The following is a 544,622-nucleotide window of genomic DNA, read 5'->3' as shown; positions in this document are numbered from 1 at the left end:
TCACGCCGAGTAGAAGAGGGCGGGCAGGGGCCCGCGGGGCTGAGGTTGCGGTGCGGCCGGAGCGGGCTCCGGGGCGGTGAGTGTTGGCCGGGGGTGTCCCGCGCTTGTCCTCTCAGCAGCGCTGCTGTTTCTCGGCTCCTTTGGCGGCGGGGACTGAACCGCGGCAGAGCCCAATGAGGAGCGGGAGCCCGCCGGGCCCCGGGGAGCAGAGCGAGGCCCCCGGGGGGAGCCCGTTGGCGTGGGCGCCAGCTCGGGGCTGTCCCCAAGCTGCGGCGCTGGCGCTGAGGCGGCGAGGAGAGAGGGGGGCAAGCGGGGAGAGCCCCGCCGTGCTGCTGGCGCTGCCGGTGCCGGGCCAGGCAGCGCCCCCCAGTCCTGCCTGAGCCGGGTGTGCTTGTGGCTGCAGATGGCGGTGACGTTCGAGGACGTGGCCCTCTACTTCTCCCCCGAGGAGTGGGCAGAGCTGGCGGGCTGGCAGCGGCGGCTCTACCGGGAGGTGATGCTGGACAACTACGAGATGGTGGCCTCGCTGGGTGAGGACTCTCTCTGGCGCTGCGGGGCTGGGCTGGCGGTGGAATTCAGTTCTTGAGCTGAGCCGGAGCCCTTGGAAGGGCAAATGCAGCTGTTGCGGTTGCTGCCCGAGCGCTGGTGTGGCGGTTGGGCTGGCAGGGGTGACCCTGCCAGGCAGCGTCCTGGAGAGCGGTGCTGGGAGAGGGGATGGGATGAGCCAGGATGGAGTATTTGAGTGGCAGTGCGGGAGAGGGGGCTTCTGCGTGTGCCCTGCACAGGCTGGGCCGCCGTGAAGCCAGAGCTCATCTGCAAGCTGGAGCGAGAAGAGACGCCGTGCGTGCCAGACCCCCCCGGGGTGCGGCGGGGGCACCAGAGCCCTGGGCCAGGTGGGTATTTGGGGGCTGCGGTGGGGGTGGGGGGTTCCAGCAGCACCGTCCCCTTGGCCCCAGGTGCCCGGTGCTGCCCGGTGAGGTCTGTCTGCCGTGCCACGGTGCAGGGAGCTGCTGCCCCGTCAGCTGTGTCCTGCAGCCAGGAAGGGTGGGGGGCTGGCGGGTGCCTGTGCCATTGCCCATGGGGAGGGGTCCCACGTGCCTGTCCCGGCCCCAGCACTGACCCAGCCTCTCCTCCCCAGCAGCTGATGATGTCCAGGCGCAGCAGGAGGCCGAGTCTGTCCGTGAGGAGATTCCGGCCCCCACTGCCCTGCTCCCGGGGGTGCCCAAAACGGGTGGGATGCAGGGAGGCCCATCAGGGCAGCCCCTCCTGGAACCCTCGCCACTGGAGCAGAATTCCACCACCTGCCCTGAGTGCAACAAGAGCTTCAAGAATCAGGCGCTGCTGACCTTGCACATGCGGAGGCACAGGGGCGAGCGGCCCTTCAGCTGCACCGACTGCGGAAAGAGCTTCAACCGCAAAGATCAATTGCTGAGCCACCAGCGCATCCACACAGGGGAGCGTCCCTTTGCATGTGCTGACTGTGGCAAGTGCTTTGGCCACAAGCATCACCTGATGAGCCACCGGCGCCTGCACACGGGGGAAAAGCCCTTCAGCTGTGGCTACTGTGGACACCGCTTTGGGGAGAAGCACAATCTGGTCAGCCACCAGCGCATCCACACGGGTGAGAAGCCGTTCAGCTGCCCCGACTGCGGCAAGAGCTTCAGCCACAAGAATCAACTGCTGAGCCACCAGCGCGTGCACACGGGTGAGAAGCCCTTCACTTGTGACCGTTGTGGTCACCACTTCAGGGAGAAGAACCATATGATGAAGCACCAGCGCGTCCACATCGGCGAACGGCCCTTCACCTGCACCAACTGCGGCAAGAGCTTCAGCCACAAACACAACCTGCTGAGCCACCAGCGTGTGCACACTGGGGAGAAGCCCTTTGCCTGTGACCACTGTGGCCAGCGCTTCAGGCAGAAGTTCAACCTGGTCAGACACCAGCGCATCCACTCGGGTGAGAAGCCCTTCACCTGCCCTGACTGTGGCAAGTGCTTCAGTCACAAGAATCAACTGCAGAGCCACCAGCGTGTGCACACGGGTGAGAAACCCTTCGCCTGTAGCCACTGTGGCCAGCGCTTCAGAGAGAGGGACCACGTGATCAAGCACCAGCGCATCCACACCGGGGAGCGCCCCTTCACCTGCACTGCCTGCGGCAAGAGCTTCAGCCAGAAGCAGAGCCTGCGGAGCCACCAGCGCCTGCACACTGGGGAGAAGCCCTTTGCCTGTGACCATTGTGGCCAGCGCTTCAGGCAGAAAAACAACCTGATCAGCCACCAGCGCATCCACACCGGGGAGAAACCCTTCAGCTGCACCCGCTGCCCCAAGGCCTTCAGGCACAAGAAGAGCCTCACCAACCACCAGCGGGTCCACGCTGGTGAGAAGCCCTACAAGTGTGGGGAGCGCGGCAAGACCTGTGGCCAGAAGCAGCAGCTGAAGACCCAGCAGCAGATTGACCAGGGCCTGCAGGCAATGCTGGAGGGCGGCTGTCGCGAGCCGAGGGGTCCATCCCCGGCAGGGGGGGCAGGTGGAGGAGAAGCCCTTCCAGTGCAGCAGCCTCAAGAAGCCTCTTTGGGATGAGGAGATGGTGCTGGGTCACCAGTGCCCCCACAGTACCCCCAGCCTGCGTCCACCTCCGCAGCCCAGTGCCCTGAGACTGCCCCGAGGGGCCGGGGTGGCTGTGGGGGGTGTCCTGTTTTGCCTGGGACAGAGTTAATTTACTTTTTTTCCTAGTAGTTGGTATAGTGCTGTGTTTTGGATTTAAAATGAGAATATGACAGAATATGATAATATTACTTGTCCTGAGAGTAATCCGGTAGTTGTACTCAGCATCATTGTCATCTCCAGAGCTTGGGAGCCATCCTTGGGATGTTCCAGCCATCGCGCTGTGTCTCTTGGATGTGCTTCTGGTCCTGTTTACGGTCAAACAACTATTTAAAGATATCGGCCTGAGCTCTGCCTCGTGCTGGACAGCTATGAGTGGCAGAGTGTGCGGGAGGCTCTGGGCAAGCACTGGGCCAGTGGGCACCTCCCATGCTCTGGAGCTTCACCTGGATCCTGCAAAATAGGAAAATACTTGCAAGCAAAAGTCACCTCGCTTGGTAAGGGGTGATATGAAAGCAGGAGCATCATGAGAAGAGGAAGAGGAGGCAGTAACCACTGGATCCCCATCCCTGAGGGAGCCGCGAGACATGCGAGGTGGTTTCAGCCATCGTCCAGGCGAGCACATTGTCACCTGCTGCTCCGGTGCCGGGAGCACAGGGCCAGGAGCTGCAATGGGAGGGCGGGGAAGCCAAGCAGCTGGGATCCCTTTCCAGGGCAGGGGCATTGCCAAAGCGATGGGCAAAGGGGCACAAGGCCTCAGGCGCTGGAGGCGGCTCCTGTCAGCTGGGATGGAGGCTGTCCCTGAAGGAAGATGTTCTGTGTCACCACGCACAGGGCCCCTGTGCAGAGAGGTGTCCAGAACCTGAGGGAATCAGCCGTGCTGGAGGTGATTTGTGGTGACCTGAACCATCAGAGACCCGGATGAAGCCCGGCGCACGCCTCCCATATTGTGAAGTTTGTATGGAACACACCGTTGTCGCACGCCAACTCGTTGGCAGTACTGTCCTGGAAAGATGTTGAGGGACCAACACTGGATGAATTTGCTGGCCTGCTCTTGGAATATGAAGAAAAACTTTCTTCCTCATTCATCTCAGCTGTGGAGAAACTGCCCCGGAACTTCCAGCAATGCAGAGAGGATGGGTCCCACTCCCCACCCATATGTACCAGTATCTCAGCTACTGCCAGTGGGTGTTCCTCTACTCAAGAGAGAGAATATAGTGCGTTCGCAGCATGGGTGACCCTGTGGTTTTACTTGTGTGACTGTGGAGAGGACATGCGGAAGAGGCATGAAAAATCTCCCTCCGCCCTGGAGGCACAGGAACGTGAGCTGCAGCCACAGCTGGGGTTCTTCCAGAACTGCTGCTCCTGTCTCCAGCGGGCAGTTCCCCAGCACAGCGGAAGGGCTGATCTTCCTCTTGATCCTAATGAGGGGACTTGTGATTCATATTTACAAGAAGTGAGTAGTGAATACTGAGAGCTTGTGAGAGTGGGTCTGAAGATGGAGCAGTATTTACCTGAACATTGCCATCAAGAACCTAGAGAACTGAAGCTGAGATCGAAAGAACAGATGGACAATGACTTGGAGAGAGGCCTGAGGAGCAGCATTGTGTTGCGCTATTTCTCTGGTATGGGGTGGCTCCTGCTCACAATGGCTGTTGTGTGGACTTTGCCTGCTTCTCCAGCCAAACCAGCCCCCGCCTCCTGAAGGCTGTTGTTATGAGGGTCTCTTCGACACAGGGCAATAGCTGCCATCCAGATGTGTTCTCACCTGCAGCCTCAGTTACACCTGTCCCCCACCTGTTCCCTCAAACAATGGCCAGTGAAAAGGAGCATGGCCAGCAGCTCGCCAAGAGTCCTGAGGTCACCCAATGGACCAGAGAAAGACCCCTGAGTGCTGGACACATAAGCGTTGGCAGAAGAAAGCGTGAATCTTTTGAGCCTTGCGCAGTATGAGCCTGGGCTGCAAAAACAATGGGAACAAGGCGGGGGGGGAGGGGTGAAGAAGCATAAAAGATGACTCCAGAATGGACACCATTGAAGATCTTCCCACCAGAGGATCCTGAACCATGACAGAGGACCGGCCGGACTCCACGGGACCAGAGGGACACCTTTGGAACTGGGCTGGTGATAAAACCTCGTTGCTCATCTTTACTTTTCCCCGTTTCTTTTTCTTAATCTCTCTATCGCTTGCCACTTTACGAGCAAATTAATAAAGTAACACTGCTTGACTGAATTATAATTGCTTGGCATGTTGGTTGCCTGAATTTTGTGCTCTGAGATAAAGGTAAAAGAACCATCATGAGTCCATCGCTGAACAGACTGTGACAGAGCTGGACCAAAGGGGCTCTGCCTCCGGCAGGGGGAGAGAGGGACAACGGGGGTTACTGAATGGATCAGAGCAACTGGCAGCGCAGGGACAAAGCCACCCGGGCTGCTGCAGCGCAGCAAGATATTGCTGCCCGGCCGGAGATCCCGGCTGGAAAAGTGCATCACACAGATGCTCCTGGACCCAAGAGGTGGCCACTGAAGAACATCGACCAGCAGGTGCATCAGGCTGCTGAGACTCAAGTGGCTCAGCTGTGCCTGCACTGGCAACACAAGGGTGAATTATTTGTAGCCCAGTGGGCCCATGGTGCTCAGGCCACCAAGGAAGGGATGCCACCCAGGATGGGCTCGTGGCCCGGGGGCGGACTTGCCCACGGGCACCGTTACACAGGTTGTCCGTGGGTGTGACACGCGCTGCAGTCAGCAAGACAAGCGGTTGGAGGCTCTGCGGGGTGGGGGGAATGGGGAAACAGAAATGCTGGTTTGGCTGGGGTAGAGTTAATTCTCCTCCCAGCAGCTGGTACAGTGCTGTAGTTTGGATTTGGTATCATCAGAGTGCTGATAACGTATGAATGTTCTGGTTGTCGCTGAGCAATGTTCACCCCAAATCAAGGATTCTTCAGCGAGGAGACTGGAGAGGCACAAGAACCTGGGAAGGAGGGGAGAGGAGTGGAAGGCACATCATTCAAAGAGAGAAGCAGCAATATGTTTTGTGGAGATAAAGCAATAATTGGAGAGAGATCAATGAAATCAAAGGAATATAATAAAGTTTAACAGCAGTACAACAAAGTTATTGAGTTTCATGGCAAGGTTCACCTTATTATTTGCTGCATAGAAGAATTATACAAAGGAAAAATTAAGACAGATTTGATTAAGAACGATTCACACACAGACCAGAGACCCAAAGGTTAAAGAAGACAAAGGTTATAACAATTAATATGCAGTGGCTACATGGCTTAGTAATGTTTCATTAGTACCAATGAGTACCAGTTCCCATGGGAACCAGGGCATGTGATCATGAGGCCACTTCCAGCTGTCTGTAGGAAGCCTGGTCAGCTTCCTCCTCCTGACCAGGTGGCCTGTGGTCAACACCCACAGCAGGGCCCCCTTGCTAGCTTGTCCCCTGATTGTCACTTGGGGCAGGTGAAGGTCTCTTATGGCCCCGGATGCGCTGGTGCTGGATCAGGCTGCCCTTCTGCCTGAAGCTCTTGCCACAGTGGCTGCAGGGAAAGGGCTTCTGCCCAGTGTGGATGTGCTGGTGACGGACCAGGCAGCTCTTCTGGCTGAAGCTCTTGCCACACTCAGTGCAGAGAAAGGGCTTCTCCCCAGTGTGGATGCGCTGGTGTCTGACCAGGTTGCTCTTCTGGCTGAAGCTCTTGCCACACTCAATGCAGACAAAGGGCTTCTCCCCAGTGTGGATGCGCTGGTGATGGACCAGGTGCCTCTTCTGGCTGAAGCTCTTGCCACAGTGGCTGCAGGCAAAGGGCTTCTCCCCAGTGTGGATGCGCTGGTGCCTCAGCAGATCACTGTTGTAACTGAAGCTCTTGCCACAGTCAGTGCAGGCAAAAGGATTCTCCCCGGTGTGGATGCGCTGGTGGCTGATCAGGATGCTCTTATCCCTGATACGTGGCAGCCCCTTGGGGATTGCATCGGCCTCCATCTGTGTCCCAGGGTCAGCGGCTGCTGAGGAGTAAAGGCCGGGTCGGTGCTGGGCCGGGACAGGCACGTGGGACCCCTCCCCATGGGCAATGGCACAGGCACCCGCCAGCCCCCCACCCTTCCTGGCTGCAGGACACAGCTGACGGGGCAGCAGCTCCCTGCACCGTGGCACGGCAGACAGACCTCACCGGCAGCACCGGGCACCTGGGGCCAAGGGGACGGTGCTGCTGGAACCCCCCACCCCCACTGCAGCCCCCAAATACCCACCTGGCCCAGGGCTCTGGTGCCCCCGCCGCACCCCGGGGGGGTCTGGCACGCACGGCGTCTCTTCTCGCTCCAGCTTGCAGATGAGCTCTGGCTTCACGGCGGCCCAGCCTGTGCGGGGCACACGCAGAAGCCCCCTCTCCCGCACTGCCACTCAAATACTCCATCCTGGCTCATCCCATCCCCTCTCCCAGCACCGCTCTCCAGGACGCTGCCTGGCAGGGTCACCCCTGCCAGCCCAACCGCCACACCAGCGCTCAGACAGCAACCGCAACACCTGCATTTGCCCTTCCAAGGGCTCCAGCTCAGCTCAAGAGCTGAATTCCACCGCCAGCCCAGTCCCGCAGCGCCAGAGAGAGTCCTCACCCAGCGAGGCCACCATCTCGTAGTTGTCCAGCATCACCTCCCGGTAGAGCCGCCGCTGCCAGCCCGCGAGCTCTGCCCACTCCTCGGGGGAGAAGTAGAGGGCCACGTCCTCGAACGTCACCGCCATCTGCAGCCACAAGCACACCCGGCTCAGGCAGGACTGGGGGGCGCTGCCTGGCCCGGCACCGGCAGCGCCAGCAGCACGGCGGGGCTCTCCCCGCTTGCCCCCCTCTCTCCTCGCCGCCTCAGCGCCAGCGCCGCAGCTTGGGGACAGCCCCGAGCTGGCGCCCACGCCAACGGGCTCCCCCCGGGGGCCTCGCTCTGCTCCCCGGGGCCCGGCGGGCTCCCGCTCCTCATTGGGCTCTGCCGCGGTTCAGTCCCCGCCGCCAAAGGAGCAGAGAAACAGCAGCGCTGCTGAGGGGACAAGAACGGGACAAGAACGGGACGAGCGCGGGACAAGAACGGGACGAGCGCGGGACACCCCCGTCCAACACTCACCGCCCCCGAGCCCGCTCCGGCCGCTCCGCAGCCTCAGCCCCCCCAGGGCAGCGGCACAGCAGCCGAGCCCCCATCAGTGGTGGGTGCAGGGGGTCTCGTGCAGACCTTTCCCTCCGTGTGCGGTTCGGCTGCGAGCCAACCGCTTTGTTCATAAATGTGCCGGCCTGGGGGAGCTGCTGTGAGCTCTCTGCTGAGTGACTGCCTGCGTGGAGATGGTTTTGCTACTCACAGGTGTCCTGTCCCACCAGATGGGATGAGGGATGCATTAACTCCGAATGCCACAGGCACCCTGACTCAACAGATGAGACCAGCTGTGGGTTAACTCTTGGTTCATTCCACGCGGTTATGGGAAGTGACTGACAGACAATCACTCCAGGGGTCCAATTCAGTTATGAGTTTTACTAAAAGTATGTGTTGAAACACTAGTTACAGCAAATAGCAGCTTGGCAAATGTATAACAGCAAAAAGTCCTTCTACGAACAACGTATTGGCAACCATAAGTAGCTATAATACAAAACTGAAGAAGAATCCAACAGCAGAGCTTAAGATGATGTTACTCTGCTATGTTCAAAAGGAAAAGAGAGTAAGAGTGTGGTAGAGAGGGAAGGAAAACCAAGGAATAAGAGAGTAAGATATCACACTTATGGAAGGAGAGACAGAAATAGGAATATAGAAAGAGGGAGAGAAGGCAAGTGCAGAGAGAAAGGAAGAAAGGAAAAGGGTGAGGGATCCAGCCCCTCTTACTGCTCCGCAGCGTGGGTGACGGGACTCGTATGATCATGTGTGTCCTCCGGTGTCCCACGACGAGGATGCTGGGATTTGTAGTTCAGGAGCGCAGCGTCCTCCGGTGTCTGGTCCGGTTCCCGCTGATACAGGGAATTAACAATTCATTAACTAACAATTAACTAACTAACACTTAAAGAACTAAGGAGCTAACACTTATATGGGCTAAGGGTTAGCTCTCTCACTATTGCCCAGCTTTGCTTAGCTCTTTGTAACTTCGTACGAGAAACAGGAGTTCGCTGACGCCTTGCGAAGATAAAAACCCCTTGGGTGCATCCTTGGGTGAACTAGAGAACAGAAACTTGGGCGCAGGACAGGAGATAGGCCGGTTTGAACCAGCTCAGCAGTCTGAGTCCCAAGCAACTCATCACACTGGACCAAAGGTGATCACGGACAGAGGAGGAGACCCAGGGTCACAATCACTGCGCAGCTGCAACCAGGAGGAGCCGGAGGTGGAGACTGTGGAAATGGTCTCCTGAACTCATTGTAGTGAGAACTGCCTTCTCGGGGACAGGTGATGAATATGTGTGGGCATTCCTAAAACTGCCATGAATATGTAACACTTTACTGCACTTAATCAAGCTCACAGCTACTGTAAATTTACACACGTATTAGGTGAAGTTATTCCCCGTGTGTCCAGCGCTGTAAATACATACCTTCTTTACAATCTTAAGGGTTGAACGGTCATTTCCGCGCCTCACCGCGGCGAGGCTGGTGGGTGGAGGGTCCCCAGGGTGGTGAGCTCCCTCCCAGTGCTGCTTTAGGTGAGCTTTTTTATAGCCCTGCGAGCAGAGGAAAGTCTGGGGAGAAGGGGCGGTTGCGAAAGATCGACGAGGCTGGGGCCATGCAGAAGGGTCTCAGCTTCCCCCCTTTGTGTGCCACGCTGGGCACGTCAGAAGATGGAGCTCTGTGCCCTCCGGCTCGTCCCCCACCTCCGGTGCCGCCAGCCGGCCGGCTGTGGCTCCTTAGCGCGTTGTTGATGTGTAAATCACGTTCGCCCTGTACTGAATGTGTCACCTCCTGCTGCGGTGTTCGAGGCGTGATTCCTTTCAGCCTTTGACAATCCTTGGGCTGGAGGAACTAGTTCTGCCACAATATTTCAGCCATGATCCTTATCAAAACACAGCAACAGGTCACTGGAGGAGCCCAGTTGCAGTTTCATATCAATAATTTAGCTTAAGTGAATGCCTACTAAATATAATGAATAATCTAGAATTATAAGGTTGTATGATTTTTAAGATACTCTCTGCTTCACGTTCCTCAGTAAGCTGAATGTGCTGAAACCTTGAGCTTATATTTACCAAAAGCAACTACAAAGTGCACTGAAGAGCTGCACGATCAGCTTTGGTTTGCAGTTTGCTGGGAAGAATGGAATCGAGTGGGGAAAAAATAATGACTTCAAGGGTACTGTGGAGACTTTACAGACAAACCAGCACCTGCAAGGCCATAGACTATAAAAAATATCTACAGCTGAACAAAACAAAGGCCCAGCTGAGATCAGCGAAAAAGGTCCAATGAGAAGCAGGAAGACCCCAAATTGAAAGATCGCTATTGGACTGAATCATGGTATGAATGGGTTGTGAAGATACAAAAATCCTGGTTGGAGCTCTGGTCCCAGACTGAGCCACCCCTCCTGCTATTCTGCTCCATTCATTTATTTTTAATGATTGCTGTGCATCCTGTTGCCTGAATGTTTGCTCTGTGAACGGTTCTACACTGGGGAGGGACAGAGGGACGGACAGAAGCTGCTGCATTTCCGTTGCTTTTGGATTTTTCTTCCCTAGAGCTCCCTGCTAAAGCCCTGGCAGCACCGTCCCCGTTTCTGCAGCGCTGAAGCGAACTGGAGCAGCGAGTCCCGCTCGGCCCGGGGTGTACCAGACCTCTCCGGGGTGCGGCGGGGGCACCAGAGCCCTGGGCCAGGTGGGTATTTGGGGGCTGCGGTGGGGGTGAGGGGTTCCAACAGAAAGCCCTTCCCGGTCCCTCCTGGTCTCCCTCGAGCTCTTCCCCCTCCACCCCGAGCCCCTTCTCATCCCTCCCGCTCCCCACCACGAGCCCTTCCCGGTCCCTCCCAGGTTGTCCCCGGCTCGTCCCGGTCCACGCAAGCCCTCCCCGGTCCCTCCTGGTGTCCCCCCGTTCCGTTCCGTCCCGTCCCGCCCCGGTCCCCTTCGGTCCGCTCCGAGTCCTTCTCGGTCACTCCCGGAGTATCTCTGGTGCCTCACAAGCTCTTCCCGGTCCCTCCCAAGGTTTCCCCACCACCCCGTAGCCCCCCAGTCCCTCCCGGTGCCGGACACGTGGGCTGCTCCCGCAGGTTTATTGCAGATCGGGACAGGGCCCGGGGAACCGGAGCAGGCCGGCGGGGCCGCCACCGGGGTTGGGGGGAGCGTCCAGCCGGGGGATGCTCAGCGCCGGGAGAAATCCCCGCCTGCAGGAGAAGGAGTGAGAGAGACTCGGGACTTTGCGCCCCTGGGCGGTCCTGCCCCCACCCCGGTCCCCCGCTCACCCTGGCAGCTGCTGCACTGGCAGCTGTGGATGACGGGCAGCACCACGGGCTCGGCCCGCCCGCCGGGGCAGGGCAGCTGCAGGACGCGGACGGGGCTGGCCGGGTCCAGGCGGTAGCTGCAGCACTCGCAGAGGCTCTGCAGGTACGGCTCCTGCCCGAGGAACGCGCGGCTGCTGGGGGGGCGACACCGGGCAGCCCCCCCGCTGCTGCGCCCCAGCCCCGAGCAAAGCCCGGCCGAGACCCCCGGTGCTGACCTCGGGGGTGACGCTGGTGCGGGAGCGGCAGCGCCCGGCGCAGTAGCTGACCTCGACGGCGGGCAGGGCGCAGGGCCCCTTGGCGATGGTGCGCAGCTCGGTGAGGCGCCGGCACATGGAGGACGGCTCCTCTGCCAGGGGAGGACACGGTGCTGGTGCTGCCCGTGCTGCCCGCGCTGCCCACGCCGCCTCAAACGCCTCCCCAGCAGCGCGGGGCCGAGGCCGCGGGTCCCGAGGGTGCCCAGCCCCGCCACGGGCCGCGGGGACCTTACCCGGCCACTCCTCCCGGCAGACGGGGCAGCAGCCGCCCGGCTCCCGAACCTTCACCGCGCCCTGCCGAGACGGTGCCCTCATTCCCCGCCCACATGTGCCCCCTGCCCATGGGAACCCCAGCCCGCACACGCCCCCTGCCCACATGTGCCCCTCCCCACGCGTGCCCCCCACAAGTGATCCCTCCCATAAGTGCCCCCTCCCCACAAATGTCCCCTGCTCACCAGTGTGCCCTCCTCATACGTGCTCCCTCCCCTCGCCCCCCCTCCCAAGCGTCCCCAACCCCAAGCCCCCCGCACCTCGGGGCAGGTGAGGGGGGCGCAGCCGGCGGTGCAGGCAGCCTGCCCGTCGATGCAGCGGCACGTCTCGCACTCCTCCTGCCACTCGCTGCCAGCCTGCCCGAGGGGGAGACACGGCTCAGCCCGGCGGGGGTGCAACGGGGCACCCCCGAGCACAAGGTGCACCCCTGGCGCCGCTCACCTGGTGCGGCTGCCCCCGGTGCCAGCATTCGCAGAGCGCGGCTGGGACGCAGTGGCCGGTGCTGTTGCGGTAGCGGCCGGGCTGGCAGGCACAGCCGGGGGACAGGGCCGCGCTGCAGTTGCGCGGCAGCTCATTGGAGATGTCCTGGCAGCTCTGCTCGCAGCTGGCCGGTGTGTTGGGTTCCTGCCAGCGCTCGCCCGTGGGACAGGCTGCACGGGGCACAGGGCATGGCACTGTCACCATCACCGGCGCTGGCACCACCGCGGTGCAGGACGCAAGGATTGTTGCCTCCCCCCTGGGCTAGCACCCTGCAGATGACAGTTCTGTCCCCTCCCTTGCCAGCTCCCGGGGTTGAGGGACTGCGGGGGGACTCACGGCAGTCGGGGAGGCTGCATGGGGTCCGGCGGGTGGGGGGGCCCAGGCACTCTGCCCCCTCATAGAGGCGCTGTCGGAGCGGGCGCCGGTGGGAGAGCCGCTCGCCCACCCCGCATGTCACCGAGCAGGGGGACCAGGGGGACCACGGGGACCACAGGCAGTCCACTGTGGGGGACACGGTGAGACCTGTTGGCTGTGGTGTAGGGACCACGGCACAGGGACAGAGACAAGGATCTCTCACCATCACAGTCGTCCTGTGAGCAGTTGAAGACGCCGCGGACGCAGACGCTGCAGAGAGAAGGGGGGGTCAGACCCCACCCAGCCCCCACTGAGCTCCCAGCACCCCGGCTCAGCCACCCGCATGGGGTGACCCGCATGGGGCGACCCGCATGGGGTGACGCCAGGGGCCACGGCACCCACCAGGTGTTGCAGCTGTGCTGGAGGCGGCTGCCCGGGGCATATTCCTGCTGCTGCTGCTCCTGCGAGAGGTTGTGGGCCCCGGGCAGAGTGGGGGGAAGCCGGCAGCGGCACAACTCGGGGGGGACACAGACCCCATCCTGCAGAACCTGTGGGGCACCCGGCGGTGACCAGCAATCTCCCCTCCCTGGGTGGCAGCGGCCTCCCCGGGTGGTGGGTGGCAGTGGGATCCCCAAGGTGGTGGGTGGCAGTGGTGTCCCCTGGCTGGCAGTGGGATCCCCGGGGGCTGCAGGGAGGGCTCGGGGAGCCCTGCCATACCTGGCCGAGCGGGCAGGCGCAGCCGGGCTGGCATGTCTCCGGCAGACACTGTGTCCCCCGGTGGAGGTGGGCGCAGACACGGGGACAGGCGTTGGCACAGTCCACGTAAACCTGCCCGCTGGGGCACTCTGCGGGGCGAGGAGGGTGTGACTGCAGCACGGAGCCCCCCCCGTCCTGCGGCACAGCCGGCAAAGCTGCAGCTCCCTGACACCCCAACGGCCAACCCGAGCCCGGCTGAGACCCCCCCTACCCGGTGAGCAGTTGCGGGCGTTGCAGACGCGATGCAGCAGCAGCGGCTGGAGGGGACACGGCTCCTCCTGTGTCCCCGGGCCCGGCAGCAGCTCCCGGCGCCGCTCGGAGGTACCCCCTCCGCAGCTGGCACTGCAGGGGCTCCACGGGGACCAGGGGCTCAGGCGGCAGCTGGCTGCGGGGGCAGCGCGGGCTCAGCATCGTGTCGCCGTCCCGCCGTCCCGCCGTCCCGCCGCGGTGGCACTCACCAGGGCAGGGCTCTGGGTTGCACTCAGCCGTCTCCTCCGTGCCGGCAGCACCGCAGGGCACCCCGCCGGCGCTCTCCAGGCAGCCACGGTGCCGGGACGTGTTACCGCCACCGCAGCTGCGGGAGCAGGGTCCCCACGGTGACCAGGGTCCGTAGGAGGGACACGCCAGGGGTGGGCAGGCGAAAGTCCCGTTCTCGCAGGTGCTGCACCAGGAGGGACGTTGGCATCAGCATCCCACTCCCGGGCTGTGCCACGGGGCGCGGCTGCCCCTGTCCCGCCAGCGCGTCCTCCCCACGGCACCCACCAGTTGTGACAGTCCAGCTCGGCCGCATGTCCCGGCCGGACCTGCCGGCTGCTGTTGGCAGCGGGCAGCCCGCAGCGGCATTCGGCAACGGGCACGCACGCCCCGTCCTGCAGCAGCTGCCCCGGGGGGCATTGGCACCCTACGGGGGCAGAGAGGAGCAGGTCTGCACCCATGGGTGCTGCGCGTGGTCCTGAGCCCCCGGTGGGCGGGGGGGCTCAGCCGCGGGGATGCACAGAGCAGGGTGTGGGTGCACCCGTGTGCCAAGATGCAGCAGGAGCTGTGGGGCAGGGAACGTCACGACTGTGATGGGGGTGTGGGGCAGGGGGCTGTCCTATATGGTGGGACATGTAGCGGCGGGGGGGCACGTACCCGGCTTGCAGGGCCCCTGCAGACACTGGACGTGGGGCCAGAGATCGGCGCAGGCGCGGGGGCAGCCGTCGGCGCAGGACGCGGTGAAGACGCGGCCCCGCTCCCCGCACGTCTCCCCTGGGCGCAGGGCGGGTGTCAGCGTGCACAGGGACACGGCACCCACCGCGGCCCCCCCACGGTGCACAGGGACGCGGGGGTGCCGGGTGGGAATTACCTGGGCAGACGTCGGTGTTGCAGCTCTCGGTCTGGGAGTGGGCACCGCGGCACCGCCGGCTGCCCGCCGGGTGCTGGGGCTGGCGCTGCCGCAGGCGGTAGCCCCCGCTGCAGGGGTCTCGGCAGGGCCCCCAGGGTCCCCAGGGGCTCCAGAGGCAGGGGTCTGCGGGACACGGGCGTCACCTGCCCCGCGGGGCACCCCTGTCCCGTCCCGGTGTCCACGGCACCCTGCAACCCCCGGTACCTCGGCAGACGTGGGGCTCCGGGCAGAGCCGGTCCTGCCGCAGTTGGGCCGAGCAGGCGGCCTTGTCTCCGGCCCAGGGCAGCCCGGTCTGGGGGTCCAGGCAGGTTCGGTAGCGATGCTGCACCGCGGCCAGGGCTGGAATCCCTGCCGGTGTCCCCCCCGCCAGCGTGCCCTCTGCTGGTGTCGCCTCCGCCGGCGGGGCCAGCAGCTGGGCAAGGGTGGTGGGACCGAGCGCGGGAAGGGGCAGGCAGGGGCCACAGGGTGACCACTCCGACCATGGGCTCAGCGGCAGCAGCCCTGGCGGGATAAAGAGCCTCTGGGGAACCCGCAGCCGGGGGGGCGGGGCGGGGGCAGCCCCCACCCGCGTGGGGCGGGCAGTGGGCAGAGAGGTGCCCACCCCGCGGGGGTGCCCTGAGCAGAGAGAAGCGGGGGGCTGGGGCCAGGCTGGGGAGCTGCTGCCGAGGGTGGGGGCTCTGCGGTGCGGGCGGCTCCGCACTCACCCTGGCAGCCCTCGCTGCTGCACCGCAGGGTCCCGTTCTGGCACACGCTGGAGGAGAACAGTGGGTGAGCACCCACCGCCGTGGTGTGCCCTCCGCCCCCCCGTCGTGTGGGGCTACCCCCCCGGCCCCGCTCACCACTCCTTGCAGCCCAGCAGGACCGTGTCGCCAGCAGCCAGGGCCTGGGGGCCGCCCGGCCCGCCGGGGTGCAGGCAGCCGCACTGCGCGGGGGACACGCAGCCCCCGGCGTGCTCCAGCAGCCCCTGCCGGGACAGGCGACCATGGCGGGGTTGGCAGGTGCCCCCCCTGCACCTCCCCCCTGCCTCTGCAGTGCCAACTGGACGGTAGCACCCAGGTCTTGCTCCCCGCCCCGTGGGACTGTCCCCGTCCCCATCCCATCCCCAGGGACGCCCCCTCCGGAGCCAGAGCCCCAGTGCCAGAGCCTCCTGCCCACCCCTGCCCGCTCTTGCCTGCGGGCAGGCGCAGCCAGGCAGGCAGGGAGGCGGCTGCGGGCAGAGCTCGGGGTGCTGCAGGCTGGAGCAGAGCCGCTCGCAGGGGGGGCCGCAGGGCTGGTACTGGAAGGGGGGGGCACAGCTGGTCTCTGCGGGGGAGACGGGTCAGGCAGGAGCCCCGACACGGGCAGGGGTATCCCAGGCAGTGCCTGGGACGGGGAGGGGACAGGCAGCACAGGAGACAAGTAGGGGCGGGCAGGGAGATCCCAGGTGTGCAGGGACAGGGCAGAGAGTAGCTAATGTACAGGACGGGCAGGGTGCAGGCAGGGGGGCGCAGGGGACGGGCAGGGTGCAGGCAGCGGGGCGCAGCGGACAGACAGGGTGCAGGCAGCGGGGTGCAGGCAGCGGGGCGCAGGGGACAGACAGGGTGCTGGCAGGGGGGCGCAGGGGACGGACAGGGTGCTGGCAGCGGGGCGCAGGGCACGGGCAAGGCGCAGGCAGCGGGGCCACCGCAGCCCTGTCGCTCACCAGAGCACCTCGAGGTGTTGCAGGGGCGGCTCTGCACGTCGAGCCCGGCGCAGCCGGCGGGTCCCTGCCGGTGCCGGTGCCGGTGCTGCCGCGGGGCCTGGCAGGAGCAGCGGCTCCAGGGGCTCCAGGGGCTCCAGGGGCAGGTGGCTGCGGGCAGGCAGGGGACAGGGTGACGGCTGCAGGGACCCCACTGATCCCCCAGTCTGGCCACCCCGGCCCCCTACCTGGGCAGGGGCGCAGGTAACAGGCCCCCAGCTCCCGGTGCGGGCTGTGGCTGTGGTTGCAGGCAGCACCGGGAGAACCGGGGGGCACGCAGGGGCAGGCAGCCTCCCGGGCGGCCAGGCCCGTGCCGCAGGAGCGGGAGCAGGGGCTCCAGGGGCCCCAGGTGCAGCCGCCCGACCCTGGGGACACAGCACACCAAAATCACCGCCGTGACATGGCGCGGTGCCCGGGGTCCCCTCCGTCCTGACCAGGGCCCGTTCACGAGGTTTGGGGGTCCCAGGGGATTTGCGTCAGCCTTCACGGGGGCCACAGGGTCCTGGCACCGCCCGGCACGGGGTGGATACCATGACGGGGGGACACGGGTGGGTACTCACTGTCACAGGGGATGTCCTGGCACTGAGTGCCCTCGGGGGTGCAGGTGCTGTGGGAAGGGCACAGGGTGGGTGGGTTTGGGGGTGCAGTTGGGCTCCGGGCTCCCCTGCCCCCGGCACTGACCATCGGCGGCACTCGCCCTGCAGCCAGCTGTCCCCCAGGCGCCTCTCGCTGCCCGCCTGCAGGCAGAGGGGCGGGCAGGGCCCCCCCGTGCAGCCCCGGCTCTGCTCCTGCGGCTCCTCGCACTCGCCATCCCCTGAGTCCGGGCTGGAGGTCCTGGGGGGGACACGGAGGGACACGGGGGGCTGGGAGGGCAAGGGTCTGGCTGGCACCCACCACAGCTCATCCCCGGTGCCGTGTCCCCTGAGGGCTGTGTCCCCTGGGTGTTGCGTGTCCCCTCCTGGGTGCCATGTTCCCCGGGTGCTGTGTGTTTCCCCCTCAGCCTGTCCCTGGGTGCTGTATCCCGTCCTGCAGCCCCTCACGGGTGCCGTGCCCTTTGGGTGCTCTGCAAGTTCCCTGAGTGCCATGTGTGTCCCCTGGGTGTCGTGTGCTTCCCCTGGGTGCCACGTTCCCTGGGTGCTCTGTCCCTCGTCCCCCCCCCAGCCTGTCCCTGCGTGCTGTGTGTGTCCCCCAGGTGCCATGTCCCCCCTGCAGCCTGTCCCTGGGTGCCCTGCAGCTATCTGTGGGTTCTGTGTCCCCGGGGTGCCATGTATGTCCCCTGGGTGCCGTGTCCCCCGCACAGCCCCCCAGGTGCCATGTCACCTGAAGCGGGTCTGCTGCCCGTCCCCGCAGGTGACACTGCAGGGTGCCCAGGGGCTCCAGCGGCTCCAGCTGCAGGGGGCCGGGGGGCAGCCCTGGCGGGTGCAGCGCAGGCGGCCCCCACTGCAGGTGCAGCTCTCGCAGCCGTCCTGGTGACGGCTCCCGGGCACCCAGCTGTGCCCCTCCGCGTCCGTGCACTCGCAGTGGGTGGGGGGCACGCAGCCCCCGTCCTGCTCCAGAGTGCCTGTGGGGACGGGGTGGGTTTGGTGACAGGGTGGGTTTGGTGACAGGGTGTGGGACAGGGACCACCACGGGGCACATGTGTGCGTGTGCATGGGTGTACGGACATGCACGCACATCTGCTCCCGCAGAACACACAGGCACCCCCAGCTCTGCCTGGGGAGGGATCGGACCCCCCCAGCACCTTGCCATTCGGGGGGGACACAGGGGTTGCAGGCACAGGCAGGACTCACCGTTGGGGCAGCGGCAGCCGGGCTGGCAGCGCTCGTCCTGCCCGCAGGCCAGACCCTCCTGCAGGTCCCGGCAGTGCCGCGGGCAGCGGTTGGCACAGCCCACCAGCGCCATGCCGGGCGGGCAGCCCCTCCCTGCAAAGCACGGCCACCAGCGTCCCGGTGACCTCCGATCCTCCCGCAGCTCCCCGTGGCACCCAAGCCCTCCGTGCCTTCCCGGGTCGCCCCACGCCCCCCCAGATCTCCTGCTGGCCCCGTGCCCTCCCAGGTCCCCCAAGGCCCCCGTGTCCCCTGTGCCCTTCCGAAGCCCTCATGCACCCCATGCCCTCCCAGGTTCCCCCATGCGCCCCCAAGCTCCCCGTGCCCCCCGTGCCGTACCGCAGGGCTGAGGGTTGCAGGGGCGCAGGTGGTGCCTCTCGCCGGGGCAGCGCTGCCCCCCGTTTTTCGGGGGGGGGCGGGTGCAGGAGCGGTTGCGGATGGAGCGACCCCCCCCGCACGTCCGATCACACCGCGACCAGGGGCTCCAGGCTGACCAGGCGCCGTCCACTGCCATGTGCCGAGAGGGCATCAAACGGGGGGCTCTGCCCCGACCGCCGCCCCGAGTTCCCCCCACTGACCCCCAGCCAACCCCCCAAGCTCCCCTCCTCAAACCCCCCAACCAGCTCCCCTGGGCCCCCCATGCTGTTCCCAGCCCCCCACGCTGCCCTCCCTAGGCCCCCCCAATGCCCCCAGCCAGCCCCACCAACCCCCCCATGCTGCCCCTCCCGGCCCCCACCCTTGCAGGCCTGGAGGTTGCAGACGCGGCTCTGGCTGTTGGCGCTGAGGATGTCGGGGCACCATTGCCCCCCCGGCCCGGGGGGGTTGTATGCGCGCAGGCGGAGCTGCTGCCCCCCCCCGCAGCTGCGGGAGCAGCCGCCCCACGGCCCCCACGGCGTCCACCAGCAGTCCTGGCCAGCGCAGCCCCCGTCCGGGCAGGTGACGACAGCTGTGGGGACAGCGGGGATGGCACCCGCAGCGTGGCAGCGCCCCCAGCGCGAGCAGGGGGACCCCCCAGCCCCACCTGCGCAGTGGGGCAGGTTGCAGACCCACTGCTGGGCGCTCTCCCCCCGGCAGCCGCCGGCCCCGCGGCAGGAGCGGCTGCGGCTCTTGGTGGCCGGCGCCTCGGGGAGGGTGCAGGTCTTGGAGCAGGGGGTCCAGGGGGACCAGGGGCCGAAACCCTCCTCTTCCTCGGCACCTGCGCCGGGATGAAGCCCCCCCCGTGAACCAAGAGCATGAGTCCCCCCGAAATCTTGGATCCCTCCGAGTCGGGGGTCCCAAGGGGCTGTCCCCCTCCCTGCACAGCCCTCACCTGGGACGGTGGGGCTGGGCTCCGGTGTGGGGACGGTCACCACTGCGGGGGGAGATCAAACATGGTGACACCCCCCTACCCTCCCGACCTCCACGCCTGGGGAGGATCCAGCCCCGCCGGGCTGGGGCAGTGGGACCCACGACCCCGTGGGACAGAGGGGACGAGGAGGAGGCTGTGACCCACAGCAGAGGCGATGGGGACAGCACTGCGACCCATAGCAGAAGGGACAGGGACAGGACTGTGACCCACCGGGGCAGTCGGGGCTCTGGCAGTACTTGCTGTCGGTGCGGGGTCCCACACAGTCCTGGCTCCCGTTGGTGGGCGGCGGGGCGGTGCAGCCGCGCTGGCGGATCGTCAGCCCTCGCCCCCCGCAGCTGGGGGAGCAGGGGCTCCAGGGTCCCCAGGGCCCGAATCCCCCATCCCGCCGGCACCCCGGCTCCGAGCAGCGCAGGCGGCCGTGCAGGCAGGTGCTGCGGGGGGGCGGCGTCAGGGAGGGGTTGGGTGACAGGGACAGGCAGCAGGTGCCGAGCACTCACCAGTTGGTGCAGCCCAAGAGGATGGTGCTGCCTGGGGGCAGCTCCTGGCCCGGTATGAGTGGGGGACTGTGAGTGCCCAAGCCGGGGGGAGTCGGGGGGCTGGCAGAACCGTTCTGCAGCTCCCGCAGGAGCTCCGCCGTCAGCATGCAGGGACACTCCTGCATTGCACCCAAAGTCCCAGAGAGCACCCATCACCTCAGGGACCACCCACCACCCTGAGGAACCCCTACCAACCTGGAGAACAGCCACGGCTCCATGGAGCCCCCATTACTCTGGGGAGCACCCATGGACCCGGGGAGCACCCAACATCCTGGGGACCACCCACCATCCCAAGGACCCCCCATCTCCCTGGGGAGCACCCATGGACCCGGGGAGCACCCAACATCCTGGGGACCACCCACCATCCCAAGGACCCCACATCTCCCTGGGGAGCACTCATGGACCCGGGATGTCCCCGCTACCCAGAGAACCACCAACCATCCCACACAGCTCCCACCATCCCAAGCAGCACCCACCACCCCAAGGAACACCCAGCATTCTGGGAACCTCCCATCTGGGCTCCCCCAGGTGAGCAGGGACGAGCATCCCCCCCAGCCCAGCGCAGGAGGAGGCAGCACCGGGGGGTCTCCTCACAGAGTGGGGTGTGGATTGGGGGCACAGGGGCTCACCGAGAGGCAGGCACCGTGGTGCATGTAGGTGCCGGGGGGGCAGTGGCAGCCCTCCTGGCAGCCCCCCCAGACGCAGCCCACCTGGCCGGCCAGCTGGGCACAGCTGTAGGGGCAGCCCTCGCCGCGCTGGCACTCGCGGTACAGCCGTCCCGCCGGGCAGCCTGCCTCTGCGCCAGCACCAGGCTCAGCACCGCAGGGCTGGGGGGCTGCGCTGGGGGGCTGGGGTGTGGGGCAGGGAGGGGGGCCGGCACTCACCCCGGCACACCTGGCTGTTGCAGAGCTGGCTCTCCAGGCCCAGCCCTGGGCACACCGGCTGCTGGCACTGCCGTCGGCGCAGCCGCTCGCCCCCTCCGCACGAGACGCTGCAGGGCCCCCATGGGGACCACGCACCCCACAGGGACCGTGTGCCCCATGGCACCTCTGCGGGCACAGGGGGAGTGCGGGATGGCATGGCGTGCCTTGGCCTCCCCGGCAGTGAGGGCTTTAGCTGGTGTTGCACCAATGCCAACACCCAGAGCGCATGGGAAAAGGGGCCCTGGGGGATCTGCTCTTCCTCATGGCACTGCATGGCACTGCATGGCACTGCACTGCACCGCATGGCACCACGCTGTGCCACACCGCACTGTATGGCACCACATCACACAGCACGGCGTCACGCTGTGCTGCACAGCATTGCCATCCTGTGCCACCCCATGCACCCTCTGCCAGCCTGTGCCCCCGCCCTGTGCCACCTGCTCCCCTTTCCCTGCCTGCTGCCCCCTGCCCCCTGCAGCCCCGTCTCCCCAGCCCACCTGGTTCCACCATGCCCCCACACTCCACCTCGGGGTCAGGCAGCTGCTGGGGGCACCCACCCTGGGGACACTCACCGCAGGGACACCCAAGGGTGCCAGCCTGAGGGTCCCCACTGCGTGTGCACTCAACCCCAGGGACACCGCCCCGTGGGCACCCCTCCCGGGGACACCCACACCAGGACCCTCCAGTCTGGGGCTGTCACTGCTGCAAGGCCAGGCAGGGTGGCTGCCCTGGGCGGGGGTCACAATGCACCCCGGTAGTGTGTGTCCCCTCCAGCACTGTGTGTCCCCCATCACCGCGCACACCCCAGGACCCCCACCCAATCCCGGCGGTACCTGGGCAGGGCTCTGTACCGCACACCATCAGCCCGGCCGTGCAGGTGCTGCGGGAGAGGAGGGTCAGTGCGGGGGGGCATCGGGTGGGGACCCCCATCTGAGACCCCGGGCGGGGCAGCGGCGGCCGCATCCTCACCAGTTGTTGCAGGCGTCGAGGGCGACAGTGTCCCCGGGCTGGTAGAGGCGGCCGCGGTGGTGGCAGGGACAGCGGGCGGGGGGCACACAGCTCTGGTTGTGCAGCAGCAGCCCGGGGGGGCAGGCGCAGCCGTCCCGGCAGAGCGCGGCACATTCCACCCCCGCGGCCAGGTCCAGGCAGAGCCGCGGGCAGGGCCCCCCCCCGCGCCGGCACTGCTCCGCCGTCCGGTACCGCGTGTCCCCCGGGCACCGCGCTGTGGGGACAGCGGGCAGGGCTGGGCACCGGCCACCCCGGCACCGCCCGCCGCGCTCCCGGAGCGGGACACTCACCTGGGCAGGGCTGGGCGCTGCAGTCCCGTGTCTGGGCGTGGGGACCGGCGCAGTCGGGACCCCCCAGTGCCGTCGGGGCGCAGGTCCGGTGCCGCCGCTGCTCCCCGGGGCCGCAGGGAGCGGAGCACTCGGACCAGGGCGTCCAGGCGCTCCAGCCGCTGCCGGGCTCTGCTGGGGACGGACGGACCCGTGCACTGGAGGGGCCACTGCGACACCGGGGTCCCTGAGCCACCACCGGCACAGCCCCCGCTATCGCCGGTGCCGCCGCGGGGCCGGGTGGACACGTACCGGTGTCGCAGGGCTGGTGGCACTGTCGCACCTCTCGGGGCTCCCCGGCGCAGGGGGCTCCTCCGGCCGCTGCCGCGGGGTTGGAGGGTGACCTGCGGGAAGGTGCCGCGCTGTCATCCCGTCCGTGGGGCAGCGCCATCGCCGTGGGGCAGGGCCTTCCCCCCGGCCCCGCACCTGAACCTCTCCTGCGTCCCCGCGCCGCAGCTGCTGTCACAGCGGGTCCAGGGCGACCAGGCGGACCAGCCGCAGGACACAGCGCAGGACACGTCCTCGCATGTCACCACCCCGTCCTGGCACACACTGGGGACGGACACCGGGCTCAGCTGCGGGAACGGGCGAGGGACATCCCAGAACAGCCCGGGGGGCGCGTCTGGCGAGCCCCCCAGCAGCGCTCGCAGGCAGCGTCGGGGCACAGGCAGGGTGGGGGGCGGGGGCCGCGGGTCGCTGCTCACCACCGGCGACAGCCCTGCAGGAACAGCTCGCCGGGCCGCCGCCGCTCCCGGGGCAGGTGACACTGGCACCGGCTGGCGTTGACGCAGCCGCCGTCCTGCAGGTACAGCCCCGGCGGGCACCGGCAGCCTGCCCGGCGGTGTCCTCTCAGCGCCGCCCAGGGAACCGGTGTCCCCACCCTCTTCGGCCCCCCAGCTGTCACCGTGCAATCTCCTTCTCCCCCTATGTCCCCCCAGCCCCACCACTCACCCTCCTGGCACGGGCTCTGGCAGGTGCTGTTGGTGCTCAGGTCCCCGCAGGTCTGGGGACAGGGGGGCACCTGCCCCCCCTCGCAGTCCCCTGCCCGCACAAACACCATCTGGGGGCCGCAGGCTGAGGAGAAGGATAAGCAGGGATGCTCAGGGATGGGGCACCACGTGTGCCCCCGCCAGTCCCCCGGCCCCCTGTATGGGGCCTCTGTCCCCCCGCACCCCACCCCGTACCTCCCCTCTCGCCCTCGCGGGGGTCGCCATGTCCCCCCGGTACCTGGGGGGTCCCCGCAGGGCTGCAGGTTGCAGGGCTGGATCTGGAGGGGGCCCCCGGGGCAGGGCTGCCCCCCGTTCTTGGGGGGCGGGTCGCTGCAGCTCCGCAGCCGGCTCCGCACGCCCCCCCCGCACTCAACGTCGCAGAGGGACCAGGACCCCCAGGCTGCCCACGCGCCGGGCACTGGAGGGGAAGACAGAGGCAGGGGGTGTGCAGGCACCCCCTGCCCACCCACCCACCCGTGCTGACGCAGAGCTCGGCAAGGTCCCCTCCCCAGGACCCTCTGCCACCCCCTCAGTGGGCATGGGCCCCTGTGCCCCCCACCAACAAGGACCCCCCAGCTGTCGCAGGGTTGGTTGTCCCAGCTCATGAGAGTCCCAGTCCCAGATGATGGGAATCCCAGCCCACGAGGGTCCCAGTCCATGGGGGTCCCAGCCCAGGAGCAGGTACCTGGGCAGGCACGGAGGAAGCAGGCGCGGGTGTCGAGGCGAGGGTGGGTGCAGCCCCCCGCGGACAGGGCCCCCCGCAGCAGAGCCCGCCGGCGCAGGGTGACCCCCAGCCCGCAGGAGCGGCTGCAGGGGCCCCAGCCGCCCCATGGGGACAGGATGCAGTCGACTGGGGGGACAGAGATGGGTGTCAGGGCTGCCCCAGGGGGTCCCCATTCTCCGGTGGTCCCTGGATCCGACCCTTGGACCCCTCAACCTCGTTTCCCCCCAGCCTTAGTGCACCCCAACTTTGATCCCCCGGCATTGTTGCCCCCCAGCCCCGGTGCCCTTCGGGTCCCCAGAGCAGGGCAGGCAAGTGCACAAGTGGCTGGATGCTGTAGGGAGGGGGAGGCACCATTGGCCAGGAGCGGGACACTTTGGGATTGGGGGGCTCCCTCTCTCTGTCCCTCACCCCACGTACCACAGCCGTTCTCGTCGGAGCCGTCGGGGCAGTCGGGGTGCAGGTCGCAGCGCTTCCCAGGGGGCAGGCAGCCCCCGCTGCCGCAGGAGAACTGCTTGGGGGGGCAGGGAGTGGGGGGGCCGCCGGTGGGGGTGGGCCAGGCCAGGGGGCTGGTGGACGTGGCGGGGCTGCCTGAAGAGCGGGCAGAGAGCGGGGCTCACTACAGGCAGGCCCATGCGGGCAGGGCTGGGGGGCTCGGCCCCTCCAGGGACGGGGTCCCCGCAAGACGGGGGGGTCCGGCTCACCACAGCTGGCTTCATCAGAGCCGTCCAGGCAGTCGGGGCGCCCGTCGCAGACCAGGGCCGCATCCAGGCAGCCCAGCACCCCGCAGGTGAACTGGCCCCGCGGGCAGAGCAACCGGGGCAGGGCTGGTCCTGGGGGAGTCAAGAGGGGGGCACAGGGGGCACAGCCCCCTCCCGTGTGTGGGGTGAGCACAGCACCCAGCTCACAGCACCCCTGACCCCACAGCACCCCTGACCCCACAGCACCCCTGACCACACAGCACCCCCGACCACACAGCACCCCCAGCCACAAGCCAGGGTGCTGACTCCCCCTCTCACCCCAGGGACACCCACATCCCCATCCCGCTCCCAGGGGTGCCACATTAGCTGGGGGTCCACGCCTGTCCTCGATCCCCCCCGCCCCGGGATGTCCCTTACCTGGCGGGATCAGTGCCAGGGAGGGCAGTGCTGTGACCCAGGGGAACACCGTGGGGGCGTTCGGCAGAGGGCAGACCCCCGGGGGAGTGGTTCCCATTGGCAGGGTGTCAGGGGGTGTCAGGGGGTGTCAGGGGCCCCCAAAGTCCTGCCCCCCCCACCCTGCCCCACGGCCGATACCTGGGGAAGTGGGCTCAGCGCTTTTCGGAGACAACTGGGTGGCAGTCCCAAGGGACAGCTGTGTGGGGACAGACAGACGTGACTCGCTGCAGCCCCCTGTCCCTCCTCTGCCCCTCCAGCCCCTCCGGGACTCACTGCGGGCGGGGACACCGATGGTGGCTGGGTGCTTGGCCACAGGACACCGGCTACCACGGGGGCCACGGGGCTGCAAGCAGCAGAGCCAGCAATTAGGGGTGACCCACCCCGACCCCTTCGGCCCCCACGGGACCCCCGCCTTGCCGGCACCCGCACCTGGCGCTGCCAGGAGTCCCGCAGGTGGTCTCGTCGGTGCCATCGGGACAGTCGGCGACGCCGTCGCACCGCCGGGACGCCGGGAGGCAGCTGTTGGAGCCCGGGCAGGCGAAGTGGGACGTAGAACACTGCCCGTGTGCTGAGGGGGTCACCGCGGGGGGCAGCCCTGCGCGGGGCAGGCGGGGGGGAGTGTCAAGGGTAGCCCCACGTGGCACGAGATCCCTCAAGGCACCGACCCCCCCACCTGGCTCACCACAGGGCAGCTCGTCGGAGAAGTCCCCGCAGTCGTCGATGCCATCGCACAGGGCACCGTGTGGACCCCCGGGGACGCAGCCCCCGTTTCTGCACTGGAACTCCCCCACACCGCAGGGGCGCTGGCTCGGTGTCACCGGCATCGTCACCGTCACCGCCGGCATCGTCATTGTCATCGGCACTGTCACGACCCCGAGCTGGGCAGGGGGCACTTTGGGGAGAGGGCAGAGGTGGGTAGGGAATGGCTCCCACGGCAGGGGGGTGAAGGGTCTCCCCGGCCCCCTGTACCTGGGGGGCAGCCCAGCAGCTCGGCGCGCAGGACGATGCGGTTGTGGAAGTCCTGGGGGAGGATGCGGACGTGCCGCGCCTGCACCATGCGGCCCAGCAGCCGCACCGCTGGTGTGCCGGCATCCCAGTTACCCTGGAAGAGCTGCGGGGAGCAGGGGGACAGGCAGGGGGTGCAGGCAGGAACGGGCAGAGAGGTGTGCACACATGTGCGTGAGCATCCATGTGCACGGCCCCTGTGTGCACCCACAGCTGCACGTGCAGCTGGTGCCGGCCCCTGCACCCCCCGGACGCCTCCCCCCACCCGCAGTCCCATCCCAGCGCCGGCAGCACCTTGGCCTTGGGTTGGCCACCGGCGGCGACCTCGCGGTAGCCGTGCCAGTGGGAGCCGTCGGTGCTGAACTGTAGCAGGAAGGCGGTGACGAAAGCGTCAGAGGAGCCGGCTCCCTGCACCACCACCCCTGCCAGGGGACACAGCGACATGTGTGGGCACTGCCACCCGCCCCGTCACCCACCCCGTCACCGCTACCGCCGGCAACACCCGGGGGTCCGGACGGGCACCCACCGGTGACGTTGGTGGGTTCCTGTAGGTCCAGTTGCAGGAAGGGGGGATCGGAGAGCAGCGCCGGGTAGGCGTCGTCCGGGGGGGCCCAGCCCCGCAGCTCCTGCCCCGGGTGGCCGCCGTGCAGGCGGGCAGCGTGTGCGGGGGTCCCCGCCTGCGCCGAGGAGGCGGCGAAGCTGCTGTCCGGCAGGGAGGGGGTGCCCAGCGGGCGGTAGCAGGGATCTGCCGGGATGGAGGGTAGGGGCTGGGGGAAATGGGGGGGCACAGCCCCGGGCTCTGCCTGCACCCTGCCCGCAGCCCCGCGGGGAGGGGGGGGTCTCGCTTACCGCCGAGGGGAGGCAGCGGGAAGGTGAGGAGGGGGCTGTCGGGAGGCTCTGCCGGCGTAGCGGAGGGGGGCTGCGTCATCAGCGTGGGGGGGATGGCCGTCCCGTTGTCACCTGCAGCGGGGACAGCCACCGTGCAGCCGCTGCCTGGGTAGGGCACTCATCACCCCCCCAGCCCCCGTGCCCCCCAACTCACCCGCCGGAGCGCAGTAGCAGCAGGAATCCCCGCGGCCCTCCACCAGCACTTGGCCCTGGGGGGATGTCACTGTCACCACCACCGGCACGGAGGGTCCCCCCGTGCCCCGTCGGGGGCTGCCCCAGCCCCCCCGCCCTCACCTGGGGGCAGCCGGCGGTGCGGTGGGGGCAGTAGGGCGAGCAGCGCACGACCAGGCTGGGCAGGCACTGGCAGACGCGACACGGCCCCCCCTGCCAGCGCTCCCCCGGGACGCGCCGACGGCCCTGCTGCTGGCACTGCCGGCACGGAGCCGTCTGGCACCTGCGGGACAGGGGGTCAGCGGGGAGCCCACCCCTCTCTCCGCCCCCCCCCGCCCCCCGCCCCACCTGCGGGCTTTGCGGTAGATGCCGCGGCAGCTCCGGCCGCCGCCGCGCCGGGGGGGGTTGGTGGGGCTGCGGAACGACCACTGCACGCTCTGGACGCCGCAGGGTCCCGGGCACTCGCCCCACGATGACCACTCCGACCAGCCGCAGTGCACTGCAGCACGGGGGGCACCCGGTCAGCGGGGGCACCGGGCCAGAGGGGTCCCCGGCACCCCCCTCCCGCCGCCGCGGGACCCACCGGCGCAGGCAGGGTTGGGGCGGCAGTGCCGCAGCTGCCCGTCCAGGCAGGTGCAGAGGCGACAGTTCAGCTTCACCGGCTGCCCAGGCCGGTACCGGAGCCCCCCCGCCTGGCACGGGCACTCCCGGGGGAACACGCACCGGCCGCCGCTGCCGTCCAGCACCAGCCCCGCCGCGCACCAGCACCCTGCGGTGGGGGGGAGAGTGGGTTGGGGTGCGCCACGGCCGGCCCCTCGCCCACCCCAAGGCAGGGGCTGCCTCGGGGTCTCCGCAGCCACCCGGTCCCCTCACCTGGGCTGCAGGGCCGGTCCTGCCGGCACTTGGCGCCGGCGGCGAGGTCGGCGCAGGACGCGGGGCAGGGGGCGCAGGGCCGGGGCTGCAGCCCCCCCGGGCAGGCGGAGGCGTTGGGGCAGCCCCCGGGCTCGCAGGCGCCTGGGGAGGGAGGAGCGGGGTTACCCCCGGAGCCCACCCGGCCCGCGGAGCCCCCCGACAGCACCCACCCATTTCGAGGCTGGCGGGGGACGCTCCGGGCAGCTCGGCGCAGTGGCGGCCGCCGTTCTGGGGGGGCCGGCAGTCCCGGCGCCGCAGCCGCACCCCCCCGCAGCCCCCCGTGCAGTTGGACCAGGTCGCCCACTCGCTCCAGGAGCCGTCAACTGCGGGCAGGAGGGAGACGGGTGATGGGGGGGCAGCCCCTGCCTGCGCCACCTGCCTACACCTCCCTGCCTGCACCGCCCCGCCCTACCCGTGCTCCCCCCGGAACCCCTGGACCCACAGCGAGCCCTGCGCTGCCCGGGGGGCCCCTGCTCCTGCCCCAGCAGCCCTGGCAATGGGACCCCCCAGGTCACCCCAAGCCCCTGCACAGCCCCGGCTGTGGGACTCCCCGAGGCCCCCGGGTCCTGTTGGCCAAGGGACACCCCAAATCCCCCCAGCAGCCCTGGAGGGGGGAACACCGAATTCCCCAAATCACCCCAGCCATGGGAATCCCCTGGAGCCCTTGGGCAGCCCATTGGGGTGATCTAGGGGAATATTGGGGAGGTCTGAAGAGACATTCGAGTTCTCCAGGGGATATTGGGGTCCGGGGCGGGGGGGGATAATGGTGGCCTAGATGGGGTATTGAGGTGCCTGGGGGGGAGGTATTGGAGTGTCCCAAATTGTATTGGAGCGATCTAGGGAGGCATCAGTATGCTATAGAGAAGTACTGGGGTATCCCTAGAGGGACTGGGAACCCACATCGGAACATCCCACCCACCTGGGCAGCCTCAGCCACGGGAACACCCAAACCCTCCAGGCAGCCCCAACCATGGGAACCCCTAAACTCTCCAGGTAGCCTCAGCCATGGAGTCCCCAAGTCATCCAAAGCGATAAGGGCCACCAAATCTGTCAGGCACCCCAACCATGGGAACCCCCTGGCAGCACTGGTGGTGGGAACCCCCAAATACCTCAGGCAGCCCCAGCTGTGGGAACCCCCAAACACCCCAGCACCCCACCCACGGGAACCCCCTGACCCTCCTGGGCACCCCAGCAGTGGGACCCCCGCACCCCGCTCACCGGGGCAGGCGAGGCGGAAGCACTGCCGCTCCTGCGCGGCCGGCCCGCGGCAGCGGTGCAGGACACCGGGGCGGCGCTGGTGGCAGCCCCGCGCACGCCACTGCAGGCCGGGGCCGCAGGAGAGGGTGCAGGCGCTCCAGGGCCCCCAGGGCCCCCACGCCCCGCAGTCCTGCTCATCCTGGGGGGGGCCCGCTCCAGCCCCGCAGTCTGGCACCCCGTCACACACCTGCGGCACCGGGGTGATGCTGAGCTGGGGAGGGGGCACAGCGCAGCATGGACTCCCAAGTGGCACTGGGAGAGGGGGGGTTTCCCATGCCCCCCATACCTGCTGGAAGGTGACACAGTCGCCCCCACCACAGGTGTATTCAGCACAGGGACCCCCAGTCTGGTTGCTCCTGTCGGCGGGGATGCTGCTCTCTGTGGAGGTGACACAGGGTGGCCATGGTGGGGTGGCTGTTCCCAGCTGCAGGCCACCAACACCTCCTCCCTCCCTCGCTGGGGAACCCCTCACCACAGGCCAGCTCGTCCTCGCCCTGGGGACAGTCGGTGGCACCATCGCAGACCCTTGACATGTTGAGGCACACACCGTCATCGCAGGCAAAGTGCCCCGGGCACGGCGGGATGGCGGTGGAGCCTGCGCCAGGGCCAGAGCAGCGTCAAGGCGTGACGCGGGAAGGGGACACCCGAGAGCATCCCACCACCCTGGCTGCTGCAGGGGGGGACACCAGAGGGACCCCCGCAGGGGCTCACCACAGTGGTCGGTGCTCTCGTCAGAGCGGTCGTGGCAGTGGGGGACACCGTCGCAGAGGTGGCCGTAGGGAACGCAGCCGGTGCCGTGGGCGCAGGGGAAGTGGCCGGGCTCGCAGCCGCCGGCGCAGCCCAGCTCGTCGCTGCCGTCGCGGCAGTCGGCCTCGCCGTCGCAGAGCCAGCCCCGCGGCGCGCACTCCCCGCTCCCGCACGTGAAGGCGTAGGGGCCACATGCTGGCACTGGGGGTGGCGGGTCACCGTGGGGTGGCAGGTCACCGGGTGGTGCCTACCCCAGCGTCCCCATCGCACCCCCATCCCCGCCAGGTGCCACCCTGGCGCAGAGCACGGGGCTCCCGGCAAGTCCCCCATGCTGGCACCGGGGCTGTGGGGAGCTGTGGGGGAGCTTAAGGGGTCCCTGGAGGACTATGAGGGGGTCTGTCTGCCCCACGGCACCGCTGCCCCTCACCTGCCGAGCCGTTGGTGGGTGCGGTGGGCACGGCAGCGGGCAGAGCTGCCGCACACCCCGCCGGGCTCTCATCCCAGCCGTCCCTGCAGTCGTGGATGCCGTCACAGACCGCGGATTCACCAATGCAGGAACCATCGGGGCAGGGGAGCTCCCCGGGGCCGCAGGTCACCCGGTCTGGCGGGGACACAGTCCCATGGGGCAATGATGCTGCAGACCTGGGATGTGCAGGGGGTGGCCCGGCCCCACAGCCCCTCACCTGGGCAGAAAGCTTCATCGGTGCCATTGGTGCAGTCGCGGTGGCCGTCACAGACAGCGGATGGGGACAGGCACTGGGTGTCGGGGCACTGGAAGTGGCCGGGGGGGCAGCCGCAGCCGCGCTCGTCACTGGAGTCGCCACAGTCGTCGCGGCCGTCGCAGCGGTGAGGGTACGGCACGCACCGGCCCACCGCGCAGCGGAACTCCCCCGCCCCACAGCTCGGGCTGCAGCCTGCGGTGGCAGCGGTCAGAGACCCTCACCGTGGAGCAGAAACCCCCACGGATGGGGGCTCAGACCCCCTTGCCATGGGGCACAGCTGGCCTGCAGCTCGCTCCTGCACCCTGCTGCTCTGGGACCCCTGGGCACAGCAGTGGGGTGGCCACGGGGTCACTCACCTGCCTCGTCCGAGTCGTCAGCGAAGCCACAGTCCAGCTCCCCATCGCAGACCCGTTCGGGGGGCAGGCAGCGCCCGCTGGCACAGCCAAACTCGGGGGGCACGCAGGTTGGGGGGGCGCAGTCGCTCTCGTCGGAGCCGTCGCTGCAGTCGCGGACGCCGTCACAGCGGGCGCCCCAGGCCAGGCACTGCCCGCCAGCACAGCGCGGCTGGTGCGGGGCGCAGCGCGGGGCGCACACCTCGTCCGAGCCGTCCCCGCAGTCCTCCTCGTTGTCGCAGACCCAGGCGCCCGGCACGCAGCGCCCGTCGGCGCGGCAGGAGAACTCCCACTCGGCGCAGGACGGCGCGGCTGGGCAGGGCTCCGGCGAGGACGGGCAGCGCCACTGACCCGCTGCACACGTGCTGTGGGGATGGGGACGGCTCAGCCCTGGCGTGTTCTCCGCCGGTGTGGCATCACCGTACTGGTGGGTGCCGGATGGTTGGGCCAGCGTCGTGCTGGGACTCACCAGTTCTTGCAGCCCTGCTGCACTGCGGCACCAGCCGGGAAGGCGAAGCCGTCCCAGAAACATGGGCACTCGATGGGCTTGATGCAGCTGCCATCTGCAGCAGAGATGGGAGGAGGCGTCAGCCCCACAAGAGCCCCACGCCAGCCCCACGCCGTCACCAGGGCTCACCGTGCAGCACAGTCCCCGGGGGGCAGAAGCAGCCCTCCAGGCACAGCAGGCCCTGGCAGTGCTCGGGAGGCTCCCGGCCGAGGCTGCGGCAGCTGGGGGGGCAGGGGGGGCCACAGGCGCTGTACTCCAGCCCCCGGTCGCACTGCAGGGCTGGAGATGGGGGATGAGGCCAGGCGGGGACCCTCCACCCCACAGCCGCCTGGCCCCACTCCCTCCCCAAGGCCCCACGGCAGCTCCTGCACCCTCTAGCATCCCAGACCCCCCAGCCCCATCACTTGTCTGGATCAGCCATGGGACAAAACTCAGAGTCCAGCACAGCCCGTGGGGCGCAGCTCAGCCCCCAGCCCGGACGCCCTTGGGACAGGAATGGGGACAGGGACGGGGAGGGGGCGGTGGCTCACGGCACAGCTCCTGGCTCCGCCATCGGATGTGGATGCCGCGCCGGCCGCACTCCTCGGCGTAGGCGGCGATGGCCGTGCACAGGCACTCGCAGTCTCCCCCGGAGTCGCAGCTGTGGGGAGCAGGGTGGTGGCACCGGGCGCAGTGGGACGGCAGTGGAACCCCCCAGCTGCGGGACCCCGGCACAGCCCCGAGTGGGGGCCAGCACTTACCCACAGGCGTCGAAGACGCACCAGTCGTAGAAATGCTGGCACGGCACCGCGTCGTGGCACGGTGCGAAGAGCCGCTGCCAGAGCACGCTGCAGCGCCTGCGGGCCCACGGCGCCCGGTGGGGGCTTTCCTGGGGGGCCAGCGCTGCCATCAGATGCCACCCACTGGCCAGCCAGGCGCCAGGGCTGTCCCCTCACCTGCCACCCCCCAGCTCCAAACAGCCACCCTGGTTCCCCCTCTACGTCCTCGTCCCCATGCTTACGGTGCAGGGGTGCTGGGTGTCGGCACTGTTGACCTCAGGGCAGAGCAGGCTGAGGCGCCAGGAGTTGCCAAAGAGCTGGGGCGTGGGCTCCAGCACCCCTTGCCGGCTGGTGAAATCGTTCTCGGCATCGCCGTCGAAGTTCCCGCAGAGCCCGGCCACACGGCCCCGGTGCTGCGGCTCCAGCTGCACGTACACCCGCGTGCCTGGGACAGCACGGCGCTCAGCACCAGTGTCCCACCGCAGCACGGCCAGCCCAGGGACCCCCCGGGGGACCCCGAGCCCCCGCGTGGGTCTCACCTCCGTCCCAGAGCACCGCCAGCCCCAGGCGGGAGAGCAGGAGGAGGAAGAGGCCAGCGCGCTCCAGCGTCAGCCCGGACCCGCTGTAGACTTTGGGGGGTCGGACCGAGACCCCGTTCACTGTCACGTCCCTCCCTGCCAGGACAGGGCTGTCAGGGGTGGGGACCCGCGGCACGTCCCCATCCCCATAGGGGACCCACCCTGGGCCCCGCCAGCCCCTCACCCCGCAGCATGTGCACGATGGTGTTGCCCATCACCACCACCACCGACTTGGTGCAGGTGACGCCGCTGGTGCCGCAGGGGACATTCTCAGCAGTGACAGCAAAGAGGCCGGTGACCTCGCGTGCCAGCAGGTACTCGCAGTCCCCCAGGAAGGAGAAGGCTCGCCCGTCGAAGGTGATGTAGTGGGGGTCCCCAGTGGCGATGCAGGTCCCTGCACACTCCTCGTGGCCGCAATGCCAGCGCTGCCCCCGGCACACGCTGCGGGGACAGAGCTGAGCGCTGGCACAGCCATGGCACCCCCGGGGTCTGGGGGGAGTCTCACCAGGTGTTGCAGTCCCGGACAATGGTGTCATTGGGCTGGTACAGCCGCCCGCCGTGGTGGCAGGGACACTCCTCTGGGGACACACAGTGCCCATCCTGCTGGCACAAGAACCCCCGAGTGAGCTGTGGGGCACAGGAGGCTCTGGGCAGGAACCAGCAGAAGGGCTGGGACCCCCCAGTGCCCCTTACCAACCCTCCACACCCACATCCCTGATGCTCCATGGTCCATGGACCCCTGCCACCAATGCCCATGTCCCCTGGCCACTCAGCCCCCAGAGCCCCATGCCCAGCTCCCCCAGCCTGCCGCTTGCCCAGCCCCCAGCCCTGCCTCCCTGGAAGGGGGTCACTCACCAGGAAGAGGGTCCCTGGGGGGCACACGCAGCCGTCAGCGATGCCGGCACAGGTGCCGTTGGGCTCGGTGCTGTCGCAGCGGCGCAGGCAGGACCCCGGGACGTGAACCAGCCCCCGGGGGCAGACGGCGGCCACGGGACAGGGGGCTTCAGCACAGCGCCAGGAGCCCCCAGTGCAGGTGCTGTGGGGAGGGGATGCAGTGAGGGCAGCCCCCCAGCACCCCCCAGCCTGGGGAGCCCACAGCCCAACTAGTCCCACATCGAAGTTCCTGTATCCCCAGTGCCCATCCCATCCCACCCTATCCCATCCCTACCCCTCCCCATCCCATCCCATCCCATCCCATCCCATCCCATCCCATCCCATCCCATCCCTTCCCTTCCCATCCCACCCCATCCCATCCCATCCCATCCCATCCCATCCCATCCCATCCCATCCCAAGCCCCCTCCCCAGGCGAGGTGCTCCATGCTCTTCTGGGCTCCACACTGTTGCCCAGAGCAGGGTACACCCCGCCAGCTGCTCCGGGGGTCTGGGCTCTCCAGCGGTGACACTGAAGCCTCATGGCAGGGACATTCAATGAAAGCCACCTATCCCGTGGTGCTGTCCCAAACGGGCCGTAGGGGGATTTCATCAGACGTCACCCACCATTGCCACATCCCGCAGCTCCAGACCAGCATCTCCCGTCCTGCCTGGCCCCTGCCACCCACCATGTCCCCTGCCCGGTCCTTGCCGTGTCCCTGGGCACCACGCACCAGGCGTTGCAGCCGCGGCGGATCCGGCTGCCGGGAGGGTGGAGCTGGGCGCCGTGTTGGCAGGGGCAGGCGCCGGGCAGGACGCACTGCCCGTCCTCGGCCAGCACCAGCCCCGCGGGGCAGCGGCAGCCGGGGACGCAGAGCCCGGCCAGGTCGGGGCAGGAGCCGCCCCCCGGCAGGCGCAGCTCCGCGCAGCTCCGGCCGCAGGGACGGCCGCACTCCTGGTACAGCTGCCCCCCGGCGCACGGCCCGGCTGCAGGCACAGACGTGGGGGTGTCACCAAAGCTGGGCCCCTGCCGCGGCCCACTGTCTGACCCCAGCACCCGGCCCTCCCTGCTGTCCCCAGGCATGTGGTGGCAACATCCCCATCCCAATGCATCCCATCTATCCTGTCCCACCACATTCATCCTGTCCCATCCTTCCCTGTCCCACCATATCCATCCCACCCCATCCCATATATCCCATCTGACCCCATCCTGTCCCACCCCATTTCATCCACCCATTCTAATCCATCCAGCCCATCTGTCTCATCCATCTCATCCCATTCTACTCCATCCCACGCTAATCCATCCCATCCCATCCCATCCCATCCCATCCCATCCCATCCCATCCCATCCCATCCCATCCCATCCCATCCCATATATCCCATCCGACCCCATCCTTTCCCACCCCATTTCATCCACCCATCCTCATCCATCCATCCCATCTGTCTCATCCATCTCATCCCATTCTACTTCATCCCATCCTAATCCATCCCATCCTAATCCATCCCATCCTAATCCATCCCATCCTAATCCATCCCATCCCATCCCATCCCATCCCATCCCATCCCATCCCATCATCCTGCCCAGCACCGCAGAAGCTCTGGTTCCTCCAGGCGAGCGCGGCTCCCTCCTGGGCGCACCGCCGGGCGTAGGCAGCCAGTGCGGGGCAGAGGCAGCGCTGCCCGTCCCGGCAGGTGCAGGCATCGCGCAGGCAGAGCTGGAGGAAGGGCTCCAGCTCCACGACCTGGTGGCAGGGCTGGGGGCAGGACGGGCAGGTTGGACCATGGCACTGGCACCGGGCGCCAGGTGCGTGGCTGCCCAGCCAGGGCAGGGCCCCCGCGGCACCTGGAAGGCAGGGCCATGCAGGACGGCGCAGGCGGCCTCAGCCAGCTCCCGCTGCCCGGCAAAGGCACCGCAGGGCTCCAGGGGGAAGGGGCTGAGCTCGGGGCAGCTGCTGGACACTCGGTACTTGTTGGCAAAGGCGGTTACGCTGGTCTCCACGTCACCCATCGGGGTGGTGAACTCATCCTGCTGGTTCCAGTTGTAGGTGCCACAGAGCCCCCGCACCTGCCGTGTCAGTGCAATGTGACTCATGATGGACCCCCCTGGGCCTGCACAGCCGCATCCCAGCCTGGATCTGCCACTGGGCACCACCACGGCAGCGTGGCACAGCCAGGGACCAGGCTCACCCTGTTGGCGAAGGCAGGCTGGAGGGTGATGTAGGCAGTGGGCGTCTCCAGGCCCCATAGGACGTGGGCCCCGAAGGTCTGGAGCAGCAGGAAGGAGGAGGATGCCTGGCGAACATTCAGGTCCGCGCTAGTGAAGGGCAGCGTCACCTCCCGCTCGTCCACCACCACCTCGCCTGCACCAGGAGAGCAGGGGGACATCAGGGCATGACCACCAGGCTGGCACCCACCACCACCCCCTGGGGCGCAGGGACAGTCCCTCGGGTCACCTGTGCCACGGAGGCGGGCGGAGGTCTGGCGGGTGCTGACGGAGAGGGACCGGAGGCAGCCAAGGGGCTGGTGGCCATCACAAGCCTCGTGCTCCATTGTGATCAGCAGCTGCCCCTCCACAAAGTCCTGTGGGGCAGAGACCCCGCTGACCCCCTGCACTGGGGTCCACCAGGGCAGAGTCCCCCCAGGACGGGTCCCCACTGTCCTGGTCTCTGCAACTGCCACCCACCTGCACCAGGGTGTAGGCACAGGCGCCCAGGAAGGAGAAGCGCCGGTGGTCGAAGGTGATGTAGTGGCGGCCCCCCAGCACCGTGCACTCCCCCGGGCACCGGTCCTGGCTGCAGAGCCAGTGCCCGCCCTGGCACGTGCTGTGGGCACAGGAGGGGACCCTGGGCTCACCGAGCAGGGGACACCACAGCCACTGCTCCTCCCAGCATGCCAGGCGCGGATCCACAGGCACTTGCCCCCCACCCCAAAACCCAGGACATGATGGATGTCATGCCCATCTGTAGGGTTCAGCCCTGGTGGGCGCAGGGACCCCAGTCCAGCGGCACAGGATCAGGCCCCCGCACGCTGGCGCCGCTCACCACTGGTTGCAGCGCTGGCGGATGGTCTGGCCCGGAGCGTAGCGCTGGTGACGGTGGTGGCAAGGGCAGGCGCTTGGGGGGACACAGAGCCCCCCATCCTCATAGAGCCCCGGCGCACACTCGCAGCCACCGGCGCAGTCCTGGTGGCACGGCCCGTCCTCGGCGCTGCCCACGGCCGCGCAGCTGGCGGGGCAGGAGGACACGCAGTCCGAGAACCGCTGTCCCACGCCGCACGCCCGCTCTGCCAGGACAGAAGCCGTGCTCAGCACCGGTGGGCACAGCACCCACTGAGGGGTGCACACCCAGGCCTTTGGGGTGCACGTGACCAAGGGGCGCAAGCAGAAATCCTTGGGGTGCACACAGCCAACAGATGCATGCAGAAGCACGTGGGGTGCACCTAAGTGAGGGGCGTACGAGACTGAGGGTCTATGTACAAACCTTTGGGGTGCACATGACAAAAAGGTGCACACAGAAAACTTTGGGGTGCACAGGACTGATGAGTGCACACACAGGGGTGTGCACAACTGAGGGTGCACCCAAAAGCCTTCGGGGTGCACAGGAGTGATGGGCGCATGCACAAGTAAATGAGGGGTGCAGGCACAAACCATTGGGGCGCACAACGCAGCGGGAGCCGCCAGCACCGAGGGGACATGGAGCAGCAGTTGGGGGGGACAGGGAACAGCGGCTGGGGGGGACAGGGAGCAGCAGCAAGGGGCTCTGTGCTGGAGCCCCCCAGGTCCCTACCGCAGAAGCCCGGCCGGCGCCAGTCAATGTAGGTTTGGTGCTGGGCACAGTCCCGTGCGTAGGCAGCGAAGGTGTCGCAGGCAGCAGGGGGTGGCGCCAGCCCGGTGTCACCGTCCCGGCACAGCAGCTCCAGGCACGCAGCGTAAAAGCCACTGGGGTCGACCTGGCACAGGGGCGGTGGGTGAGGGCAGCGGGACCGGCACCCCCGGCACCCCGAGCCCCACATGGCACCGGCTGCCCCTCACCTCGCCGTGGCACTGCCGGAATGGCTCGGCCAGCAGCTCCCCACACACGGTCTCGGCCACCTGCCGTGCCGCATCGCCCATGGTGCAGCTGGGGCCCAGTTCTGCCGCGTCCCTGCAGGGGGGCTGAGACCAGGAGGGACCCTTAGAGCCAGGGCACCCCCAGAGGGACCCCCAACGGGACAGGGGGGTTGGCAGCCCTGGCCCCTCAGTGCCTGGCTCTACCCTTGTACCTCAGAGCCGCCATCCAGGATCTTCCAGGAGTTGCCAAAGCTGGCGGCAAAGGCAGCCACGTCCCCAGTCGGCTGCAGGAGATCATCTGGAGGCACAGGGAGGGCTGGGACAGGCGAGGGGACACAGCACCCCCCGCACGGCCACCCCTGCACTGCGCCTGCCCGACTCCCCAAGTGCGGGGATGGCAGGGACGCCACTGGTGAGGTGACACTCACCAGTAGGATCGTCGTTGTAGGGGCCGCAGAGCCCCCGTGTGCTGCCCCACAGCTCGGCGTCAACCGTCACGGTGACAGCCTGGTGCCCGTCCGAGGTCACCCGCACGCCCAGCCCGCTCACCACGGCCACCCCGCCTCCCGGCCACGCCACGCTGATCCCTGTCGGCACCACAGCCGGCTCAGCATGGCACGGGGACAAGGACAGGGATGGGATGGGGACCCGGAACCCCAGGGTTGGTGGCAGTGGAGGACGGAGCATCCCGCCACGCTCACCGTTGTGCAGGTACGGCTGTCCCTCCAGCACCGCCATGCCGTTCACCGAGAGGTTTCGGCCCCTGGCCACCACTGTGTCCATCCCGAAGGTCATGTGCAGTGCCTGTGACAGCACGGTGTCAGCCGGGGACAGCAGCCTGTGGTGTGTCCCAGCGCCACCGGCACCTCTCTGGCCACTCACAGCCATGGACGCCATGGCCATGCCAACCCACACCGTGGGGCTGTGACATGCCATGGGGATGGACCAGTGGCCCCTGTGCCCCTAGAGCCGCTGTCCATGGGCTCAGCAGAGTCCTCAGACAGGCTCCCCTCATCCCCCCATGAGCAGCCCCCAGTGCGGGGGAAGCTGGTACCCGGGGATCGCCGGCGGCAATGGAGACAACCCAGGTGCCATCAGCAGCAGCGGCCAGGCTGTAGGTGCACTCTCCAGAGAAGTGGAAGTGCGTCCCGTCGAAGCTGCGGTAGCGGGACCCAGCCCAGGTGAGGCAGCCGGCCCGGGGGCCGCGGTGCCGGGCGGCCGCTCCCTGCAGGGACGCAGCAGGTGACAGCCGTGGGGACACCCCTCCTGCGGTGGGGAGGCGATGTCACTCAGTACGCGCTCCGGAGAACCACCCAGGGCCTCCCCACAGCCCCCAAGGAGCCCCGGACCCACCGGTGAGGGGCAGGTGGGTGCAGGCGAGGCAGGACGCGGTGGAGCCGTTCCTCCAGCTGTGGCCCCAGGGGTGCCGGCAGCACTCAGCCAAGCTCATGGCGGAGAGGTTGCGGCTGCTGGCAGTGTCCTGGCACTGCCATGTGCCATAGCAGCGCCCCAATGAGCCTTCACCTGCGGCAGAGAGACATTAATCATCTCCACTGGAGAGCACCGGCTGCCCCGCCGGCTCAGTGCCCGGCGGTGCCACCGCGCCCCAGTGCCCGTCCCTACCTTCCGTGCAGTGGGGGCCGGTCCAGCCGCGGCAGCAGGCGCGCACCGTGCGGTTCCACACCACCGGCTGCATCTCCGGGGGCCTGCAGGGCCGGGGGAGCCCTGGCATCAGGTGGGTGCCGGAGGGGTGCACGGCACAGCTGGGGGTGCCCCTGGTGTCACCACATCCCCCTGACACTCACTTGTAGATGTAGCAGAGCGGGGTGCTGGAGCCGGCGTCACGGGGGGGCTCACCATGGTCCCCGCCGTAAGCCTGGCGCATGCGGTCCCGGTCGATTCGCCAGCCCGCCAGGCTGTAGTGGTAGAGGCTGGCGCAGGGCACCGCGTCCTCACGCCGTGGTGTCACCTCCTCCTCCGCCGTCACCTGCACCGTCCGCTCGCACCACCGCCTGCCACAGGGTCCGTCACCCGCGGCACCGATACCCCCTCAGCGTCCTCGCACCGTGTCCCATCCCCGGTGCCAGCACAGTGATGCCACACAGGACTCACCCGGTGGCCGCTTCCACCGCGGCCGTCCAGAGCAGCAGGGACACCAGGACCCTGCCTGGCATCCACGGCATCCCGGCCATGCCACACGGTCCCCTGGCCACGCCAAGCTGGGACAATCACGTTGGCAGAGGGTGGTCTGTGTCACCGGCAGAGCAGCCACACAGCCCTGGGGGCGTCCCCGCGATCGGGGAGTCCCCGCAGCACGTGCTGCGGGGACTCCCCGATCGCGGGGACGCCAGACACATGATGGGGACAGGGGGACACAGGCATGGACTGTCCCCAGACCCCATGGCAAGTCCCCAGGACAGGTGTCACCCCAACACAGGGCTTGCACCCCACTCTGGCACCTCTTACCTGGCACTGCCGCTCCCCCAGCCCTCTCCTCACTCACCCGCAAGAGCTGCGGGTTTTATGGGGTGGGACTGGACACCCAGGGCCATCTGTGGGGCTGGTGATTGGGCACAGCTGGGGCGGGGGGAGATGCTGGGGGTCCCCCCCACTGTCCCGTCTCCAGGGCAAAGCCATCAGGACTGTGCTGGGGGGAGGACCTGGGGTCCCCCAGGCAGCTCTGCCCAGCGGGGCCACATCCTGCATCCGGCACATCTTGGGATTAGGGATTAGTGCTCTGCCCCTCTGGCCCCCCGGCACACATGGACCAGGATACAGCCCGGCTGTGCCCCCAGCCAACATGGATGTGTCGTGACCCCCACGTCCTGGCCCCGTTCATCCCCTCAAGGAATGCCCGGGGGGCCTGGTCCTCCAGTTGATGCATCAACAGCACCAGTTGCCATTTATTGTTTTTTGCAGCCCGTACCCCCATTCTCACGCCCAGCGCACAGTTCCTGGGACTGAACCCGTGCAGGAGCTGGGCTGTGACGTCGACCCCAGTGCCACGGGTGGCAAAACAACAGCGGCGGCTTCGCTGTGCGTTGGGTTATAGGAACAAGTGACCAGATACCACCAGAACTCAATTCCCTCCCATGTTCTGCTGCATTTTCCCAGGTTCTCTTCAGAATCACCCTGGGCAAGGTGCTGCCTTCTCCTCTCCCAACAGTGCCACCGGAGCTCATACACACGGCTGAGCCCAAACACAACTGGGGCAGGAGAGACGGGAGCTGGGGCTGCACCGGGTGCCTTCGCAATTAGCTGGTGTCCTTTTCATTAACGCTTCCTGCTGGGGAAACAGATCAGACCAGAGCCGTTGGTGAGCTCCCAGTGCCGAGAGCGGGGATTGCCATGGCTGTTCTCATTTGTGTGCATTACTTGTGCCTGAGCTTATTTGATTTGCTACAACTCCAGCGTCCATGCTGTTTAACACCCCCAGTCCCGTTCTTAAGACATCGGTCACCCCTCGATTGTTTTGGGTGAGGGTCTGTCCGCACATCCAGCCGTGCTGCACGGACCTACTTAGGAGCGGGGAGCAGGGAGGTGTGATTGCAGAGATATTAATTTGCACCTATAGATCTACTCATTTAAGAGAAAATGGTGCAGCTGTTGGGTGGCTGTGGTGGAATCAGGGAAACGTTAAATTGCAGCTGTCCGGAACAGGATACTCGGCACCACACACGCTCCTCAGCTGTGGGGGCAGAACGTGCTATCGTTCCCAAACTGACCAGCACAAACACAGGCAGTGAGGGTCTGCACCCCATGCACCGCGCTTACCGGCGTGTGGGCTGCATTGGTTCATTGCAGTGATGACTGCATTGGTTCATTGTGGTGATGACTGCATCGGTTCATTCTGGCGATGGCTGCATTGGTTCATTCTGGTGATGGCTGCATTGGTTCATTCCCGATGACTTCATTGGTTCATTGTGGCGATGACTGCATTGGTTCATTGTGGCGATGACTGCATTGGTTCATTGCGGCGATGGCTGCATTGATTCATTCTGGCGATGACTGCATTGGTTCATTCCCGATGACTGCATTGGATCATTCCGGCGATGACTGCACTGGTTCATTCCTGATGACTGCATTGGTTCATTGTGGTGATGACTGCATCGGTTCATTCAGGCGATGACTGCATTGGTTCATTCCTGATGACTGCATTGGATCATTCCGGTGATGACTGCACTGGTTCATTCCCGATGGCTGCATTGGTTCATTGAGGCAATGACTGCATTGGTTCATAGCGGTGATGGCTGCATCGGTTCATTCTGGCGATAGCTGCATTGGTTCATTCTGGTGATGGCTGCATTGGTTCATTCCCGATGACTGCATTGGTTCATTGCGGCGATGACTGCATTGGCTTATTCTCGATGGCTGCATTGGTTCATTCCCGATGACTGCATTGGTTCATTGCGGCGATGGCTGCATTGGTTCATTCTGGCGATGACTGCATTGGTTCAATCCCGATGGCTGCATTGGTTCATTCCAGCAATGACTACATTGGTTCATTGTGGCGATGACTGCATTGGTTCATTCCCGATGACTGTATTGGTTCATTCCCAATGGCTGCATTGGTTCATTCCGGCGATGACTGCATTGGATCATTCCCGATGACTGCATTGGTTCATTCCGGCGATGACTGCATTGGATCATTCCCGATGGCTGCATTGGTTCATTCTGGTGATGGCTGCATTGGTTCATTCCCGATGACTGCATTGGTTCATTGCGGCGATGACTGCATTGGCTTATTCTCGATGGCTGCATTGGTTCATTCCCGATGACTGCATTGGTTCATTGCGGCGATGGCTGCATTGGTTCATTCTGGCGATGACTGCATTGGTTCATTCCCGATGACTGCATTGGTTCATTGCAGCAGTGACTGCATTGGTTCATTCCCGATGGCTGCATTGGCTCATTCCCAATGACTGCATTGGTTCATTCTGGTGGTGGCTGCATTGGTTCATTCCCAATGACTACATTGGTTCATTGCGGCGATGGCTGCATTGGTTCATTCTGGCAATGGCTGCTGAGCAGCGATGCTTTGGCGCTGAGCCTGCTCTGCAGGAGCTGTGCTGGTGTCGTTCCTGGTGACAGAACTGGAAAGGGAAAACAACCCAAGTCTTGGTGGGGTTTTCCAGCCTAGTTCCCCCTTAGTGGCTCGACTTGTTTGACTGCTTGGACTAAAGACAAAAATCCCTTGTCCCACTCAGAAAACCTCTGTTCTATCATTTTGAAAAGCTGATGTAAGTATTAAAGGCCTTTCTGGACCACTTGGCCAGTCTGGCTAGACGGCAATTGGTTTCCTGTTCTGCAGATCCCCGTTTGGCTATAACGGGGCCGGGGGGGCTGCACTGGTCCGTGATGGGTGTGTCTTTAATCCCTATCTTAGCGCTTTGACCAGCTCTTCATGGTCCCGATTCCATTTAACACTTTTCCTTTTTGCAACAGTGAGCACAGCAGGCGAGCAATGACAGAACATCCTGGTCCATTTCCGTCAGTATCCTGAATTTCCCATCAGTTATTGTAACCCTTCCCTAGATTAGGGCACTTGCAGCCGTTCAATTTTACTTCAAGCGCCCGGAGGAACCGCTGGACCCCCCGCGAACCCCGAGTACCCAGACCCGCCCCTTCCCCGCTGGCTCCCTGACGTTTTCGGGCGGAACTTGAACTTGCGCTTCCCGCGCAGAGCCCGTCCCACCGCCCCGCCCCGAGCAGCGGCGGAACTACGGCTCCGCGCCGCCCCGGCCCCGCGGCCGCCCCCGCGGAGCCCGCAGCCCGGCCCGGTCGGCGGGGGGACGGCGGCTCCGGGCACGGGGCGGGCGCTGCCCGGTGCTCGGCCCTGCCCGGCCTGTCCCTGTGTGACCAGCGCGGACACGCTGCTCCGGGTCCCACCCGCCGGGCCGCCCCGGATCGGGCCCTGCTAACAGCGCTGCGGGGACGCGCCGGGCTCACCCCGGGCCGGGCGCTCAGACCTCGGGACAGCCCTGCGCATCTTCCCGCTCTGCTCGGGTACCGGAGCCTGATTTGGGTATCAGGAGCTGCCACGAATCTTCCCTTGATTGCTACATCTCTCCTCGGCCCCGAGCCGGCCGGCCGCGGGGGCGGCGCTGGCTGGGCCGGTGCTTTCCCCGGGGCTGGGGAGGCTCTGGCTGGAGGGAGCGCAGGTGCTGCAGGTGAGGGACCTGCTGCCCTGCGGCTTCATGCCAACGTTGTTCTTGGCAGGGCCCGGCTGTCCCCGCTGCTCGGCCGGTGCGGCTGCTCAGGGCCCAGGCGTCTCCTGCGCAATCCGGAGCATCCCAGCTGCATCTTCCCACGTCGAGATTTGTGCCTCCGTGTCTGCGGCGAGAGCCAGCGCCGGGCTCCAGGCTGCTCCGCCAAGGTGGGGCTGAGGCAGAGGCTCAACCCGTCTGCTGGCCCCACTGTGCCCTTGCCCAGGTTGTGCAGAGCGGCAGCCGTGGCAGCCAACACGCTGCCCATGCACCCGCTGAGCCGGGTGTGCTTGTGGCTGCAGATGGCGGTGACGTTCGAGGACGTAGCCCTCTACTTCTCCCCCGAGGAGTGGGCAGAGCTGGCGGGCTGGCAGCGGCGGCTCTACCGGGAGGTGATGCTGGACAACTACGAGATGGTGGCCTCGCTGGGTGAGGACTCTCTCTGGCGCTGTGGGGCTGGGCTGGCGGTGGAATTCAGCTCTTGAGCTGAGCCGGAGCCCTTGGAAGGGCAAATGCAGCTGTTGCGGTTGCTGCCCGAGCGCTGGTGTGGCGGTTGGGCTGGCAGGGGTGACCCTGCCAGGCAGCGTCCTGGAGAGCGGTGCTGGGAGGGGATGGGATGGGATGGGATGGGCCAGGATGGGATGGGATGGGATGGGATGGGATGGGCCAGGATGGAGTATTTGAGTGGCAGTGCGGGAGAGGGGGCTTCTGCGTGTGCCCTGCACAGGCTGGGCCGCCGTGAAGCCAGAGCTCATCTGCAAGCTGGAGCGAGAAGAGACGCCGTGCGTGCCAGACCCCCCCGGGGTGCGGCGGGGGCACCAGAGCCCTGGGCCAGGTGGGTATTTGGGGGCTGTGGTGGGGGTGGGGGGTTCCAACAGCACCGTCCCCTGGGCCCCAGGTGCCCGGTGCTGCCCGGTGAGGTCTGTCTGCCGTGCCACGGTGCAGGGAGCTGCTGCCCCGTCAGCTGTGTCCTGCAGCCAGGAAGGGTGGGGGGCTGGCGGGTGCCTGTGCCATTGCCCATGGGGAGGGGTCCCACGTGCCTGTCCCGGCCCCAGCACCAACCCGGCCTTTACTCCTCAGCAGCCGCTGACCCTGGGACACAGATGGAGGCCGATGCGATCCCCGAGGGGCTGCCGGCACCCCCCGCCCTGCTCCTGGGGGTGCACAAACCAGACGGGATGCAGCAAGGGAGCTCGGCCCAAAGCCCATTTGGCCTTATCCAGGAGTTTCTATTTGGCCACCCCCACCTCCACCCGCTCCTGACACCCGTGCCGCTGGAGAGGAGCCCCTTCCCATGCCCCGAGTGTGACAAGAGCTTCAAGCACCAGGCGTCTCTGGCCATGCACATGCGGAGCCACCGGGGCGAGCGGCCCTTCAGCTGCACCGACTGCAGCAAGAGCTTTGTCCACAAGCACCACCTGCTGAGCCACCAGCGTGTGCACACCGGGGAGAAGCCCTTTGCCTGCAGCCACTGCGGCCACCGCTTCAGGGAGAAGAACCACCTGGTCAAGCACCAGCGCAGCCACACCGGGGAGCGCCCCTTCACCTGTGCCGACTGCGGCAAGAGCTTCAACCGCAAGGGCACGCTCATCACCCACCAGCGCATCCACACCGGGGAGCGCCCCTTCTCCTGCCTGTACTGCAGCAAGAGCTTCAGCCAGAAGGGCGACCTGATCAATCACCAGCGCAGCCACACCGGGGAGAAGCCCTTCACCTGCGCTCAGTGCGGCAAGAGCTTCAGCCAGAAGGGCAACCTGATCACCCACCAGCGCATCCACACCGGGGAGCGTCCCTTCCACTGCCCCGAGTGCGGTAAGAGCTTCATCCACACCGGTGACCTGACCAAGCACCAGCGCAGCCACACTGGGGAGAAACCCTTCGCCTGCCCTGAGTGTGGCAAGAGCTTCAGCCAGAAGGGCAACCTGATCGCCCACCTGCGCATCCACACTGGGGAGCGCCCCTTTACCTGCCCTGAGTGCGGCAAGAGCTTCAGGGACAAGATGACCCTCACCGTCCACCAGCGGGTCCACACCGGTGAGAGGCCCTACAAGTGTGGGGAGTGCGGCAAGACCTGCAGCCGGTTACAGAACCTGAAGAGCCACCAGCGGGTGCACCGGGGCCCATCGGCGCTGCCAGAGGGCGACCAGCAAGACAGGAGGAGGCTGTTCCCGGTGGGCGGACGGGCAGAGGCCAAGCCCTTCCAGTTCAGCGGCTGCGAGAAGCAGTTTCCGTCCGAGGCGCTCATGCTGGGCCACCGGTGCCCCCACGGCACTGTCACGGCCCATTCGGTGATGGACTCGTGATGCTTCGTTTACCTTGATCTCGAAGCACAAAATTAAGGCAACCAAAATGCCAAGGGGTTATAATTCAATCAAACAGTGTTACTTTATTATTTTGCCCGTAAAGCAGCATGCTCTGAAGTAGAGAGAAAAGGAAAGAAAAAGAAAAGGGGGAAAGCGTGTTGGTTACCACCATGGGTCCAAAGGCGTCCCGATGGTCCCACGTCCCAAGCAGCATCCTGCTGGTCCTCCATCATGATCCGTGATCGATCTCCACGATGTCCAGTCAGGATCCATCTTTATGCTGCTTCACCCCCTCGCCCCCATGGGTTGAGGCCAATCTCCGCCTTTGTTTCGCAATCCGGGCTGAACTGCGCAGGCTCGAAGAATCTCCGCTTTGCTTCCAGAACCCGTCTGCGCTTGCGTGGCCTCACGTCCAGGGGTCTCTTCCTTTGGGTGACCTCAGGACCTTCGGCGAGCCTCTGCGCACGCTCTTCTTCATTGGCCTTAGTAAGAGGAGGCAAGTTTGGTGGGGGGCAAGTTGGGCTGAAGCAGCAGATAAGAATCCATCTGGACAGTGGCTGTCGTCCCCAGGTCAGAGAGCCGTAAAACACAGTTCCTCTCAGGCCTCTCTCCAAGTCACTGTCCGTCTGTTCTTGATGGTGATGTTCAGGCAGACACTGTTCTTTGGACCCAGCTGCATCCTTGTGGGGACAAGATAACGGGAGTCTTCAGCACAGGGGGAGCACAGTCCGGTTACAGGCAGCTCAGCAGTCTGAGCCTCGGCCAGCTCAGCATTCCAGGCCAAAGGCAAAAAGTGCACAGCGAGGTAGACTACGAGCCTTCATCCCAAACACCCTGGCCCGTGGCCACCAGGAGACACTGCCCAGGCAAAACAGGGAGGAGCTGGAAGTAGAGACTACGGAAATGATTTCTTGGAACTCATTTTAATAAGAACGACCTTTTCGGGGAAAGGTTCTGAATATGTACAGGCGTTCCTGGGATTACCATGAACATGTAATACTTCATTTTTAACCAGGCTTGCTGCTGCGGGGGGTGTGCACGTCTGTGGTGCAGTGATCCCCGTGCGCCCAGCGCGGAGTAAAGTTACCTTCTTTCTAACCGTACGGGTTGTAAGGGTCTTTCCCACGTGTCACGGGAGGACGGCGCAGGGCTGACCCGGATCTGACCACCCATCCCAAGGAGCCCGGCCCTTCCCAACGAGGGACCTACACCTGGAATCGGCAGCTGAATCAACACCAGCAGGTGCACCAGGGCCCATCGGCGCTGCCAGAGGGTGATGGCAGGAGAGGGGGGTACATCCCGGGCATCATGGCTGATGGTCCATCCCATCAGCCTCGCTGGTCCGGCAGTCATCGCCAAAAGCCCATCACCCGTCCTTCAGGTCCAGAATCACTGAGGTTGTAAAAGCCCCTTGAGATCATGGAATCCAACCGTTAACCTCACCCTGTCCCTGCCCCATGTCCTGAGAACCTCATGTCCGTCTGTCCAGCCCTCCAGGGATGGTGACTCCAGCACTGCCCTGGGCAGCCTGTTCCAATGCCCCACAGCCCTTTGGGGAAGAAATTGTTCCCCAGATCCAACCTCAACCTCCCCTGGGCAACTTGAGGCCGTTTCCTCTGCTCCTGGCGCTTGTTCCTGGGGAGCAGAGCCCGATCCCCCGGCTCCAAGCTCCTTTCAGGCAGTTCAGAGAACAAGATGCTTGGAGAGAGCAACACGTTTTGTATGGGAACCACAAGGATTTATTTGTGTAACACAATTAAGGGCCAAGTCGTTTGTCTTGATACTGAATAAAATGTTTGTCATTTGAAATACATATATTGCAAATAGATGTGTTTGTATGTGGTTATTATTACTAACCCTTGTGGTTGCATTTGTACAGACTGTAGAGCAGCCTGGCAGCAATACGGGCAGCAACTGAAACCTTTTGTGTGTCTCCCAGCCCTGGGGAGAAGGGTCGGGGGATTCCCTCCAGCTCTGCCTCCTCCTCCTGTTCTGGTCATGGCCCTGCTTCATCATCACCCCTCACTAAGAGAGCCGGGGTTTTGGGGGTATTTTTCCATCTGGGTGACTGGCACGGGGTACTGAGCGGGGTACTGAGCAGACACAAGCCAGGCACAGCACAATGCAGCACGTTGTGCCTCCTCAGAGCAAACACAGCGTTTTCCTTGTAAATACGCTCTCACTTCATCAGGGTCCTGCAGTTGTTCCGGAGTGAAGCCCCAAACCGCTGGAGGTGACAAGTTCTCTAGATACAGCTTACGGTCTCCACACGCCGTGCCACCCGCGACCACCCTGCGTGGGCCAGGACTCGGGTGATGTTCGTGAGAGATCTTTTTGGAACCCTGCACACAACCTGCAGCACATTCAGGGGTCACGGCAGTAGGAGCGTGCGAGCTTGACCAGCGCCAGGCTGCTCGGAGTTCTCAGAAGTGATTTACCTGGCCGGAAGGGGAAGGAGGTGAAAGATGGGGGGAAATACCCACACCCCATTTCCCCATAGATGGGTTGTGATTAATAATCAGCTCCGAGAGACGGCACCTGAGGAACAGAAATGACAACACTGCCTAAATATAACAACCTAGGTGCATTGCAAAATACGTTATTGTATCATAAACTGAAAACACACAGGACAGCAATGTGATAACCCGCATCCTTCTCCCAGAGGTGATGAGCAGCATTGCAGGGAATGCAATATAAATGCTGGTTTGGCTGGGGTAGAGTTAATTCTCCTCCCAGCAGCTGGTACAGTGCTGTAGTTTGGATTTGGTATCATCAGAGTGCTGATAACGTATGAATGTTCTGGTTGTCGCTGAGCAATGTTCACCCCAAATCAAGGATTCTTCAGCGAGGAGACTGGAGAGGCACAAGAACCTGGGAAGGAGGGGAGAGGAGTGGAAGGCACATCATTCAAAGAGAGAAGCAGCAATATGTTTTGTGGAGATAAAGCAATAATTGGAGAGAGATCAATGAAATCAAAGGAATTTAATAAAGTTTAACAGCAGTACGACAAAGTTATTGAGTTTCATGGCAAGGTTCACCTTATTATTTACTGCATAGAAGAATTGTACAAGGGAAAAATTAAGATTGATTTGATTAAGAACGATTCACACACAGACCAGAGACCCAAAGGTTAAAGAAGACAAAGGTTATAACAATTAATATGCAGTGGCTACATGGCTTAGTAATGTTTATTAGTACCAATGAGTACCAATTCCCATGGGAACCAGGGCATGTGATCATGAGGCCACTTCCAGCTGTCTGTAGGAAGCCTGGTCAGCTTCCTCCTCCTGACCAGGTGGCCTGTGGTCAACACCCACAGCAGGGCCCCCTTGCTAGCTTGTCCCCTGATTGTCACTCGGGGCAGGTGAAGGTTTCTCACAGCTCTGGATGCACTGGTGCTGGATCAGGCCGCCCTTCTGTCTGAAACTCTTGCCACAGTGGCTGCAGAGAAAGGGCTTCTGCCCAGTGTGGATGCGCTGGTGACCGACCAGGCAGCTCTTCTGGCTGAAGCTCTTGCCACACTCAGTGCAGGCAAAGGGCTTCTCCCCGGTGTGGATGCACTGGTGACAAACCAGAAGCCTCTTCCGGCCAAGGCTCTTGCCACAGTGGCTGCAGGCAAAGGGCTTCTCCCCGGTGTGGATGCGCTGGTACCTCAGCAGATCATTGCTGTAACTGAAGCTCTTGCCACAGTCAGTGCAGGCAAAAGGATTCTCCCCGGTGTGGATGCGCTGGTGGCTGATCAGGATGCTCTTATCCCTGATACCCGGCAGCCCCTCGGGGATCGCATCGGCCTCCATCTGTGTCCCAGGGTCAGCGGCTGCTGAGGAGTAAAGGCCGGGTTGGTGCTGGGCCGGGACAGGCACGTGGGACCCCTCCCCATGGGCAATGGCACAGGCACCCGCCAGCCCCCCACCCTTCCTGGCTGCAGGACACAGCTGACGGGGCAGCAGCTCCCTGCACCGTGGCACGGCAGACAGACCTCACCGGCAGCACCGGGCACCTGGGGCCAAGGGGACGGTGCTGCTGGAACCCCCCACCCCCACCGCAGCCCCCAAATACCCACCTGGCCCAGGGCTCTGGTGCCCCCGCCGCACCCGGGGGGGGTCTGGCACGCACGGCGTCTCTTCTCGCTCCAGCTTGCAGATGAGCTCTGGCTTCACGGCGGCCCAGCCTGTGCGGGGCACACGCAGAAGCCCCCTCTCCCGCACTGCCACTCAAATACTCCATCCTGGCCCATTCCATTCCATCCCATCCCATCCCCTCTCCCAGCCCCGCTCTCCAGGACGCTGCCTGGCAGGGTCACACCTGCCAGCCCAACCGCCACACCAGCGCTCGGGCAGCAACCGCAACAGCTGCATTTGCCCTTCCAAGGGCTCCGGCTCAGCTCAAGAGCTGAATTCCATCGCCAGCCCAGCCCCACAGCGCCAGAGAGAGTCCTCACCCAGCGAGGCCCTTTCCCGCCCTTGCACTGGCGGAGCAGAGGCGGCTGAGCAGTGCCCTCGCTTGCTGGTGGAGAAAGAAAAGCAACTCCCTTTCTGCAACCCGTTCCTACCGGTGCCTTAGGAGCAGCTCTAAACATCGAGCATGATCAGTTCCAGGAGCAGACACTGCCTGACAAAATGTGGCCAAGTTCAGAACGGGTAGTTTTGAAGAAGTAACGTAACTGACAGGAACATTCACTGAAAGGAGAATGGGTTCTGTCCCAGCCTAAACCAGCACGGGCACACAGCGCATTCCCCATCCTGCTGCGTCACCCACCAATTATTAAGTTTCATGGCAGGTTCAACTTATTATTGACTGTACAGAAGAACTGTACAAAGGAAGAGTGGAAGACTTGAGAATGACACAGAGACCAGAGAACCAAAGAGTAAAGAAGACAAAAGCTATAATAATTATTATAATAACTAACATGGAACCATGTAGCCACATGGCTTAGTAATGTTTCATTAGTACCCATTGTTTGCTCCCTAAGAAATGAGTCTTGGAGAAGTGGCCCACTCTTCACGCATTGATGGCGTGATCCGAGTCCCGAGCTCAGGCATCGGTGCTCAACATTGGATGGAGCATCCAATTCCAAGCTCCTGTTGCTGTGGGGCCCATCCAGAAGGAGTTTCCCACCAGTGACGTTCTCCATCCTTTTCCACGGCCTCCAGGACACGCTCTATCTTCTCTGCACCGTGCTGCGCGATCACCAGGGCTCTTGGTCCACTGTGCCCAATTCGTTTCAGCAACTGACTCGGGTCATGGTGTTGCAACACTTTTCTCACCTCTGTGGGTTCATCCCAGCAGGGGTTGGGAATAAATCTGGATACAATGGGTAGTTGGATTGTAGGAGCTGGTGGGTTGTGACAGCACCTGAATAGTTGAAATCACATCCCGCAGGCTCAGTAAAATTCCAGATGCAGATAACAGAGGTTATGTGTCTCTGCAGTGGTGTTGTCTGTAAATCTACAACCACAAAGGGTTCTCACACAAACACACCCAACACACACAAGTACAGTCCCAGGGGGTTCGTCAGGACGAACTGCAAAATGTCCCGTTTTGCTCGGCTGGAGGAAGTGCTGTTGGAACATCAGCCAGCTCTCTTGGACCCCCTGCCTTCTGGAGCCCTGTCCCATGCATTCTTCAAGCAGGACCTTGGAGAGGCCAAAGTTCACCCAGCTGTTGTCCGTGGGTTTAGTCCCGCTCATTGTCCTGCTTCCTCCACGCAGGATGCTGAACTCCAGCATCCCACGGTCGCTGCAGCCGAGGCTGCTCCCAACCTCGCTGCTGAACTGAGGAGGTGTGCGCTGGATGGTCGGGTTCTGAGGTGACTGTGAACCGGCTGAAGGGAAGAAGCCAGAGAGTCCTGGTCAATGGGGCAGAGTCCATTTGAGGCCTGGACCTAGTGCAGTGCCCCAGGGGTCAGTGCTGGGACCAGTGTTATTCAATATATTCATCAATATTCTCTAACACCTCCAAGCAGCTCTTCTTGGTTTGTAAGGCCAAGGTCCAGCAGCATTCCTCTCCCCGTTGGCTCCTCCACCATCTGTGCCAAATGTTGTCACCTGTAGGAACCTCCTGGGCTGTGCATGCTCAGATGTGTTGCCCACCCAGCAGATGTCAGGGGGATTGGAGTCTCCCATGGGAACCAGGGCATGTGATCATGAGGCCACTTCCAGCTGTCTGTAGGAAGCCTGGTCAGCTTCCTCCTCCTGACCAGGTGGCCTGTGGTCAACACCCACAGCAGGGCCCCCTTGCTAGCTTGTCCCCTGATTGTCACTCGGGGCAGGTGAAGGTTTCTCACGGCTGTGGATGCGCTGGTGCTTCTTCAGGTTCCTCTTATCCCTGAAGCTCTTGCCACACTCCGGGCAGACAAAGGGGCGCTCCCCAGTATGGATGCGCTGGTGCCTCAGCAGATCGTTTTTATAACCGAAGCTCTTGCCACAGTGGCTGCAGGCAAAGGGCTTCTCCCCGGTGTGGATGTGCTGGTGGCTGATCAGGCTCCTCTTCTCCCTGAAGCGATTGCCACAGTGGGTGCAGGCAAAGGGCTTCTCCCCGGTGTGCAGGCGCTGGTGACTGACCAAGTAGCACTTCCGGCTGAAGTTCTTGCCACACTCAGTACAGGCAAAGGGCTTCTCCCCGGTGTGGGTGCGCTGATGGCAGATTAAGAGGAACTTACGGCTGAAGCTTTTGCCGCACTCACTGCAGGTGAAGGGCTTCTCCTTGCTGTGGACACACCGCTGGACAATGAGTTTCCTCTTGGCCCTGAAGCCCTTCGGACAGTGGGCACAAGCAAAGGGGCGCTCCCTAGTGTGGATGCGCTGGTGGCTGATCAGGATGCTCTTATCCCTGATACCCGGCAGCCCCTCGGGGATCGCACCGGCCTCCATCTGTGTCCCAGGGTCAGCGGCTGCTGAGGAATAAAGGCCGGGTCGGTGCTGGGCTGGGACAGGCACGTGGGACCCCTCCCCATGGGCAATGGCACAGGCACCCGCCAGCCCCCCACCCTTCCTGGCTGCAGGACACAGCTGACGGGGCAGCAGCTCCCTGCACCGTGGCACGGCAGACAGACCTCACCGGGCAGCACCGGGCACCTGGGGCCAAGGGGACGGTGCTGCTGGAACCCCCCACCCCCACCGCAGCCCCCAAATACCCACCTGGCCCAGGGCTCTGGTGCCCCCGCCGCACCCGGGGGGGTCTGGCACGCACGGCGTCTCTTCTCGCTCCAGCTTGCAGATGAGCTCTGGCTTCACGGCAGCCCAGCCTGTGGGGCACACATAGAAGCCCCCTCTCCTGCACTGCCACTCAAATACTCCATCCTGGCCCATCCCATCCCATCCCATCCCATCCCATCCCATCCCCTCTGCCAGCACCGCTCTCCAGGACGCTGCCTGGCAGGGTCACCCCTGCCAGCCCAACTGCCACACCAGCGCTCGGGCAGCAACCGCAACAGCTGCATTTGCCCTTCCAAGGGCTCTGGCTCAGCTCAAGAGCTGAATTCCACCGCCAGCCCAGTCCCGCAGCGCCAGAGAGAGTCCTCACCCAGCGAGGCCACCATCTCGTAGTTGTCCAGCATCACCTCCCGGTAGAGCCGCCGCTGCCAGCCCGCCAGCTCTGCCCACTCCTCGGGGGAGAAGTAGAGGGCTACGTCCTCGAACGTCACCGCCATCTGCAGCCATAAGCACACCCGGCTCAGGCAGGACTGGGGGGCGCTGCCTGGCCCGGCACCGGCAGCGCCAGCAGCACGGCGGGGCTCTCCCCGCTTGCCCCCCTCTCTCCTCGCCGCCTCAGCGCCAGCGCCGCAGCTTGGGGACAGCCCCGAGCTGGCGCCCACGCCAACGGGCTCCCCCCGGGGGCCTCGCTCTGCTCCCCGGGGCCCGGCGGGCTCCCGCTCCTCATTGGGCTCTGCCGCGGTTCAGCCCCCGCCGCCAAAGGAGCCGAGAAACAGCAGCGCTGCTGAGGGGACAAGAACGGGACAAGAACGGGACAAGAACGGGACAAGAACGGGACAAGAACGGGACAAGAACGGGACAAGAACGGGACAAGAACGGGACAAGAACGGGACAAGAACGGGACAAGAACGGGACAAGAACGGGACAAGAACGGGACAAGAACGGGACACCCCCGGCCAACACTCACCGCCCCCGAGCCCGCTCCGGCCGCACCGCAGCCTCAGCCCCGCGGGCCCCTGCCCGCCCTCTTCTACTCGGCGTGACGTCACCGGCCACCGAGGCCCCCTTTGGCCAGGGCGGGTCACGTGTCCTCACCGGGGCTCCTCCCACCGCGCTCCGCCCATTGCCTGCGGTCCAGCCCCGCCCCGCCCGTCACCCGCCCCCTGTTCCGAGCCGCGCTGCTCGTGCCCGGACCCGGCACCCTCCGCTCGGTCCCCGCCGCTCCCGGGGCGGCTGCGCTCGACCCCCCAGCCAAAGCAGCAGCGGCACAGCAGCTGAAGCCCCAGCGGTGGTGGGGCTCTCAGACTTGAAGCACCGGTCAAGTCCGGGGCCGACTTTGGATCCAGCCGCACCCGGACTCGTCTCTGAGAAGCTGAGGAAGCAAGAGGGTCCCTTCTGAAGCCCGTGGCCCGACGGGAGGGCCTCCCTCTGCCCGTGTGCAGCCCCGTTCCCACAGAAACCACCTGGAACAGCCCTCACCGCGTTCCCTCGGTCCGTGGCCGTCCCTCTAAAATGTCCCTGAGTTCCTTGCGTCCATGACTTTCGGCTCTGATCTGTCACAACAGTCTCTGGGCCAGGAGAGATGCTGCTGGGGTGGGACTGTTCGCGCTGCACCCCAAGGCCGTGGCTGGGGTAGCTGGCTGGCCCGTGCCCAGGCTCTGCGGGCTCAAGGTGCTGATGTCCAGGACGTGACAAATGTCTTAGCATGCTCTGGTCAGCCTCTGCAACAGCTGTGCACATCTGCATGGACGGCACGGGCATCCCCAGGGCTTCCCCAGCCCCGCGCACACGGGGTTGCTGGTGTCCCTTCTACAACTGGCTCTGAGATCTCCCCCGGCACCCCCGCACGCAAACCTGCCCGCGGCGGCCGTGCCCAGCGAGAGGTGCTGGCACGGGCAGCCTGCGGGGACATGGGACACGAGACGTGGGCGTGTGCTGGGGAGCCACAGGGACGGGCTCTCTGAACAACGCGGAGACACTGACTGCAAAGCGTGACAAGGCTGAAAGGCTCTGAGGCAGAGACGTCGGGAACGGGGATGGGGGTGTAGGAAGCGACCGCCTTGCCAATAGAACAGGCTCAGGCAGGACCTCCCAGCAAAGCAGAGTTTCTTCATGATTTTGCCAAAGCGGGTGTTCAACCTCAGGGTAAGCACACACTGAACAGGGCAAAAGCGGCTGTTGATATTCCCCCAGTCCCAGCCGCAAGTTCCCTCCCCTGCTCCCCATTGGCTGGGCACGGGGTTCGCGGATAACGCAACGCTTCCCCATGTCCTGCCTCAGTTTACCTCTCTCAGCACTCCGGTTCTAAACGCCCCTCATCTGTTGAGTCAGGGTGCCTGTGGCATTCGGAGTTAATGCATCCCTCATCCCATCTGGTGGGACAGGACACCTGTGAGTAGCAAAACCATCTCCACGCAGGCAGTTACTCAGCAGAGAGCTCACAGCAGCTCCCCCAGGCCGGCACATTTATGAACAAAGCGGTTGGCTCGCAGCCGAACCGCACACGGAGGGAAAGGTCTGCACGAGACCCCCTGCACCCACCACTGATGGGGGCTCGGCTGCTGTGCCGCTGCCCTGGGGGTCTCCTAGCAGGAGTTCTCGGCCCGGCTGCAGCTCAGGCCGTTCCCTCCTGTGGACTCTGCAGCAAAGCGCTGCTGGTTTGGCCGGGGGGGCCGAGCGCAGCCGCCCCAGGAGCGGAACAGCCCGTGGTGCGTGCGGTGCGAGCGCTGCCCGGGGGGACCGAGCGCCGCCCTGTGGGACCGACGCGGTTTGCAGCCCAAAGCCAAAGCGCAGCCCCAGCCCAGCTGGGCCGGAGCCTTGAGCTGCATCCCAGCCAGGAGCGGGACATCAGCCTGTCCCGGGCTAAGCTGGGCTGGGCCAGCGGGAATGGCCGACAAGCCAGCCGGGTGACTCCTGCTCGGCAAAGACAAAGCACCCGTGGCATCGCTTTTGCTCAGGGACCTGCGGGCCCTTTCCCGCCAGCAAGCGAGGGCACCGCTCAGCCGCCTCCGCTGCGCCAGCGCAAGGGCGGGCAAGGGCCGCGCCTGCGGGGCGGAGCGGACAGCACAGGTGACCCCTCAGTGCCCAATGAGCGTCCCACGCCACGCACGTCAGACTCAGTTTAAAGCTGGGAAGCGCGGGGCCGCGCTCTCTTTGTTGGCGGCCGGGGTCCCCGGAGGCCTCTGGCCGTTCTTGGCCCTGCGCTCCCGATCCGCGCGTCGGGGAATCCGGTCCGGGAGCTGCCGGCGGCTGCGCTGGAGCGTGAGCGCTGCGACCCCCGGGGCTGAGGCTGCGGTACGGCCGGAGCGGGCTCGGGGGCGGTGAGTGTTGGCCGGGGTGTCCCGCGCTTGTCCCGTTCTTGTCCCCTCAGCAGCGCTGCTGTTTCTCGGCTCCTTTGGCGGCGGGGGCTGAACCGCGGCAGAGCCCAATGAGGAGCGGGAGCCCGCCGGGCCCCGGGGAGCAGAGCGAGGCCCCCGGGGGGAGCCCGTTGGCGTGGGCGCCAGCTCGGGGCTGTCCCCAAGCTGCGGCGCTGGCGCTGAGGCGGCGAGGAGAGAGGGGGGCAAGCGGGGAGAGCCCCGCCGTGCTGCTGGCGCTGCCGGTGCCGGGCCAGGCAGCGCCCCCCAGTCCTGCCTGAGCCGGGTGTGCTTGTGGCTGCAGATGGCGGTGACGTTCGAGGACGTAGCCCTCTACTTCTCCCCCGAGGAGTGGGCAGAGCTGGCGGGCTGGCAGCGGCGGCTCTACCGGGAGGTGATGCTGGACAACTACGAGATGGTGGCCTCGCTGGGTGAGGACTCTCTCTGGCGCTGCGGGACTGGGCTGGCGGTGGAATTCAGCTCTTGAGCTGAGCCGGAGCCCTTGGAAGGGCAAATGCAGCTGTTGCGGTTGTTGCCCGAGCGCTGGTGTGGCGGTTGGGCTGGCAGGGGTGACCCTGCCAGGCAGCGTCCTGGAGAGCGGTGCTGGGAGAGGGGATGGGATGGGATGGGATGGGATGGGCCAGGATGGAGTATTTGAGTGGCAGTGCGGGAGAGGGGGCTTCTGCGTGTGCCCCGCACAGGCTGGGCCGCCGTGAAGCCAGAGCTCATCCGCAAGCTGGAGCGAGAAGAGACGCCGTGCGTGCCAGACCCCCCCGGGGTGCGGCGGGGGCACCAGAGCCCAGGGCCAGGTGGGTATTTGGGGGCTGCGGTGGGGGTGGGGGGTTCCAGCAGCACCGTCCCCTTGGCCCCAGGTGCCCGGTGCTGCCGGTGAGGTCTGTCTGCCGTGCCACGGTGCAGGGAGCTGCTGCCCCGTCAGCTGTGTCCTGCAGCCAGGAAGGGTGGGGGGCTGGCGGGTGCCTGTGCCATTGCCCATGGGGAGGGGTCCCACGTGCCTGTCCCGGCCCAGCACCAACCCGGCCTTTACTCCTCAGCAGCTGCTGACCCTGGGACACAGATGGAGGCCGATGCGATCCCCGAGGGGCTGCCGGGTATCAGGGATAAGAGCATCCTGATCAGCCACCAGCGCATCCACACCGGGGAGAATCCTTTTGCCTGCACTGACTGCGGCAAGAGCTTCAGTTACAACAGTGATCTGCTGAGGCACCAGCGCATCCACACTGGGGAGAAGCCCTTTGCCTGCAGCCACTGTGGCAAGAGCTTCAGCCGAAAGAGGCTTCTGGTTTGTCACCAGCGCATCCACACCGGGGAGAAGCCCTTTGTCTGCACTGAGTGTGGCAAGAGCTTCAGTTACAAGAATGATCTGCGGAGGCACCAGTGCATCCACACTGGGGAGAAGCCTTTTGCCTGCACTGACTGCAGCAAGAGCTTCAGTTACAGCAATGATCTGCTGCGGCACCAGCGCATCCACACTGGGGAGAAGCCCTTTGCCTGCAGCCACTGTGGCAAGAGCTTCAGCCGGAAGAGCTTTCTGGTCAGTCACCAGCGCATCCACACCGGGGAGAAGCCCTTTGCCTGCAGCCACTGTGGCAAGAGCTTCAGCCGGAAGAGCTTTCTGGTCAGTCACCAGCGCATCCACACCGGGGAGAAGCCTTTTGCCTGCACTGACTGCAGCAAGAGCTTCAGTTACAAGAATGATCTGCGGAGGCACCAGCGCATCCACACTGGGGAGAAGCCCTTTGCCTGCACTGAGTGTGGCAAGAGCTTCAGCCGGAGATCGTTCCTGGTTCGTCATCAGCGCCTGCACACCGGGGAGAAGCCCTTTGCCTGTAGCCACTGTGGTAAGAGTTTCAGACAGAAGACGAACCTGATCAGGCACCAGCGCATCCACACAGGGGAGAATCCTTTTGCCTGCAGCCACTGTGGCAAGAGCTTCGGCTGGAAGAGCCTTCTTGTTTGTCACCAGCGCATCCACACCGGGGAGAAGCCCTTTGTCTGCACTGAGTGTGGCAAGAGCTTCAGTTACAAGAATGATCTGCTGAGGCACCAGCGCATCCACACTGGGGAGAAGCCCTTTGCCTGCAGCCACTGTGGCAAGAGCTTCAGATGGAAGAGCCTCCTGGTCCGTCACCAGCGCATCCACACCGGGGAGAAGCCCTTTCCCTGCACTGAGTGTGGCAAGAGCTTCTGCCAGAGGAGCCACCTGGTCATTCACCAGCGCATCCACACTCGGGAGCACCCCTATCTCTGCGCTGTGTGTGGCAAGAGCTTCAGCCAGAATAACTACCTGGTCGGTCACCAGCGCACCCACACTAGGGAGAAACCCTTTCTCTGCAGCCACTGTGGCAAGAGCTTCAGACAGAAGGGCGGCCTGATCCAGCACCAGTGCATCCAGGGCTGTGAGAAACCTTCACCTGCCCCGAGTGACAATCAGGGGACAAGCTAGCAAGGGGGCCCTGCTGTGGGTGTTGACCACAGGCCACCTGGTCAGGAGGAGGAAGCTGACCAGGCTTCCTACAGACAGCTGGAAGTGGCCTCATGATCACATGCCCTGGTTCCCATGGGAGACTCCAATCCCCCTGACATCTGCTGGGTGGGCAACACATCTGAGCACACACAGCCCAGGAGGTTCCTACAGGTGACAACATTTGGCACAGATGGTGGAGGAGCCAATGGGGAGAGGGATGCTGCTGGACCTTGGCCTTACAAACCAAGAAGAGCTGCTTGGAGGTGTTAGAGAATATTGATGAATATATTGAATAACACTGGTCCCAGCACTGACCCCTGGGGCACTGCACTAGGTCCAGGCCTCAACTGGACTCTGCCCCATTGACCAGGACTCTCTGGCTTCTTCCCTTCAGCCGGTTCACAGTCACCTCAGAACCCGACCATCCAGCGCACACCTCCTCAGTTCAGCAGCGAGGTTGGGAGCAGCCTCGGCTGCAGCGACCGTGGGATGCTGGAGTTCAGCATCCTGCGTGGAGGAAGCAGGACAATGAGCGGGACTAAACCCACGGACAACAGCTGGGTGAACTTTGGCCTCTCCAAGGTCCTGCTTGAAGAATGCATGGGACAGGGCTCCAGAAGGCAGGGGGTCCAAGAGAGCTGGCTGATGTTCCAACAGCACTTCCTCCAGCCGAGCAAAACGGGACATTTTGCAGTTCGTCCTGACGAACCCCCTGGGACTGTACTTGTGTGTGTTGGGTGTGTTTGTGTGAGAACCCTTTGTGGTTGTAGATTTACAGACAACACCACTGCAGAGACACATAACCTCTGTTATCTGCATCTGGAATTTTACTGAGCCTGCGGGATGTGATTTCAACTATTCAGGTGCTGTCACAACCCACCAGCTCCTACAATCCAACTGCCCATTTGTATGGGGATATAGTGGAAGATTTGGTGAGGAGGTCAGTCAAATGTAAATACGCTCAAGTGACTTGCACCTATCTGTAGAAAAAGCACATACATCACAGTAGTTGCTTTACTGACCTTGTGTGCTTAATGAGTAGAATCTGTGTTAGATAACACAGGGCTGTGAGAAACTCCAGGCACCTTATCACTGTGTCTGAGGTTCCCGCTTTGTTGTGAGAAAGAGCAGGAGGCTGCGCCTGCCTGAAGCCTTGAAATACAGGCGAGCTCGGCAGGCCCAGCGATCTTCCAGCAGGGCCGAACTGACCAGCGCCTGCGTCCCCGCTTACGCTGCCTCTGCCTGGGAGCTCAGGTGCAGCTACGGAGATCCCCCAGTAGAGAGGGAACTCAAATAAAACCTGCTCTTTGCAAATGGATTCGTGGCCTCTGGCTCTTCTTGCGATGCGCCTGCGTATGTGCACACATTTGGCATTAGTTGGTAGTCGCTAGAACCAGCCATGCTGTGGTTTGCAAAAAAACCGGGGACGGGGAGGCCTCAAGGGTGAGTCCCCAAATTCCGGGATGGCCCAGTACGGAGCACTGGGCTCCCTTGGCTGCTCTCCTGTCTGAATTCGCTCCGCCAGAGCCATGGCCTCAGCTTGATAATGGGGCGGTGATTCCCCCCAGGTCATTCCAGCAGCTATGGTAAGATTTCCATGGAGAGCGGCATCGACTTCTCACAAATTAGCGGGGAGATTGGGATGATGATTTGTTACCGGTCTTAGAGCTCTTGATCGTGGCGCTGTTGCATTGAAGAGTAAAATAAGAGAATTGGAAAAGGAGGTTGAGATTTTACAGGATGCAAAGGCGATTGCACAAGAAGTAATTACTGTTCAAGCAGAGCGGTGCTATGAGCTGCAAGAGAATGTAGGCCGGTTGCTAGCATGTATTGCTAAGGAACAAAGGGAAAAACATGCCAAAAGTGAGTTTTTGAGTTCACAGTATCACAGTATGTTTGGGATTGGAAGGGACCTCACAAGATCACCCAGTCCAATCCCCCTGCTGGAGCAGGAACGCCTGGGTGAGGTCGCACAGGAACATGTCCAGGCGGCTTTGAATGTCTGCAGGGAAGGGGACTCCACAACCTCCCTGGGCAGCCTGGGCCAGGCTCTGACACCCTCACTGAGAAGTTTTTTCTCAAATTTAAGTGGAACCTCTTGTGTTCCAGCTTGATCCCATTGCCCCTTGTCCTGTCATTGTTTGCCACTGAGAAGAGCCTGGCTCCATTCTCATGGCACTCACCCTTCATATATTTATAAACATTAATAAGGTCACCCCTCAGTCTCCTCCAAACTAAAGAGCCCCAGCTCCCTCAGCCTTTCTTCATAAGGGAGGTGCTCCACTCCCTTAATCATCTTTGTTGCCCTACGCTGGACTCCCTCCAGCAGTTCCCTGTTCTTCTTGAACTGAGGGGCCCAGAACTGAACACAATATTCCAGATGGGGTCTCACTAGGGCACAGTAGAGGGGAAGGAGGACCTCTCTCAATCTGCTGACCACCCCCCTTGTAATACACCCGAGGATGCCATTGGCCTTCCTGGCCACAAGGGCCCAGTGCTGGCTCATGGTCATCCTGCTGTCCACCAGGACCCCCAGGTCCCTTTTCCCCTACACTGCTCTCTAATATGTAATTTCCCAACCTATACTGGAACCTGGGGTTGTTCCTGCCCAGATGCAGGACTCTACACTTGCCCTTGTTAAATTCCATCAGGTTATTCCCCACCCAGCTCTCCAGCCTGTCCAGGTCTCTGGATGGCAGCACAGCCTCTGGTGTGTCAGCCACTCCTCCCAGCTTGGTGTCATCAGCAAACTTGCTGATAGTACACTCAATTCCCTCGTGCAAATCGTTAATGAATATATTGAATAATATTGGTCCCAGTACTGACCCCTGAGGCACTGCACTAGATACTGGCCTCCAACGGGACTCTGCACCATTGACTGTTGGAGAATGGCTTGGAAATGGGGGAGATGGATCTGCGGACCGGTTGTACGAGCAGAGCCCGTTCTGAAGACTTTAGCACAAGTAGTAAGGTTTGGCCGCGGTGGGAACCGCTGACTGTTTCAGTAAAATCAGCAAGGTCGCTGTGCCTGCACTGGCAACACAAGGGTGAATTATTTGTAGCCCAGTGGGCCCATGGTGCTCAGGCCACCAAGGAAGGGATGCCACCCAGGATGGGCTCGTGGCCCGGGGGCGGACTTGCCCACGGGCACCGTTGCACAGGTTGTCCATGGGTGTGACACGCGCTGCAGTCAGCAAGACAAGCGGTTGGAGGCTCTGCGGGGTGGGGGGAATGGGGAAACAGAAATGCTGGTTTGGCTGGGGTAGAGTTAATTCTCCTCCCAGCAGCTGGTACAGTGCTGTAGTTTGGATTTGGTATCATCAGAGTGCTGATAACGTATGAATGTTCTGGTTGTCGCTGAGCAATGTTCACCCCAAATCAAGGATTCTTCAGCGAGGAGACTGGAGAGGCACAAGAACCTGGGAAGGAGGGGAGAGGAGTGGAAGGCACATCATTCAAAGAGAGAAGCAGCAATATGTTTTGTGGAGATAAAGCAATAACTGGAGAGAGATCAATGAAATCAAAGGAATATAATAAAGTTTAACAGCAGTACAACAAAGTTACTGAGTTTCATGGCAAGGTTCACCTTATTATTTGCTGCATAGAAGAATTATACAAAGGAAAAATTAAGACAGATTTGATTAAGAACGATTCACACACAGACCAGAGACCCAAAGGTTAAAGAAGACAAAGGTTATAACAATTAATATGCAGTGGCTACATGGCTTAGTAAAGTTTCATTAGTACCAATGAGTACCAGTTCCCATGGGAACCAGGGCATGTGATCATGAGGCCACTTCCAGCTGTCTGTAGGAAGCCTGGTCAGCTTCCTCCTCCTGACCAGGTGGCCTGTGGTCAACACCCACAGCAGGGCCCCCTTGCTAGCTTGTCCCCTGATTGTCACTTGGGGCAGGTGAAGGTCTCTTATGGCCCTGGATGCGCTGGTGCCTGTAGAGGTTTCTATTCTGTCTGAAGCTCTTGCCACACTCAGTGCAGGCAAAGGGTTTCTCCCTGGTGTGAGTGTCCTGGTGTCTGACCAGGTTGCTCTTTTGGCTGAAGCTCTTGCCACACTCAGTGCAGGCAAAGGGCTTCTCCCCAGTGTGGGTGTGCTGGTGACAGACGAAGTGCTTCTTCTGTCTGAAGCTCTTGCCACACTCAGTGCAGGCAAAGGGTTTCTCCCTGGTGTGAGTGTCCTGGTGTCTGACCAGGTTGCTCTTTTGGCTGAAGCTCTTGCCACACTCAGTGCAGGCAAAGGGCTTCTCCCCAGTGTGGGTGCGCTGGTGACAGACGAAGTGCTTCTTCTGTCTGAAGCTCTTGCCACACTCAGTGCAGGCAAAGGGTTTCTCCCCCGTGTGGATGCGCTGGTGTCTGACCAGGTTGCTCTTCTGGCTGAAGCTCTTGCCACACGCAGTGCAGGCAAAAGGCTTCTCCCCAGTGTGGATGCGCTGGTGATGGACCAGGTGCATCTTGAGGCTGAAGCTCTTGCCACAGTGGCTGCAGGCAAAGGGCTTCTCCCCAGTGTGGATGCGCTGGTGACTGACCAGGTGCCTCTTCAAGCTGAAGCTCTTGTCACAGTGGCTGCAGGCAAAGGGCTTCTCCCCAGTGTGGGTGCGCTGGTGATAGACGAAGTGGTTCTTCCATCTGAAGCTCTTGCCACACTCAGTGCAGGCAAAGGGTTTCTCCCCCGTGTGGATGCGCTGGTGTCTGACCAGGTGGCTCTTCTGGCTGAAGCTCTTGCCACAGTGGCTGCAGGCAAAGGGCTTCTCCCCAGTGTGGATGCACTGGTGATGGACCAGGTGCATCTTGAGGCTGAAGCTCTTGCCACAGTGGCTGCAGGCAAAGGGCTTCTCCCCAGTGTGGATGCGCTGGTGACGGACCAGGAGGCTCTTCCATCTGAAGCTCTTGTCACAGTGGCTGCAGGCAAAGGGCTTCTCCCCAGTGTGGGTGCACTGGTGATAGACGAAGTGGTTCTTCCATCTGAAGCTCTTGCCACACTCAGTGCAGGCAAAGGGCGTCTCTCCAGTGTGGATGCGCTGGTGATGGACCAGGTGGTTCTTCTGGCTGAAGCTCTTGCCACAGTGGCTGCAGGCAAAGGGCTTCTCCCCAGTGTGGATGCGCTGGTGACTGACCAGGCAGCTCTTATGGCTGAAGCTCTTGCCACAGTGGCTGCAGGGAAAGGGCTTCTCCCTGGTGTGGATGCGCTGGTGACTGACCAGGCAGCTCTTCTGGCTGAATCTCTTGCCACACTCAGTGCAGACATAGGGGTGCTCCCCAGTGTGGGTGCGCTGGTGAATGACCAGGTTGCTCTTCCGGCTGAAGCTCTTGCCACAGTGGCTGCAGGCTAATGGCTTCTCTCCAGTGTGGATGCGCTGGTGAATGAACAGGCAGCTCTTCTGGCTGAATCTCTTGCCACACTCAGTGCAGGCAAAGGGCTTCTCCCCAGTGTGGATGCGCTGGTGGTTCAGCAGGACATCTTTGTGGTTGAAGCTCTTTCCGCAGTCGGTGCAGCTGAAGGGCCGCTCGCCCCTGTGGCTCCGCATGTGCAAGGTCAGCAGCGCCTGATTCTTGAAGCTCTTGTTGCACTTAGGGCAGGTGGTGGAATTCTGCTCCAGTGGCGAGGGTTCCAGGAGGGGCTGCCCTGATGGGCTTCCCTGCATCCCACCCGTTTTGGGCACCGGCACCGGCAGCGCCAGCAGCACGGCGGGGCTCTCCCCGCTTGCCCCCCTCTCTCCTCGCCGCCTCAGCGCCAGCGCCGCAGCTTGGGGACAGCCCCGAGCTGGCGCCCACGCCAACGGGCTCCCCCCGGGGGCCTCGCTCTGCTCCCCGGGGCCCGGCGGGCTCCCGCTCCTCATTGGGCTCTGCCGCGGTTCAGCCCCCGCCGCCAAAGGAGCCGAGAAACAGCAGCGCTGCTGAGGGGACAAGAACGGGACAAGCGCGGGACACCCCGGCCAACACTCACCGCCCCCGAGCCCGCTCCGGCCGCACCGCAGCCTCAGCCCCGGGGGTCGCAGCGCTCACGCTCCAGCGCAGCCGCCGGCAGCTCCCGGACCGGATTCCCCGACGCGCGGATCGGGAGCGCAGGGCCAAGAACGGCCAGAGGCCTCCGGGGACCTCGGCCACCAACAAAGAGAGCGCGGCCCCGCGCTTCCCAGCTTTAAACTGAGTCTGACGTGCGTGGCGTGGGACGCTCATTGGGCACTGAGGGGTCACCTGTGCTGTCCGCTCCGCCCCGCAGGCGCGGCCCTTGCCCGCCCTTGCGCTGGCGCAGCGGAGGCGGCTGAGCGGTGCTCTCGCTTGCTGGCGGGAAAGGGCCCGCAGGTCCCTGAGCAAAAGCGATGCCACGGGTGCTTTGTCTTTGCCGAGCAGGAGTCACCCGGCTGGCTTGTCGGCCATTCCCGCTGGCCCAGCCCAGCTTAGCCCGGGACAGGCTGATGTCCCGCTCCTGGCTGGGATGCAGCTCAAGGCTCCGGCCCAGCTGGGCTGGGGCTGCGCTTTGGCTTTGGGCTGCAAACCGCGTCGGTCCCACAGGGCGGCGCTCGGTCCCGCCGGGCAGCGCTCGCACCGCACGCACCACGGGCTGTTCCGCTCCTGGGGCGGCTGCGCTCGGCCCCCCCGGCCAAACCAGCAGCGCTTTGCTGCAGAGTCCACAGGAGGGAACGGCCTGAGCTGCAGCCGGGCCGAGAACTCCTGCTAGGAGACCCCCAGGGCAGCGGCACAGCAGCCGAGCCCCCATCAGTGGTGGGTGCAGGGGGTCTCGTGCAGACCTTTCCCTCCGTGTGCGGTTCGGCTGCGAGCCAACCGCTTTGTTCATAAATGTGCTGGCCTGGGGGAGCTGCTGTGAGCTCTCTGCTGAGTAACTGCCTGCGTGGAGATGGTTTTGCTACTCACAGGTGTCCTGTCCCACCAGATGGGATGAGGGATGGATTAACTCCGAATGCCACAGGCACCCTGACTCAACAGATGAGGGGCGTTAGAACCGGAGTGCTGAGAGAGGTAAACTGAGGCAGGACATGGGGAAGCGTTGCGTTATCCGCGAACCCCGTGCCCAGACAATGGGGAGCAGGGGAGGGAACTTGCGGCTGGGACTGGGGGAATATCAACAGCCGCTTTTGCCCTGTTCAGTGTGTGCTTACCCTGAGGTTGAACACCCGCTTTGGCAAAATCATGAAGAAACTCTGCTTTGCTGGGAGGTCCTGCCCGAGCCTGTTCTATTGGCAAGGCGGTCGCTTCCTCCACCCCCATCCCCGTTCCCGACGTCTCTGCCTCAGAGCCTTTCAGCCTTGTCACGCTTTGCAGTCAGTGTCTCCGCGTTGTTCAGAGAGCCCGTCCCTGTGGCTCCCCAGCACACGCCCACGTCTCGTGTCCCATGTCCCCGCAGGCTGCCCGTGCCAGCACCTCTCACTGGGCACGGCCGCCGTGGGCAGGTTTGCGTGCGGGGGTGCCGGGGGAGATCTCAGAGCCAGTTGTAGAAGGGACACCAGCAACCCCGTGTGCGCGGGGCTGGGGAAGCCCTGGGGATGCCTGTGCCCTCCATGCAGATGTGCACAGCTGTTGCAGAGGCTGACCAGAGCATGCTAAGACATTTGTCACGTCCTGGACATCAGCACCTTGAGCCCGCAGAGCCTGGGCACGGGCCAGCCAGCTACCCCATCCATGGCCTTGGGGTCAGCGCGAACAGTCCCACCCCAGCAGCATCTCTCCTGGCCCGGAGACTGTTGTGACAGATCAGAGCCGAAAGTCATGGACGCAAGGAACTCAGGGACATTTTAGAGGGACGGCCACGGACCGAGGGAAGGAGGTCTCTGCGTGTACATCCAGTGACAGCAACAGTGGCCGTCGCAGGTCCACAGCTTCGGATCCTGGTGCCGCAGAGGAGCGTTCGGATCACTCGAGGTGCGGCTGAGCAGATGGGATGGCAAGGTTCACTGTTGCTGCAGGGAGGAAATGCGGCCAGCAGAACGCGGTGAGGGCTGTTCCAGGTGGTTTCTGTGGGAACGGGGCTGCACACGGGCAGAGGGAGGCCCTCCCGTCGGGCCACGGGCTTCAGAAGGGACCCTCTTGCTTCCTCAGCTTCTCAGAGACGAGTCCGGGTGCGGCTGGATCCAAAGTCGGCCCCGGACTTGACCGGTGCTTCAAGTCTGAGAGCCCCACCACCGCTGGGGCTTCAGCTGCTGTGCCGCTGCTGCTTTGGCTGGGGGGTCGAGCGCAGCCGCCCCGGGAGCGGCGGGGACCGAGCGGAGGCTGCCGGGTCCGGGCACGAGCAGCGCGGCTCGGAACAGGGGGCGGGTGACGGGCGGGGCGGGGCTGGACCGCAGGCAATGGGCGGAGCGCGGTGGGAGGAGCCCCGGTGAGGACACGTGACCCGCCCTGGCCAAAGGGGGCCTCGGTGGCGGGTGACGTCACGCCGAGTAGAAGAGGGCGGGCAGGGGCCCGCGGGGCTGAGGCTGCGGCGCGGCCGGAGCGGGCTCGGGGGCGGTGAGTGTTGGCCGGGGGTGTCCCGTTCTTGTCCCGTTCTTGTCCCGTTCTTGTCCCGTTCTTGTCCCGTTCTTGTCCCGTTCTTGTCCCGTTCTTGTCCCGTTCTTGTCCCGTTCTTGTCCCGTTCTTGTCCCGTTCTTGTCCCGTTCTTGTCCCCTCAGCAGCGCTGCTGTTTCTCGGCTCCTTTGGCGGCGGGGGCTGAACCGCGGCAGAGCCCAATGAGGAGCGGGAGCCCACCGGGCCCCGGGGAGCAGAGCGAGGCTCCCGGGGGGAGCCCGTTGGCGTGGGCGCCAGCTCGGGGCTGTCCCCAAGCTGCGGCGCTGGCGCTGAGGCGGCGAGGAGAGAGGGGGGCAAGCGGGGAGAGCCCCGCCGTGCTGCTGGCGCTGCCGGTGCCGGGCCAGGCAGCGCCCCCCAGTCCTGCCTGAGCCGGGTGTGCTTGTGGCTGCAGATGGCGGTGACGTTCGAGGACGTGGCCCTCTACTTCTCCCCCGAGGAGTGGGCAGAGCTGGCGGGCTGGCAGCGGCGGCTCTACCGGGAGGTGATGCTGGACAACTACGAGATGGTGGCCTCGCTGGGTGAGGACTCTCTCTGGCGCTGCGGGGCTGGGCTGGCGGTGGAATTCAGCTCTTGAGCTGAGCCGGAGCCCTTGGAAGGGCAAATGCAGCTGTTGCGGTTGCTGCCCGAGCGCTGGTGTGGCGGTTGGGCTGGCAGGGGTGACCCTGCCAGGCAGCGTCCTGGAGAGCGGTGCTGGGAGAGGGGATGGGATGGGATGGGATGGGATGGGCCAGGATGGAGTATTTGAGTGGCAGTGCGGGAGAGGGGGCTTCTGCGTGTGCCCCGCACAGGCTGGGCCGCCGTGAAGCCAGAGCTCATCTGCAAGCTGGAGCGAGAAGAGACGCCGTGCGTGCCAGACCCCCCCGGGGTGCGGCGGGGGCACCAGAGCCCTGGGCCAGGTGGGTATTTGGGGGCTGCGGTGGGGGTGGGGGGTTCCAGCAGCACCGTCCCCTTGGCCCCAGGTGCCCGGTGCTGCCGGTGAGGTCTGTCTGCCGTGCCACGGTGCAGGGAGCTGCTGCCCCGTCAGCTGTGTCCTGCAGCCAGGAAGGGTGGGGGGCTGGCGGGTGCCTGTGCCATTGCCCATGGGGAGGGGTCCCACGTGCCTGTCCCGGCCCCAGCACTGACCCGGCCTTTACTCCTTAGCAGCTGCTGACCCTGAGACACCGAGCGAAGCCGAGGGTATCTCTGAGGAGCTACCAGCACCCACCACCATGTCCTCTGGGATGCTCAATTTGGGCAGGATGCAGTCGAGGGGTTCAGTCCACAGCTGGCCAGGCAGTAGCAGCAGTGGCCCATCAGGGCACCCGCGTTTCCATCCCCTCCCAGTCCCCTGGCCACTGGAGACAACCCCTTACACCTGCCCTGAGTGCGACAAGAGCTTCACACGTCAGACATCGCTGGCCGTGCACAAGCGGAGCCACACGGGCGAGCGGCCCTTCAGCTGCACCGACTGCAGCAAGAGCTTCACCCGCAAGGAGCACCTGCTGAGCCACCGGCGCGTGCACACCGGGGAGAAGCCCTTCGTTTGCGACAACTGCGGCCACCTCTTCAAGCAGAAGAACCACCTGGTCAGACACCAGCGCACCCACACCGAGGAGCGCCCCTTCGCCTGCACCCACTGCGGGAAGCGCTTCGTCCACAAGCAGAATCTGCTGAGCCACCTGCGCACCCACACCGGGGAGCGCAGCTTCACCTGTGCCCACTGTGGGAAGGGCTTCGGCCGCAAGCAGCACCTGCTGAGGCACCAGCGCATCCACACCAGGGAGCGCCCCTTCGCCTGCACCTGCTGCCCCCAGGCCTTCGGGGACAGGGCGGCCCTCATCACCCACCAGCGGGTCCACAGCGGGGAGCAGCCCTGCGAGTGTGGTGAGTGTCACTGGCATGTGGCTGGAAACAGAACCAGAAGAGCCACCAGCGGGTGCCACCCTCAGTCCCCAGCCCTGGGGATGGGCAAGGTGGGAGGCAGCGGAGCTGCCCAGCCCCTGCAGATGACAGGTTTTGGGGTTTTGTGAGAAGGGAGAGAAGGATCCATAGGGGCTCTTGGGGGGCTGCAATTGGGGGGCTAAGCCTGGTCCCATCCCACCCTGCCCAGGTTCCCCTGTGGCCAAACCAGAACCGATCCCACTGGCAGAACAGGTGGAGGAGACGGAGGCACCGGGCTGTGCCAGCTCAGGTGGGTGCCAAGGCCATCCTGCACGACCCCTTGCACGTCTCCTGCACGTCTCTCTGCTTGTCCCCTGCTCCCAGAAGTCTCCCAGGATCCCCGAAGGGTGACCAGCTGTCCCAGAGCTGCAGAGCAACCCTGGCTTTGCCCCCTTTTGTCTTCCCAGAGCAGCTGGTGGTCCCCAAGGTGGAGCCGATCCCCGAGGGCGATGGAGAGGAGCCAGGAACTGCAGAGGAGCCGGGAGGCCTGGACCGCAGCTGCTCAGGTGAGTGCACACAGCAACATTGCCAGCACATGGCAAACCCACCGGCCAGCACGATGCAGCCCTGTCCCACACACAGAGCTCCGGGCACGGCTGACCCGCTGCCGGGCACACTGCGGCTGTGCGGTGATGGTCGTTCCGTCCCTGTGGCTGGTGGCCGTGCTGGAACCACCATTCTTAGTGTGGGCTGCACCAGTGCGCTGTGTCTCCATCACCCTGCTGTGTGTGCCCCACAGAGGACTGGCTGGTGAGGATGGTGAAGGTGGAGGAGGAGTACGAGGAGTTGCCGGCCGGCTCCAGCGCAGAAGACACACTGGCAGGGCAGCCCCCAGCTGGCAGCTTCCCTCCTGCCACCAGCACACTGGCCTGCACGGGCACCGGCACCGGCACGCCAGAGCAGCCGCACCCGGAGGAGCAGGACTGCGGTGGGCTGCCTGTCATCGCCGCGCCCTGGCCGCCGCTGGGCCAGAGCCTCGCTAGCGCCTGCGAACGCCGCGTCCACGCACGGCTCAGCCCGCAGCTGCCGGCGGGCAAGGGAGAATTCCAGCCCTGCCCGGTCTGCGGCGCCCCGGGCCCCCCGCGTCCCTTCACCTGCGCCCAGTGCGGGAAGGGCTTCCGGAAGAAGGAGCACCTGACCCGGCACCAACAGGTGCACACGGGTGACCGTCCCCACACCTGCCTCTGGTGCCGCAAGCGCTTCAGCTCCGAGACCGGCCTGGCACGGCACCAGGTGGTGCACAGCAGCCCCTGGCTCTATGCTTGCACCCACTGCGGCAAGAGCTTCAGCCACAAAACCTATCTGCTGCACCGCAAGCACACCCACCCTGCCACCAGCACCACCAGCACCGCCACAGCTGTGTCCCAGCAGAACTGGCCTGTCCCCACTGCCCTCAGCCCTGCCATGCCACAGGCTCAGTGCCAGGATGTGCCGGGGGCCCCGGTCGCTCCCACTGATGCTCGTGTCCTCATCACCCTCCCCCGGGCTGGGCACCCTCCCTCGGGACTCGCTGCCGGCTCCTGCCTGTGGATCCCAGCCCTGCCCGCAGCACCGTGTCCCGGCAGTGTCCTCCTCCTGCTGGTTGCCCCCAGTGTCGTGCTGCTGCCCACCGGAGCGGCGGCCCACGGCACATAGAGCAGCTGCCACGGGTGCTGTGGCCGGGGGAAAAACCTCAGCTCTGAAACGGTTTTATAATCCAGCACCACCCTCTGCGCTGGTGGTGGCACGGGGTCAGTCAGAGCTGCCGGGGAGCCCCATGGTCTCTGGCAGGGGGCCTCTCCCTGTGCGGTGCTGCCTGGGTGCAGGGGGCTGTGGGACACAGGGGCACCCACCCGCGGGCACCGCTGCAGTAGGAACGAAGTGGAACTGTCAATAAACTGACTTTTGTCAATTTTTCCTGAGGGTCTCAGAGCCAAGCAGGAGCTGCGGGTGGGGGGCAGCGCAGGCAGCGTGGGGCTGCCAGGGGCACGTGGGCACCCACAGCCATGGCGTGGTGACACTTGGCCGGTGAGTGGGAAAAAGGCAGATTCAATGGGGACATGGTCGCCCCCTGGGGACAATGGAGAGCTGGCCCAATGTCCTGGGGCTCTGCATCGAGCCAGGGCTGAACTGGTGTCCTGCTGCCTTGGGCACTGCTGGGGCTCAGCGTCACCATCGCTGCCTTTGGGGACATCCCTGGGGACACCGGTCACAGTGGCACTGTGGGCACGGCCAGGGCCTGGGGACATTACCCCAGCAGATGCAGAGCTGTGCTGCCTGTGGGTGCCCAGTGGCCACTGGAGCTGCCCCAGCACCACATCAGCTCTGCCTTGTGCCCCCAACCTGCCTGGCATCGGCCCCCCAGCACAGCCCAGTGCTGGGCTGTCCAGCTGTCTGTCCATCAGAGCATCTGTCCAGCCAAGCTACAGGTGGGTGTCCAGAGAAGGCCATGAAGTGGTGAAGGTTTGGAGGGGAAGCCGTGTGAGCAGCGGCTGCAGTCCCTGGGTTCGCTCAGCTGGAGCAGAGCAGACTGAGGGCAGAGCCCATGGGCTGCAGGTTCCTCAGCAGGAGCAGGAGGGGCAGGGTGAGCTCTGCTCTGTGACAGTGACAGAGCCCAGGGAACGGCAGCAGATGTGCCAGGGAGGGTCAGTGGGACATGAGGCAAAGGTTCTTCCCCAGAGGTGCTGGGCACTGAACAGGCTCCCAGGGAGGGGTCACAGCCCAACCTGGCAGTGTTCAAGAAGAGACTGGACAGCGTCCCCAGACACACGGGGTGACCTGTGGGGTGTGCTGTGCAGGGACAGCAGTTGGACTCCATGGTCCTGTGGGTCCCTCCAGCTCAGGATGTTCTATGATCAGAGCATCCGTCCGTCCAGCCGTGTGTCTGTCCCACCCATCCGTCCGGCTTTCCTTCCACCCATCGGCCCGTCCCTTCCTCCGGGGGTGCTGGCGCAGGGCGGGGGTGACCCCGTGTCCTTGGGCTGTCGCACACGCGGGGCCTCCTGGGGGTCGGGGCGGGGGGCGAGTGTGTGTGGGGCTGTTATCCCAGACGTGTGTGCCCGCAGTGTCCCCACGCGTGTCCGCGCCCGCTCAGCCCCCGCCGCTGCCCTCCCGGGTGGGCGGGGCCACGGCGGCCGCTCGTCTCCGTGGCAACGGGGGGGGGGGGGGGGGGGGGGGGGGGGCGGAGCCGCGGGGGCCGCCGGGAGCCGCCGTGCGGTGAGTGCGGGCGGGGCGGCGGGTCCCACGGGCTCCCACCCCGCGTGTGTCCCCGCGCACCCCACGGGTGAGCTGTGACCCAGCCGTGCCGGGGAGACCCCCCCACGTCCTCCCCAGCCACGGGAACGCGGGGCTGAACCCCCATCCCTCCCCAGCCAGGGGGACGCGGGGCTGAACCCCCATCCCTCCCCAGCCAGGGGGACGCGGGGCTGAACCCCCATCCCTCCCCAGCCACGGGAACGCGGGGCTGAACCCCCATCCCTCCCCAGCCACGGGAACGCGGGGCTGAACCCCCATCCCTTCCCAGCCAGGGGAACGCGGGGCTGACCCCCATCCCTCCCCCAGGTGCAGGAGGGGAGCAGGATGGAGGGGCGCGGGGAGGCGGGCGAGGAGGAGGAGGAGGAGGAGGAGGGTGGGGGGCTGCGCATCACCCCCCAGCTGCTGAAGGCCAGCACCGGGGAGTTCGCCCTGGAGTCCATCCTGCTGCTGCGGCTACGCGGCCGCGGCATCGCCCACCTGGGCTGCCTGGGCGACTGCACCAGCCTGGAGTGGCTGGACCTCTCCGGCAACGCCATCACCCAGCTGGGGCCACTGGCCGCCCTCAAGTCCCTCGCCGTCCTCAACCTGTCCCGTAACCGCGTCACCAGCCTGGAGCCGCTGGGCTCCTGTCACAACCTGCAGAGCCTCAACGTGGCCGGGAACCTGCTGAGCAGCCTGCAGCAGCTGCGCTGCCTGACGGGGCTGCGGCGCCTGGAGAGCCTGCGCCTCCGCGACCCGCTGGCCCGACTCGCCAACCCGCTGTGCGCCGCGCCGGCGTACCGCGCCGCCCTGGCAGACATGTTCCCTGGCCTCAAAGCCATCGACGGCGAGCGGGTGTCCGGCCGCGGCAGCGAGCTCTACCAGCTCTGCCGGGATCTCGACAGCTCGCTGGGACGCGGCGGCGGTGGCAGCGCCGGTGCTGGCGCCGAACAGCCCCGCGTGGCGCAGCCCTGGGTGGAGGCGGGTTTTTGGGAGCCGCGGCCGCCCCGGCGCAGCTCCATCATGGAGGAGGCCTACAAGCAGTTTGGGGAGGTGCTGCAGGAGTGCCGGGAGCTGAGCCGCCGCGCCGACGACACCATCGCCCAGGCGGAGCGGGCGCTGAACAGCCGCCCCGACCCCAACTCCTACGTCTTCTGAGCCGTCGGACCCCCCAGGTCCATGAGAGGAGACCCCCAACGCTGCTGCCATCCTGGCCCAGCCTCGCTGGAGGGAACCCGACCTCGAGGGTCCCCTGCAGAGCCACGGCGGGAGCAGAGACGTCCTTTGGCATTTTGGAGCCATCCCTGAGCTCTCCAGCCTGGAGGAGACTGTGGGGCTGAGGACCAGGGGACATCACGGGGACCAGGGGACATTGCAGGGCTGTGCAATAAAGGCGGGCTGTCCTCCGAGATCCCTCTGCTGCGTTGTCCTGGGTCCTGAGCAGCTGGGGGGGACTCACCTCCACCCACTGCTCTGCCTGGACCCACCGTGTCCCTGTCCCTCCTCCTGGGCTGGGGGCAAGGGGCGGGAGGTGACACACCTGGTGCCAGAGCGGGAGCTGGCATGGAGCCCCCACGGCCACAGGGACATGGGGCTGAGCCCACCCCAGGCCCCCCCACCCGCAGCGATCCCGGGTGGGAATAACAGCGGCGACAGCCGGAGCCAGAGCCAGGGTTTACTGGTGAGCGGGGGACAGGCGGGGAGGGAGCACGTCCAGGACCGTCCTGTGGCCACACGGTGCTGGGGGGCGGCAAGCAGAGTTGGGGGGCTGGCCCCCAGGGCAGCGTCCATCTCCTCGCGCTGGTGGAGGTGGTGGCCTGCAGAGGGGACACGAGGAGGGGCTGGCTGCCGGAGGAGCCCCCGGCACGCTCATGCACACACACACCTCCCCGTGACTTTGTCCCTGTCACCCCGTCCCCAGGGCCAGCAGACCTGGCTGGAGGTGTCCCGGGGGATTTCTCCTGGCCAAGGACAGTCCCCAGCGCCTGGGGGAGTCCCAGGGGGACCCCAGCCTGACTCCACTCTTAATGGAGCAGCATCCATGCCCCGCCAGCACAGGAGGCGCCAGTGCTCTGCCAGCGGGAGAGCCGGGCCTGTCCCCACCAACCCCGCCATCCTCAGCACCCACCGTGTGGGGACGTGGGGACGTCCCTAGGCTGGCAGCCCCTTGGAGAAGGCGTACATGCCGGGGAGGTAGAGCGCGTCCGACGACTTGCCGGCCTCCTCCACCGCCCGGCACTCCGCCTCGTCTCGGTGTTTGAACTCCTGCGGGGCAGAGCGCACGGGCTGGCACCCACGGCAGCACCGCCGGGTGCCGGCAGCAGAGGGACCCGCGCCGGTGGGGTGGGACAGCTCACCTTCACCGCCAGCTGGTGGCTGGGGCCGCAGTTCTGGTACTTGTCCAGCACCTTGGGGACGCTGCTGTTGTCAAACTTGTAGCAAGCCAGGCAGGTCGGCTTCCTCTGGGGACAGAGCACGGCCGGTCACTGCCTGGCCCCCCAGGGACCCCCAGGGTCCCAACCAGCGCCCTGCCCTGCCAGGCCTGGGGACGTCCCTGCCACTCGCCATGGCGCGGCAGGAGGGCAGCACTTGGCACGGCCGTGTCACCACTGCCAGGAGCACCGCCACCTCCAGCCCTCCCCGGCAGAGCTGCCGTGTCCCCGCAGGACGTGTCCCCGGGGAGGGGGACATGCGGCCTGACTCACGCGGTTCTCCAGGGTCCGGCAGTTCTGCCGCTGCTGTGTCCTCTTCTTGCAGGACGTCTGCACCAGGCTGACCCGCAGCTGGACAAACGTCCCCGACGGGTCTTCCTGGGGGGACAGAACGTTGGACAGGGCGGGGACGGGAGGGGACGGGACAGCTGATGTGGGGCTGGGACTCCGGGTGCTGCCGAGAGCTCGTTCTGGGTGCACTTTGTGAGGGACACCAGGGCACAGTGGGATGGGGAGCGGGGCAGAGGGACCCCAGCCCCTCATGGCCCTGACGATAAATCCACCCCAGGGAGCAGCCTCTTGGAGACCCTACAAGGTGGGTCCCAGCACAGGCAAGTGGCCCAAACTGGAGGTTCCCCAGAGCCCCCAGCCCTTCCTGAGGAACAGACGCGTCCACGCTGCTACCGTGGGTGCTCCCGGCTGCACCGGGACGGCCGGGCGCCCGCAGGCGCTCGCCCCGTGGCCGGTGGCAGCACGGTTAATGAGTAGCTGAGCCCGCACCGGCCGTGCCAGCGGGTCCGTCCCCACAACCAGCTGTCCCCCGCTCCATGCCACCCTGGCACCTGCTCCCTACTCCATGACACCGCGGCACCCATCACCCCCTCCTCCGTGACACCTCAGCACCCGCTGTACCCCGCTCCGTGCCACCCCGAGCCCTCCCCGTAAGGATCCGCTGAGGGAGGGACGTTGTGTCTGAAAACTGGGGACCCGGCGCCTGACCCCAGTGCGGGGAAGGACTGACAGACTTCCCACTATGGATCCTTAATATAAAACAAAGTCTCCTCAAACTTATCCCAGAATGTAAACTGATTAGTGTATTTTAAAAGTTAATCTAGGGGAAAGGGTAACCAAAGAGCCGGGAATCCATATTTTAGATAAATCCACGAGGGGAGGGAGTTGTTAGAATTAGATGAGGGAGACAGGTAAACTGAGGCAGGTTGGGTGGTCTGTAAACCTGCAGTGGCAACCACTGGGGACAGGGGAGGGAGTTTGCAGCCGGGATTTGGGGGATATAAGCAGGAGCTATTTGCCCTATTCTGTGTGCTGAACTTTAGGTCGTCTTGCAAAATCGGAATAAAATCCGCTTGGCTGAGAGGTCCTGCCTGGGCCTGTTCTGCTGGCAAGACGATGGTTTCCTACCCCCCGGCCCGTCCTGCCCGCCCCGCCAACGCAGGGCCGGGGGGCTCGGCCGCCGTGTCCCCCTCCCCGGGGTCCCAGGGCTCCGCGGCCCCCGCACTCACCCGCTCCACAGCCCCTTCCACCGCCTGCTCCTTGAACAGCAGCTGCGTGCTGCTGCGGCCGTTCACGTAGTCCAGCACCTCCCGCACCACCCGCCGCTGCAGCGGGGACGGGCTGGCGGCGGCCATGGCCAGCAGGCCCAGGCAGAGGGCTAGCGGGAACCTCATCCCTGCCGCGGGGGGCTGCCCGACCCCGCAGAGCCTCGCCGATCGATCCGATCGATCCAATGGCGCTTTTGGTCTTTCATTAACCGGTTTCCTGGGAACTGCCCTCTTTCCGCCCCCGGGCCGGCCCCGCAGGCTGCTTGCGCGGCCCCCCCGGCACCGCCATCCCCCGGCACGGCCCCCCCGGCACCGCCATCCCCGGCACGGCCCCTCCGGCAAGGCCGCGGGGAGGAGCGGTGGGACACGGCTACACCAGCGGCCGGTTGGCACAGGGACGCCGGAGGGGACGCCGGCATCCCCCTGGGGGGACGCCGGGCTCAGCCGCAGCCTCGTGCCCCCGGGCAGGGGTGCTGAGGGGCAGGAGGGGAGCGAATCCCCCACTCGGGCAAACAAGCGGCTCGGGCTCGGTGCCAGCGGCCCTTGGTGAGCAGCCGCACGTCGCCATGGCTGGCGGGGAGCCCGGGAGGCTCCTCCTGGCCCCACACGCTGTGTCCGGAGGGCGGTGGCACCGCGGGGTGCTGTGAAATGGAGGAATAAACTCCACAGCAGAGTCAGTTGTGCCGTTAAGCGGCATTCTTTGTTTTATCAGCACTGGGGGACACCGGGGACCATCCTCCATAAGTGCTCCTATGATCGGATGCTCTTGCATTGCATCCACATAATTATTACATACGCATTACAACTTGTGAAAATTTTAACATAAAATACACCTATACTAAGGAATAATTGATGTTAGTTACAATCGTTTAGTTTCTTAGTTACGATACCTCTATTAATTATTACTTAAATATAAGTAATAAGCACTAAGCACTCTGCTTCTAAACAATGTGTTACTGAGTCTTCTGTCTCCCTCTCGTCACGCAGAAGGACCTAAAACGTGAAAACTATCCCCTCGTTCTGCACGTGGTCAGAAAGGTACATCCCTTGTAACTTAATCACAGTGTGCGTCAGTTTTTGGTTGGAAAAGCCCCTCAAGCTCATGGAGTCCAACCATAACCCACCCCAGCACTGCCCCGTGTCCTGAGAACCTCCTGTCCGTCTGTCCAGCCCTCCAGGGATGGTGACTCCAGCACTGCCCTGGGCAGCCTGTTCCAATGCCCCACAGCCCTTTGGGGAAGAAATTGTTCCCAGATCCAACCTCAACCTCCCCTGACGCAACTTGAGGCCGTTTCCTCTGCTCCTGGCGCTTGTTCCTGGGGAGCAGACCCTGACCCCCTCATGCTACACCCACCTTTCTGGTAGCTGTAGAGGGTGAGAAGGTCTCCCCTCAGCCTCCTCCGTTGAGTATCTAGTGGTTATTGCCAGATTTTGTGAATGTGCTTAACCTAAAGTAAACTTTGCTCGTTCCAATGTCGTCTTGATACAGAACCACATGTCCTCAGCGAACGCTGCCCGCCTCCAGGGGAAGACCTGCTCGCTGAGCGTGGGTGCGAAGAACAGCTCACGTACCGTGTGTGCAAATACTGCAACCAGACCTTAGCGCAGCCTTTCCGCACTTTAAAAGAGCCGGTGAGACAGATGGGGACAGACCTTTGAGCAGGGCCTGTTGTGACGGGACAAGGGTGATGGTTTAAACTAAAGGAGGGAGATTCAGGCCGGACATGAGGAAGGAATTGTTGCCCTGAGGGTGGTGAGAGCCTGGCCCAGGTACCCAGAGAGGTGGTGGATGAACCATCCCTGGAGACATCCCAGGCCAGGCTGGACGGGTCTGAGCAGCCGGAGCTGGTGAAGATGTCCCTGTCATGGCAGGGATGGCACTGGGGGCTGGGGAGGTCCCTCCAACACAAATATTCTGTGATTCATTGGTTCACTGATTCATTGATTCACTGATTCACTGATTCACTGATTCACTGATTCACTGATTCATTGATTCATTGACTGTCTGGAGGGTGTGCACAGCGATCAGATTTTGCTATTGCTGGGTCGATCCAGCGTCCCGACTCGCGCAGCTCTTTGATATATTCGCAGAATCGGGCTCATTTTTGCGCCCCCTGTGTGAAAAGCCCTGTGGTAGGGACAAAACCGGTGGCGCAGCGCCCCAGAGGCGCCGGCAGGGGGCGCTGCAGCCAGCCCTCCGTACGGGTGCCGCCGCGGGACACGCCCCCGCCAACCCGGAAGTGCTCTGACGAGGAGGTGGGGGCGTGGCCAACCTCCCTCCCACCGCCGCCGCCGCCGCCGCGCCCCGACGTCACCGCCACGGCGACGTCATCGCGTCATCGCCGGGACAGCGGCGGCCGGTGAGTTTCCCCGGGGAGGCGGCGGCTCCGGGGCCTGGCGGCGGGAGGGGGGGGGGTGTCACCATGGCAACGCGCGGCCTGGCCGGGGGTGGTGGGACGGGGTGAGGGGCCGGGCCCGGGGGAGCGCGGCCTGGGGGGGCCGGGGTGGCGGGGAGCGGGGTCGAGGGGGGTCGAGGGGTGACGGGGGGGCCTGGGCTCCCCGGGAGCTGCGCCGAGGATGCCGGTGCCTCCGTCTTGCTCCCCGGGGCTGATTTGGGGGTTTTAGCTGCAGACACAGCCCGGACGCCGGGCCTCAGCTTTAGGGGCACGGGGTTTTCCCCTCGCCCCCCACCTCGGACTCCCCCCGGCACCGAGGAACCGAACCCCGGGTGGAGCGGCAGGACCTTGACCCCAGTCCCGGTGAACCGGGTCCCCCCCGAGAAGCCCCGCTCGGGTTTAAGGGGGCACAGGAGCCGCTCCGGGTGCCACAGGCTCCACCGGGGACACCGAACCCGGTGCAGGGCGGGGCGGTTCGGGGGGGATTTCCCCGTGAAATCCCGGGGCTGCCAGCCCGCAGGAGGGACGTGCAGGCCCGGGGGGCTTTTCCTCGGTAAATCCGTTTCTCGGGGACGGCCCCGCCGTGGTTTGGGAAGCACCGGCAGCCGCGGCCCCGCGGCACAGAGCTCCCGCCGCACCCCGAGCTGTGCCCGTGTCCGCACCCCGAGCTGTGCCCGTGTCCTCGCCCCGAGCTGTGCCCGTGTCCTCGCCCCGAGCTGTGCCCGTGTCCGCACCCCGAGCTGTGCCCGTGTCCGCACCCCGAGCTGTGCCCGTGTCCTCACCCCGGGGGACGGCTGGGGAAAGCTTCCTGACTTCCCGGGGCGCAGGACCCGGGATCGTGCCGGGCAAACCGCCGGAGCTGGAGCAGAGCCGTGTTTATCCAGCCGCCCCGGCTGCCGGGAAGCGCTGCGCTGGCAAACTCGCCCTCCACAAAATTGATGCTGTGCCCAAAATCTGCTGAGCCAAGCACAGGATCAGGCCTCTGCGGCCACCGCCGTGCTTGGCTTTTTGTCACCGCCACCGCCGCGGGTGTCCTGGCCCCACCAGGCAGGGTGACCCCGGCACTCTGAGCCCCTCTCTGGATTTTCCCCGGTGTGCCGCCCACCTCCTCGGCCTCCCGTGATTGCCACAGCCCCTCTCCCCAGCTGCTCACCAGCCTGGGCCCCCAGGCCATGGAGAGACATGGGGCTGCGGAGATTTTCATGGGTTTTGGGTCGGGGTTCCCCTGTGTGCTGCCCCAGAGCTGGCTCTTCCCTCCAGGTGCCCTTTGTGGGGTTCCCTAGCACCGAGGAGCTGTGTTTGTGCTGGAGCTGCACTGGGTGGGCTCAAGGCCCTGCCCGTGCCCCTGCCCGCACCCCTGCCCGCTGCCACCGTGACCCGGGACTCCCCGAGAGTCCCCCTGGCACAGTGTTCGTGCCGCTGCTTGGCCGTGCGGGTCCGTAACCAGCCCCGGGGAGCAGCGCGGTTTGGTTAATCACGTACACAAAGCGCTGGCGGGGCCGCTCGCCGGAGCTGGGCTGGCCACAGGATCCTCAGTGCTTGGTGGGACTTAGAGATTGGGGGGTAACGATGCCTCATGCTGCCCAGAGCTGTGTCCCTGCTGCCCCGGGATGTGTCCCTCCGGTCCGGGGGTGTCTGCACCGGTGGCTCGTGAGCCCCTGAACATGGTGCTGCCGGGGCGGGTCGGGATCCCCGACGGCTCCCCCGCTGCACGGCCCTGCAGCCGGGGCTCCTCTCACCACCCGGCTCCCAAAACTAGTTCTAATTAAGCCCAGGCATTCGTCAAAGCATCCAGATTGCTGCCAGGGCTTTTAAGGGGTGAAGCGGGATTTGCACGTGGATTGGGGGGGCTCTTCTCCAAACATCGTTGCTGCGTTCCCCCCCTCCTTGGAGAGGAGGGAACAGCCCAGGCGGGTGCGTTGGCAACATCTGCCAGCCCCCCAGGAGCAGCGGCGGCGGTAGAGCCAACCCCCTGCTACGAAACGGGGCGGACGGCATTTTCCTGGTCGATCTCAGAGCGGTTTTTGGGGAGGGCAGTTGGGCAGAGCCAGGCTGGGCGAACCCTCTCTCCGTGTGGCGCGGGAGCCGGCGAGGCCGCGCTGGGGCTGCGGGAGCTGCGGTTCCCGGCCCCGCGGCTGCCAGCAGCACTCAGCGTGGACTACAAATCCCAGTAGCGCTGCCTGCGGGGAAGCGTCGCTGTAAACAGAATGAATCCGGGCCAGGCCCCGGGGTCAGCGCCTTCCTCTCCCCTAAAATAACTCGGAGGAGGAGGAGGGGACGCGGGCGCCAGCGGGGCCTCTCCCGAGCAGCCGGGCTCCTCCAGCTCTGCCTCTCGCGTGCGGCGCCGCTTTCCGCGCTCACCGGCTCCGCTCTCTCGCTGTGTCTCGCAGGGACCCGCAGCAGCCATTTGGAGGAAGTCGGGGAAGATCGGCGCCCGCAAGCCTGGCGGAAGGCGGAGGGGAAGCGCAGCTGCCGCCCCGCGCTCTCCCGGGAGCTGATGCCCTCTCCCCTGGGCGGGCGGCCCCGAGGGGAGCGATGTCTGCGGGGGGAGCGCCCCAGGTACGTGGGGAGGGCACAGCGGTTTCCCCTCGGTCCCCAGGGAGAGGCTGGAGCGGGGCCGGCTCTGCCCATGTCCCTCTGTGGCTGCCGTGGCGCTCGGGAGGGACCGCTGCTCCGTTTTCATGCTACAACATTTTGGGGGGGGCTGTTGGGGTTTTCCCAGGGGCTGGGAGCTCCTCTGGTGCTTTTCTTCTGGTCATTTAGAAATACCAATGCCCGAGGAGCCGCTTCAGCCCCGCGCGAGACACTTTTCTTTTAAATTGGCGCTTCTTAAAGTTACGGCAGCCGTCAGAGCCCGGGCTGGGCTCCGTGTCTTCTCCATCTGCTCTCCTTGCGCTCCTGCCAAGCGACGGAGGAGGTTTGAGGGAAGGAGAGAGGAATCCTAGGGAGGGAAGACGGGCAGATCAGGAGCTGAGCTTTCCAGGAAAAGCTGCTTTGGCTCGTTACGGAGGTTCCCTCCTGCGGTCCCGATCCTGGCTGGGTGATCACACCCAGGCAAGGGATCCGCTTGGGATCCAAGTGATCTCGTGAGCGGGGCTGGTGAACGTGTGGCTGCAGCCCTTAGCAAGCTCCCCCACAGGGTTTCTGCCAAGCGATGCTCTCACTGATGAGGAAACTGAGGCACAAAGGAGAAGCAGTGTTTTTGTGCCAAAACAAGTGTGGGTGTGAGGGCTTTTGGGGGACCGGGGTGTTTAAAGGGGTGTGGGAGGCAGCCCTTGCAGTGCAGCTGCTCTCACTGGTGGGGCCCGTGGGTGTTGGGCGCTGGTCCAAAACCCCATTGCCTGTCCTTTGGGTCCAGAATCACTGAGGTTGGAAAAGGCCCTTGAGATCATGGAATCCAACCGTTAACCTCACCCTGTCCCTGCCCCATGTCCTGAGAACCTCATGTCCGTTTGTCCAGCCCTCCAGGGATGGTGACTCCAGCACTGCCCTGGGCAGCCTGTTCCAATGCCCCACAGCCCTTTGGGGAAGAAACTGTTCCCAGATCCAACCTCAACCTCCCCTGGCGCAACTTGAGGCCGTTTCTTTGTGTCCCTGTCTCCCCTCAGCTCCTGTTCTCCAGCTGAACCCCCAGGTCCCTCAGCCGCTCCCATCACACTTGTGCTCCAGCCCCTCACCAGCTCCGTTCCCTTCTCTCCACTCGCTCCAGCACCTCAAGGGTTTTCTTGGCATGAGGGGCCCAAAACTGCCCCCGGCATTTGAGACACAGCTTCACCAGCGCCCAGCACAGGGGGACGATCACTTCCCTAGTCCTGCTGGCCAAAAAACCAAACAAACCCCCCAAAAATTGATGGTGTTTTGCTGAAACTCTTCTCCTCTCTCCTGGACCAGCCTCCCCACGCCCTGAACCTGCTCCCTTACCCCAGGCTGAGTGAGGTGCCAAGAACCGGACCCGAGCTGGATGCTGTGGGTGCGGAGATCCCGTCCGACCCCTGCACAGGTGACAGTGGGTGACACCGCGCTGCGGAGGCATCACCGGCGTGGGAGGGGGCTCTGGGGATGCGCTTGGGTGTTCTCTGGGGTACAGCCGGTGCTGTGGTAACACCAAGTCCAAGTGACTGCCGGCAACGGTCCCTGTTGACCCGGGTGGGGACACGCAGGGGATGTCGCAAAGATCGTATGTAAACCTATGCAAATGTGGGGGGAATCCCCAGCCCGGGCAAGGTCCTTCAGCTGCTCTGCCGCCGCGCTGCTCTGCTAAGATGGAGACTTCTCTTCTGCTTGGGCGGCTGGGGTCGGAATTAATCGCATTTTTGCGGTGGCCTTTGAAATCCGATCATGAAAGCGTTCCGCGGGATCTGAGGGTGCGCAGGTGAGTGTGCGAAAGACTGTTGAAAGCATCGTTTTCCGAGGAACGGCGCTCCCTCCCGCCCACCTTTCGCTTCACCGGGAGGAGGGAGCCTGGCGCTGGTATTTCCTTTTATCTCTAATTACACTTCAGGCAGCAAAAGCTTAAAATAGATGAAAGCGATGCCCCCAGGCTTTGTTAATTTTAGCTTCTTTGTGAATTAACGCGGGCATCTCCCGTGTAGCAATGTCTCTGGGGGCCACGCGTTCCGCAGTGCCACACGGCTCATGGTGACCGGCTCTTGTCCCTCCAACCAGGCTACAGGTTCTTCAAGCCCGGGGGTCTGTTCGGAATCAAACAGTCGGACGAGCCGTACACCGAAGGGCAGCAGATGCAGGAGGACAGCAAGGTCCTGGTCAGCCCCTGTGCGGGTAGGTGACCGCCTGGCCCGGCCGAGGCTGTGGGAGCGGTGGGGGATGTTCTCCGTGTGGGCAAAGGCCACTTGGGGCCAGTTTGCGGCCGTTTCAGACCAGTTTGTGGCCATTTTATGCTGGTTTGTGGCTGTTTCAAGCCAGTTTGCAGCCGTTTTCAGCCAGCTCGTGGCTGTTTCAGACCAGTTTGTGGCCATTTGGGGCCAGTTTGTGGCTGTTTCAGGCCAGTTCACGGCCATTTTCAGCCAGTTTGCGACCATTTCAGGCCAGTTTGTAGCCAGTTTGCAGCCATTTTGGGCCAGTTTGTGGCCAGTTTCAGCACAGTTTGTGGCCAGTTTCAGCCAGTTTATGGCTGTTTCAGCCCAGTTTGTGGCCATTTTCAGCCAGTTTGTGGGTGTTTCAGGCCAGTTTGCAGCCATTTTCAGCCACTTTGTGGCTGTTTTAGGCAAGTTGTGGCCATTTTGGGCCAGTTGGCGGCCATTTTCAGACAGCTATCGGCACGGTTTTGCTGTCGCTGTTGCTGCCAGCGCTGCTCTTGGTGAGTCGGGTGGCACGGGCTGTGGGATGGGCTCTGGTCCTTTAGAGCGTTGTGCACCGCAGTGATTTAACGGTGAGGAGCAGAGACTTTGACTCGACGATCCTTATGGGGGAGGTATTCTGTGATCCTATGAAAGCCCCTGAAAACGATGTCTTGAATGTTTTTGCAATCTAGTGGAGCCCGGTCGGGTGAATAAAGTCGAGCAGCCCGATGAGAAGCCTGTGGCAGCTGCCGGCTCCCTGGAGCTGTATCCCGCGGCTGCCGGCAGCTCCGGCCGCTGGTTTCACGGGGCGCAGCGCGCTCCCGAGCGGGCGGGCGCCGAGAGGGACGGCGCCGCCAGCCTCAGCCCGCTGTCCGGCCGCGTGGCCTGCTGGGTGCCGCAGCTCGGCTCCGGCCCTTTCCGCTGCGCCCAGTGCGGGAAGGGCTTCCGCCAGAAGCAAAGCCTCATCACGCACGAGAGGATCCACACCGGGGAGAAGCCCTACAGGTGCGGGGACTGCGGGAAGAGCTTCAGCCAGCGGCCCAACCTCCTGACGCACCGCCGCGTGCACACGGGGGAGCGCCCCTTCCCCTGCGTGCAGTGCGGCAAGTCCTTCAGCCAGAAAGCCAACCTGCTGGCCCACCAGCGCATCCACGCTGCCGGGCAGAAGGCGCTGGCGGGGGGCGAGCAGGAGGACGGCGCTTCGGGCAAACCCAAGCTGCGGTCCCAGCCCAGGAGCTACCAGGAAGACACCCCGTTCGTCTGCCCCGAGTGTGGGAAGAGCTTCCGCCAGAAGCCCAACCTCATCACCCACCGGCGCATCCACACCGGCGAGCGCCCCTTCACCTGCTTCCTCTGCGGCAGGAGCTTCAACCAGAAGACCAACCTGGTGACCCACTACCGCGTGCACACCGGGGAGCGCCCCTTCGCCTGCACCCAGTGCGGCAAGCGCTTCACCCAGAAAACCAACCTGGTGACGCACCAGAGCACCCACACCGACCTGCGGCCCTACCCCTGCGGGCAGTGCCAGAAGTGCTTCAAGGACAAAGTCTCCCTTAAAGCCCACCAGAAGACTCACGCCCCGCGCCAGCGGCGCTGCCCAGGCCGCAGCCCGGCCGCCGGCCTGCCCTACGGGGCTGCGCCCACCCTGCTCCCGCCCGGGGGGCCCGAGCAAGAGGGCACCTTCAGCCCCATGCCGCCGCTGCCCGTCCCGAAGATCCCCGAGGGCCAAGAGCTGTACTCGTGCACGGAGAAGAGCTTCCCCCCAAAGGAGCCGCTCCTACCGCACCAGCAGCCCCCCCTGGGCGAGCAAACCTTCCCCTGCGCCCAGTGCGGGGAGGGCTTTTGCCAGAAGGTGACTCTGCTGCGGCCGCAGCACGGCCCCGCCACCGAGGCTCCAGGGGGGTGCGCGGCAGCCTTCAGCCACGGCCCGCACCTCCTGGGGCACCTGGGGGTGCAGCCCGTCCTCGGGGACGCCACCGCCCCGGCCTCGCAGGTCCCCGGGGTGGACAAGCCCTTCATCTGTAACCAGTGCGGCAACAGCTTTGGCCTCTGGCTCTCCCTCGTGGCCCACCAGAAGACCCACGTCGGGCAGAAGACGTACCCGTGCCCTGAGCATGAGAAAAGCTCCGGCGATGAGCTGTCCCCCAAATCTCCCCAGGAGAAGATGGAGATGGATATGGAGATGGAGGGGGGAGCCTGGGTGTGTCCCGAGTGCGGGAGAAGCTTCGTCCTTTACGACCGTTTGGTGAAACACCGGCAAAACCACCGCGGCAGAGGGCCCTTCCGCTGCGACGTCTGCGGGAAGAGGTTCAGCCTGAAGACCAACCTGGTGACCCACCAGCGCATCCACACCGGCGAGCGCCCCTTCACCTGCGGCGTCTGCGGCCGCCGCTTCAACCAGAAGGGGAACCTGGTGACCCACTACCGCACGCACACCGGGGAGCGCCCCTTCGCCTGCACCCAGTGTGGCAAGCGCTTCGCCCAGAAGCCCAACCTCATTGCCCACCAGAAGACGCACACCAGCCGGCAGCCCTTCTCCTGCCTGGAGTGCCCCAAGCGCTTCAAGAGCAAGCTGTCCCTGCGGGTGCACCAGCGCGTGCACGCCGCGGAGAGACCCCCGGGCGAGCCGGGCCAGGCCCCCGCGCTGCAGCCCCACCCCGACAGCCCCTTCCCCTGCTCGCTCTGCGGGGAGACCTTCAAGGAGGACGGGGAGCTGCAGCTGCACCGGCAGGACCACGCCGGCGAGCGGCCGCATGCCTGTGGCGAGTGCGGGAAGCGGTTCCGGCAGAAGGTGAACCTGGCCGTGCACCAGAGAACCCACACCGGGGAGCGCCCGTTCCGCTGCGCCGAGTGCGGGAAGGGCTTCAACCAGAAGGCTCACCTCCTGCGGCACCGCCGCACGCACACCGGCGCCGTCCCGCCCTCCTGCTGCGAGGGGGCCTGCCCAGCGCACCACGAGGAACCGGACGGGAGCGGTGCTTCCCTGGCCAAGGGGTCCGAACCCCCCAGCTTGCTGCTGCCCCCCTGCTCCCGCGGAGCCACTCATGGATCACTGCCTCGGGAGGAGCTTCGACCGGGAGAGCAGCCGCCCAACAGACCCGAGAGCCCCTCCGGCGCAGCAGACATCCTCCTGCAGCTGATGCAGGAAGACCAGCACCTCGTGTCCGGCGCCCACCCCCCGCAGGAGGGACCCGCGGGCCAGTGCCCCTGCAAGTGCCCCGAGGCGGGGGAAGCCTTGAGCCCGAAGCCGCCAGCGCTGCCGCCGCAGTGCTGCTGCGCCGACTGCGTGAGCCAGCGGCAGCTGCTCCTCAAGCCGCAGCCCGACTGCCGAGCGGAGCTCTGGGGCAAGTACGGCGGCTGCGGCAGAAGCTTTGAGGAGAAACGCGTCCCGAGAGTGCCTGAGAGAGCCCACGGCGAAGAGAAGCCCTCGCCATGCCCCAGCTGCTTGTAACGCCCGTGCGGGCTGCCCAAAACCCGTCTGCGGGCAAGGGACCGGACCTCATCGCTCTTACGCTAAAGGCACCAAACCTAAAGAGGCGGCGGCTCGTGCTGGGGCCTGATCGCTGACCGAATGAGGACAGTGCTGAGGGAAAGACGCAAACTGGGACTCGTGGTGCCCGCCAGGACGTGGTATCGATGGGAACTGGTGAGGAGCGCGGTGGCTTTGGGAGCAGGAGGCTCAGAGGACCCTTCGGGCGGGTGTCGAATGGGGTGAAGCAGGAGATGGACTCAGATGCCCTGCGTGAGGGTTCTGTCTCGTCAGCAGACCAAATGTATGGGGGGGAGCAGTGACAGGACCCGGATCCACAGCGTTCATTCTGCTGTGGATGCACGGACTGTGGGGAGCGGGAAGAGCTCGAGATCCGGGATCCATGTGCTTCAAAACCCCTTCTGTCGTGCAGCCGGCCAGGCAGAGGCACATCTGCTCCTGCCTCCGGGTTCGGCTGGTGACGCTCAGACCCCGAGACGGCCGTGGGGCAGAGAGGGGCCTGTGTGCGTCCAGAGCCTCTCCCAGAGCCCTCCATCCTTCTCTCCCGGACTGGACGTGGTTCCGCGAGGAGCTGAGGCTCCGCCAGCAGCTGCCCAGCGCCTGGGCAGAGCGGGAGCGCTGGGGGGAGCCGGGCCCTGCTCGCCTCGGCGGTGACTGCGCCTGCTCCCCAGCCAGCGCGGCAGAGTCCGGCCTGGAGCTTCCGCGGCTGGAGCAGAAAAGCCGGGTGAGCACCGGGAAAATGGGAGACAGCCGGGAAAACCGCCTGGAAGCGTCTCGGCTCGCCTCTGCTTCCAAAAGGGACCTGGGAGACGCCTCCGAACCCGGGGGCGCCACGCAGGGTGATGGGGGGGTGGGGAAGGGGGTGTAGCTTGTGCTTCTCTACTTGCTCTATGGATAATCTTTCTGACTAGCAGCTCTTTCTGGTACTCAATTAACTTCTGAATAGGTAACCCAGACGTGCGGGGGGAGCAAGAGCGGCTGGAATGTGCCGGAGCCGTTGCGGTAGCTCGTGGTGGGGGTGTCCGCCCGGGGGCTGCGGGAGGTGCGGGGTCCTTGCTGGGCCTCCCTTTGCCATCTCCGCTTCCCGGCAGAGCCCGTGGCACCGGGAGGTGAAGCTGGGGAGCCACCTGGTCCAGGGAAGGGATGTCGGGCAGAGCTTTAGCACCAGGAGCCGCATGTGCCTGGAAGCCGTTCTCGCTTTGAAGCGCGCTTTGTCCGGAAGGGGAAGCGAGGCCTCCTCGGCGTGGAGCCTCGCGGCTCGCGGGCAAAGACCTTCCTTGGAAACACAGGGAACGGCATTACCAGAGCCCGGCTCGGGGCTGCGCTCCTCGACACCAGCGCCCAGCTGCTCGTCTGCGTTTTGGGGGGGTATCCTGAGGGGTGTAGCGTAGGGAAAGGCTTTGTCACCTATCAGGGGATGGGGCGGCAACTGAGGGGACTCCAGAATGGTCACAACTGGAGCTTCAGCCGGCGTGGGTGCCCCGAGCTGCCGAAGCGGCTGGGCGGGAGCTGCCTGGCAGAGGGTCCCGCACCCAAAGCGCACCAGGCTGGGTGGGCGCCCGCCCCCGTCCCCTCGCTCGCTGCCCTTCTCCCCGCCGCTCTGCTCCAGCAGCATTTCAGGTCCTTGCAATTATATTTTTTTGAGGTTATTTAAAATAAAAGCTTTCTCACGGCAGGCTCTGGCTCCTCTGTCTGGGGAAGCGCTGGGGCTGTGTGTGGAATGAGCCCGGCCCGGGGAGCGGGGCCGCTTTGGGGCAGTGGGGTCTCCCTTACATCCAGGCAGGGACGGTGCTGCAGGGCCTCTCACGCCAAGAAAACCCTTGAGGTGCTGGAGCGAGTGCAGAGAAGGGAATGGAGCTGGTGAGGGGCTGGAGCACAAGTGTGATGGGAGCGGCTGAGGGACCTGGGGGGTCCAGCTGGAGAACAGGAGCTGAGGGGAGACAGGGACACAAAGAAACGGCCTCAAGTTGCACCAGGGGAGGTTGAGGTTGGATCTGGGAACAATTTCTTCCCCAAAGGGCTGTGGGGCATTGGAACAGGCTGCCCAGGGCAGTGCTGGAGTCACCATCCCTGGAGGGCTGGACAGACGGACAGGAGGTTCTCAGGACATGGGGCAGGGACAGGGTGAGGTTAACGGTTGGACTCCATGATCTCAAGGGGCTTTTCCAACCAAAGCAATTCTGTGATTCCCTGCCATTGTCCCAGATGGCGGCGGTGCCAGCCCAGCCCCGCTGCCGTGCTGGTTTGTCCCCATGTCCGCTTTTCCCCTCTTGTTTTCTTGCAGTTTATTGTGTAGTTGTTGCCGAAATGCTCCTACCTTTTGCACCATTAGCAAAAACCTCTGATAGCAACAGGGAAAAGGCACAGGACTGGCAGCAAAACCCGTGGCTCGGGGTGTTTTTGAGGACCGTTCCCATCCCGGCTGCTCCCGCTCTCCCCCAGACTCGTGTTCGGGTTCAGCAGGAAAACCTGTGGCCCGGGGACGTGACCTTGCCCCGGTCACAGCTGCCCGGTGTCCGTGTGGGATGCTCTGGGTCTGCAGCCAGGAGGCTGGGCCGGCGGGGACGCTGCTGCTGAGCCCCCACAGCACTGGGGGCCATCAGAGCCCATCCTGGCCGCGGGGAGCGGAGCTGCTGCCCCTCGGACCCCCGCCATGGTGGGGATGGGGACGGGGATGGGGACGGGGATGGGTCCCAGCCCGCGGCTGGGAAGGGAGGAATCCTGTCCCGGAGTCACGGCCCCACGGCACAGCCCGTTACAGAAACCCCAAACCTCCCGGGCCCAGACCTTTCAAGGAAGTTTTTGGGGGGAAGGTGTGGGAGGGGCAGACCCTCCCCGGGCTGGTGAACACCCCCAGCCGGCGGTGCTGCCCGGCCCTGCTCCCGGTGATGCTTTTACCACGAGCCGCACCCGGCTGTGCCGCTCGATTCGCGCTGGTGGGGACATGGAACCGAGGCGGCCTCCTGCCACCCCCGTCACCGCTCAGGGCCAGGTGTCCTCTGGCCTGGCCTGTGGCATCCCCTGGCTCCACCACAAAGGGAGCAACACCAGCTCTGTGGCTTCTCAGCCATGTCCTGGCTGTCCCCGCTGCGTGTCACCCCCCGCCGGCTCCGGCACTCAAGGTCACGGTTCCCTTGGGAAGGGGACCTGTCCCCACTTGCCCCTGGGCAGCCGCGCCAGCTGCTGGCTTCGGCAGAGCTGCTGGGAAGGCAGGTGTGGACGGGCCGGTGTTTTGGCATCTCCCGGCCCTGGTGCAGCAGGTCCGGGCAATGGCGCGATAGCAATCTCTGCCGACGGGCATCCCGGCTGAGCGCCGGCACGCTGCAGCCTGCACAGAGCTCTGCACCGAGCGGGGCTGCCGTGCCCAGGGCCGTCCCCGGCTGTGCCACCCTGCCTGTGCCGGGCCCGGCGCCATCCAGCGAGTTCTGTGGCTGCGAACCTCTCCAGGACACCCCACGGCACACACCAGCTCCTGTCAGTGCCGGCTGCGCCGCTGCTGTGCCTGGAGGTGCTGGGGGACCGCACCAGCAGAAATGCTGCGGTGGGAGCTCGGGACCAGCGCGGTCCCCAGTCCACGGTGCCCAGGCTTGGCCGCTCCCTTCCCACGACAGCCCTGAGTCGGGCTGCAAACCCCGGTGCTGCAGGCGGGTCCTGGGCGGCGTGCACTGGAGTCCGCGCCGCAGCACCCGTTGTGGCCACAGGGATGGCTTGGGGACCAGTGGCACAGCCAGCTTTGTGCCGAGGTCAGTCACATCTGCTGTGCCGTCACCAAAACACCCTGGTGCACGCAGGACAGCCGCTGGCTCTTGCTCTGGTACTGTCCGGCTGCAGCTCCCTGCACCGCGGGGGGACCCATGGGGACCCCATGTCGTGCCGGGGGGCAGCTGCCGCTGGCACTGCTCCATGGCCATGCTGGTGCACATGGACACGTCCCAGCCTGGAAGATGCTGCTGCTCCCACCTGGGCTGGGGTGACTTGTCACCGGTCCTGGAGCCACCCTGCTCCCCGGGGGGCCCGGCCAGCACGGGGGCTCCTCCCCATGCACACAGCCCCAAACCACGGCGTGGGCGCTTGGCAGCATTGCACCCACCGGCGTCACCCGTGGGCTCAGAACCACGTGCTCGGGGCACTGTGGGCACCGCGAGCCACTGACATGGCCGAGCACCCGGGAGATGAGGACATGGAGGGCTCGGGGGGCAGGACCGGGAGGGCGCTTCGGTGGATCTTGTCCTGGGGCAAACACAAACCAGCCATTCCTGCTCCCACACCCCGGCTCGGGCAGCTGGGCCGGTTCCTCTGTTTTTGGGGCGATTTGGGCCAGATCCTGGGCCTGAGGGGCGATGTGGGGTGTCCATGGGTCGGGGGCGAGTGTCCTGCGGGGGCGGGGAGGGGCGGGCTGTCCCCGGGCAGGGGGGGCATCGTGCCCAGGGGGTGATGCTGCTGCGGAGGGCGATGCGCGACCCGGTGCGGGGCGACGCTGCCGGGGTGGGGGGCGACGCTGCCGGGGTGGGGGGCGATGCTCCCGGGGTGCGATGCTCCCGCGGGGTCGGTGCTCCCGGGGAGCTGATGCTGCCGAGCGATCGATGCTGCCGGGCCCGGCCCTGCCACCCTCCGGCCGCCGTCGGGCGGAGCCGCCGCAGGGCCGGGGTGACGGGCGCGGGCGGGCCCCGGTGCGTCAGCCGGGCGGGCGGGGCCGGGCGGGGCCGGCGGGACGCGGCGCGGCGGCGGCTCGGGCAGGTCAGCGCCGGGGGCCGCGGGGCGGGCGGGGGACCGGGAGCCCGGGGAGGGGGGAGCAGAGCGGGGGACGGGCAGCCCCTGCGCCCCGGCCCGGCCCTGCGCGGCCCCGCGGCGGCTCCGGCCCGGCCCGGCCCCCCCGCTGCAGGAAGCGCCGCGGGACCCACCGGCTCGGGATGCGCCGGGGGAGCCCGAGACCGAGTCGGGGCCGCGGCGCCCGCTGCAGGTAACGGCGGCTCGGCCTGGCCGGGCCCGCTCGGCCCGGCTTCGCTGGGCCCGGCTGTGCTGGGCCGGGCTTGGCTCGGCTGAGCTCGGCTGGGCTCGGCTCGGTTGGGCTCGGCCCGGCTCGGTTCGGCTGGGCTCGGCCCGACTCTGCTGGGCCCGACTCGGCTGAGCTCGGCCCGGTTTGGCCGGCCCGGCTGGGCTCGGCCCGGCGCACTGCAGCGCAGCCCGGCTCCCTCCCGCGGTAGCAGCGGGGCGTCCCCGGTCCCCCCAGCCTGGGCCCGGCCCCTGCACTCAGATTCCGCCCCGGGCCCGTGGGACAGCTGCGCGCACCCTGCCGGCTGTCACGGCCCCGCAGCCGCCCGCCCAGGGCCACGAGGTCCCGGCCCGGCACGTGCCGGTGTTGCCGGGGCGCTTGAGGCACCGACCTCCCCGGGCTCCCCGTGCTGAGCGGCCACAGCACCCAACCCTGGTGCTGCGGTGGGGGGACGGACACGGCGGGTGGGAGCACCGGGGGGCAGGGGTGCTGGCAGTCCCAGCACGTCCCGGTCTGACCGGTTCCGGAGGTGCCGGGGGCTGCAGCCGTCCCTGTCTGCGCTCCCCAGGGATGCGGGTGCCCTGAGCCCGGCAGCGGGGCACCCATGACGGACCTGGCTTCGCCCACGGGCGAGAACCCCTTCGCCTTCCCGGGCGGCGAGGAGGGCCTGGGCGACGAGAAGGCGCTGGTGATCCACAGCCAGGCAGAGGAGGAGGCGGAGAAGGAGTTCAAGTGCATCCTCTGCGGGGAATGCTTCGGCCAGCAGCCCAGCCTCGCGCGGCACCAGAAGCACCACGCCGGGGAGCGCGCCTTCATCTGCGCCGAGTGCGGCAAAGCCTTCAGCCTCAAGCACAACCTCATCATCCACCAGCGCATCCACACCGGGGAGCGGCCCTACCAGTGCGGCGTCTGCCAGAAGAGCTTCAGCCTCAAGCAGAACCTGCTCACCCACCAGCGCATCCACAGCGGCGAGAAGCCCTTCTCCTGCCAGCGCTGCGGGAAGCGCTTCCGCGAGCAGCGCTTCCTCCTCAACCACCAGCGCACCCACGCCGAGGGCCGGCCCGGCGCCGACGGCGACGTCCAGCCGGGCAGCAGCCGCTCGCCGGAGCCACATGAGGCGGCCGGCGGCCCCTTCGCCTGCGCCCGCTGCGGGAAGGGCTTCAGCTGCCGGAGCAGCCTGGCCACGCACCAGCGCAGCCACGGCGGCGAGCGCCCCTTCGCCTGCCCCGACTGCGGCAAGAGCTTCGGCCACAAGGGCTCCCTGAAGATCCACCGGCGCACCCACGCCGGCGAGACCCCCTTCACCTGCGCCCAGTGCGGCCAGAGCTTTGCCCAGAAGGTCGCCCTCACCGCGCACCAGCGCAGCCACGGGGCCGAGGCCACCCTCACGTGAGCCCCCCGCGCCTCGGCGCCCCCTGCCCGCGCCGGCCTCCCTCGAACCGCGGGTCCCGGCCGTGCCGCCGCTTTTGGGGTGCCCTGCCGGGGTGTCCCCCTGCAGCCCCCCAGCCGGTGCCCCCTGGGGCGCTGCGGGAGCACCCGCTGCCTCGCTCACAACGGGGAATTCAGTTTTGGGGGAGCTGGGGTCACTGGTTGTTTCCTCAGGTTTTGGGGCATGGGCTGAGAGCTTGGGGCGCATGGCCCAGCCCGGCCACCCGTGCCCGGCATGAGGTGGTGCCGGCAGCCCCGGCGTGGCCTGGGAGCCCCCGGCCGTCCTCCTCGCCCGCGTCCTGCCCCCCGTCCTGCTGCTGGGGTTTTCCTCCTGACAGTCACAAGGCCGGTCCCACCAGCACCACAGCCTCGGGCGCTCCCGTCCCCGCAGCAGGAGGAGCCTCGCGCAGCCGCGTGGTTCCCCGGGAGCCTGGCCTCCCCTTCCCCGGCACCGCTGCGGCGCAGCCTTGTGCCAGAGCTTTAACACCCCAGCCCAGGGCGAGAGGAGGAGGAGGGAGGTTTCCCCAGGGCAGCCGGCGCGGTGAACCCGCTCGCCACCCGGTGTGCCAGGCGCCGGTGTGGGGTAACCTCTGCTGTGCTTGTTCGCCCAGGGAATGACGGCTGCGAACGCCAGAGCAGAAGCGGATGCCACGCCGGGAAGGAGCCGCAGCACCGCGCTGCCGGGAGAGGGGCGCGAGGACCAGGAGGCAGCAGCTCGCCCGGCCGCACGGAGAGCCCCGCGGCACCGAAATCTCGCAAAATAAAGATTAAATAAACACAAAGGTGGCGGGTGGAGCCTGCGTCCCCAGCGGCAGCAGCTCCGGCGTACACGAGGGACCGCGGCGGGGGCTGCGGCGAGGCGGGGACCCCGGCAGCGCGGACGTCCCGGTGCGGTGCCGAGGAGCCGCGGAGCCCCTGGCAGGGCAGGCGCGGGGCTGGGGCGGCGGGAGGACCGCGAGCGCCCGGCGGGTGGGAGATGTGGCCACGCCGGACCACAGCGCAGAGCCAGGCCCGGGCGGGGAGAGGAGCCGCGGCCGGGACGGGAGAATCACCGCTGGCTGCTGCGCCACCAGCGCGGCTGCAGGTGGGTACCGGCACACGGCACCGGCTCCTGGCAACCGCAACGTCCCGGCCGCTGCCAACTGAGAGAGCTGGGCCGGGGTCCCTCTTGCAGACACCCCCCGTGCCACCGCTTGTGTGACACTGGGCCAGCCATGGGCTCCAGGACAAGTGTCGGGGTGTGTCGCCACATGGGGGACGTGTGGCACTTCACGGTGCCCCGTCCCCAAGCGGGATGCTCCTTGTGGGTAACAGCGCGCGGGAGCAGCAGAAACACATTTTCCAGTCCCAGGGCTGTTTCCCCCCAACGTGTCACTGCCCTGCGCTGCCCCGGTGTCCCCGCGCCCCCGGTGTCCTGGGATGAGAAGCGAAGCCCCGTGTAGGTCCCCAGTGGGGTCCCCGCGCTGCCCCGTCCCCCGCCGCCTCCTGTGCCGCTGCAGTGTGGAAACGCAGGTACTTCCATGTGCATCATTAAATGAACTGAGCTCGGAAAATCCCGCGTCTCCGTCTGCCTCCAGGTCTCCCCTCCAGGTCCCCGTGTCCCCGTGGTCGCCCGTCCCCAGGCTGGCTGCATGGTGACCCAGCCGGTGTCTCCTGGAGAGCAAATGCAAACATGGGAACACTTAATTAGCAAAAACCCCGAGTTTTATTCCATTCCCGTGTCCCCATGTCCCTGTGTCCTGAGTCCAAAGTTCCCTGACACCCAATGTCCCCTTGTCCCAGGTCCCCATGTCCCTGACAACCAGCATCCTAATGTCCCCATGTCCTGGGTACCGACAGCCCTGTGTCTCAGGTCCCAATGGACCCGACACCCAGCATCCTGATGTCCCAAAGTCTTAGGTCCCAATGTCCTTGTGTTGGGTCCCGATGATGTCCCTGACACCTGCTGTTCCAATGTTCCCCCTGCCGGCACTGGGTGTCCATGGCCAGTGCTGACCCCTGGAAGGTGCTGGGCTCCAGTGAAGATGCTGGCGTGTCCTGGCACCTCTGAGCATCCGGACGTGGCCATGTCCCCGTGGCAGGTCCCAGGGAGCCACAGACTCAAGGGGACCCGGGGACAGGCAGGACAGGTGGGTCACGCCTGCGTGGATGGCAACAGGGGACGGGCAGAAGTGACAAACATCTGACCCCGCAGGGGGGGGTCCAGGGGAAACCCCGGTGTCACAGGACGGGGTGTCACACCTGCCCCGCTGCCGGGACGTCACCCCCGCCCGGCCGCGTGGGACCCTGCGCGTGGCGAGGTCTCTTTCTCCTTCCCACCCACTTCGTTTCCAGTCCAGCGGCTGGAATTCCCCTCTTCCCCGTTCCCGTGCGGTTCGGTGCTCTTGCCGCTCACAGCCGGGGCAGCCACGTCCTGGCAGCTGGAGCCCCGGGGGGCGGGGGGACCAGGACATGCGGGACCCCGGGAAAGGAGAGCGGCACCCAGGACCCCAGCAGAGCCCACGGAACACGTCTGCTCCGTGATGGGAAACGCGTCCCGTGTGGCAGCACGGCTTGTCCCCAGGGCACACAGGGACACACAGGACCCCCCTTCTGTGGGGAACTCCGGCTGGGGACAGGGAACTGGGGCCAGAGCAGCTGTCATGGGGCAGCCCCATGGGAGCACCAGCATGGGCTGTTCTGTCCATTTATCCTGCTTTGTACTGAGCCAAACTGTTCCCAAAGCAAACACGGGACCTGGGAGCAGCGTGTCCCCATCTCCTCCTCGTGCCCCTGCGGGCACCAGAGCACGGTACAGAGCGCCCCTCCCTTGGGGAAATGTCCCTCCCTTGGGGAACATCCCTCCCTTTGGGGAATATCCCTGCTTTGGGGGAACATCCCTCCCTTGGGGAAATGTCTCTGCTTTGGGAGAACGTCCCTCCCTTTGGGCAACATCCCTGCTTTGGTGGAATGTCCCTCCCTTGGGGAAATGTCCCTCCCTTGTGGGAACATCCATCCCTTTGGGCAACATCCCTGCTTTGGGGGAATGTCCCTCCCTTGGGGAAATGTCCCTCCCCAGGGCATCACCCCGGACCAGCCCGTCCCTTGGGATACGTCTCTGTGGTTGTGGTGGCTTCAGCTGCGCCCAGGAGCTGCTGTGACCTGTGCTGGGCTGTGGCAGGGATCAGTGCACCTAGTGGCACCGGGAGCACGGCACGGGTACCAATGGTGACGTATTGAGGTACCGGGAGCGGGCAGGACTCCGGGGCACACCGGTCCTGCCCACCCCATTGCTTTTGCGTCCGATCACAACGTCAGACGTGCGGCCACGGGGCAGCGGCCGGTGGGTGCTGTGGGGCCACGACACGGGGCGAAGCGGGAGCAGGGGGGCGGTCTGCACCCTGCCCCATGGCCACCGCGTGTTCCACCTCTGCCCTCGCAGGGCCCGTCTCCCGCAGCGCCGCCAGCGTCCCAGCGTCAGGAGGAGCGGGTGCCCCGCAGGGTCCGCGTGTGGCGCCCGCTGCAGCGCGAGGACTTTGCTGCCGTCACCGCTGCCGCCGTTGCGCACGGGCACGTCCCGGTGGTGCCGGGAGCCTCTGAGGGGCCGCGGTCTCCAGCACCTCCCGGCTCTCCGCCTGCTCGCCCGGGAAGGAGCCGGAGCCCCGGGCCAGGCCCTGCTGCCACGGGCCAGCGCGACGGTACCGAGGTGAGGGCAGGGGATGTGGGGGCTTTGTGCCAGCTGGAGGGTTTTGGGGAGGGACCCCAGCCGTGCCCGGGCAGCGAGAGGAACGCGGGGAGGGAGCGACACCCTGCCTGCACTGAGCTGCTGCACCTTCTTCACAGACGGGAAGGTCTGGAGTGGGGGACCGGCTGTGCGAGAGCTTCAAGGGCACCCAGGGGATGTCACCGGTGTCCCCAGCTGCCCCAGACCCCCCGGCAGCCCTGGGGAGGGTGTCCCAGCATCAGCCCATGCGGTCACCCCGGGACGTGGTGCAGGAAGCACCGACGGGAGTTGTGTTTGTCCGGTTGTGCCTGTGCAGCGCGGCTGTGCCCGCCCGGCGTGCTCCTGTCCCCACACTGCCCGGGACAACGGGGACCGGGGGACAAGGACAGAATCACAGAACATCCTGAGCTGGAGGGACCCACAGGACCATGGAGTCCAACTGCTGTCCCTGCACAGCACACCCCACAGGTCACCCCGTGTGTCTGGGGACGCTGTCCAGTCTCTTCTCGAACACTGTCAGGTTGGGCCGTGACCCCTCCCTGGGAGCCTGTTCAGTGCCCAGCACCTCTGGGGGAAGAACCTTTGCCTCATGTCCCACTGACCCCCCCGGCACATCTGCTGCCGTTCCCTGAGGTTCTTCCAGGTCGGAAGCAGCGGAGCAGGGAGAAGCCACCGAGGCCACACCACTCCCCAGCCCAGGGAGTCTCTGTAATTACCACATATTCCCAAGGGAGATTATGAACTAAAATACTTCAAAACCACCGTGTCCCACCAGACATTGTCCCACACGCACCCCTGGGCACCCCAATTTGCTGCTGTGTGCGCAGCCGCTGTGACAAACCTTGGGAAAAGCCACCGAATGGCGTCACATCAGAGGTGAGAGAAGGGAACGGAGCTGGTGAGGGGCTGGAGCACAAGTGTGATGGAGCGGCTGAGGGACGTGGGGCGTTCAGCTGGAGAACAGGAGCTGAGGGGAGACAGGGACACAGAGAAACGGCCTCAAGTTGCACCAGGGGAGGTTGAGGTTGGATGTGGGAACAATTTCTTCCCCAAAGGGCTGTGGGGCATTGGAACAGGCTGCCCAGGGCAGTGCTGGAGTCACCATCCCTGGAGGGCTGGACAGACGGACAGGAGGTTCTCAGGACATGGGGCTGGGTTATGGTTGGACTCCATGATCCTGAGGAGCTTTTCCAACTAGAAGGATTCTGTGATTCTACGATTCTCCGTGCCCATGGCCAACACGTCCACTCCATCTCCTCCATGCATGAGCCCACAGGTCTGAAAAGGCCTCTACTAGACCGAGCTTTGCCCTCACAGCCTCCAGGCCGTGCTACAGCTGGACAGTGGATCCTGCTGCTCCCACAAATACACCCCGGGAATCAGGGGACAGGTCCTGGTGTCACAGGCGCCTCGGTGGCGCTGCGGGCAGGGGGCACGGACAGTTCTGATGGAACATCTGGGCAGGGGGGTCGTACAGCTGGCGTGTCCGTGTGTCTGCCTGTCACCTTCAGGCACCAACACCGCTTGAGTCAGGGTCCCCGTGTAGGAAGCGACCGTCTTGCCAATAGAACAGGCTCAGGCAGGACCTCTCAGCAAAGCAGAGTTTCTTCATGATTTTGCCAAAGCGGGTGTTCAACCTCAGGGTAAGCACACACTGAACAGGGCAAAAGCGGCTGTTGATATTCCCCCAGTCCCAGCCGCAAGTTCCCTCCCCTGCTCCCCATTGGCTGGGCACGGGGTTCGCGGATAACGCAACGCTTCCCCATGTCCTGCCTCAGTTTACCTCTCTCAGCACTCCGGTTCTAACGCCCCCCCCTCGATTTATTCGTTTCCATTGAAGGTTTGGTTTCTTGGCTCTCTGACCTCCCCCCCCACTCAACTCTCAACCACAGGATTTGGCTTGCACTCCTGGATCAGTACAAAGAGGCTTTGTTTCGCATTCAAGGTCTGCGAGCGGGATGTCCCTCAGTCCCACCCGCTGGGCCAGGCCTCAGATCCCCAGCTGGAGAAACAACGCTCCTGTGTAGGGAACAATCACCTTGCTGATACAATAGGCTCAGGCAGGATCTCCCAGCAAAGCTGATTTTATCAGTGATTTTGCAAGGCCGGGTCTCCGACCTAAACGTCAGCGCATGGAATAGGGCACAAAGCCCCCACCTATATACCCCCTAAATCCCGGGTGCAAATTCCCTCCTCTGTCCCCACTGGTTCCCACTGCAGGTTTACAGACCACCTGACCCTGCCTCGGTTTACCTGTCTCGTTCATCTAAATCTAACAACCCCCTTTCGCTTATTGATCTCTCTAGAATATGGATTCCTGGCTCTTTTGTTACCCTTCCCCCAGATTAACTTTGTAAATAATCAGTTTCAATTGAGACAAGTTCCCGGAGCCTTTGTTTTACATTAGTGGTTCAGTCTGACGTCTCTCAGTCCTTCTGCCCAACTGGGTGCCAAATGTTGTAAAAACAACATTCGCCTTCAATGGCTCCTACATGGGTGTGTACAGAGTGTCAGAGTCGTTCTGGTTGGAAAAGGCCTTTAAGACCATGGTGTCCTGGGGACAGCAGGGTGACCATGAGCCAGCACTGGGCCCTTGTGGCCAGGAAGCCAATGGTACCTGGGGTGGGTTAGAAGGGGGTGGTCAGTAGGTCAGAGAGGTTCTCCTGCCCCTCTGCTCTGCCCTGGGGAGACCACACCTGGAATATTGTGTCCAGTTGTGGCCCCTCAGCTCCAGAAGGACAGGGAACTGCTGGAGAGAGTCCAGCACAGCCACCAAGATGCTGAAGGGAGTGGAGCATCTCCCGTGTGAGGAAAGGCTGAGGGAGCTGGGGCTCTGGAGCTGGAGAAGAGGAGACTGAGGGGGGACTCATTGCTGGGGATCAATATGGAAAGGGGCAGTGTCAGGAGGATGGAGCCAGGCTCTTCTGGGTGACAACCAGTGACAGGACAAGGGGCAATGGGTGCAATCTGGAACACAGGAGGTTCCACTGAAAGAGGAGAAGCAACTTGTTGGGGGTGAGGGTGTCAGAGCCTGGCCCAGGCTGCCCAGGGAGGTTGTGGAGTCTCCTTCTCTGCAGACATTCAAACCCGCCTGGACCCCTTCCTGTGGAACCTCAGCTGGGTGTTCCTGCTCCGGGGGGATTGCACTGGATGAGCTTCCCAGGGCCCTTCAACCCCTGACACTCTGGGATTCTGTGAGTCCAACCCATTCCCCCAGTCCAGTCCCTGCCCCACGTCCTGAGAACCTCCTGTCCGTCTGTCCAGCCCTCCAGGGATGGTGACTCCAGCACTGCCCTGGGCAGCCTGTTCCAATGCCCCACAGCCCTTTGGGGAAGAAATTGTTCCCAGATCCAACCTCAACCTCCTCTGGCCCCCCTGCCCGTGTCCCCATCCCATCCCATCCCGCCGGTTCCCGGGCAGCCCCGGTGGCTCCGCTGCCCCGGGCGCGTCTGCTGCCGTTAAAGAACCGGTCACGCGCTGGAACGGGCGGGTGGGCGGGGCCCCACGCTGACTCCACCCCCGCCGCCCCACGGGCCAATGGTGGTGCCGCTCCCGATCACGTGATGGGGGAGGTGCTGGCGCTCAAAATGGCGGCGCCTTCAGCCCTGTGCGCTGATCGCCCCGCCCCTTCCGAAAGCGCGTACTGTCCCCACTTCCGGGGCTCCGGCCGGAAGCGCGTGGGGCCGCGACGGCGGGAGATGTTTCCCGCGCCCGCCGCGCGCGGGCGTTCCGGGGCGGCCCCACCGCGCAGCCGACTTCCGGTGCGGAGCCTGCGGGGCCGCCGTGGAGCCCCGAGCGGCCCCCGTGGCCATGGCGGGCAGGGCGCAGGTAGGAGCCGGGGAGCGGCCGGGCAGCCCGGCTTGCACGGCCCCGGGAGCCTCGACGGGCGGCTCCTGCTGCTCCCCCGGAGAAGCCCCATGCTGGCTGTTGCTGACACCCTTGCCCCCCATAACCTCCCCATGACCCCCCTCCCTAGCCCCCCATGACCTCCCCATCCCCTCATGACCTTCACCCGCCATGACATCTCCCCATGACCTTCCCCCTATTTCTCCATGGCTGCCCATCCCCCTATGGCTTCCCCTTTCTCATCCCCCCATGACTTTTCTCCCATGACCCCCCATGACTTTTCTCCCATGACCCCCCATGACTTTTCTCCCATGACTCCCCCATCCCCCCATGGTCCCCGCTTTCCCGCTGTCCCCCCATAACTTTCCCCCCATGACCTCCCCCCATGACCCCCAGCCCCCCCGTTATTCCCCCATCACTCCCCACCCCGGTGCCATTTCCACCCCCTCTGTGTCACCCCCAGTGACCCCTCCCCCATCCCTCTGCTGACCCCAAACTGGAGCCGCCTCCTGTCCCTGGAGGAATACGTTAACTCGTCAAGGGTTGTGATGAGTGTGTAACCTTCCTGTTGATATAAGTCACGTGTGACCAACTAGTTGGCGGTAGAACTATGGAGGGACCCCCCCGGGTCCGGCCCTGGCGCTGAATAAAGAAATGTGCCTTTTAAACCCAAAAACGGGGGTTTAAGAGGTTATTAATTTGCCGGTTTTGCGGTATCAGGAGCACCAGGGGCTGCCCTGGAAATAGCCCCGAGCCCTGGCAACGTCTCGCTAAGGTGTTGTTCTCTGAAGATCCGTAATGGCACGGCCTGTCCATGGGTGCGCTCACTCTCCTGTTTTGGTTGTCTTCCCGGGCTGGAAATAACACCTGGATCGTAAAACCAATGCAAATTGTTCCCCCCGTGCCTGTGATGTGTGAGACGGTGTCTGTGTGGCAGGAACCGGTGACCTTCGAGGACGTCGCCGTGTACCTGAGCCACGCGGAGTGGGACGCCATGGCGGAGGAGCAGAGGGAGCTGTACCGCAGCGTCATGCTGGACAACTACCAGCTCCTGACGTCCCTGGGTAAAGCCGCGCTTTTAACACGGGGGGACACGGCCGGAGTGGGGGGGGACATCCAGAGTGGGGGGACTTCCATGGGGTGTGACCCCATCAGAACTGCACTGCTTCCAGCACTTGGAAGGCTTGTCTGTGGTTGTGAACTACTGGGATAACCGCTCCCAGCACCTCCCGCCTCTTTGGGAGACCCAGATGCAGGATTTGGGTCTCTCTGAGCCTCTGAAAATGTCGCTGCGGGTGGGCTGCCTGCCCGGAGCTCAGGCGGGGACATTTGGGGGATCAACAGCTTTGTCCCCTCCCAGTGGGGCAGGAGCAGCACAGACCAGGCGAGGTGCAGGGGACCAAACCCCCCAGAGCTCCCCGAAGCTGGGAGGTCCCTGCAGAGACGTGCCCGCTGCCCCCGGACAGGGTGGAGATCTCTGAGCCGGGCACCTGGGGGTCCCGCAGCCGGGAGCTGCTCCTGGGACGAGCAGAGATTGTCCCTGCTGGGAAAGCCCATCAGCGGGGCTGGAGTCGGTTCCTGTGCTTCCATCACGGCTCTGCCCTCGTCCTTGAATAAATCAATCCCTAGCAGCTGCTCTTATGTTTCTCCTGCTTTTTTCCATGTTTCGGTGTTGTTTCTGCTTGGAGTGTCACACAGAAGAGCTTTATTTTCTCATGTGAACAGTTTGTGTCTATGGTGTGTGTCAGAACAGCACGCTCTGCTCTGCCCCCCAGGTTACCCAGGCCCCAAACCCGACATCGTGTACCGGCTGGAGCGCGGGGAGGAGCCCTGGGGCTGCGCTCCACAGAGCCCGCTGAGCTGGGACGGACCCCGCAGCCCCTCTCCAGGTGAGCAGGAACCTGCGGGACCGCTGACCTCTGCAGGGGTGGTGACACGTCCCAAAGGTGCCCCAAGCTCCTCTCCCTGTAGCTGTGACCGGTGCATCTTGGGTTCCCACTCGCCCAAATCCCTGCCCTTCTCGCTGCTGGATTTGAGGCATCTCCCCCATTTCCCTCTGGCCCCGCGTGGGGCAGCAGCACCGTCACCGGGAGGCAGAACCGCCTGTTGCACCGGGCAAAGGCTGCAGCTCTGCAGAGACGTAGCTGCTGCTCATCCCACAGAGCATTGTCCTCCCGCCCCATGGCTGTGGAGCTTCTCCCGCCAGGACAGTGACATCCATCCGGTCTCCCCACAGGACACGCTGGGGACATGAGCTGGCTGGAGGAGTCGCGTTCAGACTGGTGGCCCGGGACTGGTGGGTGCTGTGTGTCGGAGAACAGGGCACGGAGCCCCAGCCCACGTAAGTCTTGCTCCCCCCATTCCTCCCCACCGGGCTCTGGAGCAAAGAGCCCCAGGTGATACTTGGCCCCATCCCTTTCCCCAGCTGCCCGCACCGCACCCAGTCACTGCTGCCGGGGCTTCTCCTCCCCCTGTGCAGGCAGCAGCACCGGGCAGGACGTTGTTCTCCTGCTCGTCCAGGCAGAGATGGGGGGTGTGGAGCCCATGTGGGCGCTGAACTGGGGAGACTGGTTTTTTCCTTACTGGCCATCAGCGTCTCCCCGGTTCTGTCAGCACGGTCCCTCCCTGTCCCACCCCAGTGCCCCAGCCGGGATGAAGACGAGCTCTCCCCTCCCTCTCTCGGCAGGACAGTGCACACAGTGGCGTCTCCGCTCCAGGAGGCTGCTGAGGAAGTTCACGTGTCTCAGTGGCAAAAGCGAGTCGTCGTCGGAAGCGACTGTCAGCGGAATGGGGCCAGAGGGACACAGAGACCAAGCATGGACAGGCTGTCCTGGAAAGGAAGGAGGTGCAGAGGGTGAACAAGAGGTCACAGCAAACATAGTCCAAAGCAGAGGATTCCCACTTGATCCGGTGCTGGAGCAACAGAAGAACAACATGAATCCTCCAGTGCGTCTGCGTGGTGACCCTGGGGGGACTCTTCAAGGGAGTGCCCATAGAACTCAGCACAGCTCAGGAGAGGTGACACTTCCCCAGGAAGATCAGGAAGTGTCTGTTGGGGATCAAAGGGAGACGATTTGGAAAGACCACGGTTACTGTGGGGTGGGTGAGATGAGGCCCTTGCCCTGCACCCTGAACCCGTGTCCCCTGAGAGAACATGACTACTGCTGGAACCGGGAGGCTGGTGCGCTGGCGCTTGCGGACCACGGATACTGCCGGGCGACAAAGCTTCGTTACCGGGGCAGAGTTAACAACATTGCTCATTGTCTCGGAACCGCTCGGGCCACGTTCCACAGGCAAAAATCCCAAGTTGGGCGAATCATCAGGAAAGCAAAGGAGTTTATATGGTTTTACAAACCTTGGGTCAGCACCAGGATGGAGGTTCCTCCAGGCTCTTCTGGTGCCATCTCTGGGCCCCAAGTCTCTCCTGCCCCGGCAACTAGCGCCCTCTTGATGGGAAGATCTGGGGAGTTTTGTGCTGCAGAGCAGGAGGTTGTGTCCCGCTGGCCCTGTGGTGAGGGCACGTCCCAGGAGAGGATGTCAGAAGTAATTTGCACATCTGTGGAGTCTTCTGAACCCGTGGCTGCTCCCCTAACCTCAAGTGCAGCCATGGAGGAGCTGAGGGAAGCATCACCCCCCGAGACGTGTGAGCACCCCAAGGTGCAGGGCACACAACCAGTCCACAGCCCCGATGCTGCACAAAACGCTGAAGGGCACAAACCTGTTCATCCCAATTACATGCCGCTGAGTGACACATATAAAGTAACGGTGCAGACAGTCAACCACGCGCAGGACTCTGTGCGCCAGAACCGGGAGCGTGGCGGCCACCCTCAGCATAAGGGTTTCCGTTCCGTCATCGTTCAGACGGTTGAGACCTTCTTCACCACAGCAAAACCCGCTGGAGCAGTTTGAGAGAAGAAAACGCTGCAAGAGGCACATGGAGGGGGATTAGCGGGTGTAGAACTCGGTCTGTGGCACATGCTGGGGAAACATTGTCTGGGAGGTTTCAGGCCAAGGAAAGGGGAAGGACGAATGTGGGTAAAAGGGAGAACTGTGGGAAGCTGGAGCGGAGGGGCAGGATGGGCAGCTGTGTGCAAATGGCAGCTGTTCTGTGAGTTTTCTGGCCGGGCTGCGCCTGGTCTCTGTGTCTTTCCTGTCTCATGGAAGGATTTTAAATTGTTGTCTGTGTTGTCCCACTTTCTGGTCTGTCTGTCTGCGCACGGGCTGCGCTCACAAGCAAAGGAGCAGCTGCTCACCAGGCCCAGGTCTCATCCAACCAAAATTATTATATGAATGGGACAAAATAACGAAGGCTGGGACTTTTGTTTGGGGGCTGGTAATGGGGGGAACCCAAAAGGGGAAAGTGGAAGAGCAAAGGTGGGGTAAGGTGACAAATCCCACTGTGCCACCTGGGGATCACTCCTCACACAGGCACAAGAACACCCAGAGGTGCTGCCTGACCGGACTGTCTCTGCCCAGCTAATTTTGACCAATATCCCCCATTTTGGTGGTGTTTTTTTGTGCCACAGCACTGAGGACACGGTGGCTGCAGAGCTGTCAGTGCACATGACCCGCCTGCCAAGCTGAGGTTTGTGCTCAAGAAGTTCAGGCTGTGGGAGATCCTGGTGTGTGAGGATCTGCCTCACGGTGACGTACGGGTCGGGATCTGTGTGGTGAGAAGGGTTGGGAGATGCTTAAACTGGGCTGCCCAGGGCAGTGGTGGAGTCACCATCCCTGGAGGGGTTCAACAGGTGCGGAGATAAGGTTCTCGGGGACATGGGGCAGTGCCAGGGGTGGGGGAGCAGTTGGACTTGATGATCTTGAGGGTCTCTTGTGACTGAAATGATTCTATGATTCTGTAAACCCACTTTGTCTGTTTACATGGTGAGTTCAAGAAGGACAAGGAATCACTGGAGAGAGTCCAGGGAGGGACACGAAGATGCTGGCGAGCCTGGAGCATCTTTGTGTGAGGAGACTGAGAGAGCTGGGGCTGTTGAGCTGGAGAAGAGAAGCTGAGAGGGATGTGATCAATGATCAATATCTCAGGGTGGGTGTCAGAGGATGGAGCAGACTCTGTTCAGTGGTGCCCAACGCCAGGGTGAGGGGCAGCGGGCACAGACTGAACCACAGGAGGCTCCATCTCAACATGAGCAGGAACTTCTTTGCTGGGAGATGCCAGAGCCTGGCCCAGGCTGCCCAGAGTGGGTGTGGAGTCTCCTTCTCTGGGACATTCAAACCCCCTGGGACCCCGTGTGATCTGCCCGGTGACCCCGTGTGATCTGCTCTGTGATCCCGTGTTAGCAGGTGGGCTGGGGATCTACAGGGGTCCCTAACCCCCCCGGCTGGGGTTCTGTGCAGGTGGGGGCGGGTGGGATGGCACGGACGGGCCGGGGCGGCTGCAGCGGGACATTAAATCACAGCCCCGGGCGGGCTGCGTGAGCGGCCAATGGCAGCGCGGTCCGCAGGTCACGTGCGGCGCCGCAGCCAATCGCGCGGCCGGACCCGCGCCGGGCAGCCCAACGTGCCCCGACGCCGCCGCAAGATGGCGCCGCCGGTGAGAGCGGCCAATGGCGCGGCCGGCCCGCGGTCACGTGGGTCGGGGCGGCGCGAAGGGTGCTGGGACAGCCACGCGGCTTCCGGGTCACGGGAACCACATGGACTCCAGGCGCGGGGGGCGGGGCTTCTTACCGGAAGTGCGCGGACGGATGTTTACAAGGGGCGCTCGCCCCTCCCACCGCGGTTGCCGTGGAAACGAGGACGCGGAACCGAGGGGGCGGAGCCGGGACCGCTGCCCGAACCCGGAAATGAGCCCGGCGGGCCTGGAGCACAAGTGTGATGGAGCAGCTGGGGGACCTGGGGGGTTCAGCTGGAGAACAGGAGCTGAGGGGAGACAGGGACACAAAGAAACGGCCTCAAGTTGCGCCAGGGGAGGTTTAGGTTGGATCTGGGAACAATTTCTTCCCCAAAGGGCTGTGGGGCATTGGAACAGGCTGCCCAGGGCAGTGCTGGAGTCACCATCCCTGGAGGGCTGGACAGACGGACATGAGGTTCTCAGGACATGGGGCTGGGTTATGGTTGGACTCCATGATCCTGAGGGGCTTTTCCGACCAGAATGATTCTGTGATTCTATGATTCTCCATGCTCCCTGACCCTGGGATCCCCTTACACGGTCATTGGAAACAGCATCTCATGTGGATGTTTGTTTTAATAATAGATCATAGAATCCTGGAACAGTTTGTGTGGGAGGGCCCTTCCCAGCCCCCCAGTGCCCCCCCTGCCATGGCAGGGACATCTTCACCAGCTCAGGTTGCTCAGAGCCCGTCCAGCCTGGCCTGGGATGTCTCCAGGGATGGTTCATCCACCACCTCTCTGGGTACCTGGGCCAGGCTCTCACCACCCTCAGGGCAACAATTCCTTCCTCATGTCCGGCCTGAATCTCCCTCCTTTAGTTTAAAACCATCACCCCTTGTCCTGTCACAACAGGCCCTGCTCAGAACTCTGTCCCCAACCTCGGATCACCAGACCTCTGACCAGCCCACCAACCCCTTTGATCTCCTTTATTCCTCCTTCCCTCTGTTTTCCCGTCATTCTTCCCCTTGGTCCGTCGAGGCCCCTCAGGTGCAGTGGAACCACTTTAATTTGGCATCTTGGCTGTTGCTCAAATCTCCGGTCCCGTCAGACTGCGCAGCGCAGGACGCCAGGGCCGGCGCTCGTGTTCTCCAGCCGGTCCCTCTGCAGCCCCCGTTACTCTGGCTTCTGTGTAACCACAGCTCTGGATTTCCTTACCTTTTCAGTAAATGCAAACCTCCTGAAGGTCCCATGTCTCCCAGGTGGCTCCTCCTTAATTAATTTCTCTTTTCCACAACTCTTTAATTCCCCCTGTTGGCGGATCTCTTCATTCTACCCGGAGCATTTGGACCCCAGCCCTGGCAAGTGCAGAGCAGGTTTTGGGGAACTCGGGGCTTCCCAGCACCCCGAGCTGCTCCAGGACCCCCGTTGTTTGTCACCTGTGATTGCAGGTGGGATGAAGAGGTGGGCGGAGGAAGAGGAGGAGCCCCAAGACACCGGTTTTGGGGAGATGTTTCCCCCAACCTTTGGGGTAACAGGAGGGCTCTGCCCTGGCCCTTGTCCAGAAGCGATGGGACTGCCCGTCCAGCCCCACTGCGGTCCCTTGCTGTCCCTGGCATCCTGCAGTGACACTGCTGTCCCCCAGGCCAAGGTTCTGTACCCAGTGTGCATGCAAATGAGCCAAATGAGCACACAGAGACGGGATATTGTTCATTACAGAGCTGCGCAGGCCTGGATGCTGCAATAAAGCCAGGAGCCAACAAGAAAAGTAACAACTTTTATATATAAATTCTTATAGCACTCAGGGCAGCCCTGCAGAGGCAACTGGTTACACATTTGCATATTGCATTACTTAATCCTTTTAGTGTATAATAAGCAACTCTCAGCTCAAGGACACTTTATCCAACAGCCTCGAGATGTGTGGCAAAGCGACTCAGCTAATTGCGCAGCTTCAAAATGTCTAAAGCCACAAGGTCAGGAGTGGCTGCGGTTCGTGATTTGGCGGTTCGCACTTGTCTCCGTTATATGAGCAGACAGACCTAAAACTGAGAGGATTTACACATCTTGAGGTTAGCAATTGCAGGCAGGATTCATTCTTTCAGCAACAACACCACCACCTCACAGCGATTGACCACCCGGACACTGACCCGGCCACCCCGGAGCAGCCTCGGTCACTGACATCAGGGGCCAAGGTCCAGGCGAGAGAGCGCAGTGGCACTGGGACAGCCCGAGCTGGTGGCATTGAGTCAGCCCGAGTTGGTGGGACCAGGACAGCCTGAGTTGGTGGCACTGGCACAGCCCGAGCCGGTGGCACTGGGACAGCCCGAGCTGGTGACCGTAGCCCCGCGCAGCACCATGAGGCTGTGGCTGCTCTGCGGCTTCGCTGCCGCCGTGGCCCTCGTGGCCGTGGCTGGAGCCGACCGCGGCGACTCGAAGAAGGTTGTGCAGGGGAGAGAGGTGGGTTGTGTGCGGAGGGGGGTGAAGGGTGTAAAGCTGGGGAATAACAGGGACAGGAGTGGGGAGAGCACCACGGGGAGGGGAATCCTCCCTGGCACGGCACCGCACGGCTCTGGGACCCTGGGGAGCAAACCTTGTCCCCAGGGGACACCGGCCGCTCTGTCACCAGCGCCCTGTGCTGAGACACCCGTATGGGGACCAACCAAACCCCAGGAGAGCGGCTTTTCCCCCACGCTGGAGGCCGGTGGGGCTGAGGACGCGCTCAGTGCACCGAGGTCTGGCCGGCACCGTGGGGCTCTGCCAGGGCTCCCCAGCAGCCACAGCGCTTGCACAACCAGCAAACTTTTCACCAAACTTTTCATGGGGGGCAGTGAGGGCTGAGCGGGGAGGAGGTGGGTGCGGGTGGGCCAGGTGCTGGGGGCACGGGGGATTCACTGCGCCGAGGGACGGGCTGGGGACAGGGATGGGGGTGGGAGTGGGTTGTTCAGCCTAAAACATGGCCGGGAACTGAGTGCCTGAGTGGGGAGGGACTGGGGAAGCTGGGGCGGGTCTGGGTGCCACTGGGCACAGCAGTGATCAGGACCCCATCCCGGGGTGCAGCACAGGGGGCTGGTTGGCCGTTCCCCCTTGGCTCCTGCTCCCTGGGGTGCTCCATGCCCACACCTCCCTGCCCACGGTCCCACCACCCAGCCCAGACCTGGGGGCACTTAAATGGGTGACAAAGGGACCCTGGGCAGCGGTGGTGCCGGTAACGACCCTTCTCTCCGCAGGGAACTGGTGTTGGAGTCCGGCGCCAGCCTCACCGCCCCTGCTCAGGCTGCTTCTCCGTCTTGAGTGAGGTGAGCGGCACCACGGGGAACGGCCAAACCATGGGGCACGGCCACACTGCAGGGAACGGCCAAACCGTGGGGCACGGCCACACTGCAGGGCACGACCACAGCGCGGGGCACGGCCACATCGTGGCATCGGGGCAGCCACCGCAGGGCTGGGGGAAGTAGCGAGTGGGGAGAGCAGGAGATGTGGTGCCACCAGCTCCTTGGCGTCACCTCAATGGTGCCCGATGACCCGGCTGCTCCTACACCCCCGTCTCCCCCCGCAGGAGTCACAGGCGATGCCCTGGCGTGCCAGTGAGGACGAGGACATCCAGTCGGGCAGGCAGGTGCGTATGGAGCCGATGGCAGGGGGTGAAAGGCACAGGGATGCCCGCAGGCAGCCCCGGCTGTGTTCCCATCCGGGGACGTGCCAGTCCCAGTCCCCCCATGGCCAGGTCCCGGTCCCCCCATCACCGGGGCTGATGTGACGCTGTGCTGGCTCCCGCAGGACAGACCCACGAGGAAAGATGAGGAACCGGCCCAGCCTGCAAGGCGCGGCGGCAGCGTCCGGCTGGCACGGCAGGTACCGGGGGAGCCCCCCTGGGATCCTTGTCTGCTGGCAGCAGCCAGAACCAGGGCCGGGGACCCCCCCACCATGGTGGGCACCCCCCACAGACCCCGCTGTGTCCTGCAGGTACCGAACACCCCGCGGCGAGAAGCGGCGCCAGCAGCCAAACGCAACCCCACGGCCGGAAAGAGACGGGGGCCCAACCGCCCCCAGGCCACGCTGTAGGGCCCCCGCACCCCCTTGGAGCAGCCGGAGGGGTGTGTGTCCCCCCTTCAAGGGCACAAGTGACCTTGTGCGTGCTCAGACCCACTGCTCGCCCCACGCACCCCCAACGTGCTCCTCGGAGCAGCTCCCCCCGCTTTGATGAGCCACCGAATAAAGCCAGCAAACTGAAGGGAGCGGGTGTGTTTGTGGGGGGGACACGGTGGGCAACCCTCTGACGGGGTGGCCCAGGCACTGGGGATGCTGCTCCCACACCAGCCCTGCTCCGGTATCACCCAGGCCAGGGTCCCTGTCCCAGGCCCCTGGGGACCCCCTGGTCCATGCAGCTGGGACCCTGAGCTTGTGGTGGCACCGGCACACGCGGCCACAGCCACAGCCCCACACACACACAGTGCCCGGGGAGCCCCGTGGTGTGGGGACAGGGTGGCACTGGCACGATCCCCTCCTGCTCGGCTCCCTCACCTCCCTCCTGCCCCCCCGCCGGTGCTGCTGCCCCTGCCCACCCACCCCAAACCAGCCATGGAGAGCAGCACAGCCCCACACAGCACAGGCTGCCGCAGGTTTCCTGCCTGAGCCGGGCACACCAGGAGTCAAAACGCTGCCCAATTAGCGTTAATTAGGACTATAACCAGAAGCAAACGGGTGTAGCTGCAGTGGTTGTTGGGCTACTGGACGCCAGCGGCAACTGGGATTTTGCAGCTGGTTGGGCTGTAACTGGGGGGCACAGTGGGGATGTGCAGGGTTGGGAGAGTGCTGTGTGTCCTGTGTGTCCTGTCCGTGTGTCCTGTGTGTCCTGTCCACGTGTCCTGTGTGTCCTGTCCATGTGTCCTGTGTGCCCTGTCTGTGTGTCCTGTGTGTCCTGTCCACATGTCCTGTGTGTCCTGTCCGCGTGTTCTGTCTGTCCTGTCCACATGTTCTGTCTGTCCTGTCCACATGTCCTGTGTGTGCCATCCATGTGTCCTGTCTCTATGTCCTGTGCGTCTCGTCTGTGTGCCCTATCCACGTGTCCTGTGTGCCCTGTCCACGTGTCCTGTGTGCCCTATCCACGTGTCCTGTGTGCCCTGTCCATGTGTCCTATGTGTCCTGTCCACATGTTCTGTGTGTCCTGTCCACGTGTCCTGTGTGTGCCATCCACGTGTCCTGTCTCTATGTCCTGTGTGTCTCGTCTGTGTGTCCCATCTGTGTGTCCTGTGTGTCCCATCCATATGTCCCATCTGTGTATCCGTCTGTGTGTCCTGTCCGTGTGTCTCTGGAACATGAGCCCAACTCTGCTGCGGGTTGAACCCACGACGGGGCAGCAGCCACGTCCCCAAGCTGGGGCAGGACCCCGGGCACTGTGCTGGGCTCCAGCAGCCAGGATGGAGGGTCCTGGCTGGGGCAATTGGTGACAGCGGCTCCTGACATCCCTTACAGACCATACTGGGCGCTACTGGTCTGTACTGGGCTCTGTACTGGCGCCGGGGGGCTCAGGTCAGTGGGCTGTAGGGTCGGTGGCACTGTGGACCAGGGGGTTGGTGGCACTGACTAATATGGGGCTGTCAGTGAGGTCTGCGGGTCAGTGGCACCGGGGGCTCAGGACAGCCAATGGGGTGTGTGGTGGTTGGCACTGGGGTACTGGGGTGTCAGTGGCACCGGGGGATGGGGTGGTCAGTGGCACTGGGGGTTGGTGGCACCGGGTAGTTCAGGACAGTCAGTGATGTCTGGGGTTCGGTGGCACCGGGGGGGTCGGTGGCACCGGTGGTCGTTCGCACCGGGGCACTGGAACGGTCTATGGGGTGCGGGGAGGGTCGGTGTCCCCGGCCGCCCCGTCCGCGTGTGGCCGCGGGGTCACCCGGCGCGCCCGCCGCCTCCTCCCGGCCGCCAGGGGGCGCCCCGGCCCGCCAAGCCCCGCCCCCGCAGGCGGCGCCTCCTGGCGGCCCGGCGGGCGGCGCTGCCGCAGGGCGCGCGGGGCCGGTGGCGGTGGCGGCGCCATGTCCCGCCGGGGCCCCGCTCCGGTGAGCGCTCGGGACCCGCCGCTCGGGCCCGCCCGGCCCCGCCGCCGCTTACGGGCCGCGGAGGGCGCGGCCCCGCAGCCCGGGAGGGCCTGAGGACCGGGGGTCCCCGGGGTGGCGGTTGAGGGGGGTCCCGTTGGGGCAGCGGGGCTGGGGGGTCCCAGGGCTGCCGGGCCTGGGGGGCGGGGGGGCAGCCAGGGGCTGGGGGGTCCCCAGGGTTGTCAGCTGGGGGTCTCCTGATGGGGGGAGCCAGCGGTTGTGGGTCCCCTGGGAATATGGGGCTGGGGGGTCCCCAGGGGTATCAGTTTGGGGAGGGGAAGCTGGGGGTCCCCTGATGGGGGGGCAGCCAGGGGCTGGGGGTCCCCTGGGGATTCGGGGCCGGGGGGTGCCAGGGGTGCCCACACGTGGGTCCCCAGGCCCTGACCGCTGCCCGTCACCCGTCTGTCCCCAGGAGCCGGGCACCCCCCGGCGCAGGGCCGCGCAGGCCATGGGGCAGGCGGAGGCCCAGCAGCTGCAGGAGCTGTGGAGCCGCACCGAGCGGGCCGAGCGGCGGCTGCTGGCCTGCGAGAACCTGGTCGGGGAGCTGGGCAGCAACCTGACGGCCCTGGGCAGCCTCCTGCAGGGCTACGGCCACCTCCAGCAGCGCCTGGACAACGTGGAGAACCTCCTCAAGAACAGGAACTTCTGGATCCTGCGCCTGCCCCCCGGCTCCCAGGGCGAGATCCCCAAGGTAACGGCATCCGGCTGGGCATGGAGGCACCGGTGGCACCTCTACGAGGGTTTAGGAAATGCCAGAGTGACCTTAGCGCTGGGCTCGCGTGGTTGAGCACCTGCGAGTCCTGGAGTTGCCGCTCACAGGCACAGTTTGCCTTGAGCTCCAGCCAAAGCTCAGCGCTCACACGCCCATCTCCCAGTTATCCAACCGCACCTGAAGTCGCCAAGCGCGTAATGTTTGTGATTCCAGGTGCCGATCACGTTCGACGATATTTCCGTGTACTTCAACGAGCAGGAGTGGGAGAGGCTGGACCGCTGGCAGAAGGACCTGTACAGGGCTGTGATGAGGGGGAACTACGAGACGCTGATCTCCCTGGGTAAGGCACCGGGTTTGCGCCTCCGGTTGAGCTTTTCTTGCGGTTGGGCCGGGCTCGTTCCCACTATGGCCCAGCGAATGGTCTGTTTCGGTGGGGCTGGGTTTCTGTGGCCAACAGAGCCTCTCCTGGGCCGTCAGACCCCCGCGTTTTCCCTCCTTCCTGCTTTAAGCCACGAACAGTGTCTGTAAGAGATACCTGTAGCAAATAATCACAGCAATAATAATACAAACAGGGGTTTGGAGCACTCGCAAGCAGAAATGCTGGCTGAGTAGAGTGTGCTGAGAACGGCCCTGAGGAGGAGGACTTGGGGGTGCTGGCTGAGGAGAAGCCCAACATGACCCAGCAACATGCGCTGGCAGCCCAGAAATCACCCGAGTCCTGGGCTGTGTCACCAGCAGGTTTGGGGGATCCTGCCCCTCTGCCCCGCTCTGTGAGACCCCCCTGCAGTGCTGGTCCAGCGCTGGGTCCCCAGACAGGACACACATGGAGCTGCTGCAGAGGGGCCAGAGGAGCCCCAGGAATGACCCGAGGCTGGAACAGCTCTGCTGGGGACAGGTGAGAGAGCTGGGGTGTTCAGCTGGAGAAGAGAAGCTCCAGGAGACCTTAGTGCGCCCTTTTTGTGCTTAAAAGGGGCCCATTAGAAAGATGGGGACAGATTTTGAGCAGGACCTGTTGTGACAGGACAAGGGGTGATGGTTTAAACTAAAGGAGGGAGATTCAGGCCGGACATGAGGAAGGAATTGTTGCCCTGAGGGTGGTGAGAGCCTGGCCCAGGTACCCAGAGAGGTGGTGGATGAACCATCCCTGGAGACATCCCAGGCCAGGCTGGACGGGCTCTGAGCAACCTGAGCTGGTGAAGATGTCCCTGTCATGGCAGGGGGGGCCCTGGGGGCTGGGAAGGTCCCTCCAACACAGACTGTTCCAGGATTCTATGATCTATTATTAAAACAAACATCCACGCGAGGTACTGTTTCCAATGACCGTGTAAGGGGATCCCAGGGTCAGGGAACCATCATGATCTTCCAGCACCGCTCTGGAGTTATCTGGATGAAGTCTGAGAGTTGCACCTTGAACTGGTTCTTGTTTTCTGTCTGTTTAGACCCTTGTAGAGTGACAGGGACGCTTCCATCTGCCTCGGTAAAGAACTAACCTGCTCATGCTTGGTTTTTCTAAGGATGCTCAGCATGTGTTTGGATGATTAGGGTTGTAACACATTCCCAAGCAAAAGCTGTTCCTTGGGCAGGACTAGTAACGTGCTGCCCTGCACAGCTGCTGACGCTGGGGCTTCGCTTTCCTCAGTGGTATTCTGTGGGGACAGAACAAAGCTGCTCCTCTGGCGCTCCCTCTGACACAGACGTCTCCGCACAGCGGGCTTCTGTCCCTGCACCAGAACGACGGCTCAGAAGAATCACTCTCCGAATCACTGCTGAAGCTGAAACGGGAGGAAAATGTTAAAGACAAACCTTTCTAAGGTTTTAGGTCCCGTTCCATTATTGAGATGTTGTCTGTACTTGAGCTGCAGCCGTGCTGAGGGGTGAATCCCAACACAGGGCCAAGAGAACAGCATCCCAGTTCTCCCTTGTTGTAGTACGGGTGTTATATTTGTGTCTGTCCTGCTGCGAGCTCTGGGCTTAGGCAGAGAAGGGGCGCTCGGAAACGTTTGCGAGTTTGGCAGAAGGAAGGTGCAGGCAGTTTTTAATAAACCGCGCTGTCCTCTGCCCCCGAGCAGACTACGCCGTGTCCAAGCCCGACATCCTGGCCCGCATGGAGAGGGATGAGGAGCTGTTTGTCCGCGATGGCCGGGAGCCGCCGCTGACCGGCGCTGCTGATGGTCTGGAGCTCCCGCAGACGCACGTCGGGGGCGGCCAGGGGTCCCCACGGGCTCCACAAGAGCTGGACCAGATGGAGGAGGCTCTGGGAGGAGATAAAGTCCCCGTGGAAGGTGACACAGGTGAGTGGGTGCCAGGGGGAGGTGGCAGTTCCTTGTCACATCTCCCAGCAGCGTACTGGTTAGAAATGAACTGCTCGGAGGGTCTGTTGATTGTATTGACTAAACTTCCTTGGTGTACCTTGAATCTTCTCTTCCAAGAGGAATGTTTGTGCTTGGTCAGCTGAATGCTGTGCAAAAAACAGGCAAAGCTTGTCAGGAGGGGCTGCGCTGAGTCTGGGGCGGTGGGACAGACCCTGCGGTCCCTTCCAGTTCTGTTTCGGCGCAGATTGGCAATCCTTCCTCACCTGAATGTGAGCCTTGGGGCTTCCAAAGGCTCCTGCTTGCCTTGGCGAGAGGAACCGCGGTGGGATGGCAGGAATCTGGGGACCGGCGGTGGGAGGAGGAGGCTGGGGCAGCTGCTGGTGCTGGGGGGAGCAGAATCTGTTGGGAGAGCCCTGGGCACGGCATGGGAGAGTGGAAAAATCCCTTGTTAAGAGCGTGAAGGCTGGACAGGAAGGTGGGAGGCGCTGGAAAGGGACAAACGGACCCTGAGAGACGTGGAGAAGAAGAAAAGCGTGTGCAGAGCTGCGAGCGAGAGCTCTGTGCTGCGGGGCCGAGGAGCTGGGGGTGAGAGGGGAGCAGAAGCTCTGGCCTTTGGGGAGCGGAACCCAGAAGCGATACGAGCCCCACGTGCGTGTCTGGGCTCGGTTTGTCACTTTGGTCTGTCGAGAGGAGAAAGCTGCTACACAGACACCGGCTGCCCCTCTCCTTTGAGATCTCAGTCCCTTGGATTCTCTCTGCACTCGAGCTGCGGTCGTGCTCATGGGTGATCCTGCCACGGGGCTGAGAAGCAGCTCCGCACTTCTGGTCAGAGCACGGATAATTATTTGTGTCTGTCCTGCCTGCTGGCTCTGGCGTTAGGGAGAGAAGGGTCGCTTGGAGGGTTTGACAGGATGAGGGTGCAGCCGGTTCCTCTGTTTCTCTGCCCCCGAGCAGCCGGTGCTGTGTCCCAGCCTGACGCCCTGGCGCGGATCGAGAGGGAGGACGAGCTCTGTGTCACAGGTGTCCAGCAGCCCCCGCACACTCACGTCCCAGGCAGTCAGAAGCCCCCGCAGACAGTTGTCCCAGATGGTCAGAAGCCCCCGCAGACACCAGAAGAGACGAATCAGAAGGAAGAGGCTTTGGGAGAAGATAAAGTCCCCGCAGAAGGTGACACGGGTGAGTGACACAGGTACCAGGACCTGCTGCCCCAGGCTGTTCCTGTCCCAGCTCTCAGTGGCTGTGGGAGCACACAGAAGGTCTCTGTGGTTAACAGGAGCATCGCCAGGGAAAAACAGAACCCTTGGGGTGCGCTGCCAAGGTGCCACCAGGGAAAATGGAAGGGGTTTGAGGGCCCAAACACAAGGCAATACGGGAATACTGCCTGTGGAGTTGGTGGGGAGCGTTTAGGAGGGATGAGGTGGCCCTGCAGAGGTGACAGCTGTGGCACCTTGGGGTCTTTCCTCCCAGCCCTCCCTCTGCTCTTGGTCCTGGTGTGTGGCATCACTCCAGTTCCTTCAGACACCTCATGTGCTTTCCATAGACCCACAGAATCATTTGGGTTGGAAAAGCCCCTCAAAATCATCAAGTCCAACCCTTCACCACCCCTGTCCCTGCCCCATGTCCCTGAGAACCTCCTGTCCGTCTGTCCAGCCCTCCAGGGATGGTGACTCCAGCACTGCCCTGGGCAGCCTGTTCCAATGCCCCACAGCCCTTTGGGGAAGAAATTGTTCCCCAGATCCAACCTCAACCTCCCCTGGTGCAACACGCCAGGGGTTCTGGAGCCGCAGCTTTCTCTGGCTCCTCTGCACAGCCAACATGTCTCCAGGCAGCATCACACCAGCGCGGGAGGACGTGAGCTGTCCCCAGGTCTTTAAATGGCTCTTGTCCACAAACAGAACTCCCCATCCTGGTGATGAACGTCATGTCCCTGAGCGCGCAAAAAGCGGAGCCGCGCGGGGAAGATGAGCCCGAGGCAGAGATGGAAGAGGACCCGGTGGAGTCCAGCGCCGGTGAGTGACCCTGTGCAGGGGAACAGGAGGCAGCTCCTGGCTTGTTAATGTGCTGCAAACAGGGAGGGAGAAGGAAGCTTCAGGCCTCTCTTTCATCACAGGGCAAGGGAGAGGGCTGGTGCGGGGCTTTTCAGCCCTGTCGCCTCTGTGGAAGGAACAGACCCTCTGGGTTCCTTGCATCAGCACTGGGGGAGCTGGTAGCAGTGACGTGTTTCCTTCCTCCAGCGCTGCAGCATTGTGGCGGAACTGCCCCTGAGCTCGAGTGCCGCAGGCTGTCGCTCTTCCATGGCCTTTCTTCCTGCTACATCTTAGAATCACAGGATCATTCTGGTTGGAAGAGCCCCTCAAGATCTTGAGTCCAACCATAACCCAACTCTGGCACTAAACCGCATCCCGAAAAACCTCATCTATGTGCCTTTTAAACCCCTCCAGGGATGGTGACTCCCCCACTGCCCTGGGCAGCCTGTTCCAATGCTCAACAGCCCTTTCTGGCAATCATTTTCTCCTAATATCCAATCTAAACCTCCCCTGGTGCAGCTTGAGGCCGTGTCCTCCTCTCCTGGCCATCATTGTCATGGTGTTAGTGGTGGATCCTGATGGCCCTGCAGCAAACCACAGCCTGGTTCTTCCTGGGAACACAAGATCTGCTCCCCAAGACCACGTTGGGTTATTTGGGGCGCATGGGCCGGGTGGCACTCGCACCTCTCCAAACTGGGTGCTCACGTTTCTTGGTGGCTCCTTCATGGCTAAAAACCTGCTCAGCGCTTTGGGATTTAACCCGAGTTCTGGGAGCAGGAGCGAGCGTTGCCTGTGCTGTTCTGTTTCAGAGGAAAGCTTTCTGATGGAAAACGAAATCTCACGCGAAGCGGCTCCTCCTGAAAAAGTCGAGGTGAAGGAAGAGGACCCCGAGGTGCTGCAAGAGGTCTCTGCGTCTTCTGCCGGCTCGGAGATCCAGAAGTGCCCCAAAAGCGAGCAGCCCAAGGCCAGGAGCAAGAAGAAGCCGAGCAGGTGTGAGAGCAGCAGCCTGCTCATGGGCAGCTGCCGGCGCGGCTACGTGCGCGAGTGGGCGCACCCCTGCACCGAGTGCGGGAAGCGCTTCCGCCTCAAAATCAACCTCATCATCCACCAGCGCAGCCACGCCAAGGAGGGGCCCTACGAGTGCGCCGTGTGCGAGATCAGCTTCGCCGACAAACGCCACCTGGACCTGCACCAGAGCATCCACGTGCAGGACAGGGCGTTCGGGGCCAAGGTCTGGGGGAACGTCCACCCGGAGCTGAGGATCCGGCCGAGGAGGAGGTTGTGCAGGGATTTCTGCGGAGGCTCCCACAGCCCGGGCAATGGGAATTACGCTGGGGGGACCTGGCTGGGCCAGGTCAAGGAGGAGCCGGACAAGGGGAGACTGTCCGGCGCCTGTGTCTCCCAGCAGCAGAGTCCGAAGGCTCAGACAAAGCCTGCGATGAAGTGCAGGCTCTGCAAAAAGATTCTGTCTTGCCCCTTCTCCCTGCGGCGGCACCTGCAGACCCACACGCGGGAGCGGCCGTACTGCTGCAGCACCTGCGAGAAGAGCTTCAGCCGCAGAACTCACCTGGAACGCCACAAGAAGATCCACGAGCGCCAGAAAGCCCTGGCCGCGCTCCCACGGCCCGCGGCCCTCCTGCCGGCGCCAAGGCAGCCACAAAGAGACCTACGGGTTCCCCGCTCGCCAGCCCAGGCGGCCGAGAGAAGCGTCGGCCCTGCGGCCACCGCGGCCAAAACGCTCCCGCTCAGTCCCGCGGAGCTCAGGTTGCTGGACAAGAGCTGCCACGCGCACGGCTGGGCCGGGAGAACCACCCAGCCCGTGGTCAGACTGGGAACCAGGGCGGTGGTTTCGGCGCTGACGGAGAAATGACAACGGGAGAGATCCCGGCTGCTTGTGTCCCTGGAAGGAAACTGAGCGTTGATTTTGCACAGGGTGGGGCACGGGGGCTGCGAGCCGTCTGGCCACTGCATTTGAGGAGCTTTCCTGAATTGTAGGGGGACTCAGAACCTTGGATGGCGCCACAGAAACCACAGAAGGCTCCAGCGATCTAAACCGCTTTACCATTCCTCAGACTGTGGTGTCTGCTGGCCGACACACGACACTTTCCAGCCCCACCTTCCTGGGAGACCCCGGGCACGGCTGCAGCCCAGCCAGGGGAGCCGCCAGCAGCAGCCGGGCTCCCCCCTCGCTCCACACGGAGCTGACCCCTCGCCTTTGGAAATATAGAGCGGAGACAGAGGAGGGAACGGAGCCGGCGAGCCGCGTGGGATTCCCAAGGAGCTCTTCGCTTCACTGACCAAGTTTCTCGACCAAGATGCTGGATGAAGAGAGCGCAGCACCTCAGAGACCCCCAGCGTGCCTGTTTAATGACCCACCCGGGGAGGAGGCATGCTGCGCCCCTCCATCAGGCTGGGAGCCGCTGGCCGTTGCACTGGAAGATGCGTAGAATAAATCAAGCCGCAACATTCTGTGTTTGCGAGGGTGCTGTGCGTGTTTCCAAGGCCCCCGCTCCTTCCTCCAGCGAGACCAACCCAGGAGAGCCAGCGACACCGCGGGGGGAATTCCTGCGGCACCGCACGGATGGGGGCCACTGCGGCACTGCTTCCCGGTGAGGTTGGCCCCGCGCCGCTGCAGCCGCCCCGCCGGGACCCTCCCGCAGCTCAGGCACCTGGAACGCGGGAGCAGCCCCCGCTCTGCGCCGCTCATCACCCCCGTTACCCACCCGCAGAATCCCCCCACAGCCATCCCACGCAGACTCCTTCTGCTCGCTACCTCAGACGCTGGCAGAGTGAGAGTGGCGCGGCAGCAGGCGATAACCACGGCCTGGTGAACCATGAACCAGGCTCCGGCGTCCCCAGGAGCCACCCAACCCACGCGTGTCCCGCGTGTGTCACACGTGCCGCTGGGAAGAGCAAATCATGTACAGAGAGAGGAACGAGCTCCTGGCGGCATCGCCGTGCAGACCAACCAGAGCGGCTCTTCGGACTCTTTGAGTTTCATTTTCCGGGTGTGTTTTTTTCTGTCATTGTTTGCTGTAATTGGTTATTGTCATCCCTGAGTCCCTGTCCCTCTCCAGGCAGGGAGATGCGCAACCGGTTTCTTAATGGGATTTTTCCAAGGCGCAGGGGCTGCGGGGCGGCTGTTGGCGCAGCGTCGCTTTGGGTGCTGAGCAGATGCCCGCGTGCTGTGCGGTACCGCCCCAGCGCCGAGCGGTGCCCGCGGGAGGGACAGCAGTGTCAGGGCTGCTCCTGGGGACACACACCACGTCCCCCTGCTGCTCTGGGCCCGGTTCTCGCTCGACTCCTGTCCCCTGCAGTGCAGAGTGTGCCTGGACTGGCGGCGGCTGCGAGGGGTGACAGGTCAGCTCTGTGTCCCCAAAGGGACAGCGCTGCCTCCACCAAGGGCACCGGGGCGGACGATGACTTGGGGGTGCGGTGATGGTGGGTCTGGCAGCGCCGTGCTCTGGCACAGCAGGACTGCAGTGACTGAGCTGCCTGTCCCTACCTGGGGACATCCCAGTGCCCCCCAATTGACCCCAGTGACACGAGTTGGCTGGTGTGATGGTCTTGCCGGTGGTGGCGTGGAGGGCCCGACTGCCCCAGCCAGGGTGTTTCTTCTGAAGCTGCTGTGACCGGGACCAGCGTCTCCTGTGAAACCCCAGATCCCTTTCTCAGGCTGTGGAATCAATAAAGTATTTGTACCTGGGCCGGGTTTTGGGGGCGCTGAGCCAGCACCCGCACGTGCCAGTGCTGACACGGATCAGCCCGAGCAGAGCCAGGCAAAGGGCGGCTCCAGGCTGGGGGGTCATTGCCGGCAGCTCCGTGACCCCTTCTGTGCACGGTGGCTCAGTGAGGTCCCCAGGAACATCCCGAGGGCGAGCACGTGGGGAATCGGGGAGTCACAGAGGGGTTTGGGGTGGAAGGGACCTTAAAGATGACATAGTCCAACCCCCGCCATGGGCAAGGACGCCTTCTGCTGGACCAGGTCCAGACTCCGTCCAGCCCGGCCTTGGATGCTTCTGGGGACAGGGCTGTCACAGCCAGGCTGGGGAGCCCCAGGAGCGGGGCTGGGGGAACTGCCCCCCGAGGCCACACGGCCCCCGGGGAGCCCACCCAGCTCTGCGGCCGCACGGGGGACGCTCTGGCCCTTCAGCAGCCCAGGCCTTGCTGGAGATCCCCGGTACGTCCCGGTCGCTTGCACTGGGCCGAGCAGAGGGGCAGGACCGCAGTGTTGTGCCCGGGCCCCACTGCCCACCAGGCCACGCTGCCCACGCCTGGCACGGCCATCAGGAGCCACCAGGAGCCACCAGGAGCCACCAGGCCGACGTGGCCGCCACAACCTCAGCCCGTGCTGGGGGAGATGTATCTACAGGAGGGCTGACCCTGGGGTCCTGTCACCCACCGCTGTCCCCAGCATGTCCCCGAGATGTCACCATCACCCTGGGTGCTCCCAGAGTTATCTCCTGGGAGCATCACCCACACACCCCAGGGATGTCACCATCAGCCCCAGGCCAAAGGGAGGGGATGTGAGCAATGCCTGCATCCTGGGCTGTCACTGTCTGCACCCTGGGGTGTCACCCCCTGCACCCTGGGGTGTCACTGCCCTCACCCTGGGGTGTCACCGCCTGCGGGTGCTGCCCCAGGGAGCCCCAGGGCCGGGCAGGTTCCACAGGGGAACTCGAGCTGCTGGTCCCCATGGAGCAGTGCTGGGTGCTCCCACGTGGGGATGAACAGCGGGCACAGGGGCTGAGCCCTGGGGACACCCTGACCCTGGGGACACCCCGACCCTGGGGACACCCTGACCCTGCGGCCTCGTGCTGCCCCACGCCAGCCCGGCCCCACCATGGCGGTTTCCATGCAGGGGCCGTGGTCAGGAAGGTCGAACCCTCCGCAGAGGGGAGGACGAGCGGCCAAAGGACCAGGGGGAGCCTGCAGCCGGGGACAGGTGACCCTGGCCACCTCGGGCAGGGTGCGGGCAGAGGGACAGGCAGAGGCACGGGCAGTTCCAGGCAGGGTGCAAGCAGGAGGGCGGTATCCCACTGTCCCACCAATGTGCCCTCAGCGCTGCCAGGGGGTCCCACAGGGCCCAGATCCCGCAGCGTGAGTGGCGGCTCCAGGTTCTTGTGGGGCAGCTTTGCCTTCCTCCCCTCATGGTGCTGACCACAGCCACCCCAACCTTCTCCTCCCCGGGACAAGGGACGGGCTCTTCCCCCGCAGAGCAGGGGGCCCTGAGCTGCCGCAGCCCATGGGCAGCAGCGGGTGATGGGGGGGACCGTGGCGTGCCGAGCGGAGCTGCACCCCTCGCACCCACCGGGAAGCCGTTTGCTATGATTTACAAGGCCGCGCACCCAGGTCCCCTTTGCCAGGCGAAGCCTGCACCCCGCAGACACCCCAGAGCACACGGAGACCACGTCAGCCCAGTCCTTTATCCCAGTCCCTTCCCAGCTCGTCCAACAACCCCGGCTGCTCCCCAGCCACCACCAACGCCCCACGTCACCTCCACGCTGGCACTGTCAATAACCCTGAGTTCAACCGCTCCGCCGTACCTGGCACCGCCGCTCCTCTGCCGATTCCCCTTCCACGGGGCAGCGGCACAACCCGCCCAGCCCCAGGCTCCAGATCTCTGCTGCCTCTTGGGCCGTTCTCTTCACCCTTGTGTGTTTCCCTGCCCACGCAGCACATCAACCTCCCTCCATCCTGCTGCTCCCGGAGTCCCGGGCGGCGCGGAGCCCCGTGGTGCTGCCACGAGCCCTGTGGTGGTGCCATGAGCCCCGCGGCGGTTGTGACACCAGCTGCCTGGCGTGTCCCAGTGTCACGGGCTGCCGTGCCTCTGCGGAGCAGCCTGGAGAAACGCTGTCCCCTCCCTCTCACGGCCCTCGCTACGGATTATCCTGGGTCAAAGCCTTGCAGGGGCTGGTGTCCTGGTCGTGGCTCGGCAAGCTCACAGCAGGAGAGCTGGCAACGGCGTGGACCTTCTGGTGGTGGTTGAGAGACTGGCGGTGCCGGAAGCTCTTGCTGCAGCCGCTGCACTGGAAGGGGCGCTGCTGGGTGTGCCGGCGCTGGTGCTCCTCCAGCGAGGCTTTCTGCGGGAAGCTCTCGGCGCACTCGATGCAGCGGTAGAGCCGCTCGCCCGCGGCGCTGGCCCGCGGGGGCCGGCCGGCCCAGCCGCCGCGCAGCTGCCCGCCGTGGATGCGCTGGTGCTTCTGGAGGTGGTGCTTCTGGATGAAGCCCTTGCCGCAGGCGGGGCAGCGGTAGGGCCGCTCCCCGGTGTGGATGCGGTAGTGCTTGTTGAGGTTGGACTTCTCGTTGAAGCTCTTCCCGCAGGCCGGGCACTGGAAGGGCCGCTCGCCCGTGTGCAGGCGCTGGTGCCGCAGCAGCGCGGCGTGGTGCGCCAGGCTCTTCCCGCACGCCGTGCAGATGAAGGAGCCGTTGCTCTTCCTCGCCTGGCTCTGCTGCCGCGCCAGGAGGTTGCGCTTCAGCCGGACGCTCTTCCAGCCCAGCGGGGGCGCGCGGGGCTCGGCGCTGCTCGGTTGCTGCTCCGCCGAGCCGGGCTGGAGCGACGCCACCTCCGCGGGGGCGTCTGCTCCCGGGGGCATCCCCCGGGGCAGGGCGAACGGCTGGTCGGTCCCCACGCCCAGCGCTTGCTCTGTGGGGAAGGGCAAGGCCGGGACCGGATGAGCTTCCACCGGCACCACCACGGGCTTAAACTCAGGCTGGGCAGCCGTGTGTTTGCAGAACTCCCCGAAGGCCTCTCCCGCTGCCTTCTGCTCGTCCAGGGCAGCGCGGCTGTCCCAGGGCACCGGCGGCTCCTGGCCCAGCGGAACCTCCTCCGGCCTCCCCGAGGGGACCTGCGGCAGGGCCAGGAGCTCAGATCCTTCCTCCTGCGGCTGCGGCTCTTCCGTCTTGATCACGATCTCACCTGTGGACAGACAGCGGTTCATTCCCGGCAAGGGGAACCCGCCCGCAGGCCCAGAGCCGGGGCTGAGCCTCCCCCGCAGCGCCGTGCCGGGAGGAACCGGCAAACGCGCCGCTGGAAAGGGAACAAGAAGGTTTCACCAAGAGCAAAGCGGGAGGACACGGGCTGGAGGGCGTGTTGGCGCCTGCTGTGGGTTCTCTGGGTACCTTAGACCCCGGGGACATCTGATGGACTGGCAACACAACACTCATCAAGAATGCCAAACCGGGGAAACTTGGAGGCAAAGCTGAAGCTGCAGAGCGCTCTGAACTGGAAGGAACTTTGTCAGGAAAGGTGGGGGAATCTGGGGAAAAGGACCAAAGCAAACCTTCCAGGAGCAGAGGGAGCGTTGTCTGCAGGCGCAGGGCTCCAGAGCCGCCCTCGCGCTGAGCCTTGCCCCGGGTCTCCCTCTTGCCCACTCTTTGGCAAGGGGGCTCTTCTAGGCTTCAAGATTTGGTCTCCAGCCCCTCGCTTGGCGAGTGTGCCCAGCACAGACCCGGCCCAGCCCGGCGTGAGTCGCTCTCAGCCCCGCCGGCACTCACCGTCACCGAGCTGCCCCGGCACCGCTCCCTTCTCCAGCAGCCCAGGCGTCCCGGCACCCGGATCCTCCCCGGCGCCGGGTGGCAGCAGAACAGGCTTGGAGCCGCTGTCCCCGGGCCCTGGGAAGGAGGAGGCAGCGGTTCGAGGTGACGCTGGGGACCAGCACCCGGTCCCCTCGCTAAGGGGCCGCTGTCACACAGCGGGAGCTGGGGATGCCCAGAGGGCTCCTGGGACCCCAGAGCAGCGGTCAGGTTCTCCAGGACCATCAGAGCAAGTAAACTGGGGTCAGCCAAACCGGGGAAATTACTGCAGTGACCCCAGGAAGAAGTGAGCATTGGGCATCCAGCACCCTTTAACATTCTGGGGCTGAGGGGAGATCTTATCGCTGCCTGCAACTGCCTGAAGGGAGCTTGGAGCGCGGAGGGGTCTCCTCTCCCAAGCAGCAAGTGATAGGACGAGAGAAAATGGCCTCAAGTTGCGCCAGGGGAGGTTGAGGTTGGATCTGGGAACAATTTCTTCCCCAAAGGGCAGTGGGGCATTGGAACAGGCTGCCCAGGGCAGTGCTGGAGTCACCATCCCTGGAGGGCTGGACAGACGGACAGGAGGTTCTCAGGACATGGGGCAGGGACAGGGTGAGGTTAACGGTTGGACTCGATGACCTTGAGGGTCTCTTCCAACCAAAATGGTTCTTGATTCTATGATTTCAGCCAAAAACGGTTGGTGCTATAATTTACGTCTGCCGGTAGCAAATCCCTGCAGGGTGGTGCATGTCCGGCCCGTGTCCTGGTGACACACGGTGCAGGAAAGCTGGCTGCAGGACAGCGTGAGCATGGCACCCGCATCCCCTCCCAGCACGGCCCTGACCCCGCGGGGAACGTCCTGTGCCCCGCAGACGCGGAGCGCGGGTCCGCAGCAACGCCCGCCCTCCCGCAGCGCCTCCCCACCTGCTCCCCACACAAACACAGCGCCCGTCAACCGGATCCAGCCCGGGGCACGATACCGTCTGACACGGGAACACCGAGCAGGCCTTACCGAGCGAGACCTCGTAACTCTCCTTCACCTCCACCTGGTAGAGCTCCTTGTGCCGGCTGTCCGAGCTGCCCCACGCCTGCTCCGGCAAGCCGGCCGCGTTGCCCTCGCACGCCGCTGGCACCTGAAACCACAGTAGGGACCACCATGGCGCCTCCCCTCCCCATCCATCCCCCCATCCCCGCCGCTCCCACACCGCAGGGTCACACAGCCCAGAGCTCCCACGGGACGGAGTCACGGCCCGGACCCAGGGACAATTTCAGGATGACCGGGCGAGGCTCCGTTGGTTCGCACGCACAACCGGACAGGTTTGCAAGCACCCCTGGTTCCCTAGATCAGGAGCCAGCGGAGCAGTAACCCCCTTAGGCAGGAGCAGGACGGGCGGGAAGGCACCATCCCGCTGGTGAGGTGAGCAGGGGGACCCAGCAAGGCTGGAAATGCTCGGGGTGCGTGCTCTGCTCCTCCTTTCACTGGGGATGGAAAGCGGGACGTCTCTGGTTCTGCAGGCACAGCACCGGAGGGGCCCGGCCCCGCAGCCCCGTGCAGCTCCCGAGAGCCAGCGCCACGTCCCACTGGCCACGGTGCGCATCGTTACCTGGGGCACGTCCCCGTTAGCTGGGGTTCGTCCGCATGATATCGGGCTTGTCCCCGTTCAGCTCCACGGGTGTGTCCCCATTATCTTGGGCACATCCCTGTTAGCCAGAGCTTTTCCCCATCACCCCGGGCACATCCCCGGTAGCTGGGGCACGTCCTCGGTCGCTGGAGCTGATCTCCATTACCTGGAGTACACCCCTGTGAGCTGAGGCTTGCTGCAATTACCTTGGGCACATCCCTGTTACCTTGGGCACATTCCTATTAGCTGGGGCTTGTCCCTGCTTTTCACCGTGTGCACGTCCTCGTTAGCTGGGGCTTGTCTGTATTTGTCACCATGGGCACGTCCCCATCACCCAGGGCTCGTCCCTGTTACCTCAGGCATATTTCCATTAGCTGGGGCTTGTCCCCATTTGTCACCATGGGCACATCTCTTGGGCATGTCCCCCTTTGCTGGGGCTTGGCCCTGTTACTTTAGACACATTCCCATTAGCTTGGGCTTGTCCCCATTTGTCACCATGGGCATGTCCCCATTCCCCAGGGTTCATCCCCGTTACCTTGGGCTTGTCCCCCTCTGCTGGGGCTCATCCCCGTTACTTTGGCCACATTCCCGTTAGCCGGGGCTCGTCCCCATTCGTCACCACGGACTCACGCCCGCTCCCCAGGGCTCGCCCCCGTTACCTTGTGCCCATCCCCGGTGCCGGGCCCCCAGCAGCCGCGGTGCTGGAGCTGCCGCTCGACGGTGTCCAGGCGGCGCGCGTTGTCCTGCAGCAGCGCGGCCAGCGCTGCCCAGCGGCGCTCCAGCCGGCTCCCGAACTCCAGCACCGCCTTCTCCAGCCCCGACACCTTCTGCTCGGCCGTCTCCGCTCTGCCCTCCAGGCTCAGCAGCCTCAGGGCCTGCGACTCCACCTTCCTCTCCACCGCCTGCACCGCGGCCACCACGGTCCACAGCGAGATCTCGGGCGCGGCGGGCGCCTTGTCCCCGTCGGGGCCGTGCGGGAGCGGCTGCCAGGGCTCGGGCGCCCACTCGGGCTCCTGCTGCGGGGGGAGAGGGGCGGTGAGGGCCGGGCAGCGCGGCCCGGGGCCCATCCCGGCGGCGCGGGGCCCCGCGCGGCGCCGCGGGCGCTCCGGTTCGCCCCGCCCGGTGCCCGCGGTGCCGGTGAGCGCGGCGGGGGGAGGGGAGGGGGACCCGCCGCCCCCCGCCCCCCGGTACCTGAGCGGGGCCCCAGCGGGACATGGCCGCGCGCGCCGCCGCCGCCTCCCGCCGCACCGCCCCCTGCCGGCCCGCCCGCCGCACCGCCCCGCGCCCGCCCCGCCCCGGAGCCCCCGGGACCCCCCGGCCCCGTTCCGGCCCCCATCCCCGGACAGTGGCTCCCGCCCGGGACACCGTCCCAGTTCGCCCCCCGCCCCCCACCCCTCCAGCCTCACTCCCCCACCGGGTGGACCCCCACGGCCTCACTCCCCCTCCGGGCGCACTCCCCAGCATTCCCGGTACCCCTGTAGAGCGGTACGGTACTGTACTGTACTGTACTGTACTGGACTGTACTGTACTGGACTGGACTGGACTGGACTGGACTGGACTGCACCCCCAGCGCCAGCTGGTGCCCCACCCCGCACAGAAAGCCCTGTGTCCCCCCCCCGAGCCAAAGGAAGCCACATTCAGCCACGGGAAGCATCTTGACTTCTACAGCATATATTGGCGCTCTCCATAAAAAGGACGAGTCCTCCATCACAGCAGCACCCGGTCCCACTCCCGCTGTCCCCCCAACCAGGACCCGGGAACAAAGGGTGACCCCCACAGCGAGGGTCTGCACGGGCAGGGCCGGGTGTCACCATCCCCATGGCAGGGCAGGGGGACCAGGGTAGCGCTGCCCATGCTCCAGCTTTCACCCGACCCTCTGGTGACCGTGGTCATGGAGAACGTCCAACATCGTCCCCTGCCCCCAGGACAGCACCTCCCGCCTTCCCCCCCAACTCTGCCGCAGTTCCCGCTCCCCCTGTCCTGTCCGTGCCTAAACGGGAGCAGGTGGCACGGGCGGCTTGTCCTCGGGGGGGTACGGCCTCTGCTGCCGCACGTGTATCCTCTGGTGCACGTTGAGGTGGTAGCGCCGCTTGAACGTCTTCTGGCAGACACCGCACTGGTAGGGCCGCTCGCCCGTGTGCCTCCAGTGGTGCCGCACAAAGTCCGAGGCCCACGTGAAGCTCCTGTTGCAGCAGGGACAGAGGATGCGGTGGCGCTTGGTGTGGCGCCGCTGGTGCAGGATCAGAAAGCTCTGGCTGGAGAAGTTCTCCATGCACTCGTTGCACGTGTACATCATTTTCCCCGTGGACAGCGGGTACCTGCTGGGGCTGGGCTTCTCCCAGGCCGTGCCGTGGTCCGTGCCGGGGTCGTGGGGCTGGGGGTCAGGGCACGGGGCCTGGCTGGAGCTCTCCTCCGCCTCCGAGAGCTGGCAGAACCCCTCGGCCGCCCGCACCCGCAGGTGACACTGGATTTTCGCCTTGGACATGAAGCTCCGGTCGCAGTGCACGCAGATGTAGGGCGGCCAGTTGCTGTGGCTCCGCTGGTGGATGGTGAGGTTGATCTTCAGCAGGAAGTTTTTCTGGCACACGGGGCACGAGTAGCATTTCTCCCGGGTGGAGTTTCGCTGGCAGGCGGCGGGCCGGCCCACGTAGGAACCGTGCACCGGCTCTGCCGGGGACTCCATGGGCTCTGCCGAGGACTCCACGGGCTCTCTTGGTGACTTCATGGGTTCCCCTGGGGACTCCACGGGCTCTGCCGAGGACTCCACGGGCTCTCTTGGTGACTTCATGGGTTCCCCTGGGGACTCCATGGGCTCTGCCGAGGACTCCACGGGCTCTCTTGGTGACTTCATGGGTTCCCCTGGGGACTCCACGGGCTCTGCCGAGGACTCCACGGGCTCTCTTGGTGACTTCATGGGTTCCCCTGGGGACTCCATGGGCTCTGCCGAGGACTCCACGGGCTCTCTTGGTGACTTCATGGGTTCCCCTGGGGACTCCATGGGCTCTGCCGAGGACTCCACGGGCTCTCTTGGTGACTTCATGGGTTTCCCTGGGGACTCCATGGGCTCTGCCGAGGACTCCACGGGCTCTCTTGGTGACTTCATGGGTTCCCCTGGGGACTCCACGGGCTCTGCCGAGGACTCCACGGGCTCTCTTGGTGACTTCATGGGTTCCCCTGGGGACTCCACGGGCTCTCTCGGTGACTTCATGGATTCCCCTGGGGGTTCCATGGGCTCTGCCGGGGACTCCATAAGCCTTTCCAAGGACTCCATGGGTTCTCTCAGGGACTCCACGGGCTTTCCTGGGGACTCCACAGGCTCTTCCAAGGACTCCACGGGCTCTCCTGGGCATTCCATGGGCTCTGCCGGGGACTCCACAGGCAGTCCCAGGGACTTCACGGGCTCTGCCAGGGATTCCGTGGGCTCCCCTGGGGACTCAACAGGCTCTGCTGGGGACTCTATGGGCTCTTCCAAGGATTCCACGGGCTCTCCTGGGCACCCCAGGTGCTCTGCTGTGGACTCCACGGACAGTCCCAGGGACTCCACAGGCTCTTCCAAGGACTCCATGGGCTCCCCTGGGGACTCCACAGGCTCCCCCGGGGACTCCACAGGCTGTCCCGGGGAGGTGACCGTGCAGCTGGGCTCTGCCTGTGCCATTGCTCCGCAGGCATCTGGTATCACCTTACGCAGCTCTTCGGGAACATCTCCCACCAGAGCCTCATCATCATCCCCTGAATCTTTCACAGCCTCCTCTTCCAGACCTTTCGAGGGTGCTTCAGGCACCACTGCCTTCTCCGCAGCGATCTCCTCCTGCGGTACCTCCACTGGGATCCCCACCTCAGCACCTGCTGGGAATTTTTCAGAACCCAAACATCACTCTTCCATGCGGTTTTGAGGTCAAGGCATAAATAGCAAGGGGCTTTCCTCCCGTGTCCCCCCTCACGTCCCGCACCCTCCTCAGCCAGCACAAATCTCAGCCCCGCTCTCCTCCTGTAGCTCAGTGTCTTCACACTTGGCTGCTACAGCTCATCCCTGCAGACACCGCAAGGATGGCTTGAGATGACAAATGTCACCCATGTGGGATGGGAGGAGTCTAACGGACACATTGGGGCTGGTCCTTTGAAGCCGATCAATGGGTGGGCTGGTTCACACCACGCCATGCCTCATCCTTCACAGTTTCAAAGCAGGCAGCATGATTTACCACCAGAACACCTTCTCGGCCCATCTGAATCGTGTAAAACCCTGTCCTGAAAGCCCCAGGCCCTAAGAGAGCCCTGTGCAAACCTCCTGCTGCTCTCTGAGCAAGCTGGTGCTCCTCTGGGCTGCCAGCCCTGCCAGGAAGGGACGAAGGGCCCTGTCCCCATACCTGCTGCTGGGGGAGGCGATGAAGACCAGTTCAGATTCACCGCTTCACGATAACATGTGGAGAGAGGGCAGGAGGGCGACGGCATGGGCTGGCTGAGATCTGCCGGGACAGTGGTGGCTTCGCGAGGGACGTGTGCTGCGAAGGCAAGAGGAGCGAGGATGATGCTGGGTGAGAACCAACCGGGCAGAGGCCCAGGATCTCTCATGTCAGCTCGATTTTCCAGCCACTCACGTGCACTGCAGTTCGCTGTGACCGCCAAGCTCCTGCTTCTCTCCGGGTCCCTACAGCTCCCCTCACAAGGCTCCTTTGTCACCTCCAGCAGAACATCATCGCTCGTGCAGCGTGGCCGGTCTGGCTCTGGGGAGGAGAAGGGCGCTTGGCTTCGCTGCAGCCAGCTGGGAGCTCAGCGCTGCAAGCGCAGGCGTGGGCGTCCCCCCTCCCAGGCGCACAGGGCAGCAGCGTCTCTGCAGCACAGCACACAGCAGCTGCTGGCTCAGAGGAGGCTTTCCAGGCTACCGATGTCTCCCTGCACACGTCCCCTGTGTCCTCCCCTCACGCAGACTGTCCACAGCCATCAAGGAGACACCTCAGGCCCTGTGGCTGAAGGCAGGGACCGCGGTCATTTCAGGGTTCTGGCACAGAAGAAACCCAGTGTCACGCACCTTTGGGTGGCTCTGGGGACACGCCAGCTCCCTCCAGGTCCAGCTCCACGGGTGCACACGGCTCTTCTCCTCTTTCGATCCGACGTAAGAGTTCGGGCTTGGACAGGGCACAGTCTGCTCAAGAACAGGACAGACATCAGAGGTGAGACGCGACAGGGTCTTTGCACTGCACCCACGGCCTGTCAACACGGAGCCAGTCCCAGCCCTGCAGAACTCCATCTCCAGCCAGGGCAGCGCCAGTGCCAGCAAACAGGGAGTTCTGGCTGCACAGGGACCAGCAGGCAGCGTTTATGGGGGGAGTATGAAACGCACCCTCTGCTATGTCTGACAACCCCCCCCAGCAACACCTGCAAGAAAATCCATCCCTGCTCCGTGTGGGGAAATCCCCGCTACAGAAACCCCCAGTCCTCCCAGAAATTCACCCTGCAGAAAGGAAAATACCCTGAAGCACAGGAAGGCTCCTGACTGAACGCTAGCGTGGGTGAATCTCCCCACAGCTCCCCTGCCTGCCTCACCACCCGCGTCTGCTCCAGACCAGCCCGTATCCTATCGGTGCTGCCGCTCCCCAGCAGCCCGCAGCGCAGGGTGGGGATGAGCGACTGATTCACCCCACAGCGACAAAGTCACGGTCACAAGCTCCCTGCCCTGCCCTGGGATCACGCTCGCACTTCTGCTCCTCAGGTTGTGCTTGCAGGGGAGTCCCACAGCAAGAGGGAAGTCCAGGGTCCTCCTCATCATCTGAGCACCAGAAAGAATTAATTACAGACACGAGGCCCTGGCTGGGCTGAGCAGGGTGTCAGAGAATCATTTAGGATGGAAAAGACCTTCAAGATCGTTGAGTCCAACTGGATTTTGGAAAGTTCATTTCTAACTGCGAGAGCCACACATTTGAAAATCCAACCAGCGGCACCCCAAACGCTGCCCCACGAGACCCTCCCCCCACACTGTGACCAGCATCGCTCCCCCGCCCAGGACAAACGGACAGCACGTCCACCGCGCTGGCACGGAAACACACGAGGATCTAGAGAGACACGGCAGAGGGAACTTCTGAGAGGACAAGAGGGTATTTCTGTGAGGACAAGAGGGCGTTTCTGTGAGGACAAGAGGGCGTTTCTGTGAGGACAAACCAGGGAGCTCATTGTACCTGTTCTCCACGAGGAGAAGACACTGAGCATTTACTCCCCCTCCTTTGTATACCTGCCAACCTCCGCCCACTGCCAGAGCGGGCAGGGAATTGAGCGGATCATTTGAGGGCTGGAGATCCCAGTGAAACACAAAGAAGCAGGAAAGCAACCCCGAGAGGTCCCCGGGCAGCGACAGCGGCTGCCAAACCGGCACAAACGGAGCGTACACACGGACACCAGCGACGCGTAGTTGTCCTCCATCACCGTCCGGTACAGGTCCTTCTGCTCGTCGTCCAGGCTCGCCCACTCCTCGGCGCTGAACTGCACCGCCACGTCCTCGAACGTCACCGGCACCTGTGGACACAGCGCCGGGCTGCAGGAGGGGCAGCTCCCCCCAAACAGCCCCTGGCCCCTCAGACATCACCCCAAACAGCAGCTCCCCAGTGCCCCTGTAGGGAGCTCCACATGCTCGCTCCCAGCCCCCACAGAGCCCCCCAAGCAGCTCCCAGCCCCAGCAGCCCACGGGATGCACCCCCAGACCCCTGAAAGCCACCTCACCCCCCCAACTGCCCCCCAAACAGCTCCCAGCCCCACAACCGACCCCAGGGTCACTCTGAGCCACCTCAAGCTCCCAACAGCCCCTCAGCGGCCCCACAGACTGACCCCCACTGCCCGCTCAGCCCTACAATGGCCCCAGAAGTGACCCCTGCGCCCATTTCCTGCCCACATTGCCCCCCACAAGCCCCTAAGTGGCCCCGTGGATCATTAAAAGCCTCCAGTCCCCCCTCAGCCCCACAATGGCCCCACAAGTGACCCCCCGGACCCACTTCAATCCCCCATCGCCCCCCACAGCCCCCTACGTGGCCCATAAGCAGCCCCAGTGCCCCCTCAGCCCCACAATGGCGCCTCCAGGCTCACCCCCAGTCCCCCTCAGCCCCACAACGACCCCCAGCCCGGTCCGTACCGCCGGCAGCCGCAGCGCCCAGGGCGGCCCGGCCCGCAGCGCCCCCTCCACCCGCTCCAGCCGCTGCTCCAGCTCCTCGAGGCGGGCGTGCAGCTCCGCCATGGCCCCGGCCGGGCGGGCAGGGCCGGCCGCCCCCGGGCAGCAGCCGCCGCCACCCTCGGGCCGCCCTCCCGCCGCCCTGCGGGCCCCGCCCCCGCCCGCAGCGCCCCCTGCCGGCCGGGCGGCGCCACGCACCGCTCCGGTGCCGCCACACGCGATGGGGCCGGCGGCCGCCGCCCGGTGTCACCCCGGAGCGGGCTCTTCCCGGTGGGGTAAACCCCGCCGCGGGGGACGTCGGAGGGGTTTCACCCAGCTGGCTGCCCCCCTCAAATCAACCACTTCTCGGTGATTGACAGCTGTCAATCACTCCCGCGGCGCTGCTGGCCGCCGGGGGGCGCTGTGACGAACGGCGGCGGGAGCGGCGCCCCCTGGCGGCAAGGTGAGGCCGCGGCAGCGGGGCGGCTCCGGTGCAGCGCGGTAAGTCCGGAGCGGCGGGGAGGGGGGGGCGGGCTCGGCGGCCGCGCACGGGAGGGAAGAGCCGAGCCCGGTGCGCCGGGACTGATGTGCGGGGAAGGGCGGGGCCCGGTGTCCCGCGGCGGGGACGGGGCGCTCCTGACCCGGCTCTCCCCTTCCCGCAGCAGCGAGCGGCCCCGGCGGGTCCCGGTGCCGCGGCCCCGCGGTGCCCTGCGCTCCGGTGCTCCCCGCCGGACAGGGCGGCGCGAATGGAGCCCCCGCAGCCGCCGAGCTGGTCCTTCCCCGCCGCTCCCGGGAGAGCCCCGCGGCCGCTCGGTGCCGGCATCCCGCTGTGGCCCGTGGTGGCCGCCGTGCGGGCGGTGGAGCGGAGCGTGGGCGCCCACGCCGCGCGGCTGCGGAGCCTGGAGCGCCGGGCGGGGAGCGCCGAGGAGAAATACTGCGAGTGCAGGAAAACCCTGGTGGAATTCGGGAGCCAGCTGGAGAGCAAGCTGGCCGTGCTGGGCACCCTCATCCAGGGGTACGGGCAGCTCCAGAGGCGCCTGGAGAACATGGAGAACCTGCTGAAGAACAAGAATTCCTGGATCCTGCAGTTGGCCCCCGGGGGTGAGGTCCCCAAGGTAACAAATGGGTCATTGAGGGCGCTGGAGGGGACGGACACAGCGGGGAAGCGGGTGGCCAGGGCCGCTTTGCTCCTCGGAGCTCCAACACCCTCGGTCTCCAACACGCTCGGTCTCCACCCGGCAACCATCTCCCGTGAGGCCTGAAATGCTCCGTGAACCCCGCGGGAACAGCGTGCCTTGTAACCACCCATCCCCTGCCTTGTGTCAGCATCGAGCAACCGCTCTGTACGTTTAGATTCCTCCTTATCTCACTGTAAAAGGACAGACTGTGGAGTTTTAACGATAGACTCTCTGTTCTTCCCCACATCGAGGTCCACAAACTGCATATGTGAGGGAATCAGGCTAGGAAAGAATATTATGGAATTCACAGTTCGTTCTCAGAGAATTAGCAAAGTCCTTTAAACTGAAGATCCGAGTCGTTACTCTCTTTGTGTCATGAGGGTGCTCCAATACAGGAATTTTTCTCTCCTTTCAGTTCTTGATGTGTGGTAGCAATAATAAATGGGATTTTCCCGCAGCTGGTGAATATAGAAATGAGGATTCATCTCTCCAGGTCACAGACCGAGTGCAGAGGGTGTCCCTCTTGCGGTTGCAGGTCCAGGTGATGTTCGACAGCGGCACCGCTGATGTTTCTGCTCCAGAGCGGGAGGATCTGGAGGGATGGCAGAGGGAGCTGCACACAAACGTGCTGAGAGGCGAGAACGAACCTCTCATCTCTCTGGGTAAGGATCGCCTTTCATCGCAGGCATCAGTACTGCAGAACCAGCTCCGCTTTGGGGACTTTTCCCCATACCTGGGAAGCTGAAATGGAGAAATAAACTGAACAGTGGAGTCAATGATACTGTTAAGCAATATTCTTTGTTCTATCAGCGCTGGGGAACACTGGGGATCATCTTCCATACTAAGAAATAATTGATGGTGTTAGTTGTAATGGTTTAGTTTCTTACTTACAAAACATCTATTAATTATTAGTTAAATATAAACTAAGCACTCTGCTTCTAAACAATGTGTTACTGAATCTTCTGTCTCCTCTTGTCACAGAGAAGGACCTAAAACTTGGAAAAGCACCCCCTTATTTTGCAGGTGGTCAGAAAACACTGATCATGTCAATTGGTTAATGGGGGGTACGTCTTTTGTAACTTAATCACGGTGTACATTAATTTAGCAGCTCCTCTTCACCACCGTCTCCCGGAGGGGTCTGGCTGATGGAGCTGGTTTAGGGAGCGCAGTTTCCCCCCCATGGACACAGCAGCAGGGAAACCTTTGTGTCTGTCCCTCAACAGATTACGCCATCTCCAAACCTGACCTCCTGTCCCGGCTTCAGAGCGGAGAAACGCCCTGCGGCAGTGACAAGGTGACCTCGAGAGAGATCCCAGCAGAACCAAGCGCAGGCAAGAGATGAATCACGGCTCTGTGCTCAGGCGCGATGCTTGCGCGGGGGTGTCACCAGCCAGAGGGTGTCACGGGGTGATAGTCCTGGCTCACTATGGAGGAGGCTCCGCAGATCTCAGGAGGAGCAGGGTCAGGGGGAGTAAAAGTGTTAGAAAAATACACAACAGGTTGGATCTTTCTCATTAGCAGAGTCTCTGCTGTTCGGACTCGGTGCGAACAGCCAGGACAGCAGAGGAGGAGCGCAGTGCCCCACGGGACAGGATGGCCTGGAGGGAACCGCGCTGGCTGCGCCCGCACCCGGTGAGCGCTGCTCTGCACAGGCGGACGGACACGCGGACGGGGAGGACACACCGCGGCGCGGTGGGCACGGCGAGGGCAGACCCAACGGTGCTGAGAGCCCGTGAAGACGTTTCCTCTTTCCCCCGGCAGAGTACGGCGTTCCAGAGCCGAGCTTCGCGGGCGTGGTGAAGCAAGAGGAGTGCGGAGCCACGGAGGACGCGGAGTTTACCGAGCTCAGCGTGGGTGAGTTCCGAGCGATCGCCCCGCGCGCTGTGCGGCTGGAGACGCGGGGAGTCCTGGAGCTGTAGAACCACAGGATGTCCCGAGCTGGAGGGACCCACAGGACCATGGAGTCCAACTGCTGTCCCTGCACAGCACACCCCACAGGTCACCCCGTGTGTCTGGGGGCGCTGTCCAGTCTCTTCTTGAACACTGTCAGGTTGGGCTGTGACCCCTCCCTGGGAGCCTGCTCAGTGTCCAGCACCTCTGGGGAAGAACCTTTGCCTCATGTCCCACTGACCCTCCCTGGCACATCTGCTGCCGTTCCCTGGGCCCTGTCACTGTCACAGAGCAGAGCTCACCCTGCCCCTCCGGCTCCTGCTGAGGAACCTGCAGCCCATGGGCTCTGCCCTCAGTCTGCTCTGCTCCAGCTGAGCAAACCCAGGGACTGCAGCCGCTCCTCACACGGCTTCCCCTCCAAACCTTCACCAGCTTTGCAGCCTCTTCTGGACACGCTCTAGCAGTTTATTATAATTTTCATGCTGTGGCACCCAGAACTGCCCCCGGTGCTCCAGGTGAGGCCACGTGTGTCCTACTGTGGGACAGCGTGTGCCGAGGGGCTGAGAGTGGAGGGGAAGGAGCAAGAGCCACGCGGAGGTTGGAAACGGGCAGAAAGCATACGGACAGTTTTACTAGTCGGAGGATTAAAGTGCCATTTTCAATGGAATTTGCCCTGCCATGCCTAAATTTTCGGTGCTTTTCCTCCTCTCCGTGTGTAACCTCTGCATGTTGTCACCCTCACTGTCGGTCACTGCACAGCCCTGGTGAGCGGGAGGTGACAATGTCCAGGCAGGAGACCGATCCCCGTTTGGATTTTGCCCTCCCGCTGCTGACAGCTTTCCAAATGGTTGTGTGTTGGCGGTTTCCACCCTTGGCCTTTGGTTGGTTTTCTAGCTGTGGGTCATTTCCAACCAAAATGTAGGTGTTCAGGTAGGAATGGGAGTCAAGAGAAGTTGGAGACAGGTTTAGCGTGAAGAGAAAACCCACCCACCGAGCTCAGGGGTGAAAAGCAATGAACCCTCAGAAAATGTACGGCCCCGGTGAGGACTGGAGGAGGCTTCCTCCTTCCATACGTATTCTCGAGTCAAAACCGACCAGTCCCCGTGCTTTTCTGGAGTTCTCTCTCCAGGCGCCCCAGCTGGCTGCTGCCTCTGTAAGACGGGCCTGTTCAGTTTGGGGGCGGCGGGGGAAGGAGTGGGGGGCACTGCAGAAGCATCTCGTGTCTCACAAATGAACGCCCCCTCTGTCGTTCTGGGCAGTTCCGGCGGAGGAGGTGATGACATTCAAAGTAGAGCAGCTGGACTCTGAGGAATGCCCCCAAAGCTCAGAGCCCCCCACCACCCTGTGCGGGGACCCAGAGGAGCTGCTTTTCCGGGGTCCCAGTCCGTACGGCTCCGCCGTGCAGGGACACCAGAGCATGAGCAGGTTGGTGCCATCTGCCCCGGGAGAAGAGGCTCTTGGTGGAAACAACGCTGTCACGTTCTATGGACAAAACCGTCCCAGCAGGAGACCCCGCTCGTGTGCCACATGTGGGAAGGGCTGCTGTCTGCGGGAGATGCTGGCGGCACACCAGGAGAGCCACGGCGCACCGTGCGGCAGCGAGCGCGCTGGAGACGAGGGGTTCCTCCATCAGCAGCACCCGTGGAGCCACGGGGAGGAGAGGACCTATGGGGAGGAGAGGACCTATGGAGAGGAGAGGACCTATGGGGAGGAGAGGACCTATGGGGAGGAGAGGACCTATGGAGAGGAGAGGACCTGCGTGGAGGAGAGGACCTGCGTGGCCATGGAGAGGTTCAGGCAAAGCCAGAATGCAGAAGCCCACGCCGGCATCCCGACCATGGACAAGGTGGACATCAATCCAAGGTGCGTGAGAAGCGCCAACACCAACGGCAGCTGCAAGCCAAGTCAGAGGAGCCACCCCCGGGGGAGGCCATACAAGTGTGAGAAGTGTCAGGAGTGGTTCTACCAAAAGAAAACCCTCGTCATCCACCGGCGTGCGCACTCGGGCCGGAGCAGAGGGGTCCTGGGCTGCTCGTACTGCGGGAAGACCTTCAGCCACCCGTCCAACCTGGTGCGGCACCAGAGGATCCACACCGGGGAGAGGCCGTACCAGTGCGACGAGTGCCCGAAGCGCTTCACCCAGAAGCAGCACCTGCTCCAGCACGAGAAGATCCACCAGCGCGAGAGGAGCCGCGCGGGCGCCGGGAAGGTGACAGCGCGCAGGCTGGGGGGACACGCGGCCCTGCAGCCCCTTGAGGAGGGAGCGGAGAGAGCGTCTGCTGCTCGGCGTTAAGGGCTTCCTGACAATTCACCCCAAAGTTCCGAGCAAAGCAGGATTAGGCTCCACCTTGGCACCACTGCCCTTTTGTTGTGGTGGTGATGGTGTGGCCACAGGACCTCGTAGTGTCCCCAAAAACCCTCCAGGATGAGAGTTTCAGGCCTCTCCAAGTTCCGAGTCGGTTGTTTGGACTGGTCCCGGTGAGGCGGGGTTTTTGAAGCGGCTGCTCTTCTTCCCCTGGGCTTTCCCTGGCTGCTCCCTCCACAACGTTCTGCTGCCCTCAGTTTCTCGGGCAGGTTTGCGTTGCACGTTCGCAGGATTCCTGGCAACCGAACGCTTTCACGAGTGAGGGCTGCATGGATTGCCCCGTGGCCAGGGAGGCACGGCCGGTCGGTTCCCAGCTCTCTCCAAGCCTTGGCACGGGACAAATGACATTTTCTCTGCTGCTTGTGCTCAGGAAGCTACCTGGAAAACACAGCTCCAGTTCCTTCTCCAGAGCTCCAGGTCAGACTTGGTTTGTGGTGAATGAAGGCAGTGCGGCCACGCTCTGCCCGGAGCTGTGATGGGCACTGGACACGCTGCGCTGGAGGCTCCAGCTCCGTGCAGGATTTGCTGGGCTGTTTGTCACTTCTGAGCATGCCTGAGGAGGTGGTGTCACCCAAATCTCTGGTACTGAGCACACCCGGGGGAGGTGGCGTCACCCAAATCTCTGGTACTGAGCACACCCGGGGGAGGTGGCGTCACCCAAATCTCTGGTACTGAGCACACCCGGGGGAGGCGGCGTCACCCAAATCTCTGGTACTGAGCACACCCGGGGGAGGCGGCGTCACCCAAATCTCTGGTACTGAGCACACCCGGGGGAGGCGGCGTCACCCAAATCTCTGGTACTGAGCACACCCGGGGGAGGCGGCGTCACCCAAATCTCTGGTGCCTGCAGCAGAGCCCCAGCGGAACTGATGGGGACGCCGCTTGTAACGCAGAGGTGGGCACGGCTGTCCTGCCGGGCTGCGGTGACGTTCCGCTGACCCCTGTACACCAACACCGTTTTTATTGGCATTTCATCATTGCCTCCGTCTCCCTCTGCTCCTGCTAGCCTGCCATACGGATGCTTTTTGCTTCTGGGGATCGGCTTTCACCACATCCCAAACCGTTAATTGTGCAGCGTGTGAAACGCGCTTAGCGAATTGCCCAAATCCGAACGGCCACTGCAGGGCTGGCGCTGTGCCTGACTTGGTTTTAAACCCGCTGCTCGCTCTCGCCATCGCTAATTGGGCTCCAGAAACCCTTGTGTCGCCTCCCGGTCCGCAGGGGTCTGCAAGGGGGTTGGTTCATCCCCCAGGGATGCTCCCTGCTCCGGTCACCTGCAGGACAGAGCTTTCAGGCTGCAGACTCCTCCGGCCACCAACCGAGGTCCTGCCAGGTTCATTGTGTGCCTGTCACCTGGTGTTCTGTCACCTCTGGGTGTTCGGTGGCCACAAAGTGTTGAACATGGAGCAGTTTTCCTCCCGTTTGCCTGAGGGGGAGTCCCTCGGCAGCTCACAGAGCGGGACGTTTGATACCCCAACAAGCAGTTTGGGTCTTATCCAACAAGCAGGTGGATTAATCAGTTCTCCAGAGGTTTTCCCGGTCAAACTGCTGGTTGATGTTTTACACTTTTCTTGCTCAGACTGTGAGCCCTCAGGGCAGGGAACTTGTTTCTACCTGTTTGTAAACGCCAGTTAAACTTGCAGCAGTGGATACTTCACTTCTAATAACAATCACGTTAACCTTGAATGGATTAAAGCTGTGAGGTTCCAAATGCTTCTCCCTTTTTTTGTCTTTTTAGAATCATTTTAGCTGCTGACAAATGGCAGTTTGTAGTACGGTGCCTTCCGATGGACGGACAAACGTCTGCCTTCAATTGGAAAAAATAACGGGAGTGCGTTTTTATTGGGTTTTGTTGGGTTTTTTTGGGTGCTGTGGAACCTGAGCAGGAGCGTTGTTTTCTGCCACCCGAGCAGGGCCTGGATGGTGAGATTATCTAAAAATAGGCTGTGAATAAGCTCGCTGTACAACCCTCATCCCATCGATCGCTGCCCGCAGAGCGTTTCCAGCAGCCGCGGCGTTGCTGGTGATGTCGGTTCAGCTCAGCTGAGGAGGAGGAGGATTTGTTCTGGGATGAAGACGCAACGATGCTGCCACATAAAGGATCGCTTGGGCAGCAAACCACTTTGGGTGCCTTTCCGGGGCTGTTCCTGTGCCTTATGAAGGGACAATGACAAGAAATAAGTCTTGCCGCATTGCCACGTGTCCCCCCATTGCACTACTGTGTATCTGTCTAGTGCTGCCCTCCCGCCACTTTGTTATTATTAGATGCTTTAGTTCCAAACGTTATTTAAAGAACAAACGAAGAAGGTGTCGTGTTCACATCTGAGAGATGTCGCCGTAGCCACGGCCGTAGAAGAATTGGTGTTTGGGTAGCGAAATGAGGGTGTTTGAGGAGGGTTACGCCATCTCAACAGCACCCTCTCATTTTGGACCGGGAGGCTTTACATGCTGACTGCTGAGCACCAGAAGCGCTCGATGCGCTCCGTGTTCCATCTCGATGCTGCCTTGGGTGGTACAGATGGAGCAGCATTTTGCACAGTGAGTCACGGCTTCCCTGTTCTAGCCCCTGTATTTCAGGGACAGTTTTGTATATTTGCAACAGATCTCAGAGCTATTTTGAGATTCATCCTGCTTACATCTGAAAAACTCAACCCTGAATCCAAGAAGAGATGTCGAGTGACACAGAAACGCGCTGCTCTTCCAAGGCCAAGAGGAAGAAGATAAATCCTCGTGTGCACAGATAGGGTGATGAAGAAGAGCAGGAGCTACAGGGGAAGGTGTGATGGGGAAGGAGGGAGGGTTTGGGGAGCACAAGGTCTCCTACACCCACCCTGAGATGCATTGTGGAGTCTTCACGTCTTCCTGGAGCAAGCGCTGAGCTTTTCTCATCCTTGGGTCGCACTTCTCTTCCCGTCCTGCTTAGCGTAGGCTGGAGAATGGCAGCAGCCCCCATGGCAAGGCCGGACATCCAGGCTGAGATAACACAAAAAAGGCAAAGATGTGCAGAAAAATAGAGAACAAAAATCAAATCACACAGGTGCACCCAGGACAGCAACATCTTACTGGATTCTGAGATTCTTGAGGCGCAAACTGTTTTGTTTAAAAGCGGCTCAAGCTTTTGTTTGTTCATTTCGCAAGGACTTTCTGTTGTTAGAGCAACTCCATGGCTCTTATTGCCTTGTGACTTCACATTGTGTCTATAGAAGCCTCTCCATGTCTTACCGCGCAGGAGGAATTCGGTGTATCCCATGGAACGCTGGCGCTTCTGCGTGTGAGATGGACGCGGGCTCCCCTGCACCCAGCTCCCCACAGACGGATCGAATGCAAGTGAGCCCAGGAGCCCAGGGCAGCCCCGGCGCCCCCCAGCAGCCCGGCCGCCCCTGGCAGGAGCACCAGGACCACGCACATCTCACAGGTGTCACCCAGCACCATCGCCAAGTTCTTACGCTTCTTTCTGTGCCACACTCGGTACGAGCCCTCCAGCCCCTCCTGGCCCAGCAGCGGGTCCTGGTTGCCACGGGTGGGACAGCAGGCAGGGTTCAGGGAGGTGGGTGAGAGCGGTTCCTTGTGCTGCAGGTCAGACACCGGATTCCTGCTGCTGGAGGAGGGCCTGGGGTGTCACCCAGACTCTGGGAACACCTGCAGCGGGGACCCCGCATGCTTCTGGAAGACCTGCATTTGCTGATGTCCTGGGTTTGTTACAAAATAGGTTCTCTTTTAGTGAATTTGCCTGTCAGCCAAAGCCTTCCTATCAGCTGTTTTCCTGAAAGCCAGGTACATGTTTTGGTAGACATAGCAATGGTGCACAAGGTCGCTGAGCTGATAAGGATGGATGCACATCCTGCAAGAGAAGCAACGAGAAACAGGGGATCAAAAACTGACCAACTAAGTGCTCCATCCCATTCACGTCATACTTCATAGAAAAGTGGGAGATCACGAGGATCTCATCGCTTTTCCTTGTGGTGACATCAGCAGAGGACCTTGCAAGTTGTCCCTGTGAACTGAGGCCAGTGAGAGACTGAATCCAGCTCCGGGTGGCTGCAGAGTCCAGTTCAGGACTTCGGCTGCCGGCTCTGCAGTTGCGGGGACTTTCCAGATTGGTTTTGTATATTTTGTATTATTTCCTCTACTTTTATCGGTAGAATTAGTAAAACATTTTTAATTTTTCCAGTTCTCTTCTCTCTGTCCTTCTTTCCGTCCCGATCGCCTGTCCTGAGTGGGAAGGGGGGAGAGGGTGTTAACAGCACATCTGCCAGGGTTTTATTGTCACCCCGCCATCAGACCTCGACAGCTGAATTCCCCAGTAGCGGGTGCACCCTGTGCACAGCACCCAATAAGGGCCTCCAGCCACTTCAGCTTGGTGCTCGTTTGTGGAACACATCTGAGACATGAGCCTCTCCCCATGCTGGCGAGGACCGGGATGTAAGGAAAGTTTAACACAGGAACGTTGTTTTAACAAAACTGGGGACCCGGCGCCTGACCCCAGCAGAGGGAAGGACTGAGAATCCTTAACGTAAAACAGAGTCTCTTCGCACTGATCCCAAAATACATACTGGTACCTGTATTTGAAAAGTCCATCTAGGGGGAAGATTAGCCAAAGAGCCGGGAACCCATACTCTAAATAGAAAATAAGGGGAAGGGGTTGTTAGAAGTAGATGAATGGGACAGGCAAACTGAGGCAGGCAGCGGGTCATTTGTAAACCTGCAGTACCAACCACTGGGGACAGGGGAGGGAATTTGCAGCCGGGATTAGGGTGATATAAGCAGGCGCTTTGTGCCCTATGCTGTGTGCTGACCTTTAGGCAGGACACCCAGCCCTGCAAAATTGTTAATAAAATCTGCTTTGCTAAGAGATCCTGCCTGGACCTGTTATATGGGGAGGATGATGAGGGGAGCCCAGACCTTTGTGGCTCTGAGGGCTCTGGAGGATACGAAACCCTTGTGGCTCTGGGGGATCCCAAACCTTCGTGGTTCTGCAGGGAGCTGATCCTTCACAGCTATGAGAGGAGTTTAGTGTCTCGTGGCTGTGAGGGGACCCGTCTGTCCCAGACCTGAGGGGATCCCGAGCCCCTCTGCCCTGGGGATCCCTGGTACCTCACAGATCTGAGGGGCTGTTGATCCTTCGTGGCTCTGTGGGGATCCCGAGCCCCCATAGCTCTGAGGAGACCCTGGTCCCTCCTGGCTCTGAGTTGATCTCCAGTCCTTCCTGAGTTCAAGAAGATCCCTGATCATCTCAGAGGCTGCCCAATCCCTGCCAGCTCTGAGATGATCCCCAGTGCCCCCCAGCTCAGAGGAGCCCCTGATCCCTCTCGGTTCTGAGAGAATCCCCCATCCCTCCCAGCTCAGAGGATCCCCATCCCTCCTGGCTCACAGGATCCCCGGTCCACCCTGCTCTGAGGGTCCCAGATCCCCCCCGGCTCAGAAGATCCCCTGTCCCTTGGCTTAGACGATCACCGATCCCCCCGACTCAGACGATGCCCGATCCCCCCCGGCTCAGAGGATCCCCGATTCCTCCGCTCGGATGATTTCCGCTCCCCCCCCGGCTCAGAGGATTCCAGCTCTCCGCGCTCATTGGATCCCCGCTCCCCCCGGCTCAGACGCTCCCCGCTCCCCCCCCGGATCAGAAAATCACCGCTTCCCCCCGTTCAGACGCTCCCCGCTCCCCCCCCCGATTCAGACGCTCCCCGCTCCCCCCGTTCATTGGATCCCCGATTCCCCCGCCCCGGCCCGGTGCCGGGCCCTCCCGCCGGGGGGCGCCGCAGTGCGCGGCGCAGGGCGGCCAGCAGGGGGCGCTGCGGGGCGGGCGGCGGCCGGGCCGCTCTCGGTGTCTCGGTGTCTATCGGTGTCTCGGTGTCTCGGTGTCGGTGTCGGTCGGCAGCAGCGGCCATGGCCGGGCCGCGGCTCGGGCGAGCGGAGGCGGTGGCGGCGCGGCTGCTCCGGCTGGAGGCGCGGCTGGCCCGGGCGGAGCGGCAGCTGCGGGGCGCGCTGGCTCTGCGCGGCCGCCTCCGGGCGCTGGAGCGGCGGCTGGAGAACGGCGGCGGGGCCCCGCGGGTGCCGGCGCGGCGCGGGGCGGCGGGGCCCGGGCGGGGGGCGGCGCGGGGCCCGGTGAGCCCGGAGGACGTGTGGGTGCAGTTCAGCGAGCGGGAGTGGCGGGCGCTGCGCGGGTGGCAGCGGGCCCTGCACCGCGCCGTGCTCCGCAGGAACTACCACATGCTGCTCCCGACCGGTAAGGCCGCGACGGGGCGGGGGCGGGCGGGGGGTCCCCGGTGCCCGCGGTGCCCCCGGCCGCCCCTCACCCGCCGCCTCCCGCAGAGCCCGACGTGCCCAGGCGCGCCCAGGCCCGGTGGGGACACGGGAACCAGCCGTGCCGGAGCTGCGGGGACGGGGACGGGAGAGGTGACCTGGCCGAGAGCGGCACCGGTGAGTGGCCGCGGGACAACCGGGCCGGTGGGACGCGAGTGGCAAACACCCACGAGTGAGGTCTCCTTGGGAGCCTCTCAACAGCACGAGTGGGCTCCTAAACTGGGCTGTTGGGCATCTCAGCCCTCCCGGTCTCACCAAACTCCCCCTCAAACCACGTTCCTCCCTCTCGCGGGTGCTGAGCCGCCCGTGCGGCCCCCGCGCTCCCCTCGCCGTGGGGCCGTGTCGCGGGGCGGTCAGCGTGGGCTGACGCTCGGTTTGCCGACCGGAGGCTGTCAGGAGCGTTTCCTATTGCGCTTGCACAAACCTGCACGGTGCGGTTGCTTTTGCACACACAAAGTGCTCCTCTGACTCATTGGTTGTGCTGGAGGTATAAAGGTGAAGTGCTGAGCGTTAGTCCGTCTGTTTTTCCTTACGTGTTTAATTTTTTCATTCGTAACTCTGGCTGGAGCTTTTCTGATGGGTTAGAAGTGGTGTGTGTTTTATGGAGAGTGACTGGAGAGGAACCAGCATAACCCAGCAGAGCCAGAAGAGAAGCAAGACCCGGGAACAGGAGTTCCGATGGCTCTGTCCTCTCCGAGGCCGCGCCAAACACCTTTTCATTTGCTGATGGGCGCTGCAACAACGTGGACGTTACACTTGTGTTAAACTTTTGTGTGTTTCTGCAGCTCAAACATCTGCTGAGGGTTTTGTGACAGATGTTTTAGGGCTGTTTCAGAGACTGTGGTCAGCAAGAACGGGGTTTTCTTTAGAAGGGGTCTAGAACAGAGCTGCCGTGCCTGGGGTGGGACGAGAATTGGAGTTAATTTTGTGCCTGGAATTAATAGCGTTGTTTCCTATGACCAGAAGACAGCATAATCCATATTAAGCAAGAGGAAGAGCTGTGCGCCGCGGATGAGCAGGAGGAGGAGGCTGGAGAAGCTCCCGGAGAGCCCTGCCCAGGTGAGTAACTGCGTTCCTCCAGGGAGAGCCAAACACACCGATGGCATTCCAAGGGTGCTGGCTTTTCCTTTCCACTCTGCTCATTTATTCCACATCGTTTCTAAGAAGCTCGCCAGTTTTGAACAGGCTTGCCGCCGTTCCTGACAGGTAGGGACCGATATGTTGTCCCTCCCTTCTCACGGCCGTTTGGGAGCGTGCGGAGCGTGTCCCTGGTTGTCACCCGAGCAGAGCGGCACAGGGTGGGAGATGTTTCCTCCTCCCTTGAATTCCTTGGTTCGCGTTCCTGAAGCTGGTCAAACATCTGGGGCAAAGTGGGCTGCTCTTCAGGTTGTGGGGCTGTGGGTGGCGTGGCAGAGGCACAACCCGGTGCCTCTTTTGCCGCCGTGGTTTTTCCACGTGCACCGACTCCTTGGTGGTGCTGTTGCTGTAACGGCCGCGCAGCCCAGGGCCCTGTTTCTTGCCTTCTTGTGTCTCTTTGTGCCTCTTGTGTCTCTCTGTAATTTTACCTGGCTCCCAGGGTATGTAACAGATGGGGGGTTTAGGCCTTTTCATCAGGTTTCATTAAGAAACTGGGATTACGGGAGCTTGGCTTGGGGGAAAACAAAACAAAAAGAAACACAAAACGAACCAACCGACCAAAATCCTACAAGGACGGGTTTCACCCTTGTGAATGATCCGCTTGTCTTCCATTTTCTCCTTTAGCAGAGCAAGCGTTCTACGAGCCTGAGGCTCCGGGTGCACCCGAGAAAGGCGAAGAGGGGGATCCCAGGGAGCTGCCGGGCGCGGGGGACGAGGAGCTGCCCCGAGACCCCGACCCGGGTGAGCCGACACCTCCCACCGCAGGATCCACCCCTTCCCACGTCCTGTCTGTGTCAGCGCTTCCCTTACCCCCGCGAATGCCCAGATCTGTGCTTCTCCTCTTCCTCCTGCGTTCCCTCAACGGTGCAAATTCTCCCCAATTAACAGGATTTCAGGCTTACGCAACGGACGTTTTGTCGTGGATTAAACAAGAGGAGGAGCCGCGCTGCCCTGAGCGGCGACGCTCGGAGAAGGAAGAAACTTCTACACATTCAAGCACAGGTCAGTGGTGGATTTAAGCAGAGGTTTCTGGGACAGTAAATCTAATTCAGAGCATTTTTTAATACTATATTAAATGTCACGACCTTACAGCGTAAGCCATGAAAGAACTGGAGCAAAGCTCAGTCTGCTGCTGGTTAATATCTGTTCACCACCCAACTCAGATGTTGTCAGCTGAGGAGTCTCCTTCCTTCCTGAGCCGGCCCAAAGCGCCGCCTGGGGTTTCTGTTTAGGCGGGCCCAGCGCTGCGCTCAGGCCGTGCGGGTCGAGGTTGTGCTTCCAGCTGGTTTGGTGGTGTCTGAAGCTGCTGCCAGTGAGCGGGGAGCCCTGGCTTGGCAGCCCCACGCAGGACAGTGACCCTGCAGCGAAAGAGAAGGCGGCTTTAATGCCAGGCAGTTTGAGGATGTGTGATTTGGAGATGTACACGCTAACATTTACCTAGAGGAGTGTTTGTACCGAGTGTATGGGTCACGCCTGAGGTGGAGTTAATAGAGATTCATCTTTGGGTTGAGGCTTAACCGCAGGGAGAGGGTGTGCAAGTTCAGATGGGTTGGTAATTAAATATAATGCAATCTCCTGGGCCACAACCCAAGGACCACACAGTGCTGGCTGTCAAGTGGGTGACTGGGGAGAGAGTGCGGAGGAGTATTTTGTGTAGAAATCGGTTGGTTGCCTGCAATTCCTTCATGTAAGTTATCCGGACACTGACGGGCATGCGATGGAGTCACTCCAGAGTAGGTCACTGGGAAAGCTCTCGGTGTGCCGGGAGCAGCCGGCATCGATGGGTTTGTAAAACGCCGTCCGGGATGTTGCCCTGGAGCGCGGCCGGATCAGCTCCACGTCCCTCCTTGCTGAGGGAGACCAGTTCCTTCTGCTCCCCCAGCCTCCCAGGGCGGGCTGAGTGTGCTGCAGAGCTCCCAGTCCGTGCTCACACCCCGCCCGGAGCTGCCGGGCTGACAGGACACGCTTAGACAACCACTGGACAGCAACCGATGCCTTTAACGTTCACGCTGTAGCTCGGCCGGTGGTAGCGTGTTTGTGTGCTGGTGTCCCAGTACACAGCCGGGGGAATAGGAGCTTGGGGTGTTTATGAAGCACCGATAAGTTTGGACCCAGGTGGTCGATGCTACTGAGACCCGCGGTCCTTCCTGGTGCTCAGTGGAGCCTTTTCTGCAGCAGCTCTCAGGTACTGGAAGGGTCACAGGCCTTAGAGGACAGGGAAACCATGGAGTGTTAAAGCTGGGCTGGAGGGCGTTGGTGGAAATGAGCTGGAAAATGAATCCCTGGATATTGGTCGCAGGAAAATAATTACAGCAAGAAGCAATTTGCAGGTCAGCAGAACAGTTTTGTCCGATGGCGAATCTAGAGCTCAGCTGCCAGGTACCTTTTGGGGTTGGATTATCAGGAATCATAGGATGTCCTGAGCTGGAGGGACCCACAGGACCATGGAGTCCAACTGCTGTCCCTGCACAGCACACCCCACAGGTCACCCCGTGTGTCTGGGGGCGCTGTCCAGTCTCTTCTTGAACACTGTCAGGTTGGGGCCGTGACCCCTCCCTGGGAGCCTGTTCAGTGTCCAGCACCTCTGGGGGAAGAACCTTTGCCTCATGTCCCACTGACCCTCCCTGGCACATCTGCTGCCGTTCCCTGGGCTCTGTCACTGTCACAGAGCAGAGCTCACCCTGCCCCTCCTGCTCCTGCTGAGGAACCTGCAGCCCATGGGCTCTGCCCTCAGTCTGCTCTGCTCCAGCTGAGCAAACCCAGGGACTGCAGCCGCTGCTCACACGGCTTCCCCTCCAAACCTTCACCACTTCACAGCCTCCTCTGGACACGCTCTAGCAGCTCCATATCTTTTCATACTGTGGCACCCAGAACTGCACGCAGGAGTCGTGAACATTGGGGTGTGATGGTGTCCACTCTGTCAGGGAACTCAGGCCTCACGCTTCGGATATCTGAATGAGAGGGTGAAACATTGCGTTAAATGATTTTCACGTAGATTTCTAAACATAATTGCGAAAAGACGAAAAGACCTTTTGTTTTCCTGGAGCTTTTGTTTCAGTGCAACTCTGTTTCGTGCTCTTCTCCCAATATTAAAACCTCCCATCTTATTAGTCTGTCTGTTAGTGTGACATGGATGTAGACTTGGACGCTCTTAAGAGGCTTCCTTAACTGAAATACCCCGCGATCTGTCTGTTCCAGGGCATGATGGAAACGCGAAGAGGGACCCTCCGTCAGATTGCTTTGAGAGCACGGCGTGTGACTCGGGGGTACCGGCAAGACCTGCAGAGAAGTTTTCCAAGGATGCTGTTCCTGGAGTAACATGGGACACCCCGTGTAGTTCAGAAGTCATGGAGACGAACACCACGGGGAGCGGCCTTGGCGGCGACACTCGGGGGTTTGCAGAGCACTTCGATTTCTTTAGCGCTCAGGAAAACGGCGTTGGGAAGAGACCGTGCGAGAGAAACCCCGGGCAGCAGGAACATCTTCAGGGAGCCCAAGAAGAGGAGAAGGGTCTCGGCGAGAGGATGTTCCACCTGCTGCACCCGCAGCCGTGCGCTTCGGGTGAGAGAGGGGCCGGGCAGGGGGCTCCTGCGCCCTCCGAGGGGCCGCCCGAGCGCGGACTGAACCCCGCGGACGGCACGGGGCTCGGGGACCAGGGCGGCCCCGCCGGGGAGGAGCAGCCGCCTGCGGAGGGCGAGGAGACCTTCCCCGCCGAAAACCCGCCGGGCAGCCCCTGCTGGGAACCGCGGCCGGACAAGCCGGGGCCGTGGGGCCGGTGCCGGCAGCATTCGGGGGGCAGCCCCGCCAACCAGCAGCAGGGCCAGGGCAGGGGCAAGTCCTACATCTGCAGCGACTGCGGGAAGAGCTTCATTTGCCATTCCTGGCTCGTCAGGCACCAGATGACTCACACGGGAGAGAGGCCCTACAAGTGCTCCGAGTGCGACAAAAGCTACCGGAGGAAGGATTATCTGCTGAACCACCAGCGCCAGCACTCTGGGGAGAGGCTCTTCCAGTGTCCCCTCTGCAGGAAACGGTTTGTGCGCAGGAGGAGTTTCATGAAGCACCAGGAAAGTCACGTCCAAGAAACGCACCTGACGTTGGGGGGCTGGCCCTGCACGGAGCTCCGGGGGTCTGTCATGCACTCCATATAGAAAACCCCGGCCGGGCGGGACCCCCAGCTCCGCGCTGGACCCTGGGGAGGGGGAGGCAGTTGAACAGCCCCTCCCAGCCAAAGGGGGAAGGCTGGGGGGTTATTTTCCGCAAACCGCCTTGCGATGGGCTGCAGAGCCGTTTCGCAGCTTCCACCGGTGCCTGTAGCGGTTGGGGAGGCGCTGGAGCTGCGCAGGAGGCCTGTGTTGGGCAGAGCTCCTGCGGGGCGTGAATCCACGGGCAGAGAAATCACATCGGCACACCGAACAGTTTGTGACACATCAGGCTGGAGAATATTTGGAATCGTATCCCTCAGCTGCTGGGCATCCAGGGTCCAGGGACTGGGCTGAAAGGGATTTACAGTTACTAATTGTCCACTAAACAAGTGAAACGGTGTCAGGAGGAAGGAAAGCGGTGACCCTGCGGCTGCTTAAAAGGAGGCGCTTCCAAGAGCGAGGGGCAGAGCCCCAGGGGCAGGTGCACCCGTGGGGCTCCGTGCTGCCGAACCGGAGCGGACTCCCCGCGGCCTGGAGCTGTGACACGGCCGGGGAGCCCAAACACGGTTTTCATTTGTGTAGCCTTAAAGTCGTGTTGCACTTACTGGCCATGTTGTTGCAGGTCTTCTGTGTGTGTTCAGTTTTCCAAATCTTATGAAAACAGAACATTTAGATGCTCGTTAAACGTTCTCCTTCAGAAACTGTATTGTTGATGTATTCGGTGTCTTTTAAAGGGGAAAGCGCCGTTGAGTCTGATGTGCAGCGGCACTGCAAGGACGCAATTCGTTCCTTTTGGTAAGAAGCGCCTGGATGGCGTTGAGCCTTGTGGAAAAAATACAGAAGCAGCAGCAGTCGGGCAAGAGCCCATTTTAGTTCAGGGCTCCTCCATTGTCAGGGAATTGGGACAGATTTTGTTAATGAGCCTTTTTTATGTGCATATTTCTGCTTTTGTCAGGATGCTTTTATGTTGGTTGGGAGTTTCTGTTTTTAATCCAAATTAAGAGAAATGTCGTGAGTTGTTCTGCAGGGGAGGAGAAGAGGTGCGCGGGGTTGAAGCAGGAGGAGAAGCTCTGGCTCTGCCGTCCCCAAACCCGCAAAGACGGGCAGAGAAATAGGGAAGAAATCTTTGCTTGGGAAATGTGGGATAACCGGCGATGGGGGCGGGGAGGGCGGGTTTCTCCTCGGCCTGGGCTGGGCTCCGGGGTCAGCCCGCCCTCCAGGCCGGGACTCCGGACGCCCCCGCCCCGGGCCGGTCCCGTGCTCGGGACAGCGCGTCCCCGTTCCCGCCTCCCGCAGGCTCCGGGTCCCGTCCCGCCGCCGGTCCCCCGCGAGGAGGTCCCGGGCTTGCGCCCCCTCCTCCCGTGGGCAGCCGGACACGGGGCTTCGCCGCGGAGCCGCTTCCGGGAGCCGTTCCGTGCGTTCACCGGCGCCACCCGGGCCCGCTCTCCCGGTTCCGCTCTCCCGGTTCCGCGTCCGCCGCCGCTCCGCCGTTGCTGTGGCAACCACCACCTCCCTTCCCGTGAGGTCACGCCTGCCTCTTCCAATCAGCGCCCTGTTTCCTCGTGTGCTGGCCAATGGGAATGAACGTACCCGCCCAGCCCTCCGCGTGGAGGCCGCCCCACGCGCGCCAGCGCCGATGGGAGGGCGGGGGCTAAGCGGCAGCTAGCCAATAGCGAGGGGAGGCGGGCCGGTCCGCCCCGCCGGATTGGGTGTTGCCATGGCGACGGGCGTGGCGTGGTCCCGCGGAGGAAGATGGCGGGGGCGGTGAGCGGCGGGGAGGCGGGCACCACGGGGGTCGGGGGAGCCGGGGTGTCTCCCGGGGTGTCTCCCGGGGTGTGCAGGTCACTGGAGCCGTGGGGCGGGCTCGGGGCCGTGTCCTGCCTCCCCCTACACACCCACTGCCCTGGGCGCGTCCCCTCGGGGCCCGGGGCTGCCCCGGTACGTGCCTCCCGCCGCGGGTGTGGGGTGCGGGGAGGAGCTGCAGGCACTCCCGGGGGGTGGCATGGGGGCGGCTGCCTCGGGAGAAACGCGGGGAGCGCGGTTTTGCTCCAGTGTCGGCGTAACAGAGCGTGGACGTCGGTCCTGGGGGAAACACCGACTCCTCCTGCCCCGCTGGTGCGTGAGAACGGGCGGCGAGTGGAGCCCAGAGCTGACAGAACGCCCTGGCCCGGAGGCGCCTGGTTTCCCCCTACACCCCGTCCCAGTGCGGACCTTGAGCCGTAATACGTGTTCCCAGCAGCGCAGCGTGATGGTGAGAGGAGTCCGTGCTGTGAGAGCTGGGCCACGTTTGTCTCCAGGAACGTTCCCGTGGATGAGCATGAGCCAGCGCTGGGCCCTTGTGGCCAGGAAGGCCAATGGTACCTGGGGTGGGTTAGAAGGGGGTGGTCAGTAGGTCAGAGAAGTTCTCCTGCCCCTCTGCTCTGCCCTGGGGAGACCACACCTGGAATATTGTGTCCAGTTGTGGCTCCTCAGTTCCAGAAGGACAGGGAACTGCTGGAGAGAGTCCAGCGCAGCCACCAAGATGCTGGAGGGAGTGGAGCATCTCCCGTGTGAGGAAAGGCTGAGGGAGCTGGGGCTCTGGAGCTGGAGAAGAGGAGACTGAGGGGGGACTCATTCCTGGGGATCAAGATGGAAAGGGGCAGTGTCAGGAGGATGGAGCCAGGCTCTTCTGGGTGACAACCAGTGACAGGACAAGGGGCAATGGGTGCAAACTGGAACACAGGAGGTTCCACTGCAAGAGGAGAAGCAACTTGTTGGGGGTGAGGGTGTCAGAGCCTGGCCCAGGCTGCCCAGGGAGGTTGTGGAGTCTCCTTCTGTGCAGACATTCAAACCCGCCTGGACCCCTTCCTGTGGAACCTCAGCTGGGTGTTCCTGCTCCGGGGGGATTGCACTGGGTGAGCTTTACAGGTCCCTTCCGACCCCCTACACTCTGGGATTCTCTGCTCTGCAGATCCCTTTCTCTTCCCGGGTTCTTTCTGCAGGCGCATACCCTGTTGGTTTCTATCATCATCCTTTCCTGCCTGTGCCTCTCTGTGATTTTCTCCCCTTCCCAATGCACCGAAGGTCTCCTCTGCCCCCGACATCCCGCAGTCGCCCTCTCCAGCCGGTATGGTGGGTCCAGCCCAATTCAGACCCCACATCTAAACCCAGTCATCATTTTTTAGAAATTATTTGGCCGTCACCCTTTTGTTGCTGCCTTCCGAATAATTATATAACGAGTTATGTTGTGGAGCATGGGAGGATTTCTCATGGATACGCAAATTAATGCAGTGCAGATGTACATGTACACAGCTGAAGTGACGTAAATCTGCATCGTAATGGTCTGTTACGCTGATTCGGGAAGGTTTGTGCCCTCCCGGTTGGCTGCTGTCGCTGTGGAGCGGGGAAGCGCGTGCTGTGAGGGGTGGATCAGGACCTGTGTCCCTCCCTGTGCCGCCGGCCCCAGCTGTGGCTCCACGGCCCTGACAGTGAAACTCAGCACCGTGTGTCCCTCTTTGTCACCTCAGCTCTGTCTGTCTTTCCAAACCGTGTGTTTTCCTGATGAGTTTAAGCCCATTTAACACTGAAGGTGATTAGAAACTCTTTAAACCCCCTCCCTGGCGTGTCATTTTTTAATGTGCTCCCGTTTCCCGGTTTCTGAAGGCTCGTTGCTGGGCGCTGAGTGTGGAAATGCCACCAGCGGCTGCACAGGAACAGCGCCGCTACGTCCCATGGTTTCCCTTCACAAACCAAACCTCTCTTGAATCAGTGGATTCACAACACGGGTGGGGACCTGGGAACGTCTTCGAAGCACCAGCAACTGCGTTGGAAGCATTTTGGGGACTGTTCGTTTGAAACTGACCCCTTAAAAATGAGAAAAACCAGGTACCTGTTGAAAGAAGCTGTTTCCAAAATATTGGCTTTGGGCGCAGGTGGAAACGGGCTTGTTGGGACACCTCGAAGGTTCTGGGGTGGGTAAATAATAAAACAGGCAACCCAATCCGGAATCCTGAGCGCTCGAGGGTAATTAAAATGTTTGCTGTTGTGTTTACTTTGTTTGAATTAACGAAGATTTGCATGTAAAGCTCTTTGAGGAAGCAGCAACCCCTAAAGGCGCTGCGGGGCAGTGGAGCGTCTCCGGCGCCACAGCGTCGTCTCCAGCGCCACAGCGTCGTCTCCAGCGCCACAGCATCTCCAGTGCCACAGTGTCGTCTCCAGCGCCGCTGCGGCGTTGTTTGTCACAGAGTGTGGAGATGGCGCTGGGACTGGGGAGGTTAAAGGCATCTCGGTGCTCTTCGTGCTCCCATCCTGATTTTGTGCCCAAATGCTCCGTGTTTGGGGCTGTGCTGCTGCTCAACCTGCCCCCGTGTCCTTCGTTTGCGTTGTGATCCCGCCTAGCGACAAATCAATGAAACCTCGCTATTCCTCTCCGATTTTTATAATCGGTTTTATACACCGTGCGAGCTGCAGAAACACCCGAGCCAGCGAGATGCGCTTAGGTTGAAAGGCAAATTAAAGCATATTCAAAGGTAAGTGCATACAGATGTGGTGCTGAGTAGATACAAAGCACAGGGACAAAGGGTGTGCGCAGCGTGGACCTGAAACCACACAAACCCACGATACTCGTCTCCTGCTGTTTGCAGGGCCCCGGTTTTTATTCAGGCTTTATTATTCTCGCAGACCGTGGTGCTGCCCCGGGGTTTATTTAAAATCCATCCCGGGGTATTTTCTGGTTCTCAGTGAAGGGAAGAGCCCAGTTCCCCAATGGGGATCAGTGCTGGTGGTGCCCACAGATCATTCTATTTTTGCAACTAGTCGTGTTACAAAGCCATTGTTTCAGTTGAATCGCATTATTTTTAAGTCATTCTGCTCATTCTGAGCTAGGCGCAGAAATACCAGTAGAAGATTCACATAGAAAGGCCTTAATTAGTGTGTTGTGTTATTTGTAATTATATGTGTTCTGTAATTATCTGTGACACGGGCACTGCTGGGCACAGTTGGCGGGTGATCTGAATATTGTTTGCAAAAGGGGTGTTTGGGGATGTGCGACTTCAACGGCACCGATGTTTCGTTGTAGGTCCCCGGGACGTATGGAAAGGGGGGGAACGGCACAAAGAGCTTTGCCAGCAAGTGGAAAAGGAGAATTAGGGGTGCGTAGCCTCTGTGGGCAAAGGGGAGTTTGCCCTTTGTTGCCGCTCGCACAGATCTGAACTGTTCCTGTGCTATCAGCAGGTTTGCTGGGGACACCGAGCTGGGAGCAGTGGTGACACTGGAAGCTGTGCTGCCATCAGAGACCTGGACAGGCTGGAGAGCTGGGCAGGGAAAGTGTAATGAAATAGAACAAGGGCAAGGGTAGAGTCTGGAATGTGGGCAGGAACAACCCCAGGTTCCAGTGTAAGTTGGGGAATGAGCTGTTAGAGAGCAGTGTAGGGGAAAGGGACCTGGGGGTCCTGGGGACAGCAGGGTGAGCATGAGCCAGCACTGGGCCCTTGTGGCCAGGAAGCCAATGGTACCTGGGGTGGGTTAGAAGGGGGTGGTCAGTAGGTCAGAGAGGTTCTCCTGCCCCTCTGCTCTGCCCTGGGGAGACCACACCTGGAATCTTGTGTCCAGTTGTGGCCCCTCAGCTCCAGAAGGACAGGGAACTGCTGCAGAGAGTCCAGCGCAGCCACCAAGATGCTGAAGGGAGTGGAGCATCTCCCGTGTGAGGAAAGGCTGAGGGAGCTGGGGCTCTGGAGCTGGAGAAGAGGAGACTGAGGGGGGACTCATTCCTGGGGATCAATATGGAAAGGGGCAGTGTCAGGAGGATGGAGCCAGGCTCTTCTGGGTGACAACCAGTGACAGGACAAGGGGCAATGGGGGCAAACTGGAACACAGGAGGTTCCACTGCAAGAGGAGAAGCAACTTGTTGGGGGTGAGGGTGCCAGAGCCTGGCCCAGGCTGCCCAGGGGGGTTGTGGAGTCTCCTTCTCTGCAGACATTCAAACCCGCCTGGACCCCTTCCTGTGGAACCTCAGCTGGGTGTTCCTGCTCCGGGGGGATTGCACTGGATGAGCTTTCCAGGGCCCTTCAACCCTGACACTCTGGGATTCTGTGATTCTGTGGCTCATGTCTTACAGTCGCTCCTCAAATTCCTGGATTTCTGGGGAATTAGTCTCTAGATACTTCTGATTTTTTGCGAGAGAAGGTCAGTGCCACACTCTTTCCTTTAAAGACTGAAGGACGGTCAGTTTTCTAATGGCCCCCGTGCCCTGTTATGTCAGATCATCTCTGTGCGTGTCGGTGTTACCGTGTCTATGTGATACGTGTTTAACAACACCCGGTGCCCGGGGCTGCGCTGGTGGAGGGTTTGGGATCATAACACACGTACCGACCAAAACAAGGAATAAAGGGGAGTGGGAAAGGTTTCCATACACGAGCTCGGGAGCTGCGGTGACACACGGTGCCGTGAATTCAGTGGGTTAGTTAATTATAGTTAAACCGTGAGTATTTTCATCATCCTCAAACCTCGTGTGTGTCTGGTTTTGCCATTCACCAAAGAGCATTGAACTATTTTGATGCAGAAGTGGATAAATAACATGAAGGATGCCCTAGAAAGCGCAATATTGGTTGGTTAGAAAATGAACGAGTCTTATTGATTAGTTTTCAGTGCCCAACCGAACGTTTGCTGGGTTTTAAACTGGCGGGTGTGAGCCCTCGCTGGCTCCTCGGCTCTCAGGATCCCTGGGTCCACAGCCGAACCTGCTGTAATTAAGGGCTGAAGATGCATTCGCTCGTCCCCTGGGCTGCGGGGACAGGAGCCTCACGTTGTCCGGTTGGTGGCTCTGTGGTTCTGCTCATGAAACGCTGGTTTACCCCAACCTCGATCATCGCTCCTTCCGCGTTTGAGATCCCCTGAAACAACGCGTCGATGCGATCCCGCTGGTTTGTGATTCTTCTCGCGCCCCCTGTTCCTGCAGGAGGGGAGCTGCGGTCTGCAGAGCTGCCTGCGCTCCGCTGCGCGGCTCCGACGCGTGGCTCCGACGTCCTGAGCGGCGTGTGCCACCGGGATTAGCGGGGACGTCGGTTCCCGTGTCAGGGAGGCCGTTGGGGCTGGATCAGCCACCAGGCAGCTCAGTTGGGTTTCATTCCCAACCTCCCACCTCTGAGCATTTAGCTCTGCAACATTTGGGTGTCATTTCTGGGATATCTTTTAAAAATCAAAGGCAAATATCGCTCAGCAGCTGGTACCCCCTCGTTGGACCTTTCCCTGGAGTGAAAGCCGGTGGGTTATGCTCGTATTTGCTAGAAAACAGCGTCACAAAGTCTTTTCTCATAGTTGTAGGAACAACTCTTTGGGAGAGCCCAAGGTGGCGTTTTTCACGTAAATTAACAAAAATGAGCCGTGTCACAAAACGAGGGCGTAAATAAACTACAGGGCTTGGAGATTCAAAGTGAACGGGATGGTCTTTGTGCACCGTACCCTTTGTCTGCGTAATATGTTGGGAAATACCTAACGACGGGGGAAAAATCAGAGGAAAATCATATAATCATCATTTCCGTGTTGTGTTCCCTGTCCCCAAAAGCAGCGCTGGACGTCAGGGCTCAGGGGTTTGAGGAAAGGAGATCCCGACGAGCCCCAGCGCAGGTGTGTGGAGCCCGAGACCCTCGGAAGTTAAACTGGTGACACACTGGAACCACACGGGTTAGTGGGGGCAATTCTAGCGCGCCCCTGCTCTTTTGCCCCAAACCGCGCTTTCTTTGTGCAGCTGGAGCCCAGCGAGCGGGGAGGTTTGTGTTATATCACATCAGAGAAGGGCACGTTTGAGTCTCCTTTGTGGTGCTGCGGTCAGATCGGGGTTGTGGAGTCACCCAAAGGGTGCAGAGAACACAGAACTGCGCAGATTGGCCTCGGGAGGATCCCGGGCTTGCCAAATTTTGGACAACGGGGGATGTCCAAGAGTCCTCGGGGTGCGGGAGCAGATCAGGCAGGCCCAGCAGGACACAGAAGGGGTGACGGCTCTCTTGAGGAACGAGAAACCAATACATTGAAAGGAATGGTGTTTAATCAGCACAGCCGTGCGGGAGGAGAGTGAGTGTGTTTGTGCACAGAGTGCCATAAGGCTTTTAAATTGAAAATCAGACTTGTAAAACATAAGCAAATTCACACCTAAATGATGCTGTACACTTGTGATCCACATGCCAAGAGCCTTCCTGGGTGGATTTTTTCCACTTTGTTATCAAAAAATCTCTTTTCCCCCCCGGAGATGTTGGTTCATAGTCAGATATTGATTATAGTGGAAGCTTTAGGATGAGATGGTTTTACTAAACTGAAGTTCAAGCATGAAAGGCAGCTGGTTGGTGCCAGCCTAATAGTCATTGATTGGGAGCTGATTTTAATTAGCAGCTGGGTGATTCATATCGGGGGGAGGAGCTGGAGAGAGCGGCGCTGACGGTACCAAAAGCATTATTGAAAGAAGAAGCTGGTGCAGCAAACGGCACGTGCTGGGAAATCGGTGTTAGAGCAGAAAACCTCCGGGGATTGTCGGGTATGAGAGGGAGAAAGAGTCGTGATGGGAGCGGGATTGTCCACGGAGCTGTGAGCAGGGGACGGAGCTTCGAAGGGGTTAAAGTGGACGGTTGGGTTTGAGGTAAAAGCTGGGGAATGAGCTATTAGAGAGCAGTGTAGGGGAAAGGGAGCTGGGGGTCCTGGGGACAGCAGGGTGAGCATGAGCCAGCACTGGGCCCTTGTGGCCAGGAAGCCAATGGGACCTGGGGTGGGTTAGAAGGGGTGGTCAGTAGGTCAGAGAGGTTCTCCTGCCCCTCTGCTCTGCCCTGGGGAGACCACACCTGGAATCTTGTGTCCAGTTGTGGCCCCTCAGCTCCAGAAGGACAGGGAACTGCTGGAGAGAGTCCAGTGCAGCCACCAAGATGCTGGAGGGAGTGGAGCATCTCCCGTGTGAGGAAAGGCTGAGGGAGCTGGGGCTCTGGAGCTGGAGAAGAGGAGACTGAGGGGGGACTCATTCCTGGGGATCAAGATGGAAAGGGGCAGTGTCAGGAGGATGGAGCCAGGCTCTTCTGGGTGACAACCAGTGACAGGACAAGGGGCAATGGGTGCAAACTGGAACACAGGAGGTTCCACTGCAAGAGGAGAAGCAACTTGTTGGGGGTGAGGGTGTCAGAGCCTGGCCCAGGCTGCCCAGGGAGGTTGTGGAGTCTCCTTCTCTGCAGACATTCAGACCCGCCTGGACCCCTTCCTGTGGAACCTCAGCTGGGTGTTCCTGCTCCGGGGGGATTGCACTGGATGAGCTTTCCAGGGCCCTTCAACCCCTGACATCCCGGGATTCTGTGATTCTGTATAAAACCGGCAATGACAAACGTTCAGTGGTTACAGTCATAGGGCAGCGGCAGCAGCGAAAGCTCCAGCGCGTGGAAATAACGCCCAGAATCGGTTGCTTCAGACAGAGAGCAAGATGCTGATTTAATTTCTGCAAATATGGAAAAGAACAAGGGTATATTCTTAGTTTATGTGCAAAGCACAGGGAATGTTATAAGCTACAAAACCACGTGTTTTTGGCTGCAGGACGGGAGTCCCGCCGAGCCGGTGGCTGCGGGCCGCACGTCTCTCCCCAGGCTGGTGAGATTTGGTGGTTTTGCTTATTCCAGCTGAGCACAAAGAGTGGAAAGGTCACATCACCTCCAGCCCAGCGGCCCCGAGGAGCCGTGGAGCCCCAAGAGCCGCTGGGGTTCGGGAGAGCACCAGCCCCAGGATCCCAAGGCAGTGAGTCACGTCCAGAAAACTCCGCCGCCGCCGGCTCCTCGTTATTCCATCTCAGAACCGCCCTGGGAACAGCTTCACTTCTCTTCCTCTCCCACGCAGCTCAGTGCCGCAGCGGTCACAGGACGGGGCGCTTCCTCGGGGAGCGAATCCCGTACAGCCCGTCCTGCGGTGACGTCCGTGCGCGGCGGGGCGGCCGCGGTGGGGCTGAGCCCGGGTCTGTGCAGCTGTGAATAAATCCTGCGTGAAATCTCGTGGAGAAGGTTCAGTCTCCTTCCACGCAACACAGAGCTGAGGAGCATCCGACGGAGCTGCCTAAATCCACACCTTCAAACGCCTCGTGTGCTGAGAATCACACAGCATCACAGAATGGAGTGGGTTGGAAGAGACCTCAGAGCTCATCCAGTCCAACCCTTGGTCCAACTCCAGTCCATTGACCAGATCATGGCACTAAGTGCCATGGCCAATCTCAGTTTAAAAACCTCCCGGGCCGGTGAGTCCAGCACCTCCCTGGGCAGCCATTCCAATGCTGACCACTCTCTCTGCACAGAATTGCTTTCTAATCTCCAGCCTCAATTTCCCCTGGCAGAGTTGAAGCCCATGCCCCCTTGTCCTATTGCTGACTGCCTGGGAGAAGAGCCCAATCCCCCCTGGCTAGAACTGCCCTTCAGGTCGTTCTAGAGAGTGCTGAGCTCACCTCTAAGCCTCCTCTGCTCCAGACTGAACAAGCCCAGCGCCCTCAGCCTCTCCCCATAGCTCTTGTGCTCAAGTCCCTTCCCCAGTCTCGTTGCTCTTCTCTGGACCCGCTCCAGCACTTCAATCTCTTTCCTGAGCTGAGGGGCCCAGAACTGAACACAACACTCCAGGTGTGGCCTCCCCAGTGCAGAGCACAGGGGAAGGATCACTGCCCTTGTCCTGCTGACCACGCTGGTTTGGATACAGGACAGGACACCATTGGCCTTCTTGGCCACCTGGGCACACTGTTGGTTCCTGTTGAGCTTCCTGTCCATGAGTCCCCCCAGGTCCCTTTCTGCCTGACTGCTCTCCAGCCACTCTGTGCCAGCCCGGAGCGCTGCAGGGGTTGTTGTGGCCAAAGCGCAGGACCCGGCACTTGGCCTTGTTGAACTTCATCCCATTGGAATGAACAACGGGAGGAGCAGAGCCCTGCGTCTGTGACTCGGTGAACGCATCTGTGTCCGTTTCTTTCCCCCAGGAGCAGCCGGGCTGTGGTGAAGCAGGTGGGTTCCCCCCAACATCCCGACCTTCTCGCCTGAAACTCACAGCACACGCGGGGAAAAATGTCATTTCTTACAGCGTCTCACTGCAAAAAGCTCCGAGATGTTAATACAGAGATCCAGCTTTAAAATATATAAGTTCTGTGGGGTTTGTTTCTTATACGGTCCCTCCGTCCCCTTCCAGCGATGCTGGGGGGAATTTCGCCGTGACTGAGCCCGGAGTGGTTAAACCAACAGTTTGTGTGCGAGAGTTAATCGCTCCCTCCCCTGTGCTCTTACACCCTTCTCAACTTCAAAAATAGTTCTTTCTGAAGCCGAATTTAAACACCGCGTTTCCAGTCTCCATGGAAAAATAACACTGAAACGTGAAACACTGAAGATTGATGCACAGTGATAACGCCAATGCGCAGGGGTCACTCAGGTGGGGCAGCTCCCGCAGCAGGGACAGGAAGAATTGTTCATCAACTGTGTTACTCAATATAAAAATCTGAGCTGAGAATCAGTTCCTGGCCTTGAGAAATCATGTTGGTGCGTTGGGAAACACAAACAGCTGTGTAAAGCCTTGGGTTCCTGCAGCCAGAGGAAAGTAAAGCCGGATCTTTAGCAGGATGGGTTGTCTTGAAAGAGAAGCTCCGACATTGGTTGATGTTTGCAAAGCTTTTGGTCGCTTTCCTGTGCAGATGCGAAGCTCGCCCTGTGCTGTTCCACCCCGTGCTGTTCCACCCCGGTGGGAGCAGCGGAGGCAGAAACACCTCAGAACAGAACATTTTCAATGCTAAGGGCCCGTGTGTTCTCCTCGTGGCAGAAACAAGGTCAGGACGCGGCACGTGGGGCTCCCCTGCCCGTTCTGGTGTAATTGCGCTTTGCGGATCCTGCCTGACACGTCCTCTCCCGTTCTGTTCCCTTCGGCTTGCCAATTAAGAGAGGTCTGGCGTTTCATGATTAGTGTTGATGAGCAATTATTTATATTTCTCTCATCTCCACTTACCCTGCAGGTGATGGGTCTCGTCTCACGTGTTCCATTGGTGCCGCAGGTGCTGCTGGATTGCAAATTAACACAGAAGCATAAAAGCGGAGGTCAGCACAAGAACTTTCTGGGCAGAGATCGTCGTCCCTGCTCCATGTGGCTTCTCAGTAGAAGCGATCAGAAGAGCCCCTTTCCCAGAAATCCCCGTCTGCTTTCATGGGGGTCATCGTGCGTGGTTTGTATTCCAATGCAAGCGGACCGGGCTGTGCCCGCGCGGTGCTGCCCCAGTTTGGAGCGGAACCGGGGCAGGTTGAGCAGAGGGTGCCCGGGAGGCACCGCCGCGAGTGCTGGGGTCAGCACGGGGGAGCGCGATGGCTCCTCACACAGCCGTAAGTGCGTGGTGATCGCGTGCAGCGAGGTGCTGAGCTGCAGAGACGTCACACCGGTGCGAAATCGGCTGGATAAATGCCCAGGATTTAAAAAATGATAGAAATTATTAAATACAGAGATGCCACATTTGGCTCAAGCATCAGTGCTGCGCCCTCGCTGGGGTCTTGGGCCCTTCACGGCGACACCGCGGCTGCTCCTGCGCCAGGTTGAGCTTTGGGTGCTGGATCTGAGCTGCGGTTCCTGTGGATCTGCGGCCTCGTGGGACCTTCTGGGTGCCCGCGGGGACAGTGGCCGTGTGGATGGGCTGCGCAGGGGCAGCGTCCCCATCGAGGGACCCCTGGGTACTTGGCAGCTCCTGAGTTCACAGCATCCCAGAGTGTGAGGGGTTGAAGGGCCCTGGAAAGCTCACCCAGTGCAATCCCCCCGGAGCAGGAACACCCAGCTGAGGTTCCACAGGAAGGGTCCAGGCGGGTTTGAATGTCTGCAGAGAAGGAGACTCCACAACCTCCCTGGGCAGCCTGGGCCAGGCTCTGCCACCCTCACCCCCAACAAGTTGCTTCTCCTCTTGCAGTGGAACCTCCTGTGTTCCAGTTTGCACCCGTTGCCCCTTGTCCTGTCACTGGGTGTCACCCAGAAGAGCCTGGCTCCATCCTCCTGACACTGCCCCTTTCCATATTGATCCCCAGGAATGAGTCCCCCCTCAGTCTCCTCTTCTCCAGCTCCAGAGCCCCAGCTCCCCCAGCCTTTCCTCACACGGGAGATGCTCCACTCCCTTCAGCATCTTGATGACTGCGCTGGACTCTCTCCAGCAGTTCCCTGTCCTTCTGGAGCTGAGGGGCCACAACTGGACACAAGATTCCAGGTGTGGTCTCCCCAGGGCAGAGCAGAGGGGCAGGAGAACCTCTCTGACCTACTGACCACCCCCTTCTAACCCACCCCAGGTCCCATTGGCTTCCTGGCCACAAGGGCCCGGTGCTGGCTCATGCTCACCCTGCTGTCCCCAGGACCCCCAGCTCCCTTTCCCCAGTTGTTGTCCCCAAAAAGGGTAAAACTCACCCAATCCCAGGGACACTTGTGATGCTCCGGTGTGGGAGGGGGTGTCACAGCCCGGGTGTCCAGCACCCCGTGAGCCCCGGATCAGCTGCCAGGGCTGGGTTGCAGCTCAGGTCACACCAAGGGGTGATTCCTCTGTCCCTGAGCACTGGGTCCCATGGGTGCCCCGGCCCCCTCACTCCCCCCGAGGGGACAGAGCCCGGCATCGCATCTCGCTTCTAATTCCCCACAGCGCAGAGAGCGGGGTCTTCAGCAAGTGCTGAATCGCTCCCTGGGTGATCAAAGCTTCACCCAGGAGGATCTGACATTTCTGGGGAAATCCTACCTGTGTGTAAGAGACACTTGAAACATCTCAGGGCTAAAACAAGCAAACCCAGTCGGAGCTGGTGCAGAATGAATCTGTGGCTGAGGAAAATAAACCAGCAGGTATTTTGTGTTTATTCCCATTGTCCCCAGCTCAGGAACCCCTGGTTTGCTCAGCGCTGGCTCCGGGGCAGGGACTCTGAGCCGTCACAGGCACCGCTGCCTGCGTCTGGATTGAACCTGAAATTCATACAGCTCAGGAGCAGCTGGAACCCCGAATCTCACCAAACCCACGAGCCGGTGAGCGGTCTTGTGGAAGGAGAGGCTCACCCGGGGGTCGCCGTCCTGGGCACGGGGTGCTGGGTGCCCCAGCCCCCCACATTGTCCTTCTGTGGGGTCCAGGGAGCTTCTTCGGTCCTGTGTCCTCATGGCAGTGGTGGCCCTGCCTGCTGGGTGTCCTGAAACACAACACGGGGAAACCGGAGCAGGGGCAGGGACACAAACACGCCGCGACAGGGGGGGCTCAGCAGCCCCCAGGGAGCAGCAGTAGCCGTGCAGCGGGTCCTTCCTCTCACCCATCCCCAAAGGGCTCGGTGTCACCCCCTGGTCCCTGAGGGTCACCCACGCTCCACGCCGAACGGCCCGGAGCAGGTGTTATGGAGACACGGGTTCGGGTGGGCGGGCCGCGCCCTGGGGCCGGAGCGGGCTCCTCCCCACCCGCAGCTGCCGGGAGCGAGCGGACGGTGGGGAGTGAAAAAAACAACAGTAACCTGCCATCTTTTGCTGGTTTCCCGAAGAAGTGGGGCTGTGCCGTGTGTGGTGCTGGTCCCCATCACTCAGTGCCATCCCCAGGAGCCCTCCCGGTGCCCCGGCCGTGCCGGCGGTGCCGTGCGCCGCGCTGCGGGTGCCTCCCGGCGCTGCGGGAGCGGGGGAGAGGGCAGCGCGGACCCCACACCCTCCCCTGAATTACACAGAGAAAGAGCTGCTCAAAAAGCCACTTAAGCGGTTCCCTTTGGGGTTCCTGTCCCGCCTCCTGCAGCTCTGGGAGCTCCCTGGCCCCCGTGGGGCACCACCCACCACCCCACGGCTCACACCTGGCTCCCAGGGGACACCCTTGTCCCCCCGGCCCCGGGCAGGAGCCCGAGAACCCTCGTCCGGCCCCGGGCACCCGTGGGTGTCACTGACCCAGCTCGGCCCTGGGGACTGGGAGGGCAGCGGCTGCGGGAGCCCCCGGGGTGCTGGGCCATGGGGCAGGGGTGCGGGGGCTTGGGGGGCTTCGGGTGCCCCGTTTGGGGAACGCAGCACTGGAGGGGACGCTGGAGCGATGACATCCTCGAGCGAAATGGCTGCTCAGGCTCCCGTGACGCCTGCTCAGCCCGTTAACCCTTCTTGTCCCACTGCCCTCCCTGCCCGCAGCCTGGGGCCATCCCGCTCGTGTCCTGCGGAGGGGACCCCACGGCCCACCCGTACGGACCCTGCAGCACCCAGGGTCAGGGGAGCTTTCTCGGGTTTCCATGAAAACAGAACAGTGACGCTTTTCCCTGGTCTCCCACCGGCACCAGCGCCTGGTGCTGTTGGACCAAAGGGTCCCAGGGCTGGGGTGAGTGCGCGGGGGGTCCCCAAACCCCGTGCAGTCCCACACGTGGGTGTCCTGTCTGTCTCTGGCCAGGATGGGGGGTCCTGGTGTGGGTGTGTGGGTGGCCGGGTGCTCCTCACCCTGTGGCCTGGGGCTCGTGGCCCCTGGTGTCACCGGGTGTTTGCTGGAGGCAGAAGGGGGGCCCAGCAGCACAGCCCCGGGGGGGTCACCCCCTTCCCCAGCCCCTGTCACCCTGAGGTGACACTGGGGACACAGCTGAGGGGGCAGCCCAGGGGCTCTGGGCTTGGTGCTGATGCCAGTGCCAGCACTGGGGCGATGCTGGTGTGGGGCCAGGGCTGATACTGGTGCCGATACTGGTAACAACACAGATACTGGTGCCAGTGCTGGTGCTGGTACTGGTGCCGATCCCAACACTGTTGCTGATGCGAATACCAGTGCCAGGCCTTGGTGCTGGTGCTGACACTGGTGCTGATAGTGGTGCTGGTGCCAACACCGGTACTGGTGCCAGGGCTTGGTGTGGATACTGGTACCCGTGCCCATGCCAGCGCCGATACCAGTGCCAGGGCTGGGTGCCGATGCCCGTGCCCATACCAGTGTTAATGCCTGTGCCCGTGCTCATACTGGTGCCAGCGCTCAGTGTTGGTGATGACACTGGTGCCAGTGCTGATACTGGTGCCAGTGCCCATCCTTCTGCCAGTGCTCGTGTGACACCAGTGCCAGGGCTCGATGCCGGTGCCCAGCCCAGCACAGATGCCTGTGCCAGTGCCCACACCAGCGCCAGGGCTCGGTGCTGGTGCTGACACTGGTGCCAGTGCCCGTACTGGTGCCGGTGCCGATCCTGCTCCCGGTGTTAATGCCAGTGCCGATCCCGGTGCCGCTCCCGCTCCCGGTGCCGATGGCGCTGCCGGTGCCGCTCCGGTGCCGGGGCTGCCGGGGCCGGTAGGCGGCACTGCTCCGCGCTCCGCTCGCCGCGCCGCTCCCCCGCCCGCTGCCGCCGAGCCCGGAGGAGGCGGATGCAATTCCCCGGCTGCCCCTGGCTCCTCGGCGGGGCGGCGGGGCCCGGCCCGCAGCGCGCAGGCACCGACAGCGGCCCCGGCCCCGCTCCCGGCCCCGCTCCCGCCGCGCCGGCCCCGCTCCGCTCCGCGCTCTCCCCGCCGCCGCCCGGCCCGGCCCAGCGGGGCCCGGCCCAGCTCCGCGGGGCCATGGCCGAGTGGGCGCCCGCCCAGGTAAGCGCGGCCCGGCCGGGCCCGGGGGGAGCGGGGGCACCGGGAGCACCGGGAGTACCGGGAGCGGAGGCGGAGCCGCCCCGCCCGCCTCGCCGGCCACCCCCGCTCCCCCCGCCCCGGCCGGGACCCTCCGCGGTGCCCCCGGGACCCCGGCAGCCCCTGCCCGCGGAGCCCAGCGACCCCCGGCGCCCTCCGGCCCCGGGCTGCCCCGCGGAGCTGCCCCGGGCTGGCCCCGTGTCCGCGGGGTGTCCTCGGGCACCGCTGACCCGGGGTGTCCCCGAGTCCCTGCGATGCTCATGGGCACGTCCTCCCCGACGTGTCCCTGTGTCCCCCGGCTGCCCCCAAGGACCTGACCCGGGCTGTCCCCTTGTCCATGGGAAGTCCCTGGGCACCTCTTCCCTGAGATGTCCCTGTGTCCCTGGGGACCCGATCCAGGATGTCCCCAGGATTTCCCTGAGCACCCCTGACCTGGGATGTCCCCAGGTCCCTGCAAAGCTTCTGGGCACCTCTGACCTGAGGTGCCCCTGTGTCCCCAGACTGCCACCAGGGACCTGACCTAGGATGTCCCCAGGATTTCCCCGAGCACCTCTGACCCAGGATGTCCCCAGGATGTCCCTGGGCACCCCTGATCGCGGATGTCCCCAGGATGTCCCTGAGCACCCCTGACCCAGGATGGCCCCATGTCCCTGGAATGTCCCTGGGCACCCCTTCTCCAGGCTGCCCCATGTCCCTGGCTGCTCCCTGCCCACCCAGCCCCATCCCGCTCCTGGGAGTTCCTGCCTGGGCAGACCCAGGGAAGACCACCCAAGGGATGGGGACATGGGGTGCTGGGGAGGGGTCCCCTGGTGCTGGCCAGTGTCCCATGTGGGCAGTGACCGGTGCTGACTCTGTGGCTGCTGTGGCAGCACTGCTGTGCCTCCCCAGCCCACCCAGCCCGAGGGACACGTCCCACCCAGCAGCACCGGCAGAGCCGCCTCGTCTGCCCCTCATCGACCCCTCAGGCCTGTCCCTCCCGGAGCTCAGACCGGGCCCCAGCAGCTCCGTCCTGCCTGGGCAGCACCGGCCTCTCCAGGGACCGAATCCTGCCCAGCCGAGCTGCTGGCACAGGGCGACCATGGTGGTTGCCATGGGGCAGGTGCCCAGTGGGGCCAGGGCTGGGGGGCAGCACTGCTGGGGAGTGGTGGGGTCACACGCGGGGGTCCCCGATGGGCAGCGTCAGGAAAAAGCGCCCGATGGGGGGAGCAGCACCTGCTGTGGGGCTGGGTCTCTGGGCAGAACCTGGGGGGCTGACCAGGGGCACCCTCCCACCCGCGCCCTCCCCACGGCCCAGGTGCAGGAGTGGAACGTGGACGCCCCCCACCTGATGCCGCTGCAGCCGCCGCTGCTGCCGGAGCGGGCGCACGTGCGGGAGGCGCAGCTGCACTCCGCAGAGGCCTCGCTCTGGACCGTGGTGGCCACGGTGCAGGCGATGGAGAGGAAGATCGACCTCCTGGCCACCCGCCTGCTCAGCCTGGAGGGCCGGTCGGGCACGGCCGAGAAGAAGCTGCTGGACTGCGAGAAGACGACCATGGAGTTTGGGAACCAGCTGGAGAGCAAGTGGGCCGTGCTGGGCACCCTCATCCAGGAGTACGGGCTGCTCCAGCGGCGCCTGGAGAATGTGGAGAACCTGCTGAAGAACAGAAACTTCTGGGTGCTGCGGCTGCCCCCCGGCCCCCGGGGCGAGGTCCCCAAGGTAACGGCTCCGGGGGGGCTGCGGGGGGACCCTCTGGGGAGCAGGTGCCGCTGAGCTGCCGGGGGCTTGTCCCTGCAGGTGCCGGTGACGTTTGTTGACATTGCCGTCTACTTCTCGGCGGAGGAGTGGAAGAATTTGGAGGAGTGGCAGAAGGAGCTGTACAACAACCTGGTGAAGGAGAACTACGAGTCTTTGATCTCCCTGGGTAAACAGCCTTTTTCACCCTGGGCCCAGGCAGCGGGGGCAGTGGCTGCGTCTCCCCAGTGGGTCCGGGACGGGGTGGCCCCCAATGGTGGCATTTACCGTGTCCCCGGGGCCTCTGGCTTTGGAGGGAACCCTTCGTGGCTCATGCTGTGTGCATGGGGATGGGATGCCATGCCATGCCATGCCAGTGCTGCTGTGTGGGGCAGCCTGTGCTGCCCAGTCCCGGGGAGCTGGGGCGGGTCCCCATCTCCTAAAAGCAACACCCTGAGCATCTGTGCCACACGAGCCTCCAGGCACGGAGCTCCTGCCTAGTTTATGCAGAGACGCCCGGGCCTGGCAGCCCGGCGTGTCCCTCCGGCATCCCGGTGACCAGGGGGGCCAGGCGGTCACAGCCCCGGTGCCAGCCCCGCTGTCTCCCCACGCAGACGGTGCCGTGTCCAGAAACGAGGCGCAGCCCCGCGGGGAGCGCGGGGACGGACCCTGCATCCCCGAGCAGAGGGACCTGGAGCAGAGGGAGCTGCCGCCGGACGCCTGCGCGGGTGAGGCGCCGCTGGGGCTGCCATAGCGCCGGGTCCCGTCCCTTTGCCTCCCACCTGCAGTTTCCCCCGCTCTGGGGATGTTGCTCCTTCCCTGGTGGTCCTGGCTCTGCGGGGCCATTTTCAAGCCACAACCAGAATCTGTTCCCCACCGTGCAACTGAGACCACCGCGAGTGACCCCGGAAAATCCTCCGTCACTGATGTGCTGAGGGTCTTGGGCATCCGTCACTGCCAGAGCCACGTGTCCCCCACTGCCACCGCATTGCATCAGAGCCCATGGGCTGTGTCAGTCACCTGTCCCCATGGGCTGTCCCGAGGAGACCTGTCCCCATCAGCTGTGCCATGGTCACCCATCCCCATGGGCTGTCCCACGGTCACTTGTCACCACATCTCCCCTAGGGGTGTTTGATGCCCCATTGCTGCGGGATGGGGATGTCCCCCATGGCCAGAGCCTGGGGGTCCCACGCCCCGGGTTGCGGTGGCCGTGGGTCGCACCGGGTGGCCGCATCCCAGCACCGGCCAGGTCTCTCCTTGTGCGCAGAGCCGCTGATCTCCACCTCCGACATCCTGTCGCGGATCAAGCAGGAGGTGGCCTTCGTGGGGGAGCAGCAGTTTGCGGAGGAGCGGGGGATGCCGGCGGACCCCTGTGCAGGTGAGCTGTGCCCGGCGCCGGCAGCACACGGTGCTTTTTGGGATGCAGAAGGTGGCTCCGCGTGGCTGAGTCCCCATCCCCGTCCTTCCCCGCAGGTGCGGACGCCCTGATCACGGCGCACGACTTCTTGTCGTGGATCAAGCAGGAGGAAGAGCCGTGTGTCCGCGAGCCCTGGGAGCTGCCGGACAGGGAGATGCTGCCGGGTCCTGGCCCCGGTGAGCAACGCTGAGCCCTGTGGGGCTGGGATGGGGCTGGAGGGGGCGAACACCCACCCAGGATGGGCCGGGGCTTGGGGACATCCCCGGTGTCCCAGGCAGGCACTGACGGGAGCTTTTCCCCCCCCAGCAGCCGGTGAGGGGCTGCTGGTGAAGACGGAGGAGCGGTGTCCCCACGCCGAACCCCCCGAGGAGGTGGGTTTGCCGGGTGGCTCTGGGGAGCTGCTCTTCCCCGGCGCCGGCTTCGGGAGCCCCGAGGGACAGGCAGCGGTGACAGCGGTGGTGACAACAGCGGCGGCTCTGCCGGCACAGCACAGACTGGGCAAAGCCCCGGACCCGGGGGCCGAGGTGGCCGTGGGGGTCCCCAGCGCGACGCCGGGACCCGCCGAGGAGCGTCCGCACGGCTGCGCCGAGTGCGGGAAGAGCTTCAGCGGGAAGAAGAGCCTGCGCATCCACCAGCGCAGCCACGCGGCCGAGCGGCCCTACCCCTGCGCCGAGTGCGGCAAGAGCTTCAACTGCCACTCGGGGCTGGTGCGGCACCAGATGATCCACCGCGGCGAGCGGCCCTACAAGTGCGCCGAGTGCGGCAAGTGCTACAGCCGCAAGGAGCACCTGCAGAACCACCAGCGGCTGCACACGGGCGAGCGCCCCTTCGCCTGCGCCGCCTGCGGCAAGAGCTTCATCCGCAAGCAGAACCTGCTCAAGCACCAGCGCATCCACACCGGCGAGCGGCCCTACCAGTGCCCGGCCTGCGGGCGCAGCTTCCGCTACAAGGAGTCGCTCAAGGATCACCAGCGGGTCCACGGGGCCGAGGGGGGGCCCCCGCCGCTGCCCCCGCCCGGCATTCTGCCCCCCGGGGATTAGGGGGTCGCCCCCCCCCCCCCGGACTGACACCCCCCGGCACCGGGACGGGAACCGGCCACGCGGCTTCCAACCAAATAGAGGCGCCCGGCCGGGGCGGGGGGACTTGGGGATCCCCGGGGGGCCATGGACCCGCCATGGACGGACGCTGCGGCCCCCGCCGCTCCCCCACAGCCAATGTGGCTGCGCAGGATGGGGAGCAGCCCCCCCCGCCTCGTCCCCCCGCTGCCGTCCCCCCCGCCTGCTGCTCTGCCCCCCTGCCCCCCGCTGCTGATTTTTACTGCCCCCGCCCTCCCGCTCTGTACAGTGCTTGGGGTGTAGTTTGGTATGGACCGTGCGATACGGAATAAAGTCGTGCTGGGCTGCAGAGCCTTCGTGCCCCCCCAGACCCACGGGGTCCCCACGTCCTCTGGGTCCTGCCCCATCCCCATGTCCCACCTTTATTTCTACCAGCTGAACCCCCCCGCAATGTCACCAAACTGCTCCCAGGTCTCCTCTACCCTTCGTTTATGTCTATACATTATTTACACACGCTTTTAACCACAGCCATGGAAAGCTGCGCACCTTCCCCAGGCCCCCCTGAGACTGGTGTCACTGTCCCCTCCAGGGACACAGTCACCCTGGGAGGCCCTGGGGTGGTAAAGGAGCTGCCGCCGAGTGGGGACATGGCCACCGGGGACGTATGTGTGGGGCTGGAGCTACCTGGGGACCCTGTGCACCCCTTGGGGACACTGCACACACCTTGGGGACCCTGAACATTCCCTGGGGACACTGTGCACCCCTTGGGGACCCTGCACATTCCATGTGGACACTGTGCAGCCTTTGGGGACCCTGCACACCCCTTGGGGACCCTGCACATTCCATGTGGACACTGTGCAGCCTTTGGGGATCCTGCACACCCCTTGGGGACACTGCACGCTCCCTGGGGACACCGCGCACTGTCCCCAGGCTGTGCCTGTTGTTCCCCCACCCCAGAGCCACGCAGGCAGCTGAGGCTGAGCCCAGACCATCCAGCCCGATGCTGCAGGTCCCATTCTCCCCCAGCTTTGATCCTGGGGTCCCCCAAATGAGTGGGGTGATGCTTGGTAACGACCCCTCGTGGCAAACGACCCACTGGACGGCACGGGAAGGCTCACGGTGTGGGGGCGCAGCAGGTCCCCCTGGCCTGGGACCCCCCCGGCACCCAGTCCACACACAGAAACAGCTTTTCTGCTTGGTTTTTGTTGGTTTTTTTTTTTAAGGATTTTTTTTGGCATTTTTTTAAAACAGACGTTTATGGTTATATGCAAATTAGGTCATTAAATGATTTGCATAAAATGTTCGCACAGCAGCGACTAAGTGTTCCTAACTCCCCAAACCACCCCCCTCCCGAAAGGTAGTAATCCTACTCGACTAGCGCTGTCACCCGTGTCCCTGTGGCTCGGGGACAGGGCCGCGGGCGGCGCTCCCGGGCGCTCGTGCGTCTTCACACGCCACGTGTGCCACCGCCCGCGCCCCCCTTGTACCTTCCCGGTGCGCGTGGGGACCGGGGTGACCCGGCGGGGTGGCCGCGCGTCCCTCGCGAACCGTGACCACCGTTTCCCCATGGCCGCAGCGGCGCTGGGAGGGCCGCAGGCACAGCATGTCCTTGGCGGGACAGCGTCCCCCCCCGTCCCTAGCTGTTGGTGAGGAAGAGCCGTCTGTGTCTGGAGGCAGAGCCGCGCGGTCGGCCCCGGCGTCGCCCCCGGCCGCGGTTCCCCATGGGGCTTCGGCTGGGCACGGTGGTCTCTGCCCAGCCGGCGGTCCCGGCCTGGGGCTCAGGGAAGTTAGGCTCGGCTTTGGGCTGCTCCAGCAGCGGGCTGGGCTCCGGCCGTGGCTCGGGCGGCGGCGCCTGGCTCTGCCGGGCGCTGGCGCGCTCCTGCCGCAGGTACCGCAGCTCGTCGCGGATGTCCGTCAGGACGCCCAGCAAGCGGAACTGCAGCTCGCGGTCGCGGGCCCGTTCCTCGCGCTGGGTGGCTCGTTCCTCTTGCCACATGGCCAGCTCCTGGTGGTACAGCTGGTCCCACTGCTCCTCCAGGTCCAGCAAGTGGTGGATGTTAGTCCTCCAGCTCTCGCGGCGCTCCTCGCGCAGGCGGGAGCAGCCCAGGCGGCGCGGGGGGCCGGGGGCGGCGGGGGCGTCCCCGGGCGGGGAGGCGGAGGAGGGCAGCGACTCCTCGGTCAGGGCGCCGTGCAGCGGGGAGCGCGGCGGGGGCTCCTCCTCGGCCGGCGGCTTCTCCCAGGTGGGGCCCATCAGTACCCTGGGCAAAGCGCCCATCTCCGGGCCCCCCGCCTGCTCCTCGGGGTGCGAGGAGTCGAGCCCGCGCGCCAGCTCGGACACCCCTTCGTGGCCCCAGTCCGAGGGAGCGTCCACGGGGTTGAGAGGGTCCTCGGGCAGGGAGGTGACGGAGCCCTGGGAGCTGCAGCGGCGGATCAGCATGGCCTGGCGGGACAGTTTCATGTCTTCCTCGGCAGAGGTGGGGGCCTCGGGCGCCGGCTGTGTCCCCGCGGCCCCGCCGTGGCCCCGCTCCACCTCCCGGCCCTCCCGTTCCTCCTCCTCCGACATGGAGGCGTAGGAGACCAGAGACTCGTTTCGCAGGGATGGGGAAATGGCTGACATGTCCGGAGTCCGCAGCTCCGGTCCCGACTCGGCTGCAAGAGACGAGAAACCCTTTGGTGAGCCCGCTGCCCCGGCACACGGACACCCCGGGGGACACAAGAGGCCACCGTGCCCGCCTGTGCCGCCTTGCACGCCCCAGGCCTCGTGTGACACTGGGACAGCCACAGCCTTCGCCTTCCCTTGGATTTGCCGCCTTCTCCTGGCGCCCAACAACCCTCTGCCGTCACCAAACCACAACTTTTGTGGCAAACAGGACGGGTGTGTTGAGCATTTTATGCAAATCATTGAATGACCTAATTTGCATATAACCATAAACTTCTGTTTTTAAAAAAACATCCTCAAACAAACCCCAGAAAAGCTGTTTCTGTGTGAGCACTCGGTGCTGGAGGGTCCGGGGCAAGCGGGACCTGCTGCCCCCTGTGAGCCTTCCCATGTCACCTGCCCTGTGACACGGGGTTGTTTGCCCCAAAAGTGACAGTTTTGTAACTGCCGAGGGTCGTTTGGCGGCAGGAGAGGGAGGGAAATCCATGGGACGGTGATGGCCCGGCCGTCCCTGCGTCCCCTGGGGACCCGCAGCCCAGGGCACAACCGCACAGGCTGGAAGCGTCTCCGATCGCGGTGTCCCCCGCAGCGCCCCCACCGCCAGCGCCACCCCACCGAAATCCCGCAGCCTTACCCGAGCTGCTCTGGCCTTCGCCGCGGCTGTACTCGCAGATGACGGAGGGGTCGGGGCTCTGCACCGCCAGCCGCGGCACGGCCGAGCCCTCCACGTCGGGCAGCGCCGAGGGCTGCCCGTTGGTGTCGATGTAGATGCTGGGGTGGCTGACGCCGGGCTGCAGGTGCATGAAGGATTGCTTGGTGGCGCCGGGGAAGAACAGGTCTGTGGGACAGAGAATCCGGCCTCAGATGCTGTGACAAGGGCACCGGCAGCTCGCGTGGACCCCCTGGAAGGGTGGCCGGGGGTCCCCATGGGACCTTGTGGGGAAGTGACACTGCATGGGGGACATAGTGGCTGTGTGGGGGACACCACTGCTGCGTTGGGGACATCGCCACTGCACGGGGGACACAGCCGCTGCATGGGGGACACAGCCGCTGCATGGGGGGGCACCGCCGCTGCATGGGGGACACAGCCGCTGCATGGGGGACACAGCCGCTGCATGGGGGGACACCACCACTGCATGGGGGACACAGCCGCTGCATGGGGGGCACCGCCGCTGCATGGGGGACACCGCCGCTGCATGGGGGGCACTGCCGCTGCATGAGGGGACACCACTGCTGCATGAGGGACACAGCCGCTGCATGGGGGGGCACAGTCGCTGCATGGGGGGGCACAGCCGCTGCATGGGGGGGCACCGCCGCTGCATGGAGGGGCACCGCCGCTGCATGGGGGGACACCACCACTGCATGGGGGACACAGCCGCTGCATGGGGGGCACCGCCGCTGCATGGGGGACACCGCCGCTGCATGGGGGGCACTGCCGCTGCATGGGGGGACACCACTGCTGCATGAGGGACACAGCCGCTGCATGAGGGGACACAGCCGCTGCATGGGGGGGCACAGCCGCTGCATGGGGGGGCACCGCCGCTGCATGGAGGGGCACCGCCGCTGCATGGAGGACACCGCTGCTGCATGGAGGACACCACCACTACATGGGGGACACCATCACTGCATGGGGGACACAGCCGCTGCATGGGGGGACACAGCCGCTGCATGGGGGGCACCGCCGCTGCATGGGGGGACACAGCCGCTGCATGGGGGACACAGCCGCTGCATGGGGGGCACCGCCGCTACATGGGGGGCACAGCCGCTGCATGGGGGTACACAGCCGCTGCATGGGGGGCACTGCCGCTGCATGAGGGGACACAGCCGCTGCATGGGGGGGCACTGCCGCTGCATGGGGGTCACCGCCGCTGCATGGGGGTCACTGCCGCTGCATGGGGGTCACCGCCGCTGCATGGGGGACACAGCCGCTGCATGGGGGGACACAGCCGCTGCATGGAGGGCACCGCCGCTGCATGGGGGGACACAGCCGCTGCATGGGGGGACACAGCCGCTGCATGGGGGACACCGCCGCTGCATGGGGGGCACCGCCGCTGCATGGGGGACACAGCCGCTGCATGGGGGGCACTGCCGCACTGAGGTGCAGACTCTCCTCCTGCAAGGCCAGCCCTGATTGCTCATCCTCATTCTCACCCCCCCAGGAGCATCCCGAGCCCTCCCAGCCCTGCGGGGCTGACATCCCCGAAATGTCCCGCGGGCCCTCGTTCCCAGAGCGCAGGGACCGCCTGCTCCGCGGCAGGACGGGCGGCTGCTCCAGAGCCAGCCCGAGCCTGAACCCAGCGAAACGAGACCCACGTCACCCACCCGTCCCCCCCAAAACCTGATGGGCCACGCTGAAAGCAAAGAGCGGAGGAAGGAGCAGGAACAACTGACCCCGGTGTCCCCTGGGGACACTGGGAAGCCGGACACGTCCCCTGTGTGAGGGACGGGGGTGATTTCCCTCCTGGCTGGTAACAAAGCCCAGCTGGGGTGAACCCACAGGCCCAGCCCCGCTGCCAAGTGATGATGACGGATCTTTGGCAACATATTTCCCCTGAGCATCTCTTGGGTAACATCTGCTTAACGCAAACCCCCAAGAGCAGGATGGGCTCTGGGGGAGGCCAAGACCTGGGTTTAACTCTGCAGGCAGCGGAGGGCTCCAAAGCAAAACCCCAGCGAGGAGGCTCGGCCCCCCAGGACCCACCGGCTCCCCCGGCCACACACGGGTGCGGGACCCTGCGGAGGACGCTGTGACCGCACACGGCAGCAGCTGCTCCCGCTCCCTCTGACCCCAAAAGCAACGGGGGGAATACAATCCCATCCCATTTCTCACTGTTGGTGTCCAGCAAGACCAGGTACTGGAACAATTTAAGGGAAATGAAAAATCAAACCAAAACAGGACCCGCTTGCACAAAGTTTAAGGTGTTCCTGTCGGACTGGGGTTATATCCACAGTGGGTTTTTAACTCCAGCGCCTGCAGTTTCCAGCCCCGGTGCTTTGCTACTCAGCTATGCCAGGACCACAGCCCCGCTGCACACCGTGATCCCAACACAAACTGCGTGCGAGAGCAAAGCCCCAACGTCTCCATCCACGCTCTGCACCGCGCCGGCCGGCACAGAGCGCAAACCCTCGGCAGAGCCCCCGGTGACGTCCCCGGGCAGGACATCGCCCGGAGAGCGCGGGTCAGGATGGCTCTCCCCAGAAAACCACGACTGACCTGGGTCCAGGATGATTTCGGGCTCCGAGTCGTGGCTGGCCTGCAGGAAGGTGGAAGCCACCATCTTCTCCAGGGGCGTGAGGCGCGGCTTGTGGAGCGGCCCGCCGGCGCGGTTCATGGGCAGGTGCTTCTTGGAGGTGATCTTCTTCTTGACGTCCAGCCGCAGGTCGCGCCACTTGTGCTTGAGGTCGTCGATGGAGCGCTCGGTGTAGCCCAGGAAGTTGACGCGGCTTTGGATTTGGGTCCAGAGCTGCTTCCGCCGCACGGGGTGAGCCCGCAGGGCCTCGGACCCGTACAGGGCGCTGAAATGCCGGACCACATTCCAGACCAGCGTCTCAGTCTCGTCATTGGAGAAGTTGGCCTTCCTCTTCCGGCCAGACGCTGGCATCGCCTGCGAGGCTGCGGCAGAGGTGGAAGGGGCACAATTGAACCTCGGTCCCCACTCCTCTCTGTCGGCTCCTGGGGGGAACATGGGGCTGCGGGAGCCCGAGGGAGCCGCGGAGGAGGGAGCCGAAGCAACAGCCCCCGAGGCATCCATGGCAGGGGAGGCTTGGGCCGGGGAGGATCTAAAGAGCCGCTTCGGCACACGGCGCGGCAGGGGGGCACCTCATCCCCTCGCCCCGGCTCGAGAGCACCTGGGAGGGGAGAAAAGGAAAGGGCAGCGGTGGGTGGCGGCGGCGCGGGTGACGGCGAGGGCCCCCGGCCCTCTCCAGCCACAGGCACCCGGGGCTCCCGACCGGCTACCGCGGGGGGGGCGGTAGTCACGGTGCGGGCGTTGGGACCACGGTGAGGCCACGGCATGTGCTTTGGGGCCACGGCAAGGGCCTGGGGGCCACACGGGAGGTGACAAGGAGCACCCCGGGGCCAGGCTGAGGGCGATGGGGAGCACCCCGGGGCCACAGCGAGGGTCTCGTGGGCACCCTGACAGCAAGGGTGAGCACCCCAGGGCCACGGCCATGGCCTCTGGGCCACAGCGAGGGACGTGGCTGTGGTGAGCACCCCAGGGCCCTTGGTGAAGGCCCTGGCCATGGTGAGCAGCTCGAGGCCATGGCAAAGCCCTTGGCTACGATGCAGGCCTTGGAAATGGTCTTGGCCACAGTGTCACCCTTGGGGGCTCAGTGAGCATTTCAAGTTCCCAGTGAGAACTTGGGGTCACGGTGAAGCCCTTGGACATGCTGAGCGCCTCAAGGCCGTGGTGAAGACACCAGTGGAAGTCTTGGTCGTGCTGAACAGCTTGAGATCCCAGTGAGAGCCCTGGACCAGTGAAGACCATGGCCACGGCAAGTGCTTCGAGGCTGCGACAAAGACCTTGGCGAAGGCCTTGGCCATGGTGAGCACCTCAAGCTCCCAGTGAGGGCCTTGGAGCCGTGGCAAAGACCACAGCCATGGCCAAGGCCTTGGTCATTGGTGAGCACCTCAAGCTCCCAGTGAGGGTCCCAAACCATGGTGAGTGCCTCAAGGAGATGGCCAAAGCCTTGGCCATGTCGAACACCGCAAGCTCTCACAATGGCTTTCAGGCCACAGCAAAGACCAAGAGCATGGCAAGCGCTTCAAGGCCACGGTGAAGACCGCGGCAAAGGTCTCGGTGGTGGTGATCACCTCAGGCTCCCAGCGAGGGCCTCGGGGCCACAGCAAAGCCCACGGCCACGGCGAGAGCTGCAAGGCCACGGCGCAGACCTTGGCCATGGTGGACACCTCGAGCTCCGTCGAGTGCCTCCAGCCCCGGCAATGCCCGTGGCCGCGGGCCCGCGGCAAAGCCCCCGGTGAGGACCACGCCGTGCGCCCCGGCGAGGCTGCGGCCCCGGTGCAGCCCCCAGTGCAGCCCCCGGCCCCACGGCACAGCCCCACGGAGCCCCCTCGGGGGCTCAGCCCCCCGCCCGCCCTCCCCGCCGCACCGGCCTCTCCCCCCGCAGCGGCCACCGGCTGCACCCCGGGGCACGGACGGGCCCTTCGGCAGCAGCTTTTGTTCGCGCTTCCGCCGGCTACCGGGGACAAAGGGGCCGCGGCCGGTGCGTGTCCCCGGGCGGGGGGCGGGCGGGAGGCCGGGGGGCACGCACCGGTCCCGGGCACAGGCCGCTCCCCCCCGCGCCCCCCCCAGCGCCCCCCGGGGCGGGGCGGCGGCGCCTACCTGTGCCGGGCCGGGCGTGCGAAGGGGGGAAGGGGGGGAGCGGGGGGGCGGCGGCGGCGGGGCCGGGCCCGGAGGGGGCTCAGCTCCGGCGGCGGCGGCGGGTAATGGCTCCCGCCTCGGCGGAACTCGCCTTCATTTCCTCCGCCTCCGAGCGGCGCGGCGCGGACCGAGCCCTGCGCGCGCCCGCCCGTGCGCGCCCCCTGGCGGCCCCGCCGCGGGAACCGCGGGGGGTTCCGCGGGGTGCGGGGGGCGGGGGGAGGAAGGCGGGAACGGACCCCCCCGCACCCACCCCCGCACCGCGGCCGCCGCGCGCGCCGGGGACACGCGTGCGGCCCCGCGGCTGCGCGTGCCGGTGGGGAGCGCCCGGTCAACCCGGTCCTGCACCCCCCGGCGCTCCTGCACCCCCGCGGTTGGGCGTCCCGGTGGGGATCCCCGGTGCACCCCGGTCTTCCAGCCCCCCGAGTGCTGCATCCATCCCGCAGTTGTGCGTGCGGGTGGGGAGCGCTTGGTCAACCCAGTCCTGCACCTCCCGGTGCTCCTGCACCCCTGCGGTTGTGCGTCTCGGTGGGGATCCCCGGTGCTCCCCGGTCCTCCCTCCCGCTCCCCGTTCCGGCTGCTGCTGCACCCCCGTGGTTGTGTGTCCCGGTGGAGATCCCCGGTGAACCTCGGTCCTGCATCCCCCTGTGCGGCCACACCCCCGCGGTTGTGCATCCCGGTGAGGATCCCCCGCTGCACCCCGGTCCTGAACCGCCGTCCTCCCGGCTGCTCCTGCACCCCCGCGGTTGTGCGTCCCGGTGGGGATCCCGCGGTTGTGCACCCCGGTCCTGCCCCCCCGAGTGCTGCATCCCCCCCGCGGTTGTGCGTGCCGGTGGGGAGCGCCCGGTCAAGCCGGTCCTGCACCCCTCGGTGCTCCTGTACCCCCGCGTTTGTGCATCCCGGGGGGATCCCCAGTACACCCTGGTCCTGCACCCCCGTGGTTGTTCATCCTGATGAGGATCCCCCGGTGCACCCCAGTGCTGTCCCCCCAGTGCTGCTGCACTCCCGCAATTGTGCGTCCCTGCACCCCCCAAGTGACTGTGCATCCACATGGACAGCCCCCCGTGCACCCCGTCCCTGCACCCCCATGATGGTGCATCCTGTTGAGCACTTCCCCAAGCACCCCTGCGTGCCCCCTGCACCCCCTTCCTTTGCACCCCAATGTCCTTTGCACCCTGCCGCCCCCACCCATGGCACAAACCACCCCTGCACCCACAGGGGTGTATCCCCATCTCTGGCCAAACTGATAGCTGCACCGTGAACAGCACCCCCCAGAGCACTCTGTCCTCTGTCCCCCGTGGGTGTCCTGGCACATCGTGTCCCCCACACCCACACAAGTAACTCCTGGTGCACCTTGTACCCCATGCCCCATGCACCCTGATGGGCACCTGGGGACACCCCATCCCCAAATGTGCCAACAGGCACCCTGATGGGCCCCCCACCCTAGACACCCCAATGGGCACCTTCTGCCTGTCCTTACCAGGTGTGTCCTCACAGCCACCGTCTGCCCAAACCCCCAGTGTGGCCCCAGGCACCTCTGCTCACCCTTCCCTTGGGTCCTGGCCAAGGTCCCCCCCTGGGGGGTTGTGAGGGCACCCCTGGGTGCCTCAGGGCTGTGGGGACACGCCCGTCCCCATCAGGGTACAGCCCAGCTGCCCGTGGTTCTCCATCCACATGCAGGGGGTTGGCTCCATGTCCTGTGCCACCTTGGGGACGCTGGTGTGGCGGGGGGCAGCAGTGGCCGCCGTGTGTCAGGGACAGGGTGCCCAGGGTGCCTCTTGGGCACAGTCCCACATCCACGGGGGGCTGTGCAGGGACCCCCGGGTGCACAGGGGTCGTCAGCCAGGTCCCCACTGCCCACAGGCGCTGCCCATGGCCCTGGTACCCGCGTGGGGACAGCGCATGACGGGGTGTGTGGGGGCCCAGGAGTGACGCGGTGTCACCAGGCCAAGGGGTCCGTGTCCCCGAGGAGGGGAACGGGAGCTTTGGAGCGGCCCCCGCCAGCACCAGGGGCTCTCTCCACCTCATGGCGGAGATTGAAGGGACGTTAAAATAGGACAACCACCACTTGTGCTGCGTTTTGCTGAATTCTGCCTTTTTAATGCCTTGTGCAAACCTCTGGGCACCTCATGGTGACAACAGCCAGTATCACCCGGTACCCCAAGCCCTTGTGGGAAGGAGCTGCTGCCCCCAGCATGGGGACACGGCAGCACCACCCCATGTCCCCCCACCCCAGCACACACAGCTACCCCACTCAGGGCAAACCCCCCCAGGGCAGCTCCACAACAGCTGCTGCCTACAGCCGCCCCCGGGAGGAGGTTTTGGCAGTGGGTTCGTCCCCCAGCGCTGCCACCGCCAGCCTCCGGCACTGCCCCGAGGGGTGACATCCAGAGTGTGGTGGCTCTGCAGCCCTCACACACGGTGCTCCCCACTGGGCACCCGCTTTGCCCCCAAGCTGCGTGGACCCACAGCAAACCTCACGTCACAACTCACGCAGCACCGCCGCAGGGGACAGTGCCAGTGTCTGGTGACAGCCCCAACGAGCACCGATCCCCAGCATGGGCACCAGCAGGCCCAGGCGTGTGCTGGCTGCTCTGCTCACTGCTGGGGAGGGGTGTCCCCGCTCAGGGCTCGCCCGGCGCTGGCCGACACCATGTGCACCACGTCCTCCAGCTCGTAGAAGGCCTGGAAGAGCTCTGGCGAGGTGGCCCGGCACTCCAGGTACCGCCGCAGCGTGGCCAGGCTCCCCCAGACCTCCCGCTCCGAGGGGCAGGGCTGCACCGCTGCTGGTTCTCCCATGTCCTCTGCCATCCCCTCGTCCCCGTCCGCCGGCTCCTCGTCGCGCTCCAGCTCCTCGTCCATCAGCGTGCGGTGGTCCGGCTGCTCGTGGCCGAACGCCAGGGCCTCGGCGTCAGGGCTGATGCCGGCGGCGCGGAAGCAGACGGTGATGAGCCCTGCATGCACGTCGCCCCAGGCTTGCGCCAGCATGTGCAGGACATCCAGGAGGCTCGGCTGCCCCGTGCTGCACTCCACCGGCGGCCACCGCAGCAGCCGCCGCCGATAGTGGCCCTTGAGGTCACTGGTGATGCCGCGGTCCAGGGGCTGGGCCAGTGCGGCAGCCGGTGGCACGAACACCATCCTGACATTGGAAAGCTGGAGGTACGGGTGCGCCTCGTGCTTGGCGAGGAGGAGGAGGATGCTCTTCCCCCGCCGCCGCATCCCCTCGTTGAGCTCCTGCAGCCACTCGGTGAACAGCGACGCCGTCATGGCGGCCAGGCTGCCGGCACGGTAGCTCCAGGGCATCTGCCCCAGGTTGACTGCACGCAGGCAGCGGGGCCGGGGGGTCTCCCCCACCACCCGCAGTGGCACCTTCTCCGAGCCGTCGGCGTTGGTGCAGAGCAGCAGCGTCAGCCGGTCGCCGGTGCTCTCACCGGTGGGGTAGACAACCCCCGTCTCGCCACAGGCGTAGATCTCCGAGGGCGCGTAGCTGCGGAGGAGCCCGGGCAGCACCGTGCTGGCCCAGTGCTCAGCTGTGGGCTGCTCCGTGTCCTCCTCCCCTGCTGGCGGCTTCTTGCCGGCGAGGCTGTGGCAAGCCCCGAAGCGGGGCAGCCACGCACTGCTGGGCTCTGGCTCGGGCCGGCCCGGTGCCCTGGCGAGCGGTTTGGCTGTGAGCGGGAGGAGGGGGCCTGTACCAGGCAGGTCGGCGGCGCGGGCGCCCTCCACCCAGCGCAGCAGAGCAGCCTCGAGGGCCGCATCCTTCCCTTCCCGCCGGCGCTTGCGCTCGGGGTCACCGTGGCGGTGCCACTCGCTCAGGATCCGCTCCCTGTTCTTGATGATACGGCAGATCTGGGGCTGCGACACCCCGAAGCGCTTGGCCAGCTCGTTCTGCGACACCTTGGGCCCCTCCAGCATCTCCAGCACCCGCACCTTCTCCATCAGCGACAGCTCCTTCCGCTCCTTCCGCGGTGCCGCTGCCGGGCCCCCCTCCGCCAGCCCCGGGGCCCGGCCGTGGCTGCCCGTGGCTGCTGGCTCGCCGAAGCCTCTCCCGCAGCGGCCGCAGGTGTAGCCGTGCTCGCCGCCGCGCTCCCGCCGGTGCCGCACCAGGTCTGGCTTCTGTGCGAAGCCTCGGCCACACTCGGCGCACTCCCCGGGGCGGCAGCGGCGGCTCTCCGGGGCGGGGGGCGGCGGGGCGAACCCCCCGTTAGCGGGCCCGGGCTCGGCGATGCCGCAGTAGGTGCAGCCGTGCTCCCGCAGCGGGCCGGGGAGGTCGCCGGGGCCGGTGAGCGGGGCCGGGGGGCAGCCGGGCGGTGGGGACACCCCCTCCTCCCTCTTCACCTCCTTCCCCAGCCAGGGCCCTGTGGGGACGGGAGCGCGTTGGGGTCACCCCGCGCCGGGACCCGCCCACCGGTTCGGCGGGACCGAGCCCACCCCCCGCCCCGCTCCCGCCCGGTTCCCCGGTGTCCCGCTCACCCTGAGAGGGGCCGGCGGGCGCCGCGTGCGGCCCGGGGCTCCGGTGCTCCCCGTAGGGCCCCCCCGCCGCCGCCGCCGCCTCCCCGCGCTCCACCTCGGCCAGGATGTCGGGTTTGGTGACGGCGAGACCTGCACGGGGACAACGGGAGGGGCGGCCGGTGATGCCGCCGGTGATCCCCCGTGGGGATGGGGACACCGACGGTCCCGCGGTGATCCCGGAGCCTCACCCAGGGCGACGGGGTGGTCCCGGTCCTCCTTCATGGCACCGGCCCGATCCTCGGGGAGAGGCGGCGGCTGCTCCCAGCGCTGCTCCCGGCGAGGCCTCACCTGCGGGAGGGGCGGTGAAGGATGCGACGCAGCGGGACGATGGCGACAGGCCGGCGGCGAGCCCGCCGAGCCCCGCGGTGCCGGTGCCGCTGCCGGTGCCGCTGCCGCACCTGGGCCAGGCCCCGCCCCCTCCCGTCCGCTCGCGCCCGGCGCAGCCCCGGCCCCGCCCCCGGCCCGCGCGCTCCCGCTGCCGCTGGCGGGAGCGCGCGCACGGGCACGCCCCGCCCCGCTCTACCCAGCTATTGGTCCACCACCAGCGGGCGCCGCGCGGATTGGCCGAGCCGCCACCCAATCAGCGCGCGACCGGGGATGCGGCGCTGACGGCCGCCCCTTCTCGATGAGCGGCGGTCCGCCCCGCCGCTAGGTGTCGCCGCGGCCCCGCCCGCCGCCGCTCCCAGCGTGCCCCGCGCTCTCGGCATGGCCGCTCTGCCCCGCTGCTGCTGAGGAGGCGCCGCCGCTACCCCCGCCCCGCTCCGCTCCGCTACCCCCGCCACCGCACCCGCTGGGCCATGGCCGACTGGGCCCCCGCTCAGGTAAGCGCCGCCGCCGCCTCCCCGCACCCCCTTTCCCCCGTAGCCGCCGCCCCCCGGCCCGGCCCCGTCTCCCGCCCCCCCGCGCCTGAGGCCTCTTGGCCCCGCTCCCCCCGCGGCCCGGCCGGCGGACCCAGGCCCCATGTGTGCGCCCACAGGAGCTGGACTGGAGGATGGAGTCGCAGGAGCTGGCCCTGGAGCAGCCGCTGGCCGCCCCCGAGCAGAGCCCCGGCGCCGAGCCCGAGCCCCCGGCCGCGGAGCTCTCCCTGACGCTGGTCACCGAGATCCAGACCGTGGACAGGAAGGTGGACACACAGGCCGCCCAGCTCATGAACCTGGAGGGCAGGATGAGGATGGCGGAGACGAAGCTGATCGGCTGCGAGAAGACGGCGGTGGAATTTGGGAACCAGCTGGAGAGCAAGTGGACGGCGCTGGGCACCCTCATCCAGGAGTACGGGCAGCTCCAGCGGCGCCTGGAGAACATGGAGAACCTGCTGAAGAACAGAAACTTCTGGATCCTGCGGCTGCCCCCTGGGGCGAAGGGGGAAGTCCCCAAGGTAATGGTGTCCCCTGTCCGGTTGTTTTTCTGCATGTTCCCCGTGTTCACGATACAGCTTCCCAGCGGTGGTGTCGTTTTGGTGAGAGGTATCACCAGGGGCACCGGAATCACCTCAGTGCTCACAACGGCGGTCAGAGGGTCAGGAGGATCAGCTTTGAGGTGCTGGAGCGAGTGGAGAGAAGGGAACAGAGCTGGTGAGGGGCTGGAGCACAAGTGTGATGGGAGCGGCTGAGGGACCTGGGGGGTTCAGCTGGAGAACAGGAGCTGAGGGGAGACAGGGACACAAAGAAACGGCCTCAAGTTGCGCCAGGGGAGGTTGAGGTTGGATCTGGGGAACAATTTCTTCCCCAAAGGGCTGTGGGGCATTGGAACAGGCTGCCCAGGGCAGTGCTGGAGTCACCATCCCTGGAGGGCTGGACAGACGGACAGGAGGTTCTCAGGACATGAGGCAGTGCCGGGGGTGGGGGAACAGTTGGACTTGAATATCTTGAGGGGCTTTTCCAACCAAACGATTCTCTGATGAGCGCAGGTCCCCTTGTGTTAGTTACACACAAGGCTCAGCCCCGTGTGCCCACCTGGGTTTGGTAACATCCCCAGTTCCTCTTCAGAGGCTGAAGCGCTCAGAAATTAAGTGAGGAAGAGTCTGTGCCAGGCGCTGTGTGCAGGACGTCACCCGCGTGGAACCGTCTTGTGCAGCCCTTGAGGATTTTGAACGATAAAACATCCCCTGGGTGTTTTCTTCAGGAAACAAAACAACCTAGCGTACGGTGCCTCTAATTGCAGGTCCCCGTGGCGTTCAATGACGCTTCGTTTAACTTCGAGGAGGAGGATTGGAAGAGCCTGAACGAGTGGCAGAAGGAGCTCTACAGGCACATCATGAAAGGAAACTACGAGGCTGTCATCTCAATGGGTAAAGATGAGCAGGGCTTCGGCTGCCGCAGGTTTTCCCAGACGGGAACCGCAGCTGCACCTGCAGGACTGGGGAGTGGGGAGGGTGTGAGCGGTGGGAATTAGTTCAGTTTGACGGTGATGGATGTCACGAGTGTCACCGCAGTGACCATGGCTCCCTGATGGTCTCTGAGTGAGCACCTGGGTTGTGAGGAGGAGTGAGAGGGGAGAAACCGTCAGCACAGGACACACATGGAGCTGCTGGAGAGGGGCCAGAGCAGCCCCAGGAATGACCCGAGGCTGGAACAGCTCTGCTGGGGACAGGCTGAGAGAGTTGGGCTGTTCAGCTGGAGAAGAGAAGCTCCGGGGAGACCTTAGTGCGGCCTTTCCAGACTTAGAAGGGGCTGATAAGAAAGATGGGGACAGACTTTTGAGCAGGGCCTGTTGTGACAGGACAAGGGGTGATGGTTTAAACTAAAGGAGGAAGATTCAGGCCGGACATGAGGAAGGAATTGTTCCCCTGAGGGTGGTGAGAGCCTGGCCCAGGTACCCAGAGAGGTGGTGGATGAACCATCCCTGGAGACATCCCAGGCCAGGCTGGACGGGCTCTGAGCAACCTGAGCTGGTGAAGATGTCCCTGTCATGGCAGGGGTGGCACTGGGGGGCTGGGAAGGTCCTTTCAACCCAAACTGTTCTGATTCTGTGGTTTGAAGACGGGGAAGGGGGAGTTCATCACGCGAAGCTCCCCAGATCCACTGCGCTGGGTGCCTCCGCCCACTCGCCGCTCAGCACCTGGCAGCAGAGGGGTGTCCTGCCCCCCAGCTTCCTTCCAGCCCCCTCTGTCCTGTCCCCCCTGCTGCTCAGCCTTCTGTGGGGGAGAAACGTGAGGTTTGGCAGGTGCATCCGTGCTCTGTCTGACCGCGGCCTCAGCCCAGGAACGTTTCTTGCGCAAGCGGTTGCGATATCTGCTCCTGTATTGCCGGGGAGAAGCAGCCGGCTCAGGGCAGCGCATTCACAGCCGAACAAGCGTTCTCTGCTCGCTCCATCCCGTCCTGGCTGCAGGGATTCCCTCGGGCGGACACGTTCCCTTCGCAGACACCTGCGTGTTGGGAGAAATGATTTTGCCGTGGCTGCACACCAGTGGTAGAGCGACGGCTCCTCCCTGTGCTGTGCAGGCCCAGTTCTGGCCTTTTGTCCTGTTTTGTTTTGTTTTTCACATTTCTTCCTCTGTTTTTTGGGGTGTTTTTGGACAGAGGTTTTCTGCCATCCCTGTGCCAGGGACAAAGCTGAAGGATGAATAATGCCCACCCCATTCTGTTTACAAACCAATCCAACATCCTGTGCTGGAGGCGCAGGAACGCCCCAGTCCCGCCGAAGGGGATCTGTGGATCTGAGCTTAGATTCTAAGCCTGAGCTTAGAAAAACCTACCTGTGCTTCATCTGAAGGTTTCCTTTGAGCGATGAGGTTTAGGGGTTCAGCCCTCGCAAAGGCGAACGGCTCCGCAGCGGTGGGAACGAGCGCCCAGAGCTCGCGCTGGTTTGGAGATGAAGTTTTGCGCTCCCCGCCCCGGGAGAGATGGTGACTGTCCCCTTTCCCCCACCCACGTCCACGAGCAGCCGCTGAGTCGGACGAGTGGGACGGAGCGGCCCTGGCTGGAGGGAACCGCCTGGGGAGGGCACTTCCCCCGCGGCCGCTGTGACAGCTCTGCCGCTGTCCCCGAGCTGGAGTCCCCTTTGCAATGGATCTGCGGACCTTAGCGGAGCGAGGAGGAGGAAGGAAGCCTGGAGGTAAGCACGGCCGCGGTTCCTCCTACCCCAGGGCCCGGGTGAGCGGTGCAGAGAGCAGCTTCTTGAGCCTCTCCTTCTGTCCCCGTCACCTCCAGCAGCGCAGGAAGGTTGTTGGGCGAAGGCTGGAGAGTCTCTCCCATGCGAGGGCGAAGGAAACGCTCTGATCCTCCTTGTTTTTTCTTTCATGTGCAGATGCTGCCATTTCGAAGCCCGACCTCCTGTCCCGCATTGAGCAAGGCGAGGATCCCAACGTGGAGGATCAGGATGACTCGGAGGGAGGAGAAACCCCCACAGAGCCCAGCACCGGTGAGCCACCCGGGTCCTGGGCCTTGGCGGGAGGTGACGAGCGGACACGTGGCTGGCAGCGCTCTCCTGCTCGTCTCTTCTGTTGCTTTTCTTACCCGATGTGACCATCTCTCCTGAAGTAAAGCGGGCGCGAGCGTAAACTCCTGTTGTTCTCTCTGTTGCACGCAGAGTTTTCCTTTCCTGGTCCCGACGACAGCTCGTGGAGTAAATACGAAGAGACTCTGGTCGAAAGCCACGAGGGCTCCGAGGAAGAGGAGAGCATGGAGGTCCCTGGTAGCTGTGAGTGATGGCGCAGAGCTGGGCCCCGCGCTGCACAGAGGGAGGCGGGCACAGGTTTTTGGGGTTGCCCGGGTGAGCTGCGCTCGCAGGGGGCTCTGCCGGGCTCCCCTCGGGGCTCAGGGATGGCAGCCGAGGCAGGCGGGTCCACACATGGCGTGGGCAGCAAAGCTCTTGAAGTCTTTTCCACAGATGCGTAAAGCGATATTTCTCCCAGCTTTCTCTGTCAGGCTGCTTGTGGCGCAGCACAAACCGCGCCCTTGTCACCGCCCATCGCTCCGGGTCCCTGCTCCGGAACATGGGGGCTTGTGAGCCACGTTGGGACGCGTCCCTCGCTGGACGGTGCCTCTGGCTTCCCGGCCCCGTTCTCACAGCAGCTCAGCTCTTCTGGCCGATGCTGTCCCAGAGCTTCAGCCTGACACAAACCAAGCGGCCTGTTTTCAGGCTGCATGTTTAGATATCCAGTGAAGGGACGAGCAGACAAAGAGCCCTGTGATAGTGCTGAGCAGTCTGCTCTGGGTGCACAAATGCTCGACACAGCGTCATCCGTGGTTTTCAGCCCTTTTTTCCATGTCCCCAGGTCCTTCAGGCGCTTTTCAGGGTCCTTGGCAGTCACTTTGAGTTACCGTTTATGCCATGGGGCATCCTCTGGCAGTACAAGCCCAGAAGAAAGAGAGGTTTTATTCCCTACTCTTCATTTTTCTTTTTACCTTTCCCCAAACCACGTTTTAAAGACCGGTTCTGCTTTGCCTCCTGCTGAGGAACACGCTTTTTGTGTAGCTCTGTGTGGAGACCTTGTCGTACTGTCTGAGCTTTCCCAAGGAGTCTTTATGGGTGATGTGGATGAGGGGATGGAGCGCACCCCAGTGAGGCTGCAGGCACAGCGGGTTGGGTGGGAGTGTTGATCCGCATGAGGGCAGGAGGCTCCACAGAGAGATCTGGACCAGCTGGGTCGATGGGCTGAGCCCAGTTTTCTGAGGGTCACCAAGGCCAAGTGCCAAGTCCTGCACTGGGGTCGCAAGAACCCCATGAACGCTGCAGGCTGGGAAAGCACGGCTGGAAAAGGACCGGGGGGTGTTGGTGCCAGTGGCTGAACATGAGCCAGAGTGTGCCCAGGTGGCCAAGAGGCCACCAGCATCCTGGCTGGGACCAGCACTGGGGTGGCCAGCAGGCCCAGGGCAGTGACCGTCCCTGTGCTGGGACCTGGGGAGGCCAAACCATGAATCCTAGGGACAGTTCTGGTCCCCTCACGCCAAGAAAGGCCTTGAGGTGCTGGAGCGAGTGGAGAGAAGGGAATGGAGCTGGTGAGGGGCTGGAGCACAAGTGTGATGGGAGCGGCTGAGGGACCTGGGGGGTTCAGCTGGAGAACAGGAGCTGAGGGGAGACAGGGACACAAAGAAACGGCCTCAAGTTGCGCCAGGGGAGGTTGAGGTTGGATCTGGGAACAATTTCTTCCCCAAAGGGCTGTGGGGCATTGGAACAGGCTGCCCAGGGCAGTGCTGGAGTCACCAGCCCTGGAGGGCTGGACAGACGGACATGAGGTTCTCAGGACATGGGGCAGTGCTAGATTTAGGTTACGGTTGGACTCGATGAGCTTGATGGTCTTTTCCAGCCTGAATAGTTCTATAATTCCACGTCAAAGTCGTTTGGCTTTGTTTCCATTCCTGTACTGCTTAGGTAGCTCTGAGCGGGGACTGCAGCCCCGTAGTGCCCGGTGCGTGTGACCCAGAGGCCACCTCTGCCCTGAGAGCTGCAGTCTAAATAATGAGGCAGTTCTTATCTCAAAGAAATGACACGAATGTCTCTGCTCCGCCAGATGAACAGCAGTGTGACGAGGAAGATCCCGAAAGCCTCAAGCTCTCCGACTCCTTGTCAGGAAAGTGGGAAGAAGTTTTCTCGAGCCCGGAAGAAGAGATGAAGCCAAGCGGCAAGAACCGCAGCGGATCGGCCCCGCAGCAGAGAACCACGACGGGCAACGGGCTGAGGCGTTCCGCTCGCCGGGGGAGGGACTTGGCCAAGAAGGACGTTCCCGAGGACGTGGCCGCGGTGGAGGGGCCGTACATCTGCTGCGAGTGCGGGCAGAGCTTCCTGGACAAGGAGCTCTTCACCGCCCACCAGAAAGCGCACGCCGAGGAGGAGGCCTGCACGTCGCTGGAGCACGGAGAAACCTTCCGGCAGAAACCCAAAGCCACCCCTACGAAAGCCCAAGGGCCCTCCCGCTCCAAACCCTCCAAGCGCCCCGACGGGGAGAAAAGCTCCGGTTTCAAGTACGGCTTCGTCCGGCACCAGGTGAACAACACGGTGGAGAGGCCCTACACCTGCTCGCAGTGCAAGGAGAGCTTCAGCCTGGAAGTCAGCCTGATCCTGCACCAGAAGCTGCACACCGGGAAGGGCGACGGCCCGCTGACGTGCACCTACTGCGGGAAGGACTTCCGAGACCTCTCCAAAGCCATCCGGCACCAGCGCATCCACACCGGCGAGCGGCCCTACCAGTGCACGGCCTGCGGCAAGAGCTTCATCCGCCGCGACCACCTCATCAAACACTGGCGGGTCCACACCGGGGAGACCCCCTACCAGTGCCCGGTCTGTGGGAAGCATTTCCGCTACAAAGAGTCTCTCAACTGCCACCAGAAAATCCACTCCCGCAACCCGCAGCCCATGGAGGATTTGCAGCACAATCTGGAGTCGGGGACCCAAACCAGCCATCTCTGCGTGAAAAAAGAAACTAAGGAGTAGCACCCGGCGGGGGCCGGGCCGGAGGCGCTCGCGGTGACGGTAACGGTCGAGCAGGTGGATGTGCAGCGTGGTGGGAGGTGAACTCGTATCGCAGCTAATCCATGTGGTCATGCTAACCAAGCCCGCTTTGTCGAAGCAGCAAAGCAATTCCTCTTAAAAAAAACACAAAAACTCTGATGGGGCGGCCCAGGCACCTCTTGGACCCCGTGGGGTGACGTGGGACTTCCCCGCAGCCCGGGCGCGTCCTGGCCGTCCCGACGCAGGGTGGGATCTTCGCCTGCAGAGAAGAACCCCGGGCGATTCTCCGGGGTGCGTATTTAGCAGGTGTTTCCCCACCGATCTTTGTGCATACTCGGAGTGACGAGCTTTCGCTTTCTTCTTTCCGCTCCTTTCACACCGCGAGCTGGAGGCGCCAGGGAGGGCAGGATGGTGCCGGTGCCCGTTCCCGGTGCCCGTTCCCAGTGGCGTTCCCGGTGCCGCTCCCCGGCGCCTTGTCGCGTTTCCAACGGCAGCGCCGCGCTGCAAGGCCAGGGCTGGGATGAACCACGTGAGGCAGAAAGGTGGGTTAGGGGCACGATGTAGGATTTGTCAGAGGCGGAAAAGCCGAGAGCGGCAGAGAGCGAGGTGAGGAGAAGCAGGTGCAGGAGGAGAGCTGGGCAGGGGAAAGGGCCGAGGAGGAGGGAAGGGCACGTGCGGAGGCGCAATTGGGCCGCTCGCCCGCGGAGGACGCGTCTCTGTGCTTTGGAAGGATTTTTCTGGTACCGGCCGCGCTGTCGTTGCCCTCGGCCCGAGGGAGCGGAGCCGCTGGTCCGTCACACGGACTCCTGTCAATGAAGGCGATTTTATTGCTATTTTTTAACTGGGTTTGGTCTCACACTCAGGTAAGTCAGATGAGTGAAAGCAACTTCTCCTAACCCCTGTAAAGAGCTGTTTGGTTTTTAGTTTATCTAGAAGTGGTATATTATTATTATTATTATTATTATTAATTATTATTATTATAATACTACAAGGAAATGCGTGACACTATATTCCACAGTTGATCTAAAGCACTTAAATGTATGAGATAACTGACCAGAGTTTTTCCCGATGTCTGTGTAAATATTGGTCGAGTTCTCGGAGCTAATTGCTGTTGTTCCTGAGGTGGCTCTAAGTGGTGTCTGTGTGTCGTCAGCTGCTGGTTCGTGCTTGTGTTTTGTAATAACTTTTGTAAGTCTGTCAATACAGTGTTTTTCCGTTCCGAAGCCCGCCTGGGCTGTGTGGTCGCAGCCCCGCTCCCTTCGCCCCCCTCGCTGTTTCGTCCTTGCTCGCCCCCCGCGCCGTGACACCTGCAGCACCTTTGCCCAGCACCCGGCTGCTGTTTATGAGCGTTTTCCAGGTAATTTGCAGAACTAATGAGCCGCACAAGCCGAGCGGGCTCTGCTCAAGCCTGTTACCGTGTGTGCTGAGCACCCGGGGAGCCAGGGCCGGCAAACCAAGCTGCTCGGCGCGGCTGCGGGGCTGCTGTGGCCAATCTTCGGCGTTTGGGCTTCGTGTTTTTAAGCTTTTTCTCTGCTACCGCGACGGCTGGCAGCAGACTTTGGTTTGACGTGAGGATTATGTACTGTGGGAGGTTGTGGTGGTGGCCGGCGCTGCTGTGGGACAGAGCGGGACCATCCGGTGCCGGGACAAGCGCCGGCGCGGCTGCGGCTCCGGGAGCGCATGGACTGGCTGTGGGGGTGAGAAGAGCCCTGGAGCTCTGCCGAGGGTGCAGCCGCAGCGCCGGGGGTTCGTCTCTCAACGGACGGCGCGTTCTGACAGCCCGCAGCGCTGGAGGGACCTCGGCAAACGGGACCGGGCTCGTTCGTGCCCATCGGAGCCACCGAGCCGGGCTGCGCTGGGTTGGCATTGCCGCTTCCTCGCTCGCACGTACCCAAACTCTTTGTACCGGGGCTGCCAATAAACTGTTCCTGCCAGGCCTGGCCCCCGGGCAGCGCCCCGGAGCTTTGTCTCGCTGCGCCGGGGCCCCGGGGGACACTGGGGACGCAGGGCTGGGGGGGACCGCGGGTGCCCGTGGTGTCCCAGGAGGGTCCTGCCCTTGCCCAGCAGCGCGTCCCCCAGCGCTGTCCCCAGGGGGTTTGTACCCATCATGTCACCCCCACCTGGCCCCGGGGCTGTGCCTGGTGGGGGGGGGTCACCTCTGCCTTGGGAGGTTTGTGGAGGGTGCCTGGCGCAGCTCGAGCACCCCCAGCACCCGGTGTCCCACCTGTCCCCACATCTCTGCTCGCCAGTGTCCTGCACTGCATGGGGGACACGCTGCACTTCCAGGAGCTCTAGGAGCTGGAGCGGGGACCCCAGGGCCGATCCCCCCGGGCAGATCCCACTGTGCTCCAAGGAATGGGGAGGCGGGGGAGGGGACAAAGCATCGATCCAGCGCTCAAGCGCAGGGTGACGGCTGCTGGCGGCAGCAAGGCTGAGCACATGGAGACACCGTAAATACCCACGTATGTACGTTTATGGTGTGTACATGAGCTGTGGGTATGTGTATATATATATATATACACACATGTACATACATGGCCGGGAACCCAGATCAGACACGCAGCACTTGCATGGGCACAGCGCCAGTGGCTGCATCCTGGTTCCCCTCCGCCTGATCACAATGTGGATCCGCTAGTGGGAAATAAATATGATAAATATAGATAGATCTAGATAAACAAATATAGAGGTATCTCCACATGTACAGCGTGGGTCCCTCCCAGTTTGGCTCAGCACCCCCTCTGCCCTGGGATCCCAGTCTCCCCAGTTGCACTGGGACAGCTGAGTGCCAGAGCAGTGACCCCTGTCCCAAAGCTGCTCCTGGTGTCCCCCCATGGCTCCCTGGGACAGCCCAGGGGGGCCTGGACAGGGGGTCCCTAATTCGGGTCCCCGCCCGTTGTCGCTCCGGTGTCCCCCACACCGCATCGCCCCTCCCTGTTTCCACAATCCTGAGGGTTTCCTGCCCTTCCCGTGCTCTGTGTCACCCGCTTCCCCCCATTGTCACCCCGTGCCGGGGGTCCCCGAGGTCAGGACCGGGAGCGGGGCCGGAGGAGCTGCTGCCACGCACGGGGTGCGGCCGGGGCTGCGGGAGGGGACACGGCTGCACCCGGGGGGGACAGAACACAAGGGACGGGATGGTGTGGGGTGGGATTGGGTGGGGATGGGACGGGACAGGATGAGATGACATGGGACAGCATGGAGGGGATGGGATGGAATGGGATGGGATGGGATGGATGGGATAGGATGGATGGGGTGGGATTGGGTGGGAATGAGACAGGATGGATGGGATGGGACGGACAGGGTGGGATTGGTTGGGGATGGGACAAGGTGGATGGGATGGGACAGGGCAGGATGGGGTGGGACAGGATGGAACTGGATGTGACGGATGGGCCAGAAGGGCACGGGTGGGATGGACAGGGTGAGACAGAACAAGACAAGACAGGATATGACAGGATGGAATGGGACAGGGTGCACTGGGACAGGACAGAATAGGACTGGGAGGGCTGAGCCAGGATGGGCTGGGACGAGATGGGACAGGATGTGCTGTGATGGACAGGAGGGACACAACAAGACTGGACACGACATGACAGGATGGGGTGGGATGGGATGGGACAGAAGTGGACAGGGTGCAATGGAACAGCATGGATGGGACAGGACAGGGTGCGATGGGACAGCGTGGATGGGACAGGACAGGGCAGATGTGACAGGATAGATGGGATGGGACATGACAGATGTGACAGGATGGATGGGACAGGACAGGGTGCAATGGGACAGGGTGGATGGGACAGGACGGGGTGCAATGGGACAGCATGGATGGAACGGGACAGGACAGATGGGACAGGACAGATGTGACAGGATGGACGGGGCGGTGCGGGATGGTGCAGGAGAGAACGTGACCGAATGGGACGGGGGGGGCCATGGAGGGACCGGAGGGCTGGGGCAATCGGTGCCTCCCCGCGGAGCCCGGCAGCCCCGGTCCGGCGGGGGGTCCCGGGGGGGAGGGGGTGTCGGTCTCCATGGCGACCCCGCCCTCCGGCCGCCATTTCACGGGCCCGGGGGGCCGCCGGGCGCGGGCGGGGCCGGCAGGGGGCGCTCGCGCAGCCCCGGCCATGGCGGCGCCCGACGGGGCGGGCACGGGGACCCCCGGGACCCCCCCGGAAACCCCGGCCTGACCCCGGCTCCTGCCGGGCCCCCCGTGTCTCCCCAGTTCCCTCCAGTTTCCCCCCGGTGCTCGGGACTCCCCGTTATCCCCAGTCTGCCCAGTCCCTCCCCAGTTAACCCGCACAGCGCCCCCAGTTTCCTCAGCTCCCCCCAGTTCTCCTGCCAGTCACCCCTCAGTCCTCCCAGTCAGCCCAGTTACCCTTCAACAGTTCCAGTCTCCCCAGTTACCCCAGTTACCCCTAGAACAGCTCCAGTCTCTCCCCAGTTACCCCTCCAACAGCTCCAGTCTCCCCAGTCTCTCCCCAGTCAGTTCCCCCTGGGGCTGCCCCAGTTACTCCCAGATCCTCTCCAGTTTCCCTCAGCTCCTCCCCAGTTGCCCCTGGTCGTTCCCCAGTTCTCCCAGTTCCTCCAGTCCTTCTCCAGTTCCCCCATTCTCCCCCCAGTTCCCTCCAGTCTGCCCAAGCCCCTCTGCAGTCCCTGCCAGATCCTCCCCACTTCCCCCAGCTCCTCCAGTTACCTCCAGTCCCTCTCCAGTTACCTGCAGCTCACCCCCCGTTTACCCAGCCCCTTTCCAGTTACTGACAGCACCTCCCGATTCCCCCCAGTCCTCCCAGCCCCTCGAGTTACACCCAGTCCCTCTCCAGTCCTCCCCAGTTCCCCCCAGTCCCTCCCCAGTTCCCCCAGCTCCTCCAGTTACCCCCAGTCCCTCTCCAGTTCTCCCCAGTCCTCCCCATTATCCCCAGTCCTTCTCCAGTAACCTTCCATCTATCTCCCACCAGTTACCCCAAATCCTCCCCAATTTCCCCCAGTCCTCCCCAGTTGCCCCAGTTCCTCTCCAGTTGCCCCAGTGCCTCTGCAGTACCCCCAGTCCTCCCCAGTTGCCCCAGTTCCTCCCCAGTTGCCCCAGTTCCTCTCCAGTTGCCCCCAGTGCCTCTGCAGTACCCCCAGTCCTCCCCAGTTGCCCAGTCCCTCTCCAGTTCCCCCCAGTGCCTCTGCAGTACCCCCAGTCCTCCCCAGTTGCCCCAGTTCCTCTCCAGCCCTCCCCAGTTCCCCCGGCCCCTCCCTGCTCCGTCCCCCCCCGCCCCGCCTTTCCCCAGTGCCCCCCAGTTTCTCCCAGTCTCCCGAGTTGCTCTGGCAGCCCCGCGGGCCCGATCCCGGACCCCCCCCCCCCACCCCCCGGTGTGTTCCCGCGCGGCGGGGCCGGGCGGTGCCGGCGGGGGGGCCCCGACGGTGGCGCGGTGATGCCGTCGGTGCGGCAGGGGGCGCTCGGTGGCGGCGGGTGGCCCGCTCCGCCCCGCCCGGCGCGGCCCCCGGCGCGGCCCGCGCGCGGCGGCGGTGGCCCGCCCGCCCCCTGCCGGCTCGGCGGGGCAGCGGCGGGGCCGGAGCGCCCAGCGCGGAGCGGCGGAGCCGGGACCCGGAGCCGCGCTCGGTCTCTCGCCGCCGCTCCCCCCCCGCCCCCCGGCCCCGTTCCCTTCCCTCCCCCGGTCGGGTCGGGCCGGGCCGCGCCCCGCCCCGCCGCACCGCCCCGCCGCGCCCCCGCCCCGCCGCGCCGCGCCACCCCGGGCCCAGCCCGATGCCCGGCGGCGGGCGGAGGTGAAGCAGCGAGCGGGCGCTGGATCCTCCCGGCCGCGGCCCCCGGGGCCCCGGGCAGGGAACAAAGGGCCATGGCCGAGGGGGCTCCCGCTCAGGTAAGGACGCCCGCCGCCGCGCCCCGCCCGCCCGCCGCGGCTCGCGGCCCGGCCCGGCGCCCGAGGGCCGCACGTCGGGGCGGGCCGCGCCGTCGGGGCCGCGGCGGGAGGCGGCGGGCGGGGGCCGGGGGGCCGGCGGGGGCTGTCAGCCAGCGGGGCCGCGGCCGCCCCCCGGGGGGACGGGCAGGGCCGGGCAGGGCCGGCGGCGGCGCGGGCGGCCCGGGGGGGCGGCGCGCCCGGGCCAGGCCGGGCCGGGCCTCTGCGGCCGGCGGCGCCCGAGCTGCCGTCGGGGCCCGGGCCTGCCCGTCCCGCCGCTCCCCCCGCCCCGGCGACCGGGCCCTGCGGGTCGGGGAGAGCCCCCCGGCGCCCCCGAGACAGAGCCCCGCTCCCGGTGACAGAGCCCCGCTCCCGGTGACAGAGCCCCCCTCCCCGGTGACAGAGCCCCCCCTCCCCGGTGACAGAGCCCCCGTTCGCGGTGACAGAGCCCCCCCTCCCCGGTGACAGAGCCCCCCGCCCCGCTGATGGAGCCCCCGCTCCCTGGTGACAGACCCCGCGCCCAGTGACAGGCCGCCCCCCTGCCCGTGTCACCGCCCGGTCCCCATGGCGACGGGGCGTCCTTGTCCTGACAGCCTCCCCGGGGTGTCCCATCGCCGTGCCCATGGCAACGGGGCTCTGCTGTCCCCTGTCACCTCCCCAGCGTCACCCGCGGTGCCCGGGCTGTGGGACACTCACCCCAGCAGGGACACGGGGACATCCCCGCCCCTCTGGCTGTCCCCGTGTCCCCGGGGGCGCCCTGACCCCCAACGCTGTGCCCGCAGGAGCCGGTGCTGCCGCCGCGCTGCCCCTCGCCCCCGCGGCCCGAGCGCACCTCGGAGCGGGAGACGCAGACGGCCGAGCTGTCCCTGACGGTGGTGGCGGCCGTGCAGGCGGTGGAGAGGAAGGTGGACTCGCACTCCACCCGCCTGCTCGACCTGGAGGGTCGGACGGGGATGGCCGAGAAGAAGCTGATCGACTGCGAGAAGACGGCGGCGGAGCTGGGGAACCAGCTGGAGAGCAAGTGCGCGGCGCTGGGCACCCTCATCCAGGAGTACGGGCTGCTCCAGCGGCGCCTGGAGAACATGGAGAACCTGCTGAAGAACAGAAACTTCTGGATCCTGCGGCTGCCGCCGGGCAGGAAGGGGGAAGTCCCCAAGGTAACGGTGTCCCGGCTCTGCACCCAAAATGCTCCCGTGGGGGGCAGGACGGGGAGATGTGGGTGAGCGGGGACGGCCCCGGCGCAGGTGAGGTCACTTGTCATTGGGAGCTGGAGGCAGCAGAGCTGCCGCTCGTGTCTTCCCGGCATCTCCTGCGGTGGGAGATGGACCCGAGGGGACGTCCCCCCATCCTCTGGCCGGAGGTTTCTGTTCTGCATCACCGCGCTGTGCACCCCGGGAGCGATTCACTCTAATGAGAGAGAAACCCTGCAGATTTGATGGTTCTGTTACCACCCTGGTGCTGCCCTGGGGGTCTCCTGGGCTGGGGAAGGAGCAAGCGGGAGCCTCTGGGATTTGGGGGGACACGATGGGCTCCCTGCGCTCGCAGTTGGGCTGAGCCGGGTGGCAGAAGGACCCCACCATCGACATGGGGCTCATAGCTCCTTTCCACATCCCACTCGCTGAAGGGTTTGCAGATGGGACGCGGCAAAGCAAACGTTCCTGCTTCATCAGAGAGAGCGGAGGGGTCTGGAGGAGGGGGGGGTTCAAACCCTGACACCCCCTTAGTGAATCAGGGAGCAGAAGGTGAGCAAAGTCCAGCTCCCACATCCTGGATTTATCCCTAGAAATCATCACTTGGCAAACAGGCTCGAAGCCAGCAGGCACTTTGCACACAGGAACTGAGGAGAACTGGGAGCCCCTCAGCCCAGGGAGGGTTTTCCCCCGAGTTCTGGGGTAATTGAATCTGGGGTTTTACGTCAGCTCATCAATAGAGATGAGATCCAGCCCTAATGCCCGGTTTTATCTCCTTCGCGCTCCCTCCAGGCGGGCGCAACCCCGGTCACCGCTGCCGGTGCGGGACCGAGAGCAGGAGGTCGGTGCCGTTTGGGGAAATCGCGGTCTGGGTTCATCACCAGGAGCTGGCCGCTTGCCTGAGACCTTTCATCTCCTAGAAAGACGTGTTTGGGAGTTGTTTTAAATATAAACCCCAACTTGTTGATGGCCTTGAAGCAGCTGGAGCCCGGCAGGAGCTGCTCGCGCTGGAGATAACGCGCGGGCTCCGGGGGAGGGAGGCGGCCGTGACAACCCCGGTGCTCCTTGTGGTCGCAGGTGCCGGTGACGTTTGACGACGTGTCCGTCTACTTCAACGCCAAGGAGTGGGAGAAGCTGGAGGAGTGGCAGAAGGAGCTGTACAAGAACGTGATGAAGGGGAACTACGAGTCGCTCATCTCCCTGGGTAAGGACGGCGGGTTCCCCAGGGGTCCTGGCTGCCCGTGGGTTTGGGCACCTCCTGACTCCTCAGATCCCCTTGAGACCCAGGTGCCCCATTTTACATGGAGAATTGAGAGCACAGGAGGTTGCGGAGCTGCCAAAGCGGCTCGCAGCCATTACTGGGTGAAACACCAGCCCGTGGCTCTTGGAAGGGCTTCCCGTCCCCTCCTGGGTCTGCAGCGGTACCGGCCCACGCTGCCCTGCAGAGGAAACCTTTGTGGATGGGAACGTTGTCCGATGGGGTCTGAGCTTCGCTCCTTTGGGGCATTTCCTGCAGAGGCCGCAGGGGAAATTCTGGCTCTGCTGGGGCCAGAGGTGAAATGCTTGTGGCTTCAGGAGAGCCAGGGATTTGACTGAGAAATTCTAAAGCCCCGCCAGAAAAACACGCAGGTTGGGTTTCTACTCTTAGGCGGCTCCTCTGTGTGTGGCACCTCGGCTCCTGCCGCCGTGAATCTCTGCTCCAGGGTCCCCCCCTGCCCACAGCACCCGCTTTTCTGCCCGCAGCCCCTCTGTTCGTGTTCCTGAGTGTCTTCCCCCTTTCCCCCCGGCGCTGGGGGGAGGTAGAAGCCAACGTTCAAATTTCCTGTGCGCTAATCCCTCCATCCCTCCGTCTCTCAACAGACTATGCAATTTCCAAACCCGGCGTTCTGTCTCAGGTCGAGCAAGGAGAGGAACCGCGGGTCAGGACCGAGCAGGACTTGGAGGAGAGCGAGATCATGACCGATGCCACCGCAGGTGAGAGGGGTCGCGTTCGGAAGCGCTGCAGCAGGTGCTTCCAGGCGCTGTGCCCGAGGAGGCTGTCAGGAGGAGCCGTGCAGGTTTGGCTGATGAGAGATGTGACGTCCAGGTACAGCTCAACACATAAACCAGGGCAAGCGGAGCCTGGAGAGCCGGGCGCTGTTGGCGAGGGAAACGTCTGCAACCAGAGCGGGTCCTCAGGGAGCCGGTGTGCCCAGCAAGAAAGGGGGATTGGGGCCCATTGGGAAAACCCCAGACATGCTCCCCAGCCTCTCTGGTTGTGCGGGGGGTGCCCAGGTTTGTCCTTGGAGCATCTTCCCCGGGCAGGACAGCCGCACCCGTCCTGTGCGCAGGGACCTGTGGTGCTGAGGGGCTCCTCCAGAGACCCCAAATCCCGCAGCGACTCCTCTGAGATAAGGGGGGCTGGTGGGGAGATGAGGTGTCCTAGAGGGGATGGCGTCAGCTCCACTGTGGGTCTGTGGCTCCGGCTGCAGACGCGGGGTCACTCCAACCTTGTGCTCTCGATCACGAGGGTCACGAAGTTAAATGGGGACCAGTGGGAGGAGAACAATGACCTGCTGGGAGCTGCCAGCGCAGCGCTGTGCCCGGGGTGCGGGGTGCTGGGCTGCGGGCGCCGCCACCCTGTGCCTGCGGAGGATCCCGAGCGAGAGGCAGTGGTAGGGCAGGGATGGCTGAAGGGAGAGCAGAAGCGTCGGAGCCAGCGAACCCCACTGCGGGATCAGTGGAGCCGGCAGGGACCGTGGCGAGCGGTGTCTCGGTGGCGGCTCCGGGACGTGATGACAAACGTGAATCTCTCTTTGCTGCAGCTGGCATCAGGGTTGTGATCAAAACGGAGGAGCTCCTTCCCGAAGACAGCCCCGAGAACGCCGAGCTGCGCGGGATGTCGGGGCAGTCGGAGGGCAGCTTCCAGAGCCCGGACGAGGAGGCCGCCTGCGAGAGCCCCTACGGCTCCGTGTCCCCCCCGAGGGACCTGCCGGGAACCAGCCTGGGCGACTCCTCCGAGTACGGAGCCGATTTCAACGAGATCCAGAGAGTGATCGTTCACCACGGGAGCTGCACGGGTGAGGCTGGTGGCTCGTCACGGGGGCTGGGGCCCAGGAGGGGCTGCGGCGGGTCAGGCAGGGCTGGGGAATGAAAGGAAAAGGTTAAATCCCCCCAGAGCTGGCACCAGAAGGAAAGTTTCTGTCTGCAGCACCCTCAGGAGTAGCTGTGAGACCTGAGGCTGGGAGGAGGAGGCAGCACACACGTGGTGGACATCAGAACGTGGTCTCTGACCTGCTCCAGAGTGAGCGAGCAGCGGCCGAGTCCTCCATGGGTTTGGAAAGCCCTTGTTACACATGGAGATGGAGGGAAGATGTGCCCCAGTGAGCCCCTGCTGCCAGAACCCCACCGCTGCAGAGGGCAGGACGCTGGCTGAGGACTCCCTGGCTGGGCACAGATACGGGCAGGTCCCGCAGACCTGTTTTCCATAGGAAAGCGTGGAGATGCGCTGGTGGGAACGGCGAGTTGCTTGTGTTCTGACAGCTTTGCAATGGTGTAACACAAACCGGGAGACAGGCTCGGGCTCTTGAGATTCTCCTCAACCCCGTCTCGGGATCCTGTGGTCTCCTGATGGTTTTCCAAAGGAAAGCAGCCAAGCCACCCACATTTGAGAGCCGGCACGTCAGCTGCCGCACGGGACCCGGCTGGCGGGCTGAGCCGGAGCTGCGGGTGCTGGTGGCCACAGCTCGACCAGCGATAGCCCCGGGTCCACGCAGGGCAAGCTCCTTGCTGCGAGCACCTGGGAACGCGGGTTTTCCCCGCTGCGGGGGCAGAGCCGTGGCTTTGGTGCGGCCAGGGAGAGCGTGGCTGCTCTTCTAGGAAAGCTCATAGGCCCGGCTCGGAGTCCAGTGGGGGTGACACGCAGGGGACCCCCTGCAGGCACACCAGGGGACCTGCGGTGCGTGTCCCTGCTGGGGCTACTGTCACCAAACTAAGACACCAGGTCAGCTCTGGTGTGGCTGGTGCGCGGGTGGACCCTGATGTGCGTCCGTCTGTCCCACCGCTGTTTGTTTCTGGCAAGGACGGGGTTCTCCCCGTGCCCTCTTGTGGGGACGCCGAGGGATGGGGACAGCCCCCAGCAGGGACAGGGACAGTCCCCAGCAGGGACAGGAGCAGTCCCCAGCAAGGACAGGGACAGTCCCCAGCAGGGACAGGAGCAGTCCCCAGCAGGGACAGGAGCAGTCCCCGGCTGAGGGGCCGGCAGCCCGTGCCGCGTTTCCGTCGAGCGGTGCCGTGCCGGCTGCGGGGAGCGTTGCTGTAACCCAGCGAAACGGCAGCAGATGGAGCTGCTCCAAAACCACTCAGCTGCCCGAGCCCTCGCAAATCCATGGCCCTTTTGCCCCACCCTCTCATCTTGTAGCATTGTGAAACTGCTATGAATTAGTCTGTCCAGGAGGCCGTTTGTCTGTCCTCCCCGTTTGGGGGTGCACGGGCTCGCCTTGCCTCTGCAATAGGACATGGTCACATCTGCGTGGCCGTGCAGAGCAGGTGGGTGCGAACAGCTGCAGAAGCCCATGCAGATGTTTCTGTAGCACCACCCAGGTGTGGAAAATAATGGCCTCAGGTTGCACCAGGGGAGGTTGAGGTTGGATCTGGGAACAATTTCTTCCCCAAAGGGCTATGGGGCATTGGAACAGGCTGCCCAGGGCAGTGCTGGAGTCACCATCCCTGGAGGGCTGGACAGACGGACAGGAGGTTCTCAGGACATGGGGCGGGGACAGGGGTGGGTAATGGTTGGGCTCAATGAGCTTGAGGGTTTTTCCAACCGAAACGATTCTGTGATTCTATGATAAAAGGCCGCCCTGTCCCACGCAATGACCCTAACGCTGGTCCGGTTTTCCCCCGCAGAGGACGGGGTCGTGATCAAGACGGAGGAGGAGGAGGAGGAGGAAGACGACCCCGACACCCTGGAGCCGTGCGCCATGTTCTCGGGCAGGAGCGAGCCGCCGCCGTTCCCCGGCCACGAGCCCGGGCTGGGCCGCGAGCCGCAGCGCAGCTCCAAACCGCAGCCGCGGAGCCTGGCGGCCGCGCGCGTGGGGAAACCCCCGGCCTGCGAGAGGGACCCCGCCGAGATGAAACCGGCCCTCGCCCAGCAGCGGAACCGCACCAGGGAGAGGCCCTACATCTGCCCCGAGTGCGGGAAGAGCTTCATGCTCAAGATCAACTTCATGATCCACCAGCGCAACCACCTCAAGGAAGGGCCCTACGAGTGCCACGAGTGCGACCTCAGCTTCCGCAACAAGCAGCAGTTCCTGCTGCACCAGCGCAGCCACACGCGCCGCGGCGTGGGGGTCCCGCGGCGCCCCGAGCACGGCCTCAAGCCCCAGGCGCGGCCGCCGCCGCCGGGGAAGCCCTACAAGTGCTCCGAGTGCGAGAGCAGCTTCAGCCACAAGTCGAGCCTCAGCAAGCACCAGATCACCCACGTCGGGGAGCGGCCCTTCACCTGCGGCGAGTGCCGGAGGAGCTTTCGCCTGCAGATCAGCCTCATCATGCACCAGCGAATCCACGCCGGCAAGAACGAGATGGCTTTTCTCTGCCCCCAGTGTGGGAAGAACTTCACCCGGCCCTCCCACCTCCTGCGGCACCAGCGGACTCACACCGGCGAGCGGCCCTACCAGTGCAGCCAGTGCGAGAAGACCTTCAGCGAGAAGTCCAAGCTCACCAACCATTACCGCATCCACACCCGGGAGCGCCCGCACGCCTGCGCCGTCTGCGGGAAGGGCTTCATCCGCAAACACCACCTCCTGGAGCACCAGCGCATCCACACGGGCGAGCGGCCCTACCACTGCAGCGAGTGCGGCAAGAACTTCACCCAGAAGCACCACCTCCTGGAGCACCAGCGGGCGCACACCGGCGAGCGGCCCTACCCCTGCACCGAGTGCACCAAGTGCTTCCGCTACAAGCAGTCGCTCAAGTACCACCTGAGGACGCACATGGGAGAGTGAGGGGCTGCCCACGGCTTCCTCTCCCTCCCCTTCCTCCCTCCATCCATCCCTCCAGCCCTCCTCCTCCTCCTCCTCCTCCTCCTCCTCCTCTGCTCATCTCTCCCTCCATCTCCCCGACCCCTCACCCCCGGCTCAGGGCATGGACATCAAGGAAGCTTTGTGTGGTAGCGCCGCTGCTCTGGTTGGAGACGGCTAGGTTGATTGGAAATAAATTAATTAATTAAAGCAAGCTACGCGCGGCAAAGTTCAAAGGTTCTATATATATAAAATTAACAGAAGCGGCTGATTTAGGGGGAATCCTCACCATCAGAAAAAAAACAAAACAAAAAGGCAAACAAACCGACAACAAAAGCAACCTGTACAGGGTGTTTTGCCGGAGTAGGACTCAAAACTGCTTTTTCAATCTACTGTTGGGGTTTTTTTTAATAAATGTGGAGGAACTTTTTATTTGATAAGCAAACTTAGGATCGCCGAGATATTTTTTGGTTTGTTTCCATGCTCTGTGGGCCCATCCCGGCACAGCCACTTCTGCCCGGGAGCTGCGCGGAGACGCCGCCCGGCCCGGCTCCCGGGGCTGGACGCGGCGGCCGCTCCACGGCGCGTGTGCCAAGGAGCCAGGGAGGTGAGTACGAACCAGATAAGGTGGCGAGGAGGTCTCCGCGTGTCTAGAATCGAAGCGCTGATAGGTGCCTGCCCGGCTCTCGGGGCTGTGACGCACTCGTGGATTATAGAATAAAATACTAGTTGCAGTAAAAGAACCTTTTTCTGGTAGGACCCCATCAGCAAGGCTCCTCCAAACACTCATTTCTAGCGGTTCGTCATTCCGCAGCGGCAGGCGTCTTCCCGGCCCGAGAGCTGCACCGACGGCACCAACGACCGGTTTGTAGGCGCGGGGTCACGATGTACCTGCGCACGGGACGTCGCCGCCTTCAGCTGCTCTTCTGCTGGCTCTGGAAAAGCCTCGGCCAGGTCGGGGCTGCCCACGGGGACCGTCCGGGGTCCCTCGCCGTGCCGCTGTGGTGTGTTGGTCTCCTCGCTGTCGGTTTGAGCTCCCGTCTCCGCGGCTCGGTTCTCCGCAGTCCCGGCTCACCCCGGTCGCGGGTGCCGGCGCTGGGCTGTGGCTGCGCCGGTGCAGCCGAAGGGCCGTGGCGGTGACGCCAGCTCCCCGTGGCGCACACCGGGCTCCTGGTGCCGTGCGGGAGCCGGCGTCAGATCTCGTGTTGGATGGTGGCATCAATAAACAGAGCGATGATGGGAGAAGTTGTCGGGACCTGTTAATGCCTTTGTAGAACCAAAGTCCTGGCTGCAGGACTTAGTGGGTCCGTGAGCGCCTCCTAAATTTGGAATTTACAGCCTCTTTTGTGCTAGAAAGCACCCGAGGCCAGGTGGAGCTGCCGAGAGCCGCTGCCGGTCCCCACCGCAGAGAGAAGCATTTTGGGGTTGCCAGTGCAGGCTCCAGCCGCGGATCCTGCGCTCCCGCTGCCGGGGGTGTTTGACACTCCCTGGGACAGTTTGGGGGGTCACGTCACACACACAGGCTGGTGTGGGTCAGACGTGGCCCAGGCTGGCGTGGGTCAGACGTGGCCCAGGCTGGCGTGGGTCAGACGTGGCCCAGGCTGGCACGGGTCAGACGTGGCACAGGCTGGCGTGGGTCAGACGTGGCCCAGGCTGGCGTGGGTCAGACGTGGCCCAGCCTGGTGTGGGTCAGACGTGGCCCAGCCTGGTGTGGGTCAGACGTGGCCCAGCCTGGTGTGGGTCAGACGTGGCCCAGGCTGGCGTGGGTCAGACGTGGCCCAGGCTGGCGTGTGTCACACATGCTGCCCGGGGGCTGGTGTCCTGGGAGGGAGGTGCTGGTGCGGGACACGCGAGCCCAGCTGCCCCGTCCCCCCGGCAGGGCTAAATGCAATTAAGGGAATAAAGAAATTAAAGGCAGAACTGACTGGTTCTCAGTAGCTCGTATTCATCACGCTGGCACCGCCACGGGCCTGGCAGCATCCTTTTTCCTAAAAACTGAGAGATTCAGGGGGTTTTGACAAAAAAAAGCCACTTAGGGGTGTTTACTAGCCAGCTGCTGGGACCTGTTGGGGAGCCTCGGTGATGGGCAGCCCCTTGTCACCCCGGTGTGGCCAGGCTGGCAGTGCCCGCGCTGTCCCCGGTGTCCCCGTGCTCTGCATGGTGACCACTCTGCCCGTCGTGCTCCTCGCCGACCCCAGCGGCACCGGTGGTGCCGGGGTTTAACCACGGCCAGGTGACCTGCAGCGGCTGGAATGTCAACAGCGGTGGAACCGCAGCTCCCGCAGCCGGGGTACGGCACAGCCGTCCGCTGGGACGGACTCCGGGGACTCGCTGTGACAGGGAAGCAGGCAGAGGGGTGGCAGAGGCTTTTGGCAGGGCGGCAGCCGCCCAGGGAGGGGGATAATTTGGCTGCTTCATCACCAGGGACAGCCCAGCTGCCCGCTGCACGTCAGGGATGCTCCATGTCCCCAAAAGTGCTTGGGGACCCTCCTGTGGCCCTGGCTGGCAGCATGCTGTGGTGAGGGGAGCAGAGCCAATGGCTGCCCATGGGGGTCTGATTTTGGGGATAAACCGCTCATAGGGACCAAGCCCAGCGTCCCCACAGAGACGTGAGAGGGGCTTAGGGGTCACTGGGGGGCTACTCCCTTCCCTACGCCCCACTTCTGCCCCCTGGGTGCTGTGGGGCTGGGATGAGGCAAAGGAGACACCGGGAGAGCCTGCGGTGGCTGTGGGGCGCAGGGGTGGCAGCCAGGCCCCTCTCTCCAGGCTGGCTGCTCGGTTTGGGGGGATATCGGGGGTGCGGGAAGGAGCCAGCAGCATGTGGCGAGGCAGCCGGCCCCGGGAAGCGGCTCAGGGACCGGATTACACTCGGCTCCCCGTGTCACAGCTGCCGTGCTGACACAATCCCTTAAACTGCATTAACCCCCAACCCCAGTGGGCGGGAAGCGCGAGGCCTTGGGAGGGATCCCGCTCAGTGCCTCCGACCTCTGTGTGGTGGCCCAAGCTGGGGTGAAGCTCCTCGGGGCTCCTGGCAGCGTTTTGGGCCCCTCAGTTCCAAAGGACAGGGAACTGCTGGAGAGAGTCCAGCGCAGCCACCAAGATGCTGGAGGGAGTGGAGCATCTCCCGTGGGAGGAAAGGCTGAGGGAGCTGGGGCTCTGGAGCTGGAGAAGAGGAGACTGAGGGGGGACTCATTCCTGGGGATCAATATGGAAAGGGGCAGTGTCAGGAGGATGGAGCCAGGCTCTTCTCGGTGACACCCAGTGACAGGACAAGGGGCAATGGGTGCAATCTGGAATACAGGAGGTTCCACTGAAATATGAAATGAAACTTGTTGGGGGTGAGGGTGTCAGAGCCTGGCCCAGGCTGCCCAGGGAGGTTGTGGAGTCTCCTTCTCTGCAGACATTCAAACCCGCCTGGACCCCTTCCTGTGGAACCTCAGCTGGGTGTTCCTGCTCCGGGGGTTTGCACTGGATGAGCTTTCCAGGGCCCTTCAACCCTGACACTCTGGGATTCTGTGATACACAGACACACACACGCAGACACCACCGCGCACACACACACAGACACACAGACACAGAGACGCACAGACACACACACAGACGCACACACACATACACAGACACACACACAGACGCGCGCGCGCACACACACACACACACACACACACACAGAGACGCACACACACACACACAGACGCGCACACACACACACACACACAGACGCACACACACACAGACGCACAGCTACACGGACACTCCCCCCAGCCTGCCCGTTCCGGGAAGCGGCGCTGCGGGCCATGGCGCGGGCGGTGCTGGCGCTGGGGGACAGCCTGCAGGCCGAGGCCACCTGTCCCATCTGCCTGGAGCTGTTCTCGCACCCGCTCATCACCGAATGCGGCCACAGCTTCTGCGCGGCGTGCGCGGCGGAGCTGCTGGGGACCCCCCCGCGCCCCGCCGCCTGCCCGCAGTGCCGCCGGCCCGTGGCCCCGGGCTCCCTGCGCCCCAACCTGTCGCTGGGGGCCGTGGCGGAGCTGGCGGGGGCCCTGGAGGAGGAGGCGCGGCGGCCCCGCTGCCCGGAGCACGGCGAGGAGCTGCGGCTGTTCTGCGAGAGCTGCCGGTGCCCGCTGTGCGCGCTGTGCCGGGAGGGGCCCCCGCACCGCCAGCACCCGGCCCGGCCCGCCGCGGAGGCGGCCCCGGAGCTGCGGGTAGGGGGGTCGGGGCTGCGGGGGCGGGCGGGGAGCCCGCGGGGTGCGGGCTGGGGACCCTGCGTGTGTGGGACGGGGTCCCTGCAGGGGCGGGTGTGGGCTGGGGTCCTCTGGGGCACAGGTCAAGGTCCCCCCTGGGGCACAGGGTCCCCTCCAGGGACAGGTTGGGTCCCCTCCAGGCTTGGATCTGGGTCCCCTCCAGGCATGGGCTGGGGTCCCCTCAGGGTGCAGGGCAGGTCCCCCTGGGGCGCAGGTTGGGGTTCCCTCTGGGCATGGTTTGGGGTCCCCTCTGGGCACAAATCTCGGGATTCTTTCCAGGAACAGGTTGGGTTCCCTCCAGGCATGGATCTGGGTCCTCTCTGCACATAGGCTGGGGTCCCCTCGGGTCACACACAAGCTGGGGTCCCCTCCAGGCATGGGCTGAGATCCCCTCGGGTCATAGAGCAGGGTCCCCGTGGGGCACAGGTTGGGGTCCCTCTAGGCATGGACCTGGGTCCCCTATCTAACACAGGCTGGGGTCTCCTTGGGGCACAAGTTGGGTCCCCTCAGGTTCCAGGTCATGTCCCTGTCCAGCTGTGGATTTGGGGTCCTGATCCAGCTGTTGGTGGGGGTCCCCCCCCGCCACAGCTCCCTCCACCCATCGCCTCCCCAGCCCGTCAGGGGTGCGGGTCCCTCTTGCTGCTCACCCCCCTGCAGCTCTGCAAGGTCCCCAGTGCCCCAGACGTCCCCAGCCAGGGCTGAGGCTGCAGGGAACACGGTGTCCCCCCAAACTGTAGGCTGGGGTCCCCCCTGCCAGCAGCGTGCTCTGCCGCAGGGCACGGCGTGGAGGAGCTGGAGGTTCTCTTAATGCTGCAGCCAATTAATGGAGTGTGTGTGAGACACTGTCACTGCAAACCTCTTCCCCCAAATCCCACTTCCAACACCAAAAGTTGTTTTTCTAATTAAAAACAAACAAACCAACCACAAACTTCAGGGTTCCCACATGAAGCTGTTCAAGAAATGTTTCTGGCAAAAAAAAAGCAGCTGCGAGTGGGGATGTCCCACATCATCTCACTAACATCATGCCAAAATCACCAAATACGCCTTTTCATTTTGGTTTTGCCTTCCAGGAGACACTCCAGAGCAACCTGGTTTTTCTGCAAAAGCAGAAAGAAGAATTTAAGCCCGAAGGAGAAAAGCAAAGCGATGCCCTGCTGGTGCGTGTTCCTCTCTGTGCGCACGCCGAGCCCCCTGCCTGCTCACCCCCATCTTCGCGGGCATGTCCCGTCTTTCCCCGCTTATATTTATCTCCTTTTCCATAACAACACTGTTTTCTCTTTCTCCCTTTCTTTCTCTGTCCATCCCATCTTCCATCCCGTTCTCTAACTCCACTGTTTTGGCTCCATCAGCATCCAGACTTGCCACCCCTCTTCCCCCTCCACTCCTCCAGCTTTCCTCCCCAAAACCTCTTCCCTTTTCCCCGTGATCCTTGACCCCACTTTGCAGCACGGTTTCCCTGCACCAATGGGTGGCTCAGGGACGCCTGCGCCGGTCCCTTGCAGGGGACGGTGGCCTCGGAGCGGCAGCGGCTGCGGGACACGTTCCAGGAGCTGCAGCAGTTCCTGCAGGAGCAGGAGGCCGTTCTGCAGGCACAGCTCGACCAGGCACACTGGGAGCTCGCCGAGGAGCGGCAACAATACATCTCCAGCGTTTCAGAGAGAAAATCGCTGCTGGACACGCTTATTGTGGAAATAGAGAAGAAACGTGACCAGCCGGTGGTGGAATTCCTCACGGTGAGGCCACGTTGCCCACCCGGTGCTGTGATCCCCCCGATCCCCGTCACCCTGCGTCACACGGGAGGGGACCAACCGTAACTCACCGCCCCAGGGGCCGTGGTTGTTCTCGGCAGCACCGGAGCTGACCTGGTGTTTTCTCTCTTCCAGGACGTTGGCAAAATCCTGAGCAGGTATGAAACGGGCTGAGCATCCAGCTTTCCAGGTTTGGAAACGCTGTGGGCGGCCGAGCAGCAGCAGCTGGGGGGAGGCAGCTTTGCATTTGAGATTTCACGTGATGTTGTCTGGACCAGAGGCCGTTGCACCCCTGTTACAGACGGGGTTCCCGTGCCAACAGCTGGGGCGCAGCTGCCCGAGTTCTGTTGCTGCAGGGGGTTTCCCCCGTTGCCCTCCTGGGCTGGCGAACTGCTGGGCTCAGAGCTCCTCTGGGGTTGTTTCCCCTCAGCTGCGAGGCGGCGAAGGCCCCGATCCCAGAGCCGGTTTCCCCGGAGCTGCAGAGGATGGTTCGGAGCCTCTTGGAGACGAGCCAGCTGGTCCTGGGTACCATGGCCAAATTCAAAGGTAAAAAGCAAAGAAGTGGCGAGTGATGCCTTGCGGTGTAGCCGGTGTCTGGGCCCCAGGTGGGTTGTGCTGTGGCACTGGGGCTGTCCCCATGCTGTGCTTCCCCCGGGTTTGGCCTCTGTCCAGGGTTTGGGTGCAAAACCTGTCTCTGAGATGGGCTTTGCTGGAGCCCAGGGCTGTGGGAAGTGGGGAGCAGGCTCCATGTCTGGCTTGCTGTCCTGCTGGGGAGCAGGAAAGATGCCGCAAGAGGAGGGGGACTCATGCATCTTCCTTTCCTTTCGCTAGTGAACCTGCTGAGCGAGGTGGACAGAGAAAGGGGTAAGTTTCTGGAGCTGATGGGCACAAATGAGGGAGAAAAACTTTGCAGTAATTACTTTCTTCGTGTCCTTGGGGCAGAGGTGGGCTCATACCACGTCTAAATCCAGGGTCTGTCTAAAACCAGGTCCGTGCGTTTTGACTAGGCCTGGTATCAAACCCCAGGCCCGTCCCTGTGCTAGGCAATGCCCAAGGAGACTGTCCCCTAACGCCAGCGAGCGCCAGGGCAGTGTGATGCCCTCGGCTTCCCTGGCTCTGGAGCTTTTTCTGTTCTTTCGCTGTGATATGTGAGGCTGTGACCAGTTAAGCAAAGGGGCCGTACACATTTTGAGCTGGAGGAGTGGGTTCAGCGGAAGGCCTGGGGTGGTGGCACTGTGCAGTGACACCTCTGTGGCCTCGTGAGATGGCCGCGGGATGGCAGCAGAACATCCCACACGAACGGGTGGCTCCGGCCTTGCAGTGACATTGCCCGGTTACTCGTCAGAGCGGGGTTGGGAGCTGGTTTTCCCTTCAGTGGGCATTTGTCACCCTTGTCACTGGAGCAGGACTGGCCTTGCAGACGATGCTTCCTCACACCCAGGGGATGTATTGCTCCCCAACACCCAGCCTGGCTGCAGCCCCGTCGCGCTCAGACCCAGTGATATCCAGCAAAGCAAGTTTAGCAGAGTCCGTGGCACCTGTCCCCTGTGCATGGGGACACTGCAGGCTCAGTCCTGCTTCAGGGAGCATTGCTTCGCCCGTGGGTCCCAGTGTGGAGGGCAGCGAGTGCCCCGTGCTGTGGAGGGTGCTGCAGGTGCTGCGCGTTTGCTCATGAGCACCTGCAGTGCTCACAGGACATGTCCCAGCCTTGCAGAAGAGGAGGGAGAGGTGCTGGTTTGCTTGTCAGCAGGCAGCAGCCTGATGTTTCTCTCTGTCGTGCATTAGTGAAGGTGACGGTGGACCCAGAGACGGCGAGCCCCTACCTGATCCTCTCGAATGACTGTAAAACCGTGCGGCTGGGAGGCACACAGCAAGACCTCCCCAGCACCCCACAGAGATTCACGGGCAGCCCCAGTGCCCTGGGCTCCCAGGGGTTCGTGGCTGGGAGGCACTACTGGGAGCTGGAGGTGGGGGACGGGGACAGCTGGGCTGTGGGGGTGGCCGCGGAGTCCGTGCGGAGGAAGGAGTCGCTCACCATGGCCATGGGGAAGATCTGGGCGCTGCGGCGGGACTGGGATCGCCAGTACACGGCGCTGCACATGCCCCCCGCCCCGCTGGCGCTGGAGGAAGAGCTCCGGAGAATCAGGGTCCACCTGGACTACGAAGCGGGCGAAGTGACGTTCTACAACGTGGAGAACATGACGCAGATCTTGCAGTTCAAGGATTCCTTCACTGAGAAGGTCTTCCCGTACTTTTGGCTCTGGTCACAAAAAACGTCCATCCGGGTGTGTGCCTGACAGGGTCTGATGTGTCCTGGTGCCCCATCCTTGGCCACCTGAGCAGGTGAGAGGGGCAGGAATGATGCAGCATCGAGCTGCAAACTCGCTGCAGCTCTGCCTGGGCTGGATCCTCCCCGTACATCGCTGCATCTCCTCCTGCCAAGTCCTTTGGAGCATTAAAAATGTGCTGTTGTTCTGCCTGTGGCTGTCTGCATGGTGGTGTCCTGCGTCTCCCTGTGGGTGTTCAGGACACACAAATATCATGGATGATGTTCAGGTTGCCCAGACCAATATTTGGCAGTGCTGTGTGGCTCGGTGCACTGTGCTGTGGGCAGTGTGGGGATGCAGCCACCCTGGGGGACAGAGGGTGACCATGAGCCAGCACTGGGCCCTTGTGGCCAGGAAGCCAATGGGACCTGGGGTGGGTTAGAAGGGGGTGGTCAGTAGGTCAGAGAGGTTCTCCTGCCCCTCTGCTCTGCCCTGGGGAGACCACACCTGGAATCTTGTGTCCAGTTGTGGCCCCTCAGCTCCAGAAGGACAGGGAACTGCTGGAGAGAGTCCAGCGCAGCCACCAAGATGCTGAAGGGGGTGGAGCATCTCCTGTGTGAGGAAAGGCTGAGGGAGCTGGGGCTCTGGAGCTGGAGAAGAGGAGACTGAGGGGGGACTCATTCCTGGGGATCAATATGGAAAGGGGCAGTGTCAGGAGGATGGAGCCAGGCTCTTCTGGGTGACAACCAGTGACAGGACAAGGGGCAATGGGTGCAAACTGGAACACAGGAGGTTCCACTGCAAGAGGAGAAGCAACTTGTTGGGGGTGAGGGTGTCAGAGCCTGGCCCAGGCTGCCCAGGGAGGTTGTGGAGTCTCCTTCTCTGCAGACATTCAAACCCGCCTGGACCCCTTCCTGTGGAACCTCAGCTGGGTGTTCCTGCTCCAGGGGGATTGCACTGGATGAGCTCTCCAGGGCCCTTCAACCCCTGACACTCTGGGATTCTGTGGCACCCAGGAGCTCAGGCTGGAGCCCCAGAGCTGCTAATGGCGGTAACTGCTCAGGTAAAGCTGTTAAAAACTGTCACTGGAAAGGCAGATGTTCAGGGAGGGGAAGAGGCAAGAAGAGGCAACGGGTGCTCTGAAAAGCTGGGCATGTGTCTGTTTTTAAGGCAAATAGCAGCACCTGGATAAACATCAGTCTGTTGCGGGTAGATAAAGAGTGCAGAGGTGCTTGGGGCAGCCTGGCGGCTCCTGCTTTCTGGAGTGTGCTGTGCGTCCACATCGCTCTTCTCCCAGCTACACCAGTGCCACCGCTCCACAAACCCAGTGTCCGTGCTGGGGACACACACGCTGGCTCCTGATTTCCGCACCGCCGCTCAATCACCGCTCACGAGAGCGGCTGCCGCTTCCCCAGTGGTGCCGCTCGTTTATTGCTCTCACAAAGACCTCGTTTGAGGAGCAATTATGTGAGAAGGGGTCCTTGGCTCACAGGGGTCCAGTTACCCACTGAGTTAATGCCGTTTTTCCCCTCATCCTTCCCCTTTTCAGCGCTTTTCCCTCAGGCGGGGCGCGGGGGAGGCCCACCCGAGGGGATGCGGCGGCGAGGGGCGCAGCTCCGGGACTACACTTCCCAGCATGCAACGCGGAAGACAACAAGGAGTTTCATTCGTTGCCCGCCTTCGCGTTGCATGCTGGGAAATGTAGTCTCCCTTTTGCCGCTCGGGTTGCTGGAGGTTCCTAATTGTCTGGCTTCTCTATTGGACAGGAGCGACGCCAAGCAGCGGTTGGAGGCGGGGCGAGGCGCCCGCCGCCCGTTCCTACTGGACAAAACGAGCGCGGTGGGTGGGGGGATTTGAGAAAAAACACCCGCCCCCTTCCAACGTCGCGCAGAGCCGGGTTGTGATTGGTCGGGGGGAAGTTTGGCGCCAGCTTTGGAGCGGGCGACGGGTAGCGGCGGGGGTCAAAGCAGTGCGGGCCGCACTGACAGGCGGGCGGCAGCGGGCTGAGCCATGGAACGCGCACCAGGCGGTTCTCGGCGCCGCCGGCTCCTGCTTCTCTCCCCGGCTTCTCCCGCTTCTCCCGCCGTGGTCAAGTCTCTCTTCCCCGCCGACCTCTCGCCGGTTTCCGACCTCCGCCTCACCATGGAGCAGCTGGGACGCGGGTCAGTCAAAGCGCGGGCACCTTCCCCCCCACCCCCAAACTGAGGGTCTCTGCCGCAGCGAGGCCTCAAGGGCCTATTTTCCCCCTTTTTTCCTCCCGGAGCCGAAGCGAGACCGAGGGGACCCCCCCCCACCTCCCGCCATGCGAGGCCTCAAGGGCCTTTTCCCCCCCTTGCGGGCCCGGAGGTCCGGGGCAGCTCTTCTCCCCCCATTTAATTAAAAAACCCACGCAAGTCCCTTCCTACATTGAGGAACTTTTCTCCTATTTTCCCCCTCCCCGAGCCCTCAAGGGGTTCTTATACCTCCTCCCCGCTTTCAGAAGCCACCTCACCTCCCCCCACCCCCAAAACCAACCCGAGGCCTCGTGGGTCTCGTCTCCTTCCCCCCAGCCCCAAACGGAGGATCCCTGGGGGTCTGCTCTCTTCGCCCCCCTCTCCCTAAGCAGTGAGGCCTGAGGGGCTCAGCCCCATTCTCTCCTCCCAACCCCCCCCCGTTCAAACTGAGGCCTCAGGGTCTCTTATCCTCACCCTCCCCCCCAAAAAAAAAAACGAGGCCTCCAGGAGCTGATTCTCCCCGCACCCCCCATGATGCAAACTCGAGGCCTCCACAATTCCTTCAACCCCCCCCTTTCCTGCCTCCGGCCCTGTGGAGCTCCCCCCTTCCCTCCACCCCCTAAATATCCCCTTTTCTCCCTAAGTAGCCCCAAATCTGGGCCATCCCTGCCCCACTGAGCACCTGCCCATGTGTAGTGGTGTTTCCTGGGCCCCCTTCCCCGTCCCTCCATGTGCCCCCGTGTTCCCCTGGGCACCCAGCGTGGGTGCTTTCCCTTCCCTCCCAAATTGGCGCTGGTACTTTTGTGTCTGTCCATCCCCCATCATCTCAGCTCCTTGCTCTCCATGCACAGCCCTCGTTACCATTTCACAGATGGAAAACGGCACAATCTTGGGCTCTGCCGCTCCTCTCCCCCCATAACCGTGCGGCTGGCCCAGTTTTGCTGTTATTAGTCCCTAATTCCTTCATCCTGTTACTCCCACAGTAACTTCCACAGTTTATCCCTTGCGTGGCTTCTGTTTCGCCCTGGCCCTCTTGGCCTTCCTGGTATTTGCCCTTTGTTTGCTCTTGATATCATCCTAATTTCTGTAATCACTTGCTGTCTTTATGATCCTTGCCTCCTTCAGATTCCTGAAATTCTTGTAAACGAGTCACACTAATCCCCTCCGTGTCCGTTTTTCTGGTTTTGGGGCGATTTTTGGTGCCTTTTTTTTTTTTAATTAACCCACGTGATGGTGGAGCCACAGCGAAGTAGCTTTTCCCGTATGGAAGGTGATGCAGGGTAAGGCTACGAGCAATTTGCTTAACTCTGTATGGAACAGCGTGTGTGTGATGTGGCTGGGGAGAACCTGGAGTTCCCTGTGCTCCGTTGGGACCGGGGCTGCTCCGCATCCCTCCAGCCCTTCACCTACAGAACAATTTACCTGCTCTGGTGGTTACATGAGCAGAAAAGAACTTGTTTGGTTGAGAATACAAAATTTGAGCGCTAACTACTTATAAAGATGAGTTGGAAGCTTGGTAGTTTTTCTATGCAAAATGATAACTAAATGGGTGGATGCCAAAAGGGTTGCGGTCCCAGAAGGACAATAGAACGCTTTGGGAGGTGCTAATGGGCTTCCAGGCACCAATAACCTATTGCACATTTAAATAGTTTTCAGTGCTAGAGGTCGTTCTGTTGCATTAGGGTGTTCATTTGTGAAGGCAGAAGCTCAGAACAGACTCTAAACCATCATTTCCAAAAGGCCCTTGCAGTTGGTGTGTCACGAGAAAAGCCTGATAGTTTGTGAGGTGACCAGAAGGGCGACCAGGAGAGTTATTGTCTGAAATGACACTCTCCCTGTGTCTCTTTTGGAAATCTAACTCCTAATATTATCAGCAGCGCATGTAGAGGCTTGAAACAAAACAAACCAGGGTGGCGCCGCTGTGGGTGTAAGGTGGGAAAGTGTTTGTAAGCGCGGTGGTGTCTGCACAGAGCACAGGGGAGCACAGTGTTTGGGGTGGCCAAGCTGCGCTCCTTGCACTCAGCTGCTTTTAAAGATTTCAGGTTATGATGCCGTATGCCATACGTTTGCATCCGCACACTCCTCTTTTGTATTTCTCACTTCAATGAGCTTTTAAACCAAACTTCTGATTTCCTTTACAGTCAGAGTGAGAACGCCGAGCAAGACCTGGAAAACAAGAATGCGAATGGTTTACAGAGAACAGTGTCGTCGGAATCCACAGACTCAGGTACGGCTTTCTCAATTAATAGATAACGAGCGAGGAAGGAAAAGCACTGTATCTTTACACTGCTTCCCCTGCAAGCAGCTTTCAGGTGGGGCAGAGAACCAGCGTTTCCCACCTATGATCCCTGCAGCCGCTTCTCACCCTTAGCTCCAGAAAGCAGGCAGGCAAACCATCGCTTGAAGAACTTCTGTTTTGGGTGGTGCGTGGGGTGGTTTTTTTGCTTTAATTGTTCCGAGATATGTTGGCAGTTGAGCTAACAGGGAGGAAAAACTGGTTTTGCCCCCCTGTCTGTGTTTATCGCCGCTGTTTTCTGATTGCCTTGGGGTTCTGCTCTGTCTGGAGGGGCAGCACCTTGTCGGGCTGGGTCGCCCTCCCTGCGCAGAGCCGGCTGCAGGTGACGGCTCTAGAAGTGTTGGGGCTGTGGGCTGAAGAACCGGGAGACAACGGTTGTTTCCTCACTGTCGGGGTCCGCTGTGTATCTGCGTTCAGCTCCCAATGGCCCCGGTTTGTGTTTCTGCCCCGTGGAGGGTGATGACTTTGATGACAGCGAGTTGGCAGCGTGTGGTTTCTCTCCGTAACCCTGACCTGTGCTATCCCGCTCAGACCCGGGCTCTTGAGCAGGGTTTATCTTGTGGTTTGGGGTTTTTGTGTGCGCTTTTATTTTGTTAACACGAGCTGCTTATTTACCTGAAACCTGAGAAGCTGCATCTTTTAGTCCTGCTGCCTATTTTTTTTCCTGATGAGATGTTTTATCAGTGCAAACGAAATAAGCTATTACCCACAAAACATATCTTGCAAACAACAGAGCAGGATACAGTAACTGAGCTTGCTGAAGCTCTGCTTTCTTCTCGGCTTTTTTCCTTTTTTTCTTTTTTCCAAAGCAGATGTTCAGTGCTTCCAAACCACTCGGGATTAAGGTTTCTGCTCTGCTGAGACCGCTACCCTCACGTTAGTCAAATTCATTCTTTGTAGTTGGTTTAGATCGCAGTCCCTGGAGCAGCAGCAAGTCCTGATGGTGCAGCGGGTCTCTGGAAGCCCATCACGATACAAACCCCTCGGGAAGCTGCGTTTAAGTCACCTTCCCATCCAACTGTGCTTAAATGCTCTGTCGCTGGGATGTTTTGCGTGGTTTGCGCTTATGAAGCGCTTGCTGCTATTTCCCATTGCTAGCATGCATTAAGAAGGGCCTTTTGACTACTTTTTTTTGGGAACCAGCCCAGAATTTCTTCCCATAAAGAGGTGCAACTAAACACACGGCTTAAAAAGCCCTAGAGGACTGAGTTGTTTGTTAAGATGTGTGTATGAGGGAATAAATAAGTCTGGGGTGTTCCATGTTCTGTGGCAGCACTCTGTTCTAGGTGACATATGCAGGGCTGGGGCTGCTTTTTGAATTACTCCTGTTTCCCCAATCACTAACACTGGGTTATCTGTGGCCAAACCCAGCGGTATGGAGTACTGTGACTGGTATTTCCCCCTGCACTGAGGTGAGGCTGCAAACGGGGCTTTCTGCATTAGTTCCCCGTCTGAGCTTGGGGTCTTTGAGGAAACCTGTACCAGTGTCTAATGCTTCGCGTTTCCTGGTTCCTGCTCAGTAGAAAACGCCATCTCTCCTCTGCAGGTTGTGCTTTGGATTCACCCGGAACCGCGGCCTCGAATGATATCATGGAGGAAGCGTATGTAACCATATTCTAAGCCCGACCTGGGCGTTTTGCACTAACATGAGCTCACGAGCAGCTTCATTTGGCTTTTCCTTGTCCAGTGTGCATGCATCAAGCTCTTCTCTCCCAAACCTCTCCTAAAAGTGTGTGCTCTGCAGCCTGAGATGCGAGGCTCCGTCTCGTTTGTGTCCCAGAGCGCTTAATGAGCGCTGGGTCTGAGTTAACACGTTGTAACCAGACGCTGAGCACGACACTGGCGCCTCAGCAGCCTGAGGCTGCACGCGCTTGCATGGAAGCTGTAGTTTTCACTCAACGCTTAAATTATAATTTATGCTTGTGGGTGCTGTAACTGATGGCAAGCGGTTGCTCTGAGCTCTGAATTTGCCACTCTCAATTAGATTACTTTTCTTCTCATGTTCTGTCCCCAGGGATGGGGGACAGGTGCCCCGGTCTCTGATTTACTGAGCTTTTCTTCCTTCAACCCACCTTCTGGCCTAAATGATGCTGGAGAGAATTGGTGAAGGGAGGGGAGAAGGGCTGAGTGTCATCAAGAAAAATGTTGGCTTCTGCTTAGCATAGCACTCCATGACTTAATACAGGTTGATTTTCAGTGTGTTACCCTTTGGTGCTAACTGGGGGGCATCTCGCTTGCTTTTAGGTTTGAGAAAGCAATTCTTGAATCCAGCAGGCTGAAGTGAGTATAATTCTGTTTTAGCTTCTCTGTCAGCGACTGTTGTAGCTTGCGGAGTTTTACTGGGGGGAAACAAAGTGATTTTTCCTCGTGTTACTGTCTTTGAAAACAAACTACTGAAATAAATCTTGGTTCTTTTTCGTTGTAGCCTGCGAATGCCTTTCAGAAGAATCCATTCACTGCCGGTAAGTGGGGGTGCTGTTGGTGTGGTATAAATGGTAAAGGATTTAGCATGTTAAGTGTTTTTAGTTGGATACATTCCATAACTCGTTAATTTGCTGGCTTCAAGAACAGCTACTGTGCTACCTAATGAAAGCTGTCAAGATTACAGCTTGTAAACTTGAAATCTCACTCATGTTGGGGTGAAATTACCGTGACGTGGCTTTGTTGCTAATGTGGCAGAAGTGTTTTGGTACCTGTACTGAGGTGTCAGCAGTAAAGACTCCTGCATGTAATTTGCACCAGAGACCTTACAGTCTTTATTCACTCATTTCTTGCTTAAAATGCTGCACAAAGACCGTATTGCACAATCCTGAACCGGCGTTTTTCTCTGCTCGCCGTAGCAAAGCCTCCTGGGGTCCAGCCCCGCTCTGAAGAGAAACCATTCCAACTTGCTGGACGGGGACGCTTTTCAGCTCTTGGAACCAGAGGAGAACAAGGAGAACGTGAGTGTCTGCGCGGCGCACACCCCTCCGGCGGGTGGGAAAGGCGTCTTTACCCTCTGCTGGGCCGTCCTTCGGACACAATAACATTTGGTGTGGATTATCTTGGCAACAGCACCAATTATAGCAACCGCAAACTGATGATAGGTTAATAAAAATCCAGAAGACCACGCTGCTTTGTGCTGCTGCCCCTGAGTCATTTCAGGCTGCGGTACGGGGAGCTGTGTCCTCACCGCCAGCTTTAGGGAGCTGTGAGGGGTGTCTCCAGAAAACTCTTGAGATAAATCACCTCATCCCTTCCCACTGCTGGCGCGGGGAGCCCTGGCTCCTTGCGGCACAAACTCCCTTTTGCCAGCTTGGCCTGAGAGGCTTTGCTGCTGGAAATGCCCTCAGTAGGGTGGTGCCAGGGCTCTGCAGAACAGCAGGTGGCAGCGGGCTCAGCTGCCTTTACAACTGATGCGTTTTACCGAGAAGCTGGCTGACCAAAGAAATAAAAAAGCCCTCAGCCTGTAGGTGATAACAAGAGGATAAAAGCTCGATGTTGCTAAATGAATCACTGTTGCAGCATCTTTAATTTGAAAATATTTGATTCAGATTATTCCTGGTGGTGACAGGGAAATTAAATCCAAAACATCAGGTAGTTTTAAAAAACCTAAAGGGATAAAATGGTCCTAGCAGCTTACGCTGTTTGTCATTTTGGTAAAATGATCGCTTTTCTCTTTTTAAATTCAGGAATCTTTTGAGTTTAAGAAGCCAACCAAACCAGCTTCTCGCAGTTCCGTGCATGTCCGTGACAAAGGTGCTCCTGGGCCGCTGCGGAATTCATCTCCAGCTCCCACGGTAAGTCCAGCCCTCTTCTTTGCAACTCATTCTCACCTCATCCTGTGCATACCTGCTGCGTGGGAGCAAAAAGGCCTTGTTAATCACCACTGCTCACCAAAAAGGAAAATTGGCCTGTCTGCCAACCCCTCACATTTGGTGGCCAGAGGGTGGAAACGTGGATCGTTGTGTGCCAGGCAAGTCACGGCAGAGCTGAGGTGCTGCACTAAGCCAAGGGAGTGTGGAAGAAAGAAATTTAGTTTGTAATTGTTTTCCCTATCAATAAAGTAGATATTTATATCGAGGCAGATGCATTTGGAGCCATGGAGCCAACTGTGTAGATGCAGCTGAATCTCATGTCCAGATACAACACGCAGGAAGAAAATATTAGCTTGTTCGTGTTCTGTTGCTTAGAAAAAGCAGCTGAAAGAACGTGATGCTCCCAAACAGAGCTGGGGGAAATAAGTCTTGTCTCCACTCCTTTAGTCTGTTAGTCCTTGCATCTTGTGCCTAGCAGCTGTGGAGTTTATGTTCGTTCACAACCCTGTTGTCACCACCTGTTTCTCTCCTTTGCACCTTGGCTGGGTGGCTCTTCCAGAGAAGAGGGTTATTGCTTAACGAGGCTAACGAGGCTCTGCTGCTGGAGGGATCCAGAAGTGCTGGAATGTGGGGTTTGATGGTTGGTGTATTGGAGGTGGTGGGACAAGCGCTGTGTTTTGAGCTGCATGGCATCGGCTCTGGGGTTACAGTGTCCGCAGGAAACAAGAATGTTAAAATTAACTCTTATGAAAATTCACTGTCCTGTCACAGTCTCCCATGGGGAAGCAGGAGAACTCCAGGCCAGCCTTCCTGCCGCAGTCCTCTCTGCCTTCCTCCGAAAGCGAAGATGACGATGGGTTCCTGGAGCTGTTAGATGAGCAAGATTTGAAGGTACGTACAAAGGAAATATGCTAAACATCCCCAAATCAGGTCTGTCTAATGTTAGTCTGCTGGCGGTGTGTCTGTGGCGCAGGTCTGTGCCAGCAGAAGGCAGGGTGGTAAATCAAGCTGCAAAAAGCGGGGAATCCAAGCAGATGTGTTCTCACCATCTTTCTCAGCTCCCGCATCCCCGTGTCTCTGTCGTACACGTGCTCACTCCCAGCACGGACACCGGGATTTACTCGGGGTGTGAACAGCAGCTTAAGAGTCGCTGCCGTTCCCGTTGGCAGACGGGAGCTGCGTTACTGGAGAGAGTTACTTGGACAGTTGGCGTTTTCCTTTAGGAACTTGCTGAAAGAGCTACAGGTGCCATTTGCTGTGGAGCCACTTAAACAGAAGACTGTTTCTAACTGAATTTGAAATGCTTAAAGCTTTGGAGGAACATCATTGTCAATCAATCAGTGAGCTGATAGGACTTACCTTCTCCAATATGTCTGGACTTGGTTCCATTATTTCATTGAGAACTGGACTAGTGGCTGTGCTAAATTCCTAAACCTGCTCTGAGGGCTGAGTTCAAGGGGAGTGTTTTCCCAGCTGCGTTTCCAACCCCTGCTGAAACAGATGAGAATGAGCTTTATTCTCTCCTCAGAACGACGAGGAGGTGCCATCCGACGTGTCGAGCCTCTGGACCGCGCCGCTGGTCATGAGGAGGACGGACAATCGGGTGAGTGTTCGGCGAGCACAGCAGAGCAGAGGCGGGACTGTGCTCCACAGCCCTTTCCCTGCGGGACAAGCGACCTCACTGTCTCTGATCCCCGATTCCTGAAAACAGCACCAAAACAACATCTGGCACAAACCCCTTCTGTGTTCTGGTGTCTGTTTACCTGGAAAACTTTGTCAGGGTGGAACAATGCTCAGTGTGTGCATGTATATAAAGGTATTAACTTTCTTTTTATGGAATCCCTTCATAAATGCAAGAAGATTGTGGCTTCCCTTATCAGACACTTCTTGATGTATCTTGAATGTGTGTCCCACAGACTCCCATGGGGTGCCTGTAGCTCAATCTTCTGACAATAGACTGTGAAGGGAGTTTAGAGCCCAGCAAAAATCTCTGTAATCTGCTGATAGATTGTCTGCTAATTGGTATAAATTAGCACTTTGTGTTGCTTAGTCCGTGCAGCAAGAATAGAATATGGCTGGAAATGCAGATCCTGGGTTTGGGTGACCTCGACATCCTGCTCGTGCTGCGCAGCGGCAGCATCTTCTGCAAAGCAAAGTGATCTGAGGTTTGCTTGGTTTCTAATCCAAACCTTCGCTGGGCAGCTCTTGACATCTCTCCCTCCTCGCAGGCCAAACGCTGCCGGCTGTTCGGCTCCTCCTCTGTGCCCAGCGCCGTGGGAAGAACCACCCAGAAGAGGATGGAGAGGTCCCAGGAGGAGGATTCGCCGGGGAAGAGCAAGAAGAGGAAAAGCCTGCCCGGGGTGCCCGCCGAGGACTCAACGGTGGGTGCCTGGGCCCCTGATGGTGTGATGGAGCGTTAATTAGGAGAGGATCTAATATAGGGGTCTAGTTAATGAGAGGGAGCTTTTTGAGGTGAATTGCTGACCCAGGAAAACTGTCTTTTCCCTGTGTAGTGGCTGGGGTTGCTGGTGCAGGAGTTGCGTAGTCTTGAGCCTGAGTTTTGGCCTAATCCAAAGGGGAAGCTGAGGGGTCGCAGATCAGGGATTCAGAGTGGATTCTGGAGTTTTCTGCTAGGTTTTGGGAGAGGATCTGCCCACTGTCAGCACTCGGCACTGATCTCCATCCTCTGTTCCCCCAGAGTCTGAAAATGGTGAAGACGCAATCCTGCACCGCAGAGATCGAAAGCATTTTGGACAGTGACCAGAGAGACCTGATTGGGGACTTCTCAAAGGTAACCCGAGCCATTGAACTGGCCAGGTGGTAGCTCAAGTGTTTCAGTGGCCTCTCTTGGTAGAGATGTCTCAAACCAGCCGAGCAAAGCGCTTTAACAAACACTCCGTGTTCAAATTATTTGGAGAGACTGTGGGTGAGAAGGTTCCTTTCCGAGGGGAGACACAACGCAAATCACTTGTGCTTATTCAAAAAGATCTACTACATTACTTAGGAGCAAAAAATGGAATTCTGTGCTTGAATTTTGGAATTCTTAGTTTTAACTCTTGAGTTTTGCTGAAGAGATTCTTGTCAATAAAGCAGCTGTTACGAGATTAACAGCTGGACACTCACATGTGGGATTTTCTTGGTTAAATGCTGTCTGTTTTCTAGGGTTATTTATTCCACACTGTCGATGGGAAACATCAAGATTTAAAATATATCGACTCGGAAATGGTATGTGTCCCAGTAAGAAAAATCCTTTACTGGGGGAGGGGGGAATTAAACCAAACCCAACACAAAAACATCTCAACCACCCAAACTCTGTGTTTTTCAGATTGTGTCTGTGCTGACCGGGAAGTTCGCGAGCTTCATCAAGGAGTGTGTGATCATCGACTGCAGATACCCGTACGAATACGAGGGAGGACACATCAAGGTGTGTTGGCCCCGTAAGAGCCACGTGGAGTTGTCTGGAGGCGCAAACTGGCGTCCCTCGTGGGGCTGCTCTTCAGCCAGTGTCCGAGGCCCTGGGGAGGTGACACGGATGAGACAATCGAGTGTCCCACTGGGACTGGAACAGGCAGTGGTGGAGTCACCATCCCTGGAGGGTTGGACAGATGGACATGAGGTTCTCAGGGCAGGGAGCCGTGCCAGGGTGGGTTATGGTTGGACTCTATGATCTCGAGGGGCTTTTCTAACCCAAATGATTCTGTGATTCTCCTTTGAAGGAGGGAACATTCCGCTTCCTTTCAGTGGAGGGTTGGCCTGTGTGATAAAATGGTTCCAGAGGAGCCTGTAAGACACTCTGTCCAGCATCCTCATACCTAGGGCAGCTAAAATTAAAATATTAAAGTTAATTTAAACCACAGACTTTAAAGAGCAAACCGCTTTGCCAAACAGAGTTGATTTTGAAATTTGCTGCCCGAACCAGCTGCCCAGCCCTCGCAAATGCCATGAGACGGGAAGGGGAATCCAACCAGCCACAACCTCTGGCTCTTGAAATGGGCAACTGAAATGGGTCTGGCCACCTGGAGTGGGTGTTGGGCTGTCTGATGTTCTGCTGGGCTTTGAGGTCGTGTTCCCGGTGGCTGGAGAGGGTGGATGGACGGGTTCATTCTGCTCCGCTCACTGCGCGGGCTCTGCCGTCACAGGGCGCCGTGAACCTGCACATGGAGGAGGACGTGGAGGAGTTCCTGCTCAAGAAACCCATCCAGCCCTCGGAGAACAAACGCGTGATCATCGTGTTCCACTGCGAGTTTTCCTCCGAGCGGGGCCCTCGCATGTGAGTTACCGTGTCCTCCCCTCGCCAGCAGCTCGCTGTGCTGCCTGGGAGCGAAGCCCTCGGGGTGGCACCGCTTAGCGTGCCCCTTGAGGTGAGCTTTATCCCAAATAGGTGTTGGTTGTCACCTCTGAGTATGTGACACAAACCGTGACATGAGTGAATTTGGCTGGGATGCCTAGAGATGGAAAGGGAAAGAAAACCAGTTGGCCATGGCTTTGCAGCCAGCGCAGGCGTCAGCACGACCCCGGCGGGCAGAACCTGGTTCTGTGACCCCGGAACGGGGAGTTTTGGGCCAGAGCTGTTTGGTTTGGTTGCTGTTGAATGTGAGATTTACCGCGGGCTCGTTCCTGCCCCAGGTGCCGCTTCGTGCGGGAGCGGGACCGGCTGGGTAACGAGTACCCCAACCTGCACTACCCCGAGCTCTACGTGCTGAAGGGCGGCTACAAGGACTTCTTCTCCCGGTGCCGCGTAAGTCACGGTCTCTTAAACTCTCCTCTTGCACTCGGGGAGGAAACAACAGATCAATAACTGATGTATTTGCACTCGATCTCTTTGGAGCGGGGTGTTTTTCCTGGGGTGGCTTTTCCCGCTCTGTTTCTTGGTGCTGTCCCGCACTGGGGCAGTAGCTCTCTTGCTGCTGCACCTGAAAGGTTTTTCCACTTGTCTCAGGAGTAAGAAATATAAAACTGGTTTCTGCCCTTTGAGAACAAGTTCAGAATGTCCTTTGATTCAGGACAGCTCGACCTGCGAGGACCGGGTGGGCAGGGAGGCTGGGTGGTAATCACTGTGTAACAGCTACAAACCCGGAGTCTCGTGCTGCACTGAAACGTAACACAACACTGAAAAACACGAGCTTTGAGTTTTCAGCCTCCAATTCGGAAAAGGAAACCCAGCAATGCCCCCAGATCTTCCCAGTGCCGTGTGTCTCGTGTCACTTGGCGAATGCCGCGTTGGCGTTTTGGTGGCCGAGCTCGCTCTCTCCAGCTGCTTCTCCCTCCTGCTCTCCCCCCATCCCGTCTGTGCCCCGACTGTCACCTTAGTCCCTCTCCAGCCCCGCGCTTTGTGTTTTCTCTTCGCCGACCCGCCTGTTCTGTGATCGCTGTGTTTTCAGCCCATATGAGATACCTGGCGTGGGGCTGCCTGTGGTTCCCAGGGGTGCGTTGTGCCTCCCAGCGCTGGGGCGGCTGTGGGGGATCCTGGGGTCGGTGTGGATGGTTTTTGGCTGCCCTGCGGCTGAGAACACCCAGGTTTTGTCTCTGGTCCCTCCCGAGGTGGCAGGACCAGGGGCCTCAAGGTGGCAGCAGGGACCAGCTGGTGGCAGCAGGGACCAGCGGCCTGGCCGCTCTGCCGGCTTTTGTGCCGTTTGTGCCAGGCCCCAGGCTCAAACGTTCCTCACATCTGCGCGGTTCGCGGCGGATGCTGCACAGACTGAGCTTGTGTATCAATGGCTGCTGGGGAGTTCAGAGTGAGAGCTGAGGGCTGGAGGTCCTTCAGGTTCCAGCCACTGCTTTTGGAGTCGCTGTATCCCAAATATTGCCGGGGTTTGTGCAGCAGCGGTTTGTTTCTCCCCAGAAAGGGCTGTGGGGCATTGGAACAGGCTGCCCAGGGCAGTGCTGGAGTCACCATCCCTGGAGGGCTGGACAGACGGACACGAGGTTCTCAGGACATGGGGCAGTGCTGGGGTGGGTTATGGTTGAACTGCATGATCCTGAGGGGCTTTTCCAACCAAATGATTCTGTGGTTCTATGAGAGTCCTGCCCAGGGCAGGGGCTCTGGGTCTGTTTATTGGGGTGGTGGTTGTTTGAATGGCTCCGCTGGTGACTCTCAAGGAGATCGCGGCTCCTGTGACACACCAAACAAACCGGCTTCTGTTTCCCCAGAGCTTCTGTGAGCCCCAGAGCTACCGCCCCATGCACCACGAGGACTTCAAGGAGGACTTGAAACGGTTCCGCACCAAAAGCCGGACCTGGGCCGGCGAGAAGAGCAAACGGGAGCTGTACAGTCGCCTCAAGAAGCTCTGAGGGCTGAGCCGGGCTCGCCAGGACTGGCTGCGGTCCCACTCGGGGGTCCCTGCTCGCCCGGCGGCGCTGGGCCCAGGGGACGCCAGCACCCCCGTCCCGCCGGGGCGGCTCTTGGCATCGATCTGGCCACGCTGCTTCGTGGAAACGGCTTCTTGTCCCTGTCACATCCACAAAGCGCCCGGGGAGGGGGGGACGCTGCCCTGTGCCACCCGCGGGCTGCGTGCTGTGAGCAGGGAGGATGTTTTAGTGCCTGTTATTTTTTAAAACGCTTTATTTTATTTAAATACAGTCAAACGAAGCTAACGCCGCTGCAGTTGAATCATCCGGATTGGACTGAGACTTTGTTCTTGCGGCCTGCTGGGGGTGGGAGGTTTAGTTGTGTGTTTTTCAGCTGCGGCTTGGGTTCTGTGTTATAGTAGCTAAAGGGGTGAAGTAAAATAGGAAACGGTTACAGCTGGAGGTTCCCACCTCGCTCAGCTGGTGTGTTGTGAGACCCTTTTGACGGGGCCGGTCTGAGGGGAAACTGCCTGTTGTATGTAGATACCATGTGCGCCTCGTTTACTTAACGTAGATTGCTTTATTTTGTAGTAATGTGCATTTAGCTGCTGCTTTAGTTCTAGAGCATTTGGTGTTTCACAGCGGGGAGAACTCCTGGGCCCTGAGGGGAATTTGGGTGAGCTGGAACCGGCTGGCACAGCTGGGCCCGGGTTTCTCAGCTGCTCCTTCCAAGGCTGCGTGTTCTCGTGGAACGTGTTCAGAGCAGAGCGTGCGGAACCCCGTCTGTGGTCCCGGGGGGCTGTTCTGGACCCCCTCCTGCTGCTGGGGCCGCTTCCCCACCAGCAGAAGCACCTGCCAGGAAAAATAAGGAAATCAAGTTCATTTTCGAAGGAAGAGCTTCCCCGGCGGCGCCGGAGCCTGTGCCCTTGTACCCTGTACCCAGCCCCGAAGCAGAACTGGTGCTTCCACGGCACCACCGTGCCCGTCCTGGAGCTGCTTTGCTGCCGCTGGCGATGTCGTGTGAACCCGCAGGGAGGGGGACGGCGGCTCCTGCCCCCGACCCGGCGACCCCGCTGCCCCCAAACAGCCGCGTTGCGGGGCTCTGTGTGCCAGGAACCCCCGAGCTGCTTCTGCCCGTGTCAAAAAATACTGAAGTGGAGGTGCCTTATGTGGAATTTTAACTTCTGGGTTTTTTTACACTGTTTCTTAAACCTGCTGTAAATGGTCGTGTGAACTGGAAGGATAAACTCGGAACACTTTCTCTTTAAAAAGAAAACAAAAATAAACCCTGTTTTGCTGGTTTCCCTCACAGCTGCAGCCCTTGCATGGGAAGGTGATGCAATGCTAGATCAGAAATGGCCATTTACCAAATCTTGTATCTCACCCCCCAGGTTTGAGCTCCTGGGGGGCTGTGTGGGACATGGGCTGCACCCCCATCTCCCCAAACTGTGCTGAGCTTTAGTAGCAAATAACCAGCTTAGTGGTACAACTGGGGGCTGATGTCTGGGTACAACTTCCCAACCAACATCTGCTCTGTGTCGCAGTTGATCTCGCTGGCTGCGTTTGGGAGAAGCAGCTGGAAGCTGCTGCCGGGTCACGATGCTCTGGGGCTTCATGCTCATGGTCCCTGTGGCTGCCCCAAACCGTCTCGTGCTCCCGAATTTGCTGGTGTCTGGGACCCCGAAGCTGCTGTGGGTGCTGGAGGTGCCTGTGACCCCCAGCATGGAGGTGCTGCCCCGGCTTTCTGCCCCACCTCGCTCTGGGGCCAGCGAGAGGCACAGGGGTGCGAAGGAGAGGAGGTTTGCATCCTGCACGATGTCAGCCCACACCTGTACCGGGCACCTGTGAGCCGAGAGAGCCCAGAACCACCAAATCCCGGGTTTAAGGGACCTCAAGGACCATCTGGTCCAGCCCTTCCTGGCACAAGCCCGGCCTAGACAAGCTGGGCTGTCCAGCTGAATCGTACAGTGCCCAACGCTGGGGAACCCACCCCTGCCCTGGCAGATGATCCCAATGCCCGGTTGTTCTCCACATGAAACGTTTCCCTTGTATCCCATCGGGATCTCCCCACAGGCTCCTCGTCCCACGGGGTCTCCGGTCGCTCTGCAGCCGCCCCTGTGCCCCGTTGGTGGGTGGGCTCTGCCTCCTCTGCTCTCCTGTGCCAGCCCAGGGCCGGCGCATCCGGCCGCTGCTGCACCCGGGCTGGTGCTCCAGGGGCCAGACCTTGCCCTTGGCCCTGGTGAACTTCAACTGGGCCTTGCCAGCCCAGCTCTGCAGCCTCTCCAGGTCACTGCAGGGTGGCTCTGCCTTCCCAGGGGTCCACGTCCCCACCCAGCTTGGCGTCGTCGGTAAAATTCATCGGAGACACTTGATCCCATGAGTCAGAACTTCATCGGGGCACCCTTGATCTCATCGTCCAGAACTTCACTGGGGACACTTGATCCCATTGTCCAGAACTTCATCCAGATACCCTTGGTCCCATCATCCAGAACTCCATCAGGGTTCACCTGATCTCATCATCCAGACTTGTAACATTGATTTTTATGAAATTAAGGAAAGGTGGCTGGATCACATTTTGAATTCCCCTTTTGAGAACTCTTTTGGTGTCATTGGCAACATTCATCGGAGACGCTTGGTCCCATGAGCCAGAACTTCATCGGGGCACCCTTGATCTCATCATCCAGATCTTCACTGGGGACACTTGATCTCAGGAGCCAGAACTTCATCCAGATACCCTTGGTCCCATCATCCAGAACTTCATCGGGGTACCCTTGATCTCATCATCCAGATCTTCACTGGACACGCTCGATCCCATGAGCCCCAACTTCATCGGGGCACCCTTGGTCGCATCATCCAGGTCACTTATGAAGCTGATAAAAGCCGTTGGGGCCAATATCAGTCTCTGGAGGACCCAACCCATATTTCAAATGCAGATGTTTTGTCCGCCTCCCCTCATCCCGCAGCAGAAGGTGCTGAGGGCTGCTCAGCATCTCGCGCCGTGGTTTGAAAACAAACCCTGCTGGCAGTCGCTGTTTTTCCCGTCTCGCGTTCTTTGCTCGTTGCTTCTGGGACAACTCTGGACGATGAAGAGCAGCGTCCTGCCCTGCTGTGATCCCCGGGCGGCGCAGGGAGGAGGGTTTGCTGTGTTGTTTGTGTATGTGGAGCTGGCAAAGGCGGCTGCTGGGAAGCGTTCCCGGCCGCGCGCGGGGCCCAGGGCCCTGGCAGGGTGGGCAGTGCTGGGAGAGCTCGGTTTAACCCCAGTCCCGCCTGTTCCCGCGCTGACGGGGACTTGGGTCTGTGATCAGACCGGCTCGGGAATCCCGGGGCGGCAGCGCTTGAGTTTCCGAGCGCTGTTTGGTCGCGGCACCGACGCTGCAGCCCCGTTGGGACGCAGCCCCGTGCGCCCGTGCTCCCCGCCGCACACAGCGTGGGGATGGGAGCAGGTGCCGAAGCCTTCGCTTAAAATACAGCACCGGGATTCAAACCCCCCCGAGGCTCAAGCAGAGATCTGGGTGGGTTTTTTTCCTTCCCTCCATCTGTTGGCCTTAAAACCGATGCTGAAATCAGCTTAGAGCTTCATCAGCTTCATCAGCTCCCGAATGCCGCAAAGCTTGGTGTTTTCCTTCATATCGCGCTACCTCAGTGACCTGAAAGGACATTTGTGCTCCTTTGTTATCTCACAGTTTTGCGGCTGACAAAGTGCCCAGGGCCGGCGGCCCCGAGCGGGCCAGCAGCTCCCGCAGTGGGGCCGGGGGCTGGATATCCCTGCAGTGCCTTGGGAAGGGACATTTCCAGCTATAACTGTGGCCCTGGGCAAACCCCGGCTGTGAAATCCTTTTCATGTTTTCAAACCGACCTCCCGTGTTGTCCTTTGTGCCCTCGCGCTGCTCCTCGCCCGGGAGGGCTGTGCTGTGGTTCCTCTCGGAGCCCATTCTGTGTCTGCTCCAGCTGCTGTGGAGCCAACCTCGTTGTTCTCTGGGGTTGTTGTATTTGCCAGGTGGAGCTGCTGGCACCTGAGGCTCCACCAGGCCAGGAGGGATTGCCTGGGTGTGTGACAGCGGGTGGCAGCGGGTGTGTGACAGCTCCGACCATGCCCCGCGGGGAAAGGACAAAGTCCGGTGCTCCACGAGCGTGACTGGCTGGGGCTGAGCTGCAGGGGCTCAACGAGCAGCTAAAATTCGCCGCTAAACCCAGCCCTGTCCTGGCAGTCTGAGCGGTGGGGCTGGACGTGTGCCAGGGCCAGCACAGGGTCCCCAAAACGAGTGCTTTGGTGGGGAGAAGCCACAGGAAGAGTCACGTTTGGTGGAGACCTGGGCCGTGCCGCGCTGCGGGCGGCGCTTTTGGAAGGGGATTCACGCGGCTTCGCTGGGCAGAAGCTGCTTTGTGAAGAAACGCGTTCTCCTCTGGTCCTGGCGGTGGCTTTAGCGACAAGTGTGACTCAGCTGTCCCTGCGGAGCTGCTGCCGCGTCCGTCCTGGAAGCGCTGGCACCAGGACTTGGCCAGGCTGCCACTTGGGTTTCCTTTAACTGGAGCCGGGCAGCGGCACTGGGGCGGGCAAGGGGACAAGGGGACAGTCCCAGCTCTGCACCAGCGCTTCCATTCCCCAGTGCCGGTGCAGAACGGGGCGGCTCAGCCCGGGGAGCGGGGCCGGTCCCGTCCCTGCGCCGCAGCGGGGAGCGGAGCCCGCCGGGGTGGAAGGGCCTTGTCAGAGGTCACCAAATCCTGGCAGAGCTGGAAACGAAGCCAATCTGCTGCTGTCACACCGAGCTTCAGGCGAGCCGGGGGAAACCGCGGGTGCGGGCGCCGGCGCTTGGCCCGGCAGCGACTGCGGCGCGGCCACATCCCGAGCGATGGGGACGGAGTGTGGGCGGCCGGGCTGGCTCGGCACCGCGGCACCGGGCTCCATGCAGCCCCCACAGCTCTGGGTCCACAGCCCCAGTGCTGCCCCACGTCCTGTTTGCTGCACAGAGCGGTGGCCGCGCTCTGCCGGTGCTGCTGCTCGCGGCCGATGCCATGGCCAGGATGGGACACCAAGAAAGGTGCTGGAGTGAATGCAGAGAAGGGAACGGAGCTGGTGAGGGGCTGGCGCACAAGTGTGATGGAGCGGCTGAGGGACCTGGGGGGTTCAGCTGGAGAACAGGAGCTGAGGGGAGACAGGGACACAAAGAAACGGCCTCAAGTTGCGCCAGGGGAGGTTGAGGTTGGATCTGGGAACAATTTCTTCCCCAAAGGGCTGTGGGGCATTGGAACAGGCTGCCCAGGGCAGTGCTGGAGTCACCATCCCTGGAGGGCTGGACAGACGGACATGAGGTTCTCAGGACATGGGGCAGTGCTGGGGTGGGTTATGGTTGGACTCCATGATCTTGAGGGGTTTTTCCAACCAAACGATGCTGGGATTCCCCAGGGCGCAGAGCCCGGCGGGGCAGCAGGGGGTGCTGGGCTGGGCAGCAGGGGGTGCTGGGCGGGGCAGCAGGGGGTGCTGGGCGGGGCAGCAGGGGGTGCTGGGCTGGGCAGCAGGGGGTGCTGGGCTGGGCCCCGCGCTGCCACCCGGCACTTTGCTCCAGTGCCATTTGGTCTCTCTGAGCACGTGAAGATGAGACATGGCCAGTGTCCCCCAGACCCCGGGACAGGCAGGGACCCTCTGCTGTCACCTGCATGTGTGGGGGGACCTGTGGCCATGCGGGTGCAACGTCCCGGCTGATGGAGGTCCTGGCCCTGGCTCACATGTGCCTGTGGCCCGTGGCCATCCCTGGTCAGTGTGTCCTTCAACCCGCTGTGGGAACAGAGCCTGCAAGTCACACAGGGACAGACTGAGCTGGCCGGGGCCACCAGCTGGGTCCTGGGGTGGCAGCAGCCAGGCGCCGAGTGTCCCTTGGGACGGGGATGTCACCCAGTGCCTGTGGGCCAGCAGCACATGGGGAGTCCCCAGCCCAAAAGGGTCCCGTCCACCGTCACCATGAGCAGGAGCATCCCTGTCCCCTGCACCTGTCCCCACCGGGATGGCACAGCCAAGAAACCCACTGGCAGGCGGGTTTGCCAAAATGCTTGTGCTCCCGTGGAGTGGGGAGCAGCGATGCCTCCTCCTCCTCCTCCGGCTGCCGAGGCGTCGTTGTCCCTGGGAAGCCGTGGAGCTGCGAGCGCGGGACACGGGTGACACTGCTGCCGTCTGGAAGGGGCTGCGGGGGGACAGACGCTGCTCCCCAGGCGCTGCCGTCACCTCCTCCCATGGCAGCGCCTGGGAAGTTCTTGTGCTGCACCAGGGGATGCCCACACTGTTTCTGGAAACCACCGGTGCCGTCAGACCCGTCACTCGCTGTGGTTCCTCTGGGCCCCGGCACCAGTTCCCCACGGGGCACGGGCAGCTCTGAGCACCGGGGCTGAGCACCAGGGCTGAGCACCCCCTGGCCCAAAACGCTGCCCCCGTGGCGGGTGGGCAGGGGAGGAAGGGACAGTGTACATGGGGGAGGTGGCTCCAGAGGCACCTTTGTGGCTTCATCCCGCAGCTTCGCCTCCTATAACAGAGCCACGCTGACGGGCGGCTCAAGGGATGAAGGGATATCACGGAGACGGCCACGGCCCGGCCGCTCGGACCAGCGTGGATCTGACTTGGGGGGTTTCATCTGCTTCTGGGGGGCACAACCCAGCGGCCGCAGACAGGGCGGGGGTTTTGCTGCTGTCCCCCCGCAGAGGACACGTCCCGCGTGTTTCGGTTGGACGGCCTCCCCAGCGATGTGTGCCAGGGCTCAAGGCTCAAGCAAGGAGCCACAAAAAGGGAGAATAACATCAAAAGAGAGAAGTGGAAGGAGGCCAAGGGGAACCCGGCCAAGTGCCCTTTCCTTCTTTCTCTTTCGCTCTGTGTGGGAAATCCCCGAGACGGGGCTGTGTGACATCCCTGTGCCGGGCGAGACGCGGCCCCACGCGGCCCTGTCACCACGGGGACAACAGGAGGGTCCCTGGCGGCAGCTCAGGGTCCCAGGAGGGCCGGGGACCAGCGGAAGCGCAGCTGGGGGAGCGGGGCCCAGGGATGGAGCTTCAGCCGGAGCCACCTCGGGGGACGCTGCGGGTGGCTCCTGGCATCATGTTTGGTGGGATGGGAGGTCTGTCCCCACTGGGACATGAAGATCTGTCCCCACCGGGACGTGTGTGCGGCCCAGGAGCCCTGTGGCCGGATCCCGGGTGTCCCCAGCGCAGGAATGGAGCCGGGTGGGGAAGGAGACGGCAGCCACTCTGCGGTGGCCAGGTCAGCCTGTGCAAACAGCACCGCGGCGGCTGCTCCGGCCTCTGCAAACAAGGGCTGGGTGCCACGTGAAGCTGCAACCGCGGCTCCGCGGTGCCGGTCCCTGCGGCTCAGAAACCCCATGGCTCAGGAACCCCACAGCTCTGCAAACCCCATGGCTCAGAAACCCCATGGCTCAGGAACCCCACAGCTCTGCAAACCCCATGGCTCAGAAACCCCATGGCTCTGCAAACCCCACAGCTTAGAAAACCCATGGCTCTGCAAACCCCACAGCTTAGAAAACCCATGGCTCTGCAAACCCCACGGCTCAGAAATTCCACGGCTCAGAAACCCCACGGCTCTGCAAACCCCACGGCTCAGAGACCCCATGGCTCAGAGACCCCACGGCTCAGAAACCCCACGGCTCTGCAAACCCCACGGCTCTGCCAACCGCACAGCTCAGAAACCCCACGGCTCAGAAACCCCACGGCTCAGAGACCCCACAGCTCAGAAACCCCATGGCTCAGAAACCCCACGGCTCTGCAAACCCCACGGCTCTGCAAACCCCGCACACGCAGACACTGGGGCTGGTGGTGGGTCAGGATTGGGCTGGACCCCAGGGACACCGGGTGCAGCCCCACAGGGGGAGCAGATGTCAGGTCTCTGTCACCCAGTACAGATCAACTGCTGTGGCTTGATAGAGCCATGGAATAGTTCAGGTTGGAAGGGACCTGGTCATAGAATCATTTTGGTTGGAAAAACCCCTCGAGATCATGGAGTCCAACCATAACCCACCCCTGTCCCTGCCCCATGTCCTGAGAACCTCCTGTCCGTCTGTCCAGCCCTCCAGGGATGGTGACTCCAGCACTGCCCTGGGCAGCCTGTTCCAATGCCCCACAGCCCTTTGGGGAAGAAATTGTTCCCAGATCCAACCTCAACCTCCCCTGGTGCAACTTGAGGCCGTTTCCTCCGCTCCTGACGCTTGTTCCTGGGGAGCAGAGCCCGACCCCCCCAGCCCCAAGCTCCTTTCGGGCAGCTGTGGAGAGCGAGGTCTCCCCACAGAGGGATCGCGGGCAGAGCCACCATTTCCAGCACTAAATGCCTGCCCGCAGTCGCGCTCTGATTAGCAGCAGCAGCATTGAGACCACGGCTTTGTCGCGCCGCGGGCTCCACGTGCACACGCACCCATGCGCGCGCTGCAGCTGTGCACAGCTGGATGCTGCCCAGCTGTTGAGCGTGTCCTGCTCCCAGCTGCTCCCAGCTGGCCCTTTGTCTGGTGGGACCATCGGAGTCCTTCGCAATCTGTTTTTGGTCGTGAGCCGCTATGGTAACAAACCCCCGCACCAGGGGCCGTGGGGACGGGGCTCTCCCCGTCACTGACACCCTGCTGTGACCTCACTCTGCAGCCAGGGCCTGTTCCTGGGAGATTCCACCCCAAACTCACACCAGGCAAGATCTGATCTGTCATTTTAACCCACCTCGTGTGCCGAGTCACCAAGCCCCGCCGTGGGGTTCGAAGCAGAGCGGGACCGCGCTCAGCTCCGGGTCCACCAGCTCCGCCGGGCAGCAGAAGCTGTGACGGGGATGGGGACGGCGGGAGGGGGTTTGATCTGAACAGCAGCAGCTGTTTGCAAAACAAACGTGTGTCCGTGGCCTAGGAGACGTCTCTTGCCTGGATAGCTGACAGTGGAAATAAAGACGTTCAGACCGAGGAGACAAAGGCAGGATTGTTATTGCCGCAGCGCGGACGGGGTTCAAAGGGACAAGTGGCTGTCGTGCACGGAGGCCGCGGCAGAGCCGCCAACTCCCGGAGGGCTCGGATGCTGCTGTTGTCGCGCGGTGCGAAACAGCAGCTGGAGCTGGTGGAAAACAATTCCGCAACGCCTCTCACAGCACCTGGAGAGTCCTGGCAGCCGGGGCCGATCCGCAGCACGGGGGGACGGGAAGGGACAGAGCAGCGCCGGGCAGGCAGGCCTGGGGGGTCTGGCCAAGGGCGAAGCGCAGGGTTTGGCTCACAGGTGCTGGGATTGGAAGGGAAACAACCATTGAAAAACACCCCAGGAATTTCCGCGTGGGCTTTGCTGGACGTTGCGGACCTGCCGAGCCCGGGCTGTGCCGATGCTCGGGCGCCGCGGGGTGCGGAGCAGCCGAAGGCCGTACCCGCCATCCTCCTTGTCCCCATGCTGCTCTGAGCCTCCACGCTGAGACCCCGGCTGGGGACCGTGGGACACTCAGGGCTGCCCCTGTTGGGTCCATCCAGCAGTGTGGGCTGTGCGGAGCCCCCAGCTCCTCCACCTGCCGGATGCGGGGGCTTGGACGGGCCGAGACGCCCCCCGGCTCCCGAGTGGCTCCGGCACCGCACGCCCCAGGTGTCGACGCTGCGCAGTCTGGCTGAACCACACTGCTCTGGTGAGTCAGTGGGCCCCAGGGGCTTATTCACCTTCTCATCGGTGTCATTCACCCTCTCACCCACACCCACGGCTTTGCTGAGACTGTTGTTCTGCCTGGCAGAGCATCTTTCCACGAGCGCTTTTGAGCGGAGCAGCACGGACCCGGAGCTGGATGCACGCAGCAGCGACCCGAACATTTTGTATCCCTGAAGCAGGAGCTGGACTCAGAGCCAGAGGCTCGTGTGCTGCCTCTTTTGTTGCCCAGACGGATGCACGAGTCGGTTTTGTCAGCGGCATTTGTGTGGAGCGGGGCTGGACGGGAGCCGGGGCGCTCCCTTGGGGAAGGTTTCCCGGGAGCCGGTGGGCGGCAGGAACGCTGCCCTTCGCACATTCGCACCCTCCTGCCTCTTGCTGGGGATGCAACAAGAAAGCCTGAGGAAAACAAAGAGCGTTAGGTTACGGGGCCTTGGAGTCACTTCCTCCCCCGTGTCTGCAGTCAAGCACTCACACGGCGCTTTTGGCTAGAACCGAGTAGAAATTCTGTGCCTTGCTGAATATTCGGTGGCAAAGCTGGGGTTGAGATGCCTGCTCTTCCTCGCAGGATGAGAGCCCTGCACGGCGAGCTCGGCGCTCCCCCCCTCACCACGGGACAGCTGGAATAGACTGTTCTTTCTCCAGCATGACGTTGCTCTTGGCTAAGTATGTGCACACCCACCCACTCCTAAATATCTCGGTGGTTTCCGAACAGAGCCGGCCTTTGCCGGGGTTCCCTGCGGTCCCCGGGCCGTTGTTCGCAGAGCAGGCGGATCCGGAGAGGCCGCGGCTGCGCTCCCCCGGGGTCACCGCGTCGGGTTGCTGGAAGCGCCCGTTGCTGAACACCTGAACCAGCCTGGGGGAGAAGCCGTTCAGGTGAAACGAGCAAAATGCTGCAGCTCTTCAGGGCTCAGCTGCGCACACGGGGACTCTCGGTAGGGAGCACTTGGAGGAGTCCAAGAGGCACAGGGATTTACCACAACCACCGCCCTGGGGAGCTTTCCTCTTCCACCAAACCTCCGCCGAGGAGGATTTCAATATTCAAACAGCAGCAGCCAAGACGTGTGCAAATGGAACTGCTACAAGACTTGCACAAATGCTACTGCTGCAAGATGTGTGCAAATGGAACTGCTACAACATTTGTGCAAACGCTGCTGCTGCAAGACTTGTGCAAATAGCAGTGCTCATGATCTTCGATGTTTTTCACATGCCTGGCTGGAAAACCAGGCAAAGGGAATTTTCAGGCTTGCTTTCCAGAGATGTGGGCTGGTCGGGGCAGGGACGATGGGGGCAGGCCCTCTGGGGAGACGTGGGGTTTGGCAGCATCCTGCATCCCTGCCCGGGTTGGTCCTCCAGCCCCACGGCCCCGCGGCATCTCCTCATTTCCATGCAGGCCTTATGAGGAAACAATAGTAGCGCCCCTATGCTGCGCGTAATTACACATATGTGTATGCATGAAATAGCTATTTTGTGCCGTCTCTTTGTTTAGCAGCTTTAAATGCTTTAAAATTAATGGGCTGTAGATATTAGAACCAGACATGACTGCTGCAAGGCTCAGCGGAATGAGCTCTGCTCCATAGCCCGCCCCGGCACCACACCAGGGTGATAGCGCTGACGTTTTAGTAAGCTCGTTGCAAATATGCTGATTGTTTCCAGCTAAGTGTACTTTTTCAGCAGTAAATAAACGGCATCGGAGCAGCGGAGCACCCCGTCCACGCACTCTTTGCTGTGTGCCGCGGTCGCTGGTACGCCAGCCTCCCCTTGCAATAGACTTCCTTTTCTTGAGGGATTCTGGCAGTTTTGGCCCGATTCTCCTCTCTGAACACGAGCCTGTCTGTCGTCAACCGCTAGAACAGAGGTTATCTCTTCATTCTTCGTGCCCAAGCATTCTGGCTGGGGAGCCCCAAGGGATTACCACAGGATCACTTGGTAATAAATAGCTATATTTGTAATATTTGGTTACAAATCGCATCCTAATACTCTTTAATAACTGGGTGTGTTTACTGTGCAAACACAACATTTCTCTTTCATCACAGAATCACAGAATCCCAGAGTGTCAGGGGTTGAAGGGCCCTGGAAAGCTCACCCAGTGCAATCCCCCCGGAGCAGGAACACCCAGCTGAGGTTCCACAGGAAGGTGTCCAGGCGGGTTTGAATGTCTGCAGAGAAGGAGACTCCACAACCTCCCTGGGCAGCCTGGGCCAGGCTCTGACACCCTCACCCCCAACACGTTGCTTCTCCTCTTGCAGTGGAACCTCCTGTGTTCCAGTTTGCACCCATTGCCCCTTGTCCTGTCACCGGTTGTCACCCAGAAGAGCCTGGCTCCATCCTCCTGACACTGCCCCTTTCCATATTGATCCCCAGGAATGAGTCCCCCCTCAGTCTCCTCTTCTCCAGCTCCAGAGCCCCAGCTCCCTCAGCCTTTCCTCACACGGGAGATGCTCCACTCCCTTCAGCATCTTGGTGGCTGCGCTGGACTCTCTCCAGCAGTTCCCTGTCCTTCTGGAGCTGAGGGGCCACAACTGGACACAATATTCCAGGTGTGGTCTCCCCAGGGCAGAGCAGAGGGGCAGGAGAACCTCTCTGACCTACTGACCACCCCCTTCTAACCCACCCCAGGTACCATTGGCTTCCTGGCCACAAGGGCCCAGTGCTGGCTCATGCTCACCCTGCTGTCCCCAGGACCCCCAGCTCCCTTTCCCTACACTGCTCTCTAACAGCTCATTCCCCAACTCACACTGGAACCTGGGGTTGTTCCTGCCCACATTCCAGACTCTACCCTTGCCCTTGTTCTATTTCATTACATTTTTCCCTGCCCAGCTCCCCAGCCTGTCCGGGTCTCTGATGGCAGCACAGCTTCCAGTGTCACCACTGCTCCCAGCTTGGTGTCACCAGCAAACTTGCTGACAGTCACTCTATTCCCTCATCCAAATCATTGATGAATATATTGAACAATACCGGCCCCAGCACTGACCCCTGAGGCCCTGCACTAGAAGCCCAGCAAGAGTTGGTTTCAGTTTCTGAATAAGCCAGGAGGGTTTCTTTAGCGACCAGCTGGCCAGCTCTAACTGTTCCTTTGCTGTCTCAGTGCTGAAATCTCCTGTTTCACGATTAAGGTTTGAAATGGGTGAGAAAGAGCAATGCCCAACTGCTCCAAGACAAAAAATAATAATAGTAACCTATGCTAAGACATATGAACACATTTTTGGAGGCAGTGATTCTTCAATTAACACAGAGCAGCATGGTAATAATTACACTCAGGGCTTTTTGCCCAGTAAGGAAGGGAAACCAGCCCCTGTGTCTGCTCTCCCTGGGAGCCAATGTCCTTGGTCCCATCACCCGGTACCTGGAGGAGCCAGCCCGGCAGCTCCCCAGACAGATCCTTTGTGGCTTTTCACCCACCTCATGGGCACGCACACGTTTTTGTCTCCTCTCCTGTCCAATGCAGCTGATCTGGAGGAGTGGGAGCTGTCCCAAAGGGTTTCCACTGCACCATGGCTGCGGGAGCTCAGACTCTGCTGAAGGGTTCGCACCTCAAACCCTGGGGGCAGTTCTGGGCCCGTCACACCAAGAAAGGCCTGGAGGTGCTGGAGCGAGCGGAGAGAAGGGAATGGAGCTGGTGAGGGGCTGGAGCACAAGTGTGATGGGAGCGGCTGAGGGACCTGGGGGTTCAGCTGGAGAACAGGAGCTGAGGGGAGACAGGGACACAAAGAAACGGCCTCAAGTTGCACCAGGGGAGGTTGAGGTTGGATCTGGGAACAATTTCTTCCCCAAAGGGCTGTGGGGCATTGGAACAGGCTGCCCAGGGCAGTGCTGGAGTCACCATCCCTGGAGGGCTGGACAGACGGACATGAGGTTCTCAGGACATGGGGCAGGGACAGGACTGGGGGAACGCTTGGACTCCATCATCTGAATGGTCTCTTGGACCAAAATGATTCTGTGATCCTAAGTCAGTGGCACACGTCCGGTGTCACCGCAGGGATCATCCCGCTGGGTGGGAGGCCTGGAGATCCCCCCACGGGGACACACAGACGTGTGCCAGACCTGGCAGTGTTGGGGACGGACACAGCGCTGCCCCGAGGGCTGCAGGGCAGGCACCGTGAGGCCGCAGGGCGAGGGCAGCGCTGTTCTCACCCGTTCCCTTTCTAACAACACCGCGTTCTCACCAGCGCTGCTCAGGGACGGCTGTGGGAAGATTTTGAAACTGGATATAGGCTTGGCAAAACATTCATTACGGCTCTGGCTCATCTTCTCAACCAAGAAATTGCATATTCCCCCGTGCTCCAAATCTGCTTCCATTTGCTGAAGCAGCAATTTGACATTTAAGTCATTTGGCTCTTCTCAGTGGTTTCGCATTTTACTTCTCGAGTTTCCTGAGAAATTTGCTGCAGACTAATACTTAATCATGCTCGGGTAGGGTGACGGCTCAAGTTTAGCAAAAATGCCGCTAATATTCAGATCTGGAATAATCTAATTCAAAAGCAGATGCGTTCCCAAAGCGATGGATTTATTTAGATACCGGTTTTAGGGAAACGCTTGGGCTGGTTACAGGCAGCGCTGCTCTGTCAGCGCACAGAGCTCCGTGTTCCTGACAGCTGTGACAAACTGATTAGTCCTTGTTCTCTCTTGTAAAGACTCCGCGGCCAAGTAGAGGAGACAATGGGCACCGGCGCCTGTTCCCAGACAGAGGACAATTAATGGGTTGACTCTTGAAACGGCTGTGGGGCTGACACTGACAGAAGTTGTCCATTAGCAAAACACGGGAGAGATGTCCACGTGGGACACGACTTCAAACCGAGACGTCCCCTTCCAAAGCTCTGCTGCGAGAAATGCAAACAGCCTAAATTAAAAGGTTCTCCGCTGGCTAAACCCAAGCACTACGGAGGTTTCCAAGTGCTCTGTTAGCAGGATTTGAACCTTGTCCTTGCTTCATCCAGCTCCGTTTGGGGTTTGCACAAACCACAATCACAGTCTGCAGCTGGTGTTTGTGCCGAGATCTCCAGACAGCGATTCAGTAACGATACGGGCCCCGAAGAGCTGCACATGGCGAAGGCTCCTCTCCCCAGCACAACCGCGGGAGGTTCTTCCACGGGCCGTGACGTTCTTCTTGGAAGGAACGGTCTGAATGTCACCCCTCTGGGACGCGCTCACAGCACCTCCAATACCTGGGGACGTTTCTCTGGACACCATCGGCCCCACGGCTTATCCAACTCCCATTGCACCTACACTTGCTCCCATCACCTAAAGCTCCAGGTTAAATCAGTCCCACGTACCTCCAGCCATTCTGCTGCTCGCACGTCTCCTTCAGTGACTCCACAACTTGGGCTGTTTGAGGATGAGAGGATTTTATGTTAAGCAGCAACAGTAGCATGTATTTCATTATGATGTGTAATGGCTTTTGAGGATCGTTTTTAATTTAGGAAAGAATTCTTGAGTCATCTCAGGCTTTCAAGCCAGTATCTTCTTGCCTTTCATATGGCATCTTCATGTTCCTAAAGGTTTGTTTGCCAATGTCTGTCGCCAATGAATTCAACTATACTCTTAGATGAGCTAATTGCCACATAATGATCTTCAGTCTCCATGACTCGCTTGTAATCTTTTTCACTCCTTCTCCAGGATTTCTTTTTCCCAGGCTCGCTCTGTGTATTGACTGGTGCTGGCACTGAAGACGTCTATTTACAGAAACCTTTATCACTTATTTCTTTATCGCTTGCTTTGTGGCATTTCGCGCCCATCGTTTACCCAGCTGCCGCAAAGCTTCTTCACATCAAATGGTTTGTGAGCAGTTCAGATGAGGGGGCTTTGATTCCTCCAACAGACCCCGCTCCCCAGCGCTCACAACGGCGACCCATTCTGCTCATCAGGAACTTGAAAATGGTTGGGTCGGGCTCTTTGGGTGCCTGGGTCCGTGTCTGGTGAATGCATCAGATTACACTGGATTCACAGAGGTGTGCCACGCTATTTCCCGCGGGAATTCCTCTGGACTGCAGAAATTAATTGCCAAAATAACACTTGCAAACAGCCCCCAACAGCCTCGCTTTGCCTGCTCCCCCAAGCGTGTTTGACCACCGACCCTCACCCGATGCCGTTCTGGGGCTGCCTCTCAGCCCTTTTCCAGTGTCACTTCTGCAGTTGCTCAGACTTCGACCGCCTTCGGCCTCTTCTCTGCCCTCCTGCCTTGTCTGAATTTCATGGTCTGCCAAGATTTTCTTCAGCAGATTATCATTATTTTCCATGCTTTGTATGAATGAGTTGTATTTCTATTCCAAGCAACCACAGTGCATTCCTCCCCCTTTCCCCTCCTTCCTAAAAGACTCTCATTTTTGGAAGATGAATAAGAATTTAAATGGGAATTCTCTCTCATAGCAATGAGAGCTGCTGCCATTTCCAACTCTCGTTTCATTTTTAAAGCAAGAGCAGAAAAAATGCAGGAAAAACATTGCACTTTGTGGCCTTTGAGCATAAGCTTTGGATATCGTCTGCATCATTTGTAATGGTTTTTTCCGCTGGCAATGACGACATTCGCACTCAGGTCTCCAGGTCTGCCGTGGAGCCCCAAGGGAAGAAACAGTCTCCCAGAAACTGTGTTTAGTTCGTCTCTTCCAGCAAGCATGGGCTTAACAACACAGTAATTACATTTTTATATGACAGATTGAGTCTCATCCTTCAGCATTTTCAGGCCACTTTAACTCTAATGTCATCCACCCTCTGTTTCTGTATCATTCGAGCAGCTCTCTGCTGCAGCCGCGTCGTGCAGCGCGGCGATGCCCGTTCCCCCTTCTTCTTCAGGCCAGTTTATCGCGGTTACACCCCTATTTTCGCCAGAACCTTCCTTTTTCTCCCTGCGACAGTTTAGGATGTGAGACCTGCAAAGCCCGGCCCTGGGGTGAGCTGGTTTTCCCTGGTTCGTATGCTCTGCTCCGGCAGCCAGGGCTCGGGAGCACATTCGCAAAACCTTTCCGATTTCACGCCTGAAAAACTCCTCTCGGTGAGGTAACGCATTGGAATGTTCCAGAAGGTCCATCTTCCACCACTCGGCGCTCTACGCCTGTGAAGCTGGTGGGTTCGTTAGCTGGTAAAGGCAAACAACTGTGCTGCTCGTTAGTGCGCTGGGCAACCAGCTCAGTCCAGCTGAGGGGCTTCCAGGGATCATCTCTGGCTCGTCAAAAAGCTGCTCGTGAGGCTCCCAGACTACACAAAGGTCCCTGCCTTCTGCTGTGCTGTATCTGAACAACTCGTGTTTGGCGGAGGGACGACCCCGCTGCCCCCACTGGCTCAAGCTGCAGGGAAAGCGGCTTTCGACCAAGAAGGGCCGAGCTGTGTCCGTGCTGCTCGTGTCACAGCGCCTCTGATCCACGCGGAGGGATTCTTCTAGCCCAAAAAAGTGTTTTTCATGCAGTTTTCCTGTGCGGCTCATATTTAAAGCTGAAGCATACAAATGAAAGCTACCCGCCCTGCATTTGCATGTCTGAAGCGATGAGTGTGCAGAACGGGACCAGCGGCGGCTGCGCAGCTGCGGGTGAGCAGCGCAGGGACCGTCTCCCCATCCCACACGTCCTTCCCAGGGTTCGTGGACAAGGACTCGCTGCCCAAACAGTGAATAAACAACCTGGGAATTCTCCAGCCAGCCAAAGCGCTCGCAGCCTTTTTGGTGAACCACGGGGAATTTCATGCGAGTCGGGTTTGTGAAGGGACTGTGTCATCGTCCCGACTCCTGCCTTCCCTGCAGCAAAAGCAACACGATGCTAGAGATTTAAGAGAAATAAATGCAGTATTAGAACACAGATGAACGATGCAGGAAATGTGTGTAAAGGGTATAGTGTTTCCAAAGACAACACCCACCGTACTGTCTCATCCCACCACAGCGAGGGATGGAGAATTCCAGAAGCAGGTAGGGTGGCCACGGGAGAGAGAGCAGCACACGGTGGGACACAGGGATCGGCCACCTCAGGAAAACTGGAAACTCAGAAATCGCGTGGTGGAACCACAGAAAATACGGAATGGCCCAGAGAAAGTACAGCAGAAACCTTCATTAGCCTTTATTGTTGTAAAGCAAAACCAAAGGAATTAGAAGGCTGTGCATTCCAAACCATTAATTGCACGCGTACCATTACCTTGTGTAACTTGTTGCCACAAGAAAGCGTTGCCGGTGGCTTTATTAGGACTCAGAAAGGGAGTGGGCCGTGGGTCCCAGGGATGCCTGGAACCGCCGTGGCGGTGGTGTGGAAACGGCAGGAACCCTCCTGTCCCAGAGCTCCGGCCAGCGCAGCACCCAGAGGCTGCACCGGAGATCACCCCGGTTTGGGGCTGCAGACTGCCTGTTCCAGCACGCCCCGCACCACCTGCCCTTGGAGACAAGGTACCACGCTAAAGATCATGAGGTTTGGTGGCCTTTCACCTCTCCCCGGTTTTGCCCAAGCGATGACAGCGTGACAGAGGCATGGCAGTCCTCCAGGTAGCCGGGTCCTTCCTCTCCTCATCCCCGCATCTGCTCCTTCCAGCCTCCAGATGAGTGATCCAGGCTTGCCTGCTCCTTATCTCGTACCTGATCACCTGAGGAGGGCGGAGAACGGTAAAATTAAAACAAACGAGGCCCTGATCCCTGATCCCCTCCCCTTGCTGGTGAGGGATATGACTTGCACAAAACTTCTTGCGGACCCGCAGGGCCCCGCGGAGCAGGCTCTTTGCAGACTGCGTTCCCCAGAACAGTCGTCCCCTGTCTCGTCACCCGGCTTTTGTCAGTCCCGCTTACACGCTCCGTCTAGTTCAGGCTGGAAGCTCCTTGGGGCCCCAAGACCTCTCACCCGCTCTTGTCCTCCGAGTGTCCTGTGCACCAGAAGCAGGCCAGAAATAGCAATGCACCATCAAAGTGATCAGGAGTCATCTGTGAGCTGCCTGCTCTGCACAGCAAGGGAGGAAATGTCTGTGGCTTCAGCAGGGATGGCTACATAGAATGGAGAACGTGGTCACAATCCCCTCTCTCCCCCACTTGATAGTTTAAGGAGAATAATTTGATTGAAAGGCAAATCCTTTAATCTCCAGATATAAATCAACAGAATGGCGGAATTGCTTAGGACAGAGCATATCATACGGGCAGGGACTGTATGTCTTTTCCCTTTAAACAAGCATTGGCCCTCCAGCTGTTAACCTATTTATAAAAGGTAACTCAAGGCTACACACAAAGTCCTGAGGACTTTTCATTCTGTCATTACAGCACAGACTCAATTTTCCTGCCTCAGAATAACTGGGCCGGGTTTATGAAGGCTCAGGCTAGAGAAGAGTTCAGCTCTGCCAGCCTCTCCAGTGCAGAGGAGCAGGATGAAGCCCAGGCTGCCCCACACGTCCCAGGACAAGGCTCTGCTCCATCATCACAAGCCTCTGCAGGTTCTCCTCTTCCCACGTGGGAACATTAGTGCCCTGGATCACGTGCTGAGTGTGGGATGTGTCCTCGCCCTGGTCACTCACGTAGGACCTATGGTGTGGGATGGGACCATAGAATTGTTTAGGTTAGAAGAGATCATGGAGTCCAACCATAACCCACCCCAGCCCTGCCCCACATCCTGAGAACCTCCTGTCCGTCTGTCCAGCCCTCCAGGGATGGTGACTCCAGCACTGCCCTGGGCAGCCTGTTCCAATGCCCCACAGCCCTTTGGGGAAGAAATTGTTCCCCAGATCCAACCTCAACCTCCCCTGGCACAACTTGAGGCCGTTTCTTTGTGTCCCTGTCTCCCCTCAGCTCCTGTTCTCCAGCTGAACCCCCCAGGTCCCTCAGCCACTCCATCACACTTGTGCTCCAGCCCCTCACCAGCTCCGTTCCCTTCATGGGCAGCAGCCTGGGCCGGTGCTGCCAGGACTGCGTCGTCCCCAGCTGAGCTCCAGTCCCCCAGCCCCAGTACAGCACCCTCCTCCTCCTCCGCCTCCTCCTCCTCTGTGGCCCCGCACACCAGCTTACAGCCGAGGGACAGATCCCAGATCACAAGATCACGGGGCATGGCAGCTGCAAGGCAAATCTCATGACCAGGTCTCTGAGATGGCAGGGATCCCTGGCCAAAATTCCATACCTTCCATTGTGCTGCAGTCAGCTCTGACGAGCACAACAGCCCCGTCTGGCTGGACAATATCTGCAGTGACCCATGACGCTTTTGTTGTCGCCGGAGCAGCGTCCTGCCTCACTCGGACTAGTGCACTTCTACTTGCGTGCCTAATTTGTGATAGGGAAATAGAAGTGACACGGAGACTGTGGCATGGGAGTGAAAGTTGCAGACGAGTTTTGTAAGAGTATTCAGATCCTCCACGATGCTTACAGGCATTCACTTTAAAAGTGTAGAGACGCTTAAATTTCCTGAAAATGAGAGTCTGTTGGGTGCTGTAATAAGCGTTGAGGCAATTCTCTACCCCGATCAAACACTTCATAGATCTGGCTCCATTTGTATTTTCTTTATGGAGGGTTCGGGTTCATTACTTCCTAACCGCCACTGATGAGCACTCATTTTCGGAAATGACCCTTCCAAAGGCTCCTCTGCATGTCTGAAATGAGTAAGAGATCAGAGGGATGACAGCGAAGCCCCCAGCAACACGCAGCCCTGGAGGCAGCGAGGCCAAACCCCAGCAGCGCTGCCTCCCAAGCGCTCCTCGCACTGAGCGTTCACATTTGGCTGTCATCTCATGTGCTTTGAGGAGGGAATGACAGACTCTGGCTGCAGCCAGGAAGCTGCACAGCTCATTACTGTTCCTCTCCGAGGCTTCTGCTGTCAATGTCCTGGAATCAGCAGAGCCAAAGCTGCCACGTTACCGAGTGTCCTTCATTTGCACTGGCTCCCATCAAAGTGGCGACAAATGAGCGTTGACCAGAAATGAGCTCTCGCTTTCCGGCTCCCGCAGGGTTCACGAGTGACTCACGTGATTCAAGTCAGGCCTAGATTTAGGGCAGCCTAACTGCTGGCCTGCCCTACCTGTCCTGCTGGGCTAATGGCCCTGGCCAGTGGTGGCTCATTAGGGAGATGAGCTGGTCCCCTTCCCTTTCCCTCATCCACTTGTACTGTCTGGCCTGATGAAAGGGCACAACCATTGCCTACCAACCTTCTCGCCCTCCACCTTCCCCCCAAACACCAGGATAATTCCCTCTTGCTATTACAAGGACAGACACACCTGTGGCATCAGATAGAGTTTGTCAACCAGCCGGCCAAGGAGAGTGATTCGCGCTGCCCTCTCTTTCAGGTCAAATGTAGCTGAAGGAGAACTCACGGAGTCTGGGAATGCAGCTGGAAAAGCAAGTGGAGAAGTAGGTTATATTCTTTTGAGGGATAAACAAAGATAAATGAGATGCTCTGAATTTTTTGCATAGGAGAAGTATGTGGGGAGGCAACAAATGGAGTCTGTCCTAATGTTGCTCCCACAAAGCAAAGAGCAGACTTCAGATTTTAAACTAAAACAAGGAAGGTTCATACTAAAGAGTGTCCCACAAAAGCCATGCTAGGCTCAGGTAGAATAATGAAGTAGCTATCAGTTTTTCTGGGCAATCCAGGCATGTAAGCACAGTAATAGCTACGAGAACCGGTCAGTCAGTTGTTCACCTAGAAACAAGCCCAGTTGGGATTTATTCTGCCTTCACAATGCTGATTTCTAAAGACTCCCAGGAATTCACCCACTCCTCTACCGAGGAGTACCTCACCCTATATATGGCCTTTCCTTCCTTCTTTTCTAGTCAGGAACAAGTTATGCTGTTTTTCAGCTGCAAGCTGAGCCATGTATGAAACACTCTCTTCTATCCCGCTCTCCCCAATGCCAACAGCAAAAATTAAAGTGGCTTCAGCTGAAGCACAACAGGGTGTAAGAAAACCAGGAAGCCCAGTTCTCAGTGTACCAAGAAGCTACGCATAATGGGGTGAAAAACCAGAACAGCTTAAGGTGTGCAAGGAGAATGCTGCATGTTACAAAGAAGGGGATGGGGATGCAGACGGGGATGAGACAACCAGAAGAATCTGTTATCAGCTGGCAACTTGCATGGAAAACCAGTGGCGGGAGACAGCTGTCTGGACCGGGATGCTGCACGGCGTAGAAACGGATTGACTTCGATTTCAGTGGAAGGGAAAGTCCACAGCTTTTGTTTGGGCTGCTGGTAGCTCACCTCCCAGGGTTTACAAGTTCAGGTTTTGCAATGTAAATGTGCAACGAAATATGCGGGCTTGCATTATGATGGACAGTTGCCTGCTGCAACGTATAGTTTATAATGGACACACCCATGGCATTAAAGGGCTGCTGCCCACTCTGATTTATAATGATGAGGTGCGCCTGGCTGGGCCCAGCGCGAGTTCCCGAAGCCGTCGCTTGACAGAGCGAGGTCTGGACATGGACACTTCTGTCTCCTTGAAACACCAAGAGCTTGCTCTGGTGTGACCACTGTACATCAAAGGTTATGCTTTGGACTCCAGTTTTTCCTTTGGGGAACAAATTCAGGGCTTGGTGAATAACCAGAGGTTCTTTTAGGAGCCAAAAGCAGGCCGTACATGCTCCTAGCATGGTGCAGACATAGCCGATGAATTTTTGGTTTACTACCATCTCTGCTGCACAGACACAGGAATTACCGTGCTGCACTGGAGCCAGGGTCTGCACCGTGTCGGGGAGCACCCAGCAGAAAGGCTCCAGAGCTGGGTTTGCTAAAGACAGAGAGGGATCTTTAAGCCTGCAATGATCTAAAGCACAGGGTAGGCTGGGACAGCCCTGAAATTCAAACCGCGGCCCGACCCTCCCTAAGAAAGCCATTAGGATGCTATTTTATCTTGGAGCTTAAAAATAGCACATGGTACAAGCAGTTTTATATATATATATATATATGTGCCTTTCATCAGGTCATGGGATTCCCCCTCATCTTTCCCTTGCAAGCTCTGGCCCTGGAAACCCCACTCTGGAGTTTGGGAGGAGGGGGACGGGCAGAAGCTGCGACCTTGACTCTCCATGGCTGGGGTGTGCCCTGATGCAAAGGGCGTTTTCTCCCTCAAGTGACCAGACATAAGGGACACACCTATTTTTTGTTTTCATTTAGTCACCACGCTTTGATTTTCTTATCTAGCAGGCCAGCGTGTCACGTATTTTCATGAGGTTGCGTAGCTGCGCAGCCCCCTCGGGTCAGAGCGGTGACACACGCGGCCCTGGGGCGCAGGCAGGAGCCTTGCTGTCCGCAGACGGGATCATCTCCCTTCCTCGTGGATTAACTTGCATAATAGGCTGTAATGGACCATGAAGAATGAGGCTGAACGTTCCTCCTGCGCGGTTGCTGTCGCTGTACCAGAACTGTATGGTCTCACTTTCCTCCTGTCTGCACCCTAGGGAGTTTCAGCCATGTGCGCTGCTGTAAAAACCACCTTCTCCCATCACTTGCTGCCCTGCTCTCTACATCTCACCCCTATGTCTTGTTCTCCTGTCCTGCACACAGGACGGTTGCATTACTGGACCATGGTGGAATCTAAGCCAAAGCACCAGTGGTACCTGTTGTTCAGACACCCAGAGGGGTGGGTGAACCCTCCACCTCCCCTTGGACTCCTGTGTTTTACAGCAAGCCTTCTTCCAGCTACTTCGCCACATTTAGGGCTCCTCCTGTCCCATCTCCAGAAAGATGGCCCCCCGCCCACCAGGGTAATCCCTCCCTGCCCGATGTAATCCTCATCCTCCCCAGTCACAGGATCTCCTTCATCTCCTGTCCACCGCCGTCCGCCCCCAAGCTTCTCCATCTCTGGGAAAAACCACCTTGGTCCCCAAAGGTGAGGTGGCAAAGCTTTGCTGCCAGGAGCCAAAATGTGCTGCTGTCACCTCCAAGTGCCCTCACACCCACCTCCCCTCATGGCTTCCCTCAGCCACCATCTCCCCTCACGGCTTCCCTCAGCCACCATCTCCCCCCAGCCACCATCTCCCCTCATGGCTTCCCCCAGCCACCATCTCCCCTCATGGCTTCCCTCAGCCACCATCTCCCCCCAGCCACCATCTCCTCTCACGGCTTCCCTCAGCCACCATCTCCCCTCAGGGCTTCCCCTCAGCTGCCTTCAGCCACATCCCCTCAGCCACCTCCCTGCTTCCCCTCAGCCATGTCCCCTTAGCGCTCTCTTTCCTCAGCCACGACCCCGTGGCCCCTATCCCTCTCAGCCCAAACTCCCCCACCCCACCCCTTCCCCCCGGCCACCTCCCCTCCCTCGTCCCCCTCCGGCCCGTCCCCTCGCCCCCGCCATGCCCCTTCCCCACCGCCCCCTCCCCTGAGCCCGGCCCCGCCCCGCCCCACCCAGCGCCATGGCCCCTCTGCGCCGCACCCAACCCCGCTGCCCTGTCACTGCAGCGCCGCCTCAGCCCCGCCCGCCGCCCGCCCGCCCCTGCGCCGCCCGCGCTCGCGGGGATTGGTGGGCGGCGGGCGCGGCGCAGCGCTATTGGCGGAGCGGCCGAGAGCCCACCCGCGGCGCCAGCAGGGTAGTGTGCTCGGCGTGAGGCCAGCGGCGGCTCTGTTCCCTCCTCCTCCCCCGGCCGGGCCCGCAGGGGAGAGTGACACTCACCAGGCGGCTCCGTCCCGGCGGCAGCCCCCCGCGCCCCCCTCCGCCTCCGGTAAGGGCCGCCGGGGGGGACCCGCGCTGCGGGCGGGGAAGGGGGCGCGGGGACTCCCCGCTCCGAGCGGGGAACGGGCGCGGTGCCCTCTGAGCCGGTGGAGGGGCGGCCCGGCCCGGCCCGGCCCGGCCCGGGCGCGGGGGCTCCGGCCTCGCCCTTGTGGGGGACGCGGGCGGCCTGCGGCCCCGGCGGGCGGGGAGGGGCGCGGGAGGCCGGGCGGGGCGGCCGGAGGGGGCGGCAGCGCTCGGGGGTCTTTTGTGAGGGGCTCGGGGCGGGGGGGCGCGCGGGCCGCGGCCGTTGGCAGCGGCAGCGAGGGCGGGCCGGGCCGGGCTGCGGCGCGGGCGGGGACGGGGAGCGTGGAGCTGGGGGAGGACGGTCCCGGAGCATCGGGAGCGCATCTGCCCGGCGGAGCTGCGGCCGGGTCACCCCGCAGGAAGCAGGAGCTGCCGGGGAGCGGCTTTGTTGCGTGAGGGGGAAGAGCTGCGGTGGTTCTGGTGAGGGCTGGTGCGGAGCGCTTCACTCCCCGCAACGCGGTTTTTTGGTCAAGGCCAACGCTGTGAATCGCGTGGGACCTCAAAACTTTTGTAACGTGTTTTTTTTTTGTTGTTGTTGTTGTGTGCTTTTATTTTCTTTTTCCTTCGTTCTCCGCTCTCCTGCCGTCCACCCCATCTCCTTCCCCGCTCGGTGAGGCGGGGGTGGGCCCGTGGCGGGGGGCGCTGCCCCGGCCCCGCCGCTCCCGCAGCCATCGCTGGGTGTCACACCCCGCGGCCCCGCTTTCAGGATGAGCAACCGTTTCAGAAAGAGCAGCCGTGGTTCGAAGCGTTAAACAGGCGTTTACTGCAGGGGGGTGGAAGTTGAAACTCGAGGCAGCGAAGCTGTCGGTTCTGAAGATGCTGTTCTGCTGCCAAAAGCGATTCCTAAATGTGTCTTGCTCTGGGTTGTTGTAAACTCTGCTTTTTTGGGCGGGGTGTGTTACATGTGTGATCGGTGAACGCATTAAACCTGAATTTAGATGTTGGGTTTAGGGTTTTTTTTAGATTCTTCTTGATAACTCGTAGTTGGTTGCTCCCTCTCTTCTTTCTTTCACCTAATTCCTGTATGGTTTACCAAATAAACTAATTATTTTATTTATTTATTTATTTTTTAAGCTGGAATCTTCTATTCAGCGACCTGTGTTCTTCCCAGTTTACAGTTTCAGCAGCCTCTGAAGGGCTTCGTGAATAATATAATAGCCATCCCAGCGCTGTCTCAGTGTTGCAGGTGGGGGGATCCCAGCCCTGCTCCCCGTGCCCCCTCGTGCAGGGTTCTGTGATGCTGCTGGAGCTGTGTTCTCCACACACGGCAGCACTGTGCTGGGGCTCACAACGGGAAGGCTGAGCTCCTCTTTGCCAGGGTCGATCAGTCTGTCTGGTAGTGGATGTTTTACTGGTCTAATACGTGTGAGGTGCTGCTGTAGCTTGGTAAACTTTTCCTTTATTTCAGAAAGGGAAATAAATTGTAACTCAAAAATATTCAACGTAGCAGTACAGTTATGATAAAAGTGATATTGGCTGGACAAACACGGCTGTGTTAAAATTGCCTTGTTTTTGTTTTTCCTTATGAGAACTGGTGAAACTTCTGATTATCTTTTCAGATGCATTTTGGAGGATTCATGGACTTTTTTTAATCCTTTTTGGCCTCCTCACATCAAGAAGAGATGGGCTTTTCAGTTTTAAAAAGACCTTAACTGACTTGCTATTGCAATAGCAGCAATATCCTGTCTCTTTTGTTTCCCTTGGTAATAATTACATGTTAGTGACAAATAATAAGCTTGAAGGCAGAATAGCTGATCTGTTTGTGACTGTGATTGTTGACTAAAACTGAAGGCCATGGATATTATTAAGTCTGTGTCTCTGCAGGAATGACATCAGGGAAAGAGCGAATAATACAAAGAAGTGTGAAGATCAGGGCCCTGAGTCCAGCTGGAGTGCAGTATTGCCATGGGCACGGTTTTGTGGGTCACCCCTCGTTCCCCCCGAGTCCTCAGATGATGTTAGGAGAGGATTAAGTCACTCTTGTCCTTAAAGAACAAACTGGAAGCCTGTTGGCAGGACGCGTATGCCAGTGGATCCTCGTGGAAGCTTTAACATCTGACTTTATCAGATAGTTTCTCCCAGGCTAGTGGCTCTGCCAGCCAGTTGCCGCGGTGCTGGCCAGCGATCCCCGAGGGTGCTGAGCACCGCGGCTCTGGGAACTGCAGGACCTCACCCTCGCGGGGTATCGGGAGATCTGTTTTAACAAGTCGCCTCATTTGTCTGTGGGAAGCTTTGAAGGTGATGGTGTTGTGGTGTGGGTACCTGCAGCGCTTTGGCCCTCGTGAGCCAGCCGTGGGCATCGCGGGGAGCGGAGCAAAGAGTCCAGGAGGTGAATAATCACACAACAGGCTCCCATAGACTGTTGAAACCAACTTGGACTCGCTCTGATGTCTGTGTTTGCCAAGCCTTACAGGACTGGTGAGTGTCGTTTGAAGACAGCAATGCCACTTCTGAAGTCCTTGGGTTTAGAGTGTTCATTTCTCTTCCTTCCAGGGACACTTGACGGTTAAGTCTAGCTTTTAAATACCAAAGTGTTGCTTAAACTGTTCTTTCTGCCATGCTGTGAAACAGCCCCCCCATCCAGCAGCATCAGCACGAGACAACCTGCTCACCGCAAGCACAATTTAAACAGCAGCGCCGTGTTTCTCCGCAGAGGCAGCGGGTAAGGCTGAGTGTGGGACATCGCTTCATTTCCAGTCTTAAGCTCATTTTCTGAAATCTGATGAAGACTCAGTTTGGACAAATGAATTACGTATTCTTTCTGGTGCTTGTAAAAGGGCTGATGCAGCCTAAATTTTTGCGAATGGAGCCATAATTATATTTGAGGCCCCAATCCCTGTAGTGTTTTAGTGGTTACCTCTCTTTCCTAGAAATAAACGGGTCTGAGCCATTAAATCAGCTTTGAATTCTTGCAGAGCTCAGGTCTCACTTGGACCCCTCTCTGTTAGCGCTGCTTGCTCTCCTGTGCTATTCTCAGGCTTACCTCCAGTTTACTGAACTCTCTTTGATACCTTCAGCTAACAGCTCAGTATTTAAACTCCATTTGTCTCTATGTACATAGCACTGAGGTGCAGGCTTCTGAATTCTGATATATACGAAACCTACACCCCGTCTGACCAGTGGTTTCCCTTAGTCATAAGTCTGTCAAGATGAATCCAAGCTACTTGCAATTCAAATGAAAGTGATGGTTACTTAAAAGCCAAATAATGTATAACTATACCTTGTTTTGGTCCAAAAAAAAATCTCAAATAATTTATTTTGCTAGTCCAAACAGAGATTGGAAGATAAAATTCCAGTCTCCTGCTCTGAGAATGAAGAGTTGAAGGCACATTACTCATCATGTTGTTGCCAGTCTGATTGTAGATGGCAAAATTATATTTTGTGTGTGTGCTGGTGGAGTTTCAAAGGCAAGCGTGAAGAAGCCGATGTTGCCGAGAGGCAGATGGTTACTTCCTGTAGCTCCTGCTCACATTTCCTGCCCCAGCCGAAATAGATCGATCTCTTGCTTTGTCAAATGGCTGCCTATGTGGCTTCCTCCTGTCTTGACAGTGCAATTGAACTCGTTTTCTCTCCTGTGGGGAATTTCTCCAGCCTCCTACAGCTCCGAACCCAATTTCATGACTTAGTGTTTTTGCACACGTACAAGAATTTCTTGTGGGAAGAAAAGGTCAGTGAAAATCAGTCGCTGTCAATGTTATGCAGATTTTAACTTGGTAACAATAAGAAGAAAATAGTTCTGGCTCACACTAGTGCTCTGTTTTGCTCTTGGGGAGGCTGCTTAATGAAGTTTTTTGTTGGAAGTTATTAAAGTTATTTAAAATTATTGGGAAATCTAACCCCGAAGGATTATGGACAGGCATTAGTGTGGTGCTGAAGCAGTATTTAAGCTCTAGTGCTCTTTAAAAATATATCAGGATAGTGCAAAGGGTTTGGCAGTGGGGACTCTGTTCCCGAACGAGATTAGTCTTGGACTCCTCCGAATAAGTTGTTAAAATATGTGTATTGTCATGCAAGCCCGTATTTTATCAACGTTGGTATGCTCGATAGCAGAATGTTTGCAGTTTTTGCGCTAGAAAGTACAGGAGACACTGTGTTAATGGGAAGTGTAGGTCTGAAAAAGGGCTGTGTATGTAAATAATGGTATGTTCAAACTCCATAGCACACATTCTTCCCCTGAAATGGCTTGGGAAGGTGGGAGGATGGTGGGTTATTTATTCTGTTGCTTTACATGCGTCCTCCCCTGGAAATGAGGAGGGAAGGTCTGGTTTCTTCCCTGCCTGCCCAGCCTCCCCACTGGTAGAAAAGGGGATTTCTCGTTGCTCTTTTAATCCTTGCCCGGCCTCTTCTGAATTTCTCTGAGAGTGGCAGCTGCTGAATTAGTGGTTCCACAAGGATTAGTGAGATACTAACTGTGCAATAAGGCAAGCAATGTCCCTGTGATTTGGACAAAACTGGCAAAAAGAAAAGGAGTTGTAGCTGCATTATGCAGGCGGGTTTGTGTAACGCAATAGGCCTGGATTGGCTTTCCGCTGCCAAGGTTAGAATTGCACTCTCTTGAAGGGGCGGCTTTTTTTGTAAGGAGACTTCAGCGTAGCCAAACCCAGGCCTGGAGCCTCTGTACCCTGCCCGGAACGGTCGCGTTGGCACGGTGGGAGGTTGGATCCGGGGGTGGAAATGAGGTGAGGCATTAGGTATATCCTCGCCCGTCGGATGACGTGCCACACGTGGTGTAGCCGGGATTACCATGGGATGAGCACTCCTGGCTATCAAGCTACTCGTGTGGAGCTGCAGAAAGCTGCTCGGAGAAGTATGCAGTTAATCACATCCATTAGCATGATTAAAATCCTGATTAGCCTGTGTCACTCACTCCCATTTTCCACCTACACTTCGCCCCTTTTATCCGGAGTATTTGCAAGTATGAACGTAAGGCAGACTGAGAACAATGCAGGCTCCAACCCAAGGGACGGTCACTGGGCTTTAAATGCATCCAGTAGTTCTGGGCTTTATATTGTTCTAACAGACAAGTTCTTCAGTGAGCCGTACCGCTGCTGTCTGAAAGTAAAATGGTAACGATCAGCCCTTTGCAGGTAGAGGATCCTCAGCAGGACGGGAATCCAGCTGAAGGTGAAGCCGGCTCGTCGTGCTCGTCAGCCCAGCGCTCAGAGCTCCCTGGCGCTTCATTCTAGTGCGTGCGGGTGTTTTAATGTGACACCTCCATCCCCGTTTGATGCTGATCTCCCGTAGGCTGGCACGTTGGATCGGTGCTGTCCTTGTCTCTAGTGGCCAGGCCTGAAATGGGCCGGCGGGTGAGTCAGCTGGGGATGGAATTCTCTGGCAAGCTGACCAGTTTTAGGCTGAAATCAAGGCTGGGGAGCTGCCTGCAGGCACATAGGCTGCTTGGGTTTTGGAAAGATGTGAAAAAAAGCAAAAAAGGAGGTAATTTTGTAAATTTTGTTCTGCAAAAAGTCCCTTTTTAAACCTTGCTAGGGAGATACTGTACATGCCAAAGTGAGATCGCTCTGAAAAAGCAGGCTCGGTTCTGAGCATGAGCTCATAGGCTCCCAATGCATTCCCGCCTGGAGTGAGTCATTGTTCCTTTTGTAAAATCGCATTGCAGCTACATCATCCCCAAAAGCTGTTTTTCAGCTGAATTTAGGGTGTTGACACTTGCTTTAAACAAAGTAAAACTGTGGGGGCATTTATCAGATGAATATCAAAGTGTGTTTACGTGCTCTGGAGTTGTGACTCCCGAAGCGCTGGAAAATGAGATCAATTTGTACTTGTTGGTGAAAAACCTCTGGTGCTGGGGTGCAGCTTTCTGGGGCTTGGGACCCTCCGCTCTCAACCTGAGGATTGCAGCAAGTACCGCGTGTCATTTGAAATGCTTAAAGTCCTCTGAAAGGGGCAGAAAAACATGCATGTGCTTTTGCTGGTTCTTATTTACTTTTCTCTCCCCCATGTCACTTGTTTCTTGCAGTAACTGTGGGATGTTGAACTCCGGCTCGTTGCGATAGATACTCTGGCAGTTTGTCCTTCTAGGAGTGTGAGACCGGGAGTTTGTTTCCATATTGTGGCGCTTTGTTCTGTAACAAAACTGGGTCGAGGTTCCAACCTTCTTCCATGTTACGTTTTTTCTAATCGTGCTGTTGTGTCACCATAACTGTACAGGCTGGAAAATGGGTCTGTGATTGGGTTTTTTAGAACTGTTTTTAGGAGCAACATTGGTTCTGTTAAAGGGGAAGCAGGAACAACTATTGGAGAAGGGGATGCCAAGTGTACATCAGGCTGGCTTTTTCTTACCCCAAACTGTACGTACCTTTGACTGGAACAGCCTGAGCTGCCAGCGGTGCCAGGATGCTCATGGAAGTCTGAGAGTTGTGCTTTAGTGAGGGTTTTCCTGTATTCCCCTCTGGAAAGTACTGTGCATTTTCTAGGTGTTTAGTAGTTCGGATTTGCCAGGGTTTCAGGCATGGTGAGAGGAATTGCTGTGCTATTCAGTAGAAGGCGGTTTATCCTGGGTTAGGCCTGGCCTAGGAGCTGCTCTCCGCAGTGACTAATGCCGCCAGTTCTGTTCCCCGTGGGTCCGTACGGCTTGGGCTGCGCCTGGGGAATTACTGACGATGCTCAATCTGAAATGCTGTTAGAAATACGGAGGGAAAACCCTATTGCAAACAGCAGCTTCTGGATAGCACTTTTAAGCGTAACTTAGCATTGCTCAGCCAGTTCTAAGGGCTTAATTCCAGCTGTGAGCTCATTTCTGTCCACCCTGAGCTTCCCTTTCTGTTGGACCGAAACGGTGTTAACACCAAACACATGAGAACTGAGTTTGGAACTTTGCATTTGGTAAAGGCAATTTCTCCTGCAGTTTTATGAGTGTAGTGCTCTTTTAAAAGATGCTGCTGTGCTTATCTGCACTGGTCTTGAGGAATCTCAGAGCAGTTTTCCTGCCATCCACAGATAACGAGTTCATAGCAGGGAAAGTGACTGGAAACCTCAAAACTGTGGAGGAGCAAAGACAAAAATCCGTGAGCCAGTTGAGCAGAGGCTGCGGATCAGGCTCAAGAAGCGAAGAATGAGACAAAGAACTGAGTCATCTGCTCTTCCTTCCTTGTGAGTGTTGTGGTGGGAGCGGATTGTTTCTCTTGTGGGTCATGAATCAGAGCAATTAGGAAAAGGATTCTAGATCTGGACTTCTTACTGAGCGGGAGCTGTGGGTTTGAAGGTGATTTAGATAAGCAGTAGTAACTTAAATGCATTTATGTTAGGAATCCAATAACAAGTCATAACAGAAGTTATTGAAGCCCAGCTTCAGCAGCATTACTTTGACCGAAGCGTATATAGTATTTTTTCTTAGACTGTATTTTAACCCGTTGAAGCGTTTACAACGTGCGGATGGAAGGGTATACCCAGCTCGTGTTCTGGGGACGGGGTTTTTTGAACTAGTCTTTTTGGTAAAATGCACTATTTTTTTCATTGGGATTTGTACAGAGCATGTAGGGCAATAGGATCAAGTGTCACATTGGGGATTACAAATTTGTCCTGGAGTGACCCTCTTAGTAGCTCCCACTGGTGTGATTGGTGACTGGCTGGATTTATAGGGATGTATATCTGCATTAGCTCTGGCTTGATGTAACTCCAGCTTATTTACTTTTGGTCCAACCTATTTTCAGCTTGGGAATTCACTTTTAAGGGGAGATCCTATGATTTGCCTCAAAGTAGCATTTTCGGGCTTGTATTTCCTCTCCACAGTAACTGTAGTTTTATGAGGAATGGTTGTTGTGCACTGGATGTCGCAGGGCATCGTGTGCCGCTGCTGAAAACCCAATTAATCCTGTCAACTGTGTATTTATTTGAGACCTGTGCATGTCAACGGTGTTGAAAAGAAGTTTTGTTGCATCAGTAGTTGTCTTGTTCTTAAAACTGCAACAACTTGGTTTTGCTGGGCTGTGTTCCTCTGCGGGCAGCTCTACCGCACCTCCCTCTCCTCTCCTCAATAAATAGGAATTGGAAAGAGTTGGGGAACATAAAGAAACTCCTTGCAATTCCAAGCTTAATTTTCCCCAGCGATGATTTTTCCCTTGCCAAATTCCCTCTGGTGGCCGGGATTGCTGGAATCCTCACCCTGCGGGCACGGCCTGTGCTCCCGACGTGATCCCAGCAGCGGCCATTGGGTCCAGTGCTGTGCTTTGCTGGATTCCCCGCTCTCAGCGGGTTAACGCACGTTCCTCCGCGGGCAGGATCTCTTGGAACCACGTTGAGGTAACGGTCGTCCGGTGCTGTGCTTTGCTGGATTCCCTGCTCTCAGTGGGTTAACGCACGTTCCTCCGCAGTCAGAACCTCTTGGAACCACGTTCAGGTAGCGGTGGATCAGTAAATGGTTGTGATGTGCTGAATGGGACCAGCTGAATTTGTCAGCTCACAGCAGACAGCCACGTTATATGTTAAATATCCCTGTGCCTTTGAGAAAGGCCTTTGGTCCTAAAGCATTATTTATTTGTTTATTTTTCCCTTTAATTACCGTGCGCTGTGGCTGTGCTACAGACTCCGCCGCCCTGTGACTTCTGCTCCTCCGCCTCTCTGTCCTTTGCATCCGGATGAGCTGAACTCACATCTGGCCAGTGCTGCTCTTTTCCTCCCTTATTTCTGCCTCTTCCCCACCAAATCCTGTTTAGAGCCCCCCTGAATGTATCGTGTGTGGTGTAGCTTGCTTTTTTTTCTTCCAAGACCTTTTAAAAAAGCCGTTTGCGGGTGGATTGGAGCGTGTAATTTAATCCAGTGCTCCTGCAGCCCTTTGCTCTGGCTGGCATCAGCTGATGCTGCGGCTTATCTAAACACACTGCAGACTTCGGGATGTTTGTGCCCCTGGGGGATTGACTTCCTGTGATAAAATGTGATTCCCTTTTAAAGTAGAGCTCCGTGGTTATATAATGAGAGTAGGAAATGGTCCAAAAGTGACACAGGGGGAATAGAAGAGTTATTTTGGTAACTGACCGTTAGTCAGGAGAACAGCAAACGCGCTCGGGAGCGCGCTGGTAACTTGAATTCTCTTAGGAAAGTGAGAGGAGTGCATCTGAGCAGTTGAGTGCCCAGGGCAGGGCGGTGCGGGGAGGTCACCCTAAGGATGAAGCTGTTCGGCGCACATCTCGGGTTCCTCCTCGAAGAATTAACTCTTCCCAGTCTCCATCCGCCCTCCGTTAGCTGCTGTGTGGCTCTGGAGAATGATGCACCTTCGAGGGCATTCTCGCTGGTGTTCGCGTGGATTTAAATCAGTATCACTTGTGGTTTTTTGTAGACGGCCCTTTTAAGGAAATTTAAGATTGATTCCAGATCTTCATGTTTTACTGTGTAGTGAGATAATTTTCTGTCTTCTTGCTCATTGTGGTTTTGATTTATTTATTGCTCTTTCTTTATTTATGCTGTTCTCATGGTTTTGTATCAGTTTGCCTCAAAGGAGTCAGCAGTCATTTAGTTCCCAGGTCCTGCTCCCTCAGTAACCTGCGCTGAAGTGTTCAGCTTGGAAATGACACCTCCAGCCAAAGAAATGGGGGATTTACTGCTCTTGAGCCACGGTTTCAGTCTGATTTCATATATAAAAATGCAGTGTTGTGGAGAATGCATTTCTAGCTCTTGGGGGACAGTCTGAGGTCAGCATAGCTGGATTTTTGGCAGAGTTCAAGTGTGCTGGTGTGTTCCAGGCCATCGGGGACTTCTGAACAGCAGTGTAATACTGGCATGGTTTTCTTTTCTCCTGTATACAGGAGCAAAGGGGGGGCTGAGTTTCTGTAGGTGTAATAATTGCACGTGTGGAGTCCAGCTTGAGAAGGCCAGAGGTTGATCAAAACTCACCAACTTTTCTTCCTTCGAGTCCGGGGATGTTTATTTTCCCGAGTATGTAATTTATCTGTAGCCGTATTTTTCAGCAGGCAAATATGCTGAGTGTGCCTCTTACATTCCCCACTGAAACGCTCTGGCAGGCTTCCCATCTAACATCATTTGGAGGTGCTGATGTCATCAAATGGTTGAACGTGGACAGCAGAGGAAATTATATAGTGCACAACTTGCTCTTAGTCTGTTGAAATGGAAGGCATTTGTTATTTTTATATATTTTTACAGTAGTCATTTGTGGTGTTCAGTAATTTTGCTTTTCCTCATTTGTTTTAATTGAAGATATGGCAATTTATTGAACGTCTAAGGCTAACGGGGGAGCAAAGACTGTGTTATGTATCCTTAATGTATCATCAGCGTTTCAGTGGGAGTTATTTTTGTAGCTCTCTTCTAACAATTAACCAATTTGCAAATGTGGAGGAGTGATGCTGTGAGTGCATGAAAATGGGGGATCTTGGTTGAAACGCATTAGATCATCCTGGCTGTAGAACTGGAAAACTGTGCCTTTTTCTAAACAGTTATAGTATGATTTAAAAGAAATGTCACAATTTCCAAGTGGAGGAATAAATACAAACAGAGGTTTGTGAGCGATCCTGTGACAGCAGTGAAGCCAATGAAACGGTGTGAGATGGGAACTCTGCTCTGGCACACGCGGTCACCTCCAGTGGGATCATTTTCCCTGCTGAATTTTCAAGCCATGCCTTTAAGGAAAGGTGACATCCTGAGTGACTTGGAGGGCCTACACTTTGTCCTTAAATCATTTCAGTTTTCAAATGAAAGGCCGTTGGATCTAATTATTTAGGCAACAAAAGCCTTGGACTGAGCTGAAAGGTGTTCCTGGGTTGTAAAGAGAAGTCAGACTGCGGTACCATGGAAGCCGAGCATCCCCAGCTGCCCTTCTCCTTTGCTGATGTTGGGATTTTCCAAGGTATTTGCTGTCAGCAGGCCTGCAGAGGCTTTACATTCAAGCCTAAACTGTTGTTGTGCGAATAGAAGTAGAAAAGAAAAACAACAGGTCAGAATAAATTGAATATACTGGGGGAGAATAAAAGCAAATAGTTGAGCGTGGATAGCAGAGGAGCAGGGTGAAGTTAGTCACGCTAGTGGCTAAATAACCCAGCCCAAAAGTCTCCATAACTCCAAATAAAAATCCTCTCTTTGGTTCCCGCTGTTACCTTTGTCCCCTGGGCGCTGTTTGTCACACCTGCAGGTCGCCTCGGTGGCTCTCGTGTCCCTGCTTAGCATCCCTGGGAGTTCTTCTTGTCATCTTTCCAAGTACAGGAGCTGTAAGTTCTCGATGAAATGCCTTGTATTATACTTTTTTGGAAACATAATGCCAAAAAAGGGAGTTGTATACTGAGAGGGCCTTTTTCGTCTGCTAAACAGGGACGTATTTTATGGAGTTGACTCAAATCTTGCTTTTTTAGTCTGGAGATTGCCGGTGAGTTGTTCTCTCAGCTAGTTTTCACTAAATGACTTCTGCGTTTTGGTTCGTGTCAATTGTGTGCTTTGCAATGCTAAATCTTAATTCTGCGCCTGTTTTTCTTTCGCTTCTGCTGACCAAGGTGAGAATTCTTGCACGGTGGGGGTAAAATCCCCGGGAAGATCTGGGCGGGGGTTCAGATACCAGGCAGCTCAACCGCAGCGGAGCCGCCCGATGCCCGGGTGTGAGCAACCCTGCGCTCTGCCCGCCGGCCGCAGCGTTCGTTCTGCTTCATCCAGCACAGAAACACACGCTGAAACACCACTCAGGGCCCAGAGTGGGGGGCTAGGAGGGGGACAGACAGACAGGCTTTGTAAGTCATGCGTTTAGGCTTGGCTTGTGCACAAAGCCTGACCCCTGTGTGTGAAGCGCCCAGTGCCAATGTTTGGTTGGTAACGCGCTTTCCAGAAGTGGGGTGGGTGGGTTTGAACGGTCGGGGTGGGGAGGAGACAACCAGGACCTCAACTCCCAAGACGTGAAAAGAATGATACTGTGGCCACTACTTCATGTATAGATGTATATAATAATGTTTTATTGTTGCTCGTTTTTCAGCAAGGCTGCCTTGGGCGGTAGCAGCCTCCTCCTTCCATACTGCATGTTCTGTTCCTTCAGCCCCAGCCCAGGTTTGTGCAGCTCAGAGTGTTTTCTTGTCGCTTCTGGAAAAAATGCCAAGTGTAAGTCGAGTGGTGCTCTGGAGTGTAACAGTGGGTGTTGTGTCAGACGCCACGAGAAACCAAACACAACCAAAATGGAAAAGCAAACCAAACACAACCCAAAACAGAAAAGCAAACCAAACAAAACCAACAGTAAAACCAAACAACACCCCCAAAAAGAAACAAAACACCCCCCCCCACATTTCCCAGACCACTCTGATAACTTGTCAGAAGTCATCCCCTTGTAATTATAATAATTTGGCTAAAAAATTAAAAAAAAACCCCAAACTTACAAATATTCTAAATCTGAAGAGGTAGGAATGTAAGAAGGAGAAAAAAAAGAGAGGCTACTGAATATTTTCAAATAATAAAATGCACCTTTCCATAAAACATCTTTCCCACTCAATCCCAGCTGCAGCGAACCGTCTGCAGCCCCACAGCACAGAACAAAAGGCTTAGTGGTGGGGTTTGCTGTTGGGAGTGATCTCATCCCCGAGCACAGGCGCTCGCTGGGCGACGCGGGCTGTTCGCTCAAACACAAGGGTCCTGCCGGGCTGAGCCCCACCGGGGCTGTTTGGGGCGCCCATCGGGGCCACGGGGCTGTTTGGGGGCCCATTGGGGTGCTGGACAGAGCCACAGGACCCATGGGTCGCGTTCATGTCGTGGCAGCAGGTCGGAGGTGCTGTCTGTGCAGCTTCTCAGTTTGGTTCAGAAACAAGAGCCAACCTTTGAGGTGGGTTAAGCAAGAGCTTGTGGATTCGGTGATTCAGTGCACTTATTTTTCTGGCAATCACACTGATTTTTTTTTAAGACTCTATAGGAAAAACTCATTAAAAATGATGTGACGCTGATCCCTAGCTTCATAGTTTTAAGTTATTTATGTTAAAGTTTAGTACAGCGAATCAGTAAGAATTCTGTATTAAATTCACCGGTCTGTATTTTGCACTGAACTCCTGCCTTGCCAGGGTCAGAAATGAAGTCATTTCCTACCAGGCGTTCCCTTTAGATGAACCTCATCACAGACCTACAGCAGAAAAGGATCGAGAGCCTCCTGGAAATCCTGCACAGGGACACTGGGAGTGACCCTGGTGTGTACATTGGGAGTGATCCTGGTGTGTTTGTTGGGAATAACCCTGGTGTGTTCGCTGGGAAACGTGCGTGCTGGGCACTAGTGCTGCTGGGCACTGGTGCTGCTGGACCGAGCTCTCGGCCCTGGCAAATGAAACAGCCGAGGGGTTTGTTCTCCTGCCCCTTCCCTTGCTGTGGGCACCGCCAGGGTTGGGGTGCAAGGTGATTGACTTTCCGTCAAGATTCTGGGAGCAATGGGATTTTATTTAGTAGCGCAAGTGGTGTGCAGTGAAACGCCGCGTGCTTTCTAGCTGTTTTCCCTTTAAAAATTATAAAATTGCTGCTTTAAAGTATGCGGTTGACTGGAAGAACTTCGTGTAGGGAGAGCAAACTCCTGCGGTTCTGGTGGGAGTTGCCGGTTGTATCTGTGTGGCTGGCGGAGCTGGAATTCAGCGCTGTGCCAGGAACAAGGGGAGGTTGGTTCGCTCCAAGTCAACTTTAGACACAAGTCATAGCGTTCGTTGTTTGTGCTCCCTCGCGTTCTCACGCCGCGGGGTGGTTGTTGTCCTTGGATGCATCGGGAGCCGGTGCCGGTTTAAAATGCACCCTCCGTGTGGAGGGGCAGCCAAGAAGCTGGAGTCTGCTCGAGTGCAAATACTTTATTTCTGTCCATTAATGGAATGCTGAGAACTGTAAAAAAAAAAAAAAAGCAGGCTGGTAGAATGATACTTCTTTAATTTGCCTTTGCAGTAAGGGATTGTTGCTTGGGTCAGCGGAGGCCTTGATACACTGAACAATGACATTTGGGGTATCTGTGCGTGTTCTCCCTCCTGTGTGTGGGCTTCTCGTGGCTCTGCAGATCTAATTCTGATAGCTGTGAGGGGCAGAAGTCAGCTGGATTAAGCACACCGCTGGAAACTGGCTTTATTGGGACATCCGAAGGGGATTGTCTTCGTTGGGCTGTAGTACAGCATTGATTTTATTCGCGTAGCTTTTGGTTTCTGGAGGCATCACTGGAGATGTTGAAGGCAGTCAGTCCGTGCACTGATTTATTCGGTGCTGATGTGAAGTAACGCACGGTCCTGCCGGGGAGCGGCTGCTGCTCTGAGATCTTCCCAGCAGCGATCGCCTGCCTCCATAAGCACAGAACAAGTGTCTGGTAGCGGTTCCACCGGGTCCCTTCGCCCAGGGCATCGCTGTCGTGGTGACGTGGATGCACTAATGCTGCTCTGAAGTGAAGCAGGTCTGTGCAGAAGGATCTTCCAAGATGCCGAGTCTCTCACTTCTGTTTCTTTCCTGCAGTTCTTCTCCATCTCACTTTTTCTTTACTGCGATTAAATAGCGATTTGCAGAACTGCAGCAAAATCCAAGTGCTGCAGCCTCGTGTCCTCCGCACCGCTGGCTGGTTTGGTCATGGCCATGATAACTGATAATTTAAAAAAAATCACATTTAACGGATGTGGGTGAATGGTCTTGCCCCTGGTGCTCCGCAGCCCCCTCTGCGGGGTGTTGTTATCGTTATAGAGCCTGGCTGTGGCAAATCCGCCCTTGCGTGGGTTGGGTCTGAGGTCCTGAGGCCATTTGTTCCTCTGTGCTGGTTTGACACAGCTGTCTGCACCTTGGTGGAGCCTGTCGGCCTCTCACGTTGGGTACCGAGACTTGGTCCCGCTCGTTCACACTGAATTGAACAAATCTCTTTTGAAGGGGGTTGCATAACGGGGAATCAGTGTACTTCTGATCCAGGTAATGTTTTGTTAGCTTTAGAAACCTCAATTATCTTCTACCCTTGTAAATAAACATCTGCAGGATTCACCAGGTAGTTTCAAGGCCAGCCACTTTGTCTTGAATTCGCCAAGGAGTGATATTGTGTTGTAAAAGCCATAAAAGCTGTAGTTTTGATGCAGAATATGTGGGTGTTTTGGCTCAAACCAAAGGTTTACTCGCAGTCTTATTCTGACTGGTGGGTTTCTCACCCCCTTGTAAAAAGGGAGACTTTCCCAGATGGAGCTGTGTGTGTTTTCCCATGTGGTCCCACGGGGACTCTCCTCGTGGGGAGAGACACAAGTTTCCTTTGGGCCAGGACTTCACATTTTTCACATCTCAAGCACTGACTGTTGTGGAGAGCCCCAGAAGCTCTGGTGAGCCGGGCTTTGTGCCTCGGCAACGTGATACAGCGGCTCACAGGCCAATAACTAATTGTTAATGATCTCAGCCGTATCTGGCTACACGGTTCTGACCTTTATCTCCCTTCTTCCCTTTCAGCAGGTGCGGGTATCGCTTTCTGCCTGCGCCGGGAGCACAGATCCGCTCTGGCCCGCTCTGATTTTAGCGGGGAGTCTGAAACGTGGGTGCTGGATGAAATAACGGGAGAACGTTTGTTTGCTTTTGAGTGCTGGTTGCTGTGGTGGCAGAGGGAATGTGCTCATATTAATGTCTGTAATTACTGTGTCATTAACTTTTCTGTTAGAGGATGCCCTCTAGTCTAGAAGCAGATATTTTGATATCAAGTAAGGCTTGTAGTTTCTGTGCTACCAGCCAGCTGTGACTCCTTTTTAGCTTGAAGAACAACGGCTGCCTCCTTCCGATCCATATTCACGGTTTGGCTCTTGAACGCAGAGAGAAATCTGTTGATGATGCAGAGACTGAACCTGTTCTCTTCGTGCAATGCAAAATCCAGGTTACATTCTTAATATATTCCTTGGTGTGCTAGTTGCATTGCTGTCTGGCATCATTTAAAAAGAAGTTGTGTTCCCTCTGTCTCACATGAGCTGATGATGCATCTTTTGTATCATCACTGATGTGGAAATCGATATGGAAAACGTGAAAGGAAGATGAGGTTCTGTTGCTTGTAACTACTGAATTTTGGTGTGGAATTATCATTGCCATTAGGAGCGGAGTCCACAAAAATGAAGCAGAAAAGCACATTGATTTCTAGCACTTCGTTAGGAGACTTATACATGTGTGTATTTTATTTGTTCCCCTGTCCTTTCCTCCTTCTGTTTCTTGCTGCCGTTTTGCCCCTCGAGAAAGCAGAGAAGTTTCCTTGGCTGCCCCATTATATGGAAGGGCTGAGCATCTCTGTCTCTGGGAAATGTCGCTGCCGGTTGTCTCTGAAAGCGCGATGAGGACAACAAACATAGAGCCACGATGGAGCTCTGTCCTGCTCTTTGCTGTGGAAATGTGTGCCCTGAACTCAGAGCTGCTCCCAGAGTTAAATCTCCAAAGAGCAACTAGTTCATAAAATATAGCACCGTAAACAAAGACACTGAGTGTGCTGTTGTGTGGATTCATCTTCGAGTGGTGGTACGACCAATTTTTAAGGGCATATTTAATGCCGGTTTTGGTTCCTCTTAAATATTCCTAAACAGCTTAAATATTTAACCTAGAACACACAGGTTATTAAACCTGTCAAACTGATTTGCTCGGATACTGATGTTTATTTCAAGCACATCTGAGCATGAGAATTTGGTCTATATCGGTGGCATTTCCTGGACTGTCTTATGGTTTGGTGTTGTATGTGTGTTTGGTTTTTAACTAACGTGTGCTTTCAGAGCCTGGAACCCAGGGTGCTGCTCGGTCTGCCAGCGTGTATTCCGCTTCCTTTTGGTACTTGATGGGTGCTGGTGGGTCTGTCCTTTATCTCCAAAGCATTCCATGTCAAATCTACTGTCATCAATATGTTTGCAAACCGAAAATCAAAAAATGAACGCTAAGTCTCTCTGTCTTGAAGGCAGTTCAGGGTCGAGACGGGGGGTGGAGAAGCACAGATCAACAACGGTGCCACGTCCGAGTCCCCAGGGCCCCGTAAAACCCATTCACGAGCGCCACGTAACCTCAGCTTGGGGAGCACACACTGTTCTCTGGGTGGCTCCTCTGACATAACCGTTCTGGAGGGGTGGTAGGAGGTGTTTGAAGGTGTGCAGGGCTCTGAAGCGCTCAGTGAAGTCCCTTAGCGCTGTCCCCAAGCAGTGACCTTGGCTCCTGCCATGCTAACGTGTCACCACTGGGCCAGTGTGCAAGGGCCCAAAGAGCTGGGGAGCCCAGGCTCCTCGTTGTTTGCCCACGCTCGTGCATTAGCTGGCGCTGCAGACAGCACTTAATCTGGTCTAATTTGGTAAAATTGCTGTTGGCACCTGCAGCTTCCTTCTTGCTTTCCCTTCCCCGAGGCAGGACGGCGTGTCACAGCCCAAGTGAGCTCATGGCTTCTCCGTCCAGCAGCTGGCTGTATCTGATACACACTCATGGGCTATTTTTAGCTGTGTATCACTGACTGCTCTGGCTCTTTGATCTGCGCAGGGCGAGTTTAGCATCTGGGAGAGCAGAAAGGAAGCGAAGAGCCCTGTTCTCGAACCATCTCCAGATGTGCCAGATGAGGCTGTGGGACGGTGACAGTGTTCTGTACTGATGCACCGGTGGGGACGGAACGAGTAAGGGAAGGATGCTTTTCATTTTACGTGTTGAACAGCCTGTTTCCTACTGATAAACGTACTTGAGGCTTGTTTGCTGGGCTTGGGACCTCGGTGCCCTTTACACCTTGCAGCTAGAAGCCTTACGGTTCTTCCTCACCCTCCTTACCTGTGTCTGAAACGGCTGCCTCCGTGGAGCAAAGGTGAAGCGTTAACTGTGGCGTGAAGGGGCCTGAGCTCCAAGTTCTGCAAAGTGAGACCAGGAGTGTCCATGCAGTTGAGAAATGCAGCTGCTGGAGTAATGTTTGCCTGTGTGGAGGGGGAGACGAGGGTCCCGGCAGCTCCATGCTGGTTCAGACTGCTGAAAACGTGCGGTCACCTTGCACTTTAAGGTGTAAGAAGTGAACCAGGGTGGTGAGGAGGGAACTGGGCTGGAAATAGCCCTGTATTTTAGGTGATGGTACGGATGGGTGACCTGTGCTGGGAAGGGGAAGAGGAGAACACGTGGGGAGTGGGCGCTTGTCCACGCTGACCTCCCGGGGGGTGACCTGTGGAAAACGGATGTGCCAGGCATGAGGTTTGGATTGAAAGGAGCAGCCAGAGCAGAGGGGCTTTCGAAAGACCAGCAACAATGATAATGACTCGTCTGTTACGAAAAAAAGCATTGAGAGGTAAGACCTTGCAAACAGCACTGCTGCTTACAGTAGCAGGCTGGGGAGCCTTTCTGGGGCTGTGTTCTTTGGGCTGGGCTGACGGGAGTGCCCAAACAATTGAAGTGAAAGCTGCTCAGAGTCTGGCGTCTCTGGCTATACCTGTGCAAGGGAGTTCCATGGTCCTTGGTGACTTCTGGCAGCGCTGGCAGACGGCGTCTGTGCGGTTTGGTTTTCAGAAGATTTCCTGTTGCAATGCGTGGCTTTAGGGCAAAGCTGGCGGATGCTCTTGAGGAGCCAGCGTGGACCAGGAGCTGTTTGTGTGGCCACCCTGGATGGAAGAGTCGGACTGGACAAGTGTGACCGCGGCCCCTTCCTGGGCCCCGCGGAGCCTGTGCTGACACTGAACATCCAACATCCTCGCGGGGACGTCGCCTCCGTGTTCCCTGGTGATTGCAGGACGCGCAATCAGCTCCGCAGCCTCTCATTAGAGGGCAAGTGGCATTTGAATAATGAAAGCTGCTTTTTCTCCTCGAGCCATCATTAGTCAAGTGCCATCTGAGGAATTCAGTTTAACTCAAGGGTGTTCCTGTTTCAATCATAGTTCACAACTTGACTCGGGGTCTTGCTGCTCCGTTTTTTAATGCGCATGCAACTGCATCTTTACTTTCTGAACCTCCATAACATCTTGGATCATTAAAAATGCCTATTTTGGGTCTATCCTAGCCAAAAGAGATGGCAGGGAGCGTGGGCCTGTGCTTTGACAGGAGTCCCAGCGGAGCTGTATTGATTAGATCTAACAGGAAGGAGAATTCCGGAATTCTTAATACCTTTATTTTTAGCTGCAGTTTGGCTGGGCGGGCGGCTTACTGTTCACTGAATGGCTCCAAAAATAAAGCTTTCAGGAGAGGATTAAACTTGAATGCGAGAGGCCGATTTTCTTATGCCTCGGTGTTCATGGAGGGAGGTGGTCAGGAATCACCGGGCTCCTGAGGCGCGGGTGTTCTGAACCCAAGCTGGAGCTGCGGGAGGGCGGCCGCCGGGGCTAATTATGGTTAATTTGGCCCGTTAGCAGCACGGCCCTTCAGCTGTGAAACAGATCCTTTGGTCTGGCTCAAATCACTTCTTTTATTGAGCTTCTGCTGCAGAGGAATGGGCTTCATTGTTTCTCCCCAAGCGCGTTTTCTGCCTTGGTTTTGGTTTGTGTGCTTTTGCTTTTTCTTTCTGTGGATCTGGATGTTTGTGTGTTAAGTGTGCTGGGTTTTTTATGTTTAGGCAAATCTAAAAGATCTATAGAAAGATTCAAAGGTGGTTTCTAACACAGTATTTATCTCAGCATTCTCGTGGTGGTTTCATGTGCAGTTAACTGTTCGCTTCCACCCTCCTCAGGCTCTTTGGTTTTGCGCTAACGAACCGAAGAGCTCACCCCTTAATGAGCGTCCCTTGCCCTGTCCAGCCTTTGGGGACCCTTCTGGAAGGCCCTTGCTGGGGCTCTGACACTGGGGAGTTGCCAACGTGAGTCACTCTTCCCGCTTTCCCCGATCGTTGCCCGTCGCCTCTATTCCATTTTTTCCGCTGTGCTATAAAACCAGCGGCGCTTGTGCAGCTGCTGATTCATCGAGTGCAGGAACCTCGCCGCTTTAACTTTGTCAAGCCGAGTTGCTGCAGAAGACTGTTTGTTAAAGCCTGTCGTCTGTGATGAGGGTGAAATGTGGATGTGAGCACTGAGCATCCTCTGCTTTACAGTTGAGGACTCTTATTCCCCCGTGTTCTCCCTGCAGTGGGAAGCGTCGTCCTGCAGGCGCCCAGCATTGCGTGACTGCTGGGGAAGCTGGCCTTGCTGCTCATGAATATTGAAGGTGATTCACTCTTGGAGTTGAGTGAAACTCCATCTTGTGTTGGAAGACTCTCTAAATTATTAGTTTGACTTCAGCACTCTCCTCTGTCCTGGGAGGATCTTGGCTCTAAGGCCTGGACTCCAATCTAAGCCCAGCAAATACTCTTGGCTTTTTCTGAGGTGCCTCGTGCAAGCGTGCGAGCGGGAATTTGGTGCTCGACAAAAATTCCACTATATATTTGAGAATAAATTATCATTTTAGGGTCTTGGTGAGTTCAGTTATGAGCGAGGAGCTGCTGGCTCTGAAGGTGGTTTTCCTTGTGTCAGAGTTGGAATGAACTTGCTGTGAGCATTATTCCTCCGGGAAGGGGCTGGGATGAGAACCTGAGATGCTTTAATCTCCGGGTTTCGTGGCGCCCGTGTATATATAGCTCAGGGTTTCCGAGCCGTTGCCTTTGCCCCGTGGTATTTGGCAACGTGACGCTGTTTGCATGCGGAATCCGGAGCTGCGTGTGCGCGCCCGCCCGGCTCCTCGTGGCCCATGCGGATTGGAGACGGGAGCTATTTAAAGGCAGCTGTTTAGCTCGAGATTTGCAAACAAAGTGTGAAGGCTGAGAGACAAGAGGAAGAGAAAAGATGAAGTGGCTTGTTCTGCCGGGAGATGGGAAACGCAGCCTCCTGAATCTGGGCATGAGAAAACAGAGTGGTGCTTGTTTAGAGAAACAGGGAGCCCATGGAGGCATCTGGTGTGAGAACCGGCACGTTCCTCCTGTTAGAAACTGAACCGCACTGGAGTGCGTTGTGTTTAGCTGGGTAAGAGCGACCATCCTGCACAGAACGGGAGGTTTGCTCTGGTATCTCTGTCTGTGGCAGGACAGCAAGAGAAAGGGAGCTGGAGGCAAACCCCGTTCATACAGAACGTATAGATTATTGGGACCAGAGGCTGTCTAGTGTGCTAACCTGCCGAGGTGGCTGCAGGGAGCCTCCTCGTGCTGGGTTTGGGTGGTTTTCAGGGTGAACTGTACACGTTTCTCATGGGCCAAGGCGGGGGTGTCCTCCAGCCCCAAAGGGCCACCGGAGACTGGCAGGGACAAGAATAGTTGCTACTTAAGGCGGTAAGAACCTTCCAAATTATAAATAAATAAATGAATCGTTAATGCTGGCCCTGAAATATGTATGTGCTTCCGTGACTCTTCAGAATAGCTGTTGTATTATGGATGGGGTGGGTTGGATGGGCTCTCAGGTGAGAGGGAACGGGAGGTGGGGATGGGGAGTCAGAGGAAAGCAGTTTGGTGTATTAGGGGGATGAAAGCAATTCGGTGGGGGAAAAAGAAAACTGGGCGAAGGTAGAGAAGCCATTGAAATGCGCAGTAACAGAAGCACGAGGAGCTTGGGAAACAGAAGAGCTGAGGAACAAGAAGTTCTGGTGCAGGACGTGGAACTGGATCCTACCGGGCCAGCAGATGTGATGGGACGGTGTTTCTGATAGCGCAGGGAGATAAGCATCCAGGGCGGGGGTGGTGCCTGCCATTATAGGCTGCTCGTCCTCTCCGGGGGCGCTTTGCACCTAATCAGAGTCGTGCTGGCGAGAAATGAGGTTGCAGACTTGGAATGGGGGTGGCAATGGATAGATGGATGCCTCTTAGCATTAAAACAGCTTCCAGTAATATTTCTCCAAAATGGAAAACAATTACAGCTCATAGTGGAACATAGAAGTCAGTATTTGCTGGCCAGCAAATACTTGTCCCTTCTCTTCACCAGCACTTCTGCAAGCGGTTGGGCTCTCCCCCGTTCATTAGGTGAGGGGACCAGGTGCAGTCGATCTCCGACTCCTCAGGACCCGGTGCGCAGGACTCCTTACAGCTGTCGCTTTAGCAAACCTGACCGATGGCGGTAAGGAAGTGTTCGGCCATCCCTCTTGTCCGCCAGGAGCGCCCCGCGCGTAAGGAAGAAGCCACCTTTACAGCTGGGGGGCTCAGCCCACCGTGGCAGCACAGGACTCCTTCAGGCTTATTTAAAGAGCAGCTGGAGATGCGTGTTTATCAAGGGAAGAAATGTGTTTGCCAGACAAACGCACTGGATTAGACTTTCCTGGTTGATCCAGCACTGCCCCATTTGGATGGAGTCGCAATGCCCAAATAAACAACAAATACTTCTCATTTGCTTTGTTCTGCTGCAAAAGCTAGGGCTGTGTGTTTGTTCGGTTTTGTTTTTTCCTTAGCAAATCAAGTTGATTGTTTTCAGTGCAAAGACGTTGGAATATCTGGTGTGAGAGCCTGGTGGGCTCGCAGCAGCAGGTGTGGGGTGAACTCTGATGGAACAGGGCCCCGATGCCCCCGTTGATCACGGGGGGGAAAGAGACACGAGGCACTGGAGCTGTGCGCTGGAGCTGTGTGCCGGAGCTCCTCCTGCCGAAAGGGCAGCGTTAGCAGTGCCACGGCAGCCGGGCGCAGCCAGAATGCTCCGGTGTCTCAGTCACACCCAAGGTATTTCTCCTTCCCTCGTCTCGCTGAGGAGCTCCCTTTCTGGAGGGAACGGGACTATTGCAGAAGGTTTTTCTCCCTCCTGAGTGCTTTACCGCTTCCTAAAGCTGCAAGGATAGTATTTTCCCTGTTTTTTCTCGTGTAACTGATGCTTCATTTCCCCGCTGGCGGCCGAGTTGCGTTCCCGAGCAGGTACCGGGATGTTCTGTGCTGAGGCTGCCTGGGTTACGCTGGAGAGCAACTTGGGTGTTTCTCCATGTGGATCGAGATACTTCATGCTCCGTGGGAACAAATAGAAACTAAATGGAGAGGATAAGGAGGAGTATTTTGATAGGTTTGGTTTTTTGGTGGATATGCTTGTTTCACAATAAAGAAGCATAATGAACAAAGCGTGAAATAGCGTGTAGAATAATTTGGGACACAAGACTCAGTAGATAAGGAGGTGGTTCCCTGGTAAAGCTGCTGGTTATAGCTTCACTGAAATTATGGAAAACACACTGAAAATAGCCTCATGTGTGCAAATGAAATACAACTCATGCGTGTTTGGGTTTTCTTAACAATTTCCCTTTAAGATATTACTCCAAGTATAGTTAATCCTTAAAAGAATACAGCACATGTACTCGGCTGCGTAGGACATCCAGTAATACCCATTGGTTTTGCCTTGTGAATGGATTTAAGGACTGTGCGAGAGGGTCCGCTCGGAAGCTGTAACGGGGTGTTTGCAAAGAGCTGTTGAGATGCACAGTGAGGGAAGAGTCGGTCGCGGTTCTCACGCTGTGTCCTCAGTGTGTGAACTCGTGCTGTTCCTGGTGCTGCGCAGGCTGCCTGGTGGCCGTGCTGGGGCTGGAGCAGAGCTTCTCAAGGCTCAGTTCATTCTGAGTGCTGTACATCATCTCCCAGTGAGCTGAGTTCCCGGTGCTCTCGTTGTGCGCTTTCCTTTAACCGCGTTTGCCTTGTGTTTTGCAGATAAGCGGCTTCCGAGGACTGAAGGACCTGCCCAAGGGAACGTCTGCTTTGAGGTACGAACTGTGCTCTTCTAACGACACACCACCAAACCGTGAACTAAAAGCAAAGGTTTGATAGTGTGTGCGCACACTGAAATTCAGTCTGTTGTGGGAAACCCAGCCGCTGTCTGGAGGTGTGAACGGTGCCCATCTCTGGAGGGTCAGGAGCAAAGCCAGGGGCGTCAAATGGTGTCCCTGTGGCTGTAAAAGGCATTATTCAGAGTTCTGCCAACAAACGTTGCTGAAACGCGCTTACCTTTCCATTCTTGTATGTTAAACGCTCCACTTACTGGTCTTTTTGCATCCTTTTGGGTATTTATTGAAGTTCCTAACGTCCCCCTGCTTCTGTTTGAGAGAGCAGCGCTGCGTGTGACCCCCAGTAATGTCATTTCTGGCCACTTGGACCTTCTTTTCTTGCCTTTTCTGCTCCAAAGGGCAGACGTCTTGTTTAACTTGGGTGCTGAAACCTTCTTATCAGAGTAAGAGGGATACAGAAAGTGAAAATGAGCAAATGAGTCATTAAACCCCAAGTCTGCTCTGGTTTGTGGGGCGTTTGGAGCAGTGGGTCGTTGGTTTCTCATCCCGTGTGAAGGCACCGTATCGCTGCTTGGACTGAGTTTATCGTCAGGTCTGCACGCTGAGAGTACGTGAGGTGCAGGTGCTCGGGTAAGTTGTTTTAATGAAGGAATTGCAGTTTTTTAGTGGTGTTTACGTGGACCACGGGACCTGGCGTCTGTGCGGCGCAGCAGGATTAGCCGGCAGTGATCGCTCTCAGACCCTGCCTTTTTCTGGGAGCACTGTCACCCTCTTTACTCCCCTAACTAACACAAGTACTTCCTCCTGCCTTCACCTGGAGGTAGTTTAGAATGTAACCCAAGGAGACGCAGGGCACAGGCTGCCCAGGAATGACCGAGCTGTTCTGTCTGTCTGTCCGTGCCATCCAAAGTGCCTGGCTGTGAAGAACGCAGAGGAGACAGACGGATGCAGTTCAATTGCAGCTTGTTTGCACATCACCAGCTCTACCAGGGTTTCCTAAAACTGTCTTGACGTGACAGTCGCCTCACATGTGTCCTGGAGCTCTGTTATGGCTCTGGGATAAAATTGTTCCTAAATATGCCTTTTTTTAGTCTCCTTAAATGGCAGGCGCAGAGATAATGGCAGAGGTGCCAAGTTCTGTGTTTCCAGTCGGCCGATGCTCTTGTGCCCATTCGTGATGCGGCTGGGGCAGCCGCACCGGCGCCGCTTTGCGCCGTGCGCCGCTTTGCACTGTGCGCAGCCACACTGCCCAAAATCCTTCTCTAAAACTCAGGACAAAAGCCAAACGAGATGGTTTAGTCCTCTGCGTGGGGTGGAGGGCAGGAGGTGCCCCAGGTGCTGTGTGCGCCTTTCACGGGGCCATGGGAGGTGGGTTGTCTTGTCCTGCGGGACTGAGCTCCGCGTGCAGTTGGGCAGGGGTGCTGGAGGTGTGTGAAGGCCCTTCCTGCACGTCCTGGGCTTCAACTTCTTGTTTTCCCCCCTTTCCACATCTCTTAGCTCCAATCAGTGTGACCTTACATCTGCCACACTCCTTGGATGTCTGGAATCAATCTCAGTCTTCCACTTTACTGGGTCATGTCATTAACTCCCAAGTTGTCTAAGGGGTGATTTTGCTGTGAGTTTGCTAATTTTCGTCCTTTCTCTTCCCCATTGTCCAAAAAACGAGAGTTAGAGCGTAAGCTGCCCCTCGGAGCCCCAGGAATACATGTCGTCGTACCACTCAACATTTGTTGTTCGGTGCTTTCAGGACATGGAAACCAAACAGGTGTTTCCCACAGACTGTATTCAGCAGCTAAAAATGCTTCCTGCGGTAATTTATCCGGGAACATTTAATCCGCGCTGGATGAATGACGGCAGCTTCCTCCCCAGCATCCTCCGAGGAGCGGGACTTGCCATTGTCCGCGTGGGGCGGCACCGCCTGCGCGCTCCCGTGGAGCCACAGCAGGGAACATCCCACAGCATCCCGGAGTGTCAGGGAGTGCAGGGACCTGGGAAGCTCATCCAGTGCAATCCCCCCGGAGCAGGAACACCCAGCTGAGGTTCCACAGGAAGGGGTCCAGGCGGGTTTGAATGTCTGCAGAGAAGGAGACTCCACAACCTCCCTGGGCAGCCTGGGCCAGGCTCTGCCACCCTCACCCCCAACAAGTTGCTTCTCAAATTTAAGCGGAACCTCCTGTGTTCCAGTTTGCCCCCATTGCCCCTTGTCCTGTCACTGGTTGTCACCCAGAAGAGCCTGGCTCCATCCTCCTGACACTGCCCCTTTCCATATTGATCCCCAGGAATGAGTCCCCCCTCAGTCTCCTCTTCTCCAGCTCCAGAGCCCCAGCTCCCTCAGCCTTTCCTCACACGGGAGATGCTCCACTCCCTTCAGCATCTTGGTGGCTGCGCTGGACTCTCTCCAGCAGTTCCCTGTCCTTCTGGAGCTGAGGGGCCACAACTGGACACAATATTCCAGGTGTGGTCTCCCCAGGGCAGAGCAGAGGGGCAGGAGAACCTCTCTGACCTACTGACCACCCCCTTCTAACCCACCCCAGGTCCCATTGGCTTCCTGGCCACAAGGGCCCAGTGCTGGCTCATGCTCACCCTGCTGTCCCCGGGACCCCCAGGTCCCTTTGCCCTACACTGCTCTCTAATAGCTCATTCCCAGTTCTGTACCAAACAAGACCAGAATCCTGTTTGGCTCAGAGTGTCCCTCAGAGATAAATGGGCTCTCCCTATGCCCTCTGTTCTGGGCTCTTCTGACCAAGCGCAGTTGCGTGTTTGGTCATCTTGCTTTCTTAAACTGCAAATGCTGACCATGACTCCTGTGGAGCGAATCATTCTCTGAAGAAACTCATAGACCCTACCTGATAACGCAAGACCTGACATCTTCTATTGCACTTTCTTTCAGGAAAGCTCAGCTTTTGTTTGCTAAGCAGTGCCTTGTTTTTCAGCCACGGTTGAATGTATTTGTTATCGAGAGTACGGAAATGTAAATACAATAGTGGTTCAAGTGCAGCAGCTCCTCCCTTCCTCGTCTGCTGGCTTCCTGCACTCGTTTGGGAAGGCGGGAGCTGTTCTGTGGTGCCTCTGTTCATTCACATGCGTTCCCTGGGCCTGAGAAGTGACGTGGGGCCTCTCGCTGGAGCTCCTGTTGGCGTTTTCTCCAACCTGAACACTGGCCAACAGCACATCTTGGCTTCTCTCCACGCCCCCAAACCTTCAACCAGAAAACCATGCGGGCACCGTTCTGCGTGGACTAAGTCAGCTCTCATCTGATTGTGGCGTTGGAGCACATTTCTTAGAAGAAAAACTAAGATCTCGGAGCAGTGATGTGTTCGTCCCAGACTGGCTTTGCGGTTATTTCTGAGAGTTGTTTCCTAAAGGTGGTTCTGCTGGTTCCAGCTGGGTCACCAGTAGCTTGTGTTGTCTCTTAGTCGGGCAGGAATTTTGTCATTAAAACCAGCACAAGATAATGGAGAGGCTGCAATGGTTGAGGGTATCGGTCCTCAGCTCGGGAGGAGCGAGGCTCAGCCGCCCAGGCTGAGCAGTTGGGTTGAGCTCAGGCTGTGGCTGCCGTGTGCTTTTGTTACAGAGCCTGGCGTGAGCTTCGTGTGGCAGCATCGCCATTCTGGGAGAGTTCTTTCCCTTCGGTTACCCAGGTCTTTCCTGCATAACCCGCCACTTTTACTGCTGTTAATGTCTATACCGTGCTAATGCCACTCGCTTCCCAGAACCGAGGAGTTCTGTGGTGCTCTCATGGCGCTTGGCCAACTGCATGACCAGCTGAGCTCACTAGAAATCCCTGGGATCCTCTCTGTGAATAAACGTCACGTGAGGGCAGGAGCTGTCCCTGCTGGGAGGGGACAGCGGAGGCCGGGGCTGGGCTGTGTCCCCCTGGGGCTGGTGGTGACACGTACGGGTCCGGGGGATGTGGAGGGGTCTGCTCTGTGACCCTGGGCTTTCCCTGCTGGGAGTTCTGCAGGCTGGGACACCACAGTGCCTGCAGAATGGGTTGCTTTTGTAATTCAAGAATCTGATAAATACCTTTATGAAGGAGAAGTGAACACACTGATCATCTAGTGTAGCAGTGTTCTGTGGCAGGCCCAGGCCTACAGCTTAAATACCCACTAATCATAGAATCATTTTGGTTGGAAAAGCCCCTCAAGATCATGGAGTCCAACCATAACCCACCCCAGCACTGCCCCATGTCCTGAGAACCTCATGTCCGTCTGTCCAACCCCTCCAGGGATGGTGACTCCAGCACTGCCCTGGGCAGCCTGTTCCAATGCCCCACAGCCCTTTGGGGAAGAAATTGTTCCCAGATCCAACCTCAACCTCCCCTGGCGCAACTTGAGGCCGTTTCTTTGTGTCCCTGTCTCCCCTCAGCTCCTGGTCTTCAGCTGAACCCCCCAGGTCCCTCAGCCGCTCCCATCACACTTGTGCTCCAGCCCCTCACCAGCTCCATCACCTCCTCTGCACTCTCTCAATGTTCTATTGAGGAAATTCCTGAGCGCTTCTCTGTACCCGTATTTGTTCTTCTATCCCCTCGGTAGCACAGGAGATGCCGGGACTGGCGTAGGCGTCTGGTGACGTTGCCCCAAGCGTGGCCGCGTGTTTGGCACAGGCGGTGACGGGTGCTGGGATGGTGTCGCGGTGCAGGTGACTCTCACCGAGGGGAGCTCTCGGCTCTGCTGGCCTGCGGTGCGTGCGCTCTGGAAATGGTTTGTGACCATGCCGTGTGTTCTGTTCTCCCCGCTGACTCACCGGACCTTCCCCCGCTTCACATCCCATTCTGAAGCCAAGTTATCATTCTGCCTTTGTTCTGCAGCCGTTCCGTTACCAGACCGCAGTGCCGGTGTCTCTGGGATGGCAGGCAGGCAGTGTTTACCTCCCCGGCTTCCAGCAAACCCTCTCCTGAGCTATTGTAGCCAAAGACTGCAGCTCTGCTTGCGGAGGTGCCCACGTGTGGTGAGCATTTTGCAGGCTATAGACTTCTGCCTTGTTTTAAAAGTATTTCTCCTTTTGTCTTTCTCATTTGTGTGTAGGCACAAATAACCCTGCTTAGCAGTAATTCCTAGTAGCACAGAATACGTTCAGTTTCCATTTCAGTTTCAATATGTTCAGTTTCATTTCCAATATCTATGGTGGGGTTGCCCCAAGATGAAGGAAATCAGTGCACTGAGTTGCAGAAGGTGGTGCCAAGAGCCCGTCCCAGTAACACACGGCTTTGTAAAGCCAGACCGGGCTGTCCCAAAGCTGCTCCCAGCAGAGCAGGAAGGGACAGGCTCCCCAGCTCAGAGTCCTCGGGGTTACTCTGCTCCCACCCCAAATGTGCCTTCATTCCTCCAGGAATTTCTGAGCGCCGTCCATGGAAATACAGGGACAGAACTCTGCTCCTGGCCTGTGAATCGAGCAGGTGAAGCGAACGCAGCGCTGGTAAATGGGCACGTTCGCTCTGAGCTGGTTTGCCTACGCAGTCGCGGAGTTCTGCTTTGGCTGCTGCCCCGGACCCTTGGCTGGGCTCCGGCACAGTGTTTGCTTCTCCTGTTCACAAACCTGCTTCCAGGCTCTTTGTTGTGGCTCCGGGCTGGCAGCCGCTGCCTCTCGGCCCTTCGGCTCCGTCTGTTCTGCTTCCAGGCTCCCCGGGGCCGCCGTGCCGGCCCTGCACCGCGGGCAGGGCGCGACTGCCAGGCAGCCCCGCAGCCCAGGACCGGCCTGCTTGCCCATTCTGCCAGATCTCAGCTACAGCAAGTAGCTCAAACTCATTTCTTGGGATAGAAGCGTGCTTTGTGTCATTCTTCCAAAGCTTTTCTGACCTTTGAGCAGTAGGAAGCTTTAAACTATTTGCTCTTTGCAAATCTACTTGAAAAAGCGTCGACAGGTTTAATGTTCCGCTGATCTGACTCCGAAACATCACCTGGTGATGAGCTGCTGTTAATGCAAACAGTTTACTAGTCAACCTGCTCCTCTTGGAACTTCCAGTTCTGGGTCCTGATCCGCAGGTTCTCATGCTCTATAATTACCTTGTCAAGGGAAGTGCTTATTTTAATTAAAAGTAAAGTAGCTACTCTAATACAGTCACCACCATAACTAGAATGGTTCTGTGCAGGTAAAGGAGCAAAGCTGGTACGTAAAGGAGTTCCTGGAAGGGGTGACTGCGTGTTCCTGGTTGCCAAACAAGCTGCTTCTGTTTCCGTGGCTGGATCTGCTGTAACCTGTGATGGTTTGTGCTCCTTGTTCAGATTGATCTTTCTGGGCACCACTGGCTGATCTTGGCCCTTCTCTAGGGCCGGTTCCTGTGCCGCAGGTGCCATCCAGCCCTCCTGCTGGGTCGAGGGGAGAAACCACAAAGCTGATCTCCAGGAGCTTCGCAAGGTGTTCCCAGCACCATCTATGACTCGATTTACCCCTCCTGATAACGCGTGTGCAGTGAGGGAGCAGAGCTGCTCAGCACAAGTCTCATCTCTTTCTGCCAGACCCTTTCCACAAGCTTGAATTGTTTCTGCTGCTGTACAGAAAGTTTAACTTAATTTTCAAGTCTTACTACAACAAACTTCATGTTTGGTGAGCTACGGTGTGGTTGTAACACATTAAATGCTATTTAATGGCTGCCTTACTCTTCAGAGGGTGCTTTTTTGATCAGTTTAATTTGAGATCACATCCCTCCTGCCCTCTCGTATGTCTATAGACCCATGGGGCGAAGTGCTGTGAGTTTGCGATGGTTACATTGGTGTTACTGCTGTCATTGAGCTGGACTAGATCTCCGAAAAATCATTTGTCTCGCAGCACGACTTGAGCTCTTTCTCGTCCCCTGGTTTGCAGCTCCAGTGTCCATACTGTATAGATTTCCTTCCAAATGATAACAGAAGGAATCATTTTAGAAATAAAAGCTGAAATTCTCAGGGAAGCACGAGACCCGTTGTCCTGGGAGCAGCACGTGCCAGACAGATGTGGAGAGGGACGAACTCGGGCTGATGCGAGGGGAACTCTTGTAGTGAAACTTCTCCCTTCTTACGCGCTCATTAATCTGCGGCAGCGGCAAGGAGAACGAGGAGGTACAAAATACTTAATAAAAACCAGAGCGACTGCCTGGTGCGCTCTAGTAGATGTGCCGTCCTTCCATCCCGCCCTGGAGGAGGCTGGCACGCCGCGGTGTGCTGGTTGTGCTCTCGGAGATGTGGGAGCTGGCACGCTGCGGTGTGCTGGTTGTGCTCTCGGGGAGGTGGGAGCCAGCACGCCGTGGTGTGCTGGTTGTGCTCTCGGGGAGGTGGGAACCGGCACGCTGCGGTGTGCTGGTTGTGCTCTCGGGGAGCTGGGAGCTGGCACGCTGTAGTGTGCTGGTTGTGCTCTTGGGGACGTGGGAGCCAACACGCCGCGATGTGCTGGTTGTGCTCTCGGGGAGGTGGGAGCCAACACGCCACGGTGTGCTGGTTGTGCTCTCAGGGAGCTGCAAGCTGGCACGCTGTAGTGTGCTGGTTGTGCTCTCGGGGAGGTGGGAACCGGCACGCTGCGGTGTGCTGGTTGTGCTCTCGGGGACGTGGGAGCCAACACGCCGCGATGTGCTGGTTGTGCTCTCGGGGAGGTGGGAGCCAACACGCCGTGGTGTGCTGGTTGTGCTCTAGGAGATGTGGGAGCCGGCACACTGCGATGTGCTGGTTGTGCTCGCAGGGAGGTGGGAGCCAACACACCACGGTGTGCTGGTTGTGCTCTCGGGGAGGTGGGAACCAACACGCCGTGGTGTGCTGGTTGTGCTCTCGGGGAGGTGGGAGCCAACACGCCACGGTGTGCTGGTTGTGCTCGCGGGGAGGTGGGAGCCAACACGCCACGGTGTGCTGGTTGTGCTGTCGGGGAGGTGGGAGCCAACACGCCGTGGTGTGCTGGTTGTGCTCGCGGGGAGGTGGGAGCCGGCACGCCGTGGTGTGCTGGTTGTGCTGTCGGGGAGGTGGGAGCCAACACGCCGCGATGTGCTGGTTGTGCTCTCGGGGAGGTGGGAGCCGGCACGCCGTGGTGTGCTGGTTGTGCTCTCGGGGAGGTGGGAGCCAACACGCCGCGATGTGCTGGTTGTGCTCTCGGGGAGGTGGGAACCAACACGCCATGGTGTGCTGGTTGTGCTCGCGGGGAGGTGGGAGCCAACACACCACGGTGTGCTGGTTGTGCTCTCGGGGAGGTGGGAGCCAACACGCCACGGTGTGCTGGTTGTGCTCTCGGGGAGGTGGGAGCCAACACGCCACGGTGTGCTGGTTGTGCTCTCGGGGAGGTGGGAGCCAACACGCCGTGGTGTGCTGGTTGTGCTCTCGGGGAGGTGGGAGCCAACACGCCGTGGTGTGCTGGTTGTGCTCTCGGGGAGCTGGGAGCCAACACGCCACGGTGTGCTGGTTGTGCTCTCGGGGAGCTGGGAGCCAACACGCCACGGTGTGCTGGTTGTGCTCTTGGGGAGCTGGGAGCCGGCGCACCGTGGTGTGGTGGTTGTGCTCTGGGAGGTGAGAGCGCTTCCCTTGCCTTCCCTTGCCGTGCTATTAAAGGAAAGCAGCTGACGGCGCAGCTGCTCACCCGCTGCTTCGGTTGTGGCCCCGCAGTCGGTGTGCAGCGCAGAAAAGGCCTTTGCTCACAGCCAGGCGTCTCGTCCCCTGCCCCCACGCTCACTGGCTTTCCCTCCGTCCTCTGCCAAGAGAAAAGAGAATATTCCCCCCCGTGATTAATGAAACTCGCCTTATTTGGTGCTGCCTCTCCTGGGGAGCAGCACAGAAGATCCTGTCTTTGTGAGAAGAGCTCGAAAACCAGCAAACAGTCCGACTCTGGGCAGTTGCTTTATTTGAAGTACTCTAGGACGAGGTCTGTGCAGAGGTGGGCGGACTCTTTGTTTTCCTTAGATAAGCATTTCGAGTTTTTGGAGAGGACATACCAGCCTTTCTTAGGTCTCTGATTTCAAGGCCTGTGGGCCCGTGCGGAGCTGGACGCTGGGAAGCGCCTCCCGGGTCTGATCTGTGAACTCATCTTCCATGTGCTGCTGGGCAGGCCGGCCAAGGGCACTAATCCCACCTTCTCCAGTCCCTGATCCCTGCTGGGCCTTACAGGAAAGTTATTCTTGTCCTCCCAGTGAAGCAGCTCTGGCAGAGCATCTATCCTGCTGTAATTTAAGGCAAATTTTTTAATGTGACTTTCTATCAGCTTGGAAACAGTACGACCCATAACGTGGCAATCGGAGCTGGACCGTCCTGCCCCGTCTCGCGGAGTGGTTCATAGGAGGGAAAGTGCCCAAAGGGAGGGATGGTGCGGGAGGCTGGTGTTCTCTTATCTTGGTGTGCTTATGTATAATTAGCAATAGTAAGATGCTCTTTGCAGGCAGGGATACACACCATGTATTTTTGGGGCTGGGTGCGGATGTCACCGGGTTGGGAGCGCTCTGCTGGGCTGATTCTCGGCAGTTGTGTCGCTGTTCTTCCCTTGGCCTCGCACCCCAAAGCTCCGGCTCTGCCCTTTGTCCACTTGTGGCCAGACTGACGTGGGACCTTCTCCTACCTGAGCCTCCGCTGCCCTCTGTCCTTACTGCTCAAACACTTGACTTGGCTTCCCAATAAGCATCTCCAGACACTTAGGCCTGGCTTGGCTGGGCTTCCTGCCGCTCTTGTCCTTCTGGAGGGCCCAGCTGTGGCTGGGGCAGGAGGAGCTGCGAACAGCTGTACCCGCGGTTCGTGAGCGTTCACCTCATGGTTGGGTAGCGTTGCCAAGCTCTGTGCCGCGTCTTCCATCGGTTGAAGTGGTTTCTTAGGTGGCTTTGGGCCCCTGCTGTCGGAGGGAGCGGCGCTCCCTCTGCAGTGCTACGTACCCTGGGGAGGCAGCAGAATTCTCTTCAGGCTTTTGGCCACATTCAAAGCAATTTGAATCTGATTCCCAGGGATGTGGGAGAGCTACTCTTTTGGGTGGCGGGAGTTTTCTGTCCCTACGAGTTCTGTGGCCAGAATTCAGCTCTTCAAAGCCAGAGAGCAAAGAAGTTGTGGTCTTGGCTTGGCTCAGTGTTAGGTGTATCAATAAGAGCGTCGTAGGCTTCCTGCCTGGGATTCCCAAGTCATCTCCTCCTGGAGCCCTGGCGTGTCTTCACTTCTCTGCTACGAAACACAGGTTCTACAAAAAGTGTCTCCTCGCCCTGAGCTGAGAAGAACCCGAATTAAGGCCAGAAGGGAATGGAAAACTGCAACCGAGACCCTGAAATGTGAGTCACCACTGTCCACGCACACTGGACTTCACACCGAGATCTCTGGAAGAAACAAGGGCCGCTCTGTGCCAGGTAAATGCTGCATTCCAGAGATGTGATGGTGCTGGATGGGATCATCCTCGAGCGCCACGATGTTGTCTTAGCGAGCCGGAAAAGCAACCAGTAAGTCCGGCTTTCTCAGGTTCATCTGCAACTCTGAACGCTTCCAGAACAACAGCTTGGGGCTCTTTCCTGACCTCTCTGCTGTGTCTTCCCTAGAGCAGAACTTTGGGAACGAGTTCTCAAAAGGGGAATTCAAAACGTGACGCAGCCATCTTTCCTTCATTTCATAAAAATCAGTGTTACAAGTCTGGATGGTGGGATCAGGTGAACCCTGATGGAGTTCTGGATGATGGGACCAAGGGTATCTGGATGAAGTTCTGGATGATGGGATCAAGTGTCCCCAGTGAAGTTCTGGACGATGAGATCAAGGGTGCCCTGATGAAGTTCTGACTCATGGGATCAAGTGTCTCCGATGAATTTTGCCGACAACGCCAAGCTGGCTGGGGACGTGGACCCCTGGGAAGGCAGAGCCACCCTGCAGTGACCTGGAGAGGCTGCAGAACTGGGCTGGCAAGGCCCGGCTGAAGTTCACCAGATGGTCCTTGAGGTCCCTTAAACCTGGGATTCTTTGAACTTAGTGTAGATGACCTTGTGTTGCCCACAAAAGGAGGGAGTTTTATCCTTAAAAGAAGAGCTCTAGTAGTCCAAACTAGAGTTAGACAATAAATTAATGAGGGAGATGTATCCGGAGCGCTGTGAGGGTTCCGGGTGACGGCGTGTCTGCAGCTGCGCTTGGTGTGGTGCCGCGGTGCTCGTGGACGGTGCGGTACGTGAACGGTAACCGGTCGCCAGGCCAAGCTGCGGGGGTCGTTCTGCATTGCCCTTCTTCATCTTTCACTGGGAAATAACCAGAGGGAGAAAAATAGCAACCCAGAGATTTAAGAACCAGACAAGAGCGAACAAGGACAATCCCCTTGACTTCCCAAGGCTCTCTCCCTCCTGTTACCGCCTGCATCCCGGCCCGTGGATTGTGTGGGACTGGAAGTGTGGCGCTCTGGAAGGGAACCTCTCAACTAAGTTAATATTTGCTTTTGTCTTAAAGCTACATTTCCATGCAGGAAAGAGGTGAGGAGCAGCGCGAAACAAGCATCTTGTGTATATGCATGAGGTTCTTGCTTTTGGAGCCGAGCAGATCTCTGCTGGTTGTGTTCACAGCGTCTGCAAGCGGAGGTTTTCCTGCTGCGCTGGCTGCTGACCGCGCACCGCAGACCAGCGGAGTCAGAGCCCGTGCGTGTTCTGGCGCAGCACGAGGACGATCTCGGTGTATTAGTAAGGAGATCGGTGGCTGCCTCGCTATTGCAGGACGCGGTAGGACTCCTAGCGCTGACTGGTAATTTCAGTTCTTAAACTGGGACCAGAAGAGTCACCTAAAAATTTGAATGAACAGGATTGACCGTTCTGTGTCAGAGATGCAAATTCTGGAATGATTCCTCGGTGTTTTCCCATAGCCTGGTCTCGCTTTTGTTCTTAGCAGACTCCATGTGCAGTGCCGGGCTGTGCTCCGCGTGCTCTCCACCCTGCGTTATCCTCTCCGAGCGGAGAAACGGGGCCTTTCCAAACCCGTGTGCGCGGCCGGGCAGCTCGGGTTGGGTTTGAGGTTTGCCTTCAAGATGCAAAGTGCAAAGTCTGTGGGCCTCGTCTTGCTCTGTTCATAGGTTCATCAGTTTCAAAATACAAACAGTGGTCTTCAAAGAACAGCAGACTCGGGGATGGCTCTTGGAAGGGCCTGTTGCAGGTGCTGGTGCGAAGGTGGAGGGGTGGGTGATGCACCGGTCTGTCCTTGGCGATGTACGGCTGAAGTGCTCTGAAAAACATCATCCTGGATCAGCAGGTGAGGGTGGAGCAGCTGAGCAGTCTGGTGTTTGTTACAGCTGTAAACCGCTCTGGTCCTTCATCAGGTATTTCGGTGGGTAGCAGCTGTTATTGTACCATACTCTCCCTTCCAGCAGCTTCGATCAAAGTTTTGTTTGCCTTTGGGAGGTTTTTGTGGTGTGGTGACTCACGTCAGGTGCACCCAGCAGATCTGGAGCTGCCACACGGGGCTGCAGGGCTGGACCTGGACCCACATCTGGACCTGCACCTGGACCTGGACCCGCATCCAGACCCGAGAGGCTCCCAAAGGCAAACCAAGGCAGTTTTCCTCAAGTGGCAGTTTGTCTGTCTCCCTCCCTGCACGGCGTGCTGCTGCTCCCTGCAGCTGCTGTGCAAGCGCCTTTAACGAAAAATGGCTTCTTTTTTGGTTAAATCAAGTACAGATCACTTTAAGTCAGGGAACATCTGTAAAGAGCGGCTGTAAACTGAAATGTAGCTCCAGTAAACCTGAATGATTTGGGGCTGTCAGCTCCCAGGCTGACTTTAATTACGGCTTTTATGTTGCCGGTGAGTAGGAGACCACACGTAGAGAGGAGGTTATTTTACAGCTTTCCTCCGGCTGCTTCAGGATTTCTGCCCTTATCTTGTAGACTTTATCATCTGATGAACTGTCGACTCTCCAAGCTGTTTTCTTCCTGCCTTCCAGACGTGGGTAAAGTTCTCTCAGATTTCCAGCAAACGTGATCTTTTTGCCATTGCCGAGGAGGGCTGGGGACTGGGACGCCGTCTGCGGCCTCGCTTTGCTGATTCACGCGCCATCTGAATAATTGAATGTGGGGAGCTGGCGGCTCATCGGCTCCCAGCGCCTCCCCAGGGGGCTCTGGCGCAGGAAAACGTTCAAGCCCATGGAGCAGAAACGTTCATTAAAGACTCATACGCAATGTACTTGTAGAACTTGAGTATATTTGCCGTACCAATTAACAGCAAAGATAATGCTTTGCTTTAAACAGTGGAGAAATGGCTCGTATCTTGAGCAATGAAACCCTACAAATTGATGGGTGCTCTTTGGAAATAGTGAATAAACCCCAGAACTGCGCAGACTCTTGCGAGGCATTGTGAGTTGAAATAACCGTGCTTCTCTAAGCCGTCAGCTTTGGAATTCTGAAGTTGCAATTGTGAAAGCTGCAGGTATGGCATTAAACAATAGGCTGTGTCAGGCAGAGCGAAGGGCTTTCCGTGCCGAGGTCTCTCCTCGCTGGGCGGGTTTGGTTTCCCTCGGCTCTGTCCGTAGGTCCATGTGCAGCTGTCACGTCTGAACGGGACAGCAAGGAACCAGCGATCCGCCATCCCATTCCGCTTCCTTAGGCTTGTTTCCTTTCGCAGCTTGGGCTTTTTCCTTCTCCGAAGCACATACATACCTGCGTTCCACCCAAGGCTGTGCCTGGACCCAGTGGTTTCGCTCAGGGTGGCGCCTGTTGTGGGTTTTCTCCAGCTGTCCCCTCCCAAGGGGAGCTCGGAGCGCTCAGCTCCATCTGCAGGGCCCTGTCCCAGCCCCACGCTTGCCCGCTCTGGCGGTTCGGTTGCCCATGGCTGAACAGGCCATGGACAAACCTGAGAATCCCTGGGGGTGTCTCAGTGTCACCCCAAGCTCATTTGAGCTGCTCCCTTGGCTGCAGGGAAATGAGCCCAAGCGAGACACGCAGCCGGGATCAAAGGCTCTTGGTGACCCGAGCAGTGAGATATCGGACCCGCAAGGGGACGCGGCTCCGAGCAAACCGCGCTATGAGGAAGCGATAGAGGCTGCAGCGCTGCCCCGGCTTTGAAGTGCTGTTGACAAGCTGAATCACGACTTCGTTAAAGTTAAACACGGTCATTATCTCTTGTGTGGCCATAAACCGATTGTGGAGTTGAACCGAGATTTGCATGAAGCCTTAGGCGCTGCTTTATGGTTATTAGCGAGTGGTTTGGTGGCCCTGCTGTCTTAGGGACGCCCTGCTGTGTCCCCAGCCTCTGCTGTCCCTGTCCCAAACTCCTCCTGCTGGCGGGTACCACGGCTTGGGGCTCTGTAAGGCTGGGGTGGACAAACCCACATCGGCCTTGTGAGGGCAGTAATAGGGACTCTTCCTTTAGTAATGCACTTTCTGACTTGCCATCTATGGCAGCTTGGAGCTTCTTGGACTTAATCTGTTTCATATAATATATTTAAAATTAGCCAGAAAGCTGGTGGAGAATTTGTACTGAGAAGGGAAACAACTCTCCAGGCGCTTTGTCTGTTGTAGCAATCCCGGTGTAGAACCAACCAGTGCCCCAAATCTGCCTTCTCCGGACCCGGCGATTTTGCCCTTCCCAAAGCAGGGAGGCAACTACTGGAGCTGCTAAATAAAGAGCTGGAAACGCTCTTGCTGTATTTCCATGTTGTCTGAAGGACAGCGTGGGTCTGTGACGTGACTCCTGCTGGAATCCGGATGCTGCAGAAAGTTCAGACGGGCATTTGAAATGAGGAAGAAGATATTGAAATGAGTAAGAAGATACTGAAATTAGTAAGAAGATATTTAAATAGTGATAATTAAGGATAATTAGTGGTGTGGTGATGTATGTGCTATCAGGTGCTCATGCTGCCCTAGCAGGTCTTTGGTACCTGGCTGGGTGACCTTCCCTCCTCTATTTGGTTGGTAGCCGCACATGGGGAGTTTTTGGGGGATCATTCCTGGGACCCCCATTTGGAGGCTTTGTGTTGGTTTTTGTAGCAACTGGGCTGAGCACAAAATTGTAAGTTTTGTTCCAAAGACTTTATTTATTGAAGGTCCCTCGACCTGCATCTCCTCACCTCTGAGAAGAAACCTCTAGTAATTGAAGCAGTTTGGAACATCCACAAAAATAAAACCGAGATCTTACTTTTTCATTAAAAAAGAAAAAATAACCCTTAATCCTGCTGGTTCAGACTGTGCCAGAGAACAGTGATAAAGATTGAGCTGAGCTCGTAGGTTTGCCGTGCCCGGCCGTGCAGGGAGGAGCCGATGGGCCCGGTTTGCGGCCGGGTCCTGTGCTGTGACGGATGGATGCAGATGTGGCCGGGGCCGGCAGGACCCTGCGGGCTCACTTGGCGCTATCTGCTCCCCCCGCTCCTTACGCCCCAGAGCCCGGCTAAGAAAAGCAAGCTGACCTGCAGCCCCAGACATGGGAGTTATGGCTGAGCCGGCCCCTTCCTCCCACTGGGGAGTTTGTTCCGCGGGTACTTAGGAGCTAATTTTAAAGGAGCAAGTGGATGCGATGAAATCATATACGTGCTGCTTATAAATCTGTGCATCGGAGCATCTCCTTTGCAGAATCCCCGAGTGTCAGGAATCGGGAGGGACCTGGAAAGCTCATCCAGCCCAGTCCCCCCTCCGGAGCAGGAGCACCCAGCTGAGGTTACACCAAGAACAAAAAGTGAGGAAACGCTGCTTCGTTTCTTTCTCCTCTCAACCGTGCTGCTTTTGTGAGCAGATCTCTGTCACCCTTTGGTGTAAAGGTTGCTCGCGCTTCGGTAGGGGAGAATATCTAGTGAGTAGTGGTAGGGAAACAACCAGCGAGGAGCCGGATTGGTGCGGAGGGGAGGAAGGGGGTGAGCACAGCACCGGGTGCTCTGGAAAATCATCTGTTCCCCTGCCAAAACCCTGAGCCAAGGCAGCGCCACGTGCCAAGTATCATTCGCTTTGAACAGTTGACAGGTTTTCAAATATCTATCTATCTATCTATCTATCTATCTATCTATCTATCTATCTATCTATCTATATGTAATTTCTGGGCGGGGGGCAGCATCCCCTGCCCCCCCTTGCCTGCTTCCCCCCTTTCTCCACCTTCAGACAAGGCACAAAACGTGGGTCAGAGAAATCAGAACTCTGCATTCCGAGGCCACGCACACAGCAGCGCGGTGGAGGAAGCTGCAAGATGGAAATACAAAGAGCAGGCAATAGATTGGGAGCTGGAGGCCGCGGCTGGTGCAGGGCCGAGCTGCTGGTGCTGCTGGGTGGGATGATGGCTCTTGAAGGTTATTCCAGCAGGTCCCTTGGAGAGCGGCTGCAGGAGGTGCCGCTCCGGCCGCTCCGGGCTCCCGGGGATGCTGTGAGCCCAGCACTGTTCACAGAGCACAATTCCGCCTACGTTAGTGAACTTCAGCCTTGTAAATTATCACATAAAGGTGGTGGGAACACCCAGGGAGGAGCTCGTTTCGAAAAGGAGAAACTCCCTGAGCTCTATGGAACAAGAGACCAGGATAAGGGGTCTGTGATACCCGTAAGGGATTAAAACAACTCCTCCGTATCTTTCAGATGAGCTAACAAGCTGGATTCTGTTTATCAGAACAAACAGGTTACTCGCTGGGTACACACAGATTCTGAGCATAAGAAAGAACAGATGGGGCAGATACTGAGTGTAACAGATCAGCTGTTGCTGGAACACCAAGAGGCCTGAACAATTCTTTGGAAAAAAAAAAAAGTGAATTAATACGATTTATTTGCCTTGGAATAATTTAAAGCTGTTATAATGTTCCACAGCAATGCAAATGCCATAGGAAGCATCTTTCTAAGCATCACTGTGAGTCTCTCCCCTCGGGCACAATCTGGGCGATGTTCTGATGTTCCTTTTGCCTCCGTTGGCTCCAGAAGCCGCAGTTCCAGCTGGGAGCTGCTGCGCTTCGCTCCACGGCAGCTGGAAGGTGAGAAGGTGCCTCTGGCGTACCCCCTTTGGGGTGTCCTGGCTGTTTTCAGCCCCATTTGGGGTGTCCAAACAGCCCTTTTTGGGGTGTCCTGGCTGTTTTCAGCCCCATTTGGGGTGTCCAAACAGCCCCGTGTGGGGTGTCCCGGCTGTTTTCAGCCCCGTTTGGGGTGTCCAGACAGCCCCCTTTGGGGTGTCCCGGCTGTTTTCAGCTCTGTTAGGGTGTCCCGGCTGTTTTCAGCCCCATTTGGGGTGTCCAAACAGCCCCATTTGGGGTGTCCCGGCTGTTTTCAGCCCCGTTCGAGTGTCCCGGCTGTTTTCAGCCCCGTTTGGGGTGTCCCGGCTGTTTTCAGCCCCATTTGGGGTGTCCAAACAGCCCCCTTTGGGGTGTCCCGGCTGTTTTCAGCCCCGTTCGAGTGTCCCGGCTGTTTTCAGCCCCGTTTGGGGTGTCCCAGCTGTTTTCAGCCCCGTTTGGGGTGTCCAAACAGCCCCCTTTGGGGTGTCCCGGCTGTTTTCAGCCCCGTTCGAGTCTCCCGGCTGTTTTCAGCCCCCTTTGGGGTGTCCCGGCTGTTTTCAGCCCCGTTTGGGGTGTCCCAGCTGTTTTCAGCCCCGTTCAGGTGTCCCGGCTGTTTCCAGCCCATTACCTGCCATGTGCATCCATGTACCTGAGGAACCAGCTCTGTGTTTGCTACAAAAACTACAGAATGCCCTTTATTAGTTACACTGATTTATTATTTTTTTATCCATAGTTTGTGCGTTCCTCGTTTAGTTAAATACAAGCAGGGAAATGTCCTGCTGGTAATTCTGCAGAACCTCATGATTCTTTTCCCCGGCAACCAGATCACTTTAGTGTCCCCGTGTCCCAACGCTGTTTTGTGGCAACCAGTTCCCAAAACGCTTCCACGCTAACGTGGGCCCAAACAAGCCCGGTCGATGAGTCCACCGGTGGTCTGTGCTGGAATATTCGTATGTCGGATCTTCCTCTGGTCCAGATGCTGTTCAGACACTTGCTCTGGTGCACCCGTGGTGATGGCCAGAGGTGGTTCCCGGGTTGGGATCGTGATGCTCCGTGTCCGAGGCCTCTCTGAAGCACAAACGAAGGAAAACACGGGCACTACTTTATTTGAGGGACTTGGGTTGGGGAAAACCCCCTTATCCACAACTAGGCAGATTTCATTGCTTCATGTCTTTTTCTATTCTAGGCTTAATTTATCAAGTACTTTCTTCTCTTGCTCCGTGTTCATCTTTTTGGGTACCCTGGCAGCTCCATAATGCTCTCCCTTCAAAATGCAGATGCAGAAGCTCCTTGCCGAGCGATTCTGAGTGCGGAGGCGCCGCTCCTCAAAGGCCGCTCTGAACCCGAGAGAGCAGGAACGCTTAACCTGAAGCGAACATCTGAAAACAGCAAGCGGATAGTTCATCTTCCCAACTGTAATTACTGCTAACGAGCGTTAGGAGAGGTTTTCCCAAGTGCCCAAATTTCCCCAGGTCATTAGGTGTTCTGTAGCCATTTTCTGACCGTAGCCTTGATCCTTCCATTTCCCGGTAGCATCTCGAAGCAGCTTGTCGAGAATTCTATGTATTGTTTCTCTTCCTTACGCTAAGTGAAATTTTGATAGCTCCAAATAGATAGAGATGTATTTTATTTTGAGATGGATCTAAAAGCCATCATTGCACTTGCAGGCTGAAAGCGAGGGTTGAAAACTTGGCTCCTTGAGAGCCCATTTGTTCCTTGGAAGCGAGCGGCCGATGCCAAGGCCAGAGCTGTGCGGTGATTTACGGGGCCGGCAGAGCTCAGCGAGGGGCTGAGTCAGCGCCGTGTGCTCAGCGCTGTGGTGCGGCTTGAACAGGGTCCAGGGCTCCATCTGAAAGGAGCGCGGGGACGTTACCTCTCCCTTCACTATAAAGATGGCTGTTAAACAACCACCACCCATCCGACCGCGACCCCGCGCAAGGGGCTGGGAGCTCCAACCCTTCACCTGTCGATCCCCCTCTGGTAACTTCAGTGCCTCTACCCCAACAGCAAAACCCGCGGTTGCCGCTTGAAGTCTGATCTGTCTTGAAACCCTTTATTGTTGAAGGAAAAGGGAATAGATTGAACTGCCTCAGTTTCCATAATAGACTTGCTTGCGATTCATGAACAACAATCGGCGGGTGATGCTGTTGGTGGGGAATGTGAACTCTGGCCACGCTGCGGCTGTGGGGCCAGATCTGCTGCCGGCTTAACGGGAGCAGGGGCCTTTGTGTTGGGGACAAGAGAGGCCGTGTCCCCACTTTGCGCTGGGGACAAGAGGGACCATGTCTCCCCTTTGTGTTGGGGACAAGAGGGGCCGTGTCCCCCCTTTGTGTTGGGGACAAGAGGGGCCGTGTCCCCCCTTTGTGTTGGGGACAAGAGGGGCCGTGTCCCCCCTTTGCGCTGGGGACAAGAGGGGCCATGTCTCCCCTTTATATTGGGGGCAAGAGAGGCCATGTCCCCTCTTTGTGTTGGGGACAAGAGGGGCCGTGTCCCCGCTTTGTGTTGGGGGCAAGAGGGGCCGTGTCCCCGCTTTGTGTTGGGGGCAAGAGGGGCCATGTCCCCCCTTTGTGTTGGGGACAAGAGGGGCCATGTCTCCCCTTTATATTGGCGGCAAGAGGGGCCGTGTCCCCCCTTTGTGTTGGGGACAAGAGGGACCATGTCTCCCCTTTATATTGGGGACAAGGGGGGCCGTGTCCCCACTTTGTGTTGGGACAAGAGGGACTGTGTCCCCCCTTTGTGTTGGGACAAGAGGGGCTGTGTTCCCCCTTTATGTTGGGGCAAGAGGGGCCGTGTCCCCCCCACTTCGACCTTTCCAGCCCCACCCGCACAAGCGCCCTTGTGTTTTCAGCCTTGTGCCTCCTGACATACGCAGCTCTGGAGCTTTGGCTTTATTTCTGGTTTTTCCGACTGTAGCTTGGTGGTTCTCGTCCAACAGAGCGAGAATCGGCTGTGAAGTGATGACTCACGTCGCTTAAGCTCCTTCGCATCCCCTCGTTCCGAGGGGTTTGTTGCCGAGCTCTGGCCCCGCTGCCGCGGTGGGAGTTGTGCCTGCGCCAGCTGAGGTGCTGGCGGCGCTTGGTGGGCTTGGGTTGTACAGTTTGGACCAGGCACTTTCTGCAAACGTTTAAAAGGTGTCGCTAGAGCTTTGGATGTCTTTGCGATTCGATAGCGCTGTCCGCACAGAACACGGACCGGCGCGGCTCGGGAGGAAAGCTGCAGAGCCTTTTGTCCTCGGGACCGGTGGGGGCTGCTCCCTCGTGCAGCTTCGCTTTACGCTCAGGTCGGTGTTTGTGGGTGCCTGTTCCTAATCGACACTTCAAAAGGAAAAAAGGAACGATTGTTGATGGGTCGTGTTGTGCCAACGTGAAAGCCGGAGATGAATCCGTTCAGGTGCCTTTTCTCTTCAGGGCCAGGTGCTGAGATTCAAATCAGTGAGGAAAAGGCCGATGACGATTCATTCTACTTCATGTTCCAAATTTACAGCTTTCTATAGAGTGTGTACCCTACTATATTTTTTTCTTCATTAAGCATAATTAAACCTTCACCTCCAGCACAAATCCCCGGTTTGCCGGCATTACAAGGTTTGCTGAGGACATAAACGTGCTCACGGCCCCTCCCAAGGGCTCAGGGATGTATAGAGCAGGGATTACGGAACCCTGATCTCCATGGGGGAGCTGGGGGGAGTCCAGCCCAGGAACTAAATTGGCTTGTGTCACTTGTGCTTGGGCCGCCGAGGGTCTGTAATTGAGCCACAGACCTGGGGCAGGGCAGGAATCCCCATCAGGTGGGGTTTGTGCTGGCCTTTGTCATTTTCAGTCTTTTAAGATTCTGATAAAACATCACATGAGATGCAACGTTCACGCAGTAAAAGCCGCTGCAGACGATTCCGTTTCGGTGCTGGTGTGGGGGGTTGTAACCACCTGGGAAGCACGGAGCGCTGCAGCAGGTGTTTGTGGTTGTGCGGTGGCACAGGGGACGCGCGGCTGACAACGCCGAGCGCTGGGCAAGCTGGAAAGGGCTCTCGTTCAAGTGTTCCTCTCTTGGTTGCAGGCCGCAGAGCTGCTGAAGCATGGCTGACCTGGACCACAACCTCAGCCTGGCGGACGCTCTGACAGAGCCGCCCCCCGAGATCGAGGAGGAGGTGAAACGGGACTTCATCGCCACCCTGGAGGCCGAGAAATTCGACGATGTGGTTGGAGAAACAGTAGATAAAACAGACTACGTGCCTCTGCTGGACGACGACGATGTGAAACCCGGGAGCCAGGAACCAAAGAGCAAAGCCCATGACGGTATTCAGGTGGAACGTAAGTGTCTAAAGCACAGACCCAAACGTAGAATCATAGAATGCTAGGGGTTGAAGGGCCCTGGAAAGCTCATCCAGTGCAATCCCCCCAGAGCAGGAACACCCAGCTGAGGTTCCACAGGAAGGGGTCCAGGCGGGTTTGAATGTCTGCAGAGAAGGAGACTCCACAACCTCCCTGGGCAGCCTGGGCCAGGCTCTGACACCCTCACCCCCAACAAGTTGCTTCTCCTCTTGCAGTGGAACCTCCTGTGTTCCAGTTTGCCCCCATTGCCCCTTGTCCTGTCACTGGTTGTCACCCAGAAGAGCCTGGCTCCATCCTCCTGACACTGCCCCTTTCCATATTGATCCCCAGGAATGAGTCCCCCCTCAGTCTCCTCTTGTCCAGCTCCAGAGCCCCAGCTCCCTCAGCCTTTCCTCACACGGGAGATGCTCCACTCCCTTCAGCATCTTGGTGGCTGCGCTGGACTCTCTCCAGCAGTTCCCTGTCCTTTGGAACTGAGGGGCCACAACTGGACACAATATTCCAGGTGTGGTCTCCCCAGAGCAGAGCAGAGGGGCAGGAGAACCTCTCTGACCTACTGACCACCCCCTTCTAACCCACCCCAGGTACCATTGTGGCCTTCTTGACCATCTGCGTCACTTAAGCTCCACACACCACTTGTGGTTGTTGTCGCTTTGGGACAGGGCTTTTGGATGCTGCTGGCTTGAGATATTTATTTTAAAAGCAAAGGTTGAGATTGAATCCTGTTTCTGGCTTTTCTGCTCTACCTCCTGTTCGGCCCTCCAGCCTGCGCAATAAGCCGTCAGGGCTCAGGAGATGCTGTTATTTACGGTAATATCTATGGCTGCCTTGTGCTTCTCCGAGCAAGCGGTGTCTGCAGCGTGACCGTGCTGATCTGTGCATGGTGCTTTTCATCTCCGGGTGCCAGACCTGCACCAGGTGTCACCCCTGAGTAACAGCAGAGCCCAGGGGTAGGGCCCGTGCTGGTTGGGAGCCTTGGGCCGGGGTGGTTAACGGCGAAGCTTCGTTTCTTCGCTCATCCAAGGGGCTTGTTCTGATCCCTTGCTGCGTGTGTATCCTGGTGATGCGCACAGACGGTGAACGTGGTGCTGTCCCTGCCGGTTCTGAGCGTCCCTAGCCCGTGGTATTTAGTAGTGTTGACAGTGTTACCAGGAGCTGCTTACAAAAAGGAGAGGTTTAAACTGCCCCTTGCTGAGCATCCGGGGAAGCAGGGAGCTCTGGGCTCACCCGCTGGTTGCTCTCAGTGAGCAGCTGAAGTTCTGTGTTCCCTCCCAGCCAAGGTCACTCATGACAAGGAACGCTTTAATGATTATTTTTAATTTGAATTTTTTAGCCTTGATCTATGCTGTGTAAGAGGAAAGAATGTTTGCTCCTGGACGAGTAACCTGGTGACTTCTTTCAGAGGAAAGCTTGGTTCTTTGTTTGCCTTAATCTCCATGCTCATCAGTGTTGATGAAAGCCGGAGGCACAGAAGAACTATTAATATAATGGTCACTCATCAGCATGAACAGGACCCCCAGGGCTCCAGAACAGGGCTTTCTATAGCTTAAGGCACTTGTTTGCATTCTCTAGAAGTCTGTCAGCTGCCTTGTCCTACAGATAAACGTAGGTTTGAGTTTCCCATACTAGCGGAGTTCATTAAATGGTAATAAAAGAGGAGGAAGGATGGAAGCGGGGAAAGAGAGGACGGAACTCTGTGCTTTGGTCTGTTCAGCTGTGTATTGTTCAGTTCTAGTGCCTCTGGTGGGAGGCGGTTTGTATTTTCACATTGCACAGGTGGGGGTGGCAGAGCAACACGAAGACTCGTTAACACTTTTGCGTCTGGTTTAAGGATGGTTTAAAATAATGCTTTGTCCTGGAAGTTACAGATTGCAAACCGTCTCAGCACCAGAATTGCTCAGTTGGTGGTACCGTCCTGACAGCAGTGTGAAACACAAGCGCCTTGACTTGTGTCGCCCAGACGTGCGTCCCTCGAACGTCTCCATCACAAGTCGCCATTTCAAACGCCCGTGGGTTCTTGCAGGGGGTTTAATGAGCCCGTTGCTGGGTAATTAGCGCTGGTGGTTCCCGGTCGGACTCTGCGTCCGGGGCTTTTCCTCCCCGGCTGCTGGAGCCCAGCGCCTTTCCTCCCTCGTGCCAAGGGCTGCACTTTCTTCTCTTGCTTGGAGATGGGTTTTTCCCTTTTTTGGGAGGCTGGAGCGCGGTCAGGAGCGTTATCTACATCTCTGGCGAGCTGCAAACGGGACCCCAGCGGAAGAAACGGGAGAGCTTGCGTGCCTGGAGTGGATAACAGAGTCTTGCCCAGCGTTGCGTGCCCCGGGAGGGAAGGGCTGTCGTGTTCTGCAGTTTAAACCCGTGTTAATTCACTGCAGGTCCTGTTATGTCTTAACTTACCTAATCAGTTTTTCCCTGAAGCGATAAGGATGCCTGTGCCTCCTATGAATTTTCTTCAATGTTTATAACTTTAAAAAGTAAAGCTTCGTGTTCTTGCTTTTATCGAGCCGATGGAATGAATGAGCGTGGGGGAGATGTATCGGGGTGTCAGGCGTTGTTCTCAGGCGGTGTTTGAGCGTAACACTGAGGTTTTTAGAGGGGGAGAGTCCTGTTTGAAAGGCAGCGAGAGTTCTGTGTCCCCAGCTCCAAATCTGCCTGCAATAGCTTTGTTTTCCGGAGGGAGCAGAGCAGCTTTCACGGATCAGGCTTTCCAGCCCCCGCCTGTTAATTTATTGATGTTAAAGGCAGGAATGTGTTCAGACAGCGCGGCCTCTGCTCCCGAGATCGCCTCCCCCGGCCACTGGAGGTGTCACCAGACCCCGTCAGGCTCCGGCTGTCCCAGCTCTGCCCAAGGTTTTGCTTTGACTTTTCTTCCTAAACCCAGGAGCCGGATGAGCCGAGCTTAACGATCAGATGGAGCCGGCCGAGCCATGGGAGTGCAGAGAGATGGAGAAGAGGAGAGAGACGGGAGGAGCGGTTCTGTGACCACCTACAAATCCATCCTAGGATAAACCTCTAATAACAGTTAACTTGGAAATATCATTGGAAAGGCATAACTTAAGAAAAAAGGGTTTAGTGAGGGGGTTTTACTCTTTCTAGTACCTGTCTGGACGTTATATTTTGGCAAATTCCGGGCTAATCCAGGACACCGTGGGTTTTCTGTGAGGCTGGAGGGTGATCTGGGTGTGCGCTGTGTCCTCAGCGTTCGAGGATGTTCCAGGGGACTCTGGAGCTTCCAGCTCAAGCCATGGCGCTGCTGCGGGGGTTTTAGTCGGGGTGCTCATGTGCAGCGAGGGATGTGCTCCCAAAGGGCCGAGGAGGAGAAATCCGGGTGTCGGGAGCACGTTCCAGCTGAAATTCCTGTGCTTCCGTCGCTCGCAGCCGCGCTCCTGTGATCGGTTCCGCTCAAGCGGGGACCGGTGTTGTTTCTGCAGTGTTGGATGGGGTTGTTATTGGGGAGCTGGGTGCAAGGCTCGGTCTGCAGCAAAACCGCTGCACACAGTCACACGTGTGCCGCATTCTTGCGTTTGCTCCGTTCACAAACCGGGTGACGAGTCTTTACTTTGCGTGTGGTTTTTTGATAGGGAAACCAACACTGAGCTTGATCTTGGGTTTGCTGTGGACAGCGGCCCAGGGGCTGTTTCAAGAACAAGTGTTGCCACGAGATGGCTCTGCTGGTGCTGCCGGACAGACACCCAGAGCATCACAGAGCAGGGAGCATCCTCCTGGAGAGGAGAAACACAACCCGGACACCACAGAGCATCACAGAGCATCACAGAGCATCACAGAGCATCACAGAGCACTGAGCATCCTCCTGGGGAGGAGAAACACAACCCAGACACCACAGAGCATCATAGAGCATTATAGAGCACAGAGCATCCTCCTGGGGAGGAGAAACACAGATCCAGAAACCTCAGAGCATCATAGAGCACAGAGCATCCTCCTGGGGAGGAGAAACACAGCCCAGACACCACAGAGCATCATAGAGCATTATAGAGCACAGAGCATCCTCCTGGGGAGGAGAAACACAGATCCAGAAACCTCAGAGCATCATAGAGCACGGAGCATCCTCCTGGGGAGGAGAAACACAACCCAGACACCACAGAGCATCATAGAGCATCATAGAGCACAGAGCATCCTCCTGGGGAGGAGAAACCCAGCCCCAACAGCCCAGCCCCAGCGTTTCCCTCTCCTCTGCCCCCTCTGCAGGAGCAGCGAGCTCCGCGCTCGCAGAAGGCAGCAGGCCTTGCTTTGGCAAAGGCACATTTAAACACTTCAGCACATGCGAAGCTGAAGGTGGAGAATGTTCCATCTACCCCAGAGTTTCAGAGGGAATTAAAGTCAGTGAAGATGGTACATTAAGACGACACATTAACCACCTTCTCCCTCTCTGTCCCCATTCCTGCCCTAAAGTTAAAAGAAGGGAGGGCCTGAAGGATTGTCTTGATAAGCCAGAGTGTTCTAAAAGCTTTTCCCATGTTTTAGGAACTGAGGTGGTGAAATAATCCAGTTGCTACAGTGCACAAAGCAAAATGGATCTTTTTGTAGCTCGGTTGCTTTGCTTTTGGTGTCACTCGGGTAGTGTTTGTGCTCGGTGAGTGACCTTCGCTTGGAGTGCCCAGCACCCCTGCATCCAGTCCCAGCAGCCAGTGAGCAGAGGTGGTAAACACCCAAGATCTGGCTTTTTCCTTCTGAAGGGAATAATGCCCCTCCAGGGCGGGCTGGGGGAGAACTGAGGATGGCGATGAGCTTGGCAATGAGAGCGGCCGGGCTGTGAGAGCCCTGGCCTCCCAAACACACCCCAAAACACAGGGGCTCGGCTGCTGCTTGGCTTTGACTCCCCTGCAATTCCCCTGGTGGGAAGGGGAAGCCGGAGAGCACAAACCGGCCCTTGTGCCCGAGGGCGAGCGAAGCTCCGGAGCCTTTCGTTTGGCGACCGGGCGATGCTGAGCTGGGCTGCTGCTCCCGAGCCATTTGCAGGCAGAACATTTAAACATATTGAAATACCTTAAGCTGCTTGTTCAGCACTTAGAGCTGCTTTTAGACTGTACGGCACTCTGTTTATCGACATCTTTCTTCCCACTCGTGATTTTTTTGTCTGAACTCCCTGGCAGAGTTGTGTGTGACCGTGTTTGCACACGCAGGACGAGGAACCAGGCAGAACGAGCCTGGGCCGTCCAGCTCTTCCCCGTGTCCCCCGATCCTCCCTACGTGCTCAGTGGTGCTTCTGCTCCCCCAGTCGCCGCTGGAGATTATATTGGCACCGAGCATTTGCTGGAGATTATCGCTTTAGCCAACGCTGCCTTCAATTTGTTTATATAAAAGCAATCCTTTGATCCACTAGGCAGATGCAAATGCCATCTTGTGATTCTGCTGAGGATTAGGGAGTTACCGCATCTTGACGTGTTGGTGTTTTGCTGCGGTTGGGCCCTGGGCGGGGGGCCGGGCGCCGTCCCACGCGCTCTAGGTCTCCAAAATACGTGTATGAGCCCCAAAGGAGCCCAAATTCAGAGCCATAACATTGAAAAGTGCTAAAAAAGCTGTTTGATCTGACCTGAGTGGCTGGACGCTCGTCTTCCAAAAAGCTAAAACTGGAAAGGGAAACCATTTTTACCTGCTTCTTTACCCCAATTCCTATGCTATTGAAGCAAATGTAGGATTTTCAACACGTTTTACTGTGTTTTTTCCAATGGGTGAGCACAGGGGCCCAAGGGGGCGCTTCTGAGCTTTGTGGTGGAGAAGCTGCGAGAAGGTTAAACTGAAACCCCTTTTCTCCCCTCCACCGTGTTTGCTAGGCTTGGCTTATGTTTGGGGAGGGCTTTTGTATCGGCCGCAGAGGTGCCGTGGGCAGGCGCGGACGAAGCCGGAGCCAACACGCCGTCGTTTTGTCCGCTTTGAAACAGAACGTGCGCTCCAGGTTTCAATCGCAGTTTAAATACTGAAGAAATGGGAGTGGGTTTGTGGGTCGTGGTAGTGGGGGCTGCTGATTATTTCCCCCCCAAAGCCCAGATACATTGCGTGAGTGCAGACCAGAGACGACTTGCACGGCCTCTGCTCCATCGCCAGCCGCCTGCATTAAGCCAGCGTTATCCCACCCTTTTGAGCTGGGCTTAAGAAAACGCGTGGCTCTTGCACTTGGGTGAAACAGCAGCTTCCTCGCTGTTGAGCAGAAGTTTAAGCAGGGCTTACGTGGCTCCTGGATGTAATTCTTTGTAGCCAGTGTATCTCAATCCATCCCGTCACCCTCATTTCTCCTTCCTTGAACTGCCCCGCAAACCCGGTGACCGGCAGTAGCTCTCCCAGTTGAGACGGTGGTACCATCACAGTAAATCCCAGGCCTTGTAAAGCCTGACAGCAGGAGGAGCTGCTGTGTTTGACTGCCAAGAAACAGGCCCAGGGACTCCTGGGTGTCTTCAGCTCCTCGGGAGGACGTAGGTGTGTGTTTTCCTAGAGCTGTCTGGCAGGTTCATGTTGCATTTCCATAAACCAGCAGGAAGAGCCACTGCAGAGGTTGGGATGGAGCCCCGGAGCACTGTGAAACGCAACGGGAATGCAGCGTTGTTTTAAAGCCGCTTCAGCCCAGGGAAGGGCAGCAGCTCCGGGTGCTGAGCGTGCGGCTCTTGGGGAGCGATTTTACTTTATTGACCTGTAGGGTTTTTTGAAGCCGTTGCCCTGAGATTTCTTCGCTCCACACTGAGCAGAACTAACGACCTGAGGTGCTGCTGGAGCTTCTGCTGCGTCTTACTCTTCACTAATTGGGATAAATTCTTAGAAAATGAGCAGAGTGTGTTTAAGAAGTGGAAGGGCCTTGGAAGGGCCTTGTGCTGATCTCAGGGGCAGGACTTTGAAATAAACAGAATTCCTCCAGCAGTTTGCCCAAGCAATGGTAGCTATTGACCCTCAGGAGCGCGCCCCAGAGCTTAGGGGGTGTCTGTGGAGTTTCACCGGCGGCTGTGGATGAGTGGGAAGAACTGTTTGAGTGCTAGACCAGAAAGCGTGCTTTAAAAAATATATGTTCTGTTGATTAAATTCCTGAATTGTTCCCAAAGATGTGTCCAAGCGGCGTTTTCAGAAAACATTGCACACTGGGATAGGGTGAGCGAGGGGCAGCGTGGCTGTGCCGGGCACGCCGAGCAGCCGGCAAAGCCGAGCTCAGAGCCGGCTCTGTGGTTCCAAAGCACTGCCACGCTCACCACGGCTCACATCGCTGCCCTGCTTTCCAAGCTCCGTCTGTAAACCCTCTTAACGCTTCCTCTGGCAATGGCAGAACAAGGGAGACTCAGTCTCCTGACGGTCAGTATCTCGTACGCTATTTGTTGACATCACTGGTCGTCCACCCTCGGGCGCCCTGCTGTAAATCCCCCCGGTGTCTGCTGTAGCGATGTGTCTCAAACCTGGAACCGAGCTCTTGGGGTCCTTTTTTCTCACATGGAATCACAGAATCCCAGAGTGTCAGGGGTTGAAGGGCCCTGGAAAGCTCATCCAGTGCAATCCCCCCGGAGCAGGAACACCCAGCTGAGGTTCCACAGGAAGGGGTCCAGGCGGGTTTGAATGTCTGCAGAGAAGGAGACTCCACAACCTCCCTGGGCAGCCTGGGCCAGGCTCTGCCACCCTCACCCCCAACAAGTTGCTTCTCCTCTTGCAGTGGAACCTCCTGTGTTCCAGTTTGCACCCATTGCCCCTTGTCCTGTCACTGGTTGTCACCCAGAAGAGCCTGGCTCCATCCTCCTGACACTGCCCCTTTCCATATTGATCCCCAGGAATGAGTCCCCCCTCAGTCTCCTCTTCTCCAGCTCCAGAGCCCCAGCTCCCTCAGCCTTTCCTCACACGGGAGATGCTCCACTCCCTTCAGCATCTTGGTGGCTGCGCTGGACTCTCTCCAGCAGTTCCCTGTCCTTCTGGAGCTGAGGGGCCACAACTGGACACAATATTCCAGGTGTGGTCTCCCCAGGGCAGAGCAGAGGGGCAGGAGAACCTCTCTGACCTACTGACCACCCCCTTCTAACCCACCCCAGGTCCCATTGGCTTCCTGGCCACAAGGGCCCAGTGCTGGCTCATGCTCACCCCGCTGTCCCCAGGTCCCTCTCCGTGCACTGCTCAGTTTTAAGGAAACTGCCATGGCTGAAGTGCACCAATATTTAAAGATTCTGGGGAATTAATTTTTGCCTGTCACTGGACTCCAGTGACGATTGAGCCTCAGGTGTCTTTCCAGCCTCCCTTGGGGTGCTTGTCCACATCCCCCGAGTCCCCCCATGCCCGTGGTGAGCCCTCCCGGGTCTCTCAGCCTCCAGACCCTCATCTCCTCCATGGCCCATCGCCGGCTTCTCTCCAGTGGTCCCTGTCCCCTGTGCTGGGGGCTGCTCAGCCCCGCGCTGCCTCGAGACCCCGTGCTGCTCTTGATCTTTGCTGCAAGGACACGTTGCTGGGTCACGTTCATCTCGTTGGCCGCCTGGACCCCAAGGGCTGTTCCTGCAGAGCCGCGTTCCAGCCGGTTGCCCCCAGCTCATGTCCCTTGTGCAGGACTTGGCGTTTGGTGAACATCACGAGGTGCTTCTCTGCTCGTCTCTCCAGCTCCTGGACGGCATCACAAGCCTCTGGTCTATCAACCGCTCCTCCCATTTTGGTACCATCTGCAAACCTGTGAGGGTTTGCTCTGCCCCATCGTTCCGGTCACTAATGAAGATGTTAACCAGCGTTGTCCCCAGTGTCATCTGCTGGGGACACCACTAGTGACCTGGAGCTGGGGCCTGGCTGGGCACAGCTCTGCCCTGGGCTTTGTCAGCTTGTCTAGGACCATATTACAGGAGATGCTGTTAGAAGCCTTACTAAACCAGGGTTAACAGCGTCAACTGCTCTTGCCTCGCGCCCGCCAAACCCCTTGGAATGTATTTGTTCTTTGCTAGAGGGAGATGTAGAGTTGCGGTGATCTAGTGCTGGCCCTTGGGAAAGCTCAGCTGGGAGTGGTGATATGGATAGGTAAAGGAGCTTCAGGTTGTTCTGCCTTGAGTCTCCTTCACCAGACCGGATTTTCTGTGATTGAAGGCTCTTCCTCTGTGGGTTGAAGTTGCACTGACTTGGTGCCATGTAGGTGCCTTAATTTGCTTAAAAAATAATTCTGGGGGGATAACCCCTTCTCTGTGTTTGATACCAGTGCAGTGTTGGGTTTGATTTTTGGATTAACTTCACCCAGTGCTGATGTTTCCTTTGATTTCTTGCAGACACTTCAGCTTCTGGGCCAACAGTTGTAGAAAACGGTGACCACGGAATAGAAGATCACCGCCCAGGTACGTGCTCGGTGTCCGAAGGAAACGTGTTGACTTCTCTACTTGTTATTGGACCGGTAAAACCTCATTGTGACAAAATGCACCTTCCTATTTCTTCTTGGGTTTTTTCAATGACCTTTTCAAAGAATTTGAAACATAATAGAACTTGATTTGGTTTGGGGTTTAAGTTGCTTGTTCACACAAAGTACTGCTCAGAAGACACTGCAGACGTCACCCACGGTCCTGGGAAGGCAGCACCTGGGCGCTGGTACCCAGCTGGCTTTGCAGCGACTCCGCAATGCTCAGAGCTGATCTGCACCCAGCCCGTGGCTGCGGAGCCCGGTGGGGACGTTCCTCCTGCCCTGCTGGGGACGTTCCTCCTGCCCTGCTGGGGACGTTCCTCCTGCCCTGCTGGGGACGTTCCTCCTGCCCTGCTGGGGACGTTCCTCCTGCCCTGGCAGGGACGTTCCTCCTGCCCTGCTGGGGACGTTCCTCCTGCCCTGGCAGGGACGTTCCTCCTGCCCTGCTGGGGACGTTCCTCCTGCCCTGCTGGGGACGTTCCTCCTGCCCTGGCAGGGACGTTCCTCCTGCCCTGCTGGGGACGTTCCTCCTGCCCTACGCCAGCCCTCCGTGCGTTTGTTCATTCGCTGCTTCTTAACTACAACCAGAATCACACTGGTGAAGAATTTCCTCCTTAGGTCTGATCTCAGTCTCCCCTCTTTCGGTTTAAAGCCATCCCCCCTTGTCCTGTCACCCCGTGTATTTGCTCTTGTACTCGCCTTAGCGCTGTCGAAGCTGAAATGGAGGTTATCTGAACCTTCTTCAAATAGTGTTAGGAGAGCTTGGGCTGCAGGAGACTTATGGACCAATATTTCAGACTAGTGAGGAATCTGGGAAACAATTCATCTTTCCAATCATCCTGACACACGCTGAAGTTCGTCTTCTTTCAGCAGCTGCATTTAAGGATGAAACCAGTTCCCTTTTGTGATGTGGGGTGGGTGTGATGTGGGTTTCCGACCGGGTTCCCGCTGAGCTGTTGGGCAGCGCAGGGCCCAGCGGGTGGGTTGTTTGGCTTTGCGTTCTCCTTTCCCTCAGGATCCAGTGCTCCCAATGGGTGCTGGTCCTGGCACTGGAAGAGCTGTTGGTGTGCTCTCCCTGTCCTGGTGTCCAGCTCAGGCTGAGCAGCGCGGATCACGGCTGAGGCTACTGGTCCCAGCATTAACATCCCCGCTGAGGCTGCTGGTCCCAGCATTAACATCCCCGCTGAGGCTGCTGGTCCCAGCATTAACATTGCTGCTGAGGCTGCTGGTCCCAGCGTTAACATCCCCGCTGAGGCTGCTGGTCCCAGCGTTAACATCCCCGCTGAGGCTGCTGGTTCCAGCATTAACATTGCTGCTGAGGCTGCTGGTCCCAGCATTAACATCCCCGCTGAGGCTGCTGGTCCCAGCGTTAACATCCCCGCTGAGGCTGCTGGTCCCAGCGTTAACATCCCCGCTGAGGCTGCTGGTCCCAGCGTTAACATCCCCGCTGAGGCTGCTGGTCCCAGCGTTAACATCCCCGCTGAGGCTGCTGGTCCCAGCGTTAACATCCCCGCTGAGGCTGCTGGTCCCAGCATTAACATCCCCGCTGAGGCTGCTGGTCCCAGCGTTAACATCGCTGCTGAGGCTGCTGGTTCCAGCATTAACATCCCTGCTGAGGCTGCTGGTCCCAGCGTTAACATCCCCGCTGAGGCTGCTGGTTCCAGCATTAACATCCCCGCTGAGGCTGCTGGTCCCAGCATTAACATCCCCGCTGAGGCTGCTGGTCCCAGCGTTAACATCCCTGCTGAGGCTGCTGGTCCCAGCATTAACATCCCCACTGAGGCTGCTGGTCCCAGCATTAACATTGCTGCTGAGGCTGCTGGTCCCAGCGTTAACATCCCCGCTGAGGCTGCTGGTCCCAGCATTAACATCCCCACTGAGGCTGCTGGTTCCAGCATTAACATTGCTGCTGAGGCTGCTGGTCCCAGCGTTAACATCCCCGCTGAGGCTGCTGGTCCCAGCGTTAACATCCCCGCTGAGGCTGCTGGTCCCAGCGTTAACATCCCCGCTGAGGCTGCTGGTCCCAGCATTAACATCCCCGCTGAGGCTGCTGGTCCCAGCATTAACATCCCCGCTGAGGCTGCTGGTCCCAGCGTTAACATCCCCGCTGAGGCTGCTGGTCCCAGCATTAACATCCCCGCTGAGGCTGCTGGTCCCAGCGTTAACATCCCCGCTGAGGCTGCTGGTCCCAGCGTTAACATCCCCGCTGAGGCTGCTGGTCCCAGCATTAACATCCCCGCTGAGGCTGGTGGTCCCAGCGTTAACATCCCTGCTGCTCCGGGCCTGTGGCCCCGGGAAGAGGAAATCTAGGAGATAATGCTGGGTAAAGACAGCGGTGAATGAATGAAACCGCTTCTGTGCTCTAATTCTGTTTAGAGTGTGAGCAAGTTTCATGTTCTTGTTGAAGACGGGAATATAAGAATTGATCTTTGTGTTAGGTTTGCCATTGTCAATCTGATCAAAAGCAAGCCATGCATCTTCCTTAATTTATAATTTAGGAACATTTCTGAACCTTACGAAGGATAATTCCTCTCTTTTTTTTTCTTTTTTAATACATATAACTCGAAGGAGGTAGCAATAAACCAGATTTATGATAGCCCAGGTATGAGTAACTAAATGCACTGGGATTTAGAAAATTGAACTACTGAATTGTGTTTAACATATTCTTGTTATTTACTTTCTAGTAGCTTTCTATGGTTTAACTCTTCCCACGCTAAATGCAAACAGCTTTGATCAAAGGTGCTTTCATGTGTCTGAAGCTTTTTGATTTATTAATGTGTTCCCTCTTTGTGGGGCAGAGCTGCATTTCTTTCCCTGTTCAGGGCTGGCTAGAAGTGACATCAAAGTGGCAGGAGCAGCGTGTCAGAGGATGAGGCGTCACAGGCGGCGCGTTAATTAGGTTATTGGCAATAACAACATTTATACAGCACAACTGGTTCATGGGCTTTTTCTCACCACCCCCTTCTCCATGGAATGCCTGGAATATCCGTGCTCCTCCATCCAAGGGTAAGGGGGACATAAGGAATTTGCTCAGGGGATGGCGTTTTTTCCTGAGTTGAAGAGCAGTTGATGCCCTTAGTCCCCGACCCTAAGCCACCTTTGAGTTTAGGCCCAGCTTATTTCTCTTCAGCCAGATCTATTCCCTCATCTGGCTCTTCTGGATGTGCAGAGCTGGGAAATGGGAGCAGCTGAGAGAGGACCGAGCAAGGCGATGCTCACGGACACCAGCTTTTTTGCTACAAAAGCAGCGTTAGGAGCCGCAGAGCAGCTTTGGAGAGCAGAGCTGCACCTGAGTGGGTTCCGAACCAGACTTCAGGGAAAGATCCAGTTAGGTGGTTTGAAAACACAGATCTCTGCTTATCAGCCCAGTCTCGGTCCCAGGCAGCATTGCTACACGGAATTTTCAGCTATCAAAGCGGGGCGATGACTTCTTGATGTTTTATTACACGCAGCTTTATCTCCAGCCGTCTGGCGCAGGTGTGTGCAGAGCCTGGAGTTAGTCCGGACTGAGATGTTAGTGCTGGCTTGGCAGCCTGAGCCATGGACCCTTAATGCGGAGACGGCATCACCCAAACCCGTGTCATGGGGGCAAAACCCTCTGTTAACCATTGCATCGTTTGTATCACAAGAGTGATGAATTTAACGCGGTGCTGCAGAGCCGGGCCCAGTTCAGTATTTCAGGCGGGAGAGGGAACATGTGGATGGTTGACTTTACGCTGGGGATCCAAACCTGCTCAGCCATGGCGAGACTGCTGGCTCTGCAGAGCTCAGTCCTGGGGCGAGTGCTCGGTTTTTGAGGGGGTTTTGTGAGAATTGGAGAGCCCCAGAGCAAGAGCTCTGCCTTGGGTACTCGGCACATAGGCTGAAACTCTGTTAATTCTGCTCTTCCTTATAAGGAGGAATGGAGGAGCGGCTGGAGGGAAAAAGTCCAGGAGAAGTCTAACAGCAGGGTTAAAGCAAAAAAAATACACATTATTTTCAAACAGTGCAACGTTTGCAACTCTTCCTGCAGGATATTTGCCTAGAGTTCAAAGGAATCCTATACTGAAAAAGAAAACATTCTGGAGAGAAATCCACCCAGGCAGCTGAGATGGTTTAATCCCAGGCTGCTCCTTGTCCTGCTGAGAAGCGACCTGGGGAGGTACCGCTGTTCGTGCTCCCCAGCTCGCCCTCCTCGCACCACAAGAGCCCCGGTCCCAGTAGCACCGGTCGCTGTTCGCAGTGCACGTCGTGCTTTCGGGCGGCGTCCCCAGCCGCTGCTCCCTCGGCGGCGCTTTGGCGCTCACCTGGGTTTGCCGCGGCTCCTTCCGCCTGTGGCACAACCGGGCTGCATTTTCAGAGCCTCCTAAAGCGGAATCCCTGTGTCTCCAGCGTGGCTCTTGGCAAATCTCCTGCTGCGCGGGGTGCGGCGTTGCTTGTTGTGCAGTGTGCTACCTGAATGTTCATGTTTACTAACGACCTGCGCTTTTTTGCCCCTTTCCCCATCCCCTTTCCCTCTCCTCCTTCTTCTCCTCTCTTCTATTTTCTCCTCCTAGAAGCCTAGACTGTCTCCTAACACTGGGGCTGCCACTGACACACGACCAGTGTCCTTTTCTACCCGCCATTGCACTCCTAAACTCTGCAGCATTTTCCAGAGCTCTTGCTTTCCATCCTCGGACTTTCCGCGTAGAAGAAGCCGCGGGGCAGTGGTGCTGGCCGACCAGCCCTTCTCCTGCTCCCTCCGCCCTGCGGTGCTTGGCGAAACCTCCCCCGCCTTGTGTGAGCACAAACGCACCCCGGGTCCGAACTGCACCGTTTGCAAACCGCACCTACGGCTCCACGCTTTGGTTCAGCCGCTTTTAGATTTCACTCGTAGCCTTTTCCGTGGATGCTTCGTGACAGCGGGTTTGGTGTGGAATGTAAAGGTTGGGTCCAGCGTGACTGCAGCTCCTTCCCTGCTCCCCGAACTCACCGCGGCCTCGTAGAGCTGTACCTGCCCTACCCCTGCTGCTTCCAAACCCTCGCACAGCGGGATTCTCTCTTTAATCACGTCGTTGTCTTCAGGACGGGTGTTTTCGCATCACAGCGCCTATTATCTGTTAGACAGACTGGAGAAAGCCGTTAGGAAAAGCCGCGTTTGCTGAGGTTCCCGCAGGTTGTCTCCGGTTTGTGAGGGGTGGATTATGGGCTTCAAGCACTTGCTTGAAGTGGGAGTGTGAAGGAAACAACCAAGCGCAAGTCCCTGGCTCGGGAAGGCGCTTTGCTCCCTGCAGGCCTGGCAAGGGAGGCAGGAATGGCCTCTGGCTCCGTTTTGCTAATGGCAGCCTTGGATGAAGCTTTACCTGCGTGAAAAATAATCCATCCCTTCCAAAACAGAGACAAAGGATGTAGGGTTCAAATCTCTGCTGTTTTAGCCTCAAATGGAGCTACAAGAGGTCAGCGAGCGCATTGCAACTCCTACAGTCTCCATAGGGCTGCCCAGCTTTCCAGACACAAAAGCGTTGGTTCGACAGATAAAATGCCAAAGAAGGAAATCGTTTAGAGAGGTACTTAGTGTTTGCATGAGACGAGCCCAGCACGGGGTGATGTAGATGAGCCAGTGTTTTGTTGGAGGGTCATTGTGCGGTGCAGCTGAAGGTATTTGCCTCCAACACCTGATGAGAGCACAGGGTTTATCTGGACCCAGACGCAGTGTAAGGTCGGCCGTGGTTCCCACATTGCCAAAGTTAGCAGCAGCAGACCCTCCCTTGCCTAAAAATGATGTCTTTTCGTTGTGAAGAGAGTAGTTGCACCTGAATATTCGTGATGCTCTGCTGGTGCCCTTGACTACATTACCATACTCGAGATTTACTGGAAGAACATTGCACTTTGAATGAAAACTACTAATGCTGCCAGAGGGTTTTCCTTGAGGATCTCCTTCGAACAGCGACCTCTCCAATCTTGATTTCTATGTTTTAAATCCTGACCTGACGCGCTCCCCACCCAGGGCGCGGGCGGCCGGAGCTGCTGCCCTGGGTTCAGTGATGCGCATGGGGACCGGAGCCTTTTGTTCTCTTAATTGGGTGCCAATTAATTGCTTTTCCCACCATTCAAAGCCTCCTTCTGGTGCCAGTTTCTGCGCAGGGAGGGTGTGATTGTCCTTCCTGAGAAATGCCCAGCAGAGCCACCAGAGACCCCGGGTCCCCACACAAGCAGCATTTCCCCGTGGGACACAGCCATAGTGCCACCGGCACTCGGGGTCCGCGCTGGGACAGGTTCCCCGCTCTCCTTTGGGTTTATTGGCAATAAATAAAACCACGTGGGAGCCTCCACCTCCCATGGGGGGATTTGCCCTTTGTCGCTGTAAAAGGAGATTGTTCCGTTCTTGGCTTTATTTTTAAAGAGCTCTTTGTAGCCTCTGTTTTTAATGCGGTTGATTAGGGAGCAAACCAGCAGCATGGTGAGCGCGGAGGCGTTGGAACCCGCTTCCACACCTCGCTTTGTCTCACCTTTTGCCTTAAGTGGGCTTGACTTTCTGCCCTAGAAATAGAGTGACCAGAGAGAACTTTTCAGGTGGAATAACAGGTTCGCTGAATATCAGACTTGCTTCCCTAACCCCTGCACATGCTTTATGTTATTGAAGTGCAATAACGCTTTAAAGTACGGGCTGGAGAGGAGTTTCTTATGTTATTGAAGTGCAATGATGCTTTAACGTATGGGCCAGGGAGGAGTTTCTTATGTTATTGAAACGCAATAGTGCTTTAAAATATGGGCCGGAGAGGAGTTTCTTGTGGCTGTTTTTGGAGGGGTGAGGGAGCTACCAAAGCAAAGGGCACCCGGGGTCCGGTCACCGTCCCCACTGCTCACATCAATGTTCGTCCCATTCCTCTGCTGCCTTTTGCTTTTCCTGCCCACGTTTTATTTTCGATGTCCTCAGGTTTCGAATTGGAAGGTAGAGGAGGAAGGAGGGTGGGTGTTCCTCACCAAAAGCGCCGCCATGTGGCACATTTTGCTTCTTTTGGGGCAGAAACGTGGCATTCCTGTCCCGAGTGCATGGGCAGGGGGTGCTGGGGGCTCGGTGCGGAGCGCTGTGTCTTTTATCGCTCCTGTATCTGCCAGCAATCCAGTGCAGCCCATGAATCTGCAGGAGCGCGTCTTTCATTTCCAGTTTTTACTCTCGGAAAGCCGGGTGGCCAAACGTGCTCCTCTCCTTGAATCTTGTGTCAGCCAAACCTTCCTGGTGCCTTTGGAGGCCATAGGAGACCCTCCCAGAGCACGCGGGATGCTCCTGGGCGCGTGTTGTCACTTGTGGGCTCTCCCGTGGTCCCAACGCTCTGTACGATGTGACGCTGTGTATCGCTGTGGAATAAATCACCCTAATAAACATCTCCAACTAACTCTCCATACTTGTCCTGTGGTGAGAATCTGCCCGGACGTGCTGCTGGTTCGCGGTTAATACGTGTAATTAACACTGTAATTAATATCTGCATGCGCTCCATTAACCGCTCTGCTGTTACTTCTGCCTTAAACGGGAATCCCGCGCTGTCTGCACAGATGTTTGGAAACGTGGCCGTAAACAATTGGTTTAGTTGATATATTTAATATGTTAAAAAGGAAATTCTTTCACATGGTTTTGTTGTCGGGTGGGGAATGGGCAGCAGGAGGAGGAATAAGAGGGAGCTGGGCTGGCTGAGCTGGGTGGGAGTGCCAAGGTGCTTTCATTTCTAAAGGCTTTAGTGCCTCTGGAGCTTGGGGGGGCTGGCTCTGCATCCCACAGCAAACTGAATGGTTCAGGAGCTCTTCGGAGGGGTGACAAAGGGGTTTGGTGGCTGTTTGATCTTTCAGGGGGGTTATTTTGAGGCTGCGATGGGGGGAGTTGAAGGTGGGTGTTGTGATTTGGGGGGCAGAGATGGGGGTGTCAGGGGACAAAGGGGCTCGATCTGTCACTCCATCGTGCCCTTTGTTAGTGCAGCTCCTCCGCTTGGCTGCGTGTTGGTTGGATGGAGCCACCGGATGCTCGAGCTCCCCCCGGGTGAACGGCGAGCGGCTCCGGCGGGTTTGGCAGCAGCTGGTTCGGCAATCCGGCGCCTTTGTGCACTGCACTGCGGGGCTGTGGGCGCTGGGGGCTCGCGCTCTCCCAGTCTGCGTGGGCTGGACGCTCCCTTTGGGGTGGGAGTGATTGAGTGGGTGCCTATTATGCGCGCCACAGCCGGCACTTGTGCTGAGCTTTGTTAAAACTGACCGCTCTGCTGAACGTTCTGGTCAGAACGCTGCTTCCACCCACGCCTTCCAGTGTCTCTGTGTCTCTCATGCCATGAAGATAACTCATGGAAGCTGCCTCAGGACGGGCGGTTGTGGTGGAGGTAGCCGTGTGTCGCCCTGGGCCTCTGCATTAGCCAGGAGCCCTGCAGCGCAGGAGCCCGCGGGCAATGAGCTCCGTGCCAGGCAAGCAACTTCTTTTTGCTGTAAATACCTGATTTTGATTTCTATCATCACCCGAAAGCTCTAAATAATCAATTTTCTTGGGGTAAGTTCTACGTAGTTCCTATTAGTATTGGAAAAACCAAAACCTTTACAAGCCTTATTACTATTTTAGATTGGGTCAACCTGAACTGCGCAATCCTTTGGGAAATCCCCGTGTGGTATGAGCGGCTCTATTCTGATCAGTCGAGCTCTCCTGCCTCCAAAGGGCGCCCAAACGCCGTGCGTTCAGATGGACATGGAGCCGATGTCCACGCACGGATCCTGGCGCAGGGTTTGTCACCTCTCACAAATGACAAACACTTCTCCCTGTCCCCAGTGCCTCGTCTGGGCAGCTCGAGCTTCCTCACCGGGAACTTGTGTTACAGACAAACAACTTCCGAAGGGCAAACTGCTTAAAATAAGGGATTCTGAGCCTGAGCACACTTTGAAAACTCAGTTCTACCCCAAACCAAGGATTATCTGGTGTCTTGACTGGGGCGAAGGCGGCTGCTCGTGGCACAGTGGGATGTCATGGAGCAGTCAGCGCTCCCCTCTGTCGGTGTTTTCGTCTCTTTTCTAATTAGTGTTTTTCTAACCTCAGCTTTGCGCCTCTCCCCAGTGCAGCAGGCAGGGAGTGAATGGCTGGGGTGTTTTGGGCTGGGGAGTCGTGTCTGGTGGGTGAGGAGATGGAGATTTTGAGCACTCACAATGTTACATTTTCCCCTGTTTTTATGAACTCTGCTTAGGCCTCAATTCTTCAGTCTCTTAAAACAGGGTCAAAACATCCCCCCATTCCTGTTGGGGTCTCCCAGAGAGCCGAGAAACCACCTGAAACTGAAAATAACAAAACCCCCTCCATTTCCCTTTCATTGCTGGTGGAACCGGGAACATGAGGGCTGACAGGACAGTGTACACGGGTAGGAAAAGGCGGTTAATCTAGGACAGTTTTCATCTCGAGTCATTTTTACATCAAAAAATGAACTACTTTTACAACTTTGATGTTATTCTTTGCTTTGTCAGACGGATTCAAAGCAAGTGATTTTCCGTAATAACCGGGCAAGACGTCCTTTTCCTGGGCACTTTTGCACCAAAACGTAGCACGATGGAAAAGAAATAAAACAAGAGCCCCACAAAAACATTAAACCCAAAAAAGCCATGAACAAAAACCTGCAAACAACAAGAAGAAAGCAAAGCCAGATGCTATGAGGAATCTATATATAGACTATATAGGCTAAATATAGACTGAGGCGGTTGTGTGCTGTTACTATGAAATGAAATACAGGCATCTTTTCGATGCCTCGGGTGGTTGTTGGGAGGAGGAGCAGGGCTGGCGTTGGTTCCCGATGGGAACTCGCTGCCCTTTGTGCACAGGGGTGTGGATCAGACAACCTCAGCCTGCCCGCCCCAAAACGCCGATTAGACCCCGAAATGGGTTTACACAGCGCAGGCTGCTGTGTGGCGTGCGTTAAATGACGGGCTCAAGGAGCTTTCCCCCGCGCCGTAGTCTTGTTTGCTGCTTGCACCAAATCAGCTTATGTGGTTGTGTAAGCGGCTCGGGGAAAGTGGAGCTTTGCAAAGCCCGCGTGTCCCGCACAGCTCCCGGGGCCGCTGGGCGTGCGGAGGTGCAGCCATTGCCAGGGACGGGAAAAGGGTAACGGAATAGAACAAGGGCAAGGGGAGAGTCTGGAATCTGGGCAGGAACAGCCCCAGGTTCCGGTGTAAGCTGGGGAATGAGCTGTTGGAGAGCAGTGTAGGGGAGCTACACTGCAGTGTAGCTGGAGCTCCCGGCAGCTTCTCAGCTGCTCTGCTGGGCCCAGCCGGCTGCTCCCCACCTCTTCATCTCTTCTCTTCTCTTCTCTTCTCTTCTCTTCTCTTCTCTTCTCTTCTCTTCTCTTCTCTTCTCTTCTCTTCTCTTCTCTTCTCTTCTCTTCTCTTCTCTTCTCTCCTCTCCTCTCCTCTCCTCTCCTCTCCTCTTCCTCTTCCTCTTCCTCTTCCTCTTCCTCTTCCTCTTCCTCTTCCTCTTCCTCTTCCTCTTCCTCTTCCTCTTCCTCTTCCTCTTCCTCTTCCTCTTCCTCTTCCTCCTCCTCCTCCTCCTCCTCCTCCTCCTCCTCCTCCTCCTCCTCCTCCTCCTCCTCCTCCTCCTCCTCCTCCTCCTCCTCCTCCTCCTCCTCTTCCTCCTCCTCCTCCTCCTCCTCTCCTCCTCCTCTCCTCCTCTTCTCCTCCTCTTCTCCTCCTCTTCTCCTCCTCTTCTCCTCCTCTTCTCCTCCTCCTCTTCTTCTCTTTTTCTCATCTGTCTCATCTCTTTATTTTTTTCTTTTTCCTTTTTTCCCTTTTTCCTTCTTCCCTTTTTCTCTTTTTTTCCCTTTTCGTTTTTTCTCCTTTTTTCCCCTTCCCCCCTTTTTCCTTTTCCCCTTTTTTCCCCTTTTTTCTTTTTTCTCTTTCTCTTTTTCTTTTTCTCTCTTTTTCTCTTTTTTCTCTTTTTTTCTTTTCCACTTTTTTCCCTTTTCCCCTTCTCTTCCTTTTTTTCCCTTTCCTTTTTTTTCTTTTTTTTCTCTTTTCCCTTCCCCTTCTTTTCCTTTTTTCCTTTTTCCTTTTTTCCTTTTTTCCTTTTTTCCTTTTTTCCTTTTTTCCTTTTTTCCTTTTTTTCCTTTTTTCCTTTTTTCCTTGTTTTCCTTTTCCCCCTCTCCCCCCTTCCCCCCGTGTCACCTCACACAACCTGCGGGTTCTTCCCTTGCTGACCCAGCCCTGGTTCCAGGGTCTCTGCAGGGCCCAGTTCCATGGGATTTCTGTGCCATGGATGCTGGAGACGCTTGTCAAGGGCAGTAAACCAAACCACAGCGCCGCAGAACACACAGCAAAGTTAAGCTTGACCTATACACCTTATCACCACCTTTTTGCTAGATCGGGTTAATTATTGCACTTAGTAATAGGAATTTATCTTCCATATGGATCGGTTGGCTAAATAAATGTGGACCTGGGAGTTCAAATCTTGCCTGATCTGGCTCTGGTGGGAGCTCGAGGCCTCGGCTCTTTAATCTTCTTCCGTTTCGGTCCCATCACTGAAAACAGGGTAAGGCTGATTCTATTGTGCATTTGATCTTGCTGGCGGTAGGGCCGCGTTCTCCTGCGCGGTGTGGGCTGCGGCGAGGGCTGAGCTTGGATTAATCGGACCTTCGCTGGAAAAGGAAAATCTTGTGGTTACGAAACGGGTGCGGATGCGGTGAGGATGAGGAGAGCGGGGCAGGGAGAGACCTGCGCCTCCCGGAGTAACGATGCTGCTGTTTCCTTTAAACTCCTAAAACTCCCTTGGTCTTGCACGAGCAGTTCAGCGAAAGTAAGGAAATGATAAATATGCTCATCGGTAATCCCGTTTTTCACGGAATCACAGAATAGTGCGGCGGATCCCCAGCCCCAGCCCACATTGGGCAGAGCTGGCGTTTCCGAGCTCCCCACCGCGGTTCCCTGGGTCGCTGCCGACGGGGCCCGCTGTGCCAGCCATGGCAAAGTGGCAAAGTGAGCTGCTCCCTGGGCAGAAAGGGACATTTCCCAGCGGGGGCCTGTTGGTTGCATTGAATCGGTGCCAGTTGAGCGGTGCGGGTGAGCGGCCCCTCCAGAGCCCCCCCGGAGCTCCGGCGCTGTGGATATCGCTGGAGACCATGGATGCCGGAGGCGGGTTTGGAGTTAGAGGTGGCTCACAAGTGACACGAGGCTCTGGGAAGTGAACAAAACACTGTTCATCCCAAAAGGAGAAATGATCCGGAAGGCATGCTTGATTCTGTTTTGCCATGTGGCTTATTATGGTATTTAACCTTCTTCCTTCTAACTGGAGCATGCGCTATTTGACCCGCCTACTCTAAAAACAGAGTTTTCCGTGGTTCTCAGTGACAAGATCATTTTTGCTGCCCTCAGGTCACTTTGGCTCCTGAAAAACCCCAGTCTGGCTAAACTCGCTGGGGATTAGAGAGCAGTGTAGGGAAAGGGAGCTGGGGGTCCTGGGGACAGCAGGGTGAGCATGAGCCAGCACTGGGCCCTTGTGGCCAGGAAGCCAATGGGACCTGGGGTGGGTTAGAAGGGGGTGGTCAGTAGGTCAGAGAGGTTCTCCTGCCCCTCTGCTCTGCCCTGGGGAGACCACACCTGGAATATTGTGTCCAGTTGTGGCCCCTCAGCTCCAGAAGGACAGGGAACTGCTGGAGAGAGTCCAGCGCAGCCACCAAGATGCTGAAGGGAGTGGAGCATCTCCCGTGTGAGGAAAGGCTGAGGGAGCTGGGGCTCTGGAGCTGGACAAGAGGAGACTGAGGGGGGACTCATTCCTGGGGATCAATGTGGAAAGGGGCAGTGTCAGGAGGATGGAGCCAGGCTCTGCTGGGTGACAACCAGTGACAGGACAAGGGGCAATGGGTGCAAAGTGGAACACAGGAGGTTCCACTGCAAGAGGAGAAGCAACTTGTTGGGGGTGAGGGTGTCAGAGCCTGGCCCAGGCTGCCCAGGGAGGTTGTGGAGTCTCCTTCTCTGCAGACATTCAAACCCGCCTTGACCCCTTCCTGTGGAACCTCAGCTGGGTGTTCCTGCTCCGGGGGGATTGCACTGGGTGAGCTTTCCAGGGCCCTTCAACCCCTGACATTCTGGGATTCTGTGATTTAACAGGCACTTGCATTTAAGAGGGCTGCTGGTTTCCTCAGACACAACCGCAGGACCAGTGTGTCTGAAATGGGAACCGAGAAAGGATATTTCGGCTTGTTGAATGTACAAGTGTGGCTATAAATCAGGATTCTTGTGTTGCAATGTCCTGGTGTCACATCGTCACCTGTCCCGGTTGGATGGACCACGGCAGCATCCTGCACTGGAGACCAACCCAGTACAGACCCACGGCATCTTAAATTACATCTTTAGGCAAATATTGTTGAAGAGAGGGTGTCCCATGGATGCAGCTAGGAGTTTTGTAGGGTTTTCGTAGGATGCTTTTACTTGCAGTGTGTTTAGTGTAAAATACGGTGGTAAGAGAAGCCAGATTTTCAAATACAATTAAGTTAAAACAGCCTTGTGTCTTTCGTAGAACCCAGAATCACTGCGGGTGCTGGTGTAGCCCAAAATACGGGTTTAAACTGGGAGAACTGGAGCCGGCCTTGCCCGTTCTGCTCAGCGGGAGTCAGCGGTCGCGCTGAGGAGCTGGGGCGCAGAGGCTGGGTTTGGCAGCTCGGGGGTGCTGGTGGTGACAGCCCGGCTTGGGGACGGGGCGCTGTGAGCACAGGCAGGGCAGGCCCGCGGGCTGTCCCTGAACTGTCCCCAGCCTGTCCCCGAGCTGTCCCCAGCCTGTCCCTGAGCTGTCCCCAGCCTGTCCCCGAGCTGTCCCCAGCCTGTCCCTGAGCTGTCCCCAGCCTGTCCCTGTGCTCTCCCTGTACTGTCCCCGAGCTGTCCCCAACCTGTCCCTGTGCTCTCCCTGTGCTGTCCCCAAGCTGTCCCCAACCTGTCCCTGTGCTGTCCCCAACCTGTCCCCAACCTGTCCCCCGTGCTGTCCCCAACCTGTCCCTGAACTGTCCCCAACCTGTCCCCAAGCTGTCCCCTGTGCTGTCCCCAAGCTGTCCCTGAACTGTCCCCAACCTGTCCCCAAGCTGTCCCCTGTGCTGTCTCCAAGCTGTCCCTGAACTGTCCCCAACCTGTCCCCAAGCTGTCCCCTGTGCTGTCCCCAACCTGTCCCTGAACTGTCCCCAACCTGTCCCCCATGCTGTCCCCAAGCTGTCTCTGAACTGTCCCCCGAGCTGTCCCTAAGCTGTCCCCTGTGCTGTCCCCTGCTGTCCCTGAGCTGTCTCCAAGCTGTTCCCAAGCTGTCCGCAAGCTCTCCCCCGAGCTGTCCCCAACCTGTCCCCTGTGCTGTCCCCAAGCTGTCCCTGAGCTGTCCACAACCTGTCCCCTGTGCTGTCCCCAAGCTCTCCCTCAAGCTGTGCCCCGAGCTGTCCCCTCTGCTGTCCCTGAACTGTCCCCTGTGCTGTCCCCTCTGCTGTCCCTGAACTGTCCCCCAAGCTCTCCCTCAAGCTGCCCCCTGTGCTGTCCTCAACCTGTCCCCTGTGCTGTCCCTAAGCTGTCCCCACGCTGTCCCCAACCTGTCCCCTGTGCTGTCCTTGTGCTGTCCGTAAGCTGTCACCTGTACTTTCCCTGAGCTGTCTCCTGTGTTGACCCCAAGGTGTCCCCTGTGCTTTCCAGCGAGCTGTCCCCTGTGCTGTCCGCCACACTGCCCCCAAGCTGCCCCAACCTGTCCCCTGTGCTGTCCCCGAACTGTCACCTGTGCTCTTCCTGAGCTGTCCCTGAGCTGTCCCCAGTGCTGTCCCCCAAGCTGTCCCCTGTGCTGTCCCCGAGCTGTCCCCACGCTGTCCCCAAGCTGTCCCCTTAGCTGTCCCCGAGCTGTCCCCTGCTACCGACTGAGACACTGAAGGTGTTTATTAATAAACTCGAAATGCGCCTGGTTTAATTTGGCAGCAGCACAAGGTGAGCGTGACCCGGCTGCTCTCAGGCCAGCAAAGCCGGGTTCAGCGCCGCGGGCCCAGGGCCGGTTCTGTTTCCCTGCCTGCTCGGCGGCCGCTTCGCTCCTTCCCCTCCTTGCTGGGTACTTGGGAAGCTTCTCCTGCCTTCCATACCAAACCAAACCCCTCTGCAAAGGAATCTGCAGATCGCGTGGCAGTGACGGGAGCAGTTGCTCTGTGCAAACCTCTGAAATGCTAAGCCTGACTTATTCTGCGTTCTGATCTTCACACTAATAACGAGTCGTGTTCCTCCTCTCGACGTTGCCTTGTCACTTAGACACTTCTTTGTTTCCCTTTCTGTCATTTCCATGTGTCTCCGGTGTCTCTAACGTTTCCCGTGGCTACAGATAAGAATAGCGTGCTTGCCGCCGAGCCGGGCCGGCCGCGCTTTGCCCGGAACAGCCCCCGGCTTCGAATCCCCCATCAGCACTGTCCCGCTTTCCAAGGCTGCCAGCAGCGTGGCTTTCGCAGTGTTACTCATCAAAACAGTTTTGCAAGGCTTTAGGTAATAATCAGCGTCTGGATCTACAGCTAAAATGGGTGACCCTGCTTAAAAAAATAGAGAAAAAAGCGGATTTGTATGTATGTTACCGGACACGTCGCATAGTTTAATGCAGTACCGTGCGCTGTTAAAGCCGCGGTCTTGGGTTCAGCCAGATAATCGTGAGAAGAGTGTTGGTTCTAGAAGAGCTGGTCTAAAGGGCCACGTCCATGGTTGTGCTTCTCGTTCTGTAGGCGGTTTGTTGAGGTTATTTAGTCAGGAGCCGGCCTGGAAAGGTGGGGGTTGCTGGAGTATTTGGGTCCCTGCTGGCTGTTCAGCGCCACGCTGAGTTGGGGCGGGGGGCGCGTGGTGTCTCCCTTGCTTCACCGGGGATCGCCCGCTGTCACTGCGGAAGTACCGCGAGAAAGGTCTGAAATCTCCTGAGTCTCAGCTCTGAGGGACAGAGCATTTGGTGAAATTTAAAATCTGAACAAACATTGGTGATTTGTAACTAAAAGCTCGGTTACAACATCTGGAAAAGCCAAAGAGCACGCAGGAAAGAAGAACCCTGCCGAGGCTGTTGCCATGATGTAGATTTGTACCCCTGTGTGCGTGCTGACAGTCTGCACATCCTGCACCCCGTCTGCCTGCAACAGTCGGACGCTTCATTCACATTTTCTGTGTTATCTCCGCACAACGAGCTCTTCCCAAACCGGCTGCTGCAGCTGCAGGGACCGCACCGGGTTCCATCCGCACTGGGTTCCATCCACACCTGGTTCCGTTTGCACCAAGTTCCACCAGCACCGGGATCTACCCGCACTGGGTTCACACTGAGTTCCATCCACACCGGGTTCCAACTGCACCGAGTTCCGTCCACATGGGGATCCATCCACACCAGGTTCCATCCGCAGAGGGATCCACCCACACCAGGTTCCATCCGCAGAGGGATCCACCCACACCAGGTTCCATCCGCAGAGGGATCCATCCACACCAGGTTCCATCCGCAGAGGGATCCACCCACACCAGGTTCCAGCTGCACCGGGTTCCATCCACACAGGGATCTACCTGCACTAGGTTCACACTGAGTTCCATCCACACCAGGATCTACCCGCACTGGGTTCACACTGGGTTCCATCCACACCAGGTTCCACCTACACTGGGTTCCACCCGCACTGGCTTCACACTGGGTTCCATCCGCACCAGGTTCACACCAGGTTCCATCTGCACCAGGTTCCATCCACATCAGGTTCCACCTGCACTGGGTTCACACCAGGTTCCATCCACACCAGGTTCCATCCGCACTGGGTTCTGTCCACACCAGGTTCCACCCGCACTGGGTTCACACTGGGTTCCATCCACACCGAGTTCCACCCGCACTGGGTTCCATCCACACCAGGTTTCATCCACACCGGGTTCCACCCGCACTGGGTTCACACCGGGTTCACCCTGGGTTCACACCGGGTTCACACCGGGTTCCACCCGCACCATCATTGCCAGGACTTTCTCATGAAAACCTTTTGGCACTAAACGGGGTTGGACGGTGTCTCAACGTGCATCTTTGACCTTGATACTTCATTCAGATTTTGCATTTCAAGTCGTAACACCAGAAAGACATTTGGGGCGATCGGAGGGTTTTCCGCCCCACGGACACACTCGGGAGCACCTCCTCTTTATCCCCCCCAGCACGGTTTTGCAGCGTTGAACGCGCATCCCCGTGGTGCCGCGTGTGTGCTCCCGTGGTGCCCCGTGTGTGCTCCCGTGGTGCCCCGTGTGTGCTCCCGTGTGTGCTGCCGTGGTGCCCCGTGTGTGCTCTCGTGGTGCCCCGTGTGTGCTCCCGCGGTGCCCCGTGTGTGCTGCCGTGGTGCCCCGTGTGTGCTCCCGCGGTGCCCCGTGTGTGCTCCCGCGGTGCCCCGTGTGTGCTGCCGTGGTGCCCCGTGTGTGCTCCCGCGGTGCCCCGTGTGTGCTCCCGCGGTGCCCCGTGTGTGCTCCCGTGGTGCCCCGTGTGTGCTCCCGCGGTGCCCCGTGTGTGCTGCCGCGGTGCCCCGTGTGTGCTGCCGTGGTGCCCCGTGTGTGCTCCCGTGGTGCCCTGTGTGTGCTCCTCTGGTGCCCCGTGTGTGCTCCCGTGGTGCCCCGTGTGTGCTCCCGCGGTGCCCCGTGTGTGCTCCCGTGGTGCCCCGTGTGTGCTCCCGTGGTGCCCCGTGTGTGCTCCCGCGGTGCCCCGTGTGTGCTCCCGCGGTGCCCCGTGTGTGCTCCCGTGGTGCCCCGTGTGTGCTCCCGCGGTGCCCCGTGTGTGCTCCCGTGGTGCCCCGTGTGTGCTGCCGTGGTGCCCCGTGTGTGCTCCCGCGGTGCCCCGTGTGTGCTCCCGCGGTGCCCCGTGTGTGCTGCCGTGGTGCCCCGTGTGTGCTCCCGCGGTGCCCCGTGTGTGCTCCCGCGGTGCCCCGTGTGTGCTCCCGTGGTGCCCCGTGTGTGCTCCCGCGGTGCCCCGTGTGTGCTGCCGCGGTGCCCCGTGTGTGCTGCCGTGGTGCCCCGTGTGTGCTCCCGTGGTGCCCTGTGTGTGCTCCTCTGGTGCCCCGTGTGTGCTCCCGTGGTGCCCCGTGTGTGCTCCCGCGGTGCCCCGTGTGTGCTCCCGTGGTGCCCCGTGTGTGCTCCCGTGGTGCCCCGTGTGTGCTCCCGCGGTGCCCCGTGTGTGCTCCCGCGGTGCCCCGTGTGTGCTCCCGTGGTGCCCCGTGTGTGCTCCCGCGGTGCCCCGTGTGTGCTCCCGTGGTGCCCCGTGTGTGCTGCCGTGGTGCCCCGTGTGTGCTCCCGCGGTGCCCAGTGTGTGCTTCCGCGGTGCCCCGTGTGTGCTGCCATGGTGCCCAGTGTGTGCTCCCGTGGTGCCCCGTGTGTGCTGCCGTGGTGCCCCGTGTGTGCTCCCGTGGTGCCCCGTGTGTGCTCCCACGGTGCCCTGTGTGTGCTCCCGCGGTGCCCCGTGTGTGCTGCCGTGGTGCCCCGTGTGTGCTGCCGTGGTGCCCCGTGTGTGCTGCCGTGGTGCCCCGTGTGTGCTCCCGTGGTGCCCTGTGTGTGCTCCCGTGGTGCCCCGTGTGTGCTCCCGCGGTGCCCCGTGTGTGCTCCCGTGGTGCCCCGTGTGTGCTGCCGTGGTGCCCCGTGTGTGCTCCCGTGGTGCCCTGTGTGTGCTCCCGTGGTGCCCCGTGTGTGCTCCCGCGGTGCCCCGTGTGTGCTCCCGTGGTGCCCCGTGTGTGCTCCCGTGGTGCCCCGTGTGTGCTCCCGCGGTGCCCAGTGTGTGCTCCCGTGGTGCCCCGTGTGTGCTCCCGTGTGTGCTCTCATGGTGCCCCGTGTGTGCTCCCGTGTGTGCTCCCGCGGTGCCCCGTGTGTGCTGCCGTGGTGCCCCGTGTGTGCTCCCGCGGTGCCCCGTGTGTGCTCCCGTGGTGCCCCGTGTGTGCTCCCGCGGCTCCTGCGCCCGGCTGTGTTTGAAGGTCAAACTTGGTGGTGTTTTTCCTAAGCTGAGCGGCAGCCCCGAGCCGTCCGAGCCGCTCACCGTCAGGGCGCAGCGCCCGCCCGGCCCTGTCACATCCATCTGGGTGAGACGGCTCAGGGCACGCCAGACATCCGAGCCATGGAGCTTTGTGCTTTGCGCGGCGGCTGCAAACACCAGCGGCCGTTCCTCGGCTGAACCGCTGCGTTCAGCCTCCAGCGCCTCATCCCTGGCAATAAAATGATTTATTGGTTAGTTTTGCAGATTTATCTAGCGCTGCAAACCACCAAAAACTCCTTAGCGAGGAATTACAGACTTCCTAGAAAACCGGCTGAGCCTTTACAAATTCTGATTCCCAAAGAGCAGAGCCAGCCTGTCATTTTCCTCATTCTCTAAGCAGAAGCTTCCTGAATAAATAGTCCTAGAATTGTAGATTCTTCTAATATTATGCAAATGGCTTTGTGCTTTGATGTCCCTCGTGTCATTAATTTGACACTAGCTGGAGTTAATGGCCATAAATCTACATTACAGCCGTGGCCGATGGGTTTTCCTGGCTGCTGCCGATTCCTCGTGTGAGCTCCCGCTCCTGCCCCGGGATTTGGAGAGCGGAAAGTGGGTCACTGCGCCGCGTGTGAGGAAACGGCTCTGATCTCGGCATTGAGCAAACACGGCCGCCACGCTGAAGGGAAATCTTCTATTTTAAGCGCTTATTTCCATTATCGCTGTCTCGTTCTGCAAAACAAGCAGATGGGGACTTCTGTGTACGCGCACCCACAGATGGGCTTCGGCAAACAGGAAAAAGGATATATATATAGATATAGTGTTTGTGTGTACATAGATATGTGTGTTTATACGTTTCGAGAGTGACAATCTATGTTGTCGCTTCTGAATGGTTCCTCTGTGTGTGAAGCAGGCGGGGAAAGAGCCGAAGTGCCAGAATATGTAGGTCAAAAGAAACGAAGTGTTTGGGATCAATCGCCGTGGGTTCTGGGGGAGCTGCTGGTACCGCACGGCTGGGCGTGCACCGATAAATATCCCACTGACGTGGTCAGAGCTCCCTGTGCTTATAGCGCGTTTAGTCCCCAAGCGGCATCGTCACCAGCACCTCCGTGTGTCTGCCTTGGGGATGAGTGTTGGCTGATGATCTAGAGATATCGGAACTAAATCGTTGGGGTGTTTTTAATTAGAAGGTTGCAGTGAGCCGGTGCTGTCTCCGTTGGGTGTTTTTACTGGCAGGAGCTGGCGAGGGTGAGGGTGGGAGATACGGTGGTGAACGGGATAGGATTGGCTGGTGGGGGCAGGTGGAGGAGTGAGCGGCGGGGGAGCAGGACAGGGAATTTAAACTCATCTTGGCAGCCGGGGATCTCGTGAGTTAAATCTGATGTGAAGATCGGGGCTGAAGAGCTGCTGACGGCGAATGATTGGTACGGACAGGGTATGGGGACACGATGGTGGCTGCGTCGGGAGTTCTGCAGAGGGGGCTCACGAAACCAGGAGCTGAGAGACTGAAACACTGCACAGATTAATGGACGTCAGAATTTACGGCTCCTGAAGCACGCGAGTCAAAATGAGGGGGCATTCTGATTTATTAGACATTAACGGAGGTTGGAAGGCGACTCGGTGGGTGCAGTACGGGGGTGCAGCAGACGGGGACGTGTCTTCAGCGTCATTTGCTCGTGACAAGTGTTTGAAGGGACAGCCGGGTTTGCGCCCTCGTGGGTGAGGAGCAGCTCTTGCAGCAGCTGGCTGGACGCGTCACATCTGGCGGTGCGTGCACCACGTGCTTCTGTTTGCAAAGCTGGACTTTTCAAAGGCTGCTCGTGGAGATCGCACTCGCTCAGTGGGCACTGTGAGCGCTGCTGTCTGTTTTGTGTTCTCCCCTGGCCGGGGACACGGGGCCGGGTGCTGTTCAGGCACCGGGAACAGGCACCCCAGCTGTGGAGCGTTTTGCATGAAGAGAACAATAGCCGGTTAGTCTGTCTGGTGTGGGCATGGCATCACTACAAATCGTGTTCTGTCTTGAGGTCTCAAAGCAGCACTTTGTCTCTGAGCGACGAGGAATGCGCAGCTTATTTGTCAGGATAGTTTGGGTTTGGTGCGACCTGGTCTTGGTGCGGAAGGATAAAGCTTAGGGGAAGGCAGAGTTCCTCAACAGGAGTTACCAAATCATCATCAGATGGCATGCAGGGGATATTTTCTTTAATAATTTTACTGTTTGGGTTATTTTTTTTTTTAATACCTCAGCTATTTCTTTAAAAAATCACTCTCTGGATTGGGGGTTTCCTGGGTGTGGGGACCAGAGGAAACGGCCTCAAGTTGCACCAGGGGAGGTTGAGGTTGGATCTGGGAACAATTTCTTCCCCAAAGGGCTGTGGGGCATTGGAACAGGCTGCCCAGGGCAGTGCTGGAGTCACCATCCCTGGAGGGCTGGACAGACGGACAGGAGGTTCTCAGGACATGGGGCGGTGCTGGGGTGGGTTATGGTCGGACTCCATGGTCTCCTCCAGCGGATGATCCCATGCCTCCATGCTTTGGCAGCCCAGACCCCGCTTGCTGAATGGCAGAACCCTGTGCGTGAGCTGTTTTCCTGTGCTGACAGTGTCACCTTGGGGCTCCGGTGCCGTGTCCCAGGCCCTGGCCCATCACTGGAGCTTGTCCCTGGTCCCCAGCTGCACAGGTCAGGTGTCCCAGCTCAGGGCTCACACGGGACCAGCCGCTCGTGGCCTCACCTGTAAATCCCGCTCGTGTTCCAGACGTGTGTGTTGCACATCTGGGGCTCGAGCGTGTCTCTCAGGTGATGTTTTCTCATCTTCCTCACCCACATCCCTGGGGGTTTCGGGGACACCCGGGTCCCTGTCCACGAGACTCTGTCATTGCCTTGGAGCAGGGGACTCCCAGACCTGTGTTCCTTGAAACCCACAGCCTTCGCAGGCTGGCAATCCCTGGCTTCTCATTGCAGCAAATTAAAGTATTGAGGGTAATCTGAGCCAGATTTGGTTGCAGCAGCAGCTCCTGCTGGTTGAGCCTTGATCTCCTGCAAGGACAGGAACCTTCTGCTCCCAGATCGGCGTCTGGAGCGCCCGCAAAGGCCGAGGTTTTGAGCCATCCCCGAGGGTGGAGCCTCCGCAGCCTCTCTGGGCAGCCTGGCCAGCGCTCGTTGCCCTCGGGGCTTTATTTAGAAAGGATGAAATACAGAGAACAGAGTCGCCTGCATTTGCCTTCGCCAAGTGGCGAGGCGGTGGGCAGGAGATCACCCGTTTAGCTCTGGTCTGGGTCAATTTCTCCCCATCAAGGCTGCCGGCTTTGTGCTTTGCATATTTATTCAATGCAAAAAAACCCCTTTAAATCTTGAGCTCTCATCCCCTGGGGTACAAAGGGATGAAGTTCATTTGGTAGGCTGGTTTACCTGCTTTTCCATGTTGTTACCGAGCCGGGGGAGGAGGAGAACCCAGAACGTCTTGGCTTTTAGCTGATGTTCCACACGTCGTCCTGTGTAACAGTGCTCAGGGTGATCCCCGCGTGTGGGCATCAGACACAGGGGGGACGTGCGGAATAACGTCTCGTGGATCCGTATGAATCAGAAGTTACTCGTAGTAGCTGCCCATAGCAGGACCCAGTGCTACCAAACCAGCTCAAATCCTCACATAGAACATAAAAATATGCGTTTTACCAAACCCCTGCTTTCTAACGATATTCCCGCAGTGCTGTTTGGAGGGAGCAGCGTGTGGTACTGGGCTCAGGTGCCGTGGGCTCGTGTTTCCCGTGGGACTGCGGAGAATCCACGGCCGGGCATGGCGTGGGGAAGGGTGAAATAAAGATAGAGGGCCGAGGTGGCGACTCCAGCAAGAGAAACTCGGCGTCCATTGAAAACAGCGACCTGGGCAGCCAAGTGGCTGTCGGTGAAGCTCTTTAGCTTCTCTGGTTGTGTTTGCTGGGCCGCGGCCATCTCGGGGCCGCAGGTTGTGTGGCTCCTGTGCTCCGGCGGTGAGCTCCAGCTTAGCGTCCCCTGCGGCGAGCGGCTCTGCCGGGTAATCCCCGCACAGCAGCGCTGGCTTTGCCCAGCCCCGCCGCTTGCCCACGCCGGGCTTTGCTTGCCCGACGCTGTGGCTCGAGCGGATCAGCGTTGGAATCGGCTGGAGTGGCCGTTGAGCCGAGCAGGTGAACCAGGGCTCCCGAGGCCGGCTGCAGCGCCACTGAGCGCCCTGCGCTGCGGCTCCCGCTCCTGCCCTGGGCTCAGCTCACAACGCACCTCTTGAATGGGAACCTTATTCTTGCTTTCGGAAGCCAGCTTGCTTTGTGAGTACATTGGCAATGGTGGGTTTTTTCTTGAAGCAAGACTCTGTAAGCTGTAATCCTACGTGGGTTTATACTACCAACAGTCGTAACCGGATTTTCAGCTGTCACCGGGCTTTAATACTTGCTAAAATTACCTTCCAGGTTTGCGGGATCTGTCAAATTTACATTTTGTGTTGCGTACATCGTCTGCTGCTGATACATCCTGATAGACACATCCAGAACGGATTCCTGTGAGGGCCTGGCTGCTCATTTCTCCTTGCTTTGTGCCTGTTACCCCGTGCAGACCATGCTTTAGGACTGGGCTCAACCTGCAGTCCCGGCCTCTCCGCTCCCCCGTCCTCCATACCGCTCGTTTGCTGCTGGAAAGCAGCGGTGGGTTTGGTTTTTAATGAGCGATTGTCATGAAAACGTTCTACGAAAACCATGCGAGTCTTTGGTTGGTGTTTCCACCGGTTTGGCAGAGGAAGTCACAACCACTGCTGAACCACCTTGCTTTTGGTACAGCTGGGGGTCTGCAAGTCCCAGTGCAGTCGGTTCCTGATACGGGCTTGGGGTTCAGCTGCCGTCACAGTGAATATTTCTCTTTACACAGCTCTTGGCCGCTGCCCCGCTCCCTCCTTTCCCCACCTGTGGTTGCAGGTTTCCCCTCCTCTTTATTCAGAGTCCTCAGTCCAACCTGTCTGCCTAAAAACAGCGCAGTTTTACTGCTGCTTTACCTGGGGTCACCCCAATTTGACGTCTTCCCCTGCGAGGTCGCTGGATAACAGCAATGATGTGTTCTTGGTGCTCTGGTGCCAGCAGGTCGGGTTCAAACGTGGAGTCTGACCGGTGTCTGCTGGTTGGGTCCAGCCCAGAAATCAGAGTCGTCTTTGGGAAATCCGTATGGAACTGGAACTGCTCCCAGGGCTCTTGCCAACAAGGACTCTTCCAGCCTTGTGGGGTTTGATTTTAGTGGAGTTTTATAGATGAATGAATGACAGGCTCCTGCCCGGAAGAACGTGCAACAGAATGTAGGTAAATCCCTTGCTACTCCGCACCACAGATAATTGTAAATAGTAAACCCCCATCCTTCACAGTTAAACCCCATCCTTCAGAGTGAAACCCCGTCCTCTGTGTGGAGTTAAACCCCATCCTTTGTGCAGAGTTAAACCTTGTCCTTCCTTTGTGCAGAGTTAAACCTCATCCTGCGCAGAGTTAAACCCCGTCCTTTGCATGAAGTTAAACCCTGTCCTTCACATGGAGTTAAACCCCGTCCTGCGCAGAGTTAAACCCCGTCCTTCACATGGAGTTAAACCCCGTCCTGCGCGGAGTTAAACCCTGTCCTTTGTGTAGAGTTAAGGAGTTAAACCCCGTCCTTTGCGCCAAGTTAAAACCTGTCCTCTGTGTGGCGTTAAACCCCATCCTTTCTGTGGAGTTAAGGAGTTAAACCCCATCCTTCGTCCTTCATGTGGAGTTAAACCCCATCCTTCGTGCGGAGTTAAACCCCGTCCTTCATGCAGAGTTAAACCCTGTCCTGTGTGGAGTTTAACCCCGTACTTCGTGTGGAGTTAAGGAGTTAAACCTGGTTCTCTGCGTGGAGTTAAGGGTAAGGAAAAATGCGTTTGACTTGTGTTTAATTGGATCAGAATGGGAATAGGAACCCGTTCGTACTCGTGACTTTGCTGGAGCGTCCCATCGCCTCCCATCTCGCTGGTGTCGCTGCCCAGCCCGCGGCTGGTACACAGCGCTCTCTGTATTCTGGATTTTGGTGGGAAAAGCGTGTTTCCAGCCTCTTCCTTACTCAGTGGTTTCTTGTGGGGCACCCAGGCTCAACGTGGGTCCCAGGAGTGTTGGGAATAGTCCGTCTTGTTCCCCTTTGGAGCTCCGGTTCCTTTCTGCTGCCTGTGTCCGCGGCTCGGCACGTCCGGTGTGACGTTCCTCATCCCCCGGGAAGCGGATCCCACCCGGGACGTCCCTGTTCAGGTTGGTGTGGGACCTGGAAATGTCACAGGATCATAGAATCATTGAATCATTTTGGCTGGGAGAGACCCTCAGGATCATGGAGTCCAACCATAACCCACCGCATCCCTGCCCCATGTCCTGAGAACCTCATGTCCGTCTGTCCAGCCCTCCAGGGATGGTGACTCCAGCACTGCCCTGGGCAGCCTGTTCCAATGCCCCACAGCCCTTTGGGGAAGAAATTGTTCCCCAGATCCAATGTCCCCCCAGGGAGAAGGGGCTGAGCGTGGCCCTGGGGAGAAGGACTGGGGGTGTAGTTTGATGAGGAGCTCAGCACTGGGGTGCCCTGTAAAGGGACAGGAGTTGGATTCAATGATCCATGCGAGTCCTTCCAGCTCAGGACATTCTGTGATTCTCTGACCCGACCATGCGCTGGCAGCCCAGAAATCACCCGAGTCCTGGGCTGTGTCACCAGCAGGTTTGGGGGATCCTGCCCCTCTGCCCCGCTCTGTGAGCCCCCCCTGCAGTGCTGGTCCAGCGCTGGGTCCCCAGACAGGACACACATGGAGCTGCTGAGAGGGGCCAGAGGAGCCCCAGGAATGACCCGAGGCTGGAACAGCTCTGCTGGGGACAGGTGAGAGAGCTGGGGGGTTCAGCTGGAGAAGAGAAGCTCCAGGAGACCTTAGTGCGGCCTTTCTGTGCTTAAAAGGGACCAAGAAGAAAGATGGGACAGAGTTTTGAGCAGCGACTGTTGTGATAGGACAAGGGTGATGGTTTAAACTAAAGGAGGGAGATTCAGGCCGGACATGAGGAAGGAATTGTTGCCCTGAGGGTGGTGAGAGCCTGGCCCAGGTACCCAGAGAGGTGGTGGATGAACCATCCCTGGAGACATCCCAGGCCAGGCTGGACGGGCTCTGAGCAACCTGAGCTGGTGAAGATGTCCCTGTCATGGCAGGGGGGGCACTGGGGGGCTGGGAAGGTCCCTTACCCCAAACCATTCCGTATTTCTATGAATCATTTCTGTGGTTCTGGGCACAGGAACACTCTCCCGGTCCCGTCCCATCTCCTGCACCAGTGACACCTGCGAGGGAGTTAAAGCTCCTTAGTTCTTCTGCCTTTCCTGGGATTATCGGTGAAGTCCCTGCTCAAGTGTGTTGCAGGGAATGACTTAAAATAGGAACAGCAGCGTGTCGTGTGGCCCTGACCTTGCAGAGTTCTGACCCCGGGGATGCCGGGTGGCACCCAGCAGCAGTTTAGTGCCGAGCAGAACCATTTGTGTGCTGAGCTGAGTCTTCCCCGTTCCCAGCTTCATCGGATCGCCTCCTGCTCTCGTGAAAAACCAAACCAAACCAAAAGCTCTCTCTCATCTTACTCTTTCCCAATCGCTTTTAAATTAGAATAAGAATTTTTGCAGTGTCCTACCGTGCTGCAAACCAGCTGTTTACAACTGGTTGGTGCCTCAGCCCCTGGACGAGGCCGCGCTTGTTGCTCTTAGATGAGCATTGTGGTGTTAGATGAGCTGTCCCGTTCTGGTCTGTGTGTTCGTGCTGGTTGCTGTTGTCACTGCAGTGCTGCACTGAATTCAGGGCTGGCTCCCGGGGTGTCTTCGGACACACGCTGGATTTCCTGAGCTTGCAAACGCTGCCCTCAGCCTAAGGGAAGGTACAGGTATTAAAAGCAGAGAGAGCTGTGTTGGCAGGGGAGTGCGGAAGGTTGCAGTGGGGGACGGGAGAGGGATTTGTGTAAGTGTTTCGTGCTTCTTTCCAGAAGAAACTGGAAATCAGTTTGAAAGTCTGATGTGGGTGCTCCAAGTCTGGGTGCTTGTTTTGAGCTTTCCCGCTGCATTGGTCACCTTGGAGAATTTAGGGCTTATATTTTGGTTTCTTTTGCCCAACTGCAAGACCTGGCAGTGTCTTTGGAAGCTGAGGTGGCGCGAGAGCTCCCGTGGCAAAGCCGCCACGGAGCCGTGGAGCTCACGCTGCTTCGGGTGGTGCTTTGGAGTGTGAGTGAAACCTCACGAGTGTGGGCTCGCCCCTGGTTACCCCTGGCACGCGGTGCACACCGCACATCGCTCATTCACAGGGAGGATCCATTTCCACCTTGGTGCTTTTCCTCATCCCGGCCGGCACCGCTCGCTGCTGCTTCTGCTGCTCCGCTCGGGTGGTTTGAAGCTGAAACGTTAGAAATGGTGGTTGGTGGGGATGCCTGTGCGGTCCCTTCCCAAAGCTGCCCCGGTCTGGGGGAATGGATCCCACCTCACTGGATCCTGCAGCACCTGGGGCTGGATCCCACCTCATTGGATCCTGCAGCACTTGAGGCTGGATCCCATCTCATTGGATCCTGCAGCACCCGGGGCTGGATCCCACCTCATTGGATCCTGCAGCACCCAGGGGCTGGATCCCACCTCATTGGATCCTGCAGCACCCAGGGCTGGATCCCACCTCATTGGATCCTGCAGCACTTGAGGCTGGATCCCACCTCATTGGATCCTGCAGCACTTGAGGCTGGATCCCACCTCATTGGATCCTGCAGCACCCGGGGGCTGGATCCCACCTCACTGGATCCTGCAGCACTCGGGGCTGGATCCCACCTCATTGGATCCTGCAGCACCCAGGGCTGGATCCCATCTCATTGGATCCTGCAGCACTCGGGGCTGGATCCCACCTCATTGGATCCTGCAGCACCCGGGGCTGGATCCCACCTCACTGGATCCTGCAGCACCCGGGGCTGGATCCCACCTCACTGGATCCTGCAGCACTTGAGGCTGGATCCCACCTCATTGGATCCTGCAGCACCCGGGGGCTGGATCCCACCTCATTGGATCCTGCAGCACCCAGGGTTGGATCCCACCTCACTGGATCCTGCAGCACCCAGGACTGGATCCCACCTCACTGGATCCTGCAGCACTCGGGACTGGATCCCACCTCATTGGATCCTGCAGCACCCAGGGGCTGGATCCCACCTCCCTGGATCCTGCAGCACCCAGGGCTGGATCCCACCTCATTGGATCCTGCAGCACCCAGGGGGTGGATCCCACCTCACTGGATCCTGCAGCACCCGGGGCTGGATCCCACCTCATTGGATCCTGCAGCACTCGGGACTGGATCCCACCTCATTGGATCCTGCAGCACCCAGGGCTGGATCCCACCTCATTGGATCCTGCAGCACTCGGGGCTGGATCCCATCTCATTGGATCCTGCAGCACCCAGGGCTGGATCCCACCTCATTGGATCCTGCAGCACCCAGGGGGTGGATCCCACCTCACTGGATCCTGCAGCACCCAGGGGCTGGATCCCACCTCACTGGATCCTGCAGCACTCGGGGCTGGATCCCACCTCCCTGGATCCTGCAGCACCCAGGGGGTGGATCCCACCATCAAAGCCATCAGGCTTTGCTGTGTCCATATGTTCTGATAATGTTTCTGTTGTAAAGCAGGGAAGATGAGGCTTGGGTGGGGAACATCAGGGACACAAATAAGGGCCTTTCTGCTATTCAGGGAACAGTTATTGACTTAGATGATTTGGAGTTGGTTTTCCCAGTAAAACAGAGCAAACCCGTCCTCCGGGCACCGCGTGTCTGCTGGCACGAACATCTTGGTGAAAATGGGCAGGTTTGGTGCGTGAGAGCCCAAACCCGGGCGGGAGGGGAAGGGGCTTTGCTTTCTCCTCCCACCGTGGCCCATGAGCAGGTTGTGTTGGGCGTTTCTATGCGGACAGGCTGCAGATCTTTGCTCAGCCCCTCGTTGAGGTCTCAGGGTTGTTCCAGCTCGTACATTAATGAAAACCCCCCTGAAGGGGAGTGAGGAGCTGCAGGAGTTGCCCAGCGTTTGAGAACAGGGCAGCACCCCCTCCTGCGGGTCCATTCTCCATCTTACCCGTGTATCGACATGCAGAAATTCCCATTACTCTGCTTCTTATATTGAAGATTTGGATCAAAGCAGTGAAGAACGAATATTTGCTAACAGCTCGTGGCATCTCTTGTGTCATATCACGCCATAATTAATTTTAAAGAGTGTAATGTCTCACTTCTGACTGTGTCGTTTTCTCCTCCCTTGCAGTGTTCCCGGGAGCGATCATGGATGAGAAGCTGTCCTACAAGGAGTTTCTGGACCGCAACGAGTCGTGGCCGATGGACGACAGAGACCTGTGCCTGGAGGCCCAGCCCGCGTTCCAGCCGGTGCCCATGGGTGCGTCACCCTCCACACCCCCATTCTACCGCTGGTGGGACACGGCGCAGTCCCAGCTCTGCCCCTCAGGCTGGTTTTGTTCTCTCTTACTCACGCCTCAGTTCTTTAGGATGTGTTCTGTTTTCCTAAAATGTGTAGCGTCCTGACGCTCACACATCAGCCCGACCTGCCCCGGAGCTCGGTCTGGCTGCTCGGAAATGGATTTGCCCGTGCGGGGGGCAGGTTGCCCTCCCATGGCAACGGCAGCTTTGTGGTTGACTCGCACAGTGCTGTGGGTTCCAGAGCAAACCCCAGCGAGCTGGTGACAGCTGGGAGACGACGGTCCCGGCTCCGCAGTGTCACGTAGCCGTGGCCGCAGTGCGGTCGGGCCGCTCCAGACGCAGCCTGTGCAGCTGCTGGCGCTCGTGAAAATTACATGAGCCTTGTGTAACTCGCACCCGCAGGACGATTCCCCTTCACCCACCACCACTCACCCGGCTTCCTCTCCTTCGGGAGGAGCTTGATGTGAAACGACTTCCTCGCTCAGGAGGTGTGAGCAGCGGGTGAGCTGCCCAGATGGGAACAGGCAGGGAACGTGGGACAGACAGCGCCTGAAACAGGGTGACACTTCTTTTGATGTGCTTTTTAGCACTCTAGACCTGCCTACTAAGTTATTTTCATGCTATCTCAACCTCATATTTACTAAGAGAAGCTGTGAAGAAATTACATATTGTTAGCAGGGTAAGAAACGATTCGTGGAACAAAAGCACCAGTAGTTTCCACTCCCGTTTCCCCTCCCTCTGCCTTGTTAGATGCTGATGTAGTTATGCGCAATAGCCAGATGACAGACGTGTTGATCAGGAGCAATTTGCTTTCCTAGCCCATCACCCACTGTTCTTTTGGCCCAAATAGTGTGAATTTGTGGGTTATCTATTGCATGAAACCGCATTTCCTTAGACTTCATCTCCTTAGAGCACCTGGGCACTCCGAGGGTACCATGTATGCTTCAATATGAAATGATCCCTCCGTTCTGCTCGTCCTGGTGCTGCATAGACAGGAGATGCTATAATATTGTAATATAGACTGAACACAACTCACTCATTATCATGTTGCTTGCAAGCTTGGAAAGCGCTACAAGGTCCTTACTTGCACGTGTACCCTGATTTCCTCCTGTAACTGCAGGTATATATCTATACGTGAAGAGTTCTTATGTAAATGATCTCTAGTAATGTGCTTTATTAACCCACAATCGTTGGCAAATCGGAGCCGTGAGGGGTGTGAGCGTCTGTGGAAATGAGCTGAGAGGAAACTTTCCGAAATGCTTTGTCGATCTAGAAACAAAACTCTCAGATATTTAATATTTGTGTGGCTTCATAATATTCGAAACGGGCTGCAAACTCGGAGCAAGCAGAGAGTTGTGTTTCAGGGCTCGTTTAGTGCAAGAGCCGATGGTGTCCTGACCATCGCCCCGCGGTCCCAGCAGTGCTGGAGCTCCACTGGGTACAAGGCTCTCTGGGGCTGGGGGAGGATCTTTGAGACGGGAAACAGGAGTTCAGCCCTCACTCCTGCCCTGCGCTTTTCTCCCCCTTTTGCCCCTCTGGAAAGGGCGACTTTAGGCAGAGTTTAATCCGGGTCCCACATTTCCGCCATGTCTTGCAGCTGCTGGACTAAGGGGGACGAGCAGCAACATCTCTCTCGGTTTATAAAGCGGTTTACTGTGAAGCAAGACAGTGTCTTGGCGTCTCGAATAGTCCGATAGGTTTCTGGAGGAGTTCATGCAGCTCACTTCCCGTCGTTTGTGTGGAGGGAAAGGCCACGTGCAGCTGGCACGGGGCAGCCAGAGCTGTGGGGGATCAAAAACGCACCGGGCTCTGTGCACCAGGGGATGGTTCGTTTGAGAGGGGCATCCCGTTCTTCCCTTTGCCGTGTCCCGGCCTTGGTGGTGTTACGGCACGGTGAGTAACTCATCGTCGTTTCTCCGTGTCATTCTGTCCATGGGGTCACCTCGCTGCTCCGACTCACCGCGTTCCGGTCCGGTGATCTGTCCCATAAACCCATGTCCCCTCCGGTTTGAGCGACCATGCTGGGCACGGCAGGGAAAGGAGATGCGTGCACACAAAAAATAAAACTTGGGGAGAAGGAATTGCGTTTAACTGAATCCTCAGCTGCTAAAGCCGCACCTGTTACAGGTGATGTTGATATATCCGCTTAAACCACGGACAGAAAGCCGAACAAAGCTGATTCACGTTGGAGCGACCAAAGCCGGCACCAGAGGACTTGCAAACGCGGATTAAAGATCCAACGGGTGCACCAGGGGCTGTGCCGGAGGGGATCGCTGGTGGCGAACCAGGCTGTCCGGCTGCCTGGGCGCTGGAAGGGGGTGGTTGGTACAGGTTTATGCTGGGGTGCTGCTGTGGGGAGGCGGTGCGGCTGACCCCGGCTCTCCCGGCCTGCCCGCTGACCCGGGCCTCGGCCGTTGTTCTGCCTCGGTCACCAGTGCCCATGTCCCTGGGTCAGGCGCTGATGCTTCCTCCCTGCGGGGAGGGGACAGGTTCCCCATGCACCAATTGTCACCTCGACTCCAGTCGCTTTTCCCTAGGAAGCCATCTGAGCAACCGTGTTTACTGCTGGGCATAAATTCAGATTGCGAAGGTGTTTGCGCTGGTCAATAACGCTGCAAGTGTGGGGTCGGGACCATCGCCATCTGGGTTTTGTCCAATAACCGCACTGTTAGTCCTGGCTTCCCCGTGTGGTGACACCGCCCTGTTCTTGTCCCCTGCAGACCCCTTCGGCATGCACCGAGGGGACACGCTGCCCGATTTGTCCTTTCCCGCTGACATGAAGAATGTGCCCATGTTCACGGACCACGTCGGTGCTTCCAGAGACATCTACGGTGAGTTCCTCCCGGCGTTTGGCCCCGGCCGTTGGCGTTTGGTGTTTCCTCTGACTTTTACATACTGAAAATTATTAAACTGCTGAGTTCCCAGACTATATAATCCTTGTTTTGTACCCAAAACTGTTCCAATAGCTACTTCAGGAGGGTATTTCTGAAGGATATTTAGGCAGAGATGGGACACCCAGACAAGCTGAGTTGAAGCAGGAGTTGCTGGTGGCTCTTCATGGCCACACACCAAATACGCGTGGACTTTGTCCACAAAGTGGTCTCGGTGTTTGGACGACTGGAGTTTGGGTGGTTGTTAACAACAGACTGGAGTTTGGGTGGTTATTAACAACAGACTGGAGTTTGGGTGGTTATTTACAATAGATGGGAATTTGGGTGGTTATTAACAATAAACTGGAGTTTGGGTGGTTATTAACAATAGGCTGGAGTTTGGGTGGTTATTTACAATAATTGAGGGGAGCGGAAGCAGAAGGGAAATCATTTCCCTGTGCTTACTGTCCTATACCTCGTTAAGATTCTATATGCATACGTGATTTCCAGTGCAGTTTGTAAAGATGAGCTAATGGAGAGTTGCTTACAAACCGCTTGTGAGGAGAGCGGAATAGCTTATTTTCCAGGTGTTGTACACACTTTATATTTTGGAGGGGAGTCATTAGGGCTAGCGTGGTGATTGACAAATGACCTTTTGTTTCATTAGCACCGCATGGATCTATGATGGTACCTGAGCAACCTTTATTTGGGCCCCTGTATTCTGCGGAGGCTCTGGACCCATCGGCCTTCATTGGCCTGGACTCCACTGCAGGATTTCTGCAGGACAAAGCAGGTGAGGAGCGGATGCTTTGCTCTGCTGGTCCGTCTCGCTGCCTTGGTTTGAAGGGCCGGCGGGTGGGAAATCGCAGTTTACTGCTCCTGAAGAATCTTGGTGGGGAAGTCGAAGCGTAAAATGAGTCAAGATGAGGAAGATTCCTGTTGACCGTGACAGTTGTTGGTGCGGTGTGGGTGTCGTGGAGATGTGAGGAGCTCACAGAAGGGCTGGGGTTGGAAGGAGGGCCACGTTGGCCAAGGCTCTGCTCCAGCAGGGTCACCCAGAAGAGCTGGGTGAAGAGCGTTCTTCGATGCCTTCGCTTGCAATAATCCCAGAAGAACACGATGTTCTGGGACCGATCCTAAAGGGAGCTGAGAAGTTACCTGGGAATGAGCCCAGAAACCAGCACAGTCGATACCTTCAACTGAAAAAGCAAAGTCAGCGGTGGGACTAAACGTGTCCTCTTTCCACAGTGCCTGAAGAACACTGGATGGGAGCTCAGCACGACATGAAGGGACCCGGCGCCCCTTTCTTTGTGGAGCCACCAGGTAAATCCATGTTGCCTGTTCAGGGTCTGTGCGGAGCGGCACTGGAGCTGCTCACCCGCCTCCTCAGGAGCCTCAGGCCAAGCATGAAGTGGGACCTGACCAAGAGAAACAGTTTCTGGTTCTTCCATCAATTCACGATAGAAATGTGTGTTTCAGAGCAATGTTATTTACACGTTTTCCCCGTTAGTGCTGTGGGTGGGGAACCCTGCATTTTATAGGCTGTTTGCTTCTAATTTAGGGTAACAAATGGAATATATTGAGTTCCGAGCCCAGTAGATATTAGTGGCGTGTCATTTGGGGTGTGTTTTGTAGCAGGGGGCTGTTGGGGCGTTGTTACACATACAGATGTGTGCAAAACACTCCACCCAGCAGCAAGCTCTGTGGATTCCAGAGCGCGTTTCCATTCTGGGCGTCTCCATTACAGCGCAGGTTCCTTAATTTCCAGTTAGGGATGCGTGTTCAAGCGTTACCTGAGGCTAAAACAATAAATAGGGTGAGAAAGGTTACTGCTGAAAAGAAGCTCTAAAACTGGAGCTTTGCTGCTCTTCAATCTTTGAAGCTCCATTGAGACACAGTTCCGCTGCGGTTGCCTGTGTATGAAGATATTTGATCCATTCTGGGATCTTTATTGCTGATTTTGGGGAAGAAGCTGGGGAGTGAGTGGTTTAGCACTGGTCCAAGGTCCAGAGTGTTCCTGGAGCTGGTGGCTCTGCCCAGGGCTCAGGGTACAACCGGGATGTTTAGCTGAATGTGTCTAAACCTGTCCCAGCAGCTGCTTCTCTCAAGCTCCAAGTGTTTGCTTAGGGGCTGCAGAAACTGATTTTGTGAAAATGGGCGATAAAAAGTGATTCTGTTTGGGTCCGATCCAGCCGGGATGCTGAGGGGGGCTCGCTCCTCAGGGCGGCTGCAACCGGCAGCTCCCAAAGGGAGCCCTGTTCCTAAGATCTTGAGCTGCTTCATTAAGCCTGGCTTTTTGTTCCCCTGCAGTGACAGAAGCGATAAAGCCGAACTCGTCGGGCCGCCTGTCAGCGATGGCTCCTCCTTTCATTCCTGCTGCAGTCCCAGCGTCCCTGGGAGAGGCTGGAGCTGCTCATGGACCAGGTAAATCAGCCCGGCCTAAGGGCGGGTGCTGGGTTTAGGCCCGGCCTGAGCAGCGGTGATGATGGAGAGACGAGGGGTCGCTGCTTCGGGAGGAGACGCCGTGCGGTGTGGAGTCCCCTGTGAGCGGGGCTTTGTGACACCCGCTGCTGTGGGGGAGCAGCAGCCGCTGCGCTCGACTCCAGCTCCTGTCTCCCAGCCCAGTAAAACTGATTTAACGCTTCTTTACTCTCCCACAATTTAAGCTCCAGAAAAATGTTGATGTGTGTCAAAACCACAGCTGTACCATAGGTCTGATGCTGTATAGAAATACCTTTGAAACTGTCTATTTTAAAGGCTCTTCTTTGAAACAGGTTTATTAAGGTGTTTGTATACAGCATCAGACTCGTGGTGCATTTTGCACCCGCCGTTGTCCCATTTCTTTAGGCTTTATTCCCATGCTTTCCACGATTCACCAGGGAGCATCCACACTGCTTTCAGTATCTATTTCTGTACTGTCCTATTCAGCCGTAAAATCACAATCTATACATTTTATTTTGGAGAAGATCAGGATATCGCTTCAGAGGGAAAAAAAAAGAGGCAAAACCGAATGAGAGCTGGTGCGTAATGGACTTGGTGCTGTGGTTCACCGCAACGCTGGCTTTAGCTCAATGGGCCCTGAAGTGCTATTTGAAAAGGGACTTTGGCCATTTTTCTCGTTTCTTTCCTTTCTCAGTTCTAAGTATCTAATTTAAGATCTAATATCTTTTCCAGTGTTTAGGGAGGGTATTTTTAGATGCGACTCTGACAGTCAGTAGAAATTTTATGTATATTTTTTTAACATCTACTCAGCAAATGTCTGGGATGTTCAGGTCACCGCGCAGCACTGTTGGAATGAAGGGATGCAGAGCAGGAACATCGTGCTTCGGGCTTTGGGTGATTTGTTAAAACTGGCCTCTGGACAGCTGGAACATCAACCAAACGGCCTCAAAATTCCCTCCTTGGGGGGGATTTTGTGAAAACGCTGACTTAACCGCGGAGTTTGATTGTACCGCGAACTGACAAATGCTGTTCTGAAACTCGCAGCTCAGTGTTTAGGGGATATTATGTAAAAAATGAGCGAGGCCAAGCGGGGCATGAAAGACTGAAGGGCACAGAGTGACTCAGCGGACGGCGGCGTCGGAGTGGAGACGCTGCCGCTCCATCACTGCACCAACAGGAGTTCAGTGAACGCTGGGGTGGCTCAGGACTTTTCTGCTGGTGCAATACCCAGCTGGGCTGCTCAAGGTGACACCAAAGTGTGTGTTCTGCTGGGATGGGTTTGCTCCAGGGGATCAGGCAGCTCTGGCTACGGAGCAGCAGGGAGGTTTTGAGTGAAAACAAGGCATTTTTGGGTGGTGGATGTTGGGTGTTAGGTCAAGAGAGGTTCTCCTGCCCCTCTGCTCTGCCCTGGGGAGACCACACCTGGAATATTGTGTCCAGTTGTGGCCCCTCAGCTCCAGAAGGACAGGGAACTGCTGGAGAGAGTCCAGCGCAGCCACCAAGATGCTGAAGGGAGTGGAGCATCTCCCGTGTGAGGAAAGGCTGAGGGAGCTGGGGCTCTGGAGCTGGAGAAGAGGAGACTGAGGGGGGACTCATTCCTGGGGATCAATATGGAAAGGGGCAGTGTCAGGAGGATGGAGCCAGGCTCTTCTGGGTGACACCCAGTGACAGGACAAGGGGCAATGGGTGCAAACTGGAACACAGGAGGTTCCACTGCAAGAGGAGAAGCAACTTGTTGGGGGTGAGGGTGGCAGAGCCTGGCCCAGGCTGCCCAGGGAGGTTGTGGAGTCTCCTTCTCTGCAGACATTCAAACCCGCCTGGACCCCTTCCTGTGGAACCTCAGCTGGGTGTTCCTGCTCCGGTGGGATTGCACTGGGTGAGCTTTCCAGGGCGCTTCAACCCCTCACACTCTGGGATTCTGTGATTCCGTGTCTAACACCACAGTCAAGGATACAACACAAGACAAGGCTGTGATGGGAAGAGCACTGGGGTGCACTGGGCGGTGTCATGAAGACCAGTACGACTGGGGTGCAGTGGTGCAAGGGAGCGGGTGATGCTGAAAGACAGGCAGCGAAACCTTCTCTAGCCGTAAACCCCCGTCAGGTATTGACGCTCTGTATTTTTGTTGGTTTCTGTAGCAGACGTGGCGTGTGTTCCTGCCTCGGCTGTGGTGTCTGCAGAAAACGCCGAGCCCGTTGCAGCAGGAGACCCCAGCGCTCCTCAGGCTCTGGACGCTGGATTTGCGCCCCCGGCAGATGCCGACGCTCTGCAGGCCACCGCTGCGGGGTTTGCTCCTGCTCCAGAAGCCGGAGCTCCCAGCGCTGCCCCTGTCCCCGGGGCAGAGAGCGGCTCCCCCCCGGCACCCGCTGCTGCCTCCCCTGCTGCTGCGCGTCCGGAGCTCCCCCCTGCAGGAGATGCGGATTTGGGATTTGCCCCAGCAGGAGATGCGGAATGCGACCACGCTGCGGATTTGGGATTTGCCCCAGTAGAAGATGTGGAATCTCACCATGCCGTGGATTTGGGATTTGCCCCAGCAGCAGATGCAGAGTCTCACCACGCTGTGGATTTCGGATTTGCACCAGCACCAGAGATGGAATCTCAGCACGGTGTGGATTTGGGATTTGCCCCAGCAGCAGATACTAAATCTGACCACGGTGTGGATTTGGGATTTGCCCCAGCACCAGATGTGGAATCTCAGCACACTGTGGATTTGGGGTTTGCCCCAGCAGCAGATACCAAATCTCACCACGCTGTGGATCCCAAGATTGCCCCAGCAGCAGACGCGGAGTTTGCTCCTGGAGCAGAAATCACCAACCACCACGACATGGATTCTGCGTTTGCCCCCGCACCAGAAATCAACCACCACCACACCATGGATTCTGCGTTTGCTCCCGCACCAGAAATGAACCATCACCACGCCATGGATTCTGCGTTTGCTCCTGCAGCATCCAAGCCTCCTCCCACCACGGACGCTGGGTTTATCTTTCCAGACACCACGTGTGTCCCTGCGGCTGACACCAAGGCTGCGGCGTCCGAAGAGCGTGCGGTGGAGCAGGACAAAGCAGCCCTGGACACAGCTCCGGCAGGTGGGTCTGGCCCGGGAGCCTCCCGAGGCTTCCACCGGGGTGTGCAGAGGGCGAGAGGCCGCGGGAGCTGGCGCGGCACCAGCGGCACCCCCGGCCGCACGGGAGCGCGGTTGGAGCACGACTGTCCGGTTCCAAGCGGATTTTTGTGGTGGGTAGGGTCGTGATGCACCTTGCACAAAACGCGTTGGGCAGAGCTCAGTTCTGCTGTCAGCACATGGGCAAAGCGCCTCACAAGGATTGTTCACTTAGGAGATAGAAAACTAGAATATCTTAATGTTTTTTTGGCTTGTTGTTCTTAGCAGTGCTGCGTGTTTGTAGGACACCACAGGGGCCTTGGAGTCCATCCCTGCTAGGACTTACTTTTGTACAGCCACCATCCTCAGCTTCTACCAAAATCTCCACAGGTCCCGTAGGACACTGTTTGCAAACAAAGGTTCTTCTCTTGAGAGCGGTTCCTCAACAGACTGGTGATAATGTTGTGACGTTGCCTTGGCATGGCTGTTGGCGGTGAGATCTCGCAGGACACTGTCCTTTCAGAGGGACAATTGCTGGTGAAATATCACAAAGCGCGGGGCAGACGCAGCGTGTGTGGAGTGACTGCAGGAGGACTTGGACTGGGCTGTTTTCTGTCCTCTCTTACTCTCTAATGATAAGAATAAGTTTCAAAAGAGAGACGTTTTAACACAAAACCCTCTAGAATGTAGTGAGGGAGAGGTGGGTGAATGGCAGAGTACCAGACAATACGGGAGGAAATGCCGTAGCAGAACGCTCGGGCTTCATCTGCTGTAAAATATGAACTGTTATTCTTTGTGTTCCGTTTGCAGAAGCAACTGTGAATGTGGGAGAAGAGCCGAACGTCCCCAAAGCTCGTGCTGGTGTTCTGGCGAACGCCGAGGACACCAAACCCCGTGCCGGGTGCCAGGAGGAGCCTGTGCCTGCGCAGAGGAACCACCTCCCCCAGCCAGGTGAGCAACGCGAACCCAGCGCCGCCGGCCAAATCCCAGAGGCTGTCAGTGCGGGGACACGGGGACGGGTGTGGATGGATTGTGTGTTAACGGTGGAAATCACCGTCGTGTCACTCGTCTTTTTCTTCCTCATCCGTAGAAGCACAACCAACATCTATCGGGAGTTTTATTTCTATTTAAAATGGAAATAAAATTACCTGTAGGTCTGTTCTCCAATGTGATTATGTCTTACAAATTAACACTTGTTATAATTGTCTGCAGCTAGGAATTCTGTAGTGTCTGTGTGAATATATTGGGAGGTATATGTGAATCTGAGGTGCTTAGTGTTACATACAGATTCCAGATTGATAATGGAGTAAATGGGGGGTTTGAATTCCAGTGTTGAGCCAGTACAGTCTGAATTGGGCTGATTATAAAGAGGAAAAGCAAGCCCCAAACCCTCACCCTGTGCTCAAGCCCCAAGACAATCCTTGCTTCATGTTCCACCTGCCCCTGGGCACGTCTGCCCAAGTATAAAATCGCTGCTTTAAACGGGATTGCGAGGAGCTAATCCATAGCACCCACCGTATCTCACAGACTTCACCCTTGGTGACAACAAAAGCGGAACCCGGGCCCTTCTCGGGTCTCGCTTTACCTGCGGGTCACCCGGGTTCCTAAGAACTGAAGCGTTCTGTTCGTGTTTCTGTATTTCAGTTCCAGTAGAAGCAAAAGAAGCCGTTGCACTAGAAAATAACGACTCCCTTGCAGAAAAAGCTCTTCCCAGCGCGGGTGTGACCGTGACAGAGAAACTAGAGGAGGAGGCCGAGCACAACCACATCCAACACGCAGAACCTCAGCCAGAGAAACCCCTGCAGGAGCCCACAGGTAGGATATAGATCACAATTCCATCTTAGAGTGGCAGTGTCCTCTGTGAACTCGTCACCTTTTCCTCCGGGCTGCGTTGCGAGCAGAAATGGTTTTGCACCGAGCAGCTGGGCGTTCTCTGCATTGCTCGGTGACTCTGCCTCCAAGCCCTGCCCTCCTCAATGGGCTTTTCCCTCCACCTTCACCCCAGGTCTGGGTGCTCCCGGGGCTTTATCGCTGGGACTGCCTTATCTCTTTCCTCCTGGAGAATTTAAGAGCTCACCATCTCTTTTGCTGTTACTGCTGGCTTTGATTTCGGTGTTAAAAAGGACCATTAATTCTTATTACAATATTCCTAGTGAAGACCTCCTTCTAAATTGAGTTCTATAATGACCAAAGGAAATGGGTTGGCTCTTCCTGCTCTGCTAACCCGCCTGTCCCTCGGTGCTTACGCTGGTGACCGGGGGCTCGTTTGTGGAGCGGGGCTAACGAGAAGCGACCGACGCTGTCCTGGACACCGGTGGCTGGTGCTGCGGAGCCAGCGGGGATGACGGGTACAGCGCGTGGCTGCGGGGCCGGAGCATCCGCTGCTCCCACCGCGGTGCTGCGGGGACCGGGCGCTCTGCTCCCCTTCCCCGTTACCCCCTTCACCCTCCCCAGCTCTCATCTTCCCACTGAACTTCTCACGTTTTGGAGGATTCCAGTTAGGGATATAGAAAGTGTAGCTTTTGTTTCTTGTCTTGCTAAGACAAAATGGATCCTTAACGCATTGTTAAAAAGAAATGGCATGTTCTCGCAGGAACTGTGGGAAGAGCATGGATCAGGAGCTCTGTGTTTTTAAGCAGCATTGACATATTTATCAGTAGTAGTTTAAATAGGTTTTGCATGTAAATGTCTATCGCAGCCCTGCTGAGGTGGATCTAGAATGAGTGTGCTATCAGTGCTGGAAAATTCCGCATATAATGACTGTATGGACTGTTTTAGATAGCTAAAATCACATCTATAGTCTATATATATATATATATATATTTAAAGCAAATAGTTGCTTCGATGTTTGAGCAGGCTTCCTGTATTCCAGGTCTCCCTACTGCACAAATCAGGCAAGCTTACAAACCCAGTGACCGCAGGTTTGGCAGAGCAAAGCCTGCCCCAGTGCCTATTGCAGATGTGCCGGGACAGAAGAGCGCTGACCCCAACCTAGAGCCTTGCTCCCTAGTGGAGCCCGGACCGGCCCCTCGCACTCGGGATTCGCACAGGAAGGCGCCCGAGCAAGCGCCCAGCGCGCCGCCGGAGCCTGGGGAGAGCTGCAGGGACGCCCCGCGGGACGGCTGGGACACGGAGGGGCCGCTCGTCATGAAGAGAAAGAAGAAGAAGCCGAAACAGAAGAGAAACCAGCTGCCCAGGCCCATGGAGCTCTGGGATGAAAACGCGACAGGCTCAAGAGCTCTGAGAAATCCTCCGTTTGCTGCGGAATTGCAGAAGCCAGATGTCTGTCCCTTCGCTGAGGCTCGCAAAGAGCAGGCGCTCGCCTCGGGAGGCAGAGCTGCGGATCTGCCAAAGGACGCGGAAATAATAACCCTGGCTTATCAAAACCTGGGTGATCACAGTGCCTTCTCGGTGCCAGCACCGGCACAGCAAGCCCCAAAACCCAACGTGCCCTTAGAACCCGTGTTGGGTGTGAAAAATGAAGCCCCAAAACCCAACGTGCCCTTAGAACCCATGTTGGGTGTGAAAAATGAAGCCCCAAAACCCAATGTGCCCTTGGAACCTGTGTTGGGTGTGAAAAATGGAGATGCTGTGAAAGCAGCAGAAAGAAGAGGTGATGGTTCGATGCCGCAAGCTAAAGGCAAAAGAAAAGAGGTTTCCTTGCAGCAGGTGGGCAGGAGTGAGGTGGGGGAATCCGGCACCGCAAAGGGGCCAACGAGGCCTCTGGAAAGAGATTTGCTTGATCAGAATGGGAAGAGGGAGGATAAGGAGCCAAAACGTGCTGAGCTGCCGGCGCCTCTTCCAGAAGCGATCAACCCGAGCAGAGCAGAAACTCCTTCAGACTCCGGTACCTCGGGGGGAGCATTGAAGACTCCAACAAACGCCACTAAAACGCCTGTTCCAGCGTTAATTTCACCAAAAGCTGAGGACGTTACTCCTCTGCAAACCAGAAAGGCCGATGGTTTATCGGAGCAGCCGTTCCTTCCGCCAGCCAAGCCCGATGCGACCGACCCTCCCGGCGCTGCGGACGGGGCGAGCGCAGCAGATTCCCCCGATAAAAACAAAGGGAGAGGGTTTATTGCATTAGAGCAGCAGACTGGAAAAGATCCCGATACCGCACATGGGGCGGACAGGCCGAAAAAAAAGCGTGGGGAAGGGAAAGGGAAAAGAATCAAAAGCTTCTCCGAGCAGACGACGCTTTTGGAGGATGTGAGCAAACCTGGCGATGGGGCCGGGGCGGAGGAGGCTGTGAAAGACGCGGGTTTCCCCGATCAAGGCAGAGGTTTTGGTGCCCGAGGCCGTTCCCCTGCGGGCGGCACGCAGGCCGACAAGCCGAAAAAGAGAGGGAGTGATGGAAGAAGTAAAAGAGGGGAAAGAAGTTTGTACCAGCCGCCTTTTCTTGTGAATAGGCTGGATGTGGGTGGTTTTCCTGAAGGAACCGATAAAGCCAAGGAGGTGGGTGTTGGTGATAAAGGCAGAGAGAGGGGCTGCGCTCCTGCTGGGGCTTCACAGGAGAATACAGCGGGTGTTACTAAAATGCAAAGGCCAAGTGAAATGGTAACGGAGGAGCCTAAAGAAAAGGCTGGAAAAGGTGAAATGGCCAGTTTGGGTGCGTTAGACCAAGCGTTCCTGCTGGAGAGCAGTGGGGAGGGAGCACAGCACCGCACTGCGGCCGACGCCATCAGCAGAGCCAAAGAGGTGGATTTGGTTGATAAAGGCAAAGGTGCTGGAACCGCTTGTGCAGGTGAAGCAGTTGTGAGGGATTCTGATGGGACACCGGACAAACCCAGGAAGAGAGGGAGCGATGGGAAGAGGAAGAAACCCGAGAAGAGCCCTTTGGGGCAGGCGGCTCCGCTGGAGCCTACGGGGGGAACCTGCGCCTTTCCCAGCACAGAGCAGGTGGCTGGGAACACCAAGGAAGGGCCCTTAGAGAAAGAGAAGGGGGCTGGTTCTGGAAGAGAGCTTTTGCTGGAGGAGCCTGAAATACAGGGTGGCAATAGAAGCTTCTCTGATCAGCTGGTTCTTTCGGGTCACAAACTAGAGACGGCAGAGCCACAACTGGCCCAGGCTAAAGGGAGGTGGCCCATGGGTGCTGGTGAGGAACAGGGTGCACCCGGGGCTGTCCCCGAGCACGGCACGGACGCCGCTGCTGTGACGGGCAAACCCAAGAGAAAAACTAGAGATGCGAAAGGCAAAAGGGCTGAAAATGGCCTGGAGCGCTGTGCTGCGCCGGGTGACATCCCCGCGGGTGAGCAGCTGGGGAATAGCCAGCACACTCAGGCTCTTGGGAAAGGCACAGAGGCTAAATCCAGCAGCTCGGTGAGCCTGACCCACAGCGCTGCAGAACCGGAGCCAGAGAAACCACACGCGGGTGGCACAGAGAAATGCCAGAAGCCGGAGGGCGGCGTGCGGCAGCATGGAGCAGGTGCAGAGATGAGTCCCCGTGACAAGGAGCCCACTGACAGGTGTGAAGCAGAGAGGGGGGGTGGATTTCCTGTCCTGGAGCGTGCAGCAGTGGCAGATCGCGCGCTGGCCGCGGTTACCGATGGGTGTAAACAGAGGGGGGCTGATGGGAGCGATAAAAAGGCTCAAAACGCCTCTGAGCAGCCTGCGTTGCCAGAGCCAAAAGCAGCCGGGAGGGCGGTGCAGCCTCCCATGGGGTACGGGATGGAAGGCGAGGACTGGGTAGATGAGAACAGAAACATCACGAACTTCCCCAGCGGCCCTCAGACGCTTTGGAATAATAAAGGAAGCGACTTGGAATCCTTTGCTGAGGCTGCAATACCTGGCCCTGGTGACATTGGTGACCTTTCTTCTGGCTTCCCAGAGCAGGATGGTGCAAAAATCAAGGGGCTTCCTCCTCCCGAAGCTGTAACAGAAAAGAGCAGCAAAGAACCTGGGTTTGGTGCTAAGGAGGAGATGCAGACACAGAAATCTCATGGGCAGCCCACCGGTCTGGGCCAGAAGGAGCCTGGAGAAGAGGTTCCGAAGGAAGATGCTAAAACCAAAGCTGCTGGTTCCCCGGAGGAGAGTGAGGAGGGGAAACCGCTTTCTTTGGACCGTTCAGTTGAACAGGACATGAAATCAAAGGGCGAAGTTCACCCTCCTCCCGTGGCAAAGGTGGCTGAGAAAGAGATAAAAAGCGCTGACAAAAAGGGAACGGCTGGCAGCGCTTCCTCAGAGCGGCCCTGGCAGCTGGCGGACCCAGCAGACGGGGCAGCCCTGGGTGCCAAAGGGACGGAGGCGCTCGGAGCAGCCGCCTCTTCGGGACAGAGGGACACGGGGTCCGTGTCCCCAGGACTCGCGGCGATGCCGGACAGCAAAGCAGGAGCCGCCTCGGTGGAGGATGGAGCTGGAGCGGCCGAGCGGGGCGGAGGTGGGAAGGGTGAGCAGAACTCCCTGCAGCCCCCGGGGGGCTTGGACAACAACGTGGCTGGAGCAGGGGCGCCTGGTTTCAATGGGGCCGCGGCCCAAACAACCCAGCCGAGCCCCGGCGATGAGCAGAAGGGCGGCTCCACGCCTGCAGAAGGGGACGCTGCTCACCTGGAGGACGCCGCAGCGCCCAAGCCCGACGTCGATAAATCTCGAGACGCAACCAAAGAAAAAGAAGAACATGAACAAAAAGCCGTGAAGGAGGCCAAGAAAATGAAAGCCACGGAACAGCTCAAGAGCTACATGAGACCCACCATGGCGCGAGGGGCAACCACGGTGCCCGCCAGGCCGACGGCTCCGGCCCGGGAGAAGCCAAAGGTGCCAAAAGCCGCGGGCTCAAGCCGGCAGCAGCCAGACAAAGGTGTGTGTTCGCGCCGGGAGCTCGGCGGTGTCGCCCGCCTTGCCCTTGCTGCTTGTCGGTGCCTTGGCATGAACCCCCCAGCCTTAATCCGACGTGGCACAAGCGAGTGCGGCATGACCGGGGGTGTTTTGGCTGGTTTGAGAGGCTGTTGGTTCTGCTTGCCTGTCTCACAGTGCTAATTCCCAGCGTTTGAAGGACTGACAGCTTGGTCTGGGTGCTACAACTCTGGATAGGTTTTTAACTATAATTCACTCAGAGTTAATTTTATGTGATGTGTTTAAGTAATCTTGCACTTTTTGGTGTTAAGCTACATCAGCTTCTTGTCGTCCCCGGCTGGAAATGACCTCGATGTGCGATGCAGCGGTGAATCCTGCTCACTAACAGCGTTGTGTGCCGCTGACGGGCAGGGAACGCGGTGCTGCCGTGCTAGGAAACGTTCTTGGTCGCTGTCAGCTCGCAGGGTTTGGTTTTCAATCTGCAACCATCCGCTTTTCCTCCTGCGACTGGTCAGTGACTTTATCTTAAGCTACCGTGAACGGCTACCTCTATAAAACATGATGCTTCCTTCTAGAATAATGATCTTTAGCAAAGCGGGTGGTGAGAAAGCCAGAGCTGCACTGATGGGGCTTAGGGCTTTGTCTCCGTGGGGACCACGGGGGCACCGGGAAGAGTTTGGGGCTGTAGACCCTGGCTGGGCTCCAGGGAGCAGGACCCACGTTCTCACAGCAGATCAGATGGAATTCATTTCATAGCGTTTAATGAAGTTTGTAGGAAATTCGAAATGAAGACAGTAAAAAGAGCCATCGATGTAGCTGTGACTGCACACCCCCCCCGTGAGCTCCAGTCTGCTGCGCCGGGCAGGGCTCGGTCCCTTGGCTGCTTGGGGTTTTTGCCTCGTCATGGGGCACCAGAGTGTGTTTGTCCGCTGCCGGTTTGCATGATGCAGCCACTAACCTCCGGAACGGAGCGCTGGAGTGCGCCTTAACACGCCGGCCAGGTTTGCTGAGAGGTCTTGTGAATTTAATGAGTGTTGCATAACCCGGAGTGGTTCTATTTTGGTGGAAGTGGTGTTCTCTGCATGAACTCGTGCCTGCAGAAGTGATGCTCTTTGGTGCATGATGCTACAAAGTCGAGGGAGAGCTGAAGGCAGCAGCTTTAAAAACAACCCCTAAAGCCTTTGCGCTGTCTGCTGGACGTCTTGATTTTCCTTCCCTGTTGTGTTCAAGGGAGCAGAACTTTAGTCTCAGATCCGAGCAAGGAAGAAAAGCCCCTGCTGAGGGTCTGGCACAGGTAAAGTGTTGATGGAGCTGCAGGTTCCTGGTTCGGGGCAGCACATCAGCCCTTTGACAGATACTTGGTGTCTGTAAGTTGCCCTAAGTTTGCGCAGGACTTTAATAATGTTCCGTTTCTTCCATCCTTTCAGTGCTTCACAGGCTCACGGTTGGGTTTATTTTTAAGAGAAGCTCTGAATGATGGAGCTTGTTTGGTCGACACGTTCCCAGGGCCGGTGGGGCCCATGGTGACCGTGTGACATCGGGGCTGGTGATGGAGCCAAAACCGCAGGGACAGCGCGTTGGCTTTGCCATCCCCACACTGTACCAACGTTGTCTGTCTGTCTGTCTGTCTGTCCATCCACTGCTCAGCTCAAACCAGCTCCAGGGAGCTGTGGAATGGCAGCAAAGCCCTGCATTGCACAGCTGGTGTGGGGCTGGAGCCGGGGGTGAAATGGGGAACACGGGTTCAAACCAGACATGGTGCAGGGAGGGTGTTGATGTCGAGCCGTGAACGGGAGCGTTCACAGAGCCAAAGGGATCCAGAGCCTTGTTATAGTCCACATTTTTGTAGAATCACAGACCGGTTTGGGTTGGAAGGACCTTTAAAGGTCAGCTAGATTTCAGTTCCGCTGAAGCGATGGGGCCATGGGCCGTGCAGCCCCTGGCGCGCCAGTCGCCCTCCTGCTGCGATAACCGCTCACCGCTCCGAGCTCTTCTATTTTTACCCATCACCAGAACTTGGCCGACACATCCCCCGTGCGGACTGGGAACCTCGGACCTCACAGCATCCCCCGTCCGCCCAGCAGGTGCTTTTCTGGGCGCGGGGCAGGGTGAGGTGCTGCGGAACAGCTTTGCTGCTGAGGGTCGGGAGCTGAAAGCTCTGTAGCCAGGTTAAGCACAGCGCTTGTCCTAAAAGCACCAGCTCCTCTACGTGCTGCTAAAATAGGTCTGAGCCTGTGCGGCAGCTCCCCGGGGACCATGGCAACGGTGATGCTGCACATTCACTGCCTGATGGAAGGCGCATGTATCTTTTATAAACCAGGCCTGCAAACTCCTGCATTTTTAGTTTTTTTTTCTAATTTTGACTTTGCAGCTTAAAGTTAAGAAACATTGGGTGTCAAACTGTTCGTGCGGTTTGAATTTAATCCCTTATCTGTCTCTTGGGTTTATTTCAGCTTCTCTTTTTTGTTGTTGCCATTGTGAACTGCCCCGGATTCTTCTGGAGAGTTGTTTTATGCCTTTTAATGTCAGGAGGCAGCGGAGCCGATAACCAAACGTGTCAGACGTTATCAACCTGTCCACGCGACTGAGCCTTCATGGTGCTGCTTGGGTGGAATTAAAGCTAAGATTGGGAGTTATGTGTAAGAGCAGAGTCCTAAGATGTGAGGACGGGTTGCCGGGGAGGCCATGGGGTTCCCTCCGTGCACTGTTGAGCCGTGTGGTTCGGATTCGCTGCCGCATCCCCTTCCCTTTGCTCTTCAAGCTGCATTTCAACACCGAGACTTTCAAAACCCCCGTTTTTCCAAGCTGTCCTTACAGAATAGTCTGGTTGTAGAATGAATTTCTCTCGGGGTTTTGTAGCTTGCGGGGGTTTTGATTTGCGCTCAGCTGTTCAGGAGGGGCCGTCTCGTGTGTCTCGGTGACGCTGCCGCCTTGAGTCCTGCGGTGCTGGCAGAGCAGAGCTCGAGCCGTATCCCGCTGGGCTCTGCACCCTGGAGCTTTGGAATTACTCCCCCAAACCCGGTGCTCGGCTCCCGTGTCCGCCTGTTCTGTGTCCGCCTGTCCTGTGTCTGCCTGTCCCGTGTCCACCTGTCCCGCGTCCACTGTCCCGCGTCCGCCAGTCCCGCGTCCCTGGCCCCGCTGGTGCCGAGCTGGCTCCGCAGCCCGTTGGCACCGTCACCGCCTGTATCACCACCCATAGTTCTCAATGTGACAGCTCCAAGTCCCTCCTGTGTAAATAAGGTACATTTAAAAGCACGAATGCCATCCCTGCTTAATTACAGTGTTTGCTTTTCCGTTACAGCCGCAACGAAGCCCTTGCTCTAAAGATTCTCTTCTCCCGACCGGTTTCCATTATGCTGGTGTCATTAGAATGTTCGGTCGGTTTGGGGTTTCCGGAGTAACCTTTCAGTTGTCTGAAGTCCTGAGTTCTCCCGCGGGCCCCCAGGCTGGGTTTATGTAAGCTGAGCTCATCGGGGACTGTGGAGCGACCTGCACCCGGCCCCGGTGAAACCGCCACCACAAACCCGGTCCTGGCCAAGCGCCGCATCACAGCACCGGTGCTTTAATCCCATCACATCGCAGCCTGGTCGTTCATTAAGACCTGTTACTTAGCCCAGGTAGGTGTGTGAGAGCAATGAAAGCCAACAGTGGCACCAGCCCCTTCTCGTGCCAGAACTAAACATATTTAGGCAGCAGTGAGAGAACTTGGGGATTATCTGCTTTTCCCCTCGATTTCCCCACTTGTGTGGTTGTGTTTGATGCTTTGTTTGAGGTGTCAGTCCCGTCCGTAATTAAAAGGTGAGCCGAGCTTTGCAGAGCCGTAGCTCGCAGATGCGGGGTGTTTAACGGCCTGTATATTGATGAATCTCTTTGGAGCTCTGAACGTGTTATTCTAAGCATCCTCTGAAGTGACTCCACGTGCCCATCCCTTCCCAGTTGGTTCTGTGTGAGCTTGGTGCTGGCTTTGCTCCGGCGCCACTCTAGCGCAGCAACTCCCATCCTGACCGGGACCCCTGGCGCTGCCCAACTTGTGCGCTCTTTGTTGTAAATTCTGCTCATCCTTGACGCTCTGGTTTTCAGTAAGAGCTGGGAAAGAAACAAATGCACTCATGTTTGTAAATTCTGCTGGATTAGGAGCATCGAAGCCATTTCCTTTGTGATGTTCTTTAGCTTTCGGGGATATCTCAGTTTCAAGCCTCAGCTGCCCTTGCTGATGTTGCTCCTTCATTCCTTGTGTATCCTTCAATTGACTTTGCCACTGTGAAGTACCCTGCAATGACCGGATACAGTATTATTTTGAGTGCTTTTTAATACTGCTTTTGGCTCATCACTCAGATATTTAATGTATTTTATGTAAAGTCTAAAGTAAGTGGGATTTATCTGTCCTACAAACGCAAGACGGTGGTTGAGCGTCGTATGGCTCTGCACCTTTTGAACACCAGCGTTGTCCTGTGGAGCTACAGAAGCCAAAATACTGAATATTCGGGTTCAGCTTTTTATCCTCCAGCCCGGTTCTTTGGCCCATGGGCAGAAACGCACCGTGAGCCAACAGGTCCTGTTGGGCTTGGGGCTGCGTGCGATTCCGCCCATTGTACACAGCTCGTGTGCGATGAACATACAGGCAAGGCAGTGCTTAAATCGCAGGTTTATACCCCTTGGCTTTTGTAGGCTGAGCGTATCCTTGGTGGTTGCGATCAGCTTGATCACTGTTATTGGTAATGATGCTTAATTAGAGCTGGCGTTAGTGGGGGGCGCCGGCGAGGAGCAGCACATCATCCTGGGAGTGACGTTGCCGTAGAAACCGGAGCGAGGGACGGCGCAGGAACACTTGTACCGGATTAAAAACCAAATGCAAAGGCATTAGCAGCGATAAGTGATAGCTTGGGAGAGGAACGAAAATAGCAGCGCTGGGCTGATTCATGTGGTGATGTGGGAGATGGTGGTTGGGCCCGGAATGGTGACGGTGACACCGCCATTCTGCACCGGGAGGGCCCGGGGAAATGGATCTAAGCAACCGGGATAAATGGCTATGGATGTGGTTAATGTTGGGGCTGAAATATGTGCTGGGTGTGCTCGGTGCCCATGGGGGTTTGTCTGTGCCAGCTGTACCAGTAATAAAGGTGGGATATGATGATGATGATGCTGGGAGATGTGGACAGGGAAAACAGAACCGTCCTCCCTGGGAACGGCTCCCGTGTCGCTGCGAGGTGCTCTGGGCGGGTGAATCTCCATGTCCAGGGGCTGGGCCAGGGCCTGACCGTCAACCCTTTCAACTATTGCTCTGCTACGCTCTGCCGCCTGGTCAGCAGGAGGTGGGGAGCCAGAGGGATGGGGAGCGCCAGGTCTGGTACCCAGGGAGTGGGGAATCCCCCTTGGGCTGACTGGAGGGGAAATGGGTTGGGATCAACTCATCCTCCAGCCCACTTCTACTGCAGCACAGGCCTGGCCTGCTGGGTCAAAATCTGTCCAAATGGTGTTTTCTGAGCATCCTCCAGGTTCCAGTGTAAGTTGGGGAATGAGCTATTAGAGAGCAGTGTAGGGAAAGGGAGCTGGGGGTCCTGGGCACAGCAGGGTGAGCATGAGCCAGCACTGGGCCCTTGTGGCCAGGAAGCCAATGGGACCTGGGGTGGGTTAGAAGGGGGTGGTCAGTAGGTCAGAGAGGTTCTCCTGCCCCTCTGCTCTGCCCTGGGGAGACCACAGCTGGAATATTGTGTCCAGTTGTGGCCCCTCACCTCCAGAAGGACAGGGAACTGCTGGAGAGAGTCCAGCGCAGCCACCAAGATGCTGGAGGGAGTGGAGCATCTCCCGTGTGAGGAAAGGCTGAGGGAGCTGGGGCTCTGGAGCTGGAGAAGAGGAGACTGAGGGGGGACTCATTCCTGGGGATCAATATGGAAAGGGGCAGTGTCAGGAGGATGGAGCCAGGCTCTTCTGGGTGACACCCAGTGACAGGACAAGGGGCAATGGGTGCAAACTGGAACACAGGAGGTTCCACTGAAAGAGGAGAAGCAACTTGTTGGGGGTGAGGGTGTCAGAGCCTGGCCCAGGCTGCCCAGGGAGGTTGTGGAGTCTCCTTCTCTGCAGACATTCAAACCCGCCTGGACCCCTTCCTGTGGAACCTCAGCTGGGTGTTCCTGCTCCGGGGGGATTGCACTGGATGAGCTTTCCAGGGCCCTTCAGCCTCTGACACTCTGGGATTCTGTGATTCCCACCCTTCCCCGCTCATCTTCATCAACTCGTTTCTCTCACAGTTCTCTAGAAATCGGATGGTTAATGAGAGCCCGCAGGAGCAGCGCTGGGCCATGCGGGTCCTGCCTCGTGAGCGGCCGTTTCTGGTCGTGCAGAAAGCTGAACACGACAGCCAAGGTGCAGCTTCAGAGGCTGAATATTGATAAATGTGAAGACAAAGGCGCATTTGGCAGGGGGTGGAGGCTGGGGCACCGAAACCAAAGCCGCAGTCTGGAGCAACGCGCCACGGGCTCAGGAACTCTTCAAATCATTGGGTGAACTCCACGTTACCTCCATTAACGTCTTGAGAGATTAAATATTAAATTACTTTAGAGACTTTTTTTCATAGCTAAACATTCTCCTGCTTCTGCGTCTCCCAGGTATTGAATATAGTTCATTTCCTACATTAAGGAAATGATTAAATCAGGTCGTTAGTGGCTGTGTGTTGGTGCTGTGAGTCAGGCGTTGCTGCCGGTGATACTGGGATCTGAAGCACCAGCCCCTAAATCAATGAGGGTTTTCTATTGTTATAGGAGCTGTTTGCTTTAAAACAAGAAGGAAAACTCAAATCGCAGCCCCCGGGGTGGTTACAGGCAGCTCGGTAAACTCCCCTTGCTCCCGAAGTGATGGGCTGAGATTTGCTACGGAAACCTTGGTTCGGAATTGCCTGTGTGATGGAGGAATCACGGTAATGGCGTGGGACTGGGTGATTTCAGGCTCTGCGCTGATTTGGGGAGCGGGTGAATCACTTTAGCGTGAACACGTGTGGGCAAACACGAGTCCTACGGCTGCTGTGAGGATGCGAGCCCGGAGCCGAGGCCCCATTTCCACCAACAGCGCACCCGGGGGTATCTTACAGTGCAGAAAAACTGCCTTATGAGGCCTTTTGAGAAGTGAAGCTTGTGGGTGGAACTATTCTGGTTAATTAGAGCCTGCCGTGAAAGATTCAGATAACTTACAGTTCCTGAGTCATTGTTTTTAAATATAGCGGCGCCTTAAATGCAGAGCTTGAATACAGGCAGCTAAAAGTGTGGATGGCAGCGTTTCGAGCAGCAGGTTCAATTCAGGGGGTGTAGTGTGGCTTGGTGTAAAAATACATTTGTTCTCCGTTAAACGGTAGCGGGGAGTCCTCGCTGCACCGGCTGTGAGCGCAGCGCTTCCCCCGGGCTGGAGCTGGTGCTGCCTGGGCGCTGCTGTCGCAACCCTGGAACGTGGGCTTTAGTCCGGGATTAATCTACAGAGGGCACCTCTGGGGTTTGTGCTGCCAGGTACTGGTGGGTCCCAGTTCAACCAGGGAAATGATGCGCAAATCAAGGATCACGGGTGGAAAAGCCTTGTCGAGGGTGGCGGAAGTGGAGTTTTCACAGGATGGCTGAGCAGGGCACTTAATATGTGTTGAGACTGGTTTTAAATAGATAACACAGACCGGGGAGTGCTAGGTGTAAATTAAGTGCGATAGGAAAAAATGCAGCTCTGAAATATGGTGAGACATGTTTGCATTTAAAATAAATTAAAAATCAAGTTTAGAGTATCTAAGCCACAGAGCCTCCCTAAGCTGCCCCTTTCCATCCCGATGCGGTTTGTGAGCGGTGAAATCCCCATCACAGCAACGCTTGCGATCGCTCTCGACTCCTGAAGAACATATTGGGACTCCGAGGACAAAGCCCTTGTGCTCAAAGAGGTCACGGCGCCGCCGCTCGGGGGTCGCGCTGGGTTTTGTTGTAGGGGAGGCGAACTGCTGAGTTCCCAAGGGCTCTCAAAGCTGTTCATCAGCGGGAATTAACCCTTGTTCATCAGCGGGAATTAACCCTTGTTCATCAGCGGGAATTAACCCTTAGAGACGCACGGCTCGCGATGGGGTTTGACACAGGAAAAGGGACGTTTCCTGAGCTGTGTGATAACGCCGCTCACGGGGAGGTTTCGCTGCGATGATTAAACCCTGATTTGCATCTAATGAGGGGTGGGTGTTGGGTACAGCGGCGCATCCCTTCCAATCCTAACAGTCTGTGCTTCCTCTGGATTGATTCTTTTTTAATCTAAAAGGAGGAGACCTGCGGGTTTGGAACCAGCGGCCGCCGGCAAAGGGAGGCGCGGGGGGGCGGGAGGAGGGGTTTTGGCGGCGAATCCCGGGGGTTTGGTGTCGTCAGCGCTGCGAGCGCGGCGGCTGAGGGCCGGGATGTCTGTGTCCAAGCAGCAGCCGGCGCCGCCGCGCGAGTACGGCGAATACAGCCCGCTGTGCCCCTCCAGCAGCGAGAGCTGCGCCGGAGCCTTCCGCTGCATGGACACCGCCAAGGAGCTGCGCCCCGCCGGCTTCGAGTGGCACAGGACCGAGGGCAAGCTCAGCGAGATCGGCCTCAACGTCAGCCCCATCAAGGACGGGCTCGTCAAGAATGCCGGCTTCACGGATGAGGACAAGCTGTGCTTCTTCGAAGGGAAACTGGACAAGGAGCTGAAAATAGCGCAGAAGGACAAAAGAGAGATCGAGGCGCAAGGCAAGAAATACCAGGCGGCCGCGGGTCACCTTGAGAGCTGGTCCTTGATCTCGGAAGCGTTTCCTGCCGCGGAGGGGAACTTCGCGAACCCTAAAACGACCGATTTTCACGTGGGACAGGCAGGAGCTGAAAAACCCGGTAAGAATGAAGGCATCACCGATCAGGAGAAGGCAGCCGGGAAGGCTGGGATGGAGCCGAGCAGCCAGGCAGCGCCCAGCCTGCCCCATCTGGCCGTGTCGGAGAGCGAGCCCAGCAAGTGCGTGAAGGAGCAAGAAATCAGCATCTGGAACCCCAATTTCCACCCCATCCTGCCGAACGGTTCGGGGTCTAAAGAAGCAACCGTGAAAAAAGATGGAGCCCCCGGCTGTTGTGTGGTCGGGGTGGTTAATGACAACTATGTGCAGAGTGGATTTTCCTCCTCGCCGTCCAAGCCGGAACCCCCGACGACCACCGTCGAGCTTGCACAGGATGACTCCAAAAGCAGCGACTTTGCCAGCGTAGCCGAGATGGAGGAAGAGCTGGAGGACAAGCTGGGCTGTGCTGCTGATGGCGGGTTCCTCGACAGGGCTGCCCAGCAGAGGAAGGCGATGAGACGCGCCATGTCCGAGTGCTCGCACCTGTCCGTGCCGCTCGCCCTCAACCTGGCCGATAAATACCCCGAGCCGGTGCTCCGGGAAGATGTGGCCACGGGTTTGCTGTCCCCCAGCAGCAGCCTGACCCAGAGCTCCAGCCCCACGGCCCGCAAACCCGCGGCTCCCATGAAGAGGTCAATGACGGTGGCAGAAGAACAAGCATCCGTGTGCGGCCCCGGTACCCGGCAGAGCCCCCTGGGGACGGAGCATCGGGCGCTCCCGGCAGAGGAACCGGCGGCCAAGAAGAGAGAGGAGCGGAACGGCGGCAAGAAGGAGCTGGGCAGCCCGAGCCTGTATCACAGCAAGCTGGAGCAAATCCCCGAAATCAGCAGCCGGGACAAAGAGAGGGAGGAGGCGGCCGCGGTGAAGGGGGGGAAGAGAAGCGGCACCGATGGAGCCGCTGGGCTTGAGGCTCCGAAAAGCAAATGCACCGAGATGGAACCCGGCAAAACCGCTGTGGCGCAAAGCAAAACAATTGAGGTCAGCGGCGCGCGGAGCTCTGCGGCTCCCAAGCAGGGGGATCTGCCACCCGCTGGTATGTTGGTGATTTTTAGCTTGATCCCTGGGGGCTGAACGCATGGGAGCAATGAGTGACCCCCGGGCTGGGGGCGGGGGGCTCGGCACGCCTGGGAATACCCACAGGGCTCAGGGTCCGGCGCTCGGAACAAAGGATGTGGGCTCGGGTAGCTGAAAATGCAGGACCAATGTCAAAACTCTAATTGCCCGGCCGGTGGCCCAGTGTCTGCTGCAGCTCCGGCGTGAGCTGCGTGCTGGGGTCCTAAACTGATGGATGTGAAAACCTGCGTTCTGCCCGCTGCTCGTGGGTCTGTTGGGTGTCTCGCCGCTCCCCCTGCGTGCAGCGGTACCCGCGGGTCCGCGAGCGCTGGCGTTAGAGCGAGGGCGTCGGCAAACTTAAAACCTTTCAATCCGTATCAGAAGGATCTGAGGGTTGTGCTTTTCTGCGGCGCTTTCAGCACCTTTTGGTATTTCTGTGCGACAGCAGGTAGCAGGGTTTATGTAGTTAATGTAGTTTATGTAGTTAAGCTCTTCCTAACTGTTTCAGGGCTGAAATTGGGGGTGGAATTTCCCATTTCTTTCCGTGAGCTCTCTCCCGAGCCCTGGTTGCGGCAGAGCTTTTCCCATTGCCCAGCGTCAATAGTGGCTTGTTGTATTTGGTGCCATTCTGTTGTTTCGGCGGTGCTGTGATGGATGAGGTCACTCTTCCCGGGTTTAAATCTGTGAGAAGAGTCGTTCATCTTTGTTCCCCGGCCTGGAACAACATCTCTGTGCCTCTCGCCAGCTTCAGCCGCCAGCAAACCCGCTTGTGTGCCTGTTTTTCGGGTGCGCTGGTCCGTGTGCTTTGTCCGCCACGCGCGTCCAGGAGAGCTTTGCACGGCAAGAGGACGCGGAGTGTGTCGGGGAATAAAGATGAAAGACTCGTGTGAGAATTTTGCACCGGAGGGCTGGTTTTGTGGGCAGGCGGTGTGCTGAACGACCCGGGGACGCAGGGAAACCCGACGCCGTGGGAGCCCGGCGGGAGAGCGGGACGAGGTGCAGCAGGTCGGCTCCTGAGCCTCGGCCGGGCCCAGAGCCCAGCTCTGCACAGGGGTGGGAGAGCCAGGAAGGGCCCTGGCCCCGGGATAACCACTGATCTGCCTCTGGGATAACCACCGATCTGGCCCCGGGATAACCACTGATCTGATCCCGGGATAACCACTGATCTGCCTCTGGGATAACCACTGATCTGGCCCCGGGATAACCACTGATCTGATCCCGGGATAACCACTGATCTGGCCCCGGGATAACCACGGATCTGGCCCCGGGATAACCACTGATCTGATCCCGGGATACCCACTGATCTGGCCCCGGGATAACCATTGATCTGGCCCTGGGATAACCATAGATCTGTTCCAGTCCCCGGGATAACCACCGATCTGTCCCCAGGATAACCGCAGATCTGTCCCTGTCCCCAGGATAACCACAGGTCTGTCCCTGTCCCCAGGATAACCGCGGATCTGTCCCTGTCCCCAGGATAACCACAGGTCTGTCCCTGTCCCTGGGATAACTGCGGATCTGTCACTGTGCCTGCCGGGCTGAGATAACCAGGGTCAGGGACATCCTGTGAATAAGCACGGATCTGTCCCTGTCCATGGGATAACTGTGGATCTGTCCCTGTCCATGGGATAACCGTGGGTTTGTCCCCATCCCCGCTGAGCTGGTATAACTGGGGATCTGTCCCTGGGATAACCATGGATCTGTCCCTGTGATAACCGCAGATCTGTCCCTATCCCTGGGATAACCATGGATCTGTCCTTGTGATAACCGCAGATCTGTCCCTATCCCTGGGATAACCATGGATCTGTCCCTGTCCCTGGGATAACCATGGATCTGTCCCTGTCCCTGCGATAACTGTGGATCTGTCCCTGTCCCTGGGGTAACTGTGGATCTGTCCCTGTCCCCGCAGGGCTGGGTAAGGGCGGATGGGGCGTGCTGGGGCTCTGCGGTGTGCTGGTGACACCCGATGGTCAGGCAGCCGCTCGTCCCTGGCTCTGTCACCCCCCTCCTCAGATCCCGTCCCCTAATTCCAGCTTTGCTGCTCCCAGAATCACAGCATCACACACTGGTTGGGGCTGGAGGGATCTCTGGAGGGGATCTTGTGCAACCCACCTGCCAAAGCAGGGTCACCTGGGGCAGATCATGATGGCTCTAAGATTGATAATTTCTCTAAGCTTGTTCAACGTCCAAGACTCATGGTCAGAGACCTGCAGAAGGAGGTTTGGGCAACACAAAGCAGCCTGTCTCCTCTTCCTCCCTGCCCGTGATCTCAGCGCTCCTTGTTCCTCACGGTCTGCTTGGCACACAGATTCTAAATGGCTCGGGCAGCGCGAGCCGAAGCCGTGTGGGGTTTGGTGGCGCGTCAGGGGTTGCGGACACAGGTCCTTTGTGGCCTCGCAGGGACATCGGGTCCTTTTGCGCAGGGTGGAGCCACCATCCTGGTGATGGTCACCAGAGCGAGGGGACAGCGGGGACGGGTTTGCTTGGACAGGGTTTGTGCAGCTGCGTCCTTACCTGGGCTCGGTTTTAAACACCCGGCAGCCACCAGACTCAGGGACTCACAGAATGGTTCTGGTTGGAAAAGACCTCCAAGGTCACTGAGTCCAAGTGTCACCCAATCCTGCCACAGCCACCGCTCAGCTGTGTCCCCGAGCGCCTCACCTTGAACGTGATGTGAGTAAAAGTGATGTTGGCAACAAAAGTGGACCAGGAAAATGCTGCCTTTGCGCACACCTTTCGCGTCTCAGAATTTGGGGGTGGTGGGGCTCGACGTCCGCGCTGCGACTCAAGTTTATTTGTAACAAAGCCAATTAGCCGGGAGGTTCATATTTCGGATAACGAGCAAACCAGGGTTGGGTAGGGTGGTAAATTCTGTCGAGCTGAAGAGGCAACGGTTCCAAAACACAGGAACGTGGATCTCACGATCAGCGCAAGCTGTGGAAGCTCGGCGGAGCGACGCGTTTCCCTGGGGCCAGCACCAGCCATGAAGGGTCCTGGGGAGCGGGCGCTCGCTCCTCTGCTCGGGAGCCTGCTCGCAGACGGCTCATCCGCATTGCCAGCCTTTCCTAAAGCATTCGGCTTTAAACCTCTGTGCTCTCACTGTTTTAAACGCTCATTCATCATCCTTACAGCCATGGGAACTGGTACGGTGATAATTGAGTTGGCTGAGAGCTCATGGGCTTTGCTGGGTAAAAATAGATAGATCTCGGAACACCTTTTAAAATTGGTTTTCCGAAACGAGCAGCTGATTGGGTTCGGTTTGGTTTGTTGCGTTGCATACAATGCGTCGGAAAGAAATCACCTCCAGGTTTATTCTCCCCCAGCAGCAGATGCAATTACCCGTTTTCTTCGCTTTGTGTGTGTGTAGCTTGGAAAGAAATCTCGGAATGCAGGAGAAAACGGAGCAAAACTCCTCAGATGTCTCTGAAGCGCTTTCAGACTTTCTGTGATGGGTTTTGCTTCCTCCCCCGTTAAGAAGCAGAGGGGCGGTGGTAATAGAAACAAGGGAGCGAGCAGTCTGGCTGTGGGGACGGAACCGGTTCCAAAATTGTCCTCTGCGGTTTATTGAGGGGTAAATCACCCCTTTGTCTCCGTCTCACCTCCCGTTCAGCCCCAGCACCCGCCGCACACATCGCCTGCCAGTCCAAAAGCACCAGCTATTTTATTCTGATAGAAATAGTTTTTCCTTCTCTTTTTTAATCCCTCTATATTTCTGTTATTACATTCTAATATTCTATGCTTATTTCTGTTCGTTCTGCGCTGAGCGCCTACGTTTGGGGCCCCAACTTTTATCACCTGCGCCTCTTCATCCTCAAAATAATTGAAAGAATTGGCCGAGCTGCCTGGAGTCCTTTGGCCGGCGTCTCACAGCTTCAGCCGAAGGCAGAATCCCTGGCTCCTCCGCAGGCTGCCTTGGGCCTTGTTTGCTAAACATCTGCTCCTGAGGTTGGTTTTGCAGCTGGAATCGTATGTAAGAGGTTGATTTCTCGCAGGGTGTTGCTTTGGCGCACACTGAACTGCGCCGTAGGGGCCGTCCCAAGGGTGGCCCTGTCCCCATCCTGCCGTGCCCACCGCGGCTGTTTCAAGAGGGAGATCCCGGCCACGGATCCGTCCCCGTGAGCTGCGCAACTTGCTCTGCTCCCTCGTTCCTGCAGATTCTCACCAGAACAAGCGGTCGCGTTGTTTCCTGCGCCAAACAATAGGTTTAATTCATGTTCACGTTGGACAGAAGCCGTTGTTTGATTTCCTGCGCGTATTTAACGTGTCGCCTCCAGCGGTACCGCTGGTAAGCGCTGTCGCTCGCCTTCCCCTTGCACCTCGCCTCGTTTTCTTCGCATTTCCCCCAGCTTTAAGTATTTTCTGCTCTGAAACAGCCAGAATTGAGGTCCCGCTGGCCCCGCTTGGCTGGACCGTCACCCCCCCGATGCTCAGCAGCATCGGGAAAATCACCACGGTTTGCTGACTTATTTCCTTCCAAATCCATAAGCAAGGGGTGTGCGATTCAACGCAACTTCTGCATGTCCTGCAGGGTGGTTTTATGAGCAGAGCACTTTGTGGTTTAGATAAATACGGAACACAACCCTCCCAGGTGAGCGCAGATTGAAGTTAATGCCGGGATTAGGAAGCATTGGCCCCGCTGCCTGGTCAGGACTCATGACCCTGTTGGGGGACGCCGGTGGTTTGGGTGCTGGCTCCTTGGCAGTGGAATTGTGGTTTTAATGAGGAAGGAAGGATGGGGCTGCATGGGGAGGAAATGGAGAGCAGCGCTGATATGGACTGGGGTCCAGGAAACTCCTGGTGTGGGCACATTCAACCCTAACTGGAAAATACACATCATCCCTCGGGGATGGAGTTTAAAGGTGATGCTGCAGTTGTTAGGTACATCAGGTGGGTTCCCCGGCCTGTAACACACGCTGTGCTTGCTCAAAATTGCAAAAGCTGCCGGCTGTTTGAGGGAGAATACCCTGAAAGCAGGGTTTGCCATGGATACATGAGCTTTCCTGTGCATGGGAGATGGGGAGGACGTGGAGGTGTCACCAGTTGGTTGGTGGGACGTGCGTGGACAGTCCCTGGGGATTCCTAAGGCTAAAGGATGGGAACCTTCAAGGTACAATGGAGAGGAGAAATATGTATACATTGTCATGCTTTGAGTGCAAGGGTGGGATGTGTCGGCCCATGGAAGGGTTAGAAAGACCCCTCCGGCTTCTCTGCGCCGCCTTGGCACCCAGTGACACGTGAGGAGTTGACGTGGGGCCAGTTGGCTCGCTGGTGACACCTGGTCTTGGTGCTTCTGGATGGCGTTCAGAATTGGTTGGAGTTGGGGACGGCTGGGGCTGCAGTTCGACACCTCGCGTGGCCCCGGCCCGAGCGCTGCTGGTTTCATAGTGTGCTCCCACTTCCATCAAGGAAAAGGGAAAAGCTAATGGGGTTTTTTTAGCTTTTTTTATATCCAGCATAACATTTTTAGCGCAGTATTAGAGCGCATTAATTACTCTAACGAGCTGTCTGGTTGCAGTTGATGCCGTGGTTTGGGTTGTTCTGGAAGAACAGGTTCTGCTCAGGGATTTCCCTCCCTGGGTGACAAACGAGTCCTGACAAATGAACCCGCAGGCGAAGTCTGGTGGTCCGCGGTGACAATTAAAAATGTGCACGTTGATTGAGGTGCGTTTGGCGCCACATGAAATGCTTCGCTCTTCCAATTTGTGTCGGGCAGGAGACGCTTTGTTGGGCTTTTTCTGGAGGGGAGAAAGCAGATACGGCTTGTATTTCTGCTTCAACTGGGGTTTGTTGTATTTGTAGATACTTTTGTCTCCGGATCCTTATAGGAAAAGGCTCTACCTGGCGCTGTTTGTGCTGAGGCAGCACTTTCTGGGGGTGAACGAGAAAGAGCTGGTGCCTCCTGCAGCATTTCTGGCAAACTCGGCATTTAACCATGGCCTGCTTTTGTTTCCGAGGTTGTTCCCGTTGGACAGGGAGAGTAAAGACGGTCCTTGCTTTATTGCTTAATCTATTTCTCCTAATGGATTTGCATCTGGTGACTCTAATCCCGATGAGAATTACGGGGCCGTTTCACCGAGCGATGGTTTAATTCGGCTTAAACCGGGAATATCCCTGGCCGGGATGTGGGTGATGAGCACGTGGCTCCGCGCTCGGACGCGCCCGCGAGTCCCATCCACGGTAAAGCCCATAAATGAACCAAATGGCCCGGGCTGCACCGTGCCCGGGGTGGGAAACGCGGACCCCGGGATGGTGGGAGCTGGGAGGAAACGCTCATGGAAACGCTCATTGAACTCGGCAATAAAAACACCGAATAAAGCAACAAACAACTGGAACAATGACAACAGACGTAACAAACCAAGCGAAAAAACCCAGAACCAACCAACCCCAACCAACCCACCAAACCCCATCACAACAAAACCAAACACGTAACACTCTTGAAGAGTCCCCCAGCTGCACAGTGTGATTACCCCTGTCCTTATCTTCACCGGAGCTTTTGCTCACCACAGTAAGAGAAAATAAAATAGCATTCGCTTTTGACCTTTCAAGAGAAGCCTCAGAATGTCATCCTGGGCCTTCACCTTGTAACGGGGAGAAGGGATTTTTGGGAACGCTGCTGCTTGGCTGAGTTGCCACGTGCTGTTTGAGACACACACACCCCGGCCTTTAATCTGAGTTCCACGCTTTGTAAAACAACGCAGTAGCGTGGTTTAACTTTTAAAGATACTCGTGGGGTGTTTCTCTAAGTGCTTTTTCCTAATTTTCCTTCTTCGGGGAAGGAAACAAACAGTAAAGCTCTTGCAGCTCTGGGAGATCAGAAGGGAAAAGAACAAACTAGAAAACAATTCTATCCATTTATAAATCCACGATGCTCTTGCATTCCGAACATGGCTTGGCCTTCACCCCAACGAGGTTGTGAGGTGGTGAGGAGTGTGATGGATAAAGGCACCGTTCACGTGGCGAACGGGCAGATGAGCTGAATCTCTTTAGCCTGGCGGAGGGAGGACTGGGGCTGTGGTTCCTCTCTGGAGCCCCAGGGACTGGAGCTGTGACCAAGACAAGACTGTTGGGGTCTCCCAGTGTCAGAGTGTGGGTCAGCACACGAACGCAGGTGACGCCGGGTGACGTGTGGGCGATTTACAGCAGAGCTGCAGAACCTCTTGTGCCAGCACTTTGTGATTTGTCATACTTTATTAGATAGATATAGATATAGATATTCTTTTTTTACTATGATGCTGATCAGCTATTGGAGGACAGGCCCCAAGACGTGGAACCTCCGTCCTTGGAGATGCTCAGAACAGGACTGAAAACCCCAGGCCCTGCGGGATGACTGGAGTGGGGCTGTGCTGAATGACCCCCAGACGTCCTTCCCGAGCTCCACCGCTCTGCTGCTCTGATCCGGAATGGTGACACGGGCTGAAAGCTCTTGGACACGCAGGTCATCTCCAGGATGGTGACACACAGATATGTATTTTGAAGGAGAGTGTGTGGTGGTTGTTTTTCTCCTATGGTTATGAAAACTATATGTAGTTATTCCTCATCAGGACCTGGCTTCAAGAAGGCACATGATGAATTGGGAACAGCGTGGGCATCCCCTGCTCCGTAGCTGTGGCACAGTTGCTTAGGCTGGATCAGAGCCCCGGAGCTCTCCGGTTTAACCCCCGACTTAACCCCGTGTGTAAATAGATCAGGTTGCTCCAGGGCTCCAAATGTCCCCAAGGATGGAGGTGGTGACCTCCCTCCCATTGAAGTTGATACTGGGAGATGTCACTGGCCATGACTGGTCTGCTGGGACCGGTGACGGGCCGGGCTGGTGGCTCCGAGGTCCCGTCCACCCTGCATTGGTGGCCACTTGTTACCTCCACGCACGTGGAGACCCAGTTTGGTTTGTCGTGTTTTTTGGCCACTTTCAAGACACCCGTGGGTTAAAATCCACCCAGCTCTCCATCATCCTGCTTTTGTATTCGTTCGGAGGGAGGTTCTGCACATCCTTGTGATGTGAAGAGGAGAACGCTCCGTTTGCTGACCTCCTGATGGGACAATGTCCCTGGGGGGCAGGAGAACCACAGGAGGAGCTTTGACCCCAGAATCTCCTGGTTTAGGATGATTTTCTGGGTCGTTTGGAAGGACTCGTTTTAGGAGATGTTTGGGAAGTTGTTCTCTTGAGCTGCATTAGTGCCATAGAGAGGATTCCACAGAAAGACTCTGTACAAACAGGGAAGGGTTTTTGAAGAAATAATAGTCTATTTAAACAGTAACGTTGAGCTGTCGAGGGCAGCTTTGGGCAGTTGACAAGGTAACCGTTCTACAATCTTCTTTCTTTTGGAAAAAAAGCCGTTGCATCATCTACTTGAATGCTTTATAGTATTTGTGATGGTAACTCGCTGCTGGTGACCCTAGAGAGTGGCGGCGTGTAGAGAAACAGGAGGTTAAGGGTAAAATACATGAATATTGTGCTCAGTCATGAGGGTTCCTGTGCAACCCCTGGTGCTGGGTGGCTGCTGGTGCCTGAGAACGGGGCTGAGCTGCGTTCAGGACACCGTGCCCGCTGAAGAACTCGATACCGTCCCTGTTAATAACAGGGAGCTGGAGCTTGTTGGCTGTGCTGTCCTTTCGCACGGCCAACGCGGGACTCACCCGAGGCTTCAGCCAGCAAGAGGGCTCCAACTGGGGGGTGTTATTTTAATTTCTCCCCAGTGAATGCTCCTGTTGTTGGATTCGAGCGGGTTTTTCCATGAGAAGACGCTCCCTGGCCCCCACGCGTGTGTGAGTCCTGCAGAGAGCGGAGCCTCGTCAAGGAAGACCCGCGATGATGATCCGTGATGTGCGGAGAGTCGGCCGCAGTGATTTGCTCAGAATTGCCCTCTTTTGTCTCAGATCCCCTGAAGCTGAAGGTTTTGGGGCCAGGGCAGGAATCCCGACCCCCAGCAGAACCCCAGAGTGTGTGGGTGTAGTGGTTATTGTGCAGTTCTTGGTTTTCTCTGCGCCTGGATAGGAATCATTTTTTCCGGTGTCGCTCTCGGAAGTTGTGAGGCAGCGGTGGGTGCCTCGCGGTGCCGTGGGGGATGCGCGCCAAAAGGTTTCATTTCCGCCGTTAAAACAGCGAGTCAGGACTGCCTGGGGATGGGGAAACATACTCGGTGAGTAGGGACTGGGATAGAGATGGGGAAACATACTCAGTGAGTAGGGACTGGGATGGGGAATCACACTCAGTGAGTAGGGCCGGCACTGGGGATGTGGAAACACACTCAGTGAGTAGAGACTGGGATGGAAATGGGGAATCATACTCAGTGAGTAGGGCTGACGCTGGGGACGGGGAAACACACTCAGTGAGTAGGGAGTGGGATGGGGAATCATACTCAGTGAGTAGAGATAGTGCTGGGGATGTGGAATCATGCTCAGTGAGCAGGGCCGGTGCTGGGGCTAGGGAATCATACTCAGTGAGTAGGGACTGGGATGGGGTGGGATGAGGAGTCATACTCAGTGAGTAGGGACTGGGATGGGGTGGGATGAGGAGTCATACTCAGTGAGTAGGGACTGGGATGGGGTGGGATGAGGAGTCATACTCAGTGAGTAGGGACTGGGATGGGGTGGGATGAGGAGTCATACTCAGTGAGTAGGGACTGGGATGGGGTGGGATGAGGAGTCACACTCAGTGAGTAGGGACTGGGATGGGATGGGATGAGGAGTCATACTCAGTGAGTAGGGACTGGGATGGCGTGGGATGAGGAGTCATACTCAGTGAGTAGGGACTGGGATGGGATGGGATGAGGAGTCATACTCAGTGAGTAGGGACTGGGATGGGATGGGATGAGGAGTCATACTCAGTGAGTAGGGACTGGGATGGGGTGGGATGAGGAGTCATACTCAGTGAGTAGGGACTGGGGTGGGGTGGGATGAGGAGTCATACTCAGTGAGTAGGGACTGGGATGGGATGGGATGAGGAGTCATACTCAGTGAGTAGGGACTGGGATGGGGTGGGATGAGGAGTCACACTCAGTGAGCAGGGCCGGCGCTGGGGCTGGCGCTGGCTGCAGCGAGCAGCACGGTGAGCCCATGAGCAGCAGCGGGGACAGAGTGAGTACCTGATCACAGGCTTACCCCTTTGAGTTGATGGTGGAGGATGGCCGGGCCTGTCCTTCCCTCTGTCCGTCCTGCTGTCCTTCCCCTGTCCTTCCCGCCTTGTCCCGCGGGAATTCCGTTCGGTGCTGACTCAGCTCAGCCGCATTTTCTCCATCAGTGAACGGCCCGAGGAGCAGCGGGAGGAGCAGCGGCCCTGCCAGAGCCCCCCCGGATCCCTTTGAAATCCTCCCCGAGCCTCGTTGCCATGCTTGGGGGAGCAGGCAAACTGAGGAAGATCTCTTCACTAATTCTCGCGAACTAATGAACAGATTTGATGAGGGTTTGGCAGCTGGCGCTGCCGTCCCTGTGCGCGGGAGCCGTTCCCAGGCGGGGCCCGGTCCGCGCGGCACAGGGCGCCCTCGCAATTAAACCCCGAGTGAAAACAGAGGGTTGTTACGCAAACCGAGGCGGCACAGAACCCAACTGTCCTCCTGTGATCCCGCGGGGCTGAGGGGTGGAGGCGCGGCCTGGGTGGTGGGCTGCGGCACGGGTGGGAAAATGCCCTGCCTGGGGTAATGGGAATAGGAATAGGAACAGGAACAGGAACAGGAACAGGAACAGGAACAGGAATAGGAATAGAAATAGGAATAGGAACAGGAACAGGAACAGGAATAGGAATAGTAGGAAAAGGAATAGGAATAGGAATAGGAACAGGAACAGGAACAGGAACAAGAATAAGAATAAGAGTAAGAGTAAGAATAAGAATAAGAATAAGAATGATTAGGAATAGAAATAGGAATAGGAATAGGAATAGGAATAGGAATAGGAATAGGAATAGGAATAGGAAAGAATAAGATTAGGAATAAGAATAGGAATAAGAATAAGAATAAGAATAAGAATAAGAAAGCATAAGAATAAGAATAGGAGTAGGAATAGGAGTAGGAATAGGAATAGGAACAGGAGTAAGAATAAGAATCAGAATAAGAATAAGAGTAAGAATAATAAGATTAGGAATAAGAATAAGAGTAAGAATAGGAATAGGAATAGGAGTAGGAATAGGAATAGGAAAGAATAAGATTAGGAATAAGAAGAAGAATAGGAATAATTAGAAGAATAGGAATAGGAATAAGAATAAGAAAGCATAAGAATAAGAATGGGAGTAGGAATAGGAGTAGGAATAGGAATAGGAATAGGAATAGGAATAGGAATAGGAATAGGAATAGGAACAAGATTAGGAATAAGAAAGAATAAGTTGCCTAGCCATGGTGTGTGCCATCCTGCAGTGTAGCTCCATCACCCTAGAGATGCTGCATTCTGGTTTGCATTTAAATATATATATATATACACATCTGTCCTATTTATTTTGTAGAACCGTAACATACTCTCTGATAATTCCGTGCACTGAAGTTACTCCACATTTCTCGTACCGTAGCCCGTATGTGATAAAGCACTGTGAAATAACATGTGATTCGTATCGTTCAGAAGCTGCTGGAGTTCAAGCCCGGTTTATTGCGGAGCCGCGCTGGGCTCCCCGAGCGGCCGAGTCCGGAGGTTTATGTCGCCGCTCAATTAGCTGGACCAATAACGAGGTGGTGGTGAACGGTGACCCCACGGGCAGAACGTCACCTCGGTGTCGCTGTCTGCTATTTGGGGTTCAAACGGAAGCCGTCCCGGGAGCAGAGCCCTGAATGGACAGAAGGTTCTTATTCACAACAACAATTGCTCTTTCGAGCTGCCGAGTCAAATGAGGGAGAGTATAAAGGTTTATTGAGATGCGGCGGAGAAAACGAGCGGAGAGGAGCCAAAATAGATCAGCTATGGAAAAAAAGGGCTTTCTAGATGAATGCGAACGATTCTGAAGAATTTTGTGTTAAAACCGGTTCCCAGCTTGTACATTTTGGTGCTTGTTCTCTTTTCATAAGTGTTTTTCGCATGCCCAGGGTTTAAAGCCAGTGCTGCAGGACATCTAGTGACTCGGAGGCTGAGCGGTCTGGAAGAGGCTCGTTCAAGGAAGGGGAAAAGCTGCTCAATGTTTCCCAGAGCCAGGAAAAGAGAGAAACCCAGAACACAGCCGTGTGCTGCCCAGCATGGCGGGGCTCAGCTTTACCGGGCTGGACTCGCAGCGCCGTTTGGACCAGAATTGTCAAGGCTGACAAGCGAGAAAATGCACAATTTAAATAGTCATTTTCAAAAGGTGCAGAAAAGAACCCTTTTCCTGTTGGGCTTGTTGCTCTGTCGCCTGGCGGGCCCTTAGCGCAGTGTCATGATCCGCTGTGCCGGGAGGAAGGGAAGCGTCTAACACAGATAACACTGCGTTTTAATTCCAAATGACAAGGGAAAATGCGTAAATGTGCGATGGGCCGTTTGCTGTATCCGTTATGACCCCAGTGTCGCGGGGCTGGCACCGCCGACAGTTACATTTGCAAAGCTGTTTGTAGGGACATGGCTTCTTTTGGCAATTTGCAGGGCTTAGGGAGAAAAGCCGGCGAAGCTGTTGCTGGATCAGTATTTCCTTGCACTGTTTGCTTTGGGGAAGAACAACCAGGGTGGTTAAAACGGGGCTCGACCTCGGGGTAAGTCACAGCACGAGGCTTGGCAGAGGTCAGAACTGCACCCTTAGCATCCCGGTGGCTTTGGTGTTCTGGTTAAACCAGAGGTCTCCCCTCATTTGCTGCCTGTCTGTTGATACTGGAGAAGCAGGAGAGATGGGTGCTGGATGAACCTGCGGCAGGGAAACCCTGCTGGGGGGCTCTGATGGGGGGAGATGCTGCAGAAGCGGCCCATCTGTAACCGTCCCAGCGCTGTCTCCTCCTGCTGCTGTGTTCACTAACACTAAGCTAAAAATTAATATATATATATTAAAAAATACTAATAATACAACATAAGAATTGCCCTTTTTGTTTCCCCCAGCAAAAGCGGAGGAGACCAAAGCGGGCGCCGCTGCGACGGGGAGCGACATCACAGCCCCCCCCACCAAGGAGCTGCCCCCCAGCCCCGAGAAGAAGCCGAAGGTTGGTGTGGCTCGCGCTGGGCGCCGTCGCCCTCCGGGTTTTCAGTTGCCACCTTTCCTGCTTCCTGAGCTGTGGCGACACAGCCTCTGTTTTCTGAGCTGCCCTTTGCGAAGCATTTTTGTTGAGATAAACCCGGCCAGTTCTGGAGCTGCAAACAGCCCGTGGCAAGTGGGACCAGAAGGGGATTTTAATGAACATATTGTAAATTTTATTTAAATTAGCTCCCTGCTTGGTGTCGGTGGTGTGGAAGGAGTAGATGTGTATATCAACACCGTGCTGCCGATGCTCTCCTAGCTCACGACACGTTCATTTGCGTTACAATTGGCACTCAGATCCCGCTCAGGATATTCTGTTATTTCAGGGCTGTTTGGGACATGTGAGCCGTTCCTCCTGCCCCGCATTTTTGGGGTGAGGGACTCTTGGTCCCCTCGAAGGATGAGGATTGAGAGCTTGGGATCCCTCGTGTGCAGGGAATTGGAGAGAAGAGAAACGCCCTGCGCGTCGCAGGCAGGACTGGGTGCCAGCAGCACTAAGCTCGGCTTAACCGCCGGTTCCGTCTGTTGCTTTAGATGTCGCTGGGATAAACCCTGTTCACTTTGACTCGAATGGCAAAACCGCTCCAACCCACCCTCTTCCTCTGCTTCCTTTTGGACTCGGTGACGCTCAGAAAACAGAAAGCTAATTATTATTTTCCATTAATTTCATTTCAAATGCCATTTTTACGTTCTCGCAGCTCGTTTTGGTTTCCAACGCGCTGTTATTTTTGGTTGTGTCTTTTGTGTCGGTTTGTTTTCGTTTCTATCCTGTCCGCCCCCCGTAAAGCCCGCAGCATCCGCCGCGTCCACCAAGGCCGCAGCAGCGAGAGCCAGGCCGCTGGCCGCCGGCAGCCCCAAGCGCCCCGGCACCGCGCCCGCCCCCGCCAAAAAACCCGCCAGCCCCACGGCAGCGCCGGCCGCCAAGCGCCCGGCCCCCGGCACCGCCCGGCCCGCCGGCCCCGCGCCCAAAGACGCCAAACCAAAGGTAAGAGCCGCCCCGAGAGCCAAACCGGACCCCGCGGCTCGGCACGGGGGGTAAGGCCGGGCTGGGATGCGCTGCCTCACGGTTATTGGTATCGGCTTCTGTTAACCCGCTTACAGCATCACGTCCCGACCTTTAATTGTGGCATCGCAGCGGGGAAAATGAAACTCGATTGGACTACCACAGTTTTCCTTGTGAGCTGTCAGCAAGTGCACGAGATAATTCTTTATTTCTCCCCATTATTAAAGGAGGGTTTTTAAAATATAGATACGCTACAGACACAGGAGGACTCTTACATTCAGACAAAAGCAAAGGGAGAGCTTCAGTATTAAAGGAGGGTTTTTAAAATATGGATATGCTACAGACACAGGAGCACTCTTAAATGCAGACAAAAGCACAGGAAAACCAAAGGGAGAACTTCAGTATTAATTAAGGGGCACAAATCAGTTTGAAGGCTTCAGTATTTCCACTGCTTGTGTCATTGTGCTGCCTGCTCGTTGTAAAAACTGCATGGAGAGAACTGACAGTGCGCTTGCGCGCTTAGAAATACTGGAGATTTGTAATTCTCCAACAGTGTAATTCTCCAATAATGTAATTCTGCAAGAAGAGGAGATCTATGGACAATTCTTAGTGTTGCACCTTAAAGCTGATGCAGGGGATCCACATGTAATGTCAAGAACAAGAAACGTCCCCTGAATCTTCCCTGTGTTATTATACAGTAGAAGAGCTCAGATTTGAAAGGGAATGTTAAAATCTGTTTCGGAAGCTTTCTAAATGCCAGCGTTCTACGTTTCACCTTGAATAACTGCATTGGAGAGTCTGTTCGAACTAACTAAAAATAACAAACGGTATGAAACCACAGGTGTAATTCTGTAAACAGCGTCTGCAGTTTGAAGTTTTTACATAATTCTGAATCCCCTTTTGATGAAATCCCAACCTCATCTCACTCGTTTCCCTGAGTTAACTCAGTGTTTTAATACTGGGGAGATCAGTCGGTTTGGAAACGTGTGGCTTTTCCAGGGACTGACTGGAAGAGTTTCCCAAGTGAGGAATGAACCCCGGACACCCAGTTAAGTCCACAGAGTTTTAATAAACGCCGCCTTAGCTTAGGCAGCGTTTCTGCCCGTGAAGGGAAGAGATCTCTGCAAGCGTGGCCTGAGGTTTGCTGGTTGGTTTGGAAATCAAAACCACCTTCTCGCAGCCAGCAGGGCCTGTGCGCTGTGTCCTGTGCTGCGCATACTCAGTCGCTTCTGCACACCTTAATTATGTTTTGATCTTCTGCATTATAACATTGCAGCGATGTGTAGCTTATGCGTTTGAGCATTTAAACGGTTTTATTTCATGCTTTTTGTCGGCAAGCGCTTGTTCAGTGAAATGCTGTTGGTAACGCGGCCCGTGCGTGTTCAGGTTGCAGATGCGAAGCCGGCGGAGAAGCGGACCGTGGTCCCCAAGGCTGCGGTCACCGCGTCTCCCAGAGCCCCGGCCCGGAGCTCCCCCGCTGCTCCCAAGACCACAGCGGCGTCGCCCGGCACCGGCGCTGCGAAGAGCACCGCTGCGTCCCCCCCGAAGCGGCCCACGGGTGAGTGTGCGCTGGCTGCTCCTGGGAGGGGTCTCCAAAGGGGAGCGGTGTTTGCCCAGCCTGGGGGGCTTCGTGGTGGTGGGACTGGCTGGGTGGAGGACAGAGCAGTGCACGTTGTCACCTTCACATCTCTCAGAACCTCCTCACAGGCAAGCTCAGGATGGACGCACGGTGAGATGGGCCACAATGGCGGAGCTCAGAGGGTTGAGATCAGTGGCGCAGAGTCCGGTTGGGGGCCTGTGGTTCGCAGGGCTCCCCAGGGGACAGTGTTGGGTCCAGTCCTGTTCACCCCATTCATCAACGAGCTGGATGAGGACACTGAGTGCACCCTCAGCCAGTTTGCTGATGATCCCAAACTGGGAGGACGGGCTGACACCCCACAGGCTGCGCTGCCATCCTGAGACCTGGACAGGCTGGACTGGCCACAGAAGAACCTGAGGAAGTTCAACAAGGGTAGGGTCCTGCACTTGGGGAGGAACAACCTCAGCACCAGCACAGGTTGGGACGGACCTGCTGGAAAGCAGCTCTGCAGAGAAGGACTTGGGAATTCAGCTTGACCATGAGCAACAAATGTGCCCGTTTGGCCAAGAGGCCAACGGTACCTGGGGTGTGTGAGGAAGAGTGTGAGCAGCAGGTCAGGGAGGGGATTGTCCCCCTCTGCTCTGCTCTGCTCTGCCCTGATGGGGCCACATCTGGAGTTCTGGTTCCAGTTCTGGGCTCCCCAGTTAAGAAGGATAAGGAATGACTGGAGAGAGTCCAGGGAGGGCCACAAAGATGCTGAGCGGTCTGGAGCTTAAGCTATTACCTCTGTATTTTGACATAGTAGCAGTTCGAATAAACACTGAAACCAATGTAAATCTTGGGAAAAGCTGATCTCCAGAAGATCTGAAGCACTCAGGAGCGCAGGTTTTTACTGGTGCAGGAAGAATTTGGAGCTGAATCCCGTCAGCTTCATTGCAAAACTGTATCCTGCTCCGGCTGTCGCCAAACAGGGAACTTCCCATGGGGTTCCACAGTCAGCACGGAACGTGAGCACCATATTGGCATCTTGAAAACGCTGTTTTCGCTCACGTTAATGGAACTGGAGAGATTTAACATCAGATAAAAATACAGTTAAATGTCCTCGAGTCTTTTCAAATGGCTCGACCTCATTGGCAAAACGTGCCAATGGACACGTCAAACTAATCATAGCTATTGCCTGGTTTGTTTGAGAGTACCGAAGAGTGGATTCATGAACTGTCTTTTCCAGAAGGACTGGGAGTGTTTTAACTGTGCTGAAGTATATTGGGCTGATGTTCATTTATACTTTAGGGGAAAATATAATGAATCGTGTGTAGAGGAAACGATGCACTCGCCAAGAGCCACCTATGGTACCCGAGCCCCTGGACACCCTTGACATGCATTTTGGGTGGTCCTTTCAGCAAACCGCAGCCAGAACGCTTGACAGCTTCTAACGAGCTCCGTTCATTTCTCCTTCCCAAGCTGAGGCGCAAACAAAGAGGCGTTTTTGGTGCCGTTTGAAAGCGGACGGGTCAGCGGTGCAGGGAGGCGGGACGGTCGTTCCAGGCGGTGATGTGTTGGGAGGAGGAGGCGTCCCCCCAACCCCAAATATTCCATAACTATGAAGAGTGTGTGGGACCCGATGGGGAATCACCAGGAGCCAGCACTGACGATTCCCTTTGGGCCGAACAGGTGCAGCTTCAGCTGGAGATGGAGATGGAGACCTGGATCCCTTCCCATCACGGTTTAGTTCTCATTTCCCAGCGCTGAGGCAGGGCGTGTGTTTTTCTGGCTGAAGATGGTGTTTCGGAAGGACGTCTGCGCTTGCTTTTCACTCCCTTGGGCTTTGCTGGAGCTGTTTGAAAACGTGTGTTTAGTGGCTCGGTTTGAAGTGATACGGTTTCACTTTTCCAGGTATTAAATACCGGTCGCGTTCTCTGCTAAACAAGCACCATGGGCTGTGTGGTGCTTCATTTTCCCATTTTTTATAGTTTTTTCTAATATTTGCCCTCTCCGTGACAGCGACTCTGGTGTTTGCACCAGCCCCAGCTTCAGAACCGGGTCAGAGCCTCGGGCTGTCCTTAGGGACCATTTCCCAGCAGCTTCATCATTCTCCAGGGTTTCAACATCGCACGCTCATTAATAACACAGACAAAAGTGCTCCAGCACTTGGCTCCGCGCCAGCACAAGGAGAAATAGCGTCTCTGATGTATTGAAGTAACATATCGGTCCTCTTCCCTTTACACAAACTAAGCCCGTTCTGTCCGTACGGCTTTCCCAGTTGTGGTCTCAAGGAATGAGATAAGGTTGGTCTGACAGGACCTTTATTGAAGTGTTTGGTGTTAATTATCCATCTGTCCCGTAGACCTTATTAAATGATCCAGATGTGTTTGATGTGGTTGGCTCCTGTCTGGTCCGTGGGGTTCAGTTGAATGTTTAGGATGGGGTGACCGCACTAACTGCGCTCTCCAGCCTCTCCCGCTCGCCCTTTTCTCCATCGGCGTCCTGTGAACACCCCGACAGCCGCTTGGGCTGGGCTTAAATTCCAACAATGTTGATGGAAATTAAATATCAGAAGATGGGGGTTTTCATAATTCCTAACTCGGATTGTTTTCCATTTGGTGTTTGTTTTTAACGCCGCCTTCCGGCGCCTGTTGAAATGAAGCAGATTCTCCCCAAAGTTGTTCAGCACTGATATTAAAAAACCTAGAATTTCATCACCAAAGTGCTTTGAAATAAGGTTCTATTGATCTTTTCCAGTCTGTGCTTTTTCCGTGATCAACTTTGTGCATGGTTTTGTTCAGCTTTGAGAAACAGAGACGTGTTCCTGTGCTCTGTGCGGAGCAGAACCAGGTGATGGTCGCTGGCGTCTGCCCGAGGCGTAGTTCGGGTTAGCGGCTGAGCTGGGCTTTACACAGTCCTACCAGGGACCAAAACGGGGGCGCTCACTTCTGCGCAAGAAAACTGGCGTTGCTTAGAACGGATCTGTCAGTAACACCAAGGTCAGAGAGGAACAAATGTGGTTTTGCTTTTGCTGTTTAGTAAAGAAAGCAGCTTTGGGGTTGCTTGGTGTTGGTGGTTTGTGGATTTTGTTTTGTTCTTTTTTAAGAAATGGAATTGGGATGGGGTTGTAATAATGTTGGTGAGCACTGTCAGATTCAGAAGGCTATTTTAGGAAGAAGGAAGAGCAACCCGTAGCGCAGGTGTGTTGGACATTGAACGAATGGCGAATCCATCCTTTTGCTGGCAAACGCGAGTGCGTTTTCCTGCTCCGAGGGACCCTCGGCCAGGTGTTCTGACGGAGCAGTTACCTCCCGAGGCGCTTTACTGATGCGAGAGCGGGGCTCTGTGCTGGGCCCCTCTGCGCACACCGCCCCTGACCTGTGCTTTGTGTTGCGCAGCCATCAAGACGGACGCAAAGCCTGCGGACGCCAAGAAAACCTCCGCCAAGTCACCGTCGGGTGAGTGTGTTCCATCGCCACCTCCATCGCACCCCCTTGCTCGGCGCTGTGTTTATTGAGCAAACCCATTACATCCGTAGGGCTCTGACCCATCTCTTTCCCCCTTCCCTCCAACAACCGCAGCCGACGTGAGCCGCCCGAAGAGCGCGACCGGCAATGCCGTCAAACCCAGCACCGGCGCTGCCGCGGTGCCCGGAGCCGCCAGCCGGCCCAAACCCAAACCCGCTGCCCCCAAACCCGCCGCAACCACAACCGCAACCGCAACCGCAACCACGGCAGATGCTAAAAAACCCACGACCACGAAGGCTCCGGTGAAACCCAGCACCGCGTCCAAACCGCCGCGCCCGGCCAGCAGCGCCTCTGCTCCGGACCTGAAAAACGTGCGGTCCAAAATCGGATCAACAGACAACATTAAACATCAGCCCGGTGGAGGGAAGGTAAGTCTCTTCAAATTTGGTAACAGTATACGCTTTGGAACGGTAGCTTTAAGCATTACAGGTGCTCTCTGCTAATTGGGGTGGCTGTGTCCTCACTGCTCCTCTCGTTTGTGCTCTGCAGAGCTCCTCTGTGGGTGCGTGGTTTATAAGGCATTAACAACGCAGCCGTTGCAGCGCACAGAACGAATCCGCCTGCATGGGCTTTACTGGCACACAGACAGGAATTCCAAACTCTGTGGTTCTGTTTTCCTGTCGTACATAGGAACTAGTTGGTATTGAAAGCTCAAAGCCTTGTCTATATAAGTATATATATTCCAAAATCAAAACCCTGTCTGTATTCCAAACCCTGCCTTTGAATAGAGGAGCCGAGTCTGCCGCGTGGTGCGGGAGGTGGAATAACGCCCAACGACGCAGGAAACCTGGATTCAGGAGCATGTTCCACGGCACCTTCCCAGCCCTGGGAACGGGGGCTCTGTTCAGCCTGTCAGGCCTAAAGCTGAGGTTAAATGCTCTCCATACGCTGCTCTCTTCTGTGGCCCCCAGGAGTTGTCCAAGGAGAGCAGAGCTGCACCAGCCATAGGGAAAAGCGTGTACATAGATACAACTTGGGGCTCTCATCAGGATTAAATTACATTTTCATCCGCCACGTAAATGATAAAGGTTTAGGATATACCTGCAGCCCGCTTCTGAGGGCTTAAATAATTGGGTGGATATGCAGAATCTTGGATATTGTATCGCAGGTACACCCATCTTGTCCTGACCGAATGCGTTAGCAGCTTGCCCAGAGCCCCAGGGCTTTAATTGGCACCGGGTGGAACAGACTGGCCCGCTTCTCTTTGCTGCAGCTCTGCGCTGACAAATAACTCAGCTGAGAAATTTAATCTGATGCCAAGAGAGCACGTTTGGTGCTGGGAGCATTGAAGTCAAGGGCGTTGATGGGCTCATGTTCCAGCCTCAGTACAGGATTTATTGATTCAGAGTTAGAGCCCATTAGTTGTACCAAATCATAGCAGAGTCCTCAGAGCTGGGGCATCTCCCCGGACCAGATGGCAAAGCTCATCTGGTGAAGGGCTTGGCGGGGAGCAGGAGGGCGACCCCTCCGCGTAGGTGTAGTGTGACGTACCCGAACGGTTCGGAAAGGTCCGGTCAGAAAGAACACGCAGGTTGTTCTGTGGCTTTGGGCTGTGCTGGGGCGCTGAGGATCGCAGAGCTTTCAGCTCGCGGGGTGATCGTGTCACTCGAAGGGATTCACTTTTACATTTAATTGTGCTGTCCTTTATTTTCGAAGTATTTTCTTAGAATGCTTAAATCCTAACAACCGTGCTTGTAAGAAATTTGTCCATTCGTAGTGTTATTTGTGCTGAGGTGTTTTTAGTGTCTGAGGATGCCGCAGGAGCGCTGGGGTTTTTTGTTGGCCGTTGCTGGTAGGTTAGCGAAATACGGGATTTATGCCGAGCCCCCCAAAAACTGCAGGTTCTGCATTTATCCTGGTGGAGGTTGGCGCAGAATGGGCATTCTCAGGTAGCTGCTGGTTTTTCTAAACCCTGTGGATTCTCATTCATTTTTGTGTTGGGCCGGACGAGCCGGGCCCACCCGCGCTGGGTTGGTTACCAAACGGGTGGTGTAGAGCCCAGAGCCTGAGCCGGATCAGCGCCTGGGTGTGCGATCAGGCCTGGGGGCTCCGTGCCCGTGTCCTGCGGAGCGTGGGAGCCAGAGGAGCAGCACATCACCTGGGGTGTGTGTTGGGCCAAATTTTGGGTCACTCGGAGTCCTGCCAGCATGACGGTTGGGGAAATGATGTACTGAGGAACGGCATCTCGGAGCTGTTCTAAGCAATGGAGAATTATTGATTGCTTTGAGGCCAGGGCGCCCGTTCCACCCGTGTCTCAGCGCTGTTCCCTCCCCTCCGCCCCCGCAGTTTTGTTGTTCCTGTGCCCGAGAAGCGCAGCATGTGGGCCGTTCTGGGTCCCCCGCTCCGAGTGCATCTGGGCAGCTCCTGTTCCCCTGCTCTCCCGCCCACACTTGTGCTTTTGCTGCTTGAAATCATCCGTTTGTCTCCATCTAGGGGAAAGTAGAGAAAAAGCCAGAATCGGCCGCTGCTGCGCGAAAGTCTGAACCCAATGCGGTCTCTAAAATGGCTCCTACTAAAACAACCGTATCAAAAGAGGGTGCCCCAAAACAGCCCAATGGGAAAGTGAGTTCATTTCAGACTTTTCTCTGTGGGAGATGGAGGAAACATTTCCGTGTGGGTCACGTTCCCTCTCTTCAGCTCTCCCGCTCTCCTCTCGGGTCCCTGTTCCTTGCACAGACACCTTTCCAGCTCCTTCTTGCACAGCCGGGGTGTTCTCGGTTGAACACGTTCCCGTCGCTGTCCTGGGCCCTTTGCCCTGCCTGCTGTACGTGTCAATGTCTTCAGAGTTCTCCATTTCCACTTTTGGGTAGAGAAGCTTAGTTTTAAGTCGGAGGTTTCCCTTAAGACCAGCTCTTCATGCACAGCACTCGTTTGTAACTGGGGAGAGGGAGCTTCAGTTCAGCGCTGCTTGTTTGAAGGTGGCAGGATATTAAGAACTTAATATTCCCGCAATGTTCCCACCCCGGTTGTATCCAGGCTCTTTAACCCCGTTAATTAGGGGGTTACCGGGTTACTCCGAAGCTGTAGGGACACGGTATCAGTGGAATGGATGGGGAGGGAGCGCTGCTGTAATTCCCGTGTGATCAGGGACAGGCCCTGTAAATGACCAGATGAGATCTATACCTGTTAATTAAAGCACCGTACACCTCTATGGCACACCATACCCCTCCATGGCACACCATACACCTCCATGGCACACCATACCCCTCCATGGCACACCGTACACCTCCATGGCACACCATACCCCTCCATGGCACACCATACACCTCCATGGCACACCATACCCCTCCATGGCACACCATACACCTCCATGGCACACCATACCCCTCCATGGCACACCGTACCCCTCCATGGCACACCATACACCTCCATGGCACACCATACCCCTCCATGGCACACCGTACCCCTCCATGGCACACCATACACCTCCATGGCACACCGTACACCTCCATGGCACACCATACCCCTCCATGGCACACCATACACCTCCATGGCACACCATACCCCTCCATGGCACACCGTACACCTCCATGGCACACCATACCCCTCCATGGCACACCATACACCTCCATGGCACACCATACCCCTCCATGGCACACCATACACCTCCATGGCACACCATACCCCTCCATGGCACACCGTACCCCTCCATGGCACACCATACACCTCCATGGCACACCATACCCCTCCATGGCACACCGTACCCCTCCATGGCACACCATACACCTCCATGGCACACCGTACACCTCCATGGCACACCATACCCCTCCATGGCACACCATACACCTCCATGGCACACCATACCCCTCCATGGCACACCGTACACCTCCATGGCACACCATACCCCTCCATGGCACACCATACCCCTCCATGGCACACCGTACACCTCCATGGCACACCATACCCCTCCATGGCACACCGTACACCTCCATGGCACACCATACCCCTCCATGGCACACCATACACCTCCATGGCACACCATACCCCTCCATGGCACACCGTACACCTCCATGGCACACCGTACACCTCCATGGCACACCGTACACCTCCATGGCACACCATACCCCTCCATGGCACACCATACACCTCCATGGCACACCGTACCCCTCCATGGCACACCGTACACCTCCATGGCACACCATACCCCTCCATGGCACACCATACCCCTCCATGGCACACCGTACCCCTCCATGGCACACCGTACACCTCCATGGCACACCGTACCCCTCCATGGCACACCGTACACCTCCATGGCACACCGTACCCCTCCATGGCACACCATACCCCTCCATGGCACACCGTACCACTCCATGGCACACCATACCCCTCCATGGCACACCATACACCTCCATGGCACACCGTACCCCTCCATGGCACACCATACACCTCCATGGCACACCATACCCCTCCATGGCACACTGTACACCTCCATGGCACACCATACCCCTCCATGGCACACCATACCCCTCCATGGCACACCATACACCTCCATGGCACACCATACAGCTCCATGGCACACCATACCCCTCCATGGCACACCATACAGCTCCATGGCACACCATACCCCTCCATGGCACACCGTACAGCTCCATGGCACACCGTACCCCTCCATGGCACACCATACACCTCCATGGCACACCATACCCCTCCATGGCACACCGTACCACTCCATGGCACACCATACCCCTCCATGGCACACCGTACACCTCCATGGCACACCGTACAGCTCCATGGCACACCATACACCTCCATGGCACACCATACCCCTCCATGGCACACCATACCCCTCCATGGCACACCGTACACCTCCATGGCACACCATACCCCTCCATGGCACACCATACACCTCCATGGCACACCGTACACCTCCATGGCACACCATACCCCTCCATGGCACATCATACACCTCCATGGCACACCGTACAGCTCCATGGCACACCATACACCTCCATGGCACACTGTACACCTCCATGGCACACCATACCCCTCCATGGCACATCATACACCTCCATGGCACACCGTACACCTCCATGGCACACCATACACCTCCATGGCACACCATACCCCTCCATGGCACACCATACACCTCCATGGCACACCATACCCCTCCATGGCACATCATACACCTCCATGGCACACCATACCCCTCCATGGCACATCATACACCTCCATGGCACACCATACCCCTCCATGGCACATCATACACCTCCATGGCACACCGTACAGCTCCATGGCACACCGTACACCTCCATGGCACATCATACACCTCCATGGCACACCATACACCTCCATGGCACACCGTACAGCTCCATGGCACACCATACACCTCCATGGCACACCATACCCCTCCATGGCACACCATACCCCTCCATGGCACACCGTACACCTCCATGGCACACCATACCCCTCCATGGCACACCATACACCTCCATGGCACACCGTACACCTCCATGGCACACCATACCCCTCCATGGCACATCATACACCTCCATGGCACACCGTACAGCTCCATGGCACACCATACACCTCCATGGCACACTGTACACCTCCATGGCACACCATACCCCTCCATGGCACATCATACACCTCCATGGCACACCGTACACCTCCATGGCACACCATACACCTCCATGGCACACCATACCCCTCCATGGCACATCATACACCTCCATGGCACACCATACCCCTCCATGGCACATCATACACCTCCATGGCACACCATACCCCTCCATGGCACATCATACACCTCCATGGCACACCGTACAGCTCCATGGCACACCGTACCCCTCCATGGCACATCATACACCTCCATGGCACACCATACACCTCCATGGCACACCGTACAGCTCCATGGCACACCGTACACCTCCATGGCACACCGTACACCTCCATGGCACACCGTACAGCTCCATGGCACACCGTACCCCTCCATGGCACACCATACCCCTCCATGGCACATCATACACCTCCATGGCACACCGTACAGCTCCATGGCACACCATACACCTCCATGGCACACCATACCCCTCCATGGCACACCGTACCCCTCCATGGCACATCATACACCTCCATGGCACGTTGTCAGAGCTGCTGGTGCCCTGAATCCAGTCCCCAGCTGACTGAGGAGCTTTTGGGAACCGGCTCAAGCGATTCCTTTTGTGCTGGCCATTGATCATCTTTCTAGAAAGCACCCGAGGTGCAGCTGCTGCCGCCTTCGTGCTGCGTGAAATAACCGCAGACTAAACACGTGTCCTGACTAACCTGTGTAACCACGGGCTGCTGCTCTAACACAGTTGCTCCCTGTGTGAGTAAAAACTCACTTAACACACTTGTGGAAAAGGCCACGTCTTTTTAGTTCATAGGAGAAACGATTTAATGAACATGAGGATTGTGTGATGAAGTTTAAGCGCAGGTTGGTGAGCTGAGCTGGGCCTCGTGCTCGGGGAGGTCCTGGGGAGGTTCCTGGGGCGCACGCAGGCACACGCTGGCCCCGTATCCGGGGATGCAGAAGGGTCCCCACGGTAGCACTTACGCTCTCGCACTAACTCTGTCCGTGCAGCCTCTCCTTTCCTTCACTCCTCTTCCTCACTCTCCTCCTCAGTTGCTTTCACACCTACTACTGAAGTTAGACTGAGCTTAACACAGCTCCTCGTTCTCCCGCCGTGTTCGAGCATCGCTCCAGCCTGCCGTATGACAACTCTAACCAGTCCTCTTCCCTTGTGTTGTTTTCCGTTCTGTAACATTCCAGGTCCAGATAGTCTCCAAAAAAGCGAACTACAGCCATGTTCAGTCCAAGTGTGGTTCCAAGGACAATATTAAGCATGTCCCTGGAGGTGGGAATGTAAGTATGGGCTCTGGGCAAGCCGGCTGTCTACTAACAACTCCTTCTCCTGTGCCGTGTTTGTATGTGTCCCTCGTACCAATGCTGTGTCTTAGGCGGATGTGGCAGAATTTCAGGGCTTCTGGAAATAATAGAGGCTGGAGAATTTATTTTCCTCCCCCATGGGATAGTGGGTTGATTGTGGGTTTTTCCACAATCTTTCCAAAAAGACTCTGGGACTTGATCTTTGAGCTGCGATTAATTTCTCAATTTAAAGGCTACTGATATCTCCGGCAGTGGAGCTGAGCTTATCAAAATAGAAGGCTAATCTTGTAACGTCTGTGTACTTGGTTGTTATATCCTGAAAACATCTGGCAAAAAAGCCCCCAGGGTAGCTGTCAGACACCAAAGCTCCCGAAAACACGGGAGTGCTTTGGCAGGCTCGGTTCCCGCGGGCAGATCTGTGCTGCCGCCGCAAATCAGCGCTCGGATAGTTCACAGAAGCACAGGGCTTGGACGCTTTCCAGGAGCGAAGGTTTTTCCATGGGTGTTCAGTCGCGGTTCGCCCGCATCTCGTGACGCTTCTCAGTGCCCGAGAAGCGGCGTCGACAGAACTCCGGGTCTGTCTGTGGGGCCTTTGGGGTGCAAACGCCCCGTTTCTGGGCCCAGCCGCAGGTTCACGTGCGGTCAGGGTGTTTGGTTCAATGTCTGGCTCAGCGGATACAAACGCTGCACGGGAGCTGACGTGGTGCCAGCTGCTGTGCCCGCTCTTCCTGGCCAATATAGGTGTGTTTGTCCCGCTGGCCGAGCCTTTACGAGACCGGTTCCTCCGTACATCTTCGGGAGAGGCAGCCAGGTTGGGCTTCTCCAGCCTGTTCTCTGCAGGGCGGTTACCGGGTGGCAGGAGGCAGAAATTGGGGTTTGACGCCCTGTTCAGAGTCACAGGACATGCGGCTCCTTCCCTTCCACTTGGTGGATTCTCACCCCTGGTGGCATTTGCCATTTTCATGTGATATTTCCACGTGTTTCCCACCGTTTAAAGGAGAGCACGCACGCGGGTATGGAGCTTCCCCTCGAAACACTCGTACAGGAGGATTCTCTCCACCATAGAAAGGCAAACTGATGTGACCATCGTGGCAACCGGGTGCCCTCATAATCCTGTTCTTCAGCTACAGATGCTTCTGTTCCTGGTGCACGTTTGCCCTGGTTCTGCCACCCGGGTTGGGAACAGGCCGCTGGTGCTGTTGGTCCGCAGTCGGCTCCAGTCAGACCCTTTGCCCGGGCTCCTGTAGCCCTCAGGAGCCGTGTTTAATGAACTGCGTTCATTTTGCCACCCTCACCTTGTACAGCGACTCTCACACGTTCCCTTTGTTTTGAGGCCAACAGAAATGCGATTTAAATGCGGGGGATATTTTTTCTTGCTTGATTAATTCCATTAGTGAGCTGTTCTTCCTTCTGATGAGTCACCAAACCCTGTCCTTTCCTCTTCGCTGTCCTGGGGACCTGCGTGTGCCTGTTTTTCTCTTCCTGCACGCTCTCCTTTTACCGTGCACCTTTCTATTTGCTCAACGCGTGAAGCTTTTTGCTTTGAGAACTGAGAATAAGGTGTTTATTATTCCCAGGTTCCCTTTGCCCCAAACCAGCGTCCAGCCCCAGAAGACGCATCCGAAAGCAGCAGATGTTGTTCCCACTCCTATTTGCCAAAAACACCTAGAGACAAACACCATTAGCTTTCCTGGGTGAAAGCTTTTGTTGTGCTTTATTTTTTCCCCTCTCTCTTTTCAAAGGAAGCAACAGTAGAGGTGGATTTTCCAGCGTGCAGTAGTGTACGTGTTGCTGAAGGTTTAGCGAGCGATTTGGAGTGCACACGCGTTTCTCTGCCCTTTGGCTCGACCTGCTGAGCTGGGCTGGGAAATGGTCAGACAATCTAGAAAGCGATGGGATCAACCTTCCCATCCAAGCTCCGAACCCAGCTTTAGGATCTGAAGCTTATTTCTGGCACCAGAGCCTGAGTATTTGGTCCGTAGGTGCAAACCTGAGTCTCTAAAGGTGTCTCCCATTGCGAACTCAAAGCCACCCGTGGTAGAAATCGGAGCAGAAGTTCGGTTCATTCGGGTAGGACGTTGGGATCCCCGGGTGAAGTCGTGAGCGCCCAGGGCTGGGTGCGTCTGCCCGGGCCGATAGCGGACGTTAGCGTTTCAAATGCATCCTGTGAGACAAATGCAGGTTTATTCCAGATCCAAGCAAACAAATGCTCGTTGTGGAAGCCGTGGTGGCTCCACCGGGACCGTGGGGCCGAGGTGTGCGGAGCGCGGGGCGCTGGGCACACCGGGCCCGGCTCATCCCTTCCGCAGACAGATGCTCTGCCGGTTCTCATTAAGCTTTTAGAGCCGATTGTAAGTGAACAAATTCTTGCCACATTCAAAACCAAAGATTTTTGGTTTTATCTGCGAGACGATGTTGGTGTTGACGCGGCTGGGGAGGCGAATCCTCACCCGACTGCCAGGAAATCCCGGATTGTTACCACAGAAGGTTAAATGTCAGCTCGGGGGGGTTGGACCAGATGACCGCGAGTTCCTTGCAGTGTAAATTACCCAGTGTTTGTGTGACATGAAAGATCTGCTGGTAGTCGGACAAGAAGTTAATCCTGGAACAGGAGTTTTCATCCTCGCGGAGCTGGGACTCCATTCTGAAGGTGTCGGAGCTGGGGCTCCGTGCAATGCACTTGGTCCAAGTGTCAGGCATGAAATGAAATGAGCAAAAAGACATAAAACCTGTGGTGTTTTGACTCCACCTTTGTCCCACCCCGGAGAAAACCCTTCTCCCCCCACTCAATGATGTCCCCGAACCCCACGCTGGAACATTGGGCTCGTTGGCTTGGGAGAAGGTTGTTACTGAGCCGTGAGCATCTCATGATTCCGTGGCTGCATCACCAAACGTCCTGTCAGTGCAGGTTTGATTTGACAGCATCAGGTCACTGGTAGAGTGGGGATAAAGGATGTGGTGCTGGGCAATAGCTTCCCCGCCACAGGGCTTGTGCTGGGGACAGCAGGGTGACCACGAGCCAGCACTGGGCCCTTGTGGCCAGGAAGCCAATGGTACCTGGGGTGGGTTAGAAGGGGGTGGTCAGTAGGTCAGAGAGGTTCTCCTGCCCCTCTGCTCTGCCCTGGGGAGACCACACCTGGAATCTTGTGTCCAGCTGTGGCCCCTCAGCTCCAGAAGGACAGGGAACTGCTGGAGAGAGTCCAGCGCAGCCACCAAGATGCTGAAGGGAGTGGAGCATCTCCCGTGTGAGGAAAGGCTGAGGGAGCTGGGGCTCTTTAGTTTGGAGAAGAGGAGACTGAGGGGTGACCTTATTAATGCTTATAAATATATAAAGGGTGAGTGCCATGAGAACGGAGCCAGGCTCTTCTCAGTGGCAAACAATGATAGGACAAGGGGCAATGGGATCAAGCTGGAACACAAGAGGTTCCACTAAAATTTGAGAAAAAACTGCTTCTCAGTGAGGGTAACAGAGCCTGGCCCAGGCTGCCCAGGGAGGTTGTGGAGTCTCCTTCTGTGCAGACATTCAAACCCGCCTGGACCCCTTCCTGTGGAACCTCAGCTGGGTGTTCCTGCTCCATGGGGGGATTGCACTGGATGAGCTTTCCAGGGCCCTTCCACCCCTGACACTGTCATTCTGTGGCTGTGACAGCGGCTGGAGCAGTCTGTCCCGCTGGGCACCGTGATCCGTCCCTGTGTCCCGTTCTCGGTGGGAGGAAAAGCTGCCACCAAACCCCAACGGTGATTTGTCCGCTCATCAACCACTCCCGGCCGGTGCGTTAAGGTCCCTGCCGTGGGGCTGTTATCTTTCTGCAGTCCCACTCCCGCTTAAATTTGTCCCCCCTGTTAATTCAAACCGCCACAGAAAGGCCTGCAGGGGGAAAGAAAGGAGAGATAGCTTTATCATCTTCTCCTTTTGCTCAGCTTTACTGCGAGTTTTAACTCTGACTTCAGTGAAACCCGTCCTGGTTTGCTGCAGAGAGAGGCAGGCCCGGTTTCACCAGGGAACGGCCACACGTTGTGTTTGGCGTGGTCTCAAGCAGCGGATGCAGCGTTTTGGTTGCTCGTGTTCCGGTCGGTGACAGGCGGTGCTTTTCACCCGGCAGATGGGGCTTTTCTGCTGTTACCGGGCTAACCAGCTCACTACTGAACCCATGAGACCAAACACATGAGATGGTGCTAAATCTGACCGGAGTGTTCACATCCAGTGCCTGGGGACCCACGGGGCACAGTAGCGCAGCAAAAGGGGTGCGGAGGCTGTGAGTGTCAGCTGGTGGTTGGGGTGGCCCCTGGACCCCGCGTTCCCAGCAGCTGTTTCCATGTGCTGAGCTGTCTCTTCTTGCCCCTTCAGGTGCAGATCCAGAACAAGAAAGTTGACCTCTCCAAAGTGTCCTCCAAGTGCGGCTCCAAAGCGAATATCAAGCACAAGCCAGGTAGAAACGTTACCGCTTCCTCGTGATTTGCGGGTGGATATTGCACGTCACCCAAATTCAGTCCTGGGCTGCGACTGAAATGGTTTTAAGGCGTTTATTGCTTTCAGGGACTATTTCTAGAAGCTTCTTAGCGATTCCTGGTGGTTTCGTCAGCAGAGGAGGGGATTAGGAGATGAGGGATTGTATCTGTCCTGTGGAGATAATCTGCTTTGACTCAGTTCTCTTCTTTCCTTCACATTTGGAAAGAAGTGGATATTTACCATAGTGCAGGAGTCTGGAAGGTCCAGCCGTGCTCACGGAGGCTTTGGGAAGATAAAGTGACTTTCCTCTCATTCTTCAAAGCAGATAGAAGGGTCTTTTTAGCCTTCAGTAGCAGCTCCCGTCCTACATAACCCACTTTTGGCTCTTTAATGCCACGTTACAGGATGAGCGGCAGGAATTCTTTGCTCCCCGCTGAGAACGCAGCAATTACCATGAATTCCCGTGCATCTCGGGGTTCCTACCCAGGCAACGCCGAGGCCACGGCGCACGGCCGGGTCTCAGGTTGGAGGTACCAGACCTGTGTAGCACCCCAAAGCACGGCCCGTCCGCCGGGTTTCGCTGGTTTGCCCGTGTCTGAGGACGCTTCTCCGCACAAGAAAACTCGCGGTGATCGCGGTTCACTGAGCAGAGCTGCAGACAAACGCCACCAGCGGGTCTTGGGCTGTCCGGGGGGGTTCCCGCACCCTTTCTGCCAGCTTGTTGGCTTGAAAACCCAACCTTGCCCACGGAGCAAGGGCAGGACCGGCGGAGGAAGACCGCGGTGCCACCAGCGCGACCTCCTCTGCCAGAACAAGCCGAGCGCGACAATAGCCGCTCTTGTCCTGGGCTCATTGATTGAAGCAGAATAATCCGGCCAGAATAGGCTGTTCTCAGCTGTTTTCACTGATTTCTGTTAGACCAAAAGGGCTGGCTTCCACCGTTGGCCGTGTGTCGAGGGTTAAGATTGCGGGGTGACAATCAAACCCTGGCAGATGTATTGTCAACCTCCTCTCCCCCCCACTTCCCCCTTTTGCCCCTCACTCTCCCCCCTTCCCACTCAGGACAGGCGATCAGGAGGGAAAGAAGGACAGAGAGAAGAGAGTTGGAAAAGTTAAAGATGTTTTGCTAATGCTACTGATAAGAATAGAGAAAATAATACAGATATACAAAACCAATCTTGTCAGTCTCAGCAACTGCAGAGCCAGCACCCAAAGTCCTGGACTGGACTCTGCAGCCAACCGGAGCTGGATTCAGTCTCTCACTGGCCTCAGTTCGCAGGGACGACCAGCAAGGTCCTCTCCTAATGTCAGCCATGAGGAAAAAGGGAAGGAAAAAAGGGATGAGATCCTCGTGATCTCCCACTTTTAAATGAAGTATTCAGGTGAATGGAATGTTATTCACCGTTGGTCAGTCTCTTGGTCACCGGTTTCTCGTTGCCCCTCTCGCGAGATGTCCATCCGTGCTCATCAATAAGTTTCCATTCCATTGCTGGGTTTAACCAAAACATGTGTCTGGTTCTCCAGGAAAATGCAGCTGACATGAAGGCTTTGGCTGACAGGCAAATTCACTAAAAGAGAACCTTGTTTTTAACAAAACCAGGACACCGTGCTAAGCGTCCAGAGTGCTGGGGATGGGGGATTTGCTGCCGTCGCTGGAAGCAAAGTTGAGCTTAGCGGTACTTAAATAGGGGTTTTGTGAGGAACCCGCTGGAGTATGGACTGCGCTGATTGCACTGCACTGTTCTATTAGAAGCAGGAAACCCTCCGGCTGATACTGAGTGTGTTACCTGCCCGTGTCCCTCCCCGCATCCCCGGTGACTCCTTGCTGGGGCCGGCGCTGAGGTGGGGCCGTTCTGGTGGTTTAACAAACCGCTCGCTCTTCTTCTAGGGGGAGGAGATGTCAAAATCGAGAACCAGAAGCTGAACTTCAAGGAGAAGGCCCAAGCCAAAGTGGGTTCTCTGGACAACGTGGGACACTCGCCGGCAGGAGCCGTGAAGGTGGGTTCGGCGAGCTCTGCGCATCGCGGCAGCGGCTGCGTTTGCTCCTCCTTATCCCGCTCTTGGTGTAGCTCAGCTTCTCCACCTTCTATAACCACCTCCGTATTGCTGTGGCGCCCCTTGTGACCCCCGGGAGTCAGCGTGAGTTGAAAATAGGATGAAACGGCCTCAAGTTGCACCAGGGGAGGTTGAGGTTGGATGTGGGAACAATTTCTTCCCCAAAGGGCTGTGGGGCATTGGAACAGGCTGCCCAGGGCAGTGCTGGAGTCACCATCCCTGGAGGGCTGGACAGACGGACAGGAGGTTCTCAGGACATGGGGCAGGGACTGGGGTGGGCGAACGCTTGGACTCGATCTTGAGCGGCTTTTCCACCCAGAATTATTCTGTCAGCTCCATCGATCTCCGCCTTCCTTCAGGAGGGGCTGCTCGGGCAGGGGGTCGCTAACGCTGGGGTTGTTCCGGGAAATGCGGCTGATTCTGAATTACCTGGTGGCTCTGGGAGCGGAGAAAACAACCCTGGGCTGCACCATCAGAACTGTTGGAACGTGACGTGGGCTTTGCCCCCAGCGGGACAGACAGACAGAGAATCCCCTCCTGAGTCCTCGGGACAGACAGACAGACAGAGGAGAATCCCCTCCTGAGTCCCCGGGACAGACAGACAGACAGAGGAGAATCCCCTCCTGAGTCCCCGGGACAGACAGACAGACAGAGGAGAATCCCCTCCTGAGTCCCCGGGACAGACAGACAGACAGAGGAGAATCCCCTCCTGAGTCCCCGGGACAGACAGACAGACAGAGGAGAATCCCCTCCTGAGTCTCTGGAACAGACAGACAGACAGAGGAGAATCCCCTCCTGAGTCTCCCTGTCCCCGGGGTCTGAGCGGGGCTGTCACCGGGCGGCTGACATGTCAGGGCTGTCACCGGGTGGGTGACACATCGGGGCTGTCCCTGGGGCTCCCACAGCCGGGGGATCCCCCAGACCCCCGAAACTCCTGCAGAAGCGCCCGGATATCGGAGCTGCCCCCAGCTCAAGGTGGGAACTTCAGCCCAGAAGCAGAACCTGGTGGTTCTGACGCTCGTTGGGCAGCAGGTCCAGCCCTCGCCTGTGTCTCGGTGCTGCCTGAGCCCGGAGTGAGTTCGGGAAGAGCTTTATTGCCCGGCCAAACGGGCAGCGAGGGGATGGCCCAGAACCACAGAATATTTCGGTTGGGATCTCCCCAGCCCCCAGTGCCCCCCCTGCCATGACAGGGACATCTTCACCAGCTCAGGTTGCTCAGACCCGTCCAGCCTGGCCTGGGATGTCTCCAGGGATGGTTCATCCACCACCTCTCTGGGTACCTGGGCCAGGCTCTCACCACCCTCAGGGCAACAATTCCTTCCTCATGTCCGGCCTGAATCTCCCTCCTTTAGTTTAAAACCATCACCCCTTGTCCTGTCACAACAGTCGCTGCTCAAAAGTCTGTCTCCATCTTTCTTCTCAGCCCCTTTTAAGCACAGAAAGGCCGCACTAAGGTCTCCCCGGAGCTTCTCTTCCCCAGCTGAACAGCCCAACTCTCTCACCTGTCCCCAGCAAAGCTGTTCCAGCCTTGGGTCATTCCTGGGGCTCCTCTGGCCCCTCTCAGCAGCTCCATGTGTGTCCTGGCTGGGGACCCAGCGCTGGACCAGCTGCTCCCTCCAGGCCCGGGCTGCTCCATTGTGTCCCCTTCTCCGTGTGTCCCGTGCTGGTGTCGCAGTGTCCAGCTCCGCAGTAGCTGGAGGCTCCACATCGTGTCCCCAAATCTCACCGCCGTGTACCCAGACCCCTCCGTGCTGCTCACCCCGTCCCTTTCAGCATCATTGTGTCACTGTACCCAGGCCTCTGCCTCGCCCATCCTGTCACCGGCGTGTTTGGGAAAGGGTGCTGAGCTCTGCACCCCATGTCCCCGTGTGTCACACCCATTGACTGCTCGCTGTCCCCTCCCCGTGTCATTGCAGGCCGAGGGGAGCGCGGAGCCGGGGCAGCTCCCGCCGGGCCCCCCGAACGGCACGGAGACGCAGGAGAACGGCCTGGGGCCGGCGGGACCCCGCGCCGGGGGCGACCAAAGGGACGTTCAGAGCTTCGAGACTCAGATCCAAGAAACAAGTGAGTGTTCGGTGTCCCCGGTGCGCGGGGTTGGGGACAGCGGGGCAGAGCAGCCGCCCCGGTCACAGCCGAGCCTGTCGCGGCCCTGTCCGCCGGGGTGCGTGGCTTTTTGCCTCTTTTAATTCAGAAAATTGCCTTTTATTTTCCAGGCATCTAATGATGACATTGTGGTATCGTCTCCCGTCCCCCCCTCCCCTCTCCGTGTGTCCCCCCCCCCCCTCCCCTGTGTCGCTGCAGATTGACCCCCACAGGCTGACGTTCCGTGCGAAGGCCAAGGCTCGAACCCACCACGGAGCTCAACCCCCGTCTCCAACCCCCACCCCTGCGGCAGCACGTCCAGCCGGGCCGGTCACCTTTGTCACCGCCGTCCCCCGCGGCGCTTTCTCAGCAAGGCTTGTGATCCACCCCGACCCCGTCCCCGGTAACGCAGCTTCGCTCTCTCACCCCGGCCCTGGCCGTGGCTGCGGGGCCGGCGCCGGCAGAGCTGGGGTCCCCGCTCCAGGGCTCGGGATGCCCAGCGCCGGCAGAGCTGGGGTCCCCGCTCCAGGGCTCGGGATGCCCAGCGCCGGCAGAGCTCGTGTCCCAGCTCCAGTGCCCGGGCCGCCCAGCGCCGCGGTCCCTCTTGGGCTGGATGGGGGTTTCCTTCGTGGTGGCGCCGGAGCCGCGGCCGCTGTGGCGGGGCCGAGCGGGCGGCGTTAACAGGGACGAGCTGCGACCTCTCGCTTCCTTCCATTTTCGTTTTCTAAAAACCCACCTTTTCCTCCTTGCCGCTTCAGTTTCTGCCGCCCCCGTTTGACGATGATCTCTATTATACACACACGTTAGGCTGTTTTAACTGTTGACTTTAACCTTTTATCCTTCGTGACGACGTGTTGATGATTTATCGTGCTACAAACCCACGCTAAGTTTCCTTTTCTCTTTCCTTTTCCTTAACCGTAGGAGAGTAGAGCCATTAACCGCTGCTGCCGTGCCGGCTTTACTGACATATCCAGCAATTGTAACTTTTCTTTTGTCGTTGGGTTGGTTGTTTGGTTGTTTGGGTTTGGTTTTGGTTCTTTTGTTTAATATTTTAAAACGATGGAGCAAACTCACGGGATTAAGCCATGTCCGGAGCGGAAGGCGATAGAGAACGTGATAGAGGAGGGTTTGCTGCGGCGGGCGAGGCGGAGCCCGAGTCGGGTCGGACGGGCGAACCCCCCCGTGGGGCCGGCCCGGGACCTTGTGGGGTGAAGTTGAGTGCTGGACCCGCACCCCGAGCGCGGTTCCGGGGTCGGGGGCGCGGGGCCGTGTCGGAGCAGGACGGGGCTGCGAGCGGTGGCGCCGAGCCCCCGGGGGCCGGCGGGTGAGGCGCGAGCTCCTCGTTTCGTGTTGCGAATGACACTAAAGAAATGAAATGTAAATAAACGGAAAAAAGTGAAAAACAAAACCAACGAAACAAGCGTTCTTGGGGCGTCAGAGTAATTGAAGCAGCGCGGAGCTGGGGGGCAGAGCCGTGAGCGGCGGGCGCGGGGCCGGCGCCACACGAGAACCCGCAGTCTGTATCGACACAAAGATTCTTATTGCACTTGTATTTTTTATATTAAAAGTTTGCATGATTTCTAATAAAATGGCATTAAACTGTACTAGTTTGCATCAAAGTCGTCTGCTAGTTTCAGAAGTGCTTCTTTTCTCCTCTGGTACAGATTTGAACCAGTGAATGATGCAGATTTGCACCTGGAAGGGGCCGTTATATATACCCTGGAAACCCCCCTGCCTCCTCCTCTCCCCTCCGCACCCAAACCCAGCTCCCCCGTGTTCCCCTGGCTGGACCGCCCCCCATGGACCCCCCGGTTCCTGGGGACCCCCCCCACCCCCCCCAGGATATATCACCGCCCCGCGCTCTCAGCTCTCAGCACCCCTCGCTCTCGGGGTGCGAAGGGACAGGGAGGAGCAGGCTCAGCGCCATCGGGGCCGCGCCGGCGAGGGGTCCCCAGCGCCGAGCCCACGGGCCGGGCTGGGAGCCGCAGCGGGGCCGCGGCGGCGCCGGCTGTTGCTGGGTTTGCCCAAGCGCGGTGCCGCGGGTCAGGGCCGCGAGTGGCAACGTTGCACTTTATCTTCCGAGACTGCAAAAACGTAAAGAGCGAGCGAGCCCCCGAGGCTGTTGGGGCGGCGGTGTCGCCCCCTCCCCGCGCTGCTCGGAGCGTGGACGCGGTTCTGGTGCCTGGGGGCGCTGCCGCAGCTTCCGGGCCCGTCCGAACGTGCACAGCGCGCCCCGTGTTTGTGCCACTCGGACGCTGGTCGTGCCCGCGCTTGGCGGACAAACCGGCTACGCTAGCGCGCTCCGGTTCTCTAGGACACCTTCGGTTTTAATAGGGAGTTGTTTTTAACGTAAGGAAGCGGCTGTACATATCGCTAGGATGGCAGGAGAGGCGTGTTGGTGAAATGGGTTCAGTTTCCTCTCTGGCGAGGCTGGTGTGAGGGGTCAGTGCTGAGAGCGGAGCTGCGGGCAGAGCCGGAGCTGCGGGCAGAGCTGGAGCTGTGGTTGTGCTGGAGCTGCGGGCAGAGCAGGAGCTGCGGGCAGAGCTGGAGCTGTGGTTGTGCTGGAGCTGCGGGCAGAGCAGGAGCTGTGGGCAGAACTGGAGCTGCGAGCAGAGCAGGAGCTGTGTGCAGAGCAGGAGCTGTGGTTGTGCTGGAGCTGCGGGCAGAGCCGGAGCTGTGGTTGTGCTGGAGCTGCGGGCAGAGCAGGAGCTGTGGGCAGAACTGGAGCTGCGAGCAGAGCAGGAGCTGTGGGCAGAGCAGGAGCTGTGGTTGTGCTGGAGCTGCGGGCAGAGCCGGAGCTGTGGTTGTGCTGGAGCTGCGGGCAGAGCCGGAGCTGTGGTTGTGCTGGAGGTGGCCGCTTCTGGGGGAAAACAATGCGAGTGGTGTGAATTAGACGCCATGTGAATGTACAGGGGCCTGTCCGGGCGCCCCGCACGGGTCCCGGCTGCTTGGGGCTGTGAGAGCAGGGGGTGCTGGGGGCTCTGGACCCTCAGCAATGGCCCTTCCCGGGGTGGGGGTCGGGAGGTGCGAGGGGTGCAGGGCTGGGGGCTCAGCTGCTGGATCCTGGCGTCCCCGGCGCATCAGTGGCATTTACAGTTTTTGGGGCTTTTTTTACTGTTCCAATGCAGGTACCGGAGTTCGCGGCTTTGCTGCTGCCCCAGCCCTGGGGTCGGCGTCCTGGCCACGAGCTGTAGTTTTCTACGCCGCCCCCGCTGCCGTTCCTGTGTAGTGTGGGTGTGAGTGGGCTCCGGGACCCGCGCGTGGCCGTGTCGCTCAGGCAGAATCTGTGGTCGTGGAAGGCGGCGGGAGCTGGACGTCAGTTGTGTCCTTGGGGTGACAGGGGCTCCCGTGTCCTCCCACAGGAGGAGGGAGCGGCCGAGCCCGGGGCTGCTCAGGGCTGGTCGGTGCTGTCCCTGCGCAGCGGCCGGAGCGGTCGCAGCTCAGCAACCTCCGGGTTGGCTGTAACGTCACCCAAAAACTCCCCCGGGCTGGTGGAAAGCGGCTCCGTCTCCCCTGCTCCTCCCCAGCTCGCACCTCGTCCGCTGCTGTCTGGAGCGAGGTCAGACACGAGGCCCCGTCCTGCGCCCCCTGTGCTCGTCCCACCCCAGCATCAGCATCACCTGCAGCTTCCGTTACCCCGTGACGTAGGTGCAAGGAGTAACGACCTAGTAGGGAAATGAGTGCGAGGGGACAGGGCAGTGGGGACGAGGGCTCGGGGCGCAGGGCCCTGGGGGGCTGAGCCGGCTCTTGGCTCCCGCTGCAGGAGTCACGTCAGCTCTGCCTCAGTTTCCCCGGCTGCAGGGCGGAGCGGAGGCTGCTTTGGGGAGCGAGCAACGCGGGGAGCGCTCTCTAAATGTGATGTATTTAGCGTTTTGTGTCATAGGATCGGTCTGCGGTGGCACCGGCTCCTCCGGGGCGGTGGGGAGGGCTCAGGGCTGGGTCCGGGGCAGAGCCCCCTCCTGCCTTGGGTGGGTTCGGCCCGGTTCGGTTCTGCCTTTGTCGCCTCCCGCGCGGGGCTGTACGACTGTCGTCTCCTTAGCAACATTTCCCGATTTGATGTTGTGATTCTTACTATTGTAAAGGTTGAAATTAAATAAAGCTTCTAGATGTTCCTCCTCAGCTTGGGTGTCAGTCCATGGGGGGCGGGAAGGCCAGGAGGGGGGTTGGCACATCTGGGGACACCTGACGTCCCAGGGTGGCAGAGAACACCACGAGGAAGAGCGTGAAGGGACGTTGTTGTCTCTGATCCCTTCAGCTGCAAAACTCCCCCTTCCTGGGCTTTGCCCCCCAGCCCGCAGGCAGAGCCGCACACCTGGGGGGTTCTTCTTTGTGCCCATCCCACCCACTCCTGCGGGGTCCTGGGCCGGCTGTGACTAACGGGGGGTCCCACGGGGCCTCCCCCGCCCGGCAGCAGGTGTCCCCCACCCACTCCTAAAAACCACAAGTTCTTTTCTACCTTGGCCGGGGTGGAAGTGCCCACGGGTGGATGAGCTGCAGGTCCCCAGGAGCCCCCATGCCCTGGGGAGCAGCAGCTGCTCCTGTGCCCCGGCCCCAGGACCCTTGGGGTGCCCCTGGGAGCCCAGGGGTGTCTCTGAGCCACTGACCCTTCAGCTCCCCAAGGCAGCGCAGGGGTTTCCTGCAGCACCAGCCGCCCCAGCCCTCACCCCAGGGCCCAGCACAGCCCCCGGTGCCACAGCCCAAGCCCAACCTGCTGCTGCCTCAAGGCGCCGGGTCCAAAACCCCCGCGTGTGGGGCGGCCCCGGGGCTCGGTCACGCAGCAGGTTTGGGGTGGCCGGGGACACCTCTCCCCAAAAGCTGCGCCCAGGAACGGGCAATGAGCTTCAGCCTCTTCTCAGCTATTAAAACACATATATATACAAGAAAGAAGAGGGCAGAGGCGGTTACTACTCTATCCCTTTTTATTGTCTTTACTCTATGTTGTAAAAAGATCCAGTATCACATAACAGCCACTGAAGTATCCCAATACCACACTAGTTCTGAACCATTTACACAATAGCTTAGTCTTCTTTTTTTTTTCTTTTTTGTTTTTTGTTTTAAACCTGCTGAAGGGAACCCCATAGTGCCCATTATACAGGCCAAAGAAACAAACACTGCTCAACTCAGAGTGACAACCTCAAGCAAGTGAAATGAGGATGGGAGGGGTTGGGTGAACACCGGCTGCAGGACGCCCGGGGATGGAGCCGGGGGACCCGGAGCCTCCGGCCCCCGAATGGGGCACAGACCCCCGGCCCCAGAGCCGCGGGGCCCGCACGCCCCGCTCCAGCGCTCCAGCACGTCAGCTCCCGGGGCGGAGGCCACAGCTCCGCTAATTAAAGCCCATGAGGAGTAAATTAAACTTGAGCAGGGAGAAGCAAAGGGCAACCCCAGGGAGGCGGCTCCATCCTGGGACCCCTTGGCCAGCGACCCCCCCGTGCCGAACCAGCCCCCGACGAGCGATTTGGTTCCACAGAACCAGACCTCACCTTGATTTCAGGTACAAAGAGCATAAGAAAACGGTGAATAAAAACAAATGATCCCAGGCCCCGTGCCTGCCCGGCGCCCGCTGCCCCGCGGGCACAACCCCGGCTGCGCCCCAAACCCCAGGGAGCTCGTCCGCTCCCAAAACGTCCAGCCCGAGGGCTCACGCGCGTTACAAACGTTACCGAAGCCTCACAACAGCCCTGTGAGGTAGGTCACTGTCTTCATTTGACAGGGAATCCAAGGCAAAGCTGGGATTAAATTCCAGATTCGCATTTCATGCCGTGCCTGTCACAATCCTCCTTCCACACCAATATGGTCCCTGTTCATAGAAAACAAAGAACGTTGTGCCTGTGCTCCTGGCTTCCCGCAGGAGAAAGCGCTCACACGGCAGCAATCCCGGCCCGTGCAGCACAAGTGACAGGGATCCGGCCTCCTCGACGCCGGGAGAACACGAAATTAAAGATAAAACAGAATAACAACAACGCAAGAGGACAAACAGCAGAGGGAGGTTCGGAAGGACGAGTCGCATCTCGGCGGCGCTGAGGCTCGGGGTCCCGCTGCAATGCTGCGGCCGTGCCACGTCCTGGGGGCGCTGGGGACGGTCACCATGAGGGCGCCACTCGCTGGGCTGTACCGGAGCCGCTGGATCCGCGCTGTGCCCGGCGCCGCAGCCACATCTGTCTGTCTGTCCGTCTGTCCATCCTCCTGCGCCGGGAGCAGCTCCCGCCGGCCCCGTGGGGAGGGGGCAGCGGCTGAGGGTCTTGCCGTCCGGTTGGGTTGGGGCCCATCGGCGCTTCCAGTCCATTCCCGGCGCTGGTTCTTCCCGGAGCCGACAGCAGGAGATTCAGACAACATTAATCTTCTAGGATGGAGAGAGATGACTTCACAAGGGATAAATAGAACTTTTATTTAAATAAACATTTGTGAACATCTTTATACAAATTACAAGTCCCCACACAATCCTCCGGCTGTGCCTAAGCGCCGAAGCTGCCGGGCGGGCCCTTGAGCAGATCCACCAGGATGTCGAGGAGCTGGCTGTGCTGGTGGTGCAGGTCCCCGGGGATGGCCGCCATCTCGTAGCACAGACACGTCTCCACCATCTTGGAGAGCGAGACGCGGAAATCCCGCAGGAGACGGATGGTATAGGAGTCTCCCTCCAGCACCAGGAGATCGCTGTCGGTCAGGGAGACGGTCGCTCGCCAGCCGTCGTCTTGGTGGGAAGAAGAGAGGAGGTGAGAAGGGGAGCGGGGGGACCTGTCCCGGCCACCGCAGCGGGTCTGCCCCACGCGCACTTCAGCCCAGAGCCTGGGACTCAACCGGAGCCCAGCAGCTCTGACCATGGCGCCGGGAGCTTCCCGCTGGTTCCCGTCTGAGCTCGAGGCCAAGCGCGGCACTGCCAAACCGCGCAGATGAGGTTCTCAGGACGTGCTTTAGTGGTGGCCTTGGCAGTGTTGGGTTAAGGGTTGGACTCGATGATCTTACAGGTCTTTTCTACCATCAGTGATTCTGTGGTTCTAAAAACCCAGGGGTTAAAGCAGCGTGTCCGTGGGGAGAAGAGCTCACTCCTCCCTACGCACCAACCCGACTCCTCGCTCCCACAAAGGAACCTGCAGGCAGGAGCCTGCTTGGAGCTCGGTGTCCTCACCGCCCTGCAGAGCTACAGCTGAGAACACTCACCACCCATCACCTTTGTGGCCCTCAACAGCAGCACCTTGTCCAGAACAAGAGGCTTAGAAAGACAGACGGGACATGAGGAAGGAATTGTTGCCCTGAGGGTGGTGAGAGCCTGGCCCAGGTACCCAGAGAGGTGGTGGCTGAACCATCCCTGGAGACATCCCAGGCCAGGCTGGACGGGTCTGAGCAACCTGAGCTGGTGAAGATGTCCCTGTCATGGCAGGGGGGGCACTGGGGGCTGGGAAGGTCCCTCCAACACAAACTGTTCTGTGACTCTGATTCTAAAGCAGGGAAAGAGATTTGGCTGGGGGACAAAGAGCTACCCAGAGATCAAGTGTCGCCACCTCGCAGCCCCTCGGGCTGGGGCACAGCCGGTGAACGGGTGCCCGGAGGAGCCTGCAGGAGCACGAGAGGACGGACAGATAGACCCGCCAGCCCCACAGCCGCTGCACTCACCTCGGACGTGGATGTCGGTGTCGGTCATGAGCAGCACGGCCAGCGGGTGCACCTGGGAGGAGTCCCGCACGAACACCCCGCCGTTGGACTTCACCGCCATGAAGTAGGTCAGCCAGCGGCTGTACAGCTTGGACGCCTCCCTGCAGAGGGGACGGCTGTGTCACCCGCGGGTAGCGTCACATGTGTCGGGGGCAGCGAGGGGCTCCTCAGAACCACCAGCAGGTGTCCACCCACCCACGGTGACACACACACGATCACCCACCTGTTGATGGTTGACTTGTGGAGCAGAACGGTGCCGGCCTTTGTCCGGTACGCGTAGCTGTTGGGTTTGAACTTCCCCTGACGGGTCACTTTGCCTTGTCTCACCTGGAAGAACAAGAGCATCTCCAACACCTGCAAACCAGCAGCCAGCCGCCTTCCCCTCGACCCTGTGGAGCGGTAGGTATGTTCCTCCACTTCCAGCAACACGGAGATGACCAGAACTGGCGGCCACCGAACACAAGGGACAGCAAACAGGAGGAGGAAGATGCCACCTCAATGGTTCCCAGACCACGACCTGCGCAGGCTGGGGTGGCCACTCCTCACGAGGACACACATGTCTCTGGCACCTCCACACTACCCACAGCAACCAGTGGGCCCAGAGAGCGACACAGAGCGGGAGGGAGTACCTGGATGAGGTTGGGGTACAGTCCGGCCATGAGGACGCCCTTGACCAGTTCCTCTTCTTCGCTGTACTGGTTACACACGGAGGAGGGCATGGTACAGTCAGACGGGGATGACACCAGAAAGGCTTCATAGAGGTTTTCCGAGAACTGTTTGACAAGGCCTGCAGGGAGGAGAGTGCCCCAGGGAATGAGATCGGCCTCTCCCTCGCCCCGCTGGATGGAGTCACCGCCACGGGGCAGCAGCAGGACATGCTGGAGGCTCAGCCTCGGCACTGGGACAGGAGACCTGGCTGGCCTGTGGCCTCCAGAGCACCAAAGCCAGAACCTGCACCTGCTCCAGCAGCCACCTGCCTCATCTACCCCCTTTCTGCACCGTGTTCTTCAGCCTTTCCAGGGGACAGCAGAGGCCTCTGGGACTCACCGTTGATGAAGCGAAGGCTGGGGCCATACAGGTAATAGTCCTGCAGGTAGTTGTCCCTGGCCCGGCTGTCTCTGCGCCGCAGCACCTCCTCCCAGCCCGCCACGGCTCTGACGAACGCCAGGTGATCGCTCCCGCTCTCCCGGCTCAGAACAGCCTTGGCCTGCGAGACAGACACGTGCATCAGGAAAAGAAAGCTGCCGGTGGAAAAGGACCTGGGGGTGCTGGTGACAGTGGCTGAACATGAACCAGCGTGTGCCCAGGGGTCCAAAAAGGCCACAGCATCCTGGCTGGTACCAGCACTCGTGTGGCCAGCAGGCCCAGGGCAGTGACCGTCCCTGTGCTGGGACCTGGGGAGGCCAAACCGCAAATCTTGGGGGCAGTTTTGGGCCCCTCACGCCAAGAAAGGCCTTGAGGTGCTGGAGCGAGTGGAGAGAAGGGAACGGAGCTGGTGAGGGGCTGGAGCACAAGTGTGATGGGAGCAGCTGAGGGAGCTGGGGGGTTCAGCTGGAGAACAGGAACTGAGGGGAGACAGGGACACAAAGAAATGGCCTCAAGTTGCACCAGGGGAAGTTGAGGTTGGATCTGGGAACAATTTCTTCCCCAAAGGGCTGTGGGGCATTGGAACAGGCTGCCCAGGGCAGTGCTGGAGTCACCATCCCTGGAGGGTTGGACAGATGGAGATGAGGGTCTTTTTCAACCAAAATTATTCTATCTGCTCCTTCCTGATTTCTGCCTTCCTTCAGGGGGGGCTCCTTACCTTGTCTACCTCCGCGCGGTTTTGCAGGCTGCTGCTGAAGGGGTCCCGGGTGAGGCAGGAAACGATGACGAGCAGAGGGTGGAGACAACGGTAGATGGATGCCAAGACAATGGCCTTCGCCAGCCGAGGATCTGTGGAGATCTGGGCGAGGCGTTTGCCCAAAGTAGTGAGGGCTTCTCGCTGGTCCAGCACTCCTGCAACAGAACCGCCCGCAAGGGCACATCCATCAGCTCTAAGCGGGGACAAAGTGGTGGCCGGTGGCTTCGGGGACCTGCTGGGAGAACCTGCCTGCCAGGCTCAGAAGATTTGGTATCACCTCCGGGAAAGGACACAGCACAGGGCCTGCAATAAGCACCCTGGTCTGACCCCAGGCCAGATAAAAGGCTGCAAAAGTCAGATGAGAACCCACAACACCCCAGCTATGAACTCCAGATGACAATTTTCCTTCTTTCTCTATCATCCCCCCATCTTTTTTTTAAATCTTGGGAAGTTCTCCCCACTTCTTGAACAAGCAGTATGGGAAAGAGCACCGCAATGGGTACAGTTTGGGAAGTCCCCATCAGCTGCCATCCCCATGTAGGGACAATCCTGCCCGGTTTGTCCCATGCCAACTCCTGCTTCCCATGTTTAAACAGCAAACGCGTTTCCATCACACCCACACCACGACGCAGCATTCGCTCACCGATCTCCTGCAGCAAGATCACCGCTTCATCCACAGCTTTGATGTCAGGGCTGTCCAGAGCCTTGGAGAGGAATTCCACTGCCTGCAACACAGCGGGGAGAAGGGAAAAAGAGGATAAAAAGGAGATGTTTCCCATCTGGGAGCGTGGGAGAGCCCCGAGGAGCTCACTGCCCTGCCCCAGGCTGCAACACGGTTCCCTCCTCGTTTGCCTCCGGGGATGTGAGCTCAGCCCTCTCCATTCTTGCAGAGTCTTTCAGACATACTCTGTAATTTAAGTAATCTATATATTTCCTGGTCTTAACATCCCTAGGCAGCACTGCATTTAGGAAATACTAAAGAGTCACCAGCACGCTGGGATTTTCCTGCTCATGTTTGAGGTAAAATGACGACACTGGAACCAGCACGCGGCAGGTCCCAGCCGCTGGTTCAGCGCCTGCAGCTCTGCAGGTATGCGCTGCGCTTACCGTTTTCTCCGGCATGTGGATCTTGGCCTGAACCACCAGGTTCTCCAGCGGGGTGCGCAGGATCTCTGGAACCTGGTAGGTTGGCATCTTGTCCAGGCGGCTGCGAGGGAAGAGGTGATAGGCAAATCCCGACTGACAGCGGCCAGCACGCCCTCGCCTCTGCACCACGTTCGACTTGGACACCCACACCGTTTCCAGGCAGGACACCTAGGAGGAGAGGGACTAGGCGTGAATCCTCACATGGCTCTTTGTCCTCTTTAAATGCAGCTTTCCTTCCAGTCCACAGACCTCAGGAACTCCTCACGACTGACCAACCATCCTGCTGAAGGACAATGGAAGCTTTTTCCTCTCTCGTGCACCCTGCAATGCTGGTCTCTAGCGAGTAGCAGTGCACGGATGAGACCCTGATGCTGTCTGCTGGATCCCTGCCCCAGTTCCACAGCACAAAGATGCCAGCACAGAGTGGTCCGTGTGTCCCCCACGCCAGCGCTGCCGTGTGCCAGCACAGGGACTGCAGGGTCTGCGCCGTGAGATGAACCAGGTTAGAATCGGGCTGGGCTTAAACTACAACTGTTCCGAGGTCTGAGTCGCCACCTGGCCCTGTTCTGGCACAGGGAGGGGAAGCAGCAAGAACATGGATCACAAAAGGTTTGGGTTGAAGGGACCTTCCCAGCCCCCCAGTGCCCCCCCTGCCATGACAGGGACATCTTCACCAGCTCAGGTTGCTCAGAGCCCATCCAGCCTGGCCTGGGATGTCTCCAGGGATGGTTCATCCACCACCTCTCTGGGTGACCTGTTCTGGTCCCTTACCACCCTCCTGGGAAAGAATTTCTTCTTCCAAGAGCAGCAGTGGCACAGCTGCCTTCCTTTTGTTAAAGAATTGCAGGCACAAAAGCCTTCGCAGGGCAACATGGCCTGAGAGCAGTGTAAAACTGCTCCCCCCATAAAGATGACCAACAAGCTGAGGCACTGGGGTCAAGATAGCTTCAAACACAAGCAGGTTATAATGAAGTAAAAAGAAAAGGCAGAAAGCAAATGGAAAAGCTACAGATGTTGGATGGTGTAACAGAGAGATGGGAAGGGAGCAGGATTTGCCTTAAATTTCATAGAATCATAGAATTGTTTTGGTTGGAAAAGACCCTCAAGATCATCTTTGAAGACACCAGACTTCTGCCTGTTCAGCAGAAGCTGATGGGGAGCCTGGTAAAGGCAGAGACTCACTGAATGATGAGCCACATGCTCTGTCCCCAAACAGGGACACAGCACCAGTGCCCCAGAGGCCAAAAGGAAAGCAGTTCTATCACGCCATTAACAGCATCTCAAATGCTCCTCTAAAAAGATCCATTAGCTCCAGCACGTCCCAAATGCACTCAGAGGGAAGAACGCGGCAGTACCTTGGTCTTTAGATCGTAGCGTTCCTCCTTGTGCGTGCCGCTGTCCACCACGTGGACGATGTCGTTGATGGTGATGGAGGTCTCGGCGATGTTGGTGGCCAGGACGATCTTCCTGACTCCAGGAGGAGGCCGCTGGAAGATGTTTTGCTGGTCCATCATGGGGATGTTGGAGTGCACTAGGAGATAAAAACCAGTCAAGTCCTGCCCTGCTGAGCTGCTTTGCAGTACAAGGCCAGCGTGGGCAGAGGTTCTCAGTCCTCTTGTACCATCACCTCCTGCTTCTAGAAAAGGGGGACAGGGCTGGGGACACCACTTGTTACACTGACAGCCATCGTCACGGGTTTCCTGCCAGCCAGACAACAGGAAGAATCTGCCACCCATCATTAGGGGGGGTCTCGTTTCAGTTGCTTCAACAGATGGCTCAACATCAGCAGGAGCTGGGATCACCTCCCACCCCAGCGAGGTTAACGGCACCACCAGAACATCCCTGCGCCCCAAGCACAAGTCCTGCGCCCTCCCACATTCCCCTCTTTGCAAAAGATGTGCGAGGTGGTGGAATGGGGTATCTTCACCGTCCTTTGGTTTCACTTGGTCAAAAATGGTTATGAGCAAGAGCCCAAAACTCTTCTGTATCACATATTTGCCCTGTTACAGATCGGTGATGCAGAGAATTCCCTGCAGCGCACAGAGCAGCAGGGCAGCACAAGAACATGCAGATTCACAGAACACCTGCATTAATTAGCAACCGAGCTGCTCAAAGTTGTGCTCCTGGCTGGTCTTATTTGACATTGAATAAGGAACTCTGTTAAAAACCAAACCAACCCAAATAAACCTACCCCAAAAATCTTACAGCCTTGCAGACTAGTGCTGGCTTTTGTTATAAGTTTCCCTCCTGGGATGGAGAACATTAAATTCACTAATCCAAGCTGAGCTACGGAGTGCATCTCATGCCATAAAACAGGCTGGAAGATCTTTTCCAGGTAGGCTCAGCACGCAGCTGCAGCAATGGCAAATTGAGCAGTTTCTTCCTCACCTAATTCTGAACTGCTGGAGGCAAACAGGAAGCCAGTTTGTCTGATCACACACAGGTTTGGGTGGCCTCTGCTAGGAGTTATTTGTGCTTAACATGCACAATTACACAAAAAGCACATATATTGGAGCATCCAAGCTTGCTCTGTATCAGAATAACAGCTGCAACAGCTCCTGAAGCCAAGCGGTCTGTCCATTCCCCCAAATCCCGTCTCACCTGGCAGGACGAGGTACCGGCTGTTCTGGGATCCCAGCGTCTCCAGCAGACGCTGCTGCACCCCCTTGATCTCCTGCCAGCCAGGGAGGAAGCAGAGGATCCCACCTGGAACAGAGCAGGACGTAAGAACAAGCAGCCTGGAAATGCAAGCACTTTTCCTCAGCTGGAGACACAGAACTGCTTCTGCTGCCCAGGCAGGACACCCGTTAGTTCCCCAAGTCCAGAGCAACATTTTAGCCCAAGAAACTCCAAGAAAAGCAGAGTCTGGGTCAGTGATGACCCTGCCAGCTGATCACTAAGGAAACCCACATCATATTTATTGTGAACTAATGAGATACAGTCACTATGGGCAGTGTGACTCAGGGGAACGGTTGTCTAGACTCCATACCCGCCATGCTGTATCTGCTTCTGCGAGCTCGTTAGGTTTTAAAGCCAGGAAGAAACCAGGTTACCCATAGTTTGAGGGTGAATACCTCTGCTAGCTTTGAAACACTTAAAACTCTTCAAAGTCATCTGAGAATCCTGCCTTAGTCACAAAAACATCACCTCCCGGGCAAAGAAATTTAACAGGGATGAGTCTCCAGTACAGAAAAACAACTGAATTGTGCAGCACAAGGTTGCAAATGCTGGAACGCAGACAAGTCGTGTCCTTCGCCCCAGAAACAGCCGTACCCCAGGTCACTGAGGACTCAGATTCTGTTTCCATCAAAGGCTCGGAATTAGCTCATGCCACAGGGCTCCAGACGGCTCAGCTCAACTGGAATTCAGGGTGGCCTTGCTGAGCTCAGCTCAGCATCATGTTTTATCTGCAAAAGGTCTGGGCTCTCCACAGTTCACTTCCCCCCTGCAGCAAAAGGCAAGAGGAAGAGGGCAAGGCAGAACCTACCTGGTTCTCCGTGGGCATCAATCTGGAGCACGAGGTCGGTGATCAGATCAAGATCAAGGACACATTCGTCGTCTGATTGCTGGATAAAAGAGCAGGACACATGCAGATAAATGAGCAGCAGTCTCACAGGCAGCAGAAAAGCACGCAGCCTCTGGACAGAGCAAACGCCTGTACTTGGACTGTCTGACCAGGACCAGGAGCCAGGAACCTCCAGAGCCTGGTTTGGGCTCCATCTGGATCTGCTCTGGTCACAAGTGCTGCCACTTCCCTCTGCTGCGCAGCGAGGATATACAGTCCCTTCGCTGTTCTCCTGACTCGGAAGCTAACGGAGATTTGTGTACCTAACAAGTAACAAAAATTAACATCATGTTTTTGGGGACAAAACTGTGTCGTATGCACCTGGAACTTCAAATCCAGCAGGCACAGAGCAGCAGCTTTTGTATCTCTCAGTAATTTGGAACATACATACCAGGCCAGCTTAAAATGTGCAGGTAAAAAAATACAGTCACAAGAGAAACAAAGATTGCCCTGAAGGCAGCGGGATGCCCTTCTCAGCAAGTTTGCTGATAATCCAGAACCGGGAGAAGCTGTCGATAGACCAGAGAGCTGCTGAGCCACAGGGAGGAGCTCTGCAGGCTGGAGAAACGGGCTGACGGGTCCCAGCCCAGCAGGCTGCTCCAGGCCATCTCCAGACGTCCCTGCCGACCTCAACTGTTCTGTGACCGCGCGACCCACAACTGGGGTAAGACCCCCCCACAGCAAAGGCTGCACGGCTGGAGGGAATTTTCCAGAGGAGCTGTAAGACCAGTTGCAAAAAGTAATCACCAGGGAATTCAGCCGTGCAGGATGGGGAGCACGTGGGTAACAGACTGCTGTAAGCCATAACCATCCTCGTCTTGGGTCAGGCTCACACAGAGCATGTGAACGTTCAGCTCTGCAACTATTTATACACAGACAAGTACAGTGAGCTGTCAGCTTACTCAAACATAAACAAACTTTACATTAAAGAGAGATAAGAGTAACTTTGACTCAAATATGAAGTCATCTTTATCCACGATATAATCAAAATACTGTGGGACTACTAACTGGCTTTACCTCTTAAGGGTTGAGGTGAGATTAAAGCTGAACAAACACTGTCCAACAGCCCCAGGAAGGAGAGACCAGTTCTGGACCCAAACTCTCCCCTGCTGATATCACAGAATGTCCAGGGTTGGAAGGGCCCCACAAGGATCACCAAGTCCCATCCCTGCACAGGACAACCCCAAAATGCCAGGAGTTGGTGGCTCGCCTGAGGCACACAGCTCCACCACCGCGCTGCACACTCACCTTGATCTCGTAGTGCCGGTGTCGGTGCCGGCCCAGTTTGGCCAAGATCTCCTCCAGGTAGTACTCCTTCACCGGGTACATGAAACCCGGCACCTTGACCACAGGGCAATCCCCAAAGTAATGCGAGAAACGCTGATTGTCTCCCGTGGCGCTCATCAAGACCAGGCGCAGGTCGGGGTTGAGCTTCTGGATGCCTTTCAGCAGGATGAGCAGGAAATCGGTGTTGACGTCTCGCTCGTGAACCTCATCGACCACAACGTGGCTGACGCCCTCCAGGCTGGGGTTCCCCTGCAGCTTGCGCAGCAGGATGCCCACGGTGCAGAAGAGCAGAGCTCCCCCCCGCGCAGGCGGCTTGCTCTCCAGTCGCACCTGGTAGCCCACGTTCTTCCTCATGTTGGGCCCCAACTCTTGTGCCACACGCTGGGCCACCGAGATGGCGCTGATCCTCCTGGGCTGGGTGATGACGACGTTGCAGCGGGCGCCGCGGCCCTCCAGGATGTAGTGTTCCAGCAGGAGCTGCGGGATCCTCGTGGTTTTCCCACAGCCCGTGTCTCCTGCTATTACCACCACAGGGTTCTGCTCGATGGCTGACAGGATGGTGTCTTTGTGAGGATCTACCGGCAGCGGGTGGCTCTCCTGCCACGAGGATCCTCTCCTTTTCCAGAGGGCCAGGAGGTTCTGGCTAAGGCGCACTTCCTCTGCTTCCAACATGGGTATATATGTCTTCCCCGTGATCGCGTCGCTTATCGCACCAGATTCCTTGCTCAGGTTCATCATGTCATCGGCAATCCGGGGCCTGGATTCCCTGATGTCCACGGGATACTGGGAGAAACGGAGAAAGTTGGCAGGGACAAAAAGATTAGTACCTGTCCTGAGAAGGGCAGAACCAAGTGCCTGGAACAGGCTCAGCCAGACTGGTTTTGCAGTGATCAAAGTCCTTCGGACTTTAAGTAACTCAGCCATTTATATTCCGAATTGAGGTTGTTTAAGGTGAGAATTAACTTGGGCAGCTCCCTGCATTTTCCTCATTGCGTCTCTATTTTAAGACAGGTACTAGCGGTGACGCCTGAACTGACAGGCACAAAACAGTAACTTAAGCTCTTCAAGTCAGTGGCTACAGCACATGCAAGTGATGCAAGGGGCCCTCAACAACGACTTTTGGAAACTATCAAGTTACACCACCACCCTTCTCTCCCTCAGGAAGCCCAGACACTTCACTGGCACAAAATGCAAGGATTCAGCTAGGCCAGAAATATTCCATCTTGGCAAAAGAAAAAACAAGCCCCAGATCCCACAGGAAGAACTAACAGGAGCAACAATAGGTCAGGAATTGTCTAGAACAAAAACCAAAACATTGGTCCAGATGTTTGCAAGATTAAAATTTCAGCTACAAATCAGTACTTTTGGATTCAGCCTTATTCAGAGCCACAAACCCACGCCTTCCACACACGGTGTGACAGCTCATGTGTGTGTAAGCACGGGAGGCAGACTAAGCTCCTTCAAGATGCTGCTGTTTTTCTCACTTTTCTAACCCTTACAGCAGGTCATTCAGAAACAACTGCTGTCGTAGGCACAGTCTTGGCTTTCTAGGTCATTCACTACTGCTTCCTTTACTTTACGGTAGCTATAAGATGCTGTATAGGTTGCCTGAGATCTTTCTCGTTCAGGCCCAAGAGTACTATTGCATCGGTGACTTGCCAGCTTGCAAACACAGGCACAATTTTCAGTGACTTCAGTAAGATACGCACATTTGTACCTGAGCTCTGCTCAGCCTCACCGTGGTGACAACTCCTGCCCTGATGGTGACCGCTCCTAAGGAACCCTGTCTCGGCTCCCATGGGTGTCTGTCCACCAGGACGAGGGATCTCCTGAGTGAAAGCACCAGTAGGTGCCCAGGGACCTGCACCCACTGCTGATGGACAATTTATGAGACACTCCTAAGGGAAACGTGCATGTACTGACACCTGGTCCTTGTAAAGCTACAAGCAGAGGCTAACAGACCCAAGCCCTGCACAAGGCACTATTCCTAAGCCTACAAAGCAGGCTATCAGCAAGCCAAAACCGCACTCTGCATCATCCCCAAAGCCAAATAATGCAGACAAGTGTCACAGAAAGGGTCTCCCTTCCCTCAAGGTCAGCAGAGACTGATCAGTTTTTGCGGCAAACTATCAAGCCATGAATTCCCTCAACACTGACATGAAGCTCTCAACCCACATGCAATTCTTGATGTTAAACAGGCTCAGCCAAAGGTGCTTTCAGAGAGCTGAGCAAGCCTTACGTGGTTCAGGTAGTTCTCGATCTTGCGCAGGGTTGCTTCGGGGACTTTGATGTGGCAGGGTTTCCTCTGGTTCTCCCCAAGCTCCCGGAGCGATGTCATGTTGTACATGGCGTGGCTGAGGGGGTTGTTGTTCTTGTCCACCAAGCCGAGGCTCTGCAAAGGAAGAGGCGAACGCCACTATCAGAGGAGATTGCTGCATACGAATCGCTGGTGTGGAGAGCACACAGGTCCTGTGTGTTCAGCTAGATTAAGTTCTTACCCCACATCCTAAATCCATCACCTCCTGCTTTTGCCACAGCAAGAAACAAGATGTGATCCCACCTCAGCTCTGGTGAAACAGGCACACGGGAGCCAGCTGCTACCTGGCCCCAACACAACGCTCACAAAGCTTTAACAGATCCATCAGAGAAACAGCAGCCACAATCATATCTGACAAAAACCTCTCACAAGTGCCGTTCACACTCTTGCTGTGATTCTGGTATGTTGTGGTAATTCAGTAAATCCTGCACTATTTTCTTGGACTTCTCTGCCAACTCTAGAGTCTGCAGCTAAACTATCACAGCAACATTTCTGGATTAGTCCACCAACAAGAAGGGGAAGATGATGTGTCCTAGCAGACATCAGCAAAGTGGCCAAGAGAACAGGCTAACGCTTCCAGGGCGATTCCCACACATCACTTATTGAGGGGTCAAAATGCACACAGCTGCCTTCTAGGGCTCCCCACAGACCAGAGGGGTACAACAGCAGTTGGGACTGGATCTCACAGTTCAGAAATACATGTTTATTAAACACAAAATTAAACATCAGAAAGTTTCAGGCATCATCTCACTGGGCTCAAAGAGGGTAAGTCAGGTGCAAGGAGCCTCTATTTGACACATTAGACGTGGGACAGAGAGCCATGTGCACTTACCTTGAGCTTCTGGCAGGCCAGCGCCGCCGCTTTGTTTTCTGCCTCCACCTTGCGACGGCCCTTGGCAGCAAAAGTCATGGGGCAGGGCCAGCGCAGCGTGAGCTTGCAGATCTTGGTCTTAGTGCCTACCGTACGGAACTGCATGTATTCCTACAAGGCGTAAAACCAACATCAGACTGGGGCAGATGTTAAGAGCTTACATAATTAGCTAGGCATTTTCAAACACACCTCAATATTTCTAAGCAGAGCTTAAATTCTTGGGGTTTTTTGTTTGCTTTGAGGTTTTTTGTTTGGGTTTTTTTTTTTGAACAGTGCACTGGAATGGGTTTACTGCACTGAATTCCACCTCTCGAGGCACTGGATAAGCAAACCCAGGGCAGACAGCTGCACGGAGAACGTCACCGGGAGCCTACGGGGTGGGGCGCGGCTCCTGTTTGCCAAGCACACGAGGTCTGGAAGGGAGGTGGGTGACACACCGAGGAGTCACACCACAACTGGCAAGATCCAAGTCGTGGAAAGATTCCATCAGCACAGAAATGACACATTGCTCTGAGTAACACAAACTTGTGTTTGATGCAGATAGATGGGGAAATGCAAACCCAACACCTTAGGAAATATTCTCCTTCATTCAGACAGCAGCTGCTCTGTTGCCCTGGTCTCAAGTAACAACATTCCTCATGCTTCTAATACAACGTTTCCTCAGTTCTCACCACAAAGTCTTTGTCTTACTCTTCAGGTGGATTTTTCTAGGCCTAGTTTTAACTTCCTTTCTCTCCCCAGTTCTCAACGACCCCAAAAAAACACATCCAAAGTGATTCCAGTCGGATGTTTGAGCTTCGCCCCTGGCAGGGCTCAGACAGCATCCTACCTTGACTGTGGAGGAAGAGGTCGCGATCTGAATCACTTGGGCCAGGAGGTTTTTGGGGAGCGGGAACTGCGTCAGGGCACGGATGGCAGTGTTGTCGTCTGTCATTTCAATGGAGCTCCCTCCTCGGCTAGGTGGAAAACGAGAACACTTTGATGTACAAATATCCAGCCTGTGTGTTCAGACCCACCTCGCTGCAGGTCTGAAACTGAGTAGTTAAAGGCACAGATAATTCTGGTCATCTGAAAAGTCAAGCTGGACCTTGCTACTAAAATCTGTCACTCACAGAACAATCTCCCAGCCCTGTAAAGCCACCTACTACAAAGCAATCAAACCTTTACACCGGCACTACAAAGCAGACAGCATCAACATTTATTAAATAACTCTGAAGCCAAAGAACATTCCTAAAAACAGCCACCACCGGGTCCTTATTGATCTTGCTCCTGTTGACTATTAAAATTCAAAGATTAGTGCTCATAAAATATGAAGTCAAGAAAGCAACCATGGGGATGAAAATTAGCAGATTTAAGGTCGCTCTCAAAACCAGAGTGGCCAAAAAAAAGCCTAAGTGCACATGCAGAGTTTCTGGGAATGGAATCTCTTTAAGCACAGAAGAAGAAACGCAGGTAATGAGCGGGCAGCAGTCTGTCCAAAGCGCAAGACTCGGGAGAAGACACCTGTGCAACCTTTGTGCTGACAGCCGGGTACAAGCCCAGGCTGCCCCGCTATTGCTCGCACCAAGAACAGAACCACAGTCAGCATTTGGCTCAGCTAAAGACCTCACCAGCAAGGTGGGAAACTGCAGCTCAGCTGCGAGGAACCACAGGCGTCCATCAGCTACAAAGAAAAGTCTCTCTCTGGTGCCCTGGATTAGCAGCTGTCAGGGCAGACGTACCTTGCATCTCTGCCTGGGGTTCGAGCGTCCTGATGTGCCATCGGTAGATAATCAGAAACATCGATGGCTTCTTCTTCCAGCTCTCCTTCCTCCAGTTCCCCTTCTTCCAGCTCCCCTTCCTCCAGCTCTTCTCTCCTCATTGCTTTAGGCATCCTGCCCTGCTCCATGGGCTGGATGGCATCATCCGGCTCCATCCGCCGCCAGCAGGTTGACAAGTCGGCGAGGGAAGGGCCGGACTTGGAGCGCCACTTGCCCTCCGAGCACCACCGCTCGTCGGGACAGCCCAGCTGGTCAGCGAGGAGCCGGTACTTCGCAGCGTCAAAGAGCTCATTTCTGGGCCCCAGCAAACCCCAGCCCTACAAAGGAAAAACGCATCGTTAGCTATAGTAAGGAGTAGATACAGATAACTCTGCAGGAAACCGAAACACATCTGGTAAAGGAGAGAAATGCAGGAGCAATTTCTTCATATCCCACGGAAAAAGAGAGAAAGAAAAAGGACTTTCAGAAACTTGGAGCTTTACTCCTGCCATTATTCCTTAAGAAATAACGTTCACTAACCTCACTTCCCCGAGCAGAAGTCCTTAGCATCATATAACTTATTAGAAAGCGTGGGCTGAAATTTATCGGTATTTTTCTGATTAGCCGCTCAGGCTGTTTCATTTTGTGCTGTAGGAGCACCTCAGACAACAAGAATTCACTTTGCTAGCTGCTGTACTCAAAGTCACCATCTGTATTCAGACAGTCTGCGCCAATTAAGTCACTATGACTTTTCTTGAACTGACAACTATTTATTTAAAGCAGCATTTGCAGTTATTTCTAGAGCTAAAATTGCACCAGGGCCCTCGTTATGAAGGTCTTCTGTTAGGTATAGGTTTAGCTGGCAAGGTGAGTTCACACCTGGCTGAGGCAAACGGGCTTTTTAGCTCAAACAGACTGAGACAGCTCAAGACTTCACCCTCTACCCTTGATCAGCAAATAGGCCAGTTACAAATGGGAACAGAGAATGGGAAGAGAGACTTACAGAAGTCAAAGATATCACCAAAACAGACGAGGCCTGCACACTCAAAGGCTCAGTTCTTCCAGCTAAGGAGCAGTGTAAGCTCACCTTGAAGAGCTGACACGCTGCAGCTGCCGCCTGCCTCTCGGCATCAATCTTCTTGGTCCCATAGCCTTCTACTTCCACGTTCTTAGGCCATTTTATATGCAGAGTGACTTTCTGAAAAGCAACAATAACCAGTGAAGTGAGACAGTACAGAGCCATCTTTCTCTTCCACCAGGAGCAGCCCTACTTCAAACAGCTCTGAACTGCAGGCAAACAAGAGAACTACAAATCAAAGTCCCAAACAAACTGTTTGGTCCCTTTATGGGAAGCTCCATTTCAGTAACTTTGAAAGTACAACCGAGCTCCTCTTACACCGGTACCGGAGGATGAGAGCCGCTCAAAACCCTGCAAAGAATGCTGAACCCTGCCCTTTTAAAAAATCGTTTCAAATCAAGAACTCCTCCTCCACCTGGCCCCGCAGATGCTGCAGCAGAGTTTCTGCAAGGCTCAAAGGAGGGAAACGCCGAAGGAATTCTCTCCGTGTCCTGCAGCAGAGATGAAAGGTGGCGTTTCGGTCCGCTGGGAAAACCCCACCTAGAAGGCTGGAGAGAAAGCTCCTGGTTTCTCAGCAGCCTCCAGCCGGATCTCACTGCACTGCAGGAAACTGCGAGGTGTTTTGCCTCCAGGCCCTCAGGGAAAGGCACACACCTGCAGAGGAAAACGTGTCTCGGGAAGGCCAGGTTACTGGGTTCTCAAGAAAAAACCTTGTTCACTTCCAACCAAGACTTCTTCAGGTTGTGTCACCTCTCCTTGTGTCCCCACACACTGCGTCTGGGTTGTTTTTTCACCTTTTTTTGGTAGTTTCCCAATCCAACCCTCGTTTTCTGCCACAGCTCCATTATTGTTTGTTGTTGGTTTGCTTTTTTTGGTTTATTTTTTTGTTAGTTTTTCCAGTCTGAAGTTATCCTCAACGTTAATCTATTTAAGTGCTAGCAAGAATGAGAACTGATTACGCAAACTGAAACGATGAGGGGCTGGTTATGGCATTCCAACAGTGAAGTTCAGAAGCTGTACCACTGCTGGATGAAACGCAAGAAACACAAACCCCATGAATCAGAAAGGAACTCTAGAGGAACCATTACTAATGTAGTGCTTAAAATGCAGAGATGCTTAAGAAGAATGCGGTAATAAAAACTGTCTGGGAAACATTAGACAGAATGTTATTGGAAAATGTTAATGCATCAGAACTGGATCTTTTCCTGGAATGTAAGTTACAGTGAAACTTCAGCTGGAAGGGGCTTCCTGCTCCAGAAAGGGAGCGGCATGGAAAGGGAGGCAGAGCACCCACCGGTTCAGAACTGCTGCTCGGTTTGCAGCGCAGACCGAGATTTAGGCCTCTCGCATCCCAGTAACAGCTCAAACTATTTGGCAAATTGTTTGCCTGGAATGCTGCTGCTCCACCGAACAGAAGAAAGAGTCTGTATTTCATTTTGCCTTTAAGTAGCATTAGAAGTCTCCCTCCATTGCAAACAAATTCTTCTTCTCTGGTTGCAGTTCTATAGTTCTATGAACATTTTAGGCTTAGTCATTTGTCCTATTCTAGAATCACAAAAAGGTCTGGGCTGAAAGGACCTTCCCAGCCCTCAGTGCCCCCCCTGCCATGACAGGGACATCTTCACCAGCTCAGGGTGCTCAGAGCCTGTCCAGCCTGGCCTGGGATGGTTCATCCACCACCTCTCTGGGTACCTGGGCCAGGCTCTCACCACCCTCAGGGCAACAATTCCTTCCTCATGTCCAGCCTGAATCTTTAGTTTAAACCATCACCCCTTGTGCCATCACAACAGGCCCTGCTCAAAAGTCTGTCCCCAAAGAATTAGAATCTACAATAAAACCTAAGCCTACTAAGGTCTAAAATATAGCCTTCAGATTTTGATTTTCTAAGGTGGTGGGTACATAGCCCAACACACTGGAGCACAGACAATGTGCCAGTTATGGCAAGATATGTAGAAGAAAAAAATCCATCCTTCCACACACAAAAGGGGATGGACAGGACCTATACATATATATATCTCTATACACACACACACAGCTATTAAAGTATGTGAAAATAAACAGAAAGAAGTCAGAAAATTTATTGTTCGAAAGATTATCACAGTTTTGACATGGAATTGAGACACTGCTAAAATCTTCTGTGTGCAAGGGCCAGCAGGACCCTTGGCTCACTCCCAGCGCACAGGATTACCTTTTTCCTCGGCCCATTAGTGTGGATGTACACCAGCTTGTCCCTTGCATGAGAAATGCCCAGGGCTCGGCCGATCACGCTGTTGAGCAAGTTTTTAGGCTGTGGAAATTCCTTTAATAAATCTCTGGAATCTGAAAAACAAAGAAAATAATAGGAACTAAGTGTTTTATGATTCTTGTGCAGTCCTGTTCAGAGACATGTTCTGACAGCTGCTCCAGCGCGGCTCTGTGAGCATTAACGTCTCTAAGGTTACAGGTAGAAAAGTAAGAACTGGTTCACATACGACATCCCCGGGCACACGGGAGCGCAAAGTCTCCTGAGATCACACTGCAAATGCAAAATAGGCAACAATACTGTATGTCCTGTTCTTCTGAAATGTACGATTGTCTCCCCCACTTTAAAAAGTATGAATGACCTACAGTCAGAGCTGCAGCGGTGCCACAGTCTAACTCCGTGATGCACTAACAATCATGTAACAGTCTGGAAAGACTTTTTTTCCCCCAAAAAGAATACAGTATCAACAGGAAAAAACAAAGCCCAGACTACATATACCTGCTGAATCTGAATACAGATATCCTAGCACAAAATTCAAAGCCCAGATTAACATATAGAGCTGGTGCCGTTTCCTCACTATGGAGGCAAGAGCAGCTCTATCATTCTCTGGCATCAAAACCAAACTGAGCAATAACTATTTTGAACAGATTTGGTATTTGCATCCCCCTACTGAACCACACACATCACCACAGGGTTAAATCAAGGGTCTCGACAACACCCAAGTTACACATTAGATCCAGCCAGTGGTAGTAACATGAACTAACACCTGGGGTCTTTGCTTCATCTCTAGCCCCTTCTCCTTGAATTCATTGAGGTGCCTTGGTTAGAGGCTGGGAATATGGTTTGTACTAAACTGCTCAGAAAATCCCCTGGAAAGAAGTTTGCCAACACTGTCTTTGGAGAGAGATGCTACAGCATTTGCAGGAGAGGGATATTAATGATTCATTCAAATCACTAATTAAAAAAAAAAAAACAACACAATAATAAAAATCACACTGGCCCAGAGAGAGCAATGTCACACCCAACTCACATTCCAGCCTCCTCCCTGACGCCAACACTGGTGGTTTTAGCTGGTGAGGAAGCTGCTCTAACTCACCTCTTGTACGCAGCACCGTAGGGGAGAACCTTTACTGTGAGCAGCCCTAACCCGAGCGAGCACTAACCCAGAAGAATGGAGCGCACTGGTTCTTGCTGGGCTCAGAGTTACTCAGCCAGCCGCAGAGTCCTGCCGGTCCCCGAAGCACAGATCCCACGGCCACGGCCCAACGCGCTCCCCAGGCAGGCAGAGCTTCACCCACCTCCTTGCACAACACCAAGGGGCTTGGGCACCACTTTTCTGAAGGCTTCTCATTCTCTACAGGTATCCAGGGAAAGTTTCGGCAATGAGTGAGACATCAGCAACATGTAATTATCAGTACTGCCAGAACTGGGGATTTGCAATTGAGCAACCAAATTCAAGGAGAAATGAGCCAACAGTCACCTGCACACCAAGATCTGCCATCATGGTTTGCTGCAAACTCCAAACGCGCGGTTGCTATAATGAATATCTGCAATAAGTGGCTCCAGAGAGGAGAGCGTTAAGAGAAATACTCTGTAACATGGGCGTGGGGAAAGAGAAGTTCCCCAAGAGCTGCTCAGCAAGGGACAACCCAAGTCATGAGGGTGAATCATGAGGGCCCATCAACAGGGAAACCACAGAGGTTTCTGGGATGGCAGAAGGGTGATGTTGGACCATGGCAGAGCCAGCACTGTCAGACCGTGGATACCTGGGTAAGGGAGAGCAAAACAACACCGTGCTGATCATATCATGGTCTCAAAAAAAACCAAAATATACAGGCACCAAACCAAGCCCAGCAAGCTGATCCATTCAGAAAAACAATAATTACTGGTGATTTTGGAAGTTCTTCCACAGAAGAACCAGCTATATCTCAGAGAAACCTCCTTAAGAAGTCAAACGGAACAGAGAGAAGGAACTTGGGTTCCTTAACGTGTCCAGGGAGGTACTGAAATCCAAACTCCATGGCCTGGGATAAGGGTGGTGAGAGCTGGGTTTCATCTGAAGACAAGTCGCATCATAATTTCAACAGCTGTCTCATCCTGAGCTGCAGCTGGAACTGGCTCAGGCTGGAGTTACTTTTCGAGCTGGTATGTAGAGGACAAGCTGGGATTTAGAGGGCAGTGTCAAAACAAACAGATCAGAACTGCTGCTCGATCTCCTTCAACTACACCAATGCAGAAGAGATCACACAACGCATGACGGGTTTTCTGCCACCCTCGTGCACCTGATGGGTTGGCCACGGTATCTTCCCGTATGAAGACAAATTGTTAAAAGCCCAAAGACTGCTGTTTCTCACACATATGTGGGCAAAAGTCTTGGGTAATTACAGGGGGAGATGCAGGAAGTGCTCTGATTTATCAACACTATTTGTCCATGAATTGCCTTCTCTGTATCGGCCAGGAGAGCATGAAAAGGGTCTCAGCCTAACAAAGAAGTACAAAGCCATCTTCCGTAATTATACAGCAACTGTGACGTTTCTGCGTACTCCTAGAGCAAGCACCACTATATTCAGACCTCAACCTGTTCAAGAAAACTGGAAAAGTGACTAAGACTCTGGAACTCTCAAGTTCTACTCCAGTAACAATTCCCAAATGCACTATTAAATTCACTTAATAAACTAACTAAATAAAAACCCCTCTAAGCATCATCCTGTATTATTTGGCCTCTAGTTGTTTCCCCTTTCAAAAACAATACCCTGAGACATTTCATGATAAGTAACAGGCAGAGGTAAGAGGCAAATTCTTTCTAAATATGTGACCAAGCACGCTATTACCTCTAAATATCGGAACAATATGCTATTACCTCACAACAGAGCCAATTTCTCACATTCTGAGGTGGCTCCTCAGTGAAGACTAAATATTTAATCCATTCTAGAGCGAAGAAGAATAGGATCTCTAAATAACAAAGCCCAGTCCTGGCTTGCAGACTCAGACACAATGTATTCTTCAGCGCTGACAATGCCATATTCAGCAGTGCCGGCTGACGTACCCGCTGCGACGCCACGGCTTGATGGATTACCCACAGCCCCGTTCGGAGCTGAAAGGATCTTATCTCGCGCGGAGCCGTGCCTCGCTCCCAGCTTTTAAAGGAACAATCCGAAATCCCAGAACGGGGTCTGCAGAACGTTCCCTTCCCTGCCAGCTTGGAGTTCTTGGCATCTTCCTCCAAAGGGAGTTGGAGTTCTCTCGCTGCTGAGAATGGATATTTGGGTAGGAATCGTACTAGCGGTACTCACGGTCAGGAGTATAACCTCATCTAGAGCTGATTTTCATACCCATTTCCGAGCAAGTCAAAACCATATATGATGTCCACACTGTGGCTTCGAGATCACAAAGGAATATGAAAAGCCTGTCTTGGATAGCAGACAATTCAGGGTGGGGTTATCAAAGAAGTCAATTAACTAATTTAAGTTCCTCAGAGCCAGTGAGTGCTTCAGCTTAACTTGATTGTGAAAGTCCACGGCAATTCCAAGCAATACTGAAAGAAAACACCAAAACAAGCTCCCAGCTGCAGTGGCTGAGCCTTCTATTAACCTCAACAAACCTGACAAGCAAAGGCACCGTCAGCTACAAGAGCACAAATAGAACGGCCCAGAGTCTCGTTCGAGGAAGGCAGGAGCATTAGATTGATTTCAGCAGTTTCTGTCCTCCCTCAAATCCTCTTCCCTGGAGAAGCAACAAACAAGCATCCCCGAAGAAGCAACAAATGAGCAGCAAGGACAAACTATTAAATCCAACACTCATCAAGATAAAAACCCCTGCAGTAACAAATTCGAGTCAGAGGAGAATGCTCTGAATGCATCAGAAACTCACAGGGAAGAAGAAAGCCCTCTGGCTCCATAATATTCAATTCCCAAGGAATTTGTCTGGGCAGGTTTTACTGGGGAGAGATGGAGGGGGGCAGAGAAGGTCCCACCTGGCAGTTTTGTTTGGAGTACACAAAAATAGTGGTAGTTTGGGGGTCTGGGGTATTTTTAACCATCACCTGGCAACCCTGCCCAAGGCTCCTTTTGAGCATACACAGTAATAAAAACCACGTGCAGTTCTTGCTCAAAGAACAAACTGAAAAATTGGTGAAACTGATACGGCTTCTCCAAAAGCAGGTGCGCTCAGCAGAGGAGAACGAGCGACGGCCAAGCTCCATCCTCAGAGACCTTCAGAACTCGGCCGGACACGGCCCTGACCGACCTGCTCCGAGAAGGGGATCAGGGCACCCCGCAGAGTCCAACCCTAATTCTTCTGCGATGCTATGATGGCAAATGTCATTAGTGTCAGAGAAAGATGCTTCTTGGAGAAGGCAGAGGTCAAGCTCATGTACATCTCGGTAACAAGCAAGAAGAGCCATAGATCTGAGTGCGCAGGTGGAGAAGCTCACCGCTTCACACCTCCTGCTCCAAAATCTCACCATTTAGGCCAACAAAGCAAAGCTTTAGATGTTAACCCCAATGTAACGCTGGCATTCTGTAAGCTGGCCTCAGATCGGCGCTGACTTTTCCATGTTTGTATCCAAGGTTAGTAACAATAGCAGCCAAATGAGGATAGCTAACAAGGCATCAGTTTGCAAATTGAAGGCTTAGAACTTGCCCTCATAAATAGTTTTTTCAAATATTTTTCATGATCTCTATGTGTTCAAGTAGCAGCTGTACATGTGGGGCAGACTGAGAGGCTCTTAGGACTTTCTATTTGCTCATCTGAAATGAATCTTTCAATATCGCCAGACTCTCCAGAACAGCCCCTGTGGTCAATGCACCAGACGAACGGGAAGGATGAGCGAACTGAAGCCCAAAGATAAAAGTACCCAAGTACTCTCTGAAAACACATTACAAAAAGTGCTGAGGAATGAAGTACAAAAGAGGGAAGGGAAAAATAAAATGGTTTATTACTTTTCTCAGGCAACACCTGAACCAGCTCATTAAACAATAATTTGGGGTGGTTTAGCATTTACTGTGGAATTAAGATTTCATTTGCTCTGTTGAACAGCTTGAAGGTAACAATTCAAGACCGTCTGACTGAACTACAAGATAGAGCTCAGCAAGGCTTCTGAAAGGAAAGTGGAACCAAGACCCAAAAAATCAGAAACCACAGAGAGAAAAGAATAATTTAAAAAAAAAAAGCGCTGGAGGGCGGGAATGAAATACAGAACATAGACTGATGGGGGGAAGAAAGAAGTCGTTTTTATGTAAAAATAATCCAAATGTCCAAAATGGAAAATTACAGCCTAAGAAATAAAACTCACTAAACCAGTGATTTTTAAAAGGAAAATTGTAGCAGTTCAAGTCACAGCCTGGAAGCTGTAACCTCCAGCACAAAACTACTCCTGTCTTTCTCAACTGAAAATGTTCTTCACCCTCCACAATCAAGTGAAAACCAGTTGTCAAAACACGACATCAAAACACACTTTCAAACATTCTCGTACAAAAGTAACAGTTCCGTCTGAACAGCAGGAAAGCGTTTACCCATCACACACCTGAGCCCCGCACCCCTCACAGACTCTGCTGTGGGCTGAAGGGCTGACATCCAACAGGGAAAATGAATACTCAGGCTTTAGACAGAGACACCATCCCTGGCCAGACAGTGCAAACGTCAGGATTCACGTTAATGAGAGCTGCCCGTATCCCGGTCAGCGTTCCATCAGCAGGACCACCCGGTGGAAGGCCGGAGCAAAGCCCTTTGTACAAGGATGCGGATGAAGCGCCGCTCCGAAGGGCCCACAACCTGCTCCGACCTAACGGGACCTGCTGCACGGCCACGGTCCAGAGCTTTTCCTGGCGGATGCTCGATGGGCATGCTCAACCCATCAGATTTCTAAAGAGCCATTTCTGATTGTTCTCTCGCGTCAAGCCACGGTGGGTGATCAGAAGCGGCAAAGGACTTTTAGCCAGAGCCGCCTCGGCCCCGGCTTCAAAGCGGCGACCTTGAGCCGAAGGGCTCCGCACCCCTTCCCCGGAGAAGCCCCCGCCAACAAAGATCCCCGCGCACCCTGGGGCTGCCACAAAGGCCTCGGCCCCCGCTGCCCGGCGGCGGCTCCCGCAGCTCTCCCCGCGCCGACCCCGCAGCCAGCGGCCCGTTACCTGCGGCGGCGGCGGCGCAGCCGTGCGTGCAGACCCCGCCGCAGCTCGCCGGCTCCTCTCCCTTGCCGCGCATCCCGGCGAGGAGCCCGTTTCCCGGGGCGGGACTCAGGCCCGCGATGGCCCGGCCCGGCCCGGCCCGCTCGGCCTGGCCCAGCCGCCCGCAGCGAGAGGAGGCCGGGGGGCCCGGCTGCAGGCGCGGGGGGCGGGACGAGCTCACGCTCCCTCCTCCCAGCCCCGGGCAGCCGGGACTCGCTCCTCCCTTCCGCTGCGTGCGGGGCCGGCGCGACGCGGCTTCCCCGCCAGCCGGGACCGCGCACACCGGGGGCGCCGCCGGTTCCTCCTCCTTCCTCTCCCCCCGCGCCGCCTCACCCTTCACCATGGCGGCGTCCTCATCCTCAGCGCCCGGCGGCTGCTCCTCCTCCTGCCTGGCCTCCTCGCGGTTCTGAGGCGCCGGTAACCGGGTGCAGAACTCGCGCGCCCCCGGCGCTGCCCGGTAACAGCGGCAGAGGCGCAGCGGCCCGGCCGAGCCGCAAGCCGCCGCCGCCTGCAGCAGCAGCCCCAGCGCCGCCATCTTCAAGGTGCCGGGAGCCGGCTGCGGGCAAGGGAAAGCACCGGCCGCGCCGCAGCGCCCCCCGGCGGAGCGGAGGACCCGGCGCAGGCGGGGTGTCCCGCAGCGCCGAGCGGGGACCGGGGTGCGGGGCCCACGGGTGACCGGGTCCCCTCCCGCCACCGGGACTGCGCGGACAAAGCCCAAGGCGGGGACGGGAACAGAAAACCAACCTGTTTTGGTGTCCCCGCCACAACACGCGGAGGCAGAGAGCGGCAGGAGGTCACGGCCATAGGACTCGCGCCGCCCCCCGAGGTTTTAAACCAGCACAAAGACATTTTCTTCACCTTTTACAAAAATCACCTCGCACCATCGAGCTCTACCAGCCCCGCCTGGAGTTATTTATCCTCCTGATGTGTGCAGCACATAGAAACAACACAGCAAGTCGGAGCGTGTGCTCACAGACTGATGATGCGGATATGGGTGGTTTCAGAGGGTTTGGTGTTTTGTAGGTGTCACAAAACTCGCCAAAAAATAAGACATCTTCAGTCGCACTCAGAGAAACGTTAGACAAAGAGATGAGTCATTTGCTCCAAGATCTGAGCAACCTGGCGATGATACTGCAAACACGGTCCATACTGCAAACACGGTCCATACTGCAAACACGGTCCATACTGCAAACACGGTCCGTGGGCCAGTCCTCCAAATACGGGGTTTATTTTAGAATCGTAACTAACCTGCTCTAATTAGAAGAAAAAAACCACAGATGCAATTTTTACTGTACCTTCAGCAGCCTCTGGCTGCCCTCGGTTTCACTCCTGCACACATTTCTTGCTCGTTTACAGGCAAAACAAGCCTATTTTTCTAATACAAGTGGCTGTGAGGATTCAGCAGCTGCTCTGGAACCCGAAGGTGGTTTTGGGTTTCTGGTCTCACACACCCGCAGACCAGCTAATCCACCTTCAAGTGTCTGTCACTGCAAATAAAGTCCTGTTGTTTACTAATATTGGAGACAAACACTAAACACTCCAAGTCCGGTAGGTCCCACTTTCCCTCCTTAGCCATTTCTCCCTATTTGAAGTCGACTCCCCTGTTACTTGGTTCCGTACAAATGATTTTGCGTCCAAGGCACGAACTTCTCAATGTGCTGCGTGAAACTCAAACGCTGCAGCATTTTTTTTAAGTAGGGATTATTTTTCTAAGCATTAATAATTAATTAATTGGTTTTTGCAGTGGTTGGGTGGGTTGGTTTGGCTGTTTTTAAATCAGAAAGAGAAATCTTCATTAAGCCGCTAAAGGCTTAATGAACGTAATTACGCGCTTCAGCTTTACAAAGCCTGCATTCCCCAAGAAGGGGTTCAAGAAATGAAAGTTGTTGGATAAAACCCTGTATAAAAAATAACGTTGGAAGAGCGCACATGAGCTCTCAAAACAAAAATCTCTCTACACCAAATGTGTCTTTTCCAATATACGCGCTCTTTAGAACCTCCACGAATCAGCCCGTTTGTCTGCGTAGTTGTTTTTTACTAAAACAAACAAGATCTTGAAGCAGCGCTAGAAGAGACAAAAAAGGCCTTTTGTGTGTGTGTGTGTAAAGACATGAAAGTTATTCTAGCACTCTAATTATAAAGGCTTAGATTATCAATTTTAAGAGCACTGGTCCACTGAAAAGCAAAACAGTCTTGCTAGACAAGTCACTCAATTTAAGGAAATTAATTATATGTAACTCTTTTGATAGCACGTTGCACCAGCTCTTACTGTCAGAGATAAATTTCAGTTGGTTTGGAAACAAAAGCTTCAAGAAAGATGAGAAAGAAAAGATGGCTGGGAATAGCATATAAACATTAATACACCCTTCTGGGAAGATGTAGCTACCAGAAAACTACTCGACTTGGTGTAGTTGCTGGTTTATTTCACATTTTCCCAAGATCTAGATGAGGTGACTGAGCTGTTTCAAGTTGTGAACATCAATGAAGAAACACAGAAGGTAACGAGAGGCAGGAGATGAAAACCACGCTGGAAACCACGATGATTAAAGGCAAAACAAACAGAAGCAAACATACAGTGTGTGTCTGGGGGAAGTGTTGGAAACGCAGAGTGAGAGGGAAGGAGAAACCTGGGAGAAGCTGCTGACGGGCTGTGCTGGGCCGAGTCAGAGCGGAGCGGGGCTAGTGGTTTGTCAGCGGAAATCACACACAGCTGGCTTCCGAGCAGAGAAAAATAGTTAAGACTCCATTTATTGAGAAATTCCAGAAGTCACAGAGACCACATACTCCATCCAAATGTCTTTATTTTGCAGATGAGTGTTAAACAGCACACAAAGCATCACTTAAAGCCATTTTCCTGAGCTTTGCCAGCTCAGGCGCACTTGGCCGAGCTGTGGTTAATTCACCTGCCCCAGCCAAGGTCTGCAGAGGCAGCAGCTCGTTAACAAGCCCCGTTATGTTAAACACTCCCTTTTCCAACACGCGAGTCCCAAACCCACGACAAACCACTAGCCCGCACCAGAAAAGCTCCTCCTCTCTCGCAGACTCCAGCCCAGGTCACACTGTTTGATAGACGGGAAAGGTTTTGCTTCCCAGCTAAAATTATTTTGAACATAATTAATGCCCTGGACATATAAGACGTTGTGGGAATTTTTGTTTGAAATAGGGAACCCACAGTAGGGTGACTGCGGAGCATGGCAGCGTTCCAGAGTGGCTGGGACACCGGTGTTCCCCAGGCTAAGGCACAGCGTGACATCCTGAGCCACGAGTTGTCACCACCTGGCCACCTCCACAATGTCCTGTTCCATCCTACGCACCTTATTTTAAGGCTAAGTAATGGAGTTCAGAAAAGAACAACAAAAGAAAACAAAACCAGCCAGCAACTGGAGGGATTTCTTAAGAAAAAATATGATCTAAAGAAAGAAGTTGGCAAAGCGAGGAAAGGGGAAAAAAAAGGACGTTATAACAGTTGACAGGTATTTAAAATACGCAAACACCGAGGAGAAAGCACATGCTGAATTGGTACAAAAGGATGCAGGTATGTTTAAGAGGGTAAAAATGAAAGGGAAAAAGAAAAAGCCTTTAATCAGCAAACAAGTCTACATTGTCATCTATTGGATGACACAGGACGTCTCCTCCCCTTCCAAACTCTGTTTCCCTGACAAACTCCCTCCTACTTAGTGTAACCACACTTGGTGCAACACTTAACTCCCGCACTACACTAACCAGGAGCGGATTGAGTTGCTTGCATTGGTTACAACCACCCTCACACTTATTAGTCCAAGTCTCGCACTCTGGGCTCCCCTCAGAGAGACAAAACCTGTCTGAAATGCAAAAATCCACATTCTGTGTTACACAGCGACCGCAAGTTCAGGCAGAGTGCCCTCAGCTCCCTTTCTTGTCCCCAAGGCCTTGAACTCTGAGAAAGGCGTTTGTAGGACAAACCTCTCATCTACCCGGCACAGAGAAGCACAGTGCTGGTTCTTACAAATTAATCTGCTATGGTATTAAAGCTCTGAACAAGTTAAAAAATAAAGAGTTGGACAGAAGATTGACTCAGGTCCTTACCTTTGAGGGAATTCAGCGAGAACATCTCCATCCCAGCGGAAAGGGGCGATTCCTGGGAAAGCGAGAGGGAGCAAAGAGAAACAGGCAGTCAGGATTGATCTTTCCTTTGAGATGTGGAAAGTGCCTAAGGAGCCCTCCTCAAACCGCCGCCCTTAGCGCCACCAGAGCTCAGTGTCCTCGCAAAGCCCACCCTGGCACTCCTGCTCTGCCTGTTGATCGGGATGGTGTGTGTGGCTGATCTCCCGTCACAACCGGCCGCTGGACACCCAAAGGGAGGAAGGCTCTGCTCAACCAGGCGTTTTGGTTCCCTGACCATATTGATTCGGGGATATTTTTTAAAACCTTTTAAAGTCAGAGTGACAGAAGTAGGTAAACCACTGCCATCATTCCCCCTTTTTAAAGAAAAATGAGAAGAAAGAGATACATACTTTTGATAAAGTTCTTTGCTGAAATTATGTTAAACTTCTTATTTTAATTTATTAAAATAGCTTCTGCTCAAATAAGTAGGAAAATCGGCTTTGTTTTGGTGTGCTTTATCTGTCATACCAAATATGAAACACATTTTAGGCATTCTTGATAACAGAGGAACAAGGATTTTCTAAGCAACTTGCACCAGATGGGTGAGGGTCTGTATTTACAGCAAGCCAACGCTAACTATCCATCCTACAGGCTGTTCCTGCGCACACAATTAACATCCTACAATTATTATGCCTTCCAATGATCCATTTTTGCTTTCAGTGAAACTAATGACAAAATTACTGTTTACTTCAGCACGAGGGCCTCAAATAACACCACTCGGAGAGCAGAACTCCGTGGACATGACACCTTGTTCAGCAACTCGCCTCCCCACGGGCACGGAAAAACCACCCTGCTGCTGACAAGTCGACACTTTGTCTTCTTCGATGACTAAATAAATAAAAACACGGCTATTTGACTTGTTTAAAAATGAACAACCACACGTGCTGGAGTAATTATCAAGATTGGCAAAGGAAAACATCCTCGGTGCGCTGAATAATGTCAGAAAACTCTTTTGTGGAGGTTGAGCAGGGTTGTTAAGGCTGAAGCGTTGAAGCGTGGAGAATGCAAATGGAGAGCGGCCCAGCCGGCAGTTCAGCGCCTCCTTCACGTGGGGATCATCTGAGTTGAGGTACAAACATCTTAAAACCAAGAGTATCTCTGATAAATTCTGTGAGTTTGGTATTACCCCAACACAAGTCCTTGAACGCTCTGAAGTCATTGGAGAGAGACACCCAGGAGGATGGCAGGGAATGGTGCCATACGTCCTTAAATCCGAGTCACGGAGGTATCGGCTGCATCTTCTGCCCGAATTTTTAAGCACGACAAAAAAGCGGAAGCTGTTTGCTTGCTGTGTGTTCCAGACAACACGGGGAAGTTGGTCTGGGGCAGACGAACCGCAAGGTGTGCCAACCGAGCACAAAGAACCCCTCACCTACACCAGGGCGGGCAGAAGGGCTCTGCCAAAAATGAATCCAAGATAAAGTTGAAGAAAATGGTCTTTTCTGCTCAACACCAAAACCAAGCCATATAAAAAAAAACCCTACATGGATGAACTTAGAAGATTAACAACTGAGATCCCTACTGACAAGCAAGACTTCAACAAAGTTATTACTTATAATCATGCCTGTAGATCCCCAGTTGTGATGGAGACTCTTCCAGTGCAACCAGTAACAGCTCCACGGCTAAAACCCACCTGACTGGGTGGAAGTGTGGACGGGACAGGAAAGAGAATAAAAGCAGAGAGAGATGGAACAATTCCAGTGAGTCCATGGATCCCACTGATAAGGGATCCCTTTTAAATGACATGGAGGAATCTGAGCACTTCAGGCTCGAGCATGCAGTAGGAACATGGTCAAAACTGAGAGAGAAGAGCTTCGATAGCTAAGCTGAGGTTTAAGGCACAGGTCATCAAGACCCTGCAGTACCATCACTGGATTACTCAGGACCAGCTCTGGTGGATCTGAACACAGAGGATCCCGAACTGGGAAGCAGTTTTAGCCAGCAGCCTGGTGGAAATCACAGGGGCTGGCTGCTGGAGACCCTGATACCAAAAAACCCAAAAAGCATCTGACTATGGCAGCTGCTTCTCCATTCACGGGAATGAAGGGAACACAGGAACATCTGTGCTGGTTTGACTGAAAATGGAGTTTCTTCATGCAGTTAGAAACCTTTATTTTTCATACCTCGCACGCTCATTATTTGGACTTAGTTTGAGAACAAGAGATCACACCCCAGCACAGGTTTAATGTTTTTAATTGCCAAGGACATTCTGAGCTCTGCCCACAGGTGTGAGGCAGCGAGGAAGGGGACGGATGGACAGAGCTGGACTGACACCCAGACTGATCAGTAAGAGTGTTCTGGCCCATTAGCATCAGGCTTCGTATTTAAGAAGTTGGGGCCTTCTGGTTTCGGGGCTCTTCCACGCTCTCTCTGGGGCGCAGCCGGGGCAGTTCTGTCCTTTAGTTCAGCCTGTGCCATTTTGCAGAAGCCTCTGAGTCTTCTGCCTCTTTTTCCTCTCTCTGGGATCAGCTGTTGGGACCAGGACTGGCTGCTCAGCATGTTCGTGAGGAAGTGCCTTGAGTATCTTTTATTTCTATTTTACACGTATATTTACTAGTAGTGCATTGGTATTTTGTTATTTTATTAAACTGTGTTTATCTCAATCCAAGTTTCTCCCTTCCCTTTTGATTCTCTCCCCTATTGGGGGTGAGTGAGCAGCTGTCATGGTTGTATTGCCAGCTCGGGTTAAACCACAACAACATCATTGAAAGGGGAACACACTGGAAGATTCAAAATATACTTTGATGGGCTCTGATGAGGAGCCTCTTAGGATGCTAGGTTTACAAAGAAGCGCAATACGATGACACAGGACTCTTCCGGACAAGGCAATGGCACATTTGGGATGAGAATGAACCATGCACGACTATGCTGTCAGCCTGCAGAGCACCCAACGCCTCACTCTTGGCGAAGTACCAGCATCCCAGGTGGGAAAAGAGACACTAAAAGTTTGTTTGCAATAGACTCAATGGCCCTACTGCAAGGGCAAAGAGTGAAGCCAGTGGATGTGCCACTGGAAACGGGTAAAACCCCAAAGGCCCAGGAATATTGGGTTTCCTTGATCCATCTGAAAGTAGCTAAACACGTCTGAGGAGAAACCACATCCCCAAGAGAAAAGTACATCAAGATGCAGCGAACATCACCACATTTCTGGTGATTGTCTACTGTGATATTCTGGCAGTGTGTGAAGAGGTATAGCCCCACGTGCTTTGTCATGAGAACAAAGGAGAAATTGTGCTGTCTTACATGTCATTCATTCTCAAGGATCACCTACACTGGGGTCCCTGCAAGGCGCAACAGTTCAACTTTCTGGTATTCGGGCCAAAGGAGCAGTGGATCTGTGCAAACCTTTCTTTACCAATCCTAATTCTACAGGATTCCCACTGCTGAACTCTGACAAGCTGGAAGCGGGGACAATTCAGCAATGGGGGCGGGATGCGGCATCGGATGCTCTTGGGTACCCAGTGCACGAGATCAGGAGTTGTGGACTAAATGCACAACCCAGAGTGACAGGTCCAATGACCACGGGCAAAAATTGGTGCCACTAGTACCAACAGAGTAAGTTATAGAAAGGTAAGGGAGAGAAAAAACTACAAGAGCTGTGAGCCATGCTGCAGAACAGCTCTGGAGCAGCAGTGGAGGCTTCTCCATGGCACAGAACAGAACGGCGGGGCAGAGCCCGGCTCCCCAGGCCGTCTCCGGTCGCCCCGTGCCGGTTCCCGAAGCGGGGCTCAGCCCCCGCTCCAGCCCGCCTCTCCCAGCCCCGAGGGGAGCGGCGCCCGGGAGCCCGGCCGGTCCCACGCCCCCGCCGGCTGCGTTCCCCGGGCAGCGGTGGGTAGCGGCCCCGCACCCGCCCGGTACCCCATCCGCGGGCACCCCCGCCCGGCCCACCCGGCCTCACAGGCCCAGGCCCCCGCACGGCCCCTTCCCGCGGGCCGGGGCTCCCTCAGGCCGAGGCTCCCGCCTCCCTGGGCGGGCACCGCGCCCGGGCTTGGCCGCCGCCCCTCCGCATCCCCGGGGCTCCGCACCGCCCGCCGCCGCCGCCCCCCGGCCCATCGCCTCATCCCCGCGCGGCGCGGCCCCGCTGGTCCTCCCGCCGCCGCCCGCCCGGCTCCGGCTCGCAGCCATCCTCTCCCTCCTTCCCCTTCCTCCCGCCGCCCTTCCTCGGGCCGCGACCCCCTCCGGGTCTCGACCGCGGGTTCCGAGCCGCGGCCCCGCCACGCCCCGCGCGGCCCGGTCCCCCCCGGGCGGAGCGGCGCCGGTCCCGCTCCCCGACACCGACCTCCTCACAACCAACTCTCTGGCGCCGGTCCGCCGCCGCTCGGACTACAACTCCCAGGAGCCCCCGCGATCCGCTTCCGGGCCGCCGCCTGCGGCCGCCGCCGGCTCTTCCTCCCCGTTCCCCGGATGTGAAACCTCCCATTGGCTCCGCGCTCCCCGGCGGCGCGAGGCCGCGCGTGGGCGCGGGGCGGGGCCTGTCGCCATGGCAACTGCTGGCGCCAATGGGCGTGCGCGGCCTGCGGGGGCGCTGCGGCCCTGGCGGTACCGGCACCGCGGCGGGACCGGCCCGGGGGGCCCAGCCGCCGCCCTTTGTGCCGCCTCAGCGCGGTGCGCGGCGGCCCTGAGGGGAGCGGATGGGGCCTGGCTGCGGGCCACCCTCTGCTCGGCGTCCCGGGGGTTGCGGGGCGCCCCGTGTGTCCGTGCGGCGGCGGGGCCGGGCCGCCCCGGGTGAGCTTCGCCCTCCCCAGCGGGACAGCGGCTGCGGTGGCTGGGCGGGGAGAGGTGCGGCCGATTGTGGCCCAGGGGTCCAAGGCTTGGCCGGGCCCACAGGGCAGGGCTGCCCCGGAACGGGGCCGCGTTTACCGGCTGCGGGAAGGGCCCGGAGCCGCGGTGCCCTTAAGCGCTAAACCTGGGCTAGGCTGAAGCTCAGGCTCAGTCTGCGGGGCGGGGGGGCCGGCAGGGAAACCCCCCAAGCAGGCTCAGAATCGCTGCTGTGCTGTGCGTGGTGTTGCCTGGTTCTGGGAAAGCCACGTGCATCGTTAATAGATCAACTTACTAAGCAGCCACCGGCATAATAACAATATTTAACTTGCTGTATGTATCTATAGGTAGAAACTTAACTGCTGATCTTAAATATTCACTTACTGGTTGGAGCAGTATCTGCAGCGCAGGTGCCCGTGTCCTGGAGCAGGTTTACTATGGACTGACACTGGATTAGTTCCTCCTCCGGTGCAGCATGAGGCTCATCGCTGCTTCTCACTGGAGAAATCCTAACGGTAGCAAAGAGAAGCAGCGTTTGTCCCCTGCGTGGTTTGTAATAATCGCCTAATTAAACGCTCGCGTGCAGTTCCAGATGCTGCCCGAAGTGGCAACACGTGAAACAGTGTGAAATTCTCACAGCGTGGAATTCTCACAGCGTTTCCTCGCTCGTCGCTGCCGTGAGCAGCTGGTACAGCAGGAGTGTGCGAGGGCTTGTTACACTCAGGTTCTCTGAGCCAAAACGTGTCTCTGCTTTCTACAAAACGCTGCGGTTGTGTGGGCGCGAGGGTGAGCTCGTTAATGGTTAGCAGCAAGTGTGTGATGAGGGTGGCTTAATTTGTGAGGGAAAAGCGGTTGTAGTAGGGTGTGCTGATTTGCCATCGTGTTACTGCTGATTCGCTGCAAACGTGAACTTGTACAGCACGACAAACGTGGGGAAAGGTGAACTTACTACAGAAAAACTTGAAGTCTTCAGTTCTGTGTGGTAATTCAACACTAAACACGGTTTTGATACAGGATTTAGCAATTACTACCTAACAGCTTATTTGCACGCAGAGTTCTTCGCTCATTCTTCAGGCCTCTTCACTCTGATTTTTCACGTCATCCACACATTTATAAAATAAACCTTTCAGAATACTAATCCCAAGAACAGCTTTGCTTCGGTGAGACTGGAATGACATCTGAAAACATTCTTGCTACTTAAAAGCCTTTTACACTGAGAAGCATTGAGATGCCCAGGATGATTTAAGTTTGCCGAATTTCTGCATTTCTTACTGTGGTCTTCATGTGAATTGTACCAAAACATGATGGAAAGGATGTTATCTAAGGGTATGAGTGTGTCAAACTGGAATTGTGTGTGGGGTGGGAGGATGTGGCCAAGAATATGGAAAATTTGCATCTGTACAGATGTGTAGGGACCTCCAGCTACTGCACCTTTATTCAGAAGATGGAGCAAGACGTCTGGTTGTTTCTGTCACTCCAAAGGCCGAAAGGTTAATGGGTCATCTTCATCCCCCTGCAGTTTACAGATAAGAACAGGGACAATAAAAGAAAGTGATAAGGGGGAGTCACTCAGGCCATTTCAACAGCTTCCCTTAAAAAACCCGCATCATCTCTTCAGTAACAAGTAATTAATTTCTGGGGCCTTAGAATGGAAAATCGCTTTAATACAATGACTTCGGAGAGAACATGTCAAGCCATCTAAAGCGTGAACATTTAATTTTACTTCTTGACTTGCCTCCTGCTGATTACAATAATTTCACTGGTATTACTTTGTAGTCTCTTTTCCAAGTAACCTAAGAGATCCTGCACAGGCTGTTTTCAGATGAGATCTAAATAAAGTTTGTCACTCCTCGTAACTCTAAAATGAAGATAAAACCATGGGCAATACTTTGATTTTTTTTTTCATTTTATTTGTTCCCAAGCTTTATCTAATAATCTATATCTGGTTGTAACAAACAAACAAGTCCTGCAGAACCACCCAAAAGCAGTCTCCTGTCTATTGCCCTCTGGGACCCCAATTGAACTCAGTATCTCTGCAATTTATAAATGGGTTTACTTGAACAGTTAGTGGGTTTCAAAGTTATCAGAAAAGGTGCCAAGGGCTCAGCACCATCTGAGGGACAGTGTTGTTTTGGGAAAAAAAGACATCCCCATTCATTGGCCATAATGGGTTTGTATCTCTTTCTCAAACGAAGTTCCTAACAAATCATGAAAATATTGTATTAAAAAACACACATAAAAAACAAGACACAAAAATAAGATTCTGGTTTTTGATTTTGAAAACTGCTCGTATTTATTTCTCCCCCCCCCGAACTGTTCTGTTCAGTTCCCAGTGAGTGCAATTGTAATTCTGGTAGAACATACTTCTAAATTTGATTCTCATTTACTGTCTTGTATGACAACCCCGACATCGTAGCTCTCATTCAGTGAATTAAATGAGTAGCTGACATTCTTTTTAGGACCTTTTTAGACTAACACCTTTACAATCCACTTATTTTAGACTATCCGTGCGTTTCCTCATACTGTTCTGCGGGGCGTCATATTCAGCTTTGGTTTTTTTCTTGTTACAGTCCTAAAGACAGAGGACTTAATACGACATTAATGTCATTTTATAGCAGCTTATTGTCAGGAGAGCTCAGACTGTTTATCTCACAATACCTGGAGGATATTGAAAAATATGGTGGCAGAAAGTAATTCCATTTTAGCTCAAGCTTTTTTAGGCTTTTTCTCTATTAAAAGATTAATACAGTTTTTGGAAATGCTGTGAGTAACTTGGAAAATTAATGTGAGAAGTTGCCTGGAAAGTCACTTGTCATTAGAGCTCAGTTGTCATTAATGCAATTTTTGAGCTCGTTTTTACTAGACAGTCACAATCATTCACAAATTGCTGTAGCTTAGTAAAAGTCAAATCTAAAATCCTTTAATCTAGCTTAGGGATGACTTTCAGAAACCAAATTGTTGAGAAAGTGAGTTTAACTACCTGAAGAAGAGGCAGAGGAGCAAGTAAACCAGTCTAAATAGCCATTTGGAATCAAACAGAATTATTTCATAACTGGATTCTTCTGAAGCCAATCCCCATAGGCTAACAAGCAATGTATAAGAAAAATTCAACTTCTGACATGGAATTTGAGGAACAAAACACTCAAGTTGTTAAGAACAATTTTTAAAGTATTTTAAAGACACTAGGAGCAGGAAATTGGTTAAAAAAATAATCACAAACCCCAAAAAGGAAAATCAGTCTGGCTTCGTGACACCGGTTGAAATCACCGCAACAAGAAGATCATTTCCTGACCCTCTGCGGTGAAGGAGGAGGTTGACATTCCCTGTTGTACCTTTGAAAGCTGCCGGTAATCTGGACAACCAGTTAAATGTCAGAGAAGCAGATACTGGAGCAAACCGAGAAATTGCTTTTTAAATTAAGTCCAAGAAGTGAAAGAAGATTGTGCAGTCAAGCTGCTAAAAAAAATACAGAAAGTGCCTCTAATGGAAGTTGTTAGACTGGATTGTCAGCAGATAATACATTGTGTCATTCTTTTTATACAAAACTCCATGCTTTCATTTCTAGCATCTCTTCCTGGCTCTAATGACATGCAGGATGTGGCTAATTCTGGAATAGCACAAAAGTTACACGGGTTGAGTTCTGCACTGGTCAAGAAAAGAAGTGTGGGTTTCCCCCACCCCCCCCAGGACAAAACAGTTAAAACACCCAGTGGTATCTCACTGTGTGAAGTAACTTTATAATCTGTTCCAAATTCAACATCAGTATTAGAAATAGAAAAATCTTAATTTGTTGGAAGTAGGCTGGCTCATTAAGGATCTTGGAAAAAACCACCACCTCTTTACCTTCTTAAATGCTCTTTTTCTTCTTTTTCCCATTTTTTGCCTTGTCTCAGGCACCTTTTTGTGGTCTAATATTTGTTAAAATGGACACAATTTTCTCCTGAATTAAATTGGCTTGAAAATATGAGCAGCAATGACCCCTTCTCTTCAGCTGCAGCGTTACCCTAAGGCAAACCTTCGGGAAAAGGTTTTGCATGGGCAAATGAGACAGCTGTGAACATCATGTTCTTAAATGTTGCTTTTGGTTTTTTGCTTCGGAAAAAAAAAAAATCAGATATTAAATAACATTTTTAGAAACTATGCTCTCAATCTGCTACATCAAATCAAGCTGCCACAAACCTCTAATAAAACGCTACAGCGTACAACAGCTAACTTGGAGAGCTTTTCCAAAAAAGCTTCAAATAAAAGTATTACCATCCATTCTTGAAATAACGTAAACCATCCCACCTTCTGCCGAGCCCACGGGGCAGCATGGCCTCTTCAGTCCCAATCTCTCCCAGTGCTTCCTGTGCCTGCGCAGCTCTCTGTGCTCTGCAGGTGTTAATTTTCTACAGAACACGTTCCCCTCGCAGTCTTGTCATGCTAACCCTGCTCCATTGGTGTTCCACCTCGCGCAGTTGCTTCCACAAGAAACTATAACAGGATAATTCGGGGAGATGTTGGCTAGAAAAGAATAGCGATATATTCCTGAGACACTGCCTTTGGTCGCGGCTGCTGACTCAACTTCCAACGCAACCGCCGCCAATTCCCTGACTCGATCCAAGATCCGCTGAGATAAAAGGTTACAGCCTTAGATTTTTATTTTGCTTCAGTGAGTTGAGCTTTTCTGCTGCACCTGCTCTTCCCAGTGATCTATATTGAGAATTCTGGAGAGACGGCGGTTTCCCAGCTACCTGCTGTGGAGACCTGGGTCCTCCCCACCGCACGAAGCTCCGTCCCTCATGGCCAGACCCGCCGCAGGGCCCTCAGGGAGCGGGCTGAACGCTGGCTTTTCATTAGTTGGATTAACCACTGGCTGAGGTGCTTCTATAACTGGATTAGCACACGCAAAGGGTCGTGGGCAGAGGAAGCAGACCGTGCACTGGATGTGCTGTCCCGCCCAGCCGGGGGCAGAGCGCCGGGCCGGGCCGGGCCCAACCTGTTCGGGGATCGACGGACGCCACCGGCACCGCGACCGCACAAGATGGCGGGCGGCCGGGCCAACGACAGGCGCTCGCGGAGGAGACCCGCCCTCTGCACTCCTTATATAGCCTCGTAGGGCGGGGCGACAGCTGTGATTGGCTCATCAGCCTGCCTTCCTCACCGCTCCGCCCCCCCATCACGTGCTGGCACTATTCACCCTTTCTGATTGGCTCCGCAGCGAGCGCGTGTTTCAGCAGCCAATGAGAGGCCGCTGAAGGGGGTTGCCGGCGCCGCTCTGCGCCTGCGCAGCGCTGAGGCGCGGGCACGGTCCGGGCGTCGCCCGCGTTCCCCCTGAGGTGTGGCGCCATCTTCCCGCCCTCGGGCCTGCCCTGCGGCCGCAATCGTGAACCCCGTGCTGCTCCCGCCGCCCACCAGCCGAGCTGCCGGGACGCGGGGCGACCAGGCCGCGCTATGGAGCCGCACGCCTGCCTTGGGGCCTGACCTGCAGCCGGCAGCTGCTCCCGGCCGCGCCTCGCAGGGCGACTCCGTCGGCAACAACAGCAGCGGGTCCGGTGAGGAGAGTGGGGGTGCCGGCGGCTCCTCAGTGCCGGCCCGCCGGCCCTCCGCCTCTTAAACTCGTTTTCTTGCAGTTTTTATGGAGTTTTTTAGGCGTTCTGGCACCTCAAGTGTGTGTTTTAGGATTGGTTACGCTAAGGCGTAGTTCTAGTAGTGCTTCGTTGAAATACTGACTTTTTTGTGGTAAAATAGTGGGAAAGCCTCATCTTCCTTGTGAGCTTTTATGTTGTGTTTGGTTTTGTTGTTTTGTTTTTCTGGAAAGTTGTACACCAACTGTTCTCTGTGGTGCTTTCTCTTTTCTGTTGGTATAGCACATGGAAAATGGCCCCAAGTTGTGCCAGGGGAGGTTGAGGTTGGATCTGGGAACAATTTCTTCCCCAAAGGGCTGTGGGGCATTGGAACAGGCTGCCCAGGGCAGTGCTGGAGTCACCATCCCTGGAGGGCTGGACAGACGGACAGGAGGTTCTCAGGACATGGGGCAGGGACAGGGGTGGTGGAAGAGTTGAACTCCATGATCTTGGGGGGGCCTTTCCAACCTAAATGATGCTATGATTCTGTATTAGGTCAGAAATACGTTAAATACAGAATTTATTGGCAACGCTTTGCAGCATGTGCCACTGCCTGATGTAATTGGGGGGAAGGGATAAGATCAGAGCCCAGTTTGATAAATAAAGATAGAATAGGGCTGTTTTGTGGTGATGTTATAGAGAGGAGCTAACCGAATTGTGCTGGTGTGTGGGATAAATAATACGAAGAGAAACGAAGCTTTTGCCCTTAGAGAGGTAAAAGCTTGTGTAAAGTCATGGCTGTACTGATTATGGTCTCTTGTTTCATTGCGGCTATAGCTTCCTCAGCCGGGGAGCTGGAGGGGCAGGGCTGAGCTCTTCTCTTAAGTGACAAAACAGAACCCCAGGGAACAACAGCAGATGTGCCAGGGAGGGTCAGTGGGACATGAGGCAAAGGTTCTTCCCCAGAGGTGCTGAACACTGAACAGGTTCCCAGGGAGGTGTCACGGCCCAACCTGGCAGTGTTCAAGAAGAGACTGGACACCGTCCCCAGACACACAGGGTGACCTGTGGGGTGTCCTGTGCAGGGACAGCAGTTGGACTCCATGGTCCTGTGGGTCCCTCCAGCTCAGGACGTTCTATGATTATTCCAAAACCAACTTAAAGTGCTTTTGTGTGTTTTGAAGTGCCCTGGAAAGCTGTACACATCAGCTTTGATGGGGTTGCATTACCGATTTCAACGGTGGGCTATGTGTCTGTGTTTTGCTATGAACACTCAGGATTTTCAAACTTACCAGGTGTTTTCTGCGTGTGAAGTGGGTTTTTACTGCCTTTTTCTTTTTTTTCTTTTTTTTTCAGCTTTATGTCTCAAAGCAATACTTATGTGATACATTGAAGAATGTAATTTGATAAGAGAAGGCAGATACCAGCCTGGTGAAAGGGACAGCCCAGCTGTGTTTGAGCACAGCCACGTCTGGCTCCCAGATGGAGCAGTTCATGGTGTGAAATTGTTGGTTTTGTAGAAAAATGGGGTTTATTCTGTTATTTTGTGTCTCCTGAAGCTGGTGTTTGTGTTTTGTTTTCTTTTCCCTGGGTGATGAGCAGGGATGCTGTTTGGAGGCTGTCAGCTCAGTGCTCAGTGTGTGGTGCTTAAACTCAGCGCAGCGGCTGTGGAACACGCTAGAACATACGGTGCAGTTCTTTAAGGGAAACCTTCCTTCAAGCAGTAGCTTTCACTGAAGACAATACTCTTACTTTGAGTATAAATCAAGTATTATCTGTGTGGGTGTTTTAATACCTGCTGTTCTACATGGCGCTGCTGTGATGGTGTGTTACAGCAGCAGAGATTCGAGCAATAACCTAAAAATCTTCCAGCAGAGATAGTGAAGCACTGAGGTAACTTCCCAAGGGCATATGTGGGATTTCTGTTGGCTGAGGTTTTTCTGGCCGTGTTGCACAAACAGCAGTGAGGATGATCACAAATACGGGTCAGTCCTGCTCTGTGGTCACCAGCACAAGCTGGAGCGCTGTCCCTTCACGCACTTCTTTTTGTGGGTTCCACCCCCTGAATTTGCAGAGGAGAGATGTCATTTCTGTACTTATCTAGAAAAAGCTGAACTCCTGCATTCATTTTTGATAGCCAAATTAATGATACCCGCTCCTTTTTAGTATATTTTTGTTGCACAGTTGATTTGTATTGACCATTCTGCCCTGGGGACATGAGTTACAAATTAAAGCTGGATATTGGTAGAATTTGTAGGGAGAAAGCCCATTTGTCCTGTATCTGCCACGAACTCTTAATCACTAAAATTGTTCTTGAATTTCTGTCTTTTTTCTTTCAGTGTTGACACTGTCACCTAAGTGATAACCGCAAGCATACGTCTACCTTTCAGCTGTCAGCGTGCCAGCGGGCAGAGCAGCCAGCAGTTGCCGTTGGACGTGGTTACGGGCTCAAATCTCTGATTTGGAGTATTGAATCAGACAGCAGACGGGTATCTACAGGTTACTTCACACTGCCAAGGTAATTTTACCTTCTGTTTTTTGACTTGAGAGCTTCTCTGGAAGCTAAAACCAGGCTATTTCACTAGCAGAACAGTGTTTTCTTTGTAGAAATAAGGGTGAGGGAAAAATTCAGGAAGCTCCCACTTCCTTTTAAGCCTGCTTTATAAACAGATGTGAATTTCAAATTTCCAAAAGCTTTTGAGTTAGCCCTGTACCAGTAAGAGCTGTTACTTTTGTGTTTTGAGGGCTGTGATTTCTGTCTGCTTCACAAAGGTTACAGTAAAAGCTTACTGAGATTGGGAAGCTTCATTTCATCACTGCGTCCAGGCAGAGCAGCTTATTAATGGAATGGGGCTCCACACTTGTGTAAGTCATGCAAGTTTTATAGTTTTTTTCTAGGCCATGGCCTTTTAATGTTTCACTTTGATACCTGAGAAGCATTGTGGTAACAAATAGAAAGGAATGAATACTCATTTCTTGACTAGAACAATATTTACTTCTGTGTAACAAAACTTGCTGAAACAAGCAAACAAAAAACCCCAAACAAACAATAAAACCTCAAACAAAAATAGTTTTCCGTCTTCAAAACTTGAAATGCATTTTGGGGTTTCCCCTTTGAAGAGCCTCTCAGTTCACTGCAAAAGTCTCTGGAAACACTTAATTTAATCTTTTCAAGGTGCTTCTGAACTTTTGAAATAACTCCCATGTTCAGACTTGAAATGAGTGGAATCTGTTTTGCTTTCAGTGTAAACAGCAAAGCTCGCTTCCCTAGATCTTGGAACAGAGCAAAATGAAAGGGTTTTTACTTCGCCTGAGTGTTTTTCCTTCCTCCTGCCCTTTCTTTGGAAAGAAAACTCTTTTAATTATTGTCCTTATTGCACATATTTTCTCTGAAAAAATGCACTTTCCTTTTGTATCAGCTCTTATAAATCGAATATGTCAGATCACTCTTTTGATAAATTTAAAACTTATTCCGCTGAGGTATAATGTGTCTCTGACAGTGATAACGAGCAGTGCCCGTATAGCTTTATTCCTCGTACACTTTTGTCAGTGAGATTAGCAAGATTCCAGGTGAGAAAAGCCTTAATTTTTTGCATTTTTGGCTGGGATTGCCTATGGAAGGGTCAGCAAACACTGACAAGTAATATAGTTTCTGTACTTGTGGACCTTTTGTGCAGGAGACCACACCACTGTGGTCACAGAACAGACATCACATGTGAAATGTAAACCCTGATTCTCATAACCCTGATTCTCCTAACCATTGTTTTCTGAAAAGAGGCAGAAGTATGTTAGATCTGATAAAATCTCATCCTTATTTATTGGATTTATAAGGAAATAAGACCTAGTGAACTCTAGCAATTCCTAGTGTTCATTGCTGAATTAGAGGATTTATATGGGAAGTAAAACATGAAAAATTCAGGAAACTCCCACTTCCTTTTAAACTTGCTTTATAAATTGTAAATTTCAAATCTTTTAAGGGGACAATACCAATCTAATTACCAATCTCACTTGTGAGATGATATTTGGAGCCCTGTGTCCAGTTCTGGGGCTTCCAGTACAAGAAAGATACCGGGATGTTGGAGCCAGTTCAATGGAGCCACCACCGCGGTTGGGTGTAGAAGCGCATGATGGACAAGAGGAGCCCAAAAAACTGCATTTCTTTGTCTTTCAGCAGAGCAGGTAGAGGGTGGATTTTATTGCTGCCCAGCCTGGGAGGTGTAGAGAAGATAGAGCAAGACTTTTCTTGGCGGTTTGTGATGCCAGAACCAGAAGCAATTAATACAAAGTGGGAAATTTGCCACAAAGGTGTTTAATTACTGTGAGGGGGGCTCAGAGGGGTTGTGTGCTCGCTGTCACTGGGCATCCTCCAGGCTCTGAGCAAGCTGCTCCCAGACCTCCAGCTGTACTTCTGATCTAAACTGCTCTTTGATTCTACTCTAATGCTATGGGAAACAATGGTTCCTACACCATTACAAGACCAAAATAAGGAACCTAGACTTTAACCCTAGTCTCCGCAGCACAAGGGGATACAGGAGAGCACCAACTTTTCCAATGCTTTGAGTCTTTTCTAAGTAACTGTAATTCGTCTTAGCTGTATTTCAGTATTTCTTTAACCGACTTAGCTGAGGATTATCTTTAATTCACTGCAAAGCAGCTACTCTTCTCAAGTAATTATGATATTTATACAGACATGAGATAAGTTAATTGTTCTGCGTAATATTTTCTTGCATTCACAAGCATATGTATAATTAAACCACAGGTGCTATGGAGTGTAGACTGCACAGAGAATAGCATTATAATTCCCCGTAAGGAATGTGGTATTTCCAGCTACTTTCTACCCATCTCTTTTACTAAAGAGGTATTTGGCTGCTGTGAGAACCTGTTGAGCTGCTGTTGAGCACCAAGAGGACTGGCAAGAGAGAGAGGTTGGTGTGTAGAGCATTGTGTGTGCGCCACAAGGTGCACGTGGTGGGGATGGAAGGGAGGTGAGAGACTGGAGCAGGAGAAACTGAAGTGAACTACTCTTAAATTTTGAATTAATGAAGTTGCTATAGAAATGTAGCTCCTAAGTTGTTTATTTCTCTTTTGGAGTATACTTAAGAAATGGCTGTTGTGCTGATGCTTCTCTGAGTGGAATTCAGGGTCCAGTAGTCCTTCCTGACCGGCAGCCTGGAGACCTAACGAAGAAGCAGGGCCAGTCGTGTTCTGTGTGACCTCCAAAGAGAGTCAGTGGCTCTTGCCTTCATCCTCTGTCCCAGGGCACCCTGCAGAAGATGCTGTTCCCTCCTGTTTCTTGTATAATTTGCAATAGCAGCTCAGTAACCAGGAGATGCGTAACTTGTGATAGTGATAGAAGCAAAGAAAGAAACTTTCATTGAACTCTTAAATCAGCTTGCTTGTGGAAGCAAGTTTATAATCACATTGAATAATTTGGTTTTAATAATTCATAAGGTTTCTTTAAATAATTTTTGCTATAAGAAGGATGGGGACAGACAAGGTCCCTCCAACCCAAACCATTCTGTGATTTTTTTTGTCAGGTATTAGCTGACAACAGTTTGCTAGTACTTTGACATGTGATAACTGAACTTGCTTCACCTTTTACTTTTATAAAAATTCTCAGTACTTTTGTGTGTTCTCAGAGTCCTCCAAAATTAAAATCAAAGCAAAACAAACCCACAAAACAAAAAACCCTCCACAGAAGTGTCCTGTGAATCTCAATTTACTGTGCCAGGCCTGTGGAAGGCGACTGAGTTTGCAGTCATAAAAAACCCCCGTTGTTTAGGGAAATTTCAGTTTCTGCTCTTAAGCTACTTCTTGAGTCTTGGAGTTGATGGCACTTCTGACCGACGTTGTTTGTTGCATGATGGTTTTAAAGACCCTATGAAGGATTGATGTATTGAAGTGTTTGGAACCTGGTATTTCTGGTGGTGGTGTTTTCTGGTGTACAGGTCATCAGACCGATTGACTTAACAGCTTCTTTTAGCCTTAATTTCTGTGAAGCTATGAAGGGTCAACTGTCTTTAGCTGCAGCTGTAAAGCAGAGAAAACACTTGTGTTTCAGAGGCCACAGAAGAAAAAATAAGACCTTTTTTTTTTTCTTGAAAGCCAGCTCTAACTTTTCAGTTGCAAATTCTGAGGGAAGATACTTAAATATGTGTAAGAATCTGACCTTTGAGAATGAGTAACTGAGCTGCTGTGGGAGCGAATGGGAGAGATGGCGTTTGATGGGTTCGGGATGAAGATGGGGTGATTCGTTGGTTCTTTTCATTGTACCATAGAAATATCTACTGAAAGGAAGTATGGTAAATAATTACGTTTAGATTTGAAGTGTTCTGTGGCAAAAGTAAATTGTTCAAAAAGGGAATAAACAAGCTCTACCAATTGAACGCTGTGGCCCAGATACAGTTGGTGACAATAAATCCCTGTGTTAATCATTGGGCAAGAAGATGTTGCTGTCAAGTGACAAAGCTGTGACATTGCTGTAGAGCGAGGAAAACTGTACAGCTGCTGCTCTTTGATTGCTAGGGGGGTTTGTTGTTTAGCTAACGCTAAGGTAGATACATACAGCACTAAACTGAAGGTATTGGGGCTTAATGATGTGGAAATCAAAAGGAGTTTTGGTTTGGCACTTCAGAATTGTGTCAATTGAGTGTGTGTGAACTATCAAATGGTCTTAAATAACACTAGTATTACATTAAAACTTGTTTCTATGCAGTTAGTGCAGCGTTTAGTACAGATTTTAGTGCAGTGCTTGGTGGAAGAGGCAGAATAACTGAAAAACGAGGCCGTCTTGCTCTGAAAATGATCTCCAGCTTAGAAAACAGAAGTACAAGCTCTACTGTGATACTTACTTTGTGATGGTTAAGAATGCATTTAAAATATGAACTTAGATTGATTTGGAGATTGTTGCTCAAAATTCAATTGATTGAAATGCATGTGAATGTTTACATTGGGTCTATTTAAGTCCAATGTTATTTATATTTGCAGAATGCTCCTTAGATTATTCTGCTTTTTGGGTGACAAAATCCAGATTTTCAACTCCTCATTTTACTTGCAAGTTTGCTATGCAAAGCAAGAAAAAAATACTGTGCTTGATTTGAGCCAGCAAATGTAACAGTTGAATTAAGTTTTTCAACGATAATGTGAACGTGTGACCAGTTACGAAGAAGATCTTTCCGTAGGCACTGTCTTACAGAAGAATACACTGCAAGGCAATAAACTCCTATCTGTTTACTGAATTATAACCTTAGATTTAACCATGACTCTATAGTTGGCAAGTATTATTTCTGTTTCTCTCTGTTAAAGTTTTTAGGTTTAAGGGTAAGGCAAATGACTTTGTTATCAGATGATAAATTGAGCTGCTGACTGAAGCTCTTTGTTGGACAAACAACACTTGTTATTAGTGGCTGCCACATCTGTGTTGGCTTTGAGGCTTTCTGCCCGTAACTGACAGAAGGGTAGGTGTTAGATCCTTCAGTGCCCATTTCTGTTGGGAACAAAATATTCAGAAATCTACATATCCCTCGAGAGAGACGGTAGCAAAGGCTAAAAATGCAGTGAGAACGGAACTGGTAAGCACTATCTGCAGGTGTAAATACGAAGGAGTCTTTGGGCTTCACAGCCACAATAAAAAATACAGAATTACAACGCAGTGTTCCTGCTCTCAGAGCTGTTTTTCACTTGGTTGCAGTCTGCATGCTGGCTCCCCCAGCAGCACTCCTCTGCTCAGTGTGGACGTTGAGGAGAGCTTTCACAAACAAGACTCCTTTACCAGCCTTGTTGCTGTGTGGGACGGTACCTGTGTCACTGCAAGAACCCACCGGCTTGGCAAATACAAAAAGCATGAGCGTGGCCGAGCTGCTTCTGTGTCTCACTGCAACAGGAGGGTAAGTGTGAAAGTTCTGCCATGTGGTTACTAAACTATCCTGCATTCTTATTTAAAATGTGGGGGTTTATTTCTTTTTAGGAAAAACTGTTGTAATGTTGGACTCTGGTTTTAGTACGGCATTTTCTGAGGACTTTTCTAAAATTCATGTAGAATTTTAGAAGAAATTCCCAGGTATGTCCAAAAAAGTCATGAGTTTTCTGCTTAACTGTGGTTTAGAAACAGATTCTAAATTTCCATTCTTAAAAACCAGGCAACTTTTTGGGTTGTTTTTTTGAGTAACAATGACCAGAGTGTGCATCAGACTTCAGTGTGGGCAGCAACCTTCTGCGCCTGACCTTTTGGAGATGATTACCGTGGAACTGTCCAGGGAAGACAAACCTCCAGCTCCAAACCACAGCAGAAAACCACCACCCACTCCAAAAGAAAACCCCAGAAGTACATCATCTTTGTGTGACTGAGCGGAGCTGGGCTGTGGTTATTTGGAGGCTGAGATACTGAGCTTGGTGAACTAAATATTCCTTGGACTCTTTTCTGGGAGTTACTGAGGATTAAAACATGTTTAATATGTTAATTCTGAGAAAGAACGTGTGTGGTAACATACAGCAGTTGACTAGCAGTAGTTTGCTGCACTGCTTGTATCTTATTTGTTTGTTTGTAGCCTTTTCCTCAAATACTGATTTACAAATAACATATATTTCAGAAAGCTGTAGATTTAAAACAAAATGATTAAAAGTTGTGTTGCTTTTCCTGGTCTGATCTTTTGTTTCAGCGGAGCGCAAAGCCAGTAGGATTTAATCTGCTTAAGCTGTAGGTAAAAGCGTTATTAATGCTCCCTCTTCTGGCTCAGCTGATGCTATGGAACCCGATATATTGTTGGGGAAGGGGCATCGGGTGTGTCTGAGCGACAGCGTGGCCGTAAATGGTGCAACAAAGACATCAGGAGCTTACGCTCCAAACAGACAAGTGGGGAAAAGTGGGAAATAAGACAATATTGGTCAGAACGATGGATGCTGCTGGTGGTGGATTGCTCAGGTTTTTTGGAAGCATAGGAGCTACAAAAAGCCTCTAAGGAAGATGAGGAAGAACAGGATGGGAGAAGGCACAGAGGTGTTTGAAGTTCTCAAAAGAAAATGATGTATTATAGGTTCGCTGCACTCACAGAGGAGCAGCTCTGTTGGCTTGGCAATACTGGTAAAGAATAGCACAAAATGTGTCCCCTGATACAGCAAATGATTTGGATAAGGTAGTTCATGCATGGTCAGGAGAACCAGCCTGCAGTAGCGCTTTTGCACACTCTTTCAACATTGACCCTGGCTCCTGACTTCATTTTTCACCTGGCAAATCTGCTGCTTGGTTATGGTTTGGAGTTTTTGTTTCCCCAGTTGTGCTGGCAAACGATTATGCCAGAGATACTTTCCACTTTCCTCAAACTTGTCTGGCTTTGCGATTTTAGTGACTGAAAACTAGTGTACCCGTAGAAAGCAGACTGGGAATACTGGACTGAACTCCAGTTTTACTTAAATCAGAAGCCCTTTTCCCTTTTTAAACGCTTGCTCTCCTTTCTTCTGCCAGCTGCTGAAAGCCCTCCCCATGAAACGCAGCTGCGAGCGGCCCAGCTCTTGCACCCTGCACAGCTGCAAAGCCTCTGCAGACACCAGACCCCATTCCCTGGCCCTCCCAGTCTCCGGCTTCCACCTGGTGTTCTTTGTCTCATGATGAGTACGGCCCATGTTATAATATGAAAGAGGATCCCTTACTGTGCTGCAGCCCTTCCTCCTTACATCCAGGGAGGTTAAAAATACACTAGCAGCATTCAAAACATGTCTCTAGACGATAATTAAAAATGTCCAGTGATGTTCTGCATAGTAATCAGACAAATCTTCAGTCCAAGAGTGCAGGAGGTGGAGGTTTCCAAGTCCAGGAAACCACGTTGTGGTTTGGCCTGCATCAGAGGCAGTTGCCATCTCTAGTTTAACGTAAGCTCAGATCACTTCTTTAGGACCAGCTTTGTGTCTTTTGCAAGGAACACGTTCATTCTGGAGGCTTGCAGAACAGCCACTGTATGTTCCTGATACACCCACCCTGGAGGACTACTGGAAAGCCTCCAAATCCAAGGCGGATTTTGACAGGCTGCGCAGTGGGTGTTTGGTGGACCGCTCCCACCAATTTTGACTGTTAAATCACTGCTTGAGTCTAAGCACTGGTTATTTAAACACCTGTGGCGTTCTGGATGTGCTCTGGAGTTGCTTTATGACCTGTGCTCTCTGCAGTCGTAACATTTGAGTGGCTGCAGCGCTGCTCGTGCCTTTGACCGTGGGAGAGCATGAATGTGCACTGAGGAGTTAGTGAGCACATTAAGGGACAGCGAGGAAAATACTTTTCCTACGCTGCAACTATCAGAGCATCTCTCCAAAAATATTTTTATAATTTTAAAAGAAATATCTGCTCATCCCTCTTCTCATCAAATACTGATAGAAACAAGTGTCAAGTAACACGTAGCTGGTTACAATCAGGTTGACATGTGAGGAAGCTGGCTGGGGAGGTGGTTGCTGCAGAGGCTGCTCTTGCGGGGCCGTTCTCCTGTCCTCGCTGTCACAGCGTGCGTGGGGCGAGAGAGCCTGCAGATCACTGTGCCTGCTTTAATTAGCTGGGTCACTTCGTTGTCTCACCAAAGTACAGATGTGAATTGCAGATGATGCGTGTGCAGCGCTGTGTGTATGAAAACAGGAAGTTTTGTGCTTACCAAAATAACTTTGTTTTCCTACTTTCAGGCAACCCTCTCCACTTGTACTTTGAAAGCTTATGGAGAGAGGACAGATTGCACAGACTACTCGGGCACAAGACTCTGAAGACATCCTGTTGTGGCAAGAAGCAAGACCCAACTGACAGTGTGTTCCCAGAGCTGCACCCTGCACTCCTGCTTGCCTCCCGTAAGTCAAGCAAAACAGTTTGAGATGAAGTAATTAAATGTGGGCTTTTAACTAGTACCTGAGGGCAACCAGCAAGGTAGAGGGGAGAACATAGCTCACTTGCTTCCAGTGGAAAGGAATTTGAACTCTGTTCTACAGGAATGTCGAAGTCACCAAGTCTAGCATCTTGCAAACTACAGAAATTCTGACACCTTGGAGGGACACAAAGCCAAGTTATTAACAATTTTTAAAATCTTGCCATTCTTTGTATTTCTTTCAAGGGAACAAACAACTCAAAGAGAAGCTTTTATGAGCCTTTATTTGAAATCGGAGCAGACCAGTATTTGCCTGGCAAGATTCTAGTGTGTTTGTTTTTCTGCTGTTCCAGTTGTGTGCTGCTCTTACTGCCTTGGAAAGCCTCATTGTTTTCATCAGCCCATCAGAGTTGATGATACTTTTTTAAATGGTCTACAGTAGTTCAAGAGAAGTGACAGAAGATTCAAACCAATTTCAAGACAGGAAGAGGGAAGCCCAGCTAAAACACACCCTAGTTTTTAAATGACCTGGTGTTGGCGTTCCATTTGGCTTTCTTTTAAAAGACATTTTATGCCAAATCATTTGTTGAAAGTAACAATGTGCAGCCTGCAAGTTCGTAATATTCTGGACATTCTTATGGGACATGGTTGCTGCATCTGGAATGCTTGTTATGTGCTGTGGTTGCTGATCCAAACTATCATGGACAAAAGAGTATTTAAAAAAACCAACAAACAACAAACAAAACCCCCACTTCCATGCTGATATTTTGTGTGTTTGGCCCTAACGATCTGAGCTACAACTTGATTTAAGGATGTTTAATCAGAGCTGAGGTTATTTAGCTTTAAAGGGGGGTGGAGGTTGTCTTTCTGAAAAGTGTTCTGGAGAGAGATCATCCTTCCAGTGTTGGGCTCAGGGTGTAACGAGGGTTGAACAAGCAGGTGGTTGCCGTTGAAAAAACGTGAGGAACCTACTAGAGAATGCTTGAATAACACACCAGTTTGGATTCTGCCTGAACTGGTCAGCAGCTGTTTGACTTTTCACTGATTTATCTTTCTCTACCTCTTTCCTTTTTTCAAGTATTTAGCCACAAGACTACATAAAAACTATTATGTGTGAAGGTATGTAGACACCTGCTGCGAAGAGTGTGTTCTAATGGATGATGCGGTAACACAGGATGATTTTCAACATTTTTAACTCTCAGAGCCTCACAGAGCTAGATCTCAAGGATTTGAATAGCAGAGCAATTTTGCACTATAGGTTCAGAAGATTGCTCTATTTGTAATATTCAGGAGGGAATAATCCAGTCACAAATGGGAAAAAGAATAAAAAGTTAACAGATACAGAAAAAGCATATCAAGCTGAGGTTATATAGGGCTTCAGGGAGAAGAGTTCATCTGTCATAAAAGCAGTGTGGTTTGTCATCGGAGCCACTGTTCGAAACAGGACCATCCTGCCCCGCTCCGCAGTGCAGGAGCTGCTTCTGAGTGGCTGCATTGTGGACTGAGAGTCTCGGTCTTGATGGTCTTACCTCGCATTTCACCTTCCGCTTTATGTTGGAAACACCCATCAAAAGTAACATTTTGGGGCCAGCACCTTCAGTCCTGCTGAGCACTTGAGGCTTGTGTTAAATGTTTGTTCTCCAAGGCCGATGTTCGTTCTGTGTTCTCCAGGGCAGGCTGGGTGACCTTACAGGGGTAGCGATGTCACCAACCGCTCTGAAGTCAGTCTGGCTTCACCTTGCTTTTCCATTCCTGTTTTCTGAACAGGTTCATTGTTTGAAGGGATCGGGCATCCCAAAGGACCATCAGTCACAGCTCTCCTGTCTGCAGCCCTCAGGCACAGAAATACGGTTCTCCAGCCCCCAGAGCCTCCTCCATCCCCTCCTGCCAGCCAGATCCCCTGCACCGGCAGCTCAGCCATGCTGTGGCCAAACAAAAGCTGCGGCAAACGATTCTGATCCGAGTGGAGCTGCAGGCGCCAGGGGAATTACGCGCTGCTGGGAAATGCCCTTTGGGTGCTGATGTTAAAGAGCAACAGCTACTCGCTTGGTTTTTCCTCAGGCAGCGCTTGGCTGGCCGGGTGCCTGCTGTGCTGCTTCCCCAGCCGGGCTGCCTGCCCTCAAATTCACGACTGACAATACTCTATTGATTGCTTTTTTTTTTTGTAAGCAAATAGCTATATGCACATAATGCTACAGCTTTATTTGGCTACAAATTAATAGTAGAGATTTAATTGCTATGAACTTCCCCAGATGAAGCAGGTACATCAGCCAGTACATCCTCCAACAGCTGTTTCTCTAACTCCTGGTTCTCCAAGTGTGTTGAGCGAAGGAGACCTTGAAGGATGTGGGCTCAGACTTGCTCTCCTCTTTTTGCTGAGAGGTAATTGTTAGGTCAGATCGACAGAAATGGACCTTTCCCAGAGCTGAGGCTCTCAAGTAGCTTTTTCTAGGTTTGACTGCCTTGTGCTTCAGGTCTGTCTCACGGACATCAACATAAAACTTGTGGATCTTCACTGGGCATATGTAGGAAGGGGTAGTGAGCTCCGACACAGATCCTCCAGTCCCTGTTGCACCTGTTTCATTGCATTAGCAACTCACTTTCCAGTCTGATGGTTCCCATGTTGTTAGTGCTTTCTTTGTAAGTGCTGTTCTCCCTCTCTGGACAGAAGATTTAACAGTCCAACTCAAAGTTTGCTGCTGCTTTTGTAAGCTGCTTGTGCAGGTACAGTCTCGGCTTCCTGATCAGAGTTTTAAGGGTACTTTGGAGCAGTCCTGTGTCTATTACAGTTTTTAAATAATACGGCATCAGTAACAAGCCATAGCTAACCTTGTGGCCACTGAGAACTTCACTGTGGGGTTGGCTTCTCTGCCTGGAAACAAAAGGATGTTTGTCTGAGAAAGGAACAAAAGCACTGTAGCATCTTGGAGGCTTTTTAGCTTATAAGTCAAGGGGATGCTTCTGCTCTGGGTTGCAGGTCTAATCTCAGTTCTGCAGGGAACACAGCATCTGGACCTCTTTACAAACAGATAAAAATGCATCTCAAAACCATTTTGGGGTCTTTTCACCCCACCCTTCCTAGGATGTTTTTGCAGAGCCCTTGCTCCTCGGTTTGGGAACACTGTCATGTTCTGATGTGCTGTCTCAACAGCAGCACCCTCAGCCTCAGGAACGTGATGTTCTTCTATGGTTTTACTTATTTTACTTTTTCCTTCTCAGCCCTTATTTTACAAGGTGAAACAAGTACAGCTCCTCTAGTCTAATGAAAGAATAGGTTCTTTCTTCTTGAATCAGCATCATAGCCTTTGCCTGTTTGAATTATTTTTTGCTACACAGGTGACCTAAATATATACAAAGCTATAAGTGAAATCCTGCCCACTGAGGTTAAGTGTTATCCTGCTTCATCTAGGAATAAACCAAACATAGAGGTTGTATGGTATGCCCAAACGAGCTCTGAACACCACTGAGAGGGGAAAGAACCCGCTATACTTGCTGTTGTGGAGAAGTTGCATTCTAGCGTGTATTCAAATATGCTGTTGTGCCAACGTTTATTTCCTGCATGGGGTTTTCTCTTTATTCTGTGCTTCGGCAGTGCTCAAAAAGAAGAGGAGTGTTGCTACGACATCGACAGCATTGTGATCCCAGTGTCAATGGCAGCTGCCACTCAAGTGGAGAAGCTTCAGTACAAAGAGATTGTCATCCCAAGGTATCTCCAGAGCAGGCAATATTGAGCCTCTCTCCTGGGGGGGCAGGAGGGAATGGCGTCACGTGGGCACAGTGAGAGCTGTTCCTGTAGCGAAATGACATAAGGAAATAATTCCTAATGGATTAAAAAAAAAATAGCATTGCCTGGATTTCACTGTTAGTACCAAAGATGCTTTGCTTGGAGTGACCTCTGGCTCGTGTTGCCCCTTGCAGCTGGAGGCTGGTAGAGCTCGAGGAACTGCACCCTTTCCATCAAGTGGGCGCTGGGTAGGAAAACAATTTTGTCCATTTGTCTCAAATGTCCGTAGCCATCCTGAGAATGTGCAAACGGCTCGTCAGGAGTTTTAGAGTCGTTCTTTACCAGTTACTACATTCTGCCAGCACAGCAAGCAGGGTCACTGTATGGAGTGCTGGTGGGTTCATGGTTGCAGCTGCATCGGCAGTGGGTGAGCGGCCAGCAGAGCCGAGGGCTGCGGTGGCACAGCAGCTGCTGGGAAGGTCAGCGTGGGTCACACTGCTGGCTGCGGGCAGGACAAACCCTCGCATTGTGCACAGTTGAACAGCAGTTTATACACTGCATACACCAGCCTGCATCTGTCTGCTGACAAGTCAGGCTGACAAACAAGTTCCCAATTCAGTGCCTAATGAAAAGTTGAAAATGAGGTAGTGATATGAAATGTGTGTGCTGGCTCCCAGGTGGTTTGGGCTGGATGTTGCTTACCTGGGGTTTTAGAACAGTAAGCTTGGCCTGCAGGCAAGTTTATGCTCTAAGTATTGAGACAAACCTTCCCAGTGGGAGGATACGTCTGATGGGGTGTATTTAAGTCATCACACCAAATGTGACGATCTTGAACAAGCCCCCTGGGCAGCAGCTACTTCCCAGAAGTGAGGAAGCAGGTACTGATCTTGCTAGCAGACAAAGTCAAAGGTGCCTTTATCTGTTCTTAATTTGAAATTGTACAGAGATCTTGATGTAAGAAGTTCCTTTTCAATGAAGAAATCATTTTGCTCGTTGCTAGTCTATTACACAATAGAAGCAAACCATTGATTAAAATAGGGCCTAATCAGCGGGATAGTAACGCAGCATGTCATAGTCGTGTTAAAAATCAGCTTCATACTAAGCTCAGGCTCTTGTGTTGAGAGCTTTGTGTTAACTGTAGTAGTTTGTACCTTTTCCAAACATTTTGCCTCTGGCTTACTTTATAAATTTGGCAGACTGTATTGCTACAGAGCTCATTGTCTGTTCACTTGCACCTTTTCACCTGGACAAAGAACCATCAGCTCTGTGTCCTGAGGTGCACGTGTTCTGTTTGGCCGGGTCACAGCTGAATTCTCTGCCCTTCCTTCTGGGAGGCAGCAGGAGGTCTGGCTCCGCTTCCATTATATTTTGAGAATGACATATTTTTGAGACCCTGCCCCTCTCCAGAGCTGGCGTTGTGTGATGGTTTCACAAGTTGTTGAGCAGTAGAGTGGGGAAGGTGATTAACAGGCTGTATTGTTAGTAACCCCTGCTTGTGGAAAAAGGCCCAGATGGTGCAATCGCACCAGGAGAATGTCGGAGTGCCTCCAGGTAGCTTCAGCTGGAGTAGTTTTGTCTCTAGTAGCAGGTGTGGTTTTTGGTTTTGTCTTATGTCTGTTCACAAAGTTTTACTCTCTCTTAATGCTGAATTGTTCTCTTCATGCTCAGGATGAGTGAAATAGATAGAGATTGCCCAAGATGCTCTTTGAAGAGATGATATGAGAGTGAGGGCTAGTTAATTAAAGCACTAATTGGGCAATATGATCTCATTGTATAGAGAAGATAAATAGCATCACTGTATAGTGAAAAATGTTTTATATTTGAGTTTCTTGTTATACATGACTGACTGTGCTCCAAATGTTCCTTTGCTTTAGGTCCCCCAAGAAAGCAGAGGGAGTTTAAGGGACCCCCCTGCAGCTCCCATCATATTTGTGCTCCAGTGTATGGGAATACAGCGGAGGATTTGGCGAGGAGGTTAGTTAAGTGTAAATATGCCGAACTGACTTGCATCTGTCTGTAGAAAAAGCACATACATCACAGTAATTGTTTTACTGACCTTGTGTGCTTGATGAGTAGAACCTGTGTTAGATAACCCAGGCCTGGGAGAAACTCCAGGCACCTTATAACTGTGTCTGAGGTTCCCGCTTTGTTGTGAGAAAGAGCAGAGGCTGCACCTGCCTGAAGCCTTGAAACGCAGGTGATCTTCCAGCAGGGCCAGACTGACCAGTGCCTGTGTCCCCGCTCGTGTCACCTCTGCCTGGGAGCTCAGGTGCAACTTTGTAGACCCCCCAGTAGAGAGGGAACTAAAGTAAAACTCCTGTGGTTGTCAAGTTTTCATTATTCCTTATATCGCAATATTCACTCACTGGTTGTAACCTCCTCACCATGCCAGGATGCTTCTAAGAGTAGAACAAACAGTACTCGTACTCATTCATGTGGAATATGGAGTAATATTGGTCACTTACTTGGGGAACACTGAACCACAAGGGTCTTTGCTCTTCCCTCAGATTCTTATAAAGCCCCTTACAATTTTTCTTTGAGAGTCAAAACCCTCAGAAGTTTAAAGCAGGGATGTTAACCAGCCGTCAAATTGAGAAAAGCGCATTAAAACGGTGCACAACAACCACATTTCGAATGTATTCTGATCCGAAACGACACATTGCAACAATGCAAAACCCCGTTCCTTTTGCACCAACCCAGTATACGGCAAAAGATGTTACAAAGATGCTGTTCCGTGCCGATTTTACACGACAAAACTCGCTCTTTGCAATGCATTCGTGGCCTCTGGCTCTTCGTGCGAGGTGCCTGTGTATGTGTGCACATGCAGCTTCTCCCGGGAGTCCCGGTCATCGCTCTTCACCCGCACCGCGGGCACCGGGCGCGGTTTGAGCTGCGGGGGCCGCTCCGCGCATGCGCAGAAAGCGCGCAGCCAGGTCCGCCCGCGCATGCGCCGCAATGGCGGCTCAGCCGCGTGTTGGGGGGGCGGCGGGGCGCTGAAGGCGGCCCGGGGGCTTTGAGGGGGTTGCGCTGCACCGGGGGGAAGCGGGAGCGCGATCGCACCGGGGCGGGACAAAACGGCGGCAGCTTGCGTGCGGGAGCGTGTTCCCGAGCGATGCCCGCGGGGGCGGCGCCTCCGGCGCTCGACGCATGCGCGGCGTGAGGCGGGTGGGAGGTGCAGGGCCGCGGCGGCGGCGCTCGGTGAGGGTAACAATGGCGGCGGCGGTGGCGGCGGCCGGCGGGACGGGGCCTGGGGCCGCCGTGGCGGTGAGCGGTGGGCCCGGCCTGGCGGCGCTCTCCGTGGCTCGGCGGAAGGACGGAGGTCCCAGCGGGAAGTTTTGGGAGAGCCCGGACACAGTGTCGCAACTCGACTCGGTCCGCGTCTGGCTGGGGAAGCACTACAAGAAGGTGCGGCCCGGCGGGGCGGGAAGGACGGGGAGGCCCCGGGGGGCGGGCGGGTGGGGGTTTAACGGGCCCTTTGTCAGCAGCGGCTCCCCGGGGGCCCCAGCAGCGGCTCCCGCCGCTGCTGGGGCCCCCGGGGAGCCGCTGCTGACCACGCGTGTGCTGTTTGTACTTATGCAAGTACTCAGATGTTGCCCTGTTTCCTTTCCCCGTAGTTACTCGTGTTCTTCGTTTCTTTGCGTTCTTTTCCCTCTTGGTTGGTTTTATAAGTTTCTTTCAATGGTTGTTACGAGGAAAGGCTGAAGGAGCTGGGGCTCTGGAGCCTGGAGAAGAGACTGAGGGGTGATTTTATGAGTGGGGATCAATATATAAAGGGTGGGTGTCAGGAGGATGCAGCCAGGCTCTTCTGGGTGACACCCAGTGACAGGACAAGGGGCAATGGGTGCAAACTGGAACACAGGAGGTTCCACTGAAAGAGGAGAAGCAACTTGTTGGGGGTGAGGGTGGCAGAGCCTGGCCCAGGCTGCCCAGGGAGGTTGTGGAGTCTCCTTCTCTGCAGACATTCAAACCCGCCTGGACACCTTCCTGTGGAACCTCAGCTGGGTGTTCCTGCTCCGGGGGGATTGCGCTGGATGAGCTTTCCAGGGCCCTTCAACCCCTGACGCTCTCTCATTCTATGAATATCTAAGCCTTGGAAAATTACTTAATATGAGCTTTCCAGAAGACAAATCTGTTTGTCTGGGCAGTTTGTACATTAGCTGGGGCAGAGCCGTCTCACAGGGAGATACTGGACAACCTCAAGGTGCCTTAGTGTTGGTATTTACCGGGGATTGACCGTCCGCCCGGCCGTTCTTCACCACGTTTGGTATCGGTAACCCACGCACAGGTTTTCCCATCACTCCACGGGTGCTGCTATGGGATTATTTGTGTTATTATCCCAAAATGGTTTGTGATGTGATCCACACGTGTTCCTGGTGTGTTTAACCGGTCCTTCCACATCGCTCCTTCCAGCACCGCCAACCCGGGAGGCGGCAGCTTGAGCTATTTATGTCGATAAGGAAGTTCTAACCTCAGAGTATATACTTCAGTTTTTCTTTGTTTTCATTGTGCGTCTCTGCTGTTTCTCAGCTCCTGGGGAGGAGCGTTCTTTCATTTCCATACCTGAATACCCCCGAGAACACAATAAAGTTTTGCGTTAACTTGGAAGCTGCTGTTTTACAGCAGAGCAAATCGCCTTATTAAAAACACGAACAGTTCTTGTCCCGTGCCAGTGCGACTTGTGACCCCGCGCGAGCTGCTTCTCACCTCTTATCTTGCTCAGGAGTGGGAGCTTTCCTTCTGTGCACCAAAGCAAAACTCCTTTATTGTAATTGGTTTACACTTATCGGTGTTACTGGTTATAAAGATTAGATAGCTCTATTTATTTCTGAAACTCTGGAGGGTAATTAGCATTGGGTTAAGAGAAAATTGTGACCAAGCGAATTTCAAAATGCTGTATAAAATACTTCTGGAAATTATTTTTGGTTTGGGAACTGTTTACTGGTCGTGTTTAAAGATGTGTCCTTAATGCTCTAAAGGGAAGCGTTAATTCCTTTCTGACATGGAATACGTGGGTTCTAGTTCATCTGAAGTTATTTTTCTTTGCGCAGCGGATACCTCACTGTTGATTCTGTTTCCTGTAGTTCAGGTGGCAGCTTAGCTGGCGGCGCATGGCTCTAGGTGGTGGTTACCGCTGACTTTTGCCCGCTTTGTGCTCTAAAAGGTGCCTGTAGGGATGGGACAAACGCTGGGGGCTGTTAGTGACAACAGATACCCTGACAGAAAACAAAACAATTCATCCCAAACTTCCTCGTGCTGCTTGTTTTTATGTAACCGGTAACATCAAGGTGTCCGCTGTCAGTAGAAATCTATAGCTCAAAAGTAACCCGGACAATTCACTTTTTACTGTATTAATGCTCAGTGATGTCTTATATTGTGTTGTTCAGGTAGTTCCTTTGGCATTAAGCAACAAATTACTCATGTTATAATGGCTCAGCATAAAGCAGAGTTATTTATTGTATTTAAAACACCTTCCTAAGTGAGTGTGGGGGTTTGTTTTGTATGTGTGTTATGAAGGACGCACAGACTGCCCTTGAGGCCCTAAGGACTGTTCCAGTTCAGTATATTGGTGTGTGGGAGCTCGAGCTGCTTGGTGGCTCCGAAAGCTTCGCCCCTGAGGCAGGACATCGGAAAAGTGATTTATTGCGGGGCAAGGAGGACGGTGTTTTGGTTTTTAAAGAACAAATGGAGTGTTTGCTTAAAGGATGAGCTGGAGGAGAAGACGTGGGCTGTTGGTGTGAACTGCAGAGTTCTGGGAGGTATCATCCCTTGGAAGTCTGGGTGGGTTTTTGGAGTAGCTGGGACCCACTTCCACTGCTTTCAAGTGTAAAAAATAAGTGTTCTTTCCCTATTAAGGGGGCGCGGTGCAGTTGCCGGTGGGGCTCGTCTGTGTTCTGCAGGAGGTGACGCCGGGCAGCAGCGTGGGATCCCTTTGTACCTTCTATTAATAAGCCCCGGGCTGGCAGCGAGGAAGGACGAGTGGTTTCTTGGCAGCTGGGATGGAACGGTTGTTGTGCCTGAAAACGCCTGTTTGGAGACACCTGCTCGCTCACCAGGAGCCGAATTAGAGGAGCTGTGGTATCTTTTGGCTGGCGCTGACTTCTGTCTGCTAAACTATCGGGTGTTTCTGCAGTGACGCTGTGATTTAAGCCGAGGGAGGATTTTCTCTGTGTTTGCAACCCTTTTGTGTTCTCGCATTTAAAAAAGGAACCGGGCTTATAAACTGAAATCTGAGTATTTTACCGTTGGTTTTGCTTTCCCTGTTATTTAGTGATCTGAGCTGAAATGGTCTTTGTTTGAGGGGAAGGAAAGGATTTTGTGCATCAGGGCTGCAACACAGCGCTGTAATGTGGTTATTTGAGGTCAGTAACCACATCAACCCGGCTGTACAAATCTGTCCCTGTGACAAAGGTTTTCCAGCGCAGCTGCAATGGCAAATCTGCTGGTGAAGGGCAGCGACTGCTCCTGTTAGCGGTCACCCTCTTATTCTTGAATTATTGGAGTTCTGACTGCACGTGTTTTGTGCTGCAGGATGCGCAGGTGGTTTTGTATTTGTAATCGACGTGGAAACGTTAGAACAATCTTTGCTCTGTCAACGAGGCACTTGAACAAAAACCCTCTCATGCCCAAGTGTGTGTCTGGAACGGGGCATCGCTTCTGCCTGCTGGGATTTGCTCTATAAAGCCTTTCTTTGCTGCAGAATTGTGTCCTCGCAGGTACGTTGTGCCTCATGGTCCCCGCGGATCCATCAGGACATCATCGCTCTGATTGTGCTGTTTAAAGATCGGCTGGTGTTGCTGGGTGGTGTCTCTAAATGTACCAGAGGAGCCTTTTGTGTTTCCTTTTGAAGGGTTTTTCTTTCCGTCGTTGTTTAGGGGGAACCTCAGGCAAAGTAACGAGTTTCCTGTATTGAAAATTGCAAGGTATTGACAGAGCTAAATAGAATTGCGGGTTCCTGTTGTCTTCATTTCCAATGGCTTCTAGCAGCCTGTGCCTCTGGCAAGAGCTAAAAACGGGATCTGAAAGTAAAGGAATAAGCGCCTGAAAAGTTTTGTGTGTCTAAGAATACACTTTCCAAGGTTTATTCTCGTGTATTTTTTTTCCTGAAGGAAAACACTTGAAAAAAATGTTATAAATCGCTAGAAGGATCCGATCTCCTCTGGGCTGAGGTTTTGGCTGAGGTTGCGGTTGTGGCTGCTCCAAGTCTTGGTGACTCTTGCTTACAAGTGACGAAGAAACCCTGTTAGAAAACCCTCGCATTTGACTCTTTCCTTATCGATTTGAATTTTCTGGGTTTGTTGGCCTAGGGTGGCGAATAAGCTCCTTTTCTGGTCTCTTGTTCATCAATTATGTTCCTGTGGTTTATGAGACACTTAAAGTAGAAGTTGCAGAACCTGTGGCTGTGTGGTGAGAGGTGGCTCAGTGAGACTCCAGGTTTGGGGACTGGTGGTTGGTTTTTTATTTGTTTTAAATGATGATGATAAATACAGAATCGCTATACTGTTACTCATGGTTGGTAGGAGCCATCAGTGATTGCTGTCCCATTGCACTTTATGCATTTTTGGTGCTTTATTCGTTTTAAATATTGTGTTAAACGCGGCGCAAAAAAGCTTCAAGATTTTTAACCTGTACAAAAAGTAGCAGTGCAGGGATTTTTCTCCATTAAATGAGTTACAACGGTTGTGAGGGGTTTTCTCTTTGCAGTGTTGCTGGAATGAAGGCTCTTAAATAGCTGGGCTTCAGGTGCAACCGGTGGCTTCGCTTGTTAAACATATTTAACATGTACGGCCTGTGAATGTGTGCAAGACCAAAGCCGTTTTGGTGATAGAAACAGGATTATTGAATACGAAGTGTGGCGCCTGATGTGTTCTCCTTTTGTCTTCCCCTTTGTGCAAATCCCACACCCGTGGTTTAGCAGACACCTGGTCTGTCTGCGCCTTTTACCTGGCACTCGTTTGACTGCGTTAGGACTGGCCCAGCTGAACTAAAAGCCCAGTTTTATTTATTACAAGACGGTCATGCAAAGGTTGATGTGCAAAGCGATGGGAGTGTTAGGGCGATACACACCTGGGTGTGATGGCCGCTTCTTTTTAAACTACACAAAAAGTAATATCAGATGGATATTTTATGAACAGATACTAAAACACGCAGCACTGTATGTGTTTTGGTTATCACCCTGCTGGGTTTAGCAGCCCTTAGGATGCTGATAAAAAGGTTTTGGCATATGTAGCGGTGGGGCTTGAAGTGTTACCTTGCTGGGGAGTTTTCCCCACGGCCGAGCTGATGCGTAGCCTGGGGTGGGTTTTTAAGCGAGGATTGGGGATTAACGGGGCACCCTAGCGGGGTGCGTGCTCCGTCCCGCCTGGGAACGGGAATTCCAATGCGGTATTGTTTGAAGTGCTCCGGGAACTCAGCTGCAGCACACGGGGTGTCTGTCCCAAAAACAGACAGAAAGGAGTTGCTGGCTGAGGGCAGCACAAAGGTTTAGAGGCTTTAAAAAGCCAAAAAGTCTCCATCAGCTGGTTTCTGACAGCAGTAAAGGCTGTTAGTGCTGCTTCTCGATGAGTGCTGCAGGACCTGGTGTCTCCAGCTTGTAAACTGTCGTGTAAAATCGGCGTGGAACAGCGTCTTTGTAGCGGCTCTTGCTGTATATTGGCTTGGTGCAAAAGGAATCGGGTTTTTGCATTGTTGCAATGTGTCGTTTCGGATCAGAATACATTCGAAATGTGGTGGTTGTGCACCGTTTTAATGTGCTTTTCTCAATTTGACTGCTGGTTAACATCCCTGCTTTAAACTTGTGAGGGTTCCGGCTCTCAAAGAAAAAATTAAGGGGCTTTAGAAGAATCTGAGGGAAGAGCAAAGACCTTGTGGTCCATAGTGTTCCCCAGGTAAATGACCGATATTACTCCATATTCCAAATGAACAAGTGTTAGTACTGTTTGTTCTGCTCTTAGAAACCTCCTGGCACGGTGAGGAGATTACAACCAGCGAGTGAATATCGCGATATAAGGAATAATGAAAACCCGACAGCCACGCGAGTGTTTTTCTATTCCCTGCTGTGATTTCCCCTTTTACATAGATGCATTTTATCAGAATTGTGTAGATTGTCACAAAGGATCGTTTTCTCTCTTTGTACGTGACGCGCTGTGTAACACCAAGTGGATGCTCTTAGGATTAATGTGTAGTAGTTGATTACAGGAGGAGTTTATAACGTTGCTGTAGAAAGCTTTGGGTACATGTGGGCCAGAATTAGTCCGTTCCTTTATTAGGAACCACAAATCAGATTGGAGTCTTTAATCCCTATCTGTAAAACAGCGGTGACTGTGCTGACCTGATGATGATTCACAGATTCGTGCTGTATTTGAAGAGTAAAACTTGACAAGTGTTTGTCCTTGGTGCTCCTCCTGCGCACACGCTCCCCCAGCACTCAGGGATCCTTGAACCTTCAAACTGCGCTCTACAGCCAATAAAGTGGTCTGGGGAATTAGTAAACCTGTCTTCATGTTGAATTCTCCCCCGCCCCAAGTGACCGTGTGTGTTTTGTCCCGCAGTACGTCCAGGCAGATGCTCCTACCAACAAAACGCTGGCCGGGCTGGTGGTGCAGCTCCTGCAGTTCCAGGAAGATGCCTTTGGGAAACACGTCACCAATCCTGCCTTCACAAAGCTGCCTGTGAGTATTTGGGGTAACCCGCGGCTGTTTCAGCGGTTTGTTCTGTTCTTCGCCGGTGTCTGTGGTGCCGATGTGCTCCCGGGTTATGGAACATCTGCGCTTAGTCTGACGCTTCTATCGCTGCATCCTCTGGACGGGGTGGAATAGCACACTCCTCCTTAAAAGCAGATTTTCAATGTAATCAATCTTCTTTTCTATACATTGGGAAGTGGTTTTCTGAATACTGTGGAAAGGTTTTGATTTCTGATAATATTCAATGTAAACTTGTAAATATGAAGTCAAAACTGTTTGGACTGCTGCTTCCTAGCCTGAATGAGTAACAAGTTCCCATTGGGCATTTCTGTTGATTAAACTTCAAACTTGTCATACTGTCAGCTCTGAAAAACGGCTTCACCGTGTTCCTTAATTACCCAATTAGTGCAGGATAGCTTTCCAGTCACCGACAATATAGATATATAGAAACAATAGCCACTTTTTAAGGAACTTATTTAAAGTTCAGACCTGGCACATGGTTAGCAGCGGTGTCCTCGTTGGCCAATGTAGGGTTTTGTGGGCCAAGACAACAGTTTTAAGTGCGTACGTAAGCGTTGCGGACACCAACAGGAAGGTCCTTCCGTATCTTGACTGCAGAATGTTTACTGGGAACCTGAGGCCGTGTAATCTCGGGTTCTATTTAAATAGACATTAGAAGTTGGAAATATTTAGAACTGATTACAATGTCATAAGCTCAAGTTTTTCTGAAAACTGTTGAAAGTTCTCCTCACTTCTTCGCTCCACCACTTACAGAATAATCTTTTTCATTATTTTACGGTGATTTCTTTTCCTGTGTGTTTTGCTTTTGTGAGGAGTGTGACTCCATGCGTGTTTTTTCCAGAAGAGGGGTGTTCAAGCTTGTTGGGTGAATCTCTTGGTCCTTAGGAATGCACAGGGAAGCAGCACAAGATGCCATTAAGATAGAGCTCATTACCTGTTCCGTTCTGATTGCCCGATATCTCAGCGATGATGAAAAGCTTTAGGGACAGAGACGAACATTGCGGTGCTTTATTTTCACGTGGCAGTGTAGACAATAAAACCGTACCCGTATTCAACAAGCTGATAAACCAGTTGAGTGTTCTCAAATCTTAAATCAATTTGTCTTATCTTGAAAATGGCTCATAAAGATCTCAGCGCTATTGTAAATACGTTGTTCCCGTGTTTAACTATTTTGCTGTTCCAAAGGTCTAATCTGATCAAATTGAGTTTACAGCAGTTGGGTCCCTTAATTACTTCTGATGGAAGAGAACTCATCAGTGCATCTTCCTTCGCATTGTTTTAATGACAAAAGGCAATGTGTGCTCTTAAGAGGAGGTTAACTTCACTTTTTTAGACGTTAGTTGAAGGTTCAGGCTGCTCAGGAGACTCCCTTATCCTACCATAGCACGTTGAAGATGTGCAGAATGCTGTGGTTTTACAGAACCGTGTGTGCGGTGGGAAGAGCCGTGGTGCCAAGGGATGTCTCAGGTGGCACCGCTCATCTCCAGATGTGTTGAAAAGCTGTTGCAGGCTTCCTGAGGGCAGCTGAAAGAGGTTGAAGGTTTGTAGTTACATTAGTGTTGAGCATCACCATGTTCCTGGCAAGGGAGGATCTGAGGCTGGAGGAGGTTATGTGTGGGTGCAAAAAGAACCCCAAACCCTCAGAGCTCGGGGTGCTGTGTAGCTCCAGATACCTGCAGGAATCCTTGGTTTGGCTGCTGCTCACCAATACCATCACTAAAACCTACTGTTGAGAACGTGTCAAACCAAGGTTGTCCTTCCAGTTCACGTCAGAGCCTTTCTATTTATTTTCTGAGGATTAGGCAGTGTACCTCATGCTCTGGAGTATCTGCAAGGGTTTAAAAGGCGTTCAGACGAGGTTCTCGGAGCCGTGGGTTAGTGCAGGAGTTAGGTTTGGGTATGGTTGGACTCGATGATGCTCAGGGTCTCTTCCAACTGAAGCGATTCTGTGATGTGCAGCGCCGGAGCAGTCAGTGGCAAAGAGAATCTCGTCTCTTCCCTCAGTATTTGAGCTGGGTGTCTCTGACCTGGGCAGCATCTGCATCACCGCAGGCTACACCTGTTTGCAGCAAAGCCCGAACATTTGACTTAGTGCGTTGGGTGGGTGAAACAGAGCTGGTGTTTGAGAGAGGGTTGTTAATTCTGGGTTGAAGCTCCTGTTCTTGGCAGGGATGCCGTACAGCACAGGGTCTGTGAACAGATGTAGAGGAAATGAAGGACTTGCACAGCTTGACGCAAAGTCAGAGTGTGTGTCTTCTTACTATTGCCTTTAAATGCATGTTGTCTAACCTTACTGATGCTCAAAAAAGAGAAAAAAGCTGGTTAAGTCTCTTGAAGGCAGTTTTGCCTGTTTCAGATAAAGGCTACATGAGTTACTAGCTCTTAAGATAACACATTGTAAAGCCAGTTGATCTTAATTGCCTTGTTATGGTGGATTTGGGGTAAAACATTGAAGGGAATCTAGTTTATTGACAGCAGCACCTGTTCTGTGAAACAATTGCTGTGCCTAATTGTTAAAGCAACTGCCTTTTGTGCTGGTAGCAACAACCACAGTGTAGTAAGAGAATCCTGCTGGAGTCCACTCTTAAAAAGTGACTTATGTCTGTGAAAGAGATTTGGTTTTCACGGGTAAGTATCGGCTGAACTTCTTGTGTGTGGTGGTAAAGCCTGAACTTGTGCTGCTGCGCATTCCGGGTCGCGGTGCCCTTCCCAAACCGTTCCAATAATGCAGAACTGTCCGGCCTTGGCTTTGTGAGATGGAAGATGAGCAGCCAATGGATGAGGGCGACACCGCAGCAGCAGCCGCTGACCTTGGGAAGGGGGCGTTGGGTACAACAGCGGGACTCAGAGTTTCCCAAAATGCAGATGGGACGGGCGTCGCTGCTGTGATTTCGTTCCGCTGAGATGACCGGCATGTCCCCACAAAGGGAAAGGTCTGTTCTGGAACACCGTGCGTACATAGGACAGCTGAAGATACGGAACAGCAATTGCATACTGCTGCAAAAATATCCTTTACAACGGCTCTTCTGGCTTCACGTTGAGATGCATTTCTTTTTGGGCAGCTAGCGTTTGCATGCGTGCTTGTAAACCAACGCTCGTATGGCAATAAAATAATTCAGCGTGTTAAAACATTTCGTTGTAGTTCAAACTTCTGCTCAGGGGCTGTTCCGCCCGTAGAGGACGTTGGTTCGCTAAGAATAGCGCTGAAATCCATGCAAATACCGCGTGGCAGCTCCGAGCTCTGTTTGTTTCTGGGAGCAGATGGTAGAGCAGCGCGGTTCTGTTCCTCTGCAATGCTGCTGAAGGAGCCTTTCGGTGGTGTTCTTGGACACTGGGGTGTTTGGTATCACAGAGCTGCTTTGCTTTCCACCAGCAGCTCGAGAGCCAAGATTGTGTTAGCAAATACTCCTGTGTAGCGTAATTAACTTTAGAGAAAACGACCTGTTCTGATCTACAAGTAAACCAGATCAGACGTGTTCCCAGTGTGGAAGAACTGCCAGGAAGGCCCTTGTGTCTGTGCGGTGTCTCCAGCTTTGTGCTTTTCCAGCAGAACCACGGAAGGGACCTCAAGGAGCATCTGGTCCAGCCTTTCCTGGCACAAGCCCAGCCTAGACAAGCTGGCCCAGCCCTGTCCAGCTGAATCTTAAAGCTACTGGTAGCCAGGGTCCAGCCTGGCTTTGTAGGACCCTGTTGGAGAAAGGACTTGGTGGAGCTTTTGAGTCTCCTGGCGCTTTGAATTCCAGTTCTTGAAGTCGGAGACCCTGGTTCCAAATATGTGACCAAGCTGGACTCTGCTAGAGGGGAGAGTGAAGAAAGGAGCTGGATTTAGCATTTTCGGGCAGATCTGCATGGTGACCTCTTCAGATCTTGACCAAAACTCTCTGTGGTGGTGGAGGAGGGACGTGAACGGAGCGTTAGGAGCCACAGTGAATATGGAACTCAGGGTTTAGATGTTCGGTTCTGATTATTTTAGTCCGCTTAATACAGATGAAGAGCTTCTTAACTGACAGCTGCAATTTTTGGTTTAATTTACTGCGAAATGGATGTTTGAAGCGTAGTTTGTGTTGCTGCTTTACAGCCATGCAAGGGATTTCTGCAAGCAGCTCAGCCAAGGAAGGACCAGAGTTCTGCTTGCAAACATGGCAAATTTTACTTAAACCAAATGAACTTTATCTTCTCAAAACATTCTTAAAGAAGAACGTAAAACTCAAAGTGATCAATCCGAAAATTAAACTATGCATTTGATCAGTTAGGTGTCTAAAACTCAGCTGAGAAGTATATATTTGTTAAAATAACGGCATAAAAGTCAATGTCACTGTGTTCTCCCTTTTCTTTTGACTTCTAGGCAAAGTGCTTCATGGATTTCAAAGCTGGAGGTACATTATGTCACATTCTTGGTGCTGCTTACAAATATAAGAATGAACAGGGCTGGTAAGTTTCTGTTTCTGATTTGCACACCTTTTGCATGAATTGAGCACACGAAATGCCTGTGCAGACCACTCAGCGTTTAATACTGTCTGGAGAATCGGGCAGGCAAGGGACTTGGAGATGGGAAGAGGACGTTTTTGCCTGTTTTGCTGACGGTGGCTTTTTTAAGACACACCCCTGCACTTCTAAATTTAAAGTTGTCCAAGTTTAAGGTCTTGAGCCTAACGGTGGTGAGTTAATTACAAACCTGAGGCTTTTTTTGCCATTGATTTGCTGTGTGACTTAGCAAATTACCCAATAGAGTCACCGTTTCCCATCTGTAAGATGTAAATCTTTGTTATTGTATAGGGTTATAATTGGGAAAACATGAAGGTGTTTCATAGATACGGATAAATGCTCAGTTTTCCATCACTGATCGACCTCCATAAACGGGGAGCTTAAGTCATTAGAAACACGAACCACATAGCTATTGACAATAGTATTAAAACTCTTTGTGGTGCATCCACAAACCAGCAGTAGCGCCAGTGTTTGAGAACACTGGAGAAAATCTGAGATAGAGAAAAGCGAGCAGAGATTGTTCTCGTACATGAATTGAAGTATTTTCTGGTCTGATGACAGCATTCCTGGAATTGCCTGTGTTTAGTACCCTCAAAAGCAAATTAAGAGGCAAAAAGGAAGTGGTTTTAGCTGGTTGGTTGTAGGAATAAGCTGCTGTCGGGATTATTCCTACTCTGATATTGCCAGCACCTTGGACATGATACACATTCTGTGTCTTTCGGGGGTGTCTTGCCACCTCTTTGCCTTAAGATAAAGGACTTAAGAGGCTCCTACTTGATGAATATTGAAACATTCTGATCTAATTTTCCCAAACAAATCCGGTTTTCGGTTTTGAAACAGCGCAGCAAAACCGGCATGCGTTTTCGCCTCCTCTCCTCTCCGCCTCTTGCCGACTCCTCAGGAGTAGCGGGTAGTGCCTCGTGCTTGTGCATGTGGGACGTAGAGGGACGTAATCCTTGAATTTAACTCTGAGGATCGGATGTAGAGCTTGGAATGTGTCCTCCACTCACTCCACCAAATAATACGTGCTGTTTTGCCTGAAATGTGATTGATTTTTTTTTATTTTAATTTTTTTTAATGGTATGCATTGTCGCTCTTGCTTAACCTGTTTGTGAATGATCTGTCTTATAGGAGAAGTACCTTTCCTCGTCATAATAGGTATGTCTGAAAAAGGCACTTACCCAGTGCAGCTGGACATACCTTGTCTGTCTCTGCAGTTCCAGTAGCTGTGGGCTAAACCTGGCACAGGGTGTCACTGAACCAGGGGCAGGGAGGATTAGGGCTCCTATTGTATCTAAATGGGCAACTAAATTAAAAAGTGCTATTTCTTAATATATTGACGTGCTTCTCTTAAAGTATGGGTTTCAACAGGAGGCAAAAATTGGGGGGGAAGCGTTAAATAACTGTGTCGTGCAGATTTTAGGCAAGCAGATGTAAATGAGTTAAGTGTCTGTTTCATGGGTGCTGAAGACTCCAAGAGGTGTCCAGGAATAATGGGTTTGGTTGTGTTTTTTGGGCTTTAAACTATTACATTTGAGCAGCATATGGTTTGTATACGGACTACAAAGCTGTCAGTGGGGAATACTGGAAAAGGGGATTGATCTTGGCTCTGAAAATCCTGTTATAGGTGTAAAATACCTCATGAAGTGAACTGACAGACTCTCCAAGACTGGCCTGACTTCTGCAAGTCCGTGTAAACTTTTCCACATGTGCAGTGCTCTTTAAAAAGGTCATAAATGTATTTGAAAAAGGAGATTCTAATGAATATTCCAGGGTATTATCTTTAGGTCGTTTGCCAGGTCCTTAGTGTAAAGGGAAGAGTATGTAATGGTGCTTTGGGAGACACCGTCATTCACCCATAGGGAATATTGCTGCATATTCACACCTGCGTGGGCAACTTTGTTCTGAAAATGCTTCAAGTGAAGGAAAATGTGTTGGTCTCAGCTCAGGTGTCTTTGTTTAACTGAGCGGTGTGATATCGATGCGCTGCCACCCTTGGGCGGTGGTGGTTTGTGCTAAAAATCACTCCTTCTGCACTTTATACCCTCATTGTATGTTAATAAACTTCAAAAATGGACGTGGTACTGGAAACGCGCAGGTGTTTAGAAGAAACCGCCATTAGATGCAGGCACAGGAATGCATTAGTGTATATTAATTTGGGGCGTTAAAGAGTCTCAGGCACTGCACGGCAATGACGTGCGTGGCTTTTCCACTGCACTACATGCCCAGGGTGCTGCTTATTTTACCCCAGTTAAGAGCATTTTCAGACTTGAACAACAGCTTTTTCCAAACCTTGGGAGGCACAGAAGCGCCCCAGATAGTCTGTTACACCTGAGAGTCAACAACCTGATTGTCTGAATGTTTTATTGTGCTTTGGAAAGGCCAGATTGTCCCGGGCCAGCCCAGAGGCTCAGCTTCCTGGGGGTCACCATTCAAATCCTTCACTTGATCCCATTCATCCCAGACTTGCAAACACGGCTCCGGTCCAGGTGGATACAGCAAGATGCCTTTGGGGGCTCTTGTGGTTCTTCCTGGAGAAAGTCCCCCGTTTTGTGTTACCCCCCCTGTTTCTGATGGACACTTCAATCTGCATCGCTACCGCAAGAATTTGGATGGCCTGGTCAATGAAGCAGCAAACTTTAAAGTGCTGGAGTCCACTAAGGCTGACAGAATGCTGACCCGGCTGATGAGCTGCGTGTGTGCTGGGGGGGTGAGAAATGGCTTGGAAAGTCTCAGGCAAACGAATCGCTGTGTTTCTCCTGGGTTAAATGTAAGAGAAGTAAGAGAAATGTGAGAACTCGTTCGTTAATTCTCCCATCTAGTTGTTGAGATCCATCGTGAGCGTTGGATGGTGCGTCTGTTCAATTGGAGTGCGCAGCCCTGCTCCGGGGTTTTGGTGGACAATGTCAAGCTTCATTTTTCTGAACCATTTCACAAACCGGTTGCGTTTTGCTGCTGCGGTTCACTGTGGTTTTTCTCGCTCGCGAGGGCTGACAAGCGGAGCAGAATCTTTGCGATTGCGCTTCAAGTGTTCTTAGGGAGCTGCCGTGCTGTGCAGGTTTTGATGTGGAACCTGAAAGATTCTTCACCGAAGGAGGAGAGTTGAATTTAATATTTGTGAATCGTTTCCCTTCCCAGGCGGAGGTTTGACCTGCAGAATCCATCCCGAATGGATCGCAACGTGGAGATGTTCATGAACATCGAGAAAACACTAGTGCAGGCAAGAAACCCCTACACAAACGGTTCAATAGCTTTATATGTACCTCAGCTGTGCATTTTAGGGTCTGTTTTCGACTCTCTCGCAGGCTTTATCAAGCAGGTCATTACCAGGAGAGAGCAGATAGCAGCTCTGTGGAATCTAATTTGAAGTTGGTTGGGATTTGAAGTGCCATGTGTGAATAACAGAACATGTTTTTTCAAACTCTAAAACTTAGCTTGGTGTGCAATATACTCAAGATACGACTTTCAGATGCTTGTGAGAAATGGAAATAGGAGGGATGGCAAAAATAAATGATACTCTTATAAAAAACTATTGCAGCTGTATGGTGCTTTCAGTGCCTAATAGAGTACATGTTAAAATACGGAATAAAATGGATGTGGCGCTAGTTACTGCTCCCTATCACAAGCTGACACGTGTTCCTTTGGGGCTTTTTCAAGCATTGGTGATCTTAATAGGAATGTTCTGCTTTACGTCATGTGTGGCTTAGTAATTTCGTATTTACCTTGTTATTCTCTCCACCAGAACAACTGTCTGAGCAGACCGACCATCTACCTCATTCCAGATATAGAGCTCAAGTTGGCTAATAAATTGAAAGATATTGTCAAACGTCACCAGGTAACTCTTGAATAGCACATCTTACACCAAGTGTTTTGGCGGCTGGGGGATAAGGTGGAATTGCCTGACCTGAGCGTGTCGGTTACATCTGGATTGTGTTTGACAAGGCGGCAGCAACAGGTCACTGAAGAGCAGAAGTTTGTGGAGTGCCATCACATCATATCAAGCAGAAGCTCGGTTTGTCCAAATTTGAGACAAAAGAAGGTCAGGTGTAACACAGCTGTTCTAGATATGCAGAGGCAGCATTAAGGAAGCTTTAATTTTGAAATGATTGCTGCTTTTTTTGCCTTATTTTACTTTGTTTCTCGCTTGTGCTGAGCAGAGCACAAGCAGCGACGGTCTCTTGCTTGGTAGGTGGTCAGCGTGTTTGCCACCATCATTTAATATGCTAAATGCTGGACCAAACAAGATGAATAGCTTCATCTCTTAAAAATATAAACACTCTCTTCACTCATCTTGAGAGAAGTGCCCTGGAATGCGAGCTCTCGATGCTCTGATAGCCTTTCGCGTTAGGAGAATCCGCGGCTGTAGCCAAAGTAAACTGTTTATTTGCAGATTAAATGTATTTCGTGTGTTGTGATTGTGAACGGTCGTCTCAGCTTCAGTTGTGTAATTTTTCACAAGCTACTCTTTGCTACTCAGCTGATTCGGGATGCTCGCTGTTGCTTCCATTGGCGTGAAGGATTCAGTTTTCCTTTCGGGAGGGAATCCCGCAGTGCACTCGGAGCGCGCTGCACTGGGAATGGTTTAGGGGACTTTTTGTTTCCAAGGGGACGTGAAGAACCGAAAACAGAAACTGTCCATAATTCTGCTTTTTGGGCTTCATTCCTTTGCCCCACCTCTGAATTCTCATCTTTTATTTGCATTGCTACCTATTCTTTCTGGTTTAATTATGGTTTTTAATGGGTTCTTGTCTCCCCATCCCAGTCCCTGTAGCTCCCTCCTGCTGGTGTTCCCACGTCCTCTCGCCCCTGCGCACCAGCTGTGTCTTCTGTCCCAGCGCGGCGCTGGCGTCACCGCTGCCCTGCGGACAAACCCTGTCCCTCGGGGGCCTGTTCTCTCTGCTCTGAAGCTGAAGTTGTTTCTTTGCGGTAGTCAAACTCTTCCTGATTTTCGTGATAAATGTTGAGGATTCCTCTGGGAAGAGCCAGAATAATAATGTAGGGACTCGGAAGTAGGTAATGCGTGAGATTTAGCGTTGATCTGCTCCAGGAGGTGCTTTGGGGGTTGATAACTTTTCCCTCGTGTTCTGTCTGTAGCTTCCAGTCCCGTTCAGCTCAGCAGAGGCAGGAAATAAACCCTACAAGCTGTTGACACCTTTCAGAGGCTGTTTTAGTGTGAATTTATCCATCCCTTTGTTTCCAGTGGAGGTGGCATCCCAGGGAGATGCCCTCTCCATCTCTTGTGTATTGGGTTTCTTAAAGCTCCGCAGGAAACAGATGAAACTTACTGAGCTGCTTCACAAAGCTCAGACTAAATATCTGTAAGAGCCTCCTTGGATTACAGGGAGTGGAGGGAGAGTTTTCATTGTTGTTCCTTAAACACCGAGCAGGTTCTTCATTCGCACCAGGGATCCTTCTCTTTGAAAGCTTTTAAATTCTTCTTACTCTCCAGCTTTCTTTTTGCTGCTCGGAGCAGCTCTTCCCCCTTCACCCGGGTCACTTGTTGGGGTAGGAGCTCGTGCCCTTGGCCCTGGTGTCACAGCGCTCTCCAGACATCGCTGCTGTACCGCAGCCCATCTTCATGCATTCAATTGTCCTCCTTTGGACACTTCTAAATAAGTTGTTTGCATAGTGTTGGCTGCAGCCTATCCCATATACCTGAAGTCCTTTAAATAAATCTGTCCATTATTTATGGAAGGTGAATTTTGAATAACGTTTTTGTGCAAACTGTTCCAAAATAGAACAGTCTGCAGGCTGAATTTCTGCCACCCTTGGCAATGACTCCTAATGCGCAGAGACCAGAGGTGTCTGTAGCACGTGGGGGAGGGACAGAGCAGCGTTAGGTGTTTCTTTAACAGATATCTAATTATATAGTAGATTTTCTTTTGCATGACGATGTAGTTCCAATAAATATATAATCATGACCTCTACTCGAAGGTAGAATAATTGCTTTAGGCACCACTGCTTGTGGCATCTACATGAGGAAAACCATCTGTTACTTCTCACACATCAAGAATACATTGTCCTGGACCACTGAGAAGCAGCAGTGTGCTGCTGTTCAAGTATTTCACAAACAATTGCATCATGTTAGTGTTGCTGCTTCTAATTTATTCCCTTTGTTCTATGGTTTAGGAGGGTTTCATTGAAAGGATGGGTGGTGATTCTGTCTCTTGATATACAGCCTTTCGTGAATAGTAAGGATGGTTTGTTCAAGGCAGCCATTTCTACTGAAGTTTCTCAGAGACTTTATCTTACATAGATTGTAATATTTAGAGATCGCTTTGGATCCAAATGTGCACTCAGTGAAAAACGTTACCGATGCTTTCTTATAAAACATTGACTGGTAGGTGTGTACGAACTGAGAGCTCACCAGAACTAGGAGGAGGAAGGATCTGAGGTGAAAAGAGATAGAGACAACAAAGTAATTTGGCAGCACTCTCTTTAAAAGAATTGCCTTTTTGTGGCACTTGTTTGTACTCACATTGGGGTTATCCTTGAGTGTTTCCAGGCTGCGGGTGATCTGGGTAAAAAGAAGCGACTGAGAAGTTTTGGGTGATCCCTTGAGGGTTTCTCATGCATTTTCCTCTCTTCTTCCGCCTCTCCCACAGGGAACAGTGACTGAGGAGAAGTCCAAGGCCACCCACCACGTTTATCCAAGTCCTACCTCAACAGATGATGGTAAAGTTGCTTCACGCTTTTAAGTGGAAATAGTTTTGTAACTGAATTCTGTCAGCACTTACAGGAGCTTCTGCACGGACGCAGACCCTTCCTGACGTGCTCCTGAGAGCCACCGCAAAGTAGTTCCAGGATTAACGACTCCAAATAAAGTCATTGTGTGCCCAGCTTTGAACTGTTGGGTGTAACAATCACGTTGTTAATTGATGCGACCTTTTCCCATCAAGATACGTAACACTGCCTGCTCTTGCTTTGCGTTGGAAATTGAGATAATATTTTTTGCTGGATGCAAATAGACATTTTGTTTGTCCCAAATAACTTGGGTAAGGTTAGCAGAGATGCTAAAGTACGTGAGGATCGGAAAACTCTGCCATGTTCTCTGTTAAGCTGGGAATGCTGACACATAGCGTTGCATAAATAACAAGTAGACCTGATAAATGGAGCTTCTTTACTTTATTGTAATGCATTCTGCCTCTGTACGAAGGCACAAAAGCAATTTAACAGCTGCATCCTTCACCAAATAGCAAAAAATCGCCTGGAATTGTTTTCATCTTAACTACATATAATTGTCTAGTGGATCGTTGCTGTCAAGTCTGAACTTCAGTGACATAAAAGAGGTGGTTTTGGATACGTGCTGGTATCCGCTGGCCGCTAGATGGAAGTGTTCACCGCTGTGCAGGGCCCTCGGGCTGGGTTGTGCTCTGTTGTGCTGTCACATCATGCCCAGCCACAGGGTTGCCATGATTCTTCACCACCTCATGTTCTAGAACAGGGTTGATGTTGTAGGTCCCGTCTGTCTCACAGTCGGTGAACACGCGGATGTGCTACCGGAGCTCTCGTAACCCTGATAGCGCTAAGGGCAGAAAACAGCCATGGACTCAAGCAGCATCACTTCACATCTCAGGGATTCCTTTTAATCCTGCTCTGGGCCGTGTTCTCAGTGTTTGGGTGGGTTATGACGTTGTGTCACGTGTGCAGCTTAAAAGAAAAAAGCTTTAAAGCACCCCTTGGAGTATTTACCCTCTCGCAAAATCAGCAAACTGTTGGTGTTGCTCAGTGGCTCTGTATTAACACAAAGTCCTTATTAGCACCGCTGCGAAAGGACAAGGTGAAAATCCAAGCTTTGTTAGACTCTTGCAAGTGTTTTATTAAAATCTACTTCACTGCCCTGACGTTCTCCCTTCAGAATTGTATTCTATGGAAACTCGCCATCCCTGGAGGATTGGGCAGACGAGATGAGTTCTCAGGACATAGGGCAGTGCTGGGCTGGGTTATGGTTGGACTCGATCTTAAAGATCTTTTCCAACCAAAATGATTCAACGATTCCCTACAGCAGATTCCTGTCAGAGGTGATCGCAATAACTTCACCTCTGGAAAAGCAAGATAGTGTTTAATGTGCTTGGCAATCTGAACCTGATGCTAAATCTCCTTTCCCTTTGCAGATGAATGGTTGAGACCTGTGATGAAAAAAGACAAGCAGGTGCTGGTACACTGGGGCTTTTATCCAGACAGGTAAAGCACACCCCAAATCTTCAGTTTGTCGAAGGAAGAGCGTTGATTAAAACTTGCAATTAGGAACCTCAGTGTCTTCAAACAAGCTGCTCCTTTAGCTCTCCGGGTCTTGCCTCTCCTGGTAGCGTTGCTCTGGGGTTATCGGCCCTGAACCCGCACGTGGACTCCTCTGTACTTGGCTCTTGTTGTGTAGAATATCACACCTCATGCTGGCTGTTCTGACAACGTCACCCAGATACACAGCACTGCATTCCTGTGGTTTTGATGTTGAATGGTCACACATCACTGTTTATATTACAAAACAAACAGTAATTCCCTTACGCAGCGTAGCCACTCAGTCGTTTAGTATTGCCACTGTTTTTCCTCAACGTCCGAGAGTTGGAAAGAATGAATCCGTGGTTTAAAGCTGGAACGCACGTACCTGTTGAGATCAGGCAGGTGGGCCAGGCTGGAGAAGGGATCTGCTTTCTGCAGAGCCGCTGTGGAGGCTGCAGCTTGAACCTGGTTCCAAAGGACCAAGTGAGCCTTTCCTTAACCTTCGTGAGACTTTAAAGCAAAGGGAGAGAACTTCCAGTCCCCCAGTTGAGCTTTCTTTAGCTAAGAACACAGCTTGCACCCCATGAGCTGACGTCAGTTGAAAGTGTGTTTTTGAGAAAGCTGCGTTGTTTGGAGATGTTAAAAGACAGCGTGTGTGCTGAAATGGATTTGTAATCACTGGTTGCTGAGTGCAGGTCATGGCAAACTCAGAGGATGCATAACCCGGTGTCTGCTCTGCTGTGCACACGCAGAATTCTCACACCACATTCATATTTCAGTGAAGAGAGCAAAAAACAATCACACTTCAGTTGCTTTCTTCATACAGATGAAGAAACTTTAAATACTCAAGTTTGTGTTGACTCTGGGGGTGTGCACATGTATTTATAAATACCATATAAGCATGAGGAATGCTCTGTGCACATCTCTTGCATATGACTTAGCCCAGTTGCTCAGTACGTGCCCGATGTTGATTACAAAGTATTTTGGCTTTTGCTGTGAGTGCAGTTTCTTTGTATTTGTAAATAGGCTTTTGAGGGAATAGCAGGTGGAAAAGCCAATGCAGATAGGAAATGGATTCTACCGCAGTGGGATTGTAGGAGAGGATGAGTATTCCTTTCTTCTAGGAATCCAGTATCTCTTGCTTTGAACTCATAAGAGCAGAAACAAGTTAATTAACTTAATGCCAGGGTTTGAACAGGTGACTCAAACTGCATTGACACCCCTGAATCTAGAGAGCGGATTTGCAGTTCTGAGCTGGATCTGGCTGCACCGACATGGCCTTTACATTCAGAAAGTTAAAAATTGGGTGCCGTGGACCCCTTTCCTGCAGCAACCAGGGATTATTCCTTTAACTTCTCATTGAGTGGAAAACACTCGTTATTCTACCCCACCAATATGAGTTGCGCATGTCAGAACTGCTGAACAGATATTCCTGTGGGTGAACTTGGTGGGGACCCATTCTGTTTTCTCCGACTCCACAGCTATGACACTTGGGTTCACGCCAATGAAATAGATGCTGAAATTGAGGATCCTCCCATTCCCGAAAAGCCGTGGAAGGTGAGTGTCTCTTAAACAGCCTCCCAGGGTTGCCGTATTGGTGTAGCTCACGCTCAGGTGCTGCAGAGTAGATCCGTCACCGTGCTGCTGCGGAACAGCGCCTGTATTTCCATACATACGGAAAAGCAGAGGGATATTTCTAGAGCTGTAATGACAATGCCTGAAGCATTCCTTTGGTCTGGGGAGCAATCTCGTTGAAAAAACACTTCATTAGTGAGTGTAGAAGGACAGAGCGATGCACCCCGATAGTGCCGGGATCACCGTGTTTATTTGGGGGAACTTGAGGTGTTTTATGGTAAAGTTGTTCCACTCCAGCTCTGGGATGAAACCTGACGACTCATTAAATGCGTGACGGCATTATATGGTGTTTGAGGAGAGGAGCTGGGGAAAAGAAACATCTTTGTGAGGTTTTCGGAAGAATATTCTTAAAGAAAAGAACTATCAGGTCAGAAACGAGGTTACTACACATATATTACAGGGCTTAAAACATATTTGGTGTGGAGGCAGTTCATCTTTTCCTAGAATATGGAAATAGCCAAAAATATTGAGAGTTAGATAATATGGAAATGAAGAAGCTTCTTTAGGAGAACAAATGTGAATTTTTGACGTCTCTAGTGCCGGGGAAATGTTGCTCTTTGAGTTATTGTAATGGCACCTTTACTATTACAACTGTCCCCAGAGTTAGAGCCAACGTGAAAGTGTCCGAGAGAACCAGGAGCTGCTTAAGGAATCCTTGAAGGCCTTGCCTTGTCTGTCTTTATGGAAATCGTCATCATGATGCAGAAAGTCGGCGTTTTTCAATCTGTTGAATGTGTGAGCGCTCAAACCACCCTCAGCAGCCATATTTAGGCTCTCTACATCGTTTTTTTTCTACAGGAATGATTTGCCTTTCTGATGTAGCTCATTGCAAGCAAACAATACAGAGCAGTTACGATCAAACCGTATTAAATACTGCTTTATTGTCCTTTTATTGGACTTTATCCATCACATGCGGTATTCTGTGTGTACACTGTTGATCCGAGCGGCTCAGGTCAGAAGGTAACTCAATGCCTGTTCGAACACAAGTCATTCCACATAGTTACCTGTAAATAACTGGAACGCATTATTTTGTGTCTAAATCATACTAATGCTCAAGAACTCATTTTCAGCTGTGTAAAACAGAACTTTATTAATCTTTTCTTTCCAAGATATGGGCAGCTCTCCATTTTTTGGCCTTTGGGACACGTCTCCTAAGGTGATCTGTATATTTAGGTCTTGATGGTGCTTTTCAGCATCCAAAGCACGCTTTTAACACGGCTGTTTTTCAGAAACCAGCAGCACATTGATGTATCCTTCTGTCCTCCAGGTTCACGCCAAGTGGATTTTGGACACAGACGTGTTCAACGAGTGGATGAACGAGGAGGATTACGAGGTAGACGAGAACAGGAAGTCAGTGAGTTTCCGACAGAGAATCTCCATGAAGAACGAAGAGGTGGGTGCTCCTCTGCTTAGTGGATGACCCATTGATACACAAATACACTTGATCCCTGTATAAGTTGAATTTTTTGCACTTGAAGTTGCTAAAATTAAGGCAATTAAACAGTTGAAGGTGCATCCGATAACACAGCTTATTTTAACTTTCTGATAGATGCCCTTTATCCCCAGGTGTAAGTGCGCGCTTTGATTTTTATTATCCCCGCTCCCTGAGGATGGTGAGAGACGGGACCCACTCTGCTGTCTCATAACCAGAGCCTTGGGTGTGCTGAACACCATCAGTTAATATTTCATTCCCAAAGTCTCTGTACCAAAATACTCATTTTTGGATCCCTCCCAATGCGGGGAGGGAGTCAGGACTCCGAAACACATTCATTTGCCCTTGGGGCTGCTCGCTAGGAACTCTCCGCTGATGGATGGAGGGTATTGAACGGGTCGCACCGGCGTTGGGGTCGCGCTGTGTTTTCAGAGCACGGTTCTTGCGCACAAAAGTCATTGTGGCATCTGGAGGGTGGCTGGAAAAAATGTAGGGGTTTTCACGTTGACAAATTGAAGGTGAATGCGGAGCGTGTTGTCGCATTATTATTGCTTTTAGATTGCCTGTTGTAGGATGTGTTGAGGAGTAGCATAGCCTAATGCCTGTCAATGACTGTCGCATTTGGGCTGAGTTAAGTCCTCCGTTCTCCCCCAGCCTGTACGTAGTCCAGAGAGGAGAGACAGGAAAGCAGCAGCGAGCACACGGAAGAGAAAACACTCTCCTTCTCCACCCCCAACTCCTGTGGAGTCCAGAAAGAAGACGGGGAAGAAGGGGTGAGTTTGGAGAATTTGATGGGCGTTTTCTCATTTGAAACTCTGTCATCTCTCACTTGTCTGCCCTTCGGTTACAGTAGAATAATTATCTGTACAATAGACTTGCAGCACATGTGATTTGCGTACCCTGCAGCCACGTCACCTGCAGGCGGAGGAGAACCCCGTGCAAGTTGCCGCGTTTCCTGTGCAGGGACGGGGTTCATTGTGCATCCAGAGCAGAGCTTCTCAAGTGCAAAGTTACTCGGCCGCTTGTGAAGTAACTCAGAGCAGTTCTGTTAGCGCAGTCGTGTAGTACATGTGCACCTTTTGAAGTGTAGCCCCATAAATCACTGCAATTAATTGAGGAGATTTTTTTAATCTGCGTATCTGGGTATTTTGAAGGTTGTTTCCCAAATACACCTTTAACAGAGTTTTTTCCAACACTAGTTTGAGCTCAAAAAGCAAAAAAAGGCCAATGTTATATCCAAATAAAAGCTTCTTTATGGGTGTTTATGTTGGATATAGAGGGGGACACTTTGAAACTAAGAATTCAGGTCTTGTTTAATTGACCTGTTGGGCTCTAAGACGACAAAACTGGAAACTTCTCATCTGAGGTGAGAAAGCAGTAGCTGATAATCTGAATTACTGGTTCGTTCCAAACATGAAGCCTGAGTTGGACTCTGTAAGGAGCGGTGTGGGTGACTGTGCCTTTGTTCTTTGGATCCATCATCCCAAACAGCCTTTTTCCTTAAGTCGGGCGCCGTGCCTTGAAGTGCTCCGTTGCCTTTTCCGTGCAGCAGATGCCCTGTTGCAGCTTTCAAAAGGACAAACGGTGGTGAATCACGGCTCCTGGCGTCTCCTGCTGTGCTGTTCTACCAACGTGCCAGGCGGCTCTGGGCTGGAGTGGAGATTTATACCCAGTGCCAGCCTCCACTCTTGAAACGGTGGAAAAGGCTTTTTGTTTTAAACTTACTTCATTTTAGTCATACACAGAGAATATTCATCCCTAACTCCACCAGCACCACTTCCTACAGCACTCATGTTTTCATAAGGGTTTTAACCCGTTCCATTTATCCTGATATCTGAGAACATCTGATGGCTGCAGCTGGCAGGGAATTTGTGTGTGATCTGTTCCAGACAAGCAGCCTTGTATGGGAAAAGGAGAGGCCAGAAAGAAGAGGATGAGCAGGAGGATCTGACAAAGGACATGGAGGATCCCACCCCGGTACCTAATATAGAAGAAGTGGTACTTCCCAAAAATGGTAAAATATGCATACACTGCATTCTTTGGATATTAAAACGATTGCTTAAACTTCACTGAAAAAATACACATGTAACTTTTTTTGTCGAATCTGGGAAATATTTTGTGGCCATAGGACCAGGGCATCTGTGCTCATCTCAATTTATCTAGGCAGGAATATGACAGCTGAGAAAGGTGACAGATTTACCTTCTTTGGGATTTTTTAAATACGTTTGTTAAATCCACTCAAATGTGAAGTTTCATCTGGTTTCGGACTGTTCTCCCCCATTAGACAGAGTTCATGTTTGGAGGGATGGAGTTTTCTGGAGGCAAATAATTGTATGCCAGGTAGCCAAGATAAGCACGTTAAGTGAGTGAAACTCTAACAACGTGATAAACGTGTTCTTAATCCTTTGTGGAAGAGCATCGATCTGTGCAACACCTGTTAAGTAAAGATAAGTAGGGAAAGGGATTCCTTCCACTAAGTCCTGGACACCAAACCATTGTGGGTGTCACACCGGGTGGTTTTCACCTGGTTTGAACTGGCGTGGAAGAACCGTCCGTGTTGTAGAGGTGGAAGAAAAGCCCAGTGCTTGGTCCAAGGACCAACGTGGACAGAAGCTGCTTTGTGTTCAGGTCTGGAACTGCAGAGACATCAAACAAATGCTCTGTTGTGCTCAGACCGCACACATGAACTCTGCTGAACTACAATGACAGAAGTGTTAATGGATAAGATAGGAAAAGCACGCGGGACTGTGATAATTGTATCTCGTCTGGCATTACTCATTGGAGTTTCAATCTTGCTTGCTCTTGCAGTGAACCCAAAGAAAGACAGTGAAAACACACCCGTGAAAGGAGGAACGGTCGCAGACCTCGGTAAAGCAAACACAGCACCCTCCAGCTCCCCGTCCCGAGTTGTAGAGCCAGGTCTTGCTTGCAGGCCAGCAGAATAAAGCTTTTTAAATCTCTCTGTTTTAAAATCTACTTTTTTATTGAATTAATTGAGTTTTCATATGTATTTCAGTTTAAATATATTGGGTGTTCCCTTGCAGGCATCTATTTTTTTTTTTTAATATGGCATATAAATTCTTTCTTGGCAGAATTTTGCCTTGACTGGGAGTACAGGTGAATCCCATGCTCCCTGAGCTTTGCCAAGCCTTTGGCATAAGCGATCCTAACCAGTGCCCGTGTTCTATTAGACAAGGCTACATCTAGGGCGCTGGGAAAGGCGGTGATTAGATATGGGTTCCTTATTGTGGAAGAACTAGTGATCCTTCCTCTGTGTTGTCGTGGGATCCCGGGGCTGGCGCAGTGCCCGCGCAGGGCTGAGATTGCTTCCAGATGGGTGGTCCGCTTTGCTTTCCTCCTCACTTGCCTTCCAAAACAAATGAAATATTCTTTCCAGTTAAGCAGTTGCATTGCTAGAAAGGCTTCTGAGCACTCAGATGCTTTTTATTAGTGTAATTCTCAATTATCAGTGTAATTCTTAATGCTTTTACATTTCAGATGAACAGGATGAGGAGACAGTGGCAACTGGAGGCAAGGTAACGGTGGCTGTTTCTTGCTAAGTTGTGTGGAAACTCAAGTTCTTAGAATTGCAGTGTGGTTTGGGTTGGAGGGACCTTCTCTGAGAGGCAACAATTCCTTCCTCATGTACAGCCTGAATCTCCCTCCTTTAGTTTAAACCATCGCCCTTCTCCTATCGCAACAGGCCCTGCTCAAAAGTCTGTCCCATCTTTCTTATGGGCCCCTTTTAAGTCCGCACTAAGGTCTCCCCGGAGCTTCTCTTCCCCAGCTGAACACCCCAAGCTGCAGAACACCTACAATTCCCAGGAGGTTTGTGTTGGGAAGCAATATCTAGTGACCAAAGACTCGTCCTCTGCTAGGGAAGGTGTCTTCACAGCCCTGTACGAGCAAACTCGGGGGTCTGTTCATCCTCTGAGTGAAGCAAATCCAGGGATGTGCAGCGTTCCAAGCTGAACTTGGTATCTCTTCTTCACAAGAGAGACGTAGCCGATACCGGCTTTAAAACGGATCAAAGTGATGTTATCCAAGCAAAAATCGAGGGTAATGAGAGGCAGTTTTGAAACTATTACTACTGACAGGTGTCTCCCAGTGGAACCAGGAGTAATGAGTCTGATTTCACTCCTCAGAAGAGGATTAAAGGAAAAGTTTAACGGGGGAAGAGTCGCAAAAAATACAACCCATCTTAGGCTGTATTAAAAGCTGGTGTCGTGTCAGTAACCGGAGATGGCAGCAGGAGCTGAGCTCACAGCTTAGGAAGTGCCTGATTTGTGCTGTATTCGCTACACGGGTTTGTAGTACGCTCCAGAATCGAAATACAGCGTTTTCTCCTGTTGTTAGACCACGCTTAATTTTAGAACCAGGACACAAAGCGTGATCTAACATTGCTGCCAAGTGTGTCCTTGAGATCTGAGAGCTGGCTCTGTAACAATTTGTTACCGACCTTGTGCTGTAATATTTTATCAACACAGGTTACGCTTTTTGTGGTCCCTGAGCTTTCCCCTACTGACTAGAAATTGCATCAAGAGAACTTCATTCTGCCCAGATTGGCAAGGACTTGTTTTCAGCCGCCTTTGTGCTTGTTGGGAGTTGTCAGGTGTGTCTCTTGCCACCCATTGATGGTTTTATTTCTTCCGTGACACAGGAAGATGAAGATCCGAACAAAGGCGATCAGAGCCGGTCGATCGATCCCGGTGAAGATAACGTCACGGAGCAAACCAACCACATCATTATTCCCAGCTATGCATCTTGGTTCGACTACAACTGGTAAGGAAGCCATTGGGAACTGGGGAAAGACTTTGACTTTTGGTGTTTTTCTCATAAATGAAGCGAGAGCTGGAAGGAATGGCCTTTGCCTGGTTCTGGTCCCTGCGGATGCTGCATCTTGGCCATTTTCTGAGCTGACTTCTCGCAGTTTTCGGGGTTTCAGAATGAGGAAGAGAATTTCAAGCAGCGTAGATCTTCAGTTCACCTGCTCAGCATTTTTTGCTTTACATTGATTTTTATTGTATTTATTTTGATTTTATTTTACTTCCCTGGTCCTTGACTGATCTTTCTATGTTCTTATCTACTTCTGAATGCTGGTGGCTTTGTATTTTGCTTCAGATCTTGGCTCTGAGGAGAAGTCACTGGTGTATGGGAGGATTCTTGGTTCAGTTTGGAATCCTCCTTGGAGTCAGGTTTCTGGTGCACTGTGGCCACGTACTCACTGTAGTAACCCCGATGTTCTCAATGTGCTCACACTTCCGTGGTGTGGGAAGAGAAGCAAGAGATGGTTTGGGAATGAGGGTCCCTCTGCAAGTTAAATTCTTATGTATTTTATTTTTTTTAAATAGAAACTGCGTTGGAGACAGAATAAGGACCAGAGAGTTGGCTGGAAAGGCTCTCACTTGAGCGTGCCTTTAGCCTTAGCTCTTGGAGTTGAGACACTGTTTAGGCCGGGGTCTAAAACGATGTCCTATGACATTTGAGGGTCCACGTGCACCTTTAAAAGCTGGGTAACTTTTGATAGCAGTGAATGGGGTCCGAGCTGTGTCAGGGCTGGGTCATGTTTGTGAAGTGGAGGTGCCCTAATACATCCCTACGAAGAAATAATGATAACAGAAATTATTAGTAGTAATTTTTATTATTACTACTATTAATAGTATCACTATTATTATTCCTGCTATGGCTTTGTCACGATCGCGCTCACACCATTGCACTGGTTAATAACGACTGGTTAATAACGGTTGCTTAAAAACTCTTGACTGATGCATTTGTAGTAGCACCAGTTGTTTTAATAGTGTTTCCGAGAGCAAAACCACCCTGAAACCCAGCTGAAGGCCCATGGAGTGTTTCTGCAGTGTTGCTGCTGTTGTGCCAGCAAGATGCCTCTTGTTTTGGGTAAATAGATGTAAAACATCGCTGCCTGCAGTGATATTTGCAGATATTCTCCAGTCTCCAGTCCCAAGCTGAGGAATAGTTCTGCTCTGCTTCTCTCAGGATGTTTCATAAACTGCTGGTGGAGTCCTTGCTAAAATGAATTTTCTAGTAAAAATATATATCTTGTTTAATCTCATGCTCCAGGCAGCTGCATTGCCACAACTGGAGAACTGGGCACTGAAACCTCAGCAGTTCACTGGTTAATGTTCATCTTCCAGTATTTTCCTATGAATGGCAGATTAAAAGTGTGATCAGTGTGGAAGGGCAATGGTGGTGTAGGTCAAAAACTGAACGTATGGATTTGTAAAGGATCTGTGATTCTGTGTTTCCTTTGGAAATAACAATTCTTGAAGCACCATTGTAGTTCTCCAGGTTTTAACTTGCATAAAGCTTGTGCCGTTCTCTAAGTTTCTAAGTTGCTCCAACAAGCCCTGAATTTCTGACACTTCTTAGAAAACTGATGTATTTAAATCTTGAAGCTGTTTTCTCGCTTAGTAATAGGCACATTAAACCTTGGATCCTTCAGAGGATTCGTATATTAAGATTTTGAAGAAAAGTTGACTCGCCAAGTTCTAAATGTTCTGTTTTCTTGGGCTGTGACTTTGCTTTGCAGTGAGAACACCCTTATATATCACATTATATACCATGGATAACGATCTTGTCCAGTTGTGGCTGGTATTGCTCCACAGGTGCAATCACTCCGCAGTTAAAATGTTTCAGGACCACATTTCCTTATTTATGTTCTAATAAATCACATCACGCCCTCCAATCCTTAAATTAGGAAATACAAGAACGTGATTTCGGGAGTTTCTATGGTGCTATTTATGTTGTTGCACAGGTAGTACACATGGAATGGAAGATTCTACTAACCATAGAAACTTAAGTATAACATATAAACATATAAACTTAAGTATAACCTGGAACAGCTATGAAAGGAAAATAAATTAATGTATCTGTCAAATAACTAAAGATGAATGTTTGGCAATCTTTACCTTCATTTATTTTATATACTGTGTATCACCTCGTGTTGTTCTGCTCGTCCACACGTGGTCGGATTTTGCTCCATCTTCCTTCCTCAGAACACAAAGGGGAAGAATTATCTTTAAGACAGCGCTTAGTTGCTCTAAACATCCATAATTCAGTTTTATTGTCGCGGTTGAGCAGGGACAATAAAGCTTTACTTTGGATGTGCAGTTTGCTTCAATCAATGACTGAATTTTATGATGCTTTTTTAATACAGCGCTGCTTATTTGATAAAAATATGGTTCATTTCAAAGAGTCCTGCTGGAATACGAGGGTTATTTAAACAAGTAACCTTTGCTAGAAATGTTCTCCCTCAAAATAGTCATTTGAAGGTGTGCAGAGTGCTCTTAAGGTTATTTAGGATTTGGCATCTGAATTGTGTATTTGTGTTACAGCATTCACGTGATCGAACGTCGTGCTCTTCCTGAATTCTTCAACGGCAAAAACAAGTCCAAGACTCCAGAAATGTAAGTAAAAATGTGCGAATGTGGGCCTGTAATTCTTCAGCAAGATAAGGAGCTCCCGGTTCCATTAACCGTGTGGTCGCTTCCGCCGTGTGTGTTAAACTGGAGTTGTTGGTGGGGACACACAGAAAGGGAAGAGCGCCTGGATAGTGGTTATCCAGGAAAAATCAAACTAGTTTCTCCCAGGTAATATTGGAACAAGTGGTTGAGTTTTCTGTGGTACAGGACGTGGTCGTCTTCCAAAGAAAAATGTCAGGCTGTAGAAACTCAATAATCCTCCCTGGTTTTGTGTCTTTGCCACGCTGTGTTTTGGAGCCGGGAGTTGTGCGTAGGCACCGATTGCCGAGTTTATGTCGGGTGCTGTGCCGGGCTGCGGAATGGGTTCTGAGCAGCTATCGGAGCTGATTTCACGGCTCCGCGAGCAGCTGATGGGCAGCTCTGAAAGCGCAGGTGAGGGCTGGAAAATGCATCTTCACGGGCCTGAGATACGCCTGTGTTTTCATATTAGGTAGTCAGGTTGAAACCGGAGAGCTGGGGGTATGCATTGCAAGAAGAGAAAGATTTCTTCTGATGTAGCTGTTGCAAACATTTCAGTGCCATTTAAATGTTGGACGTGCACGTTAATCCAGGTGGAGTTCGCTCCCTTCAATTTAGATGTGGTTTGTGCCTCTCTCATCTCTTTGTGGGATCTGAGATCTACTGCAGGACTTGAATGTTTTTAATTCAAAATATGCGCAGGCAGAGTTGTTTAAACAGCTTCCCTGAAGCTGTTTTAAGAAAAACAAAGCTGATTATTGTCTTGAAGCATTGTAGCTCTTTCTGTACATCGAATGATGAACTCCTGATCTGGTTTAGCGGTGTGACACAGTAAGTTGCCGATTTGGCATCGAACGTTACCTCGAGGATCTGCGACAGGGCTCGTTATGTGCGTTGGTGAAGATCCATCGCCCCTTCTCCGAGAGCTTCCTACCGCTGAACTTAGTTATTCGGAGCAGTCTGGAAAGGTTATTGATTAAAGGAAGGTAATCAACATCAGGCTTTTGAACGATGTGTTTTGTTTCTATTAAAATTATAATTCTAAAACCTCAGAGTTCACACACACACACAAAAAATGGTAAATTTTAACAGGATTGAACGCGTGTCGACTTGGACAGCGGAACCAGGCCCGTTGTGTTCATCTTGGTGCCAAGTCCTGGTCTAGTTGCAGAGCAACTTTTGGGGATCTTAAGCCAATTTTTAAAAAATTAGCTACTAAATGAAGCGTTTGAGGTATCTTCTCAGCACATTGTCCTAAGGTCAGCAAAGCTCTGCGTTTTTCACACACGGCATTTCTTCAAACTCACTTTTCCCCTCAGTTTCTCTGTAGTTTAAGTGACAGTGACAGTATCGCCTCACGTTGCTCTTCCAGCGGGTAAACGAGGCATTTCGGAGTGTTCTTGTGCTTGAATCTCCTCTTCTGGGGCATGACTGGTGTTTTGTGAGGCTTCTGATCTAATTTGAATAGAAATTAAGCTTTCTCAGCCTGGAGAAGCATTGAGAGACCTTATTGTAGTTGCCCAATGGGCAAGGAGGTTACGGAGGAGATGGAGCCAGGCTCATTATCGAGGTGTGTGCCAGGAGCAAAACAAGTCAAGACTGGAACACAGCGAGTTGTACTTGACGTAAGGAAGATTTGTAGCTCTGAAGATGATGAAGCGCTGGGATGAGACTTTGGGAAGAGGAGGACGTTTGTCCTTTGGGGTTTCCAGGCCTGGCTGAACACCAGGCCCTGAGCAGCGTGGTCAGAGTTCAACGTTGGCTTTGGTTTGAGTTGGGAGATGAGCTTGGACTGAATGATTTCCAGTCTTCACTTGCAACTTCTCTGCCTGTCGGAGTTGCAGAGGTAACTACAGCTGCATCATAGGGATTCCAAACTGCGTTTAATGCAGAGCATATTTGACACTTAACTCTGCTCCATCAGTTTTACTATTCAGTCTGGTTTTGGTTTGGGGTTTCTAGGACTCAGTTGGCTGAGACTGCAAACAGATTATTGTGAAAGAAGGCTTGTCTTTCATATTTCCTGCTGGTGTGGTCATCACGTGTAATCCCAGGCCTCCTTTTCCAGTTGTCATCAGAACATCAAGTCTCCTGATTCTCACCCATGCGCTGCTGCTGGTTTTTGCCTATGAGAGCAGCAGATTAGGGACTCACCTGCTCCCCATCCTGGTTTTATCCTCGAGATGTCTTTTTGTTGCCGTTTAGGGATGGTAGGAGTAGCGTGTGCTCTTGGCCTTGTGTTTTCTTTTAAAATAAGATAGAAACATCCTTCTGAATGGAAACGCCTTGCCTCAGCTTAGCTACAAAATCCCCTGTTTCAAAGGCTCGCGCAGGTTCGTTCTTGTGCCAGTCGTACCTGGGGGTGGTTTCTCTCTTAAAAGAGGTTTTAAAGAAATGTTAGTTGACTTATGTTTGTTGCTGTTGACAAACTGTAGCTGATGGCTCGTGTTATTGGTGAAAACAGACTCCCTTCAGGAGAAACTAGGGATGTTTGCAGCTTAGGCTTCTCTCTTCACCTCGCACCGTTAGCTAACGTTACCTCGTAACCTTAACTAATAAGTATTAAACCAATTTCTGCACCAGGAGCGTTGTGAAGTGCCAATTCTGGAGCAGGCGGCAGCCCCGTTCTCTCCAGAAATGTTCTGAACCGTCCTCTTTGGAAGGAGCTCCCGTTCTGTTTCTTGCCTACCAACCATTCAACACGGAGCAGCCCAACATCTGATTTTTTCCAGCAAGCTTCATATATAATTAGGCACTTCATATATAACGTGAGATTTTGGCAGGAAGGTTTGCTTGCAGCACCTGTGTGCTCAAGTCTTGCCCGTGCACGGAGCTGCTGTTGTGTCTCGGTGTGATTGTTTTATACCAGCTGCCTTTGCACGCTGCAGACCAGACGGCCCCGGCTTCAGTTTTCCAAAGGCAGAAACCTGCTTATAATATCCGGTTTTAACATGCCTTTGCACTCGTATTTGGCATGTTGGTTTTGTTCCCTCTGAACTACAAGGCTAGCAAGGATTTTACAATAGTTTATTTTGTTCTAAATGCATTAAGAAGCATTAGTAGGTTCCAGAAACTTTCTGACAAAACCTGGGAGGGAATTTCTGCAGTGCAGGCAATGGGCTGAACCCCAAAACCTGCTGATTTGCGCTGTTGTGCACCAAAACATGGGATCCATTTCTTCTTTTTGTGAGCCCGGAGCACTGTGCTGCCCTCTGGGTTCTTCCTTATGCCTTGCAGAGATCATCTCTATTTTGCTGGTCTCTAACCTTGCCCTACTCATCTTTTTATGCATTGAAGAGCCCCCATGTGGATGCAGCAGCGTTCCGTCCAGTGTACTGTGTCTGGGTTTGTGTGCGGCTTGGTTCCTTGCAGGCTCGCAGAGGGGTTTGAGGATCATTTCACCTGTTCCTATGTGAAGACCAGACCCCATTAATTCGTTTTCTGCGCCCTGTTGTGCGAGTGTTTGGTTCGGGACCAAGCTGCAGCAGCTGTTTGTGTGATTTGCTATTTCAGTAAAGCCAAACAGAGAGAATCCAGAATGAAACAATCTGGAAGAGATGGGTCATATTCAGTATACGACAATAAATTCTACTTACCTCTATAAAAACTAACCTGTGGGTATTTGCTTGTCAGGAACACAGGTGAATCCTGGAACATGTATTTTAAGCTTTGTCAGCCATCAGCATACGTGAAGTGCCTGTCAATTGTCTTCCAGATACCTGGCTTACCGCAACTTCATGATCGACACCTATCGCTTAAACCCTCAGGAGTACTTGACCAGCACGGCGTGCAGGAGGAACCTGACGGGAGATGTGTGCGCGGTCATGAGGTAAAACCACCCGCCTTCCAGCCATGGCCTGGGCTTGAACAGAAAACAGAGAGGAGCTGTGTTGGAAATGGAAATGCTGCGGTGCGACAGCGTGGGTGTGGGTGGAAGCCATCGTATCGCGCTGTTAATTAGCAGGCAGTTCCCCTGCCTTTATGGTAACCACACTATTTTATACTGCTCTTTATTGCTAATATTCTGCTTGCTGAGCCGTGCCTGCAGAGTTCAGGACTTAACTGGTGATTATTTAGGTTCTGCTGTTCAGTAGCTCTGGAGTTTATTCAGAAGTTGCGGCTGTGCGACTCGGTGTCGTGGGGTTTGTGTCTGGCCAGCCTGGAGCTGGGAGGCACAGCAGGGCCCTGGAAATGTGTGCAGTGCTGGTTCGGTGAGGAACAGCTACACAGAGCCAGGGGACACAGGCTGACGTTTGTGCAGCCCTCACGATGCGTACAGCATCTGCAAATGGTTCCACGTGTGCGGCCCTTGCTTTTCATTTGTCCTTAGTAATGTAAATTCCCGTTATCCGTAACCAAAAATGTCATCTGTTGTTTTATGCAACATGAACTGCAGTCAAGTCTGCATAAAATTCACACTGTGTGATTATTTATCACTATTTGTGATTATGAAGGATTATAGAAGATTCAGGATTGGTTTTTCATCCAGAAACACAAACTTCTTCCTGCACTGTCAAGCACCAGCGAGGCGTTAGTTCTTCGGGTCTGAATTTGTGCCGTTGTCTCGTAGAGTACACGCTTTCCTGGAGCAGTGGGGGCTCATCAACTACCAGGTGGACCCCGAAAGCCGCCCCATGGCCATGGGGCCTCCCCCGACTCCCCACTTCAACGTCCTGGCCGATACGCCCTCCGGGCTGATGCCGCTTCACATCCGCACGCCGCAGGTGAGCCCCGCGCTGCCATCTCCGCAGCGTGAACTGCGCGTGATTTGCTGAAATGTTCCCTTTTTCATCCATCTGGGTTGAGAGTTCCAGGTGGTTGGAACCTCCAAAATAAACCTGCTGGTATTGCGTGCAGGTGGTGTTATGTAAAGTCATCTCTGCAGGTTCACGTTCAACTTCATTCAGTCCTTGTTGTGGTTAACGCTGGTCTAAAAGCCTTGGATAACTTTAAATTCCTGCCTATCTCATTTCTCTTGCAACGTTTGTCCGCAGGTTCCAGCTGCTCAGCAGATGTTGAGTTTTCCTGAGAAAAACAAAGAGAAACCGACCGATCTGCAGAACTTTGGCCTTCGCACAGACATTTACTCAAAAAAGACTTTAGCAAAGGCAAGTATGTTGGGATTGTTTTCCCCCTGCGCCTTGTATTAAGGCTTCTTCCTCAAGTGTCCTGCACTAGATGACGTTGGGTAACATGTTACACTTTATTTTCGGTTTAGATCTCTTCCATCTCGATGTAGGATGTTAAGAAACCACACTTAGGGTTGTGTTAGAGGGTAGAGAGCGGTACCTATCCCGAGCTCCTCAGTACCGTCAGTCCCCGGGCACTGAACTCTTGTGTTGTTATTGCATATTTCACCCGAGTGGTTCAGAACCAACAGACTGTCCAATAATTCAATAAATACAGAATCTGAGGTCTTTCAGCAGGGTCTTTCCCTGCATTCCAAGTCTGAGCAGGGTTTGCCAGACTGAGAGAACTAGAAACTGGCTCGATTACAGACGGTGTCACAAAACCATGGCGGGGATGTTTCAGCCCGATCTGCACAATCTGCTCTATGGTATGGTTCAAGTTTTGAGGTGCCATTGCAGTGGTGTCAGTAACTCCGTGACTGTTGCCTCTAATTCCTCCTGCCGCCTGATACCATTTAAAAAACAACAAAACCAAACCACAAGAGGGTTTCTTTATAAAGCCTGGTTCCATATCACGTTTCATGGAGTGACTTTTTCACTTCGATTAAGGAGGTATAAATATTCACCAAATGAATGAATCTTTTCCTGGTTCTGGACTCTGGTGCTGTTTACAGGCGTCTCTCGCAATGGATTTAGCAGGTTTGTTGGCAGAGCTTGATTTCGCTGTTTGCTTTACGCGTGTGGCAGTTGCTGTTTTGGCTGTTGATAGCGGCCGCCTCCATCAGCTGCCGGGTGACTCCCGTTGATGAACGTGCTGTGGGCTGGCGGTCTGTTTGAAATCAGTCCTGGGACGGGAGAGGTTTGCTCATCCTAAATGCCCTTTTCCTTTGGCTGTGGTCTTGCTCGGAGACATCCATTCTAGATGATGTTGTTTCGTAAGCAGGTGACGAGGCTGCTTTGGTCTGTGTTTGACATACAGTCGATTTGGGTGTCTGTAATCGTGGAAGTGGGGAGTTTTCACCAAGTTTTGTAGCTTTTAGGTCACCTTGTGAGTTAAGCACAAGGTAGAGATTTGGGAGCAGCAACTCTTGGAGCAAGTGAGTGCTAAATTTGGAGTTATCTTGCTGTAATTACTCTGTGGCTGCATGGCAGCTGCGGGCTCGGTTATTCCATTGTGTGTTGGCTGCTCTTATCTTTTGGTGTGAATTATAGAATGATTTGTGTAAACTGCTCCATTCTTGACTTGATTTCACTGGCGAAAGCCAAGCTGACTGACCGCCGTCAGCACTCCAAGGGGTTTTATTAGTTAGGAAAATCCTCTTTTCTCTTTGCTGTATGTGCAAGCAAAGGTAGCTGGGAGCCAGCAGAGTGGAGCAAATCACTTGGAGTAAAAGAGGAGCTGGAGGTTCTCCGGCCGTGTTGGAAGGGGGATCTGTAGCCCCGGGGACTGCAGGAACGTGCTCGTCTGTGTGAGTGAACTGAACCACTGTACGAGAGAACCAGGGACTGGTACCTGTGCTAAGAACATTGATAAAGGTGCACGTTGAGTGGATTAAATCACAGGTTCTTCTCCCTTCCTTCCTAATGTTTTCTTCTAAGAGGTTCTGTGCAAAAAGACCTGTATTTCACTTTTTTCCCCCTGTGTTTTGCAGAGTAAAGGTGCAAGTGCTGGACGAGAATGGACGGAACAAGAGACATTGCTGCTCTTAGAAGTAAGTTCATGAGGGCGAAACCAAAGGCCGGGAAACCAAAACATGCAGGATATTACACACTTTAAAAACCTACATGTCAGCGGTTCAGTTGTTTTGAAGTGGTGTTAGGTGACAACTGCAATGCTTTCAGAGAAACTGGAAGAGCGAAGCAGGTTTGCAGTGGGAAATGAACTCTTGGGATGTGATTGATGGAACTGGAGAAGGGGAACGGCCGAGCATCCGTGTGGTTGTGGCTTTTAAGTTGGTAAAAGGTTACAGCTCTCCCTCAAAACCGTGTCTCTTTATTTGACCATCATGGCTACAAGAATGTTACTGCTAAAAAGAGATGGTGGTAGCATCTGTGTCGTAGAGTGACTTCATGCTATTTAGGGTTCGGTTCTATCTCCTGCAAGACAGAAATTACATATTTAATAATGTTCCATCAACCCAAGAGCAGATCTTGCTGCTCAGAAAGGTCCTTTTGTTGAACAGGAGTTACTAGCAGGGTGAAATAAGCAATGCTTTACCTCCACTAAGGTGAATATTTTGAAAATCTGAGTCTTCCCAGGTTCTTGGCTATGCCATAGCACGCTGAGGGAAACCTCTGACCTTTGAAGTTTAAATAGTTAAGAAACAGATGAGTCTGTTTCCCATCTCCTCCCACTAAGGGACGTTTTTTATTTGGTTATTTAATCCCCCACATCACCTCGTTCCTTTTGCCGCGCCGCTGCACTTGGTGTGTTCTTTAAGCTTTTTCCGGAGCTCCATGAGAAACACACACGAGGTGGCTCAGGTCACATCGTGCTGTGAAATGAGGTCAGGGAGCTGTTGGCGCGGCAGAACCGCGGCTCTGGGCCCAGATGCTTCGCTGATGCTCTGAACCACGTGCTCGCTGCCGGGTCTCTTGGAGCCTGGGCTGGAAAGCATCACCCGGCAGAATCGCATTCTGCTCCGCGTCCCCGACATCGAGCAGCGCCGCTTTTCACGGCTCTCGGGCAAAGAACAACCTCGGTGGCCTGAAATAATTGATGTGCTGCCACTTCCTATAAAGAAATGATCATCCACCGAGCTTTTGTTTCCAGGAACATTTTCTTGATGTAGAGATGGTCGATTTTCTCTATTGTTTTTCCTTACATAATTCAGGGTTCTTGCAATTCACGGTTCTGGTTTAACAACTCCATTTTGGGGGAGTTTTGTGTGTGTGTGTGGTTAATTGCAAAGAGCTTCATTCAGACTGCAACTGCGTGATTGTTGTGGGTTTTTGTCTTGACATGTGTCAGTAAACCCATTGAAAAGTGAATTTCCTAAGGGAAAGCACAGCCAGTGGCGCTCGGCATTCTTGTATGGAGAAACAAGGCTGATATCTTGACACACTGACACTCTTTGCTTACTAATATTAATATTTCAAATTAGTTCTTTTTATGTTTGTAGCTTATGGTCACACATAGCAAGCAGTAGCCTAATGAAATAATCCAGATGACATCTTCTTTGTTTTGAAGAAACAAAACAGAAAGCCCTTAAGTCTTGAGCCTGCGATTTTATTTAATGCGGGTTTAAATTAATAATGTTTTTGTTCTTCCTTCTTTGTGGATTTAACCTATGAATAAATCAGTAAAGTGTATCTCAGTTCAAGCATAAGTAATTCAGCTCAAACAAGCCAGCTCAGTCCAATTAAATCCTCAGGGCAGCTTTGGGCAAATATATACGCAGTGAAATTCCAGAGAATAACTCTTATCTAAAATAATTATTGTCCTTCTGCCTGTTGACTGAATAAATTGGGGGGAGGAAATAGTGTTTTCCTGCCAGAGTCATAGCACAGAATCCCAGAAGGGACTGGGTTGGAAGAGACCTCAGAGCTCATCCAGTCCAAGCCTTGGTCCAACTCCAGTCCATTGACCAGATCATGGCACTCAGTGCCATGTCCAGTCTCAGTTTACAAACCTCCCGGGCCGGTGAGTCCAGCACCTCCCTGGGCAGCCATTCCAATGCTTGACCACTCTCTCTGCACAGAATTGCTTTCCAATCTCCAGCCTCAATTTCCCCTGGCAGAGTTGAAGCCCATGCCCCCTTGTCCTATTGCTGACTGCCTGGGAGAAGAGCCCAATCCCCCCTGGCTAGAACTGCCCTTCAGGTCGTTCTAGAGAGTGCTGAGCTCAGCTCTAAGCCTCCTCTGCTCCAGACTGAACAAGCCCAGCTCCCTCAGCCTCTCCCCATAGGGCTTGTGCTCAAGTCCCTTCCCCAGTCTTGTTGCTCTTCTCTGGACCCGCTCCAGCACTTCAATCTCTTTCCTGAGCTGAGGGGCCCGGAACTGAACACAACACTCCAGGTGTGGCCTCCCCAGTGCAGAGCACAGGGGAAGGATCACTGCCCTTGTCCTGCTGACCACGCTGGTTTGGATACAGGACAGGACACCATTGGCCTTCTTGGCCACCTGGGCACACTGTTGGCTCCTGTTGAGCTTCCTGTCCATGAGTCCCCCCAGGTCCCTTTCTGCCTGACTGCTCTCCAGCCACTCTGTGCCAGCCTGGAGCGCTGCAGGGGTTGTTGTGGCCAAAGCGCAGGACCCGGCACTTGGCCTTGGTGAACTTCATCCCATTGGAATCAGCCTCCAGGCCGCGGCTCCGCATCCTGCACAGCGCTGCTCGCGCATAGCGAGGCGCGTTCGCAGCCATTTTTAGTGAGGACGATTGCGAGAGCCCGTTCGTCTGGCAGAGAAATAACGAGCAATGAAGGAGAATGAGGGAAAAAACCCTGCGTGGCCATGAAAAGCGAAGCTGATCTAATATGCTGGCAGGATTAAAAATGGATAGACAGTGACACGGAACTTACACCGCTGAGGTAGAATTGGGGAAAGCGAAATGAAGGTTGAATGTTGGATAAATATTCCCCAGTGAACTCAGCAGTTTCTCGTTTCTTCAAACACTTGGGCAAGGTTGGGTGGACTCGATGATCTTGAGGATGTTCCAGCCAAAGCGATTCGGAGAGGTGAAGGGTTCATAAGCCATGAGGGACGGTTGGTTCCTGCAGTATGGACCAGGCTGTCCAGCGTAGCCCATCCATGGGCTGTTCCATTTTCCCCGGCTGACCTTCAACATCCCTGACGTGCCCCAGGGCCTTGTTCAGGTCGATCAATTCCTCCTTGAAGAATTCTCCCAGCTTATGTTTTAGCTGCCAAAACTCTAAAACACATATTCTCTAGAAATGCTGGGAGGAGAACAGTATGTTTAGAAACTCCTGGATTTAAAAGAAGTATATTTATTGTTGATGAGGAAGGCTGGTTTATGTGTAGTCCTGCAGGTGAGTGTCTTCTGAACGTACAAGCATCGTATATATAGCAACTTGGTTTGCAGAAATACCCCTTCCCACATCAGGGAACTCTGAACACATGAAGCTCATGGTTCAGCTTCTGTCTTCCACTTGTCCCTCGTAACTGCTGAAGCATCCAGCGGGTTCAGTTTGTGCATTTACGTTGACTACTGGGCCGTGGTGGGTGTATCCTTGTCGTGATGTCCGACATACAGCCCAGCTCCCAGTTCTGCCCTTACGCTGCGACAGGGGGATGATTTCTGTGCCTTCCAAAGTATATTAGACTTTTCTTAACCAACTTTAATAGCAACTGAAAATCAGGATTACAAAATCTGTGATTTAATCTGGAAGTTCTTGCTTTATCAGGTGGCTTATCTGCAGAATAATAATGGTTTGTTAACCTGACTGCACAACAAAAATCAGACTGGTTAACAGTTGCTGGAGAACTGATCTCTTCTGGCTTCGCGACACAAAATGGGTTTTCCTCTGGTGTATCGGTTTGATGCTCTTTCATAGTGGATCTAAAAACTGGACTTCACCATCATAGTTTGTAGATATGCGTGAAATAAATCCCGTTCCTGCCCCAAAGAGCCTGCTGTGTCAGGACATAGATGAGAGGACCCAGGAGTGCCCTCGGGGGAGCAGCTCTGGGAGTTACAAGAACTGGTGAGACTTGGGAGGATCTGCAACCGATTTCTCTGTAAAGCTTTTCATGCAGAAGCAGAACGGGGAAGCGCTAACTATGCAAATACTGTTAGTAAATCTCCAATCTTCTGACGAGTCTTTTTGATATAGGAACAGCGTGAAACTCGTGTGGTGATCCCTGCAGCTTAAATCCCAGTGAGATGTTCATATTTCTTACGCAGAGTAATTTTGCTACTAGAAAAAAAATAAGACTTTTAAGTAGCTGTCTGATCCCAATTTACTGTTCCATCACCAAAATAACTGCTATCAAATCTTTTTACATAAAGTGTGGTGTGTTGTTTTGTTTTTCCCCAGAGTGATCAGTGTATATAAGATGATTCTCATGCTTTGCAGGCTCTGGAGATGTACAAGGACGACTGGAACAAGGTGTCGGAGCACGTTGGGAGCCGCACGCAGGACGAGTGCATCCTGCATTTCCTGCGGCTCCCCATCGAGGACCCGTACTTGGAGAACTCGGACGCGTCGCTGGGCCCGCTGGCGTACCAGCCCGTGCCCTTCAGCCAGTCCGGCAACCCGGTGATGAGCACCGTGGCGTTTCTGGCCTCGGTGGTGGATCCCCGCGTGGCGTCCGCCGCCGCAAAGGCTGCCTTGGGTACGGGCTCGCCCACCAACCTCGCTTTGTCCTTACAGCTTCATTTGCTTTTAGTTTGCTCTTAAAACCGGCCTTTTCTAGACTTTCTTCAGGGTGGGTAAAAAGTTGTAAAAGCAAATCTCCATGATATGCCGTTTTGCATTCTGTCATTAGTGCCACTGCCATTCTAACTCTTAAAGGCCGCTAAATATCTGAGGGTGGCTCGTGTCCCCCTTTTGTGCTCATTTACCATTGGTGACGTGCAAGCGCTACCTGGTGGTTGGTGTCACTGTGACCACTGTCACTAGTTTACCTGTGGGTAAATGCACGGCGTAAACGTCCAGATTTCCTGTGTGAAATTATCTGCCGGTTATACGTGTCCTCTAAGGAGCCTGCTGAAGTAGTTCCTTTCACTGTTCCTCCTTATTTTTCTGGGTAAAAGGGCAATTTTATGTCATTTGGAAAAGGCTCTTCTCTCCCACATTTGAGAGAGAAAATTAACTACCTAACGTGAGAAGAAGGAACGTGAACATTTGAGAATTCGTTTTGTCACAAGATTTACCTGCACGTTGATCTGAGCAAATCACAAGGCCGGTAGTGACAGAACTGATGGCTTTGAACTGAAAAGGGGAAGATTTAGATCACATATGAGGCAGAAACTCTTCCCCGTGGGGGTGATGAGGCCCAGGTTGCCTGGAGAAGCTGTGGATGCCCCATCCCTGGAGACATTCAGCTCCAGGTTGGATGGTGCTTGGAGCAGCCTGGTCTGCTGGAAGATGCCCCTGCTCGTGGCAGGGGTTGGAACGAGATGCTCTTTCCAACCCAAACCATTCTGTGTTTCTGTAACGTTTAATTTGCCTCAAACCCCTCACAATAAGACATTTTCTGTGTGGTTTTCAACAGAGGAGTTTTCCCGGGTGAGAGAGGAGGTCCCGCTGGAGCTCGTGGAAGCGCACGTGAAGAAGGTCCAAGAAGCGGCAAGAGCCTCTGGGAAGGTGGATCCAACGTATGGACTCGAGAGCAGCTGCATTGCCGGGACGGGCCCAGACGAGCCGGAGAAAATCGGTATGCTGCCCCTCAAAATGCACCAATTCCTGCAGATGGGTTCCTTGGGCGCTTCCTTCTGTTTCATAATAAACCATAAGTTCAATAGGAGGTGGAATCACGGGTAAGGAGAGCGTGACGGGCCATTCCACTTCTGCTCGCTGCAGGGTTATTAACTCTTGATGCTGAATTAACAAACTTAGGACCAGCTTTAGGTTTACAAGTTTTTCCAATGGAAGTACCATTGCCTAAGATGCGCTGAGTGGGCAAAATGACCAGAGCGGGACGTTTCATTCCAGTTCTGGAGGTTTTAGAGCAGTTAGAGGATGCTGCCTTTCTAGCATTATAGTTTGATAAAGCAAATAGAGTTTGATTGGTTCTTTGTGCTGCGGCTGAATTGATAATGTTGTATTACACCCGTTGGTAACTGGTTTTAATGTAAGTCGTGTACTCCGAGTACATTTCTAACCATGGTGGTAGCAGAAGAGGAGCTTTGAATGAAATGTCGGGCTGGTTGGCAGTAACGCACCGTGCCTGGCTCGGGTTGTTGGTACCCCGCTCCACTAACCAGCTCTTGTTTTAGAGCTCACTGTCAGTTTTCTGTGGAATTCAGCAGATACTCAGGTACGAAGTCCATTATCTGAAACGTTGACAGGTGCAAATTGTTTATTCATTACTGTGGAGAGTAAAAGCACATCTTGTGGTGGCTGCTTACAAGGTGGAACCACTTTGTCGAACCTCTCCTGTTTAATGCTATTTTGGCTCTTCTAACGTAGTAAAACGAGACACACAGTTTGCTATGGACCTGCTGCCTTTCCCAGAGACTTTCCTCCCTTGAGTTTGGTTCAGATCTACCGACTTGTCTGTAGATCTCTATTTTTCTCTCCAGCATTGTTGGCTGCTGGTTTTGTTCAGCTTATCAGAAATCATTTTAGTGGATTTAGTGACTAGATATTCAAAAGCACGTGTAGCTTTGGGTAAATCTGAACAGAATGTGATGTACATTGACTGGAAGGTTTGATCTGGGCTGTGCTTGTGCATCCCATCGTTGACCTGCTGTCACCCCCCGTGGAGTCACAAACAAGGTGCCACATTGTGTGATGGGATTGTAAGGGATCTGCTCTTCATGGTACTCAATGTCCAGTGTGAAACTGCACTTTTAAATCGGATTTTAAAGCACCATTGAACTCATTATGATATTTTTTGAAATAGAAAAAAGTTAACAGAGCACTCAGTCCTTTTGCTGCGTTTTTGTAGTTCCAAACTCGGTGGGACAGGCGTGGTACAAGGGAAGGTGAGGAGTGGATGCTGGAAGGGAACGTCGGCATCTGGAATATCTGCTGCTCCCTGCTCTGCAACGGAAACTGACAGCGAGCATCAAAGCTCTGTTGAAAGAGCAAGGTTTGGGGATTATTTTCAGGTCTATAAAACAAATCCACGTGTTATTCCCTCTGGGACTAAGTTTAATTTGATAGTTATTATAAAATAAGCTCAGTTTAAGTTAATTCTTTTCTTACTGGGGATTAGTTTCCTTTTTCTGTGTTCTCCAAGTACAGGCTTCGCTGTAAGGCGTTAAGGAGTTCTAACGTGTGCTGCTTGGAGTTGTAATTCCTCATCCAGCAGCGCGACCGTGGATGTTGAGGCATCAAGTGTGGCTGTGGTTGGAACGGACCTCTGGGCTTGATCCAGTCCCAGTTCAGCGTTGCTGCCCCCCGGTGACGTTGCTGGTCTGGCCCTGAGCCCTTTCTCCAGGAGAATTTGCACACAGGTTGCAAAGAGATTTCAAAGTGCTCGTCGTCTAACCCGGGTGGTTGCAGAGCAGATGACCATAACACAGTTGTTCCTCAATGAGCTACGTGGCGAGTTCCAGAAGCAATGCTGTCCTGGTGTAGTTAATGCGATTGGTATCGGGCTGTGACTAATGGCACAAATGAGGACGAGAGCAGATGGTTGTCCCTGGGGGAGCTGCTCAGCGAGACTGAACTGGGTCACTCGCAATCTGGTGCCTTTTCCCCCAGGCGGGCTCTGCGCTGGGGGCAGCGCTGCAGAGCGGTGTGCGGGATGCCCAAGTGCAGTGCACAGCTGCTGGACGGGGCTGCGGGTTCGCATGGCCAGGCCGGGGGCTGGATGTTAAACCAGCACTGTTGGGAACTGAAAATCCTAGAATATCGGGGGTTGAAGGGCCCTGGAAAGCTCACCCAGTGCAATCCCCCCAGAGCAGGAACACCCAGCTGAGGTTCCACAGGAAGGGGTCCAGGCGGGTTTGAATGTCTGCAGAGAAGGAGACTCCACAACCTCCCTGGGCAGCCTGGGCCAGGCTCTGCCACCCTCACCCCCAACAAGTTGCTTCTCAAATTCAAGTGAAACCTCCTGTGTTCCAGTTTGCACCCATTGCCCCTTGTCCTGTCACTGGGTGTCACCCAGCAGAGCCTGGCTCCATCCTCCTGGCACTGCCCCTTTCCACATTGATCCCCAGGAATGAGTCCCCCCTCAGTCTCCTCTTGTCCAGCTCCAGAGCCCCAGCTCCCTCAGCCTTTCCTCACACGGGAGATGCTCCACTCCCTTCAGCATCTTGGTGGCTGCGCTGGACTCTCTCCAGCAGTTCCCTGTCCTTTGGAACTGAGGGTTCTGTACCATCATTCAAGCTCATCAGTTGTTACATTTTAGAAATAAAATTCCATCGTTGCTCCATAATAATTCAAAAACACTTAATATTGGTGAATTACGGGCAATGTGGAATGCGACGGGGAAAATATGACCTGAATGATTTGCAGGAGCTCGTGTTAATATCCAATGATATTCTAAGTCTTCATTGTTAGTTTTTTTCAAAGGCGCTGATGGTTCCTTTGGATTTGATACCAGCTTTGGTGGAGTTAGGAGCAGCCTAAGGCTGCTGAGCCGCTGTGCTAAGCCCGGGCCTGTCCCCTGCTGTCCAAGGTCCTGCCCCAGCGCAGGTCACGGAGCACGAGGGACGATGTTCTGCGTCTGCTTCAGTAAAAATGGATTAAGGAGAGCAAACAAGGGATCCGGCTCTTTAGGCGGGCGATTAAGCTCCAGAAGAGGGAAATACTCAGTACTTAGTGGTTTCAATTAAGTCTTCACCGAGTCTGTGCGCTCTTAAGGGCTTTCCAAAGGTGATTAACTACAGTGCCTGCAAATACGTGCGCTGAATCGGGTGCGAGGTGGTTCCTTGTGCATTTTAGGGCTTATTCTAAGGGGTATTTCACTGGAAGCGTTTCTGCTGACACAATGTGTGGGTCCTTTAAGCCGTAGCTCATCTGTGACTGCAAACACTGAGGGAGTGCCTAAACAGGCGATTTAATTGAACATTTAATGAATGATTTTGTGCCGTTCTCAAATACACACGCCAGAAAAACCGCGCACAAGTAGACACACGCAGGAGAAGTTATTTTAGTTCATTTTTGGCAGGACGGTTTCTCTTGTGGTCTCCGGGTTGTGCATTAGCTCTGAAATAAGGCGAGCGGCGCATCCTGCGGTGCCGTGGTTCCTCCGGCCCCCCGAGCTCCGTGGGAGCCCATCGTGATGTACCCACCGATGGTGTGGAGCTCCGGAGTCCGATTTGCTGTGCAAAGTTTAAATTACTCTTTAGATAACAGCGGAAATATCATATTTGGAACCAGGATTATTCCATAGCTCTAGTATTTTTTCCTCTCTATTAAATATTAATATTCAAGCCTGACTTTTGACAGGTTGTGTGTGTTACCGTAGTGAGAAGAAAGGAGACGGGGATGTCTTGGGGGCATCTTTAAAGTGTTTGCTGAGCTGAAACTCTTGTTAGTGATTCTGTGTTGATATGTGGGGCTTTGCTTATTGTTCTTGGGATGCCGGCGGAGGGTCCGTACCTGCGTCTGCTGGTGATGCAGTCACTTCTTACCATGGAAGTCTTTTATAGTTTTACGTGTTGACCTGAAGTCCATTTAACTTCTCTGTAAGGTCACTGGGCTTCTTCAGAAATCGCTCCCAAGTTCTTGGTGTATTACAGAGCAGCACTCCCCGTTCTTGGAGATAATATGCAAAGCAGAACCAGCGTCCATAGAGACTGAAAATACTTGGTGCTTTGGGTTTGAAGAGGGCACGGAGAGATGATGTTTCCTTGGGGTGTCTCAGTCATCTGCCTCTTGCTGATTTAAGACATATCATTAATTTGGTGTAACGCCAAACCCGCTGCGGGGGTTACGGAGCGTCCTTGCTGCCGTGTAAAAGTATTACAGGGGGTTTCTTATTGAAGTCCTCCCCTTCTGTAACAGGAACATGTGCCTCCAACCGATCAGTCCCTGTTTGTCGTCTGTTACGTATTGTCCTTAACCTCATAGGGTTGTGTTGGTATCGGACTGAAAGGCGGGAGGCGGGAGCCGCTCCTGTTGTTCCCCTGCAGAGGGTCAGAAATGGTTTGGTTTGGTTTCTGATCCTTTCAAATTTGAATTAGAGGTTAATTTTTACAGGACTCTTGTTTTGAGGTACCGTCACAGCCTGTGATTTGGAAGCAAAAACCTACTTGAACCCAGCTGAACTTATTTAACCCCCTAACTAATAATTGGAAACTTTCATTTAATTTTTCCGTATAAAAGCGGAATTTCAGTGTTGTCCCCCCGATGGACACGAGAGCAGGATGGCAGAGCCGCTGTCACCCCAAGGAAGGGCTGAGGAGCTAATAGGAAAAGCAGTTTTCAAAAGCCATTGACTGCAACCTGCCTGAAATTGTCATCCTGATTTAAAAACAGCATCCATGGTTACAGCCAGGACCAGAAAACCCCAGCTGAATTGGGATCACAGAATCTCAGAATCCCAGCGTGTGAGGGGTTGAAGGGCCCTGGAAAGCTCATCCAGTGCAATCCCCCCGGAGCAGGAACACCCAGCTGAGGTTCCACAGGAAGGGGTCCAGGCGGGTTTGAATGTCTGCAGAGAAGGAGACTCCACAGCCTCCCTGGGCAGCCTGGGCCAGGCTCTGACACCCTCACCCCCAACAAGTTGCTTCTCCTCTTGCAGTGGAACCTCCTGCGTTCCAGTTTGCACCCATTGCCCCTTGTCCTGTCACTGGTTGTCACCCAGAAGAGCCTGGCTCCATCCTCCTGACACTGCCCCTTTCCATATTGATCCCCAGGAATGAGTCCCCCCTCAGTCTCCTCTTCTCCAGCTCAGAGCCCCAGCTCCCTCAGCCTTTCCTCACACGGGAGATGCTCCACTCCCTCCAGCATCTTGGTGGCTGCGCTGGACTCTCTCCAGCAGTTCCCTGTCCTTCTGGAGCTGAGGGGCCACAACTGGACACAATATTCCAGGGGTGGTCTCCCCAGGGCAGAGCAGAGGGGCAGGAGAACCTCTCTGACCTACTGACCACCCCCTTCTAACCCACCCCAGGTACCATTGGCTTCCTGGCCACAAGGGCCCAGTGCTGGCTCATGCTCACCCTGCTGTCCCCAGGACCCCCAGCTCCCTTTCCCTACACTGCTCTCTAACAGCTCATTCCCCAACTCACACTGGAACCTGGGGTTGTTCCTGCCCACATTCCAGACTCTACCCTTGCCCTTGTTCTGTTTCATTACATTTCCTCCCCCAGCTCTCCAGCCTGTCCAGGTCTCTGGATGGCAGCACAGCTTCCAGTGTCACCACTCCTGTGTTTGCACTAGTCTTACTGTCGTATGTACGTATCTTCTGAGTCTCTGTAGCTGGATGTGTTCCCATGGAATATAAAAGAATGCTTCAATTTAGAAAGCGTCCATCAGATGTTCTAAAGGGAAAGGATTTTGTGTTTCTGTTTGCCTTGGAACATCTGGGCAAGTATTGCTGCTCAGCTCTCACTGTGGTCTATAGGTTGGTCAACAAACGTACCCAGAGAAGCTGCGGAGGCCCCGTCCCTGGTCAAGTCTGGGTTGGATGGGGTTGGAGCAACCTGGTTCCTTCCACCAAACCTTTCTATGAAATCAAAATGAGGAAGATTTAACAGAACTTGCCCCAATACTTGCAGGGAATTAAGTAGCAAACACTGAGAATCTGTGATAATGCTTCACATGTAGCGCGTTGTAAATCCACCCAAACTCATCCGGTTCCTCGGCTGCCGCAGCGACTCGCACGTCGTTGGATGCCGCTTGTCCGAAAACTTAAGGTGGGAAACCTCAAAATGCATTTTCATCAGCAAACAAATGCCGCCACATCTGAAATGGCTTTTAGATGGAAAGGCAGTTCAGTCTTTGCTAGAAGCCACAAGAATAAACTGATGGTTTTGAGTGAAGCGGGAAAGCTTGCGTCTTTTAGGACTTTATTTTATGGTGTTTGTAGGAGCAACTTCCATGATTATTCCCCTACGGCTTTTCTGATGGGATTTCAGAATCGAGCAAGGAGCGTTGCCACCTGTGAACTTTATTCCTGAGCAGATCCCATGAAATTGTGTGACAAGAACCTTCTAAGGAACTTTTCTTCTCCCCCGGGGTATAAATGCGGAGCTGCAGGTTTCTGTGGGGTGGGATGGATCAAAGCTCTCTTGGTAAAGCTCTTCTTCATTGAGGAGGAGGGATGACACTTCTAAGCCCAATTCGGAGCTCTGCTTCTAGGCTTGAAATAGCTGGCTGACTAAATCTAATCAAGACTTCCCCCGTGACATTATTAGGTCACTAAATCCAAACTCTGAGTTAAAACTTCTGCGGAGATACGTCCCCAGTCTCCGTAAATTGAATTATGGTGGCAAATACTTCAGATAAATAGGTTTATCATCTTAAAATAAGCCAAGAGGAAAACAATTCTCTTTCAGTCAGACCTTCTAGTAATTTTTATTCTGTGTGGAAAGGACTCTTGTAAAAGCTTCGTAGAGATCCCTCGTTATCAAAGCAGAACAGTGTCCATCTGCTTTGCTTCAGCGTAGCACGCGGGAATTAGCAGTAAAACGAGGATTACAGAAGCTGTAAGGCCAGCTGATGTCTTCAGAGGCTTAGAGGCGGATCAGGGCTTTCCCCCAGGAGTTTTCTATTGGTGTGGCGGCGGGTGTTGGAGCCCATGATCCAAATAAGCTCCTTCTTCAGTACATTGAATTGTTCTGGAGTGTCTGTTCCTGCAGGTCTGACGTGCTGGGCACGCACAGCACGAGGCTGTGCCGGCACTTCTCTTGTCCCTTCTTGCAAATGTGCAGCGGATAGATCGGGATTTCTTGGACTTCTAAAGAATCATATGCAAAATACGGGGAGGACACCTTTGTGGTGCTCTCTCTCCATCAACGTTCTTGCGGTCATCCTCCTATCTCAGAGGCCTGCTGTTATTAGTAGGAACATTGAAGATAAGTGTTCTATAAGGGAATATCTTAATGAACCAAGGCGTAGCACCACGAGACGTGTGCTCAGCACAAGAAGACAGTGACTGCTGTTAAAACCCACATTTCTCTGGAGATGTGTGCACCTGACACAGTAACACACACATTTTAATGATTTTCTACATTTTCCTTCCTCACTCTGTCTCCTGTACAGCGGTTGGGCTGCCGCCTCCTCTTCTGTCAGAGACACCGAAGTGAGATGGGAGGGCAATCCCTGCAATCCCAGACGCGAGGGCAGAACTCTGCCCATATCTCTGTAACGTCTATTTGAATGCCAAAGTGACGGTAAATAAGAGGCTACAAGCCTGGAGAGCTCAGGTCTAGTCAGGAAAAAGTAATAGCAGAAAGGCTGTGCTTTGTGTTGAAGCGGAGGTGTTGGCGTGCCTGTGGTGCGCCGTGCTGCTGTTCCCGTGGCAAGGCCTGGTTTTTGTGGGCATCTGGCAAACTTGGGTTGGGTTCCAGGTATGAAGGAGTAAGAGGCCGTGGCTGAGACAACCTGCCAAGTGTCCAAATAGCTCATATCATAGATCTATAGAAAGATTTGGGTTGAAAGGGACCTCAAAGATCACTGAGATCCAACCCCTGCCATGACAGGGACATCTTCAGCAGCTCAGGTTGCTCAGACCCGTCCAGCCTGGCCTGGGATGTCTCCAGGGATGGTTCATCCACCACCTCTCTGGGTACCTGGGCCAGGCTCTCACCACCCTCAGGGCAACAATTCCTTCCTCATGTCCGGCCTGAATCTCCCTCCTTTAGTTTAAAACCATCACCCCTTGTCCTGTCACAACAGACCCTGCTCTAAAGTCTGTCCCCATCTTTCTTCTTGGCCTCTTTTAAACCCAGAAAGGCCGCACTAAGGTCTCCCCGGAGCTTCTCTTCTCCAGCTGAACACCCCAGCTCTCTTGTACCTCCTCACAGCTGTTTCCCAGATGACTTGTGCTCTTCTGTTCTGACCTCTGAGGAGAGGAAGGCTGCTTCGGTCACCGGATGGAGGGTTTGGATGGCCAGTTGGGGACCGCAGGCTGCAGTGCTGTGGGTGAGCTGCCTCTGCTCCCTGCAGGTGTCTTCTCCTCCGCACATCCCTGGACAGGTCTCTTTTTCCATCAGTCAGTACTTAGGACTCCAGGACGGGAGCTTTACCAGAGGCTGTCTTGTGTGGTTCCTCTGAAGGTTCAGGCCGTGGTTTAACGCTGAGGAGTTTAACTCGGGTTAACGTGGTTTAACTCCTGGAGCAGCCCAGGGAGTTGTGGCTGCCCGGAGAACCCAAGGGGTGGTTTTCTGGGGAGCCCCGCACATCTCACAGCGTCCGTCAGCAATACCTGGAGCCCTGGGGAGCGGTGGGAGCTCACCCAGGGCTTGGGCTTCCTCAGCATCGGCACTGGAGCTGCAGCTCCAGCTCTGACTGTACAGACCATCTTGGAAATTGGGGCTTTTAAAAAGCTGGGTGTCTGTCCTGTGCCGTTGTCCGAGGTGTGTTCCTTCACCCTCAGCTCTGTTTCTGCTTGTTTGGACGGCTATATTTTGGATTTAGAGGAAACGTAGAGCTTTCAGCTGGTCATTTATGTTCTTTCCTTGCTTTATATCCAACCACCACCCAGCTGATGTGCTCAGACGCGATTCGGATCTGGTTTAGCACCTAATGAGGCACCTGTGGTTGGACCCTGAGGAGCTGCACCACGGTTTATTTCAGTGAGAAGCTGCAGAAGACGTTGGGGTTTAACTCTGATAGTTTCATCGATCCGCTCTTAGTCCAAACCCACAGGTGTTGGTGTCACCACAGCTGAGGAAGAAGCAAGAGAACGAAGGATCAGGGTCTGAGCGAGACCAGTGTCCAGGAACATCCACCACCATCCACCACACAGCTGCACCCTCTGGGCCGGGTTCTTTGATTTAAGCTTCATTGTTCAGGCCAGACTCCAGAGATTTGTTGTGAATGTGTTTCTGAGGGCTTGGCTGCAATTTCAGGGAGCTTTGGGGAGAGCTGTGCTTGGAGGGGCAGCGCAAAGGGCCATGTAGGACTGGAGAACCAGTTGGTCACGGTTTTGCGGAGCAGCGGGTAGGAAGGGTGAGAAATGGGCTTTCAGGGTTTCACAGCCTCAACTCAAGTGGGTTTTGGGGCCAGAAATAACAAGAGATCCGTAATATTCAAAAACGGTGTCAGTGCTTTAGCAAATTTGCTGCTTCTTAATGATACTGTTGTGTTGAATAATGATTTTGAAGTCTGCTTTCGAGAATTCTGGTCGTTGCAGCACCTGCAAACAGAATTGGACTCTGCGGTTGAGCTGCCACGTGTGGTGATGCTCTGGACGGCCCTTGCACCGAGAGCGGCTCAGGGGTCTGGTGCTGAGGGGCAATTACGAGTCTGATGGCATCTTCGGGGCAAGTGTGGCTGCTCAGCTCTCACCGTGGTCTATAGGGTGGTCAACAAACGTACCCAGAGAAGCTGCGGAGGCCCCGTCCCTGGTCAAGTCTGGGTTGGATGGGCTTGGAGCAACCTGGTTCCTTCCACCAAACCTTTCTATGAAATCAAAATGAGGAAGGTTTAACAAAACTTGCCCCAATACTCGCAGGGAATTAAGTAGCAAACACTGAGAATCTGTGATAATGCTTCACATGTAGCGCGTTGTAAATCCACCCAAACTTATCCGGTTCCTCGGCTGCCACAGCGACTCGCACGTCGTTGGATGCCGCTTGTCCGAAAACTTAAGGTGGGAAACCTCAAAATGCATTTTCATCGGCAAACAAATGCCGCCCCATCTGAAATGGCATTTAGATCGAAAGGCAGTTCAGTCTTTGCTAGAAACCACCTGAATAAACGGATGGTTTTGGGTGAAGCGGGAAAGCTTGCGTCTTTTAGGACTTTATTTTATGGTGTTTGTAGGAGCAACTTCCATGATTATTCCCCTACGGCTTTTCTGATGGGATTTCAGAATGGAGCAAGGAGCGTTGCCACCTGTGAACTTTATTCCTGAGCAGATCCCATGAAATTGTGTGACAAGAACCTTCTAAGGAACTTTTCTTCTCCCCCGGGGTATAAATGTGGAGCTGCAGCTCGGGGGTCTGGTGCTGAGGGGCAATTACGAGTCTGACAACACCATAATTGGGGTTAATCATCTCCAACCATCTCCAGGATCAAATTGGCTGTATCGGGAATGTTTCATAATCCTGCGGCTCACCAATGGGAATTGCTGCAGGACTTGCAAACTGCACCACTGTGCATTCAGCTGTCCCCTATGCAGCTGAAATTGAGAGAGTGGGTGGTTTCGCTCTGCACAGGTAAAGTGAGGCTTTCAGCAGAGCAGAGATAATGTCGTGTTTAGTCCTGCTTGTTGCACTGAAAGGAAAACCAGTTAAACTTAAATTTGCAAGTAAACTCAATTTTTTTAAAACTCGAATTAGTGTAATAAGCTTTTAGTCTTCCAGGAGCTTGTGTTGCGTGTCTGTCTTTAAACCGCTGTCGGTGGAAAACAGAATGTTTTAATTAACCTTGAAATAAATTTTGGGTATGACAAATGGATACCAAAGCAATTCTAAATGCTTTACTTATTTGTTTTCTCAGATGGAGCTGAAGAAGAAAAGATGGAAACAGAGGCAGATGGGCAGCAGTCCGAGAAGGTAAGCTCGGCTCAGCACGCTGGTTCTGAAAAGGTACTTGTGATGCTTACAAACCTGAATTACTGTGTTTTAAAATGCCTGCTAAGAGAGGTAATGACGTGTTCAAAGGGAATGGTTTTCAGCCTCCACAGCGCTTCGTTATCTTACGAGTGGTTTAGTCTCAAGTTATATAGAGATGTGTGTTTCGCTGGGCAAGCGAGAGGGATGAGACGTGGCTGTGTGGTTTTCTAGTCCTCAGAAATGAGGGTCGGGCTAACTGCTGGTTTATAGGGATGTGTATTGTGTACTTTTGATATTAGGTGTGATGCATCCTGCCCGTAAAGATCAGGTATTTAGAAATTAATCCCTTCAACGTGTTGATAGTGCCTATGAGAGGAAACGGCCTCAGGTTGCGCCAGGGGAGGTTGAGGTTGGATCTGGGAACAATTTCTTCCCCAGAGGGCTGTGGGGCATTGGAACAGGCTGCCCAGGGCAGTGCTGGAGTCACCGTCCCTGGAGGGCTGGACAGACGGACATGGGGCAGGGACAGGGTGGGTTATGGTTGGACTCACTGATCTTGGGGGGCTTTTCCAACCTAAATGAATCTTTGATTCTAACAATGCAGTTGTTTGGGGTTTTTACATAACCCCGTGTCTACATCCCTTCAAATCATCTACAAGAACAGCACTGGCTAGAATTAAACTCGAATTCAAGTAATATCCTGGAATTAGAACATCGCTCTACTAAACGAATAGCGGTGGGTGCTATGGAGCCTGCAGCAATAGGTGACGTTTCTGCGTTGCCTGTTTCGTCAGGTGGGGTTGAACTCACCTGATGGCTGTGGCGTGAAGTCTTGGTGTGAATTCTCGGGTTTCAGGTAATTCCTTTGCCGCCTTCCTCGAAACAGTGGGTTCACTGGGGCAGAGGTGAGGGTAGAGGAATTCGTGGGTGGAGCTTCAGAGGACACATTATTCCACAGAGCAGAACAAATAAGAAACATACAGGTTTTCAAGGGGAAGAAAACGATGCTTCCAGTCTTAAGCATGAAGTTGAGGTACCTAGATTTTAACCAGAAATATTTTCATTTTACTTCCATTTTGCAAGCTCTCTTCCACCAACTCCTGGGCAGAAACAGCCTCCTGTAACGTGTAATTCAGTCATAGCATTGATTGCCACAGGGTGCTGTTGCATTCTGCAGAGTGTGGAGCTGTGAGGACAGGTGGACTCTGTGTAAATCGTTAACACGACAGACCCTGGAAAGGGCCTAAAGCCTCTGCACAAACTACTGGAATGAATGGGGGCAGCGTGGCATGAGACAGGGGGCCAGAACATGTTCTTATGTCATCTTAGCTCGGAATTTCTGGTACCTTCAGGTGAAATTTGGCCTGGGTTACTGAATTTGATAGACTTCTGTCCAGTATAGTGCTTACTTTGTTTATTCAGGTTTTGGATATAATTGTCAGAGTAGGCTGAAGTGTAGCGGTCAACCTTTAAAATCTAATCCCTTCTTTTGTGATAGTGACTTAATTGGAAAGCTATGAACCAAGTTAACTGTGAATCTCATTCTTCCATCAATCTCTCATCCCATTAGGTTGAAAGCAAAGCGGAGAGTGAAATTGAGGAAGGCGATAAAGCACAAGAAGGAGATGATGAGCGCAACGCAGAGAAGGAGCAGGACGGCGAGGCGCCCGCGGAGCCCAAGCCAGGTAGCGGCTCCCAGCTGTTCCTCCAGCTGTGACAGCTTTAACAGCCTTTCCGAAGTGCCTGGAACAGATATCAGCTCAGCTGTGCCAGGAATGTTTCCTCTTGCACATCAACCGCTTCATGGTTCAGTAGGAAATATTCCAGTTTAATTTCGCTGCAAAGCTCAGGCGCTCAGTTCTTTCCCTGAGCTCGTTTTAGAGCTTGCTTTCGCTCTGCTTAGTGACTGGGGAAGAAATTGCCATAGCAATAGGCTATGACCCACACATACTCGTGTGGGTCATAGAAATTATTTTCTTTTGCCTGTATTCCACACCATTTGGTCGTTTTAGATGCAAAGAAGTGGGACCGCTCACTCCTACATTTATCAGTTAACTCAGCTTCGCTATGAAGTGATGCAGACCCAGGTTAAAGAGTACTGGGGTTTTTCCTATATTATTCTTATTTTTAACACATTCCCCTTGTATTGTTTATCCTGGAACTTATATTAATATATTTTAGCATCAGGTAGAAGACGACATGTTCAGATTTACATACAGGAGTAGATACAATAATGGAGTTGATGGGCGAATGCAGTTGCTCTGAGTTAAGCTGACGGCAGAGGGTGAATTGACAGGATTGAAACAAAAAGTGTTTAAAGTCACCCTGTTTGTTGGGTCAGATCCTCTCGGGCTGGAATTGTTCCCCGGTCAGCGTTTGGTCGAGTAGCAGCGCTATAATGCTGCAATATGACGGTGTGCGGCTGAATTAATTCGTTTGACTAATAGCAGCGGGCACAGTGTCATTCCTGTCCCCATGCGATGCCGTTCAGGAGGGGACAAGGGACGTAACGGCCTTGGCGGCACATCTCTTTCAGAAGAAAAGGAGGCGGAAGAGAACAAGGAGAACGTTGATGCGAGCAAAGACAAAGAGAGCGAGGCTGGGAAGAAGAAAGTGGAGCACGAGATCTCGGAAGGAAACGTAGCGACAGCTGCAGCTGCTGCCCTCGCCTCCGCTGCCACCAAAGCCAAGGTTTGTTTTAGCCGAACATGCACTGGCTGGGTTTCCAGTTCACATTAGAACTCTTCTTCAAACGCTCCTTTGTTCCAGGTCTGTGCCGTTCCACGTTCTGGTCTCTAATACCTGGAAGGAGCAGAAGTGCCGTCTCCAGTTTCTTCTGCTCGAGCTCCAAAGTGAAATCATGTACAAGTTTAATTTAGGCAGCTACTCTTATGATTGTGAAGTTGATGAAAATACGTATGCAACGGCCCCAAAATGCGTCTGTCGCTTTTGGAAAGGCTTTTCTGTCTGTAGTGCTGAGACCGTAGGGCTGGGTGACAAAACCCTCATGTTGTCTTTCTCCTGGTGCTGTTCTGTGGACTTTGCACGAGCCGCCTGTGCTTGGACTCTGTAGAAGAGCGTGGTGTTCAATTCCAGCGTTACGGTATTTCCAGACACCCGTTTTGTGTTAGGAGCTGTTGTGTGTCTGTGAAGAGCACGTTCTTCTCTTCCTGTCGCTAAACTTCTCCTTGTTTATCTGTAGGCTCTTAATGAGCTGTGGGGTTTGTGTCCTATCTAATAGCTTTTCTTTACCCTATAATTACTAATTGCACATTGCCTTTCGCTTTCTTTTTGCAGGAACCAGACCGCCTGCGCTTCTTTCAGAATATCTTTTTTCAAAATCCATTTTTCTTTACCTTTTCTTTACGTTCAAGCTCTTGTTTGGGTTTGTTAATCACTTCTGGCTTCAGTGCCAGGTTCCATCTCACCTGGTTTATAGCTACCAAAAGCAAAGCATGGATGGTGTTTGTTTCCAGATGTGTTTCCAGGCCGTAACGAGGTGCTGCATTGGTTGTACCAGATCTTGCAGTCTTGATCTTGGACTCCTGTAACTTGAGCATTAGACCTTTTTTCCCAACTGATCTCCTGCTTTCCCTCCTTTGGCAATAACGAGAGCCAGAGGGAGAAGAGACTTGGCCAATGGCCCTTTTCATTAGGGTAATAATCTTCTAGAAGAATTCCAGCGTTATAATATATTCTTTCCTGTAGTACAGTGAGGATGTTCAGGTTCAGCAGGGATTTCTCTTTCCACTTGCACTTAAAAATGCAGAAGTATTAAGGCTTTGAGTGAGCTGTATATTGGTTGAGAGAGAAGGGAATAAACTCAAGACCTGGCCATATGAAGAGCTGTTACAAAGCTGTTTTATATCAGAAGAATATTGCACTTGACTTGTGAGGAGAAACGGGAATAAACGGCGAATTCTTCCAGATTATGGCTTCTGTTCAAACAATAGTAGAATTCAAGTCCATTTTCCTCACTCTCTTCTCAGCTCTCTAAATCAGTGCAGGCTGTTTTTTCCCTTTCTGTGCGTGAACAGCACCCGATAGGACCCAGCCCCTCTCCAGGTTGCTCTTGGCTTCTCTCGGTTGGATCCATCACTTATGTGCCAAAAAGGACTGTCCGTAAGTTTTCCCTGGGTGTAACTGTTGCTGTAGAGCTTTATTCCCAGTGTGATATACTCCAGCCTCTGACCATCGTACCGTCGAGCACTTCCCTTTGCCTGCTCAATTAAACCCCTTTGCTTATCTGTTTTCACGTGTTGTAGGTATTTAGAAATGTAGAACTGAGGAACAGGAGGCACCCTGTGGCTAAAGCCATATTTCTTCTTTCTGCAGGCGGCTGCGTCCCATCTTCTGTCTACAGGCAGATCTAATTATGGCTTTAATTGGTTTCTTTTTGCTGCTGCTCAAGGAGCTCACTGCAGGACCTTTTCATCTTGTGCTTGAGCACACGCGTGGCAGGACGGGGGTTTTCCCGCTCTGTGCCTTCATTTCGGTATTTCTGTGTTATCTGCCACTTTACTTCCGTTTCATTCATCAAAGACAGGTTTTATTCCCTCTCGGCCTTCCAAAACAAGAACTAGGTGAAGCATCCCGGCTCCTCTCGCAAATACGAGGAGGGAAGGAAGAAGTAATAATATTTTCTGTGAAGCTGAGTTGCAGTGAACTCACACACAGCATTCCAGGCCCAGGATAGCGTCACGTACCATCTCCTTTTTCACTTCTCTGTCACTTATAGTGCATGCAGCAACGTGTTTATCATGCAGTTTAAATTGCTATTAGTTTCATGTCACTGTTTTTCGGTCAGCAGAGAGGTGGTAATGGTTCGCTCCTCATCCACGTGGGAGCACTGGGTAGTGCCAGGCTGTGTGTGGTCATTTTAGGAAAGAACCTGAATGATCATTTCCTCTCTAGCATGTATTTTGAGACCTGTCTTGTTACCGAATCGTGTGCCTTGCTGACTTTATCTTCATCTGGTTTCATTATTACATTTGCACACATCGAGGCAGGCGACGGGAATCAACAAAGGTGCTTCTGTCCCTCTGACTTCTCATACAAACGACTCCGTTTTACTAAGCTGTGCTAATTGAGGTTAAATTTTCCAGTTCTGTCAGCTGTTGGTTGCTTTATTTCACACGTGTGCACCGCTGTTTGGTCAGTGTTTAATTGAACAGCTCTTGAATTGCACTGTCCTGTGCTGTTAGATGAGTTTGGGGGATCCTTCCAGCTCTCTCAAACTGATTTAAAATTGAACATAAAGTCTCGAACGTACGTTATCCAGATTTACTGAAGACTTGTTTTATGGCTGGCTGGTTTCCAGCGCTGAATGCTGTCAAATGACACAACGAATTAGCGATGGCAACACTCATACATTTCTGAGAAGTTCTCTTTAGAACTGGGATTACCAGGGAGCTTTATAATGCTGCTTTCCTCCAGCTCCTTATTTCTCCCGGCTCTCAGCCGAGGTTTGGGGCACAGTTTGCTAAAGATGGGATCCAGCTTTGCCGTTTGGCCTCTTTTCCCTCACCTTTCCTCGACAGCCAGCGCTCCATCCCATGGCCCATGGATGTGCTGCTGAGGACGTGTTGGGCACGGATCAGGAAACACCCGGTGCTGTGAACACGGGGACTCCGTCCACGTCATGGCCGTTGGATGTATTTTCATTTGGAACAGCAGGCTTTTCACAAAAGCCGGTACAAGGCATCATTAACATGCCTTTCACACTTGGAAAATGGGAAGCGCTTTCATAGACTGTCTCATACATCACAAATACACACACATATTAGTATCTTGTACCATTTATCTGTAAGTGTGTTTATGTAAACGGGGTAAAGCCGAAGCCTTTTAAAAAGCCTATTTGCCTCTTTCTGCAGTTCGCTTTTGCAATTTCAATGCCACTTTGCCTTCAGTTTTCTTCTACAATAGGAATGCCGTGCAACCTGGTTCTAAAGGAAGCTGGAGATGGTGGTGGGGTGTTTGTTAATGGTTCCTTCTCGTATCCTTCTCCTATCGTATCCTTCTCCTATCGTATCCTTCTCCTATCGTATCCTTCTCCTATCGCCAGCCAAGGTGGAACCGCTGCGCGGGGAAAGCTGAGGGTTTATTGGTTTGGTGCTGCATGTAATGGGAATATATTCAACAAGATATTAATGCGTAGCTCCTCATCTACTTGAGGACAAAAATATTTCAATGGCTAGTTGGCTTATTTATTCCCTTCAAGCGCTTTATTTTGGGAGTCGTGTGTAAAGCAGAGCCCTGTGTTTCATCCTCAGCACCTGGCAGCAGTGGAGGAAAGGAAGATCAAGTCCCTGGTTGCCCTTTTGGTGGAAACGCAGATGAAGAAGCTGGAGATCAAACTTCGCCATTTCGAGGAGCTGGAAACCATTATGGACAGAGAGAAAGAGGCGGTAAGTAGGCACTGAGCTGAAATTCTGCATTAAATCAGAGATGTGTGTGTGCCAACAGCTGCAAAACTAACAACTTCAGGTGGTCCTCGCCTTTCTGCTGGTCTTTTTGCCTCAACTAGAATTCATAGTTACTCCGTGTAGTAGTGTTTGAGCTCTTTCCTTTACCCAGACCTTCCCTTAGCATAAGCAGCAAGCTGGTAGTATCCTGGATTTGCTTCCTAATCCTGACTGTTGTCATCTAAGCATGAGTGTGGAATTGGTCCTGAGCCTTTATGTGAGAGGTACAAGTGGCTTTTCCATGTAAAGAGAGTGAAGTGGATGGAAACCTTAATTCCCTAAGGGAAGGGCAAGCAGCTCTGTCTGCTGCTCCTTCCTGGAGATTTGGGTTTAAACACGCAGTCCAGGTTTTTTGTGCTCTACGTTCTCGGTAGCTCTTGGGAAAGTCCTCCAAGTGGGTTGGATTTCTATTGTGACACTGTTAGCAACGCCTTTCTAGAGACTTTTGTATCCCTAAGGTGAGGGTATAAGATGGCAGAGATGCTCTCGCTGCCTGTCGGTGTCTGGATTACACATCACTTACTGAGGATTAATTCCCATATAGTGCTACAGGCTTACACAGAAGCGCTTTCTCCCCAGCTACTGTAAAGATGACCCAAAACTGGATTTTTATCAGAGGGTGGTCACTGTTTTATTTCTATGATGCATAGCTTTCTCACTTTTGCCAATAGGCGGTTAATCTAGGTGTGTTTAAGATAGCAAATCGTAGTTTTGGGGTTTTCGTATTCGCCCTTCGTGCGAGGTGAATGGAGTTCACGTGGTCGCTTTGCCCGCGTTGATGGAGTTTGGTGAGCTGTGGGTTTGTGTCTCAGCGCAGCGTGAGCAGGAACGTCTGCATTGCTCGGTGTCCTCAACCATTGCAGCGTGGGCTTTGCACTGAGTGGCAGCTCAAGAAATGGACCTAACTGTTTCAAAAAGGTTCTCCATAGATGTCTTTCTTTGGGGATATATTCTGTTAGTGACAGGGGGATTTTTCCATTTGAAGGCATATGACATTTTCCATTTTCAAAATGTGCATACACGTGTTTTCCCGTGACTTTCTGGTGCTTAAATTCAGTCTTTTCACCTGGCACTGTGGATATTTAGTGGAATAATTAAAACCATTGCATACCATGCTTATGTCCTCATTTCCAGCACTGGCTTTTCCTCGTAGTAAAGGTGATTGTAAGCGTTACAAGAAATGTGCGCTGCAGACTGCAGGGAGTTAGATTTGGGGAAAAACACATTGACTTTGGTGTTGAAGCTGCAATAGTTTCAGTGCTGCCCACTGTGTGTCTCACCAGGGTCCTGTTGGTGGCAGAAGCCTTGTTGACCCAGAATTTATAGTAGCACACGGATGTTTCTTTACCCATTTCTGTTTGGGGAGGAATTACTTGCTGAAGATGAAATCGTAGGACGATGATGGTTGTGGTAGGAGTACACATGAAGTGCTGGTAGTTGTCCCTTCTCGTCGTGAATCGCTTTGCAGCAGTGCGGAAAGGTGCTGTTGTAAATGTGGAGATTGTCGGGAGTGTGGATTTGGGATTACAAACCAAAACGGGGCTGGTTTAGCGGCTCAGGTTGTGCCCTCGCTCCTGCCTGGCGGCACCGCAGGTATAGCAGAGTTTTGGGAGGCGAGGGGCAAATGCCAATTACTAACACACTCTCCAAGAGAAAAATACCTTACTAGCAGTTGTCTCTGCTAATCCAGGGTTGTGTCCATAAACCTGCTCCTAAAGCGGTTACAGCAGATGCAGGAACCCGGGGCAGAACCAAGCGCTCTGGGCTCTGCAGCAGTTCGAAGAGCAGCTTGTGTTCTAACCTGTGTTTATTTGCCTTTTCCCGCTGCCTTTTCCCATCTGGAGGGGAGGGAATGTGTGGAAGGGAAGTTCTCACTGGTTTTCCAAGCCACAGGGTGTGTTTTCAGACACCGGGTGCTCGTGAAGACTTTGTTTTAAACTGTAGCAGGAGTGGGTGACCATAAAGAGAGCAAAGCAGGAATACAGAAGAGCACGAAAAGAATAGAAGTCTGGTGTTGCCATTCTTGCCTGAGCCTTTGTTTCGGGTCACTTGCAGTAATTCTCCCCAAACTGCCCGTCGCCTCCCGAATCTGTTGCCACACATGCACAATTACACCATTGGTGTACGTGTCTCTTCGTTTTACCAAGTTCCTCCCGCTACCGTATCAGATTGGTCAAGGAGAAAGGAGCCAGGGCAGCATGAATAATCCCATTGTGGTCCCTGCCCGCAGCGAGCGGGCCCCCAGCGAGCAGGATGTTTTATTCATCAGGCTCTGGCTGCATCTGGGGGAATGGCTGTGGGGTTTTGTTTTCACCCGCGCTTTGTCAGCAGCAAACGGCTCACAAAGTCTCGCTGGAGCTGGGGTTTGGAGGACTGCAAGGTGCGAGTCTCCCCGGCAACCTCCTTTGCAGATAAACTATGGAGTTTCTCTTAAAACACTCATTAGATATCTGTAAAGCAGTCACGCAAATCCACACGTCGAATTACTTGAGAGTAATAGACGTAGAAATGGGTTATGATTTGTTAAATAAGTCAAACGTCATACGCTTCCTTAACCATGACATGATCAGGTGGATAAATGCCCAATAGCAAGAAATATTGTCTGTAGCTTGGCTTTTCATCTGGGCCTTGCTCAAAATTGAACAAAGCACCTATTCTATGTTAAATGGTGGAAATTACTTGAGGGTTTTTTAAAAATAATACATTTATTAATAGTGCGAATCATTGCTCTCTGGATATCATGATGTCCAGGTCTTACACTTAAAGGTCCGGAGTAGGATCCTGTGTGTAGTCATGAAGCCCCTGCTATTACACATTCTGCTTCAGTTTTTCCCTAGAAAATCCCTTTAGTTTCCCGTTCTGCTCGTTCCAGTGTGCAGAAGGTTGACAGCAAAACGCGAAGGTTGCTCTAGAAGTGTGTTAAGGCTGGATGTTCTGCACGGTGATTATTGAGAAGCGTGTTAGTTGTGTTACTGAGAGATTCTGTAGGACGAGACAAGGTGAGTTCATCTGTTCCAGCTGGAGAATGGTCTGGACCCATTACCAAACCTGCTGCAAATCAGGCAGAAGCGTGGCAATAGGATAGGTGTTTGATTTGTGGAATCGTGTTTTGAATGTGTAGTTGTTTGATACTTTCTTTGCCTGTTTTTTGCCGTAGCTGGAGCAGCAGCGACAGCAGCTGCTGACGGAACGCCAGAACTTCCACATGGAGCAGCTGAAATACGCCGAATTGAGGGCTCGGCAGCAAATGGAGCAGCAGCACAGCCAGAACCCCCAGCAGCCCCACCAGCACTCGGGGGGGCCCGGGCTGAACCCCCTGGGGACAGCGGCACATCCGGGGTTGCTGCCCCACCAGCAGCCGCCCCCGTACCCCATGATGCACCATCAGATGCCGCCTCCTCACCCCCCGCAGCCAGGTAAGCGCTGGAGGGACAGGGTCCCGTTGCGTTCGTCACCGCGGGGGAGACGCTGCCAGGTGAAGCGGCACGAGGTGCGGTGGGTGCTCTGGGTTGCGTGGCGGTTGATAACAGCGCTGCTTATAGAGCAGAAACACGGTTTGCTGGGAAGATGAGCTCTGCTCCTACCGCAGCTTCGTTTTATCGCTTTTGCCGACGCGCCAGATGTGCAGGTGGAGTTTAAGGAGGAGATTTCTTAGCAATATGTATACATACACAGAAAGGGGGCAATAAAAGAGCCAGATTGTTCTGGGTAGCGCCCGGTGACAGGGTGGGCACAAATGAAAACACGTGAAATTCCATCTGGACACAGGAAAGTTTCTGTTTCCCTGTGAGCGTCATCAAACCCTGGAGCAGATTGCCCAGTGAAGTCTCCATCCTCAGAGACAGTCACACCGAGCTATAAAGTGAAACATGGAGCTGCCACTGGGTATAATTTTCAAATGTTTTTTAGCTCGTTTGTGTTTCCCTAGACTTTGATAATGCCCAGTGATTTCTGCTCCTTCAAAAACAGTCACTCCCTCAAATTCAGTTGATGACGTTCTTATCTGTATAAGAACACTTGGGGGAAAGGAGCAGGAGATTCCAACACCCCATGCCCCACGCGGGGCTTTGCTGCCTGGCCCCTGCCCTTCGGCTGGGTTTGACACCCCTGAGCATCACGGAGCCGCCTTGGTCAGAAGGGTCACCCCAGAGTTCCCGTCCAGCCTCCTGCTCGGGGGTTCTTGAGCTCTGGGTATGTCCAAGGGTGTAGATATTGGATATTCCTGGTACCCGAGGATAGAGGAGTGAGGTGGCGATGCGACCGCCTCGGGATGGGGAATGTCCACTGGGCATACATAATATTACTGCCATTGATTCAAAACAACTATTGGTGCTTAATGGCAAAACTAACAGCCCTGCTGTTAAATAACTAACTTACTGATGGTATTTACAGTCCCACTTTGAAACCATTTGACTGCTAAAAGGGATTGGAGCTACCAGGTAATATATTTTTGCTGGGAAGATGCTTGTGGGAACGAAGGCTTTTCTATGCTTGCTAAATGTTGTTGAAATGGTAGTTTAAAATAGAATAGCACCTCTTGGCCTGTAGTGGATTGATTAGACTGCAACACTGGAGAAAATCTTCTGTCAGTTGTCAAACCTCATCAGTTATTAGCCAAAAATATTTCAGATCATCTTGTATAGGCTGCTGCTGAAGAAGGTGAAAAGTTTGGGGTGTCGTGAGCAAAAATAGGATGTGGCAGCACAAAAGGCTGCGGGTGGCTGAGTCTTCATCTCGGGAAAAGGCCCTTATTGAGTGTGTGGTTGGGGAAGGAGCAGAAACACACAGTGAACCAACAGGATTCGCAGGTGACCGTGAAATTGTGAGGCAGCCGATCCAACCGCGTGAATCTCCACTGGGAGAAGTGGTGATTCAGTCAACACGCACAGGGATGCGGGGTGGAGAGGAAGGTGAGAGCTGGGCACCTCTTAAGCCAGTTATCATTCTGATGGGTGAGTCAGGGCGCTCCTGGCATCACTGTGCTCCTGCACACCAAAAATCCTGGTGTGGTTGTGGGAACTGCTTTGTTTTTTGCAGAGATTGAGTTGCGAGAGTGATAAAATATGGTCTGTTATTGGGATTCAAATGACGCCGCAGCTCGATTTGTCCGTGGCGCGGTATCGACAGCTCGGGCGGTTCACTTGCGGCGGGATGAGGAAACGTTCGGTGAAATGGAAAAACGGCAAATTGAAAATGGATTAAAGGAGGGGATCATTGCGTATCATTAGACCAGCTCTTACTTACAAGCTGCTATTGAGACTGAAAACGTAACAAGATTAAATGCATTGTCGTGTTCGCTAGGGGACTAATAGAACTTCATTTCTAATATATTCACATCCTTGCTTCACATAATACCTTATTACTTCACTGCACCGTAATCAGCCAGGCCCCGTGTCCCCGGTGATCCCTCTTGGTGTGTGTTGCGGGGAGCGTGGCGCTGTGTTAATTAGTCAGTACATCTCTTTTTCAGATTCAATTAAAATGAGTCCATAGATTGACTTTTCCACCACCCGTCCGGTTAGGGGGTGACAGATGATGCTCAGCGCTTCTGGTTCCCGCAGCGGTGAAGCTCCTGGTGCTACCAAACCCCACATGGATCCGGGACTCAAATCCTGCGTTTACCCAACCCAACACTTTACCGCTTTAATATTGTAGTGAAAGTGAGAATTTGGAGGCCCCTGGAGAGTTTGCAGGCAAACCTCGTTGCTTCTTCTACCACCGTGACTCACAAACCAACCTGATTCTCTGTTTCTGTGCAGAGTTTGACTCTGCTCAACAGATCCAGTTATTGTCATGGGGAAATCCCTGCTGGAGATTCCTCCGTCTCCAGAAACCTCGCTGAGTGGTTGCGTTTTGTGTGCACACACCGTGTGTTATATACATTAAACAATAATCCCGTATCGCATCGTGTTGAATCTGATAAATCCTACAGAACTTCTGTTGCAGCCTACGTATTTTCCTTATGTTCACATTTTTAAGGCAATCGGGGTGTATTTCTTGGAGCTTTAATAGCCCGATATTTTTACAACAGACCTTTGCGTACGTGGAACAGCAGCAACTTTTGCTGCTCAGTTACTAATTTAGGAACCTTTTAAACAAACTGGTGAACTTCACTTTACTGTCCACGCATCTGTGTCACAAACTCCTCCGCTGCAAAACCGCACAGGAGTCTTGAGTGGGTGTGTAGGTGAATTTCCCCTGGTAATCCCTGCTACAAGGGGCTGAGGTGCAGAAGAAATCAGAAATGTCTTCTTTTGCTGCTCCGAGTCCTGTAGACAAAGCTCAGGATTCAGATACGATTTATAAGGAATATTTCCTTACCGGCGCCCTCGGCTGCTCTCAATAACAACCCATTGCCCCGAGAAGGCTGCATTTCAAGGAACCTCAGTGCTAAATACCATGGTGTATTGGGGTTTAATGAGGATTTTGGCCGTGGAGAAGCCGCTGGGCTGCCTGACCGCGCTGTGGGAAGAGCCGACCCGCTCGCTTTGCCGGGGAGGAAGATCCCCAACCGTGAGCGGTAACTGAGCAGCACCGTGGAAACCCTCCAAAGCACAACCCCGGGCTGCAAATACCTCTGCAACTCCTCTTCAGCTGCGCGGTTTGAGCTCCAGACTTTACCTTGGTTCTCGCTGAGGTTTTCAAACAGGTTTCTGACCTTCGTAGTGGCTAAAAGCGTAACTGGTGGTTCAGCAGACCGTGAAGAAAGCGCGAAGTCGGATGGCTTTAAAGTGATTGATGGGAGCTGAAGAGACGGGAGGAAACGCCGTGGTGAAGGGATCTGAAAGGGCGCTTGTAAATGGAATTAAAAATATAAGGTCCTGCTTACGGCTTTTTGGATTCAGAAGCAGTTAAGCCAGCTCTCTTAACTGGAAGGTAATGGTAAAGCTCTTTCTAGAAAATCATTCTTTGGGTTGGGTGTCAGTCTGGACACATCTGGTGATCATCTGCAGCGAGGGTCAGTCTGGACGCATCTGGTGAACGTCTGCAATGAGGGTACATCTGGACTTATCTGGTGATCATCCGCAGCAAGGGTCAGTCTGGATGCATCTGGTGAACATCTGCAATGAGGGTCCATCTGGACACATCTGGTGATCATCTGCAGCGAGGGTCAGTCTGGATGCATCTGGTGAATGTCAGCAATGAGGGTCCATCCGGACTTATCCGGTGATCATCTGCAGTGAGGGTCCATCTGGACTTATCTGGCCAACATCGACAGCGGGGGTCAGTCTGGGTGCATCTGGTGAACATCTGCAGTGAAGGTCACTCCGGACACATCTGGTGAACATCTGCAGTGAAGGTCACTCCGGACACGTCTGGTGAACATCTGCAGTTAAGGTAATGCTGGACACACCTGGTGAACATCTGAAGTGAAGGTCATGCTGGACACACCTGGTGAACATCTGCGTTGAGGGTCATGATGAACACATCTGGCAAACATCTCACCTCGATGACCAGAATTACATTGCTGTTTCAGGCACTGATTTCGGACAAGTCCCGTTACCCATTCCTTCCCCACCTCTTTTAACTTTGATTTGACTGAGCTTGTTTTGTTCTCTCCCTTCCCCTGCAATGAAGAGCGTAAAGACAGAAAAAGAAAGCGGGCTTCCAATATCGCTGTGAAAAGCTGCACCTTGTCATCATAATGGGAGATGAAATCCCCATTTCATCCTGTGTTACCAGCCGGTCGTGTCATTCGAAGCACACTATTGATTTCTCAGTGCGCGGTTCTGGTAATCTGGGAAATGATGAGAAGGGCCTGGTACCAGTGATACTTGTGGTGTGTAACACGAGAAACGTCTTGAAGCTCTCATAGGAAGAGAGATCTGTATTAATAGCTGTCATTAATTAACTCCTCCCTTCAGGGGGGATTGGTAATTTCTGACCCAAAGCAGAGTTGGAATCAGGAGGTACGGATACACTTTCCACTACAGCTGCATGAGCAACTTCAACAACCATTTTCCCTCAATATATTTTGTATAATTTTCTGACAATGGTTGAGATATTAAAAAAACATTAAGTCATTTAGAGCTGGTGGATTTTCAAGTAACTTTGTGCATTTCATTATTTAAAAATCGTGGGTTCAAATCGAGCTGGTGGGTGCTGTTTACTTTCCTGTTGCGCTGGTTGCAGTTCTGGAGGGTTTTTGGTACAGATTTTGAGTTTGCTTCCTTTTGGTAGATATTTCTGAGAACTCTTTGTTCTTCCCCATGGTTCGTGGCACTCGCTGGCAGGAGGCGGATGGAAGGGAAGCGGATCCACAGAGGTGGTAAATGGCTTTGCAGCACTTCCCGCGGTGCTGCAATACCAGGTAGATGTGGGTTTGCAGCGTGTTACGGCGGCTGGCGATGCAGGAAAATCAAAGCCACGGTGGGTGCGCTCTGGTGCATTTCTGAATGAAACCACGAGCTGTTACGGGGCGAGAATGGGAGGTAAGAGCCAACCAGGGGATGGGCTGAGATGAGTGACTTGCACCTTAACGTCATCTGAACATCTGCAGAGCTCCTCCAGTCAGTGCGAGCAGCTCCCGGCTCCTCGCAGGAATCTATTACTGAAGCTGCATGAATGTTTGAAGGTTACGGAAGGGTTGTCCTTGCCGGTGTGACACACAAAGCAGCTTCTCAACAAAGTGTTTCCCATCGTACGTGGTTTAGCGTCGAAGAATCAAGGTGAGCGCTCAGCCGGGAGGCGGTGTGGATGCCAGTGCCCCTCGGCGTGCTCCGGCGCCCCTCGGCGTGCTCTGGCGCAGGGCGAATCGCGCCAACAACGCGATAACGCAAGCGAAGAGGAAATTGTGCCTCTCCCCCGAGGCGCGACGCTCAATGAGTTATTGCGCTTAATTATTCCCAGTCCCGGGTGGCGGGATCGTCCGCTGCCGCACACGCGTGGGGAGGCCGTGCCGAAGGAAAGGATGCGTCTGGGAGTTTGCAGAAAACCCAGCAATCCGTATTTCTCCCCAAAGCGTCCGTTGGGAAGGAGCGCGTCTGGCAGAGCCGCCGTGCGGGCGTTCCCCGGAGCCATTCCCTGCCCTTCTCAAACTGGAAAACCACTCATGCAGTTGTAGGAGCGGGAGATTCAGCGACGCACGTGCCCTGCGGGGATGGCAGGAAGGTCGGAGCGCTCCCTGTTCTCCTCTCCCCTCCCTGCACGCAGCGCAGGCTGCGGATGTTCCTCTCGGGGCTGTGAACAGGGCGAGGGCGCGCAGCAGGGTTTGAATGGGCTCCAGGCTTCGTGCCCCGTCGGCTGCTGCAGCCAAACAAACGTACTAAAGCTGTTTACCACTCCAGCGCCCCTCGAGTGGCTGATTTAATAGAGGTAGAGGCTTATTTAATAAAGATAAATACCTTGGAGATCCTTTAACAATTGTTCCTCATCCATTTCAGCGTAACGTGGATCCGCAGTTGGCAGTTTGCTAATGGCAGGATGCTCCACAGCGCACATTAGAAAACGCTACGCTCTCCAACGTGTAAAGGATTTTTTTTTTAGCCTGCTAAATCTCATTTTATTGAACCTTTTGACTTTATCTCTTCCTGCGTCTGCTGGTTTTAAGCTCTCCCCTTATGTAGGTCACACTTCCACATTTTATGCTTGAGCCGCTGTCTTGAAGCGATGTCTCTTGAAACCTGAGCAGAACGTGTGCTCTCTGTGGAAACGGGGCTGACGGTTTCTCCTCGCTTAACCTCAGTTTGGGTGTTGCTTGATTACTGCCCAGCTTCAGCGCTTTGGGGTTCTGGGGTGCGATAGGATTGTTCCTCTGCAAGTACATCAAGCCGCTTCTAAGGTAAAATTTGTACATATCACATCAAGAATGCCAGAAAAGCAGACAAGCCAACGCTGAGGAGCTGCTCAGCTGCTGGGCGTCTTCAGAAACACTACGGTCCCATTGATTTTTAAATCTCCGAGATTAAAGAGAGAAAAATGCCACACAGATTCCTTGGGCCAGGTAGCAGGGAGCATCGCTACCACATCGGATGACGTGCTTTGAATTTATGAAGAAACGACATTTGAAAGTTTATTTAATTCCTGTTCAATGGTTGATATTGGTTGGAGAGGTGAGGCTCCTGTCAAGTGGCAGCTCCCGGGCCAGGGTGTCTCAGTTCCCACCATTCCTGGTCTTTTTGAAACAAAGCCATGCTCCAAGTTTTATGTTCTTATTCCTCAATCACCCTCAGTTTTGCCAGTGGGTAACATCCCTGGTAGCTGTGAATATCTTCTCTCGTTGCTACCAAGTTCTCTAGGTCTCTGGGCCGTGTTTTGTCTCCAGTTTGCTCGTCTTGCTCGGGTGAGCTCATCTAATCCAGACACATTCTCCACCGTTTAAGCCTGGCTTGCCAGCTCCGTTGCTCTGTTCCCCGGCAAGCTGGACTATTCGTGAGTAGGTTGTGAGCACACGTGTGCGCTGACTCAGCCCAGAGGTTCACGTACCGGCTTTGATCCGACTGTGGATTCTTTGCAAATGCTCCAAGGAGCGGGGTAGACGCAGATCGAGCCTTGGTGGTCGCACTCCATGAGTGTTTTGACGCTCAGGGTCTGCTTTGAGCAGCCACCCATACACCCACGTTAGTGTTGGTGTGACAGCAAACTGTGAAAACGGGCTTTTAAACCCACAGCGGGAGAATTTCGAGGACGTAAAGGCTGCCTGGTGGCTTTTCCTGCACCGCTTCAGATCTTAGATGTGCAATGAGCCGTCATCCCATCCCACAGACCCGATGAACATCGGTTGTACACCTTGCTCGTTACGCTGAGCCCGCTTCTCTATTCAATATTCTTTTCTGAGTGCCCTAGAAAACTTCAAACTGACCAGAAATAGGCGGCCTATCCATACAGCAAGGCAAAAGCTCAAATTCCCCTTTTCCCTGTGAACCAAACCCAACCTGCAGTCTTCTTCTGTTCTGGGCTCTAAGGAATAGATTATATTTGCGAAAGCAGCCGCTGAAGATAGACGCTGTTCTTGGAGGACTTCTTACACAGGTAAATGGAGCAGGAGAATGGATATTGTTCCTGGAAAGTGACTGCTTTGAGGTTCGGGCTCCGCTCCCCAGGAACAAGCGCCAGGAGCAGAGGAAACGGCTTCAAGTTGCACCGGGGAGGTTGAGGTTGGATCTGGGAACAATTTCTTCCCCAAAGGGCTGTGGGGCATTGGAACAGGCTGCCCAGGGCAGTGCTGGAGTCACCATCCCTGGAGGGCTGGACAGACGGACAGGAGGTTCTCAGGACATGGGGCAGTACTGGGTGGGTTATGGGTGGACTCCATGATCTTGAGGGGCTTTTCCAACCAAAATGATTCTGTGAAGTTGTCAGGACGTTTTAAGTGGAAAGGCTTGTTGGGTATTGGTTACTGAAATGCTTGGATCAGCCCCCTCTTCTGAGATTGCTGGTGATACAGGATTTTTCATGTATTATTTTCTTTTAACGTTTCGCCCAGAACGTCCAGCCACTGCAACTCAAGCTGCTGTGACTGGGGTGCCATGGGTCGTCACCAAGCATGGGGAAAGGGAGAAGTTCCCACATCTATCTCCTGTAAAATCAGGTGAAACCCCACATCTGGAGCGTGACCCGCTGCCCTTGTCCCTCCGTGCACCAGAGCTGATGGGGCTGCGACCCTTAAGGATCAGGCAGGTCTTGGCAAAGCCTTGAGCAACCTGGTCCTGCTTTGAGAGGAGGTTGGACCAGAGACCCTCTGAGGTCCCTTCCACCTGGGTTACTCCGTGGTGGAGATAACACCTTGTTGCAGAGGAGGGGAATGCATGGGCCATACTGAGGAACTGAGCTCAACTTGCCTACAAACGGGAAACCAGACACTGAACGTCACGTTGTGTGTGGGACTTGGTCACTTTGAGTCATTCCCAAAGCCATGTCATGTAATTTTAGGAAATGTCCTGTAGATATTTGTTCATAATGGGGCTGAAGGAGAAGATGAGAAGCTCAGATGACCGCAGCTTTTCTTGTTGGCCACTGCTGCCGCTCTTTAATTCATGGTGATGGAAATGCCTCGGTCGCTGATGGGCGATGGAGCATGTCCGGGGATACACGTACAGAATTCCTTTCCTTGGTAAAACTTTGAGATATCCAGTGGTTTCCGTAGAGCTTCCTACCCACAGCTTGCTTGGTGCTGCTCCGGCACCCCACGCTGGCGCTGGGAGCTCTGCTGTGCGTGACCAGGAGCTCCAGCGTTATGTTTTAATGATTTAATGTGTCAGAATCCCTGTGCATCTAAGGTGGTTCAGCATCTCTGCTGTGGGCTGTGCTGTGTTGGGTTCTCCTGCACCGGGACTCTCAGAGGCTCCAGTTTCAGCAGCAAATGCTCCTTTACGCTGTCGTCTGCCTTTCTGCAAGAGCAGCCTATCTTCCCTTTATCGGTTCAAAGCACCATGGAAATGCAGGCAGAGACCAGCAGCCAAGGGCTGGAGAAGCCACCGAGATACCCACCATGAGCATCTCCTGGAGGATCCTGTGATCAATGCAGTGTTACTCAAAGCTCTCGTTCCAAAGCTCGACTTAAGCACAAGTTAATAGTTTTTACACCAAAGTATTGACTTGCTCCCAAGCTCCCACTTTATTTTAGCCACTGGTGTGGCTGTGGTGCTTTTCTTGTGTGTTCAGAGCCTTTTTGTGTTGTTCGAGGGTTCTGTCACCGCACTTTATTTCACGTAGCTGCCCAGGGTTTGGGGTGGAATGAGCTCTTCTGAAGGAACCTTTGCAATAGCTGCTTTGCTCACTAAAGCACTGCACGTTCATGTAAGCGTGTGAAAGTAAATGTAATTGGATTATGCAAAATAATCGCCCCAAATGAGGTTTTAAAGCGTCAATCAGCGAGTTGTAGGTGTCCGAAGCCGGGCGAGTCGAATGGCTGGAGCGTCACGGTCTCTTAGAGAGCTGGAAGATGCATTGGAACCCTCCTCGCACCAGAAGGGGCCTTTTTATGGTGGGAATCTCTGCGCTCTGAATCTTTCAGTGTATGATTTCTCTGCATTTGTAGCTGTACGATTCAAGTTCTCCCGTTAAGTTAATCCAGCAGGCTTTGTGGTCGCTCCTTTTCATCAGGTGCTACGACTCCGCTACGTTATCATTCCAGCGCCGTTTGTTTCCCGCACCTTCGTTTGGATTGGACCAAATGCCGGTTTAGCCGAGATTCACTGAAAAACGTGAGGTTTGAGTTGGAGTCCCACCTGCCGCTTGCCTCGTGTTCTGGTGGTGTTGAGACCTAAGTTCTTCCCAACGGGAACGTTTGACTTGGCGGGGATCAAAAGGCTTTTTGTGGTGGGAATCTCTGTATCCTGGGTTTTGTGAATCTCACGGTTCTTCCTAATGGGGACGTGTTGACCTGGAGAGGATAAAAAGGTTTTATACGGTGGGAATCTCTATATTGTGAGTTTTCTGAATCTTATGGTTCTTCCTGATGGGAACGTGTTGCCTTGGAGGGGATGAGAAGGTGTTTGGTGCTGGAGCGTGGCTGGAGCTGGCTCTGGTGCACAAGACTTTGCTCGCTGCTCGCAGAACCGCTGTTTTTCCCAGTGTTTCTCTTTTCCAATCACTTCCATGTCTCCCCATCGTGTCTCCTTGCAGGCCAGATGCCGGGGCCGGGCTCGATGCTGCCGGGCCAGCCCATGCCGGGCCGGATGATGCCGAACGTCCCGACCAACATCCACCCTGCGGGCGCCCCCCCGCCCGGCATGTCCCCCATGGCAGGAAACCTCATCGGGCCTCGCGTTCCTCTGGCAGCTCCCAACGGCATGTGTAAGTGGATCCGCAGCCCAAAACGCGTCAAATACACCCGGTGTGGCTTTTCTGGCGCTCGCTGCGTCGCTGGCAAAGCCGTTGTCATTGAAACCTCTCGATCCGCTGCAGAACGATGGGATGTACGCACGGTGGCAGCCGGAGGTGTGCTTGAAACTTTAAGTGCTTCTCTCCCCTCTGGGCATCCAAACGTACTCCACTGTCCTTTATTTTATTTATAACATCCCTCATTTTATTTATAAAGACACTAAGGCTCTGTGGTCATCACCAAAACCCTCTCTTTAGGCTGGAAGAATGCACGGTGGAGCTTCAGGAATTAACTATAGCTAAATCCTCCAATAGCGGAGGTCAGAATGTAATTCAACAGTACCTTATAGAAAATGTGAAATTAAAGAGGAAATTTCTAATTAGGAAGAAGCAAAAGGTTTAGCGGGTATGTTCCTTACGTAGTACAAACACCTGCACCTCCGAAATGAAGTGGATTTATGCCGGCCAAATAAGCAGCAGTGGAGTCAGCAGCCACTTGGTGGGTGTTGCTTGGCTGAAGGTGAGAATGTGCTCAGAAACCAAAAGAAAAGCACAAGGAAAGGTGGCCTGGCTGGCACAGGGTGCTCTGCCACCAGTTCCTCACTCGTGTCTGTTATTTGCAGCTGCTCAGCGCAGCACTCGATACCCAAAAACCCGATTTGGCCGAAGTGCCGCTGTGATTGCTTGTAGTGCTGCTCCCAAAAAATAACTGGGAAAAGCCATCCTGTTTAGGCTTGAGCTGCAGGGAGCGGCGAGGAGCACAAACTCAGCGGCGTTCCCCAGCACAAGAGCGAAATCCCCATCCTGGTGCTAATATAGTTCAGAATTTTGCTCCGTATCCCTCCAGTGCACCCGCTTTCCTTCGCTTTCCTTCCCTTTTGCTGAGGCTCCGCCGCTGGGAATATCTCACGTCAGGTTGGATTCCTGCTCGCTCTCCTCCCTGAGCTTAATTTCTCTCTCTTTTCTCTCCCCTGCTAAACAAGTCAGTCATGTTCCATTAGCATCTCCACTCTGCGCATGAAAGCTGCCCTTTTGTATCCTTCACTTCTCCCCTCCTACTGCTGCATCTGTGGATTCCTCTGCTTTAACCTATATACGCCGTTCAGAGCTTAAGTGCAAGCTCTGTTTATATAAAGCGTATTGTTCCGTCTGGTTTAACTAGAGAGGAGCTGTAATGTAAAGGCTCGAGCGCTAAGATGAGAGATGCCGGTTCCACCTCAGAAAGCTGCTCGCCGTGAACTTTGCCGGTTACCGAGCTGCATCATTGCTCTATTTTCTGTAAAAATATGATTTTTCTTTTCCTCTTTTGGAGTCGGTTGAAAAGCACAACAAGCTTTTCAAAGATGGAGAAGGTGTTTCCGAGGCCGGTTCTTGCTACTTTCCCATGGAGCGGCCGCGTCGCCCGTGGTTCCCTCCCGGTGTCCTGCTCACTGTGTTTCTCTGTTTACAGATCCCCCCCCGGCGCAGCCGCCCCCGGCAGCAGAAGGGGTGACCCCCCCTCCGGCCGCAGCGCCCCCGGCCTCCGCCGCCCCCTGAGCCATCGAGGGACGAGGAGCTTCTCCAGCAGCGCAGTGGTGACCAAAAACCGATTCCTCACTGGCCTCCTGGTTTATCTTCCCCTCCGGTGGAAAACACACACCCAGCGTCCCCCGCGGCGTTCCCCAGGGAGGGTGTCACATCCCTTGTGCCTCCGCGTTGCTGGTGGCAAACCCTCGACGCTTTGCTCTGCGTCTCTTCCCAATCATGCTCAGCTCTGGTTTCCTTCCTCTTGGTGTTTTGCGCTTTGGGTTCTACTGAAAAGCATAAAGAAAAACCCCAAGTTTTTACGGTGGAGCTGTAGGGTGTCACACATACCCCCTCCACATATTATTTAACATTTTGGGGCCTCTGGGTAGAGCAAAGCGTCAAGATCGGATGCCAAACCAGTGTTTTGAGCGGAGAAGGAAAACAAGGGCGTTGGTGCAGCGGGAATGCGTTTGTTACACACCGTGATCATTAGGGACAGCACCCGGCGCCCGGGCTGCCTCGCTAACTTATTAAAGAAAATATTGATCCCACGCGAATGAAGCCAGGAGCGAATCAATTGGAATAAACCACTCAACGGTAGGAGTTTTCTTGCTCCAGTTTTTACCTTTCTTTTGCCTTCGAAGGTGGTAGTCGAACCTTCTCTCTGAGTAGTTTGGTACAGTAGCCAACTGAGGAATAAAACCATGATTTTTAGTCCCTCTTTTTGGAGCATATACTTTTTACTATTTTAAAATGAACAAAACAAAACAAAAAAAAAGTAGATAGCGAAGAAGTGCTAGTGATGGGGGTTGGGGGGGATGGTTGGGGTGTGAGTGCCAGAACTACCTCCTGTGGGCAGGGACAGGGACAGGGACGGGACAGCTTGGAGTGCGGCCACCAACGCTAAACTGGTGGTTTGCTCATCGTTAGGGGTTGCAGAACACTTCAAAGGGCTTTTGGCAACCCGGAGCGAGGTGGTGGTGTAAGGCTTGATCTCCCAAATAACCCAGAACTCCCAGAACCACTTATACCATAAACCACCGCTTTGCTTCGAAGAGCACTCAGGTGATGGGCTCATCGGTGCCATGGGTTGGATTTCCCGGTGCTGAGGGCGCTGGGTGGCGGAGGAGCCGCGTCGGGGCTGCAGCCCCGTTCCCCCGGGCACACAACGATGATTCCCACGCCGGTGCCTCTCGGAAGATGCTCCCGACCTGCCCGGGAACTTCACCCCGCGGTACCTTCCCCCCCAGGGGCTTTGGGGTGAGCATGGGATTTTCTGGTTCAGACCGTAGTCCAGTTTAGAATAACCTCAGGTTGTTTTTAGCGTGATCAGCTTCAAATATAAAGGATCCAGATGGAGACTATTTTTTACTGTAGTAGCGATGATCCTACGGAGTACCTGAATTCTCGACACTGTCGTGTTTCTGTATAAATAATACGCGTGCTGACTTTTTCATCTGATCCTATGTATAGGGCCGGTTTTATTCCTGCGACGCAGCCACCCGATTTTGTGAAATAAAGAAAAACACACGTGGTTTTTGTACAAAGCTCGTGCCGCTTGGTGTGGAGTCTCCTTTCCCTCCCCGCGCCTCGTGGATGAGCCGACAGCTGCTTAATGCGATACGGCTCTGTTCTTGGGGCTGCGTCTCAATGATTACAAAGCCCGAGCTCATTACCCAGCGAGGCAGGGGGCACCGAAGTAACGCAGGTAAGCGAAGGCTCCATCATCTGCCGCTTCGGAAAATGATATTTCAGGTTTAAAAAGGCTTAATGAACGTGGACAAAGTAAAGCAGCGTTCTGGGCCTAACAGGATTGTGTCAGTGTGAGTCCCGCTGTGTGGCTGCGCTGGCTCGCACCGCGGCTCGGGCTCAATCGCACACCTGAAAGCAGAGCCAGAAGTGGTAGATCTTTTTACTGGAGGGACCTGGGCGTGCTGACCTGGGGGGTCCTGCTGTCCCCCTGTCCCTTGGTCCCCCTGTCCTCCATCCCCACCCCACTCATGGTTTGATTCTGGTGCCTGTTCAGCTCTTCTGTCCTCTCCTGCGGGACTCCGGAGGCTGCCAGGGTAGTTTTACCTTTTGATTAAACTGAAACCAGGAATTTAATCTGAATTATATTCTAAACACTCCTCCTGCTTCACCAAGTGATAGTTTTTCAGAGGAAAAATCCCTTCTAATGGCATTTCTTCCCAAACGCCCCAGCCGGGTAGTGCCCCCAGCCCCTAATTCCCTGAGGCTGTGGATGGAAAAGCGCAGGGGTGGAAGTGACATTTTTCGTCCTCTCATCTTAAGACCTTTTCCCTAAGGAATGCAAAGAATGTGGTCAATATCACAGCATTAATGGAACCTGCAGCGGGAAACCCACAGGTGAGGTGTGGGGGTTTTTTTTCCCCAAAATCTATTTTCTGTTGTTCCAAGTTGAAGTGTGATTAAAACAACACAGTGTCCATAAAATGATGCGAGGCTGGGACAGCACTGGGTCCCCAGACAGGACACACATGGAGCTGCTGAGAGGGGCCAGAGGAGCCCCAGGGATGACCCGAGGCTGGAACAGCTCTGCTGGGGACAGGTGAGAGAGCTGGGGGGTTCAGCTGGAGAAGAGAAGCTCCGGGGAGACCTTAGTGCGGCCTTTCTGTGCTTAAAAGGGACTGAGAAGAAAGATGGGGACAGAGTTTTGAGCAGGGCCTGTTGTGATAGGACAAGGGTGATGGTTTAAACTAAAGGAGGGAGATTCAGGCCGGACATGAGGAAGGAATTGTTGCCCTGAGGGTGGTGAGAGCCTGGCCCAGGTACCCAGAGAGGTGGTGGATGAACCATCCCTGGAGACATCCCAGGCCAGGCTGGACGGGCTCTGAGCAACCTGAGCTGGTGAAGATGTCCCTGTCATGGCAGGGGTGGCACTGGGGGGCTGGGAAGGTCCCTCCAACACAACCCGTTCCATGATTTTGCGATGCTGTGAATCGATGGGCTGCCCCCGCGGGGGATGCTCAGCACGGAGCCGAATCTGCGACCTGCGGGTCTGGTGCTGAGATGCTGTGCGTTTGGTTTCCGTCTTCCAGAGGGACCAGAGCCCGAGTCTCGGGGGTCACTGAACGCCTGTGACACTGAGGGCTCTTCTGCCCTCCCCAGCTGGGTGCAGTGGTGTCTTCACCCCTGCTCCTTGACCATGCAACAGCTGCTTGGACTCCTCCCGCGTCCCAGCAGCGACAAAGGCAAAGCCTCAACGCTAACAGGTGTTTCTGAAGCACAATTAGTGCCCTCTTCACTAAACCGTGAGGATTTAACCGGTTTCTGGAGCGAGGAAGGAGAGGAGGGGAAGGTGCTGTGGCTTGCAGCTGCCACCCCAACCTGTGACAGTTCAGTTTGTCACTCCGTGCAGGCTCTGCGAACGTTCGCAAACACACGAGGTGTTGAACGCGACTGGCGCGTCCGTGCCGGCTCCGTGGGACGCGGTGCTCGCTCCTCAAGGTGCAGCTCCCTTTGGGGCCCGTTTTACTCGGGTGTTTCCTCTCATTTTGCAGCTCAGAGCTGTGGTGTGAGTGTTAAACCTCCCACCTTTTCCCTCTGCAGCCGCGGATTAACGTGGCTCCAAAGCAGGATCCGGGGGCTCTGCCTCGTCCCTGGGCCCGGCTCTGCCTCCATGACACCAAATGCTGGAGCCAAACGCACCAGCACCCTGGTTTTGGACTTTATTGGCTTGTTTATCCCCCTGGCCAGAGGCCGGGGAGGGTCCGGAGGGCCCCGCGCCGTGGAGCAGGCGCAGGTTCTGGATCCACACGCACCCGGTGCCGCCGCCATCCTCCTCCTCAGCATCGCTCCTGCTCCGCCGCCTTTGAATGACGGCGATTTTTGCCTCAGCTCTGTGTCAGGAGTGGGTCGGTGGGTGAATTTGTTCCCCCCGGAGGTGTTTGGGGTGGTTTTATGGGGGATTTAGGCTGGGGTGAGGATGATTTTGAAGTCTCACGGCTCAAGCGGGCGGCAGCTCCCTCCGGCTCTCGGTGTCACATCGGGGCTCGTCACCTCCGAGCTGTGCCCCGCACGGTGCCAGCCCCAATCGAGGGCAAGGCCGTCCCGCTTAAACCCCGCCTGGCTGAGCCGAGCTTGACCCTGGGCTCAGACTCGCTGCCGGGGATGCTGTGGGAGAGGGAAGAGCTTGCGTGTCCGAGGCCTGGGCACAAACAGCGACCTCAACCCCGTCTGCGGTTCAGTTGTGATTTCTTTGCTGCTTGTTAATTGAAAAAACTGGAAAATTAGTGATTTGGGCATCTCTGGTTCTCAGACAAGGAGGGAGGACGTCAGGCAGCCCCCCTGGCGGGACAAACACGGGCTGTCCCCACCATGGTCCCCGTGTGGGTCCTCGTCCGTGGGGACATCGTACAATGGGGTAGGCGCCGCTGTGGGGCTGCTGGGATGTGGGGCAGAGCTGAGGGCTCCCCATGGGGCAGAGCTGAGGGCTCCCCATGGGGCAGGGCAGGGCTGGGGGCAGCAAAGCAAGCAAAGTGGGGTTTTGGGGAGCCCAAGGCAGGGCCAGACCCAGGAGCGAGCTGAGAGCAGCGCTGGGCCGCGCAGAGAACGGCTTTGGGGTGAGACCCTCGCAGCTCCACGGGACAGACAGACGGACGGAGCTCACGCTGATTTCCTCCACAAGCGCCCCAAAGGAGCCGCTGGCGTGGCTGCATTTTGGTCTTTTAATTAATTTTAAATATTTAGAGTAACCCCCGGGACAACGCGCTCCCGGCAGCAGCGGCCGGTTCTGCCGCTGGAGTTCTCCTGTGAGCCTGAAGAGCTGTCACCGTCTGTCTGTCTGTCTGTCTGTCTGTCTGTCCTGCCACCCCTCGGCCAACCCTCTGCTGCTGCCTCTGACGAAGACAAACCCGAGGTTTGTGGGAAAGGTGGTGCCGGCTCCGACACCTGGCTGGGGCTGCTCCTGAATTTAAGCCCGGTGTTGGAATTTGATGCATTAAGGCTTTGTCCCCTGTGTGTCCCCCGTGGGTCCTGGGGTCCCCCCTCCCCGCGGTGCTCAGCACCCTGGGGGTGACGGCTGCAGCTGGAGCTTTTGGGGTGTCAATACCCTGAGGGGACCCCGGTTGACATGGCCTGGGCGGGTGTCCCCTTGGTGGCAGGACCGGGAGGGGGACAACGCTATTGGCTGCAAGGTGACATGGGCCAGAGCCACCAACGCCACCAGAGAGGAGCTGGAGCTCCAGGACACCCCAGGGACTGGTGGAGACATCCCAGGCCCAACCAGGTGCTGCCTTGGGTGACCTGCTCCAGGTGACCCTGCTCGAGCGGGGGTGGCCGGGGTGACCCTGGGGGTGTCAGGAGTGACTGTGGGTGCTGGCAGCTCCCCTGGGCTTGACAAGTACCAACAGTTCGACCACAAGGACCTGGAGCCATCGCTGCTGTGTCCCAGCGCCCTGTCCCGTGCTGGGGGTGGGTGGTGGGTGCAGGATGGGTGTCACTGCCTGGGCTTCCCTGTCCCCAGGGTCCCACCTGCTGTCCCTCACCCTCTCGGGGATGGGGATGCACCGGAGGGACCCCCAGCCCCAGGCAGCGTGTGGGACCCGGTGCCCCTTCCCACCCTTTCCCAGCTGTCCCAGCCGTGTCCCCCCGTCCGTCCCTGTGGCCCCTCAGCCGGTCCCCTTGGAAACGTGGCCGGCGCGGAAGCGCCGGGAATATTAAGCAGGTGCAGCCCCTTCAATCCCCCTTTGAGCAGGGACAAGCGCGGTTTGTTCCCAGCGCGGGGAGCCCGGCCAGGCGCGGCTGCTGGGGGATGCGGGGCCCCCGGCCCCACCGTCCCCCCCAACCCTGCGTGGGATGGGGTGACACGGGCTGCACGGTGGATGGGGGGTTGTGGCTGAGCTGATGTGGGTTGGGGGGCACCAAAATGGGCTCCTTCGGGAGCACCCGCTGTCCCCCATGTCCCTGAGCATCCTTCCCGGTGCGGGATGTGGGAGCGGCCATGGCTGGCATGTCCCTGTGTGGTGTCCCCGTCACCTTGGGCAGCCCTGGCCGGGGGGGAGGAGCAGGGGACGGTGCAGCCCCACGGGCCCGGGCTGAGCCCCCCGCTGCAGTTCAGGGTGTCCCCACCTGTCTGGTTGTCCCCAGCGCAGCCGCCATGTCCCCTGCACAGGTGGGGTTCAGGGGTGATGGGCTGCGTGTCCCCCGGGGGCGGGGGCACCTGCAGGATTTGGGTGCTGCCCCCAGCACCCCCTGTACCCCCTCCTGTCAGGGTCCAGGTCACGGGTGACAGAGGCCGTGGTGGCACCTGGGCCAGTTTGGCACTGGGAAGCGGCACCACAGCCGTGGGGTCCCTGCTCTGGGTCCCCCTGGGGGGTCTGAGCGACCGCAGCCCCTGGCCCATTCACAGCCCCCCCTGTAGCCCCCAGCAACGGCTTCACCCCACGGTTTGGTGCTCTGCCCTCACCCCACTGCTGCATGGGGGGGGGCGCAAGGTGAGGGTCCCCCTGCACTGATTGAGGATGCTGGGGGGGTCCTGGTGCTGATGCAGGGATGTTCCCCCCATACAAATGCACCTGGGGGGGTGGGAGGTGTCTCAGTGCTGGTGGGAGTGCAGGGGGAGCAGTTTGGGGGTGTCCTAGTGCAGGGGTGCCCCCCATGCAGGAGCAGTTGGGGGGCTCAGCGAGAGGTCCCAGTACTGATGAGGTTGTGGGGCCGGGGGGTGTCCTGATGCTGGTGCAAAGATGCCCCCCCATGAAGGAGCAGTTTTTGGGGAGGTCAACAAGGAATCCTGGTGCAGGATTGCCCCCCCCATCCAGGAGCAGCTTGGGGGATCAGTGAGAGCTCCTGGTACTTGTGGGGGTGCCGGGGGAGCAGTGTTTGGGGGATGAATGAGGAAACCCAGTGATGGCGGTGGATGCTGGGGGGTGTCCTGATGCTGGTGCAGGGGTGACCCCCCCCCCATGCTAGGGCAGTTTGGGGGGGTCAGGAGGGGATGCCAGTGCTGGGGGGTCCTGGTGCAGGAAAGCTCCCTATGCAGGAGCAGTTTGGGGGGGTCAGGGAGGGACCCTTCTGCTGGGAGTCTCGGTGCAGGGACGCCCCCCCCATGCAGGAGCAGTTTGGGGGTTCAGGGAAGGATCCTGGTGCCGGAGGTTCCCAGTGCAGAGATGCTCCCATATGCAGGAACAATTTGGGGGGGGTAAGTCAGGGAGGGATCCCAGTGCTGGGGGTCCTGGTGCAAAGATGCCCCCATGCCGGAGCAGTTTGGGGCTCAGGGAGGGGTCCCGGCGCTGGGATGCCCCCATGCCGGAGCAGTTTGGGGATCAGGGAGGGGTCCCGGTGCTGGGACACCCCCATGCCGGAGCAGTTTGGGGCTCAGGGAGGGGTCCCGGCGCTGGGACGCCCCCATGCCGGAGCAGTTTGGGGCTCAGGGAGGGGTCCCGGCGCTGGGACGCCCCCATGCCGGAGCAGTTTGGGGCTCAGGGAGGGGTCCCGGCGCTGGGACGCCCCCATGCCGGAGCAGTTTGGGGATCAGGGAGGGGTCCCGGCGCTGGGACGCCCCCATGCCGGAGCAGTTCGTGGCTCAGCGCGGGTGCCGACGCCGGGGGATGCTGTGCGGTCTCCCCGCCGCAGTCCGTGTCGGGGTCCCCGGTGACACCGTTCCGGGGGTTCCCGTCGCCGCGTCCCGCGGTCCCGGCCGAGGCTCCCGCGGGGTCCCCGTTCCCGCGGGCGGAGCCGGTGCAGCCGCCGCCCCCAGCCCGGCCCGGCCCGGCCCCCCCGGCGCGGAGCGGAGCGGCGCGGAGCGGATCGGAGCGGAGCGGCGGGAGGCGGCGGGGGCGCGGGCGGAGCCGCTGCCGGTGCCGGCCCCGCTGGCGGAGCCGCGGGTCCCCCGGTCCCTGCGGGTCCCGCGGTCCCTGCGGGTCCCTCCATGTCGCCATGGCCCCCGCGGCTGCCCAGCCCCGCGCCGCCCTGGCCCTGGCGCTGCTGCTGCCGCTCGGAGCTCTCGGTACGGGGGGGACGGGGGGGGCTGCACCCCGGGATGGGGTCGGATCCCGCGGCGGGGGGCGCGGGGGGGCCCGATCCTGCCGCAGGCACCTGTAGGAGGGCGGGGGGGGGCGGAGGCCGGATCGCCGGGGGTGCGCGGTCCCGGGCAGGGGCTGCATCTGCATTCCTCTGCAGGAACCGGGGATCCCTTGGGAGGGGGCTGGATCCCCTTGCTGGGGCTGGATCCCCTTGGCAGAGGGGCTGGATCTCCTTGCCGGGGCTGGATCCTCTCGCTGGGGCTGGATCCCCTTGGCAGAGAGGCTGGATCCCGTTGGGAGGGGGCTGGATCTCCTTGGGAGGGGGCTGGATCCTTGCATGGGCTGGATCGTCTTGGAAGAGGGGCTGGATCCCCTTGTGAGAGAGCTGGATCCCCTTGCTGGGTATGGATCACCTTGCCGGGGGCTGGATCCCCCTGGGAGGGGCTGGATCCCGTTACAAGGACCTGGAGCTCCTTGAGGCGTGGGGGGGTGGGTCGATCCTGTTGCAGGGGGGTGGATCCCCTTGCCGGGGGCTGGATCCCATGATGTGTGGGGGGTGCATCTGCAGGAGCTTGAGGAGGGCGGGATCCCCTAGTAAGGGGGCTGGATCCCCTTGCCGGGGCGGGGGCCGGGTCGCGTTGCAGGGGCTGGATCCCCTTTATGCGCGGGGGGGCACTGTCAGGAGGCTGAGGAGGGGCCGGATCCTCTTGTGGTGCGGGGGGTGCATATGCAGGAGCTAGAGAGGGCTGGATCCCCTTGTAGGGGGCAGGATTCCACCGCAGGGGGCTGGATCCCCTTGCAGAGGAGCTGGATTGATGGGGGGGGGGTAGAATCCATTGCAAGGAGCTGGATCTTCTCGGGGTGGGGGGCAGGTCCCTTGCAGGGGTCTGGATCCCCTTGTGTTTGGGGTGCAGCTGCAGGTACCAGAGTGGGGATGCATCCCCTTGCAGGGGGACCGGATCTCATTGGTGGGGGGGCTGGATCCCTTTGCAGGGGCTGGATCCCCCTTGCAACAGGGGAAAAGCAGCTTGGCTTGGGGGGCCGTGTCACCACGGGGGGGTTGCAAGGTTTTGGGGTGATAACGGGAGCAGTTGTGGCTGTGGGGGACCCACGGAGCTGGGGGCAGCTGTGGGGTCTCCCCCTTCAGTCCCTGGGAGAGGCTGTAACAGACATGGGGTGCAGCATCCCCCCCCCAAAACGGCTTCTTGTGGTGCTGGTGGGTACAAGGTCAAGCTGTTGGGGACCCACTGGGCCCCCCCAGGATTGTGTGTCCTCCCTGGGGTGCAGGGGGGTCACCTCTGACACACCTTTCTTTCCTTGTCCCCTCCAGCGTCTGAGTGGCCCCCCCGAAATGCCAGCGAGGCCGAGGGCAGAGCCTGGGGGGGCTCCCTGGAGAGCAGCCCCCCGCAATGGGACCCGGCGAGCAGAGACCCCCCGGGGGGCCCCAACAACGGCACCGGCCCCGGGGGGACTGCGGTGAGAGGCGAACCCCCCGCCGGACCCCAGCTGGAGCCCCCCGGGGGGGGCACGGCCACCACCACGGACCCGGCCGTGCCCGAGGGCTGCGCGGGGTGCGCCGGGGAGGGCGACGCCAGCGCTGTGCCCCCCAAGCCCGGCGCAGCAGAGGGCGGCGGGGCCGCGGTGACCTGGCCCGGTGACGGGGGGACGGTGGCGGTGGCGCTGGGCAGCCCCGAGGAGCCGGGCAGCGGCGAGCGGCCCACGCCGGCCTCCCTGCCCAGCCCGGGGGGCTTTGGGGGGCTCACAGCCGCCCCGCCGAGCCCCCCCGGCCGGCGGCCAAACACCGACTCGGCCGAATCCAACCTGCTGCTGGCGGCCGGGGGCTCGGCCCCGCACACCCCCGCGCCGGGGGACCCCAGCTCCGTGCCCGGGGACTTGGGGCGTCCCCCAGAGCTCTGGGGGGCCCCATCCAGCCCAGCCCCAGCGCAAGGGGCTCGTGGCCGCACGGATCTGACCTGGCTGGAGGAGCCCATCACGGCCGCCACGGGCCCGGCCGAGCCGCCCGCCGACCGGACCGGCTCAGAAATCATCGACGTCGACTACTACGACCTGTTCGAGGGGGCCGAGGGGCTCGGGGGGTTCCCCGGGGGCGGCCGGGGGGCGGCCGGCTCGGCGCGCCGGCGGGAGCCGGAGGAGGCGGCCACGCCGTGGGCCCTCCATGAGCTCTACGACGACTTCACGCCCTTCGACGAAGCCGATTTCTACCCCACCACCTCCTTCTATGCCGATGGGGATGAGGAAGATGAGCTGGATGAGGATGAGGAGGAAGAGGAGGAGGAGGAAGATGGGGGGCTGGAGGACGAGAACGGCTACCGGCCACCCACCGTGGCTGTGCCCGGCGCCCAGCCGCCGCCGCGGGACCCCCGACCCACCGGCCGCCGCGACATGGCCCCGCCGCAGCCCCCCGGCGTCATGGGGGGCAGCCCCACGGCGCAACCGCGGCCAGGGGAGCGGGGCCAGCCCGAGAACGGCAGCGAGTGCCCGAGCGGGTACGTGCGGCACAACAGCTCCTGCCGCTCCCTCTGCGACCTCGTCCCCAGCTACTGCCACAACGGCGGCCAGTGCTACCTGGTGGAGAGCCACGGGGCCTTCTGCCGGTAAGGGACGGGGACCCCGGCCTGGGGGATGTGGGGGGCACAGGAGGGGGCTCTCCATCCTCGTGTACCCCATCCCTGGGCTCTCCATCCTCCTGTACCCCATCCCTGGGCTCTCCATCCTCCTGTACCCCGTCCCTGGGCTCTCCATCCTCGTGTACCCATCCCTGGGCTCTCCATCCTTGTGTACCCATCCCTGGGCTCTCCATCCTCCTGTACCCCGTCCCTGGGCTCTCCATCCTTGTGTACCCATCCCTGGGCTCTCCATCCTCCTGTACCCCATCCCTGGGCTCTCCATCCTCCTGTACCCCGTCCCTGGGCTCTCCATCCTTGTGTACCCCATCCCTGGGCTCTCCATGCTCCTGTACCCCGTCCCTGGGCTCTCCATCCTCCTGTACCCCATCCCTGGGCTCTCCATCCTCCTGTACCCCATCCCTGGGCTCTCCATCCTCGTGTACGCTGTCCCTGGGCTCTTCATCCTCCTGTACCCCTTCCCGGGGTTCTCCATCCTTGTCTATCCCATCTCTGGGCTCTCCATCCCCTGTACCCCCTCCCTGGGTTTTCCATGCCCTGCACCCCATCCCTTGGCTCTCAATCTCCCTGCACCCCTATTTGGACTTTTCACCGCCCTGCACCCATCTTGGGGCTCTCTATCCCCTGCACCCCATCCCTGGGCTTTTCACTCCCCATGCACCCTATCCCCAGACTCACCATCCCTCTGCACCCCATTTCTGGACTCTCCATCCCCCTGCATCCCCAACTCCAACCTCTCTATCCTCATGCACTCATCCCTGGGTTCTCCATCCCCCTGAACCCCATCTCTGGATTCTCCATCCCTCTGCACCCCATCCTTGGCCTTTCCATCCCTGTGAACCCCATCTCTGGCCTCTTCATCCCATCTCTGTGCTCCATCCCCTGGACCCCATCTCCAGGCTCTCCATCCCTGTGCACTGCATCTTCGGACTCCCTATCCCCTGGGTACCTTATCCCCAGACCCTCCATCCCTCTGCACTCCATCTCTGGGCTCTTCATCCCCATGCACCCCATCCCTGGGCTCTCCATCCTTGTGCACCCTGTTGCCCATCTCTCCATCCCCACACACCCCATTCCCAGTCTCTCCATCCCCTGTGCCCCCCATCCAGGTCCCGTTTCTCCCACAGCCCCATCCCATGGGGACACAGAGGGGCTTTCCCTGCCCCCTGAGCGCCGGCTGGGCAGGAATTAGGTCAGGGCCGCGCAGCCGAAGCTCTGGGCCTGCCGCGCTAATCGGCCGCGGCAGATTGTGCCCGGGGAGGGCCGGCACCGGCTGTGCCGTACGGCTCGGCACGCACCGCGCGCCTGGCGCTGAGCCCGCCGGCACGGGGACGC

General features: G+C 56.7%; 28 protein-coding genes and 2 long non-coding RNA genes across 58 annotated transcripts in view; 18 read left to right on the top strand and 12 right to left on the bottom strand.

Moving 5' to 3' along the window:
- The window catches only part of LOC139827324 (uncharacterized), a 29,148-nt gene extending 26,337 nt beyond the window's left edge, over positions 1–2,811 (top strand). The window contains 4 exon segments of the mRNA XM_071805523.1: positions 156–530; positions 786–893; positions 1,142–2,517; positions 2,519–2,811. Of these exon segments, the coding sequence (XP_071661624.1) occupies positions 156–530; positions 786–893; positions 1,142–2,517; positions 2,519–2,716 (2,057 nt within the window). The 3' untranslated portion in view covers positions 2,717–2,811.
- A 2,863-nt stretch (positions 2,812–5,674) lies between these two features.
- On the bottom strand, positions 5,675–7,588 carry LOC136098377 (uncharacterized). 2 transcript variants are annotated; one of them, XM_065831717.2, is made up of 3 exons: positions 7,219–7,588; positions 6,856–6,963; positions 5,675–6,612 (listed from the first exon to the last, which is right to left on the bottom strand). In XM_065831717.2, the coding sequence occupies exons 1-3, from the start codon at positions 7,343–7,345 to the stop codon at positions 6,041–6,043; spliced, it is 807 nt and encodes a 268-aa protein (XP_065687789.1). In that variant the 5' UTR covers positions 7,346–7,588; the 3' UTR covers positions 5,675–6,040. The 2 variants fall into 2 exon arrangements, with proteins under 2 accessions (XP_065687789.1, XP_065687790.1); XM_065831718.2 differs by having other exon boundaries at positions 5,675–6,609; positions 7,219–7,471.
- A 3,233-nt stretch (positions 7,589–10,821) lies between these two features.
- Positions 10,822–40,876, bottom strand: LOC136099101 (SCO-spondin-like). Its single transcript, XM_065833058.2, has 93 exons — positions 40,745–40,876; positions 40,057–40,163; positions 39,750–39,956; positions 39,568–39,650; positions 39,298–39,468; positions 38,999–39,210; positions 38,646–38,748; positions 38,373–38,531; positions 38,157–38,242; positions 37,927–38,049; positions 37,682–37,844; positions 36,938–37,178; positions 36,580–36,718; positions 36,350–36,476; positions 36,084–36,256; positions 35,740–35,961; positions 35,485–35,650; positions 34,631–34,883; positions 33,881–34,061; positions 33,531–33,625; positions 33,210–33,466; positions 32,987–33,121; positions 32,690–32,892; positions 32,430–32,557; positions 32,220–32,329; positions 31,819–31,968; positions 31,651–31,744; positions 31,146–31,546; positions 30,751–30,981; positions 30,495–30,668; positions 30,032–30,268; positions 29,793–29,915; positions 29,607–29,698; positions 29,282–29,507; positions 28,234–28,386; positions 28,025–28,165; positions 27,735–27,920; positions 27,500–27,650; positions 27,275–27,434; positions 27,135–27,189; positions 26,942–27,052; positions 26,619–26,837; positions 26,417–26,514; positions 26,057–26,198; positions 25,770–25,979; positions 25,517–25,682; positions 25,361–25,430; positions 25,226–25,283; positions 24,635–24,763; positions 24,351–24,521; positions 23,895–24,059; positions 23,448–23,627; positions 23,172–23,294; positions 22,925–23,051; positions 22,647–22,772; positions 22,473–22,564; positions 22,185–22,355; positions 21,856–22,108; positions 21,720–21,766; positions 20,848–21,012; positions 20,593–20,759; positions 19,925–20,082; positions 19,638–19,858; positions 19,389–19,430; positions 19,101–19,274; positions 18,816–19,025; positions 18,419–18,586; positions 18,044–18,175; positions 17,574–17,814; positions 16,935–17,087; positions 16,814–16,860; positions 16,442–16,618; positions 16,218–16,364; positions 15,708–15,838; positions 15,376–15,500; positions 15,241–15,287; positions 14,976–15,037; positions 14,741–14,912; positions 14,498–14,659; positions 14,284–14,400; positions 13,915–14,053; positions 13,611–13,813; positions 13,364–13,537; positions 13,114–13,241; positions 12,799–12,944; positions 12,620–12,666; positions 12,379–12,543; positions 12,004–12,212; positions 11,823–11,918; positions 11,526–11,586; positions 11,254–11,384; positions 11,000–11,150; positions 10,822–10,921 (listed from the first exon to the last, which is right to left on the bottom strand). The coding sequence occupies exons 1-93, from the start codon at positions 40,874–40,876 to the stop codon at positions 10,899–10,901; spliced, it is 13,899 nt and encodes a 4,632-aa protein (XP_065689130.1). The 3' UTR covers positions 10,822–10,898.
- Positions 40,877–43,642: 2,766 nt separating this feature from the next.
- Positions 43,643–48,279, top strand: LOC139827310 (uncharacterized). 5 transcript variants are annotated; one of them, XM_071805475.1, is made up of 5 exons: positions 43,676–43,950; positions 44,164–44,320; positions 44,453–44,579; positions 44,878–44,985; positions 45,231–48,279. In XM_071805475.1, exons 3-5 carry the CDS (start codon positions 44,453–44,455, stop codon positions 46,451–46,453), a joined length of 1,458 nt encoding a protein of 485 aa, XP_071661576.1. In that variant the 5' UTR covers positions 43,676–43,950; positions 44,164–44,320; the 3' UTR covers positions 46,454–48,279. The 5 variants fall into 5 exon arrangements, with proteins under 5 accessions (XP_071661572.1, XP_071661576.1, XP_071661575.1 ...); XM_071805474.1 differs by having other exon boundaries at positions 43,676–43,969; XM_071805471.1 differs by having other exon boundaries at positions 43,643–44,320; positions 45,234–48,279.
- Positions 48,280–51,321: 3,042 nt separating this feature from the next.
- LOC139827312 (uncharacterized) lies at positions 51,322–54,677 on the bottom strand. The gene is made up of 4 exons (XM_071805482.1): positions 54,575–54,677; positions 53,978–54,104; positions 53,593–53,699; positions 51,322–53,348 (listed from the first exon to the last, which is right to left on the bottom strand). Exon 4 carries the CDS (start codon positions 53,323–53,325, stop codon positions 52,693–52,695), a length of 633 nt encoding a protein of 210 aa, XP_071661583.1. The 5' UTR covers positions 53,326–53,348; positions 53,593–53,699; positions 53,978–54,104; positions 54,575–54,677; the 3' UTR covers positions 51,322–52,692.
- A 1,672-nt stretch (positions 54,678–56,349) lies between these two features.
- LOC136099110 (uncharacterized) lies at positions 56,350–89,461 on the top strand. The gene is given in 31 exon segments (XM_071805522.1): positions 56,350–56,868; positions 57,265–57,391; positions 57,626–57,769; positions 58,013–59,419; positions 59,840–60,027; positions 64,945–64,992; positions 65,318–65,581; positions 65,681–66,134; positions 67,516–67,731; positions 68,133–68,495; positions 68,766–68,873; positions 69,118–69,840; positions 70,067–70,147; positions 70,305–70,403; positions 70,637–71,529; positions 71,800–71,866; positions 72,942–73,092; positions 75,387–75,503; positions 75,828–75,993; positions 76,877–77,210; positions 77,360–77,460; positions 78,089–78,139; positions 78,591–78,669; positions 79,239–79,461; positions 80,011–80,440; positions 80,758–80,936; positions 81,322–81,772; positions 81,775–82,056; positions 83,389–83,497; positions 84,163–84,276; positions 84,989–89,461. Coding segments are annotated over 31 exon segments (10,902 nt in total). The 5' UTR covers positions 56,350–56,694; the 3' UTR covers positions 87,748–89,461.
- LOC136098364 (uncharacterized) lies at positions 62,961–65,406 on the bottom strand. Its single transcript, XM_065831693.2, has one exon. It carries the CDS (start codon positions 65,295–65,297, stop codon positions 63,327–63,329), a length of 1,971 nt encoding a protein of 656 aa, XP_065687765.1. The 5' UTR covers positions 65,298–65,406; the 3' UTR covers positions 62,961–63,326.
- LRRC61 (leucine rich repeat containing 61) lies at positions 73,065–74,519 on the top strand. Its single transcript, XM_065831714.2, has one exon. It carries the CDS (start codon positions 73,456–73,458, stop codon positions 74,266–74,268), a length of 813 nt encoding a protein of 270 aa, XP_065687786.1. The 5' UTR covers positions 73,065–73,455; the 3' UTR covers positions 74,269–74,519.
- On the bottom strand, positions 74,772–77,353 carry RARRES2 (retinoic acid receptor responder 2). Its single transcript, XM_065831725.2, has 5 exons — positions 77,063–77,353; positions 75,816–75,920; positions 75,468–75,572; positions 75,239–75,375; positions 74,772–74,927 (listed from the first exon to the last, which is right to left on the bottom strand). Exons 1-4 carry the CDS (start codon positions 77,225–77,227, stop codon positions 75,262–75,264), a joined length of 489 nt encoding a protein of 162 aa, XP_065687797.1. The 5' UTR covers positions 77,228–77,353; the 3' UTR covers positions 74,772–74,927; positions 75,239–75,261.
- Positions 89,462–92,475: 3,014 nt separating the features above from the next.
- On the top strand, positions 92,476–94,989 carry LOC136098378 (uncharacterized). 2 transcript variants are annotated; one of them, XM_065831719.2, is made up of 3 exons: positions 92,476–92,523; positions 93,348–94,168; positions 94,819–94,989. In XM_065831719.2, exons 2-3 carry the CDS (start codon positions 93,384–93,386, stop codon positions 94,823–94,825), a joined length of 792 nt encoding a protein of 263 aa, XP_065687791.1. In that variant the 5' UTR covers positions 92,476–92,523; positions 93,348–93,383; the 3' UTR covers positions 94,826–94,989. The 2 variants fall into 2 exon arrangements, with proteins under 2 accessions (XP_065687791.1, XP_065687793.1); XM_065831721.2 differs by lacking the exon at positions 92,476–92,523 and adding an exon at positions 92,582–92,746.
- A 6,623-nt stretch (positions 94,990–101,612) lies between these two features.
- Positions 101,613–106,060, top strand: LOC136098371 (uncharacterized). 2 transcript variants are annotated; one of them, XM_065831709.2, is made up of 5 exons: positions 101,613–101,738; positions 102,694–102,820; positions 103,532–103,645; positions 103,993–104,097; positions 104,443–106,060. In XM_065831709.2, the coding sequence occupies exons 1-5, from the start codon at positions 101,721–101,723 to the stop codon at positions 105,663–105,665; spliced, it is 1,587 nt and encodes a 528-aa protein (XP_065687781.1). In that variant the 5' UTR covers positions 101,613–101,720; the 3' UTR covers positions 105,666–106,060. The 2 variants fall into 2 exon arrangements, with proteins under 2 accessions (XP_065687781.1, XP_071661568.1); XM_071805467.1 differs by lacking the exon at positions 101,613–101,738 and having other exon boundaries at positions 102,250–102,820.
- A 7,232-nt stretch (positions 106,061–113,292) lies between these two features.
- On the top strand, positions 113,293–122,166 carry LOC136098363 (uncharacterized). Its single transcript, XM_065831692.2, has 7 exons — positions 113,293–113,374; positions 113,823–114,101; positions 114,336–114,462; positions 116,192–116,413; positions 117,389–117,610; positions 118,330–118,443; positions 119,271–122,166. The coding sequence occupies exons 1-7, from the start codon at positions 113,351–113,353 to the stop codon at positions 120,329–120,331; spliced, it is 2,049 nt and encodes a 682-aa protein (XP_065687764.1). The 5' UTR covers positions 113,293–113,350; the 3' UTR covers positions 120,332–122,166.
- Positions 122,167–123,868: 1,702 nt separating this feature from the next.
- On the bottom strand, positions 123,869–129,062 carry LOC136099125 (zinc finger protein 783-like). Its single transcript, XM_065833093.2, has 5 exons — positions 128,790–129,062; positions 128,258–128,614; positions 126,989–127,109; positions 125,959–126,075; positions 123,869–125,380 (listed from the first exon to the last, which is right to left on the bottom strand). Exons 1-5 carry the CDS (start codon positions 129,060–129,062, stop codon positions 124,341–124,343), a joined length of 1,908 nt encoding a protein of 635 aa, XP_065689165.1. The 3' UTR covers positions 123,869–124,340.
- A 191-nt stretch (positions 129,063–129,253) lies between these two features.
- LOC136098361 (uncharacterized) lies at positions 129,254–134,887 on the bottom strand. 3 transcript variants are annotated; one of them, XM_065831689.2, is made up of 6 exons: positions 134,713–134,887; positions 133,976–134,102; positions 132,625–132,738; positions 132,194–132,319; positions 131,963–132,097; positions 129,254–131,444 (listed from the first exon to the last, which is right to left on the bottom strand). In XM_065831689.2, exons 1-6 carry the CDS (start codon positions 134,812–134,814, stop codon positions 129,589–129,591), a joined length of 2,460 nt encoding a protein of 819 aa, XP_065687761.1. In that variant the 5' UTR covers positions 134,815–134,887; the 3' UTR covers positions 129,254–129,588. The 3 variants fall into 3 exon arrangements, with proteins under 3 accessions (XP_065687761.1, XP_065687762.1, XP_071661556.1); XM_065831690.2 differs by having other exon boundaries at positions 129,254–131,441; XM_071805455.1 differs by lacking the exons at positions 133,976–134,102; positions 134,713–134,887 and adding an exon at positions 133,769–133,968.
- A 360-nt stretch (positions 134,888–135,247) lies between these two features.
- LOC136099127 (uncharacterized) lies at positions 135,248–152,451 on the top strand. Its single transcript, XM_071805520.1, is given in 13 exon segments — positions 135,248–135,427; positions 135,430–135,842; positions 136,441–136,567; positions 137,129–137,236; positions 137,427–137,537; positions 137,667–137,759; positions 139,055–140,083; positions 145,658–146,386; positions 146,473–146,580; positions 147,427–147,522; positions 148,225–148,341; positions 148,489–148,602; positions 150,799–152,451. Coding segments are annotated over 13 exon segments (4,113 nt in total). The 5' UTR covers positions 135,248–135,312; the 3' UTR covers positions 151,752–152,451.
- A 1,319-nt stretch (positions 152,452–153,770) lies between these two features.
- On the top strand, positions 153,771–155,771 carry LOC139827313 (uncharacterized). Its single transcript, XR_011737832.1, has 2 exons — positions 153,771–154,102; positions 155,388–155,771. It is a non-coding gene; the product is annotated as an uncharacterized lncRNA (long non-coding RNA).
- Positions 155,772–165,098: 9,327 nt separating this feature from the next.
- On the bottom strand, positions 165,099–168,106 carry LOC139827311 (uncharacterized). 2 transcript variants are annotated; one of them, XM_071805479.1, is made up of 2 exons: positions 165,756–168,106; positions 165,099–165,527 (listed from the first exon to the last, which is right to left on the bottom strand). In XM_071805479.1, exon 1 carries the CDS (start codon positions 167,560–167,562, stop codon positions 166,603–166,605), a length of 960 nt encoding a protein of 319 aa, XP_071661580.1. In that variant the 5' UTR covers positions 167,563–168,106; the 3' UTR covers positions 165,099–165,527; positions 165,756–166,602. The 2 variants fall into 2 exon arrangements, with proteins under 2 accessions (XP_071661580.1, XP_071661579.1); XM_071805478.1 differs by lacking the exon at positions 165,099–165,527 and adding an exon at positions 165,542–165,665.
- LOC136098366 (zinc finger protein 783-like) lies at positions 167,988–172,948 on the top strand. 3 transcript variants are annotated; one of them, XM_065831698.2, is made up of 7 exons: positions 167,988–168,248; positions 169,585–169,980; positions 170,059–170,185; positions 170,610–170,723; positions 171,263–171,373; positions 171,469–171,588; positions 171,719–172,948. In XM_065831698.2, exons 1-7 carry the CDS (start codon positions 168,036–168,038, stop codon positions 172,450–172,452), a joined length of 1,815 nt encoding a protein of 604 aa, XP_065687770.1. In that variant the 5' UTR covers positions 167,988–168,035; the 3' UTR covers positions 172,453–172,948. The 3 variants fall into 3 exon arrangements, with proteins under 3 accessions (XP_065687770.1, XP_065687768.1, XP_065687769.1); XM_065831696.2 differs by having other exon boundaries at positions 169,579–169,980; XM_065831697.2 differs by having other exon boundaries at positions 168,009–168,248; positions 169,579–169,980; positions 171,722–172,948.
- A 718-nt stretch (positions 172,949–173,666) lies between these two features.
- LOC136098368 (uncharacterized) lies at positions 173,667–180,636 on the bottom strand. 2 transcript variants are annotated; one of them, XM_065831701.2, is made up of 4 exons: positions 180,469–180,636; positions 178,341–178,975; positions 175,761–175,964; positions 173,667–175,116 (listed from the first exon to the last, which is right to left on the bottom strand). In XM_065831701.2, the coding sequence occupies exons 2-4, from the start codon at positions 178,876–178,878 to the stop codon at positions 174,104–174,106; spliced, it is 1,755 nt and encodes a 584-aa protein (XP_065687773.1). In that variant the 5' UTR covers positions 178,879–178,975; positions 180,469–180,636; the 3' UTR covers positions 173,667–174,103. The 2 variants fall into 2 exon arrangements, with proteins under 2 accessions (XP_065687773.1, XP_065687774.1); XM_065831702.2 differs by having other exon boundaries at positions 178,341–178,739.
- Positions 180,637–182,578: 1,942 nt separating this feature from the next.
- LOC136098365 (tigger transposable element-derived protein 3-like) lies at positions 182,579–185,433 on the bottom strand. The gene is made up of 4 exons (XM_071805463.1): positions 185,412–185,433; positions 185,202–185,301; positions 184,975–185,103; positions 182,579–184,859 (listed from the first exon to the last, which is right to left on the bottom strand). The coding sequence occupies exons 2-4, from the start codon at positions 185,233–185,235 to the stop codon at positions 183,103–183,105; spliced, it is 1,920 nt and encodes a 639-aa protein (XP_071661564.1). The 5' UTR covers positions 185,236–185,301; positions 185,412–185,433; the 3' UTR covers positions 182,579–183,102.
- A 261-nt stretch (positions 185,434–185,694) lies between these two features.
- On the top strand, positions 185,695–194,338 carry LOC136099138 (zinc finger protein 783-like). The gene is made up of 6 exons (XM_071805465.1): positions 185,695–185,834; positions 185,990–186,388; positions 187,174–187,300; positions 189,259–189,372; positions 189,541–189,651; positions 191,465–194,338. Exons 1-6 carry the CDS (start codon positions 185,811–185,813, stop codon positions 192,382–192,384), a joined length of 1,695 nt encoding a protein of 564 aa, XP_071661566.1. The 5' UTR covers positions 185,695–185,810; the 3' UTR covers positions 192,385–194,338.
- Positions 194,339–197,883: 3,545 nt separating this feature from the next.
- LOC139827309 (zinc finger protein 783-like) lies at positions 197,884–206,718 on the top strand. The gene is made up of 6 exons (XM_071805462.1): positions 197,884–198,248; positions 199,067–199,441; positions 200,552–200,678; positions 201,335–201,448; positions 202,279–202,533; positions 204,362–206,718. Exons 1-6 carry the CDS (start codon positions 198,225–198,227, stop codon positions 205,456–205,458), a joined length of 1,992 nt encoding a protein of 663 aa, XP_071661563.1. The 5' UTR covers positions 197,884–198,224; the 3' UTR covers positions 205,459–206,718.
- A 2,460-nt stretch (positions 206,719–209,178) lies between these two features.
- On the top strand, positions 209,179–213,941 carry LOC136098373 (E3 ubiquitin-protein ligase TRIM7-like). Its single transcript, XM_065831711.2, has 7 exons — positions 209,179–209,678; positions 210,788–210,874; positions 211,220–211,450; positions 211,601–211,623; positions 211,896–212,011; positions 212,297–212,329; positions 213,251–213,941. Exons 1-7 carry the CDS (start codon positions 209,271–209,273, stop codon positions 213,760–213,762), a joined length of 1,410 nt encoding a protein of 469 aa, XP_065687783.1. The 5' UTR covers positions 209,179–209,270; the 3' UTR covers positions 213,763–213,941.
- Positions 213,942–215,678: 1,737 nt separating this feature from the next.
- Positions 215,679–229,628, top strand: CDC25A (cell division cycle 25A). 2 transcript variants are annotated; one of them, XM_065831710.2, is made up of 16 exons: positions 215,679–215,894; positions 218,087–218,172; positions 219,788–219,842; positions 220,486–220,521; positions 220,667–220,703; positions 221,082–221,183; positions 221,913–222,020; positions 222,810–222,929; positions 223,567–223,641; positions 224,267–224,419; positions 224,737–224,829; positions 225,201–225,263; positions 225,364–225,462; positions 226,178–226,308; positions 226,665–226,776; positions 228,189–229,628. In XM_065831710.2, the coding sequence occupies exons 1-16, from the start codon at positions 215,743–215,745 to the stop codon at positions 228,327–228,329; spliced, it is 1,563 nt and encodes a 520-aa protein (XP_065687782.1). In that variant the 5' UTR covers positions 215,679–215,742; the 3' UTR covers positions 228,330–229,628. The 2 variants fall into 2 exon arrangements, with proteins under 2 accessions (XP_065687782.1, XP_071661571.1); XM_071805470.1 differs by lacking the exon at positions 215,679–215,894 and adding an exon at positions 217,009–217,225.
- A 16,352-nt stretch (positions 229,629–245,980) lies between these two features.
- On the bottom strand, positions 245,981–252,935 carry LOC139827323 (uncharacterized). The gene is made up of 4 exons (XM_071805519.1): positions 252,500–252,935; positions 249,114–249,226; positions 248,027–248,492; positions 245,981–247,437 (listed from the first exon to the last, which is right to left on the bottom strand). Exons 1-3 carry the CDS (start codon positions 252,933–252,935, stop codon positions 248,424–248,426), a joined length of 618 nt encoding a protein of 205 aa, XP_071661620.1. The 3' UTR covers positions 245,981–247,437; positions 248,027–248,423.
- On the top strand, positions 252,401–397,331 carry MAP4 (microtubule associated protein 4). Of its 7 annotated transcripts, none has more exons than XM_065831683.2 (24): positions 252,401–252,548; positions 276,054–276,106; positions 296,998–297,251; positions 306,485–306,550; positions 335,790–335,918; positions 338,680–338,790; positions 339,497–339,622; positions 340,078–340,152; positions 341,140–341,253; positions 343,413–344,357; positions 345,182–345,322; positions 346,016–346,186; positions 347,244–351,164; positions 374,034–374,134; positions 374,957–375,154; positions 376,559–376,730; positions 380,132–380,191; positions 380,315–380,628; positions 382,694–382,822; positions 387,009–387,101; positions 391,474–391,555; positions 393,464–393,573; positions 395,547–395,694; positions 395,844–397,331. In XM_065831683.2, the coding sequence occupies exons 3-24, from the start codon at positions 297,017–297,019 to the stop codon at positions 395,849–395,851; spliced, it is 7,449 nt and encodes a 2,482-aa protein (XP_065687755.1). In that variant the 5' UTR covers positions 252,401–252,548; positions 276,054–276,106; positions 296,998–297,016; the 3' UTR covers positions 395,852–397,331. The 7 variants fall into 7 exon arrangements, with proteins under 7 accessions (XP_065687755.1, XP_065687754.1, XP_065687752.1 ...); XM_065831682.2 differs by having other exon boundaries at positions 343,410–344,357; positions 395,932–397,331; XM_065831680.2 differs by having other exon boundaries at positions 343,410–344,357.
- Positions 397,332–400,613: 3,282 nt separating this feature from the next.
- On the bottom strand, positions 400,614–439,514 carry DHX30 (DExH-box helicase 30). Of its 5 annotated transcripts, XM_065830781.2 has the most exons (22): positions 438,803–439,514; positions 435,947–436,028; positions 434,900–435,024; positions 429,680–429,731; positions 419,397–419,527; positions 417,218–417,328; positions 416,113–416,468; positions 415,221–415,347; positions 414,353–414,502; positions 413,443–413,595; positions 411,165–411,986; positions 409,839–409,917; positions 408,953–409,057; positions 407,707–407,882; positions 406,313–406,519; positions 405,849–405,930; positions 405,167–405,360; positions 404,410–404,569; positions 403,992–404,149; positions 403,586–403,689; positions 403,324–403,463; positions 400,614–402,403 (listed from the first exon to the last, which is right to left on the bottom strand). In XM_065830781.2, the coding sequence occupies exons 4-22, from the start codon at positions 429,708–429,710 to the stop codon at positions 402,168–402,170; spliced, it is 3,522 nt and encodes a 1,173-aa protein (XP_065686853.1). In that variant the 5' UTR covers positions 429,711–429,731; positions 434,900–435,024; positions 435,947–436,028; positions 438,803–439,514; the 3' UTR covers positions 400,614–402,167. The 5 variants fall into 5 exon arrangements, with proteins under 5 accessions (XP_065686853.1, XP_065686855.1, XP_071661552.1 ...); XM_065830783.2 differs by lacking the exons at positions 434,900–435,024; positions 435,947–436,028; positions 438,803–439,514 and adding an exon at positions 434,037–434,147; XM_071805451.1 differs by lacking the exons at positions 434,900–435,024; positions 435,947–436,028; positions 438,803–439,514 and adding an exon at positions 430,884–430,931.
- A 288-nt stretch (positions 439,515–439,802) lies between these two features.
- Positions 439,803–456,665, top strand: LOC136098623 (uncharacterized). 3 transcript variants are annotated; one of them, XR_011737828.1, is made up of 7 exons: positions 439,803–440,049; positions 442,401–442,579; positions 444,821–444,986; positions 447,752–447,947; positions 450,721–450,879; positions 454,486–454,599; positions 456,492–456,665. It is a non-coding gene; the product is annotated as an uncharacterized lncRNA (long non-coding RNA). The 3 variants fall into 3 exon arrangements; XR_011737827.1 differs by having other exon boundaries at positions 450,721–454,599; XR_010650965.2 differs by lacking the exon at positions 444,821–444,986 and having other exon boundaries at positions 450,721–454,599.
- Positions 456,666–457,738: 1,073 nt separating this feature from the next.
- SMARCC1 (SWI/SNF related BAF chromatin remodeling complex subunit C1) lies at positions 457,739–534,208 on the top strand. Of its 2 annotated transcripts, XM_071805453.1 has the most exons (29): positions 457,739–458,022; positions 464,166–464,285; positions 468,664–468,749; positions 469,935–469,961; positions 471,942–472,023; positions 472,546–472,638; positions 475,409–475,478; positions 476,918–476,987; positions 478,505–478,580; positions 479,926–480,051; positions 480,745–480,863; positions 481,980–482,104; positions 482,899–482,958; positions 483,589–483,626; positions 484,751–484,872; positions 487,446–487,517; positions 491,266–491,379; positions 492,121–492,274; positions 492,545–492,658; positions 494,332–494,391; positions 498,715–498,973; positions 499,856–500,017; positions 510,871–510,926; positions 512,497–512,611; positions 513,463–513,617; positions 517,199–517,333; positions 520,548–520,806; positions 530,957–531,127; positions 532,605–534,208. In XM_071805453.1, exons 1-29 carry the CDS (start codon positions 457,765–457,767, stop codon positions 532,688–532,690), a joined length of 3,384 nt encoding a protein of 1,127 aa, XP_071661554.1. In that variant the 5' UTR covers positions 457,739–457,764; the 3' UTR covers positions 532,691–534,208. The 2 variants fall into 2 exon arrangements, with proteins under 2 accessions (XP_071661554.1, XP_065686385.1); XM_065830313.2 differs by lacking the exon at positions 469,935–469,961.
- A 5,856-nt stretch (positions 534,209–540,064) lies between these two features.
- CSPG5 (chondroitin sulfate proteoglycan 5) overlaps positions 540,065–544,622 on the top strand; it is a 9,481-nt gene continuing 4,923 nt past the window's right edge. For both annotated transcript variants that reach the window (XM_065830315.2, XM_071805454.1), the window contains exons 1-2: positions 540,065–540,626; positions 541,973–543,257. In XM_065830315.2, coding sequence (XP_065686387.2) covers positions 540,080–540,626; positions 541,973–543,257 — 1,832 coding nt within the window. In that variant the 5' untranslated portion in view covers positions 540,065–540,079. The remainder of the gene's footprint in view (positions 540,627–541,972; positions 543,258–544,622) is intronic.

The sequence above is a fragment of the Patagioenas fasciata genome, chromosome 2, assembly GCF_037038585.1.
Source record: "Patagioenas fasciata isolate bPatFas1 chromosome 2, bPatFas1.hap1, whole genome shotgun sequence".
Taxonomy (NCBI): domain Eukaryota; kingdom Metazoa; phylum Chordata; class Aves; order Columbiformes; family Columbidae; genus Patagioenas; species Patagioenas fasciata.
Note: the sequence above shows the minus strand (reverse complement) of the source record. Positions and strands in the feature narration are given on the sequence as shown.

What these genes read in the sequence shown, in the direction of transcription:
- LOC136098377 (XM_065831717.2), bottom strand. Translation starts at nt 7,345, where the DNA reads ATGGCGGTGACGTTCGAGGACGTGGCCCTCTACTTCTCCCCCGAGGAG. An exon ending in CGAGATGGTGGCCTCGCTGG is followed by an intron (nt 6,964 to 7,218) that starts GTGAGGACTCTC and finishes TGCCCCGCACAG; the next exon opens with GCTGGGCCGCCGTGAAGCCA. An exon ending in GCACCAGAGCCCTGGGCCAG is followed by an intron (nt 6,613 to 6,855) that starts GTGGGTATTTGG and finishes TTTACTCCTCAG; the next exon opens with CAGCCGCTGACCCTGGGACA.
- LOC136099101 (XM_065833058.2), bottom strand. Translation starts at nt 40,876, where the DNA reads ATGGGGGTACGGGCTGCAAAAAACAATAAATGGCAACTGGTGCTGTTG. An exon ending in CTACAACGACGATCCTACTG is followed by an intron (nt 38,243 to 38,372) that starts GTGAGTGTCACC and finishes CTGTGCCTCCAG; the next exon opens with ATGATCTCCTGCAGCCGACT. An exon ending in CGGTACAGAGCCCTGCCCAG is followed by an intron (nt 21,013 to 21,719) that starts GTACCGCCGGGA and finishes CTGTGCCCGCAG; the next exon opens with AGGTGCCATGGGGCACACGG.
- LOC139827310 (XM_071805475.1), top strand. Translation starts at nt 44,453, where the DNA reads ATGGCGGTGACGTTCGAGGACGTAGCCCTCTACTTCTCCCCCGAGGAG. An exon ending in CGAGATGGTGGCCTCGCTGG is followed by an intron (nt 44,580 to 44,877) that starts GTGAGGACTCTC and finishes TGCCCTGCACAG; the next exon opens with GCTGGGCCGCCGTGAAGCCA. An exon ending in GCACCAGAGCCCTGGGCCAG is followed by an intron (nt 44,986 to 45,230) that starts GTGGGTATTTGG and finishes TTTACTCCTCAG; the next exon opens with CAGCCGCTGACCCTGGGACA.
- LOC139827312 (XM_071805482.1), bottom strand. Translation starts at nt 53,325, where the DNA reads ATGGAGGCCGGTGCGATCCCCGAGGGGCTGCCGGGTATCAGGGATAAG.
- LOC136098364 (XM_065831693.2), bottom strand. Translation starts at nt 65,297, where the DNA reads ATGAGGAGCGGGAGCCCGCCGGGCCCCGGGGAGCAGAGCGAGGCCCCC.
- LRRC61 (XM_065831714.2), top strand. Translation starts at nt 73,456, where the DNA reads ATGGAGGGGCGCGGGGAGGCGGGCGAGGAGGAGGAGGAGGAGGAGGAG.
- RARRES2 (XM_065831725.2), bottom strand. Translation starts at nt 77,227, where the DNA reads ATGAGGTTCCCGCTAGCCCTCTGCCTGGGCCTGCTGGCCATGGCCGCC. An exon ending in GCCGGACCCTGGAGAACCGC is followed by an intron (nt 75,573 to 75,815) that starts GTGAGTCAGGCC and finishes CTCTGTCCCCAG; the next exon opens with AGGAAGCCGACCTGCCTGGC. An exon ending in GCCACCAGCTGGCGGTGAAG is followed by an intron (nt 75,376 to 75,467) that starts GTGAGCTGTCCC and finishes TCTGCCCCGCAG; the next exon opens with GAGTTCAAACACCGAGACGA.
- LOC136098378 (XM_065831719.2), top strand. Translation starts at nt 93,384, where the DNA reads ATGACGGACCTGGCTTCGCCCACGGGCGAGAACCCCTTCGCCTTCCCG.
- LOC136098371 (XM_071805467.1), top strand. Translation starts at nt 102,571, where the DNA reads ATGGGTGCGCTCACTCTCCTGTTTTGGTTGTCTTCCCGGGCTGGAAAT. An exon ending in CCAGCTCCTGACGTCCCTGG is followed by an intron (nt 102,821 to 103,531) that starts GTAAAGCCGCGC and finishes TCTGCCCCCCAG; the next exon opens with GTTACCCAGGCCCCAAACCC. An exon ending in GGCACGGAGCCCCAGCCCAC is followed by an intron (nt 104,098 to 104,442) that starts GTAAGTCTTGCT and finishes CTCTCTCGGCAG; the next exon opens with GACAGTGCACACAGTGGCGT.
- LOC136098363 (XM_065831692.2), top strand. Translation starts at nt 113,351, where the DNA reads ATGTCCCGCCGGGGCCCCGCTCCG. An exon ending in CCCGCCGGGGCCCCGCTCCG is followed by an intron (nt 113,375 to 113,822) that starts GTGAGCGCTCGG and finishes GTCTGTCCCCAG; the next exon opens with GAGCCGGGCACCCCCCGGCG. An exon ending in CGAGACGCTGATCTCCCTGG is followed by an intron (nt 114,463 to 116,191) that starts GTAAGGCACCGG and finishes GCCCCCGAGCAG; the next exon opens with ACTACGCCGTGTCCAAGCCC.
- LOC136099125 (XM_065833093.2), bottom strand. Translation starts at nt 129,062, where the DNA reads ATGCTGGGGAGTGCGCCCGGAGGGGGAGTGAGGCCGTGGGGGTCCACC. An exon ending in GAGTTACGAGGTCTCGCTCG is followed by an intron (nt 126,076 to 126,988) that starts GTAAGGCCTGCT and finishes CCTCCTTCCCAG; the next exon opens with GGCCCGGGGACAGCGGCTCC. An exon ending in GCCGGGGCAGCTCGGTGACG is followed by an intron (nt 125,381 to 125,958) that starts GTGAGTGCCGGC and finishes GTCTGTCCACAG; the next exon opens with GTGAGATCGTGATCAAGACG.
- LOC136098361 (XM_065831689.2), bottom strand. Translation starts at nt 134,814, where the DNA reads ATGGCGGAGCTGCACGCCCGCCTCGAGGAGCTGGAGCAGCGGCTGGAG. An exon ending in GGGCGCTGCGGCTGCCGGCG is followed by an intron (nt 134,103 to 134,712) that starts GTACGGACCGGG and finishes CTGTGTCCACAG; the next exon opens with GTGCCGGTGACGTTCGAGGA. An exon ending in GTCCCCAGAGCCACCCAAAG is followed by an intron (nt 132,320 to 132,624) that starts GTGCGTGACACT and finishes TCTCCTCCCCAG; the next exon opens with AGCCAGACCGGCCACGCTGC.
- LOC139827311 (XM_071805479.1), bottom strand. Translation starts at nt 167,562, where the DNA reads ATGGGCACGGGTACCAGTATCCACACCAAGCCCTGGCACCAGTACCGG.
- LOC136098366 (XM_065831696.2), top strand. Translation starts at nt 168,036, where the DNA reads ATGCAATTCCCCGGCTGCCCCTGGCTCCTCGGCGGGGCGGCGGGGCCC. An exon ending in CGAGTCTTTGATCTCCCTGG is followed by an intron (nt 170,186 to 170,609) that starts GTAAACAGCCTT and finishes CTCCCCACGCAG; the next exon opens with ACGGTGCCGTGTCCAGAAAC. An exon ending in GCCGGCGGACCCCTGTGCAG is followed by an intron (nt 171,374 to 171,468) that starts GTGAGCTGTGCC and finishes CCTTCCCCGCAG; the next exon opens with GTGCGGACGCCCTGATCACG.
- LOC136098368 (XM_065831701.2), bottom strand. Translation starts at nt 178,878, where the DNA reads ATGGATGCCTCGGGGGCTGTTGCTTCGGCTCCCTCCTCCGCGGCTCCC. An exon ending in CGAAATCATCCTGGACCCAG is followed by an intron (nt 175,965 to 178,340) that starts GTCAGTCGTGGT and finishes TCTGTCCCACAG; the next exon opens with ACCTGTTCTTCCCCGGCGCC. An exon ending in CGAAGGCCAGAGCAGCTCGG is followed by an intron (nt 175,117 to 175,760) that starts GTAAGGCTGCGG and finishes CGTCTCTTGCAG; the next exon opens with CCGAGTCGGGACCGGAGCTG.
- LOC136098365 (XM_071805463.1), bottom strand. Translation starts at nt 185,235, where the DNA reads ATGAAGGAGGACCGGGACCACCCCGTCGCCCTGG. An exon ending in GGACCACCCCGTCGCCCTGG is followed by an intron (nt 185,104 to 185,201) that starts GTGAGGCTCCGG and finishes GTCCCCGTGCAG; the next exon opens with GTCTCGCCGTCACCAAACCC. An exon ending in GCCCGCCGGCCCCTCTCAGG is followed by an intron (nt 184,860 to 184,974) that starts GTGAGCGGGACA and finishes CCGTCCCCACAG; the next exon opens with GGCCCTGGCTGGGGAAGGAG.
- LOC136099138 (XM_071805465.1), top strand. Translation starts at nt 185,811, where the DNA reads ATGGCCGACTGGGCCCCCGCTCAG. An exon ending in CGAGGCTGTCATCTCAATGG is followed by an intron (nt 187,301 to 189,258) that starts GTAAAGATGAGC and finishes TTTCATGTGCAG; the next exon opens with ATGCTGCCATTTCGAAGCCC. An exon ending in CCCCACAGAGCCCAGCACCG is followed by an intron (nt 189,373 to 189,540) that starts GTGAGCCACCCG and finishes TGTTGCACGCAG; the next exon opens with AGTTTTCCTTTCCTGGTCCC.
- LOC139827309 (XM_071805462.1), top strand. Translation starts at nt 198,225, where the DNA reads ATGGCCGAGGGGGCTCCCGCTCAG. An exon ending in GGAAGGGGGAAGTCCCCAAG is followed by an intron (nt 199,442 to 200,551) that starts GTAACGGTGTCC and finishes TTGTGGTCGCAG; the next exon opens with GTGCCGGTGACGTTTGACGA. An exon ending in CGAGTCGCTCATCTCCCTGG is followed by an intron (nt 200,679 to 201,334) that starts GTAAGGACGGCG and finishes GTCTCTCAACAG; the next exon opens with ACTATGCAATTTCCAAACCC.
- LOC136098373 (XM_065831711.2), top strand. Translation starts at nt 209,271, where the DNA reads ATGGCGCGGGCGGTGCTGGCGCTGGGGGACAGCCTGCAGGCCGAGGCC. An exon ending in TACCATGGCCAAATTCAAAG is followed by an intron (nt 212,012 to 212,296) that starts GTAAAAAGCAAA and finishes TCCTTTCGCTAG; the next exon opens with TGAACCTGCTGAGCGAGGTG. An exon ending in CGAGGTGGACAGAGAAAGGG is followed by an intron (nt 212,330 to 213,250) that starts GTAAGTTTCTGG and finishes GTCGTGCATTAG; the next exon opens with TGAAGGTGACGGTGGACCCA.
- CDC25A (XM_065831710.2), top strand. Translation starts at nt 215,743, where the DNA reads ATGGAACGCGCACCAGGCGGTTCTCGGCGCCGCCGGCTCCTGCTTCTC. An exon ending in GAAGAATCCATTCACTGCCG is followed by an intron (nt 220,704 to 221,081) that starts GTAAGTGGGGGT and finishes TGCTCGCCGTAG; the next exon opens with CAAAGCCTCCTGGGGTCCAG. An exon ending in CAGAGGAGAACAAGGAGAAC is followed by an intron (nt 221,184 to 221,912) that starts GTGAGTGTCTGC and finishes TTTTAAATTCAG; the next exon opens with GAATCTTTTGAGTTTAAGAA.
- LOC139827323 (XM_071805519.1), bottom strand. Translation starts at nt 252,935, where the DNA reads ATGCTCCGGGACCGTCCTCCCCCAGCTCCACGCTCCCCGTCCCCGCCC. An exon ending in CGCCGGGACGGAGCCGCCTG is followed by an intron (nt 249,227 to 252,499) that starts GTGAGTGTCACT and finishes TTGCTTTTCCAG; the next exon opens with CTGCATTCCCAGACTCCGTG. An exon ending in AACTCTATCTGATGCCACAG is followed by an intron (nt 248,493 to 249,113) that starts GTGTGTCTGTCC and finishes TACTCATTTCAG; the next exon opens with ACATGCAGAGGAGCCTTTGG.
- MAP4 (XM_065831680.2), top strand. Translation starts at nt 297,017, where the DNA reads ATGGCTGACCTGGACCACAACCTCAGCCTGGCGGACGCTCTGACAGAG. An exon ending in ATTTCTGCAGGACAAAGCAG is followed by an intron (nt 339,623 to 340,077) that starts GTGAGGAGCGGA and finishes CTCTTTCCACAG; the next exon opens with TGCCTGAAGAACACTGGATG. An exon ending in CCGGCAGCAGCCAGACAAAG is followed by an intron (nt 351,165 to 374,033) that starts GTGTGTGTTCGC and finishes TGTTTCCCCCAG; the next exon opens with CAAAAGCGGAGGAGACCAAA.
- DHX30 (XM_065830779.2), bottom strand. Translation starts at nt 426,149, where the DNA reads ATGGCGGCGCTGGGGCTGCTGCTGCAGGCGGCGGCGGCTTGCGGCTCG. An exon ending in TCGAGAACTACCTGAACCAC is followed by an intron (nt 411,987 to 413,442) that starts GTAAGGCTTGCT and finishes CGTTTCTCCCAG; the next exon opens with TATCCCGTGGACATCAGGGA. An exon ending in TCCACATGCCGGAGAAAACG is followed by an intron (nt 405,931 to 406,312) that starts GTAAGCGCAGCG and finishes GCTGTGTTGCAG; the next exon opens with GCAGTGGAATTCCTCTCCAA.
- SMARCC1 (XM_071805453.1), top strand. Translation starts at nt 457,765, where the DNA reads ATGCGCGGCGTGAGGCGGGTGGGAGGTGCAGGGCCGCGGCGGCGGCGC. An exon ending in ATATTGTCAAACGTCACCAG is followed by an intron (nt 472,639 to 475,408) that starts GTAACTCTTGAA and finishes CCTCTCCCACAG; the next exon opens with GGAACAGTGACTGAGGAGAA. An exon ending in AGTGGTACTTCCCAAAAATG is followed by an intron (nt 482,105 to 482,898) that starts GTAAAATATGCA and finishes TTGCTCTTGCAG; the next exon opens with TGAACCCAAAGAAAGACAGT.